Source organism: Aquarana catesbeiana, linkage group LG02 (assembly GCF_042186555.1).
Source record: "Aquarana catesbeiana isolate 2022-GZ linkage group LG02, ASM4218655v1, whole genome shotgun sequence".
Taxonomy (NCBI): domain Eukaryota; kingdom Metazoa; phylum Chordata; class Amphibia; order Anura; family Ranidae; genus Aquarana; species Aquarana catesbeiana.
Genome location: NC_133325.1, coordinates 397,497,377 through 398,074,092, shown reverse-complemented (window position 1 = coordinate 398,074,092; position 576,716 = coordinate 397,497,377). Strand labels below are relative to the sequence as shown.

Sequence of the window (576,716 nt, the reverse complement as noted above, 5' to 3'; positions counted from 1 at the left end):
GCTAAAGGAGAGGTCAGAGTCAAGGATTACACCCAGCACCCTGGCATGTGTGGAGGGACCATTGGTTGTGCTGTTGATCTTAATGGTAAGGTCACGGAGGGGAGCGGGGACCGGGAAGGAAGAAATATAACAAGCTCAGTTTTGATGTTGTCTACAACTGTTGGCAGTGTTTTCAAGCCAACATCTTTTACTGCTGTACAGACATATATATATTTTTTATTTTTGAGCCCAAATCATAGAAAATGTTAATAAAATGTTACACTGTACATTCTGTGTATGTGTCTTTTATTATTTTCCTGTTTGTTACCTGTTTTTTCATCTGAATTCATGGGTCTAAATGACCACATACTTGCTTCATGCCACCTCTATGTTTTGATCCCAATCCACTTTTCTCTGGGCTCATTAATGAAGACTGATTCAGGTAGTGTGTCATCAAATGTTCCTCCTCCTCCTGTGCTATTTAATTCAAAATGTGAACTGCATCTGCTTGATCTGACTTTACCTACCTAGCACACTTCTATACCCAAACATGAAATACCATGGCAATGATTTACATATTTCTTATTGAGCCTTTGTCTAAAGTCTGGATGGCATGTCTTTGTCCTTTAAATAAATAAATCTGCCAAAAAAACTTGCAAAGCAGGATACAATGTCATGACATTGTATTAAAATCAGAACCATTTAGCTTTTTCAATATTTGCTAGTCTTATGCAGCCTTGCCATCTTTTCTTATCTTTTACTACAGAAACTATAGAAACTGTGGCCTGTCAGAGGCTTGTAAACCCACTCTAGATCAGTCATGACTTGTCTATATAAAATTTTGTGTACCTGCCATGAAAGACCAGATTACTTTTTGCAATTCTGGTACTTGGAAGCCTGTTTTCTTTGTTTTCTTTTTCTGACACCTGATGCCTGATCTGGATGGCGACTTTAACTAAGTTTAACACTTTTATCCAACACTCCCCGGTACCTGATCAGTCCTCAGGGCTGAATTAACAACCTGGTACTGACAACAGGTCTCACATGTTATGCCAAGTGAAAAAATGTCCCAAAATCAACCTGCCAGAAGAATACTAGTTTATGAAACTCTGAATTTCAGGGGTTGTATGCACAATTGGGTTTCAGTGCTGGGGAGTTGCTAAGCAACCAATAGGACACCAGTACCTTAGTTACTAACCAGAAAGTGCGGAACATGGAACCAGTGCTTGGAGGTGTGCTCTGACACAAAATTTACAATATCTTGTACAAATACAAAATATTTGTAATCAGTATAGAAAAGAGTGTAGAAATCTTCATTATATGTGCACCTACAAAATAGCAGGTTGAGTTAAATTGCTTGATGTATATACGATAAGTAAAAAAAAATATATTTATTATATTATAGTATCTCACAAAAGTGAGTACACTCCTCACATTTTTGTATCTTTTCATGTGACAACACTAAAGAAATGACACTTTGGTACAATGTAAAGTAGTGAGTGTACAGCTTGTATAACAGTGTAAATTTGCTGTTCCCTCAAAATAACTCAACACACAGCCATTAATGTCTACACCGCTGGCAACAAAAGAGAGTACACCCCTAAGTGAAAATGTTCAAATTGGTCCCAATTAGCCATTTCCCTCCCCGGTGTCATGTGACTCTTTAGTGTTACAGGGTTTCAGGTGTGAATGGGGAGCAGGTGTGTTAAATTTGGTGTTATCGCTCACTCTCTCATACTGGTCACTGGAAGTTCAACATGGCACCTCATGGCAAAAAACTCTCTGAGGATCTGAAATTAAAAAAAAAATTGTTGTCCTACATAAAGATGGCCTAGGTTATAAGAAGATTGCCAAAACCCTAAAATTGAGCTGCAGCATGGTGGCCAAGACCATACAGCTGTTTAACAGGACAGGTTCCACTCAGAACAGGCCTCTCCATGATCAACTAAAGAAGTTGAACACGTGCTCAGAGTCATATCCAGAGGGTGTCTTTGGGAAATAGACGTATGAGTACTGCCAGCATTGTTGCAGAGGTTGAAGGGGTGGGGGGGTCAGCCTGTCAGTGATCAGATCATACGCCGCACACTGCATCAATTTGGTCTGCATGGCTATCGATCCAGACGGAAGCCTCTTCTAAAGATGGTGCACATGAAAGCCCGCAAACAGTTTGCTAAAGAAAAGCAGACTATGGACATGGATTACTGGAACCATGTCCTGTGGTCTGATGAGACCAAGATAAACTTATTTGGTTCAGATGGTATCAAGCATATATGGCGGCAACCAGGTGAGGAGTACAAAGACAAGTGAGTCTTTTCTACAGTCAAGCATGGTGGTGGGAGTGTCATGGTCTGGGGCTGCATAAGAGCTGCCAGCACTGGGGAGCTATAGTTCATTGAGGGAACCATGAATGCCAACATGTACTGTGACATACTGAAGCAGAGCAATGATCCCCTCCCTTCGGAGACTGGGTCGTAGGGCAGTATTCCAACATGATAACGACCCCAAACACACCTCCAAGATGACCACTGCCTTGCTAAAGAAGCTGAGGGTAAAGGTAATGGACTGGCCAAGTATGTCTCCAGACCTAAACCCTATTGAGCATCTATGGGACATCCTCAAATGGAAGGTGGAGGAGCGGAAGGTCTCCAACATCCACCAGCTCCATGATGTCATCATGGAGGAGTGGAAGAGGACTCCAGTGGCCTGTGAAGCTCTGGTGAACTCTATGCCCAAGAGGGTTAAGGCAGTGCTGGAACATAATGGTGGCCACACAAAATATTGACACTTTTGGACATTTTCACTTAGGGGTGTACTCACTTTTGTTGCCAGTGGTTTAGACATTAATGGCTGTGTGTTGAGTTATTTTGAGGGGACAGCAAGTGTACACTGTTATACAAGCTGTACACTCACTACTTTACATTGTAGGAAAGTGTCATTTCTTCAGTGTTGTCACATGAAAATATATAATAAAATATTTACAAAAATGTGAGGGGTGTACTCACTTTTGTGAGATACTGTATATATACTGTGTATATGTACATATATTGTATATAATAATCCTAAGAAAACTCAATTTTCATCCTTCCCAGGCTGTAACATAACTGTAATATAACTTGATTGTGACCTACCAAATATTAAAGTGGAACTCCAAAAAATTGTAATCAATAGTTTTAGATTTGGAAGTGATAGCACCTTTTTAAGTTTATATTGAAGTCTGTGTCTTCATTTGGGATATTTTCCACTCTTACTGTTTCTTTCTGTGTACCAGAGATTGTTTTGCATCTGCAATTTCTTCCTCCTGCAGTTTCAAAGTTAATTCTTCAAATAGAAGAATACTAGTATGTTAAGAAAAAAGCTAAGAGAGCGGAGAGCGAGCAAATAGAAGCGCCAGCAGAGGAGGAGCTTCAGTCTGGCTCCACCCACGAGAAATGTCAGAGGGCGAGACAGATCGTCCCCATCAACAGGAAGTTGGCGCACAGGCACGGCATCGGCGAATGAAAGAAGAGGTGGGCAGAGCTTACTCATGTCATCAGTAAGTGTTAAAGCGTCGCCTAGGCAACACCAAATGCCCAGCAATCAACTGGGGCCCCAGGCAAGAAGAGCAAGAGCAGACAGGGAACCAGGATTGGTACTCCCTCAAAGAGCAAGGGAAGAGCAAGTCGGCAGTCCTATTCCTGTGCAGTGTGCTTCACCTGTGCCTACTCCTGTAGTCATCAGCACTCCTGTAAATAATGGTTAGTGTAACACTTCATCGCAGCTCTCCGCTCTGTCCTCATCTTTAGAGCAACTTATTAGTACTATTCAGGAACAGTCTGTCACCCAAGCTAGGGATGGATAGCAGCACAGTGGGGGCTTGGTCAGCTGTTTTGGCAGACCCGAGGTCTATATCTCAGAGTTCTGCTATTACATCTCAGGCTTCGAAAACCATTCCAGTTACCTACAGTATGTACAAGATAAAAGGGTTAAGGAATGCATGCCATGTTTTCTTTCACCTCTGGGTTTTCATTTAAATGCAGCTTTGAAAAAAAAAATCTGGAATGAGGATTATATAGATTTGAGCATGGTACTTCCTCCTTCAAGGGATTTTTCTAACAGATATGAGAGAAAAGATGAGAAAAAAGATAATGACAACGGAAGCCAGTGCTAAAATCTTTTTATAGCTGGTTGCAAACTTTTTGCAACTATACAAGCGTATTGTGTAAAAAATTCCAAAAAGAAGTTCAGTGTTATTCCAGCATATTGATATAGTCCTGGAAGCTTATAGGAGCTTTAGTGGTTTCTTGTGATTAGCTTATGATGAGGCTTTTCAACAAAAATTGGTGGTACAGCCTTCACTGCAGTGGGGGTCCAAGGACGTCGGTCTTTGGTTAAATTTATTTTTTTGGCAAAAACAGCTTTTTGTGCATCCAGCTACTACTACTAATACTCATGCTTCCGGGACTTATTATAAAAAAGGTTTGTGTTTTGCGTTCAATGATAGACAGTGTAAATGGTTGATCGCATGCAAATATAGGCTCGAACGTGCTTTTTGTTCTGTAAATCACCCCATTTCTAAATGTTTTCGTAAGCTGCAAGCAAACCAAAAAGACAGTTTTTCAAAAAGCAACTACACTGGTGATATTTCAAAGAATGCTTTCGTGGTTGCAAATTTATCCAAACCAGCAGATGGCTTCTCTTCTAACTGAGGGTTTCACGGTAGGTTTTTAATTGCCAATTTTTGAGGGTTCCGGTTGTACACTGGTTAAGAATTTAAAGTCTGTTAGAGCGTTTCCGCAGGTGGTAAGAAAAAAATTACTTAAGGAAGTTTCGGTTGGGAGGATGGAAGGCTCGTTTGATTTCCCTCCTTTTATGAACTTTAGGGTTTCCCTCTTGGGCTTAGTCTCCAAAAAAGAACCGAACGAATTCTGGCTCATCCATCACTTATCATTTCCGTTTGGCAGTTCTTTAAATGATCAGATAGACCCTTATTTAGCATCAGTGACATATGCATCTTTTGAGTCAGCTGTTCATAAGCTGCGTATGTTAGGAAAAAATGCGTTAATGGCAAAAGCGGATATTCTGTTAGCCTTCAGACTTCTTCCGTTGAATCCAAATTGTTTTAATTCTTTAGGTATATTTTTTGAGGATCAGTTCTATTTTGATAAATCTTTGCCAATGGGCTGCTCTGTTTCTTGCTTTTATTTTGAAGCATTCTCAACTCTCTTAGAATGGGTGGTAAGCAAAGTAGCTAAATCTGTCAGAAAGATTTGAAACATGTTCTAAATCTAAAGTCCGTCACATTTTTGAAAGAAAAGGTCCGCTGCAGTTCCGATTAAGCTCAGACACGGTCGAATTGTCCGACGGATTCGTTCCGTTGGACAAGTTTGGTCCAAAAGTCTGGCCGTGTATACACGGCATTAGGCCAGTTAGCTTTTGCATCCAGAGTGCTTCCCATGGAAATAGTTTTTTTTCCAGGAGGTTATATGTGTCAATTTCTGGTCTAAAAAACTCATCAGAACATATCAGATTTACATCAGACATAAATAAGGATTTGCTGGTTTGGTTAAAATTTTTAGAGCATTTTAACAGAAAAACATTGTGGCAGCAGGAATTTATTACTGATTATCAACTGATGTTGCAGTTTAGCAACTGATGTAGCTGGCTCAGTTGGTTTTGGAGCAATTTGAAAATAACCATTAGTGTACGGCTACTTGGCCACATAGGTGGATCGCTAATGGTTTTTGCAAAAACATAGTGCTTTTAGAATTATTCATTATTATTGTTTCAATAGAAATCTGGGGTTCTTCTTTTGCTAATAGGAGATTATTATTTAGTACTGATAATAAAGGTGTGGCATTTGCTGTTAATAGTCTTTCCTTCAAGTCTCCTCCAGTGGTTTCTTATTTACGTTATTTGGTTTTTCTATGCCTGAAAGGAACATCTGGATAACAGCTAAGTAAATACCAGATAGGACCAACATAATAGCTGATGCTCTCTCTTACCTGCAGATGGACCGTTTCTTCTCATTAATACAAGAGACGGAGCTGGTTGGGGCACCTTGCCCTCCCCATTTGTGGGATCTGATCTGATTTTTCAGAATGTTAATAATCCTGTGGCTATTTCTACTTGGAAGAATTAGACTTCTGCATGGCTATTGTGGTCAACCTTTTTATCATCATTACAAGCTACTGTTTCTGCATATTCAGAAACATTGGAGATTTTATTTCTTCATTCTTTAATGGAATATAAATATTCTTGGTCTCAGATCAGTAAATTTTATCGGGTTTCCTTTCTCTTACGCCTATAATCTGTCTACGTGTCAGTTTTTTCTCTGTGCAACAGGCTTTAAAGGGGTATAGAAAGGTCACGTGGATGAAAGATAATAGGTCCCCTATTACGCCTAATATTTTAGCAAGGCTTTGTGTGGCGACATCTTGAGTTTGCTCTTCTAGTTATGAAGCCATCCCCTTTAATTCTTTTTTTTCTGGCACATCTACAGTTGAGTCATTTAAAGATAACAAATCAAATTTTCGAATCAGAGCAGCTATGGAAGCTGCTCGAATTGGTTTAGAGGAGAGCACCATTAAAAAAATAGGGAGATGGAGTTTGAATTCGTATAAATGATATATTCGTCCTTATTAATTTCATTCTTCTGTTGCTAGTACACATCGCACAGTATGGATTGTGGGTCATTCTTATATTTTTTGGGCCCAGAAAAGAGCGGCCGATAGAATTTATTCGGAGAATTTGGGCCTGGATCCTTCTTCTTTCCACATTCATTGGCATGGGGTATGGTTTGGGAAGATTTGATTTTCGAGTTAGGCAGGCTTTATGCCATGTTTCATGCACCTGATATCCTTATATTTCACCTTGGGAGAAATGATATTGGGAAAATGAAAACTTTTCATTTAATTTCCAATATGAAGCATACGTTTAGATTCCTTAAGATAGCTTTGCCAAATACGGTTTTGGTGTTTTTAGAAATTGTACCGCATTTACGTTGGTTAGAGTCTGTTGCATTCAAACCTCTTGAGTAAGTTCATAAGAGGATAAATAGAGCGTTGGAGGAATTTATTTTTCCGGGTTTAGGAATTTTATTTTGTCATTTCGAGCTTGAAGGAGGAGTAAAAGGTATGTATAGATATAACAGCATACAACTATCAGATGTAGGCTTGGATATTTTTAATTTAGATCTGCAAACATGCATAGAGTCGGCCACGCTTTGGGGGTGTGTTGACAGAATGGTTGCTGTTAACAACCCTTCTATCGGTTGGGAGATTTAAGAAAATGTTTAATGATAAATGCTGAGTCAGCGCGAGTCTTACTGGCTGGGCTGAGTACGGTTTATTGCTGAGTATTTTTTGGTTGAGAAAAATGATTTGATGAAAATAAAATTTGATGTTATAATTAATTAATTAATTTGTTTAAACCAATAAACCAGGCCGTGGCCAATTTAATTCCAAATTCTGGTGTTGTGTTTTTTATTATTATAATCTATGCATGTTTACTGGTCCTTGCCTGATGCCTGTGATCCCATGGGGAAAAAAAGGAGGAAGCTGATTTAGACTCCCCTTTACCTCATGGGATTGCGGCATTGGCATTTTAGGAGCATTTTATAGGGTTTTTAATAGGGTTTAGTTGGATTGGCCTGTTAGAGTCAGGTGACATAGAGGGTTCTGGAAGGTCAGTAGATTATGCAGGGATTGGCCAGCCAGGGCCAGGTGACCTTTCAGAACATTCTAGAATGCCTTTTTGGCCTATTTAAGGAGATGTTTTATCAGGGTATCAGGGTTTTTTGCCAGTCACCAGAGAAGATACAGCTCAATGAGCTCCCCGCTCTATCCCCCCCCCCCCCCCCGTGGTAGAAAAATCAAAGGGGAGATTTAAGAAAATGTTTAATGATAAATGCCGAGTCAGCTCAAGTCTTAGTGGCTGGGCTGAGTATGGTTTGTTGCTGAGTATTTTTTGGTTGAGAAAAATTTTATTGAATTAATATGTGATGTTATAATGAATTAATTTGTTTAAACCAATAAACCAGGCCGTGGCCAATTTTATTCCAAATTCTGGTGTTGTGTTTTTTATTAATATAATCTATGCATGTTTGCTGGTCCTTGCCTGATGCCTGCGATCCCATTACACATTCCTGACTCTTGTCTTCTGTTACAATCTCCTAATTACTGCGCACCTGCTGCTTCAAAGTGGAATCCCCCCAGGTCTGCAAGGTCTTGTATGTGGCATGTGTGCCATATGAGATCTGGCACTGTTTGTATGGAATATTAACAAACTATACAGGTCTCTCATGGCGCATGTGTGAAATCTCCCTGGAAAGCACTGCTGGCTGAGTCTTCCAGGGGGCAGCTGTTAGACCATGGCACCAGTGCCAACTGAAAGCTAGGAAAGGTGGGGAAATGCTTCACATATACTGTACAAATTAATTTATGATGTTTTGGGATGACCATGCAGAGCTGAAAGTGGTTCTAAAGATAGACATTTGCTACTTTATTGCATTCTATGCATTAGGGTAAACAACTTTCTGTGTCCAGCTCACCCCAGTCCCCCTAAATACTTACCTGAGCCCAATCTCAATCCAGGGCTTTGCCTGAGAGCAGTGGCTTTCTCCTCTCTTTCTTTCCTCACTGGACATGAGACAGCAGCGGGAGCTATTGGCTCCTATTGCTGTCAATCACAGCCTGTGAGGAAAGAACATAGGGTGGGGGCCAAACTGTGCTGTGTGTGTCAATGAACACACAGAATGCAGCTCGGAATTGAGCCTGCATGGCTGCCCCTATAGCAAGGGACTTGCTATGGGGGCACTCGATAGGACGGAGCAGCAAGGAGCACCAGTGGCGGAACCCAGAGGAGGATCGGGTCTGCTCCGTGAAAAACCATTGCACAGAGCAGGTAAGTATAACATGTTTGTTATTTAAAAAAAAAGGCAATTACAATCACTTCAATGCAGCATGTAATTTTGTGTTTGGGGGTTGTAAAGGTTTGCTTTAAAACCCTTCAAACGTTTGTGCAATTTGGCCTAAGCCACTATTTTCTCTGGTACAAGTAGGGTTCCCCAGGTCTTTCACAATCCTACATTCCATCTTCTGGTCTTTTGTCTATTTTATATAACCATACTGATGAAGAAAGGACCTTTTTCAGGTTGCCTAAAATGACTCACATGCATAATGAAGCTGTTTGTGCTGTGCACTGGCAGACCTTCAGGGGCCACAGTTGCGACCCTGCCCATCCTGCAGGGGGCCAGTGTGGGCACCTCTATCTCTGCAACCAGGACCAGTAATAGGGAGCTACAGGCTGCCTCTGGCTTTCTTTCCCGGGTGCAGTGCAGTACAGCTTTTGTGCCTGACGTGCAGCCACCTGTGGCTGGCAGCCCCCATGTTCTCTCTTCCGGCCATCAGCCTCCCTATAGGCTGCTGGTGGGCGGGGGGTGTGGACAAATTCAAGTGCATGCACAGGTGGCTGCTCTAGCTGAAAATGGTAGAGGACTGGAAGGAGAAGCATAGATGACGACCCGGTGAGTCCTCACTTGCAGCCATATGGTGAGTGACTCCTGCAGCAATTCCCTCCATCTGTATTGCTTCAGCTCCCTACTCTGGTTGGTGCACTTTATGCTGCTAACTGCAGCACCCCCTACCCACTGTATACTGTCCACTGCACCGCCCCCCACTGCATACTGCTCAGTGCTACCCCCTACATTGTATACTGTTCACTGCTCCCCCCACAGTGTATAATGCTCACCGCCCCCTTACACTGTATACTGCTCACTGCCCCCCGAACTGTATATTGCTCACTGCACCCCCCCACTGAATACTACTCACTGCCCCCCCACACTGTATACTGCTCACTGTCCCCCCCACTGTATACTGCTCACTGCCCCTCCCCCCGTATACTGCTCACTGCTCCCCCTCACTCTATGCTGCTCACTGCTCCACCCTAGACTGTATAATGCTCACTGCTCCTCCCACGCTGTATACCACTCACTGCTCCCCCCAATGTATACTGCTAACTGCTACCACCTCCCCCCCACACTGTATGCTGCTCATTGCTTCTTCCCCCTCCCCCTCCCACACTGTATACTGCTCACTGTTCTCCCCCACTGTATACTGTTTACTGCTCCTCCCCCACTGTATACTGCCCACTGCTCCCTCTCACTGTATACTGCACACTGCTCCTCCCCTCCACTGTATACTGCTCACTACTCCCTCCCCCCACTGTATAATGCTCACTACTCCCTCCCCCCACTGTATAATGCTCATTGGTTCCCTCCACTTTATACTGATAACTGCCCCCCCCAATGTATACTGCTCACCCCCCCCACTGCAGGGGGCCCGTGTGGCCTCTCTGTCACCAGAGGCGGTGCCAGGTGAGTGCTACAGCACCCCTAAATTATTGCTAACACCCAATGGCAGAACTACCAGGGTCACAAACGTTGCACATGCGACAGAAAGGGGCTCCGCTGCAGAACCAAAAAAAGGTACTGCTGTGAGGCCATAATAAAGTGCCCTGAAATGGGAGTAAAAGGTCCCAGGATCTGTGGAAGTACCCTGGAGGGAAGGACCGTGGTATTTTGCACCAGGACCCTGAAGGTTCTAGTTTTGTCTCTGGTGCTGTGTACTTTTTTTCTGTATAATCATTTCATTTTTGGCTATGCTGTGGGGCCACACATGTCTAAAGCAAACCTGTAGTTCTAGTACACAACTTAGTTATATGTCACCATATACTTAGCTTACCTTACTCTGCCACCATACCATAGTTGCCAACATTGAAAAAAAAATATGTGGGACACTTTTTTGGCTGTAGGCGGAGCCATACAATAATTAGGGGGTGGGGCATTCATTTGTAGGCGTGGCTTAGAAAAAATATAAGTGCAGCGCGCGAAGCGCGCCGAGCGAAAAATGGGCATGGCTTACATGGAAAGTGGGCGTGGCTTACGTGAAAGTGGGCGTGGTTTCCATGAAAGTGGAGGTGGCTTAAACGGGCGTGGCTCGGGAGGGTGTGGTTAGAGGCAGATAAAGATACTCCAAATGCCTGGTGTTAACACTTCAATCATCCCGCCACCATGGTTGTTATGGTGTCAGGATGATTGAAGTGCATTATTTCTATTATTACATTGTAATATAAAATTAAATCATTCAACTCACCATAATGCCGAATCAGTGGGATCCCTGAGCGTGTCACTAGCCACGTTGCCTGCCACCAGCAGAGTCTGTCCTTGCATCAGGTGCCCCTGGCAGAGTCTGTCCTTGCATCAGGTGCCACAGGCAGAGTCTGTCCTTGCATCAGGTGCCACCAGCAGAGTCTGTCCTTGCATCAGGTGCCCACGCCAGAGTCTGTCCTTGCATCAGGTGCCCCCGCCAGAGTCTGTCCTTGCATCAGGTGCCCCCGGCAGAGTCTGTCCTTGCATCAGGTGCCACCGGCAGAGTCTGTCCTTGCATCAGGTGCCCCCGGCAGAGTCTGTCCTTGCATCAGGTGCCTCCGGCAGAGCCTGTCCTTGCATCAGGTGCCACCAGCAGAGTCTGTCCTTGCATCAGGTGCCACCAGCAAAGTCTGTCCTTGCATCAGGTGCCCCGCCAGAGTCTGTCCTTGCATCAGGTGCCCCCGCCAGAGTCTGTATAGACCCCCTCAGTGCAGACCCCCTCCATCAGTGCAGATCCCCTCCATCAATGCAGATCCCCTCCATCAGTGCAGCCCCCCCTCTATTAGTGCAGCCCCCCTCAGTGCAGCCCCCTCTATTAGTGCAGCCCCCCTCAGTGCAGCCCCCCTCTATTAGTGCAGACCCCCCCTCAGTGCAGCCCCCCCTCTATTAGTGCAGCCCCCCTCAGTTAGTGCAGCCCCCCTCTATTAGTGCAGACCCCCCTCAGTGCAGCCCCCCCTCAGTTAGTGCAGCCCCCCTCAGTTAGTGCAGCCACCCCTCAGTACAGCCCCCCCCTCAGTGCAGCCCCCCCCTCAATGCAGCCCGGCCCCCGCTCAGTGCAGGAGCGGCTGGTGTTCTGCCGAGAAAGTTCCCCTCGGCAATGGAGGACCCCCTGTACTGCGCAGGCGCAGCGCTTGCACAGTACGGGGCTGGGGAACTTTCAGCAAGACACAGCGACGGCGCCGTATCTTCTGCTCGCTTCAGTGGAGAGGGGAGGGGCCGTGCAGCTAAAGTAGCCGCTTCATTGGCTGCACGGATCGAGCCCCCTTCCTCTCTCCACTCAACACTAGGGGAAGATAGAGCGGCGGCGCCGGCCGCCATTTTGCTGGAGCCCGCTGCTCCAAAAAAACAAAAAAACCAACATTCCCGATTTTCCTTATGGAAAATCCCGATTCAGGACAGCCTCCAATCGGGACGACGGACCCAAAATCGGGATTGTCCCGGGAAAATCGGGACTGTTGGCAACTATGCCATACACTTCTCCAGTGCTAATAAATTTGCTGATGCCTGCACTGAAACTGACACTTTCATGTTTGCCAACCTGGGCCACACACAGCTCTCACTGGTTCCTCCCTCGGACCTTCACTCATTACAGTAATGTAGAGGTCAGGAGGAGGAGCCAGCAAGATATATCAAGGGCCTAGGTGATTAATACTACTAGAACTGTCTATTTCGGCATGGACTTCTGGGGGCAGCAAGAAAGCTAAATATTAATTCCCTTTTTTAAAGGTATGCCTTAATTCAAATCGTATATCATATACTATATTGACAGTATCACTTTAATTTTGGACTTTAAATCCACTTGAAAGACAGTTTCACTGATGAGGCATGTAGCCTTCTAGAACAATCATTAACGTTTAGGATTCTGAAGCTCACTTACTTTCTATCCACTTCAAGAGGTCAACAACCATAAGGAGTGATGTGTAGTGAGGGTAAAGCAGAGGTAGAAGGACAAGCCTACCATCCTTTTGCCTATTTAAATCGATTCTATTATATTTTATGGAGGAGGAAGTGATGTCACTTCCTGTGCATATTGTAATCACATATTCTTATTACAGCACGCTCCGAGACGTCCACTATGTATACAACAACATATCATACAAGTCTACTCGGTTCTTCCTGCACTTTCCACTGTGCTGTGTTGGCTGTGATTGCATAAGGACTATGTTCTATTTTGCCATTACTGTATAGATGCCTAAATTTAGATGTGTACCCCCTCATATGTGTCCAATTTTAAGTTATTTTCTATAGCTTCTGTTTAACAAAGACATCTCATATACATTTCCTTATTAGTTAAAAAAACAATGACTTCTAAAATATCAGGGACCCAGGTATTATAAACGGTGCATTTAGAGTGACTGCACTTCCAAGTGCACTTTCAGGGCACTTGCAGTGCAAAGTAGACTTGCCTTTCGTAAATAACCCCCATAGTCTGCTTGTAAGCAGGTTGAAGTAGTCAGCGGGGTTAAAGTTTTACCTGCTCTCCTTTTTACAGGTTTTTCTGTCTGGGTCTGGCCCACTTGCCCTGTGCGATATAAGTTGGGACAGTGGTCCAGTGTAGAAAATTCTCCCCTTGGGGGGCCCAGGTAATTGTCCTTGGCCCCGCAACAGAAACTGAGGTAAGCACGGTTCAGCCTTGAGTGTGAGACCCGGAGGGGATGGAGACGGAAGAAGAGACTCCAAGAGTAAGAAAATGTCTTCTGTTATGGCTTGCAACAGAGACTTTTAAATTGAGGTTGGCCCTGAAGATGCCCACACTGGATTATAGGGACCTACACTTGCGTGAGAAGAGCCTGTAAAGGACCATGGACACTGGTATGCACTTTCGCAGGTATGCTTAGAACTAGGGAAGTGGCATGTCTTGTCTGTTCGACTGTTGTACCGTGAAATGTCTGCTTTTGCACTTTTTAAAATAAAGGGTTTGAAACTTTGTCCCTGCCTGGTCTGAAGTTTCAGTATTAAAGAGGTGTATCCTCAGGCAACCTGTAGATCTTAACACATTGGGTTATGAAAACATCAATGTAGAATGAACTAACGTAAAGTCATAAATAGTTGCCAAGAGTAACAGAAAGTTTAACAAGCAGCATGTCGATAGCGTGTACCTGTTACAGTTGGCACGGCCTCGAGAGAAATGTTGTCGGTACTCTTTCCACCAGAAGTCTGTATCCCTTAGTAATGGGAGAGGTTTTCCATCTTGTACAGAGGTGCAGAGGTTCAAGAGTTAAGTGAGTGTATGTGTGGAGCACGTGCAGAGTGCACGGCGGGGGGGTAGTAGTGGAAAACGCTGAACAGGTGGTTGTGGACATTGGCTCAGCTTATCCCTCCAGAATGCAAGGTACTGTGAAAGTTGTGCATTGACATGAGAAACGAGGGTTAACTGGAGAACAGTTGCATTGCAGTGTGCATAGTGTATGTTCATCACTACGAGTAGAGGCCCGCCTGAAGGTTCAGTAATCTCCCACGGCACCCTCAGCCTTGTCACAAGGTATCAAAAGATGACACAACGTAAAGGAACAAGTATGTCTGTGTGTAAAATGACCCTGTAATTAAGTGCCTAACATATCCCAGATGAACCCACCTCATGTGACCCTTGCTTGGAACCCAACGAGGAGGGAAACCTGGGGGATGTGACTGACATCCATATGCCTGTCCTTACATGCTAATGCTATGGTTAATAGCCTAAGTAATATAGTACGTATGCATTATCATTTAATATTAAAATAAATATTGTGACATTTTGGGATACAAAGACACATTGGTCAAGCCGAAATATAGATTCATTTATTATTTATTTATTGTAAAGTCTTGTAATTTATTTGTGGAATTAGTACCCAGTACTTTTATATATTTACCTTTCTATGTTCATTTTAAGAAACTGATTTCTCATTAACTAGCACCACTTTCTACCAGTGTTTAAAACCCTTGTTTTCTTTTAGATAATTCTGTATCTAAATGATGTTAGTAATCCGTAGCTTTCCTTAAACATAAAAATAGGCTCATTCTAAATAGGTAAGGGGCTCACAAATTTAGCATCCTGATATTTTTCTAATTAATGACTCAGGGGCAACTGCACTGTGTCACAGAAAATACAACCTTTCAGGTTGTCCTTCCTGACCCCACTAAGTTCCCATCCCCACTTTGCATTGACACTAATGGCTCTGCTCTCTATTAGAAAAGAAAAAAGAAACCCATTGTAGAACATATGATACTGTGTAACCATGATTGATATACAGAGTGTATGCTTTTAGTTCATATTGCCTACTGAATGGTTGAGATATTCATATTTAGAACCATGTGCCAAGGGCAAAATGATGAGAAATACACTGGTTATGACATCTAATTGGGACTTGCCCAAATACAAATGTACTTTAAAATCTTTGATGTGAAAGGGACCCGTGACAAGACTTCAATGGGGTATTGTGGAGTGTAAGCAACTACGGCTCTAATTTAACTCTAAACGCTACACTTAAGCTGTTGTATCAATTATTACCAAGAAGATATACAGTGGCTTGAAAAAGTATTCATACCCCTTGAAACGTCCACATTTTGTCATGTTACAACCAAAAATGTAAATGTATTTTATTGGGATTTTATGTGATAGACCAACACAAACTTGCTCATAATTGTGAAGTGGAAGGAAAATGATAAATGGTTTTCAAAATTTTTTAGAAATAAATATGTGAAAAGTGTGGCGTGCATTTATATTCAGCCCCCCTGAGTTAATACTTTGTAGAACCACCTTTCGCTGCAATTACAGCTGCAAGTCTTTTTGGGTATGTCTCTACCAGCTTTGCACATCTAGAGAGTGAAATATTTGCCCATTCTTCTTTGCAAAATAGCTCAAGCTCTGTCGGATTGGATGAAGAGCGGCAATTTTCAAGTCTTTCCATAGATTCTTGATTGGATTTAGGCCTGGGCTTTGGCTGGGCCATTCAAACATATGAATATGCTTTGATCCAAACTATTCCATTGTAGCTCTAGCTGTATGTTTAGGGTTGTTGTCCTGCTGGAATGTGAACCTCCAGTCTCAAGTCTTTTGCAGACTCTAACAGGTTTTCTTTTAAGATTGCCCTGTATGTGGCTCCATCCATCTTCCCATCAACTCTGACCAGCTTCCCTGTCCCTGTTGAAGAAAAGCATCCCCACCTGATGCTGCCACTACCATGTTTTTTTTTTTCGGTGGGTATGGTGTGTTCAGGGTGATGTGCAGTGTTAGTTTTCTGCCACACATAGCTTTTTGCTTTTAAGCCAAAAAGTTCAATTTTGGTCTCATCTGACCAGAGCAGAGCACCTTCTTCCACATGTTTGCTGTGTCCCCCACATGGGTTCTTGTAAACTGCAAAGGGGATGTCTTATGGCTTTCTTTCAACAATGGCTTTCTTCTTGCCCCTCTTCCATAAAAGCCAGATTTGTGGAGTGTACGACTAATAGTTGTCCTATGAACAGATTCTCCCACCTGAGCTGTGGATCTCTGCAGCTCCTCCAGAGTTACGGTACCATGGGCCTCCTGGCTGCTTCTCTAATTAATTCTCTCTTTGCCCGGCCTGTCAGTTTAGGTGGATGGCCATGTCTCGTGGGTTGCAGTTGTGTCATACCATTCCATTTTCGGATGATGGATTGAACAGTGCTCCATGAGATGTTCAAAGCTTGGGATATTTTTTTATAACCTAACCCTGCTCTAAACTTCTCCACACCTTTATCCCTGACCCATCTGGTGTGTTTGTTGGCCTGCATGATGCTGTTTGTTCACCAAGGTTCTCCAACAAACCTCTGAGGGCTCCACAGAACAAACATATTTATACTGAGATTAAATTACACACAAGTGGACTCTATTTACTTATTAGGTGACTTCTGAAGGCAATTGGTTTCACTAGATTTTAGCTAGTTATAGCAGAGTAAATGGGGCTCAATACAAATGCACGCCACACTTTTCCGATATTTGAGTGTAAAAAAGTTTGAAAACCATTTATCATTTTCCTTCCAATTCACAATTATGTGCCACTTTGTGTTGGTCCATCACATAAAATTCCAATAAAATATATTTACATTTTTTTGGTTGTAATATGACAAAATGTGGAAAATTTCAAGGGGTATGAATACTTTTTCAAGACACTGTAGCTGAAAACACTGAACTGATTTGCTGAATTGCGTCTTTTTCACAAAATCAAGGGCTTGTTGAGTAATGCAACGTTTTTAAATATGGTTTTTATTTTATATTATTATTAACTAGCTAAAATGTCTGTAGTTGTGTAGATGTAAAATATGATGTTCAGCATTATGTGCCATGTGTTAACAAAGCAAGTGTATTGAACATAATATATTATAAATATTTATATATTGTTCATATTATGTTTAATTCAGTTGGATGTTATTCTGGGGAGGGAATTGGCTGGCTATTAAGCCTCGTACACACGATCGGATTTTCCACAGACAAAACCGCTGACTTTTGTCCGAATTTGTCTTTGTCTTTCATACAAACGGCACACAATTATCGGCCAACAAACACGAACGTAGTGACGTACTCTGTGGTTTTTCAGCTCTTTAGCACCACCCTTTGGGCTTCTTTTGCTAATTTCGTGTTAGTAGAAGTTTGGTGAGTGTTGATTCATGCTTTTCTTTTTGCGCTTTTCATTTCACGCTTTTCATTTCGTTCTTTTCATTTTGTGCTTTTCATTTCGCGCTTTCAGTTTGAGCTTTTCAGTTAGTTTCTGAGCGGCCGTTCGTCAACCAACCATGTTGCGGAATCGGAGGAGATAACGTGTTATTTATTATTAGCCTTGAAGTTAATACTTCAGGAGGAGGAGGATTTCTTGGACCAAATATTGGTTGCTTTATTAATCGTGACCAATTATGTCATATGCCTTTGCTGCAGGAGCTCCAGGAGAATAATCCAGATGTTTTTCAGAATTATCTCCAGATGACGGACCCCTGCTTTCACCAACTCTTGGCATTGTTGACCCCTATATTAAGAAGCAGGACACATGCATGAGGCTTTTATTTTATTTTTTGGTTGAATAATGATTTAATTTGGTATATTTTCTATATATTTTTGGATTTAAATAATGCACTTTTTGGTTAAGTTCTATTGGCAGATAGCATGTCTAATTTTGTTTGTTTTCTTTTTTTAATACACAAAAAAATTGTGGAGAATATTACTTGGCTATGTGTTTTACTTCAAATGACAGTTTGGGAGTAGGCAGTTACATTTTAAAAATACAATGTAAAATTAACAAGGGACACCAACATAGTTGTTTCTTTGATCTTAAAAACTATGAGATAATAGTGTTGTGGTAACTTGCACCAAAAAAAAAAAAAAATAACAAGCAGAATAATATAATTCTTGATATCACTAGAAAAAAAAGCCTTTGAAAATTTGTTTGCAATAAGTCCATCAGTATTACCAGCAAAGCAGCTTCAATATTATCCCAATAAAGAAGAAGAGAATGTGCGCTGCATTTCGAGATTTCATAATTTGCCAAGTCACGAATGTTAATTCTCCATTACAAACGTTAGTTTACAAGACCGACCGCTTCTGGCTCATCCTTGCTCCCTGAGCATGCGTGTTTGTACATTGGACTTTTGTCCGATGGACTTGTGTACACACGCTCGGAAAATCCAACAACAGACATTTGTCAGCGTAGAATTTTAAAGCCTGGCTTCCAACATTTGTCTGTGGAAAATCCGACAAAAATTGTCTGATGGAGCATACAAACGATCGGATTTTCCGCCAACAGCCTGTCATCACACAATTCCTGTCGGAAAATCCAATCGTGTGTACGAGGCTTAAGTCTGAAGGGGAATAGACTGCAGTATTGAGTATAGCACAGGGATTGGATGTCAGTAGGAGAGGTGTAGCGATCAGCCTTTAATCTTGACTTTCTGATAGTCATTACTCTGCAGCTCACAATTTTGCTGTGCGCACCTGCCCTCACCTGCACTTATTACTGCACTTTAAAGTGAGGCCACAGCTCTGCCTGAACAAATGTTCTAGAGTAGAACATTTGTTCTGGCCATACACAGCTCAAATTTTGGGCAATTCCTGATGAAACTGGAGCTGTGGGTGTTCCTGTCAGCACCTCCCAGCTTGCCAAACTTCGATTGAAAAATCAATAATTATCAACCAAACAGTGTCTGCTTTTAATGAGATGCAGTCACTGTTTGGGTACTTTGACAGCTGCAGAGGCAGTCAGAATACTGTAGCCAGCAAGGATGATTCAATTTATTCAACCCAAAGGGGCTGAACAAGAGAAATCTTATTGCGTATGGCTAGCCTATGGTACCCCTATCTGTGTTGCCACGAGCAATGATGCTAGTGCTATGTAAAACTTTAGACATATGACAGTAATTACACTCATTTCCGATTGCTGTCATCTGTCCAAAGATTTTCAATAAAGATAGTAGCAAAGTCAGCAGACTGATAACACAGACATACAGTGCCCTGGTTCCAGACAGGCTAATGCAGCAATGACACACAATAAATGAGGTAACAGGCTGATAAGTAAAATAACTATAGACAAGCTGAGTACAAACAGTCTAAACAGTACACAAGAAAAAATACAAAGCATGGACTGACAGACAGAAGTCAGAGGCAGCCAGACTGTTATCAAGGACCTGATCAACAGGTTTTTGTCTGTTTGCTGATGCCACAGAGGGTCTACCAAATTCATCATCACGAATCAGCAAAACATTCCCAGTAAACAGTTAAAAAAACAGCATATTTTAGTTGTCCTGAGCTTTTCTTGGTATTAGAAGAACCAGCAGATGAGCTTAGTAATATGACCAGTTTAGCTTAAGCTGGAGCTAACAAAATTGTATGTAATGAGATTAATTGTGCACTTGTAATATTGCTAGTGTTTAGAAAAGTTTCTGAAAGCTTCAACAACCAGTAGGCTAGGATAGAGTGTCTAGGACAACCCCTTGATGTTCTTCGCTCAAACACACTAATGCCGTGTACGCATGACCGGTTTTTCCATCAGAATAAACTCTGACGTTTTTTTCTACGGAGTTCCGACGGAGTTCCGCTGAAATGGACTTGCCTACACACGATCACACCAAAGTCCAATCGTTTAGAACAGGATGACGTACAACAGGACTAGAAAAAGGAAGTTCAATAGCCAGTAGCCAATAGCTGCCCTTGCGTCGTTTTTGGTCCGTCGGAACAGCATACAGATGAGCGGTTTTCTTGATAGGAACTGATTCCGCTGGAAAGATTTGAAACATGTTCTATTTTTAGGTCCATCAGAATTTTCGAAAGAAAAAGTCAGATGAAGCCCACACACGATCGGAATGTCTGATGGAATGATTCCGTCGGACATTTTCTGCCGGAAAGTCTGGTCGTGTGTACCCGGTATAACAGTAGGGCTCTACAGCAAGCACCTCTGGATTTGTGAAATAAGTGGAGAGTCTATTTCTTTTAGTCCCGGTCCCATCAGCCAAACAGACGAGTTCACCAAGCCCAATGTTGGGCAGAAAACAGTTAACCCATTAATTTGCTTTGGGTTGCAGAAAGAAATTAGAGTCCATGGAGGAAACCCATACAAACATGGGGACAACATAAGGCACTATTCTGCCCTTTCATAATGGAACAAAAAACCCTCAGTGCTGCAAGGTAAAAATGCTAACCTATTAGGCAAAGTACTTCTCAGTATTTCTCAATACCCCCCATTCCCATTTTTTACAATGATTTTTTTAACACCCCTGAAATCAAAGACATGTCTAGAGGTAGACTAATCCTTTAAAGATTATTGCTGCCCAGCTGCTATTAATATTCTATTCAACATCAAAATTGGGTTGTGTGAGGTTATTTGCTAAATAAGAACATTTCATATAAGACCAAAAGATTTGCATTTGTTAATTCTGTTTTAAAATATATTTGACAGAAAAAAAAATGTTTGTAATAATTTACAATAAGAATAAAATAAGTCACAAAAACAAAAACTGAAATGTAAGGCTTTGCCATTTTATGTTTTACATTTGGTTACAGGCATTGTACTGCAGTTTTTTTCAATTTTGGCAATGCTGTTTATAAAGGTCAATGGGACTGTCACTTGCTTGTAGAAGAATGGCTAATAAGACATTTAATAAATTCTCTTAGGGACTGTGAGAAATGCGTCACTTTAAAGTAGAAGAGAAAATGCCCCATGCTGCATGCATTAGTAGAAACTTTCCATCACACATACAGATATATAGAAGCTCTGAGCCTCAACATACTGATGCTGTAAAACAACCATTTAATAAGCCATTAAAATGCCATTGAGTTAGACACACACACAAAAAAAAAAAAACGAATGAAAAGAAAGACATTTCAAATAATTAAGATCTTATGTCTTAGACCGACAAACAGTCTTTTAGCATATCATTTCCCCTGCAGATATCAGGCTGCATATAAATCTGATGATCCAGAGATATAACAAGGGTATAAATTTAACACTGCTATCACTTTGTTTAGCATTCTGTACAGAAGGCTGTTTTTTTCAACAGTTATCAATTCTAGTGATCAGTGTTTGTAGATCAGTGACTTAAGACACTGGAAATCAGATATGTACAAACTGAATTAAAAAAAATACCGCATAAGATACCATTTGCACTGTTATCAAGTAGAAATGATCTACCTTTTTTATTCTAATTGTACATATGTTATAGTGCAAAATATTTTTGTAGTCTTTGTGAACTAGAAAATTTAAGGGAGTTGTCTGTAGTTTATTATGTATGGCATTGTGTATTATGTAAACATAATGGTCTCAGCTATAGAGACTTAAATGTCTAGTGTCTGTCTTTATATTGATAAATAGATTTCCTATCTGCATATATTGTTGAATATTACTTTCCAACTTTGATGAAAAATGGCATTGTGTAAGTTTTATTTCAGATTGCATTTGTATGTATTTATTATAATTAGTCCAATTTCACACCAACTTATTTTGCTGTTTTTCAGAGTAAGTTTATACAAAAAGTAACCTATTAGAAAAAGTCAGTGTTCAAGGTGTAACTGTGCAGTCACAATGTTATTCTATCAGTGTCAGACTTTGTCACATACAGTAGATATCCTGTGACCTGTCTCCCCTCTGACCTACTTTTGCTATATGATCTTGGTGTTTCATTAAAAATAGGGGCTAGAAGCAGATTTGGTGACCAGCTCCATCAATGCTAAAGTGGTTAAAGTTTATTATTAATATTTCTGGCAATGGTAATTAATTCCCACTAGGATCTTTAGATTTATCTATCTGCTAAATATGTGGAGTTAAACGTCTTTAAAAACATGTGGTGACTGTGCTAATATAAGACAAATTTCTAGAAGTTCAAAAAGATATGAAATGATCTACTCTGTATTAAAATAACTATGAAAGTATCATTATGGGTACTAGTAAACAAAGCACTTTCTGACTTAAAAAAAAACTACTACATTTTAAATTCCCTCCATCAATGCCAACCCCCCCTTCAATAATGTCTCCTAATTCAACACTTTTTGGTCTGAACAAAGACCAATGTAAAACTATCTATATTAATTTTATTTATTAGCTAAATTCTAGCATGGGCAATGTGGATTGAACATTATCTGCTGTTACAATTTGCCCATTTGATTTATTTTCTACAATTTTTTGAAGCTGGGATGCATTTTTTTTATAGGAAGCTTCTTCCCGTTACAGGCACATTCTCTTTTTTGGTTTTACCCTAATTTTAATTCTCCAAGAATCTTAAAGTTGAACTCTAGGCAGAATTAAATGACACAACTTAAAGTGGTTGTAAACCTAGTTACACCACTTGTACCTACAAGTAAGGCTATAATAAGGCTAACTGTGGATACTGTAAATATCTCCTAAACCTGCATGGTTTAGGAGATATTTACCATATACGCTTGCACCGACGTCATTGGCGCATTCGCAACACACTTGCGTTGTTTCTAAGGGGCCTGAGCCGAGTGACAGCAATCACGGCGCCACAACGTCAATCACAGCACCAGAGCCTGCAGACTTGGAAAAAACTCTAGGAGACTTGTCAGTGGTCACAGCGGTGTACGGGGACTGCTGTGGGGGCTTCGAGCTAAGGTAAGTATTTCATAAAGAGCTAGTATGCGATGCATGCTAGCTCATTATGGCTTTGTCTTGCAGGTTTTTATTTTTTTTATATGGGTTTACAACAACTTTAAAGTGTATCAATGGTCAAAATGTAAAAACATTTATTCATTTTTACATTGTATTTTACTTATTTCTAGTCTACTCCTATTATTCGGAATGGTCTTGAAGTTTGTAAAGGTAATTTGTGATGATCCCCACACATTTACTTTCTTAGATTCTGTGATACGCATTCACTATGAGTAGACACTGATGTATCACACATTTCACAGACCCTGCCTTCTGAACTACAAAGGGGCTGAGAGGAGGAGTTTCAGCAGGAGGTATCAGTGCATGAATTACAGCTTGCAGGCAGCAAATTACCATGGGATATGTAGTCCTTGGAAACTGAAAGTATATGGTAAAATGCAGAGGAGAAGCTGAAAAGCACAGAAGCTGTGGAAAAAGATTGCCAGCAGGCAGGCAGTACTCATAACATTAACGTCAGCTTATATTGAATTGTCAAATATAACTATTGTTTGTTTTGCTATAATAATGCTCATGTTATAAAGAGAAGGTGTATGCTGCGACCATAGATCTCCTTTAAACATTTATTAAAATTAAATGTATATTTAGCACTGTAAGTACCTGAATTGGACTTGGTATCTGTCTCTTATAATACAGTAAGTATCATGCACACTGGGTATTTTTTTGACATTTTTACAGCTGCTGGTTTTTGGCTTCAGACTTTTTTTCTACAGTCAATAAACTCTCCAGCATGTTATCCATAGGCTGTTATCAACTGTTTTTGGCTGGGGGGTTTTTTGGCTGTAAAAAAATCCCAAGACTAGTGGGTTCTGAGATAAGTTTTTCAGCTGTAAAAACGCTCTAATGTCAAAAAACACAAAAAAATGCGCAAAAACACTGATAAACGCTCAAAAACCCGGCTCACCAGCTTTTTATTTAACGTTTAAAAGCACTAATGCTACAAAACACAAAAATACGCAAAAAAAGCAAAAACGCTAAAAAACATTATTGCAAAAACAATGAAAAATTCACTGCAAAGCTACTGGCGTTTTTATAACATTATCATAACATCCAGTGTGCATGAGGCCTCAGTCTACAGTACAGCCTGTAAAGCAGAGCTTAGAGAATGAGAGGGAGAAGAAGCATAGGGGCCATCCAGGTGTTCGGAAGTGTAAAGCTGGGTACACACACAAGCGATGCAGTGATCTCTCCCACAGAGACACTGTATTCTGGCAGCTGATCAAACGCTGTTTTTCCAGCAGGACCAGCTTCTCTTGAACAACAGACATGGATCAAAAGTCATCTGGTTCCTGCTGAACTGGTTGATTTTCAGCCCATGTGTACTGAGCTTAAGGAGCATGCTGATGGAGTATGCCTGGAATTCAGCTTTAAAGTGTATTTCCACTTTTGCACTCAAATCTGAGAACCCCCCCCAATTACATGTTTGTTATGTGTTTCCATTCACACAGCATAGCTGAAATAATTTCCCACTTATCTATTTTTTTTTTTTTTTGGAACAGCATTATACAAAGAATTGTATAGGCAGCTCCCATTGTGCTTTAGAAAACAATTAAGGAACAGACTGAGGTTGAATTGACACTGACTTGTGATAAAATGCAGGGAAAATGGATGTACATTTCCATGCGTTTTATGCGCATTTAAATGCACGATGACTTGCAATGATCTGCATTTTAGCACACTTGTAAAATGCAGGTCAATGCATAGACACATAAAAAACAATATTTTTTATGTGTCCTGCTCACACTAGAATGCTGTGTTGACCTGTTTTGCAGTAAAATGCATATATGTTGCATTTTACTGCAAGGCAGGTCAATGCAGTGTTGTAGGGTGAACAGATACTTTTTTTTTTTTGTGTGTGTGTCTATGCGTTGACCTGCTTTTTTTCAAGTGCATTAAAATGCAGATCAACGCAAGTCAATGCATGTTAAAACACACATGAAATCGATGGAAATGTACTTCCATTTTCCCTGCATTTTATCACAAGTCAGTGTGAATTCAGCCATTGAGGAACAGTGTTTATTTAAAGTGTATTAACATACAGTTTACACCACCCAAGAGTTGAGATCTTTAACCCTTTGTTAGGACAGTCAGTATCACATCTAATTTACAACTGATAATAAGACTTGCCAGCACATTACAGACAGGGTTATCTCTGATAAACTTCCCAGTCCCTTACATAGAAGGGGACATCTAGGTAGGGTTTTAAAAAGGTAAGCAGTAATATGTATTTATTTTTTAAAGGTATACTATGTGAATGGAAATATGTAACAAATATAAAGTAGGAGTTATCCTGATTTGGCTGCAAAAGTGGAAGTACTTCCTGCAATATGTTGCATGGATACATAAGCACCATGTTTAAATGTATTAATAAAAAGATGATTTTTTTTTACATACTGCCACATTCTGTCAGACAGCTGCTTGTAATATCTCATATATCAATGTGCATCTGTGATTTTTGTGCTGATAATACTCATTGTGAATACTGTAATGTCTCAGCTGGATGTATGTCCTTGATGGATGTTGTAACACATTTTTACTCATTGCTGAAGGATTTAAACAGCCGAAAGAGTCCTAAGTTGGCCATAAATGGGTACAATTTCAGATGAAGATTCTTGTGAAAAGAAGGATCTAAGCTTGTTTATTTATTTTCCTAAACATTAGTGGGCCAATTCATTTTTGACCACAGTGACGAGAAAAGGCTTAGGATGGAAAATATTTATCGAACAAAAGAATTTCTAAAATTGTATGTGTTTTTTGTTTGGTAAAGTCCATTCATTCCAAAATCAATTGTTAAAAGCAAACGCAATGTTTCAAATGACAAACGAATGTTCTGAGAACGTTCATATTAATTTTCCCAAAACTTTTTCTAAGAATGTTTGTTTAAAATTCTATCCATCTATGGGCAGCTTCAACGTGAACATATAGGGGTTGATTTACTAAAGGCAAATAGACTGTACACTTTGCAAGTGCTGTTGCGCTAATTTTCTCCAAAACTTAGTGAATGTTGTGAAGCTTCACTTTGTAAAACATATGCAATCAGGTATATAGAAAGATCTTGCGAGCCACAGATGGGTTAATGCCTCCAAATTAAACCCTAGGTGACAACAAGCTGCAAACACTAATCATGTTTCATACCCGTGCAAATAGCAATATAATAAAATAAATGTGTTTGCGCTAGAGAAATTATAATTAAAGTAAAAATCAGTGTATGGAGAAAATAAAATAAAAAATAATATAAAATAAAAATGAAATAATAAACAATATATCCCAATATATCTAAAACAATCAATTTAAATCTGTGATAAATTATTTAGTGATAAAGTAAACAAAGTGCAACGTGCATAAAATGCTAGACATCCAAGTGCAAACTTTGGTTTGGAAGAGTGCTCACTCTTTCAATAAAGTGATTGATGAAGTTCATAAACAATAAATGCAAAGTGCACAAATACAGTGTCCATCAACAGTGATATCCATCATGCTCATCCAAGAAGTGTAAAAATATATATCATGCTCCAGTGCTCTCCGGTGACCCCCAAAAGCATATGCGCTCACCTCAGAGTGTGTGACACAGTACCCAAACTATGTCAAATCACGCTTGGGAGCCACTCTTGGGCTCTAAAAGATATGCAGATGTTGACCTCCGACTTGCTCAGTTAATAGCGTTCCATTTCATAAATGAAAAAAAGGAAACTCCATAGTGTAACATTGTAAGAGAATTTATTCTAAAAACAAAACACTCCCCTCCTAGGGGTACTCACATTGTATGGGTGCGTGAGTGCACCATCCTTATCAAGGCTTCACATATGAGAAAGCAAATCGCTGGTATGGCGTGCGGTGTGGTATACTACTCTCGTCTCTTCCTCCGTGCTGACAGCTCCGTCTTGGCCCCTCCCCTACGCGTGTTCGGCACAGGGATCACGTGCCTTCATCAGGGGGAAGTTGGATGTCTAAACAGAGATGACTGTATAAAGTGCTGTCCAGGAACACATCCCAGCCGTGTGTACGGTGCTCTGAGGATGGTGCTGCAGCTTCCTCTGTGTGTGTAGTTCCCGGGGAGATGCCCACACGGCTGGGATGTGTTCCTGGACAGCACTTTATACAGTCATCTCTGTTTAGACATCCAACTTCCCCCTGATGAAAGCACGTTATCCCTGTGCCTAACACGCGTAGGGGAGGGGCCAGGACGGAGCTGTCAGCACGGAGGAAGAGACGAGATGAGCATGATGGATATCACTGTTGATGGACACTGTATTTGTGCACTTTGCATTTATTGTTTATGAACTTCATCAATCACTTTATTGAAAGAGTGAGCACTCTTCTAAACCAAAGTTTGCACTTGGATGTCTAGCATTTTATGCATGTTGCACTTTGTTTACTTTATCACTAAATAATTTATCACAGATTAAAATTGATTGTTTTAGATATATTGGGATATATTGTTTATTATTTAATTTTTATTTTATATTATTTTTTATTTTATTTTCTCCATACACTGATTTTTACTTTAATTATAATTTCTCTAGCGCAAACACAATTATTTTATCATATGCAATCAGGTGCAAGGAAAATGAAGAAAACAAAATTTTTGCTTGACTGGATGATAGAAATCAGCAAAGTCTACAGTCTTAAATGTAGTAGAAAACACCTGTTGCAAGTGCCAAGGTTGTGAGCGGTTGGTGCACTGGCTCCTCCTAGCATACAAACAAGCAAATGGGTGAAAGAAAGTTGACAGCTCAATCTTCCACAATGAATGAGTTTAATAATCCAAGTGTAGTACAATTAATATGGGGCTTACACGTTTCAGCGTGTGGCCTTACTCATAGTCAAGGCTAGGATAAGGCTACACGCCAAAACATGTAAGCCCTGTATTATTTTGTACTACATCTAGATTACTAAACTAATTTATTGTGGAAGATCGAGTTGCTGGCTTTCTTTCACCTATATAAAAGTATACAGTCTATTTGTCTTTAGTATCCTTTACTTTTGTCTTTAGTATATATATATATATATATATATATATATATATATATATATATATATATATATATATATTATCAGAAGTATTTGGACACCTGCCTTTACAAGCACATGAGCTTTAATGGCATCCCAGTCTTAGTCCATAGGGTTCAATATTGAGTTGGCCCACCCTTTGCAGCTATAACAGCTTCAACTCTTCTGGGAAGGCTGTCAATTAGGTTTAGGAGTGTGTCTATGGGAATGTTTGACCATTCTTCCAGAAGTGCATTTGTGAGGTCAGGCACTGTTGTAAACGAGAAGTCCTGGCTCACAGTCTCCACTCTAATTTATCCCAAAGGTGTTCTGTGGGGTTGAGGTCAGATCTCTGTGCAGGACAGTCAAGTTCCTCCACCGCAAACTTGCTCATCCATGTCTTTATGGACATTGCTTTGTGCACTGGTCCAAATCATTTGGTGGAGGGAAGATTATGGTGTGGGGTTGTTTTTAAGGGGTTGGGCTTGGCCCCTTAGTTCCAGTGAAGAGAACTCTTAGGGCATCAGCAAACCAAAACATTTTGGACAATCTCATGCTCACAACTTTGTGGGAACAGTTTGGTCCCTTCCTTGACTGCGCACCAGTGCACAAATGAAAGAAAAGGACCAGGGGGTCAAGAGACAGGGTCGATCAAGGAGGAACACACTGGCTGTAAATGTTAATAAGAACAGTTTATTTCAAAATGGATGATAAAACAGTTTCCACCCACGCTATAGAAAGTGGATATAACCTCCACCACTAAGAAAGTGCAAAAAGACAAAATCACCACCTGGTACCCACTACATACATGCCTAATATCCCCAATATATGTAAATGATATGTAACCAATTACTGAACCCACTCAGGGGAGCAGTATTGGGACATGTAAAGGACAACTGATTGTCAATGGATAAACAAATGGTAAGAACAATGCTACCCGCTTTTGGCTGCTCAAAATGAGTTAATTGTTGAACTCTTGGAGTTCATGCTATCTAATAATTGCTTCCAATTTCTGGGCTCTTATTTTCAACAGAAGAGGGGCACTTCTATGGGAGCTCCTTGGGCCCCTTCCTTTGCGTGTCTCCATTTGGGTCTGTGGGAGGAGGAGGTGATCTATGTGTCGCCTCTGTACATCAGCAACAGCAAGTTGTGGCTGAGGTACATTGACGATGTCTTTATGGTGTGGGAGGGCAGTGTGTTACAGCTGGATAGCTTCATGCAACAGCTAAACACAAACGACTGTAATTTGCGGTTTACATATACACACCATGCCAATACAATTACCTTCTTGGATCTACAAATCACCATACAGGATGACAGATTTGCCACTAGGACATTTCGTAAAAAAACACCTGCAAATACGCTTTTGCAAGCATCCACCACCATCCACACTCTCTGATCCAGGGGATCCCAATCGGACAGTTCCTGAGGATCAGACGAAACTGTTCCTCGGATGGTCTCTTTCAGGAGGAGGCCTCTGACCTCTACAAACGCTTTAGAGAGAGAGGCTACTCTCATAGGTCCATTAGAAGGGCCAAGAAGAGAGCATTTAATACCAACAGAGAGGACCTCTTGACTGACACATCCGAGGACAATGGTGATTGCAGCCCCCCAGGACCCAATTAGAATTATTACTAAATTTGGAGCCCAATGGGACCAGGTCAAAGAAATCCTTACCAAACATTGGAGCATTTTATTCCAAGCACCTATTTTGGGGAAATTTATAGGGGACCGACCCATGATGACTGCACGGAGGGCCCAGAATCTGGGGGACTTGTTATCCCACTCTGAATATACTAGATCACCCAGTAAAAACTGGCTGACAGATTTGCCCCCACTGCACGGGAGCTTCCCTTGTGGCAAATGCTCCATCTGCAGCTATGTCGACAAGACGGATGTGTTTGCTGATTCTATGGGTCAAAAACAATTTAAAATTAGAGACTTTATCAACTGCTCTACCACACGGGTGACCTACATGATCACCTGTCCCTGTGGTAAGATCTATATAGGTAAAACTAAAAGACAACTCAAAATTAGAATCAGCGAGCACATCCAGAGCATGCTCAAAAAGGATGATGAGCGACCACTACCACTACATTTCCTGACTGAACATGGTGGGGACCCAGGGGGCCTCCGCGTAAAGGGTATTTTATATCAAAAGGAAAAAAATTTAGATTTATCGCCTTAATAGCCTCCAGCCTGTAGGCTTGAATAACTAATGTAACTTAGCAGTATTTCTGGAACCCTAGTTGTTCTCCATGTTTGAACATATTTGATTTTGGGGCTCTATGCTAATATAGGGTGATTTATGATTTCTCCTATGGTCTTGTGTCCACTATCTAAATTAGTGGTATTCCGCTGCAGGGGCCCTCCTTCCACTGTGAGGCGAGTGTAGTGAGTGACTCTTTGTGACATCCGCTCCCTACACCCCCAGACCCCAGTTAACTAGACACAGAATTTATATTGATTTGTACATATATTCAACACTTCCTCTTTCTAACCCCTCTTTGTTTTTTTGTTTTTTTTGTTTTTTGTTTTTCCTTTCCTTATATTTCCTTATTTCCAGTTTATTCAGTTATTTTCTGTATGTGTGATGTTCCTATGTTAGGTGCACATTTTTATTGAGTGTTTTAGGGTTAATGTCTTTTAAGGGGGCAGTCCGTGTGGACCACATGGCAACCAGTTAGACAATCTACTCTAGTATTTAGCTTCATGTTGTTCATTATGTCTCTAGCTCTGAAGAAAATCAGATAGCCAATTGAAACGCGTCAGTTAGACGCCCCAACTCCTGACAGTCACCACTTGGACTGACTTTTTCATCCCCTACTTTATTCATGGTTCCATTACCCTCCCCCCAGTACATGCTGTTTGAAGGACTTTCTATGGATGTATGTTCACACTGGGCATCCTTGGCCTGCCTGTTCCTACACGCCCTTCCCAACTTCTCAGCTGCGATCTCACCAGAGACTGATCCATCTCATTACCAGCATACCTAACCGTGCTGGATCGCTGACCATCTTATCTCAGCTGTGAGCCATCAGGGTCAACTCCTGCTCTCCACGTCGTACGGCTGTGGTGCCTGTAGTGTATGAGGAATCATACGGTGATCAGGTAGTGGGAATCTACTGTCACACTCTCCTTCAAATGCTGGACTATTGAGGACCTCGGGAACTGGATGTGGCAGCCCCTACATTGAGGGGGATCATCCAACACCACAGCCCATCCTCACTCGGCCTGCTCTTGATCGCATCCTGAGATCAGCTGTTTTTCCTCCCCCCTCCTCCACACAGCTTCGCAGAGGGGGTAGAGGACGGAAGGTACGTGTTTTGCTGTACTACACATATTCTGTTAATGCCGCTTTTTAGACTTTTTTATTTGACAACCTTATTCTCATGTAAGCGCAGCAGACCTCAGGACTGTCTCTACATATACCGCCTTCAGGAATTGGCCTCACTCATGACCTTCATCCATTTAATTTCCAGTGATTTTCCATCCAAGTTCCACGGAGTGGCAGGATCCACATAGGTCCTTCTCCATATGTGATCTAATGTTTTTCAAACAGCATTGTTCTTACCATTTGTTTATCCATTGACAATCAGTTGTCCTTTGCATGTCCCAATACTGCTCCCCTGAGTGGGTTCAGTAATTGGTTACATATCATTTACATATATTGGGGGATATTAGGCATGTATGTAGTGGGTACCAGGTGGTGATTCTGTCTTTTTGCACTATGTCACTTTCTTAGTGGTGGAGGTTAGATCCACTTTCTATAACATGGGTGGAAACTGTTTTATCATCCATTTTGAAATAAATTGTTCTTATTAACATTTACAGCCAGTGTGTTCCTCCTTGATCGACCCTGTCTCTTGACCCCCTGGTCCTTTTCTTTCATATATGCTATGGTCTAGAGGAGCACACCTGCCATTATCAGCAGGTATTCGGCTTAGTCTCCAGCTAGGGGTATGTGATTCTATGTGCTACATGCATCCACACTCATACCCAGTCTGGGACTCCGAACTATAGGTATTACCTTGTCCTTACTTTTTTTTTTTTGCACCAGTGCACAAAGCAAGGTCCATAAAGACATGGATGAGCGAGTTTGGGGTGGAGGAACTTGACTGACTTGCACAGAGTCCTGACCTCAACCTGATAGAACACCTTTGGGATGAATTAGAGCAGAGCCATACCCGTAGTATATATTATTAATATGCACCAAAAGCTGCTATTATTTTATAGATATATTATAAATATACTATAAACATGCTAGATTTTGGCAATATCTGTATACTGTACACGCATTAAAGACTGGCAAAGAAACTTGCGCAGGCATTATAAGCTAGATATTTCCTGGCACTGTAACATAGTTTAAAGATTTACTGGAGGCAGAAGTTGCCATTATAAACCTACTTGTACTAGAGGACTTTAATACTTTTACAAAGTGGCTAGTATTAAAATTTCACTGGAATCAGAGACTAGTGCTGTATATATTTATTGAAACCAGTTTTAACATCATATTTACTGGCATCTGAGAGTGACATAGTTTTACTGGCTTAAGAAGCTGGCAATATATTTTCTACATGCACCAAAAATACAGTATGACAACTGTATGCCTCACTTTGTACATTTTCTTTAGGTCTCACATTTGCTAAAGCCAGTTCTGGAGTAAACTCTAAAACTAAAGCTAAAGTTTTGGCCAAAAAGATGACATTAACTAATATTGAGCCTTGCTATCTGTTAAAGATCATGAAACAGGAGTTCCAGGCCCCAAATCAGAAAACACACAGCAAATTACCGTAATCCTCAAAACAAATTAAAAACTTATAGTATTTAGTCCCTATACTGCATGTCAAAAGGAAACTTTCTCCATCTGCTCTCTCTACAACCACTGCACTACTCCCTCCAGTCATTTACATTCCACATGAAAACCCCCTGGGAGGAGAAGAAAAATATTTTCAAGTGCCAAGGCACACACATATTCTCCAGCCAGGTAACCAAAGCTTAAATGAAAAAAGCCTCTCAAAAATACTGCAATGGTTTCAACAACATCCTACAAGCACAAAACAAAATAATTTATAAAAATTATGCTCCTTGACAATATCTAAGGTGTCTCACATATAGAGTTTATTTTTCAGCATGCCATATTGCTTTATGCCTCTCGTAAAGTTCTTGCTCACCAAAAAATGTCAGTGGAGAGCTGTAAAAGGATGGGAACCTTTGATGAAAACTTTTTTTTTGTATGGAGATTTGGTCAGCTGCTTTCTTCTAGGGCTTCACCCAGTCAAAGCCACAAGTCTCACTTCAGGGATTCCACTATCTGCAGTTGTCAGGCTTTACTATGGGCCCCCTCCAGTCTTGCCAAGCTGTTGTTCACCATGGATCTTTCTAGCTCTGCCCATCACAGTTCAGTAGACAGTAATTATTATCCTCATAAACCACATTCATTGCAGTGAAGTCTAGGGTAGCTCTGGTAACAAAGATGAACAGCTGGAGGGATCCAAGAACAACACATCACCCCTTTGGCTCCCCACAGTGGCGGAGTCTTCTGCTGAAGGTGAGCACTATTAGGCTCTGGACCAGCTGCCTCTCTAAACTCCTGAGAGACCGAAGCTGAGGAGTTCATATTGGCATGTGGGGATGAGCCAACCACCCCCCGGTTTGGATCGCAGCAGAACATGTGAACAGGCAAAAAATTAGTTTGAACATGTGAACACCGTTAAAGTCTATGGGACACGAATGTGAAAAATCAAAAGTGCTAATTTTAAGGGTTAATATGCAAGTTATTGTCATAAAAAAGTGTTTGGGGACCTGGGTCCTGCCCCAGGGGACATGTATCAATGCAAAAAAAAGTTTTAAAAACGGCCGTTTTTTCAGGAGCAGTGATTTTAACCACTTCAGATCCGGGCCATTGCCAAATGACAGCAGCGCGGATCTACATTGCCAGGACTACGTCTATTGACGTTGTCCCGTGCACGAGCGGCCTGCGTGCCCCCTGCAGGGCACGCGCGGCGCGTTCGGTGATCAGCGAGTCTGAGACTCGCCTGATCACAGATCAGAGTAAGGGGTCGGTCCCGACCCCTTACCACATGATCAGCTGTCAGCTAATGACAGCTGATCATGTGACATCAACAGAGCCAGTAATCGGCTATTTTTCCTCCTCGCGCTGACAGCGTGAGGAGGAAAAAAAAACCCGATCACCGGCGGCCGTAATCGGGACATCAGTCCCGATCACGGTGATCATCTGCCCCTGCCAGTGACACAGCAATAGGCAGCAGTGCTGCCTACCAGTGCCCACCAGCGTCACCCATCAGTGCCCACAGTGCCATCAATCAGTGCCATCCATCAGTGCCCACAGTGCCACCCATCAGTGCCCACAGTGCCACCCATTAGTGCCACCCATCAGTGCCACCCATCAGCTCCCACATCAGTGCAACAGTGCTGCACATCAGTGCCACCTATCAGTGCCCATCAGTGCCGCCCATCACTGCCCATCAGTGCCACCCATCAGTGCCCCCCATCAGTGCCGCCCATCAGTGGTACCTATCAGTGCCCATCAGTGCCACCTATCCGTGCCACCCATCCGTGCCACCCATCAGTGCCACCCATCAGTGCCACCCATCAGCGCCCATCAGTGGCCATCAGTGCCGCCTTATATGTGCCCATCAGTACCGCCTTATCTGTCCCCATCAGTGCTGCCTTAACTGTGCCTATCAGTGCCGCCATAACTGTGCCTATCAGTGCCGCCATAACTGTGCCCATCAGTGCCGCCTTATCTGTGCCTATAAGTGCCCATCAGTGCAGCCTATCAGTGCCCACCAGTGCCGCCTCATCAGCGCATATCAATGAAGGAGAAAAATTACCTGTTTGCAAAATTTTATAACAAACTATTAAATATGATTTTTTTTTTCAAAAATTTCTTTTTTTGTTTGTTTAGGAAAAAATAAAAACCCCAGCTGTGATTAAATACCACCAAAAGAAAGCTCTATTTGTGGGAAAAAAATGATAAAAATTTCATTTAGGTACAGTGTTGCATGACCGCGTAATTGTCATTCAAAGTGCGACAGCGCTGAAAGCTGAAAATTGGTCTGGGCAGGAGGGGGGTTTAGGTGCCCAGTAAGCAAGTGGTTAATAATGCTTAAAGTGAAACAATAAAAGTGAAATATTCCTTTAAATTTCGTACCGGGGGGGGGGGGTGTCTATAGTATGCCTGTAAAGTGGTGCATTTTTCCCCTGTTTAGAACAGTCCCTGCACAAAATGACATTTCTAAAGGAAAAAAAGTAATTTAAAACTGCTAGCGGCTATAATGAATTGTCGGGTCCCGACAATACAGATAAAAAGTCATTGAAAAAAAGGGCATGGGATCCCCCCAGTCCATTACCAGGCCCTTTCAGTCTGGTACGGATATTAAAGGGAACCCCGAACCAAAATTTTAACAAAAAATTGCGTGAGGTCCCCCCAAATTCCATACCAGGCCCTTCAGGTCTGGTATGGATATTAAGGGGAACCCTGCACCAATTTTTTTTTTTAAATGGCATAGGGGTCCCCCTCAAAATCCATACCAGACCCTACAGGTCTGGTATGGATTTTAGTAGGAACCCCATGCCAAAATTAAAAAAAATGGTGTGGGGGTCCCCCCAAAAATCCATACCAGACCCTTATCCAAGCACGCAACCTGGCAGGCCGCAGGAAAAGACGGGGCAAGAGCGCGCCCCCCCCCCCTCCTGGACCGTACCAGGCCACATGCCCTCAAAATGGGGAGGATGCTTTGGGGTAGCCCACCAAAGCACCTTGTCCCCATGTTGATGGGGACAAGGGCCTCATCCCCACAACCCTTGCCCGGTGGTTGTGGGGGTCTGTGGGCGGAGGGGCTTATCAGAATTTGGAAGCCCCCTTTATCAAGGGGACCCTCAGATCCCGGCCCCCCCGTTTGAAATGGTAACGGGTACATTGTACCCGTACCATTTCACAAAAAAAGTGTTAAAATGTTAAAAAATCACAAGACACACCTTGGGACAAGTCCTTTATTAAAAAATAAAAAAATAAAAATGTACCACGAAGTCCATTCATCTTCTTCTATTGCTCCGCTGACGGACCGAAAAATAAAAGAATAAAAAACCCGCCACCGATCCGCCTCCATGGGAGGCTCCCACTGTCTGACGTGTCCTCGCAGGTGACAGTTCTTATATAACTGAGGGCAGGGCCACATGGTGGCGTACCTGTGTGACCCTGCCCCCCTCTGACGCACGGGGACTTCCCCATGGCTTTTCCGGGGCGTCAGGGGGGCGGGGCCACCCAGTTATGTAAACGGGTGGCCCCACCCCCCACTGTATGAAATTGAAAGAAATATTTCACTTTTATTGTTTCACTTTAAGCATTATTAAAATCACTGCTCCCGAAAAAACAGACGCTTTTAAAACTTTTTTTGCATTGATACATGTCCCCTTGGGCAGGACCCAGGTCCCTAAACACTTTTTATGACAATACCATGCATATAAGCCTTTAAAATTAGCACTTTTGATTTCTCCCACAGACTTTTAAAGGGTGTTCCGTGGCTTTCGAATTTGCCGCAAACAGCCCAAATTGTTCGCTATTCGGCGGACAGGCAAACACCCGATGTTCGAGTCGAACTTGCGTTCGACACGAACATCGGGCTCATCCCTATTGGCATGTCAAGGAACGTTGTAGGAAATTGAGTTAACGGGGACTACACCTGCATCTGAGCATGGAAAGGAACTGGGCACAGGCTCATTGCACAGTAGTGCTGCTGAATCTTCTGGCTGTCTTCATGGCAGCAGGTCATGGCTAAGCAGTGTCCTCTTTTCAAAATATGAAACCATCATTAGCCCTGTTAAGGGCTGATGTCTTTAGTCTCAGTCCAAGTTCTCTGGGACTAGCCATTAGATCTTTTGACTTTTTCAGGCCTTATTCTTATACTGTTTTATGATGTTGTTGTGCTCTCATTCAATGACATTTTGTCATGGCTTTCTGTATTACAGATGACATTTTCTTTTCCATTTTAAAACAATAAAAATAACAACAAACAATCATTAGTGTTGTTGTACTGTATACTATATGTATTAAGTAACTGTTAGTGTCTTAGATGTTCCAATTTCCATGTAACTTCAAAAAGTTATATTGTCTTCAGGTTACAGCATTTAGCAAACAAAAGAAAATTGCCAAATTTTGTTTATGCCCTGCAAGTACAATTGCATCACATTGTGAATGGTTAACCATAATGTTAGTAAGAATGCTGCCTGTGCGTAAAAATATTTTCAGATTTGAGAAAACCCCACTATATAACCCCACTAACCTTTTAGATGTTTATCAGGAGAAGGTATCTTGGCTGACTGCAGGGTTTTTTTTAGTATTGTTAGAGTGAGCCTGTCCCAAGTCTGTCCTCATAAACATACTATTATTATTTCAACATTAACATTACAATGATATTACAACATTAACCTGCAAGATGCCTAACATCCAGGGCTGCTGAAAGGGGGTACCACTCCTGTAGAGGGGCCAGGTACAGAGTAAGGCCCAGACAGCAGGGGGATCAGTGCTCTCAGCTGCTAGGGGGAGAGACACAGACATAGGACAACATTCTGTAATTTCCCCCCTTGCCCTGCAACACCAATCCCCCTCATGGTCCTGCCCGCATCTCAGTCCACCCTGTGTACCCAACTCCGCAGCCCTGCCGACTTTCCTCTCCCGCTGGCTTCTGCAGGTACACAAAGGGGACGGAGAAGAATATGTCCTTCCTGTTCTGAATAGACACAATGAGTGAACAACACAGATTGCTCCTGTGTCCATTTATAGCTAAAGCATAGTAAACTGTTATTTGTTTTTACATACAGTGACCGGAGCATTACATTGTTACCATAGTATCACTGTACTACTCTGGGAGGTGATCACAATTTTTTAGTTTTTTACACATATGATTACTTATAACTGTGAATTTTACAGTTATAAGCAACCATTTTTTCTGAAAAAAACACTATTCAATCAGTGCTTACTATTATGAACAGCTTTTTACACACTATGATTGCTTATAACTGTGAGTTTTATAGTTATAAGCAACCATTTGTTCGTGTTTGCTGTTGTTATTAGCTGTGATTGGCCCCAGCTAATTACATGGTACAGATGGGTTGTGATTGGCCCTACACCAGCAGATGACATGGCTCCTCAAATCATCATGGATTGTGGAAAATGTTGCATTTCATTTGGAAATAAAGGTTCCAGAGTCTGGAGGAAGAGTGGAGAGGCACAGATTCCAAGTTGCATGAGGCCCAGCGTGAAGTTTCCACAGTCAGTGATGATTTGGGGAGCCATGTCATCTGCTGGTGTTGGTCCACTGTGTTTTATCAAGTCCAAAGTCAATGCAGCCCTCTACCAGGAAATTCTAGAACACTTCCAACACATCTATATATAATATATGAGTTTCACTTTTTGAATTGAATTACTTAAATAAATTAACTTTTTAATGATAGTCTATGTAGCAATAACTCTCGGTGGAGCTGCTGGTTTAAAGCGGGCTTGTTACCTTCACTCTGCTTCCCTCTGTCTCACCGGCACCGGGTCTAGGGATCCGTCGAGTTTACCTCCGGACGATACAAGCACCAACACTTGTGTACGTTTTCAATGCTTTATTGAACCATTAACGAAGGAAGTAGCAGGAAAGAGGCAGAAGGGTAACTGCAGGGAAAGCTCAAATACCTTTCTGTAGGATTCTTGATAAATGTCCTTTAGAGTTGAATATTACAATAGAATGCGCTCCCCTCGTGGGACACACTCTTTGCTCGCCTGGATGGGCCTCTCTCACTTGCCTAGCAGCCAGCACGCAGCGCAAACAAAAGTCTCTGCCACAGACTTGCTTGGGATAAACCCGTACAATCCTCTGCCACAGGATGTATTGGTTTTGTGGTGAATGTCAGTCACAGTGCTTGAACCTTTAAGCCAAACCCGGCAACACTATGCTGTAAAGTTACTTTAGGATATGTCCTCCAATCGAGTCACCAGGCCCCTCTCCAGACCAGCACGCTGCATGATCCTTCCATGACGGGTCCCCCCAGGATCTCCTCGGTTATCCAGCTTCTTCACTCTGGATAGACAGCTCAGGACCATTTCTCAGCTGCTGTGGTAAGCCCCAGACAAGCTTCTGGGCCCACCCATGCGCCGCAGCGACGAGGGCCTCCGGAACGGAGGACCACGAGGTAGCACTCTAACGCATACCTGTTGGCCAGGAGGGCCAGCAGGTGGCTGTAAAAAAAAACCTAAAACATGGCGTCTGTCCCATAAATACCCTCTCCCAGAATCCCACTCGGAGGACCACCTCCACCGAGTTGTCTCCGGGACAGAAGAGCATCCATACGCTTTGACACGTTGGCTTTCCAACACTAGCCGATAGTAACAACGACACCCACCGGCCCAGTATGGAAACACATGCAACGTCAGCCAAGCTGGAACAGAGGCAAATCTAACTTCCCCTAACGAGCAATTTACTAAATTTAACTATCAGATGGTAGATCGCAAATCTACCAGTGCTACATACTCCCCCCACTACAGTAGACGTTGTCCCCAACATCTGTCCAAAAACAATGACAGTAACTTCCAAGCCTGGGAGTGGATATTTGAGCTTTAAAATAACTTGCATAGTCAGAGAAGAAAGAAAGACAGTGGAAAGACATTATAAGACTTACATCTACAAAACATTATGTTCACGTCCGTAAACAAAACCATCCTATGACTGTACATAACCTCACTATCTATCTAGCTGAAAAGCCTCCCAGCTTGATAGGAGATCCAATAGTTCCTGAAAAGGAAAACATATTAAACACACACATATACTGTACAATATCAGGAGCAAAGCCTCATCTTTTTTTAAAAAAAAACATGAGCCTCTCTTCCTTTTTACCTATATCAAAATAATCTTAAGGAGTCCATCCCTGTATAATAATTTCTTTGAAGGAAATCCGGCTAGCAAAAAAGAAGTCCTTGGATTTGAAACACTGAACAGAATATTCAGATCTTGACCACGAAGATCTCTTTATACTGACACTAACTAACTATCTAACTTCAAAGTTCTTTTGTCCATAATCACCAATAAAACCGGGGATCTGGCAAGGTCAGTGTCTTTCCCGTTGTATCCACTGTGGTAATGAAATAGACAACGTCATCTTTTCCGGGCCTGCAGATTACCACTTTGTCAGCATAGATGTGCCCACCGAAGTTCCAGTGCATAAAACATCCACTAAAACGTTCATCCATTTTAACAGAACATCCAGTCTTTCGGAAAGGCTTAGGCACAGACAAATAGTCCCAAACAGCTTCACTGTACCAAAGTTCCCGGTTAAGTTCAATCACTTGCATTATGTCCTGAGGTACATAGAGGAATTCCAAACCATGCTCTGTAGCCACACGCTTGTTTAACATTCTCTGCAAACGTGCAAGTTTGGGCAAAGATCTGTCTTTCCCTATACCAGGAGGCACACAAGAATCCAATGATTTGCTCACCATAGACCCAGCCGGTGCCTGTAGTAAACTAGCAACTTTCGGTAAAGTTTCAGTAACAGTACTGTGCGGCACCACACAGGGTGACATCTTCCCAGAACTCAGGGCTGTCCATTCAGGGAAAGTCATAGCAGAGGCAACGTCTTCGCCTTGTGACCACAACAGTTCTTGCGACATAGTCTCAAATAAGTCATCATCACCGGAAAGATCCGACATGGATTCTATTTCCGAATCTCCCAACTCTTCCGCTGGCAGATACTTATTTACAGTCCCAGATACATTCCCCATCAGTGGCTTACCCATTCCTGACGTGGACTTTGGTAGCTCCGGTTCAGGTAACCTCTGAGGTAGGCCTCGACCATGGCCACGGGAAGCCTTCACATATCCCACCTTCCTCTGAACAGGCACAACAGGAGTATGTGTAGTGGATGCAGAAATCACAGTAATGTCCCCTGATGAGACGGCAACAACAGTGTCTCTCTCCGGAACATTGTCAGTAACAACAGGCAAAGTGGTGGCCTGCCGTTCTCTCTCTGTAGTAGTAGCAGCTTCTACTGTGGCGATACCTGTTGCCCAATCCATCCGATAAGCACGGGGCGATGTGGTAGGTTACTCCACCACAAATAAGTACTCTCCACATTGCGGACATCGGCCAAACGGACGAAAATGCATGGCCAGTCCTTCACATCGATGGCAGATCATGCCCAGTCCCTCAATATCTCCTGAGGTGTACAGAACAAACCTCCCCCGCGGCTTCAAACGAACTCCAGTATCCGTGAGCAGGGTTCTGGTCAGCACAGCATACAACACGGTGTTTGCAGAGGACATTCTCGGTCCCATAATTGGCTGCATCGCCGGAAAAGACATAGCCAAACTCTGATCTTCTCAGCACGATCACAAGGCCTCTCCTTTCCTTTGACGCCAAACACATACACACGTCCTACGCGGTATCAAGTAGAGTAGGCTCCTCCCACTTGTTCCTCTGATCACGTAGCTCCCGGGCTTTCACTGGCGCCCGCCGCCTACGCACTCAGAAATAAAGTCCTGCAGTTTTAACCCCTTCTCTTCCTGTAAAATTTTGTCAAAGTCTAGCTCTCACCGTAAACTCCCGGTGAAACACTTCTCTGGGTTGCGAGAATTGACGGACAACAAATCCCGGACGATGCCCCCACATGTAGCAATAACTCTCGGTGGAGCTGCTGGTTTAAAGCGGGCTTGTTACCTTCACTCTCCTTCCCTCTGTCTCACCGGCACCGGGTCTAGGGCTCCGTTGAGTTTAACTCCGGATGATACAAGCACCAACACTTGAGTACGTTTTCAATGATTTATTGAACCATTAACGAAGGAAGTAGCAGGAAAGAGGCAGAAGGGAAACTGCAGGGAAAGCTCAAATACCTTTCTGTAGGATTCTTGACAAATGTCCTTTAGAGTTGAATATTGCAATAGAATGCGCTCCCCTCGTGGGACACACTCTTTGCTCGCCTGGATGGGCGTCTCTCACTTGCCTTGCAGCCAGTACGTAGCATGAACAAAAGTCTCTGCCACAGACTTGCTTGGGATAAACCCGTACGATCCTCTGCCACAGGATGTATTGGTTTTGTGGTGAATGTCAGTCACAGTGCTTGAACCTTTAAGCCAAACCCGGCAACACTATGCTGTAAAGTTACTTTAGGATACGTCCTCTAACCGAGTCACCAGGCCCCTCTCCAGACCAGCACTCTGCATGATCATTTCATGACGGGTCCCCCCCTGGGATCTCCTCGGTTGTCCAGCTTCTTCACTCTGGATAGACAGCTCAGGACCATACCTCGGCTGCTGTGGTAAGCCCCAGACAAGCTTCTGGGCCCACCCATGCGCCGCAGCGACGCGGGCCTCCGGAACGGAGGACCACGAGGTAGCACTCTAACGCATACCTGTCGGCCAGGAGGGCCAGCAGGTGGCTGTAAAAAAACCCCTAAAACATGGCGTCTGTCCCATAAATACCCTCTCCCAGAATCCCTCTCGGAGGACCACCTCCACCGAGTTGTCTCCGGCACACAAGAGCATACATACGCTTTGACACGTTGCCTTTCCAACACTAGCCGATAGTAACAACGACACCCACTGGCCCAGTATGGAAACACATGCAACGTCAGCCAAGCTGGAACAGAGGCAAATCTAACTTCCCCTAATGAGCAATTTACTAAATTTACCTATCAGATGGTAGATCGCAAATCTACCAGCGCTACATCTAATTTTATGAGATGCACCTGTATGCAATTTATTGGCAATAAAAAGTGTATGGAGGCCCGGATACTGCTCTGGGAGACATGTACCAATACAAAAAAAAAACTTTTAAAAAAGTTTGTTTTTAAAGGAGCAGTGATTTTAATGATGCTTTAACTGAAACATGAAAAAATCCTTTAAATATAGTGCCTGGGGGGTCCCCTTAGTTTGCCTGTAAAGTGGCGCATTTGTACCGTGTATAGAACCCGCTGAAGCAAAGCTGACATTTATAAAGAAAAAAAATGTTTTTAATTGATTTTCCCTGTAAGCTTGATTGGGACAGGCTGGAATTTAGACGCTGGGCACATGGGTGGCAGGGAGTGTATTTTTTTTTCTGATGCAGCAGCTGCAGCAGAGAAATTTGCCTGCTAGACTCTACAGCTGGTGGTTTTCTGCTGGCAGATGTATTGCAAGGACCTGTGACACCCTTTGCAATACCATAATTCCTGTCAGTGGAGGCTGCTGAGAAGTATATAGCGGGGGTAGACATGAAAGGTGAGGAGTGAGGAGGACAAGAACTGTCTCCCTTGTGTGCGGCTGTCAGGTGCTCTTGTTAATAGGCTGAGTGGTGGGAGGATAAATGCCTTGTCAAACATGTGGTACCAAAATGGCTGGTGTTTTTGCCACGCTTTATCTGCTTGGGGTAGAGATAGCAAATTGCAACAGTGCGATCGGCTGCACATGTTTTAGAAAAGGCCCAGACAGCTGAGCTGTGGGAAGTGGGAGATAACAGCTCCACTATCTGATGGAATAGGGTGGCTGCTCTCTACTCTTCCATGCTGGCTGCTTCTGGAGGACATCCTGCCTCGTTGGGGTTGTGGCTCTCCCTCACTTTCCTCCTCTGCTATATCGGGCACCCTAGTCACGTCAGTGACCTCATTATCATCATTCCCTCCATCCTCATCATCACTAGAGCCAATTCGGCAATACGCTGCGGCTGGGGGAACATGACTGACCATTTGCTCTCTGTAGGCTCATGTTACTCTCTTTATCTACCTCAGAACCAACATCATAATCAAGTAATGTCTGTGCATTGTCAAGAAGCAATTGGCTGACGCTGTGTTCAAATAATTCAGCTGACTCCTCCATGCATAATGCTGGGGCTATGGCAGGAGTAGCTGTGGACAAGGAGGCAGAATAAGCTGCTCTCGCAGCTGCGGTGTACTGTGCACTAGTGTCAGCTTGGGTCATAGAGGATGAGGGTGATTTAGTAAGCCAGCCCACCACCTCATCTGCATGCTGTGGCTGAATAGCACAGGCAACATAACTAAACAGAGACTAATGTTTTCAATCTCTCTTTATTAGATTTTCACTTTATATAAAACAATCATAAACAATCATAAATACAAATACATCCCAGTTAAACATTGACAATTTCACATCATATCCTCCATGCTTCAGGTACAAAAAAGTTTTTCCTTATTACAAACTATAAATACGTCTATATTCGGACCTGATCTTCCATCCTTAACCCGTGGGTTCTAGCTCCCTCTCCCCATCCCCACTCCCCCAGTACCTATATTTGCATCCATATCTCTTACATCCATACGACAAAGCAAAAGCATAAAAAAAAAAAGAAAACCAAGAATCTTTCGTTCCTTCTATATATTTTATAGAAATTCTAATATTTCTTTCGATGACCGAAACTCATCCCATTTTTGCCATATTGCTGGTAATTGATTTGTTATATACCCTTCATCTCTTATCTGTTTTTCCATATATTGAATTTCCTTCATTTCACATATCCATTCTGCAATTGTTGGGCTCTTTGTTTTTTTCCAGTTTCTTGCTACTAATGTTCTGGCTGCGGATGTCATATGGTGTATGATATCTGTTTTAATTGTCTTTATTGATTTAGGTAACAGGGACAATAACGAGATTTCCACACTTGGGGTCTCCTCTATTCCCGATACTTTATAATAAATCTCAAATATCTTATTCCAGAATCCTCTCACCAGACGTCATCCGTACCATAGGTGTTCCATCGTTCCTTTTTCTATTTTACATCTCCAACATAGATCTGTATTTCCTTTATTAATTAAATTTAAAGCTACTGGGCTCCTATACCATCTCATTTAATTTCTCTCTTGATATCTATTTGCAATGGTTGTCCTGTGTATAATTTCAAAAAAATTTTCCCATTCTTCCTCTAATAAAGACTTACCCATTTCTGCTTCCCATTTCTTTATACTTATTATCTCTTTAAGGGGACTATTCGGAATTAGTTCATCGAATATCTTTGATATATTCTTTAATGGAACCTGTTCTCCCAGCAATAATTTTTCAAATTTGGTTAATGGTCTATTTATCTTAGATAATTTAGACTCTATAAATGTCCGTAATTGTTGGTACTGCAGCCACTTGTTCTTGTTTTCCAATCCCAGTTCCTGTAGCCTGGGTATTTTCCCATTATCGAGGACTTGTATCAATCTTATATGTTCAATTCTATTCCATTTCAGGAAGTTTGTAATCCCCATGGTTGGAGGGAACTCAGGATTGAAAAACAATGGAGTCATAGGTCCAATCACTGTGGAGAGTTTCCCCCTTTCACTAAAGTGTCCCATATCTTTAATGTAGCATTTACAAAGAGTGTTAGTTTGTTTCTTTTTGGTCTTAAGTGGGGCTTTAACCATGGGAGAACTTTGAATTGGGGCCCTATTATTTCCTCCTCCATACTAACCCATTGCTTCGTTTCTTTATTATGATACCAATCTACTATCCTGGTCAATGATGCTGCGTGCAGATATTTTACGTAATCCGGTAACGCAAGTCCTACGTTTCTTTTTTTCCTAATTAGATTTTCTCTTTTTATCCGGGGAGTTTTATGAGCCCATATAAACTCGATTATAGCTTTTCTTAACACCTTCATCAATTTTTTGGGGGGTTCTAATGGTAGTGTTTGAAAAGTATATAATAGTTTTGGTAATATGTCCATTTTTACTATATTGATTCTCGCCGTCCATGAATGTATTAACTTATCATATTTTTGTAGCAGTTTAATGGCTTTTTGAATTGTTTCCTCATAGTTCATCCCCTGTAGTTGTTTCAAATCTTTGGTTATAAAGACTCCCAGGTATTTAATTGCGTTTTGTTTCCAAAACAGAGACTAATGTGCCCTGCCTGAGGACGGACCATGTCCACCTTTGCCTGTGCTGGCCCCCTCATAATGGCATGGGAACATTTGCTTTCCTGCTCTATCTATCTCCAATCCAACGACACACTGCTAAAGCTTCCTATGGGAAGGAACCTTTTATAATGTGGGGTGGAACTATGAGTACTGATCCATGATTGGACAAAGACATCATCACTTTGTCCAAATAGGGCTCTGAGGAAGGACCATGTCCACCTTTGCCTGTGGACACAGTCGCTGCTGGCCCCCTCATAATGGCATGGACGTCTGCTTCACCTTGTTGGCCTCCCAGACAGGATGGGGGGGGGGGCTTATTACCAAATTTTTATAGAAACTAGGTAATGTGTAATTGGATGCACTTTATTGAATGAAAAGTAGTGTTTGGTACACTTTAAATTGTGGACTGATGCTGACAGAAATGTAAAAAAAAAAAACTATAAAAAAATTAAAAAAATAAATAAAAAGGGAAATACCAGCATTGCAGTCGGTAAAATTGTGCTTGCCAATTTAAAAAAAACGGGGCAGGCAGGGGACAAAATAAAAAAAAGACACACACAGCAACCAAAAAAAAGGGGTATACAGCAATACATTTTATTTTATGCTGTGTTAAACTGCACTACACTAGCACACTACACTGACACTATACTCACACTATACTGACACACTATACTCACACTATACCCACACTATACTAACACTACACTAATACTCTAAACTCAGAGTCACAATAAATCAAAAGGAGGAGAGAGAAGCTCCAAGCCAATCCTTTAAACAGCTTAGGAATGTATTCCGTATATAAGTATAAAACTGCTCGCCTACATTGATCTAGATAACTATCTTTTACTGTTTGCAACCTTATCTTATTCTGTTTTATACTTATATACTGAATAAATTCCTAACCTGTTTAAAGGATTGGCTTGGCGCTTCTCTCTCCTCCTTTTGCTTTCCTTTTGTTCACAGTGATCTGGTTCCCCAGCCCGCACCTGAAGCAGCCTCACTCCCTTTACATCCTCCATTTAGAGTTTTTTTTTTAGAGACTAATTCTTAGGGGTTCATCCCCCAGAACTTTCAATCTACTCACCATTCACATGGTTGCACCTTCATGTATCAGCATGCAGATGCATGCCTTTTCAAATTTTAAATTTTAAACTTTAATCTTTTTCATCAGATGGTTTAGCGCTGAACATTATACCAATATTGTGTATGTGTTTCCTCCTAATATCACAATAAATGAACACACTAACTTGCTAGTAGCAAACAGAGCCATGTTCTATCTATCTCCACTCCAACAACACACTGCTAAAGCATACTGTGGGAAGGAACCTTTAATAGTGTGGGGTGGAACTATGAACACTGTGCCGTGATTGGACAAAGTCATCATCACTTTGTGCAATCAGGGCTCTGACAGTGCTCTGTGCCCTAATTGGTCAGGTGCAAGGTTTTATCCAATTAGGGCCCTAGAATTCACTGTGCAGGGCGAACAGGCGATGTCCAGGCTGAACTTTTGCTCGGCCCGAACCATTCGCCCAACTCGTAAACAAGTTATAGTGGCCCAAAACTGCCACTAAATGTCAGCATACTACAAAAAAATAACATCCTAATGAAGTTCAATAAAACACAGAAAAAATACATGAATGTGGGGCAGAACATCCACAGTGCCTAGGATGCGTAGAGTGGGAGAAAACTTGCTCAGCACATTCAGTCTTTATACTATTAGTACTACCAACTCCTAAAGTGTCACTGAAGGCAAAGCTTTTTTTTTTTACGAAAAAGAAGAGCAACTGTGACTTTATATTTCAATAATTTTAATATGTCAGCCTTGGAAATGCATGTATTTTTGATTTATTACATTGGCTTTACAGGCTTACACGCTGTAACTTGTTCTTACGATATATTTTTGCGAAATGTGAAATATTGCTCATGCTAAGTATTGTTTATGATAAGACATGACTTAGAATCATCAACTTCTTAATCATAATCATCATCAGCAATTCTGCATCGTCAGCTCTTGATGAGTGTAATTTCCTGTGTGCTTGTGAAACCTTGGCTGCAGTCTGGAACAATCCTGTCTCAGTGTTCTTCCGTGTTGTTGATCCTTTCATTTCCTCAAGCCAGTTCCTAAAAAGTTTTATACCTCTCATACAGGCTGCTTATTAAAGACAGTATAGAAAAAAAAAAAGCTCCCTTAGCGTACCACTTAGTATCTAGCCAGAGCTTAATAATTAAGAGGACCCATACACATTTGCAATCAAACAAAGAAACAAGCAAAAAAAAAGCGGTTCTTTGAAGATAACCTGTTAATCAAAATAAAAGCAAACAGCAGCAACAGTTAGCTGATAACATAATCTGTTCATACCCCTCTTCCCATACCCCTATAGCAGCTTGCTCTAGATTAGTTGTTAATTGAATATACTGTTTAACCATTTCAGGTTTACCCCTTCATGACCAGGCCATTTTTGCAATACAACACTGCCTTACTTTAACTGACAATTACGCGGTCGTACGATGCTGTACCCAAAAAAAGTATGTCCTTTTTTTCCCACAAATAGAGCTTTCTTTTGGTGGTATTTGATCACCTCTGTGTTTTTATTTCTTTGCACTATATACAAAAAAAGACCAACAATTAAAAACCAAAAAAACCCCAAAAAAACCCAATATTTTTTACTTTCTGCTATAAAAAAAAAGAAAAAATCCCAATACGTATATATTGATTGGTTTGTGCTAAAGTTACAGCGTCTACAAACTATAGTAATATATATATAATATTACGGCAAAAAAATCGGACACCTAGCTGATACTTTGGCACCTTTTGGGGACCAGTGACACTAATACAGTGATCAGTGCTAAAAATTATGCACTGTTACTGTACTAATGACACTGGCAGGGAAGGGGCTAACATCAGGGGTGATCAAAGAGTTAAATGTGTTCCCTAGGAGTGATTTCTAACTGTGGGGGGGACTGCTTTGACTACAGGAATGTAAGGATCTGTGTTCCTGCTTAGCAAAATTATCACTTGTAGTGCAAAGTGGATTTGCCTTTAGTAAAAAAAACCTAACTGTCACTAGGTAGGAACTGAATAACTAACACTGGCATCACCAACAACACTAATACAGCGATCAGTGTAAATACTATACACTGTCACTGTACTAATGACAATGGCTGAGAAGGGGTTAACATCTAGGTGTAATGAAAGGGTTAACTGTGTGCCTAACAAGTGTAATATGTTCTGCTTTTACAAGTAGATGCGGCTAATCTTTCTCCCTGCTGTGTACAGAGCCCTATGTTGTTAGTAAAAACAGGACTCTGTATTGTGATTCACTAAGCCGATCAGCAGGTCCCAGGCATTAGGGATGAGCCGAACACCCCCCGGTTCGGTTCGCACCAGAACCCGCGAACGGACCGAAAGTTCGCACGAACGTTAGAACCCCATTGACGTCTATGGGACTCGAACGTTCGAAATCAAAAGTGCTCATTTTAAAGGCTAATTTGCATGGTATTGTCCTAAAAAGGGTTTGGGGACCCGGGTCCTACCCCAGGGGACATGTATCAATGCAAAAAAAACTTTTAAAAACGGCCGTTTTTTCGGGAGCAGTGATTTTAATGATGCTTAAAGTAAAAAAAAAAAAGTGAAATATTCCTTTAAATATCGTACCTGGGGGGTGTCTATAGTATGCCTGTAAAGTGACGCGTGTTTCCCATGTTTAGAACAGTCCCTGCACCAAATGTCATTTTTAAAGGAAAAAATCTCATTTAAAACTGCTTGCGGGTTTAATGTCATGTCGGGTCATGGCAATATGGATGAAAATCAGTGAGACAAACGGCATGGGTACCCCCCAGTCCATTACCAGTCCCTTTGGGTCTTGTATGGATATTAAGGGGAACCCCGCACCCAAATTAAAATAAGGAAAGGTGTGGGGCCACCAGGCCCTATATACTCTGAACAGCAGTATACAGGCGGTGCAAACAAGACAGGGACTGTAGGTTTGTTGTTAAGTAGAATCTGTTTGTAATTTTGAACATTTTTAACGTGTTTAGCTCCAGCCAAAAAATCTTTTCTAAGCTTTTTGGAAAACATAGGGAAGGGTTATCACCCCTGTGACATTTGTTTTGCTGTCTTTCCTCCTCTTCAGAAGATTTCACCTCACTTTTTTGTCCCAATGAAAAATGTTTTTTGAAAATTTGGGTTTTTTTGTGGAACAAGGATTGGAAAGCATCAGTGGAAAGGAGAACTTGTTTTCCCATATTAACTCTTACAGGAGAGAATTTCCCTTCCTAGGGGTAGATTTCATCTCACTTCCTGTTGTCTCCTTCCGTTTGCAAGTAGGAGTCGTTTGTAAGTTAGATGTTTGAAAGTAGGGTCCTGCCCTATATACTCAGCAGAAATTTGGGCCTTAGGTGTTGCTGTGGCCACAACACTGTAAGCCCTCACAGGGCCCTGCTGTGAAATATTAGATCAAGAATTGTAATTACATGCCCCTGTTGAACAGGAGCTGAAAAATTAGGCCTTAGGCACTGGTGCTGGTGCCACAACACTGCAACCCCTCACAGACACTCTAGTTGGAACGCAGGAACGAGCCCTGCTGCAAATTATTGCTTCAAAAATTGTAATTACACGCCCCTGTTAGACAGGGGCAGAAAAATTGGGCCTTAGGCACTGGTGCTGGTGCCACAACACTGCAACCCCTCACAGACACTCTAGTTGGAATGCAGGAACGAGCCCTGCTGCAAAGTATTACATCAAAAATTGTAATTACACGCCCCTGTTAAACAGGGGCTGAAAAATTGTGCCTTAGGCACTGGTGGTGGCGCCCAGAACCAAAAATGTTCTTACAAGCTATCAGCGTGATGATTGAGGAGGAAGAGGATAATTACTCAGGGATAGTCACTCAGCATCAGCATAGGCAGTCTTTGAAGGGATCTGAGATTTCAAAAAAAATTATTCGGTTACATCAGCATCAGGTGCTTGGTAGCTGGTGGTGATCCAAGACTCATTCATTTTTATGAAGGTCAGCCGATCGACCGAGTCGGTGGACAGACGCACCCTGTGATCGGTTACCACGCCTCCAGCAGCACTGAATGTGCGTTCCGAAAGAACGCTGGATGCAGGACAGGCCAGTAGCTCAATTGCATACTGTGCAAGCTCTGGCCAGTGATCCATCCTCAAGACCCAGTAACCCAGAGGATTTTCGGTGGGAAAGGTGTCCAAGTCTGATCTTGCCCCTAGGTATTCCTGCACCATGTAAAACAGACGCTGGCGATGGTTGCTGGAACCGATCATACCTTGGGGCTGCGGACCAAAAAATTGTCTGAACGCATCGGTCAGACGGCCACCTTCTCCACCGCTCCTTCTTTGACTGACCGAAGCCTCAGCAACACGTTGTCCAGAAACAGGAGTTTGTAACCTCCCAGTCTCTGGGAACGCGTTGCACAGACCTTTCTGCAAGGCCTCCCGAAGATGTTTCATCCTCTGCTCCCTCTGCGATGGCAAGATAAGGTCCGCAACCTTACCCTTGTAACGTGGATCAAGGAGGGTTGCCAGCCAGTATTGGTCCTTCTCCTTGATACCACGAATACGAGGATCCTTACGCAGGCTTTGCAGGATCAGGGAGGCCATGCAGCGTAGGTTTGCTGAGGCATTCGGTCCGGAGTCCTCTGGGTCACTAAGAACGACATGGTCCGCAGCCACCTCCTCCCAGCCACGTACAAGTCCATGTGTTTCTTGGGACTGATCCCTTAAAGACTGCTGCTGATGCTGAGTGCCAGGCTCCACCTCCATACTGACACAATCTTCCTCCTCCTCCTCTTCCTCCTCGTCCTCTTCCTGTGTGATCGGCGGGCACGCAGGAACACTGTCTGGATAAAGGGGGCCTTGAGAGCTAAGGAAGTCCTCCTCTTCCTGCCTCTGTTCTGCCTCAAGTGCCCTGTCCATTATTCCACGCAGCGTGTGCTCCAACAGGTGGACAAGGGGGACAGTGTCACTGATGCATGCACTGTCACTGCTCACCATCCTCGTGGCCTCCTCGAATGGTGACAGGACAGTGCATGCATCCCTGATCATGGCCCACTGGCGTGGGGAAAAAAAACCAAGCTCCCCTGACCCTGTCCTGGTGCCATAGTCGCACAGGTACTCATTGATGGCCCTCTGCTGCGTGTGCAGCCGCTGCAGCATGGCCAACGTTGAGTTCCACCTGGTGGGCATGTCACAGATTAGGCGGTTCTTGGGCAGGTTAAACTCCTTTTGGAGGTCCGTCAGCCGAGCACTGGCATTATATGACCGGCGGAAATGCACACAGACTTTCCTGGCCTGCCTCAGGACATCCTGTAAGCCCGGGTACCTGCCCAAGAACCGCTGCACCACCAAGTTAAGGACGTGAGCCAAACAGGGCACATGGGTCATTTGTCCCTGTCGGAGGGCAGAGAGGAGGTTGGTGCCATTGTCGCAAACCACCATTCCTGCCTTAAGTTGGCGTGGCGTCAACCACCTCTGAACCTGCCCCTGCAGAGCTGACAGAACCTCTGCCCCAGTGTGGCTCCTGTCCCCCAAGCACACCAGCTCAAGCACCGCATGGCATCTTTTGGCCTGCGTACTTGCGTAGCCCCTTGAACGCCTACGGAGCACCGCTGGTTCCGAGGAAGAGGCCATGGAGGAAGAAGAAGAGGAGGGGGTGGAGGAGAGAGGTGTGTCACAATCAGCATTTTGGAGGCGTGGTGGCGGAACAACCTCCAACACTACTGCACCTTGTCCTGCATCCTTCCCAGCTGCCAGCAGAGTCACCCAATGCGCCGTGAAACTTAGGTAACGTCCCTGTCCATGCCTGCTGGACCATGAGTCAGCGGTAATATGCACCTTACCGCTGACCGCCCTGTCCAGCGAGGCATGGACATTGCCTTCCACATGCCGGTAGAGAGCCGGAATCGCCTTCCGTGAGAAAAAGTGGCGTTTGGGTACCTGCCACTGAGGAACCGCACATTCCACAAACTCACGGAAGGGGGCAGAGTCTACCAACTGAAAAGGCAGCAGTTGAAGTGCTAGCAATTTTGCCAAGCTAGCATTCAACCGCTGGGCATGTGGATGGCTGGGAGCAAACTTCTTTCGGCGGTGCAGCAGCTGGGGCAGGGAAATTTGCCTGGTACAATCTGACGTCGGTGTACCAAAAGCAGATTGCCCACAAGTACTTGGCTGTGACACACCTAATTCTACACCTTCATTCCTCTCACTGCAGGTCTCAGAGAGGACTGAAGGTCTAGTGGGGTTGGAAATCTCAGCTGATGAGGAGCAAGGAGAGATCCTCTTTGTTCTTTGGTGTGGGTCTTTTAGATACGCTTGCCAACGAACTGCATGGCAGGTCAACATATGTCTGGTCAAGCATGTGGTACCCAAGCGGGAGATATTTTGGCCACGCGAGATACGCTTGAGACATATGTTGCAAATAGCAGCGGTGCGATCTGATGCACTCGTCTCAAAAAAGGCCCACACCAAAGAACTTTTTGAATAACGCGCAGAGACTGCAGCGCCCTGCACATGTGGAGCTTTGGGGTGTGATGCAGTCAATGTGCTGCCCTTAGGCTGGCCCCTGGAGGGCATCCTGCCTCGTTGGTGATGTGCTGCCGCCTCCTCCTCCTCCTCCTCCTCCTCCTCCTCCTCCTCCTCCTCCTCCTCTCTCCTATCAGGCACCCACGTTGAGTCAGTGACCTCATCATCCCCTCCCTCCTCATCACTGGAGCAAACCTGGCAGTATGCTGCAGCAGGGGGAGCATGACTGCCAGATTGCTGTCCTTCTTGGGCACCCCCTCTGTCCGCGCTCATGTTACTGCCTTCATCGAGCTCAGTATCGTCATCAGAGCCTTCCAAACGCTGGGCATCCTCCTGGAGCATGTACCCAACACTGTGGTCAAACAGTTCGAGGGAATCCTCATGAGGACATGGTGGAGCTAGGGAAGGAGTCACTGATGACATTGAGCTGAGGGAAGAGGCCGCTGCTTTGCCAGACAAAGCACCCTGGGCATGGGTGAGAGAGGATGAGGAGGATGAGGACGGCTTGGTCATCCACTCGACCAAGTCTTCCGCATGTTGCGGCTCAACATGGCCAGCTGCCGAAAAAAAGGCCAAGCGTGTCCCATGGCCACGTGCTGATGAGGATGCACCGTCTCCACGACCAGCACTAGACACAGAGCCTGCTTGCCCTCTCTTATTGGCTTGTGACTGTCTGCCTCTCCTTCTTGGCCTTCCAGACATACTAATGGCCTGTAGCTGCACTAAGCTGGGATAGAACACCTGTAATTTTCTTCAAGTAGCTTTATATACTGTAACCAGACAAGCCTGCCTGTCAGTAGGAAGATAACAGGAACGGATCTAGCTGAACACTGTGAGCAGGACGCACTGTACTAAATGTAAATAGTCTAGCTGCCTGACCGTGGTACTAATAGGATCAAATAGAACACCTGTAATTTTCTTCAGGTAGCTTTATATACTGTAACCAGACAAGCCTGCCTGTCAGTAGGAAGATAACAGGAACGGATCTAGCTGAACACTGTGAGCAGGACGCACTGTACTAAATGTAAATAGTCTAGCTGCCTGACCGTGGTACTAATAGGATCAAATAGAACACCTGTAATTTTCTTCAGGTAGCTTTATATACTGTAACCAGACAAGCCTGCCTGTCAGTAGGAAGATAACAGGAACGGATCTAGCTGTACACTGTGAGCAGGACGCACTGTACTAAATGTAAATAGTCTAGCTGCCTGACCGTGGTACTAATAGGATCAAATAGAACACCTGTAATTTTCTTCAGGTAGCTTTATATACTGTAACCAGACAAGCCTGCCTGTCAGTAGGAAGATAACAGGAACGGATCTAGCTGAACACTGTGAGCAAGACACACTGTACTAAATGTAAATAGTCTAGCTGCCTGACCGTGGTACTAATAGGATCAAATAGAACACCTGTAATTTTCTTCAGGTAGCTTTATATACTGTAACCAGACAAGCCTGCCGGTCAGTAGGAATTTAACAGGAACGGATCTAGCTGAACACTGTGAGCAGGACGCACTGCACTAAATGTAAATAGCAGGAACGGATCTAGCTGAACACTGTGAGCAGGACGCACTGCACTAAATGTAAATAGTCTAGAAGATAACAGGAACGGATCTAGCTGAACACTGTGAGCAGGACGCACTGCATTAAATGTAAATAGTCTAGATAGAAGATAACAGGAACGGATCTAGCTAAACTGAATACAGTGTATATATATATATGCAACACCTGGGATGCATATATATACACAATACACTGTAAGTGCAGCTAACTGACTGACTGTTCTGCCTAATCTATCTAACTCAAATCAAATGACACTGTCTCTCTCTCTCTCTATCTCTCAGCACACCGCACACCGGAACACACACTACACAGGGCCGCCGTGCAGGCGGCCTTATATAGTGTGGGGTGTGTACTAAATGCCCTGAGCCGTAATTGGCCAAAGCCACCCTGGCTTTGGCCAATTACAGCTCTCTCTACTGACAGCGCTGTGATTGGCCAAGCATGCGGGTCATAGTGCATGCTTGGCCAATCATCAGCCAGCAATGCACTGCGATGCCGCAGTGAATTATGGGCCGTGACGCGCCACACGAATTTAGCGCGAACGGCCCATAACGTTCGCAATTCGGCGAACGATCGAACAGCCGATGTTCGAGTCGAACATGGGTTCGACTCGAACACGAAGCTCATCCCTACCAGGCATAATCATTGTCCACGACTTGCTGACCGTGCTGTACTGAATCACAGCACAGACGCGTCCCTAGAAATGCAGAGTGGCCACCCTGTTGCTGTATATGTGCTGTATATGTGCAGTTTCCCGCTGAACACAGTCCAACTATAAGTCCCTGATCTCCACCATTACTAGTATAAAAAAATAAAAATAATTTCCAGTATATATACCATCATTTGTAGACTATAACTTTCACTCAAACCTATCAATATACACATATTGGGATTTTTTTGGACCAAAGACACACAGCAGAATATGGCCTAAATTTATGAAGAAATTCGATTTTTTTTCATTTTTTTAAATTGGATAAATATTGTTTTCTTTTCAAAATTGTTGGTCTTTTTTCATTTATATAATAAAAAAAAAAAAAAAAAAACAGTGGTGATCAAATGACACCAAAATAAAGCTTTATTTGTGTGAATTGCATTGCCTGTGGAAGAGAATTCCACATCCTTACCACTCTTATAGTAAAGAGTGGTAAGGATGTTTTAAGGTTAAACCGCTTTTCTTCTAATTTTAGTGAATGGCCGCATGTCTTATTTAATTCCCTTACTCAGAAAAGTCTTATCCCTATTGTGGGGTCACCAGTGCGGTATTTGTACATTGAAATCATATCCCCTCTCAAGCGTCTCTTCTCCAGAGAGAACAAGTTTAGCGCTCGTAGCCTTTCCTCATAACTAATGTCCTCCAGTCCCTTTATTAGTTTTGTTGCCCTTCTCTGGACTCTCTCCAGTTCCAGTACAACCTTCTTGAGGACTGGTGCCCAGAACTAGACAGCATACTCCAGGTGCCGCCGGACCAGAGTCTTGTAGATTGGGAGAATTATTGTTATATCTCTGGAGTTATTCCCCTTTTTAATACATGCCAATATTCTGTTTGCTTAGCTTGCAGCAGCTTGGCATTGCATGGCATTTCTGAGCCTGTCATCTACTAGAACCCCCAGGTCTTTTTCCATTCTAGATTCCCGCAGAGGTTCTCCCCCTCAGTGAAGGTGGTAAAACCTTCTGGAGGTCATCTGGTTAACATGTTAACAAAAATTTCAGGTATGGCATGGTCAAGCCTGGACCAATGTAGCTATGCATATACTATATCTGTGGGATCCCTCTAGAAGGTGGAAATTACTGAAGTAGCCACTGCTACTCCAATGATCTCCACTAGCTTCTGGGTCCTGTGCTGAGTAGATGCCCTGCTGCATTGTGAACACCGGGGAACGCTACCAGTGTGCTACTGCTGCCTATTTGCTCACTGCTGCCAATGGCACTAAATTTCCTTGCATGCTAAATTTTTGTACATTGGTTAGGTAAGGCATTGGCACAGACTTGTTTTCTTTTTGTTACTGACATTTGGAAAGTCATTGATTGCCCTTTAAACTATTGTAGAAATGCTCACCTTTCTTGAGCCCAATTAAAAGACACTTGGTAAACATGATCAATGCATTTGGAAAACAAAGTGCAAACACTTAGCACTTACAAATCTAAATATGGGGGGAAAAACAAACTGAAGTCTGCATTTTAACACCCAGTGGTCTATATGGAACCTAACAACCTAAAAACCGTGTAGGACATTGGCAGTTTGTCTGAGCATATTTTTATAATCAAAAGCAAGGCATTTAAATGCTATCGATGGAGAAGCCTAGGGACAAACTTAGCTGTTGGTGTTAATTCATATAATATCTTTTCCACGGATGATACCACTAAAAACGGGCAAACGTTTTTATATTTGTATGGAATCAACTGTTTTATTTTCACAAGAATATGGGTGTCTGTTTTTTGTGTGTGGTTTTATGAGACCACCGGATGGCTTGACTGTATGTTAGAAAAAGTTATTAATAAAAGTTTGTTTCTGGGAAAAAGCTGTAACATCAAATGCAGCACGTTAAAAACTCTGGAGGATAATGGCAGCTACTGGCAGCACATCTTTCTATAACAAAAACATGATTTCTGCCGGGGTGTTTCCTTTTTTTTTTTTAATAATTTCCAGTTACCAGCAGGAAAACACTATGGGGCTGATTTACTAAAACTGAGAGTACAAAATCTGGTTCAACTCTGCATTTAAACCAATCAGCTTCCAGCATTTTTTGTCAAAGCTCAATTGAACCAACAGAAGTTGACCCTATGACCCTTTAAAAAATTAATGTTGGACTTAAGAGTGGGGTTCTCTGTAAGTCCAACAAAGCATTTTGTCACAAAGTTACACCTAATTTTGTTGAAAATGTCCATCAAAGGCATCGAAGTGAAGAGTGGTTTGTAATAGTTTAGGCATACCACCCTGTTAAGTACAGCAATAAGACACTTAAGTTCCTTTTTTCCTCTCCGTCCTTCCCCTATACAATTTGAAGAGTAATGCCCTGTACACACGGTCGGATTTTCCGACGGAAAATGTGTGATAGGACCTTGTTGGAAATTCCGACCGTGTGTAGGCTCCATCACACATTTTCCATTGGAATTTCCGACACACAAAGTTTGAGAGCTTGCTATAAAATTTTACGACAACAAAATCTGTTGTCAGAAATTCCGATCGTGTGTACACAAATCCGACGCACAAAGTGCCACGCATGCGCAGAATAAATAAAGAGATGAAAGCTATTGGCTATTGCCCCATTTATAGTCCCGACGTACGTGTTTTACGTCACCGCGTTCAGAATGATCGGATTTTCCGACAACTTTGTGTGACCGTGTGTATGCAAGACAAGTTTGATCCAACATCCGTCGGAAAAAATCCATGGATTTTGTTGTTGGAATGTCCGATCAATGTCCGACCGTGTGTACAGGGCATAACACCGTTAACAAGACATAACAATGCAAAGGAACTACTGCAACTGGCAAACAAGCTCAGCAAAAAGTCACAAAGACAGTTAAATTATTTGCATCCACTTATTACATATTTTGATATGTAATGCTGTAAGACCAAGATATAAATAATAACATACAGATAAATATATTCAATTCTCTCTTTCAGGTATAGCATGGGTCACTTTAAGCAACTGGTGTAAGGAACATGCACTGATAAAACATGTGGACATGGAGGCTAGGAGAATGAAACACCTGTTAGCATGCATAAACTGAAAGTATTTAGCACACTACCAGCGGGTGAAAACTAAACTAATTGTATTTCTTTTGCAGTGAGGTTTGATGGATTGTGTGTATAAGGTGTCAAATATGCTTTTTCTTACTAAGTTCCCAGTTCAGACCAAAGGGCAAACTCTTTGTAAAATGACTTGGTAGCTTTCCAGACTACTACTATAAACAGGGAGCAGAGTGAGCAAAGCTGCTGAGAGAAGGGCTTGAAAAACTTGCCCTTCTGCTGTAAATGTTGAGCATAAATTGCTCCACAGTACCTGCAGCTGCAAAGTCAGTAAGGGCTTGTTTTAAAGCCCATTTATTGCTTATTAAGAATGTACCTAAATGCTTAAATAGATTGACCACAAATTGTTTGAAACTGTTTTAAAAATATAATAGCACTCATTTTGCACCAGAAATTTTGAAATTATATCTGCCTTTTTTCTGCTACCCATCAATTTTCTGCTACAGACATCCTTGAAAAACGTATGCATCTCGGTTCAAAAAACAAAAGTGATTATGCCTAAAGCTCAACTCCAAGCAATAATTACATTTAAATAGTGCATTGTGCATTAGTTACTTTACTCCTCAGTCTTGACTCCAAACATCTTATCCTAAACCATCCTGCAGTGTAATGGATCAAAGTCACAGTTATCGCTCAGAACCAAGCTCATTTCCTGCCATGGGGATTGGGCATTTTACCTAGTTCTTTATCTTCTTGGGTACTGGTCCTTTCACTGTCTATCTATCTCACCTTAACCACTTGCTTACTGGGCACTTAAACCCCCCTCCTGCCCAGACCAATTTTTAGCTTTCAGCGCTGTCACACTTTGAATGACAATTGCGCGGTCATACTACACTGTACTCAAATGAAATTTTTAGAAATTTTTTCACACAAATGGGGCTTTATTTTGGTGGTATTTAATCACCACTTGGGTTTTTATTTTTTCTAAACAAACAATAAAAAATACAGACATTTAAAAAAAAAAAAAAAATCATAGTTTGTTATAAAATTTTGCAAACGGGTAATTTTTCTCCTTCATTGATATTTGCTGATGAGGCCGCACTAATGGGCACTGATAGGCACAGATTAGGCAACACTGTTAGGCACAGATAAGGCGACACTGATAGGCCCTGATGGTTGGCACTGATAGGTGGCACTGATGAGTGGCACTGATGGGTGGCACCGATGGGCACTGATAGATGTCACTGATGGGCAATGATAGGTGGCACTAATGGGCACTTGTAGGTGGTATTGATAGGCAGCACTGGTGGTGAGGCACTGATTGGTGACATTTATAGGTGGTACTGTGGGCACTGATAGGTGACACTGTGGGCACTGATGGGTGGTACTGTGGGCACTGGTAGGTGGCACTGGTGGGCACTGGTAGGCGGCACTTTTGTGCATTGGTAGGTGGCACAGGTGGGCGCAGAAGCCTCTGCAGAGGCTCTCCACGATCGGGACTGATGTCCCTCTCACAGCCGCTGGTGATCAGCCTTTTTTTTCTCCTACCAGCGTGAGGAGAAAAAATAGCCGATTACAGGCTCTGTTTACATCACATGATCAGCTGTCATTGGCTGACAGCTGATCATGTGGTAAGGGGTCGGGACCGACCCCTTACTCCAATCTGTGATCAGCAGAGTCTCATAGACTCGCTGATCACTGAGCGCACCGTGCGCTCCCTGCAGGGGAGCGCGCAGGCCGCTCGAGCACGGGAGGACGTGTATGGACGCCCTCCTAGCAAAGTAGGTCTGCGCTATAGCCATCTTTTGGCTATATCGTGGACGTGAAGAGGTTAACTGAGTCATGTGAAATATGGATTAGTTTTTACCCATCACTATACACTACTAGATTTTAGGCTCTTCTGAGCAGGGCCTCTTAACCCTCTTGTATTTTATTATAATGTAACTGTATTGTCTCCCCTATATATTGTAATGAGATACGTAAACTGTTGGCGCTATGTAAATCCTGTATAATAATAATAATAACTTTAAGTAGTACAGACTGTATACAATACTTACTGACATGAATGTTAAAACTACCTGTAACCTTCTTATCTACATGCTGTTTCTGTGAAATGTGAGGAAAATTTAGATGCCAATGCTTTTCTGACTCTGCAGCTCAGCTGCCAAAAAGTTTACCAAACTTTCTGATTTTTTTTTTTAATTTGTTCAATGGGAGCTTAGAAAATGATGTGCCAACAGATCTGGTTACATGTTTTAGTGCACAGGAATAAAATGCAGGAAGTAATGGAGATGTGTTCGTCTGCCTATTTGATTCATGACAAACCTTCCTGAATATTTTTCTAGCCTGTGTTGTGAAATGTATTTTGCAGCTTGGGAAAGTCATTTATCCACTCAGTGGCACCTGAATTCGATAGCATTGTTTATAAATGCAAATAGCCAAACAGTAAAATGTGTGACTGCAGTTTAATAAAACAAAGCATGCAACAAAGTCAGGGAATCTTAGTTGTAATCCAACCAAACATTAGATTGGAAAAGATGGACAATCCAGAGCTGGGCATACCTATACCAAAATTCAGCCATTCAGCAGGAACTAGATGAACTTCAATCTGTGTATACTCCTCTCTATTTAATAGAAGGCGATCGTTAGTCCTAGTCATAGTCCTGCTGGGAAAACCAGCATTCAATCAGTGGTGTTCCCCGCAGTTAGAATATAATAACGCAGCAAGAGAGATCCCTGCATTCACTTGTGTGGATGCAAGGATCCTTGAGTTTTTTGGGGTCTCGTAGAGGAAGTTAACATCAGAGAAAAGTAGGTAAAGATAAAAATAATTATTGGTGCAAAAATTGTTGGTACTAGTGTGAGCCTGATAATAAAATCAAGGTCTATTAAACAGTTCATAATATCCATCAAAGTTCCATAAGTTGGCTCACTTGAGTGGTAGCTCAGTGTAGAGGCAAGAAGCAGCTCAAAGGAACAACTGGGACAAGAGCACAAGCGCCATACTAAGTGTAGCAGATATGGAATATATTGTAGATGAAAGGACTGTTACTCACAAGGGTAAATCATCATAAGCATTGAGCACTGTACCATCAACTGGTCATCAACATCACTGGTGCGGGGCGTCTGGATGGCATCTGAGGCTGGGTTCTCGAGGGGGTGTTACCGGTGGAGTTCGGCACTTCCTGCAGCTGTGCAACTCAGAGAGAGCTGATCGTGATGTCACTGTTCGATGTGATGAAAAGACCTAGGCCCACAGTGCTCAATGCTTATGTTGATTTTACCCTTGTGAGTAAAAGTCCTTTCATCTACAATACATTCCATATATGCTACACTCAGTATGGTGCTTGTGCTCTTTTCCTCAGAAAACCCAGTGACACGGGTTTTGGTTTTGGACACATATGGTAGATGTGAGTACGATCGCTTGGTCTTATTATAACCGTGCCTTACATTAGTCAACTTTGGTTCCTTGACAGTGATCGTCTCTCTCTACTATTATTCATGGTATGTTTGATTGCACTCAGCCGTGCAGATATATTTAATGCATTATTCAGTGCCTTGTCATGTTTTTATACTGTATATTGTATCTATATTAGAACTCTGTTAGCAATATTATCTGCTATGGGACAGCATGCCAACACAGTTAACCAGTTCTATTCTGACTTTACTAAGTATATATTAATACTGTGTTATTCTTTCAGAGGTCTTAATCCTTTTGGCTCTCTGTTTTTTCGTGCTGCCCATTTTCCTGTGCACATTTGGTTTCCACTTTAGTCTGATTAGATATGGGAGGAGTTTCAGGGGTTTGTCTATCCCCTAATTGGTTTTATTTCACTATAAATATTTTCAGTCTGAGTATGGTCACCAGCTATCGTTTAGGATCTATACTGATGTGAAACGCGTTAGCCTGTCTGTACCTTTGATCACCATGATGTAAGTGATTTTGGATCTTCTACACTGTTTTGCCACGAATAAAAGGTGTTATTCGGAGTGCGGCCGTTAAGCCGTTTTCTTCAATTTTCGACACGGGAGCGGGAGGCGGGACCAACTAAGGACTTCAACTAAATATCAAGAGAATTAGACAGTGAACACAGAACTGACAGCTAATTTCAGAGATGATTGTGAGACAGAATATGAGAGCTTCTGCCTCCTTGGATCAATTATTAACAACAAATTATCCATTATTATTATATTAACAACAAATTATCCACCAGTCAAAAAATACAATGTAGACTAAAGGACCTCAAACAGGGCTGGATTAAAAGCATCATGGGCCTGGTGCTGAGGATTTTGGTGGGCCTTTTTATGGAATATAAATAAAATGAAAATGCAAACAATTTTTGTTAAAACAAATTAAATATTTAAACAAACTAAATTAAATAGAGAGGGGGTGAGAGAGAGGAGAGTGAGAGAGAGGGAAGTGAGAGAGAGAGGAGGGTGAGAGAGAGAGAGATGTGAGAGAAAGAGGAAGGGTGAGAGAGAGGAAGGACGAGTGAGAGAGAGATGGGGGGTGAAGGGGGGTGAGAGAGTGGGATGAGAGAGAGAGAAAGAAGAAGGGTGAGAGAGAGAGAGAGAGGGAGAGAGAGAGGGAGAGAGAGAGTGAGAGGAAGAAAGAGAGAGGGTGGTGAAAGAGAGAGGGGGTGAGAGAGAGGGTAAGAGAGAGAGAGGGGGTAAAAGAGAGAGTGGGTGAGAGAAAGAGAGGGGGGATGAGAGAGAGAGAAGGAGGGGTGAGAGGTGAGAGAGAGAAAGGGTGCCTTTGAGTGGTGTTATTAGGATAGTAATGTGGCGCTCATAGCAAAACTGTGGGTGGAGCCACATTGCAATAAGAGTAGGAGCGACTACCCTATACGCGGTGCGTGGGAACATGCGCACTCTGTCACATCTATATGATGTGAGTGGACCCTAATGCCGTGTACACACGGGCGGACTTTTCAGCATCAAGCGTCCGGTGGTCTTTCCGAACGACTTTCGAACGACCGGACTTGCCCACACACGAACGGACTAAAGTCCGTTCGAAAAGTCTGTTCGTTTGAACGTGATGAGGTACGAAGGGACTAGAATAAGGAAGTTCATAGCCAGTAGCCAATAGCTGCCCTTGCGTTGTTTTTTTGTCCATCAGACTAGCATACAGACAAACTGATTTTTCGATCGGACTCGACTCCGCGGAAAGATTTGAAACAGGTTCTAAATCTAAAGTCCTTCTGATTTTCGACAGAAAAAGTCTGCTGAAGCCCACACACGATCAGATTGTCCGACGGATTTGTTCCGTCGGACCAGTCCGGTCGAAAAGTCCGGTCGTGTGTACACGACATTACACTTGCCAACCACGTAACAGGAGTATTTACTGTGACAGACCCTTCCTTCCCTTGACTTCATATCACTTAAAGCTGAATTCCAGGCAAACAACTAAATACATAACTAAAATACATATATGGAAGCTGTTTAACCTGTCAGATGACTTGTATTTCTGTCTATCCAGGCCTGATATTTACACAGCTCTGCCACACAGCACAGTCCTGTCTGGCAGATTAGGGACCTGACATTTTTCTGCTGCAGTTGCACATTAACTTTCTGGTCAACTTCCACCATGTGACCAGACAAAGGCACACTGGTAAACTGAGTTCTCTTTCACTTTACTCTCTCCTTCTATCGGTGTGTTCCTTGCAGTGCCACCCACCTGATTGGCTCCTTCCACTTCTTATCCCTTTTCTAGTCTGAGTACCTTTATACAGGGGCTGCAAGAGGCTGATACCAAATCAAATTCAGGTGTTTGCACTGCTTGCATAAAAAAAATCAAATTTAATTATGTAAAAACTAATACAGAGCTAAAATAATGTTTGTCTTTTAATAAAAGGGTTGCTTACATTTTAGGCGTGATTGGTTATCATGAATTAGGGCACAGTAGTGCCCACATTGTGGTACAACCCATGTTTCCCAGTGTCACAGACAGCTACCAGTCTCTGTTTATGATTGGGAGGTGGCAAAATGGACTTTCCAATCATGTGATCACTGTGATTGGCTGGTCCTGCCACCTCCTGATCATAAACAAAAACCCACCGCTCTCTGTTACAGTTTGGTCATTTTTGCTGCAAGCATGCACTAAGTGCTTTCTCAACACAAAAACCTTGGCCCACATGAACGCATATGTTTGGCAAGTTGGCAAAAAAGCCCACACGCCGTTTTACCACAGATATGTGTTACGTGGTCCATAAGAGGCTAAATAAATCTATTATCATGCTTAAATTCATGATATCATACTTTTAGATTATGAATTTATTGATTGTGTTTTATTACAGCTACAGTTTCAACATATGATCTCCACTACCATATATCCAAAAAGACACATAAGAGTGGGTCATTTTTAATATCATAGAATTCAAAAAATGTCCATAAATATAAAAAATTTAAATATAATGAAAAGTAAAAGTAAAGGCCTGTACACACGATTGGACTTTTTGACAACAAACATGCAAATTAGCTGTTTTGGAGTAACATCCGACCGTGTGTACGCTCCATCAGACAAACTTTTTCTTTTTTCATCAGACTTTTGTTGGCTGTGTGAACGCACAAACTTTCCGGCAACAAAAGTCCGATGGAGCAAAGTTCGATCATGTGTACACAAAACCATTGGACTTTTGTACAACCTACAGTATGCAGCCGCGAGAATGTTTCCAGCGCGATCCCATCGCGCTGGTTCTTGGCAACAGGGTACTGTACATCTCGCACTGGCTGCAATAGGAAGAACACATTTTCCTATTGCAGTGAGCGTGAGAGGGAATTTCCCTCTGGGAGCATACCAGGCCCTTAGGTCTAGTATGGATTTTAAGGGGAACCCCCTACACCGAAAAAACAGCATGGGGGTCCCCCCAAAATCCATACCAGACCCTTACCCGAGCGCGCAGCCCGGCCGCTCGGGAAAGGGGGTGGGGACGAGTGAGCGCTCCCCCCTCCTGAGCCGTACCAGGCCGCATGACCTCAACATGGGGGATGGGTGCTTTGTTGAAGGGGGGCACCCTGCGGCACCCCCACCCCAAAGCACCGAGTCCCCATGTTGATGAGGACAAGGGCCTATTCCCGACAACCCTGGCCGTTGGATTTTTTTGGATTTTAAGGGGAACTCCCTACACCGAAAAAACAGCATGGGGGTCCCCCCAAAATCCATACCAGACCCTTACCCGAGCGCGCAGCCCGGCCGCTCGGGAAAGGGGGTGGGGACGAGTGAGCGCTCCCCCCTCCTGAGCCGTACCAGGCCGCATGCCCTCAACATGGGGGATGGGTGCTTTGTTGAAGGGGGGCACCCTGCGGCACCCCCACCCCAAAGCACCGAGTCCCCATGTTGATGAGGACAAGGGCCTATTCCCAACAACCCTGGCCGTTGGTTGTCGGGGTCTGCAGGCGGGGGCTTATCGGAATCCGGGAGTCCCCTTTAATAATCCGGGGGCCCCCAGATCCCGGCCACCCACCCTACGTGAATGAGTATGGGGTACAACTACCCATTCACCTAGGGAAAAAAGTGTCAATAAAAAAACACACTACACAGGTTTTTAAAGTAATTTATTAGGCAGCTCCGGGGGTCTTCTTCCGACTTTGGGGTTCTTCTTCTGACTTCGGGGGTCTCTCCGGCCTCTTCTCCCGGTGTCCGGTTCTTCTCCACTCTCTCTGGCCTCTTCTCCCGGTGTCCGGTTCTTCTCCCGGTGTCCGGTTCTTCTGCCGGGCTCCTCCGCTATCTTCTGCTCTTTTGCCGCTCTCTTGCTAGCGGTGGCCCGGTCTTCTTCGTCGTCTGCTTCCCTCTTCTCTTCTTCCTATGTTGACATGATGCTTTCTCCCACTGTAATGCTGTGTGAGCCTCGCAATGACTTATATAAGCATGGGACGTGGTCACCGGGTGATGTCATCTGGTGACGCCGCCCCCTTATGAAGTCACAGTCCCGGGACACTTTTTTCCCTAGGTGTATGGGTAGGGGTATGATGTACCCCATACTCCTTCACATAGGATGGGGGCTGGGATCTGGGGGCCCCCTTATTAAAGGGGGCTCCCGGATTCCGATAAGCCCCCCGCCCACAGACCCCGGCAACCAACGGCCAGGGTTGTGGGGAAGAGGCCCTTGTCCTCATCAACATGGGGACAAAGTGCTTTGGGGTGGGGGGTCCGCAGGGCGCCCCCCTTCCCCAAAGCACCCACCCCCCATGTTGAGGGCATGCGGCCTGGTATGGCTCAGGAGGGGGGGCTCCCTCGTCCCCACCCCCTTTCCTGACTGGCCGGGCTGCATGCTTGGATAAGGGTCTGGTATGGATTTTGGGGGGACCCCCATGCCATTTTTTCGGTGTAGGGGGTTCCCCTTAATATCCATACCAGACCTAAGGGCCTGGTATGCCCCCGGAGGGGAACCCATGCCGTTTTTTTATTTAAAATTTGGCGTGGAGTTCCCCCTTATGATTCATATCAAACACAGTGCCTGGCATTGGCGGGGATCCAAGTCGGCTCGCAAGGCGTCAATCTCGCAGATAAAAGCGGCGAAATTGACACAATATCAGACAATACAGAAGTTGACCAAAGGGTGGTGGTAAAGAGCTGAAAAACCACGTGATTTGGTAAAAGTTGGGTGAAAAAAGTCCTGCCATGTGTATGCAATACAAATTTATGGCCAATGCCCTTTGTACAAAAATCCACGGGAAAGTTTGTACAAAGTCCTATCGTGTTTGGGCCTTAAGTTTCAGTCTTATCTCCTAAAAAGTTGCTAAGTTCCTATAAACAATAAAGAGCACCGAACACTGCTTGAAAGGCATTAAAGTGGTTGTAAGGTCTCATGGTTTTTCACCTTAACGCATTCTATGCATTAAGATGAAAAACCTTCTTTGCTGCAGCTGCCTCCAGAGCCCCCCTTCTTCTTTTCTGAGCCCGATCCAGCGATGTGCACAAGCTCAGCAGCTCTAGCCGCTGCCCCTCTCCTCATTGGACAGATTGATAGCAGCAGCGGCCATTGGCTCATGCTGCTGCCAATCAAATCCAGTGACACGGGTGCGGGAGGTGGGACCAAGTCCCGCTTTCTGTGTCAATGGACACAGCAGTGGGATTTGGGAACAAGCCCGAACGGGTGCCCCCATGAAAAGTTGATTTCCGTGGGGGACCCAATGAAGAGGAGGAGCCAGGAGTGTGGGTTTTGCACAGAGCTGATAAGTATAACATGTTTATTATTTTTATTTAAAAAAACCTTTACAACCCCTTTAAGCATGCAATTTTCAATCCACTAATAATTTCACTTCCGTAGCTTTCCTAAGGCAAGCCTCACTCCTGGGTGAGTGACAGCAGCCCATGTAAAGTTCCTCAGGATGGAAAACCTAAAATAATTTGGCAGTGTAAGTGATTAGCAGAGTAATTTTGGCAGAATTGAATTCACTATGAAATTACTAATTTTGCCATTGAAAAAATTTATAGACCCTAATTTTTATTCATTGAGCATTTGTGCATTGTCACTTTAAATATTTTATTAAACTTTTTTCACTGTCTGCTTTTTTTTCTGTGAAAAAATATGTAAAATGTTTGCTAACAAGTGGTATTTTTTTGGTACAAGAACAGGTCCAGGAATATCAAAAGGAGCTTCTTTGAAGTTCATAAGCTATTTAAAGTGGTTGCAAACCCTCACATATACCCAGTGAAGTGAATAGCCTCAGGTAATACACAGTGATGAAACAAATCCTCCTACATACGTTTTACTTGTATATCTGCTGTCTTCCCCTCTCTAGACCCTCTGAAACGTGCAGATTGTGTTAAAAATCTTTCTTCATTATTCAGCAGTACTTAGGGGTGGGTGGGGAGTCTGGACTTACATTGTGTGAGAGCTGTTATCTCATGTGTCAGGGAAGTTGTCAGAAGTTACTCATGCTGATAACAGAGGACTGAAGCACCAGAGAGAAACAGCACTTAGAGCTTTGGAAAGAGATAAGTAAAGAATACAGATTTATGGGCTCAGATCAAATCTCAGGAATGGGGTTTACAAACTTGTTCGCAAAAACATTGCTATGCTTGGCTCTCCCTAAGGCAGATCTTACAGCCCTGAATAATTCATCTTCACTCATCACCCATGATTAGCGCAACTCCCTGTATTAAGCACTATCTATTAAAACCCAATGCTCTCCTTTTAACTGAAGCCCATAGTCTTTCAGATTAAAAAATGCCCAGTGTCACTTAATCCAGAAAATCAAACACATACTGTGAGTGGCCCCATGCCCTTAGAAGACATCATAATAGTACCTTTTATTTATACTGGTGCAGTGAGTGCCCACATTAGTGCCTGTCTCTTTATCAGTGAGGACTCCCCTGCCCAGAGAGGAGGCGAAAAGGAAGAGGACCAGCCTGATATTTTGAAAGAAAGGTAGGTATTAGAACATAACTAAAGTATAACATAAGCATAAAATACTGCCAGTAGGGGCCACCAGGGGGAGGGGAAGGGGGGCAGTTTGTGGGGGGAAGCCTGAAGCCCAAAGTTGGGCTTTAACTGTAGCTGTTTTTGATGATATGCACACCAGGGAAACAGTGTAAACATGTGGATTGTGCTTAATGCATTGTTTCCTTGGTGTTCATACAAGAAGGAATGTCTGGGGACTAGGAGGCAAAGTAAAGACCTTACCTTAATTCTTCAAAATTTCTTAGCATATCATGTAAGGAAAAAACTGTAATGACCATGCTTTCCACCACCAATAACATTTGAAAATAACATTAGCACATAGACTATAGATAATAAAGCCAATATATGCGTTTGTCATTTCCAACTTTTCTACTTTTCAAAATTTGTACTCATGAATTCTAAAGGGCACTAGATCACATAATGCATGATCTTCAATCATCCCACAAGCCTGGAATGAGATGCTACAAACAATATCAAGTGTAACATAGTATATTAACGTTACATGAGGGTTCAAGTACACAAAATGAAAGCATAACATATCTTTGACTGAAGCGCATTAGTGGCTGAAATGATACTGGGCTCTCTCAAGGTTAGAGGGATTTCTCCCCAGTTTATGGTAACATTAAATTAGTTCTTTCTTTTTACCCTTGATTTATCATTAAAGAAATAGTAAAATCCTGACTGCACAAATACAGATGCAAGCAAAGATATAAAGGGTCCACACAACTATTACATTAGAAACCATCAGATATTTCTGAAGCAAGACAGTGGCATCCAATTGGTGTTAGTAGCTTATATTTATATGGAGCCGATCCAGTGTAGCTACTAAACTATTTCAAGAGCTCGTTTGTGAAATATACAGATCAACAGCCAAATGCAATACATTACAGTAATCAGGACCTATGTCAATTTTTCAATGGTGTCCTCAAATTTTAGTAATGAACGGATTTGTTAACCACTTGTGGACTAGCCGCCGCAGTTTTACTGCGGCAGGCTGGCTCGGCTGGGCAAATCGACATTATCTTATGTCGCTTTGCCTTTTGACCACTAGGGGTGCATGTGCCCACAGCGTGTGCCTGGAGCCAATGTGAGGCATCTGCAGGGCGATGACAGCCGGGCACCCACGATCGCTCGTGACAGAGCGAGAACTGGGATCTGTGTGTGTAAACACGAATCCCAGTTCTTTCAGGGAGGTAGAGATAGATCGTGTGTTCGCGCTAAGTATGAACACTGATCTCTCTCTCCTCCTAGACAGTCCCATCCCCCCACAGTTAGAACACACACTAGGGAAAACAGTTAACCCCTTGATTTCCCCTAGTGTTAACCCCTTCCCTGCCAGTGACATTTATACAGTATTCAGTGCATTTTTATAGCACTAATCGCTGTATAATTGTCAATGGTCCCAAAAATGTGTCAAAAGTGTCCAATTTGTCCACCGCAATATCGCAGTCCTGATAAAAATTGCAGATCGCCGCCATTACTAGTAAAAAAAATAATAATAAAAATTCCATAAATCTATCCCCTATTTTGTAGACGCTATAACGTTTGCAAAAACCAATCAATATACGCTTATTACTATTTTTTTACCAAAAATATGTAGAAGAATACATATTGACCTAAACTGAGGAAAAAAATTTTTTTTTTTGAAAAAAAATGTGGAATATTTATTATAGCAAAAAGTAAAAGATATTGTGTTTTTTTTCAAAATTGACGCTCTTCTTTCGCGCAAATAAATAAAAACATCAGAGGTTATCAAATACCACCAAAAGAAAGCTCTATTTGTGGGGAAAAAAGGACGTAAATTTTGTTTGGGTACAGCGTTGCACGACCGCGCAATTCTCAGTTAAAATGACACAGCGTCGTATCGCTAAAAATGCCCTGGTCATAGAGCAGCCAAATCTTCCGGGGCTGAAGTGGTTAAACAACACTTTGCTATGCTAATAAATTACTACCCTATATGTTTACTGCCAGGATCTTAGTTTAGAGACTGAACTGGCTGAGACCAAACATATCTTAGAAAAGCCCATCAATCCCCTCTCTGATTTTCTTCTGCTAGTGTAGTCTGACTTTTCAATACTGCATTCAGATTATACAATCATTTACTGTACTTGTCTACAGTCACACTCTGGTCCTGTACAAACTATGTAGTTTCCCTTCATAAACTTCCTGGTGGCAGTTGCCAGTTCAGTTCTGTCCAGGTTTCTAGTGATTCATATTAGATTGTTATGCTTGGGAGTATACTTTTTGCTGGATCTAATCCTGCTTGTGGTTTCCCATGACCAAGCTCATGTCTATTTATTTGGTCTTGATTCCACTACTACATAGCTAATTCTGCTTCTAATTCAATAACTTGCCTTCATCCTATCAAATTGCCTTTTTTTCGTTAACCTAAACTTGACTTAGAACCATTGCTGACATATTTTTTCATGTGTTGTAAAAACAGCCCAACTGCTTGATATTTATTTTTAACCTAATGTGATATTTTGTGCTGATGCATTCCTAGGCATAGATAATAATCCCAAGCCAAGACTGCATACAGTGCCTTGAAAAAGTATTCATACCCCTTGACATTTCCCACATTTTATCATGTTACAACCAAAAATGTATTTTATTGGAATTGTAAGTGATTGACCAACACAAAGTGGAACATAATTGTGAAGTGGAAGGAAAATTATAATTGATTTTCAAAATTTTTTACAAATAAATATCTGAAAAGTGTGGCATGCATTTATATTCAGCCCCATTTATTCTGATACCCCTAACTAAAATCTAGTGGAAACAATTGCCTTCAGAAGTCACCTAAATTGTAAATAGAGTCCACCTGTGTGTAACTTAATCTCAGTATAATTACAGCTGTTCTGTGAAGCCCTCAGAGGTATGTAAGAGAACCTTAGTGAAGAAACAGCATCATAAAAGCCAAGGAACACCCCAGACAGGTCAGGGATAAAGTTGTGGAGAAGTTTAAAGCAGGGTTAGGTTATAAAAAAATCCCAAGCCTTGAACATCTCACTGAGCACTGTTCAACTCATCATCCGAAAATGGAAAGAGTATGGCACAACTGCAAATCTACCAAGACATGGCTGTCCAAGAAGAGCATTATTCAGAGAAGCAGTCAAGAGGCCCATGGTAACTCTGGAGGAGCTGCAGAGATCCACAGCTCAGGTGGAAGAATCTGTCCACAGGACAACTATTAGTCCTGCACTCCACAAATCTGGCCTTTATGGAAGAGTGGCAAGAAGAAAGCCATAAGAAGTCCCAATTGCAGTCTGCGAGAAGCAATGTGGGGGACACAGCAAACATGTGGAAGAGGGTGCTCTGGTAGGATGAGACCAAAATTGAACTTTTTGGCCTAAAAGCAAAAGGCTATATGTGGTGGAAAACTAACTCTGCACATCACCCTGAACACAATATCTCCACCCTGAAGCATGGGGGTGGCAGCATTATGTTGTGATGATGCTTTTCTTCAGCAGTGACAGGGAATCTGGTCAGAGTCGATGGGAAGATGGATGGAGCCAAATACAGGGCAATCTTAGAAGGAAACCTGTTAGAGTCTCCAAAAGACTTGAGACTGGGACGGAGGTTCACCTTCCAGCAGGACAACAACCCTAAACATACAGCCAGAGCTACAATGGAGTGGTTTCGATCAAAGCATATTCATGTGTTAGAATGGCCCAGTCAAAGTCCAGACCTAAATCCAATTGAGAATCTGTGGCAAGACTTGAAAATTGCTGTTCATAGACGCTCTCCATCCAATCTGACAGAGCTTGAGCTATTTTGCAAAGAAGAATGGGCAAAGATGTCATTCTCTAAATGTGCAAATCTTCTAGAGCCATCCCCAGAAATACTTGCAGCTATAATTGCAGCTAAAGGTGGTTCTACAAAGTATTGACTCAGGGGGGCTGAATACAAATGCATGCCACACTTTTCACATATTTTTTGTAAAAAATGTGGAAAACCATTTATCATTTTCCTTCCACTTCACAATTACGTACCACTTTGTGTTGGTCTGTCACATAAAATCCCAATAAAATACATTTACATTTTTTGGTTGTAACATGACAAAATGTGAAACATTTCAAGGGGTATGAATACTTTTTCAAGGCACTGTATATCTATAACTGACTGCATATATCTAACTATAGCTAAAGCTTGTTTGAGGAATTCACCAATTACCAATGTTTTTTGCCACACTACAGCTTTAAATTACACGTCTGTTTCCTTTTCCTTGAATTTGCACTAGATGCATTTTCATTTGCATTTTCAATATTACTCATCCCTCTTTTAAAATTATATTTACAAAAATAGTGGAAGTGAGCGTGCACTTATCTGGGTATCAGGTTCATTTTTTTGTGCATTAAAGTATAGTTCGCCCCCCAATAATATTACATTAAAGTTCAACTCCTGGCAATTTTCTTTTTTTGAATAATAAATAAATAAATATAGGTGTGGCTGCAAACGTATCTTTAACCTGAAGCTGCCTCCTGTGATACCTGTTCTCCCCCTATTTTTAGTCTTTTGAGTTGAATAATGCTCAGTGTCACCACAGTGCCCTGTACTCTTCGCATAACGATGCAAAGAGCGGTGCTGAAGTCATCTTGTTAGTGTCTCTTTCTGCATCATTTGGGAACACCCACTGCCAGGAGAACACCAACCAGAAAAGGGTAAGTAAAAATAAAAACCACAAAATACTGCTAAAGTGGGCCTCAAAGGCAAAGGGGGTCTTCTGGACACTGGCATGGAGCAAGTTGGGCTTTAAGTCACTGCAGACCTAATGTTTGCTCACATAAAATTCAAATGCTTGGGCCATCTTAGGATTAATCACAGAATTGGTTGTATCAGTACCATGTTTAAACTAACACGGCATATATGCTGCTGCTTGACACAGATTGCTACAATTTAAAGTTATTCTTTTTGTAACTTTTGTATTCTGATATAAGGGAAAAAATTGAAACTAGGGATGCACCAATACCATTTTTTTTCACAGCGAGTACTGATACTTTTTTTTAGCACTCGCTGATACCAATTACTGATACCTGCTGACAATTGTTTTGTTTACACTGCAGCTGTCAGCAATGCACTGTTACATAATTTTACTGCTTAATAATAATATTGCAATTAGAAATATATTTCAGTTAGAAGGAAATATATTTAAAGTATTGAGTGTTGTGTTGGTGTTATGGTAATTAGTTCAACTTCAATTTTTGTTTTCCCTGATAACATCTCACCTGGGTAGTAAACAACAGCCTTCTTTGACTCATCCAATCAGGCTGTGCACAATATACATTTACTAGGTACAGTGACCAATTAGGGATAATTATATTAGCCACAGTACAGAAAATAAGGGGGGTATAATGCTTTGTGACCAAGCTAAGTCCCTCTTTGGTGTGGGGACAGAGAGCAGTCACCATCGGCTGACCCGAAGTTAACAGGTTAACAGGTAATCTAACGCTATACTTGCATCTTATATTTATTGTAACTATGGTTGTTATGGGTAATTTGTTAATATCATGTAAGCCAGGGGACCTACACTGTACATTGTGTTGTAAATATAGTCTGGTGTGTAATTTGTATATATAATATAATTTGTATATATTATGTAACTCTATCAATAAATGTGTATTGCGGATGGAACTACCTCTTTTGTGTAAGATCTCTGAGATCTAAATATGTATATGTCCATACTACTAAAATGATTGAGGTGTATGCACATAATCACATAAACTAGGCAACAGTAGCATTGAAGCATTGAAAAGTTATTTAAAAATGAAATAAATAAATATAAATGTGATCACTGATATAGAATGCTCATAACGGGCCTGAATGGGTAATTATGATAGAGGGATAAAGTGGATGGGTATGGAGTACGGTAAGGGAAGGTAAGCGTTGAATTGGAAAGGTGTAACTCTCCCTAGTTTTTGCCCCTAATGTATCACAAATTTTTTTTTTCTTCTTTATGGCACAGTATTTTTTTTTCTGACCATCCATGTCACAAACATAGGAAGTAAGGGGTGATTGGGGGTTATAAAGGGGGGAGGATAAGGGGATGGGGGGTGGGGGACATGGGCAGCTGAGGAGCAAGGATTAGGTAGAGAAACTTGGCTACCCCTAGGTTTTTCTTGGAGCAAGACTGGTCAGAGTTGTATTTAGATGTGGGGGCCTCCACCTCTCATGTTGCCTCTTGCCTCCTCTCCAGGGTAGAATTATTATACATATGGATATTATGATAAGGCTCTAGGAGATACACCTTTGATATATGTTTGTCATTGTATTTATGTCATGCTGTGTTTGAGACTTAAATGTTTTTTGTAATGGTGTATTGTGGTTTGCAAATTTTTGTTAAATTAAATAAAAATAATTGAAATATAAATTTTTACAGTTTTTTTTAATGTGAAAACGTGTAATTATATGTTAAAGGTGTACAAATATTAAAGAGCAAAGCAAACAAAAACAAAAAAGTTTTAAATATGAATAGTTTAAAAAATAGAAGTGAACAAAAAAAATCGTCAGGAAAATAATAATTAAATGGAGAAAGAGAATAAGAAGTTAATTAGTGCTGATTAGAGTAAATTAAGGGTCAATAAGTGGTTAAACAGAGGAACATTTAATTAAAAAAAAAAACAACAACTTTTTTTACTTGACAGGTTGCTTTAAACTGAATTCATCTGCAGATCAAATTCATCCCTTTGATCTATAGGTGGATAAACATAAAGATACAAAATTAAATAATGTTTCTTTTTATCTTTCTGTTTTAGCAGCTGAGCAATGTTGTTGATAAACATTGCCAGGCTGCTTTTTTTTGTTGGCATCTCTAATTGCTGGGACTTTGTTTACACTTAGGCTATCAAAGGGGAACCCCACTGACAGCTGAATGAGTCATCAGTTGTTAAGGACGCGTCTTAACAACTGGTAATTGCCGGCATTTTTTATTTTTACATTTCAGCTGTCAGTGGGGGAATTCTGCTGACAGCTGAAAGAACTGAGCCTGAAATTATTGGTTTCAGGTATCGGAGCATTTCCTCGAGTACCGATACTGGTGCAAATGCTTAGTATCTGCACCAATACCCGTATCAGTATAGGTGCAACCTTAATTGAAACCATTGATTATGTGTCTCCAAATACTGTACAATTGTCAGCATCTAAATTGTGTTACTGTGACTCTCTCTAGTTCAAAGAATCCAATAAGTTTGTATGTACAGTACTTTTGCTGGGGGTAGTGACCGATTGGTGTGCCTTATATTAACCACTGTACAGAAAGGAGAGGACAAACAGTATAATATATTGTTACTAAGCCATTTTCTCTCTTTTCCCTGGGTCACAAAAGCAAGCAATATGACCATGCAGGAACCCTATCAATAAATTACATTGCTACTATTTTTGTCCAAGAATCCTCAGATCTAGGTGTGTTTATGTAAGTACTCCTGATTGGATTATATTTACGTATACACTTAATCTAGTTAAACCTGGCAGTCAACCCTGGAATGCAGAATTGTCTCCAGACCTCTTAGTGGTGTTGTAGGTTCTGTGGTGGCAGTTCATTCACTGCTTTCATATTGTTTTTTTTTTTCTAGCCATATGGTCCTTATTCAGTATGAAACCTATGGTTTGATGAACAGGCAGTCGTTGAATGACTGAAGGTTGATTCTTCTTTCAAGTTTCTTGCCATGTACAAGTAATGAAATGTTTTGGACATTCTGTAAATGCAGACAAATGACTGACACATAGCAGAGTTAAATAAAATTAAGAATATAAAGCAGAAAAAACCACATTAACAGCCTAGTGTCACTTGCCAAATCCTGACTGCACACTTGGATTGCAGACCTGTAAACCATAAATTGTTCAGAGAAGGCTGGCAGCAGTAGACTAGTTGAATGTTGTTATAGCGTCATTTTGACAAATGAAACTGTGCAGTTCATCAGAAATAAAGAATACAGCCCATGTCACACTTACCAGTCTACTCAAGTATTGTTTTTATCTTCCAAGATATCCTTTTTAATCACAGCAGTTATGTCAACATATATCACTAGGATGTGTTTGTGTTACTTGTAATACTTACCAGATCTTATCTACTGTATGTGATTTTTTTTTGTACTTAGACAGTCAGCAAATGTCTATTTAAAACTTTTTCCGAGCATTACTTTTTCCAGTGATTTTCTTTAAATTACCTTTTTATAGCTTTCTAGTGTGTTTGGAGACTGTTCTAGAATTTTCTCTGGGCCTAAAATAAAGCAACGTACGTGACTTCACTACACTTCACACTGTACCTCCCTAGATTGTTCCACATAACAAAGGACACTGAAATGGCACACACAGCTGTTCTCATAATAAGAATGAAACAAACTAATGTTTTGCATATGTACTCAAAGCATATACTCATGATGTCATTAAAATTTAATAAGAACTCAAAGTACTAACAGAAATGCAGCAGTGTTTGTAATATAATTATTCTTGTTATATACAGGAAATGGTGTGCAACTGACTTATTCACAGTCTTTTAGGTTATTCTGGAGGAGCTCTCTGACCTTTATATGAAAACTTGTTTAATCCAAATTTGATTTGCATGAAAATTAAAAACAAAGTTCCACCTGCAAAGAAGAGTGTTAATAATTACCTCTCTCACCACAAGGGCTGCTATTGCTGGCAGGTCCGGCGCTACCACTAGGCAAACTAGGCAGCCGCCTAGGGCGCACTGCCACCTAGGTAGCCTGGCCACTGGTGATCCTACTCCCTCTCTCTGCAGCCAGCAACTAACTCGGTCTCAACAGGCAGCCGCTCTCGAGTCCCTCTGTATATAGTATTAGTGGCAGAGGCGCAGGCAGCAGCAGCGGAGGACTGTGTCTGTGTCCCAATGGACTGAATGGAGGAAGGTATGGAAATATCCCCTGTACTGCAGAGTGCCTCTAATCGTCAGTGGCAGTCATCACCTGTCTGTCTGTCTCTCACCACATCGTCACCACCACCAGTCTCTGATGTTTACCGCTAGAGTCAGCCTGGCAGCTCTGCCTCTGCCTCTCTACCCAGTGCCTATGCCCATACTCCATTCGATTCCCCCTCCATTGTTGAGGCCGCATCCTTCCTGGCCTGTCCCCCTGGACCTAAACAATGGTAGCATTAGTGGAGTCAGTGGCGGCGCTCCGGCCGGGCTTGCTGACAGGTGGAGCCTGCCTGGAGCATGGAGGAGGCACCGAGGCAGGCAGCATTTAGGATTGTTCGTTCCTAGCACTGGCAGCGGCAGGGTCACGTTGTCGGATGCAGAGTATACAGATACAGTCTGCAAAGCCCCAGACCGTGGCCATCACCTGGTAGAGTAAAACACCTGCCACTGAAAGTGCAATATCGCATGTATTTAAAGGTATATACAGATATAGTGTATAAAGAATGATCCGCCAACCACATTGATGTGTGTGTACTGAGGGGTCCCCCCTCCCTGGTGAGGCTACATTTATGGGTGCTGGTGACTGAGGCTGCATTTATGGACACTGGTGAGCCTTCATTGCTGGGCGCTGGGCGCTGGTAGGCTGCATTTATGGGCACTGGTGACTGAGGCTGCATTTATGGGTGCTGGTGAGGCTGCATTGCTGGGCACTGGTAGGCTGCATTTATGGGTGAGGGCAAAGGAGTGGGGTCAGGGGTGGAGCCAATGGGGGGTGGCAAAAGGAGGTTTCACCTAGGGTGCCAAAAATCTTTGCACCAGCCCTGATTGCTGGAAAAATCTTCAACATTTGACATGCCTGGTTTTCTGCTGCACTCAGGGGTTCAAACAGTCAGCCCCCACATCATTACTGTGTCCTGTAGTGACACAGGGGCATATGGAAGTAAGCAAAAAATACTTTTGGGTACAGGCATCAAATACTCCCTGTAGTGTCAGATTCAACTGTATCTCTGCAAATTTAGTGCAGGCTGGCAGGGCAGGTGGTAGGGAAGGTAAGAAAAATGCGCTTCTTTGCTGGATGTTTTATATTTATATTCTAGACAGAGTCTGGTTGAGATAGTGCCAGCAAAATAGGCAGTTGGTATCCGTGAGGTTTATTAGTGAATGTAGTAAAATTTCAGAACCAATTAGAACGCTGGAAGGTTGTCAGCAATACAAAATATGTTAGAGCATTTTTTTCTTGCATGTTATGATTTAGGTTTTGCAGAATACAACTGCAAAGCTAATATATGAATACTGATGGTACTGGTGCAGATCCACAGCCAGCCATCACCCCAGAGAAAATTCAAATACCTGAAAGTGTGAAACAAATCCTGAAGAATTACTTTTTTTAAAAATACCAATGCAGAGAAGTTTGTAAAACATATGACTTCACTCTATGTTCATTAGTTCTGCATCGTATACCACATTATTATCATTGGCTGCTTTATTTGATTTTAAATACTAAGACATGTTTGAGGTAGAAAGATCAAATTCAACATCCGACCAAAACAACCATATAGCTTCAGTCAAGTACAATATAATCCTCTTGTCACAATAAAGTAGAATTATCAATTTTAAAATCCATTCAATGCACACATGTAGCTACATAGTTTATAGAGTTGAAGAAAGACACAAGTGCACCCAAGTTTAACTTATTTGAATCTGAATATACAGTATATCCAGGAAATATAAATATAAGCCTCTTGTCAAAATAGTGCTCATAGACTGTGGCATTGAAACACTTTATATCAAGCTAGGTTTGGCGCATTCAGGTTGTATACGGTAACTTGCAATGATACTGTAAATTCTGGCCATTATGAGATTGTTCAATTAATGTTATAGGGGCCTCCTGTGTTTTAAGTAATAGTATGAGTCTGTTGGTCTGGTCACTTTTTCAAAATTTGCATGAAAATATGTGGACCATTTTCTATCCATTCCAGCTGTGTCCAAATACCTTTTTCTCCAAGTCTAGATCACATACAGTATGTATAGCTGATGATACAAAAGTACCTGATCCCCTACGCTACTATGTGCACAATAAACCAAAATGAAAAATGACAATTGACTACAGATACTAGGGTCTGCTGTTATATATCTAATTGTGTTCCTACTAAAACTCAATGCGTGATATGACTAAAAATGATTGCATTTAACATAGGGGAGTGCTTTACCATTTTTATTCATGTGTGGTTAATGCCATAGATAAATTGGATATTTTATTTAGCTCCAAGATTTATCAGTTTGTTAGTTGATGTTGATGTGATGGTCCTCATATATAGTAGCTGCTTAGTAAGTTGAAATCTTTTGAAACCCAAAAGCTATCCAATCCAAAAAAAATCTTGTTCAAGATACAAAATTACTTATAATAATTACTTATTATAATAATTACATTTAATTAGAAAAAACTCTATCATGTTACACACTAAGGCAAGCTTACCAATTGTAGATCACCAAAGTGGTCATTCTTCTTAAAACACAATACAAAATATACACTCAACTGAACTTTGCATCTCAGTTGAACTTTGGGTACATCTGGCTGTTAATGCAAATAGCCAAATAATGAATAATGTGCTTACATATTGTCCATGGATCGGTAAATATCTTGCTGAATTTTTGGTGAAATTATACATTCTACTGTTGATGTTTTGATTTAAAACTTAGTGTCTCTCCTAATCAAAATGCAGCCAGACAATTATTTACTGTGTATGCAGGACAATATAATATTTGGCAGTCTTTTTTTTTGTAAAATAAATTCACTCTAAATTGATTTTTTTAATTAAAAGCTGACTATTGTCCCTCCTGTTCAAAATGCATCCTACCAAAAATGTTTCAATTCAGTCAAGTCAGCATAATATTTAGCTTTTACAGTGAGATAAATATAGTTTAAAGTTGTTGTTTTTTTACCTGACTGTTGTCCCTCTTGTTCAAAATGCAGCATATCAAAGTGCCTAAATACTGTCTATGGAGTTACTGAAATGTTTGTTCATTTTTTTTAATATTAATATATACATTTAAAAACATCATTTTTGCTGTAACACTGTATGCAGTCTGTTTTTAAAATCTGTCCTACAAGAGAAATCTGGCCTACAAGAGATTGTTGTCTAAAGCTGCATAAGGACAATATTTTATTAAATGAGGCATCCAATATTTTTTTAAACTAAACCTATGCAGTGTATACCATTTTTCTACCTTTTTAATGTGGAATATATAAACTTTTATTTTTTTGTTCAAACAAAGCTAAATGGAGATGTTGTTTGGCTGATAAGATATAATCGTAGAAATACTATGGGGGGGTTTACTAAAACCAGAATGCGCAAAATCTCTCTCTCTCTCTCTCTCTCGCTCTGCATAGAAACCACTCGGCTTACGGGTTTTATTGTCAAAGCTCAATTGAACAAGCTGAAGTTAGAAGCTGATTGACTACCATGCACAGCTGCACCAGATTCTGAATGCTCCAGTTTTAGTAAATCTCCCCCTTTGCATGTGTGTATGTTTTACTTTTGTTTTACTTTTCATATTACTTCTATCCTAGTCCCCATAGCTAAATGGAGATGTGGTTTAGTCAATGAGGGTTATAACCCCATCAGATTTTTTTTTCACCATCTGTGTCTCATTGTAGAGATTTAACAGAACTAGTGTCACCATTGGAAGATTTCCTCTTTATTACCTTTCTGGGAACAACCCAAAATTTGGGATTTTCTTTTACTTTCACTTTCAATGATAATAGTAAACAGGACAAATGGAGAGGGTGAATCTCCCTAACGGGGACACAGACAACAATAGAAGCTGACAGGTATTTCTAATCCCTCTCCATTCTATCAAAAACTAAAAAAAAAAGTTTTGCCTTTAGTTATACTTTAAATGTGATTTTTTTTTATGAAAAGCTGCATGCTGAGCACCTTTTTTTGAGATGCAGCCTACTCCAATTGCTTCAACACTGACTATAGAGTCTGTGAAATATTTCTGGCCTTTGTTTCTGAAATAATATACTTGTATTTCATGATAAAACCTGCCTTGTCTCTCGCTCTTACATCGTGGCCTAGTAAAAACCATTTACATGATGTGCAGAGAGTCTGTACAATATTTCTGCCTGTTGTCTCTGACATAATAAAATCTAATTGTCCCTAAAATATGGCATTGTAATTTTTATTTCTGCATAACAACTGACTTGGCATCTGGAATGTGGGGTTGTGGTTTTGAAGTGTTTTTGTGCGCTCTGTGTTGACATTTTATTTAACTACCTCAAGCAATTCTGTTAAACTAATTTGCCACTGTTTGGCAACAGTGCATAAAACAAAAATACCAACCAGCAGCTGTTCTTAAGACTAAAACACCATTTTATTTAAAAAAACTAACAGCATATTAGATTTATTTAGACTGACATGTTATCCACAACTGTTCCAAATAACTACTATTTTAATTTAATCATTTATATATTGTAATCACTATAATGTACAGAATGCTACCTTTAAGAGTGCAACACACTGAACTTTGAACCTTGACCATTTGGGGTTCCATCCTGGTTTCCACACAAGGTTCCAAACTTTTGCTTATCCCCAGGCCACAGTAGGCTTGGGATCTACAAAATTTAGCAACTAACTATTGGAAAATATCTAGCTTGATGAATATAGATTTCTTCTGTGATTCTTAGGATAAGGTACAGATTCACAGTGAACTCACACCAAACTCCCAGTATTTCCAGCAACATATTGAATCCGATTAGTTAAAATGTCACTAAATATAGCTAACTTACTGTATAAAATTGTCACTATAACATAGTATTACAACATGGGGATTGTACTAATACTATCTATACTATACTATTAGTATATGTATTTTCTCATGAAAAATGTGCATTTTTTGTTTACAAACAAACTCAGGAAAATACAATGCACATGTATGAGTAACATTGGAGGAGGGGAACATTGTTAGTAGCTCTTATTCAACAAGGTACAACAACAAAGGAAAAGATGAATGATGAAAATTTCACTGAGGGTGTAGGCCCAGGGAGACAACAGTGATGTTGATAAAAGTGGTCATGGGCTCTGAATCGAACAATTGAAGACATGAGGAAGTGGAATCCTTATGGGTAGAGCTCCAAATGGATGAAAGTAAGGGCAAAGTAATACTCGGAGTATGCTATAGGCCCCCTAACCTGAGGGAGGAGGGGGAGACAGACCTCCTATCACAAATTGGATTAGCGGCAAGGATGGGAGGTGTCATCATAATGGGGGATTTTAATTATCCAGACATAGACTAGGCAGAAGGGACCGCACATTCGTCTAAGGCTCACCAGTTCCTAAAGGTCTTCCAGGACAATTTCATGGGTCAGATGGTAGATGCACCAACTAGAAACAAGACCTACTGATTACCAACAATACAGACCTGATCACGGATGTGGAAATAAGGGGCAATTTAGGAAACAGCAATCACAGGTCAATTAGCTTCCGTATAAATCACACAAATAGGAACCATAAGGGGAATACAAAGACACTGAATTTCAAAAGAGCCAACTTCCCTAAACTACAAACCTTCCTAGAAGATATAAATTGGGATAAAATCTTAGGAAGAAGAAACACGGAGGAGAGATGGGTTTGCTTTAAGAGCATATTAAATAAGGCATTAGCCAGTGCATCTCATTGGGAAATACATTTAAAAGAACGAACAGAAGTCCTGGATGGCTTAACTCCAATGTAAAAATGCATATAAAAGCAAAGGAGAAGGCCTTCAAAAAATACAAGGCTGAGGGATCATCATCAGCATTCAGACTTTGCAAAGGATGCTACAAGAAATGTAAGGGTGCAATTATAGTGGCTAAGATAGAAAACGAAAGACACATAGCGAAGGAGAGAAAAAAAAAAAAAAAAACCCCAAGAAATTCTTTAAGTATATAAAAAGTAAAAGATGAAGGACAGACCATATTGGCCCCATAAAGAATGAGGAAGGGAATCTGGTTACAAAGGATGGTGAGACAGCGAAGGTATTGAATTTATTCTTCTCCTCAGTCTACACGAGGGAATCGGTGGGCTTCATTAAACAAAACTGCAGTGTTTATCCTTATGACATATCATAGGAAGCACCCTCAAGGCAAACAGAGGAAAGAATTAGAAATAGACTTGGAAAACTTAACATTAATAAGTCACCGGGACCAGATGGCTTGCACCCGAGGGTCCTTAGGGATCTCTGTCAATTCCTAATTTTTACTGACAGTCTACTGACTGGAAAGGTACCAACTGATTGGAGAAAAGCCAATGTAGCACCAATATTTAAAAAAGGGACAAAATACATCCCTGGGAATTACAGACCAGTTACCCTAACATCAATAGTATGCAAGCTCTTGGAGGGGATGATAAGGGACTATATACAAGACTTTAGTATTGAAAACAGTATCATTAGCAGAAATCAGCATGGATTCATGAAGAATCATTCTGCCAAACCAATCTATTAACCTTCTATGAGGAGGTGAGCTGCCATCTAGATAAAGGAAGGCCCGTAGACGTGATGTATCTGGATTTTGCAAAAGCATTTAACACAGTTCCCCATAAATGTTTACTGTACAAAGTAAGGTCCGTTGGCATAGACCGTAGGGTTATTACATGGATTGGAAACTGGCTACAAGGGCGAGTTCAGAGAGTAGTGATAAATGGGGAGTACTCGGAATGGTCAGGGGTGGAAAGTGGGGTCCCCCAGGGTTCTGTCCTGGGAACAATCCTATTTAATTTATACATAAACGACCTGGAGGAGGGGGTGAACAGCTCAATCTCTGTATTTGTGGAGATACTAAGCTAAGCAGGGCAATAACTTCTCTGCAGGATGTGGAAACCTTGCAAGTAGATCTGAACATATTAATGGGGTGGGTAACTGCATGGCAAATGAGGTTTAACGTGGAAAAATGTAAAAGAATGCATTTGGGTGGCAAAAATATGAATGAAACCTACTCACTGGGGGAGAACCACTGGGGCAATCAAGGATGGAAAAGGACCTGGGGGTCCTAGTAGATGATAGGCTCAGCAATGGCATGCAATGCCAAGCTGCTGCTAACAAAGCAAACAAAATATTGTCATGCATTAAATAGGGGATTAACTCAAGAGATAAAGCGGTAATTTTCCCACTCTACAAGACTCTGGTCTGGCCACACCTGGAGTATGCTGTCCAGTTCTGGGCACCAGTCCTCAGGAAGGATGTGCTGGAAATGGAGCAAGTACAGAGAAGGGCAACAAAACTAATAAAGGGACTGGAGGATATTAGTTATGAGGAAAGGTTGCGAGCACTGAACTTATTCTCTCTGGAGAAGAGACGCTTGAGAGGGGATATGATTTCAATTTACAAATACTGTACTGGTGACCCCACAATAGGGATAAAATGTTTCCGCGGAAGGGAGTTTAAAAAGACACATGGCCACTCATTAAAATTAGAAGAAAAGAGGTTTAACCTTAAACTGAGTAGAGGGTTCTTTACTGTAAGATTGGCAAGGATGTGGAATTCCCTTCCACAGGCGGTGGTTTCAGCGGGGAGCATCAGTAATTTCAAGAAACTATTAGATAAGCACCTGAACGACCACAACATTCAGGGATATAGAATGTAATACTGACATAAAATCACACGCATGGGTTGATGTGTCTTTCTTCAACCTCACCTACTATGTAACTATGTAACTATGTATGAGGCAAATCTGATCAGGTTCAAGCTGTTTGAAAAGTGGGTGGGGGGGGATAAAGGTGACAGGATGGTTTGTTGGAAGCAGGTATGGTTTGTAGGGTAGGTAGGAGATGGAAGGGGAAGAGTGGGAGGTGAGGGGGTAGGTGTGGAACAGTGGTGCTCCCTTTGGTGTAAGTGGGTGGTGTAGAGGAAAAGTCAATTCACAGCATCATGGAGTCCCCATCAAAGGTGGGCGAGAGGAAATTATCTGTTCATGGGGTTCATATGTTCCTTAATTTGCCCATGGAGAAATTTTGTTTTGTAGTGAGCTTTTGAAAGAACATATTATGAAACATGAAAGTGAAAAATTAATAGATATAGCATGGGAATCTTCTTGGAGTACACAGTCATTCTTTCTGTGGCAGTAAAGATATGTTGGAGCAATTCAATTTGGTTTTGGGTATACTCCAGTGGCTTTTTGTTCAAAGAGGCTTTAAATGTTTCTTAACAGGGTATAGAGCCCTCTACCAGTGTGAAACCTTTGGCTCACCCTGTACAAATATGCATTCTTCAAAGATACACACAATCTTTTTTTTTAATATACAAAAATACATAAATGAATTAAAAAATTAGAAGACACGCCATTTCATATTGAAAGGTAAGAAACATCCAATTTGATATTTAAGACTGAACTCCAGACAAACAGACACATACACAGATGAAATACATATATGGTAACTGTTTTACCTACCAAAGGATTTGTATTCATATCCATCACAGTGCTGAGATTTACACAGTTGTGTCACACAGCATAGTTCTGCCTGGTAAGACAGGAGACCTGATTTTTCTCTGCTGCATTTAAGTATTACCTACAGGTCTTTTATCTTCCCCAACCTGTGACTGGACAGTGAAGGGGGAAAGAGACTGACGAACTTGTGTCTCTGTCACTCTGCTCTCTCCCCCTGTTAGGATGTTTCGTATTAGCACACATGAACACTGCAGGATAACTTATTGGTTTCTCATGTAGCTTGTCCCTCTTCCTGCCTGAGCCTTGCTGTTCAGTGGACTGCATGAGGCTAATACCAGGTTATTTTTTAATTGCTTGGATTTTAGCTTTAATCCGAATAGGTGTCTAGTTTAAATAAAGTTTAAGAATAAAATGTATAATCTAAGGTATTTTTCTTGTCTGGTTAAATTTGTTATATTCTTTGTAATACTGATATATAAATATGACTGGTTAAATCATCAGGCAATCCTTCCAACATAATGGGCACCACACCCATTGTACATGATCAAAAAAAAAATGACATGTAGTTATACAATTAGTATACTGTAAGGATTGTAAATACTTTATTGAGTTAACTGGAATGGATATCCTTAGTAACACTTAAATGGGGGACAACACAAACACTGAATCCACATTCCTTCCCTAGTAGTTAAAAAAGCAAGGAGATGATTAAAGTAGGTGCCATTCTAATGTCTATACCAGCTCCAGGTTCTCCCTACCATTCCTGAAGCCCCTTATATGTTTTCTTTTTATTACAAACGTTTTATTACATAAGTTTGCAACAAAGCATTTACATATGATTTCAATACAATGATTCCATATTACTTCCTCTTACATACACCTTTAACTGCAAGCTTACTACAGTTCCTATGTCATTACCTTTTAGTTCATCCACAGATTAACATCACATTCTAACTATTTATTTTACATGTATTTTACATTTTCTTCTAAAAATTCAGTTTAACATTTCTTTTCTATCTAGATTTATAGGGGAATTATGCCACATATCCCATATTTTATAGTACTTCTTAAGTCCCCCTCTATGTTTATACATAATCTTCTCATACAGTATTATCTGATTGACTGCTTTAATCTACTGGGTTATAATTGGGGCTAATGGTTGCATCCATCTTAATGCTATTTGTTTGCGTGCTGTAAATAATGTTTCTTGTAGCATAATCCTATTATACTCTGATCACTCTTCCACCTCCAATAGTCCTAATACATATGCTCCCAATGTATATAGTACTTGTCTACAAATAATGATGGATAATTTGTCTATCACTTGTTACCAATGATCAGCAATTTCAGAACATGACCACATTAAATGTATAAAATCTGCCTCTGGGTGATGGCATCTTACACAATCAGATGAGGTCATTCCTCCCATTCTATACAATCTTTGAGGAGTAAGATATGTTTGATGGATGATATATAATTGGATTAATTTATTATTAATAGTGGGAGAAACTCCCATATGTGAGGAGCAGATCCTAGTCCATTTATCCTCTGTCACATCGGGGAGGACATCCCACCACCTGTCTATTATTTTAAGTGGAGCACCACATAACTTAGTCCTCAGCAACTGGGAGTACAGTACAGATATTAGGCTTTGGTCCCCGTGATCGTAAAATTCCTATTAATGGATACTTGGATACTTTGGGGTCTTGGCGCCCAAACTGGGCCTAGACCATATGTCTTAACTATAAGTATTTATAAATAAACGTATGGGGTATATCATACTGTTGACCCAAATATTCAAATGTCTGCAATGTTCTGTGATCGTATATCTGTTTTAATGTAATTATTCCTCTCCTTCTCCAAAATTCGCCTCAAATGTTCTAAGGAGGGGTTGTTCCACATAGGGATCTCTAAGGGAGTATCCATAAAGCTTGTTAATTTTTTATGAAGTGAATAAAAACACAAAGCGCTGTGATACTTATTGAAAAAACAAATCAAGAATCAAAAAATAAAATATGAATCAAAAAATAAATTATGTGAGGCTGCTATCAACCAAATAAATTAAGAAATTGATGCGCTTCACTATGTTATCAATGATAATTGCATGAATCCATAAGACCCCCATACACAAATCATTCAGCAATTATAAATATTGTGCAGAAAAGATACTGTGCGAAAAAATATAAGTGCAAAATATGTAACTAAAATAATTGTGCAGGAAAAGGATTGTAACTAAAATGCTGATCACACATGTAAAAAATATATATAACTGGTGCCTCAGTGTGTAAAATAGATCAGTTAAAGATAATTATTAGAATGATAATAAAATAAATGGTCACACTACTGATACACTTATTAAATAAATAAATATTAAGACAGCCAAGTCCAGAAGGAATATACAAAAGAGCAGTCACAATAGTGCCAGTATTTAAAAGTTCTAAAATCGCTTTAAAATTGCTTAATTGGAGTGCTTGTTAATCAATCTTGAATGACAATGTTATTCAGCTCCAACCTCATCAGATGTTATATTCTCCACCCGCAATCATATATAAAGCAAGAAAAGAAGAAAAATATTTAATTGCGCAATGCTCCATACAAACGGTACACCAGCAAAAACTTGCTATGAGAACCACTCACGTGCGCCCCATGTTAGAAAGGCATATGCAGATAAGATAAGCAGTCAGCCACCACGGACGAGAGCAGAGTCACTGCAGTACACAGCTAGATGCTGACAGACTGTAGTCCTAGGCTCCTCCAACGCGTTGCGTCGCGGTCACGTGACTTTTTCAAGGAATATTTCAAGAAATATTTTTCTTCTTTTCTTGCTTTATATATGATTGTGGGTGGAGAATATAACATCTGATGAGGTTGGAGCTGAATAACATTGTCATTCAAGATTGCTTAACAAGCACTCCAATTAAGCAATTTTAAAGCGATTTTAGAACTTTTAAATACTGGCACTATTGTGACTGCTCTTTTGTATATTCCTTCTGGACTTGGCTGTCTTAATATTTATTTATTTAATAAGTGTATCAGTAGTGTGACCATTTATTTTATTATCATTCTAATAATTATCTTTAACTGATCTATTTTACACACTGAGACACCAGTTATATATATTTTTTACATGTGTGATCAGCATTTTAGTTACAATCCTTTTCCTGCACAATTATTTTAGTTACATATTTTGCACTTATATTTTTTCGCACAGTATCTTTTCTGCACAATATTTATAATTGCTGAATGATTTGTGTATGGGGGTCTTATGGATTCATGCAATTATCATTGATAACATAGTGAAGCGCATCAATTTCTTAATTTGTTAATTTTTTAACTTCTCTCTATACTGCTCTAGCCAGTGTCACTATAGGTATCTTCACTCTAGGTAAACAGGTAGCTTTAACTTCCAGTCCTATCATTAGGTCCTCAGCCTGTAATATCTTTAGTAAGTGTCCTTTCCACCCCGTCTCTCTGTTCTTATGTCCTTAAATGTTTCAATTGTTCCGCTAAGTAATATAAATAAATATCTGGGAGTGTCAATGCATCATCCATCTTTGACCTTTGTAATGCCGTTAATTGCAGTTTACATCTACCTCTAGCCCAAATGAATCTTGTAAAATGGGAATGTAGCTTTTGAAATAAGAGCTGGGGGATAATAACTGGGCAATCTGAAAACACATTTAAGCATTTTGGCAATAGGATCATCTTAATTGGACCAATTCTTCCCGCTACTGATATAGGTAATCTCTTCCATACTGCCAGATTTTCTTAATATATTCAATTAAGGGGTTAACATTAGCTACTATAAATCCCTTTGGTTGGAGAGTAATATATATTCCTAAATACTTAATTAAGTCTACCACTTTAAGCGGTGAGTGAGACTAGTCTACTTCTACATTTTGGTATGAAGGCATTAACACAGATTTTGCCAATTGATTCTAAGACCCGCATAGTTCCCAAAGGTATATACTATATTATTCTTATTGCCTCTCTGAGTGTATTATGTGTATCTACAACATACTGTATAAAATAGTGTCGTCTGCATATAACCCCCTATAGTGATACCCCTATAAAGCCTAGACTGTCTATATTTTAGGGAACAAACTTATATTACTATGGCAAATAAGTGTAGGGACTGGGACACCCCTGCCTTGTTCCTCTATATAGTCCAATGGGGCAGACAATAATTAATTAACCAAAATACTTGAGCATGGGGATCTATACAATATCCTAATCCGTTTCCTAAAGACTACAGCAAATCCAAACTTTTTCAAAGAGCTCTGCAAAAACAACCACTCTACTGAATCAAATGCCCTGCCCACATCCAATGATGCCAGGGCACCCGACTGTGGAGCAAACTCCCTCAATTGGACCATTAATTGTGTTCTTCTAATGTTTATCGAGGTCAATTTCCCCAGTAATGGCTAGGATCATTGTATTCAATCTCCCTGTTAAAATATTTGCCAAAATGTTATAGACATTATTTAAAAATGAAATTGGTCTATGTGAAGAACACTCGCTCCCATCTGTTCCTGGTTTTGAAATTAAAACTATTGTTGTTTCATCTATGGATTTTGGCAGCTCCCCTCTTACAATATATCAATATATTTTTTTATAGACTTCCAGTGGTATTAAATCTGGGCCAGGGGACTTGCCAACCGCCAGAGACAATATTGCATTTCTGACCTCAACCTCTGTTATTCCTCCATCAATCATTCTAACTTGCTCATCCGTGATTATTGGACATTCCAAATCCCATAAATATTCATCCACTTCTATCTTTGTGCCATTAAACAAGGAGGTATACATTGTTACATAGTATTTATAAAAGCAGGTCATTATCCCCTGTATACTACTTACCATTTCCGCCTTCTCATTTCTCACTTTAAAAATGGTTGAAGTAGTTGTTTGTTGTTTGGTTAGAAAGGCCAACAACGCACCTGGTTGGTTACCCTGTTCAAAATGATGTTGACTGTGAAAAAAGTTTTTACATGTGACGTCCTTGACTTTGAGCGGGGATATCTAAATGATGCCTGCAGCTATAGGCATCATTCAGATATCGTCTTTTGGAGCCAGTGATTCCCTAAACCAAAAGAATGATGCTAGCAGCTGCCCAGCTACATCCCTTGTAATAGGAATAAAAGTGATAAAAAAAGTGTCAAACTGGAAAAATAAAAGTAAAATTAACAATAAAAAAAAAAAGTAAAGTGCCTCTGTCCCCGTGTGCTCGCATGCAAAAGCGAATGCATTCGTAAGTCGCGCCCACATATGTAAATGATGTTCAAATCACACATGTGAGGTATCGCGGTGAACGTTAAAGCAAGAGCAATAAGTCTAGCCCTAGACCTCCTCTGTAACTCAAAACATGTAACCTGTAAAAAAGTTTAAATCCTCGACTATGAGGATTTTTATGTACCGAAGTTTGGCGCCATTCCTCGAGCGTGTGTAGAGAGGGGATATATATTAACAACTTGCCACTCAGGCCAATTCTGACTTTTTTCTCCTACATGTAAAAATCATCATTTTTTTTGCTAGAAAATTACATAGAACCCCCAAACATTATATATTTGTTTTTTTTTTTTTGTTGTTTTTTTTTTAGCAGACACCCTAGAGAATAAGATGACAGTCATTGCAACTTTTTATCTCGCACGGTATTTGCGCAGCAATTTTTCAAACTTTTTAAAAAAAAAAAGTTTAATGCTTTAAAAAAAAAAAAAAACAGTAAAGTTAGCCCAATTTTTTTGTGTAATGTGAAAGATGATGTTGCGCCAAGTAAATAGATACCTCCCATGGGTATCTATTTACTTGGCGCAACATCATCTTTCACATTACGCAAAAAAATTGGGCTAACTTTACTTTTTTTTATTTTTAAAGCATTAAACTTTTTTTTTCCAAAAACCGTTTGAAATATTGCTGTGCAAATACCGTGCGAGATAAAAAGTTGCAATGACTGCCATCTTTTTCTCTAGAGTGTCTGCTAAAAAAACAAATATATAATGTTTGGGGGTTCTATGTAATTTTCTAGCAAAAAAAATGATGATTTTTACATGTAGGAGAAAAAAGTCAGAATTGGCCTGAGTGGCAAGTTTTTAATATATATCCCCTCTCTGCCTGAGTGCATTTTCCAGCTAGTTCCTCCTCTTGTCTTGTAACGTGCTTTAAATATGAGATTGTTGATTTCAAAACTCCCCTTAGATATGCCTTAAATGCATCCCAAAAGAGACCATCCCTTTGGCTACTCTCATGTGCCTCCAAAAACATTTCTTGTTGATGTGGAATACAATGATTGGAGCCAATCTGAGGTAGCCAAAACGATTGTATCCTCCCAGCCGGGCGTCTTCCCATAGGGCATTTTGTAAGTTTAGCAAGTAGTGATAAATGGTAAGAGATTCCACATACTAGGTATTCTACTGTGTGAATCATTGGCAGGACTTTATCATTTCTCAACAGAAGATCTATACGATGTCAGCATGTGATCTCCGGTGTTTGCTGAAGTGTTTGCTGGGGGTTTACTTGCCGCCATCTGATGGAGGTCTCTGCTCCCACCATGCCCACTGCTCATAGTGCTCAGAGCACTTGTCCCTGTGTTCATGCCGTCTGGGTCAGGTAGGAAGGCGGGCTATGAACAGGATGATGCCGGGGTCTGCATGCGGAGCACTGAGCTCTCACTAGTCACGTCTGTCTATGACAGTGGAAACCACGCCCCCCCTTATAAGTTTTCTAAGTGTATTTATACTTACCAAAAGCCATGATCATGTGACACCTGGTTCTCAAATCTTCTTATTCCTTTGTTTACATCGGAAGGGTCCTTTTTTCGGGTATCCAAATCACTGCCTGAGTGGTGGGGGTTTTGCAGGATCCTGAAGAAGAGTGACATTAGCATGGGGGACTGTGGGGAACCAGTCAGCTTGGGCACATTTGCAGTGCTGGATTAGCGGTCCTGGCACCCAGAAACAGCAGCAGCAAGGGACCTGGACAGTGGACTTAGGTGAGTATATCTTGCTTCACACGGTGAGAAAAACAAAAAGTCCTACAGTTTGAATACAAAAACAAAAGGAGTGGAAGTTTATTCATATTTTGCCCATATTTTAAACAAAATCCTTTATATACCTTTTTCCTGCAGTCTTTAGGCTGGTGCCTTTGCAGGTCTTTCTGCTTCCCCTTTGGTGGTGGCAGTAGGCAGTCATTCTCCTGGATTGTGCAGTGCTCTGTTAATGTTGTGTGAGCTCTGCTCAGCCCAGAAGTACTGTGAGGACAGGCTATATGATGATGCCCCCAAATGGGGTGGGTCCATGACCCCCTGAGCTGACAGAAAGTGGTTTACATGAAGCTAATTGTAATTTGACCCAAAAGACTGAGGATTGTTAATGGTGGAAATGAATTACTGCAGAGGACATTTCCAGTTTAAGCTGGGGTGTTGCAGCAAATGCCGGTTTATTTGTTTTAACAGGTGCAGGGCAGCAAAACAAAAATAAAAAAAAAAATAGGCTTGGTAAAGAAAAGAAATCAGGAGATGCCTTTTATTGGTTGTTGAAATGTTAATAAATCTTAAGCATATTTAAAAAGGAATACATATGAATTTTTATAAACACATACATTTATTCATCAATAAATAATGTTGATTGCCTGAAGTAAGATTTCACAACAGCTATTTTACAGACTGTTTTCAGCATCCCCTAGGAACTTAATCAACTTGAATTTGAGTGAGAATTTTTCTATGCCAGATAAAGTGGTCAATAGGTATGTTTTTTTTGTCTTGAATGACATGACCAGGCATACGATAAAGAATTTCCTTTGTGGATTTCAAGGACTGTAGTATTTGATTTAGAAGAGACCTAATTAATAAAAGTCTGAGAAACTGATCTTCTTTATCATACCTGAAAAAAGTGTAAATTACGATTATTGTTGCGCTTAGGATATTGCAAATACTGTATGTGTAAAGGATCATGTGAAATGAGAAAATGATCATATCCTTATCTACTGCAACCTTTCCCAACTTTTCTACCTTGCACAAACCCTTGGAAAAAAAAAATCTGAGGTTTTGGGACACCCCTAAAATTATTTTCTGATCTACAGCTTATCACACATTAGCATAATCAATAATTTGTGTATAATTTAATTAAAAGAATAAATTATGAAAAATTTCTCTTTGATACTTGGACTTGCTTTGATTTTTAGTACAAAGCTTACTTTGTGTTGTTGCCCACTGACAATTCCATACTGTGGGTATACTAACTTTGAAGTTACTGGTCAGTAACAACACTAACCAGTGACAGCACTTAATTTGCATTGGTTTCAATGACAACACTAATTGGTGACAATGCTAAATTTGCATCTGTGTTCAGAGAAAACAATAACTTTGCAATTGTATGCTCATATCTTACTGATCAGTCTTTAATGCCTAGTACACACTACTAGTTTTTTTTTCATTCAACCTGGCGGGGCTGAATGTAAAAAACTGACAGCTCAGGAGGAGCCACTGTACTAACCATGCAATGTTAGTACAGCGATCTCCCCTGCTGTGCTATTATGTTCTGACAGGGGGACGCCCCCCCCCCTGCCAGAACACTCTTGTCAACGTGATTGGGAGTTGATCGGCAGAATTTTTTTTGGCATGCCCCTTCGACAGAAGCTGGCTTCTGTCCGACTGGCTGCAGTACACACGGGCCGAATGTCGACTGACATTTGGCCTGTGTGTACAGGGCTTAAGTCTATCAAGACTTGTAATTGGCACTATGGGGATTCAACTGTTGTTTACAGGTAAACAATAGGAGAAGGAGAAATATCCCACTGATGGAGTTGCACCTCTCTAGAAAAGCAGCGGTAAAGCAAACATTCTATAAGCTGCCTAATGCATGCTATCAGCACAAATAAGGAGAACTTCAGAATTCCTGGGGAACAGTCATCCTCTACTTAGGTAGGATGAGTTTTCTAGGGGACCATGTCCAATGCTGATTTTCTTGGCAGTTTTTACTTACCATAAAGATGAGCCATTCAACTTGTCCTGTGCTGCTAACTCACAACAGTGTTGTCAGGTACCAGAACTTAAAGGGTACCCTTGGGTTGATATAAATCCACCAGTTGGTGATCAGTACTTTAGTCTGTAGGGGGAACATTGGAATAAAGTTGCTGATATGTCACTTCCCACAGACCAGCAGGCATGCTGGTACATGTAGTTCGTTAGCTCTACCATGCAAGGTTCTACTGTTACCTATTATTCCACAAGACATGTGTTCATGACTGGTAATTCATCTTCTGTTGATTAGGTCAGCTACATACCCAGCCAGGCTATACCAATTTATGTATCAACTTGGATTTATTCCAGCAGGTGTTACCTGAGCAAGAGCTGGTGTTCCTAACCCCAGGCCTCCCAGCCAGACCTAAGTGTTCCAAGAGTCATCACCCAGTGCCTTTTAGTTTTATTTCTGTGCTTCCAGTGTTCCCAGTCTTATCCAGCCTATTCCTAGTGACTCTTTGTGTTCCCAGTCTTATCTAGCCTATTCCTAGTGAATCTTTGCGCCTTCCTACCTGCAACCTAAAACCCAGCACCTGTAATATCCCCTGAGAACTCGAGCATTTCAGCCTGCTTGAGCCTCTGTCTTCCTCAGCCAAATCCCAACCCTCTATGCTTCTGTGACCCTGTGTGTGCTCCAGCCTGCCATTCAGTTCCAGCACGTTTGCCCTCCTAGTCAGAAGCTTGCTTCTGTGTTTCTCTCTTCCAATTTGTTTCCTACTATATATCCTTGTACACTCCAACCTTCTTCTAGTGCCTCCTGTGTCGTTGTGCACTCCTACCTGCTCTTAGCACCTCTTTGTGTTTCTGTGCTCTCCTGCCAGCTTTTCAGCACACCCTACTGACCAGTGATCCCAGCATCTCAGCACTGCAAGAGACTCTTAACTGCAAATCAGCACTCAGTTACCAGTGGCTGCCCGCTTGGGTGAGTCAAAGGGCTGCAACCTGCGTCTGCACCAAAAGTCATCTCCGCCTTCAGGAGCTCTGGTGAAGACAAGGTGGTTCCATAGACTCTGCACCTCAATCCTTCCAAAGGCTCTCACTTGTAAGTGTGGGCTTGCTGGGTTCCCCCACCTGTGCCAAGGCATCCTGCTCATCCAACTTAGCATCCTCTGGGAACCCTGTGCACCTCCTTGTTGCTTGTAGATACCCCAGCACTTCTGCCTCCCTGTGAGTTTGGTACCCTTGTGCTGCAAGTGACTTCTAGCACCCCTGCTCTTCTGTAAGCTCAGCTTCTGAGTGCTGCAAGATACCCCTGCACTCCAACCATTTCTATGAGTCCTTGCTTTCCCAGATCCTTGTCTCTAGTGCTTCTCCATACCAGGTCTACTTTAGCATGCATAGGTGTGCTCACTGAGCATGTCCCTGATCCCCAGCCATATCTGACACGTGGAGCATACAGTAGCTTCTTACCCACAAACCTGGACTAAAAATGTACACCCTTTTTTCTAATGCAGCCTTCTCTCCCAATTTTAGTATTGTGAGCACATAGAATAAGTCTTACTGACAGCATAAATAAAGACACTTATTTTTAACCTCATAATTTTACACAACTTGGATGCAATACATTGTTAAAGTTTAAGTCCTTTTTAGAAAAAATCCTCTATGCAATTTCAGATCCCCTGATTAGTCTATACCAGTGATCCTCATTTTCAAATGCTACTCCTGCTTTCTATTACATATGAGTGGCACTGGTATTTACTATTCAGGGGATCTGGAATTCCATGGGGTGATTTTTCAAAAAGTTGCTAAAGATGAACTTACAGTGCCTTAAAAAAGTATTCACACCCCATTGACATTTTCCACATTTTGTTATGTTACAACCAAAAACGTAAATGTATTTTATTGGAATTTTATGTGATAGAACAACACAAAGTGGCACATAATTGTGAAGTGGAAGGAAAATGATAAATGGTTTTACAAAATAAATATCTGAAAAGTGTGGTGTGCATTTGTATTCAGCCCACCTGGGTCAATACTTTGTAGAACCACCTTTCACTGCAATTACAGCTGCAAGTCTTTTTGGGTATGTCTCTACCAGCTTTGCACATCTAGAGAGTAACATTTTTGCCCATTCTTCTTTGCAAAATAGCTCAAGCTCTGTCAGATTGGATGAAGAGCATCTGTGAACAGCAATTTTCAAGTCTTGCTACAGATCCTCAATTAGATTTAGGTCTGTACTTTGACTGGGCCATTCTAAAACATGAATATGCTTTGATCTAAACCATTCCATTGTCGCTCTGGCTGTATCTTTATGGTAGTTGTCCTGCTGGAAGGTGAACCTCAGCCCCAGTCTCAAGTCTTTTGCAGACTCTAAAAGGTTTTCTTCTAAGATTGCCCTGTATTTGCCTCCATCCATCTTCCCATCAACTCTGACCAATTTCCCTGTCCATGCTGAAGATACACATCACCACAACATGATGCTGCCACCACCATTTTTCATGGTGGGGATGGTGTTCAAGTATAATAATTTCTTAACTCTTAAGTAGTTATCCCTCTATGTGTTAAGATGACAACATTCCATCTTTTTTTTTTTAACCAGTGACCCTGCAACTGGGGAAATTTAAATGTGAGGTTTATTCTAACACAGTGGAATGGACACTGATATCTATTATATCTGTGCCACTTCATTTACAGTTATAGCCAATCCTAGGAAATGTTTTGAGCCTGAGGATTTTAGAAATTTTAATCACAGAATTTTCTAGTCCTGGCTTTAAGATTCTGAACTGCTATGTTCCAACAGTTGCTATCTGGATCCTAATAGTGATATTTAGTAATTACAGTTTTTGCAACTTTAGGTTTATTATCTCAAATTTTTAAGATCTCAAATATGTAAACTTGAGATTTGTTCTTGGATGTTGGTAATTTTTTGACCTGCAGAAACCTACACACACACTCTTCTGCATTGACCTGTGAATTCAGTTGCAGGAATTTACTAGGTTTTTGCTGCAGCCATGTTAATGAGGCCTAAAAATAAAAGTGTACTGTCCCAGAGACACAAAAAATGACAAGTATCAAGGTAGTAACTTAACATATCCAGGTAGAATAACCCAACAATAAAAAAAAATACAATTTAGTATATCAAATACAATTGCAAACAAATTAAACAGGGCAATACTTAAGCAAGTGTAAAAAAACTCTGGAAAACAGTGCAAAGGCAGCCACTGCCACAGTTGCTTCTCCTATTAGGAATGGGAGGATTTCAGGCATGGTAGTTTTCACAGGGGATCCTTCCACCTTCAAGAAATGCAACACAAAGGATTTTAAGCGATACCTCCTCAAAGTTATGCATCTTGGCCTTCCTCTGAGATGATGGAATTTTAACCTTGTATTAGGGATATAATAGGAAGGCCACTCAATAGTGGTTGCTCTTTTTGATGACCTAAATCCCAAGGTCTTTGCACAGGCATTTGAAAATAAAAGGATCCCATTGGCCACATATTGCCTGCAGCAAAGATCTGTGAGTTCTCAGTGTTGAGGAGGACAATTCTTAATAATCTTACCCCACCAGGGTAAGGGCAAGGAGGGCTTTCTGGGCAAAAAAAATGGTGGTAGGATAACTGCCATTGTGGTGAAGCACAGGTTGTAAACCCAAAGAAGTGGGCTGATTTCATGAGCTTGAATGTTAGTACTGTAAAGCCAGGAGTTTTGTCAAGCTGGCATTAGGACGTTGGGCTTGGGGATGAATTGGGAACATTTTTTTCTTCTGCTGCAGCAGCTGAGAAAGAGACACCTGCCTTGGGAATGATACTGTTGGAAATTTCAGGGTGGGTATACGAGAATTCTGCAGAGGTTCTAGCCTTTGATTGACCCTTAATGACCCTCTTTCCCACTTGACGTGGTGGTATCCTAAGCCTCTGAAATCCCTTTCAAGACTTCACTCCCTGTCACTAGAGGCTGTAGCTGTTGTGTCAGATGCAGCAGAATGTTGTGAAGAAGATAAGGGCATTTAGAGGGGAAATATATTTTTTTCTAGCATAAGAAAAAAAATATACCTTTCCCATTATTAAACCCTGAAACATTAAACCCAAAGCCTTTTTTTTTTTGTCTACCAAAAACAAACAAAAAAAAAGATAGAAGTAGTCCTAAAATAGACTGTTAGGCCTTCAAAAGGCTGTGCCACTGACCTACTGTATATGTACAAAGTTAAGGGCTTTAGTTTTATTAATAAAAGAACAAAGTCTACTATTGCTTTTCGAATTGTTGTGGCCTCTCCCTCCACTAATCAATTCTAGCTTATTGCCACTTGATAAAAAGGTGTAGCAGCCAAAGCTACATAAAAGCCTTTTTCAAGTTGAAATTAATCAGATTGGATGTTACTGCTGAATTTAAGCCAAGATAATTGTATAAGTTAAACAAATCAGATATTCATTACATGCACAAAATATGTGATGTCAGAATATGGTGTTGCTGATACTGTTTGTGAAAATCAATCTACAACACCGCAAAAGGCTTTAAAGTGTCTTCCAAGCATATCATTTAAAAGATTGGTGTTTTTTCAATGTTGCTCTCGAAGTTGAATTAAAAAGGACCCTCTCTCTGCTGTATGGTATTTAATTGTTTGGGTTTTTTTTGCTTGTTAAATGTCCCTCATGACAGTGCCCAGTTCCCTATGCCCCTTTTTAGCCTTGAAAATTACCAGAATTTAGTATCAAGATTCACCCCCACAGACAAATTTCAAACATGATTTGATAGAGGATTGAAAGAATTCCTTAGAGATTTGCCCATCCTTACTATGAAAAGTTTTACATTATAATATATCTTTCATGTTTTGGTATACCTTCCTATTTGAAAAACTAATACAACAATCTGAGTACAGACTTGGTTTATACCTGTAGTATATTTCCAGGCAGCAATCAAATAACCAGTTTCAGGTCTACTACATAAGAGATTACCTCAGATAATTAGCGTCAATTATGTTTGTGTATTATTTTTACCACAAAATTACATTTGAGTTCTTGGTATACACTTGAAAATGTTTCCAATTTTATTAAATATGCTTTAAAAAAATCATCCTTAAAACTCTCTAAAAACAATTTGGATGCAAATATGAACTGCAGTTGTTAGATATAATTCATATATATACATTTACCAGTCGATCAGACTTTTTTAAATTCCTTATGCAAACAATAATCCTTTCAATTTCAAAGGTTGCTATTGAGTAACAACTGTTTCTATTTTGCTGAATTTCAAACACCTTAACTTATGGTTAGATAGCGAACAAGAAAGTTTCATATGCTACCTTGAGGATACATTATGCTCTAACTCCTAATTGCCTTCTCTTGAACTAGTAAAGGACTAAACTCAAAGGTAAAACATTTTCTTGCTTTTAAAGTGGGGTTCCACCCAAAAAAAAAAAAGACTACATGAAAAATCATTAAAAAAAATACAAAAGAACATTTGGATATTTTTTTTTTTTTTACTTACCTCTAAATGCCTATTGCTAGGGGGTCCCTCGTAGTCTGCCTCTTCCAGTGCCTGGGTTGGTGACATCACTTCCCCCTCGGCACAGGAAGGGCTCAGCTCTGCTCCCTCCCTCCTGTCAATCATCTGGGACCCATTACAGGTCCCAGGTGACTGAGTGGCCAATCACAGCGCGCGGCGCCGCTCGCGCATGCGCAGTGGGTGCCAGGCTGTGAAGCCACAGCCCAGCGCCCACAGCTGCAATGCCGGCACCGCTGAACGGAGGGGGAGACGAGCGGGGCTTCGATCCCCCGCATCGCTGGACCCTGGGACAGGTAAGTGTCCAATTAAAAGTCAGCAGCTGCAGTATTTGTAGCTGCTGACTTTTAATTTTTTTTTTTTTTTACTGGACCTCGGGTGGAACTCCTCTTTAAGTACTTAAAATAATTCAGCACATATGTTCTATCTACCAGGGATGCATCTAACTGGTAGTGAAATATTAGCCCTTAAATAGCTGTGGGTGGATCACTTCACAAAATTATTGCTTGTGCCAAGGAGTGCAAAAGTTAAGTCAAGTTAATTGCAAACATACAGTACATATATGTCTTATAGCGATACCAGCACCCAATCCAATCCAAATAGAAATGAAAATATACAGGGCACTCTTGAGGAAGGTGGGCTGTGACCTGATGAAATGTGTGTGTATTAAACCAACCATTTCATTACTATATGTGGAGTATTTGTTAGATTCTCTGTTTTGTTCTTTTAAGAAAATGTTATGACATTTGTGCTTTAAAAGCTTAAAAAAGATAGTAGAAGGAGCTAGAGCAGGAAGTTTGTGTGATTGATATAGATGGTGACCTGTCTGCACTTCTGAAACACAACACTACTTTTGTGGAGGAACTATGAGAGCTTTTTATACCTTCTTATAAAAGAGTATAGTAATCAAATGGCTGCTTTGATAAATCAACATTTCTGCAGGTGCCATAAAGTTGAGTTGCAAAAGTCGCGTTACGGAAAACTCAAATTCACATACTCTTAAAACCTCCCCTCTTTAAACCACCCTCCCCCCTTATCCCATATCTGCATAACAATGTTAATTTGCTTTCTTTTGCAAAAAGAATATCTTGCTCCACTGGGACCCTCCCACTGGCTAAAGCAACTAAATTATAGAGTAAAGAATGGATTGGTGACTCATGGCAACATATTTATAGATAATCAGCAGCATGTAACATATGATCAGATCACCTCTACTGGCTCTAACAGGACTGGCTAGGGTGTGGTGCTCAGCTGCACCTCTCCTCTGGTTCAAAACTTTGTTGTCTGATGGCCAGCACACCGCAACACGTGAACTTAACCCATCTTTGTTCAATACATAAGATGATAAAAAATTTCTAACCACTCTCACACATTTCAGCCAATCCTGGCCTTCATCATAGCTATGGTAAAGTTGAAAAACTGTAAAGTGCTGGCCATTTGTCACATTCACAGATAGTTTCCTGTTTGTCTTCCCTGCATTTCAGTATATTGAGCACCGAAGATCATGTAGATTTCATTTTTTGTTTTGTTTTTTTTTTTTAAAAGGTGATGACATTAGTAAGCATAATTTTGACAATGAACTTACAAATACTGTCATTTTATTCTTTTCTGACAGATCTTTCAACTCAAAGCAAAATATAAAATGTTTAGGTTGCAGCAACAAAACAGTGTAACTTTTACTTTGATATACTACATTAACTCCAATTTAGACTTTAGTGTTGTTGTGGAGCAACGCATGCAGTCCCTGAGCTTTCATTGACACATGTCTGCTTTGGACAGGCTGATTGTACCCCAATCTATTTCTAAATTTGATTTGGGTTTAACCAGCATGTCGGATTTCTAGCATGTGATTATTGCCAGTGGCTATGGCTGCTAGCAATAATAACTGTGTTCTCCCGACAGGGACAGCTCCCCACGCCCCCCTGCCCGGAGAACACATTAACTCTCCCCACCAACACTGACTATGTTGATGGGGGAATCAATCGATTTTCCACAGGTTGCAAGAAAGAAAATCACATCATCTATGACCTGCCTTAGACATGCACAATCTCAAAAGCAAGCTAACAAAATATATATAATTACAGTACGTTAGTGCAACACTTCCTGTGTTGTCTTTTTTTTTTTTATTCTTCTAATACAAGGTAAACCTTTTCCTTTCCTGGTGCACTGAGCTTTAGTGACAAAGAAAAATATCATTCTTATGCCCTGTACACACTATCAGAAATTCCGTCAGAAAAAACTTGGATGGCTTTTCCGGCGGAATTCCGCTCAAGCTTGCCTTGCATACACATGGTCACACAAAAGTTCTCTGAACTTTCGACTGTTAAGAACGCGGTGACGTACAACACTATGATGAGCCGAGAAAATGAAGTTCAATGCTTCTGAGCATGCGTCGAATTGTTTCTGAGCATGCGTGATTTTTTGCGTGTCCAAATTGCATACAGACTAACGCATTTTCGGATAGGAACTTTTTCCGACCAAAAATTAGAGAACCTGCTCTCAATCTTTTGCTGGCTGGAATTATGCTACCAAAAGTCCGATGGAGCATACACACAGTCGGAATTTCTGACCAAAAGCTCACATCTGACTTTTGCTGGCAGAATTTCTGATCGTGTGTATGGGGCATAAGTCAGTAAAATGCATCCCATCTATATTGCACACCTTAGTAAAATAAAATGTAAAAAAATAAATTACTATTTTTTGGGTAACAAATAATGTCTGCAATGTACATTTTTCTCTAAAAGTTATTCTAACACAAACTAAAGGTTTTCTATTTCACACATATTACAGACATACACAATCTTCCACACTTCCCTTAGTAAAATACCACTGGATTGAACATTTTCTTTCTCTGAAAACTACTAAACTACTAGTAACATTTATACACATGAAAACAGATAAACTTACTGGTATAAACTATAGATCCAGTGTAGTACATTATATTTTTTCAAAAGTTTTTCTGTGCAAAGCAATCTGTTTTACACACAATTGGTCTAAAACAAAATTAGGGCAAAGAGGGGAAAAAATAGGGCAAATGAATTACAAAAAATGTATGTGGCTATAACTCTTGTGTTGTATTTTATTTTTTTCAGAAATGTCAATGCAGAGTCAATCCCAGTCTGTATACATTAGACTGCAATGAAAAAAAAAAAACTCTACCGGTGCTTCTGTCACACATTCAGCAATCTCTTACGTGGGCAGTTAAAATTAAAAAAATGTGTTAATAAACAAACAACTAAACATTTGTAGAGCAGCTGATCATTTAAAAAATGTTGTAATAATCTAATAAGAAGTGTGGCATGAGCTGTATGAAAACTGCTAACATTTTTAATGTGATGACAAATTAGGTTTATAAGAGGATGCAATGAAGAAACAGAGGACGTTGAAATTCAAACAGTTGTTCCTACAGGATGTTCCTTCAATGGATGAGATATGTAATGAAAAAGAAAACAACACTAGATATTAATGCATCTGTCTCAATGACTAGATGATGACGTAGTGATGGGCAAGATGTGGGAATTGATTAAGATAGCAACAAAGAGACTTTAGAGGACAAGGGTGTATTAAAAATTAGTTATTTGTCGAGTATCACCATAAAGATGAATTATTATGAAAGGAGAGAATCTCGTAAATGGGCAGCTCTGAAGTTGATGATGCTCCTAAAGTCAATCTTTGTTGGGGATGGGCAAAATTGTTAATTTTCATTTCTCTTCAGGTTCTAGAGGTTTTGAGTGATACATCAAACAATGAGGTTTCTTTCCACCTCTTTTACTGCAGGAAAAAGAAAAACAATAACAGCACCAGCACCAGTTAATTTGATGTGATGGAATTTTTTTCACGCTGCCATGCCACGCTGAACACTTACTATGATACATATGTGGTGTCTTGAATGTACCTGAATAACAGAAATCATGATACAGTAGACATAATGATTTTTTAACAGAAGCAGGATATAAGAGGAAATCCCTGCAAATTAAAGGAATACCTTGGGCCCCCTCAGGTTACCAAAGTTAGTGTCCCCTCTGGAAGATTTCCTCTCTATTACTTTTCTGGGGACAACGCAAAATTGAGGATTTCCTTTTCACTTTTACGTTTGGTAAACAGGACAAATATAGAGGTTGAATATCCCTAACAGTTGCTCTAATCCTTCTCCAAAACTAAAAAAATGTTTTGCCCTTAGTTATACTTTAACTGTAATTTTAGAAAAACTGAAAGACTATGGAAGGTGACATGATCAACCTAAGGCATACTTAACTGTCCACAACAAGTATTGAGAGATTAACCTTTGCAAAATTAACCAATAGTCTTTGGCCACTTTCTCCCTGATATGGATGGACAGAGCAATTACAACTAAGGTCCATTATTACTATAAAAATAAAAACAACACTGTGATAACTAAGGGCTCTTTCACACGGGGCGGATCAGTGATGATCCGCCCTGTGAACACCCGCTTGCTCAGCGGGGATCGCTCCGCCGATCCCCGCTGAGCAAGAAAATGACAGGTCCGTCGCTGCACACTGTGCAGCGACGGACCTGTCAGAGCGCCGCTCTCCCCTATGGGGGATCGGATGATGACGGACCGTAGAGTCCGTCGTCACCCAATCCGAAAACGGATGGAAAAGTAGGGTTTTCCTCCGTTACACTTTTCGGATCAGAGAGGGTCGGATGTCAGCGGACATGTCACCGCTGACATCCGACACTCCATAGGGATACATGTATGTCCGTTTTTCATCCGAAAACGGAAAGATGAAAAACGGACATACGGATCCTCCATGTGAAAGAGACCTAAGTCAAAGTTCTATTGTGTAAACAATGACATTTTTGATGTATTTTTTCTATTTTCTGGTGAGCGGATAGACATATCACACTTATTGGAATAGCTCTGATATACACAGAAGATTTTTCAAAAAAAGTCACAGATTGGGACTTTGTTTACACAATAGAACTTTGACTTATTTATCACAGTGAAGCGCTGCACACCATGTTGTTTTTATTTTTATTAGGAGGTTGTATGTTTGCCTTTTGTGTGCTAGCAGCAAATACTTGTACAGCGCTCACTTTCCCTTTTTTTGTTTTTTTCCATTATTACTATGCCTATCCATCTGCTGCAGGACCCTGTCCTGCCCAGCTGTGCCTACATGTACTGTAATACTTCAGTTAAATAAATGGTTTGCAGTAGTTTCAGTTGATATTACCTCAAGGTTTTTCCACCCCTTTAAAAATAAAAAATATGATTTTTTTACTTCTTCATTGATGGCTTCCATGCTGGTTCAAGCCCAGAACATGTCCCTGTTATAACATCCAAAAAAAGAAATTGTCAAAAATGTTTCTGTTTATTTTTTTTATTTAAATTTTTTTATGTACAGCAAAACAGACCTTCCCTATATTTTAATCAGGACACTTACCTAGATGTGTGTTCAGGTCAAATATGGCTGGTTCTTGCAAATAAGGTAGCATTTGTATTATTTGTATTTATTAAAAGGATAAATCCACCATTCCAAACACTTTACATCTTACACTCGTATTTAGGGTATTTAGGGTTTAACATGTAACATGTTCAGCAACCTCCTCCCGCACCCCTTCCCTATGACAGCAGCTGGGGTATCCTCTCCCTGCAAACCACTCTCAGATTTCAAAAGCACCTGTGTGGTGCTCTGCCTGCACAGCTGTGTCATTCATTCACAGGAATCTGAAAATTAATGAACTACAAGATGGGTCTGCAACCGTGGTGAGCGTTCTCGTGCTTCATTGACATTTCCTGCAGCTTTCAAACAGAAAGCCCACGCAAAGGCATGGGCACAAAGCTATAGGCAATGTCTGTGATAAGCTGACATTGTACCCATGATCTGCGGATTGTGGATACAATGCTCTTCAGGAAAAAAATAATAAATGCACATTTTTTTATACCTGAAAAAATATGTGCATTTATTATTTCTTGTAAAAGATGATTTTAGCCTTTAGGCTTATAGTGAGAAACGTGAATCCATCCTGAGGTTTTCTGCTATGGAATGGATAAATTTGGTTGCCATTCATGCCATTTTTGGTCTTCTTCTGTTGTTTCACTCTTTGGGGTTTACTTCCTAAAGATCAATAGACTGTTCATTTTGCAAGGAAATTTTCACGCAGCAAGGGAATTTTCACTTAGCTTGGTGAATGAGGTGAAACTTAGGGATTCTTTGCAAAGTAATTTTTTTACCCTATCCGCTAAGCTAAGGGAAATTGCCTATTTGCTTTTAGTAAATCACCCCCTATTACTAAGTGCCCCTACGAGAAATAAATCTTTAGCTGTTTGGCTTACACTAAAGCTGGCCATAAATGGTTCAGTTAAAAAAATTGAACTGATTTTCCCATCCACATATTGGATGGAGGAATCATCCCCACTGCACTTTTGTATTTTGACAGTGGGGAGACTCCCCCACTGTCAGAATACACAGATCAGTGCTGCAGCTATTGGTTGCAGGCTCTCTGAGCTTTTATCTGACAGGGCAGTTCACATAGGTCAGACTTGATGGAATTGTGTCTTTTTTCAACCTCACCTACTATGTAACTATGTAACTATGTAACAGACGTTAATTGGTAATTGGTAGATCGACCTCTGTTCAACTGTAATGGCCACAAATGGATAGAAATGTGTCCAGTTCCTGCTGAACCGGCTGAATTTCAGTCCATCTATGGCCACCATTAGGTTTCAGAGGCAGCAGGTTACAAATTTGTAAACTATTTTTTTTTTTAAAGGATTCTGACACTATTCGACCTGATCCTATGAGTAACACTGTGGGGCCATATGAAATACACTTAATTGGTATTACCTTCTGAAGTGCATATAGCTCTGTCTATTTCATGCAATTACTGATGCAGAGAGTCTTACCAATGCTCTGTTGGCAGATAATTGCATGCATTGGTGGCTAAATGTTGTGGTGGCTTTTCACTTTCTCAGGGCTGGTGGATGATCCCTATGGGTACAGCATTGATAAGTCTAAAATAAATGTCTACCTGACACCCCTAAGGACATCAGCAAATGTATGAAAACTTCTCAGCTACAGGACATATTTTAACAAGGCATGAGTAAGTATCATAACAACAAAAAATGACAGACAACACAAACATTTGTATGTGTAATTTTAACCTCTTTTACATGTTTCAAATATATATTGCTTATTCTTACCCTCTTCAGTCTATCTTCTCTTATGGATGGAATTCAAATGAAAAAAACAATCATTACGCAAACACTTAAAATCAAATCACAACATCATTTTAATGTTTTTCACCGTTCCAGAGGAAATAAAAATGACCAATAAAGAAACAAAAATTCTATATTATGTCTGAAAGTGTGGCTACTTTTCTGAAAAAAAGATTTATGATTTATGGATGCAATAGATTGGATATAGTCTTGAAATTTAGACTTGACATCAGCTTCAGTTATAATTTATAGCTCCAAACACTGATAAACGTTATTGAAAACAACTGGAGCTGCTGCATCATCAGAAAATGTGCTTTTATCCCCCTTTATGCATTATAGGCAAAATATCTATGATATATCTTAAAAATGAAATTTCCAATGTGTTTGGATGAAGCTGGATTTCTCATAGATGGTATAGATTATGGTCTGATAGATATAAATGCTATTTTACTTACTTCCATTAGCCATCTTTACTTTACTTTTTTTTTCTACATCAACATAAAAAATCTTAAATAGATGTCTTCAAAAACCCTGGTAACATTCACAATTTTATTAAGCATATCATCTGTAAAAGCAAAGCTTCAACGCGGCCTCATTTTTGATAGATATATATATACTTTTATATATATATACACATATGTATAGATATAAATAGCTATTCAGCATGCAAACATTTTAGTGATTTCATCATTGTATTTTTTTTCTTAATCCTACAAATATCTGCTATGGCACCTGTTTTGACAAACTCAATGTTGCATACATGGTAGACACAAGCCATCTTGATGGAAAATTTTACCCTGTATAGTATTCCTTTGGAATCATGGAAGAAGAGTTTACGTAAGTGCAGAATACTCACAGGTGTTAACACAACATAGAACAGATTGTCTTGGTCAATAGAACATGACTGGAGTTTGAGTATTCAGTCTGTTGCAGCTGCAGTCATCCATCGGTCCAGTTTTCCACAGTCCCCATGCCTGAATGATACTGTAGGGATGATTCTCTAGATAAAGAAAAGCTTTGAGAATATAAAAACTCATTGGCTGTGTTTATGTGAGGAGATGGAGGTTTTCTTTCACACAGAGAAGGGTGAACTCTCTCTCTAGGAAAAGATGAAGTGGGAACTCTTTCCCGTACCTGAGACTGTGAAAGCTGATTGTAGACACTAAAGTGAGATTCACTTGAAGGCTGCGATCCTTGGCTTGCAATTGTTGGAAGGCGAGGCATCATGGCGGTGGTGGAAAAATGAGTCGGAAAAGGCTGGTATGGTACAGTTTCCATTGTTTGGACACTATAACTTGTGTAAGGTGCAACAGAAGTCCACATATTACAGCTTAACGGTGGGGGTGGTGGAGGTAAATCATCAACTCCTGACACTCCGCCAATTTCTGGTCCTGAAGTAGAGTACATGCATGCATCTCTGGGTGTCACATCATTGCGATAAGGTGGGCTCAACATCTGTTGGTCGTACGGTGGAGGGGATCGAAAGTAGTGATCGTCTGTCATAGAAGAAGAGGGATCTAGGTAAGATCTCTTGCAAGGAAGCTCAAGGTGGCGTGCACCCTCTGTAAAAGAAAGAACTAAGCATTTAGAGAAGTGCTTAATGCATGCCACGAAACTTCCTGTTTCATTTGGAAAGTTATATATGACTCAGTATGATTCGTCAATGCCATATTGGGAGGTGGTAGTACTACTTCAACATAATGATTCTGTATGTTTCAATGTGAGGCATTTATCAAAACTGCCTTGTTCTCTGCAGTTGCTAATATGCTGCCTTTTTTATTTTTAATGCAAGTTAGGGGCAGATTTAATTTCTATTCACAATTTACGTGTTTAATTAGCCACGTTTAAAAAAAGAGCACATTAGCACGCTTTTAAAAAGTGCTTCTTAGCACTTCTAGGTTGTACGTTAGTTCTGAGGTTAAGTTAATTTTGCTAAATATATGCTCACAGTTGCTGCACAACTGGGAAAATAGGTTTACAATTGCTTTTTGGCACTAGTACACAAAGCTAAATCTGTAATTTTGGTCCCAAAACAGGCCCTAATATTAAAGCGGTAGTAAACTCGGTGCATACTTGCACATTATGTGAAACTTACCTTAAAGCGGCGCACTGTTACCTCTGACAGGGCTTTTATCTTCATCTGATCTTCCTTCCGGGTTGGTGGGCTCTGGCATTTTAAGTGTTTGAGCCCCGATGACGTCACTCCCACGCATGCACGTGGGAGCCGCTGTTCACGGCACAGGGCTCTGAAGGAATGGCACAGGTATGCTGTTCCTTCAGAACGCATACGCCAGTGACATCATCGGTGGCTTCACAAGTAAATAACTTCTAAACTGTGCACATTTAGGAAATATTTACTGTACTTATAGGTAAGCCTTATTATAGGCTTACCTATAGGTAAAAATGAACCAAGGGAGTTTACTCCTACTTTAATGCTAATATTTTAAAATGGAAATTACATGTTGTTGGATACACAACCATGTTAAGAAAAGGTCCTTTGATGTATTTTAATACTAAACATGATGCAAAGAGAATTGTAGTGATTCATCATGACTTGTCAAATCTGGCTTCTATTATTCTAACATTAGACTAATTAAAGCCAACGCTTGATTGGTTAAGTAATCACACCCTACATGTTAGAATATTATCTTTTAACTGCTTCAGCCCCGGAAGATTCTACCTCCTTCCTGACCAAAGCACTTTTTGTGATTCGGCACTACGTCGTTTTAACTGACAATTGCGCGGTCGTGCGATGTTGCACCCAAACAAAATTGACGTCCTTTTTTTCCCACAAATAGAGCTTTCTTTTGGTTGTATTTGATCATCTCTACGGTTTTTATTTTTTGCGCTATAAACAAAAAAAGAGTGACCATTTTGAAAAAAAAACACAATATTTTGTACTTTTTGCTATAACAAATATTCCCATTTTTTCTAAAAAAAGCAAATTTTTTCTCAGTTTAAGCCTATATGTATTCTTCTACATATTTTTGGTAATAAAAATCGCAATAAGCGTTTATTAATTGGTTTGCGCAAAAGTTATAGCGTCTACAAAATAGGGGATAGATTTATAGCATTTTTATTATTTTTTTTTTTTTACTAGTAATGACGGCGATCTGCGATTTTTATTGTGACTGCGACATTATGGCGGACACATTGGACAATTTTGATACATTTTTGGGACATTTGGCATTAATACAGCGATCAGTGCTATAAAAATTATAAGCATTGATTACTGTAAAAATGTCACTGGCAGTGAAGGGGTTAACACTAGGGGACAATCAAGGGGTTAATTGTGTTCCCTAGTGTGTGTTCATCGAGACCGCCAGGCACTCGCATCGGCTCCGGGGCAAGCTGCAGGGGCGCACGCACCCCTAGTGGCCACTAGAGGGAGCGATATAACATAACAGTGATTCGAGCAGCCGAGCCATGTTGCCGTAGTACAACTGCGGTGGCTGGTCGGCAAGCAGTTAAAATAAGCCCAATATTATTATTTACTAACGCTCTGCATTTAGTCATTTTATGGTGTATAGTGATGGAAGGACTTTACTGTCAAACAAGTTTCCTATTTTCACACTACAATATGTACCAAATAGAAATAATTTGCTTATCCATTTGCTTTTGCTTTTCTACAGTGGTTGTTTATTTCTTAAAGCACATTCAAAAGTAAAAAAGTAAATCATACTAGGATTCAGGGTAGATCAATCATTAAAAAAAAGAAAACTGGAAGTCTAATATCTAAAATAAATGTTCAGTTGTGTTCTATTATTCAAAATAGGTGGCTGGAGTAGAGATGACTTATAGTGGGCTATGATAATGAATTATGCAGAGTTTTTAGATAAGCTGAAATCACAGTTTATCTTTACTGTAGACAGCAGTGTAGGCTTTCCACTGCCATTAATTTTGGGGCCAGTTAGAAGTGATGATTATTTTCTTTAATAAATCCAGTGATGTCTTTGTTTGCTCTGGTGGTTCTGTAACAGCCCACTCATTAATTTCTGTAAAATTATTAATAGTACTAACAGCCATAAATACATACTATCAAATCCATTTTATTATTAATATTATTATTATATGCAGCAAATAATATTTGCCTTAACCTGTAGTAATTAAACAGACTTTTGTTGTTAGTTTGCTCTAAAGCAGGACTATTTTGACTATATAAAATAGTTCCACTAATATTACATTATCCAATTTTGTCAATGCCATGAGAGGTACTATTAACCAAAAACCAGGCTCTTTGTAACAAAGATTATGAAGGAGTTGTTTCTGTGCCCCTGGTCGGATCTGCACAAACTGTCCTGCTGTAAGATATTTCTTAAACAATGGAAAACATAAATATTCTGTTCACCTAAGTGTGCATGTTTATACCTGTGAGGGAAGGGAAGAAAATAGTTACTAGACCCTTGTGGTGCCAGCTCATTTTGGGAGAAAACAACAAAATCAGCTCAGCTGATCAATTTGCCTATAAGAACAGTTATGCCCTGTACACACGGTCAGATTTTCCGACGGAAAATGTGTGATAGGACCTTGTTGTCAGAAATTCCGACCGTGTGTAGGTTCCATCACACATTTTCCATTGGATTTTCCGACACACAAAGTTTGAGAGCAGGATATAAAATTTTCCGACAACAAAATCCGTTGTCGGAAATTCCGATCGTGTGTACACAAATCCGACGGACAAAGTGCCACGCATGCTCAGAATAAATAAAGAGATGAAAGCTATTGGCCACTGCCCCGTTTATAGTCCCGACGTACGTGTTTTACGTCACCGCGTTAAGAACGATCGGATTTTCCAACAACTTTGTGTGACCGTGTGTATGCAAGACAAGTTTGAGCTAACATCCGTCGGAAAAAATCCTAGGATTTTGTTGTTGGAATGTTCGATCAATGTCCGACCGTGTGTACGGGGCATTAGAGTGTACCTGGGGAAGTTGTAGAGTGCCCATAGATATTTGATCATTTTTCAATCTGACTGTAATGGGTCATATTGGGTGATGATCATCTAATGTCTGTGGCATATTAAAATAAATTTGTCAGATTGAAAAATATAGGAATTTTAAGTTATATGCAAATCTTGCCAAGTTAAATGTGGCCTCACCTCCAAGCCTTTCTATTTGCCCATGATGGATGGCCTCACAGATCAATATGAATGTTATTATTTTTATTATACAGGATTTGTTTAGCGCCAACAGTTTGCACAGTGCTTTACAAAATTAAGGCAGTCAGTACAGTTACAATATAATTTATTACAAGAGGAAACAGAAGGCCCTGCTCATTAGCACTTACAATCTAAGTAGGAGGATCAAGTGACACAAAGGATAATTACTATGGGAGAAAAGCTGATGGCGACAGTAGAAGCATAGTTTATTAGTTGGAAGCAGGATAGACTTCTCTAAAGAGATTGGTTTTCAGAGATTGTATAAAGGTGGATAAAGTAGGAGATAGTCAGATAGATTGGGGTAAGGAGTTCCAGAGGATGGGAGAGGTTCTGGAATAGTCCTTAGAGCAAGTATGGGAGGAGGTGATGGGGGAGCTAGAGAGCAAGAGGCCTTGTGAGGACTAAAGAGAACTGTTTGGTTGGTATATAAAGACAAGGTTAGTGATGTAGCAGGGGGGTAGAGTTGTGGATGGCTTAGTAAGTTAATGTTATTTGGTGAGCAGAAGCCATTGGAGGGATCAGCGGAGAGGGGTAGAAGACACTGAATGGTTGGTAAGGCTAATAAGTCTGGCAGCTGCATTTATGATTGGCTGAAGGGGGGATAGCCTATGTTAAGGTAAGCCATTGAGAAGGAAGTTGCAATAGAGACAATCAGAGAGGGAATGAAAGCTTTCAGTTGTCATTTTTTTCTATAAATCTTTATTTAGACAATTTTCCAGACATAACAGACCCCCGTTCTCCCATAATGGGAGAAAGGAGCAAAAAAGTTCCTAAATCACTAAAATCCATCCCTAGTCTAACATTATGAAAATAAGCTGTATGAAATAAAGGTCTGCTTATCAGTACTCAAAGAAATAACAGCTACAATTGTTTATACGTGTCATGTAGTAACATCTGTCCACAATGACCAGGTATTATAAAATTGTAAATAATTGTCGTTACATGGATATCTCCACTCTTCTGCCTGTTGTATTTCTTGCACCTTCAATAGTCAGTCCATTAACAACCACCGATGACTCCAGCGCAAAAGTATGAAGCTTTTACCAGTGTTGCGGATGTAAGGTAGCTGAATATAGATCACCGGTGTTTGGCAGGTAACATTTTACTGAAATACATAATCAGGTCGGTTTGCCACTGAAAGGTTTATAAGTGTTTAATAGTGCACCAGCTCTCTTGTGAAACATTAAGGGGCATAATTACAGATTTTCCTAAATTAATCTGAAATTAAAAAGTTTGTGGGGGGCGTGGACGTACGGGGCATGTGAGCAGACAAGCCTCACAGAGCTCCCGCAATGCATCCTGCCAGCAATCCTTTCCCCAGCCGTTTTGGGCTTTAAAAACAAGTACCATTCGCCTTGGCTTGCGGCCAAGAATCCAGAGGTGCCCCGTGCTCCACAATCTCCCGGCACTATGACCCGCAAGAACATAGAAGAAGCGGTGGCTCGGGACAGCCAACATGGCGCAGCTACAGCTCTGCCTCAATAAACACAGCGGGGAGCCGACAAGACTCTGGAAACTGGGGCCAAAAGTAAGTTTACCTGTTCCGTGGGAAAAGATAACCCAAGGGATATACTGTACTACACTAGAAAGCAGTCTGAGCTGCAGGGCCAGGGAATAGCCGAAAAAGACATAGATCTCATGTAGGCCTGCATGAGACTGAGTCAGAGCATGGAGCAAGGCAGACGTCATGTCCCATGACGCCATGCTAGATTCTGAGCAAGTACCATGCCACAAGGAATCTCCTGAGGGGGAGGAACTGCCTACACTGAACCAGATTCTACAAGCTGTGCATAAGTGTACAGCTTCTGTCAATGTGGTGAAGCTTGGGAGGCTTGACTGAGGAAGTTGCCCCCCATGACAAGATTTGCAAAAAATCCAATAGAGAATCACTGTGGCGGAAAGCCACATAAACGACTGGAGGACAAACTTCCATCCCTGATCCCTGAATCTCACTCCACTTCCCGCCTAGCGACAATAACAAAGATAATGCTGATAATATTGAAAAAAGGCTGTGACGCAACAACATTTGCATAGTGGGGCAACTGTAGAAGGTGCAAGGCAGAGATCCCACCGAGTTTGTCGAAAAAAAGAAAAAACTAAGCCTTTACGTCTCTGTTCGCAGTGGAGAGGGCGCTTTGAGTCCCTACCAGAGCTCTACTGGGAAACTCTCCCAGGTCGGTTCTTGCCCACCTTCTTCACTATTACGACAGAGACAAAGTGCTCTCCGTTGCGAGAAAAAGGCCCAACATTCAGCACAACGGGGTGAAGGTCTCGTTCTATCCTGACTTCTCAGCTGAAGTACAACATCAAAGGGCCAAGTTTATTAATGTCAAGCAAAGTTTACAGTGATTGGGGTTGCAGTATGCCATGCTCTAACCGGCTCGCTTGCGAGGTACTGCCAGGGGTTGAGCACACTTCTTTACCTTGGCCATTGAAGCAGTGGACCGGCTGGTTGTGAATGAACCCTAACTGCAGAATCAACCCCAGGAGGATGTTGATATCTGAAGGCTAACATGTTTCTCTCTTGGCTACCATGTTGTTATACATCCACCAGGAATTCAGGTGTTCACATTGGCCGGGGACTAGCCATATATGTTTCATGATTTTTACTTTGCTCTTAAAAGCGTTTTTCTTGCACGAGTAAACACAAGTGTTTTTTGATGAAATACATCTCTCTGTGGTTAGCATTGCGTGCTCTATGCAGGATGTTCCACAGTGTACCAACCGTTTTTCACCTGCATTATTGTTTAGCCAAGACTTTCCAGTTACTCGACTGTCTGAAGGTTCCATTGCTGCAGATGTCACACCCTTATTTCTCACCTCAAGTACTACTTGACCTGTATTGCTCAATGTCAGAGACCTAGCATGGGATCACCCCTACACCTGCTCTTTCATTGGACACTGAACCCCTTACAGTAAATCTTCCCTTGCTTAACCATGGCTGGTGTACCAATAGTATTGTGGAATGTTAGGGGTCTGGGTACTCCATTGAAAAGAGCAATGGTAAACACTGTTCTGTGCAAATACCATCCTGCAATTATTGGGTTGCAAGAAACGCATCTTACAGAGGACTCTTTGAGCTGAGATATTACTGAGTAGGCTGGGTGTACCACTCTACTCACACATCCTACACACAGGTCCTTAGACTTCAAGGAATTTCAGTCCAAACTTGATGACGAATGCCGCTTTGTATTTTTATATTGTAGACTGTATACTGTTAACTGTACATTAGTGATGATATATATTTTCCTCCTCTGTTCTCCTCTGCAGTGCTGTGGGAGCTGGTGTCCTTCACGCTCACTAAACCTTACATTCCTATTTATGTAATGGGTGATTTTAACGACATCCTAAATCCTAGGTTGGAAAAACATCCCCTGTTACCTCCAGACCCCCCCCCCCCCAACATAGGCACGGTATTATCCCGCTTTCTTACAGAACTAGGGTGGGTCTATATTTGGAAATTTAAACATCCAGATACCCTTTAATTCTCCTGTTTTTCTAAAACACACGCCTCCGTTTCCCGCATTGATTTATGTGTGGGAACTACCTCTGCCCTCCCCTTAGTAACTAAAATACAATATGCAACATGAGGGTATCTGATAATCCTCTACTTGAGTTGTGTATACCCCGTGGCATTTGAATGCATTTTGGCTGAAGCTACTCTCACTGGACAACACCATAGGGCACCATATTGAGCACTTCTTTCCTAATAATGCTCATCATGAAGATGGACTTGTCCAAAGGGATATGTTTAAATGCTATCTATGAGGAATCTTTATTTCCACTAATAATGCCATTAAAACTGACACCAAGGCTCACGAGTTGCAGCTTTCAAATTCTTCAGAGCAATCAAAAGCATCCTAGTTATCTGCCCAGAATGCCCTAACCAAGCTACCCAAGTCGAAGGCAGAGAAAAAACATTTATTTTCCAAAGTTACTTTTCATAAAGAGGGAGAACAGACCGGACGTCTTCTTGCCAAAATTGTAAATGTTCAACCCACAGCTCCTTCTATTGGGGCCCTGAAATTACTAAATGGCTGTATGCTCAAAATGCAGGAAGCTGTAATGGTTGAGTTGGTGGTTAATTTTTATACAGCTAGACTAGATACGGTCTCTAACAGGTGGTAATACCTTTCATGTGGTTTTATACTCAGTATTGCTATTCTGGTATGTTTTCTTGAATGTGAACACTATGTAACTTAACTGTACTTGATTGTAAGATTTTGTGACATCTCAATAAACCTTTTACATGATTTAAAAAAAGAGAAAGTTCCTGAAACCTCTCTAGCTCTTTCTTAAGACCAGGAAAAATTACCTAAGAGTAAACGTACCTGTGGGTTGGAGACAACATCATTCTCAAATGTGGCGCCTTAATGTTCCATGTTACTTATCATCACTCCTGTAATGTTAGGATTCATTCTAACTTTGCGTAGTCGAGCCTCCATCATCAGAACAAACAACATTGGTGACTGGGGGCATCCCTGCTTTGTCCCATTTGAAATGGTAAACAGCGGAGAGAGGACATGATTCACCTTTACCTGGGCCCTAGGGTTTACACAGAGCGTGGAAATCCAAAGTCAGTCCTGCTTTTTCTGGTTCAGATGATAGAACAAGGCAGGTAATGCAGTGTAAGGAGGTCCAGTGGATGATGGAAATTGCCCGTTAAGAATTGTCTCTGCCTTCCCTATCAGGGATAAACCCTACTTGATCCCTGTGGACAATCTCACATGGGAATTCTCAAAGGCGATTTACCATAATTTTTGCTAGAACCCCTATGTACACATTTAATAAGGAAATAGGAAGATATATTGGCAGAAGGTGGGGTCCTTACTCTCCTTGGGCAAAACCAATATGTGTGCGAGTAGTGCTTCTTGTGGAATGTGTCCATTCCTAGCCAGGGAATTGAAATAGGATGTAATAAATGGTAGCAGAGTATACGCATATTTCAAAAAATCTAAGCCCATTCGGGCCTGAACTTTTCCTAGATGGCATGTTTTTAAGCACATGTAGGATCTCGACCAGCAAAATGTCTCTTTCCAGGACAGAAATGGCCCAGGGAAATAGCTTTGTTGTTTTGTGATTATTATGCAGCCCTATACAGCCTGGATTCTGCCTCCTCTCCTACTGATGTTGCATGCAAGCAGTCCCGTATTGAGGCCTATCTTTCCTTTTGGGGTCTCCCCAACTTGTCTCCTGAGCAGCAGGCCAATTTGGAGCTCCCTATATCTCAGATGGAATTGTTGGCTACCGTGAAATCCCTCCCTGATTAGAAGAGTCCAGGGCCTGGCGGCTTTACGAAGGCTTACTATTTGAAGTTCTTTCCTCTGTTTCGGGCTCCTATGTGCACATTCTTCATTTCTCTTGCCACTAAAGGACATTTCCCTTAGGGAGCATCACTAGCCTACATCACGATCCTCCCGAAAGAAGGGAAAGACCATACCTTTCCCCTGAGTTACAGCCCGATTTCCTTATTGAACAGGGACTTAAAGTTATTTGCTAAAATCCTCACCAACCACTTTAAACACCTCTTTCCTGAGATAATCCATCCTGTCCAGACAGGCTTTATCATAGGTTGTGAGGCTAGGGATAACTCTATTAGGGCTCATCCATTTACCCCCCTACTTGATACTATCTACTGATGCTGAGAAAGCATCTGATGCTGGTGAGGCTGGGTCTTGGCCCACATATGTTGCGCTGGATCTCGGTGCTGTACATGTCCCCTACTGCTCAGGTCAGGGTGACCGGTTGCCTATCCCCAGTGTTCTGCATTTGGAATGGCACGAGAGAGGGGTGTCCGATTTCACCCCTCCTGTTCACACTGGTCTTGGAACCTTTGCTTCAGAAGATCCGAGCTAATTCGAACATTAGAGGGGTTCCTGTGGGTTTTATGGAACACAAGCTTTAATGTGGAAGATGCCCTTTTTCATGTTTTGGATCCCTCTTGATGGAAGAACTATCAGCCTATAGTCAAGTGTCCAACTTCTGGATCAATTATGCTAAATCTGAAGTTTTGCCAGTCACAATCCCTCCGGCTCTTGCTACTACCTTAAGGGGCCTTTTCCCTTTGCCTGGGCATCCCCCTCCAATGAGATATCTGGGCATTCAACTCACTGATTGCCTGGACACCCGGTACACACATAATGATGTTCCCTTACTTAAGAAAATTCGCCAAGATCTACAGTCTTGGAATAAGGTGACCTTCACATGGCTTGGTCGCACGAATATAATAAAGATGACAATATTGACCCACATAATCTTTCTCCTGCAGATGGTACCTGTGCCCCTACCTTGGTACTTCTTTGCAGAGCTCTGTAGCCTATTCATCAAGTTTGTGTGGAGAGGTAAGAGATCACGACTTGCCATGGCATTGCTGCAGCGATCCAAATGGACATTGGACCTGGGTATACCTGATGTTTTACAATATTACCAAGTGGTTGCACTGCTGCGTGTTTTCAACTGAAGGTTTCACGCTTCCTCTAAGTCAGTGGTTCTCAACGCCTGTCCTCAGGACCCACTAAAAGGCCAGGTTTGCAAGATAACTGAAATACATCACAGATGGTATCATTTGCTGCTCAGTGATTGCGGTATTCTAGTCTGCATCTCCCCAAGGTAATGCATAAAATCTGGCCTGTTAGTGGGTCTTGAGGACAGGTGTTGAGAACCTCTGCTCTAAGTTATATGTTCCCCTAGAAAAAACAATTGCAGGTCATAATCTGTCATACACACTGTGGTTTCCTCTAAAAGATAGGGGATTTTCTGATTGGGTGTCGCCTCTTGACTACTCATTGTCTGAAAGTCTAGGATAAATTAAAGGAACACTAAAGGTAAAAATCATGGTGGTGAGTTCTTGCGGGCGCGCTCCCGTGATACAGCCGGCGGCCATAGCCGCTCACTGTATCACTCAGCCTCGCCCCCCGGTGCGCCGCCTCATTGGATGTGATTGACAGCAGCGCAAGCCAATGGCTGCGCTGCTTTCAATCCATCCACTCTAGCCAATCAGCGGTCAGGTTGATCAACGAAGAGGATGTCGGGGGCGAGCGCGGGACTTTCGAGGGCTCAGGTAAGTAAAACGGGGGGCTGGGGGCGGCAGTATTGTCAGATGTTTTTTCACCTTAATGCATAGAAAAAATTAGGTAAAAAATTTTTTACCTTTACAACCCCTTTAAACGGGTCCTTGGCACCTTCAATATCACCGTTGGCGCCAGTAGGAGGTTTTCCTTGGTTTCCTCGTGGTAAGCAATTGTCCTTTTTGGTTCCTGGGTGAGCGACGGATTGTTACTTTAGCACACTTTATGGAGGGTCATACCCTAGTCCCACTCGCTACCGTTAGAGAAGGATATGCTGGTTTCCCCTTCGACTTCTGAAGGTATTGCCAACTTGCTGATTTTTGTTGCTTCGCAACACCATGATTCCCAGATTAGGACTACTCTTACAGAGTTTAAAAGTTTATGGGCTGCCGAAGACCCACTGCCTCATATGATTTACAGCTAAACCTAGTTTCAAGCCGTTTTATGTTAGAGAATGGGAGTGTGACCTCCAGTGTGAGTTCACTGATAAGCAACTGCATCACGTGTACCACTTGATGCACTCTAGCTCAGTGGACTCCAAGACACAAGAAAATATTTATATGCTGTTGTCTAGGTGGTATTGGGTGCCCACGTCCCTTGCTAGAATTTACCCTTCAACCTCCAACCTGTGTTGGAGGAGATATGGACAGTGGGGAACGCTCCTATACATTTGGTGGAACTGTCCATTGCTATTGACCTTTTGGTCTATGGTTCGTAAGCACGTATTATATGGTCTTGGTATTGATCTTCCCACTTCACCAAAACGCTTTCTGCTCCACTTCCCCCATTCCTATTTCTCTCTATAAGCACAGTGCTCTCCCTCACCTTCTCAATGCTGCCAAATGCCTAATACCAGTCCATTGCCCCCACATTCTGAGCAAGTTGGATTGGGTTGGGAAGGTGAGGGAGATCATGATGGCGGAAGAGTGGCTTACCACTTGCAAGGGTACCTGAGAATGATTTTGACTCCACTTGGGAATCTTAGAGGAATTATATATCTGGCTTGGCCACAGCTTCTTCAGCGTGGACATCAAGCAATAAGAAATATACAGCTTAAAATTTGTGTTAACTAGGGATACGTGTTGCAATAGAAGGAATATCAACAGAAGATTGAACACAAACAGAACCATACTAAATGCAGCCTTCTCAGTGACAGCCACCCAATGGAACTAAGGGGAGACTCCACCCCAGAGACTGCAACCCCTGTTGCTAAAAACCCCTAAATAGGATGACCTGTGGTGGGCCTATGGAGGGGAAATGGATAGACCATGTAAGAGCAGCAACCAGCTCCTACAAAACTTGCCCAGTGTAAGCTAGTAAAGTAATGTTTAATATTATCAGTCTATAAAAAGAAAACTGGCAAACAAGTATCATGACTGGCAAAAAAGTTTAAAATGGTTATAACCAAGGAGATATAAGAATCTTAGAACATCATCAAGAACTGTTCCAAGAGGCATTTTAGAGTTGTTCTAGACTGAGACCCTGAGGTAAAAGCCTCTTGCATGAGACTTCCTAGCAAAGCAATAGGGAGAACCAGAAAGCAACTCCTCCTCACTTATTCCTGGCTCCTACCGAAGAGGAACCAGGTTGATTGCAGACCAGATTCCTCTTGCAATGTTGCTCCTGCAACTCTGGCAGTTGTGGGAAGTCTCCTAGGCCCCTCCAGTCTGAAAAATTCACCTTGGTTAAATTAAGAGAGTGCTAAAACCATCCTGATCATGGAATGACGCTGTAACCCCCCTCCTTAGTAGCAATAAGTTGGAAGGGAAAGCCCCACCTATAGGTGATGACCTCCTGTCTAAGAACCTCCAAAAGGGGGCAGACAGATTTGTGGAGTGCCAGTGTGCCTCAGGATAGGTCAAGAAATAAAAAAAAGTTTGGTTCCTTCAAAGTCCAGGTGGGGCCTCCTGTGCATACCTTTCATGATGACATCCTTGTCCTGAAAGCATAACAGTTTTCAAATCACATCTCTTGGTTTGTTACCAAATTCTGAGGCACCACTGCTATATGAGCATGCTCGATTTCTTTGGAGTGCTGGAGGGGGTCTATCCAGGACTTTGTTGAGTATAATAAGCAAAGTTGGTAGCAAATCAGGGGTCTTTATAGTTTCTGGTAGCCCTCTTATTCCTAGATTTTTACTGCGACTTCTGTTTTTGTAGTTATCAAGTTGTGGAAGGAGTTCCTCAATTGTGGTCTTATTGCCCCAGCCTAGCCTGTACGGAATGCAGTGCAGACATGACCTCAGTTTGATGAGTTTCCAGGCATTACACCCTAGCCCCCAGCTGTTTGGTGTCAGATCTGAGCTCATGGGTTCCTGCCTTGTATGTGTCTTCACTTGTTTAAGGAAAGCTACAAGATCTGCTTTAGTTGAGCAATCATTCAAATATTGTTTAAGTTTCCAGGGAAGCCCCCAGTTTTGGGTGAGTGACAGTGCCTCAGATACCTCTACAGTGCAGGACAAAGAAGAGGCAGTGGGGAGCAAGGGAGGCTCACCCTGTGCTGTTGCTTCCATCTACAGGTTTTTTCTTAGCAGCATGGGTATCTCTCCATAACAGGGATGGGGAGGCAGATCTGCAAAATTGAGGCTGGCTGTGTCTGGGTTCTGCTATCAGTAAGGTAGGCAGAGATCCCCCTTTTTTAACTTTTGAGGGATCGGCAGGTGGTTCGGGCTCTCCCATTTTCTGAGGCATAGCAGCAGTGCCAATCAGTGAGGCTGACAGAGCTGAGTAAAGAACGGCTGATGGCAGGAGCTGCACAGATCAGTGTTCTCTCTCCACCATGACCAGACCATGCCTCTGTGATGTCATCTTTTGGAGCTTATTTTGCAAATATTGTGTAGGTTGAGGTGGCAAGATTTGGACAGTGATTGGATGTGAGGCTGAAAGGAGAGTTTAGAGTCCAGGGCTACGACTAGCACCCTGGCATATGGGGTTGGATCGATATTTGTGCTATCAATCTCGACAGAGAAGTCAAGGCAAGGCACTATGGGGGAAAAAATATTATGAACTCAGCTCTGGATAGATTGAGTTTGAGGAAAGGGGGTGAAATCCATATTGATATGTCTGTTAGCAAATTAGTGATGTGTGAAGAGTCTGATGGGGTGAGCTAGATTTCAGTGTTGTCAGCTAGAAATGGTATTGGAAGCCGTACAAGGCTAGCAGCTGACCCAGGGAGCAGGTGTAGATTGAGAATAAGAGAGCTCCAAGGACAGAACCTTGTCAGCTGTAAGTAACAATGAAGGTGCAATGAGATAGATAAGAAGAAATCCAACAAAGAGCACAGTCAGAGAGACCAAAGGAATATAGGTTTTTGAGAAAGAAGGGGTAATTAACTGTATCAAAGGCAGCAGAGAGTTCGTTCGAACACGCGAACACCGTTAAAGTCTATGGGACACGAACATGAATAATCAAAAGTGCTAATTTTAAAGGCTTATATGCAAGTTATTGTCATAAAAAGTGTTTGGGGACCTGGGTCCTGCCCCAGGGGACATGGATCAATGCAAAAAAATTTTAATAAGGTCAGTTTTTTCAGGAGCAGTGATTTTAATAATGTTTAAAGTCAAACAATAAAAGTGTAATATCCCTTTAAATTTCGTAGCTGGGGGGTGTCTATAGTATGCCTGTAAAGGGGCGCATGTTTCCTGTGTTTAGAACAGTCTGACAACAAAATGAAATTTCGAAGGAAAAAAGCCATTTAAAACTACTTGCGGCTATTGCATTGCCGGTCCGACAATACACATAGAAGTTCATTGATAAAAACGGCATGGGAATTCCCCACAGGGGAACCCCCGAACCAAAATTTAAAAAAAAATGACGTGGGGGTCCCCCTAAATTCCATACCAGGCCCTTCAGGTCTGGTATGGATATTAAGGGGAACCCCGGCCAAAATTTAAAAAAAAAAATGACGTGGGGGTCCCCCTAAATTCCATACCAGACCCTTCAGGTCTGGTAAGGATTTTAAGAGGAACCACGCGCCAAAAAAAAAAAACATGAGTTCGACTCGAACTCGAAGCTCATCCCTATTAGTAAGTCATATGTGAGTTTAAGTCATTGGGTGGCCCTGCCCTTGCCTATATAACAGCTGTAAAAGCCAAAAGACAGCAGTGGGTGGGACGCCTCCTATCGAGGCAGAGCTTTTTGTTTCTATCTTTCGGGTCCGTCTGGCACCGTGATTGAAGATGGATGGACATTGCCGGACACTCTTTTTTAAATAAAGGAATTGTCAAAAACTGTCTCCTGTCGTTTTTACTTTTTTGACACTTTTTTGGTGAATGGGTAATGGGTACAATGTACCCCTACCCATTTACATAGGGGGGAGCCGGGATCTGGGAGCCCCCTTGTTAAAGTGGGCTTCCAAATTTCGATAAGCCCCCTGCCCGCAGACCCCCACAATCACCGGGCAAGGTTTGTGTGGAGGAGGCCCTTGTCCCCATCAACATGGGGACAAGGAGCTTTGGGGAGGACCCCAAAGCACCCTCCCCATGTGGGGGGCAAGCGGCCTGGTATGATTCAGGAGGGGGTATGCTTGCTCGTTCCCCCCACCCTTTTCCCCACTCCATTTTTTAAAAAATATTGGCGCGGGGTTCCCTTTAAAATCCATACCAGACCTGAAGGGCCTGGTATGGATATTGGGGGAGACCCTTGCACCATTTTTTTTTACATTTTGGTGTGGAGTTCCCCTTAATAACCATACCAGAACTGAAAGGCTTGGTATGGACTGGGGGGACAACCGCACGCCGTTTTTTTTCAATGGTTTTTCATCTATATTTCCGGGAGCCAACAATACATTACAGCCGCAAGCAATTTTGAATGAAATTTTTTCCTTTAGAAATGTCATTTTGCTGCGGTACTGTAATAAACATCAGAAAGATGCGCTACTTTACAGGTAGACTAAGGGGACCCCACAGGCATGATATTTAAAGGAATATTTCATTTTTATTGATTCACTTTAAGCATTATTAAAATCACTGCTCCTGAAATAACAGTCATTTTTAATACTTTTTTTGCATTGATACATGTCCACTGGGACAGTACCTTGGTCCCATACACACTTTTTATGGCAAAAACTTGCATATAAGCCTTTAAAATTAGCACTTTTGATTTTTTCATGTACGTGTCCCATAGACTTTAACGTCGTTCTCATGTTCGCACAAATTTTTTGTCTGTTTGTATGTTCTGGTGCGAACCGAACCGGGGAATGTTTGGCTCATCCCTACTCTCCACCCCTCAGCTCACTGCATCAGTCTCCTTACTAACTTACTAACAGACATATCTTTCTGTATGTCACACCACTTCTTTAAACTCAACTTGTCCAAAACTGAGCTCATAATATTTCCTCCCCCACGTGTCTCTTCCTCTGACTTCTCTGTCAAGAGCAACAGCACAACCATCCACCCATCACCGCATGCCAGCGTGCTAGGTGTTATCCTGGACTCTGAACTCTCCTTTCGACCCCACATACAATCATTTTCCAAAGCTTGCTGCCTCAACCCCTGCAACATCTCCAAAATACGTCCCTTCCTAACTATTGGGATCACCAAAGCTCCTGATTCACTCCTTGGTTATCTCTCACCTCGACTACTGCAACTCCCTCCTCATTAGTTTACCTTTAAATAGGTTTTCCCCCAGTGCATCATGAAGGCTTCTGCCAGACTCATTCATCTTACAAACCACTCAGGCGTCTTCTACCCATCTCTGCCAATCCCTCCATTGGCTGCCACTCAAACAAATTAAATTCAAAATACTAACAATAACGTACAAAGCCATCCACAACTTTGCCCCCAGATACACAACTAACCTAGTCTCAAACTACCAACCAAATCGTCCTCTTCATTCCTCCCAAGACCTCCTACTCTTTAGCTACCTCGTCACCTCCTCCCATACTCGCCTCCATGACTTCTCCTGAGCCTCTCCCATCCTTTGGAATTCCCTACCCCAATCTGCCCGACTATCTCCAACTCTATAAATATATATGCTTATTGTGATTTTTATTACCAAAAATATGTAGAAGATTACATATCGGCCTAAACTGAGGAAAAATGTGCTTTAACCACTTCCCTACCCGCCTATAGACATATGACGTCCACAGATGGGATCTCCCATCCTGGGTGGACGTCATATGACTGCCTCGGGTTCCCGGCCGCCTAGGGGGCGGGCGCGCCCGCCGTGTTGCTCGGGACCTGGTGCATGTGCCCGGCGGCCGCGATGTCCACCGGGCACCCGCGATTGCCCGTTAACCGAGCCGGACCATGGATCTCTGTGTGTAAACACAGAGATCCACGTCCTGTCAGCTCAGAGGAGAGCGATCTGTGTTCCCAGAACGGAGGAACACTGATCGGTCTCCTCCCCTTGTGTGTCCCCTCCCCCTACAGTTAGAAGCATTCCCTAGGAAACACATTTAACCCCTCCCCGCCCCCTAGTGGTTAACCCCTTCACTGCCTGTCACATTTACACAGTAATCAATGCAATTTTATAGCATTGATCGCTGTATAAATGTGAATGGTCCCAAAAATGTGTCAAAAGTGTCCGATGTGTCCGCCATAATGTCGCAGTCACGAAAAAAAATTGCAATCGCCGCTATTACTAGTAAAAAAAAAAAAAAATTTTTTTTTAAAAATGCCATAAATCTATCCCGTATTTTATAGACGCTATAACTTTTGCGCAAACCAATCAATATACGCTTATTGCAATTTTTTTTTACCAAAAATATGTAGAAGAATACGTATCGGCCGAAACTGAGGAAAAAATGTGTTTTTTTTTTTTAAAATTGGGATATTTATTATAGCAAAAAGTAAAAAACATTGTGTTTTTTTCAAAATTGTTGCTCTTCTTTTGTTTATAGCGCAAAAAATAAAAACCGCAGAGGTGATCAAATACCACCAAAAGAAAGCTCTATTTGTGGGGGAAAAAAGAACGTCAATTTTGTTTGGGTACAACATCGCAGGACCGCGCAATTGTCGTTTAAAGTGCGACAGCGCTGAAAACTAAAAATTGGTCTGGGAAGGAAGGGGGTGAAAATGCCCGGTATTGAACCGGTTAAAAAAAAAATGGGGATATTTATTATAGCAAAAAGTACAAAATATTGAGTTTTTTTTTCTAAATTGAGCTATCTTTTTGTTTATAGCACAAAAAATAAAACCGCAGAGATGATCAAATACCACCAAAAGAAAGCTCTATTTGTGGGAAAAAAGGACGTCAATTTTGTTTCGGTACAACTTTGCACGACTGCGCAATTGTCAGTTAAAGTGACGCAGTGCCGTATCGCAAAAAAAATGGCCTGGTCATTGAGCAGCCAAATCTTCTGGGGCTGAAGTGGTTAATTTTCTTCATCAGCTCATCCCCCACAGTTATTACCTTTTGTATCACTTGACCCTCCCTCTTAGATTGTAAGCTCTAACAGGCAGGGCCCTCTTGCCCTATATTGAATTGTATTGTAACTGTACTGTCTGCCCTAACGTAAAGCGCTGCGCAAACTGTTGGCGCTATATAAATCCTGTATAATAATAATAATAATCTAAAGTAAAGTAAACATTTTATAGAAAATTAAATGTTAGTAGGCAAGATCTGGTTGAAAGAACAATGCTGGTCATTTACACTGTAATTCATGGAATCTCAGCAATTTTAAATCAAGTTTTATTCATTTTATCAATCAAAGGTTAAAAGTTAAAAGCGACTTAAACTTCCAGAAAGTAACCATGCATCTGACCAGGATAAGGCTTGCAGTTTTTTATCCTTTATAATTCCCCCCTGTACTACAACTTGCAAATGAGTGAAGATATAAAGCTGACAAGAGAAGTCATTAAATAAATTGTAGTTTAGTTTAAAATATAGTTTAACAGTACCTCTTCTTTTTAAACAGTGATAGAACAACCCAGAATCTCTTTGCGCTGTGAAAGTGTTGAGTGGCAGATCCTGAGCATCAGATGCAGTAAACTGTATGTGTGCCCCATTCTCATATTGATAATGCTGAAGGCCTTGGTGGCTATGTAGTGCATTAAGGTCTGATTTGCTCGGCAGCTGTCCTGGATGACTTGATACCAATCGTTGTCTCATGATGCTTTTTGAAATTACAGGATATTCTTTGCTGTGAAAAAAATAATAGCAATTCTAAGATATTAAAGGTTAGTCCAATCGTATAAGCAAAACTTTAACTGTGATTACCAGGACAAATGAAAGATAACAAACATAAAACAACTGATTCATGAAAACATAAGTGTACTTTTTTGGGGATTGTAATATAGCAATTTACCATAGGAAATCTGTGTGTCTGGGACTTAGCTACTCATAAAGCACGTGGATATATTAGGCTTTATTAAATAAAGAAGTAAAGGATGTACACTGAGCAAAGTGTCTGTTCATGTTGATAAATTAGGTGAATCTGTGTTCACTTTGAATACTCAATCACTGATTAATTTAATTATTAAAACTGGACTATTGTTAGCATCTGATCGGATAGTTCAAATAAGGACAAGTTCACCCTATTTATTAACATACACTTTGCAAAAGCAAACATACTTACTCACTCAATAAATTGTAGCTATGTTCACTTTGAAAACATGAATAATTGAAAATATACAAATTTTACTGAGTGAAGATCCCCAACTCCCTTAATAAATCAGCCTTTCTGTCTCTAACATCTTATCTGTAGTTGGACGTCATATGATGTCCTGGACTTTAAGTGGTTAAATCTGAATGATGCCTGCAGCTACAGGCATCATTCAGATATTGTTTCTTTTTTGGCGATTCCCTCACATGTAAAAACAATCCGCCCTCCGATGCTTCTTCCAGCTTGCCCGTGCGATCTGGAAGTTGGAAAATGAATCGGCCAGCGGCTGCAGTTTACCATAGAGCTGACCGAAGACCGAATGGTCCCCAGCCATCTCTATGACCTTCGGAGGCCGGAGCGACGTCATGACGTCCAGCGCCGGCAGATGTAAGCACTGCTGTTTTTATAACTAGAAAGCCAGTGATGGTTTTTTTTTTTTTTTAATCTCAGGCCTGCCAGCCAAGAGGAGTTTACATTTTTTTAGGCATGGCTATAATAAATAAATAAAATATATGAAAAACCACTACCTACCCTTTATTTAATGCAGACATTACAATAGTTGTAACATCCTACTTCTGAGTGTAAATTCTTACTGAAGCAAGTAAGCAGGAATTTTAGCATTCAAAAAAAGTTTAAATATTTAACTCGATAGTTATATTATATAGTTTTCTGCCCACATAAAAACAGTATAAACATTTATTAAATGTTTACTCCATAGCTCACACATTTGCTTAAGTTACTTATTAAACTGATCATGATAATACACTAGAGATGTGCACAAGAAAAAAATGTGTTTCGTTTCGGATTCTTTTGTTAGGTAAATAATGTAACTTAGTTATAATCATTATGTTAAAATAATTCATTTTTGGAATTTGTTTGTTTATTCAGATTCGTTGTTCCAAATCCATTCGTAAATTTTCATTATGTCATTTGAAAAAAAAAAAAACAGTCCAAAATAGCTGATTTTTAAGGAGCAGATGGCTGCCACGACCTTAACAACTACAACTCATCTGCTGTCAGTAGGGAACACTAGAAAGACTGACATCAGAAAATGAAAGCAAAAATCAGCGTGTGACGGTCCCCCAATTCCATACCAGGCCCTTCGGGTCGGGTGTGGTTTTTAAGGGGGACCCCACGCCAAAAACAAAATGGTGGGGCCCCCCGAATCTATACCAAGTGGATTTTAAGGGGAACTCCACATCCAAAAAAATGGTATTGGTTCCTCCCAAAATCCATATCAGACTGTTATCCAAACATTCAGCAAACCAGGAAAAGAGGCGGATGAGTGAGCACTGTCCCCACCAAACCATGGCAGGCCAATGCCCTCAACATGGGGGAATGGTTTGGGGGACGGGGCTTCCCCCCAAAGAACCTTGTCCCCATGTTGATGAGGACAAGAGCCTTTTTCACAAAACCCAGGCCCAGTGGTTGTGGGGTCTGCGGGTGGGGGCTTATCAAGAAGCCCCCTTAACAAAGGGGCCCCCAGATTCTGGCCTCTCCTATGTCAAGGAATATGGGGTACACAGTACCCCTACTCATTCACCAAAAAATGGGTCAAAAGTAAATCAACAAACCCATAGACAAATTTAATTTTGACAAGTCCTCTATTAAAAAAACAAAACAAAACAAAAAAAATCCCCTGAAGTAGATCAACCAGTAGACCAACGTCAATCACAATAATTGCTGATCAAAAAAAAAAGAAACAAAAAACCCGGCATCCACTGAACACGACGTGTCTTGTGATGAGACACTTGCCGTATGTATGTGAGTTTTATGGGGCTGGCTGGAATATTGGACTGCATTGTATAGGTATCATCCATACATTCTATAGTCACTGCATACAAATTTACAAACTTCAAGGCTGTTAGTAAGGTTGAATAAAGACACCAGTCCATCCAGTTCAACCTGAGTGAGTGTGGGTGTGTGTCTACAATTGTCCCAATCCCTATACATTGTGTCTCATTAAGATGCTCATCTATTATTATTATTTATTTAAGGTACCCATATAGTGCTGTCAATTTTTATGCAGCACACACTCACATTGGTCCCTACCCTCAAGGAGCCCACAATCCAAAGTCCCCAACTCACATTCATATACTAGGGCCATTTTTTTGGAAATAAGCCAATTAACCTACCAGCATGTCTTTGGATTAATAGGAGCAGGTTATAAATATTTGAAATACAATCTGAAAATGAATATATGATTTTAAATTTTGACCACAGATACTGTATGTTTTAAGGTAAGATTAGACAAAGGGTTAGCTATCTGCCTGTATTCTGTGTGGAGAAAGCATGTGTAATGAAAGAGTTCCACTTGAAAAAATGATCATTTGTGCTGAGAGATACGTATGTAAGACTCTCATTTGTGCCAATGTACAGTATTTAAAGTGTAACAAAACCCGGAACCCTGAATTCACTATATCTGGTCTCCCAAAGTACACAGAACATGGAAATGCAATTATTTTAGTAACTATAAACTGCTAAATACATTTTCTCATCAGCAGTATATAGCAGTCTTGTGACTTCTATCAGTGTCTGGTTAAAGCTTGTTAAAGGAGTTTTCATTCTACTCTGACTGTCCTATGAGGCTGCAGGACCCCGAACCTCTGTCTGGACAGTGCTGATTGGCCCTGTGCTGATCACATGCACCCCCCCCAAGAAAAAAAAACTCTTGCAATACATACCAAAATGAGCATGTGCAGAGTGACTCCAAAGGTTCTGTCCTATAAGGAGATGGATTGGGGACAGCGGAAGAAGGGGAGGATCAGAGAGAACAGGATCAAACAGCCTTTTTACACAATGCGCAGGATTAACCCCTTAGGATCCACAGTGAGTATAACAAGCATGCTTTACTGCATAAGCAGACTGATTTTACTGTTGTGGGTTTAGTAACACTTTAAGGAGTTTTTTTTAGTACAAGTAATGCTGCATACGTTTGTCCAACCCCTGTACATGTGCTGTATACGGTGAGTAGGCTGAGACACTGTTAAGCCACTTTCAATATTCAGCATCATTTAACCATGTCCACTTAAAACCCAGAGGTCCCCTCAAGTTCTAAAGTTGGGAGCTATGACTCTGTGCTTGTAGTCAGTGGAATATTTTGCTGACTTCTTTTTTTTTAATGAAATAATACACTCTAACTGCCTATTGTCCCTCCTATTCAAAATGAAGCTTACCAAAATGCCCAAATGCTGTTTATGGATTTACTGAAATATTTCTTCCTTTGACTATGTTAAATATATACACTTAAATGTGGATATTTTGTGGCTGCAAAAGTGCATTTGGCTCATTTTCAAAATGTAATCTACAAAAAATGGCAATATTTCTGGCTGCTATCTCTAAAACAATGAAATAATTAGAAAAATTGTGTTTTTACCATGCCACCCTCCAACTCACATGAAACAGAGTTCCCTCTCCCTGCTCAAAAATATTTCCTATTTTCTTTTTTCATTGGCACATGTTTGCCATGGTAGATGGCAGTGCTCAGCTCCCTGTGCCCTGTGTTTGAAAATCCCTTACATATTAGCCTTAAAAATGGACTATTTGATGTTCAAGATTCTAACCCTCCTCCATTATTTTTAGCATTTTTGTGTTTTTTCAGTGCCTTTTATATGCATTTGTTTTTCATTTACAATACAAAGGCAGGGAAGGATTTTACATGGTGCAGATACATTACAAAGGCATAAAAACGGCTTGATACATATGTTTTTGTGAGTTTGTAATCCATTTTAAGGAGCCTGCTTAAAGTGGTTCCAAAGGCTAAAGCCTTTTTTACCTTCACACATTCTATGCATGAAGGTAAAAAACCTTCAGTATGCAGCTTTTCCCACAGCCCCCCCAATACCTAACTGAGCCCCAGCGCAAACCAGCGCTGTGCATGAGAGCAGCTGCTCTCTTGTGTTTCTGCCTCCTCATTGGCTTCCGCTGCTGTCAATAACAGGCAGTGAGTTGGGAGTGAAGGCAGGGCTGAGCCCCTTGGGAATGAGCATGTACTAGTGCCCCCTAGCAAGTGGCTTGCTATGGGGGCACTTGAAAAAGAGGAGGAGCCAGGAGCGCCAGCTGGGGAACCTGAGAATAGCAGGATTGGGGCTACTCTACGCAAAAGTATAATATGTTTGTTATTTTTTTATTTAAACATTACCTTTAATATCACTTTAACGCACATAAAATATGCAGCATATCCTATGTTTTAATAATATACCATGCAGCATCACACAGATGTTAACTAGTCACATAATACTTGAGCTTTCTACTTTAAATGCATTTTCTTGCAGTTACATACACACAGGAAAATATTTTCTTTTACTTAAGACATGCTTTTGAATCTCTTTTAAAACTCAAACAAAACAAATTGGGCATTCATTTTTTTTAAATAGTGTAGTTCTACCAAAAAAACTGAAAGTGCTACACTAGTATGTATAGTCCATAAAAGATTTTATTTTGCAAAAAAAGCCAGAGAGTTTTGGGGGTCAACACTCCCCTTTATCAGGAAGAGGTTGAGTATTCACCCTAGGATGAGGAATAACGTCCTGGCTGGGAAAGGGAAGTGAGAAGGACACACTTACTTGGGTTCCAACTTACAGTCCAGGACAGTATCCCTCATTTTATGGTTCTTAGTCTACAAGCCCTGATGAAGGGAGAGTGTTGACCCCATAAAATGCATTGGGTTTGTTGCAGAATACATTATACAACTATGCAAACTAGTGTGGTGCTCCCATTGCTTTAATTTTAGTAATCTCTAAAGGACTGCATACAGCATTTATTATTATAGAAAATCACCATAAGGTTCCGTGCTCCTATACTACAAAAAAATTACATATTAAAATTGGCATTCATTTATATAGGAGTAGAATCCATTAATACAGCAAATACGTTCCATTTTTGTGCGGTACTAAAGCTTAAAGGGGTTGTAAACCCTCGTGTTTTTTCACCTTAATGCATCCTATTATATATATATATATATATATATATATATATATATATATATATATATATATATATATATATAAAAGTGAGTACACCCCTCATATTTTGGTAAATATTTTCTTCTATCTTTTCATGTGACAACACTGAAGAAATGACACTTTGCTACAATGTAAAGTAGTGAGTGTACAGCTTGTATAACAGTGTAAATTTGCTGTCCCCTCAAAATAACTCAACACACAGCCATTAATGTCTAAACCGCTGGCAACAAAAGTGAGTACACCCCTAGGTGAAAATGTCCAGATTGGGCCCAATTGGCCATTTTCCATCCCCAGTGTCATGTAACTTGTTAGTATTACAAGGTCTCAGGTGTAAATGGGGAGCAGGTGTGTTAAATTTGGTGTTATCGCTCTCACTCTCTCATACTGGTCACTGGAAGTTCAACATGGCACCTCATGGCAAAGAACTCTCTGAGGATCTGAAAAAAAGAATTGTTGCTCTACATAAATAGTGGTTTAGTGGTAGTGGTTTAACAGGACAGGTTTCACTCAGAACAGGCGTCGCCATGGTCGACCAAAGAAGTTGAGTGCATGTGCTCAGCGTCATATCTAGAGGTTGTCGTTGGGAAATAGACATATGAGTGCTGCCAGCATTGCTGCAGAGGTTGAAGGGGTGGGGGGTCAGCTTGTCAGTGCTCAGACCATACGCCGCACGCTGCATCAAATTGGTCTGCATGGCTGTCATCCCAGAGGGAAGCCTCTTCATTAGATGCACAAGAAAGCCTGCAAGCAGTTTGCTGAAGACAAGCAGAGTAAGGACATGGATTACTGGAACCATGTCCTATGGTCTGATGAGACCAAGATAAACTTATTTGGTTCAGATGGTGTCAAGCGTGTGTGGAAGCAACCAGGTGAGGAGTACAAAGACAAGTGTGTCTTGCCTACATTCAAGCATGGTGGTGGGAGTGTCATGGTCTGGGGCTGCATGAGTTCTGCTGGCACTGGGGAGCTACAGTTCATTGAGGAAACCATAAATGCCAACATATACTGTGACATACCTTTACCCTCAGCTTCTTTAGCAAGGCAGTGGTCATCTTGGAGGTGTGTTTGGGGTCGTTATCATGTTGGAATACTGCCCTGCGGCCCAGTCTCCGAAGGGAGGAGATCATGCTCTGCTTCAGTTTGTCACAGTACATGTTGGCATTCATGGTTCCCTCAATGAACTGTAGCTCCCCAGTGCCAGCAGCACTAATGCAGCCCCAGACCATGACACTCCCACCACTATCCTTGGCTGTAGGCAAGACACACTTGTCTTTGTACTCCTCACCTGGTTGCCGCCACACACGCTTCACACCATCTGAACCAAATAAGTTTATCTTGGTCTCATCAGACCACAGGGCATGGTTCCAATAATCCATGTCCTTAGTCTGCTTGTCTTCAGCAAACTGTTTGCGGGCTTCCTTGTGCATCATCTTTAGAAGAGGCTTCCTTCTGGGACGACAGCCATGCAGACCAATTTGATGCAGTGTACGGCGCATGGTCTAAACACTGACAGGCTGACCCCCCGACCCTTCAACCTCTGCAGCAATGCTGGCAGCACTCATACATCTATTTCCCAAAGACAACCTCTGGACATGACGCTGAGCACATGCACTCAACTTCTTTGGTCAACCATGGCGAGGCCTGTTCTGAGTGGAACCTATCCTGTTAAACTGCTGTATGGTCTTGGCCACCGTGCTGCAGCTCAGTTTTGGGGTCTTGGCAAATTTATTATAGCCTAGACCATCTTTATGTAGAGTGAAAATTCTTTTTTTCAGATCCTCAGAGAGTTCTTTGCCATGATGTGCAATGTTGAACTTCCAGTGACCAGTATGAGAGAGTGAGAGCGATAACACCAAATTCACACCTGGGACCTTGTAACACTAATGAGTCACATGACGCTGGGGAGGGAAAAATGGCTAATTGGGCCCAATTTGGACATTTTCACTTAGGGGTGTTCTCCCCCCGATCATCTGTGTTTCATAAATGATTAATTGACTGAGATCAGGGGTGATCCTAGGGATCACTGCTGTTCACAGTTTCATAAACGGACACCTTTGTGTGTATAGTTTTGGTAGAAGTAAAATTACTGGATCTGTTCTCTCTGTAAAGGCTGAAGTTATATGACTGCAATCAATAAATTAGTAAAAATGTTTCTCAGGTAACAAATACAATTTTTTATTTTTTTACCTTTGCAGACGAGCCACACGGAGGTCACTGTCATCACTTCCCCTGAAGCCTTTGGCAAATGGATTATTTTCAATTTTCAACTGGGTAATCTAAAAGCAATAAGTGAAATAAATAACAGTGTATAAAATGCATACAAATGAAAATTAGAAGAACCCACACCATTTTAACATGTCATATTAATACAAACTCAATGAACAGTTCTGCTGATTTTAGGTTCTTGAGTTTATAATACCAATGCATATAGGTGGTTATCTTCTAGTGGACTAAACCCTAGATGTGGAAACTGTATTGTTCTGATGAGAGGAAGATGCATTTGCAATTACTTCAGCTTTCGTTCAAACTATTTACACAAATTTTTGTTTGATTATATGTTGTTAAAATCTGCTATCAGCTGTAAAATGTTGATCAGCCATAAAATATGAATTTTCAACAAACTAATGAGAGTTTCTGCTTTCATGTACAAAGTAAAAAACCTGTTGGCAACCTCCCGGTTGCTGACTAGTGCTCATACCTCTGCCAGTGAGGCTAGAACAATTTTGAAGCTGACACTGCTCACCACAGGATTTTACAAGACAGTCCAGCCACATAAACTTATTGGCAGCAAATGGGTTTCCAGAATCAAGCAATTCCATGCTGATAAAAGCATGGTACTGGCCTCTAATGTGCTTTGCAGTGTCTTTATTAGCTGAAGGATGAGGTATGAGTGGTACAACATCTGCTGGTTAGCAGTGCAAGATTCCAATGAGTTTTTCACATTCTAAGTAGAAGTTGTAAACCTCTTTAATCCCTTCCTGCTCAGAATCAGTAGGTTAACATTCTCCTGGAAAGTTCCCCATGTCAGGAGAATGTCAATTAACATTTCTGCTACTGGGAACTGCAAAAGAGATAGAAAACCATTCTGAGTGGTTCCTAAACATGTGATCATCATGATTGGCCAAATAAGATGATCATGGTGAAATTTACAGCTCCAGGTCCTGGAGAGAGGACTAGAAACTAATTTGTGTGGCTCTTGATCATGTGATCACCACAATTAGCAAATATACTTTGGCAGGCTGAATTTTTTCGTAATAAAAAAATTGTGTCTTATCAACTTTCACTAAGCGATTCTGAGAGTGGATAATTATCTTACCATGTGGCAGGGTGACAGCAAACCCCATTTGTGTCTATGATGATATGATACCAATCGGTATAAAGGGGTATGCTGCACTTTTATTTGCTAATAAAATCTAAAACTGGTTATACACCAACAGAATTTTGTTTACAATTTTTGTTTTCAGAATGCTTCTTTTTTCTAATACAGTAGTTAATGGGATCAAATCATTGATTGCTTTGGACTGTAGAAATTAAAGAAATCAAAGAAATAGGATGGGAAATTTTTTCAAACTAAATTCTAATGCCGCATACACACGGTCGGAATTTCCGACAACAAATGTTCGATGGGAGCTCGTTGTCGGAAATTCCGACCGTGTGTAGGCTCCATCGGACATTTTCCGTTGGAATTTCCGACAAACAAAATTTGAGATCTGGACCTTAAATTTTCCGTCAACAAGATCCGTTGTTGGAAATTCCGATCGTGTGTACACAATTCCGACGCACAAAATTCCACGCATGCTCGGAATCAAGCAGAAGAGCCGCACTGGCTATTGAACTTCAATCTTCTCGGCTCGTTGTACGTCACCGCGTTCTTGACGTTCGGAATTTCCGACAACATTTGTGTGACTGTGTGTACGCAAGACAAGTTTGTGCCAACATCCGTCGGAAAAAAAAACATGGATTTTGCTGTTGGAATTTGCGATCGTGTGTACACGGCATAAGATTGACTGTAGTTTACATATGGGAAATCTTACTTATTCCAAAATGGAATGTTTCAAGCAAATTACATTATGAAGTACTTCGTCAAGTCTCTGCTGGCGTTATCGAATGTACTGATGAGATTCTTTGTACAAACATTCATACAAAAATCTACCAGTGTATGATCAACTTTAGATTCTATTTTATCAGCCTACCAATCACTTGAGGATGTGTGTGTGGACCATACTTATGTTATGTTGCAGTTTATTTTGTGGTAGTGCCCTAGCTCACATCTCTGCTCGGATTTGATACAGCTGTAAACCACTACGTTTTATGGTCACTGTGTTCATAATGTCTCAGCAAATACACGTGCGGTAATAAGTTTTCACCTTAGATTTATGAGCAAGATTTTCTCATCATTATTAGATTTGCTGTTCTGTTTGAATGACATCTCAAGGTTTATGAGTTAGCTGATTCATTAAGCAATATCCCAAAGGGTATTATTTTTGAAATGTTTCAATTTAATATTGCATGGGGTAATTTAGAAAACACATCTTATTTAACATCAGCCTATAGCATAAATGTGTGCTACTTACCATGGTAAGTGCTTAGCGTTAGCTAAGTTGAGAATTTTCTTTTTCATGAATTTGATTTGTGGAAAAGAAAGAATAGTGCAGTACATATGGTATTATGAGATGCTATTATTGTTGAATACAAGTATAAATACACTTAGGTAAGCATACATATTTTATTGTAAAATAAGAAAATGAAAAATAGTTAAGTGATATCCAAAAAAAACCTTTTATAAAAATTGAGTACACGATAGGATTTAAACTGCTCTTGTTTTTTTTTTTTTTTTTCCTAATTGTACATCACAGGACACTTCATATTTATGACTACTTGTGTTATGCGCCCACCTGCAGGTGAATGGACACTAGGCAAAAAAAGACAGGAATATCCCAACCAGGCATAACCTCTCCCAGCTCAGCTAAACCTCAGTTTCTGGCAAGTGTCCTTAGGTGATGGATGTCCCTACAGATGTCTCTCTAAGGGTATCTTTTTTGTGCACTTAGTCTCCTATTTTATGGCCTATTTTAAACACCTCAGCTGGAGTAGAGATGGGCTTCATCTATATCAGCCACCTACAGCCTGCAGGACAAGAGGCCTTGTAGACAGGAAGCAAAAATATACATTTTTCCAACGTGAAGGAAATCCCCTCTACGACAGTTGTCATATGAATCGGTGCCCTCATCTGAAGATTTCCCCTCACTTTCTTTTACATTGTTCACATTCACAGTAAAGAATCTCTCATGCATGAGAGTATGTAGGGTCAATGTAAACTGTTACATGGTATACAGTCAATATAATGACAATAGTTTTTAAGTAACATCTTTATGACTGGTAAAATGTTAGTTAAATAGATAGGGCACAAGTTATGGCAATATCAGTATAGTGCATGCTTGGTAATGGATTTACCCCCATTTTCATTCCCAGTGATACTGGTGATCAGGACAATTACAGAGCATTAATCTCCCTGATGTACACAGACAGTAATAAAGAACTGACAGTGGCTCTAGCCACTTATGACTTTAGCCAAATCTATAAAAATGTAGTTATAGTTTAGCTTAATGTAAAACTATAGGCAAAACTTTTTTTTTAATTTTGGATAAAGCAAGGGAGGGTTATAAGCCCTGCCAGATTTTTTTACGCCATCTGTGTCCCATTGCAGAGATTTCTCCTCACTTCCTGTCCTATAGCCAAACAGGAAGTGAGAGGAAATCCCTGCAAATTAAAGGAATTCCTTGGGGACCCCCCGGTCACCAGAACTAGTGTCCCTCTATTACTTTTCTGGGGACAACCCAAAATTTAGGATTTTCTTTTACTTTCACTTTCAATGATAATGGTAAACAGGACAAATAGAGAGGGTGAATATCCCTAACGGGGGCACAGACTGCAATAAAACCTGACATACGTTCTAATCCCTCTCTACTCTATCCAAAACTAAAAAGAAAGTTTTGCTTTTAGTTTTACTTTAAGGTTTTAAAGTCAATGAAAACCGATTTAAAGTGTTAAACTCACCTTGTGATTCTGATAAGACGTCACAGATATAAATGCTGTCTCTGAAAATACATGTGTACAGAATGCTGTGTTTTTGGATCCAAAGGCATTGTTTTCATCTGCTTTGACAATATGTAACCTGGGCTGGTATTTGTGCATGGAGTTTAAAATAATCTGGAAAAAAATGAATTAACAGCAGTTTTTATACATGAAACTTAAATACATGATAAATATCAAATAATATATTTCAAAGTTTCCTAAACCTAAGAATGAATTAAAATATACTATAGATTTTCCAACCTACCAGAATGTGTCAGGTTATGTCATGTACCCCCCAAAACCTTGCACACTAAAAAATGTACAGGTATTGAGGATATCTTATAAATATTATATAACTACATGCAGGTTTTACATGAATTTATTTGTAGGACAATATATTTTTGGTGTTACATTCCTTACTTCATGATCAGTTTCATACTTCAATTTCTGCTATACCTTCCTGAGCTATGTAGAGATATTTAGGCAATATTTTCTACCCCTACAATATTTTTTCTTGTTTATTTAAAAAACTGAGATTCTGAAACAAGTGACGGCAGTGTTTAATGTCGAATAATTCGTTTACTCACAGCAGCAGTTACCATCTGGTAAAATTTTGGAATACAACACAATAGCAGGTGCACAGTGTGTCAGGCCAGACAATTCTCAGGTGGCCCTTGAGGTATGCCATCAGACTTGAGGTTGCAATGATTTCCACAATTATCTTTGCTTCTGAATTCCAGAGACCCATTCTATCTAGCAGGTCAGTACTTCAAATACCTTGAGCACACTTCAAGATCTCACTGGCAGGATCAGTGCTGCTCCATTTGAAGGACTCTTGGGATCAAGTCAACCCCTCTCACTCAAATTCACCATCTTGAGCAAAAGCATGCCTAGCTTATATGGCTATATTTCCTGAGCTGTTGTGCAACTTTATGATAGGATACCCTTGCAAACTGCCCCATATCAATAGTTTGAACATGGTGCCAAACCTGCTTTAGTATTCACACATTTGGATGACATATTATGTTTGCAATATAATTCATAAATGAAAAGTACTCTAAAATTAAGACTGTCTTATTGCAGAAATCAAGAACACTTTTCTTCAGAACAATGTTTGTACATGAAGCCCTTTGTGACAATGATTCTTAAAAACCCTAATTCGCCTCCTGTTAAGGCATTTTACATGAGGTAGCTTATGTGTTATATTGCTATATTGTTGTTTTTACTGGAAAGTCTGTGATATCCTTTTTCAATATACTGTAATATCCTGTGTGGACAAATACTAGTTGCTTGGTTGTCATGCAACTCTACCTCAATGCTGTAATAAACATGCAGCTCAAGAATTGTGATTTCATTTGCTGAGTTTAAGTATGCCCAGTAAGGGCAAAAATATGTAATATAATGAACATAACTTCCCTGCAATAATGACTAGTACAATCGCACTTTGCTATTAAAAAAATAATAACAATGAAAAAACAGGTGTTATTAAGCATACGTACTGTATGCAGAATAAGCCTTCTATCCCCTCCCTAATCTATATACAATTACAATTTCCAGAATTGATATGCAAATTTCCCAAAACATACTATTTACATCTACTGTACAGTGGAATCAGTGTATTTCCTACTGTGGGTTAGGGGACTAATATAAACTTCGGTCTGTAAAAAAAAAAAAAAAAAAAAAAAAAAGGAAAATATATATAATAGACAGCAATAAGAAATATAATAGATCGAGCCAATTAATTTTATTGTAGAGACAATACCGCAAGCTCATAGTTATTCAAACATGTTCTAGATCCTACAAAAGCACAACCCAATACATAATTAAACTGCTTAACGCATTATCCAGAAAAAAACTATTGCAAAATCATGAATTCATTCAAAAGAATGACATAATAATGAAAAATATAATCAAAATCAAATAATTCATAAATAATCCCAAAAGGGTAGTAGACAATAAATAGGTAAAAGTGACTAACATACAGTATATCATTTCTATTATTCTGAGACCCGAATCAGAGAAATCGATTATCTCAACAACTGCACTTTCAACAGGAAAACAAAGATGCAGAGAAAAAAAAGGAGTAGGGTAAAAAATGATCAAACAAAATAATATTGGCTGAGAATAGGGATAAAAGCAGCAAATGAGTGGTAGGCCACATGCTTCACATGTATTGCAAATGCAGAGAACTTGTTCTTGCCCAGGAGTCAACGCCAAATGAGGAGGCTCCCAAAATTGAGACTGTGGACATTTACTGATCTGAAAATCAAATGATTTTATGTCATTGGTGTGTGGGCAAGTGCTGTCTTCCAGACACTGTGGTAAAGAACATACCTGTACATACAGCTGCCTGCACACAGCTCTTCCAGGGCTGCAAGGTCTGAGATTTGCTTTCAAAGGTAATTAAACACAGTTTATATAATATAGGTGGCTCTTAGGCCCCTTTCACATGGGCTGCATCTAGTTTTGCTCAGCAAGGGATCTGTCCACGGATCCCCTGCTGAGGTGAATGGAGCTGCTGGGTAACAAGTCTGTGTTCACTCTGCTCTTTGGGTAGTCGCATGTAAATAGACCGGCTGCCGTTTACATCCGACTGCCCTCAGTTCTGATCTGGCTAGACTAAGGGGAACAGATCCCCCTTCTGTTTGTAGTCGGGTGTAAACAGACACAAGTCCATTTACATCTGACTGCCCATAGAGGAAAATGGAGGGTCTGATTGGGTCTGCCTAAAAAACTGACAGGTGGACTCGATCGAACCTCTCCTGTGAAAGGGGCCTTACATTGCAGTAGCATATACTATGCTGAACTTTTCATGTGCCACATTTGCTGTATAGGTAGCAGAGACAGCAGGGACCACTCTGATCGCGCAGCGTGACTCGCGCGTGCGTAGTAGGGAACCGGGAAGTGAAGCCGCAAAGCTTAATTTCCTGATTCCCTTATAGAAGATGGCGGTGGCAGCACCCGAGAGCCGAGCGACGGTTCGCCTCGGGTGCTGACATCGCTGGACCCTGAAACAGGTAAGTGTCCTTATTTTAACAGTTAGCAGCTGCAGTATTTGTAGGTGCTGACAGTTAAATTTTTTTTTTTTCGCGGGACTCCCTCTTTAATATACACCGGTAAAGTAATAGCTGCATGTTTGTTTTACTCATTTACTTTTTGTGAACCACACAGGGCACAGCAACAGGTTTATTTTTACTCTCCCTCCCCTAGCCTGCACAGAATTATGTACATATCTTTTTAGACAAGTTTCTGGTGGGTCAATACTATACATATTGTGCCTTTGTTTTTAGTATGTTAAAACAGTACTGATTGTTTTTCTTCAGACATGTTTTGGTTCTGTCAGTATAGTACAGATTGAGTCTCTATGTACATGTTACTGCTTGTGTCAGGATGCTGCTGATTCTGTCACTGTAGACATGTTTTTGCAAGTTCCCCAGGGCCGGATTAAGAACATCAAGGGCCTGGTGCTGAGGAGTTTGGTGGGGCTTTTTATAAAAAAAAAAAATAGCAAACAAATATTTTGTTATAACAAATTAAATTAAATAGAGAGAGGGAGGATGAGAGAGAGAGAAAGGGGATGAGAGAGGGGTGAGGGGTAAGGGAGGGAGGATGAGAGAGAGAGGATGCGCATGAGCATGCGTGGGAGTGACATCAACGCAGCCCAGGCCAAGGCAAGTGACCGAAGACACAGAACTCAGAAGGAAGACAGGGTGAAGATGGAAGTAAGTGCCCAGGATCCGCCGGATTGATCACAGCACAGCACTGGAGGGCTTAGTCTGACACGTAAGTGTCAGACTAAGCCCAAAGCCTAATGTGCTAATATGTTGTTCATTCTTGTACATTATGACATAACCTACTGCAGGGCCTCTTAAAAGTAGTAATGTTAGCAAAGTTTACGACTGCTTTAATATCACAGGATCCCGGGAGCCTCTCATGGGGCCCCCTACTGACCCGGTTGCCCTTGGACAGTGCCCAAGTGCATAGTTGCCAACTTTTCGAAAATATTTTCAGGGACACTTTTTTTTACCAGTGGTATATTTAGAGTAGCTGACATCCCCTATGTTCCTCTATACATCACAATAGTAATTACAAAATTAAATGAGTACTAATAATGGGCAGAACAAATACGAGGACTGAGAAGATTTCCTTTAGTTAAACTAACAAAAGTGTGCCCATTCTAGAGCTGGTAACATTGGGGATATTCTATATCATTTTAAAGAACTGAATTGTGGGTAAGATGCATAGGGGAGGAGTATGGATGGTATAAAAATGAGAAGTATGTGCAGGTGAGGGAGAGGAATGTGGAGGGTATAACAGTGGGCACTATGTACAGGAGAGGGGTGTGGAGGGTGTGGCAGTGGGCACTATGTACAGGAGATGAGTGTGCAGGGTATGACAGTGGGCAGTATGCACAGCAGAGGAGTATGGAGGGTTGACTGTGGGCACTATGTACAGGAGAGGAGTGTGGAGGGTATGCCAGTGGGCACTATGTACAGGAGAGGAGTGTGGAGGGGATGACAGTGGGCAGTATGTACAGGAGAGGAGTGTGGATGGTATGATGGGGCAGTATGTACAGGAGAGGAATGGGAAAGGTATTATGGGGGCAGGAGAGAAGTGTAGAGAGAAAGACAGCTGGCAGTATGTACAGGAGGGGAGTGTGGAGGGTATGATAGGGGCGGTATGTACAGGAGAGGAGTGTGGTTGGTATAACATTGGGCAGTATATACAGGAGAGGAGTGTGGATGGTATGAGAGTGGGCAGTGTGCACAGGAGAGGAGTGTGCAGGGTATGACAGCCAGCACTATGTACAGTAGAGGAGTTTATGAAAGTTGGCAATATGTACAGCAGAGCAGTGTGGAGGGTATGTTACTGAGCAGTATGTACAGGAGACGAGTGTGGAGGGTAAGACAGTGGGCAGTATGTACAGGAGAGGAGTGTGGAGGGTATGACAGCAGGCAATATGTACAGGAGAGGAGTATGGGGGTATGACAGTGGATAGTATGTACAGGAGAGGAATGTCGAGGGTATGACAGTGGGCGCTATGTACAGGAGAGAAGTGTATGACAGTGGACAGTATGTACAGGAGTGGAGTGTGGAGGGTATGACAGTGGGCAGTATGTACAGGAGAGGAGTGTGGAGGGTATGACAGCAGGCAATATGTACAGGAGAGGAGTATGGGGGTATGACAGTGGATAGTATGCACAGGAGAGGAATGTCGAGGGTATGACAGTGGGCACTATGTACAGGAGAGAAGTGTATGACAGTGGACAGTATGTATAGGAGAGATGTGTGGAGGGTATGACAGAGGGCGGTATGTACAGAGAGGAGTGTGGAGGGTATGACAGTGAGCACTATGTACAGGAGAGGGGTATGAAGGGTATGACACCAGGCACTATGTACAGGTGAGGAGGATGAAGGAATCTGGGAAGGAAAAATGTAAAGGTTTGTGGAAGGATGTTTAGGGACTGTGTAGTGGTTAAGCGGGCCATACATGGATTGAAATTAAGCCAATTAAGCAGAGACCAGCCATAGTCGATCTATGTATGGGCTAGCTGGTTGTACACAAATCAATCTATTCATTGACTTGAGTACAACCAGCCTGTCAGGTTTTTCCCAAAACAATCAGTGCTGCCAGCTATAGTTAGCAACACTAATCATTGTATTCTGTGGATAGGGAAGTTTCCCACTGGAAACACAATAACACTGTGGGATTGATTCTCCCATCCACAGTTAAGCAGGTGAGAGGGTGTGTGGGGACAGGCTGGAGAGAGAGGTCTGTCAGCAGGGGGGTGTGAGGTGGTCATGGAGGGATATCAATCAGCGGGTGGGGGAGTAACTGGAAGTGATATTTTTTGGAGTAGGGTCTATCATCTGCAGGTTGGGAAATGGTCACCTGTGATATAAGTTGAAAGGAGGTGGCTAACATGGGAAGTGGCTGGGGAGTGACCTGGTTGGTGGTAAGTGTGAAATGGATGATGTGTTTCAAGTTTCTTTACATTTGCATTAATGCTTACTGCCCTCTGAAAAGTAATCTGTGATGGATTTCTTTTCAATGAGTGGTATAGCACCAGCTGACAGGCGTTCATGAGGTGCTATTGCCACCTCCTTGTTTTTTTTTTTACATTGCTGAACGGTATTTTTACATTGTTGGACTATGCTGCTACTGCGAGCAAGTTTGGCTTGCAGTTGCAGAGAGGCCCCATTGAAATCAATAGTCGAGTTTGACAGGCAGTGCTGCCTGTCAAACTCTGCAGGCTGAGTTAAAGATGCTGCAGCTAAAGAAATGACAATATAATAATAATTCGAGTACTAGACCTCCTCTGTAATTTTAAACATGTAACCTGTAAACCTGTAAAAAATTTTAAAGCATCGCCTATGGAAATTTTTAAGTACTATAGTTTGGCGCCATTCCACAAGTGTGCGCAATTGTAAAGTGTGAAATGTTAGGTATCTATTTACTCAGCGTAACATCGTCTTTCATAGTATACAAAAAAATCGTACTAACTTTAGTCTTTTTTTTGTTTTGTTTTTTTTAATTCATGAAATTCTTTCCAAAAAAACAAGTTTGATAAAATTGCTGTGCAAATACCATGTAACATAAAAAGTTGCAACGACCACCATTATTCCTTAGGGTTCTGATGGTTCTTGTTCTGGGGTTCTTTCTATCAAAAAAATTATGATTATTACATGTAGGAGAGAAGTGTCAGAATTGGCCTGGGTGCAAGGGGTTAATTACATAGCAATATACAAATAATTATTATATGTTGTTTTTAAGGTAATTTACTATATTTTCAAAAACTGTACTCAAGCAGGTGACTTAATGGACATATTACTGACGTTTGAAGTTATAACTTCCAACCAGTAATTTCACACTAAATAGATAAATAATAAATTATCTTATAACATATAGCATGCTAATATATGTAGCGTCCCTGCTGCTGATGGGCAGGTGCTATTTATGTAAATTTAAGTTTGTCTGAAGCTGTAGTTTAGCTCAGACTAATTATGGTAAATTCGCTGGTTTCTTTACCAGTTCAGCTGGGTTGTGTCAGTTTCCACTTGGCCGTGGGTGTCGCTGTAGCCACCGGTAAGTGTTGGAAAGGCAAAAGGCTAGATGCATTGGGTACCCCTTTTACTCAGGAACAGCCCGGTGGGAGTGGTTCACTCGCCATGCATTCTGGGTAAGGGGTACTTAAGGTATGGGCGCCAATGTGTTTTGGGTGGTTCCCGACTTGAAGGCCCTCCTGACCCAAGGTGTGGCGTGGCAGCTCTGCTTTCTCGGGGCCGGCTGGCCCGAGGCTGTGTTACTAAAGAAGTAGGCCCAGGAGTTCTGGGGCCTGCTGATCCAGAGGGTGGTCCTGTGCTGTCTTGCCTGCTGGGAGAAGCCGATCAATTGAAGAAAACCAAGGGAGGACTTTCCTGGAGGTGACCGAGCAAAGTATGCTGGTATCTCAGGAGAAGCCTGGAAACTCAATTGAAGGATGCAACCCTCACAGTATGTGTAATGACTTTGTTGAATAAAAGAATTGGAGAAAAAGTAACTGGTGCAGACATCATTGAACATTTCTCTAATGGGACCCCTGTAATGGGCACGGTGAAACATTGAGGTAACGGTAAGACCCAAAAATTTAAACAGCAGCTCCTTCGGGGGTCAGTGCTTCATATATGATTTAGCTTGTTTAAAATAGTACCTTTTTAGCAGCAGAAGATTCTCATTCTCCCTCTTAACTGTGTGAGAATAACATGGGATTATGGGTAAACCTTATACCCATAAACCCATGTATTTCCTTGTAATTAAGAGGACTGGGCTGAAAGGGAGCATGTGACTTTTATTGGACAGCTGGGGCCAATGGTACTTTACCATTGGTCCAAGGCTCCAAGCTGACCATTGAGCTCAATAAGTGACAATAAGTGAGGCGAGGCACTGTGAGCTCATCCTCTCAGTCTGCTGCAAACAGAGTGTGCCAGCTTGTATTTAAACTGGACGCTCTGTATGTAGCTTCTGACAGGCTGCGCAAGGAGCCTCGTATCTCCGGAACCAAAGGTTCTAGGAGCCCCAAATTTTGACCAGTGGTGGGGCAGGTCTTCGGCTACCTACCCCCCCCCCCCTCAATTTGGGGTCTCTATGACCCTTGAAACTCAAAAGATTTTTTTTTTTAGATTTTTTTTTTTTGAGCAAATGGGCCTGGTAAGGAGCCTGGAGCTTTAGCTCCAATAGCCGCTATGTTAACCCAGCCCTGAAGTTCCAGTATGTATGTACTCTCTCTCTCTGGACATTCTTTTGCTTGTGCCAGTATAGTACCTACACTGTATCTTCAGTGGTTTTTACCTGTGTCAATATACAGTACTGATTCTGTGTAGGTTGAGGTATCTGTGTGTGTCAGCACAATATTTATGTTGTCTCTACACATATGTTAATGGGTACTTTATTGTTAATATCATTATGTTTGGTTTTGTATGTATGTAAAAATGGCCATGATCTTGCTTTTGTTATAATAATGCAAATAACCTTCCACTGTCTCCATGGGTTAGTGGTGACACTCAAAAGCAGTACACAGAAAAGACCGAGATGCTGTTGCTGACTTGTGTCTTTTCATTCCCCAAAGAGATCAAGATCAAAAGAATGCACTGAGTGCTGCAATCATTAAATACCATGCAGCCAGTACATAGTTGTGGACATGTACACTATATTACCAAAAGTATTGGGACACCTGCCTTTATACGCACATGAACTTTAATGGCATCCCATTCTTAGTCCATAGGGTTCAATATTGAGTTTGCCCACCCTTTGTAGCTATAACATCTAAGTATTAAAGGTTATGTACATCAGTGCAGTTTAAAAATAGAGGAAGCATTGTTATGTGCACTAGATGGTAATAAAGACAGTATAATCCACAATACAGTGAAATGGTCATAGGAGAACTACATGGATAAACCTTTACATAGTAGGAATGCCATTCCTTTCATCTTCCCCAGATGTCATATATTCACAGCTTGTTCTGTTTTAAATCTCTCTTTACTCAAAATACACACAGTACCTCCTGGCACATTTGCTTTCTATGAGGCTGCATATGCATGTGGAGATTTGGACCCATACACTATATTACCAAAAGTATTGTGACACCTGCGTTTACACGCACATGAACTTTAATGGCACCCCAGTCTTAGTTTGTAGGGTTCAGTACTAAGTTGGCCCACCCTTTGCAGCTATAACAGCTTCAACTCTTCTGGGAAGGCTGTCCACAAGGTTTAGTTGTGTGTCTATGGGAATGTTTGACCATTCTTCCAGAAGCACATTTGTGAGGTCAGGCACTGATGTGGACGATCAGGCCTGGCTTGCAGTCTCTGCTCTTAGTCATCCCAAAGGTGTTCTATTGAGTTGAGGTCAGGACTCTGTGCAGGCCAATCAAGTTCCAACACCCCAAACTCACTCATTCATGTCTTTATGGACCTTGCTTTGTGCCCTGGTCCAAATCATTTGGTGGAGGGGGATTATGGTGTGGGGTCGTTATTTAGGGGTTGGGCTTGGCCCCTTAGTTCCAGTGAAGGAAACTCTTAAGGCATTAGCATACCAGGACGTTTTGGACAATTTCATACTCCCAACTTTGTGGGAACAGTTTGGGGATGCCCCCTTCCTGTTCCAACATGACTGCGCATCATTGCACAAAGCAAGGTCCATAAAGACATGGATGATCAAGTTTTGGGTGGAGGAACTTGACTGGCCTGCACAGAGTCCTGACCTCAACCCAAAAGAACACCTTTGGAATGAATTAGAGCGGAGACTGCTAGCCAGGCCTTCTCCTTCACATCAGTGCCTGACCTCACAAATTCATTTCTGGAAGAATGGTCAAACATTCCCATAGACACACTCCTAAACTTTGTGGACAGCCTTCCCAGAAGAGCTGAAGCTGTTATAGCTGCAAAGGGTGGGCCAACTCAATATTGAACCCTATGAACTAAGACTGGGGTGCCATCAAAGTTCATGTGCCTGTAAAGGCAGGCGTTCCAATACTTTTGGTAATATAGTGTATGGGTCCAAATCTCCACATGCATATGTAGCCTCATAGAAAGCAAATGTGCCAGGAGGTACTGTGTGTATTTTGAGTAAAGAGAGATTTGAAACAGAACAAGCTGTGAATATATGACATCTGGGGGAGATGAAAGGAATGGCATTCCTACTATGTAAAGGTTTATCTATGTAGTTCTCCTATGACCATTTCCCTGTATTGTGGATTCTACTGTCTTTATTACCATCTAGTACACATAACCATGCTTTCTCTATTTTTAAACTGCACTGATGTACATAGCCTTTAATACTTTGCCACTAAGTAATCACGCAACAATAATGAAAACACATTTCAACGACTTACAATATCTTATTTATTTTTCAGCTTAATTTAAAATGTTCTGGCTTCTTTAGATCTCATATGAATAAGTTTATGAGTATCCAGTGTCACAGGCATCTGTATCCCAGACAAGGCAGAAGCTGATGACCATCTGGCCTAAGGAGTGACAGCCAAAAATACATTTTTCTCCATCCAAGTAGTAGTACTAATGTTATTTTTAGCAGTTTATTCTCATCCAATTGCATAGCACATTCACACTGTGACAAGAATGTGAAAATGTTAACTTGACACCGAAGTTTAGCACGTCTTTGGTCAGAGTATAAAATTCTCACCTACACCTTACCCGTAGAATTGCTTAAAGAAAACCTGTACTGAGACGGAACCCTGGGCTGCTTTTGTTAGCCTCCTTCTGAAAATGTGAATTTCTTGGCTGTCTCTAACATAAGAAACTAATGACTTGGAACAAGCATACAACCAGTCAAATCAGGGTGGAGACAAGAAATAGTTTTCTGCATATTTGTTCCACGTCAGTGACTCACAAAACATTAATTTGGCATGACAACCAGGTCACTTACTATTTTCAGAAGGAAATATCACCAATGGCAGCCTCCCTATTACTATCCTCAGAGTTCTTCTTTAAAGCAGAACTCTAGTTAAGAAACAAGCAATTGACGTGGCCCCGTCCTGGTCAGTGTATTGCACTTTTTTGTATTTTTTAATTCCATATCAGTACCTTTTATTTATTTATAAAGTTGTGGAGAAGCAAACTTCTAGTCCTCAATATTTCCTGTGGTCTTGCTGTGGGTGTGGAGCACCAGCATGCATTGTCCTCACACCACTGAACATGATGTCACTAAACATTACTACTAATAACACCCACTGGTTTTGGTGGGAGTGTCAAAATCACTCCTGTAGTCCTGAGAGCTTGACACCAAGCATCCAATAGTCTGAAAGGAAACATTGCAGGATTGAAGATTTCTAAGTATTCCTGCATTAACCAAACATATGTCTGTTGAACATAAGTTCTAGAGCTGGAGACAGGAGGCCCTTTACCAATGAAGGTAATTTAAAAGAAAAAAAATAGACAATAGGCTAGATGTAACTCAATTACTCAGCAACTTGTCAAAGTAATATTGTAAATTGTAGCCTGGACAGTGACTGCTAGCTTTTGTAAAATGTTCTTTATGTTGAAATTTGTCACTGCTATTGTGGACCTGCAAGACAAATTTGCACTTGGAGGAGCGTGCCTTGTTTAAAGGTTAGTAGTTTCTGCTGCTGGCTTAATGTTGAATGAATGTCTGCACTGTACACATAAAAAAAATGCATCAAAAGCAGTTGGTTGTGGTCTAATGAAATAGATAAGCAATAGTACTTAAACTGAAAAAAACTAAAATCAAATATAGTTGAAGTATTTTTGAACCCTCAGATACATTTTTTGAATTTACCAAAGCTCTACCATTTAATGATGATCACTGTTCTGTTTTTTTTTAGCTTGCTTTTGTTGTCCTTTAATCTTTATCATCATCATGTATGTCTCGTAGCAGTATCTCTCCTCTTCCAGTGTGGATGTGAGCAGTGCACATGCCAGAAAGGATATTTGTCTGGTTACTTTAGGACTACAAGTTCCATTATTCTTCCTGCTTGTGATAGGCTGCAGCTGAGAATTTAAATGTTGACACAATGGGTCTCAGTGTGTCCTCTTGTCATCCCAATTGAGAGTGTGCATCTAAGGATAGCAATGCTTCTCCTGCATGAGGACGATGAAAGGTAAAATGGTCTGTCTTTTACACATAGTGGCCGAGAAAAAATGTTTGATGCTGATTCAGCACGAGGTGAGGCTTCACTGGGACAGTCATGCAAAAAGTGCATACTTGAAAAATCCAATGAATCAACTACAACATAATTTTTTGATTATGAAACAAAAAAATATACAGCGTCCAAGATGTTATTGTAAAAAGCATGGGAGAGGATGGTATTAAACAGCTGCCACTAGTAATTCGGTGATACACCGGAAACACTGATAAAAAAAGGAACAGCGAGCAGCTCTAGTTTGTAATTTTTATCCAAATGCCTTAAGTTGATCAATATATAATAAAACAATATATACACTAATACAATGTGCAAAAACTGTGATAATAATATAAAGTGCAATGATCTATATGACAATATAAAAGACATCACTGTAAGAAAACATCAAACCCTGTGATATATAATATCACAGTTCAATGTGCAAAGTTTTAACATAAAACATTAAGTGCCAATACTGTAAACAGATAAAGTGCAATTATTGCAAAAAAAGTGCAAAATACTGCAAAAACTATAAGTCCAGTGCTGTAGAAGAAAAAAGTGCAATGTGCAATAAATAAGTCCACTCAGGAAAAACCTGCAAGTGTTTGGCCCCTTTCACACAGGCTTTTCGATCAGGTCCGCCTGTCAGTTTTTCAGGCGGACCTGATCGAACACTCCATTCACTCCTATGGAGTGACGGATGACATGTCCGCTGACACCCGCCGATATCAGATCTAGTCCTGTCTGTAAATCCAGATGGCTGGAGACCCTATCTTCCATCCATCTGGAGCAGTGGTCTCCAAACTGCGGCCCCAGGGCTGGATGTGGCCCTTTGCTTGCCTCTATCTGGCCCCTAGGTCACTATTCCTTCTACTGACAACCACAGTGGGGCATAATTCCTGCCACCCATACCAACATTGGGGCACTGATTCTCCCACTTACACCAATAAAGAGGCACTATTTTCCTTACACTGACACCTATGATGGAGCACTACTCCTTACACTAATACCAATGATGGGACACTATTCCTCCTATTGACGCCAATGATGGGGCACTACTCCTCCCACAGATACCAATGATGGGCCACTATTCCTTCCACTGACACCATGATAGGGCACTATTCTTCTCACTAACGCCAATAATGGGACAGTATTCCCACTGATACCAATAATGAGGCATTGTTTACGCACATTGATGTTTTGGCACTTTCTACTCTCACTGGCCACAGTCTGGCCCCCTCAAAGCCTGAAGGACAATAAACTGGGCCTTTGCTTAGAAAGTTTGGAGACCCCTGGTCTGGCGGTTCGGATGGGATCGGATGACAATGGACAGGCGGCCCATTTTCATCCAATCTCCCCATAGAGAAGAGCGGGGCTCTGACAGATGTCATCCGGCTGCTCAGCGGGGATCAACTAATCGATCCCCCAGTGAGCAAAGCGAAGTCCGTCGGGTGGACCGCCCGTGTGAAAGAGCCCTTCCAGAAGAAAGAATCCCAGAAAATAACTTAATGCTGAACTGATTCTTTTAAACTGTGTTTGAATCACTAAAGGTGACACCCAATGTTATCCTTCACCATCCACACTATAATGACTCATCAGAATTAATGGCTGGTCAAAATATAAACCAGCTACTGTTCTTTCATCATGGTTTCCAATGGGTTAATCTCCCAGATACTGATTTCCAATATCGTCTCTCGCACTCAAACATCTCTCATGCAGGTCACGGCCACACATAGAAGTAAGACAGAGGGAGGAAGGCTTCCATAGCATGATAACATTTTTGATAGCAGACTTTATTAAAGCAATGTACATCCACTCACATGTAACAAGTGTCTTCCCGACACTAGGGTATAAACGCTCTATCGCGTTGCTGATCACCTCTGGCTGTTACCTGCATGAGATGTGTTTGAGTGCGAGAGATGATATTGGAAATCAGTACCTGGGAGATTAACCCATAGGAAACCATTATGAAAGCACAGTAGCTGGTTTATAATTTGACCAGCCATTAATTTTGGTGAGTCATTATAGTGTGGATGGTAAAGTATCACATCATGGAGAAGGGAGGAACAAAATGGGTGAAAAAACATGGAATAGAGGAAGGAAAAGCAGTTTGGTATAGCTTTAATTGCTGCTTTCAAAATGTAATCATCGCTCAACTGTCTCGCCTTCCTTAGCTCATACTTGCTTGATTCCAAAGCTGCAGGAAAACTTCAAAACAGTATTCACTTGGGCAACAAAAATAGCAGTAAACAGAAATAGTCCACAGAACAAAATATTAAACTCCAGAATATACTGGAAAAATGAAACCCTGCATGGAAGAATTTCTACTTGGAAAGTTCAATGTTGAAGTTAAATGGCAATCGTTTTGGTCAATTTTATTTTAAACCTTTTTTAAGTGGACTTTTCAGTAACTTGTTAGGCCTGTATGAATATTCCTGACATTTCTCCATATACAACAGTAGAGTTTTTCTAAAAAAAAAAACTGTACCTTTTACTAATAAAATCAGTCCTTGAGCTGCAGTCAGTGAATTTGCCTAGATGGAGCTTATGTCATCAGTTTGCTGCAGGTACACAATCAGCGCTGAGCTGCACTGTTTAACGCAGGTTCAACGCATCCCAATGCAAAATTTGTGCATATTACACAGTATATGCTTGGGGTTCAACTTTATGTCAGATCTCTTGTCTAGCATACTTGTTCCAGGTCAGTGGCACAGAAAGGCATTAACTTAGCATAACAGCAAGGCAATTTATATTTCAAGAGAGGTCAGTAAGTGCGACCACTGTATTGTCCCAGTGCATGTCTCCTTTAACATGCCACTATGTAATTTTTCTGTGCATATCATAAGATAAAAAGTAACACTGTTTTTTGGGGGGTTTTTTGCTATGGAGAGCTACACTTTTTATTTTTAACTATTTCCCCACCAAGCCAATTCTGGCATTTCTCTCTTTGTGCTAGAAAATTACTCAGAACCCCCAAACATTTTACATATATTTTAAGCAGAGACCCTAGAGAATGGTTGGTGTTCCAATTTTTTATGTCACAGCGTGACATGTATTTGCGCAGTGATTCTTCTAACGCAATTTTTTTTGGGAAAAAATACATTTTTAATAAATTTTAATGCAAAAAACTACAATATATAACCCAATTATTTTTGGGAAAAATATAAACGACGATGTCATGCTGAGTAAATAGTTACCTAATATGTCACGCTTTCAAATTGCACACGTTTGTGGAATGGTGTCAAACTATGCTACCTAAAAATCTCCATAGGCAATGCTTTAAAATTTTTTTACAGGTTAACAGTTTAGAATTACAGAGGAGGTCTAGCACAAGAATTATTGCTTTCGCTACAATGTTCGCGGCAAAACCTTTGCATTTGCTTCTGCGCACGAGCACGAGGGGACAGGGGGCGCTTTACATTTTTTTAATATTTTTTTTTATTTCTTTATGCTATCCCTTAAATTTTTTTTTATCACTTTTATTCCTATCACAAGAAATGAAAACACCCCTTGTCATAGAAATAAGGCATTACAGGTCCTGTTTATGGAGACATCTGGAGTCTATTAAGACCCCAGATATCTACCCTGGAAAGCATGAAATAAAAAAAACATTGATCACGGTTTTCTAGAAAAAAATGGCAGTGTTTACACCTGCCACAGCCAGCTATTTGGTAACCCGGTGGTACCGCTGGATCGGATCCAGGGCTCTCTAATTGCATGGGACGATCAGGAAGGAGGGGGGGTCCAATTCTGCTGCCTGTAAAAGCAATCCAGTGGCTAATCAGCCAATACGATGGCTTTTACATTGTAGGGAATCGCTGGCAAAAAAATGATAACAGGATGATGCCTGTAGTTGCAGGCATCATGCCGATATCTCTACTTCAAGTCTAGGACATCGTATGACATCCAATGGGCTGGAAGTGGTTAAATACAAGGACCAATTTTCACTCTGCTTTACTTTCCTGTCATGTATTAATTGATGTAGTTTTTTATTTTTTATTTTAAAGCCTCATGTAATTTGAAATAAATAATCCTGGAGGGGCCATCATTTATCTGGCCCTGCTATACTTGACAATCCTGTACTTACTCACTGCTTTTCTATGAAGACAGCATCTGGCAGATTACAAAAACAGAAAGCGCGAGTTTGTCTACACGTGATCAAGGATCTGCAGCTTACAGGTAATAGTTAAAAGATAAATGTGCTTGCAGGAAAATGAAACAAACTGTAATGTAAGCTAGGCTGCATATAAGCAGTAGAAATATTATCCACATTTCAGAAAATCTGAAAAGTAGACTTTAAAAATTGCAAATTGGATGAACTTTTGCTTGCCCCCCCGTAGTTGCTGATTTACTTTTCAAACGTAATTTTTATTACTGATGTATTCCAGATAGTGTCCTTTGCTTACCCCTCTGCGGAAGGATGGTGAATTACATAAAGCAGAATTACAGCATTAAGCTGGAATATATTACACTTCTGCTCTTAGGTTTAAATACACTTTAAGGATGATACCAAGATTTTTTTACTGAATAAATAGAGTACAGTATGCTCACTTTGTAAAAAGTATGCCTGTTTATCTTATTTAATGAATTGAAGCTGCATTCACTTTATTCATCCCAAAAAAAAAAAAACAATTTCTATTTCAGATGACTGGGTATGAAAAAAAATACCCATGTCAACTCTGGACTTACTGCTATTACCATCTATGCAACTTAGAAAGGGTATTTCCAATCTCCTTCTAAAAACTCTGGCTGTATTGCTCTCAAGTAATGGCTTTAATACTTTCAGTTACTCATCTAAAACAAGCCTGCATATTGGGAATGTAAGACTAAAGTCGGAAGTACTTATCTACATACCTGTTCTAAGTCAATGACTTAAATATTGAAGCAAAAAGTCATAGCCAGAATATTAGTATTTTCAGAAGGAAAGGTCACCAATTCCATGTTTCTTTTAATAAGATCAGCTATCAGTGTAGTATTAAAATTAAGAGTCAAAGTTAATATAATTATTCAAAAGTTTGTTTTTATCTTAACTTGGGATAGAGAATGGAAGCTTTAAAACTCTCCAATGAGTGGGGAAATCTCATCTTAGGCAGTTGTCACAGGAACAAGTGTCCTCATTGGAACTTTAGCTTTTATCTCCTGTTCTGGGGACAACTGTAAATATTTTGATTTCCCATCATTTTCTATCTCACTGACAATGGTCATCAGGACAAACAGAGTGAGTAAATCTACCCATCACGACACAAAAAGGCACTATAAACCGAAAACCTGAAAAAGGGTTCCAACACATCCCTACAGTTTTTAAAACTGAAAAAAAAAAAAGATTTTGGTTATACATACACTTTAAATATATCATTGTGAAGTTTTATTGTATAAAATAATGCTGCTTTTGCACAGCCCACAGCTGATCTGTCTAAGTGTTGTGGTAAGAGATCACATCCTTAGCAGCTTTTTCAGCTAGCCTTCTACATCATCTGTTTTAAAACTATGGGCCTTTGTTCTCTAAAAGCAAATGTCACTATGATATGACTGTAATAGGTGAGGAGCAGAAGGTTAGAGGGTAGTCCTCTGTGGGTTTATGTAGGCCAGCAGGCAAAAGTCTCTCACATCATGGAGCACAAATCATGTAATAACCTCACCTTATGCATAAAAGCCACATTTACCACATAAATATCTGCAGTGATTTATTAATCATTTCCTTTCTTTAAGACTGCAAGTTGATGAGCCTACCCCCACTCCAACCCCCCCCCCCCACCTTAGCCTTGCAGATTTACTTTACACAAAGCCAAGAAATGGATTTGAGCAGCTGCATAGAGAGACTGAAGGTTGATGCTCGTGGTCTAGCCAAAAGTCATTAGAAATATAAGAATGGAATTGAGTGAAAAAGAAAAAGATGCATTATAATGTGAAAACCAGATTTGTAGCAAATGATGTTTTAATAGACCATCAGGAGAGCTCTTTATTCCACCAAGTCAAAATATAAAAAAATTGCAAAATAGCTCGAACAAAACCTGCACTTTGAAAAGTATCTTTTATGTAACATAAATACCACATACAATATAAGAATGCAACCTGTCTTCTTCATTATAAAGCCAAATGAATAATTGATTTTTTAAATATATACCGGTATTAGCAGTCCTGTGATGTACACTATTAGGTCATACAACCTCATTTCCGAGGAGCCTATGAACTATGTGCCCTTACTATAACAACTCCTAGATTCATGATGTTACTGGAAGAAACAGCTCATGCTTAAATTTCTGGTCTTTAAAGGTCAGTCAAAGTGCAGTTGAAGCCACATAAAAGAAGGGGTCAAATACTAGAACAAACTATAGTTGTCAAAGTAGGTTAAAATGTATTAAAAATATATACAGTATATATTTCAGAGAAATGTAAATAGACACAAAATATTACATTTATACAAATAATATTAAACTAATTGCATAATATAATTACAATGATACTTACTGATGCAGTATTATTCCACATGTTTTAACTTAATTATTTTTAAATGTATATGACTCTTTCCAGGTGAATACACTTTAAACTACAGAACTGGATTGGAAGTTACATCATCAGAAAATGTAGGTGCAGCCATCAATTTTTTGGTAAGCTGGTGTTTATAACACACAAGTCACTCGTTTTTACAGTAGGGGTCTTTGGGGGGGTTTACAAATATAGAATAGACTTGTGTGGACAAGCCATTACAGTGGAAGTCTGGACATTAAAGCCAAGCTCAACCCAAGTGACCCCAAAGTTAGTTACATAAGCACCTGCAGTAATTATGGCACCACCTACTATATACTGTGGTTTATAGAATTGGCATAATACTTATTAATAAGAGTTATTTAGACTTATTATAAGAGTAATAAGTAAAGTACCCAGTAGGAGCTTAAGAACATTTGAGGTGTATGCCACAGATTCATTTTAAACATATTTAGAAATTCCTTTAATGTTTAGGATTTCTCTGCCAATGTAAAATTGAGACAAATCAAACAGAGCATACAGGTAGTGCCCAGGTTACATTTTTTAAGTGTAGCTCCAGCCCAAAAAAATAATTTTAAGCTTTTTTGCATAGCATATGGAAGGATTAACACCCCTGTAACATTTGTTTTACTGTCTGCCCCTGCTCAGAAGATTTCACCTCACTTTCTGTCCCTGTGACAGTTGGATTTTGAAAATGTGGGGCTGTTGTGGAAACAAGGATTGGTGATAAAGCTTCAGTTGAGACACCTTTTCCCCATGATAACTCTCACAGGAGTGAATTTGCCTTCCTAGGAGTAGATTTCCTCTCACTTCCTGTTGTCTCGGGGACTGCCTGTTGACCCCTCATGTATACAGGTGGAGCGAATGCTCTGTGAATCGGTCTCCTATATTTGGGGATATTTGATGGAAGATGGTGGTTTTTTGAATGCATTATCTAAATATTGGGTCTTTTGGATTCCATCTCTTACAACCCTGCCCATATATATGACAACCATGGACACTTTATATTACATTTACCTCTACCATCACAACCTATTACTCTACACATAGGGACATTGCATGTGCCCCATGGGCCGGTAGGCACAATTCCTCTTTGGAGATCTTCCTCTTTCTTTCCCTCAATTTTATCATGGGTTTATACCATTCTTGATTCTTACTAGCCACATTTACAGTTAGAGCTAAATACTGCCTATGATTTCTGAGATCCTGAAGAAGCAAGGGCTCCCCTGAAACACATAGGCCAATACTAACAAAATCATTGACTGAATGTATTCAAGCCACATACTAGCTCTACACCTATACTCAATGTATGGTATATACTATGTGATATTTACATGTCTTTTAATATGTAATCTGGGCGGCAAAGTGGTGTAGTGGATAGCACTTTCGCCTAGCAGTAAGAAGGGTCACCGGTTCAAATCCCAACCATGACACTACCTGCCTGAAGTTTACATGTTCTCCCTGTGCCTGCATGGGTTTCCTCCGGGTACTCTGGTTTCCTCCCACACTCCAAAGACATGCTGGTATGTAATTGGATCCTGTCTAAATTGTCCCTAGTATGTATGAATGTGAGTTAGGGACCTTAGATTGTAAGCTCCTTGAGGGTAGGGACTGATGTGAATGTACAATGTAAAGTGCTGCGTAAATTGATGGCGCTAGATAAGTACCTGAAATAAATAAAGTAATTCAATACATTTTTTTGTATTTTTTTTACACAATTTTGAACTGTCTTTAGTTCTCCATAGGCATATTTAAAGTTCAGTTTTTGGTGGTTTTATTATTTGCTTATTACTACCTGTATAGTTTTAAAAGAAAAGATTCCTAAACTGTTCTTTTGCTCAAGCAAGGAATAGCCTCTATGGAACTGCACTTACTGCATTGTTTCCTTTATACTTTTATCATGCTATAAAAAGCAGGCAGCTCTAATTTTATTTTTTGGTACCTGAAATGGTCAATACTTATTTTTTTTATATCCCTCTAATGCCACAGTGGGCTGACATATTATTTTTAAACTGTAGATTCTTCACCTGTTTCCTTAGGGGGAAACTGCAGAATGAAATTCTTGGCATTCTTGACCTTAATTACTGTACCAGATAAGAGTTTAGAAATCTTAACTGGTTCTTATACAAATTCTACTAGAGATTTTTTTTATTAAAATGCACTACAGCAAACTGTAATGCACAAAAATCCAGCAAATTAAATTCTAGAAGGCATGTGAAGAACACTGATGCAACGTACACACGGTCGGACTTTTCGACCGGACTGGTCCGACGGACCGAGTCCGGCGGACAATCCAATCATGTGTGGGCTTCATCGGAACTTCAGCGGACTTTTCCAGTCGAAAATCTGACGGACGGACCGGACCCAGAAATCAGCTCGTCTGTATGCTAGTCCGACGGACAAAAACTGACGCTAGGGCAGCTATTGGCTACTGGCTATCAAGTTCCTTATTTTAGTCCGGTGTACGTCATCACATACAAATCCATCGGACTTTGGTGTGATCGTGTGTAGGCAAGTCCGTTCATTAAAAAGTCAGTCGGAAGTCCGTCAAAAGTCCATTGAAAGTCCGTCGGAAAGTCAGTTGGACCAGTTCCGTCGAAAAGTCCGCCCGTGTGTATGCGGCTTTAGGGGTTGATTTACTAAAACTGGAGAGTGCAAACTCTGGTGCAGTTGCATGTCGCATGTAAGCCAATCATCTTCCAACTTCAACTTGTTCAATTAAGCGCCTGTATGGAAAAAATGTACTTCCAATTGTAATACTTCATTGATCATAAAATCAGGAAAAACACACCATAAATATGTTTTGTGGCCCTTTGGTAGCCACTTTATCAGGACAAGTGTACAACACACGGGGGCCTATTTATAAAAAAATTGCTTTGCAAATGTCTCAACATTCATGCAAGCATAATACGTGATATATGTAATGTTTGCAACATGTGTGTAAAAGTTTCTTCGTTGCCTTTGACAGGGCAAATGTAACATTCCCTAACATTCAATTCTAAGAGAAAAAAAGCTATAAGAACATTCAACCATGTGGGATAACATTCACCAACAGAGAAAATAGCCTAATGCTATAAACTAAGAACATTCCACTAGCAGGGGAAATAATATGAGGGAGATATCTGCACTGTGTAAAGTCTATGGAGAATCCTGTGTGAATGGCCGAACAAATAAGTGCGGCTGAACAAACCACTATCTGTAGTGCGAAGTGAATAATTTAGCATTGTCATTGTTTCCATTGTTGCTAGGGAGCAGGAAATTACAACCAGTGACTCATCCCCACCTGGCATATTAAGCTGTTAGCCAGGGATTTCAACTGATAGGTGAATGTAAACAAACAGTGTGAGCCCCCCCACCCCCACCCAAAAATCTATACCAGGCCCCTTTAGGTTTGGTATGGATTTTAAAGGGGGGGTGCCTTGGCCTTCCCCACAATCCTGGCCCTGTGGCTGAGAGGGGGTCTGTGGGCAGGGAACTTATCAGAATCTGGAAGCCCCTTTAAAAATAAGAGTGCCCCTAGACACTGATCGTCTGCATGAATGAGTAAGGGGGAAAAGGGTACCAATGCTCATTTACACAAAAAGTCAATGATAAATACACACAAAAACTTTTTGACAAGTCCTTAAAAAAAAAAAGTCCCACAATGAAAATCCACAATCAGGTCATCCAGTGATGCAGATCCACCTGAATCATGATACCTGACACCTGCCAACCCACTGAATGCCATCTCCAGTTTCCAGCTGCTGCAATATACCCAGAGTCCGGGGTCTCCAGGGGATGCCATTGACCATATATGGACACGACCATATTTGGTCAATTACATTAATGAGATTCCTGAACAATAAGAATATATAGGTACAATCATAAGAAAAGTAGCAAACTACTAGCATCATGAAAAAAAATTACTAACTGCAAGATTATTGTAAGAAGTCAGTGCTGAACAGTAACTTCTGGTTTCTGAACTAAAACCAGATCCTTTTGAGGTATCATTGAATACCAAATAAATAATAAAGGAACATATGAATAATAAAAAACAAAATAAAAAACAAAGATAATAAAAATAATAATGGTAATGAAATTCATTGTTGCTGTAGAAGTAATAGTAATAATAATAACATAGTGGTTAATAAGAGATTAAATGTTGTAAAAATAATTGAATTTATGTTTTCTGTGTACAATTAGATCTGAGGAAATCACAAAAATGGTTTTAAAAATGCTTTAATTTTTACTTTTATTTTTATTCTTATTTGTAATCCTTATTAATCCCCATTTTTCATTCTCCTATCTTCCTATCTTCCCATATGTTTTTGTCACCCCTTCCCTTATTTTGTTTTTTTACAATGTTGTTCCTTGTCAAAAGAAGTTTATTGAGTATACAATGTTATAAAGATACATAAAGTAAGTTTACAAGGATCTATAAAGTAAGCTCATTGTTTTACAGTAGGGTTTATATAGGTAAATATCATGAAATTTCAAATATTAAACATTGGGTTTACGTAAACCTAAATTAAAGATATATATCATTTCCTTAGTTACTTTTGTAGGTATTTAAATGATTTATACCTACTATACATATTGTTTACAAGTAGAGTGTATATAGGTCAAATAAATTCTGATAATGAGCTTTAATCGTAAGGTGGAGAAAAGGAAAGAAAAAGAAGAAAAAGGGTTGAAAGGTAGAGGTATGGTCCACAAGGTTGTCCCGCTCGTCAGTTTATTATTCTTTTTAGTTCTCTTTGAAGCCTTAGAATGGGTGTCTCTGTAAGTCATTTAATCTGTTACCATGGCAACAGGACAGAGTCATTGAAGTTTGACAGGAACTGTTGTTTTATCCAAGGATGCCAAAGTTTTTCAAATTTTGGAATTTGATTTTGATCGATGGCTACCTACAATGTTGTTCATAAGTAATGTTGATTGTGTATACTTTTTTTTGCTTTGTTTTGTTGTCTTGTATTGTGACTGGTGGGTAGGATAATACCATTGTAAAATATTTTTCAATAAAAGCAGATTAAACTATAAAAATGATGTGTAACTAAATATAATTTTATAATAGAGAATGAAAAGAGACATACAAGTTGATTGTCATAATATACAGAAAAATCACAGTGCTGAAGATTGCAAAGGAAAGATCATCATTTTTTTATGACATACTGTACAATGTCAATATGGCTTGTGTAGCAACTGTATATGTTAGATACATTTTTATTCTTTATTTTCTTCCCACGAAAGTGGAGTTGCCCTGTGTAAAAGATGCCAATTTAAAGCGGAGTTCCACCCACTTTTACAACTCTTCAGCATCCCTCACTAAACTGCGCACTGTAAACAAATTGGATATTTTTTTATTTTTTTTCTCAGCACCTACTGTATATCTGCTGTATTCATTTTTCACTTCCTCCTCCCTGGCCGCGGCCCATCGCATCATTTCCTGTTTGCAATGCCTTCTGGGAAGGGGCAGCAACTTTCTCTGAAACTGCCGTTGCTATGGAAACCTGACCTGAAACCTATTACACTGCTTGTGCTGCACTGAGCATGTTGGGCGTCAACCCTCTGAAACTGCCATTGCTATGGAAACCTGACCTGAAACCTATTACACTGCTTGTGCTGCACTGAGCATGTGCGAGATCTGCAAGGATGAGATCCAGGAAGAAATACAGTCTGGCTTCAGATGCCCACACTTAAGATGGCCACGGCCTGCTGTAAGTTTATAAAATAACAAACTACTGCTATAAACTAACAAAACAGACCTTAGTTTACAGACTAACTTTACTAGAATACATTAAGCTTGTGTATTATAGGGGTATTTTTATTTAAAAAGTATAATTTCGGCCAGAACACCACTTTAATCAGTGTAATATATATAGATATATATCTACATCTATCTATCTATCTATCTATCTATAGACTTGTATATCTCTCATTTGGTCATAACTATAGAGAATGAAAATTTAAAATGCTCAGAGGAAGATAAATGAGTCGATGAACAGAGTAATAGAGTGAATTGTAATTTATATTTATTTGTACTGAAAGGTCCACTACAGTTTACAAGCTCATATTTAAATAATCAGTTTTGTGCATATAGTGGTAGCAAAGAAAGGTGCTGGTGAATCACTTATACTATATGAGGAGTTTTGCTTATTGCAGCAGAGTTACCTTAGTGGATGGGAGTGATGAACACTCCTCCAGCAGGCAGTGTACTAGGCTGATCAGCTCTGCACATGTGCTTTTGAGGCTACTGGCATGTAATCTATTGGGGATTTTACTTCCGGGATGATGCATGTGTAGCACTACCCCCAAAGGAGCCACATGGTAATTGGGCTCTTTGTTTTGCGCCTCAGCTCCAATAACCACCTCAGTCCCTCTGACACATCTGGTTGAGTGAAAGTTACTGCAAGCACTTATAGTAACAAATGTGTGGATACCTTTAATTGGGCTGTGAATTAGAACCAGGAAATAGACACAAACCCATTTAGTGGCAAATTAACTCAATGTATTGGAATGGGTTAGAATATATGGTGGTTTGAGCACAAATGAGCATACAGAAGATAGGTTCAGACACAGTCCACTAGACAGTATAGTCACAATGCCAAAATAACTTAGAATAGACTTCTGTACGACTAGACTGGAATCAACACATCAATCAGCAAAGTCAGCAAAAATCAGTGCATGTAAGTATTACCTGCAATGTGAATACTAATACTATAACTATTCTCCTGGTGTGCACTCCAGGAGAATGGCTAGGATATGGTGCAATGTCCCCTGAGTGGTACCTGTTAGAATAAGAGGTACATGTCTCTGTGTAGCAGTTGTAAAGGGGCAGAATTAAGGTTACTAGATGGCTGTATGGTCAGTACCTCAAGGTCTCTCTCTCTAAGAGCAGATAGTAAATTCCCATAGCAGCAGCTCACCAGCCCCAGTGATATTGCATCTCGCCATCTGGTTACACACAGTGATTAATCCACTCTCTGCTCTGCATACAGGTGACTCTGGCTGTTAGCATACCTGGACTCAGCACCCCAGATCCCAAGAGAGGGTGGTTACGTTCCTATATACAGTGCGACCATGGAGAACAAACATAGCCACACTCTAACAAGAAGTTGGATCTCCGCAGCAAAGAAAAAGAAAATACATTTTGGAGAGCTTGGGACAATAGAAGGTACTTTTTATAATCAATACAGAATACGAATACGATTTCTCTTTTTTTAAACTAGGATTTAGTATTACCTTAAAGCCTTTGGATGGGCAAATCAGCAAGGCAGCCAGCATTTTTAAAAGTAGGGTTCAGCAATTGCATGGCCTACTCTACATTTTCTTATCTGGGTTTAGTATATCAGGTCTATATCAGGTTTCCTTTTAAATTTTATCTGTCACCTTGTTCTAATCTCTTGTAAGAAGAATGCCTCACCCACTAATGCTTTCCTTTGCAGATCCTTTGCAGATCTTCCCCCACTGCTTCACTGCATCTTAGTAAACAGTCATCTTGTGACCGCCTGCCAGGATGCAGTGTTTGGGCCAGAGCAGCCAATAGCCAATCCCAAGTACTGTCTCATGAGAAGGAGGTAGTTAACTCTTTTTAATCTCCTACACAACAAGGCATTAGTCTAGATGCTGGGGGAGTGCCAGAAAGGTGAATATCAGTGGGTTTTATTTTTGTACATGAGAGCCTGCCTTATTGCTCAGTCATGTCACTCAGGGCAGCTTGAACCTTCTAACATACGATCTTTTTTTATTTTTAGCTTTTCGCAGATATAGTATTTTGACTTTCTACAAGGCCTACATTTAAATCTCTTTCAAAAACAAGTAAAAAGGAAGCAATTATTGCATTGAATGCAAATAAATTGTCTTGATCTTCACCCTTCATCCTCAGACCATTCTACAATGTCAACATTTATACTGGACACATGCCTATCTGTAAGATAAGACTCCCTGATGTAAATCCTAGAGATATGCATGCTCCTACACTGGAGGAGGTGGAAAGGCGTAAAGAAGATTTGTGAAATGTATTTGTTAATTGTTGATGTCTTTTCTGCCTGAATATGAATTATGTAGACTAGAAATACCTAGAAGAGTATTTGGTGACTGTGTTAGATAAAATTGAATATTTTGTTGGAATATGTAATTGTTTTTCTTAAAGTTCTATATTTTTGAACAGTATGAAGATTGATTCATACCAGTCCCTGCCCCCCAATGAAACTTACGCTGGCCATACACTGAGTGAATTGTGTCCAGTTTGTGATAAACTGACCAAAGCCAAGGGTGCCCTGTCAGCATCCTCTCGTCTGACATCTTTTAATCCTAAAATCAATAGAACCAGTTAGAAATGTGTTGGCCAAGCAGTGGCTAGCTATTCAGAAATACAGTTTTTAAAGAGTTTGGTACTTTTTGAATCAGGTTCTATTTTTGTTAGGGATAGATGCTGGTGGCTTAAAGTGATGCTAAATAAAATAAAAAAAATAAATTAAATAACAAACATGGTATACTTACCTGCTCTGTGCAATGGTTTTGCACACAGCAGCTTGGATCCTCCTCTTCTGGGGTCCCCCGCCAACACTCTGGGCTCCTCCTCTCTGCTAAGTGCCCCCATGGCAACATATACTAAACAAAAAAGTGGTCCTGGCATTCCTCATACAATTAGACACATGCAGTGCCTTACCCAATGCTTGTATTGTAGCCATGGTCTCCTGCTGAAAGACACTCCTATTGTGGAATGTAAGGCTGTGGGTGGAGAGGCTGCAAACCACAGCTTGGGGGAAGCTGCATGTCACAGTCAAGATGGAATGGCCAAGTCTGGCTGGAATGCACGCCAGCAACCAGGGGGAGGGAGTCCAAGGGGGCCATGACCTATGCATTCTGCCACGTCCAGACCAGGGCTTCCTAGATGGAAAGGGCTAAGTTAATCCAGTATTTAAACAAAGCCCGGGGCTATTACCATACCCGCTCAATTAAGTAGCCCATACCACTAGGCACATACCCATGTCTCATATACATCCTCCACCGGAATTAATCAAACCTCAGAGAAAACTTCTCATATGATTAATTCCAACCACCGATAATGGCAGTTTTGGAAAAGGAGGGGGCTAAACAGGCAAGACCTCACAAATTAACAAGGAGGGGAAAATGAGAATAGAAAAGAGGAGAACAAGAAAGAAACAAAAGAAAAACACCCTTTGACAGAAAGTGAGGGGGAAGAGAACATGGACATGAAGAGGCAAGCTTGACCAAACACTGAAACACTGTAAGAACAATTCATGATTTATTCCCATGGGTCTCATAGTGTTCAGCATAAATATCCATCTTGCCACCTTCTGCAATTGCACTCTCTCTCGATCCCCCCTTCTCTCAGACATGCGCAGTTGAAAAATGGCACTGCACCTCAAACCCTTAGGAGAAGAGTCATGGAAATCTCTAAAATGTATAGCTAAAGGCGATTTATCATCTTTTGTAATCATGCTAGTTAAATATTACCCCATCATCCTTCTAAACTCCCTTTTGGCCTTGCCTATAGTTTGGATAATGGAATCTGTTAGATATTTTTTGTCCAGCTTACAGACTGAATGAAAGATATCTAACAGTGTATGGCTAGCTTTAGTCTTCACTCCAAAAAAAAACAGCAATAGGCAAAAGATAAATGAAGATTAAAAATATTCTTCTCCAATTAGGTGGAAAAACATTCCTTTCAAGGTGGTACAGAATATCACAGCTCAATATGCAGCATGATTTATATCCCATTGTGATAGGAGATCTCCAGCAGCATACTCCTCCTTATTATACTTTGCTTAGCAACACCCACCTATCATTATATACCTAGAACAAGGGACAAAGATAAACAGGCTGGTTGCCATGAACCCAAGTGGCAGGACTTAGCCTTAAGGGTGCCTAACACCCTCTTACACACTCCCACTGTTAATCATGGCATGCCCTGTGCCATGTCTAAATACACATTAGGCATCAGTAATATAGTACAACAGAATGTAATAACATCATACCTAGAATAGGGTAGCAGAAAATGTTGTACAATTCAGTGTGGTAAAAGATTGCGACCAAAAACAAAAGAATAATTTATTTTCTGCAATTAACACAAACTGAACATAATGCAAAACCAAATACAGAATGACAGTTATGCAGGCAAAACAAATAACCAGCAATTCTTATAGCCTTAAATATAGTACTGAGAATCCTTGAAAAATACCCAAAGTTTTGCTTCTGGACACTGACAAACAAACAGTTATATATTATAAATATATCAGGTATCCCATGTTTAATATACCCAGGCATAGCCTATGAGTGAAATCCTTTGCACTCACTTTACCCCCTTTTAGGTCAAAGTGGAGATCCGATTTTACTAGCCCTTACTATACAACAGTCCCCACACCAGTGTGGAACACACCATACACTCTCTTCCCCAGCCCAAAATAGAAAGTCCAGTTGGCTTTAGATAAAAAAGAAAAAAAAAAGAATCTTTACTTAAAGCGGTTCTTCACCCTAGAAATAAAAAGTCAGCAGCTAAAAATACTGTAGCTGCTGATTTTTAATAATAGGACACTTACCTGTCCAGGGATCTAGCACTGTCCTTACCCGAGCTGGCTCTTCAGCCATCTTTGGGTCCAGCACGTTTACTTTGGGAAGTCGGCTGCGCTTTGTGAATGGTCCCACAGCTTTTTGGGACCTTTGATGTGTCCCAGGAGGCTGTGGGGGACAGAGTGGGGGTCAAAATTCCCGCTCAGATTGCCGCTGGTGACAGGAAGTGGGACTGGATACCTGTCAGAACTCCCCTCCAAAAAAAGCAAAATGCCAAAACCTAAAGGGGGGAAGAGATAGACAAGCAAAACTTCCCCTTTTGGGTGGGGTTCTGCTATAAATAAAAGAATAAATGAATGAAAAATGCTCTTATCTTCTTTAACTAGATGGCAAAACAATCTATTGGAGTCGATGCAGAACATCACTCTTTAGCAGTAGTCAGGTGCTAAATTAGTCCAAAAGTAGTCTATCTTCCTAACTCTCCCATCCTTAAGGGTTGTTCATGTATTCAAAGGTACTCACAGCTCATGTCACAGCATAGTTTATAGCCCATTTTGATCTCCAGCCACACACTCCTTGGGTTGCACTTCTCTCTATGACTCCCCGCTTAGTATTACCCATCTATCCTTATATAAACCAAGACAACAGACCAAGATAGACAGGCTGGTTGCCAGAAACACAAGGAACAGAACTTTAGCCTTAAGGGGGCCTAACACATAACCTAATCTGACAGGCAAAGCTATGTCATACTTTTCAGCAGATCTGGACTCCTTTCTACTGCTGGCAACTAAATACAGCCTTGGCACTAAGTCCTATGAACAATGCCAAATATAGTATTGAAATAATATTCACATCCAACCAATTAGTGGCTCTGATCAAACATAAACCCTGCTCTTTGACAGCAAGTCTGTGTCTTGCCATTGCAGTTGAATTTGGCTGTTTGCAATTGCTTATGTCTTCATAGTTTGAGTAGGCCAAAGTGAGTATGGAATAGTTAAAACATAGTCAGGTTTTTGTATGCCTTCTGTGTCCAGTTCCAGATATTTCCCTTCAAAAATTTGGATTTCCCTCACTCCTTGTCCCCCTAGGGGGACACAGAAACAATAAAAACCTATGAAAAATCAATGCCTTAAATCCACTTTTTGTAGAGAATTTAAAAATAAAGCTCTTCACCTGAATTTAATATCCAATTTTTTTTTCAACTAATGTGAATTTATTCACATTAGTTGAATATATTTTGGTGGGTGGTGGTTGGCCATTAGAAACATAGCAATTAAACCAAGGTGCTAAACCTGTGAATCCAATGTTCAACTTAATCCCAATAGTCCTGCTACCAGAAACTTCGACATGAGGATAGGAAAAACCAAACAAACAACACATATACCCAGTGCAAATATACTGGCAATGTCCTTATGAATTGCACTGGCTGCATTGAACTTGAGCCACTGCCACATGATCCAATGCCACATAAGTGCTCATCTGCATGTCTGAGCCATGAGTATACTGTAGTGGTGGTAATATATTGACGTAACAGAATGTCCAGTTGCAAGAAATGTCCAAAAATGCACTTATGCACACAATGCATATTGAATCAGTACAAATTGACCAAAATGAAAAAGTCCACAGTCCATAAATAATGACAATGTTAATGCAAATATTAATGCACTTACTATGGTTTCCGTGGTGTGCAGCGAATGGGCAGCATCTCTATCACGGTGGGACTGTAAATAGAAGGTACACCTGTGAATAACTCGACCAGCAGGTATGGCAAGGTCCACAATCCAAAGTGAGAATAAATGTGATGGAAGGAAGTGGCCGCAAACAAGCCAGCAGAAACACCAGAAGGTGCAATAACAGACAAGAAGTGTGTTACCGATAATCAGGAAGTGCATCACCGGTGGACAGGAAGTCCTCAGGTGGCATTTTGCCAGAGTCCTCAATGCCAGTAAGCATAGGGTCTCCAAGATGACATTGCCTTTTTCTCAAATCTTCAGATACTGCACCTCCGGTGTCTCTGCTCGCTTATTCGGGGCCACTTCCTTCCATTACATTCATTCTCACTTTGGATTACGGACCTTGCCATTCCCGATGGTTGAGGCTTCCCTTCTCAGACAACATTTGGAACTTGGTCCAAGCTCTGGGTGTCTGCTCCTACATGCAGCCTCATTGTAGCCTCAGCCTAATGTCTGATATAGCTTACTTGAGATGCAATAGATATGTGTCTACACAATATTTTTAATAATAAGACCCATTTCTGAATATATTAGTTGCTTGTCTGTCCTTTGCTTTCTACTTTCTTAGTCAATGACCTGTAAGAAGCACACAGCAAGTGTAGTCAGAGAAAAATTAGAAATCATCATCTGCATACTTGTGTCAGGTCAGTGACTCAAAATATATTGAAGCCATTATATCACCATAACAGTTAAACAACTAGGATTTTCAAAACAGGAACTTCTCAAGTTTACATAGTACTGCAAGTGTAAGAAAAAGGGAGTTAAGATTTTCATCTTTTTACTGTATGTAAAAAAAATCTTAACTCTATATTTTCACCTACATAAAAAACCCATCTTTGTAACAAAATAAATTATACAAAGAGAATTGAGACAGGTTGTCAGATAACATTTAAAACAGTACATTGGAAAAACACAAACTTTCCCAAAACTTTACTGTTTTGAAGATAAAAATGAACACTGCATAACATGCTTTATAATTTTTAGATGTGCATATACTAGAATATAGTTGGTAAATACTATAATAAATGGTATAGTCTGAGAGTAATTTGTCACTCTACAATGTTTTATCAATCACATTAAAAATTGATTTAATCTTACATGTCCAAAGGGATCAAGATGGTTGTTGGTCAGCTTTAATTTTTGAAATGACACCAGCTGTCGCATCCAATGAGCTCCGGTTGCTGGGGAATCTGGATGCACATATAGTCTTCCAGGCATTGCAGGCTCTGCTTTTCCAGCCACCATCCTGTAAACAGAAAAAGGTTGCCTACATTATAAGGATTTAAAAGGCAACTAAACACAAAAACAAGTTGGCCTACATGAAAATGCTATAATTGTCATTTTTTAGTGCATTTGAATGAAGTTCATTAGAACTCAGTATGCTTAAATCACAGCTGTGAAAAAATGTTGTAATGCTCAGAAGTCCAAGAGGAAGACACTTTGGACAGCTTATCCTGAGCAGGGATTGTGTATTATTATATCATAAGATTCCTAGTTTATAAAAATTTGAGATAGCATAATACTGGACACCAACAAATCAGACAGAAAATTAAATTTCCCAAATAACAGGTTTCTGGATATTTTTCCCATTATATACATTATGTAAGACATTAGCTATATTGCCCTAATTCTTAGGTGGTCATTGAACATATTGCAACAAATGACCAGATGTGCTGGACTTGAACTTATATCTGCATCTATGTTGACAAGCTTTTCCATTATTTAGCTAAAAGAAGGAACTTCTTTAATAGAGCAAACAGTAATGTGCAATTAGCAGTAACTCATACAGGACAACCAGTAATTGCCTTTCAGTGTTCTCACTGATGAAATAAAATACAATCAGCTGCTAGGGGACATTGCATGTGTTCTTTGAATTATCTTTGCAATCAAATTTGCATAGGTATTAAGCTTTTCCAACTGAAACAAACGTATTACTCATCTTTAGGTTTTGATGATTATCTCAAAGAAATGTTCCAGAAAAGAGCTAAGCTCATTCTACTACTACTATACTCACAGATGAGGTTTTGAGTTTATTTACAACCCTCAGCTTGTTATCTATCACAGGACAACTTACCATGGGTTGCAGGAAAGAAAATCACTTGATTCCCCCATCATTACATTCAGTGTTGATGGGGGAATCCCTCCAATGGAGCTATTGTGTTCTCAGGGGCACAGAGAGGTGTCCCTGCCAGGAGAACACAGTGATTATTGTTAGCGGCTGTAGCTGCTGTCAATAATCACATTTAAAAATCCGACATGCTGGTTGTACCCAAGTCAATGGATAGATCAACCTGGGTACAATCGGCATGCCTATAGAAGATTAAAACCATGGCTTATTATTTCTCTTATTCTTCCCAGTGGGCTGTAAGAGAAATCAATAGAGTACCCTATTGTATTTCGACAACCGCTATTTCTGTGCCTGTAAGATAACCCAAACAGTGACTGCATCTGATTGGTGGCAGCCACTGTTCTACCAGGATTCTTCAATTTTCAGATTGAGGTAGTGCAGATTGGGCCATCCACTGTTTAAATTGTAACTGATTAAGCAGGATTTGGTCATAATTCGAGCTGTGTATGGCTAGCTAATACATTCTTTAAAACTAACTCATCCAAAGTAAGGGTGAGATATTTAAAAAAATTATTAACTTTCATTTAAAAGTAAAACTTTCTAGGGGCACTAGATCGGGGCCAGCTAACCATGTGTTATCCAGCTACCGTCTTTCCAATGAAAAAATATTTTACAAGCATGCAACTTTGTAGCTGGTGAACTTGTTTGTTAATATCAGCTGTCTCATGGGAAACAAAAGAAATTGGACAGAAAAATCAATCCTGGCTTAACTGACTTTCTGCTCAAGCAGGCTTAGTCAGGGTTGTGGAGGGACTTATCAATGTAGTAATGTTCCTGTAAACAATTGGATTGGGCAAGCTTTCTCTGAGGCTGGGTTCACATATGTGCGGTGCAAATTGCAGCTCCGGTTTCCCTGCGAAGATAAAAATGATTCAGCGGTTCCCCTCCATTGTAGCTGCGGATCTGCTGACCGAGGGGGTGGGGGGGGATCGGAGGTGTGGGAGGAGGGGGAGAGAATTCCTGTTCAGAACTACATACATCTGCGAATCAGATGCGTTCCCATTGAAGATTATGTGCCTGCAATTAGCACCGCACTGCCTAGAAATTGCACATGTTTTTTGTGCAGTGCGGATGCAACGCACATATGTGAACCAGACCCATTGAAAAGAACATATTTTCAAAAGTTCTGCGAATTGGATGCAGTGTAAGCTGCATCCATTTCGCATATGTGTGAACCCAGCCTAAAGTGGGTTGTCAATTTTAATGAGCTGCTGGCTTTAAATCATTAAACAGTCTCTTTTTTTGTTATAAAAAAGTTTTCATTATAAAGGTTTTTTAAAGAATTTACAGAGCATGAGTGGTACACAACTAGCAGTACCATGATTAAACAAGTTTTGGTAAATCAATGTTAAGCAATATTTAACTAAACATGTTTGATAAGTACGTCTATGTCAAATTTAAACCATCCATCTTTAATAGTAATTCTTCATATAAAACACATCATGGCTGAATTAATGCATCAACTAAATAGGATTAATGGACATAAATAAAGATCAGGAAGTACCAAACTCTCAAGAAATACCAGCTATGTCTAAATGTATAGTTAGTTGCCTGATGTGTAGGTGTGTGATTTGCACTTGCAATTGTTTGCTAACAAAAGCAATTCTCATACTGGAATGACCATTGTATTCTAAATGTATTTAAGCCTGTTTCTTTTGAGAAGCAACATGAATTATGTTTGCTAAGACTGAAGTTAGAGATTTATTTGCTGTGCTTATTCTAACTATTCACTGTAAATGAATGGCATACACCCTGATCTTATTGTGCAATTCCCTGTATTTATCCAAGCTGAAGCATTTATATAGCAGTGATGTGTTCAATATGAAGAATTGCTATTACAGATGGAAAATTGATAAAAAGAGTTGCGTAGGACTTGAGTATACTTGGATCATCCCCTTCTTAGTTGTAAACTGAGCTGTGTACCTGTACTCTGCTAAGCAATTATTTACCTGGTGGAGTTGGGGGTCAGTAGAGAGTGATAAAGTTATTGCACTTTTTTTATTAACCACTTGACGACCGCCTCACGCTGATTTACGTAGGCAAGGTGGCACGGACAGGCAAAATCACGTACATATACGTGATTTGCCTTCCGCGGGTGGGGGGTCCGATCGGACCCCCCCCCCCGGTGTTCCCTGAGGCGGTCGTCTTTTGTCCCACGGCGATCGGAGATGAGGGGGAGGCCATCCGTTCGTGGCCCCCCCCTCGCGATCGCCGCCGGCCAATCACATCATTCCCTTGCTGCTGTATGCTAAACAGCAGCAAAGGAAATGATGTCATCTCTCCTCGGCTCGGTAATTTCCGTTCCGGCCCGAGGAGAGAAGACAGGTATGTGAGTGCACAACACTACACACACACAGTAGAACATGCCAGGCACACAAAACACCCCGATCCCCCCCCGATCGCCCCCCGATCCCCCCCCAATCACCCCCCCCCCGTCACAAACTGACACCAGCAGTTTTTTTTTTTTTTTTTTTCTGATTACTGCATTGGTGTCAGTTTGTGACAGTTACAGTGTTGGGACAGTTAGTATTACCCCCCTGTAGGTCTAGGATACCCCCCTAACCCCCCCTAATAAAGTTTTAACCCCTTGATCACCCCCTGTCACCAGTGTCGCTAAGCGATAATTTTTCTGATCGCTGTATTAGTGTCGCTGGTGACGCTAGTTAGGGACCTAAATATTTAGGTTCGCCGTCAGCGTTTTATAGCGACAGGGACCCCCATATACTACCGTATAAATGTTTTAACCCCTTGATGGCCCCCAGTTAACCCTTTCACCACTGATCACCGTATAACTGTTACGGGTGACGCTGGTTAGTTTGTTTAATTTTTATAGTGTCAGGGCACCCGCCGTTTATTACCGAATAAAGGTTTAGCCCCCTGATCGCCCGGCGGTGATATGCGTCGCCCCAGGCAGCGTCAGATTAGCGCCAGTACCGCTAACACCCACGCACGCAGCATACGCCTCCCTCAGTGGTATAGTATCTGTACGGATCAATATCTGATCTTATCAGATCTATACTAGCGTCCCCAGCAGTTTAGGGTTCCCAAAAACACAGTGTTAGCGGGATCAGCCCAGATACCTGCTAGCACCTGCGTTTTGCCCCTCCGCCCGGCCCAGCCCAAGTGCAGTATCGATCGATCACTGTCACTTACAAAACACTAAACGCATAACTGCAGCGTTCGCAGAGTCAGGCCTGATCCCTGCGATCGCTAACAGTTTTTTTGGTAGCATTTTGGTGAACTGGCAAGCACCAGCCCCAGGCAGCGTCAGGTTAGCGCCAGTAGCGCTAACACCCACGCACGCACCGTACAGCTCCCTTAGTGGTATAGTATCTGATCGGATCAATATCTGATCCAATCAGATCTATACTAGCGTCCCCAGCAGTTTAGGGTTCCCAAAAACGCAGTGTTAGCGGGATCAGCCCAGATACCTGCTAGCACCTGCGTTTTGCCCCTCCGCCCGGCCCAGCCCAGCCCACCCAAGTGCAGTATCGATCGATCACTGACACTTACAAAACACTAAATGCATAACTGCAGCGTTCGCAGAGTCAGGCCTGATCCCTGCGATCGCTAACAGTTTTTTTGGTAGTATTTTGGTGAACTGGCAAGCACCAGCCCCAAGCAGCGTCAGATTAGCGCCAGTACCGCTAACACCCACGCACGCACCGTACACCTCCCTTAGTGGTATAGTATCTGAACGGATCAATATCTGATCCGATCAGATCTATACTGGCGTCCCCAGCAGTTTAGGGTTCCCAAAAACGCAGTGTTAGCGGGATCAGCCCAGATACCTGCTAGCACCTGCATTTTGCCCCTCCGCCCGGCCCAGCCCACCCAAGTGCAGTATCGATCGATCACTGTCACTTACAAAACACTTAACGCATAACTGCAGCATTCGCAGAGTCAGGCCTGATCCCTGCGATCGCTAACAGTTTTTTGGGTAGCTTTTTATTGAACTGGCAAGCACCAGTGGCCTAGTACACCCCGGTCGTAGTCAAACCAGCACTGCAGTAACACTTGGTGACGTGGCGAGTCCCATAAGTGCAGTTCAAGCTGGTGAGGTGGCAAGCACAAGTAGTGTCCCGCTGCCACCAAGAAGACAAACACAGGCCCGTCGTGCCCATAGTGCCCTTCCTGCTGCATTCGCCAATCCTAATTGGGAACCCACCGCTTCTGCAGGGCCCGTACTTCCCCCATTCACATCCCCAACCAAATGCAGTCGGCTGCATGAGAGGCATTTTCTTTATGTCCTCCCGAGTACCCCTACCCAACGAACCCCCAAAAAAGATGTTGTGTCTGCAGCAAGCGCGAATATAGGCGTGACACCCTCTATTATTGTCCCTCCTGTCCTGACAATCCTGGTCTTTGCATTGGTGAATGTTTTGAACGCTACCATTCATTAGTTGAGTATTAGCGTAGGGTACAGCATTGCACAGACTAGGCACACTTTCACAGGGTCTCCCAAGATGCCATCGCATTTTGAGAGACCCGAACCTGGAACCGGTTACCGTTATAAAAGTTAGTTACAAAAAAAGTGTAAAAAAAAAAAAAAAAATATAAAATAAAAAAAAATAGTTGTCGTTTTATTGTTCTCTCTCTCTCTATTCTCTCTCTCTTGTTCTGCTCTTTTTTACTGTATTCTATTCTGCAATGTTTTATTGTTATTATGTTTTATCATGTTTGCTTTTCAGGTATGCAATTTTTTATACTTTACCGTTTACTGTGCTTTATTGTTAACCATTTTTTTGTCTTCAGGTACGCCATTCACGACTTTGAATGGTTATACCAGAATGATGCCTGCAGGTTTAGGTATCATCTTGGTATCATTCTTTTCAGCCAGCGGTCGGCTTTCATGTAAAAGCAATCCTAGTGGCTAATTAGCCTCTAGACTGCTTTTACAAGCCGTGGGAGGGAATGCCCCCCCCACCGTCTTCCGTGTTTTTCTCTGGCTCTCCTGTCTCAACAGGGAACCTGAGAATGCAGCCGGTGATTCAGCCAGCTGACCATAGAGCTGATCAGAGACCAGAGTGGCTCCAAACATCTCTATGGCCTAAGAAACCGGAAGCTACGAGCATTTTATGACTTAGATTTCGCCGGATGTAAATAGCGCCATTGGGAAATTGGGGAAGCATTTTATCACACCGATCTTGGTGTCATCAGATGCTTTGAGGGCAGAGGAGAGATCTAGGGTCTAATAGACCCCAATTTTTTCAAAAAAGAGTACCTGTCACTACCTATTGCTATCATAGGGGATATTTACATTCCCCGAGATAACAATAAAAATGATTAAAAAAAAAAAAACAATTAAAGGAACAGTTTAAAAATAAGATAAAAAAGAAAAAAAATAATAAAGAAAAAAAAAAAAAAAAAAAAAAAAAAGCACCCCTGTCGCCCCCTGCTCTCGCGCTAAGGCGAACGCAAGCGGCGGTCTGTCGTCAAACGTAAACAGCAATTGCACCATGCATGTGAGGTATCACCGTGAAGGTCAGATCGAGGGCAGTAATTTTTGCAGTAGACCTCCTCTGTAAATCTAAAGTGGTAACCTGTAAAGGCTTTTAAAGGCTTTTAAAAATGTATTTATTTTGTTGCCACTGCACGTTTGTAAGCAATTTTAAAGCATGTCATGTTTGGTATCCATGTACTCGGCCTAAGATCATCTTTTTTATTTCATCAAACATTTGGGCAATATAGTGTGTTTTAGTGCATTAAAATTTAAAAAAGTGTGTTTTTTCCCCAAAAAATGCGTTTGAAAAATCGCTGCGCAAATACTGTGTGAAAAAAAAAAATGAAACACCCACCATTTTAATCTGTAGGGCATTTGCTTTAAAAAAATATATAATGTTTGGGGGTTCAAAGTAATTTTTTTGCAAAAAAAAATAACTTTTTCATGTAAACAATGAGTGTCAGAAAGGGCTTTGTCTTCAAGTGGTTAGAAGAGTTGGTGATGTGTGACATAAGCTTCTAAATGTTGTGCATAAAATGCCAGGACAGTTCAAAACCCCCCCAAATGACCCCATTTTGGAAAGTAGACACCCCAAGCTATTTGCTGAGAGGCATGTCGAGTCCATGGAATATTTTATATTGCGACACAAGTTGCGGGAAAGAGACAAATTTTTTTTTTTTTTTTTGCACAAAGTTGTCACTAAATGATATATTGCTCAAACATGCCATGGGAATATGTGAAATTACACCCCAAAATACATTCTGCTGCTTCTCTTGAGTACGGGGATACCACATGTGTGAGACTTTTTGGGAGCCTAGCCGCGTACGGGACCCCGAAAACCAAGCACCGCCTTCAGGCTTTCTAAGGGCGTGAATTTTTGATTTCACTCTTCACTGCCTATCACAGTTTCGGAGGCCATGGAAAGCCCAGGTGGCACAAAACCCCCCCAAATGACCCCATTTTGGAAAGTAGACACCCAAAGCTATTTGCTGAGAGGTATAGTGAGTATTTTGCAGACCTCACTTTTTGTCACAAAGTTTTGAAAATTGAAAAAAGAAAAAACAAAAAGTTTTTTCTTGTCTTTCTTCATTTTCAAAAACAAATGAGAGCTGCAAAATACTCACCATGCCTCTCAGCAAATAGCTTGGGGTGTCTACTTTCCAAAATGGGGTCATTTGGGGGGGGGTTTGTACTGCCCTGCCATTTTAGCACCTCAAGAAATGACATAGGCAGTCATAAACTAAAAGCTGTGTAAATTACAGAAAATGTACCCTAGTTTGTAGACGCTATAACTTTTGCGCAAACCAATAAATATATGCTTATTGACATTTTTTTTACCAAAGACATGTGGCCGAATACATTTTGGCCTAAATGTATGACTAAAATTTAGTTTATTGAATTTTTTTTATAACAAAAAGTAGAAAATATCATTTTTTTTCAAAATTTTCGGTCTTTTTCCGTTTATAGCGCAAAAAATAAAAACTGCAGAGGTGATCAAATACCATCAAAAGAAAGCTCTATTTGTGGGAAGAAAAGGACGCAAATTTCGTTTGGGTACAGCATTGCATGACCGCGCAATTAGCAGTTAAAACGACGCAGTGCCAAATTGGAAAAAGACCTCTGGTCCTTAGGCAGCATAATGGTCCGGGGCTCAAGTGGTTAATCAATATCCTCACAGTGTGTCCCAACTCCCACGCCCTCACTCAAAGTTTTCCACAGTTTTCCACCCATTCCACTTGAAGTGCCCGCAGCTCCTCCTCTCAGTGTTTCCCGATGTCCACACCCTCACTCACAGCTTTTGCAGGCAGCACGGACTCAGGGGGCAGCTGCTTTGGGCATCACAACAATAACAGGGCCCAGGGCAGCTGCTTGTTTTGTCCCACGTTAAAGACAGACCTGTGTACAAGATTTCAAATGCAATGGAGTCCTGGTAAAGATATGCAAGCTTATTTGGTGAGGTGTAAAAATTCCTTGGTTGAAAACACTGGAACATTTCCCCAAGATTAAGATGATCTGTTTTTATATGTATACTTTCTTCTACAGGGTACTTGGACACGCTGTAGAATGGTCAGAAGCCCAAAAGCTGATTGATTCAGCCCCTGAACTTATTGCTGGTCCTTGGCTGCCAGCTTCCAAGGCTTAATTTCACTGAGCCCCAATACTGTTTCAAAACAGTGCTTAGAAATATAGTTTTCTTCCCATCCCTACTGTAATGTCACCTGGAACTCAAGTGGTTGGCCAGTAGCAAAAAGATTTAAAGCAAACTTGCCACATACTTGCAAGCCAGATTTTGATAGGTGGAGTGTGCAAGCACACACAATTTGGTGCCCCAAACCCCCCTCTGATAGGTTCACCTTATTTGCAGAAAATAATTATTGGTTCTAACTTGGCTTAGAATATTGTGACAGTGTGTAAGTAAACTTATATGAAATTACTGCTTCTGCTGATGATGGGGAATTAAATGGCTGATAATAACTATAAAAGAAGAATCTACCTCATTAGTTATGCCAACTGTAGGCACTGGCCTACTCTACCTAATGGTAAATCAAAGTGAGCATAACTTCTACTTATGCTTTTTTAATGATATGCTCTAAATGGAACTGTCCAGGATTGTGCCCAGTTTACTTTAACAAGGTTTGAAGGAAAAAACGTTTCATCTTTTTGGCTACACATAAGACAGCATATTATAATGTTCTGGAAAATGTTTCCCCAGGGTACAGTATATTAAATTGCATCTTTCTTTGACGAATTTCAGAGTGATGCAAACTAGGAGAATTAAAAAGCCTCTGCAACTTTGTATGCCACATATAAAAAAGATATATACTACTGGACAGATTATCACAACTCTAAATAGGTTTTGGTATTTTTCAAGTCACCTTGTCACATGATCCCTGAAATACTGGGAGCATGTAATGCCAGTTGGTATTGGGGCACATTAGAAAAGAACAGAGTAGCCCTTGAGTGTTCACTTAATACAGCGAATAAAAGGGCATATTATCAAGAACAGCATATTTTTCAAGTAGACATCATAAAATAAATGGTGTGCAATCATTTTTTCTGCCATTTCCTTGGTTAATTAAAAGATTATTTACAATTTGGCAATGAAGGCAATGGCAGGTAATTAAAGAGAAAGTGATTTACAACCTAGTTATGACACCAGAGAACAAATGACATCCCTTAAAACACCACTAGAAACAAAGTAATAAAGGGACACCTAATTTACAGCCTACTTTAACCTACTAGATGTCAGGGAACAAACCAATACATGATTTACAAAGTGTTATTGTTACCTTGTTATTATGATACAAGGTAACAACGGAGAAAACAATTGTGTCTGTCTATCTATCTATCTATCTATCTATCTATCTATCTATCTATCTATCTATCTATCTATGAGCACCACAAACCAAAAACACTATTTAGCCACTTGCCTACTGGGCACTTTTACCCCCCTCCTGCCCAGGCCAATTTTCAGCTTTCAGCGCTGTCACATTTTGAATGACAATTGCGCGGTCATGCAACACTGTACCCAAATTACATTTTTATATATTTTTTCACACAAATAGAGCTTTTTCTGGTGGTATTTAAAAACAACTGGGTTTTTTATGTTTTTGCTAAATAAACAAAAAAGACAGAACATTCTGAAAAAAAAGAACCCTTTCTTAGTAGTTATAATATTTTGCAAACAAGTAATTTTTCTCCTTCTGTGACGTGCGTGCTGATGAGCATCGATGGGCATTGATGAGCAATGATAGGCTGCACTAATGGGCACTGATGAGGCAGCACTGATGCAGCACTGATGGGCACTAATGAAGAGGCACTGATGGGCACTGATGGGTGGCACTGATGAGCACTGATAGGCAGCATTGATGGGCACTGACGGGGCTGATAGATGACACTAATGGGCACTGAGTGGCAGCACTGATGGGCACTGATCGACAGCACTAATGGGCACAGATTAGCAGCACTGGTGGGCACTGTTGGGATTGCACTGATAATCCGGACACTGGTAAATGCCCTTATTATTAGTGTACATGTCGCCTTTACTCAACCCAGTTATCAGCGCTCTTCTCCTCATGCTGACTGCATAAGGAAAGCAAGGCCGATAACCAGCTTCTGTTTACATCGCAATCAGCTGTGATTGGACACAGCTGATCATGTGGTAAAGAGCTGCTGATTGGCTCTTTACCTCAATCTGTGATCAGCAATGGCGTCATATGACACCCTCACAGAACTGGATGGCCGTGCTGTAGCCGTCATTCGGCTATAGTGCGGTCGGCATGTGCTTAATTATTTTTTAATAAGCAAACTCACCCATCCTTTCATCTCTCCATGCATTTTTCTAAGAAATCACTTTGAAAATTTTAGTGATCAAGGCCCACAAGGCTGAAACGCGTTTACATCTATTGTCTGACACTGTGTCTTTTATGGAGAACCAATAAATTTTGAAGATTTTAACCTGTTCCTGACCGACTCACACAGATATACTGCAGCAGAATGGCTCTCCTGGGTGAAATCCTGTATATATACGGCTTTGCCCAGGAGAGCAACCAGAGGGTGCGCGAGCACCGCCGGAGGCAAGCGCAAACGCCCGCTGCACAGCGCGGGACCCGATGTGCGTGGCCGGTGGGCGTGATCGCCGCCAGCCACACGTGATCGTATGCATGAGAGCCAGCATGAGGATTTGTGTGTGTAAACACACAAATCCCCTGTGCTGTCAGAGGAGAGGAGATATATTGTTTGTTCCTACAAAGTAGGAACAGCGATCTGTCATCTCTCTTAGTTAGTCCCATCCCCACACAGTTAGAACACAGTGAGGGAACACAAAGTTGACCCCTTGATCGCCCCCTAGTGTTAACCCCTTACCTGCCAGTGACATTTACACAGTAATCAGTGCATATTTATACACAGATCGCTCTATAAATGTCAATGGTCCCAAAAATGTGTCAAAAGTCTCAGATCTGTCCATCGCAATGTTGCAATACCGCTAAAAAGATCACCTTCATTACTAGTAAAAAAAAAATAATCATAAAAACGCCATAAAAATGCCATAAATCTTTCCCATAGTTTGTAGACACCAGAACTTTTGCGCAAACCAATCAATATACGCTTATTGCAATTTTTTTACCAAAAATATGTAGAAGAATATATATTGGCCTAAACTGTTGAAGAAATATATTTTTTTTTAATTTGGGGGATATTTATTATAGCAAAAAGTAAAAAATATAGTTTTTCTTTTTAAATTGTCACTCTTTTTTTGTTTAAAGCACAAACAAAAAAAAACCACAGAGGTGATCAAATATCACCAAAAGAAAGCTCTATGTGTAGGAAAAAAAGGTTGCAAATTAGGTTTGGGTACAGCATTGCATGGCTACGCAATTGTCAGTTAAAGCAACCCAGTGCCAAATTGTAAAACGTGCTCTGGTCTGGAAGGGGGTAAAGTCTTCTAGAGCTGGTTAAAGAGTGAGCAAGGAGTTGCTGACTACATCTTTTCACTCACAAATTACTCCATAACATTTCTGACTGTGGCCATCTTGAGTAAGGATAGATGATTCATTTGGAATTTACTTCCTAAAATCCCTCTGGGGTAAATTACATAATTTGCTTAGGGCTGCAAACCAGGATGCAACTGAAGAAATGTAGAAAAAAGTTCCTACAAAGTAAACTCAAAATACCGTCCTAAATATTTACTAATGCTAGCAGCATAAGGATTAAAAATAGTCAATGTTAATTGAGAGGGTGAAGCCCCGCTTTAAGCTGGAGTGTCCCTACCCTAATTTAATGTTTGCAGTCAAGCTGTAGCCAACCTAAACTATCCATTCATACATACTGTATTAACCAACAATAAGTCAATTGATAGTGATGTTATAGGAACACAATAATACACTAATTGCATTTGTATGCCAGGACTCGCTAGGCAGAATCCAACAAGTATATGACACCCTAAAGCAAGTTGTAAAATTCAAGTGAATTAGCAAAGGCATAATTTTGATGTTTTATATTTTTTTTGTCACATCACATTATGTGATTGCTGGTAATAGGTTTACTACTATTGACCATCTTAAGTAATATAAAGGGTTTCTTTACTGCACTAAACCTGAATCTGAACAGATGTGAAAATACATGATTCAATGTTTGTCCAAATACATCTATATATATATATATATATATATATATATATATATATACACACACACAGCGGTTGAAATTTGAAATACGTATTGAAGATGTCACCATTTTTCTAGGTAAATATATTTCTAAAGGTGCTATTGACATGAAATTTTCACCACATGTCGGTAACAACCCATGCAATCCATATATACAAATAAATCAAAGCAAATAAGTACAGAAATGAAGTTATGTGTACTGAAATGGAATTACACAGGGAAAAAGTATTGAACATGCTAACTGAAATTTATTAAATACTTTGTACAAAATCCTTTGTTGGTAATGACAGCTTCAAGACACCTCCTGTATGGAGAAACTAGTCGCATGCATTGCTCAGGTGTGATTTTGGCCCATTCCTCCACACAAACATTCTTCAAATCTTGAAGGTTCCTTGGGCCTCTTTTATGAACTCTGATCTTTAGTTCTTACCATAAATTTTCAATTGGATTCAAGTAAGGTTTTTGGCTTGGGCATTCCAGCAGCTTTATTTTCTTTCTTTCAAACCAATTGAGAGTTTCCTTGGCTTTGTGTTTGGGATCATTGTCTTACTGCAGTGTCCACCCTCATTTCATCTTCATCATCCTGGCAGATGGCAGCAGATTTTTATCAAGAATATCTTGTTGCAATTGTTTCATTCATCCTGCCTTTAATGACATGAAGTTTGCCAGTACTCTATGCTGAAAAACAGCCCCACACCATGATGTTCCCACCTCCAAGCTTCCTTGTTGGTATGGGGGTGTTTTTGGGGTGATGTGTAGTGTCATTTGATCTCCAAACATGGTGTGTATTATGGCATCCAAAGAGTTCAATTTTGGTCTCATCTGACCAGACTATTTTTTCCCAGTATTTCACAAGCTTGTCTGAATGTTGTGCAGCAAACTTTAAACAAGCTTTAACATGCTTTTTAACCACATGCCCCCCTGCTCGCTCCCCAAGCCAATGTGAGTGCCCGGCGGTCTCGATTACCACCGGGCTCCCGCGATCGCTTGGGGCACACGGAGAACCCGGAACTGTGTGTGTAAACACACAGTTTCCGGTTCTCGGAGGGGAGAACTGACAGATCGTCTGTTCATACAGAGTATGAACAGCGATCTGTTATCTTCCCTGCACTGTCCCCTCCCCCTTCAGTTAGAACACAAATTAGGACCCACATTAACCCCTTCACTGCCCCCTAGTGTTAAACCCTTCACTGTCAGTGACATTTTTACAATAATCAATGCATTTTTAATTGCACTGATTGCTGTATTAATGCCAATGGTCCCAAAAATGTGTCAAAATTGTCCGACGTGTACGCCATAATGTCGCAGTCACGATAAAAATCGCTGATCGCCGCCATTACTAGTAAAAAAAAAAAATTATTAATAAAAATGCCATAAAACTATCCCCTATATTGTAGACACTATAACTTTTGTGCAAACCAATCAATATATGCTTATTGCGATTTTCTTTACCAAAAATATGTAGAAGAATACGTATCGGCCTAAACTGAGGAAAAAAAATGTTTTTTCATAGATTTTTTGGATATATTTACTATAGCAAAAAGTAAAAAATAATGCGCTTTTTTTCAAAATTGTCGCTTTTTTTTTGTTTATACCGCAAAAAATAAAAACAGCAGAGGTAATCAAATGCCACCAAAAAAAAGCTCTATTTGTGGGGAAAAAAGGACGTCTTTTTTATTTGGGAGCCTCGTCGCACGACCGCACAATTGTCAGTTAAAGCGACGCAGTACCGAATCGCAAAAAGTGTTCTGGTCTTTGGCCAGCCAAATGGTCCGGGGCTGAAGCGGTTAATCAGCAATGGAGTCTTGCATGGTGAGCATGCATACAAGCCATGGCGGTTGAGTGCATTACTTATTGTTTTCTTTGAAACAATTGTTCCTGCTAATTGCAGGTCTTTCTGAAGCTCTGGACAAGTTGTCCTTGGCTCTTGGGCAACTCCTCTGATAATTCTTTTCACTCCTCTGTCAGAAATCTTGCGAGGAGCACTTGGTTGTGGCCAGTTTATGGTAATGAGACACCTTTTTATAGGCCATCAGTTGAGACTGAATCAGCTGATATTAATTTACACTGACAAGGGGCACTCTATCATTACTGATAGATTTTGACTTTCCATGCCTTTTTGCAGCCAATCACCTGACTTGAGTCCAATAGAAAATCTATTGAAAGAACTAAAGATCAGAGTTCATAGAAGAGACTCACGGAACCTTCAAGATTTGATGACTATTTATGTGGAAGAATTGGCCAAAATTACACCTGGGCAATGCATGCGGCTAGCTTTTCCATACAGGTGGCGTCTTGAAACTGTCATTACCAACAAAGAATTTTGTAGCATGTTCAATACTTTTTCCCTGTGTTATTCCAGTTTATTACACATAACTTAATTTCTGAACTTTGTTTTGGTTTCTTTGTATGTGCGGATTGCATGGGTTGTTACCGACATGTGGTAAACATTTCATGCCAATAGCACCTTTAGAAATATATTTACTTAGAAAAGTGGTGACGTCTTCAACACTTATATTACCTGCTGTATATACACATACACACACATTATCATTTGAAAATGATAGAAAAACTTACCATTTGTTGTCACAGAATTTGTACCGATGATCATCAGCTGGAACAATGTCTATGAGTAGAATGTATTTAGTCTTGGGGTTCATCCCAGTAACTTTAACTTTGTAGCTGGGAAACATTCTTCTGCAAGGGAAAATAAATGCTCATTGTAGGTAAGCAGTAGCTAGAATAGCATACAGTTTATAAACTCAATACCTAATTTATAAAGTCTATCATTTATAATGTTGTGATTTGCAAATATAGCCTTCAGAACAAACTTTATAAACTCTTTAGTGTTTTGTGGATTTACCTTTGCATGGCCTTATAACTGTGAACTGAACTAAAAGTCATAATAATTGATGAAAGTACTTTATAACGAACACAAACAGCATTTAGGTTGTATATTTTCACATCTTTATTGAATAAATTGTTTACTTAGTCAATCTCACTGATAAAAATGTATGTGCATCTGTAGGATAATTATAAACTATCTTTAAAAGAGGGTAACCAAAGTCAAGTAATTCATTATGACCTGCTCTGATGAAAAAAAAAAAAGCACAGTTTGAGTTAGTTTTACTTTACAAACAAACTATGTTGAATGTCCTTACTGCACAATCCAATAGATTGTAGGGAACTTTAAAGTAATTTTTGTTTAAGTTTTACAGTGCTGGTAAACCCTAACAATGAACTACTCTTATTTATTCCATTTTTGTTAGGGAAATGAGGAGAGAGGTTCTGTAGTCCTTAAACATTTGTTGTCCCAGAGTGATAATGCAACCCCACTAAGGATACAGTACAATGAGTGAGCTTTGTTACCCTAGGTCAGGAGGGTAAGATTCCAGACCATTGTACATTTATATACATTATGACGAGTGTTGATTGTGGTTTGGGTTTAAGTACATATTCCATAAATACTCTTTATTCAATTTTAGGATCCATACGATCGCCTCGCTAACTGTTTTTTAAACTGATTTTCCTTGTATAACTCTTGTTGTCAGGCATGATTTGCCATGGGATCAACAGAGGTTGAGGCGATATACTCCCCCCAGCAGCGGACATGCATCTCTCCATTAGGAGGTGGGACCCCATTCTGTGGATTGCTCACCCCTTCTTCCTTGATGATGGCCTTTGGCCGTTCTTTTGTGAGGGTCACGTGTTTGCGCACGTCGAGCATGCGCAGTGGGAGAGATGGACCTGGTGACGTCAGGCGCCAGCTCGGTGATGTGGGCTGGGTTGGAGGCTCTTAAAAGGATGCTTTGGTGGCCCTCATTCAGATGGCTGCCACCCGGGGACAAGGTAAGACCGACCTGCTCAGCTACTGCCAGCGCTACCTGTGTTTTTATGACAGGAAGCTGCTTGGCATCTGCTGTTGTTGTCACGTTTTGTGGTCTATTATTTATGATGTGGACTAACGGCCCATATCTTTACATGTACTCATTGTACTTGTTTCTTTAGCTCAATGGCTGTAGGGGACCTATTGCTGGCCATGTCTGACCACTGAACATCGCATTTTACAAACAAGTTTACCTGCCTTTATCCTCGGAACACGGCTGTGTTTTGAGTTCTGCCTCTGATCCCCAGGTGCCATACTACTTACATGATATCTATCGCGTGGGTTAGTCTTTTGATTGGATTGATGTTTCCCCTTCCTATTCCTCTGTCCCTTATCTTTCCCCCTCTTCTTTTTCCCTCCCTTTGCCCCCTCCCCCCTTCCCCCCTCCTCCCACTGCCCCTTCCCCCCTTCCTGGTTCTTTGTTCGTCCCCTTCCATAGACTATATAGACCCTAATTAAAATATTTCTTATAGCTTTTGATTTCCGTTTTTGCACCTTTTAGTGCTTCCCGTGTTCGCCGTGGGGGGATTACCCGTTTAGGGTGCCTCAAATTGTGCCGTCTGGTGCCCTCTTCAGGCTTCAGGTACCCCAGTTGATGTCTTCTCAGACGAAACGCGTCGGGGTGTAGGACGCTACCTTATACCATCTGTCTACTGCGCTAATCACGTTTTTATGAATGTTTGTTTTTATTTGGAACTTTTTCGTTGGAAATTTTTTATACAATAAATCTCCTGATTGATTGGATTTACACTATGTGGAGTTTCTTTTCGTCCACTTTCTCCCTACCTCTAACTACCTGAGACCCAAGAGAGTGCTGGAGGACGAACCGAGAGACTGCTCAGGACTGGAGTCCTTCTCAAGACCATCAGGTTGCAGACCAGGAACAGCTATAACCCTACCGTGCTACACGGTTCAAGCTCGTACGACTCACCGCTGTATGGCTTGTGAGTCCACCGCGTCTGGTAAGGGCATTTTATGTTACTCTTTGCATCAGGCTGATCAGTGGAGGAGTCCACCATTAACAACCATCTCTATGAGATCTGGATCCATGTTTTAAGAGGTCTCTACCTGATTAAAAGAACTTCTCCCACTTCAGGGACTTATCACTTGTTCCCATCCCTATATGCTTGTGGTCAGCTATAAGGGTTTGGGTTTAATCTGTGCGATGCACACTCTTTATATTGTTATATCTTAAAGGTCTTAATGAGAGTGGTTTTCTTTGCAAATTTTGGAATTTTCACTGTTTTATTGCTTTTGTATATGTGATCCAATACCATTTAACTTTTGGGATATACACTACTGGTCAATCAGTACACCTTAATGTTTTTGACTGACATATTATAGCGCTACACTTTTTTTTCTTATATACACTGGTAAGCTATGCCTGGCTATAACACTCCAAAATTTTCTTATTTACTGTATCTATGTAAAATTGTACTCTTTGTCCTTTCTACTGTTCTCATTATCTGCGATTACATAATTATGAGACTGTATTTTTTCTATAGATGTTTATGGTCAATTCCTCCAGAAGAAGCGACTTGTGTCGCAAAACATGTAGAGGATTACATCTGGAACTACATCTTTACTCTCCGTATACCAGTGGGGTTTATCCGTTCTCTTTTGAACCACCTGTAATTGTATGCAATAACTATTTTATGTATTGTTGTACTTAATGTTTTTTACCTATGTCCTTTTTTAAATAAATTGAGACTTTTTATATTTACCTTGTTTAAATTCCTGGGTACTGAGGTAGTCCACAACAATTCTTGTTGTCGTGGGGCAATATTTTGGAGTAGCTCCTGACACACCCTTTTCTACTATTTATGTACATCCTCAGGTTTAAGTGGTTTTAGTGTCGGCGATGGGCTTTTTGGTTAAAGTGATCTAAGCGGCTATACAGCTGCCCGATCACTTTTACAAGGAGCACCCCACCATTGCTGGGCTTTACCAGGGCCGCTGTTGGCGGTTTGCGCCAGCTGGCCAAAGAAAAGAATAAGGAACGTCCATTTCCAGATTTCTATATGGTTATGAAGAGATGAGAATTTCGGTACTTTTAGTTTCAGCCGTTTGTTTACTTGCTGTTACTGGCTAGTATAAACATCGCAATGTATATACAGTTGGTCCCACACGCATATATATAAGTGGTGATTGCACCACACATGTAAGGTATCACCGCAAATGTCAGAGTGAGGGCAATAATTCTAGTACAGGCCTCCTGTTTAACTCTAAACTGGCAACCTGTAAAGGCTGTTAAAGTGTCGTCTATGGATAATTGAATGTACTGTGCTTTGCCTTCATTCTACAGGTGTGCTCAATTTTAAATCATGACAGGTTAGGTATCCATTTACTTGGCATAAAATCATCTTTTTATATTTAACCAAAAATGTGGTATTTTTTGTGTCTATGTGCATTAAAATTCAATAAAGTGTATTTATTCCTGAAAGTTTGCATTTGATGAAACGCTGCACAAACATCGTGTGCCCTACAAATTCGCAACAACTGCAATTTTATTCTCCGTGGCCTTTGCTTTCAGAAAATATATAATATTTGGGGTTATAAGTAATTTTCTTGCAAAAAATGCAGGTTATTACATTTATGTGAGAAATGTCCGAATTGGCCCAGTGTTGCAGTAGTTTTTAAGACCCTATCAGTCCATACTAGTCAGGTAGATATTTTAGAAATAGAAGAAGTTTAGCTTAATTGATTCTCTTGCTATAGTGAGTATACAGAGCTCAGCACAAGTGCATGTTAAATCCCACAACAGGTAACAAAGAGTCATAGGGGTCGATTTAGTAAAATAGAGAGTATGAAATCTGGTGCGGCTGTGCATGGTAACCAATCAACTTCCATTTTTGTTTTTTTTTATCAAAACTTAATTGAACAAGCTGAAGTTAGAAGCAGATTGGCTACCGAACAGCAGAATGCTGCACCAGATTTTGCACTCTCTAGTTTTAGTAAATCAACACCTTAGGATGACTAATGACTAAGAATATCCAGGTGTCTCTTAGTGATATACCATCTTTGTCTATACGTTTACCTTAAAAAAAAAGATACTAAACAGGATTAGTATTTCTCACAGAAGAAATGACTGATTACTAAATTTTAAAAAATTTTAAAAACGCCACAATGATGTGAAAACGAGTCGGGATAAGATTGAACTGTAAAGTCGAAACATGCCCTTCCGAAAATGGTCACTGACGTGGTTAAAAAAAAAAAGAAGTTACTGCTCCAAAAAATAAATACATAAATGCTTCCCATCTGATGTAGAGATTAAATCAATGTTTCACAGCACTAATGAGACAGGGGGGATTATTTACTAAAGGCAAATCCATTTTGCACTACAAGTGCACTGCAAGTGCACTGGGAAGTTCACTTGAAAGTGCAGTTGCTGTAGATCTGAGGGGGACATGCAAGGAAAAGAAAAAATGTTTGCTTCTACATGATTGGATGATAAAATCAGCAGAGTTTCCCTCGTTTCAGATCTTCCCCTCAGATCTACAGTGACTGCACCTCCAAGTGCACTTCCAAGTGTACTTGCAGTGCACTTGTAGTGAAAAGTGGATTTGCCTTTAGTAAATCAAACCCTATGTTCTGTGTTTAGTTTATACATGAAATGCACTTAGCGATGTGTTTAAAAAACAAAAACGAGCATTACATACCATCCCTTAAAGTAACACAAAACAATATCTTTATTCTCCAAAAACATCCATACACTTAAACTACTTAATGGTCCTGTAACTTATGAAATCCTTAATATGCTTTTCTGCCTCCTTGTATTGTCCTGTGTAAGCACTGTAAGCTCTCCAAGGTCTCCTTTCCCCCTCGCTTCTGTTTGTTTGGAACTGGCAGTTCACATTTATTGCAATTATGCAAGCTACACATCACATAGTACATAGTCCATAGACCTTCTTTGGAGCAAGCAAGAGAGGATGGCTATGTTCCTTCAAACAGTGGGACCATGGAGTCAAATCACAGCATCAAAAAAAAGGAATTTGAAGGAGGCTGAGAGCAATAGAAGGTACTTTTTGGATAGATTTGTTTTTCTTAAAACCATAGTTTAGTGTCACACCCTGGAACAAATGACTACAGATTCACATTTGTTTTTTCTTACAATTACTATTTTACTATTTTGTGTATAAAACATTTTGTGTACTATTACTATTTTGTGTATAAAACATAAAATATATAGTTTATATAAGCTTTCCTGGAATTGTTTAAGAAGTGCTTAATAGAACATAAAACAGTTGTCTTTAAATGTCAATTCCATTCAAAGCAAATATTTCAGCCAGGCACCAGTGGTTTTAATTACCCATCAAATTCATATATGTCTTTATAATCACTCTGCAGCTAGAATGCTAGTAAAAGCCCCGGGTTAGGAAAAGAATACTTTCGTGTCACACCACCTGCACTGTTGATTTTTTACTGTGTTGCGCAGCTAATCTGCCCAAAAAAACTTCGGCATCCAACATCAGGAGTGTTGGCTGTCTTGTCACTCTCTGTGCATTGTGGTTCCTCCCACTGACTGCAACATAACTACAGTACAATAGTGAATTAGGGGAGCGGGCATCCAATACAACAAGCATGTTGGATGCAAAAGATTTTTCAGCCAGCTTACCTCTGTAATGATCAATGGCTTAGATAGAACAGGTCACCTTTCATTTTTTTCTGTACAGGGAATCCTTATCTAAATCATTTTTATTTAGTGACAGAGTACTTTAAAGGCCAGATTCGCCTTTTCTTTTTCTAAAGTACAGCTTCCCTATGTACCAATGTAGCATTAATGTACTTCTGTGTTGCAGAAAAGAGAAATATGTCCCTATATCCTGGAGCAGGCCTCACTTCAGTTTCTGTTTTCTTCTATAGAAAACTCCTCCTTGTCCTGGTGTCCATATTGCAGGATGCCAGAGCTGTTAGTAAAACGAGGAAGTTCTGACACCATTGCTGATCCAATGCAGTCATTGTAAGTGAGCACTGTTCTCCCTCAATAAATAGCCAGTGTCCTCTGCTAATGGATCATTTTGTACCTTGTTCAGAGAGGAAGGAGAAACAGCAGAGAGTACAGAGAGAGAAGAGAAACAACAGAGAGTGCAGAAAGAGAAAGGAGAGACAGCAGAGAGTGGTAGCAGAGAGAATCAGGAGAGACAGCAAAGAGTACAGAGAGAGAGAGAGGAGATACAACAGAGAGTACAGATAGAGAGGAGAGATAGCAGAGAGTACAGATAGAGAGGAGCGATAGCAGAGAACAGAGAGAGAGACAGTAATGAGGGAGACAGCAGAGAGTACAGAGAGAGAGAGAAACAACGGAGTGAGAGGAGAGACAGCAGAGAGTACAGAGAGAGAGAAACAACAGAGTGAGAGGAGAGACAGCAGAGAGAACAGAGAGGGAGAAACAACAGAGTGAGAGGAGAGACAGCAGAGAGTACAGATAGAGAGGAGAGATAGCAGAGAGTACAGATAGAGAGGAGAGATAGCAGAGAACAGAGAGAGAGACAGTAATGAGGGAGACAGCAGAGAGTACAGAGAGAGAGAAACAACGGAGTGAGAGGAGAGACAGCAGAGAGTACAGAGAGGGAGAAACAACAGAGTGAGAGGAGAGACAGCAGAGAGTACAGAGAGAGAGAGAGAAACAACGGAGTGAGAGGAGAGACAGCAGAGAGTACAGAGAGGGAGAAACAACAGAGTGAGAGGAGAGACAGCAGAGAGTACAGAGAGAGAGAGAGAAACAACGGAGTGAGAGGAGAGACAGCAGAGAGAACAGAGAGGGAGAAACAACAGAGTGAGAGGAGAGACAGCAGAGAGTACGGAGAGAGAGAGAGAAACAACGGAGTGAGAGGAGATACAACAGAGAGTACAGATAGAGAGGAGAGATAGCAGAGAGTACAGATAGAGAGGAGAGATAGCAGAGAACAGAGAGAGAGACAGTAATGAGGGAGACAGCAGAGAGTACAGAGAGAGAGAGAAACAACGGAGTGAGAGGAGAGACAGCAGAGAGTACAGAGAGAGAGAAACAACAGAGTGAGAGGAGAGACAGCAGAGAGTACAGAGAGGGAGAAACAACAGAGTGAGAGGAGAGACAGCAGAGAGTACAGAGAGAGAGAAACAACACAGAGAGATGAGAGACAGCCGAGGGTACAGAGAGAGAAAGAGAATAGAGAGCAGAGAGTACAGAGAGAGAGAAACAACAGAGTGAGAGGAGAGACAGTAGAGAGAACAGAGAGAGAGAAACAACAGAGTGAGAGGAGAGACAGCAGAGAGAACAGAGAGAGAGAAACAACAGAGTGAGAGGAGAGACAGTAGAGAGAACAGAGAGAGAGAAACAACAGAGTGAGAGGAGAGACAGCAGAGAGAACAGAGAGAGAGAAACAACACAGAGAGTTGAGAGACAGCCGAGGGTACAGAGAGAGAAAGAGAATAGAGAGCAGAGAGTACAGAGAGAGAGAAACAACGGAGTGAGAGGAGAGACAGCAGAGAGTACAGAGAGAGAGAAACAACACAGAGAGTTGAGAGACAGCCGAGGGTACAGAGAGAGAAAGATAATAGAGAGCAGAGAGTACAGAGAGAGAGAAACAACGGAGTGAGAGGAGAGACAGCAGAGAGTACAGAGAGGGAGAAACAACAGAGTGAGCGGAGAGACAGCAGAGAGTACAGAGAGGGAGAAACAACAGAGTGAGCGGAGAGACAGCAGAGAGTACAGAGAGGGAGAAACAACAGAGTGAGAGGAGAGACAGCAGAGAGTACAGAGAGAGAGAGAGAAACAACGGAGTGAGAGGAGAGACAGCAGAGAGTACAGAGAGAGAGAAACAACAGAGTGAGAGGAGAGACAGCAGAGAGAACAGAGAGAGAGAAACAACACAGAGAGTTGAGAGACAGCCGAGGGTACAGAGAGAGAAAGAGCATAGAGAGCAGAGAGTACAGAGAGAGAGAAACAACAGAGTGAGAGGAGAGACAGCAGAGAGTACAGAGAGAGAGAAACAACAGAGTGAGAGGAGAGACAGCCGAGGGTACAGAGAGAGAAAGAGAATAGAGAGCAGAGAGTACAGAGAGAGAGAAACAACAGAGTGAGAGGAGAGACAGCAGAGAGTACAGAGAGGGAGAAACAACAGAGAGAGAGGAGAGACAGCAGAGAGAACAGAGAGGGAGAAACAACAGAGTGAGAGGAGAGACAGCAGAGAGTACAGAGAGGGAGAAACAACAGAGTGAGAGGAGAGACAGCAGAGAGTACAGAGAGAGAGAAACAACAGAGTGAGAGGAGAGACAGCAGAGAGTACAGAGAGAGAGAGAGAAACAACGGAGTGAGAGGAGAGACAGCAGAGAGTACAGAGAGGGAGAAACAACAGAGTGAGAGGAGAGACAGCAGAGAGTACAGAGAGAGAGAAACAACACAGAGAGATGAGAGACAGCCGAGGGTACACAGAGAGAAAGAGAATAGAGAGCAGAGAGTACAGAGAGAGAGAAACAACAGAGTGAGAGGAGAGACAGCAGAGAGAACAGAGAGGGAGAAACAACAGAGTGAGCGGAGAGACAGCAGAGAGTACAGATAGAGAGAAACAACGGAGTGAGAGGAGAGACAGCAGAGAGTACAGAGAGAGAGAGAGAAACAACGGAGTGAGAGGAGAGACAGCAGAGAGTACAGAGAGAGAGAGAGAAACAACGGAGTGAGAGGAGAGACAGCAGAGAGTACAGAGAGGGAGAAACAACAGAGTGAGAGGAGAGACAGCAGAGAGTACAGAGAGAGAGAAACAACACAGAGAGATGAGAGACAGCCGAGGGTACACAGAGAGAAAGAGAATAGAGAGCAGAGAGTACAGAGAGGGAGAAACAACAGAGTGAGAGGAGAGACAGCAGAGAGAACAGAGAGGGAGAAACAACAGAGTGAGAGGAGAGACAGCAGAGAGTACAGAGAGAGAGAGAGAGAAACAACGGAGTGAGAGGAGAGACAGCAGAGAGTACAGAGAGGGAGAAACAACAGAGTGAGAGGAGAGACAGCAGAGAGTACAGAGAGAGAGAAACAACAGAGTGAGAGGAGAGACAGCAGAGAGTACAGAGAGAGAGAGAGAAACAACGGAGTGAGAGGAGAGACAGCAGAGAGTACAGAGAGAGAGAGAGAAACAACGGAGTGAGAGGAGAGACAGCAGAGAGTACAGAGAGGGAGAAACAACAGAGTGAGAGGAGAGACAGCAGAGAGTACAGAGAGAGAGAAACAACACAGAGAGATGAGAGACAGCCGAGGGTACACAGAGAGAAAGAGAATAGAGAGCAGAGAGTACAGAGAGAGAGAAACAACAGAGTGAGAGGAGAGACAGCAGAGAGAACAGAGAGGGAGAAACAACAGAGTGAGCGGAGAGACAGCAGAGAGTACAGAGAGGGAGAAACAACAGAGTGAGAGGAGAGACAGCAGAGAGTACAGAGAGAGAGAGAGAAACAACGGAGTGAGAGGAGAGACAGCAGAGAGAACAGAGAGAGAGAGAGAAACAACAGAGTGAGAGGAGAGACAGCAGAGAGTACAGAGAGAGAGAAACAACAGAGTGAGAGGAGAGACAGCAGAGAGTACAGAGAGAGAGAAACAACACAGAGAGATGAGAGACAGCCGAGGGTACACAGAGAGAAAGAGAATAGAGAGCAGAGAGTACAGAGAGAGAGAAACAACAGAGTGAGAGAAGAGACAGCAGAGAGAACAGAGAGGGAGAAACAACAGAGTGAGCGGAGAGACAGCAGAGAGTACAGAGAGAGAGAGAAACAACGGAGTGAGAGGAGAGACAGCAGAGAGTACGGAGAGAGAGAGAGAGAAACAACGGAGTGAGAGGAGATACAACAGAGAGTACAGATAGAGAGGAGAGATAGCAGAGAGTACAGATAGAGAGGAGAGATAGCAGAGAACAGAGAGAGAGACAGTAATGAGGGAGACAGCAGAGAGTACAGAGAGAGAGAGAAACAACGGAGTGAGAGGAGAGACAGCAGAGAGTACAGAGAGAGAGAAACAACAGAGTGAGAGGAGAGACAGCAGAGAGTACAGAGAGAGAGAAACAACAGAGTGAGAGGAGAGACAGCAGAGAGAACAGAGAGGGAGAAAAAACAGAGTGAGAGGAGAGACAGCAGAGAGTACAGAGAGGGAGAAACAACAGAGTGAGAGGAGAGACAGCAGAGAGAACAGAGAGGGAGAAAAAACAGAGTGAGAGGAGAGACAGCAGAGAGTACAGAGAGAGAGAAACAACACAGAGAGATGAGAGACAGCCGAGGGTACACAGAGAGAAAGAGAATAGAGAGCAGAGAGTACAGAGAGGGAGAAACAACAGAGTGAGAGGAGAGACAGCAGAGAGAACAGAGAGGGAGAAACAACAGAGTGAGAGGAGAGACAGCAGAGAGTACAGAGAGAGAGAGAGAGAGAAACAACGGAGTGAGAGGAGAGACAGCAGAGAGTACAGAGAGGGAGAAACAACAGAGTGAGAGGAGAGACAGCAGAGAGTACAGAGAGAGAGAAACAACAGAGTGAGAGGAGAGACAGCAGAGAGTACAGAGAGAGAGAAACAACAGAGTGAGAGGAGAGACAGCAGAGAGAACAGAGAGAGAGAAACAACACAGAGAGTTGAGAGACAGCCGAGGGTACAGAGAGAGAAAGAGCATAGAGAGCAGAGAGTACAGAGAGAGAGAAACAACGGAGTGAGAGGAGAGACAGCAGAGAGTACAGAGAGAGAGAGAAACAACGGAGTGAGAGGAGAGACAGCAGAGAGTACAGAGAGAGAGAAACAACGGAGTGAGAGGAGAGACAGCAGAGAGTACAGAGAGAGAGAAACAACAGAGTGAGAGGAGAGACAGCAGAGAGTACAGAGAGGGAGAAACAACAGAGTGAGAGGAGAGACAGCAGAGAGTACAGAGAGAGAGAAACAACGGAGTGAGAGGAGAGACAGCAGAGAGTACAGAGAGAGAGAAACAACGGAGTGAGAGGAGAGACAGCAGAGAGTACAGAGAGAGAGAAACAACAGAGTGAGAGGAGAGACAGTAGAGAGTACAGAGAGAGAGAAACAACGGAGTGAGAGGAGAGACAGCAGAGAGTACAGAGAGAGAGAAACAACACAGAGAGATGAGAGACAGCCGAGGGTACACAGAGAGAAAGAGAATAGAGAGCAGAGAGTACAGAGAGGGAGAAACAACAGAGTGAGAGGAGAGACAGCAGAGAGAACAGAGAGGGAGAAACAACAGAGTGAGAGGAGAGACAGCAGAGAGTACAGAGAGAGAGAAACAACAGAGTGAGAGGAGAGACAGCAGAGAGTACAGAGAGAGAGAAACAACACAGAGAGATGAGAGACAGCCGAGGGTACACAGAGAGAAAGAGAATAGAGAGCAGAGAGTACAGAGAGGGAGAAACAACAGAGTGAGAGGAGAGACAGCAGAGAGAACAGAGAGAGAGAGAAACAACAGAGTGAGAGGAGAGACAGCAGAGAGAACAGAGAGAGAGAGAAACAACGGAGTGAGAGGAGAGACAGCAGAGAGTACAGAGAGAGAGAGAGAAACAACGGAGTGAGAGGAGAGACAACAGAGAGTACAGAGAGAGAGAGAGAAACAACGGAGTGAGAGGAGAGACAGCAGAGAGTACGGAGAGAGAGAGAGAGAAACAACGGAGTGAGAGGAGATACAACAGAGAGTACAGATAGAGAGGAGAGATAGCAGAGAGTACAGATAGAGAGGAGAGATAGCAGAGAACAGAGAGAGAGACAGTAATGAGGGAGACAGCAGAGAGTACAGAGAGAGAGAAACAACGAAGTGAGAGGAGAGACAGCAGAGAGTACAGAGAGAGAGAAACAACAGAGTGAGAGGAGAGACAGCAGAGAGTACAGAGAGAGAGAAACAACAGAGTGAGAGGAGAGACAGCAGAGAGTACAGAGAGAGAGAAACAACAGAGTGAGAGGAGAGACAGCAGAGAGTACAGAGAGAGAGAAACAACACAGAGAGATGAGAGACAGCCGAGGGTACAGAGAGAGAGAGAGAGAGAGAGAGAGAGGGAGAGAGAGAGAGAGAGAGAGAGAGAGAGAGAGAGAGAGAGAGAGAGAGAGAGAGAGAGAGAACGAGATTCACTGATTGCTTTCCCCTGGATTTATGTGTTCCACATTACAATTTCTGCTGTGATGAGCAGCTTTTGGCCCTTTGCACCCATTTAGCTCATGTGCATTGAGTAGCAGATTTTGGAGTCTTTCAGATAGGTACAGAGACCCATTCTCTATGCTGAGCTTGTATGCATATGCAGTGGCTCTACAGACACAGTGGCATGTCAATTTTGACAAGCAACTATGTAATTGCACAAAGGAGGACCAGACTAAGCCCAGCATTAGTAGTATTTGAAATTATTTAAAAAACAAGACAAAGGGCAATTTACATATAGGACAATAAAACAAGCCTGATGAAGGTCTGATGAAGAAGCAGAAGCTTCGAAATGTGTTACTGCACCCTTTTACGTCAGCACGGCCTCCCGTTGACGTCCAGTCTGGTCCGGCACCATCTTGTGTTCCATGCTGGTTTTTGTGGCGGACAAAGACAAATTGTCTTTTATCATGGATTTGTGGTTTTTATTGATGTTTTTATATCTATACAGCTTCTGATTTATTAATTGATTTCTCATTTCTCATCCTTCCAGCGCCATTATTTTTCTTTCTTAACTATGTCATTGCAACTGCTGTGTCCGCATACACTTCTGTGGGCTGCCTGCGTGCAGCTCTGAGGTGGCCACATTAAATAGTGGGCGTGGTCAAAAGACAGTGTAAGGATCCAAAAGGGGCATTGTTAAATACCAGAATGGTTTTACAAGGAGGCTCCGTGCATATTTGCAATTTCCCAGAGCACGTGAAAAATGTGCAACACACTTGTTATGCCTTTAAATGTGAAAGCAAATGCACATTCTGCCGCATGCATAAACACACAGTAAAAAAACGTGCAAACTGATATGAGCTACAATGCTCCATTTATGACGCATAGGGAAGCTTAATAGATTCAATAGGCTGCCCTATGAGTGTGGTGGGAAAAATGTGCCAAACAACATGTGCTCCTACTATGCTAGGTGTGAATGGAGCATGAAAGTAAAAATCGTGTGTTTACACCCTTCCCCTCCCTGAGCTAGTGCTGGATTACAAGACAATGACAGCTGAGCATCTCTGCCCACTCCTTCCCATGTACTTGTATTAAGGAGGGAGTAGGAAAGTGGTTGGGGATAACAAGAGGTGGTACAGTGATGAGGGAGATGTGGTCCAGAGAGGTTAAACACACCCAATTTTGTCCAGCAGTAAGACATGGAATATGAAGTTCCATGGATGGTCACATGATGATGGGGAACAGGAAAACAGGGCTCATTCATAGCCAAAGAGAAAATAGCAGTCTATCACAAACAAATTTCCCAATTATTTTTTACTCTCTATATCATAAACAATCCATACAGTGAGCCACAGCTGTAAGAAAGAATTCTCAAAGCGATAACTTTTGACATCTGTTCCTGAGCGATAGTCAGTATTAAATTCAGCTTGCCAGCAATCTCTAAACTGAGCGCAGAGTTGCCATTTAGTAAGGCAATGCATAAAACAAAGATGATGTGCAAAGAGTCACATTAAACATTTTTTAGCAGTAAAAATTATGAAAGATGGCAGCGTGCTGGTTCCAACACTTAGGCTTATTAATTTAAAATGTAAAAAGTACAGTGACAAACAGGCACATTACACAAAGCTGAACACAGATGAGATTCTTTCCCTGCCATTACTTTTCAAATATGAACATTCTGGGAAATACATTGTGAGGACCATGGGGCACATCTGATTATAGGATGTGACAAAATGTGGACTCCTAAAAATATAAAAATAGATAGACTGTATACTTGTTATGCATTATACATAAGTAGTTACATAAAAAGTCATATATTACAGTTACATGTCACAGATGTAATTTGCGTTTTTTTTTTCTAGGTTACTGACCAAGAGTAATTTTGTTGTTCTTTAAAATGAAATTCCACATTATTTATTTTGTTCTGTGTGTGGAAGGGTTAGAAGCTCTGCCAGATTATTACTACTGGCTGTGTTACCACTAGGGACTTTTACCTTCACTTGTGCAGGTGTGGGGTTGGTGGCACTACCTACTGGCTAACATATAAGGATAAATATAGTGGCAATGTGCATGCCAGTGGTGAATGCATGATACCCTGATAATGCAGGCTCCATGCATCCACACCAATGTGCAAAAAAAGGAAAAAATAGAAAAAATTGTGCAATACACAAATAAAAATAAATAATTTATCTTCACTTGTGACTGGTGCCATCTGGGATGAGAAGTTAGGAAAAATTATTACAAGCAGAAATACAACATTTTTAGTAAAGTGGGGAAAATTCTGCCACTTGTATGGTCCTGTGGGGAGATTACACTAGTCGATAGTGCCATTTGGAACAGGAACTAAAATAAAATCTTCCCAGTGGTGGTACAGACAGCATTAAAAAAGAATACTATATTAATTGGCCTAAAACTGAAGCCACTGACAGTGCAATCAATCTGGACCAAACAAGGTGATTGCTTTATTAAGGCATATAACCTGTTTGCAAGTGAATTAGCACTCTGCAAGGAAATTTTCCCTTAGTTTAGTGAATGTGGTGAAAATTCATTTTGCAGAGATAACCCACTCATGCGCAAGCAAAATAAAATATAAAAAAAAACAAACATTTTTGCTAGAATATTGATGGAAGTTAGCAGAGCTTCCCCTCTTTCACTAAGCTGAGACATAATGTCCTTGCCAAGTGAACAGCCTATTTGTCTTTAGTAAATCAGCCCCTTGGTGTTTCCGTTTTTAGGGAAACAACATCTAATATACAACATCATAAAGTTATAATCAACATCAATTATATCTAATGTATCCACAATTGTAAAAAAGTATCAGAACCCACATAGGTCAGTTATCTCTAATAACTTACAGAAATTTTCATTGGTACCTTTTTAATATACAGTACTATGCAAATATTTTAGGCAGGTGTGAAAAAATGATGTAAATTATTGTTTTCAGAAATAGAAGTGTTATTACAGTAGTTTATTTTTGTATCAATTAACAAAATGGAAAGTAAAGGAACAGGAGAGAAATCCTAATCAAATCCTATTCAAATCAATATTTAGTGTGACCACCCTTTGCCTTCAAAACAGTATCAATTCTGCTGAGCTTTTCTAGGAACTCAGCAGGTAGGTTATTCCATCTTGGAGAAGTAACCACAGATCCTCTGTGGATGTAGGCTGCCTCAAATCCTTCTGTCTCTTCATGTAATCCCAGACAGACTCCATGATTTTAAGATTAGGGCTATGTGGGGGCCCCACCATCACTTCCAGGACTCCTTGTTCTTCTTTATGTTAAAGATAGTTCTTAATTACTTTTGCAGTATGTTTGGGGTCATTGTCCTGCTGAAGAATGCATGTTGGGTCAATCACACGTCTCTCTTAAGGTATGGCGTGATGGATTTGTATCTGCCTCCCACTTAACAGGTAGGAAAGGATGGAATTACCTGACAAGGGTGTATGTGAAGAGAAAGTCAGGGGAGAATGACTTGCTATTGGTGTAGCATTATGTTACACCAATAGTGCCATTCTCATTGGGCCAGTAATAGCTGGTTTGGAGTAGGAGCCCATGAAACCCAAAGGTACCATACGACCCTAAGGGGGTCTCCTCCAAGGTAATTGCAGGGTTATTTCTAGGCAGTGAAAATCACCAAAGAACTGTTACCAGCACTGCTGCCTAATAGTACAGCTGAAAATTTGGAAAACACAGTCCACCCTGTGACAATGGGAGTTGTAATGTCAACAATGAAAGACGTGGAACTTTCCCAGTCAATATAAAGGAAAGGGCAACACTCTCTAATTTATTGATGAATGTTTTCTGTATGGAAACTGAGGTTTTTCTGAAATAATAAAGCCATTTTGGCTAATAAACCATCTTAATATAGTTAACTCTGCCTAATAGGGTAAGTGGGAATGATTTCCAAGATGTACATCTCTGGGAGAAGAACTTAAGGAGAAAGAATAGATTAATATTTATATAAGTAACCAGGGCGCTTCCAACTTGTACGCCAAGTAACTTAAACCAGTCCACCCAGCAAACCGGAATGTTCATAGCTGGTTTGGGATGTGAAGGGCTAAGGGGGAAATCAGAGATTTCTCCCAGTTAATTCCAGAAAATGATGCTAAACTCATTAAATTATCCACAGGGTAGACTTCAAAGAGGGGGATGTATCTCTGAGATACAGGAGAGGATTGTCAGCATAGCTATAGCTGGCGGCACTGATTATTCAAGGAAAAACCCATCAGGCTGGTTGTACATAAGTCAATCAATAGATCGACCTGTGCACAACCAGCCTGCCCATACATGGATTGAAATTTGGCCAGTCCCTGCTGAACTGTATGAATTTCGATTCATGTATGACTGGCTTAACATGTACAAGACACTTGATAATAGGTAATAAAAAAATGGTTGTTGGTGTATTGGTTGACTGATATATTAGTCACCTTGTTCTTGAAACAGCCCTGAATTAACCACAAGCCATTAAGAAAGTTTAAACTAGTGTGTGGTTTCATTAAAGCCACAAATATTCACAAGCATAAAATATACCTCACAAAAAACACATCAGCTATAAGGACAGAAAGTACTCTGTTTAGTAAAACAAACGTTTGGTGATCAATTTGGCAAAAGGTACCCAAGACAGGTAGTACTCGTGTATTTTTGCATTTACCTACTTCTAAGTTATCTACTCTTATAATGAACATATTTGTTTTTCTCCTGAATAACAGAAGAAACAATATGGCCGCCTGCTTTGCGTCTTAAAAGTCACTTAATGTTTCCATAAATTCCAGATGTTTTGTGTGTAGCTCGACAAGGAAGGGGGAGGGGGGTTTGCTAAATGCTTTTGGTTTACTTACAAGTAAAGAGCAGAACTTTCCCACAATGTGCTATTTATGTAGGTGAGAACTTGCATGATCAACGTATTGTTATCTGTAAATCAAACTTGAAACATGTAGTGGAAAGCGATATATGATGCAGAGACAAGCGACCTTTAGCGAATTCTAAACTCTGCATGGGAATGTGTATTATAAATTGTTCATTTAGAAAAGTGAAGTAATAAAGATTTCAAAGCCAAAATTAGTCTACATGCCTGACAGTAATGAAGAAGATGTATCAATAACAAATATGGACAAAAATGATTTATGACACATAGCTTCTGGGGCTATTTAGTTTCTTTGCTACACTTCCAAAGCAGACTGCTATAGGAGACGGACACTTATAAATGCTAAGTGCTTTTTTAATGGTATTTAAAAGTAAGCTTGAACATATGGAGCTGATGTAGGGTACCTTGAATTGGCTTAAAAAAGTTCTTTGTGTAAGTGTCCCTGAATAAATAGAAACATTGATCTCGACACTGAAGCAAATGAAATTTTAAAATGTTGAGTATACAAAATTACTATGGTTTCAAGCTTATGAATTAAAACAGATTGCAGTTCACATATTTTACCACTTTGATTGGGAAGAGTATCCATTCTCCAGTTAAGTGTTTATTAACAAGAAACGGTCCAACCACTTGTATGTCCCTCAAAACTCATCACAATATTCTCATTGCCTTGGAAAATTTAGGCTTACTATAAATTAGAAATGATGAGATCTGCTCGTACCTCAAATTGTAGTAGTGCATTACTTACACAACAGTAAATCACAGCTTATTGTGACATATAGGGGTTGATTTACTAAAGGCAAATCCACTTTTCACTACAAATGAACTGGAAGTACAGTCGCTATAGATCTGAGGGGGACATGCAAGGGAAAAAAAACATCTTTTTTGCTTGTACATGATTGGATGATAAAATCAGCAGAGCTTCCCCTCATTTCAGATCTACCCCTCAGATCTACAGTGACTGCACTTCCAAGTGCACTTGCAGTGCACGTGTAGTGCAAAGTGTATTTGCCTTTAGTAAATCAACCCTATAGTTTGACAAATAACCAGCAAAAAGATTTTCCTTTTTCTTAAGGATAAAATAATAATCAGAGGCAGTTTGCAAGAGATTGCCCAATAAACTGAAAATGAGCTCAAAAGTTGTCTTCCCATATCCTATATATGAGTAAACTATCACTAAGGCTCCATGCACACTGGAGCTCAAAAAAGCTTTCTCTTGACGCTAGATTGCTGGCAGAAAACGCTGGTTGAAAAACTAGCTTTTAACAGCGTTTTGTACTAGCGTTAATGAGCGTTTATGAGCGTTTTTTAGCGTTAGCGTTTATGGGCGTTTTTAATAAAAATACACAGAGGACACTCCAAAAATCCCACAATGCATTCCAAACTCCCACAATGTATTTAAAAAATAGAACGCCGAACGCTAATTAACGCACGTTTATGATTGTTTATGAGCGTTTATGAGCTTTTATCGGCGTTTGACTTTTTTTAGCGGTGAAATACGGCACTTTGAACGTGAATTTCTGGCGTTCAGAGAAAATCCCATAAATTCCACTGCTCATTAAAGCTAAAAAAAGTCCATGTGTGCACATAGGATAACATAAAGTGGAGTTTATGGGCTTTTAAAAAAAAAAAGCTCAAACGCCAATAAACTGCAGTTTAACAGCTCCAGTGTGCATGGAGCCTAATAACGCTGCATCCTTAGCAAATATTAGCTCATGCATGGTAGGTTTAGGTCTGAAATTTTTTTTTTTTATATTAGAAGCCCATGTGTCAGTTTTTCATTGGCCACATTCTGTAAAGAATAGTTGCCAACTGGTTGATCAGTTCTATAGTAAATACATCAACTGGCAAATATACTCAAAGTATCACCATTGTGTAAAAATAAAGAAAAGACTATATCAGGTTTTTCATGAAACACCAATGCATAAGTAGTCTAATAATGTGGTCATTGTAGGGAGTGAAAGGTTTTCAGTGCAGTAATTATAGTAAACGTAGAACAAACCAAAAAGGAACCAGAAAAAGAAAAACAACCAAAAGAAAAATCTAAGAGGCACCTACAGATGCCTGCGAGTCAGGTTGGTTCTTAAATTCAGTGCCCATGGTACCCCAAACCCCAGAACTCTTTTGTAAACTAATACCCAGCTTCCAGACTTGAGAGCCCAGCTTTACCTCTCTTGAATCCTAAAGCCAGGTACACACTAACAGCTCCGATCGGAGACACTGTACTAGCCATGCAAGGTTAGTTTAGTGATCTCTCTCGCTGAGCTGTTGTGTTCTGACAGGCCGAATGGCTGGCTTCTGTCGGACAGACTGACATACACACAGGCAGAATGTCATTTTTATATTTGAACCGGCAAATGTCTCCCGACATTCGGCCAGTGTGCACGGGGATTAAGTCTAGCTTACAATCAGAGTAAAAGATTAATAGTGAGGCTTATGAGCTGGAAGGAGACTGGAGCAGGCTCTGGGAACTGGGTTAGTTTGGGTGCAGGTGTGTGGCTTTGCCTCTTTGCTTTAAAGTGGTCCTAAAGGAAGATGTTTTTTTCACTTCTGCATTAAAATAAAAAAAAATTCTGTATGCAGCTCACTCTAAAGCCCTCCTAAATACTTACGTGAGCCTGATCTTGATCCAGCGATGTGCATTAGAACAGAGGTCTCATGGCACTCTCTTTCCCGTTGTCTCAGCAGCGGGAGCCATTGGTGCTGTCAATCACCGCCAGTGAGGAAGGAGCGAGGTGCAGGGCCGAGCTGTGCTCTGTTTGTTTTATGGACACACAGAGCTGGCTCAGAATGGTTCGCACAAGTGCCCCCATAGCAAGTGGCTTGCTATAGTGGAGCCTGAAGCTCCGGAGGAGGACCCGAGAAGAGGAGGATCGGGGCTGCACTGTGCCAAACCTTTGCACAGAGCAGGTAAGTATAACATGTTTGTTACTTTTTAAAAAATAAAAATTAAACCTTTATAATCACTTTAAAGAAACCACTTGTTGCTACGTAAAAAGCAGTGTTTTTTTTTTTTTAATGATTAAAGTGGAATGTTTCTTTAACTAGGATATTGCAAAAGCTTTGCTTGTTTTCATCTTAGAAAAAAAAAAAAAAACACTAGTATCTGTAGAAATGAAAGGACTTGGCATCTGTTTACCTACATTGACAGTTTGCTTCTGATTTGGTGATTACACAGAACACTGTGCTATCCAGGGGATTTTAGCGTGATTCCCTTAATAAAACAGGGTTTACCAAAGGCTGATAAAAGTGGATATAGTAAACTCTGTGCAATCAGACATAAGCCCAAGTCTCTGCACACTTTACAAAACAACAAAAACATATTAATTCCAAAAGCATTGGATGTCCTCTCCGCGCTACAATGTAAAGTGTAAAACTTTCAGTGATACTTCTGCAGGATGCAACTGGCTATTCTTCTTATTTATACAGTATGTGATATTTATTTTGGTCTTCTTCTCTATTAGAGTAATACGTGTTTTAATTCTTACACCGAACAGCGACAATAATTATTCAAACAAAAATAAATTCAAACTGTTCCAGGATATGCTATCAAGCAATGAACAGATACCCTGTGTAAGACCAGAGTTGGACACACAGAAGGAGTTACTATGCAAATTCCACAGGGGAGATGGGGGCTAGCGGGACCTATGTGGAGACAGTAGAGATTCAGTGGAACTCTCCAGATGGAACAGCTATTAGGTTAAAGCTTGGGTTCCTATGGTGACCACATGTTTAACATGGATTTTGATGAATCACATCCTGCAAACCTAACCCATATAAATAGGAGTAGCCTTCATGATATTATATCGTGTACACACATTGTATTTAAGAAGAAAGCAACAAATAAACAAGCTATATATAACATTGTGGACCTTTACAATACCACAATCAAATCTATAATTTTTATGGCTTTATTCATTTATTACAGGTACTTATAAACCACTGTGAATTTACACAGCACTTTATATTTTCATTATACAGTCACATCAGTCCCTGCCCTCAAGGAGCTTACAGACCAAGGTCCCTAACTCACATTCACACACACACTAGGACCAATTTAGATGGGAGCCAATTTACCTACCATCATGTCTTTGGAGTGTGGGAGCAAACGGAATGTACCCATAGGAAACTCACGCAGGCGCAGGGAGAACATGCAAACTCAGGTAGGCTTGTGGTTGTGATTCAAAACAACAACCCTAGCACTGCTTGGCAGAAATGCTAACCACTTAGTCACTGTGCTGCCTTCTTTAACCACTTGACCTCCGAAAGATTTACCCCCCTTCATGATCAGGCAATTTTTTTGCGATACGGCAATGCGGTATTTTAACTACCGCAACTGTGCAGTTATGCAATGCTGTACCCAAATAAAATTGATGTCATTTTTTTCCCCATGAATAGAGCTTTCTTTTATGCTGCGTACACACGGTCGGAATTTCGGCCCGCAAAAGACCGATGAGAGTTTTTCATCAGAAAATGCGACCGTGTATATGCTCCATTGGTCTTCTGCTAGAGGAATTCCAGCAAAAAATTCCTATCCGAAAATGCGATCATCTGTGGCAATTCTGACGTGCAAAATCCCTACACATGCTTGGAAACAATTCGACACATGCTCGGAAGCATTGAACGTCATTTTCTCGGCTCGTCGTAGTGTTGTACGTCACCGCGTTCTTGATGGTCGTAATTTCAGCAAACTTTTGCGTGACCGTGTGTATGCAAAGCAAACTTGAACGGAATCCTGTCAAAAAAGCCGTCATATCTTTTTCCGACGAGAAAACCGATAACCGAAAACCGATGTACTCGGCATTAGTGGTATTTGATCACCACTGGGTTTTTTTATTTTTTGTGCTATAAACAAAAAAAGACTGACAATTCTGAAAAAAACAATATTTTTTCTTTCTGCTAAAAAACATATCCAATGAAAAAATTTAAAGAATCGAATTTCTTCATAAATTTAGGTCAATTCATATTCTTCCACATATTTTTGGTTAAAAAAATTCCCATAAACGTATATTGATTCGTTTGGGCAAAAGTTATAGCGTTTACAAACTATGGCATATATACTGAAATGTATTCATTTATTTTTTATACTAGTAATGGAGGCGATCAGTGACTTATAGTGGGGCTGCGATATTGCGTTAAACAATTGGACACTAACTGACACTGTTGACACTGTGGGAACCAGTGACACTAATACAGTGATCAGTGCTAAAAATATGCACTGTCACTGTACTAATGACACTGGCTGGGAAGGGGTTAAACCCCTAGGGCGATCAAAGGGTTAACTGTGTGCCTAGCCAGTGTGTAAACTGTGTGCTGCTTTTACTAAGGAAATTGATTGGTTTTATTCCCTGCTTAGCAGGGACAGAAAATCCATCACTTTCCCACTGTCAGAACAGAGCTCTGCCTTGTTTACATAGGCGAGTGCCAGCGGACATTCATTGCCCGGCACCCACAGATCGGCTGTGAGTAATCACAGCAGAAGGAGCCAATTGTGCACGTGCGCACCCCCTAGGCGAAAAAACAGAATCACGTATACAGTATATATGCCTTTCTGCAAACAATGACCACCCTGTAGCAGTAAATCTGCTATGAGGTGGTCATTAAATGGTTAAACGGACGTTTAACAACATGACGGACCAACTTTTTAGTTTATGAGGTTAAAAATGGGCTGTTCACTATTAAAGGGAATTTTCACTTTGCAAGGGAATTTTTCTTAACTGAATATAAGAATATATAACAATACCCAATGATGTGCAAGGAAATAATAAAAAAAAAGATTATACTTGCACATGATTGGACGATGGAAGTGAGTAGAGCTTTACCTTCTTCTCTAATCGAAGGGAAAATTCCACTGCAAAATTAAATTTCCCTTATGAAGTGAACAGTCTCTTTGTCACCCCTGTGAATTTTGCCACAGTGAATTCATTCATATTTTAGGAGCTGTTCCACCTCCCCATTTTTCTGGAGTAAATATGCATTTCAAGTAGAAATCTATTTCATTACTGTCTGTAATCACATGTATGCACTGCAGCTTTGTGCTTTATTAACAAATAGAACATATAGGTTTAATCTTTGTACCTTTACATATGTTAAAAATAATGTTTATGTTTGTAGAGTTCTTTAAAACAAGACCGCCTTATTGTTTGTTTACACAATGCAGTTTTCCCTTTGTTCATGATTACTACCCCGCACTGTTCACATCCTGTAGACTCTGTATATAATCTTTATGTGGGCATATGTGCACTCCAACAGCACCTGCAATTAACAGATTTATTGGACATGCCAGTGTACCGTGCACGGCTGCTGGTGGTCCAACTGTAAAGTGTGCATGAAAAGGTAACAGTACTGCAACTGACTGGAGTTATTGTAGTTAGTTTGTCACACCAAACTAGTTAGATTTATCACACATGTGGAAGAGTCACCAGGGCCACTTTAATTAGAGCAGGAATTGATAAAAATTGAACTTTTTTACTTACAAAAACATGTCAAGCAACATATTGATTTAAGTGTTTGTTTAAACAGACCCATGGAAATAAATTGTTTAAGGAAAAGTTTAGGGTTCCAAAAAAAGGGGGCTCTGCCCCTCTAGAGCCCACTGGAGCACCGGGCTGGGGAGCGCGGCAGGCACAGCGCAGTTTGGCTCTCAGTTGGGCATAGACCCAGAGTCAGCTGTCAATCAGGCATCTGAGTGGATCCTGCTAATATGATCGAGATCCTTCCAGAGCTTGGATTGGCTTTGTGATGTCAGTCAACAGCGGGCTTAGCCCGTTGTTGGTTGACATTGGGTCATAGAAGTGCACAAGTACAGTGTCTGGAAAAAGTATTCGTACCACTTGAAATTTTCCACATTTTCTCATGTTACAACCAAAAACATAAATGTATTTTATTGGAATTTTATGTGATAGACCAACACAAGGTGACACATAATTGTCAAGTGGAAGGAAAATGATAAATGGTTGTTAAAACTTTTTACAAATAAATATCTGAAAAGTGTGGCATGCATTTGTATTCAGCCCCCTTTTGCTCTGATACCCCTAACTAAAATCTAGTGGAACCAATTGCCTTCAGAAGTCACCTAATTAGGAAATAGAGTCCACCTGTGTGTAATTTAATCTCAGTATAAATACAGCTGTTCTGTGAAGCCTTTAGAGGTTTGTTAGAGAACCTTAGTGAACAAACAGCATCACGAAGGCCAAGGAACACACCAGACAGGTCAGGGATAAAGTTGTGGAGAAGCACTGTTCAATCCATCATCTGAAAATGGAAAGAGTATGGCACAACTACAAACCTACCAAGACATGCCGTCCACCTAAACTGACAGGCCGGGCAAGGAGAGCATTAATCAGAGAAGCAGCCAAGAGGCCATGGTAACTCAGGAGGAGCTACAGAGATCCACAGCTCAGGTGGGAGAATCTGTCCACAGGACAACTATTAGCCGTGCACTCCACAAATCTGGCCTTTAGTCATAAAAATTCCCATTTGCAGTTTGCGAGAAGCCATGTGAGGCACACAGTAAACATGTGGAAGAAGGTGCTCTGGTCAGATGAGACCAAGATTTTACTTTTTGGCCTAAAAGCAAAACGCTATGTGTTGTGGAAAACTAACACTGCACATCACCCTGAACACACCATCCCCACTGTAAAACATGGTGGTGGCAGCATCATGTTGTGGGTATGCTTTTCTTCAGCAGGGACAGGGAAGCTGGTCAGAGTTGATGAGAAGATGGATGGAGACAAATACAGGGTAATCTTAGAAGAAAACCTGTTATGCCGCGTACACACGAGCGGACTTTCTATCCTACTTGGTCCGGCACACTTTCCGACGGACTTTGTCCGCCAGGTGCGCCGGACTTTAAAACGGACGGACTTGCCCACACACGCCGGGACTTTCCGGCGGGCTAAGTCCGCCCGTCTTTCCGACGGACTTTCGCCGGAGTTCCGGCGGACTTTCAGAATGAACGGACTTGCCCACACACGGACAAGTCCGTTCATTTTGAACGTGACTCAGGTGCGACGGGACTAGAAAAGGATGTCAATCTTGCCGCTTTTATCGGCGAGATTGACACCTTGCTAGCCCCGTCGCGGGGCATACCAGGCCCTTAGGTCTGGTATGGATTATAAAGGGGAACCCCGCTACGCCGAAAAAACGGCGTGGGGCCCCCCCTAAAATCCATACCAGACCCCGATCCGAGCACGCAGCCTGGCCGGTCAGGAAAGGGGGTGGGGACGAGCGAGCGCCCCCCCCCCCTCCTGAACCGTACCAGGCCGCATGCCCTCAACATGGGGGGGTGGGTGCTTTGGGGGAGGGGGGCGCCCTGCGCCCCCCCCCCCCAAAGCACCTTGTCCCCATGTTGATGAGGACAAGGGCCTCTTCCCGACAACCCTGGCCGTTGGTTGTCGGGGTCTGCGGGCGGGGGCTTATCGGAATCTGGGAGCCCCCTTTAATAAGGGGGCCCCCAGATCCCGGCCCCCCACCCTATGTAAATGAGTATGGGGTACATGGTACCCCTACCCATTTACCTAGGAAAAAAGTGTAAGTAATAAAACACACTACACAGGTTTTTAAAATATTTTATTAAACAGCTCCGGGGGGGGGATCTTCCTCCGGCTTCGGGGGTCCCTCCGCTTCATCTTCTCCCGGCGTCCGGTTGGTTCTTCTCCGCTCTCCGGCCTCTTCTCCCGGTGTCGCAGGTCTTCGGCCGGCCCCTCCGCTCTCTTCATGTAGCTCTATTGCGAGCGGAGGTCCGGACTTCTGGGCTTCTTGGCTTCTTGGCTTCTTGGCTTCTCTTCTCTTCTCTTCCCCCAGATGTTGACACGACGCTCTCTCCGGCTGGACTGGTCTCTGAGGGCTGCGTTGTGACTTATATAGGCGGAGACCCCGCCCCCATATGATGTCACAGTCCTTGGGCATGCTGGGACTGTGACGTTTTAGGGGGCGTGGTCGACCACGCCCCCTAAAACGTCACAGTCCCAGCATGCCCAAGGACTGTGACATCATATGGGGGCGGGGTCTCCGCCTATATAAGTCACAACGCAGCCCTCAGAGACCAGTCCAGCCGGAGAGAGCGTCGTGTCAACATCTGGGGGAAGAGAAGAGAAGAGAAGCCAAGAAGCCAAGAAGCCAAGAAGCCCAGAAGTCCGGACCTCCGCTCGCAATAGAGCTACATGAAGAGAGCGGAGGGGCCGGCCGAAGACCTGCGACACCGGGAGAAGAGGCCGGAGAGCGGAGAAGAACCAACCGGACGCCGGGAGAAGATGAAGCGGAGGGACCCCCGAAGCCGGAGGAAGATCCCCCCCCCGGAGCTGTTTAATAAAATATTTTAAAAACCTGTGTAGTGTGTTTTATTACTTACACTTTTTTCCTAGGTAAATGGGTAGGGGTACCATGTACCCCATACTCATTTACATAGGGTGGGGGGCCGGGATCTGGGGGCCCCCTTATTAAAGGGGGCTCCCAGATTCCGATAAGCCCCCGCCCGCAGACCCCGACAACCAACGGCCAGGGTTGTCGGGAAGAGGCCCTTGTCCTCATCAACATGGGGACAAGGTGCTTTGGGGGGGGGGGGGCGCAGGGCGCCCCCCTCCCCCAAAGCACCCACCCCCCCATGTTGAGGGCATGCGGCCTGGTACGGTTCAGGAGGGGGGGGGGGGCGCTCGCTCGTCCCCACCCCCTTTCCTGACCGGCCAGGCTGCGTGCTCGGATCGGGGTCTGGTATGGATTTTAGGGGGGGCCCCACGCCGTTTTTTCGGCGTAGCGGGGTTCCCCTTTATAATCCATACCAGACCTAAGGGCCTGGTATGCCCCGCGCTCGCCGCAATAGGAAGATTTGTTTTTCCTATTGCAGCGAGCGCGAGATGCAATACCATCCCCTCGTGTCGTATTTGGTCTGTCGGACCAGCCTACACACGAGCGGGCTTTCCGTCGGACCAGCACACACACGAGCGGACTTTCCGCCCGAAACTGAGTCCGACGGAAAGATTTAAAACATGTTTAAAATCTAGGTCCGGCGGGCTTTTGGGAAGAAGTCCGCCGGAAAAGTCCGCCGCCGCCCACACACGGGCGGATTGTCCGGCACACTCTGGTCCGCCGGACCAAGTATGCCGGAAAGTCCGACCGTGTGTACGCGGCATTAGAGTCAGCAAAAGACTTGAGACTGGGGCAGAAGTTCACCTTCCAGTAGGACAACAACCCTAAATATACAGCCAGAGCTACAATGGAATGGTTTGGATCAAAGCATTTTCATGTGTTAGAATGGCCCAGACAAAGTCCAGACCTAAATCCAATTGAGAATCTGTGGCAAGAAAATTGCTGTTCACAGACATTCTCTATCCAATGTGACAAAGGTTGAGCTATTTTGCAAAGAAAAATGGTCAAACATTTTACTCTCTAAATGTGCAAAGCTGGTAGAGACATCCCCAAAAATTCTTGCAGCTGTAATTGCAGAGAAAGGTGGTTCTACAAAGTATTGACTGAGGGGGGTTGAATATAAATGCACGCTACACTTTTCATATATTTATTTGTAAAAAAATTTGAAAACTATTTATCATTTTCCTTCCACTTCACAATTATGTGCAACTTTGTGTTGGTCTATCGCATAAAAAACCCAATAAAGTACATTTACAGTTTTGGTTGTAACATGACAAAATTTGAAATATTTCAAGGGGTATGAATACTTTTTCAAGGTACTGTAAGTGCACTCCTGTGACTCAGAAGAGAAGTATGACCAAAAAAAGCTTTGACTTCTCTTTTAGTTCTCTGCAACCAGTTTTGGAGTAAAAGGAAAACTGTTTAAATCTATCCTATTACCTATTACCCACAACAGAGGAGAGCCGCTATCCCATTTGAATTGACCAGGTGGAACATCACAGCTGATAGCTACTGCTGTTACGAGTGAGTGGAAATCAATATCCTATCTTGGTGTTCATGATGAGGAAAAGTGGCTGGCTTGTAGTTCCGGAGTGGATCGGGTGAAAAGCTGCTACAGTGCACTGCTGATACCGGGCGAGTTTGACCCCTATAATTTGGGGTCCTTCATATTTGGTAAGAGGCCATCTGGCTCCATTTAAATCTATTGTTTCTATCTGGATTTAAAGCATCTGATCAATCCTGCAGAGTTGAGGGGCGCATTCAAAGTCTTCTTCATCACTTTGCTAAATTGTTTTATTTCTGACTTTTTTTGACACATCAAGTATAAATATTTGTGTGAAGTCTCAATTTTTAAGTTTTCACTTGGGACGTTTTTCTTTATCACTATATTTATATTTTAGTGATTTTTATCACTATATTCATCTATTGGTGATTAAATTATTCACTCATTTCATTAATGTGTTGCACATTTTTCACATATGGTTCACATATTGTGTTGTAATAGTTTTTGCACAAATATCCTTTGTGTTTTGTGTATAGCAAAAGGGTTAAACCTTCTTTCCTACAGTCTTAATTTGTGACCATGTGTCCTTACCCTAGGGTTAGCCTCTTGGCACAGAGCGCACGCAAATATGCGGCCTCTCGGCGGCTGGGCCCTAGTGCTGAATATACAATAGTGCCGATAGAGCTGTGCAGATACCGGCGGCTAGCTGAAAGCTCCTGTTTGGAAGTTTTCCGATCATGTGACCATCGTGACAGCCAATCACGGTGGTCACATGATCATAAGCCCGGCTTCCCAGCAAAGCTCTTAAAGGGCTGGCAGACGCCGGCTCTAAGGAGTTAAAATATTTGTTAGCAATTTTTATAATTGATTAATTTGTACACATTGATCATGTCTTCTCTTAAGTGCTGCCTCTCTAACAAAAATAATTTTATTTACTTAATATTTCCTTAAAACTGAGGTCATCCAGCCCCTTATTAATTTTGTTGCCCTTTGCTTAACTCTCTTCAGTTCTAGCACATCCTTTCTGTGGGTTGGTGACCAAAATTGAGCTGCATAAGATCAAACATATACCCTTTTTTATTCTTGAAAGTGTTCTGGTTGCTTTGCTAGCAGTGACCTTGCATTGCTTGCTAAGTTTGTGTCCACTAGGACCCCCAATCTTTTTCAGTCACTGATTCAGCCAGTCTAACCCATCATAATAAGCATCTTACCTGAAAATAATTTTAGCACCCAAATGCATAAGTTTGCATTTTTCAACATTGAACCTCATCTACCAGGTTTTAACCCATCCCCCTTCTGTGTCCAGACCTTCCTGTAATGTTTTATATCCAGTGCCGAATTCATGAGAGTCAGCCCTCTATCCATATACATACCATTTTCTCCACTCCAATAGACTTTTAGTTTGTAAATTAAGCTTTTGTGGGGTACAGTGTCAAATACTTTCTCAAAATTGAGAAAAAATATGTTTATCCCTTCCTTTATCTAAACTACGCTCTCTCTTTTGTAGAAGACAGGTTTGGTCTGGCAACAGTGGTCTTTCATAAATCCATTTTGAGTGTTAATTATAATACAACATTCCATTAACATGCCCTCAAATACCTTGCATACTATTGATGTTAGGTTGACTGGTGTGTAGTTCCCGGACATACACCTGGAACCTTTATGGAATATTTGAACCACATTTGCACTATGCCAATTAGTTGGTGCTATTCCTGTCATTAAGGAGTCTTTAAAAATCAGAAAGAACAGCTTGACTATTGCAAAACTCAGCTTACTGAGGAATCATGGATGTAAGCCACCAGGCCTTGATGCTTTGTTTATATTTAGCTCTTTAAGTTTGCTTTGAACCTTATTTTCTGACAACCCCAAAGGTACTTCATTCTCACCAGTATGTGTTAACATACATTTGTCAAAGAAAAAAAAAACTTTGGTGGAGGTTTTCTAAAACCAGAATCTGGTGCAGATGTGCACGTTAGCCAATCAGCTTCTAACTTCAGCTTGTTCAGTTAAGTTTTGACAATAAAACCTGGAAGTTGATTGGTTTCTATGCAGAACAGTGCCAGATTTTGCTTCCAGATTGAGTTAGCAACATGCATTTCTGCATTCCAGTGCCATTCAGTCTGATTTGCACCCAAGGGATAAAAGGTAATGCACATGGATTGTAATGCACAGCAACACACGCACATACACGATAGTGCATTATGGTGTGTTGCATTTGAAAAAAAAGGTCATGTGCTTTTGTTAGGCATTGTGTTTGAAGCCTATGCATTCTGAATTTGCATGACAATGATTCACGTAAGGTACATTAGCACACATGCGTTAATACACTCCAAAAAATGTAATTAATCCTAAAATTAAAATTGACAAGGCCTCCAGTGCCCAGCATGCAATAACTTCACGCATACGTGGCCCCACAATATTATACTGCCTTTTTTATGTATTTTTGTATTTTTTTTATTTCAAAAAAAGACAGTGATTTGTTGCCACCACGGCACCACCAGCTGTCAGCTGAAGAGAGAGAGCACTGAATTTAATGAATAGGCGCTGCCACTGCAAAATGCTCCCTCGCAGTGCCTATTAAATCAGGGATAGGGTCAGACCAGCATTGCGTGGGCGTTCGTGTTGGCGGTGTGCTGGCATAACATCACGAGATGCAGCAGTGTGAGCGTTCACACGTCTGCGCTGTGTGTGCAGTGCACCAGCCCAGCAGAGCGGACAGTAGAGGAGTGGAGCAGAGCCACCCCTGTAAAGGACAATGTGGACTGACAGAATTTTACAGCTGAACACAGCAAACATGTATAATACATGTCAGTATGTTTGCTATGTCCAGCTGTAAAATTCTGTCAGTGGTGACTGGTATGGAGTCAGTACATACATAATGTATGTACTGACTCCACAGCACTGGCAGAATTTTACAGCTGGGCATAGCAAACTTACTGATATGTATGTGGTTTAATAGTTTTTTTTTGTAGGGGATTTTTAATGGTTATGTACATTTCACCTATAGATTTAAATTAGCATTATGAAGGGCCAACCCTTCTTGGTAGTTTTTCATGGAAGTAGAGCTAAATCAGCTCTTCTTACAGGACAAGCTACCTCATTGGAGTTGGCCCTTTATAATGCAAATTTTTGTCTATAGGTCATGTTAAAGGGACTCTCTAGCTTCCTTCTCAGAAGTACGCCTAGGAACTTTTTAGCATCTTGATAAAAGTCCCTAGTCAGACGTGCACAAATAAAACAATGGTGAATTTGTAACAAACAAGTCCTCTGGAGTACATTCTATTCTTGAGATAAAATAAAATAAATAAATAAATAATAAAATAAATATATATATATATATATATATATACACACACACACAGTATATATATATATATATATATATATATATATATATATATATATATATATATACACACACACACACACACACACACACACACACTATAGTGAGTACACCCCTCACATTTCTGTAAATATTTTGTTATGTCTTTTTCATGTGACAACACTGAAGAAATGACACTTTGCTAAAATGAAAAGTAGTGAGTGTACAGCTTGTATAACAGTGTAAATTTGCTGTCCCCTCAAAATAACTCAACACACAGCCAATAATGTCTAAACCGCTGGCAACACAAGGGAATACACTCTTAAGTGTAAATGTCCAAATTAGGCCCAATTAGCCATTTTCCCTTCAAAAACGGAAGAAGTTCCAGTCAGCCGCAGTGCAGAGAAGTTTTTGCCTTTTATTCAAAAAATGTCATCAAAAATACATGCCACAGCAGAATGGAGAAAAGAGCTTACGCGTTTCACACTAAAAAACAGTGCTTAATCATAGCTTAGTAAGCTCTTAAGCTCTTTTGTCTGTTCTGCTGTGGCATATATTTTTAATGACATTTTTCGAATAAAAGGCAAAAACTTCTTTGGGGTGCGGCTGTCCAGAACTTCTTCCGATTTTGATTGCTATATGCATTGCCAGCTCCTGGGCTTCTAAACTGGAGGAGAGGTTTTCTACCTTTGTTTGACCTACCTGGAGCGGTGATATCCCCTTCCCTAGCCATTTTCCCTTCCTGGTGTCATGTGACTAATTAGTGTTACAAGGTCTCAGGTGTGAATGGGGAGCAGGTGTGTAAAAATGTGTTATCGCTCTCACTCTCTCATACTGGTCACTGGAAGTTCAACATGGCACCTCATGACAAAGAACTCTGAGGATCTGACAAAAAGAATTGTTGTTCTACATAAATATGGCCTAGGCTAAAAAAAGATTGCCAAGACCCTGAAACTGAGCTGCAGCATGGTGGCCAACACCATACAGCGGTTTAACAGGATGTTCCACTCAGAACAGGCCTTGCCACGGTCCACCAAAGAAGTTGAGTGCACGTGCTCAGCGTCAGATCCAGAGGTTGTCTTTGTGAAATAGACATACGAGTGCTACCAGCATTGCTGCAGAGGTTGAAGGGGTGGGGGGTCAGCCTGTCAGTGGTAAGACCATACGCCGCACACTGCATCTGATTGGCTGCAAAGGCAAAGTAAACTTTTTGCAAAGACAGTCAAATAAACAATACAAGGAAAACCAAGAAAGAACAGCCCAGAGTCTGTAACCAATAATAAAATCTTCAAAATTATTAAGATAGGGTCTTCATAAATAAAACTATACAGCAATCATTGTGTTTGGACTTGCCCTGAGGAGGATTCTGACTTTTGGCAGCCTAGTAGAAGTCTGAAAGGAAAATCTAAAGGGAATAATTAACCTAAGGCCAAATTATTTTGTTTGCTAGAGCTGGAAATGCTTAGAACCACTGTCAAATTTTCATACCAGTCTTTTCTCAGTTCCCAAAGACAAAAAAACACTCCCCCTTTTAGTTAAAGCATATCTAAACCCAGAACCAAAAGTTTTCTGTATTTGTTAAAAATGTTCTTAGTCTTAAAAATTAATACCAATGCTACCACCACATGTAACGACTGGTTTGCTGCAAAATGTTACATTTTTTTATTTTGGGCTTAGATATATTTTAAAGTTTATTTTTAATAAAATGGAGAAGAGTTATGACCCCTGTTAGTTTTGTATGCCTGTCTTAATGACCCTGTTTTAATTTCTTGCTGTCATATCACAGTGTAGCACTATCCCAGAAAGATCCGCTAAAACTCAGGCCTTTTCCCTGCACACAGCACCCACAGGCCACAGCCAGGCAACAGGAAATTTCCACACTCTCCAATTGTTTCAATAAAACAGTCTAGGGGTTTCAGCTTAGGTTGTATATTTTAAGAACATTAAACTTGGATAGGGATTGGGGTACACGCAGGGCTTTTTTCTGGCAGAACTTGGTGGTATGGCGTTTTGGCACCTCTGCCAGGGAGCAGAACTTTATTTTCACAGTTTGTTTAATTCTGGCACTGGAGTGAACTGGTGGCCGCATAAGCTGACACAGTCCCTTTAGTGCCAGCTGCAGCCTCAAGAGAGTGGAAGGCGGAGTGATATCAGCTTCACTCTGCCTCTCCTTGTAGCACACTGGATGTTCCTTTTTTGGTGCCAGTGGCAGCTGTGAGTAAGAGTTGCCGTGTGGTGTCCTATCCTGTCCTGAGACTCCTGACTGCTCACTGCCTGACCAAGTACATTGCTTTTGGTAATTGTTTCATTGTCAGTGTTGTTGCTGGATGGATATGGGCCTATCTCTTGCTGGATATGGGGACTGTCTCTTGCTGGATATAGGGGCATGACCTAGGGGAGGGAGGTGAGTTCCTTCACATTTGCTGTGAGAAAAAAATCCCTGGGTCCATGGGATGCCCAAAACTGAAGATTTCTTAAATGTCCAAAAATAGTTGAGGGACTGCTAAAGTTTCTGGCTGCTAAACTTCAGCTGACTTCTGCTTGCTATTAGGAGTAATTATGCAGCTGCACAAAAATGGCGAAAGATTCTGACAAACAAGTCAATGTTCAAGAGAACACGTGGCTGTATTGCACAGCACCTGGTGCTCTTACGGTCAAAATAGAGATTTTGGGGTGCTCTTGGTTGTCTTGCACTGCTCTCAAGATGTCCCCTTAGGTCTTTTCTGTAGCTTTGGGTGTGGTGCAGATTTGTACTTAGTCCCCTTTAGGTAGTTTCTTAGATCTAGAAAGCTTCTGCACTGGCCTCTCTACTGGACAGGGTGTTCCTGCTTAGCTTGGTGTCTACAGCTAAGCCTAGCTGAGACTGGACTGAATAAAAAAATGGAGGCTTTCCACGTGGGGGTTGCTATGCCGCAATCACTGATCCACAATCTACAGCTCAATTATAAATTTAAGTGGGCGGCACAGTGGTGCAGTGGTAGCACTCTCGCCTAGCAGTAAGAAGGGTCACTGGTTCAAATCCCAACCATGACACTACCTGCTTGGAGTTTGCATGTTCTCCCTGTGCCTGCATGGGTTTCCTCCGGGTACTCCGGTTTCCTCCCACACTCCAAAGACATGCTGGTAGGTTAATTGGATCCTGTCTAAATTGTCCCTAGTATGTATGAATGTGAGTTAGGGACCTTAGATTGTAAGCCCCTTGAGGGTAGGGACTGATGTGAATGTACAATGTATATGTAAAGTGCTGCGTAAATTGACAGTGCTATATAAGTACCTGAAATAAATAAATAAAATAATAAATAAGTGTGACCTCTATGGCCTTAAAATATTTGGGCACCTGCATCCCTCCATACTTGTGCCAAACCTTTGAGATGAACTTCCCTCCCCTCAGTAATATTTGTGCCTTATTCGGTACGCGGTATCATGGCTGTAATATCATTGAAATGAGTGTGTTGCCTACATTTTTGTATCTCTTCCAAGTCTTACCTATCTCTATCCCCCCAATTATTTCAAGCAAGTCCATAATCTATTCATCAATTTTATATGGGCACATAAACAGCCCTGAATTCTACCATTCAGGTGTTACTGGACCAGACAGGACCCTCTGGTTTGGATTTCTGGAGGGCTTTGCAATTTTTAAAAAAATGTTTTAAAAAATTAATTTCTCTCCCTTGCTCGAGTAATTATCGGCATCCATTGACTACCCTAGAACAATATTGTATGGAACAGGAAGTTTTTCCTCATGCTCTCTCTAAAGTGTACTCCCTGCTGGTATTACCTCCAGATGTTTTTTCTCGTTGCCCTATCTTGACAAATAGGAATCAGACTTAGGCAGGACCTACACGCCGATCAAAAGAATAACATCATCCATTTTTGCTCTGAAATAATCATAATGCATGCGCATTCAGGAAAATAATTTTAAGATTATGACCAGATTGTTCCTCCCCCCATCTGTCCTTCACAAATGCTGCTATGGATCATTGCTGGAGATGACAGGAGGAATGAGGGAAGCTGCTGCATATCTTTTGGTCTTCCCTCAAACTGTCACGATCCTTACCATGCCTTGCAGATGGCCAGGTGTGGTCACGCCCTAAGTGGCTCTGGGTGGTATTGAACTCATGACTATCTGCTCTTACGCCTGTTTCTTTACCTCTGAGCTACACCTCAGTTCTATACAGCCTGCTTTACAGCCATGCCTAGTTTAGCTTGTAGTAATGTGGGCCATACTCTGTACCTGTCACCTCTGGATCAGCTGAGGCAGGTTACCTAATTAGCTGGGTATAAACCCTCTCTCACTCTGAGAGCTTTGTCAGTTCATTTTCTCATGTTTGCCAAGTGTTTCTGTTTTGTGTTCCAGTGTTCCAAGATTGACCCCGGCTTCAGACCCTGGCTTTAGACCCTGGCTTTGTTTATTGTTATCCTGACTTCTGGAATCCCTGACCACGGCTTTACCTCGACTATTATTTGGCAAATTCTTGTCAAGCCCCCGTGCACAGATTCACAGCCCAGGTAGCTTATCTCTTTGTTACCGTGGGCTGTGTGTATTTGCAAGGGTGAGCGTACATCATTGCGCCATGGACTCCAACCTAGGTAAGCCCTTACATAATGAACTGACCAACATGGAGTCCACAGAGATGTACAGGATGCTCACCTCCCTTGCTCTGCAAGTCTCCAGCCTGGGCCAGACCGTTGCTGAGTTGCAGCAAGAAGTACACTTGTTTAAAAGCACAGTACGCCCAACCCTGGAACCTGCATGTCCGGAACCGTTTGTTGTGATGCCTGAGAAGTTTGATGAGAATCGTGCATCATTCTTGAACTATATGATGGATTGCGAGCTGTTGTTTGCTTTCAAGCCTAGGACCTATGCCTCTGACTTTATAAAGGTTAGCGCATCCATCAATCTGCTCACTGGGCTAATCAAGACATGGGCTTTTCAGCTATTACAGGAGAGGAGTCAAGTCTTGGACAGCTGGGAAGCTTTCATGTTTGCTCTGGACTCTTATATTACAGTTTCTAAGAAAACCAGTGTTCCCAAGTCTGCTCCTAGTTCACGTGGCCTATGGGTACCCAGGGACAGGATACGGCTCCAAGCCATCCCAGTCTGTGCCAAGTTATGAAGCTCTAACCCCTCAAAGCCTAGATGCTCCTGAGGTTTTACCCACTCCTATCCTGGATGATGTGGGACCCATGGAGATGGGATCTATCCGGTCCAAGCTGTCTAAGGGAGAGAGAGAGAGCAGAGGAGAGGCTGTGGACTCTGTTTCTATTGTGGCATAAGAGGGCACCTTATCTCTCTCTGCCCAACTCGTTCACCTCGGCCAAAGTTTCAGCAAGTGGGTACTACTAGGATCCTTCCTGTCACCCCTGAATCTTTGCCTGCTATCCAGCTTGAAGTTCCTGTGCCCCAGTCTGACGTCCCAGTGCCTGATACCCCATCTGATGTTCCGGTACCTGCTGCGCGGTCTGATGTCCCTGTGCCCATGTTCCAGCTAGAAGTTTCTGTGCTGGTGTCCCCGCTCCCTCCTGACTGTACGTATGCCTCAAATGGCACCATAGTCCGTAAGCAGGACCTGAAGGTTTTTGAAAGAGCCTTGCGAGCGACGAAAGTCTCCCCAGCTGGGACTTCTAAAACAAAGAAAGCCCAAAGAAAATTTTCTAACTCTTCTTTTGATTTAGTTTGATATTTTTGACGAACTAACTGTTCTATGCTCTGAGGGGAGGAAACTGTCACAGTCCCTACTGTGCCTTGCAGAAGGCCAGGCATGGTTGTGCCCCAAGTGGCTCTGGGTAGTATTGAGCTCATGACTATCTGTTCTTGCTCCTGATTCTTTACCTCTGAGCCACACCTCAGTTCAATTCAGCCTGCTTTCCAGCCATGCCTAGTTTAGCTTGTAGTACTGTGGGCGATTAGCTGGGTATAAAACCCTGTCTCACTCTGAGGGCTCTGTCAGTTCATTTTTTCATGTTTGCCAAGTGTTCCTGTGCTCCTGTCTTCTATTGCAGTGTTCCAAGACTGACCCTGGCTTCAGACCCTGGCTTTGCTTATCATTATCCTGACTTCTAGAATCCCTGATCATGGCTTTACCTCGAGTATCCTTTGGCAAATTCCTGTCAAGCCCCCGTGCACAGATTCACAGCCCAGGTAGCTTATCTTTTTGTTACCGTGGGCTGTGTGTATTTGCAAGGGTGAGCGTACATCTCTGTGGCATGGACTCCAACCTAGGTAAGCCCTTACACAAACTTAGCCATTTTTTGGAAAGAAGTCCATAGGATATCCCAAAAATTCAATGATTTTCAAATCCTGGAGGACCCGGCTTTTTTCCTCCTTGAAATATCCCGGCCAAAACTTATCAAAAAATCCTTATTGGGTAATCTTCTTAAAGCTGCCAAATCATGCATCTCACTCTCAGATGGAAAGACTCACAACCTCCGTCCATTGGGCTTTGGCTTAATAGAGTACAGAAGCTGAATCAGATTGTGCTTTCCTCAAAACAAACATGAGCTGTATTCCTGAAAACTGGACTCTTTGGAATATGTTTGTCTAATGTGAAGAGGGTAAGGCTCTCTTTGAGATGGGCCCCACCAGATAATGAGCTCTGGGTTTAATTTCCATCCATACCCAACACCATTGTTCCTCTACCTCCCCACTCCCCCCTTCCTGTTGCTCCATCCTTTAAACTAAAACTTATGCAGTGTCCTACTCAGTTTTGACCATGCTTACGCATACTTGCAGATACCGCTCTACTGTCCAGTGCATGCCTGGGAACTGTCTCTCCATCATCAAGTTCACCTATGATGCCTTGGCCTTTGTAGGTACCCTCCCTGTTATTCAATGTTGCACACAGTAGATATCATGGGTTCCCCTTTAAATACATGTTATTCCTTTGCCATTTTGAGACAGGTTGTACAAGGTTGATTATATTGCCTTGTGATGTTGGGGACTGTTTTTATTAAAAGAGAAGTATGGACTTTTATTTTATTTTTTTGCAATTTCATATCAACCTAGGTGGATGCAGCATCAGTCTGATGCTGCATCTGTCCCCCCGCTGGCTCTAACACTGAGAAGCGAGCGATCAAACACCGCAGATTGCTCAGTTCTCACAGCTCCATGAGCAGAGAGCCAATGACTCAGTCACCGGCTCTCTGCTTTGCCCCCCCCAAACTCACTGGAGTGCTGGGCTGTGGAGGGAGCAGGACAGCTGTCTCAGCCTCTCAGTGGCTCCCTGAGAGGCTGAGCCGTGTGCTGGTCCAGGCATGTGGGTAGATCCCGACTTCATTGTCATGATCTTGCCTGAGCCTGGCCCGGCTCTGTGACATCAGCCAACAGCGGGTTTCAGCCCACTGTCAGCTTAAGACGGGTCACAGCAGTGCAGAACGAACTGCACTCCTGTGATCCACAGGAGAACTATAGCCAAATAAGCTTTGGCTGTACTTCTCCTTTAAATAAAGAATTTGTAAAAAATGTAAATTTTTTTTTAAAAAGATAAATCTGTCCAATATGAAAATGGAAATGCTACCAACAGGCAACTTTTTATAAAAATAACTAAATAGATTGGTCAAACTACTTTTCTGTTGAGCTAAAATGTGGAATTTAAAAAACAGCATCTCTCTGCTTTAAAGACTGACTTGACCAGACCACTTGTTGTCTGAAAAAACGGATTGCCTCTATATTGACATGATTACATGTTTGGCCACTAAAAAAGTACTGAATGTGAAATTGCTCAGCCAGGTTGGAAGAGAATAATGTGGATCCTGGAAAAGAAGTAAGAGCCTTCCTGTTCAGATTTTGTTTACATGAAAGCTTAGGGACCCACCACAGCTACAATTTTAAATTGTATAGACAGTAGCTCCTGTCAAGGGAGCTGACCTTTAATGACCATCAACTAGTACAGATATTTAAAAAATGCATCATATGAAGAAAGCCAGAATTTTAATTTATGTTTTTTTTTATAAATTCTTTAATTTAATTTATGTTTAAACTTCTGACACAACAAATTACAGCAGTATTAAACCCAAATGCAAACATTTGTTATGTTGCAGCTTACCAATTCTTCAATGTGATGGCTGTAGTAGTTTCCTTTTTTAGGCTTTCTTTTTTCTATTTTCATCTGGTGATCCAGCCAATGAGTCTGTTGTTTTTCAATAGAAAAGCTCTCTTGCAGTTACAGGAATGAAACAGAGCATTTAACACTGGCAGGGGTGCTTAAAGTATGGGGTTGTATTTATTTATGTACAACCTTTATCCCAAAAGGAAAAAAAAACTGCTTGCTGTGACTAATTATAAAGTATTAGCTGGAGTTCAGCTTCAATTTATTTGCGCATCTAAATCTGCTGGTACTTCCAACACTCTTCTCCCCCCATCCAAAAATCTGCTGGTACTTCCAACACTCTTCTCCCCCCATCCAAAAATCTGCTGGTACTTCCAACACTCTTCTCCCCCCATCCAAAAATCTGCTGGTACTTCCAACACTCTTCTCCCCCCATCCAAAAATCTGCTGGTACTTCCAACACTCCTCTCTCCCCATCCAAACATCTGCTGGTACTTCCAACACTCCTCTCCCCTGCTATCCAAAGCTGCCCTCTGTGCGCCTTCATTCTGAGTGGTGTCTATATAATACAGGAAAACGGAGGGGAAAAAAAGCCTATAAAAAGAAAACAAATGCAGCTAGTACATCTGATGATTGGTAAGTGGCAATATATACATTTTTTGGTTCAGGGTTTAATACAACTTTAAAAATCTTTTTTTTTTTTATGTTTTGCTTAGAGCATAAGAGTTTTACTTTTCAGTGTCCCAAAAAAATAAAATAATTTCATGCACAATTGATCAATGGTAAACAATTGATCAATCATAGATTCAGTCATTCCAAAACAATCTTTTTATGAATGCAATTAGACACAACAAATACATTTTGAAAGTGTTTGTACTATATAGACAAAACTTTTTTTTTTTCTTGTTTTGGTTATTGTACTGAAGGGTTAAAACTGCTGTTAGTTTGTTTTTTGTGCCTTTGTCCCATGGGGAAAAGTTTTCTTCACTTCCTGTCCTACAGGCACAATCTCTACAAAGTAAAGGGGAATCCCACTTTTAGACATTTGTCACTGGAAAAGGTGTCTTTATTGGAAGTTTTCCCTTCACTTCCTTTTCCAGTGTCAGCTGTAAAATTTAGGTTTTCCCATCACTGGTTTTTAGTGACAGTGGTAGACAGCACAAGTACAGAGGTTGAAATTACCTAACGGGGACATGGACAGCAATAAAAACCTGTCAGGAGTTATAATTCTTTCCTACTTTATCCTTAGCTTAAAAAATAAACGTTTTGGTGCTACATACACTTAATTTTCTCAAATACAATTGGACCTTGTGCCAAGATGTATCGTTCATTTTTGGCATGAATGATTGCATGATTGCTTACATATTGAATTGACCATTACAATTGATTTTTAAAGATACAATTTTGTTATTGAAACATGAAATAACAGCTATGACGAAAATTAGTATAACTCTATGTATTGTTATAATAAGTACTAAAAAAAAAGAAAAAAAAAGGTTAAAAGACTGCAATTCTCTGGAGGAATGATTACATGCAGGCACTTTAACAAATGTGTCCAGACACTGTGGGACCCAACTTTGCTCTAAAGCCGCGTACACACGAGCGGAATGTCCCACAGAAAAAGTCAGACGGAAGATTTTCATCGTCTATTCCGATCATGTGTGTGCCTCATCGGACTTTTTTTTTTCGAAAATTTTGACGGACCTAGAAATAGAACATGCTCTAAATATTTCTGACAGAACCAATTACTATCGGGAAAACCACTCGTCTGTATGCTCTTCCGACGGACCAAAAATGACGCTTGCTTTGAAGCAAGTACGAGACGGAAGCTATTGGCTACTGGCTATTGAACATCCTTTTTCTAGTCCCATCATACATGCTGTACATGTATGGATGGTTGGACTTTGGTCGGACTTTAGATTGACTGTGTGTAGGCAAGACCGCTTGAATGGAATTCTGTTGGAGTTCCGTCGGAGAAATCTTCAGAGTTTATTCCGATGGCTAAACTGGTCAAGTGTACACGGCATTAGCCTCACACTCTTACCAGTGCTGGGAAACTGACTTCTGCCACCCTTTAAACCCCCAACACCTCATTTGCCCAAGCCCTCTAACTAATTGCTGGCATAAAAAAATAAATCGACATTTAGCCCAGAGATGGCAAACATGTCCACTATTATTATTATAAAATGGGTACTTATAAACCCCAAATGATGAGAACAGGTAATCATTATTTGGCTTCATCTGTCTTGCTTTTGCATAATGAGGCATTGAACAAAGGCCAGCGAGGTGTATATTAACATGGAGACATCATACACAAATTTTAAAAAAAGTGTTTATGCTGGCTATACATGGCTTGAAATTTAGCCAAATACTGCTGAACTGGACAATAATGGAGCTGTGGGAGGCTCTGCCAGCACTACCAGGCTTAACAAACTTTGATCTGAAAATCAAAGGTAATAAAGTGCGATAACTATAATGAGCAGTGTTTATTGTTAAAAAAAAAAAAAAAAACGATAAAACCACTCTAATACCCACTCACTTGATAGGGTGCCTCGCTGGCACCCAGTGTATTCAGCGAGGCAACTATAGTGAGATGGGAGCCACTGCTTTTCTGAACCTGGAACCAGCATGCACTCCACCTTCCAGAAATGATGTCACCAGAAGTGACGTAAATGTCCTCTAGACCCACCTCAATGCATTTCACCCTCACCCTGGGTGGAAAATTTTCTGCCAAAAAGTGACTACAGCCAATCAGATGCAGTCATTGTTTGGGTATTCTATGAGCTGCGGGAGTAGTGGCTATCAAAATGCATTTGTCAGGAGGGGAGATTCCTTCATCAACACAGGAACCTAATGTGTATGACTAACCTTATGGTTGGCTAACATGGATTCCTGTACACAATTATTTTTTGCACTTTGTATTGCTTTAGTACTACCTTACCTTTTAATAAAGGCTACTATATCCATTACAAGCTGAAGTACAAATACATTAAATTATATGGACAAAAACTAAGTTTAAAGATTTTGTTATAATACCAATCCAGTGATTGTGAATGTATACTTAAGGCACCAGTATCGCTATCTCTTAAAATAGCTTTAATGAGTGTAGGCTGGATAGGTTTATGCAAAATATAAGTGCCTTATTATGCTTGCCTTTATCTATCACAGCAATTAAGCATTTCTAATAAAACATAAATGTAATGAATTTCAGCTTCAAGTCCTAAGATGTGCATTTGTTTTCTTTAATCCTTTATTATCATTAGATGATCCTGCCAGCAATCCACTTCCTGTCCTAGGCTGACAATGCTAACATACTGTACCTATGCAGCATTGCCATCCTGGGACAGGACTACAGAACTCCCCCCCACTCCATAACAAGGTTGGTGGTGTTGTGTGGTTCACACAACAATGTCTGTCGCACAGATAAACAGCACAGTAAGTTATCAGCTCACAATCTTCCTGCAGGTATGTTTTTCTTATATTTTTTTGCAATTTTTAAGCAGATGTAATAAAATGCTCTTTGTGGTATATTCAACATATCAAAAGGGAGAAAATGAGAGAAGATCATTTTTGGGGATTAAATACACTTTAAGGTTCTGGAAGCAAATAATACAGCTTCTTCCCACTATTCCCATCATTCAAGAAACAATGAGGTTTATTTATCATAAACTATGCCTCTCAGCAATAGTATCAGGGTGCAATTGAACCTCTCAGGTGCCCTTTTTCCTTGTGGATGATACAGGGAAGTGTGCAACCTCTTAAAGCATGTCTATGGTCAAAATTAAAACTTCATATTCATTTTCACATTGTATTTTAATTATTTCTAGCCTACTCCTAACAATCTGAAAGATTTTGAAGTTTGTAAACTTATTTTGTGAAGATCCCACACATTAATATCCTTGAATTCACCGGAGGCCTGCTCTTAGGCCTTTATCCAGTTAAGTCAGGGCTTTTTATTTCATGAGCTTCTTTAGCCACTGTGAGGCCTGGATACTGGATGCCATGACAACAGTCTATCACCTTGTTGTGCTTTCCAGTATAACTCAAGGTGAACTCAAACTTCCCCATACAGGCTGCCCAACATTGCTCCACATCTCTAGGTTTATCTGTTTGGTGATGCACTAATGGATTGTTATCCATCCAGCCTTCAAACTTGAGTCCTGGCAGGTACACAACAAAGCAGGGCCAAAAGCTCCAGCGTAAATAAGCTATAGTTTGCAGGGTTCTTCTCAGTCACACATAGGCTTTGACTGGAATAGTCAGTGACTCTCTTTATCATGGACACCTTGTACTTGCAAGACTACTATTCCTAGGCTTTGAGTGTTAGAACTGGTTTTTAGCTAGAATGGAAGGGAGATGTTAATGAAGGCAAGCTGCAGCTCAAAGAAGTCAAATGCCTCTTGTTCTGTTCCCCATTCCACTTTCATGTAGACGCTTTGAAATTAAGGTAGAGTGATGGCCATAGTGCTTGATGAAATAATAACCTACCAGTCACAGAAAGCTCTGATTTTGATCATGGTCAGTGGGGGGCTCCATTCTTGTATGGGCTTTACTTTGTTGAGTTTGGGAAGATGATTTGTTCTAGGAACTCAATCTCACACTTGAATAGATAGCAGGTCTTGAGTTTGAGTATGCTGGATCAACACATCATCTAAGTGTGCAAGATGGTCCTTGAATGTGCCAGAAAATCCCATTACATTGCTTAGATTGTTCAAGGTACTATACCGGTTCATGTCCTCAAGGCAGTATTCCATTGTCCTCTGGAATCTGGTGGGCACATTGTTCAACTTAAAGGGCATCCTTTTGAACTGGTACAACCCTAAAGGAGTAATAAAAGCAGTCTTTGGCTGATCCACCTTGAAGACAGGGATCTGAAAATACCTTCTGGTAAGATCAAGGGTGTATAAAAATTTGACCTGTCCTAGGATGGCATAGGATTCCTTAATCCATGGAAGAGGATAGGTGTACATCCTAGTAACAGCATTAGGATTCCTATAGTTCACACAAAAGCTGAGACTGACATCCTTCTTCCTTGCCAAGATGTTTGGGGGTGCCTGTAGGCTGTACTCACTTTGATTGCCCCTTTTTGCATCATCTGTTCTAGCATCTTCTACACTTCCCTGTAGATGTATGTTTCGTTAGCTCCCTAAGATGGGTGGGCCCTCTCCTGTGGGTATGTAATTTTCTCATTGCTACAGCTTAGGCCATGGCTCCCCCTTCGAGCACACCTCTGACCACTTATCCAATAGTTACTTTATTGTTACTGACTGAGTGGATGTCAGTTCCTTGGTGGAAGGAGTGATAGTATTTGTGCTACAGCCCACTCTTCCTGACCACTGGTGTTATATTCACTTTTGTTACATAGATATGACCAAAAACTCTCATAGCTCTATGTGCCCCACCTTGGGGGCATATATGTGGAGGTGAGGGCTATAAAATGAACCTGTTGCTTTGACCGATGCAATATACAGCTTTTTCACATTATAGACAGTAGTATGAATTTTTATTAAAAAAAATGCTTCAGTGAAAACAGCATTTCGGGTAACATTGCATTTGAAACCCCCCAAAAATTAAGTGACTCCTCCCAGTCCCCCTTTATCCTTAACCTAAGCACTTAATTAACATTCTGCTCCCAACAGCTAACCCTCAACTCTTCCCTTAATCTTAACTTCCAACACTTAACTACCAACCTAGCTCAATACATAATCATTCACCTAAATCTAAAAATTAACCACTAACCTAAACCCTAAGTCCCTATGTAGCCTAAAATTTCGCTTTTTAAACCTAACACAAACTTAAAAACGTACCAAGGGTATTTCAAAAATAAAACTGCCGCGCCAACTGATAAAAAAGAAAGTTATAATTTTTTAGTATGGGCTAACCCACACTAATAGCTGGTGATCAAATTCTCTCCTCCTAAGTGCTGGAACCTGCAGCCATGCCCCATCCTCCTCCTGCACAGAATAAAGTGTAGCTGTGATGGTGTTGGCAAAAAGGTGACTGGTTGGAGACTAGCAATAGTGGTGTCATGGGACCAGTCATCACTTTGGAACTGGCAGGGAGGAAGATCTCAGGCCCACCAATTAGAATGAGCATTCCTGTGTTTTAGCTGATCATCTGGACAAAACAAGTGCTACAACCTCCTTTGGTAGGGAAGGCAATTTTTTTTTTTTTTTTTTTAACTGACCATAGTAAAGATTTAACACGACTCTGTCACTTAAAAAATGAAGCTGGTAGGAGATATAAGGTACCCAGAGGTGAAAATTGCTTTCAATGACCCCACTATACCAAACCCCTGACACTAACACAAATAATAACCTGATCCCTAGCCTCTAACATTCTTAACTGCCTCTAATTAATGCTAACCTTCTTTTTGTCAAAAGTATTAGGTGTCAAAAGCACCAGCGACCTGCAAGGGGGCAAAGCAGCACACCCCCATGGTAATCAGAGACAGCCCCCATGGATTTCATATTAGCGGATTTATATGCTTTCATTAAATAATAGAGAATATGCAATACCCAAGAAAAAAGGCTTCCATTCCACATTTTTTGGTACATAGAACTTTATTATTTTTAAAATTGCATTGCAGATTGCAAAAATCTGACTAAAAACATGGGTTTGGACAGCCACAAGAAAAAGTGGCAAGAAATTCAACTTCCAGACCAAGCAGTATAAAAGAAAAAGCAAAGCACAAATAAAGAAGAGAGAACTTTTTTTTTTTGGAAAGCTACATGCTAAACTACAGGCTGGTATAATAAGCCTCTTCCTTTTCCATGCACTTTTCCAAGATCTGAGAGCACATTAAAATATTTCCCCCCCCACCTTCTGGTCCCTATGTAAATGAAATGTATTACCTCAAAGGCAGCTCCTCTTTAAAATAATATTTGGTAAAAAAAAATCTATTTGTTATGCTTTGCCAGGATTTACATTGCCAGTGAGTAATATAAAATAAGACAAAGACAAATGATATCTTCCTTGCAAAAGAGGAGACGGAGGTATGCAAACAAATTACTGGCACAGTTCATAAAACTAATCTATTCTTTTAGTGTTTATTTAATTTACGCTGTGTATATTTTATATGTTTTATATTCACAAATTGTTTTAAAATTAACTGTGCCATGATAAGCTCTTTTGGAGATGTCAAAGATTTAAAGGCAAGTTTGCTCAAACCGGTATTACCACACACAAATGCATGAAAATTTGCCAACTTTTTAAAGCACTTTATCCATGTTATCTTCTCCCGGTTACAACTTTTTAATTTTTTTTAGAAGAAAAAAAAAAAGATTTCATTACTATATGGTATCTGGAACTTATTAGTTTGCAAGTGAAACTCTCCATTGGGATTTTCCTTGTTCTGGTTTTATTTGGTAAGCCAGGAATATGTAGTATTGGCGTTAATACAGACCCACACCCTGTCTATTTTTGTTGAGTGGTTTGGTAGGAACAAAGTTTTTAGTATTTAGGTAAATGTAAATGGAATGTAAAGGCCAACAAAATTCCACATACAGTATGCATGTTAACAGCACTGAAACGACACAGACTAATATGTATACAGTATATATATATATATATATATATATATATATATATATATATATATATATATATATATATATATATATATAATCATTTGTGTGATACACAAAAATATTTATTTAGCTATCTATCCGTCATTTGAGGTTATTGGCTAATTGAAAGCAGAACTCCAGTACAAAATTATGAATAGTCCTTTAAAAATAACATAAAAATCTGCTTTTATTGTAATTCTTTCTTTACGTTTGGAGCTGTACACAGCTGTACGGTACTTCTTTTCTACCACTGGACGACCCCAGACTTTTGGGTTGAATGATTACCAACATCATTTAACCCACTTTTTCTTAGTCCAGGCTGTTAACCCTTATAGGGCGTACACACGGTCGGACTTTGTTCGGACATTCCGACAACAAAATCCTAGGATTTTTTCCGACGGATGTTGGCTCAAACTTGTTTTGCCTACACACGGTCGCACAAAGTTGTCGGAATTTCCGATCGACAACCACGCGGTCACGTACACCACGTACGACGAGACTAGAAAAGGCCGGTTCAGAACCAAGCGCGGCACCCTTTGGGCTCCTTTTGCTAATCTCGTGTTAGTAAAAGTTTGGTGAGAGACGATTCGCGCTTTTTCAGACTCGTGGCTTTCAGATCGTTTTCTGCCGTTCAGTTTGTGCTTGTGGGTTTGTATCTGCTCTTCAGTGCGTGCAGTCAGTTCGTATCGGAGTCTTCTGTGTGATCTTGCCTGCTCGTTGCTGTTTTTCAGGTCACTCTTCACAGGCCTTGCTGTTCTTCAGTGCGTTCTGTTACTTCGTTCTGAGCAGCCGACCGTTTTCTAGCCATGTTTCGTATGCGTACTCCTCATAGAGTTCGTGCTGTGCGGGGGCTTGGTGTTGGGGTTCTGACCTTGACACAAGTCCAGTCCATGAACAGGGTGGGGAGGAGTTCATGGACCAAGAATTGGTTGCTTCAGCGTGACCAGTTCTGTCATATGCCTTTGCTCTGTGAGATCCGTGAGAATAATCCTGATGATTTCAGGAACTTTCTCAGGATGACGGACCCCGTGTTTCACAGTTTGTTGGCTTCGCTGACCCCCTATATCAGCAGGCAGGATACCTGCATGAGGCAAGCCATCACTCCGGAGCAGAGGTTGGTCGCTACCCTGCGGTATTTGGCCACAGGGAGAAGCCTGCAGGACCTCAAGTTCTCGACAGGCATCTCCCCCCAGGCTCTTCTTTGTGGACATTTACTGCTTGTGTTTGTTTGAGCTGACCCTGACAGAAATGTGTGGAGTGCAGAAAATGTCGTGATTGTGTAACCTTATACAAAGCACTGTTGGCTGTTATTTACTAAATGCAAAGACACTTTTCACTACAAGTGCACTTGCAACTGCACTGAAACTGCACTTGTAGTGCAAAGAGGATTTGCCCTTAGGAAATAACCCCCATTTTCTCATAAAACAACAATTACATCACCCCAAAAGTGTTGTAGTGTTGAGACAATAATCCACACATTCTTGATGAACAATCTTTTTAATACCTGCACAATCACATGTGCATTTACCCAAGGTTTTTCTGACAAACCAACATGTTTGTTGTATACCAATTTTTGTGGTGTCATTATCCAAAATCAAAATGTGCATTTTATAGAAAACAGGCCTGTGTAAAACCCACAAGAAAGACACAAATCTTGATCTTACAAAGTTCACATTTGGTAGAACGTGAAGGCAATATCAGACATGAGTATTTAGGAACTGTGTTTGATATTGCGTTCAGATGGGGTGAAGTCACCCCAGGAAAAGCCAAATTTGGAAGATGCACACAAATTTCACAATGTCAACATGTGCTATCTGCCATCACGGGGGATCAAGGGACGTGTTTTGGGCGAGAAAGCCCTTCCTCACCGCTACTTTATTATTGAGGAAGGGGTTGCACCCCCAAAACGCGTCCATTGATCTCCCGTGATGGCAGATAGCACATGTTGACACACTGTGTGCATCCTCCAAATTTGGCTTTGGGAAAAATAACAAAAACATTTAGCACATTGTAGCACACAAAAGAAGAAAGTGATTTGGAGGGGCTTAAACTCGCCCCAAAACATCAATGATGTTTTTATATTTTGGAATAACATCATTGATGTTTTCCAATTGTAAATTACACCCCATGATCTCCCCGATCAGGATCTGGGCACTTTCTGATGTGAAAGGATCTTCATCCACAACCTCACGATCACCTAAAAAGAGAGGAAACCCAAAATAAATTAGGTCTAAAAAATATGCCGCTATCCATCTCTTATCTGAGCCTGTGGTCGCAGACACTCACCTGTTGTGGTGAATAGTTCCACCACGTCTTCTTCCTCCTGCTCATCTTGTGTTGGTGGGATTTCCCCTTCTTCCAGAGGGGGGGGGGGCTCTGGTCTCCTCGAATGAGGGGTGTCCTCCGAGTCTTTTCTCCCCTGTGTAAAACAAAAATGGTATAATTAGCACACAGATATTTAATGTCAGAACTATAAAGATGAAACATTGCTTGGTAGTGGGGTACAATTGTCTATTTTAGCCGAGTTCCAAGATGTAGCTTTTTTAGTGTCCTTTGTCAACCTGCAATACTTTACCTGTTTAGTACAAGCTTCACAGATGTAGCCCCCCTATAGTATACACTGGAGCACCTGTGTGCCCCCCCCTAATAAAAATGGTGTTCTGGGGTCCCACACTAGTGCTCCAGTGTCCAGATGTGAAAACAGCTGCTGAGTGTCCTCTCCTTACACACAATCTAGTTTGCATTTCATTCTAGTAACAAAGCCATCTACACAACCCAATTCTTTGAAGACAAGTATAGGGCGTCAAAATGGTGGCCAAATGCATATGGCCTAAACAATGGTATTTTATCGTCCGAAATAAAAATGTGTGATCCGAACGAATAATGTGCCCATGAACATGAAAGTTGACATTTTAAACTGTACAACAGTTCCTAAAAGCACATGGAGCAGCACGAACGTAATAAACACAAAAAAAATAGGAACACAGCACAACTACTTACTTTTTTGCAGCACTCTCCGGATCTTTCTGTACTGCTCATGTTCTCGTAATTTGAGGTCCGACCACCGCTTCCTGAGCTGATCTTTCGATCGTCGTACCCCGAATTTCCGGTGCAGACTCCTGACCACTTTCGCCATGATCTTGGCCTTTCGGACATTGTGGTTGGGGTAAGGCCCATACTTTCCATCATAGTCGGCCTTCTTCAGGATGTCCACCATCTCCAACATCTCCCCAAAGGACATATTTGAGTCCTTTAATCTCCTTCTGGATCGGGACGTTTCAGGCTCCGGCCTTTCCTCCTCCTCCTCGTTGCTGTAATTAGCACGATCCTGCTGTCTATCCGCCATGTGCTCTTCCTCCACTGCGCCGAACGAAAAGGGGCGGGGAATAGAATAGAAAGAACGTCAGGGGCGGGCGGAGTTATACGCATGCGCAGTGTGTATAAATCGTAACGCGCACGTCTTACGTACGATCTGTGAGCGGAGGAAGGAGCATCGGAGACGCTGATCGTGCTAGCGAAGGTAGGATCTAAATTTGGGCCTATACTGCTTCGAAATGGAAGCCTATATTGTAACAAGATTAGGGGAGTTTGGCCTGACATTAGGGTTTGTCTTGTGTTGTGTCTTGCAGAGAAAATGGATGGGTTCAACGACCACAATTTCCTGCCCCTGTTCATTGACAAGTACAGGGAGCTGCCCTGTCTGTGGCAAGTGAGACACCCCCACTATAATCACAAACAGAAGAGGCAGGCAGCGCTGGAGAAACTGCTGGAGTTGGTGAAGCCGGTGGTCCCCACAGCAACCATCCCCTATTTAAAAGCAAAAATTGGTGGCCTGAGGAGCACATATCTTAGGGAGCGCAAGAAGGTCACAGATTCCCAGAGGTCCGGAGCTGCAGCAGATGACGTTTATGTCCCCAGGCTGTGGTACTACGAGAGACTGCTATTTCTGTCAGACCACACTGAAGTCAGGGAATCACTCTCTACTCTTCCTTCCACTCTTCCTTCCACCCCAGCTGAGGCTTCCGATGTCCAACCTGGGCCTTCCAGCCAGGAAGAAGTTTAGGAGCCCAGCTGGAGTCAGGTATAGCATTCTTCTACAGATTTCTGGGCAATAAATAAATGATGTTTACTAGATGTTATTATTGATCATTAATTGCTGATTAAAAAAAGTGTTTTACATATCAATAGACAGTAGTGGGCACCCAAAACTGGGACAAGAATGCAAAATGCTGGGCTCAGAATGATAGTCTGTTATATTTGTTAACATTCAATTTGCAACAGTCAGGAGGTGAAAATTGTGTGTGATTGATGTAAAAAATACTAAAACTATGTCCCTTTTTCATACACAGGAAGACCTCAGCCAGGAGGAGGCTGTGGAATGTGGCAGTCAGGAGGAGGCAGGGATTAGTGTCAGCCAGGAGGAGGCGGGGATTAGTGTCAGCCAGGAGAAGGCGGGGCTAAGTGGCAGCCAAGAGAAGCCTGGGACAAGTCGCAGCCTGACTGAGTCTCAGGTTCCCCCCCTCCGCCTGCCACATAAACGAGCCAGGAAGATGACTCCCAGTCCTGTGCAGGATTCAGCATACAGGCTGATCCAGGAGGCTTCGGCATCCCTCAGAGCCTTCCCCAGTCCTGAAGAGGCCTTTGCCTGCATGGCTGCCACCAAATTGCAGGGCATGCAGGAGCGCCAACGCAAGATCTCTGAGGACCTGATTTATAAAGTCCTACGTAAGGGGGAGAGTGGGGAACTGACACACAAGACGGATGTCATTGAGATCGACGATCCTCCTCCTCCTCCTGCTGCCACAACTCCACCACCACAGCCAAAGGCTGGAAGGAAGCGTGGAAGGAAGACCAAAGAGTGATGACCCTGGGTTCAGTCTGGTCTGACAGAAGATGCAGTCTCTCGTATGACCACAGCCTGGGGACACAGATATCATCTGCTGCTTTCCGGATCTCTGGGACTTCTGGACCAGACTGCCCTCCCTTAGATATGGACTCCTCAGGCCACCAATTTTGCTTTTAAATAATTGATGTCTGCCCTGGGGGTCCAAGGCTTCACCCACTTCTGCAGTTTCTCCAACGTTGCCTCCCTCTTTGTTTATAGTTGTGACCCCTTAATAAAATTTTTTTAGGTAAATTCTACTCTCCTGTGTGTGTTTTCATCCAAAAAGGACAGTTTGTTGGTGACGATTCAGGTACATTTCTAAAGTACAATGTGAAATTAACAAGGGACAACAACACCAAACAATCTCCTACAGATTAAATAGAACAACATATCAATGGTGTTGTGGGAACTTGTCACAAAAAACACACAAACATTTTCGGGAGTACAAATCAAAATCACCAAAAAACAAAATTAAAAAAGAGAAACACAAAAAAAGAATCTACATTAAAGTCAAAAAAAAAAAAAATATGTTGTCAGATGTGAGAAATCAAAATATATTGAGGGAATCCCGATAAATAGTAACGAAAGAAGTTTGTGAGAAGTGTGTGTGAATATGAGCATCAAAACTACTTAATTCTTGTCACATTATAAAGAAGAAGAGAGTGCGCTGTAGTAAACCATTTTGAACATTGCAGCGTGACGAAAGTGCTGTATCCATTGCGAACGCTAAGTTTACCAGAACGAGCTGTCCCGTGTCGGAATTTCTTCTGAGCATGCGTGGCACTTTGTGCGTTGGAACAGGCCACACACGGTCGGAATTGACGCGATCGGATTTTGTTGTCGGAAAATTTTATCTCCTGCTGTCCAACTTTGTGTGTCGGAAAATCCGATGGAAAATGTCCAATGGAGCCCACACACGGTCGGAATTTCCGACAACATGCTCCGATCGGACATTGTCCATCGGAAAATCCGACCGTGTGTACGGGGCATTAGACATGACAAGGAGAATCAGCATAGTAATGGGCTTATATCTCTAATTGTCTGCTTTCTCCCTCTGTCAGAACGCTCCCTGTCAGCACATGAGCTGATTGGATCCTTAGGCTCTATCCTTCTCTCCCACTCTGAGCTGCAAGAGACTGATAGCAAGTTGAATTTAAGTACTAATACTGTTTGCAAAAAATAAAGCAATATTAAACACTCAACTTTTTTTTTTTTTTTTAAATTTAAATGCATTCTATGCAACGAGTGAAAAACTACAATATATACATATTTGATCTAATGTATATGTGCCCAATCATTACATACTCTGCCACCCACCATCACCAGGTCTGCAGAATGACTAATGTAAATTTCCGAGTGAGTGTCCTAAGGTCTTCACATGTACAGCGCATTAGTGCCCAGGGTCCATCTGCTATCAGTCACTCACAGAGAGAACAGAGGAGGGCAGAAGGTGGATGGCTTGTTGCCAGGGCTATATTTTTTAGCGAACTCAAGGAGACTAGTTCTTAGTGCTAACAGGCATGTACAGGTGGCTCAATGGGACCCTGCAAGGGAAAAGGAGCCACCCTAAGGATCGGCCAGGGGACAAGCTTATATTGTATGGAAAGTAGGAGAAAGCACAAGAAAGAGCAGCAAAGAATGTATGTTATTTCAATAGCAATAAAACTGTAAACTTCAATATTACTTTAGTAAACACAACCGCACTATTCCATGTCTTTTATATCAGCCTAGAGGTCAGCTTTAAGTTATGAAAGATACAAGCTTTCAACACACATTCTTCTTTAGGCATATTGCAAATTGTCTATACGTTATATGAATTGCGTATTGTCTAAGGAAGAAACCTTGCTGTCAGGGCCTGGATTTGAACCTTGGACCTCTGCCGTGTCTGGCAATTACTTTCCTCGCTGAGCTACCTGAGATATTGGACAGTACCCAGTGTCCATAAATGCAGCCTCACCAGTGTCCATAAATGCAGCCTCACCAGTGCCCATAAATGCAGCCTCACCTGTGCCCATAAATGCAGCCTCACCTGTGCCCATAAATTCAGCCTCACCAGTGCCCAGCAATGCAGCCTCACCAGTGCCCAGCAATGCAGCCTCACCAGTGCCCAGCAATGCAGCCTCATCAGTCCCCATAAATGCAGCCTGATCAATGTCCATAAATGCAGCCTCACCAGTGTCCATAAATGCAGCCTCACCAGTGTCCATAAATGCAGCCTCACCTGTGCCCATAAATGCAGCCTCACCCATGTCCACCCAATGCAGCCTGATCCACGGGAGCAGAGCAAATTGAGTGTATGAGGAGGTGGGGGGTCAGCTGCAGGTGTGAAGGTCTCTGACAGCTCTGGTCAGCAGGTCCTTGCATGCTATGGCCTCCTAGGGGGGTGGGCTCCTGGTCCTGGGGTAAAGTTGCTGCCAGCGCCCAGCCCCACAGCCCGAGTCAGTCATGTGTCCCGATTTCCTTGCGTGCCTTGCCTCCAAGACTCCGGTCTGGTAGTTAGGCTTTTGCAATTAGTTTCGTAAAGAATTGAAATTCGGCCGAATTTTGCTTCTTTCAGACATCCGGATGCATCCGAATGTCCGAATAAAAAAATTACGAATTTTAACTAATACGAAAGAAATTTAGCGGATATAACAAATTAATTCGACATGATTTGGTAATTCGCTAAAGATCTAATGAAACAAAAAGTCAACTCAAAGTAAATCTTACAGCCCAATCAGGTGATTAATTTTGTGCTGGAGGTTGGATTACTGGCAAAGTGCATTTCTGAGAACTGAGTGAGAAGGATGTTGTATTGTATTTGAGCAGAGGAGAAGAGATATTGTCATTATGTGTGTTAAAAGATTCAATAAACAAACGACTTTCCAAACAACGAATCATTATCATGAATATATTTATACATACATAAATATCGAATTTCAACGAATACGAACAAAATTATAGCGCATATAACGAATTAATTCCACATGATTCGAGATTCAGTATAAGGAATATCGACACTACATAAATAATGAATTATCCGAAAACGTATTAACGTAACATAACGAATATAACAGAACGAAATGATGTATTTTACGAATGAAAACAAAACAAAACTAAACTACATTTTCTGTTGTGCACAAGTCTACTGGTAGTTGTAGTTTTCTCTGTGCTTGAGCGTGGACTTCAACTCCCAGAATGCAACAGCAGCTGGTGGTTACAATGACGGCTCCCAAGCTCCCCGCAGCACATCCGCAAATGTGCCCCGGCACACTAGTGTGTCGGGGCACACAGTTTGGGAAACACTGCTATAACTGTTCAATAGTTGCAAAAAATACTTGTTTATTTTGCCAGAAATCTGGTAGGGCCTACTATCACTAGGGGCTATAGAGTTTGGGGGGCAGGGATGAGGAGACATCTATGTTTTTTGCAATCCATTAATTAATTTTCAATGAATTTTTGCAGAGCTGACACCACATTCTTTGGAATTCAGATGTGTGTCATGTTAAAAAGGAAGTAGAAATATACTATATTTTTGGCACAACAACAGTTATTTTTCTGTATTTGCAGTGTTTTTAAAGGGGTACAGCATGAGGAAATATGCATGTGTTTTCAGAGCTGTACTAAATGTTTTTTTTTTTTTTTTTTTGCCTTAACATATGCCTTAAACTACAAACTTTCAACAAAAATCAATGGCTAACATAGTACAAGACTATACTACAGTTTATGCACCTACAATACCAGGTAAAACATTAAATTCCCAGCAAATCATTTAGGGTGGATTAGCACATTTTTACACGCGTTATTGCACACATGATACCTTTTTGTAATTTGATGCACATCTATTTTAATGCATGCATTTTACTGTATTTATGACATTTTACATTTTCTTGTATGAAAAAAATAAATAGTAATTTCTGCCTGCTTGTGTTACACTGCATTAAAAACAATAAACTTTAATACGTTGAAAGTAAGGGTTAGCTGAGACACTAATTGCACAGGAGTAGGGAGTTACGTCACAGGCAAACTTCATTTCCTAAAAACATGTCCAAACATTTCTCTCCAAGTTCTGCATCCAAAAACAAAAATAAACACACAAGCAGAATGTCCTTTCGCATATTTGTTACTGAAGCTTATAGTTTGCTTTTGTTCTCTTCTAACTATAGGCTTATGTTCAGGTGAGACTTTGGATACCACTATTATTTTTTTTCTCCTTGGCCCCAGTTGCAAACAACTGATTACAATTTATACATGATGATTATCTATGCATTAGGTCACTTGTGCAACTTCAGAGCAGTACTTTGTCCTATGCATGCATCTTGTGTTCTCTAAAGGAGAATAATTAGCCCTCATATTTCTTAACTTGGCACTATGGAATGATTAGTCCTTATGTTGTAGCAATGAAATAGTAAGAGGGTTTGAATAGTTGGGCAATTGAAAACTATGTAGAACTTATACCACTCAATCCATTAAAAAAAGGCAAAAGGTTTTCTGTACTTGCAGAGTCTTTAAAGAGATTACCATAAACAAATAGGCATGTATTGCAGAGATATACTGCATATTTTTTGCCTTGACTTACACTTTAACTATCTACCGCATCTAGCACATGCCACGGGCAGGACTGTAGGCAGAGCAGGCTGGCTCGTACTTGTGGTGCAGCACTGCAGATGTCAGCAGGGCAGAAATAACTGGTGTAAGGATGGAGCAGGTTCGAGCAGGTCAAGAAGTAACAGAGAGTTTGATAACACAGGAGGGTCAGGCAGAAGTGTAGTCCAGATGAGCTGGGTCACACATGAGTAGATGAGTAGAGTCCAAAACAAAAAAAAACACAGTGAAGACAGCAGGGTCAAAACAAGCCAGGTCATACATGATAACCCATGGAGCAAGCTGGGTCGGGCATGAGCACACCAGGTATCATCTGCTATCATAGCTGGTGGTGTGTGTAACAGGTGCTTTAAACATGGGCAGCAAAGAGCTGGCCAATCACTGTTGTTTCCAGGTAAAGTTTGTCTCAAGTGGGTTTTGCTCAGCCTTAAAGGCCCAGGTCCTAATACAGACAATGACCTTGATCCTATTTTAAACACGACATGATAAAGGACACCTCTGTTGATCGGATCACTGATGGGCTTTTTTGACATCACCTTATCGAACACCCATCAGAGAACCCTGCAGAGGATCCAAGACTGGTACCCCTATGGCATCACAAGTGACCTATCTTATCTTGCATGAGAACAGAGTATTCTCCACCTGCGCTCATGGAACTTTGCGTGTATTTCTCCTATGGGTCACAGCAACCTCTGCAGATGTAAGTCACTACCTTTTTAATTTTTAGTTTCTTGAAGAAACCATTTTGAGGTATTATTTATATTTTAGCCATTCATGACACTATAGGAGCTCTCCTGCCTCCCTGGTCTGCAACCAACCCTTTTGCAGCTAAACACTTTGGTTTTCCATGGACCACCACACCCTGAATCCCATCTACTAGTTAATTTAACTTTACCCTCTCCATAGGTTGAACATTTTGTTGACCCAAGGTAGCTGTGTTGTTCCTCCATAGATAGAATGAATGGCCAGGTAAAAATAAAGAGAAAAAAGCCTAAAAAATTAAAACAAATGTAGCCACCAGAGCTTGGTAAACTGCAATATATTAAATGTTTTGTTTTTGAGTTTAGATATGATGTAAGGCCCAACAATGTAGCAGCTTTGCACCCCAGAAATAAGGCTAAAATAATGGCAGAGAAGCTGCCCCATCTCTATTGCCAATATCGGCATGGTCTGTTCTATCGGACACCACCTGCCTACAAGTGCATCCTCCCTCGTGAAATGACAGACAGTTACACAAATTTAACCAACTGCTCTATCGTCCTGGTTTACTGCAGGAACATGAACGGTGTAGATGGACCCCCTGTACATCCATAGTGCCCTAGACTCCTGCCTAGGTTACCTTGTAAGTGATCCATCTCTGAATCTCACTAACTAAGGGACAGGAAGTTGAGAGATATTTTCACCTTTATCTGTGCTATTTAATAGACCCTAATAGGGGAATCACCTGCCATGAGGAGGGAATCATTTAAGTAAACATGAGAGTTTCTTAGGATCAAATCATTTGCTTTTGAACAATCAGAGTTCTTTGTGTATGACCAGTTTGATTTTTTTTATGTAGTTTTCATATGACCATACAGAGTTTCTTTCCAGAAATGGACTTGCGTTTTCCACAAAATTGGACAGACAATTCATTGTCAAAATGAGTCACAGGAATGATGTGAAATTTTTTTTTATGAACTATTATTTCTTAAGTCACTCTTGCTTTCACCAAATTCTAAAGAGATCAAAGTTTTACCGACAAAATACCATTTTTCCCAGTGTATTCAGAACTTGCCGTCCCTTACTGGTCTTATCACTCACGCCACTCCATAATGACATTCTGTATACAAAGTAATAGCCGTTAGCTTTGAAGTGCTGGATTAGACCTTGCCAGATCCCAGTCACAAAATAACAAACAATACAGGTTCAGCAGGAGTTCTCATCAGTGATTCATTTTTCAAACCCAATTTCACTGCCACTTACATAAAAAACATTGAACTCATAGTCTCTGGTTAGATAGTGGAGATTTATATGTTGTCCTAATGACAAGAGAGTCAGACAGTAAGGAAAATTACATTTTTGAGAGATTATATATGACATTTGTTGGACTGCTTTTATCATTTATTTCAAAGACATCTTTGGTTCTGTATATTGTAGGCTGTTTTCTGATGGCAGTTTTCTAATATTTCAGGTAACAGTAGCCAAAACCATTATAACATAAAACGTGTGTATTCTGTATGGCTGAAAAAAATATTGTCAGGTATTTGGGTATTCTTTTTTTTAACAGGTAGTATTTATTGAAAATAATGCACATATATGTTACAGGGAGACCAAGGTCAGGGTGCTCTTTTTTATTTATTCTATAAATGTGCTATCTTTCAAAAGGAACCGTTTAATATAGGAAAGATAGGAAAGCTGCCATTATTGAATTGTTTTGAAGATACATGTTCCAGGGCCTTTCCTACTTAGTGCTGGGACATTTATATGCAAATGCTTGTTTTGAGTAAATGATTCAATTGAAGTAAGGGGGAGTATAAAAAGCCCAGAAGCAAGCACCTTCAAAAATAGCTCTGGTATTTCTAGCACAACGTACTTCCTGTAAGAGTTCTGCTTCTCTGTGCCAGCACAGGTGATTAACACATGTTCATATACAAGCGTATCATTGCCTACTTCAGTATACTTTGGGTAAAAGGAAAGTGATGCAGATCACATCATTCAGATTGCATGTTATTAGCAGCAGTTGGTAAGAATATATTTGGGGAACCTTTTATTTAACTAGAGATTTTATCCTGATTATAGGTAGTAAAATATTAAAGCCTCAGGTCCATCTGTTATTTTAGTTTCGCATTGTTGCTGGTAAGTTGAATCCCATGCTGTTTTTTTAAATTTCCTGGATGGCCATACATGGATCCATTTTTTTTGATCAGCCAGCGTGTTGATTGAAAAAAAAAAACTGAACAGATTCCCCCAACCACACAAGAGAGGTTGATGGAAGAATTCTCCCCGCAGTGTTATTGTATTCTAACATTGGGGACTCCTCCACTGTCAGAATACTCTGATTAGCTGAATGGCTGCAGCACTGATTGAGGGAAAATTTTTCAACAAACTCGTACTTGGGAAGTTGATCATTAGATTGGCTTCTTGAGAATGGGAATGGCCATAGATGGATGATGGCTACGTCACCTTCCTAGTGTAGGATCAAATAGTCAGATGATTATTCAGTGTGCTCTCCATTCATATTGTCCCCTCTGGTGTGGTAGAGATAGTGAAAGCTGTTAACCTGTGGTGCACCAGTTACAGTGCACATTATTATGTGAATGTATTTTATTGGGGTTTGGGAATAAAATATATTTTTTGTCATAAGTGATTGTAAAGCTTCAATTTTTTTTTTAAAAAACAAACATGTTATACTTACCTGTTCTGTGCAATGATTTTGCACAGATATTCCACTTCTCGGATCCCCTGCTGGCTCTTCTGGCTCCTCTCTCTCACGAGTGCACCTATAGGAAGCTTCTTCCCATGAGGTCACTGCATGCTTGATCCCGAGCTAGCCTGTTTGCATCTATTCAGACACACAGCCTGGCCCACCCTCCGATCTCTGCTCACAGGTTTTGATTGACAGCAAGCTATTGCTGGTTATGTAGCACTGCCTACACAGAATCTAGGTTTTTGTGTCTTGTTTTAATATGTAGTGGGGATGCTTTTCTTTAGCAGAGACAGGGAAGGCGGTAAGAGTTGATGGGAATATGGATGAAGTCAAATACAGGGTAATTTTAGAAGAAATGTTAGAGTCTGCAAAAGACTTGAGACTGGGGCAGAGGCTCACTTTACAGTAGAACGACCCTAAACACACAGCCAGAGTTACAATGGAATGGTTTAGATCAAAACATATTCATGTGTAATGCCCCGTACACACGGTCGGACTTTGTTCGGACATTCCGACAACAAAATCCTAGGATTTTTTCCGACGGATGTTGGCTCAAACTTGTCTTGCATACACACGGTCACACAAAGTTGTCGGAAAATCTGATCGTTTTAAACGCGGTGACGTAAAACATGTACGTCGGGACTATAAACGGGGCAGTGGCCAATAGCTTTCATCTCTTTATTTATTCTGAGCATGCATGGCACTTTGTCCGTCGGATTTGTGTACACACGATCGGAATTTCCGACAACGGATTTTGTTGTCGGAAAATTTTATCTCCTGCTCTCCAACTTTGTGTGTCGGAAAATCCGATGGAAAATGTCCGATGGAGCCCACACATGGTCGGAATTTCCGACAACACGCTCCGATCGGACATTTTCCATCGGAAAATCCAACCGTGTGTACGGGGCATTAGAGTCCAGACTTAAATCCAGTTGAGAATCTGTGGCAAGACATGAAAATTGCTGTTCACAGACACTCTCCATCCAAATTTGACAGAGCTTGAGCTATTTTGCAAAAAAAGTCACTCTCTAGATGTGCAAAGCTGGTAGTGACATCCCCAAAAGGACTTGCAGTTATAATTGCAGTAAAAGGTGATTCTACAAAGTATTGACTCAGGGGGGCTGAATACAAATGCACGCCACACTTTTCACATATTTATTTGTAAAAAGAATGGTAAAAACCATTTATCATTTTCCTTCCACTTCACAATTATGTGTCACTTTGTGTTGGTCTATCACAAAAAATCCTAATAAAATACATTTACGTTTTGGTTGTAACATGACAAATTGTGGAAAATTTCAAGGGGTGTGAATACTTTTTCAAGGCACTGTAATGTTGTAAATAGTTGTGAAGGGGTGATATTTATTTTTTCACATTTGTTTATATGTATAATGATGTGCAGCCAAAACTGGAGTGCATGTAGACAGGAAGTGGCTGAAAGAGGCTGAAGGAGATAATTAAAAAAGAAAAAAGAAGAAAGCAGTACTTTTCAAAGAAAAGGGATTAACCAAAAAAGCAGCTACTCAAAAAAGAAAAAGATTTTTACACTGTACTCCCTTGAGCTGGCTTCAGACATTAGTGAACAGACAGATGTGGTTGGACAATGCAACTGTCTTGTGATCCCTGTGGGCCAGTTTCTGTTCCAAACAGAAAAGTTTTTGCTTTAGGAATGTAGGAAGAAGCTGGAGCTGATTGCAGACAGTAAAACAGGGGCTTTACATTTGTGAAGACTTTGGTACTAAGGTACATTTTGCCACTCCATAAGCCCTTACAGAATAAGTTAATTTAATACTGGGGGAACTGGAAACTATTCTTGTTTTACCATTAATTCCTTTATGATATACATTTTGTCTATTAAATGTCACAGCATTTGTTTAGTTTCACAGAGGCCAAGCCAAAAACATTTCCAATTCCTGGCAGCCCAAACATTTTGGGGTTCATTTAAAAAGAATTGGTAAGGTGGTGGAATTAATAGCAGTATTATTAAATGATTTACAGAGCTAGCAACCAAAGGCTAATGAAGTGGTAATCAAACTAAAAGGATCATAAAATACATTTCTACTGTGGAAGTTTGAAGGTTGTCTTTGCTAACTCTTCTTAAAATGAACGTTCTATAGCTTGCTTCAGCACTTTCTAAATCAACTCTTTCTATTCTAAGTCATATTTTGACTTAGAGTATATGTGCAGATTTGGAGTTTTAGGCTTTACGCTGATTTTCCTGATCGAAATGCTTGTTTTGGGTCAGTGTCTCAAAGTATTGCAGCCACAGACACTCAGGAACCTAGCATTTTTAAGATGTCATCATTGGCAGCTTCTGTGTTTCTCTTAATACAGGTTTCCTTTAAGGGTCACACACTACTTCATTTAAAAATATTTTGTAGTTCCAAGCAGAAGGCAAAGAAGTTAACAGCCAACAGGCAGCTCCTAAGAGCACAGTGTACTTTGCTTGTATGAGAGTGGTTAGCGTGTGTCAGTAAATCTGACCACCATGGAAGAGTTTAGACATCACCTAATGGTAGCACCAACTAGAGCTAAAACACAGTTAACACTTAACTCATTTACTATGCTAACCTTTTCATGAGAGTACGCTCAACATTTTTAAGTTGTGGGCTCTATTTAACCACTTCCCGCCTGGCCTATAGCAAAATGACGGCCGGGCGGGGGTTCAGGTAGACTGACTGGACGTCATATGATGTCAGTCTTACATGCTGCAACACCAATCTCGGTAAAGAGCATCTGATGGAGGCTCTTTACCACGTGATCAGTAGTGTCCAATCACAGCTGATCACAGTGTAAACAGGAAAAGCAGTTTATCGTTCTTTCCTCAATCACGTCTGGCAGACGCGAGTAGAGGAGAGCCGATCAGCTGCTCTCCTGACAGAGGGGGTCTGCGCTGATTGATTATCAGTGCAGCTCCCCCCACGGATGCCCACCCAGGACCACCAGGGATGTCACCAGGACCAACAGGGATGCTGATAATGGATAGCCACCAGGTATGCCACCCTAGACCACCAGGGATGCCAGTCAGTGCCCAGACATTATGCCAATCAGTGCCCAGACATTATGCCAATCAGTACCCATCAGCAATGTCTGCCAGTGCCAGTGCCATCAGTGATGCCTATCAGTGCCACCTATCAGTGTCCATCAGTGCCACCTATCAGTGCCCATCAGATCTCAACAAAGAAAAACTTTTTTGTTTTCAAAATTTGAGGTCTTTTTTTTATTTATTTAGCAAAAAAATGCAGAGGTAATCAAATAGCACCAAAAGAAAGCTCTATTTGTGGGAACAAAACAATAAAAATTGTGTTTAGGTACAGTGTAGCATGACCGCACAATTGTCATTTAAAAAGTGACAGAGCTGAAAGCTGAAAATTGGCCTGGGCAGGAAGGGTGGAAAGTGCCTGGTGGTTAAACATTCTTTAAATCTTCATGCATGTGAATTTTGGCCTTTTCTGTCCATCTTCTATGGAGGCCAGTAAGTCCTTTTCTGCTATCTGTTCCAGCCCCCAGAGGAATATAGAGCTGTCACAAAATGAATTTCTATATTGCCTGGATAGCACTGAAAGGAAAAGGTAAGCTGAGTAAGCAGAGTTATTTAACATTGCTTTGGTAAGTCATTTTTGCTTTTGTTCTTTACCCATGCATGTACATAACATTATAAATCATATTTTATGCTGTGTTAGGTTATGCATGTTTAATCAGGGGGCAGAGCAGTGCCAGCACTCTAGTGGAGAAGAGTGCAAAGTGCATAGGAAGGAGAGGAGCTCAAATTAGTTTATGTATCATTTTGAGCTTTATTAAAACAATATAAAAGTGTTTGAGAGTAAGGCAAAATAATACATAAAAACAGCACATAAAAGCCACCAGGCCTGGCTCTATTACAAGACAAGAGAATGTACAAAAAGGCACAATACCATATGTATTCCACATGCATGTAAGCAAGGATCAACATGTATAACTCCTAGCTTCTAATATAGCATTGCATGATAAATATAAACTATATAACAAAACCATCCATGCACAAGCAATACTGTTCTGATATTATTTATTAACCACTTCAGCCCCGGAAGGATTTACCCCCTTCCTGACCAGAGCACTTTTTACAATTTGGCACTGTGTCAGTTTAACTGCTAATTGCGCGGTCATGCAATGCTGTACCCAAACTAAATTTGTGTCCTTTTCTTCCCACAAATAGAGCTTTCTTTTGATGGTATTTGATCACCTCTGCCATTTTTATTTTTTGCGCTATAAACGGAAAAAGACCGAAAATTTTGAAAAAAAATGATATTTTCTACTTTTTGTTATTTTTTTTTTTTTTTGCACAAAGTTGTCACTAAATGATATATTGCTCACACAGGCCATGGGCATATGTGGAATTGCACCCCAAAATACATTTAGCTGCTTCTCCTGAGTACGGGGATACCACATGTGTGGGACTTTTTGGGAGCCTAGCCGCGTACGGGACCCCGAAAACCAATCACCGCCTTCAGGATTTCTAAGGGTGAAAATTTTTGATTTCACTCTTCACTGCCTATCACAGTTCGGAGGCCAAGGAATGCCCAGATGGCACAAACCCCACCAAATGACCCCATTTTGGAAAGTAGAAGTGAGGTCTGCAAAATACTTACTATACCTCTCAGCAAATAGCTTGGGGTGTCATTTGGGGGGGGGGAGTTTGTGCCACCTGGGCATTCCATGGCCTCCGAAACTGTGATAGGCAGTGGAGAGTGAAATAAAAAATTTACGTCCTTAGAAAGCCTGAAGGCGGTGCTTGGTTTTCGGGGTCCTGTACGCGGCTAGGCTCCCAAAAAGTCCCACACATGTGGTATCCCCATACTCAGGAGAAGCAACAGAATGTATGTTGGGGTGTAATGTCACATATTCCCATGGCATGTTTGAGCAATATATCATTTAGTGACAACTTTGTGCAAAAAAAAAAAAAAAAAAATGTGTCTTTTTCCCACAACTTGTGTCACAATATAAAATATTCCATGGACTCGACATGCCTCTCAACAAATAGCTTGGGGTGTCTACTTTCCAAAATGGGGTAATTTGGGGGAGTTTTGAACTGTCCTGGCATTTTATGCACAATATTTAGAAGCTTATGTCACACATCACCCACTCTTCTAACCACTTGAAGACAAAGCCCTTTCTGACACCTTTTGTTTACATGAAAAAAAATTTTTTTGCAAGAAAATTACTTTGAACCCCCAAACATTATATATTTTTTTAAAGCAAATGCCCTACAGATTAAAATGGTGGGTGTTTCATTTTTTTTTCACACAGTATTTGCGCAGCGATTTTTCAAACGAATTTTTTGGGGAAAAAACACTTTTTTCAATTTTAATGCACTAAAACACACTATATTGCCCAAATGTTTGATGAAATAAAAAAGATGATCTTAGGCCGAGTACATGGATACCAAACATGACATGCTTTAAAATTGCGCACAAACGTGCAGTGGCGACAAACTAAATACATTTTTAAAAGCTTTAGATTTACAGAGGAGGTCTACTGCTAAAATTATGCCCTCGATCTGACCTTCGTGGTGATTCCTCACATGCATGGTGCAATTGCTGTTTACATTTGACGCCAGACCAACGCTTGTGTTCACCTTTGTGCGAGAGCAGGGGGGGGGGGGCAGGGATGCTTTTTTTTTTTTTTTTTTTCTTTCTTTATTTTTTTTTGCTTTTTTATCTTATTTTTAAACTGTTCCTTTCATTTTTTTTTTTAATTATTTTTTATTGTTATCTCAGGGAATGTAAATATCCCCTATGATAGCAATAGGTAGTGACAGGTACTCTTTTTTTGAAAAAATTGGGGTCTATTAGACCCTCAGATCTCTCCTCTGCCCTCAAAGCATATGATCACACCAAGTGCGGTGTGATAAAATGCTTTCCCAATTTCCCAATGGCGCTGTTTACATCCAGCGAAATCTAAGTCATGAAATGCTCGTAGCTTCCGGTTTCTTAGGCCATAGAGATGTTTGGACTCTGGTTTCTGATCAGCTCTATGGTCAGCTGGCTGAATCACCGGCTGCATTCTCAGGTTCCCTGTTGGGACAGGAGAGCCAGAGAAAAACATGGAAGAAGGTGTAGGGGGGGCATTCCCTCCCACTGCTTGTAAAAGCAGTCTAGAGGCTAATTAGCCGCTAGGATTGCTTTTACATAAAAGCCGACCGCTGGCTGAAAAGAATGATACCAAGATGATTCCTAAACCTGCAGGCATCATTCTGGTATAACCACTCAAAGTCCAGCAACATACCAGTACGTTGCTGGTCCTTGTTGGGCATATATTGTAATCTTTTTTTTTTCATGCAGCCTGTGGGCTGAACGAAAAAAAGAGATTGATCAGTGGGGATGCCCACCATTAGAATACCTCCCTTCATCCACCCACTTCTAATGATGGGCATACATGCACCGTTTTTATATGCCGAAGCATGGGGGCATCCTCCCGCAAAAGTTAGGAGCAAATTGCTCCTCTGCTGCCCCCATGCTTCGGCATATATCACCTCCGCTGGAGTCACGGCTTTATATATCGTGGGAGCAAACGCTGTTGCTGTCAAGATAAATAAATCCGCGCTGCATCTGAATGGCGTACCTGAAGACAAAAAAATGGTTAACAATAAAACACAGTAAACGGTAAAGTATAAAAAATTGCATACTTGAAAAGCAAACATGATAAAACATAATAACAATAAAACATTGCAGAATAGAATGCAGTAAAAAAAGAGCAGAAGAATAGAGAGAGAATAGCGAGAGAGAGAAAACAATAAAACGACAACTATTTTTTTTTTTATATAAATATTTTTTTGTGTTTTTTTTTTTTACACTTTTTTTGTAACTGTAACTTTTGTAACTGTAACCGGTTCCAGGTTCGGGTCTCTCAAAATGCAATGGCATCTTGGGAGACCCTGTGAAAGTGTGCCTAGTCTGTGCAGTGCTGTACCCTACGCTAATACTCAACTAGTGTATGGTAGCGTTCAAAACATTCACCAATGCAAAGACCAGGATTGTCAGGACAGGAGGGACAATAATAGCGAGTGTCACGCCTATATCCACGCTTGCTGCAGACACGGCATCTTTTTTGGGGGGGTTCGTTGGGTAGGGGTACTCGGGAGGACATAAAGAAAATGCCTCTCATGCAGCCGACTTCATTTGGTTGGGGATGTGAATGGGGGAAGTACGGGTGCTGCAGAAGTGGTGGGTTCCCAATTAGGATTGGCAAATGCAGCAGGAAGGGCACTATGGGCACGACGGGCCTGTGTTTTTCTTCTTCTTGGTGGCAGCGGGACACTACTTGTGCTTGCCACCTCACCAGCTTGAACCACACTTATGGGACTCGCCACGTCACCAAGTGTTACTGCAGTGCTGGTTTGACTACGACCGGGGTGTACTAGGCCGCTGGTGCTTGCCAGTTCACCAAAACTCTACCAAAAAAACTGTTAGCGATCGCAGGGATCAGGCCTGACTCTGCGAACGCTGCAGTTATGCGTTTAGTGTTTTGTAAGTGACAGTGATCGATTGATACTGCACTTGGGTGGGCTGGGCTGGGCCGGGCGGAGGGGCAAAACGCAGGTGCTAGCAGGTATCTGGGCTGATCCCGCTAACACTGCGTTTTTGGTAACCCTAAACTGACGGGGACGCTAGTATAGATCTGATCAGATATTGATCTGTTCAGATACTATACCACTAAGGGAGGTGTATGGTGCGTGCGTGGGTGTTAGCGGTACTGGCGCTAACCTGACGCTGCCTGGGGCGACGCAGACCCTATCTGACCCTAAAACCTAAGTTATATCACCACCGGGCGATCGGGGGCTAAACCTTTATTCAGTAATAAATGGCAGGTGCCCTGACACTATAAAAAATAAACTAACTAACCAGCGTCACCCGTAACAGTTATACGGTGATCACTGGTGAAAGGGTTAACTAGGGGGCAATCAGGGGGTTAAAACATTTATTAGATAGTATATGGGGGGTCCCTGACGCTATAAAACGCTGATGGCGAACCTAAATATTTATCTCCCTAACTAGCATCACCAGTGACACTAATACAGCGATCAGAAAAACGATCGCTTAGTGACACTGGCGACGGGGGGTGATTAAGGGGTTAAAACGTTATTGGGGGGTTAGGGGGGTATCCTAGACCTAAAGGGGGCTAACACTAACTGCCCTACCACACTAACTGTCACAAACTGACACCAATGCAGTAATCAGAAAAAAAAACTGCTTGGTGTCAGTGTGACAGGGGGGGTGATTGGGGGGTGATCAGGGGGTGATGGGGGGTGCACAGTATGCCTGGCATGTTCTACTGTGTGTGTAGTGTTTGTGCACTCACTCGGATGTCTTCTCTCCTTGGCGCCGGAACGGAAAATACCGAGCTGAGGAGCGATGACATCACTTCCTCCGCTTCTGTTTACTATACAGAAGCCAAGGAAGCATTTCATTCGCCAGGAGCGATCGCGAGGGGGGAGCCACGAATGAGTGGCCTCCCCCTCACCTTTGATCGCCCCTGTCAAGAATCCGACTTCCGCAGCCACCGGGGGGGTCCAATCGGACCCCCCGCCCGCGGGCAGGCAAGGACGTACAGGTAAGTCCTTATGCCTGCCCGTGCCATTCTGCCGATGTACATCGTCTTGCGGCGGTCGGCAACTGGTTAAACAATGAATGTCCCATTCCATATTGGGGGTATACAGGTACATCTCATAAAATTAGAATATCATCAAAAAATGTATTTATTTCAGTAATTCAATTCAAAAAGTGAAACTCATATATTTTATATAGATGCATTACACACAGAGTAATATATTTTAAGCATTTCTTTCTTTTAAATCTGATGATTATGGCTTACAGCTAGTGAAAACCCAAAATTCAGTATCTCAAAAAATGTTAATATTACATAAGACCAATAAAAAAATAAGGATTTTTAATACAGAAATGTTGATTTACTTAAAAGTATGTCCATGTACAGTACTCAATACTTGGTCGGGGCTCCTTTTGCATGAATTACTGCATCAATGTGGCGTGGAATGGAGGCGATCAGCCTGTGGCACTGCTGAGGTGTTATGGAGGCCCAGGTTTTTTTGATAGTGGCGTTTAGCTCATCTGCATTGTTAGATCTGGTGTCTCTCATCTTCATTTTGACAATACCCCACAGATTCTCTATTGGGTTTAGGTCAGGCAAGTTTGCTGGCCAATCAAGCACAGTGATACAATGATCATTAAATCAGGCATTGGTACTTTTGGCAGTGTGGACAGGTGTCAAGTCCTGCTGGATAATTAAATAAGCATTTCCATAAAGCTGGTCAGTAGAGGTCAGCATGAAGTGCTCTAGAATTTCCTGGTAGAGGACTGCGCTGACTTTGGACTTGATAAAACACAGCGGACCAACACCAGCAGATGACATGGCTCCCCAAATCATCACTGACTGTGGAAACTTCACACTGGACCTCATGCAACTTGGATTCTGTGCCTCTCTACTCTTCCTCCAGACTCTGGGACCTTGATTTCCAAATGAAATGCAAAATTACCCCCTCCCTTTAAAATGTAAGCTCTACGAGCAGGGCCCTCCTGTCCCTTCTGTATTGAACTGTACTGTAATTGTGCTGTCCCCCCTCTACATTGTAAAGCACTGTGTAAACTGTTGGCGCTATATAAAATTGTGAATAATAATAATAATAATATTCAAATTTTCTGAGCTATTGAATTTTGCTGTTTTCACTACCTGTAAGCCATAATCATCAAAATTAAACGAAATAAAGGTTGAAATATATCATTCTGTGTGTAACGCATCTATATATTATATGAGTTTCACTTTTTGAATTGATTTACTGAAATAAATTAAATTTTTGATGATATTCTCATTTTATGAGATACACCTGTATGTTTGTATATACCTCATCAGAGGTACATGTTTAATTTCATGGATCCACATTCATATTTAGATATCTCACACTTTTTGTTACAACAAAATCTATAATTAGCCATAAACTTTATTCCCTATTATGTTGAATAGCAAAATGCAATGACAAGCTCACAAATCTTTCTTGATATTAGAAATATGGTCCCTCAAATATACCCGCAGTGTCCCTGCAGTCTGCCTGAGATATTAGAGATTCATATGCCTGATAATGTTTGCCAGTTGTAAACGCTGTAAAATAAGTACACTTATACCAATTTATCATATTAATTCTACATATAGTACACTTTTTTTACAGGGATACCAGCTTTTTAAATTAAAGTTTCATTCCTGAATTTTTGCAGTGGTACAAATCTATTACTTAATTTTAACTGGTTATCATTAGATCCAAAATGTGCTCACTGCTGCACCATGAAGAAATAGTTAAGATGGAGCCCAGGAGCCGCATAGTTACATACCTCCCTTTGTGCTGGGAGCGTGCTGCATGGCGCGCTCCCAGCTCAGTGACCAGGGTCTCACCTAGAGCCCTGGGTCCCGTTCTAATGTACAGGACCTGGAACATCTGATTCTGGGTCACCTGATCGCCGTGATAGCCTCTGATTGTCTATCACAGTGATCAGTCACTGTGAAGCCCGCCCCTGTGTTCTCTGTCTCTGTGAATGGATGAGAAAGATACATTATATGTCTCCCTGTCCTTGCAGAGATAGAAAAAAAAGTGTGTGTAGGGAAAAATAATAATAATAATCATCATTTAAAAAAAAAAAAAAAAATGATGGCTGGAAAAATGGGAAATAAGGGGAAGCTCTGCTGATTTTATCATCTAATCATGTGCAAGCTAAAATGCTTTTTTATATTTTCCTTGCATGTCCCCCTCAGATCTACAGCGACTGAACTTCCAAGTGCGCAAAGTGGATTTGCCTTTAGTAAATAACCCCCAGAATGTAGTTTGGTGAATAATTACCGAGAAAATGTAACCCTCCAAAGCAGGCTTGTATATACAATATGTTGTTTAAAGTAAAAAGCAGTAGATTGTTGATCAAGGAACACTTTTCCTGAATATAGATGTTCCTGCTTTTAGCCTCGTTTACATGCATTTAGTTGCATTCATAGTGTCTAATCAGATCCTGGATTCAAAGAATTTGTTTTCCTCTCAATGCAGCTAAACTGGCTGCACTTAAGTGCAGGTAAATTCACAGCATGAATAGCACCATTAAAAACCCTCACTTTGGAGAGATTTCCTCTCACTTCCTGTTTTAGCTATGGGACAAGAAGTGAAGGTGAATCCCCCCCATGATACACAGATGGCAAATAAAATAATTAACATACTACAAAAAATGTTAAAATAATTTTCAAATCCCATAGGACCTATAGTTTTATAGGAAAAGTATAAAAAAAAATGTATTCCACACAACAACAAAAACAAAAAAAAAGTAACAAAAGGAATTATTTGTTAAATCATTAAATCCCTTCAGTAATCATGAAAGTCAGATAAATAATTCAAATGCTGAGTCAAATCATTTTCTTATTCAGTGTTTAGTGAAAATAAAAAAGGTTTTATTTGGGGGGATTCTTAGCACATGCTCTAAACCAAGCGTCTCCAGACCTTCTAAACAAAAGCCTAGTTTACTGTCCTTCAGACTTTAAGGGGGCCGGACTGTGGTCCATAGGATTAGAAAATGTTTCAGGTTTGGTGGCCAGTGGGAGTAAATAAGGTGGAGAAATATTGCCCCATTGTTGGTATTAGTGGAAGGAATACTGCCCCATCGCTGATGTCAATGGAGGAATAGTGTCCCATCATTGATGTCAGTGGGAGCAATAGTGCCTTCTATCAGTGAAAGGAACAGTGCACCAACGGCCAGATAAAAACAAGCATAGGGCCGCATCTGGCCTGTGGGCTGCAGTTTGGAAACCGCTGTTCCAAGCTAATCAAGTATGTTTCTGTGCAGCCAGCCTATATTATTACTTACAGGACATTACTTGGAACCTGTTAGAAGCAGCTAGCTTTTGGAAGCAGATGTTCCAATCATGTCTTCTATTACAAATTTGTCATTTATGCACTGAAACCTTTATGTATGTGTGTAATATGCCATGAATTAGGCTTTCATTTAGTTAATTTCTGACGTTTTCATATAATAGTCATTGTTGGCATCAAAATTTATTTTCGTTAGTTGCCAAAATCAGTGCGTGATGCACTAAATATTTTGTTATGTGAACATATAAAATCTTTTAAAATGGCACAGCATTACAAAAAAATATGAGGCACAACAATACAGAAATAGCAAGATCCACACATGTCAATTAACTGTTTCTTTTTTTTTTTGCAGTAAATGTCAGGGTATAGTACCACCATAGATGTAAAATGTCTGGTATTATTCCCTGTGATGTCATTCTCTGTGTTAGAACAATGCGCTGTTCTTGTGTGCAGAGATGAAAGTATATGTGCAAGCTATATGTCATATCTGAGGGTAAACCAAGCACTACTTTAAATAATGAATTAATGTGAAATGTTGTGGTCAATTTCCTGTCAGACGTGTATGCGTGGGTGGATGGGTCTGGGAGGAATTTGGGGTCATAATGTAAAATAAATTTGACTATAACCATAACAATATATATATATATATATATATATATATATATATATATATATATATATATATATATGTGATCTTTTGATGTTTTTAATAATTTATAAAATATTATTCAATACACCGCTGCCAATAAATGGATGTGAGTGGTTTGCGTCCATGTGCTGTGCCAGTGATACCAGCCCTACAGAAGGAAGCTTGACATAATCACACTTCCTTCCCTTTTTTAATATTTATAAGTGTTATTTTATCCTTTAGCAAAGCATACAGAACAGTTAACAGGAATGTAACATCAGATACAAAAAAAACATATCATAGTGGAGTCCATAAGGGTTTAAATACACAAGGAGTACATCTGAGTAATAATATCATAGTAAGATACAATGTTTCCTTATGGATAAGAGGTAGATACATTTCCTGACCCTGTATACTCCAACTGTAGGCAGAAAACCATGAGGTGTTGCTAAGCTGAAAGGTCTTATTTTTCCTTGTCAAAAGAAGTTTATTGAGTATACAATGTTATAAAGATACATAAAGTAAGTTTACAAGGATCTATAAAGTAAGCTCATTGTTTTACAGTAGGGTTTATATAGGTAAATATCATGAAATTTCAAATATTAAACATTGGGTTCACGTAAACCTAAATTAAAGATATATATCATTTCCTTAGTTACTTTTGTAGGTATTTAAATGATTTATACCTACTATACATATTGTTTGCAAGTAGAGTGTATATAGGTCAAATAAATTCTGATAATGAGCTTTAATCGTAAGTTGGAGAAAAGGAAAGAGAAAGAAGAAAAAGGGTTGAAAGGTAGAGGTATGGTCCACAAGGTTGTCCCGCTCGTCAGTTTATTATTCTTTTTAGTTCTCTTTGAAGCCTTAGAATGGGTGTTTCTGTAAGTCATTTAATCTGTTACCATGGCAACAGGACAGAGTCATTGAAGTTTGACAGGAACTGTTGTTTTATCCAAGGATGCCAAAGTTTTTCAAATTTTGGAATTTGATTTTGATCGATGGCTACCATCTTAGCATGGGACATTGTATTATTCATTCTGTGAATTGTTTCTGCTAGTACCAATGTAGGAGATTTCCATGCCTTGGCCACTGTTTGTTTTGCAGCCGTTATTAGTTGGATCATAAGTTTGAATTGAGAGAGTGTTAACCATTCCGGTTTTAGATTAAGTAAAGTTAAATATGGATCTGGTTGTATTATTTTTTAAAATATTTTAGATGCAATCACGAAGACTTCCTTCCAGAAGGTTTGGATTACTGGGCATGTCCACCATATGTGTAAATATGTGCCTATTTCTGGGCATCCTCGAAAACAAAGAACTGAGGTATTAGGTGAATATTTTGCCACTCTAGCGGGTACAAGGTACCAGCGAGTTAGGACTTTATAATTTGTCTCCAGTGCTAAGATGTTGGGTGAAGATGACTTAGATGTGAGCCATATGTTAGACCAGTCCGTGTCTTCTAAAGTTCGTCCCAGGTCCTCCTCCCACCTCTGAACGTAAGAGGGTCTATTAAGATTTGTTACTCCATATAATTGATTATAAAGTGATGAAATTGTACCTTTAGCAAATGGATCTTTTGTACAGATTGATTCAAAAATGGATAATTGGGATAATGGTGTATCCCCCTTTAGGAATGGTGTATAGAAATTTTTGATTTGGAGATATCTAAATATCTCAGAGTTTGGTAGATCATATTTTTCTCTAAGCGATGGGAATGAAAGGAATGATTTAGATGCTATGAAGTCATTTAGTGTCTGAATGCCTGATGTTGTCCAAGCTTTAAAAGAATTTGGGTAGATCCATGCCGGATAAAAGGCCGGATTTCTGATAAAAGAAAGGAGAGGATTGTGTGGAGATTGTAACTGATATTTGGTTTTTAGTTTATCCCAGAGAGATAAGAAGTGCTTAGTTATGGGATTATGAATTTTAAAGCGGTCTTTAGGATCAAGCCATAATAAATTTGATATTAATAGAGGGTCATTTTCTGAAGCCTCTATAAATACCCATAATGGGATTTCCTGTTTTGCATGGTATTTGGACAGACTGGCCAAATGTGCTGCTCTGTAGTAGTTAGTAAAATTAGGGTATCCCAGGTCTCCTTTATTTTTGGGAAGATGTAGTGTGTGTATAGGTATACGTGGTTTAGAAGAGCCCCATATAAACGAAGTTGCTCTTTTTTGTACTATTCTCAAAAAATAGGAAGGAATTGGAATAGGGAGGACTCTGAATAGATAAAGCAATTTGGGTAGAATAGTCATTTTGATTGCATTAATCTTCCCTATCCAGGATAAAGGAAGTTGCAACCATTGTTTTATTAGATTTGTGATCTGTCTTAATACAGGAGGATAATTGGTTGAGAATAAGTCAGAATGAGATGCTGTTAAATGAATTCCAAGATATGGGATTGATTTTTCTGCCCATGTGAATGGGAGTGCAGCCCTAGCCGGGATCAATTCCATGTTTGTGAGTGAAATATTAAGCACTAGGCATTTCTTAGGATTAATCATAAGGCCGGATAGGGCTGCAAACCCATCAAGAGCTGGTATTAAGTTAGGACCAGAGACCTGTGGTGATGATAGAAAAAGTAATATATCGTCTGCAAATATACATAATTTGTGTGTAATACCTCCTACTTCAATGCCAGTTATAGTTTGGTTTGTTCTGATGTATTGAGCCATGGGTTCGAGTATAAGGGCAAATAATAAGGGAGATAATGGGCAACCCTGTCGGGTACCTCTTTCGATATTAAAGGCTTCAGATTTGTATCCAGCATATTTTATATAGGCTTTGGGTTTATTATATAATGCTTTGATCCATGTTAAAAAGTGGGGTCCAAAACCCCATTTTTGTAATGAATATTGCATATATTGCCAGGATACTGTGTCAAATGCCCTCTTAATATCGAGAGATAGAAAACATAAAGGGATTTTCCGTTTTTTAGCAATATGTGCCAATAACACTGCCCTGCGTATATTATCACCTGCCTGTCTATTTGGCATGAAGCCTACTTGATCTCTATGTATTAATTTTCCTATAATGCTATTGAGGCGTTTTGCTATTATTTTTGCTAATAATTTAATATCGAGGTTTAACAGAGAGATAGGCCGATAATTCACACAGGAAGTATCATCAGAAAGGGGTTTTGGGATCATACAAACAATTGCCATTAGTGTTTCTTGCCGAAAAGAATGTCCATCTAGAAGTTTGTTAAAAGTTTCAGTGAGAATGGGAGAGAGTATTTCTGAGAATGTTTTATAGTATAAAGCCGAGTAGCTGTCTGGGCCTGGTCTTTTGTTAAGTTTTAGGTCTTTTATGGCGTTAGCAACTTCATCTATAGTTATAGGCTCATCCAAACTGCTTTTTTGATTTTGAGATAACTCAGGTAAGGTTATTTTTGAGAAGAAGGATTCAGCCTCTGTAGGATTAAATTCATTGTTTGTCTTGTATAAAGTTGCGAGATGTGAGTGAAATTTATGGACTATTTTAACTGGATTACAAGTGTAAACATTTTTTGATAATTTCAAACGTATTGGTTTGAAAGATTTGTTAGTTGAATTTAATGCCCGAGCCAAATATATACCTGGTTTGTTTGTATTCATGTAGAAATTGTGTTTGGAGCGTTTGAGGGATTTATCAACTGACTCAGTGAGAAATAGATCGTATTCCAATCTAGATTTTTCCAGATGAGATTTTGTACTCTGAGATGGATTATCTTGAAATGATATGTAGGCTGCATTAAAATTGAGTTCTAGTTTTTTTGCTAGATTTTTGCGTTCCCGTTTAAATAGTGCCATTTGTCTTTGTATTGTACCACGCAAGACAGGCTTATGAGCTTCCCACAGTGTTATTGGGGAGATGTCTGTTGTATTATTAATTGATATGCATTCCTTTAAAGCTTGTTCAATGGCCATCTGATGTAGTGGGTGTTTGAGCATTATGTCCGGTAAGTACCACGTTGGGTCATGCGCTTTTGGTATGGCTGAGGCTATAGTAGTGTATACTGCATTATGGTCAGACCACGGAATCGGAATTATATCTGATGCAATCATTTCTGGTATCATTCCTATTGTTAGAAAAATATGATCTATTCTGGTGAAGGTTTGATGAGGGTGCGAGAAATAAGTGAATTTCTTTTTCATTGGGTTACTTTCTCTCCATGAATCTACCAGATTGTATTTGGAAAGAAGTTGAGAAAAAGGTAATCTAGAGGTTATTTTGGATGGTGTAAAAGGTGATTTATCTAGAAATGGGAGGAGGACCTGGTTCGAATCCCCACACATTATCACTGTTCCTATTTTGTGTGTATTAATCACTTGTAATATATGTGAGAGGAATGGTGTAGGTTGTTTGTTAGGAGCATAGTAAGAAATCACCGTGATTGCTGTATCCATTATATAACCCATGAGTATCAGGTATCTACCTTCTGGGTCTTTAATTTCTGATGATAAGGTGAATGGTGTGGATCGGTGAAATGCAATTAGAGTTCCCCTTTGCTTGGTACAGGCAGAAGCCGTGTAAATTTGTTGATAAAAAGGAGAAATATATTTTGGAGTAGAATCTTTGGTGAAGTGTGTTTCTTGGAGGCATACTATGTGAGCCTTCTTGTTATGGAAAGTACGGAAGGCTTTGGTCCTTTTTTGAGGGACATTTATTCCCTGAACATTCAGGGAAAGTATATTCAGTGGTGCCATGGCAATAGATCAAATAGTTTTGACTTACTTTTTGTTATGCAGAGCTGACTGCGCAGATCAACCTGTGTGGACTGAAGAGATGAATAGATAGAAAAGAAACCAGTGAATTCTGGAGTAAAGAGTAAACAAAAAACATACGAGATTAGATGATACATTGTATAAATTATTTTTTGCAAGTAATCACAATTTACCCGTGAAAGAGAATAAATATCTCTCTCAGGGGAATAAGTGCCTTCGTCACACTCCCACATAATATGGTTGGGAGAATGAGGAGGGCTAATGGGGGTACACGGATCTTCCGCTTACAGGAGAGAAGTGCTATGTCAAAAGACATCAAAATGATGTTTCATTAATTGGAGTGCAGAATATAGTTTTTGTTGAAATTATTTATTCCAGGGTGGTTGTATATGGTTAGTCTTGCCCTAGGCTAAATAATTCAGTTAGAAAGGTACTGTTAATAACTTTGGTATTGATGAAGATAGTTTGAATTATTTTGGGATTTTAACCCTTTTAGAGTAAACAATTACATATTTTATTCATACGTAACTGTTTAGATATGTTAACTCATAAAATTGAGGTTGTATTGCTTCAGATTAGAATAAACAAAAACATAATTCTAGGAACTAGTTGGGTAATAATATATTTGTTTTAAGAAAAGAAAGAAAAAGCTTCCATTACTTCTGGATTATTGAACATATTTGTCCTAAAAAGTAATAAATCTATTGTTATTACCTGATAATATATAACTGAACAAGAATTTCCTTATTTCACTTATATATTCTAAGGCTATATGAATCAGAAGTAATAAGAAATATAACTGGAATGTAACATGATCCCACACAGTGTGTGACTATCAGAATGCAGTTACATTCAGTTATAAATATAGGTTTTTTATAGAGAACCCTCTCTTAGTATAATAAATGAAGAGATATCAGGAATTAGGATGTCAGTCCATTGAATCTTCTTGGTCCATGGATGATGTGGCATAACGGCCTCTTTTGTGAGAATGATGATTCCCATTTTGTTCTGAAATTTTCTGGGTGCTGCCTGAAGGTGAAGATGATGCCATTCTTCTGCGTGTGGGGGTGTTGCTGCTTGTGGGTTCTGTCAGATTTAATTTTAAAAGGGTTTGTTGTAGTTCATCTGCTGATCTGCTTCTGTAAATTGTACCTTGGTAGTTAAATCTGACTGAAAAGGGGAAGCCCCATTGATACATAATGTTGTGGCGTTGCAGTTCCATTAGTTGGGGTTTCATGGATCGTCTTTTAGTAATAGTAAGTTGGGATAGGTCAGCAAAAATTTGATAATTGTGTCCTTGAAAATTAAGTTCCTTTTTTTCTCTTGCAGCAATTAGTATTTGTTCTTTCGTTCTGTAATAATGAAATTTTGTGATTATATCACGTGGGGGTCCATCTTTCTTTTTGGCTGTGAGGGCTCTGTGTACTCTGTCCAGTTCTAAACGTTCAATAGGGATATCTGGCTTTAGTTCTTGTAATAGAGCAGTAATAGTAGATTGCAGGTCTGTCACAGTTTCAGGTATTCCCCTTATGCGTAAGTTTGAACGTCTGGCTCTATTTTCGTAATCTTCAAGCTTAGTTTGAAGTATTAAATTCTCTTTTTTTAATTGTTCCAATTCTGTTATATTTTCTTGGGTTGTAATTTCAATTTCATCCATTTTTATTTCTAAAGCTGCGGTGCGGTTTCCCAGATCTCTTATTTCTTTGGTTAGGCTTTTTGTTATGTGGTCTGAGGTTTGTTTTAAAGCCTTATGAAGCATCTTTTCAAATTGTAATAATATTACTGGGGATACTGAGGAGGCTTGTGGAGAAGTTTGTGAGAGGATTTGTTCTGTATCTGACTCAAATGGAGAGTCTTGCTGTGACATTTTCTGTCTGTGAGAGCGCCCTGATGCTGTATCTTGTGAGGTGACTGGAGCTGCTTCAGCTGCAGTGAGTGCCTGTGAGCTCTTTGTGAGGTGATTTTTATTTCTGCCACGGTTTCCTCCCAGTACCATATTTCCTGCCCAAACTTTCACAGTTTGTTCCCTGGGCCAAAAAGGTTTAAATGGATACCTTTTGAGCCTGCAGGCTCCGCTTTGTCCTTCTCTTCTCTCCTCAGCGGTGTGGAGCTCTAACAATGCATGTCTGCTCCGCTAGGCTCCGCCTCCTGCCCCTCCGAAAGGTCTTATTTTTCAAACAAAAATTTTTTTAGGAGGTCCAGAATGACTCAAAACTAAGAAGAAGAATAAGCGAAGAGAAGCCAGGAAAGGCAATGGAGGTCGAGAGAGAGGAGAGAGAGAAATGGAGAAAAGAAGGTAAAGTAAAGAGGGAGAAAAAGAAAGAGGAAGGGAGTAGGATAATGGGGGGGGGGGTTGAGAGAATGGAGTCCATACACAAGACTGAAAGCATATTCATGAGGGCATTACACATTTGGGAACAGAAAATGGAATGTGACCTCATGTGAGATGTTGCCTGTGTGATCAGGTTAGTTAGATATGTGGCATATTCCCTTGGGTACTGGAAATAATGCCAATAATACCACATTTTATGGAACTGTTCATCTTTACATTTCAGAGTCACGGTTAGGTGTTCCATGGCGGTGATCTTCTTTACCACTGCGTTCCATTGGCCAATTGCGGGATGTAAACCTTAGTGCCATTAAGTAAGTGAATCAAGAGGAATCTCTTGTATCTGCGCCTCGAGAGTGGAATAATATGAAATAAAGTTTTTGAGCAAGCCTACACAGATAATTTATATTAGTAAGTTTATAGATCAACCTCCAGACATAGTCCCAAAAAGGACGTATGAGGGGGCATCACCAAAAAATGTTTAGCAAGAAGCAGGTTTTCTGCTGGCAATGCAAACACACAAAAAAAGGTAAAACCAAAGAGAGAATTTTATGGAGGAGAGTGGGAGTCTTGTACCAATGCGCCAACAGTTTATAATCTGTCTCTTGATATCTGCTGGAGATGGAGGATCGGTGAACAAAGAAAAGGACACAGTTCCTCTGTTTGCTTATCAAGGTCCTATCCAGGTCATGCTCCCACTTCTGCTTCTGCGGAAAGATGGGGACATATTCCTCAGGAAGTTTGTGGATCAGAGAATAGGAAATCAACTGTAAGACATAGTAAGGAAGTGTTCAGGCAGTATTGATCCAATGGTACTCTCTGCACAATTGGATAGTACAGTATTTAGAAAATGTTCTATTTGCATACTTCACCAGTATTCCAGTGGAGGAGAAAGCATATCTTGGATCTCAGGAATTGAATTCCAATGTCCCTCATGCAAAAAATGATGAATCCTGAACTGGTTAGTCAGGAGAAAGGCCTTGAACTTTGCATCCAGCAAACCAAGGATGAATTCCTGGGCTCAAATCATTGCAGACATAAGGGTAAAAGAGTGATGAGAAGCTGCTAGACATCTTGCCTTGGCCAAGACAGACAGGGTAGTTCCTATCAAGGGGTAAGATTTCACATCAGGCGGTAGAGATGAGGTCTGCCATGACAGATTCTGGGAGTGGGGACATATCTTGCCAAAACCACATTAATTTTGCAATTAGAAATACTCACATACACATGCAGTTCCTGTAAGTGATTGGGAATAGTTATTTCAGGGCACATTACAAAAAATAAACCGTCATCAGTATATGGCGCAAGCAAGCTATACCCTGTATGTATCATATCTAGCCTCCCTATTTTGAATAAATTGCACTGGGTCATTGTGGACCAGCGAGGGTATGAATGAAAGGAGACAGTTGGCTAAAACTTTTGTGAAGATCTTAAGATCTACTTTTAGTAAAGAGATAGAACATTCATTAACACAGTCTGAACCATCCATGTCCTCTTTTGGGAATAAAGTTATGTGAGTATGGAGGGTAGCTTTGTTTAAAGACACTCTATTCAGTAGGGCATCACGTGAGGTCAGAAGGGGCGGTGCCACTGGGTGACGCAGCCGGGTGGCCCCTCCCCTTGCCTGTATAACAGCTGTCAAAGCAGAGAGGAGGCAGATGGCCGGAGGCCTCCCAAGAGATGACAGTGTTTTTGAGTTTTGTTTTTTTCAATTTCTGCGAGTGGCGTGATTGACAATGGATTACATTGAGGGACATTATTTTTTTTTTTTTTTAATCAATAGTTTGTCAAAAACTGTTTCCTGTGGTTATTACTTTTTGACACTTTTTTGGTGAATGGGTAGGGGTACGATGTACCTGATACCCATTCGCATAGGGGGGGCCAGGATCTGGGGTCCCCCTGTTAAAGGAGGCTTTCAGATTCTGATAATCCCCCCATCTGCAGACCCCCGACAACCACAGCCCAGGGTTATCTGCAAGAGGCCCTTGTCCCCATCAACATGGGGACACCTTTTGCGGCTATCACAGCTCCAAGTCACTTTGGATAAGTCTCTATGAGCCAGTTCTTACCACTGGGATTTTTGCCCATTCCTCCTTGCAAAACTGCTACAGCTTCTTCAAGTTGGATGATTTGCGCTTGTGAACAGCAATCTTTAAGTCTGACCACAGATTTTCTTTTGGATTGAGGTCTGGGCTTTGACTAGGCCATTCCAACACATTTACATGTTACCCCTTAAACCACCGCTTTAGCAGTGTGTTTGGGGTCATTGTCCTGATGGAAGGTGAACCTCCGTCCTAGTCAAATCACACACAGAGTGGTACAGGTTTTGCTCAAGAATATCCCTGTATTTAGCACCATCCATCTTTCCCTCAAATCTGACCAGTTTCCCAGTCCCTGACTTCTGAAAAACATCCCCACAGCATGATGCTGCCACCACCATGTTTCACTGTGGCCAAAAAGTTCAATTTTAGTCTCAACAGACCAGAGCACCTTCCTCCATACATTTTGGGAGTCTCCCACATGCGTTTTTTCACAAACTCAAAATGTGCCATTTTGTTTTTTGCTGAAAGTAATGGCTTTCTTCTGGCCACTCTGCCATAAAGCCCAACTCTATGGAGCATACAGCTTATTGTAGTCCTATGTACAGATACTCCAGTCTCTGCTGTGGAACTTTGCAGTTCCTCCAGGGTTACCTTAGGTCTCTGTGCTGCCTCTCTGATTAATGCCCTCCTTGCCCGGTCCTTGAGTTTTGGTGTGCGGCCATCTCTTGGCAGGTTTGCTGTTGTGCCATGTTCTTTCCATTTGGTTGTCCCGTACTTGTTTGGAGAGTTCCATGGTCTTCGTGGCAGTGTTTGGTTAGTGGTGCCTCTTGCTTAGGCGTTGCAGCCTCTGGGCCCTTTCAAAAAGGTGTTTATATGTAATGACAGATCATGTGACACTTAGACTGCACACAGGTGGACATCATTTCACTAATTATGTGACTTCTCAAGGTAATTGGTGGCACCAGAGCTTTTTATGGGCTTCATAACAAAGGGAGTGAATACATACGCACATGCCAATTATCAGTTTTTTATTTCAAAAAAATTGTTTTATGTATTTATTTTTCTAATTTTACTTCACCAACTTAGACTATTGTGTTCTGATCCATCACATATAATTCAGATTAAAAAAAACAATGAACTAAAGGCTGTAATGTAACAAAATAGGTAAAAAGCCAAGGGGGGTGAATACTTTTGCAAGGCACTGTAGGTACTCGGGTAGTCTAATAGGATGGAAACAGGTACTCGGGTACTCTGATGGGCTGCAGGAGGGAGGGAGTGCTCCTACTGGTGTCATTTTACAATGCGCTGTTAGGGAAGTGGTTAAAATCCATACCAGACCCAAAGGGTCCCCCTACGCCATTTTTCCCCCAATTGTTTTAAATTTAAATTTATTTTTTTTTACAATAATTTTTTAAAATTTAGCTTTCAGTGGGGATGCCTTAACAACCTATTGACTGTGCGCTCAGCCGGTGAACATCCCACTAAGTGCCCAGAAAGTTCAGGTGTGGGGCGAGTACCTGTATGTTCAGGCCAAACTTATGCTCGCCCCAAACCATTCGCCCATCTCTAGTGGTGCCTGAACACTGTAACCCCTCACAGTTACTCTTGCTGGGTGCAGGAATGGGCCCTACTGTTAAAAATTTGAAAAAAAAAATGAAATGACATGCACCTATCAAACAGGTGCAGAAAAATTGGGCCTCTTCTGCATGTTGTGGCTCAATAACACGGCCAGCACCGGAAAAAAGGGGAGGCCTGCTCTGCCTGCAGAGGATGCACCATGTCCATGACCACCACTTTCACTGTTAACACAGAGGCTGCTTGCCCTCTTTTAGTGGCCTGTGAGTGTCTGCCTCTCTCTGTTGGCCTTTCAAACGTGATGAGGATTTTTTGGGGGGATTTTTATAACTTTTTATTATAGAGTGTGGGATGGAAATATGGTGCAATACTTTTGTGCTTGGTGCACTATAAACCATTTTATTATTATTTTTTATTTTTTGGTGGGGAATTTTATAACTTTATATTTTAGAGTGTGTAATGGAAATATGGTGCTTGGGTGTAATACTTTTATGCTTGGTGCATACCATTTTATTATAGTTTTTTTTTAATAAAGAAATTAAGGGTGCAGCAATTATGAAGGATTTTTCTTTTACTGCTGCTGCAAAAAAAACTAAAATAAAATAAATGTAAAAAAAAATAAGAAAGCCAAAAAAAAAAAAAAAACAGTGGTGATGCAGAAGGAAGACCACCTACGAATCAGAAAAAGAAACAGCAATTATGGAGATTTTTTTATTTTTTTTGCTGCTGCTGCTGCTGGAAAAAGAAAATCAAAAAGCCTAAAAAAAAAGAAAAAAAAGAAAAGGGGAACCACTGCTGAAGCAGAAAGAGGAACACCTGTGACGCAAAAGGGGGGGCAGCAATTATTCCCTAATTATTCTTAGTGCTGCGCCGCCGTCAAAAAAAAAAAGCATACAACTGCTGTGCTGACGCAGAAGTAATAACACCTGTGACAAAGAAGGGGGGAGTACTAATAATGCAGCAACAGAACCTGATACTGCAAAAAAAAAAAAATAATTCATGAAAAAAATATAGAATCAGTGGTGACTAAGGATGGGCTCGGGCGTGTTTGCACACTCCATGTGCAGAGCCCGCCAGGAAGTCAGCACAGCACTGCGCTAATCACAGGCAGTGAGACATTTTCCCGATGTGCGCCTGCAGAGATCAGGAAATGTCTCACTGCCTGTTATTAGCACAGTGCCGTGCCAACTTCCTGGCGGGCTCTGCACGTGGAGTGTGCGAACACGCCCGAGCCCATCCTTAGTGGTGACACAGACATGTTGTACACACTGTGTTATTCACACTACACTACACTGTGTTATACACTGCATTGCACTGTATTATATAAACTGCACTACACTGTATTATATACACTACACTATATGATATACACTTCATTGACTGCACTAAACTGATTGAACGCACAATACACTAACTACCTGTCTAATCTCCATTAATACACACTACATACGGCCACTGTGTAAGCAGCTTTATATAGTGTGGGGTGTAGACTTAGCCCCCGAGCCATGATTGGCCAAAGGCAACCTGCTTTTGGCCAATCATAGCTCTCACAGTACATCGCGCTGTGATTGGCTAAAGCATACAGGTCAGGGGCATGCTTTGGCCAATCAGCAGTAATCATTACACTGCGTTCTCGCAGTGCATCATGGGGAACTTGGCGGCCGGCGAACTTCCCGTGAGCGCCCCATTTGTACGTTTGTTCAGCTTCGTTTTGTTCGACTTAAACATCAGGTCCAACACTATGCCGAATATACGTGACTTTGAGCCATTTCTCTATAAGATGAAAATAGCACTTGCCAGTTGCAGAAACAGGAAGACAGCAGAATAAAGAGTTATGAGGGACCTGTTGTAGCATAATAAATTCTTCAGGATAAATGAATGACATTTTGCAAGAGGAAGGCAATTATCTTTAGAATACTAAATATAATACTGGCTGGAGTTCAGCTGTAAAGATAGTAGATACTGTTGTATTTACAAATAATAATTTGAACTATTAGGGCTCATTCACATCATGTCTGTCGAGCTGCATTGTTTAGCTCAAATCAATGTATACTAATGCAAGCACAAATAGAGATAATTGTTTTCTATGTTCCCTGTTCATACCATATAGATGTATTGTGGTTCTCTGCATAAAATTGCAGCATGTCAGCATTTTTGCATACTACACCTTACCTCACCGCATGTCACTGTAGCATGTTGCAATAGGGTATGGTGCAGACTTGAATAAAGTGTCATTTTGCAACACTTCAACTGAGTTTTAAAAGATAAGTAAACCGTGCCATACATTGCAACATTGCATTACACGCTATAACATGCAGACTTGTATGAATGATCCCTAAGAGGTGCCACACTACTAATGATGGCACAGAAGTTTTTAATGGTAACTGGAATTTGGATTATGACAGCCAGTGTAATACGGAGACGCCACACTTCAGACACATGTGTGAAAAAAAAGGAAAATGGCCTCAGCTCCTCCCAAGCCATTCCCCACCACTGGAACTTAGTCATAGAGACTAAGCCTTGAAATGTATCAGGGGACATGGCTTGGGAGAGGCCAAGGCTGAGGCCATTTTCCACTTTTGTATTACATTAATCTGATTATCATGATTCCTGGATAAATAGCCTAGATGCTGGCATCCACATTAGCATGGATAACCAGAGTGGATACAATGATCCTTTGAGTGGCTGTCAGGACCCAAGTCTGAACTTGTGACCTCTGCCTTGTCTGGTGATGTCTCTTCTTGCTGAACCACCTGAGATGCTGGACATCTCTTGTCTGATTGTTTGGATTTTCTTGTCTCTTGTTTTTTGGTGAACCTTGAACTCTTTGCTCTTTCCATGAACTTCCTGATTTAAGCCATGTCTCTGTAATTTCTGTTTGCCAGATTATTGTGCTCCCTCCAGCCAATATCTTGCTCTTGTCAGTCCTGCTGTCATTCATATCTCCACTACCACTTGTTACCGACCTTTGCTTTGTCTCTTGACTATGCTTCTGCTTAATCCCAACCCGTGAACAAATGTTACTGACCTTTGGCTTGTTTACTGACTATGCTTCTGTTCGATCCCTACCTGCTATATCAGCTACTAGACCCTGGCTTGCTCACCTCCTGGTGGGGTGATCCTGAGGAATTATACCTGGTACTAACACGCAGCAAAACCCATCTCCACCATTAGGAGCTCTGATGAACGCTGGTTAGTGCTTATACTCTGTCCTTGGATGAGCATGTGTAATTTGCCAGGGTGACCTGCTTCTGCACTTATACAGCTGGTCGGTGGGAGACTCTCTACTGCTATAGATCCTGATCTCTGAGCCTGACCCTGGACCGTGACAGTGGCACTCCACCGACCTTTGCTTTGTCTCTTGACTATGCTTCTGCTTAATGCCAACCTGTGAACAAATGTTACCGACCTTTGGCTTGTTTACTGACTATGCTTCTGTTTGATCCCTACCTGCTATATCAGCTACTAGACCCCGGCTTGCTCACCTCCTGGTGGGGTGATCCTGAGGAATTATACCAGGTACTAACACGCAGCAAAACCCAGGAGCTCTGATGAACGCTGGTTAGTGCTTGTACTCTGTGCTTGGATGAGCCTGTGTCATTTACCAGGGTGACCTGCTTCTGCTCTTATCCAGCTGGTCGGTCGGAGCCTCTCTACTGTTATAGATCCTGATCTCTGAGCCTGACCCTGGACCGTGACAGTGGCACTCCAAGTTAATAGAATAGGTTGCAACTTGAATTGGGATATTATAAAATTCTTATAATGTGATCATATTTTTTATCATAAACTATACAGTTAGACTTTGGCATTTTAATGTAAGCGAAAGCACATACATAAAATCCCATATGGTCCAAAATTGCGTGAGTTTCTCAGAATTTTTCTATTTATCCTAGTGAGGACTGTGGAGAGTAAAAGATATAAAACCATCAGGAAAAGAAAATCAAAAACAGAATCAAACAATATTTGCCCGCTTTTCTTTGTAGGACTGCTCAAGTTCCGTTACATTTGATGGTGACCGTTTGTGAACTTCAGTCTTCAAGTCATTCCACAGATTTTCAATAGGGTTAAATTCTGGGCTCTGACTAGGTCATGCAAGGACATTCACCTTTTTCTCCTTCAACTCCTTCAACCACTGGGTGGTCATTTTTGATGTGTGTTTTGGATCATTGTCATGTTGAAAGATAAACCTTCTTCCCACTGACAACTTTCTGGCAGAGGGTAGCAGATTTTCCTCAAACATTGGACAGTATTTTGCCCCATCCATTTTTCCTTCTATCCTGGCAAGTGCTCCTGTCCCGGCTGCAGAGAAACATCCTGATAACAGGATATTACCACTTCCATGCTTTACTGTAGGAATGGTGTTATTTGGATGGTGAGCTGCATTGGATTTCCGCCAGACATCATTTGGTGTTGAGGTTAAATAATATTTTTGTCTCATCTGACCATAGCACCTTTTTCCATGCCTCAGAATCTTCTAGGTGCGTTTTGGCAAAGCTCAGTTGTGACTGCATGTGGCTTTTCTTGAGGAGTGGCTTTTTTTCTTGCAACCCTCTCATACAAGCCACATTTGTGGAGAATTTGTGATATTGTTGTCACATGCATACAATGACCACTCTTTGTCATAAATTCCTGCAACTGCTACAGAATTGCTGTAGGCCTCTTGGTAGCGATGTCTTGATCAAGGGAGGGTCTGTGTTGTACCAAATTGCTTCCACTTCTTAATAATAGACTTTGCTATTAGGCATTAATAAAGCCTTTGGAATTTTTTTGGTTCCATCTCCTGACTTGTGCCTGCCCACAACTTTATCCCGGAGATCTTTTGACATTACCATGCCACCCATGGTTGATTGTTTGCTTCAGTTGCACTACCAGGGACTGAAATGCTCCAGGACAGCTCTTTTAGTGCTAAGCTAATCAAAATGACCACAGCTGATCACAGTAGAAAGTCAAATGGCTTTGTGTGCCATTGAGAAGGTGATTAGCTACACCTGACTGAGTTTACAAGTCATTTTTAGGAGGGGGTTATCCTTTTTCCAACTTAGTGATTCTGTTTTTGAAAATTTTACATTTTTCCTGACCTGTTGGGGTTATATCTTTCACTTGAATGTTATTAAGTGCACTTAGTAAATACAGCTGGGTAAAATAAAAACCGCGTCTGTCTTCATTTCAGGCTGCAAAGCAACGAAAATGTAATTACTTTATAGGTTTAACGAGGGTAATTCTTTTCTTTACCATAAAAAAAAAAAATATATATAGTGTCAAAATTATTGGGGCACCTGCCTTTACACAAACACACACATGAACTTTGATGGCATCCCAGTCTTAGTCTGTAGGGTTCAACATTGAGTTGGCCCACCCTTTGCAGCTATAACAGCTTCAACTCTTCTGGGAAGATTGTCCACAAGGTTTAGGGGTGTGTCTATGGGAATGTTTGACCATTCTTCCAGAAGTGCATTTGGGAGGTCAGGGCCTGATTCGCAGTCTACGCACTAATTCATCCCAAAGGTGTTCTATCAGGTTGAGACCAGGCCAGTCAAGTTCCTCCACCCCAAACTCGCTCATCCATGTCTTTATGGACCTAGCTTTGTGCATTGGTGCAGTCATATTGGAACAGGAAGGACCATCCCCAAACTATTCCCCCAAAAAATTAGGTTTGATTTGACAATATATCTATATCTATAGATATAGATATATCTATAGATATATATACAGTACAGTATATATATTTATATATATATATATATCTATAGATATATATATATATATATATATAATTTTTGTAAATGTTTTATTATATCTTTTCATGTGACAACACTGAAGAAATTACACTTTGCTACAATGTAAAGTAGTGAGTGTACAGCTTGTATAACAGTGAAAATTTGCTGTTCCCTCAAAATAACTCAACACACAGCCATTAATGTCTAAACCGCTGGCAACAAAAGTGAGTACACCCCTACGTGAAGATGTCCAAATTAGTCCCAAACTGTCAATATTTTGTGTCGCCACCATTATTTTCCAGTACTGCCTTAACCCTCTAGTGCTTGAAGTTCACCAGAGCTTCACAGGTTGACACTGGAGTCCTCTTCCACTCCTCCATTATGACATCACAGAGCTGGTGGATGTTAGAGACCTTGCTCTCCTCTGCCTTCCATTTGAGGATGCCCCACAGATGCTCAATAGGGTTTAGGTCTGGAGACATGCTTGGCCAGTCCATCATCTTTACCCTCAGCTTCTTAAGCAAGTCAGAGGTCATCTTGGAGGTATGTTTGGGGTCATTATCACGTTGGAATACTGCCCTGCGGCCCAGTCTCTGAAGGGAAGGGATCATGCTCTGCTTCAGTATGTCACAGTACATGTTGGCATTCATGGTTCTCTCAATGAACTGTAGATCCGCAGTGACAGCAGCACTCATGCAGCCCCAAACCATGACATTCCCACCACCATGCTTGACTGTAGGCAAGACACACTTGTCTTTGTACTCCTCACCTGGTTGCTGCCACACACACTTGACACCATCTGAACCAAATAGGTATATCATGGTCTCATCAGACCACAGGACTTGGTTCCAGTAATACATGTCCTTAGTCTGCTTGTCTTCAGCAAACTGTTTGCGGGCTTTCTGTGCATCATCTTTAGAAAAGGCTTCCTTCTGGGATGACAGCCATGCAGACCAATTTGATGCAGTGTGTGGCTTATGGTCTGAGCACTGACAGGCTGACCCCTTCAACCTCTGCAGCAATGCTGGCAGAAATCATACGTCAATTTCCCAAAGACAACCTCTGGATATGACGCTGAGCATGTGCACTCAACTTATTTGGTCGACCATGGCGAGGCCTGTTCTGAGTGGAACCTGTCCTGTTAAACTGCTATATGGGGACAGCTAATTTACACTGTTATACAAGCTGTACACTCACTACTTACATTGTAGCAAAGTGTCATTTCTTCAGTTTTGTCACATGAAGATATAATAAAATATTTATAAAATGTGAGGGGTGTACTCACTTTTATGAGATACTGTATATATATATATATATATATATATATATATATATATATATATAACAGCAGCAGATTCGTAGCATCATATGGTGTCAAACAGCTTCAGCGATGCTGCAGGCTGCAAAGCTTGAAGCCTTCACAGAACTTTAGCAGAGCCAATCAATATGCCTGGATAGGACACAACACAAAACAGACTAATAGAATGACAAATGCACCAAACTTTCCAGTCATTCCCAAGTTCTAAGCCCTGCCATCCAGACTTATAAAGGGCCCAGTGAATAACCCTTTTGCAGGAGAATGACATGTTTATCTGAATTACCTGTCACAGTACATTGAAAAGCATCACTTAACTGCTTCCTGACCGCCTCCTGTAGATATACGTCAGCAGAATGGCACGGCTGTGCAAAGTAACATACCCGTACGTTACTTTGAATTTGCCGCCGTGAGTTGGGTCACGGGTCCCGCGAACTCGATCACCGTGGGGATACCAGCGATTGCCTCACAGAGAGGACGAAAGGGGAGATGCTGATGTAAATAAGCATCTCCCCGTTCTGCCTAGTGACAGTGTCACTGATCTCTGCTCCCTGTCATCGGGAGCAGAGATCAGTGACGTGTCACACACAGCCCATCCCCCCTACAGTTAGTACTAGTACTGACTTAACCCCTCCCCGTCCCCTAGTGGTTAACCCCTTCACTGCCAGTGTCATTTACACATGAATCAGTGCATTTTTATAGCACTGATTGCTGTATAAATGACAATGGTCCCAAAAATGTGTCAAAAATGTCCGACATGTCCGCTATAATGTCGCAGTCACAATAAAAATCGCTGATCGCTGCCATTACTAGTAAAAAAAAAATTATTAATAAAAATGCCATAAAACTATCCCCTATTTTGTAAACGCTATAACATTTGCACAAACCAATCAATAAATGCTTATTGCCATTTTTTTACCAAAAATATGTAGAAGAATACGTATCGGCCTAAACTGAGGAAAAAAAATGTTTTTTTATATATTTTTTGGGGGTATTTATTATAGCAAAAAGTAAAAAATAATGCGTTTTTTTTCAAAATTGTCGCTATTTTTTTGTTTATAGCGCAAAAAATAAAAACCACAGAGGTGATCAAATACCACCAAAAGAAAGCTCTATTTGTGGAAAAAAAAGGACGTCAATTTTGTTTGGGAGCCACGTCGCACGACTGCGCAATTGTCAGTTAAAGTGACGCAGTGCCGAATCGCAAAAAACGCACTGGTCAAGAAGGGGGTAAATTCTTCCAGGGCTGAAGTGGTTAAGAGATTATTTTCAGCAAGAGAGATTATTTTCAGCAAGGGAGATTGTTTTCAGCAATACAGCCTTCCTTGTGCAGCTCAGAAGTGCTTGCCCCTGGACTGGTATGCAGTTCCGGAACCCAACCCTCTGCTTAATTCCATTGTAAAAAGCTACTTGAACCCTCTATAAGTCAGGTATCCTGTGTTTGTTACTCACAGAGCTATATGTACCCTGCTTCAATCAGTTGCATAAATCTCTAATTTAAATATACTTTGGACTGCACCCAATGTCACCTAGGGAAGAAATGTTCACACAAGCTAACAATTCTTGGACTCCTGGTCATACTTAGCAAGATCGTAAGAGGAAACTTTGACTTTTTCCCACTATGATTAATTTTAATAGACAACAAACCAGAAAAAAATGGAAGATACCACATTCAGCTTCCTTCATCAAATAGGTGTTGTTAGCTCTGGGCAACAAGGGTGCACATCTGGTTTCTTTTGCAGTGTGCTCAATTTAGTTTTTTTTAGTTTTACCACTGCAGTGACACTTATACTACAGTGCCAGCTTGTTCACCTGCCAGGACAGAGCTGAAGAAGGCTTTTCCTTGGCTTGGCTGTGCAGTGGTGGGATTTGGGGAAGGAAAGAGTGAGATCTGTACAGAAAGGAGGAAAAGATCTGTACTAGGGGGAATGCTATGTACTTGAGGGATTTTGGGGGATAGATATCTGTACTGGGGGGATATGGAGGGAGAGACTGATAGACTGCAATGCTGATGAAGTGGGGAAAACTTGACAGGGCAGTTCTACAGAAGCTGATCGGCAGATCGACTTGTGTATAAATACAGTGCCCATACATCGAAATCCGTTGGTTCCCTGCTAAACTGGTCAAATAACAATCCATCTATGGTCAGCTTAACGCTTATCCCAGATGTAAAAACAATGGGAGTATTATCTCATCATTGTATCATTACCTCTGTGATAGTTGTGTCTCCAAAACAACTCTCGCAATTTATTGCACTTAAAAAAATAGTTTTATATATATATATATATATATATATATATATATATATATATATATATATATATATATATATATATATATATACACATATATATATATATATATATATATATATATATATATATATATATATATATATATATATATATATATATATATATATATATTATATAAATATTTGCAACACTCACAGGTAAAATAACTTCAGAACATTGGCTTTGAATGCTCTGGACAACATGCCATGGTGTACATAGGCTGCAGCTGCAAAGTTAGTTAGCCTTTTGATTCCTAAGAGCATACCACTGTATCAAATTCAGTCAAATTTTTTGTCTATAGTCATTACTGTTCAGTTTTGACAGTATTTAGTATTCTAAGGACAGGCTTAACTGGTAGTGGCAGCAGTGAACCAGAGGCGAGACAGGACCCCCAGGAACAGTCCCAGTAAGTTTGTCCTGCACTTTTATTCAGCAAGGCAGTAAACAAACATAGCATCAATGCAGGAGGGCTTTATATAGCAATTCCACAGCATAAAACAAAACAAAACATCTGCTCATCCAAGCCACTAACTAAACTCAGATTCATTCCTGGCTAACTGGGTGCCCTCCAACAGGTTCCCCATCCCCAATACAAGCAGGCAGCTCTGGTACCTTTTAAGTGTTATGTCAGCAGTCTAACTTTCCACCCATCACAGCCAAGAGATTGAAAGCGAGAGATCCTCTATCATCAGTAAGCTAAATATGCCTGTGGAAGCTGAAACAAATTACTGTAGTAAGGGTTCTATTAAATTGTGCATTTTTGGTGAGTTTTCTGTAAGAGCACTAAAAGTCCCGCATGCTTCATCTTTGGTGCGCTTTCAGAAAGCGCACAAAAAAACACCTAATCTAATAGAAAGTCTATGGAAAAGCTCAGGTAACCCACATAAAAATCGCCGGTAAACTGCACTGCACACGCGCTGTGCCCAAACCGCCCTAAAGCCTTGCACACACCACTCATTTTTTTTTTCATTTAACCCGCTGGGTTGAATAAAAAAAAAAACTGTCAGCTCAGGTCGGAGCCGCTATACTAACAATCCAATGTTAGTACAGCAATCTCCCTTGCTGTGCTATTGTGTTTTGACAGGGGGATGTCCTCCATGGCATAACACTCTGGTCAGCGCTCTCAGCCATTGGCCAGTAGCCAGTTGGCAGACCTTTTTTGGTCATGAAGGACTGGCTGCCATACACATGGGCCAAATGTCAGCCGGTTTCTATTAAACCAACCGATGCCGGCAGTCAATGTGTACTAGGCTTAAAAGGTAAAAAGTGTACCTTGAACTGGAGGCTTTATCCCACCCAAAGCATTACAAAATATCCAGGCTCCATGACCTAGACCAGATCCTTTTAAGGTCTGAGAAAACAAGAAGTTTTTTTCCTTCATATCAATCACAAACCCTAAAGCTCTTTCTCATGTGTAGATGAGAAACGCTGGTGACACGTATGCACCATTCATGATTCTGCCAGCTAGTGCACTATATATAGTGACAGAGCCTGGGCTAAAATGGCAGATAGGGTAGTGGATGGGAGAAATGCATCACTCAGAATAAGAATTTTGACTGTTTTGGGCTCTAGGGATTACTACTTAGGAACACAAACCATTCTCCCTTTAAGGTGGCCAGCCCACGAATCCACCTGCAAGAATACTTGGACTGTTAAAAGGGTTGGAAAGCCTCACAGGAAGTGGCTGTGAAAGAGAACCTTTAAAACCTATGGGGAAGGTGATCAGACAGGCGGTTTACTGCGTGAGAACACTTGGGAAAGTGCGGAGAGTTGTATAGGCTAGTAAAAAGGCCTGCTATATGAACCTAGTTTGTTTAATTGTTCCTTTTCCGACATGAAATGGGTTTCTGATGTCCAAAAATAAACATAGGATCAGTAATCCCTTAGAAACTGCATTGTATGTTGCCTTCCTATCACAGAGCTACTATTTGAGCAAGTCCTATTTCATGATATACAATATATATTTGTATATACATACAAAATGTAAAAACAAACAAAAAAAGCGATAAACAGTGGACTAAAAAAAAAATGTATAGAATAAAAGATGGTGATAAAAATCCAAAACCAAACAAACAAAACCCCCAAATAAGCAGCAGCTGTATATAAATACCCTTAGATGACCATACATATACACTGTACATAGCATTACACCAGAATAAAACTGTTCATAAATAAATAAATACATAAATCATCCAAAAAGGGTTTTCTAAATGTGAAATGTCTCCATCCCACTTATTTGAAAGCTACAAAGTAATATATAACTGAACCACAGCGTCCATTTCATTAAGTGCACAGTCCACTTTTCTTGTTAACTCATTATGTGCAAACTTCAAATAAACTTTTTTAAACTTCTTATTTACCACTGTGAACAAAATCCAATCTGGTGCAGCCTGCCACCTACTTATGGTCCCACACTCACCAGTTTCAAATGCCCAAGATGAAATCAAATGGGCTAAAAAGCACAGGTATACACCAAAAATGGATGGATGAATGGATCTCATACGCCACATAGAAAACTGTTGCATATTCCCGCTAGGTGTGACCTGTGGTACGGGATGTGAGCTGTCAGTAAACAGCATACATGTCTTGCTCTCTCACTCCCGTGCAGTGATTAGACTACAGGAGCAGAGACTCCCACTCTGAACCAAGCAGGGGGGTAAGGACAGACAAAGAGAATGAAGCATGCAGCTGCTGCTCCCATGTTCTCTGTACTGCCTGTCACAGACACAGTGTAACAAAGGGCTCTGAGGAAGAGGCTAGTCTTCGAAACACGTTAGCCTATTGGATCTGTAACTTCTCCTACCACGTGATATGATGCCATGTGGACTAGATGACGTTGAACTATGAGATGAGCTTGATACCTTTGTAATCTTGTGAGTATAATACTTACCACTTTTTAATAATAAAGTGATAGCTTTAGGATAATGCACTAGATCCAAGCGTCATCCCTTTTTCTTTGTGGTTTCAGCTGTGAAGACTCCTCCAGTCTTAAGAGAGCTGCAAGATGAGGTGTATCCATACAAGCCAGGATCAAAATATAGCCTACTTAAATTGTGCAGGCCCACTTCCAACCGCAAGAGGTTTTTGTACTTGTGACTATTTGTAAACAGTGTAACAAATACCTGATTCAACCTAATTAACAAAGAGACTTGTGCCCTTTTTGTTACTCAGGAACAGCATCTGCTCCATTTTTCATGTTTAGAAGTGTGGGACAAGCATTGTGCTTGCACCACTTTTTGTTAATTTCACCCTTTGTCTGTATACAGTATACTTAAACTGTGGATTCGTGTTGTCCTGGAGTTCAGCTTTAAATAAAGACAGCAATATTTAACAATGATCACTATTAAAGGATTAGCTATCTTTTGTGTACACTTAGCCTTTTTTAAATAGGGTACCTATATAGTGCAAAATACAGTACACTGACCTACACTAAGCAAAAGTCCTAACCACCTGTATTACCACAATAAGTAGTATTTTGCAGTACACTTAAGCAAGTACAACCATTAAGGTTATAGTAAGAAGGGATTAAAGGCAAGAAAAAGCCCAATGAATGATTGAGCCATCTTAAGAACATATGGTATCAACATGTCTCTTTCCATCACATCCCAAAATAAAAGGCTTATGCCCTGTACACACGGCAGGATTTTCCGACAACACAATCCATGTTTTTTTCCAACAGATGTTGGCTCAAACTTGTCTTGCATGCACACGTTCACACAAATGTTGTCGGAAATTCCAAATGTCAAGAACGCGGTGACGTACAAGATGTATGATGAGCCGAGAAAAATGTTCAATAGCCAGTGCAGCTCTTCTGCTTGATTCCGAGCATGCGTGGAAATTTGTGCGTCGGAATTGTGTACACGTGATCGGAATTTACGACAACGGATTTTGTTGTCGGAGAATTTGAGATCCAGATCTCAAATTTTGTGCGTCGGAAATTCCGATGGAAAATGTCCGATGGAGCCTACACATGGTTGGAATTTCCGACAACAAGCTCCCATCGAACATTTTCCGTGTGTACGGGGCATAAGTCCTCATTTTAGGACAGTGGGTAGAGCCATGCAAAATCATTCTGTAGCCAGCTGCTGGGCTAAAGCAGTATGGAGAAGGAATCACTGCCTTTTAGTCTTCTCTCCCTCTACTGAGATACTGATGTTTTGCTGCACCATTCTCTTCCAGCCAGCAGGGGGACAGCTAAAGCCAAGCAAACCCATGGACTTTTATGCAGGGTTCTGAGAAGCTAGGAATTCTAGTTTGAGACGGCAGCCGTATAATGGGACAAATAGAATCCTTATACTAATGTCGGCATGTGCAGTAGGAGGCACTATGCAGTGAAGAGATGAATTTTTATTAAACAACCCAAGAAAGTTATTCCTCTTGCCAAGGGAGTTGGAGAGAGAGCACCTCTATTTATACTTGCCTGCCAACAGGAGACCATACCAGCAAAGATCCAAGATAGAGATTGGGAAGGGACAGTGAGCATCTGCTGAGAGGGCTATTCGCCCATTGCTGATACTGATAATAGGGACTGAGCCACTGAGAGCAGAACACCATGTGTACCCAATCCACACCGTCCCATACTGTGCTCCACGCGGCACCTTATTTCAAATATAGACTGCACAACCACCAACCCTATATAGCATTATACTGAACCTTTACTGCATCTTAACTGCATCCACCTTGCACCTGTGTTTAGACTATACTGTACCTATACTGCATGCAAGTTAACGAGAACTGTGGTTAAGTGCACCGATGCTCTTAAAGGGCCCCAATGATAGCTGCCAGAAGAACATCTCAGAGAACGACCATTCCCGTAATAATTATTCTGCAAGCCCACTTTTGTTCCCCTATACCCTTCACTACCATCCTCCTTACTTTTGGACACTGCATGCTCAGTTGGTCTAGGACTAGCATCACTGCTTTAAATGCACTCTGGTAATATAATTCAAGCACTTGGTGTATTAAACTGTACTACTGCTCACTGCTGCACTTAAGGTGACCTTGCCCCTGTTTATGCTTGTCTAAACACCAAATGTCATAATATTCTTAGTCACTACTGTTAATCACTTTGTATGCTAGATTGTGTTATTACCAGTGTTAATCCATTTTATCCTTGCCTTGTTGCCAGCCATATTGGGTGGCAATATATTAAATTTGCCTTTACTTTCTGTTTTGGTGCCTGTTTTCTTTAAAATAGTACTATTATTGGGTACTAAGTATTAGTTTCAGTGAATTTCTGTGATAGTGTATGTTTGTGCACTCAACCTGGTGTGTCAGAGGGGCTGAAGTTCTTGAGAAGGTCGAGGCAAAGAACAGAGGACCCATCTGTCATGAATATTGGAATAGTGACTGATGCATAATGCTGGGACAGATACTGTTAGGAGATGCTGATGTAAATTCCAACACCTGTCTGTCTATTGTTTGCTAAAATGTGTATTGTAAATAAGTTTACTATGGGATCTAAGAGTCATTAGATCCCCATTGTTATTTGTGTTAATTAACTCTGCTAATGTGTGAAGAAGTGTCTATGTTGATTGTGATAATGTTGATTGGATTTTCTGAACTACAAGACGGCCAGTCTGGCCTAACGGTCATGTCTGAGTCATCTAAGCTGTCTAAAGGGATTAGTTAATTAGCTCATGTTAATTAGGTTAATTAGGTTACAGCTGTATTGTTAGAGAAATATGAGCAGGAGGTCTGCACCTCCACTTCGAGTGTATAAAAGCCTGTATTTTGTCAATAAAGAGAGATTCCTGTTTGAACTAACTTACATACAGCCTGCCTGGTGTTTGTTCTGAGCTATCACAACTGGGTTAGAACAGGACATAGCTGAAGTTCTAATCCCGGAGCATTGGATGACCGAACCATCAGACGTTGCAATCTGATTCAATAGCTGCAGAGGAGTGTCGGGAGAGTGGAATCGAGCGAGCAAGGGGCTCGTTACATTGGTGGCAGCAGTGCTCTCCAGTTACTGGGACACTCCAAACCAGCCTGCAGGAGAGCCACGCTGAAAGACTTACTTGAGAGCCATGGAGGGAATGGTGGGATCGTGCTTCCTTGCCGTGAACACATCCAAACCATCACCTGGATCCAAGGTAGCAGGATAGCAGGAGAGGAGAGATACCAGCCACCATGGATGAGGAATTCAGAAGGAGGTTGCGAGAGAAGGAGATACAGCACAGAGGACCAGTATCAGAGCAGGTCCTGCTAGGATGGTTTGATTCTATCCGCTGTGAACTCTGGAAGGAAGCGCTAGCCCGTGAGCAGCGACACCAGGGAAAAGTTCTCCCCTCCATCAATGTGAGGTACTGGTCGCAGTATGAAGTGCAAATGCTGTTTTTGGGGGAACAGCCGAACCAGAAGTGGACAGCCGAGTTAAGCAGGCTGATCCGGGCAGAAATGCGGTTGGACGAGAGCTACAGAGCCCTCCAGTGGTATGTAGCCCAAGTGTGCCCATGGACAGCGGATGACAGCCCCACGGAAGGCTTTGACTATGATGGCCTGGGATTGTTATACTGGAGGCTGTCCAGGGACCCTGACTTTGGAAGTGATCCGGAGTGGCATTTGAAGGAAATAATGGAGCACAGAGAGCGGAGACTGAATGTCTCAGAAGTGCACTGGGCACTGGAAGATTTGCAGTTTCTGGCCGTTCAGGAATGGGAGTTGGAGATCGCCTACAAACAGCTGTTAGACTCTGCTCAGCAGCAGGGTGGTGCTCCTTTTGCCTGGGACTATCATGAAATACCAGTTGACAACTCTGAAATCCTGGCTGAAGAGTTGACAATGTGGCAGAGTAACGGTGTACTTTGCCAACCTGCCCCGCAGCTATGGAGGCGGATGCAGCAAGTGCTGACTGACCTTGATGAACCTGTTTCTGCATTGGATGATCTTGGATGGAGGAATGTGCCTGTCCAGCAGAATGCCAGAGAATCGGCAGTGGAAAATCTGAAGATTGCCGTCCCCAAACCTGAAGTGCTGACAACAGGGCAGAGCTCTGCTAACCTCTGCCCAGCACTGATAGCATCTTCTGGGTTCCACGGAGAGGAGATGGTGAACCTTTATCCCCAGACACCAGTTGCAGAGACAGGGGATTTGATAGACTTTTCTGCTGAGGAAGAACAACCTGGTGAGCCTCCAGCAGAAGAAGAGCTATTATTAGGGCCAAACTTCACTATGCTCTGCCCAGCACCAACAGAAGTATCTGTGAAGTTACAAGGAACTTCCCCAGCTGAAGCGCTGGCAACCGGACAGAGGGTCCAAGATTTCTGCCCTACACCTGCGTCGGTTCCGGAGGCTCAGGGTGAGAAGGAGGTGGTCACTTCCCAGCAGCAGATCAGGATACAGGGGGAGAAGGGAGAGGAGGTGTTCGTCGTCCCTTCCCAACAGTTAGCCGGAGCAGATGGTGTGGGGTTTCCAGCAGAAGGGCTGGCAACAGGGCCGAGTACTGCTGGACTTTGCCCTCAACTAACAGAGCATGGATGTCCTGTGAAGGTGGATGGGACTTCAGTCTCCACCTGTATACCCCAGGGATGCTGGGCAGTTGGCCCAGATCCCCAACAGCATGACTGAGTGAGCCCAGACACCTTGTCTTCTCTCCAGCGGCAGAAAGGACTCCAGGGAGAAGGGCCAGTCCAGGCCTCTCCCCAGCGGCAGATATGTTCTCTGAGAGAGGCAGAGGTTGGCTGGGTGAGTAATGCTTTGTTTGGAACAATTTGTTTGGGGTACTGTGTGGGTACAGGCATTAGAGGACTGGAACTACTGACTAACTTCGGAGTCAACCCGTCTGGGGTCTCCTCCTGTGTTAGTCTCCTGCCAAAAGGGGAGAAATGTGACAGACCTAGCTGGGAGAGAGACTTTTGGAGGGGACTGTATGCTAGCCTCTTGCCGATAGATCGGGGGCTTTGCAACCGTACAATTTCACCATACAATATCGGCCGGGGCCTCAAAACAGGAATGCGGATGGGTTATCCCGGCAGACGGACCTGGAACCTTAAGACTACTTTTCCAACATCCTCGAGTTGACCCGTTTGGGGTCCCACTGTGGCTGTTGGACTGTTTCCCGGGGAGAAGTATTGTCATGAATATTGGAATAGTGACTGATGCATAATGCTGGGACAGATACTGTTAGGAGATGCTGATGTAAATTCCAACACCTGTCTGTCTATTGTCTGCTAAAATGTGTATTGTAAATAAGTTTACTATGGGATCTAAGAGTCATTAGATCCCCATTGTTATTTGTGTTAATTAACTCTGCTAATGTGTGAAGAAGAGTCTATGTTGATTGTGATAATGTTGATTGGATTTTCTGAACTACAAGACGGCCAGTCTGGCCTAACGGTCATGACTGAGTCATCTAGGCTGTCTAAAGGGATTAGTTAATTAGCTCATGTTAATTAGGTTAATTAGGTTACAGCTGTATTGTTAGAGTAATATGAGCAGGAGGTCTGCACCTCCACTTCGAGTGTATAAAAGCCTGTATTTTGTCAATAAAGAGAGATTCCTGTTTGAACTTACATACAGCCTGTCTGGTGTTTGTTCTGAGCTATCACAACTGGGTTAGAACAGGACATAGCTGAAGTTCTAATCCCGGAGCATTGGATGACCGAACCATCAGACGTTGCAATCTGATTCAATAGCTGCAGAGGAGTGTCGGGAGAGTGGAATCGAGCGAGCAAAGGGGCTCGTTACATCCCACTGCTGCCACCAATGTAACGAGCCCCTTGCTCACTCGATTCCACTCTCCCGACACTCCTCTGCAGCTATTGAATCAGATTGCAACGTCTGATGGTTCGGTCATCCAATGCTCCGGGATTAGAACTTCAGCTATGTCCTCTTCTAACCCAGTTGTGATAGCTCAGAACAAACACCAGGCAGGCTGTATGTAAGTTCAAACAGGAATCTCTCTTTATTGACAAAATACAGGCTTTTATACACTCGAAGTGGATTTGCAGACCTCCTGCTCATATTACTCTAACAATACAGCTGTAACCTAATTAACCTAATTAACATGAGCTAATTAACTAATCCCTTTAGACAGCCTAGATAGACTCTTCTTCACACATTAGCAGAGTTAATTAACACAAATAACAATGGGGATCTAATGACTCTTAGATCCCATAGTAAACTTATTTACAATACACATTTTAGCAGACAATAGACAGACAGGTGTTGGAATTTACATCAGCATCTCCTAACAGTATCTGTCCCAGCATTATGCATCAGTCACTATTCCAATATTCATGACAATACTTCTCCCCGGGAAACAGTCCAACAGCCACAGTGGGACCCCAAACGGGTCAACTCGAGGATGTTGGAAAAGTAGTCTTAAGGTTCCAGGTCCGTCTGCCGGGATAACCCATCCGCATTCCCGTTTTGAGGCCCTGGCCGATATTATATGGTGAAATTGTATGGTTGCAAAGCCAGGCTCGCATACAGCTCACAAAGAGCACCGTTCCCCCAAATGCAAGGGCCCCCGATCTATCGGCAAGAGGCTAGCATACAGTCCCCTCCAAAAGTCTCTCTCCCGGCTAGGTCTGTCACACCATCCTATTCAACAGCTCCTATGGAGCTAATGCTACAATCTATGTATGCCCCAATAGCCAAATAGAGTAGAGCTTTTGACCCAACAAACAATGTAAGGGTTATATATGCTTGCTGAGTCACAGTCCCTTCTCAGCAGAAACAATGGCTTCAATACATTGCACTGATGATGTCCAAATGTCTAAAACAGCTATAGGTACTTTGTAATAAATGGTGCTATAATATTAGGCTATGTTTTCACTATACCCCAGTGGTTCTGAATGTGAATATGACCATGGGCGTGTGTGAAGGATTTTTCATGCTCACTTTCCTAAAATGAGGAATAATCCTCTTAATTTTGGGATATGTGCTGGAATGAGATATGTGAATAATTTCTGTTCTAAGAAGGCTCTACTGTGCCACACAGTACATTTACAAAGGCTAAGTGTGTACTTCCAAAAGAGGGAGGAACTGAAAACATGGACATTTCTGTGTAAGTTTAATTTTCCAATCTGCCTTTAAAGGGAACTTCTGAGGATAGGGGTTAGCTGTTATTTCTTTCTCTGCTTATTAGCCACTCTGCTTACATTTTCAGGGCACTTGGGTTGATTTACTAAAGACAAATAGACTGAATGGGGTGAAGCTTCAATTTGTAAAGAACACCCAATCAGATGCAAGGAAAAAAAAAAAAGCCTTTTTGCTTGCACATGATTGGGCGATGGAAATCAGCACAGCTTCACCACCACTAAGCTCTGGGGAAAATGAGTGCAACTGCACTTGCAAAATACAGAGTCTATTTGCCTATAGAAATTCAACTCCAACTTAGTTGTAAATCAAAGATAGCAATGCCTAAAGCTTTAACAATGCATAGTATTTGTCCCATAAATGTGAACCTTTAGCATTGTAAACGATCTTGCAATAAGTTTGTACAAAGACATACCGTATAAATAGGTGGAAAATGACTTTTTTTAGTTGTGATGATGCTGTACTTATTGGACCTTTCATGCTTTCAGAATGAAGACCCAGTAATTGAGAACAAAACATTTGTAGAGCAGGCTGAATAAGGCAATACTGTAAAATCCCAGCAAATAATGAACTAGAATTATTACAAACCTGCCAGCTTTGGTTTATTACAAACCTGCATGCTTTAACAATGCATAGTATTTGTCCCATAAATGTGAACCTTTAGCATTGTAAACGATCTTGCAATAAGTTTGTACAAAGACATACCGTATAAATAGGTGGAAAATGACTTTTTTTAGTTGTGATGATGCTGTACTTATTGGACCTTTCATGCTTTCAGAATGAAGACCCAGTAATTGAGAACAAAACATTTGTAGAGCAGGCTGAATAAGGCAATACTGTAAAATCCCAGCAAATAATGAACTAGAATTATTACAAACCTGCCAGCTTTGGTTATGATCATTTCAGTTCCTGCTTCATGAAACTTCTTCCACAGTTCCTTCTCATGAAGGTAAACTTTGATATTTTCTATTGTCTGCAAGTTGAAAAGGACAAAGGATGTTAAAAATAATATTAGTCTTTAATGTCATAGACAGAATTTACATTTGCAATACACCAAAAAAGGAGAGTTTTATCCGTATTATCCCTATTGCCCCATCATACCCATGTACTTGCAACATGGGCTTATGAGTATGCACTTATTTTTACATGTACTAGGCCACATTTATGCACATTTTGAATTGTGACATGTTTTTAGACATGTTTTGTCTATATGGAAGAGATAGAACACAATTTTCAATCAAAACTACAGCATGGGCTGATGTCCAAAGACTTGCTCAAGGCAACTGGAGACCACTAGTGTGTGTCTGTGACATATACCCCTACTATGTGTATAACATCTTTATGAAACAAAAATTTAATACAGAGTATGTATACAATAAACAATACAATTCCCCTTTAACCACTTGCCTACTGGGCACTTTTACCCCTTTTCTGCCCATGCCAAATTTCAGGTTTCAGCGCTGTCACACTTTGAATGATAATTACTCAGTCATGCAACACTGTACCCAAACAAGATTTTTTCCTTTTTTGAGACATATAGAAACTTCATTGGGTGGTATTTATTCACCACAGTTTTTTTTAATCTTTTGCTGAATAAATGAAAAAAAGATGAAAAACTTTTCTTAGTTTCTGTCATAATTTTTTGCAAATAACTGATTTTTCTTCATAAATTTATACTGCTACATTTATTTGGTAAAAATAACCCAAATCAGTGCATATTATTTAGTCTGTGTGAAAGGTATAGAGTCTACAAGCTATGGTACATATATTGATAATTGATCAATCCATATACAGTATACTGACTGCCTCATCTCATTTCTTTAGGCCCTAAAATACCAGGACAATACAAATACCCTCCAAATTACTCCTTTTTGAAAAACAGTCTGAGGTATTTAAAAGGAGGCATGTTGAATTTTTTGAAGTTGTAATTTTTATGTCATAATTTTTTTAGAAAATGATGAAAATAAATAAAATGTGTTATTTTTTTCACAATCTTTTAATTTACTGTCACCACAGCAGTACAGCTATTTACTTTTGTTGTACACTGTGACCAGAGCAGTGCAGTTTTACCATAGTGACACTGTACTACTCTGGGGGGGGTGACCAGGATTTTTTTTTCAAACTATGATTGCTTATAGCAATGATGATCACTGTTAGAAGCAATCTTTTTTATAAATGGCATACATTCATTATTATTATTATTATACAGGATTTATATAGCGCCGACAGTTTACACAGCGCTTTACAACATTATAGCCATTATGTTCTGTTGAGACACATAGTACTGTGCACTGTGATTGGCTGTCTGCACAATGTGATCACAATGACCAATCACAGATATCAACAAAATAGTACACAATAAATGGCTATGAATTAAAGCATTTCCTTGTGTACAACTGTCATGTGATTGCTGTGATTGGTCACAGTGATTACATAGTGCTGGAGCAGGCCTGGAACCCCGATCTGTCATCTGCTGTGTCTGATGGACAGATCAAGCTACAGAGCAGCTGCCAAACCACGCAAGAGGCACATGAATGGAATGGCGTCATATGAGATCCTCCGGGAACCAGGTAGCTCCTGTTCAGCCATCATATTACAATAGGCTGGACGGGAAGCCGTTAAAGGAAACCTGTACAGGGATTAATAAGGAAGTTACCATTGCTGAATCTTTTCTAAAAATACTAGTTGCCCATCTGTCTTTTGCTTCAGGACTTTCTGAGTCAATGACTAGCGATGAGCTAAATGTATCTGAGTTTGGTTCAGTGTATGGTCAGCGAACCTTGACTAAGGCGAACTTTGCCAAATGTGTCCATTCTCTGGGCTAGAGGCAATGTCTTATGAAGCTGGGCAATGTTCCTGAGGTACGTGTACCAAAGCAAAAAAAAAAAAAGATATTATTATTATTAATTCTGTTTTGTGGGGAGCAGCAATTTTAACAATGTTTAAAGAAAAACATTTAAAAAATGCAAACTTCCTTCAAATTACATGTTTGGGGGATGCCCTGAACCTGCACATGAAGTGTTGCATCTGTCTAATGTATACAACCTTCTGCAGCAAAACTGACATATATAAAGAAAAAAAATGCAGTTTAAATTGCCGGTAAGTAGCAGTCACTGAATGCTTTGTTCTGTTTGTAAAAATAAATCCTGGGATTCCCTTCATCTACACCAGACTCTTATCCTATAAGAAGGTCTGTTACAGATGTTAATAGGAGACCCATGTTAAAAGAAAAAAAAAATGAATGTCTCCCATAAAACCCATGCCTGCCTTATTTGAGAATGCAGTCTTACAGGCCAAGAAAGGTGTGGAGAGCAGCCCCCCCACCAAACCATACATGATCACATGCGAGGGCCCCCCTGGCAAAACACTATACCCCCATGCTCCCCATGTTGATGAGGAGAAGGGTCTCTTCTCCAAAACCGTGGCCTGGTGGTTGTAGAGGTCTGTGGGTAGGGAGGCTTATCAAAATCTGATAAAGTAATGGGGGCTCCAGATGTCCACCCCTCCCCTACTTGAATGAGTAAGGAGTACATAGTATCTGTACTCATACACAAAAATAAATGTAAGTTAAATAAACACACTGACACAATTTTTGCAAGTCGTTTATTCTAAAAAAAATGTCCAATATCAAAAATCTCATCAAGTGTTGTAAACCTATGTCAGTCACAATGAACAACCCCCACCCACAAGCCCAGCCAAAAGAAAAAAAAAACAGACCAACCACCAACATTATTTAGTCTTAATGACTGCTCCCTGTGCATAACAGCTCCTTAGCTGACAGCTGAATGTGAACAAAGGGGCGGGATATCCCAAGTGACATCTTCGACCAAAATTTGGACATAACCTTATTTGGTCAATGATGTGCATGGCTTCCAGATTCTGATAATCTGTGATTTGTGCTGGGGAGAGGGATTTAGTGGGGAGGGTTACTGCTGGGGCGATTCGGGGGAGAAAAGGTTCTGTGCTGGGGGAGAGATTTTTTGCTGAGGAGGGGGATTTGGCGAGGGAGAGGATTTGTGCTAATAAGTAAAATGCAATAAACATCATCATAAACAATAAAAACATGCAGTGTCACTCAAAAACGTGCATCTACAGGTGTATAGATTACACAAAAATAATAACCCAATATGCGGCATATATTATATTAGAAAAAATTACAATGTTACACTGTACGTCCAGAGAGATCACGGAGCGTACTTAATGATCCAAAGTGTCCTGTGCAAACAAATCAGTGCTCAAACGGTAACACTCATACAGACATAAATATAATCCAGAGAAAGTGACTTGTGCAACAAATAAATAGAAGTCTTCAAAAGCTCTTTCTTAAAGTGCCAATCAGTGAATCAGTGCAAACAGCAAACTTTCTTCATAGACCAATAACTTGAATGGGTGGGAGTTGTGAGGTGTATAGACCAGAAAGAGTTACTGGGTCCTCTCCATGCAGCAATCCTACACTAGTAGGTAGTGCCCCCTTACCTCATTACACTGAGGTTACAGCATAAGTGAAACACCGCTCAAAACAGCTTCTCTGGGGGTTGGTCCTGGATCCTGGACAAGGTCTCTATATGCCTAAGATCCTCAAGGAGCAGGGCGGCCAAGAAAGGAAGGGGATGCCATATAGTGTAGTAATTTTTTTAAAAACAGGTATGCTTTATTGACAAACAGTAGTACTCACACAGTGTATGACAAAAAGCGCATCTATCCAACGAGTGGCGAGCTCATACGCTTCTGTCAGTGGAAGGTGCCTGTCCCATCCTTACGCGTGGCGTCACAGGTCACGTGACTTCATCAGGGGATGCTAGGGAGCACACACAGTTGTCTTTAAATAGACAAGTTTAAGTGAATATGCGGTGGCCATTTTCTCGAAGTCCAATGGGAAAACGCCATAGCGGCCATTTTCCCAGGGTTGTATGGGGGCGGCCATTTTAATGGTTATCAAAAATCTGACGCAGACGTCAATGGGGCTAGGAACGGAATCTGATAAATATCAGAAACGCTGACGTGTTGAGAAGAGCTACGGATAGGAGATATATGTACAGCTAATAGGAGAGGGGAGACCTGGGTACATAGTCAGATCGTCCCAATGGTCATTTATAACCGGACAGTAGAAGCTGATGTTTTAATGCTAACGGGCCTTAGATAGCCCATAGGGTTTTTTATATAAAAGGACAAATACAATATAAGCCTGGATGGAATAGGACTTTCCACTGGTATCAGCGTAGGTACACATAAATATACACTGTATTAAGGGCTACTGGCGAGGATAGGGGGGGTTTGTGCTGGGGAGTTGGAACTTGGGGGGGGGGGGAATTGTGCTAAGAGGGGTATTTTGGGAGGAAGATGATTTGTTCTAATAGGGAAATTGGGAGGAAAAAGATGATTTATGCAAGGGGGGTTGGAGGAGAAGATTAGTGTTGGGGCAAATTGGTGAAGGAGAGGTTTTGTGCCAGGGGAAGGTATTTGAGGGAAGAGGTTTAGTGCTGGGAGGGGTTATTGATGGATGGGGATTTGGGGGAGGAAAGGGTTGTGCTGGGGGAGGAAAGGGTTTGTGCTGGGGGGGTTGATTTGTGCTGGGGAAGGAGGATGTGAGAGGGAGAAGATTTGTGCTGTGGGAATTTTGGAGGGAGAGGTTTAGTTCGGGGAGAGGAGAGGTTTAGTGCTGGGAGGGGGGATTGGGGGGAGAATTATTGCTGGGAGTAACTTCATTTTGTACTCTTGATCCCAGCACTCTGCACATTACACACACCTGGGCCAAGATTTTTGTGCATTATTTTTCCCTGACACATGCATTCTGTGCAATATGCATTTTGGGGGAATCCCATCCCATTCTTTTTTGTATGTATCAGCCACCATCCTTACCCATTTGTTTACACCCTCCTGTCAGCTGGAATCCCAGCAACCAGCCAGAGTGGGAAGCTGCCACATTTAGCAATGGTGGTAATACTGCTGCTAAATATTTCACTTCCCACCGCATGCAAGTTTGACTCTGGCAAACACTACATTTATTTTAATCTATCTATGGGTCCGCGCTTCAGACTTTTAAAACACTGCTGCCCCCCTATGTGAAAGGGGAACACCTCAAAGATACTCCAAGGAGGTTAAAGTCAGAATATAGGGGATGGCGCTGTGTAAAAAACAAAAAATGTGAATGTGAGTGTTTTTAAAGTGACAAGTGCTTTAGTGCGTGATACAATCCTTCATAAATGGAAAAAATTAATTATAAAAATCAAAAATGTGAATTGACCACAAATGAATAAATATTATAAAGTGACAGATCCTTATTTAAATTGCCAACAATTATAATCCCATACATTAAGCAAACTTAATCCTTATGTTATCTGAACTTAATCCTTATATTATCTAAATTGTAGAGCATGTGTTGGAAAAATCCACTAAAAAATGCAAAGTGACAAGTGCCAAATCTAAAAAATTTTGGTTGTCAAACCACAGTGCAATACACACAGTGCAATTCTGTGCAAAAACCGTTGAAAATTAAGACCAATCTATTAAATATAGATTGGTCTTAATTTTTTTTATATAAATTTTTTTTATATAAATATAAAAAAGTGCATCAAAAAATATGTATATAGTCCCATATGCTATTTAATATAAAAGTTCATAATAGTGATGCAATATGCGGTGCAATAAATCTTATAGCGTATTTCCCAGAAGATTCTTCTTTGTTAATGGAGATCCATACAATAACTCTTAGCAATTGTCACTTTGCATTTTTTAGTGGATTTTTCCAACACATGCTCTACAATATAATATTTATTAATTTGTGGTCAATTCACATTTTTGATTTTTATAATTTATTTTTTCCATTTATGAAGAATTGTATCACGCACTAAAGCACTTGTCACTTTAAAAACACTCACATTCACATTTTTTGTTTTTTACACAGCGCCATCCCCTATATTCTGACTTTAACCACTTGACAACAGGGCACTTAAACCCCCTTCCTAACCAGACCAATTTTCAGCTTTTGGTGCTCTCACATTTTGAATGACAATTACTCAGTCATGCAACACTGTAGCTATATGAAATTTTTGTCCTTTTTTTCACACAAATGGAGCTTTCTTTTGGTGGTATTTAATCACCGCTGGGTTCTTTATTTTTTGCGCCGTAAAAGAAAAAAGACAGAAAAATCTGTAAAAAAATACATTTTTCTTCATTTCTGTTATAATATTTTGCAAATTAGTAATTTTTCTTCATATATTTTGGCCAAAATTTATACCGCTACATATCTTTGGTAAAATTAACCCAAATCGGTGGATATTATTTGGTCTTTGTGAAAGTTATAGCGTCCAAAAGCTATGGTGCGAATATCTGAAAATTGATCACACCTGAAGTACTGACGGCCTATCTAATTTCTTGAGACCCTAACATTCCAGAAAAGTACAAATACCCCCCAAATGACCCCTTTTTGGAAAGAAGACATTCCAAGGTATTTAGAAAGATGCATGGTGAGTTTTTTGAAGTTGTCATTTTTTCCCACAATTCTTTGCAAAATCAAGGTTTTTTTTTTACTTTTTTTTTCCCACAAAATTGTCATATTAGCAGGTTATTTCTCACACACCGCATATGCATACCACAAATTACACCCCAAAACACATTCTGCTATTACTCCCAAGTACGGCGATACCACATGTGTGAGACTTTTACACAGCGTGGCCACATACAGAGGCCCAACATGCAGGGGAGCACCTTCAGGTGTTCTGGAGCACCCAGGCCAATTCTGACATTTCTCTCCTACATGTAAAAATCATCATTTATTAGCTAGAAAATTACATAGAACCCCAAAACATTATATATGTTTTTTTAGCAAAGACCCTAGAGAATACAATGGCGGTCGTTGCAACTTTTTATCTCGCACGGTATTTGCGCAGCAATTTTTTTAACGCTTTTTTTTGGAAAAAAAACTGTTTTGTGCTTTACAAAAATCAAAACAGTAAAGTTAGCCTAATGTTTTTGCATAATGTGAAAGATGAAGTTACGCTGAGTAAATAGATACCCAACATGTCACCTTTCAAAATTGCACGCGCTTGTGGAATGGCGCCAAACTTTGCTACTCAAAAATCCCCATAGGCGACGCTTTAAAATTTTTTACTGGTTACATGTTTTGAGTTACAGAGGAGGTCTAGGGCCAAAATTATTACTCTCGCTCTACCGATCGCAGCGATACCTCACATGTGTGGTTTGAACACCGTTTTCATATGTGGGCGGGACTTACATATGCGTTCGCTTCTGCATGCGAGCACGCAGGGACAGGGGCGCTTTAAAAAATTTTTTTTTTTTTTTTATTGTTCATTTTACTTTATTTATTTTAGTTTGATGCTTTTTTCCAAAAAAAAAAAATTTTTGACCACTTTTATTCCTATTACAAGGAATATAAACATCCTTGTAATAGGAATATGGCATGACAGGTCCTCTTTACAGTGAGATATGGGGTCAATAAGACCCCACATCTCACCTCTAGGCTGGGAAGCCTGAAAAAAAAAAAAATGATCCTGGCTTCGATCGTAGCGGTGAGTCGGTAGAAGCGCGGGAGGGGGGGACATCCCCTCTCGCCTCCCGTAAGAACGATCAAGCAGTGGAATAGCCGCTATGATCATTCTTGTGGTGTAGGTAATCGCCGGCTGAAAAAGCTGATATCTGAATGATGCCTGTAGCTGCACCCATCATTCAGATATCCCCGCACAAAGTCAAGGACGTTGTATGACGGCCGGTGGGCGGGAAGTGGTCAAAACGCTTTTTTTTTTTTTAACACAAAGTTGTCCATTTATACAATATTTCTACCACATAACATGTACATACCAAAAATGACACCCCAAAATAGATTCTCCTGCTCCTCCTGAGTACGGCGATACCACATGTGTGAGACTTCCACAGCCTGGCCACATAAAGAGGGTGAGTACAGCTGAGCATGGCTCAGCATGGCAGGGTATGGCGGGGTATGGCGGGGTATTGCGGAGTATGGCGGGGTATTGTGGAGTATGGCGGGGTATTGCGGAGTATGGCGGGGTATGGCAGAGTATGGCGGGGGCATGGCAGAGTATGGCGGGGCATGGCAGAGTATGGCGGGGGCATTGCAGAGTATGGCGGGGGCATTGCAGAGTATGGCGGGGGCATTGCAGAGTATGGCGGGGGCATTGCAGAGTATTGCACAGCATTGCAGAGTATTGTGGGGGCATTGCAGAGTATTGTGGGGGCATTGCAGAGTATTGTGGTGGTATTGCACAGCATTGCAGAGTATTGTGGGGGCATTGCAGAGTATTGCACAGCATTGCAGAGTATTGCACAGCATTGCAGAGTATTGTGGGGGCATTGCAGAGTATTGCACAGCATTGCAGAGTATTGTGGGGGCATTGCAGAGTATTGCACAGCATTGCAGAGTATTGTAGGGGTATTGCGGAGTATTGCACAGCATTGCAGAGTATTGTAGGGGTATTGCAGAGTATTGCACAGCATTGCAGAGTATTGTGGGGGTATTGCAGAGTATTGCACAGCATTGCAGAGTATTGTGGGGGTATTGCAGAGTATTGCACAGCATTGCAGGCCATTGCAGAGTAGTGAGGGATGGCTGAGCATGGATGGATGGATGGTTGGATGTCTCTGTGCAGCGCTATGGGTACTACACATACAGCCCACAGCGCTGCAGACATCCATCCATCCCCCTCCCCGCTCACTGTGTACCGATCGGTACACAGGAGGGGAGGAGAGGAACCGGCGTCATCAGATGACGCCGGTCTGTTTGCATGTGATCGCGCCGTCATTAGACGGCACGATCACATGGTAAACGGCCGCGATCAGCGGCCATTTACCGGGATCCGTGATGCGCCGGGTCCTCTGGACCCGGCGGTCACGGATGTGTTCGGGTGCGCGCCCCAGGGGGGCGCGTGAGAGGGGAATTCTGGGAGGACGTCATAGTACGCCCTCCCAGAGTTATCCAACCGCCCTGCAGCCGTCATTCGGCTATGGGCCGGTTGGTAAGTGGTTAAACTACATTTATTTTAGCCATTCGTCGAACTCTGAACATGCAAAGCTCACCCCATCACTGACCCATAGATTAGATTTCTACAGATTAGATTGTCAGAGTGAAGTAAAAACAACTGATCTGTATATTTGTCCCAAGCCAGTGTTTTAGTCAATATGAAAACAATTGGAATAGAATGATAGCCAAGTATTATTTCAGAAGAGTGGGTCAACAGTGGCAACCTCCATATTCCTCAGTACAGGTTACCAGAGCAAGAGGTAAACAAAAGTCATCTAATACCTGTCCCTATAACAACTCTTTAGAGTTTGCGTTGCAGTAAAGGAAATCCTCTCCACTGGGACAAAGACAATACAAAAATCACCTGATAGAGGTCTTACCCTTTCCTGATCTATCTAAATCCGAAAAAATGGAAGACATAAGACAGACGTTTGGCTAGGATGCCTTTATTGCTTCTGGTGGATTTGCTGATTGAAGCCTCTTGAGGCCTAATTTCTTCTTTTAGGGTAGGTTCACCCCAGATGCAGTCCAGTGCATTTTTTCTGCATCAAAAATGCATGCACAGTGTTTTCTATGTATTCCAATTGCCTTAGTTCACACTGGTGTAGTTAGTTCTAGTCAGTTTCTTTTGCAGAAAAAAAAGTAGAACATGTTGCAGTGTGGTGTGTTGTGAACTGTAAGCAAAAACACATTGGTAATGCATCTGGCGTGCATTTTTTGCAGTGTGAACTGGCCCTTACAGCATTTGAATTGTCTGCATTAATTTTTATTTCTGTGTCGCTTTGTTGCTTACCTTTATGTGGCACTGATGTGGAATTTCCCTCAGTTTGAAGTGTTAGTTCATGAAATTTTGAACACACTAAAGTTTCATCGACAATTTCACTTCTACTGATGGTTACCTTGTTTGTGTCGTGATGTATAATTCTGTATCCCTTTTGTATAATCAGTTCCATTGTCTGTGCGCAATACAGGTAATACTCAAAAAATTAGAATATCGTGCAAAAGTTAATTTATTTCACTTTCTGCACAACTGTCAGGTCAGCAGTCTTTCCCATAATTGTGATTTCTACTGAACCAGACTGAGAGACCATTTAAAGGCTCAGGAACCCTTTGCAGGTGTTATGGCTTAATTAGCTGATTAGAGCGGGGCACTTTGAGCCTAGAATATTGCACCTTTTCACAATATTCTAATTTTCTGAGATTGTGGATTTGGGGTTTTATGAGCTGTAAGCCATAATCATCACAATTATGACAAATCACGGCTTGATGTATCTTGCTTTGCATGTAATGAGTCTATCTCATATATTAGTTTCACCTTATAAGTTGCATTAGTAAAATAAATTACCTTTTGCACAATATTCTAATTTTTCGAGTATCACCTGCACACTCGGCATTTTGCCAAATGTGTTGCTTACTTGAGCCAAGTACTGTTCAAGTTTATCTGGTGCTTCACTTTTGTTGTATTCCAGATAAAGTGTAGTATACCTGGAGTAATCATCTAAAAAAAAAGAAATGCCTCTTCTTTCCTGAAGTCCAGTTTTCCAAAGATCTGAATGAATTAAGTCCAGAGGTTTCTTAGCTCTGCTGTTATTCTGCTTTGGAAAGGCTTTTTTTATTCCACTTGCATAGTCATTCTCCGTTAATTTCTTTATTATGTCAGGACTTCTGTGCCCAAGTCGTCTGTGCCATGTGTGAATGCAGTTTGAATATTTTTCCTCCTTGGCAGTTATAACCATCTCATTGCAACTCAGCTGGTACAGTTTATCTGTAATTTTAGCATTTGCAAGTAAGAGATCTCCTTTTGTGATGGCACACCTGTTATCTTGGAAGGTCACTACATTGCCTTGTTTTGTGAGCTTCTTTACTGACAAAAGATTAGTTTTAAGAGCAGGGACATAAAGGACGTTCATCACAGGTATCTTTCTGGTGACACTCTGGGAAATAGGACAGTAAAGAAAACCATTTCCTAGTTCTTCTGATTCCTTTACTTGCCAGTAAGCTGTGGTGATTTTTTCTGTTTTACTCTAGTCAAGGTGAATAAAGAAATGTATGTAATTTGTTATGTGACTCCTAGCTCCTGAATCAATAGACCATCCCTGCAAAGATAAGGTGCGACTTTTTGATTGAAAAACATATTTACACTTTTGGCCTTTTGTAGTTTAGTTTGTTTTTGCATTCTAGCTTTTCAGATTCTGCAATCTGCTTGTTTCTTGTACACAAAACATTAACGTGTCACTTGTTGAATTTTTCTGTTTTTATTCCTATTTTTTCATCTTTAAAGCAGACTCTGCAAAAGAAACACTGTCACTAATAATGTTTTCTGTTTTACATGTATTCATCCACAAGCTTACCCTTAACATATTCCAGTGTCAGTTCATCATCTGAACATACATCAAGTGCTTTGACAAGCATTTCATAACTTTCTGGCATACCACTGAGTAATAGTGCTGCGACATGAAAATCTTTTATTTCTTTTCCTATGGCTCTCAGGCGTTCAACCACTTCCAAGGTGTGCCTTATGTAATCATGCATATACTGTTTATTGCTGAGATTATCTCTTTCATGCACCTTTTGTAATCCTTCCCACATTTCTTTAGCAGTTTCACACTTACATATACTGTATGGATGATTTGATCATCTTTTTTGCTAAGAGATATTGTGCTCTGAGCGTTCTGATATTTTTCTATCCACTCATCTGATCTGGTGTTATTTTGGACTTTATTCATACATTTCCATGTATATTCTCTTATTAGCTGCATTTTCATCTTGAATGTCCAAGACTGTATAGTTCTGGTTTGTCAGATTTGCAAATGAAAGCTTTGTTGCAGCTGTGTTACTGCAGAAAAATAACTACAGCAAGAGTGTCTGAGTTTTGAAGAAAGGTTACTATTGGCCATGCTTGCAGCTAATACAGTGAGGTAAATACAGTATCTCACAAAAATGAGTACACCCCTCACATTTTTGTAAATATTTTATTATATCTTTTCACTTGACAACACTGAAGAAATTACACTTTGCTACAATGTAAAGTAGTGAGTGTACAGCTTGTATAACAGTGTCAATTTGCTGTCTCCTCGAAATAAGTCAACATACAGCCCAGCCATTCATTTCTAAACCGCTGGTAACAAAAGTGAGTTCACCCCAAGTGAAAATGTCCAAATTGGGCCCAAAGTGTCAATATTTTGTGTGACCAGCAATTTTTTTTCAGCACTGCCTTAACCCTCTTCAGCATGGAGTTCACCAAAGCTTCACAGGTTGACACAGGAGTCCTCTTCCACTCCTCTATGATGACATCACGGAGCTGGTGGATGTTAGAGACCTTGCGCTACTCCACCTTCAATTTGAGGATGCCACACAGATGCTCAATAGGGTTTAGGTCTAGAGACATGCTTGGCCAGTCCATCACCTTTACCCTCAGCTTCTTTAGCAACACAGTGGTCGTCTTGGAGGTGTGCTTGGAGTCGTTATCAAGTTGGAATGCTGCCCTACGGCCCAGTCTACGAAGGGAGGGGGTCATGCTCTGATTCAGTATGTCAGTATTCATGGTTCCCTCAATGAACTGTAGCTCCCCAGTGCCAGCAGCACTCATACAGCCCCAGACCATGACACTCCCACCACCATGCTTGACTGTAGGCAAGACACATTTGTCTTTGTACTCCTCACCTGGTTGCTGTCCCACATGCTTGACAACATCTGAACCAAATACATTTATCTTGGTCTCATCAGACCACAGGACATGGTTCCAGTAATCCATGTCCTTAGTCTGCTTGTATTCAGCAAACTGTGGCTTTCTTGTGCATCCTCATGTTTAGATGAGGCTTCCTTCTGGGACGACAGCCATGCAGACCAATTTGATACAGTGTGCGGCGTATGGTCTGAGCACTGACAGGCTGACCCCCCCCACCCCTTCAACCTCTGCAGCAATGCTAGCAGCACTCATGCATTTATTTCCCAAAGACAACCTCTGGATATGACGCTGAGCACGTGCACTCAACTTGGTCGACCATGGCGAGACCTGTTCTGAGTGGAACCTGTCCTGTTAAACCACTGTATGCTCTTGGCCACTGTGCTGCAGCTCAGTTTCAGGGTTTTGGAAATCTTCTTATAGCCTAGGCCATCTTTATGTGGAACAACAATTCTTTTTTTCAGATCCTCAGAGAGTTCTTTGCCATGAGGTGCCATGTTGAACTTCCAGTGACCAGTATGAGAGAGTGAGAGCGATAACACCAAATTTAACACACCTGCCCCCCATTCACACCTGAGACCTTGTAAACTAATGAGTCAAATGACACTGGGGAGGAAAAATGGCTAATTGGGCCCAATTTGGACATTTTCACTTAGGGGTGTACTCACTTTTGTTGACAGTGGTTTAGACATTAATGGCTGTGTGTTGAGTTATTTTGAGGGGACAGAAAATCTACATTGTTATACAAGCTGTACACTCACTACTTTACATTGTAGCAAAGTGTCATTTCTTTAGTGTTGTCACATGAAAAGATATAATAAAATATTTACAAAAATGTGAGGGGTGTACTCACTTATGTGAGATGCTGTATATTAAAAAAAAAGTTTTATTCAATATTCAAAAATATCCAAAGTAATGAATCCAAAAATGTATTAAATAACACACAACACCTAAAAAAGACTGTACATAAAAACGTTAGTGTCAGAGCTATTGAAGATGTCCATATATAGTACACCATCAGCTATTGCAACGATAGTAATACCAATTGGAACAACACATATAGTACAGATAGCATACAGTGATAGGAATATCACCCATATGGAAGTTCCAGCATCACCTTTTCTGGCAGGATCACCACCACAGGCGCTTTACCATATAGACTACAAAACACCAAATAGGTAAATTTTGAATATACCCTATGTGTTATAGAATGCTCTAGTAATTTTGCCCACCTGAAACTAACTGTCAATCAAATGGCTTTAGCTATCCAGAGCCTCCCATCCCAATCTGGGTATCTCATTCATATTGCTGAGTAGGGGCTTTAGCCCTATTGTTAAGTGATGGGTACCTGCAAGGAAACAACCATTCAATACAAAAATTTCACCCTCTAATAGACCCTTATAACTTCCTTACTTGGGCATATTCCCTGTGGTTATATGTATATATTTAGGGTTTTAAGCATAAATAACTCAGTCATGGTCACTTGAAACAGTATAAGCTTCCACTGCTAAATAGCAATTAAAGATACAATAGCTTGTGTATTAAAGGTATAGCATACACCAACATATAGACCATGCAGGTATCCAATACCCATGAAGGCTCAAAAGCTGCAATCCTCGTAATGAGCTTTCTGTACAGAGTTATAAACCACAATGTCCCAGTGGTTAACGCTAACCTCAAGTAAGGCTAGGTTCACACCTATGCATTTGTAATGTGTTTTGTGGTTGGCACAAACGCACTACAGTCCATTTAGCATGGTTTCCTATGGGACACGTTCACATCTATGTGTTTTTGAACCGCTGCTTTTTGGAAAGGGTCGGGGACTTTTGTTCCCACAGCAGTTTGCGTTTTGCGTGTAATAGACTTCAATGGACCTGCACCAAAAACACAAGGGTTGCCCCTAAATGCGTTTTACAAGCGATTTTTAGAAGTCTTCCTGAGCCCATGCTGTGATGTCCATCACAGAATCATGCCTGTTTTTAATACAGTGCTACCTGAGGGCCCAAAGATCATTACCAATATTGCTTTTCGGCCTTATCCCTTGCGCACAGAGATTTTTCCAGATTCTCTGAATCTTTTGATGATATTATTTACTGTAGATGATAATTACATTTAAAGTCTTGGCAATTTTATGTTGAGGAACATTATTCTGAAATTGTTCTACAATTATTAGACGCAGCTTTTCACAGATTGCTGAACCTCTGCCCATCTTTACTTCTGAGACACCTTGACTCTCTAGGATGCTCTTTTTATACCCAGTCATGTTACTGGTCTGTTGCCAATGGATCTAATTAGTTGAAAAAAAAATTCTAGCTACTCCTTGTTAGTACCACTTACTTTGCCAGCTTTTTGTTACCCTGTCCCAGTTTTTTTGAGACGTATTGCTGCCATCAGTTGAAAAATTACCTTTTTTATTTCTTAAAATGGTACATTTTCCCAGTTTAAACATTGATATGTTTTCTATTTTCTAGTGTGAATATAATATAAATTTATGAGGTTTGCAAATCATTGCATTCTGTTTTTATGTAAATTTTAGACAGCATCCCAACTTTTTTGGAATTGGAGTTTTATTAAGTGCCTTGAAAAGTATTTCATCCTTCAAATTTTCCACATTTTGTCACGTTACAATCAAAAAATGTAAAAGTATTTTATTGGGATTTTATGTGATAGACCAACACAAAGTAGCACATAATTGTGAAGTGAAAGTAAAATGATAAATGGTTTTCAAAATGTTTTACAAATAAATATCTGAAAAGTGTGCATTTGTATTCAGCCCCCCGAGTCAATACTTTGTAGAACCACCTTTCGCTGCAATTACAGCTGCAAGTCTTTTTGGGTATGTCTCTACCAGCTTTGCCCATTATTCTTTGCAAAATAGCTCAAGCTCTGTCAGATTAGGTGGAGAGCATCTGTGAACAGCAATTTTCAAGTATTGCCACAGATTCTCAATTGGATTTAGGTCTGGACTTTAACTGGGCCATTCAAACACATGAATATGCTTTGATCTAAACTATTCCATTGTAGCTCTGGCTGTATTTTTAGGATCGTTGTCCTGCTGGAAGGTGACCCTCTGCCCCAGTCTCAAGGTTATTGCATACTCTAACATATTTTTTTCTAAGATTACCCTGTATTTGGCTCCATCCATCTTCCCATCAACTCTGACCAGCTTCCCTGTCCATGCTGAAGAAAAGCATCCCCACAACATGATGCTGCCACCACCATGATTCATGGGGATGGTGTGTTCAGGGTGATGTGCAGTGTTAGTTTTCCGCCACACATAGCGCTTTGCTTTTAGGCCAAAAAGTTCAATTTTGGTCTCATCTGGCCATAGCACCTTCTATCACATGTTTGCTCTGTCCCTCACATGGCTTCTCACAAACTACAAACAGGACTTCTTATGGCTTTCTTTCAACAATGGCTTTCTTCTTGCCACTCTTCCATAAAGGCCAGATTTGTGGAGTGCACAACTAATAGTTGTCCTTTGGACAGATTCTCTTACCTAAGCTCTCTGCAGCTCCTCCAGAGTTACCATGGGCCTCTTGGCTGATTCTCTAGGTTTGCAGTTGTGCCATAGTCTTTTCATTTTCGGATGATGGATTGAACAGTGCTCCATGAGATGTTCAAAGCTTGGGATATTTTTTACAACCTAACCCTGTTTTTAACTTCTCCACAACGTTATCTCTGACCTGTCTGGTGTGTTCCTTGGCCTTCATGATGCTGTTTATTCACCAAGGTTAGCTAACAAACCTCTGAGGGCTTCATAGAACAGCTGTATTTATACTGAGATTAAATTACACCCCAGTGGACTCTATTTTCTAATTAGGATTACTTCTGAAAGCAATTGGTTCCACTAGATTTTTGTTAGGGGTATTAGAGTAAAGGGGGCTGAATACAAATGTACGCCACACTTTTCCGATATTTATTTTAAAAAGATTTGAAAACCATTTATAATTTTTCTTCCACTTCACAATTATGTGCCACTTTGTGTTGGTCTATCGCATAAAATCCTTCACATTTTTGGTTGTAATATGACAAAATGTGGAAAATTTCAAGGGGTATGAATACTTTTTCAAGGCACTGTATGCTCTTGCTTAATTACTAGATGGCACAGAAATATACAAATCTTGTAGGGTATATATCAGGCCTGGTCAGGGATTACATCCCAGGTTGTGCCCCTAAAAAACAGTTGAGGGAGATGACAGCTGACATAGAAAAGGACCAGGGCATAGTACAGAATCAATAGATCCTGTAAGTGAGGAGAGATCAGAAATCAGGGCATGCAGTGAACGAGTGTGGGCACTGGTCAGATACTAAGCCGAGGATGACAAGAACTGGAAAACAGGAGCAGAGGAACACTGAATGACACAGGAAGTACTAGAGTTACTGAGTGACACAGGATTCCTCATGGGTCACTGGGGGGGGACATTTGATATTCTGGGGTCACTGGAGACCCATTTGCTGGAAACACAGAAATTCTGGGGTATACTGTGTAGTCAACATTGAGGCGTTAATCATAATCAATCAGGCTGCAGCTGCCTGGTGGAAAATAATAGCAAAATGTATTATCTATCTTATCTATCTTACCTATCTTATCTGTTATATCTATTCTATCTAATATATTTATCCTGAATGCCAATTTCTATGTTTGAGAGTATTTTTTTTTCCTATAAAAATGTTTTCCATACGTTGTTTTGATATATCTACAGCAGTAAATTTATTCCATTGACATATTTCTGTATCTCATTGAGATACACCTATTTCTTAAAAAATGCAAGTGATGTTGCTGGTTAAATATATCCCTTACAGTAGTTTGCCCATGTATTACTGCTGTAATGAGCACTCCAAGAAGTCAAACCTTGTTATCCCACATCTAGATATTACAGCTGATAGGTTATTGTTTTCTCATTTCTTGGAAGAAAAGGTAACAACACTTTTATTGCACATGTGCTGCATCCATTCATTGGCTGAATTGGGAAGAAGATAGTGGTGGGTCTCGGCTGCACTGTGCTACACAAAAAAAAAATTTTAGCACTTCATTACTGGCATGTCAGAATGTCTGGATGATGTGGATTCTTCTAGACATGGCTTAGGATTCTTGGAAGCGCGGTGTGAACATAGCTTCTGTACTGAAGACTTCACAACAGCAAAGAGATTAAACTACATGCACAAGAATATAAGGCAGAGCAATCTCCAGCTCTTAAAAGACTCCAACAGCTTATTATAGTGTAACATTTACTGACGCTATGACCACCTGAAGTGGCAGCTTAATAAAGTACATCAGTATAGCACTTTGGTGGCACTAGTTTGTTCAAAGATAGCCTAAAACTATTACCTGCATTCAAAATCAGTACATTAATCTATTATAAGTAGCAACATTCAGCATAATTTTAAATGAATGGTGCACTGTTAAAAAATACAATTATATATCCTTATAACTTTCCTTAATAAACACAATACCGTAAAAACATCACATTAAATTAATAAATGCATGCACATTGAATTCTTAATTGATACACTTCATGATTAAATAGCGAATCTCACCCTCGCTATTTAATCACTGCATGGGATTTGAGCACGATGTGTATCAATTAAGGATTCAATGTGATATAAAAGTTCATGCATTCATTGATTTAATGTGATGTTTATGGATTTCGTTTATTAAGGAAAGTTAAAGGGTATATAAGTTGATTTTTGAACAGCACACTATTCATTTCAAATTAATTCTTTGTTTGAGAATGTTTGAGTTCACTTGAGAAATAGTTCCAGCAGTTCACTAATCAATAGGTTGTTGTATTTTTATTTGATATATTTTTTTTTCTTCCACATAGCAGCGCATAAGTATTCTTATCAAAATTTTAAACAATCAGCAAATGTTCATTTATTGCAAGTCTGCATTTTTTAAAAGCCCCAATCTCCCATTTAACCAATTTCTAATATACACAGAATGCTCTTACATCCAGTGGCACACTGACAACTCATGGGGCCCCCGGGAAATAGGAGATCATGGGGCCCCCAGATTTAAAGATGGCTGTCGTACGGCAGCCATCTTTATGATGCAACATTAATGCGGCAGGCCCTCGTGAAGGGGCACTGAGCTCAGCAACATGTAGAGTGGAAGGAAACTTAAAGCTGGCAACCCAATAAAGGTACCATGAGCCTCTCATGGGTAGTGCCACCTTAACAACATCATGGACCCCTAGGGAAAGTAATGCACTGGGCTCCTACCAGGTAGATGGTGAATTGCAACACACATAACGCTCCAAAACACACAGTGGTGGGGGCTAAATTACGCCAAAGATTGGGAGTGGCTTTTTAGTCTGATTTCAAATTTTAGTCTTTTTTTTACAAATATTTACATTTTTAATTAATTTTACTTTGATATGTTTTTACATTTTTTTCACAACGCTGTTGGGGGGGAAGCTTTGGTGAGATATCTAAATAGACCCCTGAAGTCTCACATTTGAGACAGAGAAAGTGACTAAGGATACATTCTGCAACTCTTTACTCTGTAGCCTCAGCTGCACTGCAAATAAATGAACAGGCTCCTGTTCATTCATCAACTGAAGCATAATACACACTGTTTACTAAGCTTCAGTTATAAATAAACACAGTGAGTGATCAGCACCAATCACTCACTGTGTTCACTTGGAAAAGGAAAGGGCCGGTAAATTACATATTTCTCCATCCTAAAGATCCACCTGTGTACCTACAGCTGTTGCAAGCAGGAGAGGAAAGGAAAGAAGCTGGAAGCACTGTGGGGGTTCAAGTAGCAAGAGAAATTTGGATCAGTGCAGTGGGTGGGGGAAATAACTGGAACCAATCTTTTTTTGGCTCACCCTGCAGCAGCTGGAGCAGGAGATGTCAAGTTTCAGCAGCTTCAGTGAGAGGCACAAAGATTGGTTTCAGTTATTTTCCCCACCCACTGCACTGATCACCCACTCTATCCACACACCATCCCTCCTATTGGGCCCCTAGGGTCCCTGGGGCTGTGCCTAGGGCTGCCTGTGTGAAAAGACAGATCTGCTCATGGGGCCCCCTACTGGCCCCAGCCCTTGGGCAGTGCCCGAGTGCCTGAATGGTCAGTCCCCCCCTGGTAGACAGGTAGCATGTAGTGACCCCTCTCTTGAACATTCTCCAATGACACACATGCAGCAGCAGCAGCTAGTACAGACACTCAGTGCCCCCCCATCTCACACCCACCATCCATGGTGCCCTGGTCCAGGCTGCATTCCCCTTGCCTGGCTTGGTCACATAGACAGCAGACCCGCTGCCTCCAGCACACACACCGCATGAAGGGATTGGGGTGGAGAGGGTGTCCACCCAGCTCTTTTCTCTGGTTCTCCCACTCTGCACTGTGCCCAGCATCCTCATGGAATGATCAGAGATGTCCCCTTCATGTACCTGACCTATGCAATGCTCGGTGTGCAAAAAGACCGCCCTGATAATGGAGCCCCCTATTGACCCCGGGCCCTTAGGAAGCACCCATGTGCCCGAATTGTCAGTCCACCCTTAGTTACATTTGCATAATCAGCATTTTAGTACACATTTTTTTTCATCACAATAAAATATAGTGGTATGGAGTAATAGATCCAGTAAAGTATGATCTATAGTGATTTATCATTAAATTATATCTAACGCTGAAACATTTCCCTTTGGGTAGAATAGTGAAGGGTTAAAACTCCTGTTGGTGTGCCCTCACAGCTGGAAATCTTTTCAAAGGGACGGAACATTTTTATTATTGAGTTGTCACCAGTAATTACAACAAGTGTACCCATTAGAAGATTTCCCCTCTATTCTTATTCTTTAATTCAGAGTTTTAGAAACCCACAAATACAATAACCATAGAAGAATACAATGTAACAATAATAATAATATAACAAAAACAGAAATGTGTCCTTTTTCAAGCTTATAACCTTGCTGTTGTATAAGAGACTATGTTGGCTTTTTTGCTTTGAAAATACATGAGTTAGCTCACTGTAAACTCCTTCAGTAGCACCTAGCGGAGCAAATACAGGCTAGCTGGAGGAGAACTTGATGAATTTAAAATTATGTTTTTCTCAAAGCAATGCAGATCATGATTACCTGAATGAAAGCTGACCATATTTTCTGTTTTGTGGTTATTGAGGTCAGGTCCTGCATCACTCATAGTATAAGTCATTAAGTGTTTACAAAGAATAGCTAATATTAAGTTTCAAAGCCAGGAATAACAGCATGACACACTATATGTGGTGCAGAGCTATATTTTTAATATTTTATTCTAGGGATTTCTTATGTCAAAAGTACAAAGCTAAACCACATCTTCTGCTAAGATACATGAGGTATAAGTGGTTCTACATGCACAAATACTTGTATACAAGTATAACATACTGAACTGTTTGGAATGAACAGTAAGCAGATCCTAATCTGGTACTTAGTATAATACATAGATACACTCACCGGCCACTTTATTAGGTACACCTGTTCAATTGCTTGGAAACACAAATTGCTAATCAGCCAATCACATGGCAGCAACTGAATGCATTTAGGCATCTAGACATGGTGAGAACGACTTTCTGAACTGAACATCACAATGGGGAAGAAAAGGGATTTAAGTGACTTTGAACGTTACAGGGTTGTTGGTGCCAGATAGGCTGGTCTGCGTGTTTAAAAGACTACTAATCTACTGGGATTTTCATGCATGACCACCTCCAGGGTTTACAGAGAATGGTTGGTAAAAGAGAAAAGGAGTAAATATCCAGTGAGCGTTAGTTGTGTGGATGAAAATGCCTTGATGATGTCAGAGGTCAAAGGAGAATGGGCAGACTGGTTCAAGATGATAGAGAAGCAACAATAACTCAAATAACCACTCGTTACAACCAAGGTATGCAGATACCATCTCTGAATGCACAACACATCGAACCTTGAAGCAGATGGGCTACAGCAGACCACACTGGGTGCCACTCCTGTTAGCTAAGAATAGGAAATTAAGGCTACAATTCACACAGGCTCACCAAAATTGGACAATAGAAGACTGGAAAAACATTGCCTGGTCTGATAAAGTCTCGATTTCAGCTGCAACATTCAGATGGTAGGGTCAGAATTTTGGGTAAACAATATGAAAGCATGGATCCATCCTGCCTTGTAATACATTTCAGGCTGGTGGTGGTGATGTAATGGTGTGGGGGATATTGTCTTGGCACACTTTGGGCCCCTTATTACCAACTAAGCATTGTTTAAATGCCACGGCATACCTGAGTATTATAGCTGACCATGTCCATTCCTTTATAACTACAGTGTACCCATCTTCTGATGGCTACTTCCAGCAGAATAATGCACCATGTCACAAAGCTCAAATCATCTCACCACTGGTTTCTTGAACATGACAATAAGTCACTGTACTCCAATTGCTTCCACAATTACCAGATCTCAATCCAATAGAAAATCTTTGGAATGTGGAGGAACGGGAGGTTTGCATCATGGATGTGCAGCCAACAAATCTGCAGCAACTGAGGAATCTCTGAGGAATGCTTCCCACACCTTGTTCAATCTATGCCACGAAGAATTAAGGCAGTTCTGAAGGCAAAAGGGGGTCCAACCCGGTACTAGCAAGTAAAGCTAGTAAAGTGGCCAGCAAGTATATTTGTTGGCAAGTCTGAGATGTAGACTTATGCCTAGAATCACCTGCAAATAATATGTAAAGGTAGGTTTAGCAATGTGCTCAGCATATTAGGTGCATAGTCTAATAAACACGAAAGACCTATTCACAAGCTGGTGTTAAAGATGTATTAATTATATACAAGTACAGCTGATAACTGTAATAAACAATTATATATTAGGGGATGTACAATGTTTAAAGTCATACCTTGGGATAATTACAATTGCAAAATCAAACGCCAGTCTATAACATTTTCATATTACAAGCCAAGTCCTATAAAATTCTGGAAGTATGCATTTACTGACACCTAATCCTAAAAACAAAGGTAAATTGTCAGGTTGTTGAGAAACCATTGCATTGCAGAAATTGTATCAAATTTGGCTGTTTGATGTTGGTATTTGAGAATTCCTTTTATGAAAAATTCAGCACTGTCTTCCTTATATTTTAACAACTTAGTGAGTCACTAACCTCCAAAATAATGCAACCCAAGATGTGTCAGCACACCAATATACACACACTTGTTCTTGGTCATTGACACATTAAATAAATGAAAAAAGGATAAGGAGATCAGACCTGCACCTTTAGAAATAAATCAGAAATGGCTGATTTCTGCCCCTGCCCCTTACTTATAATGGAGAATGTATACCATTAAAAGTATATATACTGATCTTTTTATCAGATTTAAATGTTATTAAACATCCATAGGAATTCTAATAAGCAATGCAACTCTACATTAAAGTGATTGTAAAGGATGTTTTTTTTTTTTTAAATAACAAACATGTCATACTTACCTCCACTGTGCAGCTCGTTTTGCACAGAGTGGCCCCGAACAACCTTTTCTGGGGTCCCCGGTTGCTCTCGCGGCTCCTCCCAGTATCGGATAACCCCCTAGGAGAAGCACTCTCCCGAGGGGGTTACCTTGCGGGTGCACTCCAGAGTCCAGCATTTGCGTCCACACGAATGGCGGACTCGGCCCGCCCCCCCGGTGCCCACGTCATTGGATTTGATTTACAGCAGCGAAAGCCAATGGCTGCGCTGCTATCAATCTATCCAATCAAGAGCCGGGACAACGTGGAAAGAGGGACAGCACATCCCCGCTGAACGGATGATGAAGGGGCTCAGGTAAGTAAAACGGGGGGCTGGGGGGGCCGGTGACTGCTGGGTGACTGCCAGGTGTTTTTTCACCTTAATGCACAGGCTGCATTAAGGTGAAAAAACACGAGGGTTTACAACCCCTTTAACTGTGTAGGTGAGGTACAGTTCCATAAACAAGCATACAGGTTTCATTGTATGGCTTGGCACATATCTTTAAAAATAAAATGTAATACCTTTTAGAACAGTTTTTAACCAGAGAAAAACAACGAATAGGGAAGCAGAAGTAAAAACTACAAAGGAACAACTGATGAAAAAGAAAGAAGGGATGGGTGGGGGGGATTAAGGATTTGAAGGATTGAAGGGGGGAACAAGAAAAGAAAAAGATAGGGAAGGTAGGAGAGAGAAAAACAGATTTATCTTTTTTTTAGATTAAATTATTTACATATTTTTCTAAAGTGGATAAGATATTATTATTCTGCTGCTCAGAAAATAAATCAAACTTTTTATGCTAGTATAGAGTACTAAAACAGTGACCTCCATTTACCTCATATCATAGAAATATTTGCACATATTTTTCTTACTATTTGGAATAAAAACATCATTTTATGGAAAACTTTTCTGGTCATTATGACCAAGTTGAGTATTATAAATATATTTTCTCATAAGACTAAAGTTTTCTCTCAATCTCTTGTACGTAAGTTCCATCCAAAAATACTGTTATAAAGCAAATAATTTACTACCATTACCACAGGTGGCTGTATTTAAACCTATTTTTCCATTTCTCCAACAATTTCTACTTTCCAAACGGTAACAAATGTTTTCAAACTATAACTATATAAATTTATATTTTTAAAGTTAATGTCTTTCAATAAACTGATTTCTAGTGATGATACATGCTTTGTGCATATGACATTAAATTTCACTGCAAACAAAGCAATTAATAAATAAACAGTTTCTTGTTTAATAAAAGATTTCATTAGCTATTAAATCTGACATTCATTAATGATCAAAAGTCAACTAGACATAGTTGGGTGGTTGGCTGTGCAGCTAGTTCCATCTGCCTTCTGGAATCTGCAGCTTACTCTGGGCTGACAGAATATACATAGATTCTACCCATTAAAGTGTACCTCCCATTTTCCTGACATAGTAGCCTCCAAAGACCCATGAAATGTGTTGATGGTGTGTTTTAACCTGTTTGTATGATCAATAAATATCAACCTTCCCGAAGAATCTACTTGGAAACACATTTATATTTAATAAGTGCCTCTGTTGACCACACTTTGGTTCTATTTTGGGGCCTCATCCCCTTTATCATAGCCCTTAGACATAGTTGGGTGATTGGATGTGCAGCTGGTTCCATCTACCCTGTGGAACATGTAAGACTTGAGTGCTCCATAAAACAAAAAAATTCTGTGCAAAACAAATTCCTGCTCATGTCAATAGAGATACGAGTGAGAAAAAGCAGTTTGGTGCTAATGCTTTTTATCTAAAGGGGAACAATATCAATCAGGGTATTTTTTAACCTTTTTGGTTGACTGTTACCCATGAAAGCAGCTGCTTGGGTTGAGGGTCTCCTATTGAAATGAGATTGTCATTATTGCTTATGAGTAGCTGTAGAAATGCATAAAGATAAAAATGAGAAAGCTGCTAATAGAGTAAATGTGCGATTATATAAAATGGAGAGCAAATGGGAACAGAAGAAGTGATTTCTTTATATACTTTACAGGAGAATAAAAGATGAAACATGATTGATCACCACAGGCAACTTCTTGTTTGTCCATATTTTGTTTTGTCCAGTTTTTTTTTTTTTTTTTTAATGAATATCCCCCATAGTGCTAAATGACAGATTATCTCTGATTTGCTTGGTGAACTGGTGAAGGTCAGCAATTGTGAGTGGGGGATCCATACTTGGGTAGAATTCTAGAAGCCATCACTTTGGTGACTAAACCTCCCTATGAATAAACTCTTAGAAATGTCATCATCTCTAGTAATGTTCATTTTGATCAAATTGGTTATATTTGTATAAATATTAAATAAAGATATACTGTATTCAATACATTTTTATTTCAATGGCAGTGCAAAAGACCTGGGACCTGATCTACTAAAAGTGAAAGTACCCTGCACAGGGTTTCTAAAAACAAACAAAACTACCTGTGCCAGTCTGTATGTTGTACCCCATGCCTTGCTGGCATCACCAGCCAGAGCTCAAAATCTGAGGAAAATGTTTATGAAGAGGGGCAGGAACACAATGGGTAAGGAGCTTGTAACTTTGTTCCTGGAAACTGTTAGAGAACGAGGATCAATGTGAAAGTAAAATTGCTTGCCTAATCTGGGAGTTTGTAGATGTAATTTGTGACTCCAATTCCCACTTGCAAATAAAAGAAGGGACATAGTTATCTGGGAGTCCAGTTAATAATTTGTAAACTGCCAAAAGTACATGTGTAGCAGGTAGCTGATTCTGACAAAATGACTCGAAGTGTAAAGCCCCATACAGACTATTAGATTTTCTGCAGATTTTTGTCTTCAGATTTACCAAAACCATATAATATGAGGTCAAACCTTAAGAGTTTCAATTTGTATGCAATCAGGCAGACCCTTGCACTACATGGTTTTGGTAAATCTGAAGACAAAAATCTGCAGAAAATCTAATTGTGAGAGGTCTTGCAAACTGCATAGGAGGAGGTAGAACCCTGAGAAAATGTCTGATCTGAGTGGCAGATAGAAACCCCACAGGGGGGTGAGAGCATTGCAGGGATCTGCTATTGATCCAGCCAGTCCTGATTTAGAATACAGTTCATGATTTTTCTCTTGCACATTTGTAGGAGTCACCTAAGCTGCTTACCATCTGTGCTCACTGGAAAATCTGGGTGCCCTATCACTATTAAAAGAGGTGAAAGGGCAAGTCAATTTCTTGGAAGAGGGAAAATCCTATGCACTACACTAAAGCCGCATACACACGGGCGGACTTTTCGATTGGACTGAGGTCAGACAGACTTTCCAGCGGACTTTCAACGGACTTTTGACGGACTTTTTAACAAACAGACTTGCCTACACACGATTACACCAAATTCCGACGGATTCGTACGTAATGACGTATACCGGACTAAAATAAGGAAGTTGATAGCCAGTAGCCAATAGCTGCCCTAGTGTTGGTTTTTGTCCGTTGGACTAGCATACAGACGAGCGGATTTCTGGGTCCGGCGGAGTTACGACGTAAAGATTTGAAGCATGTTCCAAATCTAAAGTCCGTCAGATTTGCGACTGGAAAAGTCAGCTGAAGGTCCGGTGAAGCCCACACACGATCGAATTGTTTGCCGGATTTGGTCCGTCGGCGTCCGTCGGACAAGTCTGGTCGAAAAGTCCGACCGTGTGTACGCTGCATAAGAATAGGCCCAATCGTTGGATAAGATGTTAAAGTTTGCTGGGTACTAGGTAGTGACCATGCCAACATAGAAATTAGTATAGGAGTACTGACTTGTTCCACAGAGATGTAGGCAAAATTTTGAACAGGAAGTTACAGCACCATACCAATGGGTTAAAGTTCAAAATTAAGTTTATTCCAAATATTAATTGGGTACAATAACCAATGTGTTTCTGGGGGCTAACATCACTCTCTTCATTAGGGCTAAAATTTAACATAAAAAGTTGAAATAAATAACAAAAGAAGAAGTAAAAAGATACTCCTTGAACAATCATGACATGACATATATGCATATGAGTGTATATAAATATCGATAATAATAATAAAAAATAAATAAATTCATGACATAAACCTATACAATTAAAATATAGGGGTTAAAATAGCTAATGAAATTCATGATAATTGAGTAGTATAGTAATAGTTTAAAAAAAGGGCATATGCTCAGTGTATCCACTGGGGTTGTTACATATCTGTCATTGTAATAAAGTGTATGCCCTGTAAATTTCCTAATTTATACTATAGTTCCCATAGCCTAATATTTCATATTGAAGCATCACTTTCAGTTTCTATTAACATAAAGTGTAAAACACCATTTCCAATCACTATAGGAGGTTTATGGGGCACACCATTTATTGCAATGTGTCAGGGCTGGGCTCAGCCCTTCCTTCTCTGAGCCAGCTCCCATCTCTCTCCACAGTTACTCAGCTGTTGATGATTCTGCTCGCCAGTCCTGCCTACTTGAGCCGTCCAGTCCAGAAAAGCTCTGCCTTCGCCTTGGTCACATCACATCACATCTTTGCTTTCTGAGAGAGCCTTGACCTGGGCAAACCCTCTATGGGAGATGCAAAAACCTGTTGTCTTGAGTTACCCTGAGTTTGTGGCTCCGTTTAAAAGGGTATTTGACGTTCCTGCACGCTCCACTTCTGCTGCCAAATGCCTCATGTCCATCGAAGAGTTTGAGAACTGTTGCCAACTACGCCATTGAGTTCTGTACTTTGGTAGCAGAGGTTGCGTGGAACAATGAGGCCCTAAGAATGTAAGGGCTGACACCTTGTCACAACAATTTTCCTCCAATTCCAAGTTGGAGTCGGTTCCTGTGATTCCTCCTGATCGTATCCTGGCTACGGTTCGCACCAGTATCACTTCTCTTTTGGGTGACAAAATTCTTGCTGCTCAGGTCCATGCTCCTCCTGAGAAACCTTGTGACCGCTGCTTTGTCCCAGAGAGTCTCCGTACTGCTCCATACTTACCATTCGCCCAAGGCAGCTGGCCACCCTGGGAAGAATCAACTCGTTTGGGCCATTTCCCAACAATTCTGGGGGCCTAAGTGCTGATGTAACTGCCTTCGTACCTGCCTGTTCCGTGTGTGCTCCACAACACCTTCCAGTGGGCCTCCTACAACCCATACCCAATGGAGAGAGGCCCTGGACCCACCTATCTATGGATTTCATTGTGGAGTTACCCAACTCCCAAGGCAACACTGTTATCCTTATGGTGGTTGACCAGTTCTCAAAGATGTGCCATTGTATTCCACTTAAGAAGTTGCCCACTTCTAAGGAACTGGCTTCCATTTTTGCTTGGGAGAACTTTCGCTTACATGGGCTACCCAAGGTGATTGTCTCGGACAGGGGTAGTCAGTTTGTGTCCCGGTTCTGGCGAGCCTTTTGTACACAGTTGGGAATTCAGCTTGCTTTTACCTCTGCATATCACCTGCAGTCTAATGGGGCCGCAGAACCAGCCAATCAGTCCTTGGAGCAATTTCTGACCATCATAACAACTGGTCATACCTATTACCATGGGCAGAGTTTGCTCACAACAGTGCTTTAAATTCTGCTTCCCGATTGTCCCCGTTTATGGCGAATTATGGTTTCCAACCTTCTATGTTTGTTTGTTCCCAAGAGTATTCCTGCATTAGAGGAGCATCTCCGTGGTCTACGTTCCACTTGGGCACAAGTCCAGGAGGCTTTGCGTCATGCTAATGATAGGTACAGACTCCATGCTGACCGCAGACTCCTGCCTGCGCCTTCCTACCAAGTTGGGGACAGGGTCTGGCTGTCCTCTCCCAACCTCTGACTTTGTGTTTCCTCACTGAAGTTCGCACCTCGGTTTATTGGGCCTTTCTGTATTCTTCGCAGGATTAACCCAGTGGCTTACGCATTAGACCTTTCTTCTAATATGCGTATTTCAAATGTATTTCATGTCTCCTTATTAAAACCTTTGGTCTGAAACCGCTTTACCACCTCGGTGCCACATCCTCACCCTGTACAGGTTGAGAACCATGAGGAGTATGAAGTACAGTCCATTGTTGACTCCCGTAGGTTCCGTGGGTGCATAGAGTACCTGGTGCATTGGAAAGGGTACGGCCCGGAAGAACACTCTTGGATCTCATCCTCGGACGTACATGCCCCTGTCCTCCTCCGTGAATTTCCATAGACATTTTCCCCTCAAGCCTGGTGGTCCTCTGAGGGGGAGGGGTCATTGAGGAAGGTGTACTGTCAGGGCTGGGCTCAGCCCTTCCTTCTTTCAGCTGGCCGCTCAGCTGTTGGCTAATTGCCAGCTCCCATCTCTCTCCACAGTTACTCAGCTGTTGATGATCCTGCTCGTCAGTCCTGCCTACTTGAGCTGTCCAGTCCAGAAGAGCTCTGCCTTCGCCTTGGTCACATCACAAGAAACTATCTCCTGCATTCCTGTTTAAAGACTGGCATTGCTGACATCCCTTCTAGCTCCAGATCCTGCTTGCTGTTCCAGTACTTTGATCCCTGACTTCTGGCTTGGCTGATTATTCGTTCCGGTTACTGAACTTTGGCTATGTTTTGACTACGTTTGTTCTTTTTACTTTTATTATTAAACAAGTGTGATTTAACTGTACTTCTGTCTTGGTCTGATTTCATGGTTTCTGACACAATGATAGATATGTAATGATCATTAACCCCAGTGTATTCACTGGGAAATATTTCATATTGATGAACCTTTTTTCACAATTATTATCCCCTTATTTTTTTTAAAACTGTATTTATGGACACATGCTAGCATATATGTCTGTTTGATTGTTTATTTATTCAAACACATGTCATGAATGTATCTTAGTTTTTATCTTCTATTATTTTTAGTTATTGATATTTATATACACCCTTTTGTATGTATGCCATAGCACACACATCTCACTTTTCAGTTTCCGTGGTTACAATAAGATATGCACTTTAGCACATACAGTACATATCACTTCCCAGTATCCATGGTACTATAGAGATCTCTACTTCAACACAGAAACATTACTTCCTAATATCCATGTCACCAGTAAGGATGAGGCTTGGATTTTTTGAATCTTGTTAGTTCAAAATTCATGGTCCTAGAAAAATTTGTATGCTGATATATTTTTTTTCTCACACCAGAATACACTACATGGCTCCTCAACAATGATCAGCTGGCTTAGAAGAGCCAATAATGAGCTTTTGGATAAGCCAACAATTTACTATAAAAGGGGGGCTCAGAACAGCCATGGCGCAAGTGTTGAATGGTGTTGAAGATCCATAGGGAATTATCAGGATCAGTTACTAAATCCACCCCATTTGATGCCTTTTTAGTGGTTCTTTTTATCCAGGGGATTTTTTTGTCTTTTTTTTCTTGTTGATTTACCCACTTCAGCCCTGGAAGGATTTGCCCCCTTCCTGACCAGGTCATTTTTTGCGATACGGCACTGTGTCGCTTTAACTGACAATTGCGCGGTCATGTGACGCTGTACCCAAACAAAATTGACATCCCTTTTTTTCCTACAAATAGAGTTTTCTTTTGGGGGTATTTAATCACCTCTGCGGTTTATATTTTATGCTCTATAAACTTTTTAAGAAGTTTCAGGTACTCAAAGAACAGCATATTGTTGCATTGTTTGAAAAAAATAAAAGCTATTTGCAGGAACAGTGTGCTCCTAAACCACCACACAATATATTACCCATATTCACCATACCTGAATTAATTAATGTTACGGCATACACCAGGCTTTTTCTCTGTACATAAAACTGTCCTGCTGCTGGCTGATTTTTCACTGCTTTGCTCTGATTTGAGTCATTCTCAAAGCTGTGGTGGGGCTGTGTAATGTGGGGGGGGCTGTGTAATGTGTGGGGGGCTGTGTAATGTGCAAGGGAGCTGTGTAATGTGCAGGGGGCTGTGTAATGCCCAGGGGGTCTGTTTAATGCGCAGGGGGGCTGTGTAATGTGCAAGGGGCTGTGTAATGTGCAGGGGAGCTGTGTAATGTGCAGGGGCTGTGTAATGTGCAGGGGGGCTTTGTAATGTGCAGGGGGGCTGTGTAATGTGCAGGGGGTTTTGAAATGCGGGGGCTGTGCAATGTGTGGGGGGAGGTGCACCCGTGCACCTGCGCAGTGCGAGTAAACAGACCCGGTTACGTCAGACGCCGCCAGCAGCGGTGTGCATCTGACTTCCGGGTTGGGGAGCTCTTCTAGCGGTCCCATTCGGGACCGCGCGTTGAGCCTCAATGGATGCTTCTGCTGGGCTGCCTTATGTGATCCTTCTCCCTTTCAAGGTCGGTTGCCCAATGGCTGTGGACTTCTTCACCCTTTGTCATCTCTACACCTTGTTCTATCCCTTTACTCTGCATGTTATCTTGGGCTGGTTACTCTACTGTGATGAGCCTTATCATCCCACACATTCTCTCCTTGTCCCTCCCATTGCATTGATCTCTTTCCTTCTGTATGCTGTTTCTCTTTCTGGTGTTCACTGATTCTGGTCAGAATCTTTGGTCTTTTCCTTTTCTATACCTTCTGCTCCCTGTTCCTAATTCCTTTCCTTTACTCTCCTGCTCCACTCCCCTCTGCTGTCCACTGACCTTCAGAGGTTTCACATCATAACCCTTTTTTATATTACAGATCTGGTGGTTACCTGGGAGTCCCACTTATGGTACATGGGTTTGCTTCTTTGCATCCCCAAATCTGATTGTCCAATTTTATTTCTTGGGACCAATCTCAATTACCTACCAATATTATACTTGATATTTGAGCTAAGCAGCCCATGCAGTATCATTGACTAGCCAATGTGTTGGTGAGTGCCCACTGGCTTATACAATTATTTTAATGTTGTACGTCCTCACTACCCGATGTCCAGGTTGGTTTGGGATATTCCATCTTTCCCCCCCCTTCCACCCTCCCCTTTCTTCCCACCTTCCCTTTCCCCCCTCCCCTTTTTCCCTCCCCCTCTTGGCAGCCCCCCTCCCCCCCTTCCCACCCCACCTTCCAATCTTCCCTACCCGGTTTTCCCTCCTCCTCCCCTTGGCCTGCCTCCCCTCTCCCTTCCTCCCTCCCCTTCTCCTCTCCCCCCTTTTCCCTCCCCTTCCCTCCTCCTCCCCCTGTTTCCCCCCCCCCCCTTTTTCCCTCCTCCTATCCCTCTTCCCTTCCCTCTTCCCCCTTCCCACCTCCCGGTCCATTACCTCTCCCCCCCTCCCCCCCTTTTCCCCTCCCTTCCCTTCCCTTTCCCTCCCTTCCCTCCCCCCCTTGTTTCCCCTCCGGCCTCCCCTCCCACATCAATCCCCCTCCTTTCCATCCCTCTGTCACCTTCTCTTCTCCTTCCCTTCCCCTCTTCCCTTTTCCCCATCACATCACCTTCCCTGCCTTGACATCCATTCATTCCACCCGGGTGAGCACTTCCCCAACCTTTTTTACTTTGTAAGTTGTAATTCCCTTACATATATTATTTATTTAACCAGAAATTGTCCATAATCCCCCGTGTCTGCCGTGGGGGGATTTGTGTGGGGTTCTACTATCCCTTCCAATCCGTTTGAGTTGGTGAGCCAGTCTTTTATTTTGTTACTACTTTGTATGGTGTTTATTACCTCTGCTTGCTGTCTTTGTTCAATTTTGTCTAAATTAAAGTTTATTGTTTTAGACCTATCCCTCCTGAAGAAGCGGTCTTAACCGCGAAACCGGTTGAGGAACCGTCTTAGATACCCCTCTCCACAAGAAATCTTACGGTTATACCTGTTTATGCTTGTGCTAAGTGTGGTGTATTAATTTGTTTTAGCATTCTATGTATGTATTTTTTGGCAAATGTGTTTTGTAATTTTTAAAGTTAATACGTTTTTTATATAATTTCCCTGAATTATTTGTTACTAACGGGTGCCGAGATAGTCCCAACTCCCCACTCATAGGGGTGCACGTGTGGTTAGGCAAGTAACAGCAACTGCCTCCACCCCTATGATTCTTAGTCGTTCCAACCGGGATGATGACACTGATTATTGAATTGTATCATTATTGATTTAATTGAGGCTATACTCACCTCCACATCTGGACTCAAATGAAGGTGTAGAACCATCTCAAGGATGATCAGAAGAAATGGACAGCACCTGAGTTAAATATATGAGTTTCACAGCAAAGGGTCTGAATACTTAGGACCATGTGATATTTCATTTTTCCTTTTTTAATAAATCTGCAAAAATGTCAACAAATCTGTGTTTTTCTGTCAATATGGGGTGCTGTGTGTACATTAATGAGGAAAAAAATGAACTTAAATGATTTTAGCAAATGGCTGCAATATAACAAAGAGTGAAAAATTTAAGTGGGTCTGAATACTTTCCGTTCCCCACTGTAATTACCATGGAAAGAAAGTACATGTAATGTTTTTGGCTGAATATATGCTCCCCTTCAGCAATAAAATGCAGCATATCAAAGAATCAAAGAGGGATTTCACTACTATTTAATCCTAAATACTGTAAATACAACCAACTAATTTATCAACTGCATTTTCTAGTGCTGCTCTTTTTTTAAAAAAATCAATATTTAAATCTTAAAATAGAATGTCTTTTTTTATGCAATCTTGTCCTAAAGATCTGGTCAAATACTTTACAATGCCCTGCCAGATGGTATATTTATGTTGGTTGATTTTAAAGAAAGCTCAAGTTTAAAAAGGCAAATATCGTAAAACAGATTGTTGAATGTAACCCTAACTTACAACTGAAGCTCTGTTAAAAGAAGAATCAGGGGAAGATATTAAGTGAAAAGACAGCACAACCTGCATGCAGAAAACAAAAAATGCTTGTGATGTTAGCACAGCCAACATTATTTGAGAAAGTGTTGTGCCCAACTTGAAACATGTCAGAATAGAATTTGTTCCAGTTGGTTATTTTAGTAAGGGAAGATTTTTTTCCATATTGGTGTGCAGCATTCCTTTAGCTGATACAAGTGACAGTCAATATTATTGTTGATAAATGCACTAATAAATGCACTAATTTCCAGGCTGCACATACAAATTGATGTAATCAATTTCTGGTGGTAAGCTCTCCTGGATTATTTAGAAGAATGCCCTGCTTATTAGCAAATGTCTTTAATTAATATGAATGCATTGTCAATAGATTTATCCATATTAATTATACTTTAATAAATTAGATTTATTGATAGCAAAGATAACTTCTATTTTGAAAAGATTGTAATGCCTAGCTGAATGACAATTGGTTTACCAAAGCACTCTGTATCATAAACAACTGGCATTGTTTTTTTTTTAAATAAAATACAGTTTTCACCATTTTCCATCCTATGCTGTATATCAGCATTGCTGTTAGAGGGTGGAGGTTCGAGTGATCTTGCCCTTCACACCTTGTGAATGAATACATTTGTACATCATCTTTTACTCTGGAGTGTGGCATCACCTTTTTTTCTACAATTCTTATCCTACAATGTTTGTGATTTACTTATTTACATCAAAATAAACATTTTTGCAAAGTTATATTAATGTTCACAGCTTAGCATTAGCACATATTAGTAAACTGTCTAATTTTCTTTTGTGCATTTTCTTTTTTTTTTTTTTTTTTTTTTACAGAATTGTTGCTACTAACAAGATTTTCTGCAATGAAAATAGTAAAAACCCAGTTTCAAGGTTTTACAGTGATGTATTTTGTAGCCGATGTACCACTGACTACCAATTGTATCATTATAAATAGTGTCTGAATAATATTAGCTTTACCAATGATCACTTAAATATCTTTATTTCATTAAAGGGGCACTACAGCTTCAGGTTCCTTTTTTTTAAATAACAAACATGTCATACTTAACTCCACCGTGCAGTTGGATTTGCACAGAGTGGCCCCGATCCTCTTCTTCTGGTGTCCCTAAGCAGCGCTCATGGCTCCTCGGGTGTCCTGAAGGAGAAGCGCTCTCCTTCGGGACACCCATGTGGGGGCGCTCCCGTGTCCTGCTGCTGCGTCTATTGACACAGACATCAGGACTAGGCCCACCCCACCCCACCCACGGCTGCCACGTCATTGAATTTGATTGACAGCAACCGGAGCCAATGGCTGCGGCGGTGCTATCAATCTGTCCAATCAGGACCAAAGACACTGCCTGTAGATGGTGTGCTCGTCCACGTCGCGGGAAAGAACGGGTTCAGGTAAGTAAAATGGGGGCTCTGGGGGGCTGGTGCTCTACAAGAGGTTTTTCACCTTAATGCATAGAATGCATTAAGGTGAAAAACCTCAAGGGTTAACAACCCCTTTAAATTATGATACTTTAGAAATTGCAATTGTAGATTGTCAGGCAAAACATGTGAGGCTACTATGTTTGAGAAACACATGAATCATGGGCATTAAAATTCTTTGTTTTCAAGCTTTTTTCACCCTTACTTTCCATGTGCTATTCATAGTACAAAGAAGCAACACAATGTAAAACAGAAACAAAACATAAATACAAAAAGACATACATTTATGACAGAAGTGCACACATAAGAGGCATACATAAAACCAACATATGTACAAAAACTCCTATTGTGATCTACATATATGACTCTCTACAGCAGTGGTGTCAAACTCAATTTCATTGTGAGCCGCATCAGCATTATGATTGCCCTCAAAAGGTCGGTTGAATCTGTAAGATTAGATGTCCAATGCATCCCCTCCCCTTACATTAGATTTCAAGAGCCACCCCACCATCAGAAGTTGAGTCCCCCACTCTCCCTTACATCACAGTGCAACCCCCTTTCCTTATGCTGCTGCTGGGAAGAAGCTGGTGCAAAATCTGGTGTAGCTCTGCATAAAAATCAGCTTCCAGGTTTTTATGTCAAAGCCTAACTGAACAAGCTGAAGTTAGAAATGGATTGGCTACCATGCACAGCTACACCAGATTTTACACTTCTCAGTTTTAGTAAATCAACCCCTCTGCTTGCATTTGCAGCATTTATTTTTGAACTATAACACAACCTTTCCCTGTTTATCTGCCTCAAACATTTCCCCTTAACCGCAATGTATTTATTGAAGAGCTAACATTTCCTGCAGTAACTAATAAAAAGCTGAGGCTCCCACAACTATGTTTGCTTTTTAATGGAGATCTTTGACAAGACCTGTGCATAGGACATTATTGTACGTTTAACAAACAGAGTCGAGATCCTGATGATCACGGCTGATCTCTCAGGTGTGCCAGTTCATGAAGCTGAGATGAGGAGTGGATAACATGTTCTTTACTTCTCATCACAGGACACACCCTTCTGTCATTCACTTTTACACAGATGACCAGTTTATGAAGGTGAGCTCTGAAGATCTCATTGGCCATCTCTGTAAAATATCTCCTCCCAGATTCACCAGCTCAGAGGTGGAGAATCTGGGTGAGAAGCTGCAATGTGAGGAAGGAGGCTTCTTTCTTCCTAATATCAGCAACAGCAAGCTTAAAGCGGAAGTAAACCCATCCATAAAACTGTTTCATTTCCGGCACGTGCCGGAAATGTAACACTCCCATTGGTTGTGCTCTCAACCAAACTGTCAAGCCATCCAATGGCTGGTGTCATAACTGATCACATGTGCAGCATCATGGCAGTTGTAGATTAAACAGAGGCAAAGATGGCAGCTTCCTTGGCTGAAAACGATAGGGGGGTTTACTTACACTTTAAAGATTGATACAAATAATAGCTATATATGTTTATGTGTGTGTGTATATATGTTTTATATATAATATATATATTTACTATATATATATATATATATATATATATATATATATATATATATATATATATATATATATATATATAATATACACATAGCACAAACACACACATACAGTATAGTTATAATGTATATTCTTTTAGGACCCATTCCCATCTGAGCAATGCACAATTCTTGCCACAATTCCAAATTGCTGTAAAAATTGTGTCAAAATGCACAATGTGCTTTTGGGTGCCATTCATTGTTAATGGCACCCCAAATGCAGTTAGCAGACATGCATTTTGCCACACATTCTGTCATTTGACAAATACACTACCAACGTGCCAAAATGCGCATTAAAAAATGCACAATGCTTTATGCCCAAAAAATGTTCAGTTTGGCTTTTTGGGCCTTTTTTGTGCGCATTTTTGGTACGATTTTTGGTGCACTTTTTTGCTGCTTTTTTTGACACACACATTTTGTCTTGTTTTTTAAAACGCATTTTAGCACATTTTTTATGTGCATTTTGGTGCTTTTTTTCAGCTGTATTCTGGCTCATTTTTTTACCTGCCTTTTTGTGTGCATTCTGGAAACACTTGTAAAATGCATGATATGCTTGCGGTGCCATTAATTGTTAATGGCACCCCAAAAGTGGCTAGCAAATGTGCTATTTGTCAAAATACGCATGAAAAGCAAATCAATGTTCACATTAAAAAAAGTGTCAAACTACATGCTAAAATAAGTGCCAAAATGTGCAATACAAACTATACCAAAATGCGTGTTAAAATAACCTGTGCCAAAATGTGCGCTAAAGAAACAAAATGTGTTTAAAAAAGTGCCAGTGCTTATTATTTTCCTATAATTACACGGTCTTTTTAACTTTGGTGTTCTCAGAGGAAAAACTTCTCCTCTCTTCTCCTTCAGAGAACAAATGTTCTTTGCTTCATAAACAGGATGCCAGAGGAGAAGATTTTTCTCTGAGAACTGCTGAGAACTGAAATGAGATCATTTATCTCATGTTTGATAAATTTACACCACTGGCTTGAATGTTGTAAATGGAAAAACAGAAAAAAAGACATGAATATCACCTCAATCTCAACATTTACTTCAATAAGCTCTGAGGCCTGAGGCACATAACAGTTATGGCCTCATTTGTGCTGGACTAATACATATTGCAACACAAATAAAACAGTTGGCATACATCTTGGCCAAATCTCTGAAGTACATGCTTAGAAGGAACAACTGATTGACATTAGCTCCCTCCCACTAGTCCTTCAACTGACCAGTGAGTCAGTCAGTGGGCCAGTGCCCATTGTTTAGGTTGTTGCTGGACTCCTTATGCTATTCTAACTATGTCAGGCCCTGTAACACAAATTGCTTCTGGACAACAGCATTTACAATGGCAATCTGAATCCTCAAAAGTGTTCAGACAGCATGCTTGACTGGCCAGCTTCACCTGACCTATACCCCCCCCCCCCCAAACTACATCAGGAGAGCTCACATGATTAATGCTGTAGCATTGGCTATTTAACCCAGTTTAAACACTCCACTAGAGGCAGCACTAAATCCCTTTGTGAGAAAAACAATGATTTACATATACTGTATATCATGAAAAATCACAATTTTTCTCACAAAGGGATTTAGTGCTTCCTCTATTGGAGTGTTTGAATTTTATGTTTACTTTACCAAAACATCGGGCTAGCAGCTTTGTCCCTTATATGTCAAAGGAGTTACAAGGGCGGTCTTTTCTATCATATTTTTATATCTAACCCAGTTGCTGAGGTAGGTCAAATTTCTCGGAGGCAGATACAATTTTTTTGCAAAATTTCACCAACGTGGATTTAATTTAGTGTTCTTTGCATTTGTGTTTTGTTTGTTGACTTGGTCAATATGTATACCATGAAACCTCATGGCAAAGAACTCTCTGAGGATCTGAAAAAAAGAATTGTTGCTCTACATAAAGATGGCCTAGGCTATAAGAAGATTAGAGTCCCAATACGGGGTGATTGGCGCTGTTCCACTAAACCTCGTCTGATGTGCAGAAACTAGTGAGGTGTATCAAGTAAAAAATGTGAATAAATAAAAACTGAACATAAATTATTATATATGTAGGAATGATGAAATTACAAACGTGTGGAAAAAACTATTCTTTGTATATATGCAAAAAATGCCCACATATATATAAAGTGCAGCGTGTATTATCACCTTACTAGATTAGAGGTGATCAAAAACAAAACATTATAGGTTGGTATAAAGAAAGTGGTATGAATTCCCAAAAAACCTTCAGAAAATCCTTGAAAAAATAGCGTAAATATGTGCATAAAAAAGCGTAAATATGTGCATAAAAAAGTGCTAAAATATATAAATAAGAACCTTATAATCATAGATGCGCATAAAAGTGTTTAGAAATAAATCATTAAATCATCAGTCCAAAAAATGTCCCAAAAGAAAAAAGAAAAAAAAAAAAAAAAGTCCATAGAACGTTCTTCCTAAAGTGCAAATAGTAAGTCTCTTCAAACATCTAGCAGTACTCTTAGTGTTGTAAACTCTTCCAGCCTTCCTATCCTGCAGCAATGGTCCCTGGTGACAGTCCTCCGTTCGGATCTCCACTCCTGGAATCCCGATCAGTTTCAGTCACTCCCCGCAGACACATCCATATAAAACAAGAATGAGCCCCATCGCGTGAATCCGTAAAAAAACTTAGCTTTATTAAAAATATTAAAGGAAGCAAACAGTGCTCCGCTGACTGGTTAGCAGTCAAACAAAGTGTAGTGAAGGCAGCGCGGTGCGGCGTGTGTTCCACCGCTCGCTGCACACCCGGAAGTAAAGCAAAAGGACAAGACGTATGCGTATCACGTGGCCACGCCTTACGCGTTTCATCATCAAGACGTCATCTGAGGCGCGGCCTTCTTGGTACTCCATACGTCTTATATGTACGATGGAGGCGCCAAACACTTTTTATGACAATACCATGAATATAAGCCTTTAAAATTAGCACTTTTGATTTCTCCCATAGACTTTTATAGGGTGTTCCGCGGCATTCGAATTTGCCGCGAACACCCCAAATTATTCGCTGTTCGGCGAACTTACGAACAGCCAATGTTCGAGTCAAACATGAGTTCGACTCGAACTCGAAGCTCATCCCTAGTTTTGAAATATAGTATCCACAGCGGATAAGTACCGAGGAACTTTCACACTGCACTAGCACTTTGTACGTTTAAATTCTTTCCCCTCCCGGGAACACTTGTCATGAACACTTGTAAATTTCACGGAAGATAATGCCTTCCATCCAGATATAACCACCACTATTTTCCAGGGTTCATGGCCATTATTATCCTTTTCAATCAATCTGAGGATTGATCCTGGTTTGCCTGTGTATGTGTGTTTGTGAGGGATATGTAAGGTGCGATCAAGGAATGGTGGCCACCAGTGTCCTATTAAGACCTTAAGTCTTTTTAATATGTGTTGGAGATAGTTGTAATTTTTTCACCAAGTTTTTGTAATAGTTTTTCTAAATGGATAATCAATAAATGATCAATAGTTTTTCCACTGGTCTGTCCTCCTTGAAGAATTGCTTTGTGGTCTTCACAATTTTTTATGGTACCATGAATATAAGCCTTTAAAATTAGCACTTTTGATTTCTCCCATAGACTTTTAAAGGGTGTTCCGTGGCATTCGAATTTGCCGCGAACACCCCAAATTGTTCGCTGTTCAGTGAACTTGCGAACAGCCAATGTTTGAGTCCAACATGAGTTTCACTCGAACTCAAAGCTCATCCCTAGTTGTCACATAAATAGATATAATAAAGTATTTACAAAAATGTGAGGGGTGTACACACTTTTGTGAGATACTGTATGTCCAATTTATTTTACTGTAAGTAGAAGAAAGGTTTGGATTACTAGATCTTTTAGGGCCAATTCACACCACGTGCAGTCCAGTGCATTTTTTTCAGCATCACAAATGCATGGAAAGTAGGTAATGTGGTTTTCAATGGCACAGTTCACACTAATGCTTGCAGTTCCAGTGTGTTCCAGTTCCAGAAAAAAAAGTAAAACATGCTGTGTTTTTCCTGCACTGAATTGTACTGGAACGCTGTAAAATGCATAAAAATGCACCAGAACACATCTAAACATCTTTATGGTATAATTAACATGTAAAAAAAATTAAAAAGCAACAGTAGAAAGATTTCAAAATGAATAAAATCATGAGGATAATTGTTCCAATGTGTCACTTGTTCTGTAAAATAACAGTTATTTCCTGCTGTGTCTTGACATAGGTAGTGAAGAACAAGCTCCACAATGGGACATAGACAGCAAAATAAATAAATAAACTTGACAGAGGTTCCTTACTCTATCCAAAACTAGAAACATTTTTGGATTTAGATTTAGTTTTTTATTCAGTCAAAATACACAATTTGGTTAGTTCTTACCTGCTCTGGATCTTGGCTCTGTGGACTGTTCAATGCGTTGCTTAGTCCAGCTACTCCCAATGCTGGTGATCCTGCTGCTGCTTCAACATGTCCAGAAGTTTGGCCTGTTGTAAACCCATCCTCACCTTCAGATAAGCTTTTCTCCTGTAGCATTTCCTTTTTAAAATAAACAGAGTAGTATTACTTTGTGCTTTTCACCTTTAAAACAATAAAATAGGTATGCAGACTTTAACTAGTGTTAAAGTTGAACACCTTCTCTATAGGAGAATGCATTTGTCTTGATGCAAGGCCAATGTAAGTCGTGTTATATGCAGTTATAGTTAACTAAATAGCATCAACGGGCCCCAGGCTTTGCCCTCAAACACCCCCAAGGGCCATGTAAGCAGTTTTATGAGTGAAGCAAACCCAAAACTGCAATAGATTTTTTTAAATCGTGCCATAAAACATGTAATATGTAGAAACTTAAGATATCATTACAAGTTGTGTAGTATTCCAACTTGGATTATCAAAAGTCCCAAAAGTCTCATAATCACATTAAAAATATAATTCAATGATAAAATATGACTTAAATACATGACACGTAATTCATTAATAACAATGTCCATCAATATAAACTTTAGAATTAAATATGAAATTAATGAAACAACAGAATAATGGACCCAGCTTAATTTTAAGAGATTTTTCTTGGTTGTTCCTGTACCAACTGCATTGGAAAAAATTAACAGAATGATTTTATGGATTTCATGTAGTTGCAGCACTTCCTGTGAATGTATTTTTACATGTTATAATATCTGTAGAGAACTTTAAGAGCATTACAATTTCATTCCAACATGGGTCAGTGCAATTTGTTACATTTACATTGCTTCTCATTGTTCCACATTTATCACAATGGGTCATAGAAAAAGTACAAAAAGTTGGGTTTCTGTGAAAAATTACTACATTCATAAATTCATACAGATACCAGTTTGGGATAATGAATACACTGCAACCAGGTGCACTTTCCTTAATGTGGCCACACCACATACTGCCCTGGGAAATACAGCTTATGTTACTGTGAATCTCAGTCTTTGTTTACAGCCTCGATCATCCGTACATCCTATTTCTTTTTTTGTATCACTTTTCTAACAGTAATCATTGTCCCCATTTATCAGTGTATATGATGTCAATTTTCCTATGACCTATGTCTCTATTTTGCCCATTAGATCCCCTAGGTATCACATGCTCTGGGTGTCTTTGCTTATCTAGCTGTCCTTGGGGTTTATTTACAAAAACTGGAGAGTGCAACATCAGGCTCACTTCTGCATAAAAACCAATCAACTTCCAGGTTTTATTGCCAAAGCTTAATTGAACAAGCTGAGGTTAGAAGCCGATTGGCTTGGTTATATAACTCTCCTCTCTTGCCATTGACTGGCCACAACTACTTCCCACCAGGGAACATAGACCCCAAGACTCATGTTTGGAATCTTGGGGCTACAGCTCAACTACATCAAGTAACCACTCCAACGGGTATTGTCCCTTTGGCTACAATAACACATTGCTCAGCAGTGACACCCATGGACCAGTGGAGGTACCGCCAGCTAGCGGCCTTTGTTCATTCTCTCCCAAAACCTATACGGCTTTTTCTGAACACCAACCAGTAGAGAAGCCTGTTTCCCATTTCTACCAAGCATTGCAAACGTTAACTCCCACAAGAGATCCTACTTTCCTAAACAACTGGGAAAAAGATCTTCACAAAGAGTTGTCAACAGTTCAAAGATCCACTATTCTCATAATGTCCCATACCTCCTCCGGGGCTTCCAAAATGGTGGAGGTGAATTATAAACTGCTGATGAGATGGCACCACACCCGGTGGTGCTTCACAAAAATTTTCCCAAACATCACCCCTTTGCTGGCGGGGATGTGGTGAACTAGCTACACACGCTCATATTTGGTGGTTTTGTCCACTTATACGTATTGGCTGACTATTCTACACTGGGCCAAGGAGATTCAAGGGGTTGAGATCTCCAATGATCTGTGGATTGTATTACTGCATTGTACAGGCAAACCAGTGGGAACATATAAGAAGTCTATAAAACCACACCTCCTTAATGCTGCAAAAGCACTTATCCCCCAATATTGGAAACAACCAACTATACCTACACTATGCCAATGGCTACTGGAAGTTGACCATACATATGGTCCATTATATGGAAGATCTTACTCTCTCCCTTAGAAATAAGTCTAGCAAAAAAAATATGGTCCTGCTGGTTTGCCTTTAAATACACATCCGCCTACGCGGAAATTATGTCTCAACCTAAGTAATATGTTTTTGGCTGTTTGTATTGCATAAAACAGATTGGACCGAGGCGGGCTCACTCCCCCCCCTTCTTTTTTTTCCCTTTCCTATTCTCTATTTTTTCTCTTCTACTTTCTCTCACTTACATTCTGTTTTCTCAAGGTTTTATGATTAAGTAAGGGTATCTTACGGGGAAGATATTGGCATCTATACCCAGTGTATGATGAAAATGTTTTTTATATTGCCCAGTCGGTAAGAATTGAGTACCTTAAACCTTGATAAATGTCACAGATAGTTTCTGAATATCCATGTGCATATATAACCCTGCACATATGGTTAACTGCTTGTCATGCCTAATACGAGGTTCAGTCGTCAACATGTCTAATTCTTCTCTGTATTGTACATTATACCTTATACATACTACTCTCTAATAAAAAGTAATTAAACAAGAAGCCAATTGGCTACCATACACATCTGCATGAGATTCTGAGTGCACCAGTTTTCGTAAATCTCCCCCTTTGTGTTTATGTTGTGATTTTTTTTTCTCTGCCTGGGGCCTCCGTCTTGTGTTTGTAGTGTACTTAGTAGGGGTGTTGAATTTAATCGCAGCATCGATGCATCGCGATTCAGCCATCTGCGATTTGGCATCGATGCTGCGACTGCTATAAATCAATTTTGAGATGACCTCATCGAGCCGCAAGAGGTTTCCTCCACTCTCCCTGGCTAACTGCAGCGGTGCCGGTGCTGCCCGCTTTCCCCGGATAGCATCAAGGCTACACGGTTGGCCCCTTTGTTCCATCCCCTGGCGTTCTGTGCTGTGCGGCTGGCGGCTGGTGGACACCGCAGTCCCCCCCGCACTTAAACATAGATCCAGTGCTACTTTCCTGAGCACCCCCAGGTTCTACCACTCGACTGGCATTGTGTTTCCCCATTGGAGTCAGGTAGTCTCCTCTCTGGCTCCTGTGTGCGCCTGCAGCAATCGTTAGTTACTGTATGCACAAGTAAGTTACTTTAAAATAAATAAACTTGATGGTTGACCTAACAAATGACAATGCCATTTCATTAATTATGGTTTATGTATGTCTTTGTGACTGATTCACATCACAACTTCATTAATAACTTTTTTTTCTGTATGATTTATGGTTTCGCTCATCACTGACCCCACACATGCAGCGTTGCATGTGTGGGATCTGTGGTGAGCGAAACCATAAATCATACAAAAAAAAAGAGGTATCAATGAAGTTGTGATGTGAATCAATCACTAAACTAAACTAAACCATAATTAATGAAATGGCATACATTATCGTTTGGGGGGACGTTATGGGGACATTGTCCGCAATCTCTGACCCTCTCTTGTATCATGTCCGCAGTCTCTGATCCTCTCTTGTATCATGTCTGCAGTCTCTGACCCTCTCTTGTATCATGTCCGCAGTCTCTGACCATCTCCTGTATCATGTCCGCAGTCTCTGAGCCTCTCTTGTATCATGTCCGCAGTCTCTGACCATCTCCTGTATCATGTCTGCAGTCTCTGACCATCTCCTGTATCGTGTCTGCAGTCTCTGACCCTCTCCTGTATCGTGTCTGCAGTCTCTGACCCTCTCCTGTATCATGTCTCCAGTCTCTGACCCTCTGCTGTATCATGTCTGCAGTCTCTGACCACCTTCTGTATCATGTCTGTAGTCTCTGACCATCTTCTGTATCATGTCTGCAGTCTCTGACCCTCTCCTGTATCATGTCTGCAGTCTCTGACCCACTCCTGTATCATATCTGCAGTCTCTGACCCTCTCCTGTATCATATCTGCAGTCTCTGACCCTCTCCTGTAGTATTTTGGGGGCAGACTGGAACTCCTCTATAAGTTGTCTGCTGTAATTTACACTTTGCTACATGCAGGGAGTGTTGTCTTTTTTTTTTTTTTTTTAAGAACAAATAAAATAAAAAAATTGAGTTCTTCTGACTGCTTGAATTTTTTGGATGAAAACCGAGCGGAGTAATCGTGATGCATCGTGATGCATTGCGGAATCCAATCGAATCATGGACAGGATAATCGTAATCGAATCTAATCGCGAGGTCAGTGAAGATGCGCACCCCTAGTACTTAGAGATGTTTTGCTTTTACAGTATATTTGTGACCTGTGTGTATTTCCCTGTATTCTGTAAAATTCATTCATTTATCCTATAGATAATGGCACCCATGCTTGCCCAGTAACAAGAAAAGAGTCTTTAGTGGGTGTTCAAGTGACATCTAGGGGCTAGTAGCATATTTTCTGTAGGAGAAAGGTGGTCCCTATAAACCAAAGAGCATGGATTCGGATCTGCTCTGTTGCTCTGTTCTATGTGGCTTGTGTATCTTCAATGTATAGTCTGACTTCTCTCAAATGACTTGGTTAACTACCATTTGGTTTCTATTTCTGTCTGTCTTATTTCTGATCTGGTTTCCGATTCCTGAATACAAACTGTCTAAAGCCATTCATGACTTTCCTGCTTTAAGCAGGGTCCATGCTTCCATTTCTGGTGATTAGTGGAGCCGTGATGATTCTAAAAGTACTTTTCTTTATTCAAATTTTTTAACTTATATACTACATTCCACAGCTTTACAGCTGGATCATAGCTAAACCATTTGCTGGCATGTATTTGTTTATGTAAATGTTTCCATGTGTTAAAAGTTCTTAATAAGTCAACTGCTTTGTTGGCTTATTTGTTAACCTTTGGCTTCTCACCGAAAATAATGATTTATTATTAAAAATGAATTTGTCATAGAATAGCTTTTGGTTTGTAATCTATTTTAATTTACATAGCTGCATAATTTTAGAAACTTTTAGTTATAATGATTCCTTTTTTTAAAGCTTTCTTGTAATAGGTCTAATTGTTTTAATAAGCTTGGTCTTTGTGTCTTTTGTTTCTTTCCTTTGCTAAATAATTTACACATTACACATTTAACTTAAGTGACTGCATACGTATGAGCATGTTAGTAAGATCAGTTTTTTAAAATGTATGTAGGGATGATTACAGAACTTATGTTTGGGTGATCTAGTCAAGCCATGTTTTCTGTGGACCAGTTCACCAGTCCACAGACCACTAAGACCCCTCTCACACTGGGTCATTTTGTAGACGCTATTGCGCTAAAAATAGCGCCTGCAAACCGACCTGAAACAGCTGCTGCTGTGTCTCCAGTGTGAAAGCCCTCGGGCTTTTACACTGGAGCGGTGCGCTTGCAGGACGGAAAAAAAATCAATGGGGCACCGCGGCTATACCACCTGCAAAGCGCCTTTGCAGAGGCACTTTGCGGCGGTTTTTAACCCTTTCTTGGCTGCTAGTGGGGGGTAAAACTGCCCTGCTAGTGGCTGAATACCGCAGCTAAAACGTCGGTAAAGCACCACTAAAAATAGCAGCATTTTACCATTGACGCACATACCGCCCCAGTGTGAAACCGGCCTTACCAGTTCACTCTCCTTAGCAGAGAGACAAAGAAGTACTCTTCAAGCATGGCATCTAATTAGGAACTATATTTATTCCTTATTAGGCCAACGACATGGAGGTGGAGATTATCAACCTTGTAATGCCCTTGTTAATGCAGAAGTAAACCCATCGATTTTACAGTTTCAAAAAACAGTTACATTCCCGCTACGTGTCGGGAATGTAATTGTCACATTGGTTGTGCTCGCAACCAAACTGTCAAACCATCCAATAGCTGTTGTCATAACTGATCACATGTGCAGCATCATGGCAGTTGAAGATTAAACAGAGGCCAAGATGGCAGCTTCCTTTGCTGAAAACGATCGTAGGGTTTACTTACACTTTAAAAGCGTGATTATATTTGGATCTTAGGGATGCTTAGAATCACCCAGAACAAGAGAATCTGTGCTTGAATTCTTTCTTGGGGTGGGGGAGGGACTTTCCACCACTCTGCATTTCATGAACTAGTAAGCAGCCTTTCTACCAGTAGCCTTTTCATGAAAATAATTTAGCTGAGTATTTGCATACAGATCTGTCTGTTTCATAAACACGCCTGCAAAATAGGGATACAGGCAATCATGTCATAAATGTATTATTCTCTGCAGATTAAACAAACATGCTTGCTACATTAAAGCAAATTAAAATGCAAATTCCTGATTCACCTGATTTTAAATCAATTCATTCATCGCTGCTTAACAAAACTGTCTCAATGTTTATGTGGACATGTAAGAACAGTTACCTTGTGTGACGGTGTAGAATATATAATGAGTAGCACAGAATGTCTAGAGAGCCGCACAGTGTGCCTAGTGTATATATGCAAGCAGAATCAGTGTATATGTTTGCATGGAAAAGAGGGAAAAGAATGAATCCCTCTTGTTCCTTTGAATGTACATGGAGTATATCTGGAAGTGGCTTGTGGTGATGGTTGGTTTAATCACAGTCTTACAGATTGTGTGTAGGGGTGTGGAACTATGAAATTATATGTGTGAAATGATGAAAAAATCTACGTCACACAGAAGCAATCAGAACAAGTTATATATATGCTTCCTTGACACTTTAAAGAGTCGATATATTAAAATACCAAATGCAGAAGTAAAAATGTACCTGTGTGGTCAATTTTGCCAAATAAACTCTGCAGCAGGCACCTTAAATACCTACAATCCTTTTTTAAACTGCAGAACGTCCTCAGAGCCCCAATCATAGAACACACCATTGTACAGGCATATACCAAAACAAAGATAATACTCTGGCTTGCTTGCTCCTGCCCCACAGGTTCCTATTGCCCTCTGAGGCTTTAGCACAAACATCTAAACTCTAGTTTGTAATTTTATGATAATTTTTGGATACACAACAACAAGTACAGGAAGTTTTCTAACTGCAGGCAGAACATATTGTGCAAGGATAGCATTGTTGAAGGAATGGTGGCTCTTTAGAAGTATGCAAAAGGAGCTTAAATCCAGTAAATGGTATGGTAGTGACTTTCGCACCCCCAGTCTAACTGGACTGACATTTTTTTTTAAAGATAAGTGGATGGTTGGGTACATACTTTTTCTAGTATGGTCTGGATTGACACTTCAATAACAGCCAGGACAACCCAGCAAGATAACATAACCAGTGTCAGAGGTACCCCTTTTAGAAGCCACTCTGCCCTCAGATAATTGTGCTTTTTGGTCCAACATAGCTAAAACTTCTCTTCTGCTTCCTTTCAGTCAACATGGCCAGTATTCATATTCTGTCCATCAGCTGTCTCTATCTTAAATCATGTCAAAGGCAATTATTTTTACATCACTGAATATTCCACTAATGTCCATCAACAATATAAACACCATCCTTTGTCTTTCAAATACTTAGCACATTCAAAACTTTGGGTGTCCTCATGCAGTTTATTTCCCTGCTTGTTTAGATCCAGGGAAATATATTGTGTAAATTTTACAAAAAGCAAACATTGTGACAGAACATTTGTAGTCGCTAACAGCTCAAACTATGAAGGAAAATGCCCGTATGGGTTCAAAAGGACTGAACAACATTTTAGCACAAATCACTGGGCTTCCCAAAATGAAAGTTTACTTTGCAGGGTAAATGTTCACTTACCTTGGTGAATAATATAAAGCTTTGTTCACTTCGATCATACAAGCATATTCATTTAAAATTAAAATTTTGTTTGCACTCGTTGTATTGTGTTATTATAATAAACAGTTGAAAGTCAACAGATCTTACACATCTGTATTCATTAATTAAAATGAACATTCACTTTGCAAAAAGGAACATTCTCTACTCTTTTAGTAAATCAGCCCTATAATATGTCATAAACCTAGTTAGGATTAATCAATGCTAGTATTTTTCATCGTTTTGGGAACTGCACCTTTCTCCTGCTTGGGATGTGCTTGCTGCTGCTGGTGTTACTTTTCCTACAGCCACTGACATTTTTATTACCTTCACTTGTACCTTGACAAATGTATTGTAACATGGAAGGAGCATTGTTTCCCAGTGCCACTTAAACACTTGCCATATGTATCTATGAGGCTATTCTCATTCTAGTTAACATGCTCTGCTGACAAGTTAAAGCATTATAGTAAATATGTAGTAAATGTAGCAGTCACTGCACTGTATCTTCTAGGAGATCCATGTTTTTCACTAAGTTTTCACTGATCCCATGATTTTTTTATTTTATAAGATGTTAAGGCAGGATCCAGAGAGTATTTAAATAATTGAAGTTCTCTTCCCAATTATTAGGACAGGTGTCCTCTCTAAGTTCTACTACATGATTCTTTTTTAAGAGAATAAATGAAAACCTTTATTTACATACAAAGAACTATATTTACATAATATTAACTACCATGCCCCTTTAAAAACAGCTTATGTTGTTCAAGCATCCCAATGATCCTATGATATGATTTCCTTTGTTTGTGATTTAGGTTAATTTCACAAGACTACACTACATTTTTTACATCTATTTTCTGTACTTGCTGAAAATGTTCTTAGCCTTAAAAAAAGATAACAGATGCAGCCACCACATCTAAGGAGTGGTAAGCGGAAATACATCAAATATTTGTTCTTGGATTTAGATATAATTTAAAATAAGCTAAACCCTAAATGGACAGAATGCATCTTGTGTATCATAAACAACTGAAATCTTTTTTTCATAATTTTTTTCCCCATTTTTCATCCTTTTTTTGCATCTGAGTGCTGTTGATCTTCTAAAAACATTATCAACCACTTCAGTGTGCAGTTCAGCATCAGAATCACAGCTTTGCTTTTGATCAGTTTATTGATAGTGTTGGCATGGCTACTTGCAGTTGCAGCTATGGGTGCATTTGGCAGGGTAACGAAACGTGAGTAAAACTAATAGTTGTCACTCCACAGCAAGAAATGCCTGAACAATACATTTTATAGCAGTATCACTAGGTGCTATTTTAGTGGAAGATCGATAATTGAAGCTAACTTATGAAATTACAGTAACATGTTAAAGTTTATATGTGATTTTCGTGATGAATTTACAGTAGATTGACTTGGAGTATATTGTGGTTACAGTGTACACACAAAATGACAACAGTGATCATGTCTAGTCTATATTTTTAGGTGCCAACAGCTTCAGTATTGTAGGAGAAATTATGTAACATTCATCTTCATGTTATTGGGAATGTATGACTTCAAATATACTCTTTGATGTATGCGCAATACAATTTATATTTCCCACTGATACTCAGTTTAGTGTGAATAGTGAAAAACATTGAAAAGCTGGTTCATTTAAAGTGGAGATTGGAAAATTAGCACAAACGTGAAGTTGTTGCCAAAAACAACCAGAAAGATTTTACCTTTCAGTGTAGGGAAAGTTCAACAAAAATTCTGATTTGTTGCTGTGTGCAATAACTTCACTTTTGATCTCACTTTCTTTTCTCCAGTTTTAAAGTGTATCTCTAGGCAAAACCTTTTTTTTTGTTTGTTGTATATAATTTTGGATAGAATGGGGGAGGATTGCACCTTCTGTCAAGTTTTTATTGCCTTCAGTGTACCCATTGGAGAGCTTCACTACTCTGTTTTGCACTGGTCACTGGTGTCACAGAATAAGACAGAAAGTGATGGAAAGTCCTAAATTTTAGGGTTGTCCCCAGACCAAGAGGTAAGGGGAGATCAGCCAATGGGAACACCTGTGTCAGGGATAGCAGTCCAAGTGTGGAATTGCATTTGCCTCGCGTTTCAAGATTTCCTCTAACTTCCTGTTGCATCTTTGGGTCAGTGAAGTGGAAGTGAAGAGAAATTTCCACAGCAGCGCGCAACAGTAAAAAATAGACTGGCATGGTTATTAAACTCTTCCCAATTCTATTCAAAAATAGAAAAACGTTTGGGCTAGGCATGCACTTTATTGAATTATCCTACATTTGTGTTGCTAATGAATTGAGAAAAAAGGGGCATAGTGGCTAGTTAAGGTGGTATGAAATTAATTGTGCAAGGATAGTAAAAAATAGCTTTTGCTGGAGCATACAAGGGGAGATTTACTAACTCTGGTGCACACAGAATCAAGTGTAGCCATTGCATGGTAATCAATCAGCTTCTAACTTCAGCTTGTTCAATTAAGCTTTCACAATAAAACCTAGAAACTGATTGGTTACTATGCAAAACTGCACCAGATACCGTGTGCACCAGTTTACGTAAATCTCCCCCAGTGAGTCTAAGCAGGACAAAATTATCTGCATCTCCTATGTTTGTCCTTATAGGCAGTTGTTTTTTATAGCCACCCTATCACTGGAAGACTCCCTGTCTCTCACTTTTCAGCTGCGGTGTGTGGCACTAGCCAGCACAGCAAACCTTGGTAGTACAATGCTGTTTATATGATGATGGTAAGCAGACTTATTGCTGACTTCACTCCCCTATGTGCAGTGTATTCCTACAGTTGTGTCTCTGAGCTGCCTTTGAGAGATGTAGTCATCTCCAGTATGTATAAAAAACAGCATTCCAGCTATGCTTAAAGGCTTGTATCTGTTAACATAGCCAATACTTATTGGTTGATACAAAGGTTAGAAGGAAGAGATTCCCAAAACTGCAAAGAACCATGAAAGAACCTATCAAATGTACTAATGTTGTAACAAAGTGGTGAAAAGTTTTGAATTCTGGCTATGGCTACTTGGTTCTTTCACCACTGTTGTATATCTCATATTAACGTGTTTTAAACAACCCCTTCACGCCACCTCCCTTTTAGTTGGTCTTTAAGGCCCAGGAGGCAGCACAGATTCGCTATCATGTGATTGGATCTTACAGTGGTCACATGATTAGGATCCCATCCCATTGGCTCAGAAATTGTTACCTAGAGCTGTTGATATTGATAACACTGGCTTTCAAGGCTTTTGTATATATGTAGAGCTGTTGATAGCAGCTCCATCAGTGTGCTGTGAGGGGACAATGAGCATGCTATCAGCACACAACTTTAGGCCACCATGAACACATATGTGCAGTGATGGGACATTAAAGCCCACTCACTATTCCTGCCAGCGTATATATGCATTACACAGTTGGTAAGAGGCTAAAGGATATATGTGTTATGTGAGTGCTGCAGATAGGTATTTGCCTAAATACACAATGGTAGAATGAATGCATTACATTTTATTTTATTTTTTTATGAACTTTGTTTACTGAGTTGGCTTAAGTACCCCAGCACAGATTCGCTATCATGTGATTGGATCTTACAGTGGTCACATGATTAGGATCCTATCCCATTGGCTCAGAAACTGTTACCTAGAGCTGTTGATATTGATAACACTGGCTTTCAAGGTTTTTGTATATATGTAGAGCTGTTGATAGCAGCTCCATCAGTGTGCTGTGAGGGGACAATGAGCATGCTATCAGCACACAACCTTAGGCCACCATGAACACATATGTGCAGTGATGGGACATTAAAGCCCACTCACTATTCCTGCCAGCGTATATATGCATTACACAGTTGGCAAGAGGCTAAAGGATATATGTGTTATGTGAGTGCTGCAGTTGGGTATTTGCCTACACAAAGGTAACATGAATGCATTACATTTTATTTTATTTTTTTATGAACTTTGTTTACTGAGTTGGTTTAAGTACCCCATAGTAAATAATAACTCTTGCTCTGTATTTTTGAAGGAATAAAAACAGCATAATGTGGGTCATGAGTGTATATCCACTAAAATAATGGATAAAACATTTTTATCTGTCACAAAGGTCTGAAAATAATTACATATATACCATATTTAGGTTACTGAAAGCTAGCAATACATGCTATTCATGCAAACTTCTGATGCCACTACATTTTGAGGTTATTAGTTGAAACTTTGGTATTGCTCCAAACAATATTTCTAAGTATGCTGTTTTACTGAATTTGTTGGATTTCAGGAGTAAATGGTCTTTTACAAACATTTAATATTGCACTGTTGTATCATGCTATTAGAGGTAGTATTAGTAGTATCAAATATAGTAATAGCAGTTGTAGCAGTAATAGGGGATACATTTTTATTTCAGTAAGTGTAGATAAGTGTTTCCAAATTTTGACCTGGGCTTTAGGAAATATAATACCACTGTAAGAAAATTTCTCTGAATTGGAAAACAATATTTCCTTCTATTACAATATATTGTTATAAAATCTGTGTATTGTATAATTGTAACAGCTTCCAGCTGTCAGTGGAAAATGCTGAAATTATTTAGCAGTATGTTTACCTGTACCCAGATCAAACCATATATATATATATATATATATATATATATATATATATATATATATATATACACATACTGTTTACAAAAGCCATGGGTTACAGCATTTGATTTGATCATTTTATAAAATAATTTTGGTATAAACCCACTTTGAACACATGCCCAATGTCATTTGTTATGACTTTGAAAAAAAACTATGGCATGCTAACTAGAAGCTGTTAATTAAGGAACTGGTATTGGTTTGGTAAACTATGTAAGATTTATACCAATATAGCAAACTTGTGTTTGTTTTAAAATCTCAGTCTCGGTATCAAATATAAATCTAAAACGTAATATGATCTATTTGCCTAAACCAGTAGTTATATAAAGTATAGGATTGGTTCAGGTAAAAATAAGAATACTTTATTAAATTGCATGTAAACAATGTTTCATGTGAATTAAGTGCATAGGAGCTTTCTGGATATAAATGTGTTGTTACAAATAAACAGTTCAGCTGAAGCCTGGTGTGTTTTAACTGTTCATCAAAGTACCAATCAAGTTCATGTAAACATCAGAATAGACGTACTTTAACATCTTAAAGCTAAGAGCCTTATTAAATAGTTAAGTTTACACTGCTAAATAAGATGTATCTTTAATCTTTATTTTATTTACCCCTTGCTAAGACTTTCTAAAGTCATGGGCTTGCAGTGTTGGAAAACAAGGATTGTGTGTCCTGCCAGTTGAACATACTAGGGGTACTAATATCCTTGACATGTGGCATATTTCTTATTTTATGAGACAGCTCCAATTTTTTTTTTATTTCCCTAGAACATTTTTTCCTAGCTGGATTTTATTTAAAAAGAACTTAATTTCATTTTCACTTAATGAAAGAAAACTGGTTAGGATTAGATTTCTTCAAAATGTTTCACACTTTTTTCTTAGCTGGCACGTCAAATTATTAAGTATTGCGTTCTTTTAAAACATTAATCAGTGAACTTTGATGTAGTGTGCTCCTATGTATTGCTGATAGTTTGGAAAAGTAATTTTAAGTCTGAACTTCTAAATATTGTGTTTTGCATTTTCTGTTTTGTTTACCATTTAAACCATCCATGTGTGTCTATATGTTTTGAAATATCAATGATGTTGTTTGAAGGGTGTTATGCAAATTACACTTTTTTCATATCATAGGTCATATCTATCAATCTATGGGGTTGATTTACTAAAGCTAGAGAGTGCAAAATCTAGCCTTAGTAAATCAACCCCATAGATTGACAGATATGACATTTGATATGAAAAATGTGTAATTTGCTAACTCTGGTGCAGCTGTGCATGATAGCCAATCAGCTTCTAACTTGAGCTTGTTCAGTTAAGCTTTGACAAAAAACCTGAGAGCTGAGTGGTTTGTATACATAGCTGCACCAAATTTTGCACTCTCCAGTTTTAGTTAATCCATACCTATGTTTCTATTTTTCATTTATCTTCTTTATTTATTGTTATTAGTTTGTTTTTTCCTGTAAATTGGAAACTGAGAGTAAGATTTTGGGGTTAGTTTGTAAGTGAGCCAGTATCAAATCAAATACAGCATGCTTCTGAAGCATTCAGCCAAGATGGAATGCATTTAAGATCAAATTGGGATGTGTTTGAAATTGGTTTATGATTCTCTTGAATGGTGGAAAATGCATTAGAATAGTACACAGTGCATTTACCAAAACACTAAGCTCACCAAAATTCATAAGATCGCAATTCAAATGTAGCCTTTCAAAACCCCTTAAACTGCTTCACAAACATAGGTCAGCAGAAAAGTACAAAAATGCCCATATAAACAAACATTTGCTAAGCTGATATAAAACACACTCCTTTAGCTTTGTAACTCAAATATAATGGCGCTGGTTCACTGAAAAGCTTATTTCTGTTCATTTTATATTCCTCTGAACTTGCTTGGGGAGTTAAAGTGTACATTGGCTATGAAAGAACTAGTCCCTTAGTAAATCAACCCCTCTACAACATATGTACAAACTTTGAAAAAGGTTATATTTTTAAACTGAGTACTTGATATCCCTAAATTGTTACTCAGGCTAATCAGGTTTGTGAAAAAAATAGGATTAAAACCAGTAATTCCCGCCCTAGCTAATTTTTGTTATTATTGAACATAACTTAATATGATGACGTTTTGCACTGTAGATTGTTGCTACAGCACATATTTAGAACTTTTTTTATGCACTTCAAATACTGTATATGTTAATCACTTAGATAGAACAGTAGTATACACCTATGTAAACCATGTATATATAAGTAGAGTGAGATAAAAAGACTTCTTTTAGATTTGGAAAAAGACAGGGAAACTCAATAAAGATAAGGTATGACAGGGGTTTTTAGAATCTGTTGCTCATCAGCCTAGACTTGAACAGTGATTTTTTTCCTTACTGGAAAAAAATCACTGTTTATTCTCAGAAGCTTCATCAAAAGCTCAGCATTTTGTGCTATTGTGCCATTAGCAATATCAAAAAGCATATGTGAGAGGTACAGTTTCATGTCGTTATAAAGTTGACTTTACAGTCATAAATGTTTTCTCTTATAGCTTGAATACAAGATACTACTAGTCTTAATACTTAAGGTTTAGATCTGGCAGCCAAATAGTTTTGTGAGATAAGCAGATTCTTCACATAAATCCCATAATTGGAGCAACATGAAATTTACGGAATAGTGTATGAGTTTGATTAGTAAACTGGTCATTTTAGAGAGGAAAATCCTTATATGATATCTCATCACATCTCTTTAGCAGCCATTTAAGGATAGCTAAAAATACATTACATTTTTTTTTTTTAAGTTACAGAGTTCAGAAGCTATACTAAAGACACCCTGTCTGAAACCACATTCAAAGTTTGAGAGGAAATTGTAAGTTTTATGAATACTTGTAATATCTACCTAGTCGTGTTTCCCTTTCCAGTCCTTTTAAAATAATAATTCTCTAAAAAAAAAAAATCCCTACCAGGAAACAACATATTTTTACCAGTTTTAAAGAATTCAACTTAAACACACCATGTTTGTATGTAGTGATAATATGAACTAGTCCGTTACAACAATACCGTAGATGCTATAAATTAGGACTTAATTGTATCCTAAAGGCTATAACCATACCCCCATACAGGGGATTTATTTAAAGAAATGCTGATACCATCGCCTGCCTACTTGTGTTTTTGCTGTCACCCATCCTCCCTATTTTTGCTAATGCTGCTAATGATAACAAAAAACAATCATAATCATCATTATCAATTTTATTTTCAAAAAGTAAACAGTTGTAATTTTGTTGGAAGAGTGCTTACTATCTATTTTAAAATATGTCCCCTGATAAAATATTTAAAAACACATTGATATTTTATTTTGTTTTTAATGTGTTTATGTACAATTGTAAAGGTATACTATAAAAAATGTCAAACATAGGTCAACTAACACTATTTTACATAAACAGCAACCATACATTATACATAATTATCCCTTTTGTCTTTTCTTATGTACAACTCATGCACTTATATGTACAATTTTTAATGATTACAAAAAATACTACAAATGGCATTAAACATAAAAAGTGATTTTTCTCTTTGAGCATATTCTTTCTACATGTATTTAAAAGTCACAGATTGCGTTGCTACAGGTGGGCAAAGTCAGTAGCACTGCATTTGCTTAAAACGCAATATTTTTCCCTTGCGCAAACTGAGAGTTCACCTTAAATATGGGTTTCCCTGCTTGGCAAATTCTTTGTTTTTATGTTTTTTTCTTCATTTTTTTTTGCCTACCAGTAAAATAAATTACAGCATTCTAAGAATATTCAATTTTAAATTATATATATCGTGTTTTGGCCATGGTCTAACAGTAGTTTTGGTCGTGGATGCTTCCATGTGCAAGCAGCAGTCTAATTCCAGCAAAGTATATTTAGAAACCTGTTTATCTAAACATGACTTATGAAGCTATTTAAGCATAAATGATTAGTAATATAAATGTGCAAATTCAGTTGGATAGAGCTGCAATTATACCCACCCAATTACAGATTACCTTTTTTAAGGCAACTGTTGCAGAGCACAGGTGTGTCAATCAAAATGACTGATCTATTCACCTAGCCATTTGCTGAAGCAGCAATATCAACACATTTAGTTATGGGCCCACAAAGACTGAAGCTGTGCATTGGGAAATGGCCCTCTAATGGTAGCTGAGGAACTTTGAGAAAACTAGTTTGACTTTTATTTGAGAAAGGTTATTCACAATTGGTGTTTTTTTTTTTTTTATCACTACACCACATAAAATTCTAACTTTATGCACCACAGGATAACAGTGGACACCGATTGGGCACAAAAATAAATAAATCTGTGTGCCTCACTAAAATACTTCCCGTCCTGCTTTCAAAAGCAATATATAATTTTGAAACTCAAATCTTGTCATATTATAAATGCAAAATGCCCTGAGAAATACCAATTGCATACTAAAGGAACTAATTTGCTGCCAGCCCAGTTTACATAGGTTTCAGAAACTGATTAAGTAAGATCAATTTCTAGTAAAGATTTACACAACATAGAATTGGTCCTTACTTTAAATGCATGCAAAAAGTGCTGAGTAATCAGCAGTGAAAATTGATAAAGAATTTATAATGTGCTGTATATATAATTTTCTAACTGCAGAATGTTGCAAAGACTTAGAAGTATTCCTTAATTTTATGTGACAAGGCATGGTTCTTCCCCTTCCCCTTGATAATAATTTTATAAAGCCACACCCACTATGTAATTTTAATTTCATTATAATATTAATTTGGGCATTTATAGAGTTGTCATTAAACAGGATACCTTATAGAATGGTACTGTAGTACTGTATCTTTGAGAATATTTGATTTGGTATATATATATATATATACTAAAATATTTGTAAAGATTTTTTTTTTTCCATCGTAAATAATTTCCAGCTGCAAACATACTAAGATGACGTGCTTAATCTTAAATGAAAAATTATTACCAAATTACTACTTTTGCAACCTTGCCATATAATTTAGATAAACTCTTGGCTGTTTTTTCCTCTCTAGATTTAAAAAAACTTTCATGCAAAAAGCTTCATTTATCAAACTCTCCTAAATAATGAGGATCTGACACTGTCACCGAAGCAGAATTATCACAACACAACCCTAATCAGTCTATTCTGTTGAAAGCATATGCTCAGTGCGTAGCAAACTTCTATGAAAAGTTGACTTTATTTTAACATTTGCTTTCTCAGTTTAGCTTGTGAAACATGTGCTCTTAAAAAAAAAGAACTGCAATATTTGATCGCTGTTAGAAGAGATGCAATATACAGTAAGTAATGGACCACTTTTAAATAAATGCCTTGCTTAAGTGAGATGAATGAGGTTCCATATGATGAGAAATGTCATTTTATAAATATAGGGTTAACTGAAGACTGATCTGTTCTAATTGTACATCAAAGCACCAATCAAATCCATGTCAATGACAGATGCATGTTAAAGTGTTGGCATTTAAAAATGGTAGAGTTTACCCTAAAATTAAAATGCATTTCTGACATGTACATTATTCAAATATTTTAGGGACTTGTTTGACAATAGAAACAATTGTGCTCTTATGGTTGTATATCCAAAGGTAATCTGAAACATGTTTTGTAGTGTATTTTTTTTCTTTTAAGCAGCATCGCCTTATTTTTTATTAACTAATATTTATTAAATAATAATCCTATATGGATTTTTAGATGTCACATAAAAAAGTCATAGATTTTGATTTTACATCAATCATCTGATAATTAAAGCAAACTGGGTTGATTTACTCCTTTATTTTATACCATGTTTTCCATCCAAAGGACAACATGCCATCTTTGCTGTATCAATAGGTTAGAAATCATCTTTATCGTTTGTCTAGTATAACACAGTACTATGTTCCATTTGGAATTCTGTAAGTGTATTTAATGAAATTATTTGTTTTAAAAATGTGTGAGAAGTTGCATTCAAGCACACATACACACATATATACACTTGTTGCATGTATGAATGTTTGCTTTACTAAAGTGTGACATATGGCAAGGTTTATGGAAGCAAAGCGTGTTCACAAACCAGGATATTATTTTTTTAATACCCTCACTCATTCTCTCGCAGGTTCACTTTGTCACTCTTTAGTAAACCAGGCCCCTAGTCAGTTTAATGGTAATTTAAAAAATATTGAGTTTTCACTAAAAACGAATTGGATATTTTTAGTGAACACTGGTTCATTGGGCCAACATCAAGGCCGATGCTTCAGTAAATTCATCCAATTATTTCCAGAGGGTGCATATATTTTTATTGTTCTATTATTAACACGTAATCAAAATAACCTGTAGACATAAATATCAAATATTGCAGTATTATGCATAATAGAAAAGCACATTATTTCCAGGCTGTGTAGGTATTTACCAAACCTGGGCAGTCTCCCAGTTATGTATGTTTATATATGTAAACAAGGACTGTTAAAAAAAAGGAGTTCTTGAATTATACATGTGATAAATACTTGGAGGATGATCCAGAAACAAGTCATATCCAATAAAGCATGTTAGGGATCATTCACCAAAAACTGAGGGTCAAAACAACCAGTAGTTTCAAAGTACAGTTTCATTGCAGTACTAAAGCTTCATTGAAGGATGTGCATCACAGCACCGTTTTTGAAATGTATCCAAATTACTGCATGGAGGAGTTTTGGGATGCATTGCCAAATGCACTGCAGCACCAACAGCAAGTCAAAATTGCTTCCGTTCTCAAACGAAGTTTGAGAGTTTAAATATGCTGCTCAGGAAAATCCATAGGTTTTCAGGAATATGAATGAAATAGTGTAGTTGCTTAGTTAGAACTAGAAAAGGGTTGGTATCTGTCACAGACCACATACAGAGCACATCCAAATAGAAGTGTTTAGTATTTCTAGATTTTTAAACCAAAATAGAAAGACACAAAAGCATTAGGATAAAAAAATATTGCAAAGTAGTTTATTCTATATTTTTATCCTGATAATTTAATATAGTATCGCTGTGTTTATATATCTCTATATATAGATATATATATATATCTATCTATATATAGATAGATATATATGTGTGTGTGTGTGTGTGTGTGTGTGTGTGTGTGTGTGTGTGTGTGTGTGTGTGTGTGTGCGTGCGCATGCACATTTTATCCCAAATATGTTGATTATGAAAAAAAAGACATCTGAGATAATCTATGCAGTTCAAATGTAAGCAGAGTGGAATTAGAAAGGACCTCTCTTAAACTTGAACAGAGACAGGGAAGAAGTAATAAAGATAAGGTATGACAACAGCATTGCAGGACCTGTTGCTCATCAACATAATTCTTTACTTGACTATGCCGAAATCAAAGCTATGTGTATATGCAGCCAGCAGTCAGCAACAGTCACTTCTAGAGACTGAACTTCATGTGGTTTTACAGGTGACTAGTTTCACCTCTTTGGGTTAAATATTTTCTCCTATGGTTTATATATATATATATATATATATATATATATATATATATATATATATATATATTAATATCCTACTTGCTGGCTGCATACCTATATTTAATGAAAAAATAATTCTGTCACAGGATTTAACTGAAATATAAAAAAAAAATAATAATCATGCCATTTCTTTCATAGCATGAAACTATGAAATTTGCTATGAATCATGTTAAAATGTGCCATTTTCTAAGCCTGTGTACATTCATTCCTTTCATATATTACTCTGCTTTGACACTTTTTCTCCTTTGATAACTGTTACATATTTGATGTTAAATGACGTACTTTCACTATTATTTAGTGATAGCTATTGTGTAATGAATCAGTTTTGATATGTTTTAATCTGGATACACAATTAACAATTAAATATATATATATATATATATATATATATATATATAGTTGTTTTATGACATGTTTAAAGAAGAAAACAAAACAAAAATTAGCCTAAGTTATTGTATCTTTTTTTTTTACCAGCGTTTACAGTGCTGTCAGGAATTATGAGAAATTCTTGCCTCAGATTTGTCCAGATATAATAAAAACAGAATTCGGTATTTCCAGCTTTGGTTTAAAAATATGAAGCACTAATATTATTTACAGTGTGATTTAGGTATCATAGGGTTTGATTTAATGAAACTGGAGAGTGCAAATTCTGGTGCGCTGGGCATGGTAGCCAATCAGCTTCTAACTTCAGCTTGTTCAATTAAGCTTTGACAATAAAACCTGAAAGCCGTTTGGTTTATATGCAGAGCTGCACCAGATTTTGCACTCACCATTTTTCTTGAATCAACCTCATAGAAGCAAGTTGATTTACTAAAACTAGGGAGTGCAAAATCTAGTGCAGCTGTGCATGGTAGCCAATCAGCTTCTAACTTCAGCTTGTTCAGTTAAGCTTTGACAAAACAAACTAAAAGCTGATTGATTTCTATGCAGAGCTGCACCAGATTTTGCACTCTCAAGTTTTATTAAATTGACCTCAACGTGTATAACTGCACTAATAATGAAAGCTTAATTAGTATGGTCGTTGATAATATTGCAAAAAGTATTTAATGAAGTTTGATATAAAACTAAAGTAATTTTCATGCAGGTAAATATATATTTTTTTTATTTCACTTTGGTGATATATGCTCACTATTGTATGCTTGGTAATTTACTGGTAGATTAAGTGCTGCTAGATATTTGTAAATTTTACTTATTTAAATGCATTTAGATATTTATATGATGGTTTATTACTAATACTCTGGAATTTACCCATCGGAAATAGCATTAGTATTAGGTAAAGATTTGACAAACCCAATTGTATACATTGTATAATATATGCAGGATGCAATTTTCAAAATCCTTACCTTACTTGATCACTAAATTCATGAAACGCAAATAATGGACCAAAATATGCATCCTTGACTGATAAAACAATGCACTAGCTATGCAATACAATTATTACAAACATTTCATTTTGTATGGCATTTTCTTATAACATTAGGAGAATTTGTAATGTAGTACAAGTTTCTCTGTAGCTTACATATATTCTAGAAATGCAAAACACTTGCAGGCCTCAGTCTGAAAAAAAATCTGCAAGTAGTTGTGGAACATCCACTTTCAGAGTAACCAGGCCCAACATAGGCAGCTATAGGACAAAGCACTTGTAGTGAAAAGGATTTGGCAGGCTGGGGGAGGAGAAGGGGGCTGGAGATGAAAAGAGTGAACTTGCAGTTTCTGTGTACCTGCAGAAGGTACCAAGCGATTTCTGAAGACAGTGTTTACACTAGTCTGATGTGTCTCTGAAACCGTTATCATGCCAGTGACTCCCTTTGACTTTAAAGTTCAGTTTGTTTATCGAGTAACTCTAGATTATTATCGTGTCGTGTCTGTAATTTAGAAACTTTATGGGGGATGCCACATACATTTTTTTCTGCCTTAACTGAGGCAATGATGGATTACGTTGTCTACATATGTCACAATTCAATTAATATACCATGTGTAACAGAATACATTTTTATCATCACATACTAGTATCACAGGCAAACGGAGAGAAAGAAAGAAAAAGATGAGTTGCACTTACACTGGCTTCAGTGGGTCCAAACTCTTAAACTTCACTTATACTTTGACAATTGCATCCAAATAAAAAGAAGTAGCATGTCCTGAAAATAATAAGTTCGATTACAAGCCCTTTTCTTCTTTGTCCTGTTACCGAGGCAGTAAAGTCTGGCCAGAATCAGATTGGTTCTGAGTAAGACCGATGATGGTGCAGAAACTGAAGGCTGAGAGATGAGGGTCAGCTTTTGACAGGAGATTTAGAAACAACTAGTGGTACTGCTGAAATGGTCCCTGTCCAGTGTATGCATCCTTCACACTGATCGCAGACTGCAGTGAGGAGACATTCCCAGATCCCACAGAAACTTTTCCTTGATCTTCTCTAAAAAATGTTTCTCAGAGATAGAATTTTTGGCCTTCTTTCTCCCTCCCCTTTGAGTCTCCCCCCTCTTGCTGACGTTGCTGCTGTCAATCAGTTCCTTTAGGACTATGCTCCAGCAATATTATACACACTGAACTTAACTGTTTTGGTCCTTTATATATCACCATGCTACTACTTTATGAAAACAACTCCCAGCCTAATTCAAAACCTTAGTGTCTGACCATTTCAATTTATAACTCACAACTATTTTTCTAAATTCCCCCGTGACTGCAGTAAACAAAATAACAGATATGATAACCACTAAGCAAGTTTGTAAGAATCATTCATAAGCAAAAATGTATTTTATCATTAAGCCACGTGTGAAATAACAGTTTCTCTTTATTTATTTTAAAGTGTATTGTGGCATGCAATATAACTATAAAATAAAAATTCTGAATATTAAAAACAAATGACTACAAGACTGATCTTGCAACTGGGATAGTTTTATATATATATATATATATATATATATATATATATAGATAGATAGATAGATAGATATATTCTACATACTTAATTTATGTGTATATAGGCATATACCTGTTTAATGTATACTTCTTTCAATATATTCATGTATAGTTTAATTGACTTATTTTCTATATGCAAGCAATCAGCATGGCCTAAATTTTTTTTGTGGATGTGTATGTGATTTTTTAAAAGGCCCAATTCCAATTAAAGTTTGCTAATTGAATTGCAAATTGCATTTAAAAAACAATCAAACTTTGAATGGACTGGAAAAGAGAATGATAGTTTCCCATCGTACCTAGGCTTGCCTGGAAAATTAGTGAGAACAAAATGCATTTCCTACAGTCTGATGTGAATGGCATAAACAGGAGTAAACAAAAGTATTTTTCTGCGCCAAGAGAGAAAAACCATGTCTACAGAAAAGCAAAATAGTGTTGTTAATTGTGCTACGTATTTTCACTGCCGAGTTTCTCATTCAAGCAACGGGGTATGTCAAAGGCACAAAAATGTAGATGTGACCTTTTTTGAACCTGCATATCCTTTTTATACAGTTAGCCTCCAATAAATTAAATGTTTTTCAACACAAACTACATATACTTATATATACCAGACCGCATATCTTTTTCTGCACAATTTGTGACATCAAATCGTTTGTAGATTGAGACGCCATTGCAGAAATGCATAGTTACCTAAATCAGAAATTCTAATAATGAAAACACCCATCCAAAAAAAAAAAAAGTTTTTATCCCGTAGAAGTTGATCTATAAGATGGATATGGATCTGCAGTTTTTTCTACTGATATACACATCTTCCCAGAATAAAAATTGCTCCAGTGGAGTGTTACTCTCATTGTCAAAATGCTTTGCCTAATGATTATATCACATCCAGTAGGCAACTCTGAACGTGAATGAGATGAGGCAAAATTTTTAATTTTTTATCTGCGGTCAAGAAGGTTAATGTCCAGAGATGGAAATATGGTTTCTTAGTCAAATATGAACAATGGCATGGCTTCACTGAGCTGTTGGCTGCATATCACCAAACAAAGCAAACTATTCAGTTAGTGCCAAAGGCTATTAAGGAGCCAAGTATGTAGACGGTAATAAATAAATATTTTGGAAAGTCTGTAGAATGTCAAACTAGTGGATATTATTACAGTTCTAAGGTCTTGCTTCAAATTATGGCAAGCAATTTGTATTCAGCGTAGATTGAGAAAAAAACAGGGTAGTGACCAGCACTGCTTGAACCAAACACAAAAGGTCTAGTAGTATACATTTATTTTCCTTTCACCAACCTCTCTTGACTGCTGCTGGGATCAGCGGCCTTTCAACCAAGGCGATATGTGTAAGGGAATAGAATAAAAGATGTTTGGTATTTTGATATGGTACTCCAATTACTACTTACATGTACAAATTATTTCTGCTGTCACGTCATAATTGTCAATCATCTTTCTCACAGTCTACATGTTTACTAAGCTAAATGTAAATATTAGTGATCTGCCATAGAAAAGTAACAAAAAAAATAAATAAAAATTTCTAAACTTAAGTTGTCCTGTATATGTATAATATAGAAATGGTATGATTCCCTATATATAGTTGTAATGATTCATTATACTATTTAAAATGTTTAAACAGCTGTTTTCTTCCTATACGTGTGCATTTTATTTTTCTGTTATTTTTTTTGTGCAATTATTTTTTGCTTATTTGTGCACAAATTTCTTAAAATGGCAGTGTATTTGGTATCACGGAAAAGAAAAAAATCTTTAAATGTGAATACTATAGCTTCCAGAAACGGTTTTAAACTTTGATGGGCATGGTATTTTATAGGAATTTTATATGTTAGATAGATTTAGATACCTATACGTTAATTCTAAATATCATTTAAAAAATAAAATAGAGTATTGATTACCATTACTTATTATTTTCATACATTACTGACTATTTTTTTTATAATTGACAGCTTGTCATGGTATATTTTGTACATTATAATTTAATATTTGTGGCTAAAATATAACCTAGGTCTTGGTAGCAAGACCAAAGATACGAGCATAGCTGTGCATTAATGCCTAAAAATTATAATTTACCAATAGCCTGTACATTCTAAACATGTATGCACATTACCATTTTCTAAACAATATGTAATGAACAAGATATGTCCCATTGTTATGTATGTGCTGATCAAAAAATAATATAACAATATAGTAAAAGGAAGATAAGCAACCTAGACATAAAATATATTAATAGTAATCAAATGAATGCTGATAGAATGTACTTAGTTAATTCCGATTGATCTTTCTTAGTAGTTCCTAGAAAGTAATTGAGATTAGATGCTTACCAGATTTCAGTTGGTCCTCTCACTGAGATGCTAGGAGAGTTAGATTTTTTCACAACCTCAAATTTGCAAAGACAACCAATTCTCCAGCATACGAATACTTTAAGAAAGACAATGCTATAAAACTACTGGTTCTTTATGGGCAAGATTTTATCAGATTTTCTTGAAAGTAAATTTAAACCAAACTCACTCCCACAGTCACGTGGTCCAGAAATTGGGAACAGAAGCAGGATAAAGTAAACAGGGGTCAACCTTTTAATGAACCATTTTCCCACTCTCAAAAAAAAAGGGTGAAGGGGAGATACAGTGATTTTTTTTTCCTAAGAGCATGAAGAAACTTGCACGGCCTGGTAAGAACTGCAGAAATGCAATAAAACAATCACATATTGCTGCCCTGTATAAAAACATATGTATAGGCTATTTATCATTAGAAGTTAATATATTTGGCACTTTATAGAAAAGTTCCAGTTGATCTGTTTGTGTACATGTACTAAAGGTTGTGCTCATATACCATTTGTACAACATTAATTGTACTTCTGTTTAATTTAACAATGTTTATTTCCATGTTTATTATTAAGCTTATTTGTAAACGTATTGTGCAAAAATAATAATTATCATTAGAATCCCTGGCATTGCACAATTAATGATTATATAATGTACTAACATGCAAATATTTTAATTTCTTTTGTTGAAGTTGAAACATTCTTCTTCTTTAGAACTGCTGTAGTTTTAGTAGTTTAATGAACTAGATACATTAATAAATAAACTGGTCTTCAAAATGAAATGCCATTTTTTGGAGGTGCCATTAATCCATTGGACATAGATCAAACACGGGCATCCATGCAAGCAGTTGATTTAGTTTAGATGTGGTTTTTGCGTTTTAATTTTTTTTACTGATGTTAGGTTTTGGCATAAAGCTATCCATCGATAGCAGAGCTGTAGTCACTGTAAGCATGCATATAGGGCACGAAAGTGGAAATAACCATTTCTTAGAGACCAATGAACCCTTATTATTTCCAGAATGTGTGCTAGGAATGATGAACGCCTAGGTTCAGTTGTGATTAAAAAAAAAAGCACAACTGTCAATTGTAGATGCAGATTTTTTGAGTGTAACAGCTAATGATGTCTGATATGTCTGAGGTTCTTGTGAAAACAGAGCTAGACAATGAGTTACCAATGAATAAAAGAAAGGACGCAAAATGGTTTTAACAGAGTTGCAAAACTTTTTGAGGAATATCTGAGTGTTATAGTGCAGCACATGAAAGAATTAATGTTGAAGAAACAGTCTGGAATTAAATGTGGGAACACGGAAGGAAAGTGCATTATCTATTACTTGCCTTGGGATCTTAAAAATGTTTTTTCTGATCAGCTCCAAAGCATGATCTCACTTAGTGGGTCTAGGTGAGAAAGTAAGGTCCTTATGGGAACTCCCCAGTTGATGTCTGTGCACTCAGTAAAGGTGATCTCTATGCATGGATCCTTGCGCTTCTCACACTAAAGCAATCAAAGGCCGGCCAATTTCTTCTCTGTGGTGAGATTTTCTAGATTTGCTAATAATGCACCAGAGAGAGCTGAACAACCCTATCTAGATAAGCTATTGAGTATATGAAAAATTAGCAATAAATGATTGATATTCTTTACCATTGCTACATACACATCAAGGTTTATTTATTTAAAAATAGATATCGTTCCCTTAGCAACGTGAATGCTCACTTTGCAAACTGAATGTTCAGACAATTTCAAACATCCAATCACATGCAAGCAATATCCTTCTTTTTCAATTCTCACTGCTGTGCATGTGGTTGGGTCTTCAAAGTGAACACACCTTCACATTGGGGTTGATTTACTAAAATTGAAGAGTGCAAAATCTAATGCAGCTGTACATGGTAGCCAATCAGCTTCCAACATCAGCTTATTCAATTAAGCTTTGACAAACAAAAACCTGGATTCTGATTGGTTTCTATGCAGAACTGCACCAGATTGTACACTCTCCAGTTTTAGTAAATCAACCCCAACATTTTTTAACCTAAGTGAACATTTACTTTGCTAACTGAATAGCCTCTACATCTATAGTAAATCAACCCCAGTAAGTTAAAATGTACATGAAGGGGTCATTGTTGATTTTTACACCAATAATAGTGTAATCCCCCCCCCCCCCAATAATGAACATGTTCTCTATTATTACATCATTTTATTTACTGTTATACATGAGTACGTTGGTTTATAATATCTATCTATCTATCTATCTATCTATCTATCTATCTATCTATATATATTGTGGATGTTTTCTTGTATTAAGTAGAAACTTGGAGCTTTGTTAAAGAACAATATGTGTAAAACAGGGTGAGAAGTGCTTATATGAAGAAATTCCATCTAAACACTTAGTAATCTGTGTAAAGTGAAGATAATGGCCATCTTCCCCATGAAGCCTCACAGTATATTACATACACGCTACTAAAGGACCAACAATTTACAACCACGGGATTACCTTATCTGTAATATAGGTCAGGTTAAAAGACAGGCTTTTAGTGTAAATTCAAGAATTTAGACTTTATTCTGAAAGTAGGATAAAGAGCATAATTTATAGATGATGTAAAGATTTTGAAAGGGAATTGGCTTCATTACGTGATCAAATGTGGTTCTAATTTCACAGGCACCATATGGGCATTTACTGTGTTGTTGCTCATATATATAGAAATATATAGATATATACTTATATAGATATGTATATGTATATCTATATATCACAATCTATATCTATATATATAGATAGATATATATACACATAAATATATATATATATATATATATATATATATATATATATATATATATATATATATATATATATATATATATAATCAGTCTGTGTGTGTCTGGATAACTCATGCTCCCATTTTGTTTATGTAAATTACATAGTTTGTGTTTGCCCATATAATTACTAATCATCTGGTTACTGCTCACTTTTACTACTATCAGTGTTTAAAGATGATAAGAATGTGGCACAAGTGCACATGACACAAGCTCCACACTCAATTAAAGTGAACTAATACTTATAAATGACTTACAATTGATGGCCTTTACATTATATGTTTTAAAGGCTTGTATTTTTGCATAACTCAAGAATAACAATAAATGGAATATGAAAAATGTATTTGTTTAGTAGAGCATACTGTGAATCTCTATAAGAGGAGCAGAAATGTATTCTAAATACGCTCTGCAATTTTTTTTTTTAATTTCCAACCAGAACTATTCACAAGTTCTTATACTGTTTTGTGTTCCCTCCTCCTGCTTTCCTACTCCTTATGGGGGTTTCATTTGAAGGCAGCTTTGAAGGTATAACTTCCTCTTAGTAATTAACAAGTAAAGGGGGGCTATAGAGTTAAACAGAGTAAATGAAAAACTACTAGCATAAGTCAAACCAGGCTAATTTACAAAAACTGAAGCAAAGAAAACAAGAGGAGCAGATAGCCATAGCAACCAATCAGTTTCTATGGTGTTTTTCAAGCACTTAACTTGCTGCTACTGACAATTTCTCAAATTTTGATACAATTTTCTTTGCCTTAGTTTTTACACAATATCTTTGAGATTTAAAATGAACTCCAATGGCTGCCCTTTGTTCAAGCTGTAACCCTAATTAAAACGATGTGGTTACATTACAAAAGGAACTATTCTTGTAATGCTACATTGAATTCATGTGTTTTTGAACAAAATAAAAATTTCACAAAACCAAACCAGTGTTTGAAATATCCACAGGTCTAGTCTGCCTAAAATATTTATCTTTTGCTAATAACTAATTTGCTACCTTCCAGTAAATGTAAATTCTGCATACTTGCTGTATTTGGACCCTCTATATGTATATTTTTTATACAATGATATTTTTCAGTTTTCACTACAACCACAATATTAATATACTCTTGTTAGTAATTAGCTCACTGAAAGTGCAAGTGGAATTAACACATAAGTTGTAAACTCCTGTCTTTAGATGATGTATACAGGTTGTGTGGCTAACTAAATGCAAAGAGGCACTAACGTGATATAATTAACCACAAAACCTGTATTACTTAGATGCAACAGTAATTAAAGAGATTAGATGGCAACTCAGATCAACACCTATATGTAATAAGTGATTATTTTAAGTAGACGCCTATTGCAAACTGTCTTTTAAGTTATGCAAACGTTATAAGCTGCCTTTGTTAAGTGATTTGATGGCGCAGTTTTACAATTCTCAGATCCTTCAGAAACCAATTTTTCTTATTATTATAAAAAAAAGTTTAAGACGCATATGATATGTAAACGGAGCAAGTGACTGCATACAAAATCTGTCAAGTCTCCTCACTTTGAACTTAGCCTTTTACATTTCTATATAAGGGCTGAGAAATAAACTGAAAATCTTCTTGATCCCAAAGCCAAAAATATTTAACTGCATCAATATGCCTCTTACTACTGGTAAATACTACTGGTTGCACATTATTTGTCATAAAATGAGACAGGACGTTTACATACATGAAGAAAATGAATTTACATGAAAAATCTTGTTTAAATATTTAACATATCACATGGAGTCATTTGTTCCTGGACTGTGTTCATATAGAAACCCTTATTTGTTTAACCTTGTCAGGATACAAAATATCACCTCACACGCTTTTAAGGTATTGCCATACGTTTGTTCTATTAGACCTTACCGTCCCTGTTGGAAACATCATTTGCTTTGCATTTTTAGGAAACAATAGCATGCATTTCAATAGTTCTAACTGTCTGTTTCCAAATGCGCAGCAACATATTAGCATTTATTAGCAGATAATAAATATTACAAATGTCATACTTTTGAAATTTTTTCTTTTTCTATTTTTTTCCTTATCTTCTGAATGTCTGGTTTATTTTTTTCAAACATTAAATTTTTCAAAACACTGTCTTTTACAGATGAAAATTTGGTTTCCATATATTATATAGTAATCAACAGGGTTTAGAGTATAAACTATTCATTTTTTTTGCATCCAAAGTATCTCCAGTACTTAAAAAGCATCACTGGTAATGATATAATTATAATTAAAAAAATATGAGGGGATTAAAAAGTGGCAGTGCAAGGAGATTGTTGAAAAGCGTGTTATGACCTGTGATTTTTTTTTTTTTTTGGCAGATAAAAAAAAAAATCTTCAAGCAAATAGCTAATATGTCTTCTATGGTTTCTAGGATGCAAGGTGATGACGAGTAAGGGGTATGGTATCTTATAGAGTGTGAGAAGATGATTTGTTTGTTTTTTAAAGGCCATGAAGAATGACAAGAGCAGACTGCTAGCACCACAAGATAAAGTCTTAGACACGCTGTTAGTGGAGTGATCAATTTTCACACTTATGGAATAACTTGGTTTTAAAGATAATAACAATCTCCTCTAGCTAACTAGTTAACAAAATAAAAATGCATTGACTATGATTCATTATTTATTTTTATTAATTAACATTTATAATGTCTTCCTGTTACATATAAAAAAATTTAAAATATTGGCACTTTGTATGTGTTTAGATGCTTTGAACAATTATTAAAATATATTCCAAAATGCTGCGTCTCATATTTATTTAGCAAATTACATTTTAACTAAAATAAGAAAGCCATTCTTTTAAAATAAAATAAAAAAAATGTGAATGTGAATGCTTTACATAAAAATATTACACAAAATTATTTTGTATGGAGGTTCTGATTAAGCAAGCAAATCTTTGGCTTGACTTTCTATCCTATGATGGGAATTATGATTTGTTTGTGGTTAAGTGAATGACATTAGCTGTTACATAGTATATTTTACAGATTTTTTATTATCAAGGTGTCTGATACTGAACATGGTTTGAGGTACAGAAAAAAACCTAAGGACAGCCTAAAACCCCTTGTCAGCATCTGGTCGCAAAACAGCAGTTAGTATAATATTAGATTTGCAGGATTTATCAGTGGTCTGGAAGTCCAGCATGGCTGGATAGCACTGGGCAAATCTAATTCCTTAATACAAAGACCTCAACAGCCTATTAGAAGCACTTGACTTGCATTTAGAAATGTTAACTTAATTTCTTTCATTTTCAGTTACTGACCTGGTATCCACATCAGAAAAAAAAAACTTGGCAACAGATCAGAGATTCATTAATTCTGCATTATGTATTTGTGTATAAATTAATGAGTAAATTATGTCAATCATAAATAAAACAGATGGGAATAGGCACACAGTGATTTTAATGTACTTTTGAACTTTTCAGTGACTTAGATAAGAAAACCACCTTCAATTTTTGGAGGGTGAAATGAGCCGCTATATCATAGTTTTGAGCAACATTTGTGTGCAATTAATATTATTAAATTTTATATAGCTTCAGTAATGATTTCATCATATCAGTGCACAAAAAATTTACATTTGTAGATTTTTACTAGGTGTTTTAGCCTAACTTAATAATAATTAGACAGATTTTTGAAAGTGTGTGGGGCTCATTTATTTCCTTTTGTGGAAACATTAAGATTTTCACGAGTCTTAAAAAAAATCCAGTGCAGTCTAGTTAAACTATTTTGCCACAAAGCAGAAGACAGTGGATATTAACATTGCTACAAATTAATATGCAATTCACAGAAATTTACAAATATTCTCTCATACTGAATAAAAAAAGATCATGCTTTCATATTAGGGAGATGTCAGTGCATGCTAAAAATATGAAAACAATTAACAACAAATGTGATTAATGAAATAATGTACTCTTATAAACTAAATAGGTAATATCTAAGATTATCCGTCCAATGAAGTCACTGTTCACAAAATGTGTGCTTTTATTTATCCTTTTTAATTCTGAATATTGATTACATGTAAAACTTGATTAACCATCCCCCATGTCATATCTCAATTGCAATGGGACAAAATATGAATATTAAAATGTTATTGTAAAGCTGTTGGAACAGAATCTCCAAATAGCTTTGATTACAGACAATAAAATACAAACATTCGAAATTCTCTATTGTGCTTATTAGATTGGCATCACATTGGGTCACAAGGCTCACTAGCAGTTCATAAGTGTTACTGAAATCACCAAATTTATCAATAGTGTGTAAGAAAATTCAAGTAATGGTACTCACAGCAGATATCTAGGATTCTCTCTCTCTCTCTTTCTCTCTCTCTCTCTCTCTCTTTCTCTCTCTCTCTCTCTAGCTGTGGTAATTACTAAGGCAGTGAAACTGATCAAATCACCTGTGCAAAATAATGGCAAGCCTGAAAACATGACCTGTTGGGGCACCTTGAGGACTGGAGTTGACAAACACTGGGATAGATAGATAGATAGATAGATAGATAGATAGATAGATAGATAGATAGATAGATAGATAGATAGACACTGATGCTACAAAATATTTCATTTAAGATATCAGTGTGATAAAAAATAAAGAATTAGGTAGAGACCATATTACGTTTATAATAAAACAATGGCGGAGATTTACTAAAACTGGTGCACACAGAATCTAGTGCAGCTCTGCATAGTAAGCAATCAGCTTCTAACTTCAGCTTGTTCAATTAAGCTTTGACAATAAAACCTTGAAGCTGATTGGTTACGCACAGCTGCACCAGATTTTGTGTGCACCAGTTTTAGTAAATCAACCCCAATGACTATATTTGATATATTTATATATTATAAGCTTAGGAAACAGTTATTTGGGTTAAATTCAATAAGTTCACTCTGGATAAGTTCATATATCTGGAAAGAATTACATATAGCACAGGTACTTTCAAAGCAATTATTTATCCACAGTGTGTTGGGTACAATCACAACACTTAATCATGGTTTACTTTCAGAAGAGATCCAGCCACTTGAAAAACAGTGGCTGATTATTGTGGAGAAAAGTGGGTACCCTGCATCACGGTCTCTGGAGAACTTATCCAGAATGCAGTGATGAACTGCTTGTCAACAGAAAGAAGAAACATTTGCGAATATGTTCATTCAGCATCATATTGTATTAAGTGTAGTTTGGTCAAAAATTAGCAGCCAATCAAGAATCCTCTTTCATTCATCTCAATTTACAATACTGCTGAAAAATTAAATCTGATTGAATGCTATAGATTGTTATAAATCATTACATAAAATATAACATATATCATAATCATTAAATCGAAGATAGCTAAGTACTATGATCTAAGATCATATACAGCATTTGTATTATCAGCGTAATATCTTTTGCCTGCACAAATGATTTAACATGTAGTATGAAAAACATATATGTAGGTGGGTCAGTTTGTCAAGAAGTTTTGTAAGTTTTGGATGTCTCTAAAACTAAGTATTCTGTTTTAAACAAGTTTAAAAAAAAAAAAAAAGATTTTTTTAGGAATCTGTAATATTTGTTTCAACTATTGTTTCTGTGGTTAAAACTACAATCAATTTTTTTAAACAGAAATTAAGTTATTAATTATATATTGTTTTCGTCCAAATATGTTTTTTTTTCTTTTGAGCTATTATTAGGTATTTAAAAGTGTTTATAAAAAATGAGACCTTTGATCCCAACTTGGGCACAACTGTATTGTCATGTCAAGGAAAAGTTTTCAACAAAATGTAGTCTAGTAAATGTACGCATAAGTGTTAAAGGGCAGTTAGCTATCCTTAGGGTTTGCCAGAATCTGGCTAGAATTGAGAATACTAAAGGCCCCTTATAACTTAAGCTGGTATTCCTGAATGATAGTTCTTGGTGCAGACTTAAATACATACTTTAAATACTTAAACGTAAAATTTAATACATAACTTAAATATTAGGACCCACTTTGTAATATATTGTTTGTATCTGTTTAAAGTAAAGCTTTCTTCATAGATGGGTTGACTTATGTAAAGCTGTGCAACAGCCTTTCAAACATATGATATCATTTGGCTATTGAAAATGTTAAAAATACCATTATTTGAATGTTCAAATGCAGGCGGAAAAAAAAAATTTGATTTTTTTCAGTAAATATTCCCTGTTTTGTTTGTACTTGTTCCTACCAGCAGTAATGACTAATAGCATGACCAGAGCAACAATAAGGGAATGCAGTCTTTTCCCTGTGGTTAAGCATTAACATAGCCACAGTGGTTGATGTGGTTGTCACAATGTACAAAAAATATTCTGACATCTACATTGCTTGGAGCTCCTCACTGCTGCCAAAGTCTCTGCACATAAACACATTGAAAATTGATCATGAAGACACAAAGTAAACAATCTAAAGATAAGTTGTAATTGACTGGCAAGACCTACACCCATATTCAACAAATGGTGTATGGTGTTAAAGCAGTCGCAACAGACCACTAACATTTTGTGCGTGGAGGTACACAGGCCCACTCACAGGAGTAATTCATTTATTGCACCTAGAACTCAGTAAAGCTTCACAGAGTTTTTACTATATACAAATTACCAAAATTGATTTTGGTTTGCTAGTTACTATTGATCACATTTCAAAAATCATTATTTCAACACTGGATTTGTTCCCAAATAAGGCAATTCTACTTGTTACCTGATTAGATTGCTACTCACACCTGATTTACATAGATTTATTTACAATTATACTATAATTGCAAACCCCAAAATGGATAAACCATTCAAAGATCATCGTAGCTGTATTTCCCACCAGAGACCAGTGGGCATTTGGCTAGAGAAGCCAAGTATGAGGAATCACTTATTCAGAGGACCCTGTAACTTCCCTATTGACTTTGGAAGTAAAAGCCACCATACTTTAAGTGAAGCTTTAAGTTTATGCCAACCCTAGCAATGAACCTCTCTTTTTTGCTCCCTTTTGGTCCGCTAAATATATGATTGTTTATTATATCTGTGTAGCCTCCCTGGCGGTTTTCCCGAGTGTGGCTCCGGGTTAAAAATCAGGACCATTAGCGGTAACCCCGAGCCACACTCGGGATTACATCGCAGGATCCTGGTGTGGCTTTACTTACCTTGTCCCCGGGATCCTGCGATGTCCCCCGCAGTGTCCGTGGCTCTGTCCTCGTCCGAAGCATCTCCTTGCCAGGCTCCGTTCCCTGCGAGCGTCGCGACGCACGGGGGCGGAGCCTGGCGGCAAATTTAAAAAAAATGTCAAAATCATAACACATACAGTACTGTAATCTTACAGATTACAGTACTATATGAAATGATTTCACATCCCTTTTGTCCCCAGTGCTTTGGCCCATGCCCTGCATGCAGTTTTATGTGATATATACTGTTCTTTCTGCCTGGAAACTGGAGATTGTCCATAGCAACCAAAAAGTGTCCCTTTACGTCAAAAGTGGCTTTAGACCATCTAGAAAACAGCAATAGTAAATTAGAACACTTGCAGAATTGAGCGATAGTGAATCGTGGGGAAATTTATTTTATTACTATTTATTTTTATTTTTTTTAATTATTTATTTTTATTTATTATATTATAATTTATGTTTTTGTGTTTCAAACTTTCTCATACCCGGGATATCTACTAGACTCTTGTTTGGACAGATTTAAGTGTGTTATTGTTAAGAATTACAGACCTACAATATAAAACGCCAAATTTCCATGCAAAATAATTGTACCGCTTTCAGCACCTAAAATCCGAAATAATCATACCGCCAGGGAGGTTAATTAATGCGAAAGAACTGTTGATTGTTCTAAAAAATCTTGTGAGCTGTTAATGTCCTGTGCTCTCTGCCTGTGCACAAGGAGGGATTATGAAGATGTGGAGGGGAGAAGGAGATTGGATGAGTTCTGTGTTCTTTTCAACCCATCACAACTGAAGTAGGCAGGGCTAACAATACATGCCTAGGAATTCAGAGCTGTGTTGTCATGTCTGAAAGGAAGGTAGAAACACACTATATTTCTGGCACATTAACAGTTATTTTTCCTGTACTTGTAGTGTGTTTATAGGGATATACAATGTAATACTGACATACAATCCACTTGATGGATTTGTGTCTTTTTTCAACCTCACCTACTATGTAACTGTGTAACCATGTTTAAAGCGGAGTTCTGCTTAAAAAAAATAAATAAATAAAAGTCAGCAGCTGCAAATACTGCAGCTGCTGACTTTTAATAATCAGACACTTACCTGTCCCAGGGTCCAGCGATGCGAGGGAATAAAGCCCCGCTCGTCTCCCCCTCCGCTCGGCGGCGCCAGCATTGTAACTGTGGGCGCCCGGCTGTGGCTTCACTGCTTGAGCCGTGCCACGCACCGTGACTGGCCGCGCAATCATCTGGGACCTGTCACGTGTCCCAGATGATTGCCTAGAGGGGGGGGGGAGCTGATCTCCCTTCCTGCGCCAAGGGAAGGGACGTCAGGAGCCCAGGCGCCGAAGGAAGCAGATTACGAAGGACCCCCTAGCAACAGGCATTAAAGAGGTGAGTGAAAAAAAAAATTTTTCCAAATGTTTTTTTTTTTTTTTTCATGCACATTAATGATTTTTTTTTTGGGTGGAACTCCACTTTAAAGGGATAAAACATGGGGAAGTGTGTGGGTCTTTCAGAGATGTTTCTATTTTATTTTGCATTGACATATGCTTTAAAATTCACACAACAAGTTGCCAATGTCCTCCTTTACTTCTCAAGCCATATAATAGGATTACCCCTATAGTAATTCATGAGAGCTAGCATAGAACCTACAGTTCAGCAAAGCCGCAAACAGCAGCACTTTTTGGAAAAAAATACATTGAAAACAGTTTAGTGAAATCCCCTTTTCAGATGCATATAGGAATTTCTTACTTCTTTTCCTGGCTAAAAAGGTAAATGTTCAGCAGCAGCACTTGTTTAAACCAGGGACTGTAGCAGTCCTTCTCCAGCAGTCTGCTGATGAATATTTAATACATGGAAGATGATGTTGGGCAGGCAATCAGAAGCTAGATAGATAGATAGATAGATAGATAGATATACTGTATACAGGCATACCCCACTTTTAAGTACACAATGTGGTTTATTTACTAAAGCTGGAAAGTGCAAAATCAGGCTCCCTTCTGCATAGAAACCAATGAGCTTCTAACTCCAGCTTGTTCAATTAAGCTTTGGTAATAAAACCTGAAAGCTCATTGGTTTTTTGCAGAAGTGAGCCTGATTTTGCACTTTCCAGCATTAGTAAATAAACCCCATTGCGTACTTAAAAGTGAGGTATGCCTGTATATATTAATAAAAATTATACATACAAACAAGATACTGTTTTTACACCTAGCTTCTTAACATATCTTCAACGAGTATACTTAAGAAAAAGTTGAAAAAATAAATATTCTCTTCAAGCATGTCAGTTGATGGGGTGGAGTTGCCTGCTTGCCCTCTTCAAAAGGTATGAGCTTTAGGAATAATCCATAGCTTTTTTTTAAACAGTCAGTAAGGAAGTGAAGCACTTTTACTTACACTGGACTATGCTTACTGCAATAAGGTTCAGGAGATATAAATCTGCAAATTTGATACATTTTTAGGCTTATATAACTTGTAAGATCAACCAAAGAGTAAAAACTGATAAAGCACAGTGAAATTGCATTTCAGCAGTGTCACCCTGTGGACAGGGTGGTATTAAAAGGATATTTAGTTTTAAATGAACTTTAACCCCTTCCCGACCACCGCACGCCGATATAGGTTGACACAATAGCATGGGTGGGCAAAAGGGCGTACCCGTACGTCCCTCCGTGTAAGCCGCCTGGCAGGAGCGTGCCCATGGGTCCCGCTGACGCAATGTCTGCCGGTGACCTGCGATCATGGCGAGGAGAGGCAGAACGGGGAATTGCCTATGTAAACAAGGCATTTCCCCATTTTGCCTAGTGACATGACAAGGATCTACTGCTCCCTGTCATCGGGAGCATCGATCTCTGCCATGTCCTAGTAGCCCATCCCACCTACAGTTAGAACACACTGAGGGAACACAGTTAACCCCTTGATCGCCCCCTAGTGTTTAACCCCTTCCCTGCCAGTGACATTTATACGGTAACCAGTGGCTTTTTTTTAGCTCTGTTCGCTGTATAAATGTCAATGGTCCCAAAATAGTGTCAAAAATGTCTGTTCTGTCCGCCGCAATGTCGCAGTCCTGATAAAAATTGCAGATCACCATCATTGGTAGTAAAAAAAAAATTATAATAAAAATCCCCTAACTCTATCCCCTATTTTGTAGATGCTATAACTTTTGCGCAAACCAATCAATATACACTTTTTGCGATTTTTTTACCAAAAATATGTAGTAGAATATGTATCGTCCTAAACTGAGGAAGAAAAATTTTTTTTAGATATTTTTGGGGGATATTTATTATAGCAAAAAGTAAAAAATATAGCTTTTTTCCAAAATTGTTGGGTTATTTTTTATTTATAGCTCGAAAAATAAAAATCGCAGAGGTGATCAAATACCCCAAAAGAAAGCTCTATTTGTGGGGGGAAAAAAATGTCAATTTTGTTTGGGTACAGCGTCGCACGACCGCGCAATTGTCAGTTAAAGCGACGCAGTGCTGTATCGCAAAAAATGCTCTGGTCATTAAGGGGGCAAATCCTTCCGGGGCTGAAGTGGTTAAGTAACAGACAAACAAATTGAGGATCAATTCAAAGCTAACACTGAAGTTTCAGCAACATTTGTATTTTTTTTTTTCAAAGGGGTTTAATCCTCATGAATAAAAACTGACTATAGTCAGAACCTTTATCATTGTTATATGGCTTGGCTGACATTTTGCAGGACTGGAAAGCTTGGCCTGTTAAAGGAAGCAGAAAAACAACTGATATATTGGCAGGATCAACAGGTAGGCAAAATAAGTTACCTTGCCGCTTGTTAAGAAATAGACGGGAAATCTTCCAATGCAAACACTTGTTTCAAGTACAACTGTCTTAAGCTCGGTTCACACTGAGGAATAGAGTGGCTCACAGCAGGGGGTCCTGTGCGTCTCCATTTCGCACTGGTGTGAACCCAGCCTAAAAGAGCATTTCCCCTAACTTTAGAGAAATCTACTCTCACTTTTTGTTGTAGATAAGGGTACTGAGAAAAACGAAAACTGATGTGCTAATGGTATTGACAGATTGTATCATACTATATATGCAATTGTTTTATTTTGCCAATAGTTTCACTTTAAACCCTATCTGTCATTCAGCTATCAGATGCAAGATCCTCTACTGGCAACTGAGCTTCTGACATTCAACAAATGCATCACAGGGAGTAGAGTTTAGCAGATGGAAGAAGATAGGGCTTAATCTCCACTTTGATAGATGTCAATGCCCCATATACAACCTGTTGCTAGGATCCAGGGTCCTACCTATGCACAAAGGAATTTGTATGAAGACAAAACTAGGCACTTGCGGACATGCAACCGCCTGCCATTCATGACAAAATATTAGTTTATTCATTGTGGTGTACCTAACAGGTTCACTTTAAAGAAGCTAAACCTAATAATGACCAGTCAAATTTGCATTTATTCAAATGACAAAAAAGACAAATTCTTTCTAAATAGACCATAAATTGTATTTTATATTAACATGAATAAATACACACGTGGCAGTTTGTGTGGTGTTGTTCTTTATGCAGTTCTTTTTATTCACAGAAAATGCCAAGCATCGCATTTCTAGCTACAGTATACAGTAAGGCATATCAGTCAATACATTATTTTTACAAGCAAGCAGATTTCTTCTAACCCTTTATCAAGCTATGACAAGTGGTTTCTTATTACTATGAAGTACTGTGCACCCAGGGTGCATTAATGCTCTTTAAAAAAACACTCAGACTCACTTCATTACACGGTGATGCTATTTTTCACTTGCATCATGGTCTATAGAAGAGGTACCCAACAAGAAAAGGTTGAAAAGTGGTCTGCAGGTTGAATCTGAAACAAGGGAGCCTGCTGAGCAGTTCAACATATTCATGGCTTGCTCAAGAAAGCTAGCAAGTGTGATAATAGTGTTATAGTTCCTTGGAGAGAAGAGCTGTTCTTTAAAAGAAGTATTTCACTGAACATGTACTAATGACAAGATCATACTATTCGCAGTCTGAGTTAATGATTTGCTACTTTTCTGTACTGCTATGGATAGGGCATTTAACTCACTTGGTAAATTATTACCTAATACGTTTTACCTTGACTTTCTGGGTGTTACATATAGGTGTCTACTTGTTAAACAGTTGTAAATCACATGCTATTTGCAAGCCCACAAACAAAAATAGCTTTGTTTGTAAGATGAATGTCTAAAGAGTAGGAAATGGTTAAAACCACTGGCATGTTTTTTCTGCCTATGTCCATTGAGGCGATATCATTCACTTGCAGTCTTTAGACACAACAAAAAGTGAGAGTAGATTTCTCTAAAGTTAGGGGAAATGCTCTTTTAAGCTGGGTTCACACCAGTGCGAAATGGAGACGCACAGGACCCCCTGCTGTGAGCCACTCTGTTCCTCAGTGTGAACCGAGCTTCAGACAGTTGAACTTGAAACAAGTGTTTGCATTGGAAGATTTCCCATTTATTTCTTTCAAGCGGCACCTCATAAGGGCCCTTTCACACTGGGGCGGTTTGCAGGCGCTATTGCGCTAATAATAGCGCCTGCAAACCGACCTGAAAGTGCCACTGCTTTCATTCCAGTGTGAAAGCCCCGAGGGCTTTCACACTGGAGCGATGCGCTGGCAGGATGGTAAAAAAAGTCCTGCTAGCAGCATCTTCTGAGCGGTGAAGGAGCGGAGTGTATACCGCTCCTTCACCGCTCCTGCCCATTGAAATCAATGGGACGGCGCGGCTATAACGCCGGCAAAGCGCCTCTGCAGAAGCACTTTGTGGTGGTTTTTAACCATTTCTCGGCCGCTAGCGGGGGGTAAAACCGCCCCGCTAGCAGCCGCATACCGACAGTAAAGCGTCGCTTACAATAGCGGCGCTTTACCGCCGACGCCCGCCCCAGTGTGAAAGGGCCCTAATTGTATATTTTCTCTGACAATGGTCACCGAGACAAATCAAGAGGGTGGATCTCCCTAGTGGAGACACAAACAGCAATATAAATCTGACAGGGATTTGAACTATCCCTACTCTCAAGCTGGATACACATTATACAATTCTTATTGTTCATAGTTATATAGTTACATAGTAGGCAAGGTTAAAAAAAGACGCAAGTCCATCAAGTCCAACCTATGTGTGTTCTTTTATGTCAGTATTACATTGTATATCCCTGTATGTTGTGGTCATTCAGGTGCTTATCTAATAGTTTTTTGAAATTATCGATGCTCCCCACTGAAACCACTGCTTGTGGAAGAGAATTCCACATCCTTACCGCTCTTATGCCCCGTACACACGATCGGACTTTCCGACAACAAAATCGTGGATTTTTGTTCAAAGGATGTCTTGCATACACACGGTCACACAAATGTTGGCCAACAATCACGAATGTAGTGACGTACGTGACGTACGAGAAAGACGTACGTGATATCTCCATTACAAACGCTAGTTTTACAAGACCGAGCGATTTCGGCTTGTACTTGATTCCGAGCATGCGTGGACTTTTGTCCGACAGATTTGTGTACACACGATCGGAAAGTCCAACAACAAACATTTGTTGGAGGTAAATTTTTTAGCGGAAAGTCCGACAACAAACGTTCAATGGAGCATACACATAGTCGGACTTTCCGACAACAAGCTTACATCCAACATTTGTTGTCGGAAAATCAGATTGTGTCTACGGGGCATTACAGTAAAGAACCCTCTACGCAGTTTAAGGTTAACTTTTTAAATTTTTTTTTAAGGTTAGCTTTTTTTCTAATTTTAGTGAATGGCCGTGTGTCTTATTAAATTTCCTTTCAATTTCCTTTAGATTTACCTTCAACTATTTAGTGAAAGGGCCTGTCTGATTGCATACAATTTGAAATCCATGATCATGAGTGACCATCATTGAAATGGCAGACGCTACACCGACTACCAATGAAATGGGTACACTTCACTGAGCACCAATGTAAGAGTAAGCAGGGCACTACAATGACAGCCAATGTAATTGTGACACTTCACTGACCACCAGTGTAAAGGAGCACCTCTGCACTGATGAGAAATGTAAGACACAAGCAGAACATTGACCACTAATTTAATGGGAGGGAAGGGGTTATATTGGCCACCAATGTAACAGGGGGCACTTAGTTTATTTTTATATTTTATTGATTACATTTCACTAAAATTTTTAAGATTTTTAAAATATTTTAAATAGTATTCGTATTTTAATGTATTCATGTGGTATATACAGTACCTTGAAAAAGTATTCACACCTCTTGAAATGTTCCACATTTTGTCATGTTACAACCAAAAACATGAATGTATTTTATTGGGATTTTATGTTATAGACCAACACAAAGTGGCACATAATTGTGAAGTGGACGAAAATAATAAATGGTTTTCAATTATTTTTACAAATAAATATGTGAAAAGTGTGGTGTGCATTTCTATTCAGTCCCCTTTACTCTGATATCCCTAACTAAAATCTAGTGGAACCAATTGCCTTCAGAAGTCACCTAATTAGTAAATAGAGCCCACCCGTGTGTAATTTATCTCAGTATAAATACAGCTGTTCTGTGAAGCCCTCAGGAGGTTTGTTAGAGAACGATAGTGAGCAAACAGCATCATGAAGGCCAAAGAACACACTAGACAGGTCATGGATAAAGTTGTGGAGAAGTTTAAAGCAGGGATAGGTTATAAAAAAAATCCCAAGTTTTGAACATCTCACAGAGCACTGTTCAAACCATCATCTGAAAATCAAAAGAGTATGGCACAACTGCAAACCTAACAAGACATGGCCATCCACCTAAACTGACAGGCCAGGCAAGGAGAGCATTAATCAGAGAAGCAGCCAAGAGGCCTATGGTAACCCTGGAGGAGCTGCAGAGATCCACAGCTCAGGTGGGAGAATCTGTCCACAGGACAACTATTAGTCGTGCACTCCACAAATCTGGCCTTTACGGAAGAGTAGCAAGAAATAAGCCATTGTTGAAAGAAAGCCATAAGAAGTCCTGTTTGCAGTTTGCGAGAAGCCATGTGGAGGACAGAGCAAACATGTGGAAGAAGGTGCTCTGGTTAGATAAGACCAAAATTGAGCTTTTTGGCCTAAAAGTAAAATGCTATGTGTGGCGGAAAACCAACACTGCACATCACCCTGACCACACCATCACCACCATGAAACATGGTGGTGGCATCATCATGTTGTGGGGATGCTTTTCTTCAGCAGGGACAGGGAAGCTGAGTAGAGTTGATGGGAAGATGGATGGAGCCAAATACAGGGCAGTCTTAGAAGAAAACCTGTTAGAGTCTTCAAAAAACTTGAGACTGCATATTCATGTGTTAGAATGGCCCAGTAAAAGTCCAGACCTAAATCCAATTGAAAGTCTGTGGTAAAAAATGTCACTCTCTAGATGTGCATAGTTGGTAGAGATCTCACCCAAAAGACTTGCAGCTTTAATTGCAGCGAAAGGTGATTCTACAAAGTATTGACTCAGGGGGGCTGAATACAAATGCAGTCCCACACTTTTCACATATTTATTAGTAAAAATTGTTGAAAACCATTTATTATTTTCCTTCCACTGCACAATTATGTGCCACTTTTTGTTGGTCTATCACATAAAATCCCAATAAAATACATTTTTGGTTGTAACATGACAAAAAGTGGAAAATACTTTTTCAAGGCACTGTATACCCTCTTCTGTGTATCTGAAGTATTTTTTGTTATTTTTTATATAAAATGGCACTTTCCGAGTGGTGGCGCTTTAAAACATGTATAATATTATCATTTTGCCAGTGTTAACATTTGCAGCAATGGAAGGGTTAAGCTCCATGCTGGATTGGGCAAAAATAGGAGTTAAATGCAAAGGTAGATAAATCTGAAATGCCATACCTCGTTATATCTCTGGTATTTAGTTATTGACCACTGAGCACTTCTTTGGAGCAGTAAGGGTTAAAGATTAGGAGGAAGAGAGTATATAACTTGGATTGCTTAGCCATGTAGCTACCCCCTGTGACAACATCGGAAGGACGAAATGCATTGGGGCATGGCTACTCTGCAACTATAAGTAACGTCAGAGCTGGAAGTAAAGCAGCGGTAGTTGCCTAGCTTTCCGGATGTGGTTAGAGTTAGCTATGATCACTTACACTATTGCCTGATGCCTCTTCTAATATGTGATGAACATTTTTTTATTGGGCTTTTGTTAGTGGATTTTGAATTAATACATAAAAAGGACTGTTGAAGGTTTACTGTACCATTGGAGGCTGTTTCTTTTTTCTTCCTTATGTAATGTATGTTGGTGACTTATGAGCCAGATGGAGGAGTGACCCAGTGGCAATACATCCCAGGAATATGTGGTATATGTGGTATTTTACACATTAATTTTTTACCAGTCATGAGAATGGGTGGCATATAGTTTTGGTGACTGGTAAAAAATGTTTGTTCCACTTTTAACACTACAGGAAGTTACATGTCTTTTTATCCTTTGCTGTGTCTTCTGCCCCTCCCAATCACCAATCAAAGCTAACTGTCTTCGGAAGCAGCATGGGATGGGACACAACAGTGGCCATTTTATCAGTGCACTGGAGCTTTTCACTATCATATGTCACAGGTGGGGCCAGCTTTCATTTAATGTCATAACACCATTATCCTTTACCACAATCAGTTTCTCAGGAAGAGATATGTGAATGTCTTAAAATCTGTAGACTGTCAATTAATCTGATCTCAAATAACTTCTTTGCAGCCTTTATGGGCCATCCTTCAAGCTTTTTTTGCTGTGATGCATTAGAATTCACAGAAAATGTTTTTATTTAATGCTTAAGAGACACTGCAAGAATAATTTGCTTTTCATTTCAGCCCAAACTGGTAGTGGATTACAATACTTTAAATAATGCAAAAAATCAGTTGAAAAAAAAAAAAAAACAAGGAACAAAACTGCAGATCTACAGGTTTTTTTACTGTTTATTATTTATTATTTTACCTCCCTTTCCTTTCCCAGAAGTAGTTGGAAGATTGCATTTGAAATTACTAAGGAGCTACAGGGACATGTGCTGCCTAATACTTTTGAGATGTATTTGAGAGCGCGAAGCAATAGTGTGGATATTTGTTGCCCAATGTCAGCAAATCAAAAAAATATAGGAATAAATATTTTGAAACCAACCAGCCATATGTACATCAACCTCCTTGCCTACTCTGAGATGCTGATTGGTATCATTGTTGATCATTATGTGGCTGAAAGTCAATGGTACTTTGCTGTGGTATAAAAAGGCTATGAAAGAATATTTACATTTTTATTGTCAGCCTCCCAGTCTGGTTCAAGATAATTTGCAGTGCTGTCTCTCTTAGCCTATCTGTCTTATCCATACTTGAAGTCTATTCGTTTTTTGTATGCTTTCACATCCTGGAAAATCTAAAAACTGTCTTGACTATCAAATGATTTATGTTGGTTCAATAAATAGTTTTTACCAGCATCCTTTTCTGGTCCAAGGTGCTAATGATGCTTGACTGGATGAATGTTTGACTGAAAATATATTCTTGTAATATATTAAGTTCACAAATATTTGTACAATGTATTTTACAATATTTGTTTTGTGTATGTAGGGATAACAAGTTCTATTTTTTTAGCACATATTCCATTGAGCACATAGTTTTAGAATATTTGTGAAAGCTATGTTGTACAGATTATTTGATAGATACATTCAAGTTAATTATTATTAGTTAATAATATTGTATCATACTAAGCTATATCTAGATTAATGTGATTAGGACAGTGTCTGCAAAAATGTAAATGACAAGACAACATTGGTGGTTTGGTGGTATAATTCTTTGTATGCCCCCACTCTGCCTTGTTAATTCTCAGATCTAGCTACTCCTAAGCAGACTTCAAACTATGGAAGTAGCCCGATGCAGTCAATGAGTGAGCTCCAGTTGCAAGGAGTGTGGTACAGAAAAAGCATTATGCATTCTGTGGAACCACACATTGTTGTTAACGCATCTAGGATCTTGCCATAGCACCCTCTCCCAAATTCACTAGGACCTTTAAGCTAGATATCAGCTACTTTTCCTATTAACACATTAACATGAATATTAATATGAATATGTCTAGAGAGTGCATTCATTTTACAGCATGTGGTAATATTTCTGATGTACATATAACGTTCTTTAGGTGCTCTGCTTAAGTAATTCACTTGATTGTTTGCTCCAATACTGTCTGATTTTTCGTTACAAAAACTTGGCTATATATGGTTGAACCACCATTAAAATCCAGTTTAGTCTTCAACTATATATGTAAAGCTTCCCAAAATATTATAATACATATTTATTGTATGTAAGCTATTCCTGATATAGGATGTGCTTGGTATTAATTGCAAACTACCTGGGTCATTGCTGAAGACCTTCAAGGGAAAGGTGTGCATACTACATCTATACTAACACTGCTACTGTTCTCAGGATCACTGGACCATGTCGAGGTATACACAGTATCTCGAAAAAGTAAGTACACCCCTCATATTTTTGTAAATATTTTATTACATCTTTTCATGACAACACTAAAGAAATTACACTTTGCTACAATGTAAAATAGTGAGTGTACAGCTTGTATAATGCCCTGCACACACTATAGGGTTTCCAACAACAAAATCCATGTTTTTTTTCCGACGGATGTTGAAAACTTGTCTTACATACACACGGTTACACAAAGTTGGTCGGAAATACCGAACATCAAGAATGCGGTGACATACAACATGTACGACGAGCCGAGAAAAATGAAGTTCAATAGCCAGTGCTGCTCTTCTACTTGATTCCGAGCATGCGTGGAACTCTGTGCGTCGGAATTGTGTACACACGATCAGAATTTCTGACAATGGATTTTGTTGTCGGAAAATTTGAGAACCAGCTCTCAAATTTTGTGTGACGGAAATTCCGATGGAAAATATCCAATGGAGCCTACACATGGTCCGAATTTCCAACAACAAGCTCCTATCAAACATTTTCCATCGGAAAATCCTACCGTGTGTATGGGGCATAACAGTGTAAATTTGCTGTCCCCTCAAAATAACTCAACACACAGCCATTAGTGAAAGTGAAAATGTCCAAATTGGGCCCAAAGTGTCAATATTTTGTGTGGCCACCATTATTTTCCAGCACTGCCTTAACCCCCTTGGGCACGGAGTTCACCAGAGCTTCACAGGTTGCCACTGGAGTCCTCTTCCGCTCCTCCATGATGACATCACGGAGCTGGTGGATGTTAGAGACCTTGCGCTCCTCCACCTGCCGTTTGAGGATGCCCCACAGATGCTCAATAGGGTTTAGGTCTGGAGACATGCTTGGCCAGTCCATCACCTTTCCCCTTAGCTTCTTTAGCAAAGCAGTGGTCATCTTGGAGGTGTGTGTTGGGGTCGTTACCATGTTGGAATACTACCTTGTGGCCCAGTCTCTGAAGGGAGGGGATCATGCTATGCTTCAGTATGTCACAGTACATGTTGGCATTCATGGTTCCCTCAATGAACTGTAGCTCCCCAGTGCCGGAAGCACTCATGCAGACCCAGACCACGACACTCCCACCACCATGCTTGACTGTAGGCAAGACTTGTCTTTGTACTCCTCACCTGCTTGCCGCCACACACGCTTGACACCATCTGAACCAAATACGTTTATCTTGGTCTCATCAGACCACAGGACATGGTTCCAGTAATCCATGTCCTTAGTCTGCTTGTCTTCAGAAAACTGTCTGCGGGCTTTCTTGTGCATCATCCTTAGAAGAGGCTTCCTTCTGGGATGACAGCCCTGCAGCCCTGCAGACCAATTTGATGCAGTGTGCGGCACTGACAGGCTGACCCCCCACCCCTTTAGCCTCTGCAGCAGGGCTAGCAGCACTCATATGTCTATTTCCCAAGAACAACGTCTGGTTATGATGCTGAGCACGTGCACTCAACCTCTTTGGTCGACCCTGGTGAGGCCTGTTCTGAGTGGAACCTGTCCTGTAAAACTGCTGTATGGTCTTGGCCACCAGCAGCTCAGTTTCAGGGTCTTGGCAATCTTCTTATAGCCTAGACCATCTTTATGTAGAGCAAGAATTCTTTTTTTCAGATCCTCAGAGATTTCTTTGCCATGAGGTGCCATGTTGAACTTCCGGGGACCAGTATGAGAGAGTGAGAGCGATATCACCAAATTTAACACAACTGATCCCCATTCACACCTGAGACCTTGTAACTCTAACGAGTCACATGACACCAGGGAGGGAAAATAGCTAATTGGGCCCAATTTGGAAATTTTCATTTAAGGGTGTACTTAGGGGTGTATTTAATAAACAATAGCACACGTGTTTATGGTCTTCCTGTTGGCACCATTGCTAGGATTGCAAAAGACCTGGGGAATCTATGAGCATCTCAAGCAGAGCACTAATGCGGTATGCTAAGTACATGAAAGGATTTAAAGGGGCATGGTTGACTTTCTGACCGGGCCATAGCCGAATGATGGCTACAGCATGGTCGGCTTATTTTGGGAGGGCGTACAATGATGTCCTCCCAGAGATGCGCTTTCCGGGAATGCATGTGACCGTCGAGTACTCCGGACCCGTCATGTCACAGGTTGGGGTAAAGGGCCAGGGGCAGCACTTGTCAACTTGTCAACAAACCGGCGCATGTCCGGTTCAGCTCTCTCCTCTTCTCACATGCTGTACACACCGATCAGTACAGCGTGCGAGGAGAGGAGGGAGACTGCAGCAGTGTTCACCTTAACTCGTGCCTCATTCATGCCCATCTGTGACTTATTCATGCCTATATGTGCCTCATTCATGTCTCATCTGTGCCTCATTCATGCCCCTATGTGCCTCATTCATGTCTCATCTCTGCCTCATTCATGCCCATATGTGCTTCATTCATGCCTCATCTTTGCCTCATTCATTCCTCATCTGTGCCTCATTCATGCCTCATCTGTACCTCATTCATTCCTCATTTGTGCCTCATTCATGTCCATCTGTGCCTCATTAATGCCTCATCTGTGCCTCATTCATGCCCATATGTGCCTCATTCATGCCTCATCTTTGCCTCATTCATGCCTCATCTGTGCCTCATTCATGCCTCATCTGTACCTCATTCATGCCTCATTTGTGCCTCATTCATGTCCATCTGTGCCTCAATAATGCCTCATCTGTGCGTCATTCATGCCCATATGTGCCTCATTCATGCCCATATGTGCATCATTCATACCCATCTGTGCCTCATTCATGCCCATATGTGCCTCATTCATGCCTCTTCTGTGCCTCATTCACGCCCGTATTTGCCTCATTCACACCTCATCTGTCCATTATTCATGCCCATATGTGCCTTGTTCATGCCCATCTGTGCCTCATTCATGAACATCTGTGCCTCATTCATGCCCATATATGCCTCATTCATGTCTCATCTGTGCCTCATTCATGCCCATATATGTCCATTCATGCCCATCTGTGCCTCATTCATGCCCATATGCGCCTCATCCATGCCTCTGTATGTGGACAGGCTGTGTAAAAGTCTCACATATATGGTATCGCCATACTCAGGAGGAGTAGCAGGATGTATTTTGGGGTGTCATTTTTGCTATGTACATGCTGTGTGTTAGAAATATCTTATAAATGGACAACTTTGTGAAAAAAAAATGCGTTTTCTTTTTCTTTCCCCATTTTCCAAAAACATATGGAAAACAATGACATGTTAAAAAGACTCATATTGCCTCATAGAATATACGTTGAGGTGTTTGCTTTCCAAAATGGGGAAATTTGGGGACGTTTTCAATGTCCTGGTGCTCCACAGTCTTCAAATTGTGATTGGTAGTCAGGAAATTATATGTGCAACTTATGCTCCTAGAACTCCTGAAGGTGCTACTTGCATGTTGGGCCTCTCTATGTGGCCAGGCTGTGTAAAAGTCTCACACATGTAGTATCGCCATACTCAGGAGGAGGAGCAGAATATGTTTGGGGGTGTAGTTGCAAGTATGCATATGCTGTGTGTGAGAAATAACTTGATAATATAAAAATTTTGTGAAAAAAAAATTCGATATGCAAAGAATTGTGAGAAAAAATCACTTTAAACTTCAAAAAAACTCATCATGCCTCTTACTAAATACCTTTGAACCTCTGAATAATTGTGTAGGCAATATTGTGCTTGTGTAACAATTTAGGCAACAGATAATGAAGAGAAAGCTGCAACATAATTGTGAGACATTAAACACAACAAAAGTGATAAAAAAGTGAGTATGTTGCGCTAAAATAAAAAAAAAAAACATGAAAATCCAAATAAAAATAATTAAAAAAAACATTATAATGATATAAGCTTTCAAAGTCCAAAAAAACATGGCTTGATGAATTGCCGAAAAAATCTGAAGAAGAACCAACACAGGAGTGCTTGTGAATGTAGGTTCAGAAAAATCCACCACCAAGTGAAAAACCACCGACACAAAGGTCAAGATGTACCCTTACCACAGAGTATGGACCCTCTGATTATGCAAGGTCACATAAGCCTTAGTATATCCACCACTGATAATTAGCCAAGGAAGACAAAAGGCGATGGTATAGGACACACACACAGCTCCTGCTAATCTGGTCTCCGATCATTCTATTTTTTCAGCAGTAAACTCAATAAAGAGAGAAGGGGCTCCAATAATGTAAAACCTTTTACAGATAGTTTAGTGGACTAAAATATTGCACTTACATGTCTCCAAAGAAATACAGGCAAATAACATGAACTACAGCGATCAGTAATAAGTTTGGATAGAGCGATGACTGGCCTATGTATCTCCGCCCGACCGGTTTCATCACAAGCGGACTTCTTCTGGGGCATGAGTAACACTAACTGTCATTGCCATATATAGTCAGTGTGCCCAGCCAGGCCTCACTTTCTCTAGTGCAATCCTGCGGTTCAAACAAGCAAAGAAGCCTCATTTTATAAACAACGGCAACTTTAGACCTCACTTTCAATCACGGAACCCGAGAAAGAGGGTATGCATCTCCGCCCATAGTGGACGTGACATACACATGGCTCAAGTGTCCCCATACGCAAAAGCCAGACATGGCTGGAAATGTAAAAATCAAACATATATAAAAAATGTGAATATAATCGCTGAAACATAAATTGGATAAAAATGAAATACAAAAGAAACATAATATTTGATTAAAAACATGAATGTAAAAAAAGATGCGGGTTCAGGATTTATTAATAAAACAGTTAATGTCCCAGTCTACGTTTAAACAGTATGGAGTATAATTCTTAAGGATATATCCACTTGGTCTCCATTTTAGTTCTCTCACTCTAAGATTATCCCTCCAATGGGAAACAAAGTGGTCTATACCCATAAAGAGGGTCCCAGATGGATCTCTATTGTGTGCAAGGTCAAAGTTCCATGAGACGCTAAGATTTTTATACCCTTTTCTAATGTTAGCAATGTGCTCATTGAGCCTAACATTAAGTGCCCGGGTAGTACAGCCCACATTGAAAAAGATATACCACGTGAGTGATACTACACGTGATACAAAACTAAGAAAATGCTTGTCTTCTCCTCCAATATTATCTCTAGGACTTACGCGATCAAACCATTTTTCACGTGTAGTACCACTCACATGGTATATCTTCTTCAGTGCCCATGTGGGCTACAGTATGTGGTCCAAACTACATGGGCACTTAGTGTTAGGCTCAATGAGCACATTGCTAAGGCCTGGCTGGGCACACTGACTATCTATGGTGATGACAAGAAGTGTTACTCATGCCCTGGAAGAAGTGACTAAATCGGTCAGGCGGAGATACGTAGACCTGTCATCGCGCTATCCAAACTTATTACTGATCGCTGCTGTTCATGTTATTTGTCTGTATTTCTTTGGAGACATGTAAATGCAAAATTTTAGTCCAATAAACTATCTGTAAGATGTTTTACATTAATAGAGCCCCTTATCTCTTTATTGGGTGTACTGCTGAAAAAACTCGGATGACCGGAGACCAGATTAGCAGGAGCTGTGTGTGTGTCTTATACCATCGCCTTTTGTCTCCCTTGGCTAATTATCTGTGGTGGATATACTAAGGCTTACGTGACTTTCCATAATCAGAGGGCCCATACTCTGTGGTGAGAGTACATGTTAACCTTTGTGTCGGTTTTTCACATGGTGGAGGATTTTTCACAAACTCTTTCACAAACACTTCTGTGTTGGTTCTTCTTCAGATTTTTCGGCTATTCATCAAGCCATGTTTTTTTGGACTTTGAAAGCTTATATCATTATAATGTTTTTTTTTTGTTTTTTAATTTGGATTTTCATGTTTTTTTTTTTTCATTTTAGCGCAACATACTCACTTTTTTATTTCTTTTTTAAATACCTTGGAATGTCTACTTTCCAAAAAAGGGGTTATTTGGGGGGTATTCGTACTTTCCTGGCTTGTTAGTGTCTCAAGAAATGAGATAGGCCAACAGTACATGAGGTTTGATCAATTTTCAATGATTGCCACCATAGCTTGTAGACTCTATAACTTTCACAAAAACCAAATAATGTATACTTATTTGGTTATTTTTACCAAAGATATGTAGCAATATAACTTTTGGCCAAAATTTATAAAGAAAAATGACTAATTTGCTAAATTTTATAACCAAAATGAAGAATAATACATTTTTTTACAAAATTTACGCTCTTATTTCATTTATAGCACAAAAAATAAAAAAACAAGTGGTGATTAAATACCACCAAAAGAAAGCTCTATTTGTGTGAAAAAGGACAACATTTTCATATGGGTACAGTGTTGCATGACTGAGTAAATGTCAGTCAAAATATGAGAGTGCTGAAAGCAGAAAATTGTCCTGGTTAGCAAGGGGGTATAAGTGCCCAGTGGACAAGTGGTTAAACAAAAGCCTTCTTTTATCTGTAATATATGCTTAAATTGTTGTGCCACGTGCAAGAGTCTTAAGGACATATATAAAACTCAGCACTATAATTTTTTTTTTTAAATTAAACACTTTACATACTATTTTGTGTAAACTGAAAATTAACAGAGAACTAACATTTTGTCTGTGCTTACCAGAAAGAAGAACTTAGTTAAATTAGTCAGGGACTGCTTAGCAACCTGCAACTGTTGAGACAATAGACAGTTTGGTCAAACGTATGTAGTGTACAATACAGTGGGCTTGCTCCTCATACTAACATACCATGTGGAAACTCTGGGGTCTTTCTGTATAAAGAGCTCTACTCTGGGGATGATCTTTCTCCCATGGACCGGCGAGACTGTACCTCACTGCATATTCCATCATTTAATCTCTGTATACTGTGTTGGTTTAGTTACAAGATGCATGAAAAGGATATGAACTGAAATCTCTGAAAAAGAATCCACTTGTGTGATCATGTACATTTAGGAGGTCCTGAAGAAGTGGTCATTTCCGCAAAACACTTTGACCCTAGTTCTTCATCTTGACAAACAGCTATACATGTTTGTAGTGGATAAATGTTTTGCTGGTATCAGCATGCAAGCCATCACAATTTGACACGTGTTTTCAATATTTTATTGTTAAAATAAAGATTTTGTACATATTTTTTGTTACATGAGTGTGTGATCACTGGAGAGTTATATAAAATCCTACTACCTTTTGGTGCAATATACTCCTCCCAAATTTCACCTTCTCAGTGCAAATCCCCTCTCTAAATCCCCTTTCAGCACAAATCCTCTCACCTCCAGCCCTAATCTTAGTTTTTCCCCCAAGTCAGTCTGTCCCCTAGTTCAAATCGTTCTCCCCAACTTTACCCTCCTAACACTAATCCTCCTTTTATCCCAGATTCCACCTCCTTTCACCCCCATCACCAATCTATATTATTCCCCCCAATCCCCCCAAGTCATTCTGTCCCCAAGTATAATCATCCATCCAAGTCAGTCTGTTCTCCAGTACAATCACTCACAGGTCAGTCGGTCCCCCAGTATAATTTCTCCCTTGCCAGGTCAGTCTGACCCCAGTACAATCCCTCATGGTCAGTCTGTCCCCCAGTATAATCCTCCTTCCAGGTCAGTCTGTTCCCCAGTACAATCCCTCAAGGTCAGTCTGTCCCCCAGTATAATCCTCCTTCCAGGTCAGTCTGTTCCCCAGTACATTCCCTCACAGGTCAATCTGTCACACAGTAAAATCCCCCCTCTCAAGGTCAGTCTACCTCCAGTACAATCCCCCTAGGTCAGTCTGTCCCCCAGTATAATCATCCCCCAGGTTAGTCTGTTTCCCAGCACAATCCCTACAGGTCAGTCTGCCCCCCTCCTCCTGTTCAATCCTCCCTCACTAGGTCATTCTGTTCACCAGTACAATCATCCCCAGGTCATTCTGTCCCCCCAGTAAACTCCCTCCAGGCCAGCCTGTCCCCCAGTACAATCCCCTCTCCCCAGGTCAGTCTGTCCCCCCACTACTATCCCTAATAGCCAGTTTGTTCCCCAGTACTATCCTCACAAGTCAGTCTGTCCTCCAGAATAATCCCTCCCAGGTCAGTGTGTCCCCCAGTTCAATCACTCACAGATCAGTCTGTCCTACAGTAAAACCCCCCCAGGTCTGTCTGCCTCCAGTATAATCATTCCCCCCAGGTGCTCGAGGGGTGTTCTTTGATATGGAAGCAAATAGTGCCATTCAATGGTTAATAGGCAAAGGATTGTCATGAAGGGCATAGGAAGCTGGGCACTGGCAAATAGGTTTTAACCACATCCTGCGTGACCTATAGCAAAATGACGGCCGGGCGGATGCTCTGCCGTTCTGACTGGACATCATATGACATCCTACTGAACAAGCCGCTCATGCGCCCCCGGGGGTGCACAATGCAGTGATCAGTAGTGCGGTGTGTCGCTCAGACACACTGCATCTTTGATCACAGTAAAGAGCCTATGACGTAGGCTCTTTACTATGTGACCAGCTGTGTCCAATCACAGCTGACCACAGTGTTACCAGGAAGTGCTGGTTATCGGCATTCCTCTAGTCACTGCTGACAGGGTGTGAGTAGAGGAGAGCCGACAAGCGTCTCTTATGACAGGGGGGGGTCTGCACTGATAATGCAGTGCAGTGATTATCAGTGCAGCCATATCAGCAATGCCCACCTGTGATGCTCACCAGTGCCCACAAGTGTCCACCTGTGATGCCAACCAGTGCCCACCTGTGATGCCAATCAGTGCACATCAGTAATGCCTGTCAGTGTCCATCAGTAATGCCTGTTAGTGCCTCCTCATAAGTGCTGCCTGTCAGTCCCATCTATCAGTGCACATCAGTGCCGCCCATCAGTGTCCATCATTGGCCATCAGTGCCGCCTGTCAGTGCCCATCATTTCCACGTATCAGTGCCCATCAGTGCTGCATATTAGTGCCCCCTCATTAGTGCCCATCAGTGCCACCTCATCAGTGCCACCTCATCAGTGCCGGCTCATCGGTGCCCATCAGTGAAGGAGAAAACATACTTATATACAAAATTTTATAACAGAAACAAAGAAAAACATTTTTTTTCTAAATTTTTGGTCTTTCTTTACTTGTTTAGCAAAAAATAAAAAAAACAAGTGGTGATCAAATACCACCAAAAGAAAGCTCTATTTGTTGGAAAAAATAATAAAAAATGTCAGTTGGGTACATTGTTACACGGCTATGTAATCGCCACTCAAGTGGGACAGCGCTGAAAGCTGAAAATTGGCCTGGGCAGGAAGGGGGTGAAAGTGCCCAGTATTGAAGTGGCTAAAAATGTTTAAAGTATACTGTACCAGTAAAAATTACTTGGGAGATGCCTTTAGGCTGTATGTGTCAGTGACACTGTATTCTACATTACATATTTTGGGTGTGTAATTATATTCTTTACATTACATTATTGCTTCACTTAAATAGAACAGCAGTATCCCGATCTGCTTCATTACAACTTAAAAAAACGGCTAATTAGGCAATTTTTGCTTGCAGGACCTGATATTTCTTTATCCAGCAGGAATACACCTTCATTCCCTGAACCCTCTCCCATCCCTTTATACCCAGTGATTCCATAATATTTAAAATATACTGCAATGTGTTAGAAAGTAACTAGAGTCAGAACAGAACATGGGCCCTTAAAAATGTTTCAAATTAAAAAAGACACGGCAGGTTTTCTCTTGCAATATAAATTATAAATTAGAATGTACTATCTAATGCCGCATACACACAATCGGAATTTCGTCCCGCAAAAGACCAATGAGAATTTTTAGTTGGAAAATGCGACTGTGTGTATGCTCCATCGGACTTTTGCTGGCCGAATTCCAGCCAGCAAAAGATTGAGAGCATGTTCTCAATTTTTCGGTCGGGAAAAGTTCCTATCCGAAAATGCGATCGTCTGTGGCAATTCCGACGCGCAAAATTCCTACGCATGCTCGGAAACAATTCAACGCATGCTCGGAAGCATTGAATTTCATTTTCTCGGCTCGTCGTAGTGTTGTACGTCACCACGTTCTTGACGGTCGTAAGTTCAGCGAACTTTTGCGTGACTGTGTGTATGCAAGGCAAACTTGAGCGGAATCCCGTCGGAAAAGCTGTCATATCTTTTTCCGACGAGAAGTCCGATCGCAGCATAACATGTAATAGCCAAAATATTGTTCAGCTGCTGGACCGTATGTAAAAAGCTTGGTAGTGGCAATTTAAAAAGGGAGAGGTGGCAGGTTTTATCTTCAAATAAACATTAGAGTGTATTATTTCAGTGACAATAACCACACATGTTGTACAGTGGCTGAACAGTATGTAAACAGTTTCATTTGACTGTATTGTTAGAGGGAGATATGAGGCAGGTTTTATGTCGAACATTAGAGTGTATTATTTCAGAGATAATAGCCAGAAATATTGTACAAGCTTGGTTAGGCCGCAATGTAAGTTGGAAGAAAAGACAGTTTTCCATGGCACAGTGCATTGAAAGCCCTGATTGGCTGAATCAATGAAAGCTTTGCCCAATCAGGGCACAGAGAACTGTCAGAGCCATGAATGGATACTGTCACAATGACTCTATCCAATCATGGCTCATTGCTCTTAGTCCCGCCAAACACTATAAATGTATTCTTTCAATAGCGTCCATTTTCAGTGTGATATTGGTGTTGAGAGAGATAGGACAGGGCTCTGTTCAGTGCTATTAGACAGTTAGTGTGCTATAGTGTGGTATTCTGATTCTATTGTCAGTGTAGAATATAAGTTTAGTGTGCATCTAGGGATAGTTCAGTGTGAGTAGAGTGCGACCATTCATCTTTACATTAGTGTGAATGTAGGGATAATTCAGTCAGTGTGAGTGTAGTGCGACCATTTATCTTTACATTAGTGTGAATGTAGGGATAGTTCAGCCAGTGTGAGTGTAGTGATCATTTAACACAATATATTTCATTGCGTTACTGCAAGTTTAACGCTGTATATTACAGCGCGTTACGTGCCGTTTAACGCAGTACATTTCAGTGCGTTACTGCACACTTAACGCAGAATATTTCAGTGCGTTACTGCAAATTTAACACCGTACAGTTCAGTGCGTTACTGCAAGTTTAACACCGTATATTTCAGTGTGTTATCTTCCGTTTAACGCAGTACAGTTCAGTGTGTTACTGCAAGTTTAACGCCGTATATTTCAGTGCATTACGTACAGTTTATTGCAATACATTTCTGTGTGTTAGTGCACGCTTAATGCAGTATATTTCATTGTGTTACTGCCAGTTTAATGCCGTATATTTCAGTGCGCTATCTTCCGTTTAACGCAGTACAGTTCAGTGTGTTACTGCAAGTTTAAGGCCATATTTTTCAGTGTGTTATCTTCCGTTTAACGCAGTACAGTTCAGTGCGTTACTGCAAGTTTAACGCAGTATATTTCAGTTCGTTATCTTCAGTTTAACGCAGTACATTTCTGTGCATTAGTGCACGCTTAATGCTGTATATTTCAGTGCGTTACTGCAAGTTTAAAGCCATACAGTTCAGTGTGTTACTGCAAGTCTAACGCTGTATATTTCAATATGTTATCTTTCGTTTAACGCAGTACAATTCAGTGTGTTACAGCAAGTTTAACACTGTATATTTCAGTGCAACTGCAACACCATGGAAGATGTGATGGGGTGCAACAGAGAGGTACCTCCACCCACAAAAATACTGCTGCTTACCAGCTCATTAAATCTCTTATATAAGGAGATCATGCATGCCTGTGGCTCTTAACCCCAGCTTCGGGTCTTTCAAACATAGATGGCTCCTCAGACTCTCCGCACGGGGTTTCCTCTGTATGGCTGATGTGCACTCATTCCCCATAGAAGGACATAAAAACTTTCATAGCGTGATATGTTTAAAAGTATTTATTTAAAAAAAACAGTAATGCACTTACAGTTATGCTGAAGGTATATAGCGTTGGAATAAAAACACGAGCCGGCTGGCTCTCGAATGCTGCCCATAGCTTCTGGGACTAGCGCGGTATGTGGTGATGTCAGCACGCCGCTCCTCCCTACGCTGTTTCATCACAGATGGAAGACGTCATCTGTGACGAAATGGCGTAGGGAGGAGCGGCGTGCTGACATCACCACATACCGCACACGCATGATCTCCTTAAATAAGAGATCTAATGAGCTGGTAAACGGCAGTATTTTTGTGGGTGGAGGTACCTCTCTGTTGCACCCATCACATCTTCCATGGTGTTGCAGTTGCACGTTATCACTATCTTGAGGATTGCAAAATCATCATTTGGAAGATCATTCTACTAGTGGGCTTTTTTCTAATAGCCCATCGGAGAGGACTTGACCCTGTTGTTAATTTATTTTGCTTTATATTTTATTTTTCATTACTCTTTGCACATATCACTGGTGATTGCATTTAAATGTTCATGTGAAAGTATACTGTATGGAGTTATTTATCTGTATTCGTTCAGATGTGATTTCATTTTTCATAAGTTATTTCAAATTTTTTGATCACCAATATCACCCAGCGCAGCTTTTTTTCTTATGATATATGTAGTGTGTGTGTCTCACATTTTAGTTGCAGCTTTTTTTCACTGTATATATGGTTTATTCCTTGGTTTGTGATTCATTGGGATAGCGCAATAAAATATTTTTTCCATATTTTAGTGCGTTACGTGCCATTTAATGCAGTACATTTCTGTGCGTTAGTGGATGCTTAACGCAGTATATTTCAGTGCGTTACTGCAAGTTTAACGCTGTACAGTTCAGTGCGTTATTGCAAGTTTAAAGCCATATATTTCAGTATGTTATCTTCCGCTTAACGCTGTATATTTTAGTGCGTTACATGCCATTCAATGCAGTACATTTCTGTGCGTTAGTGCCTGCTTCCACCGCCAGGCTCCACCTCTACCAGTTATGCCACCTCCCACGTGGCTTCATCTGGAGGAAATGACAGTCAGATGTTGGTTCTGAGGTTGAGCCTACAGAGAGGAGAGAACACTTGTACACAAATTGGCAGTCATGTTCCTGCAGCAGCATCGTATTGCCAAGTTGTCTCCAGTGGTAATGAGGATGGAGGAGATGATGATGATGAGGTCACTGACGTGACTTGGGTGCCAGATAGAGCAGAAGAGAAAAGTGAGGGTGAGGCACAACCCAGACGAGGCAGCCATCATGGAAGAGTAGAGAACAGCCACCCTATTTCATCACATTGTGGAGCTGCTTTCCACAGCTCAGCTGTCTGGGCCTTTTTTAGCACACGTACAGCTGATTGCACTGTTGCAATTTGCAAACTTTGTCTCAAGCGCATCAAGCATGGCAGAAACACCAGCCATTTGGGTACCACATCCTTGACAAGGCATTTAACCTCCCACCACTCAGCCCATTGGCAAGAGCATCTGAAAGCCGCACAAAAGGGACACAAATCTGTACCTCCTCCTTACTCACCTCAGTCTCCCGATGGTATAGCACAGGGTGTCCCAGGTCCTTGCAGCACATCTGCCAGCAGCACACCACCAGCACACCACCAGCTTTAGACTATAGCCAGTAAATTTCTCTGCCCCATCTGCTACAGCAAAAAAAAAAACAGTCACTGACACCCACATGCCCAGTGTCTAAATGCAAGCTTGTCAAAGATGCTGACTCTACAACTTCTGCCTTTTCGTCTGGTGGATTCTGCCCCCTTCCATGAATTTGCAGAATGTGCTGTACCACAATGGCAGGTTTTCACGTAAGGCCATTCCAGCTCTGTACACACATGGACGAATTGGCGCTTACATCAGGCCTGCTATCAGTCCACAGGGTTAGATGTAAACCATATGGGATGAAGAACAATCACTAAAGGTTCATTAAAATAACATAAAAATGGCTTTTATGAAGTCCACAACGTTCATACAAGTACACCTTGAAAGGCAGCCCAGTGATAAGCAAGAAGCAGCTCTGGGACAACTGAGGAAAAAGCACAAGCGCCAATCTAAGTGTAGTAAGTAGATGATTTAAGATTTAATGCAAGTGTAGACACAAGTACTCACAAGGGTAAAATATCAGAAGGCGTTGAGCACAAAGTGCAAGAGCGTCTATGAAGCTGGTACATCCGGATGGCTGCTGCGGTGGGCACTCGAACAGACCACGCTGGTGGCTGCTGATACTTCCTGGAGTCATGCACAGGAAGCCAAAGATGATGTCGCTTCCGGGATGCAATGAGAGAAAAGGTGAAGCAATTGCGGGGCATGTGCTCCTTCTTTAGGCCTAGCCGGTACCATTTTGGATAAGGGCTTTTAAACAGTATAGCCGCTGCTGCTGGGTCTTAAAGTCCTGCGGCTTTAAAAACACATATAATACAATTGCTGTTTATAGTAGAACTAATCTATATCATGGCAGTTACTATCTGGGGCTATATAAACAGGTCTAAAACTGTATGATTATCTTGCTCAATATACAGTGCCTTGCAAAAGTATTCACCCCCTTCTCTTTTTACCTATTTTGTTACATTACAGCCTTTAGCTCAATGTTTTTTTTAAAATCTGAATTATATGTGATGGATCAGAACACAATAGTCTAAGTTGGTAAAGTAAAATTAGAAACATTTATACATAAAACTATTTTTCAGAAATAAAAAACATAATTGGCATGTGAGTATGTATTCACCCCCTTTGTTATGAAGCCCATGAAAAGCTCTGGTGCAACCAATTACCTTCAGAAGTCACATAATTAGTGTAATGATGTCCACCTGTGTGCAATCTAAGTGTCACATGATCTGTCATTGCATATACATACCTTTTTGAAAAGCCCCAGAGGCTGCAACACCTAAGCAAGAGGCACCACTAACCAAACACTTCCACGAAGACCAAGGAACTCTCCAAACAAGTAAGGGACAATGTTGTTGAGAAGTAGAAGTCAGGGTTAGGTTATAAATAAATATCCAAATCTTTGATGATCCCTAGGAGCACCATCAAATCTATCATAACCAAATGGAAAGAACATGGCACAACAGCAAACGTGCCAAGAAACGGCCGCACACCCAAACTCACAGACCAGGCAAGGAGAGCATTAATCAGAGAGGTAGCACAGAGACTTAAGGTAACCCTGGAGTAACTGCAGAGTTCCACAGCAGAGACTGGAGTATCTGTCCATAGAGTTAGGCTTTATGGCAGAGTGGCCAGAAGAAAGCCATTACTTTCAGCAAAAAACAAAATGGCACATTTTGAGTTTGCGAAACGGCATGTGGGAGACTCCCAAAATGTGTGGAGGAAGGTGCTCTGGTCTGATGAGACTAAAATTGAACTTTTTGGCCATCAAAGAAAATGCTATGTCTGGCGCAAACCCAACACATCACATCACCCAAAGAACACCAGTCCTACAGTGAAACATGGTGGTGGCAGCATCATGCTGTGAGGATGTTTTTCAGCAGTCGGGACTGGGAAACTGGTCAGAGTTGAGGGAAAGATGGATGGTGCTTAATACAGGGATATTCTTGAGCAAAACCTGTACCATTCTGTGTGTGATTTGAGGCTAGGACGGAGGTTCACCTTCCAGCAGGACAATGACCCCAAACACACTGCTAAAGTAACACTTGAGTGGTTTAATGGGAAACATGTAAATGTGTTGGAATGGCCTAGTCAAAGCCCAGACCTAAATCCAATAGAAAATTTGTGGTCAGACTTAAAGATTGCTGTTCACAAGAGCAAACCATCCAACTTGAAGGAGCTGGAGCAGTTTTGCAAGGAGGAATGGGCAAAAATCCCAGTGGTAAAATGTGGCAAGCTCATAGAGATGTATCCAAAGCAACTTGGAGCTGTGATAGCCACAAAAGGTGGCTGTACAAAGTATTGACTTTAGGGGGGTGAATCGTTATGCACATTGACTTTTTCTGTTATTTTGCCCTATTTGTTGCTTGCTTACAATAAAAACAAAACATCTTCAAAGTTGTGGGCATGTTCTGTAAATTAAATGATGCAAATCCTCAAACAATCCATGTTAATTAAAGGTTGTGAGGCAACAAAACACGAAAAATGCCAGGGGTGGGGGGTGAATACTTTTGCAAGGCACTGTACAATGAAAAGAATACAGGATAAAAATATGAATACAGTTAGACATAAAACTCAGAGTACAATTACACAGAAATTGAAAATAAATTGTAAATAAAAATAAATATAAACATAAATGAAAAATATATAAAAAATGTTATATGGAAGAAAAATATATACATACACATTTAATACATATACATATGTATATATATATAATATATATATATATATATACATATGTATATGTATTAAATATGTATGTATATATTTTTCTTCCATATAACATTTTTTATATATTTTTCATTTATGTTTATATTTATTTTTATTTACAATTTATTTTCAATTTCTGTGTAATTGTACTCTGAGTTTTATGTCTACATATATATATTTATGGTTGGAGCCCTATGTCCGATATGGACATAGATAACATTTGTAGTTAACATAAAACTTACCATCGGAAATAGACCTGGAAGTGTGGACTTACCATATGAAATGGACCTGAAAGTGTGCCTTGGTCTGCTGGTCGGTATGCCAAAATAAGGGGGCATACCCTAGTTTAAGAAATGATTATTCTGTAGAGAGAAATGAATTAAATGAATGAATGAAATTAATGCCTTGAAATGGGGATGGGAGGGTGGGTATCGCGCACAGGAAACCGACAAGCACCACAGGTGAGTGGGCTGCTTAAATACCCCCCGGGCTCCTCCCATAAATTCAGGCCACCATACTGGCCTTCCTACTTATGGTTGGAGCCCTATGTCCGATATGGACATAGATAACATTTGTAGTTAACATAAAACTTACCATCGGAAATAGACCTGGAAGTGTGGACTTACCATATGAAATGGACCTGAAAGTGTGCCTTGGTCTGCTGGTCTGTATGCCAAAATAAGGGGGCAAAAACATTCAGGTAGGGGTGTAGTTTTATTAGTTTTGGCTTTATTTATTTGAGCAAGTTTGGTGAATGCTTGTGCCATTTCCACCTAAGCAGTGGGGACGTACCGGGCGAGGTAGGCAGAGTTTCACCTGCTAAGTCTCTTAATGACGTGGTCTGGGACCCATACAGAAATGCTGCCAAGACTGCCCCAATACTAAAGAGTGACCGGAGTACTGACTGGGGTCGAGGTGTAGGCAGCGTAGAAGAACCCCCAGGTGTTTGATGAACTGGCAGGCACTCGAGGGTTGCCCGAAAAGGTAATAGGGGACTAGAGTTTGAGTGTTCCGGTTGGAGTGACAGTAGGCAGTCGAGTATGGTTACTGGCCACCGGACGTTGTTTATTTTATAGAGATGGATGTCTATCCTGGAGCTTGATTGCTGGATTTGGACACTGCAAGGTGGAGGATGAAATGGTGTTGGCAGCGAGCCAACTACACAGAACTTGGCCTGCGGGATTGCTGCGGGTGAACTCGCTGGGCCGCCAGAAACCGTGGTAGGCTAAGTAAATGGCTGCTTGTATGACCAAACTGGGGAGAAGGCCAAATAGCGAACTGGTTAATATAGCAGACATGTCCCAGAAGATGGCAGCCTGGAACGAACGTGCAGTGGACATTAAACTGGTGTTGCCAAGATAATTACACCAGCCTGCGCAGGAAGGACATAACAGAGCAATGCGGACCTGGCTTCATTAAGAGGCTCGCCTCGGACCGGATGTCGGTGGCAAAGCCACGGCCTGTCCTGTCCAGCTAAGACCCTAGAGTTAAGCGGCTGCCATGACCGGGTGTAGCTTGAAGAGGGAGGAAGTCCGGGTAAACCCGGGGTTTAGGAGTGTCTCTGGGGGCCATGTACTTGTAAACCAATGATGGCCAAAAATTGCAGCGATGCCTGTGGTGGTTGTGGCATCTGTCACTGCCTGGGGTGACAAGGGCGACGTAGATGGTATAATTATTGATACACCGATCCACGTAGTACGGGACCTTCCGACATTGATAGGTCCGCATTCTCAGGAAAGACTGCAGCTACTTCCTAGTACACACCCGTGTATGGGTGAAGTCTTGGGGAACTAACCTGATACGGGTCAGCTTGTCAAGAGGGAGGCTGGCCTGCGTGGAGTTTGTTAATTCGGAGGAGGTTATTGTAGACCTCGGTTCCGGATTGTTGAGTTTTAGAGACTACAAGCTGAAGGACATAATGGTATTACCAGTGAGTCAAGTGGTGTCTACATAGTACCTGGCTGCCTGTGCCAGTAAAAGTGAATTTGTTAGGCCGTAAAAAAACACCGAGGGCCAGGTAGATGGCTGCTTGTATGACTAGACTGGGGAATGTCTGAGGTTTTGACATGTCCCTGAAGATGGCAGTTGTGATGGGCAAGCGTTTTCCGTTAGCCATGGGCTGATGCTTCTGGACGCCACGTAGAAAGGATCCTACTGTATGAGCCATAAACACGGATGACTCTCTGGGGTCCTGTAAGGACAAGAAATGCTGGATGCTGGCTAGGTATAGCCTGATAGTGTTATGAGGAGCCAGCTGTGTGTGGCAATACGATACCTGGTGCGGGATGGAACCTGAAATCAACTGACCTAAGTGAGAAATGATACAGAAATTGATGAGTGGCTCGTATGAAGATGCCACAGGAGACAACTGGCCAATTAAGTGCCACTGAAGAATGATGTGTGACTGATTGTGTGCCACTGGAAATGTGTTTGTACTGATTGCAAGAAGTCATGCTAAGATGCGAGCCCTGCAATGATTGCAAGAGTTGTGCTTAAATACATGCTTGCAACAATTGCCAGGGAGTTTGTGTCAATGGAGATGTGTTTGCCGTGACTGCGAGAAGTCCGTATTACTGCATGTGCTTGCACAGACTGAAAAGAGTTATACTTGGATGCGTGTTTGCAGCGATTACAAAAGTTGTGTTTGGATGCGTGCTTGCTATGATTGCAGGAAGTTATGCTTGGGTGTGTCCCTGCCATTTGCAAGAAGTTGTGACTGGATGCGTGCTTGTAATGATTGTAAGAAGTTATGCTTGGATGCATGCTTGCAAGAAGTTATGCTAAGATGCGTGTCTTGAAATGATTGTAAGATTTGTGCTTGAATGTGTGCTTGCAACGATTGCAAGGGAGTTCCTGTCGCTGGAGATGTGTTTGTAGTACTGTGAAGAGTTCGTATTGCTGCATGTGCTTGCAAGACTGCAAGAGTTAAGCTTGGATGTGTGCTTGCAACGATTGCAAGAAGTTATACTTGAATGCATGCCTGCAACGTTCGCCAGAAGTTTATGATTGGATGCGTGTTTGCAATGATTGCAAGAAATTGTGCTTGGATGTGTGCTTGCAACGATTGCAAGAAGTTCTGTTTGGATGCGTACTTGCAACGATTGCAAGAAGTCATGATGGGATGTGTGCTTGCAGCAATTGCAAGAAGTTATGTTTCGATGTGTGCTTGCGACGAAATGCAAGAAGTTGTGTTTGGATGCGTATTTGCAACGATTGCAAGAAGTTATACTTGGATGTGTGCTGTGACTATGAGGGGGTATAGTAGTGAGGCGAAGGTTTCAACGAATGAATCGGGACCATGACTGAGCTTTGAAGGAAGACGGGGTGTGGCCCCCCCTTTTTTTTTTTTTACTTGACTGACCTAGAGGAAATGACAGATGACAACCGGTGGAGGGTTTGACTACCTGACTTGAAAGGTAAATTGTAACATGTTTAAGCGACAGGTGCCTGGCATTAAACAAAATGAGTGAAATGTTTGTGCCATGACAGAGACACGAATCGGTGTGCCATGACTGCGCCACTGAGGCCAAGCCAACTGGGCCTTGCCTGGATGAATCGATGCCTGACGGATGCCCTAAACTTAAATCGGGGAGCGGCATGCGACAACGAAATGAATGAAATGTTTGCCTTAGAGTGAAATGAATGAAAACGTTTCGCCATCGGTCGTGCCGCAGCTGCGACTGACAGCGACCCAGACTCTGGAGCATGTACTGAAATGAGGCAAAAGAAAAACGCTGGTGCATGCCGGAATGTATTGGTGCATCACGGATGCGACTGGATTTGAATTGGAGTGCGATATGTAATAGTGAAATGTTTGCCCTGGCGAGGGCACGATTGGTTATGCCGCGACTGATAGCTAACCAAGTTGTGATGCAGGTGTTGGCTGAGGCCGAAACGTTTTATTTATTTATTTATACTACTTTACTTATTTATTTATTTTTTTTGTATTAAAATTTATTTTTTTTGTATATATTGTTTTTATTTTATTTATTTATTTATTTATTTTCTTTTTTTTTTTTTTTTTTGTATATATATATATATATATATATATATATATATACATATATATATATATATATACATATATATATATATATATATATATATATATATATATATATATATATATATTTTTTTTTTGTATATATATATATATATATATATATATATATATATATATATATATATATATATATTTTTTTTTTTTTTTTTTCCGACTGTGACAAATGACGAGTCGGACTATGGAGTACGAATGAAATGAGGCCAAGACAACTGGGGCGCGCCGGGACGAATCGGTGCATCTCGGATGCTACTGGATTCGAATCGGGGTGCGGTACGTGACAGTGAAATGAGTGAAATGATGAAATGAATGAAATGATTTGTCATGGTAGAGGCACGTGCCATGACAGAGGCACGAGTCGATCATGTCGCGACTGCGACTGACAACGAACCGGACTCTGGAGCATGTACTGAAATGTGGCCGAATACATGGGCACGCGGGAACGAATCGTTGCGTCATGGATGCGACTGGATTCGAATCGGAACGTGATACGTGACAGTGAAATGATTTCCCATGACAGAGGCACGAATCTGTGAGTCGCAAACTGCGACTGACAATGAACCGGACTCTGGAGCATGTCCAGAAATGAGGCCGGGCCCTGGGGCACGCCGTAACGAATCGGTGCATCTAAGATGCGACTAGATTCGAACCGGAGCTCGGTAAGTGCAGGTGTAACATTTTGTTGCCATGACAGAGGCGCGAATCGATCATGCCGCTGTAGCGACTGACTGCGAATCGGACTCTGGAGCATGTACTGAAATGTGGCCAATACCTGGGGCACGCCGAGACGAAACGGTGTATTTCCATGCGACTGAAGCGTGATACGTGGCAGTGAAATGATAACCATGACAGAGGTACGAATCGGTGAGTCGAAAGCGACTGATAATGACATAACTCTGGAGCATGTACTGAAATGAGGCCGTAACTACTGGGGCACACAGGAGCGAATCAGTGCATCTTTAGATGCGACTGGATTCGAATCGGAGCGCGGTACGTGACTGAAATGAAAGAAATGATTCGAAATGGTTTGAAGTGTTAGAAATGTATTTAGAGATGTTCAGAAATGAGAAATGATTGGTATCGAACGGACGTGGTTCGATAAGAGATTGCGAATTGCGAATCGCTACAGTTGTTTGCTGACGCCTGGTAATAATTTAGACATGCCTGAAATGAAGCAACGTCTACGTCGCGGTGGTTTTTCCAGATAACGAGAAATGGTTACATAACGATAGTGCGAGTGGTATGCATTGCGGTAACGTTTGTGAAATTGCGAGTGACTCGTAAGCTTGATATCACGGTTTAGTGACATGATATCTAACAATGCGTAAAAAACAAAGTCCAACGGGACCCTACCTGCTACAGCCAAGCCAGACGCGCGGTACGAACTACGAATCGGTAACACAGACTTCGAAACTCTCGAGCACGGAAATTTGCGAAAGCGGGAACTTGCGAGACAAGAACTAGCGGATGCTGGCATTCGAATAGTCGGCCTAGTGACGTATATCGCGCACAGGAAACCGACAAGCACCACAGATGAGCGGGCTGCTTAAATACCCCCCGGGCTCCTCCCATAAATTCAGGCCACCATACTGGCCTTCCTACATATACATACATGTACATATGTTCACACACATATACACAAATAATAATAAAAATGAAAAATGAAAAGGAAAAGGAAAAAGTAAAGCACCACAATAAAATTTGATGTTATTTCACTATCAAAGGGTGGAGGCCTACTATAATGTTATATGTGGTGTGGAGCATAAGATGATTGTGACATTATACTTAAGGGTCCAAGATCTTATGTATAAACTATAAACTAATGACTAATATTTTTTATGTAATTTATTATATTTTTTTATTTTATATGTGTGTGTGTGTGTGTGTGTGTGTGTGTGTGTGTGTGTGTGTGTGTGTGTGTGTGTGTGTGTGTGTGTGTGTGTGTGTGTGTGTGTGTGTGTGTGGTATTTGTTAAAACATATATCAAAGGATTATATGAAAAAATAAGAATATATTGAAAATGTAAAAAATATGTTATCAAGAAATTATGCATATATATATAAGTAAGTACCTGCAGTTATAGTATAAATCATGTAGTATAATGTCACAATCATCTTATGCTCCACACCACATATAACATTATAGTAGGCCTCCACCCTTTGATAGTGAAATAACATCATTTTTTTATTGTGGTACTTTTTCATTTTCATTTTCATTATTATTTGTGTATATGTGTATATATATATACATATATATATATATATATATATATATATATATATATATATATATATATATATATATATATATATATATATATATATATATATATACATACATATACACATATATACCCCCATCTGAAAAAAGGGAGGGAGGGAAAGAAAAATATAAAAAAGGACCAAGAAAAGAGCAGTGGAGGACTTAACCTGATATTATTATTATTAATATACAGGATTTATATAGCACCGACATTTTGCACACCGCTTTACAACAGTAAGGCAGAGAGTACAATTACAATACAATTCAATACAGAAAGAAAAGGGCCCTGCTCGTTAGAGCTTACAATCTAGATGGGAGGTGTCAGAAACCATGAATCAGACTGAGACAGAAGTACAGTTAAATCACACTTGTTTAATAATAATAATAAAAAGGTAAACAGAGTAAACGTAGTCAAAACATAGCCAGAGTTCAGAAACCGGAACGGATAGTCAGACAAGCCAAAACGTCAGGTAGCCAGAGATAAGCATAGTAGAACAGCAAGCAGGATCTGAAGCTAGAATGTCAGCCAAGCAAGTCTTTAACAGGAACACAGGAGAGCATCTCTAGAGATGTGACCAAGGCGAAGTCAGAGATCATCTGGGCTAGATGGCTTAAGTAGGCAGGACTGACAAGCAGGATATCATCAACAGGTGAGTCACTGTGGAGAGAAAGGAGATGGCAATTTGCGGACAGCTGAGCGGCCAGCTTTGAGAAGGAAGGGCTGAGCCCAGTCCTGACAGTACCCCCTCCTCAATGACACCTCCCCCTCGGAGGACCACCAGGCTTGAGGCAAAAATGTCTATGAAAATCGCAGAGGAGGACAGGGGTATGTACGTCCGAGGATGAGACCCAAGAGCGTTCCTCCAGACCATACCCTTTCCAATGCATCAGGTAGAGTATGCCCCCACGGAACCTATGGGAGTCAACAATGGAAGTACTTCATACTCTTTATGGTTTTCAACCTGTACAGGGTGAGGACGAGGCATTGAGGTGGTAATGCGGTTGCAGACCAAAGGTTTTAATAAGGAGACATGAAATACATTCAAGATATGCATATTAGAAGGAAGGTCTAATGCGTAAGCCACTGGGTTATTCCTGCAAAGAATATGGAAAGGCCCAATAAACTGAGGTGCGAACTTCAGAGAGGGAACACAAAGTCGCAGGTTTGCGAGATGACAGCCAGACCCTGTCCAAAACCTGGTAGGAAGGCGCAGGCATGCATGGAGTCTGTACCTATCATTAGCATGTCGTAAAGCCTCCTGGACTTGTGCCCAAGTGGAACGAAGACCACGGAGATGCTCTACTAACGAAGGTTGGAAAACATAGTTCGCCATAAACGGGGACTATCAGGAAGCAGAATTCAAGGCACTATTGTGAGCAAACTCCAATAAGAGGTAAGAGGTCTGACCAGTTGTTATGATGGTTAGAAATATAACAACATAGGAATTGCTCCAAGGACTGATTGGCTCATTCTGCGGCCCCATTAGACTGCGGGTGATACGCAGAGGAGAAAGCAAGCTGAATTCCCAATTGTGCACAAAAGGCTCGCCAGAACTGGGACACAAACGGACTACCCATGTCCAAGACAATCACCTTGGCTAGCCAATGTAAGCGAAAGATCTCCCGAGCAAAAATGGAAACCAGTTCCTTAGAAGTGGGCAACTTCTTAAGTGGAATACAATGAGACATTTTCAAGAAATGGTCAACCACCATAAGGATAATTGTATTGCCCTGGGAGTTGGGTAACTCCACAATGAAATCCATAGACAGGTGGGTCCAGGGCCTGCCTCCATTGAGTATGGGTTGTAGGAGACCCACTGGAAGGTGTCGTGGAGTCTTACTCTGAGCACACAAGGAACAGGCAGCTACAAAGACGGTTACATCAGCATGTAGACTAGGCCACCAGAATTGTTGGGAAATGGCCCAAAAGAGTTGATTCTTCCCAGGGTGGCCAGCAGCCTTGGGAGAATGATAAGTCTGGAGCACGGCAGTACGGAGACTCTTTGGGACAAAGCAGCGGTCACAAGGTTTCTCAGGAGGAGCATAGACCTGAGCGGAAAGAATTTTGTCACCCAAAGGAGATGTGAGACTGGTGCGAACTGTAGCAAGAATACGATCAGGAGGAATCACAGGAACTGGAACCGATTCCATCTTGGAAGTGGAGGAAAATTGTCGTGACAAAGCGTCAGCCCTTATATTCTTAGTACCGGCAAAGAATGAGACAATGTAATTAAAACTAGACAAGAAAAGAGCCCATTGCGCCCTTCTGATGAGAGAGGCATTTAGCCTCAGACAAGAATGTGAGATTCTTATGGTTAGTAAGAATGCGAAACGGCACAGTGGTATGGCACTCTCAGAGGTAGGACGTTGATACAGAAGGAAGCCAACTCCAGTCTCAGAAGCATCAACCTCAAGGATAAAAGGTAACATATGATCAGGATGTGCCAATACAGGAGCAGAAACAAAGGCAGCCTTGAGACTCTCAAAGGCCTTAATGGACTCCGGAGACCAACTCTGTGGGTTACCATCCATTCTGGTCATATCAGTCAGGGGCTTGACCAAAGACGAGAAGTTATAAATTAACTTCAGATAATAGTTGGCAAAGCCAAGAAAACGCTGCAGAGGATGTAAACCCATGGGTCGGGGCCACTGTAGGACTGCTGAATGTTTCTCTGGGTCCATCGAAAAACCAGCAGTGGACATGATATAACCCAGGAATTTAACCTGTTCACAATGGAATTCGCACTTTCTGAAGCACACGACAGACATCTGTGTGGTGGCTCTCCAGGGACTTGGAAAATATGAGGATATCGTCAGGAACCGGAATGGATAGTCAGACAAGCCAAAACATCAGGGAGCTAGAGATGAGCATAGTAGAAGAGCAAGCAGGATCTGGAGCCAGAAGGAATGTCAGCCAAACAAGTCTTTAACAGGAACACAGGAGAACGTCTCTAGAGATGTGACCAAAGCGAAAACAGAGATCATCTAGGCTGGACGGCTTAGGTAGGCAGGACTGACGAGTAGGATATCATTAACAGGTAAGTCACTGTGGAGAGAAAGGAGCTGGCAATTAGCCGACAGCTGAGCAGCCAGCTTTGTAAAGGAAGGGCTGAGCCCAGCCCTGACAGGAGGGTCAGGTGATACAAAGGGTAATAACTGTGGGGGATTAGCTGATGAAGAAAATAAAAGAACAGTTGTTAGGTGGAGGCAGGGTAGGCTTCTCCGAAGAGAAAAGTTTTCAGGGATCACCTAAGAGTAGTCTAACAGATTGGAGTAGGGTATTCCAGAGGTTGGGAGACGCTCAGGAGAAGTCCTGGAGGTGAATATGGGAAGAAGTGATGAGGGAGCTAGAGAGAAGGAGGTCTTGGGAGGAACAAAGAGGAAGATTAGGTTGGTATGTTGAAACTAGGCTAGTGATGTAGCTGGGGGCAGAGTTGTGGATGGGTTTGTAACTTATTGTTAGTATTTTGATGTTAATTCCTTGGGTGAGTGGCAGCCAATGGAGGGATTGGCAGAAAGGGGTAGCAGACACTGAGTGGTTTGTAAGGTGAATGAGTCTGGCAGCAGTATTCATGATGGACTGAAGAGGGGATAGTTTATTTAAAGGTAAGCCAATGAGGAGGGAGTTGCAGTAGTCGAGGCGAGAGATAACCAGGGAGAGAATCAGGAGCTTTGTGGTTTCATTGGTTAGGAAGGGACGTAGTTTGGAGACGTTGCGGAGGTTGAGACGGCCAGCTTTGGAAAGGGATTGGAAGTGGGGCCGAAAGGAGAGTTCAGAGTCCAGGATAACACCTAGCACCCTGGCATGTGGAGATGGATGGATGGTTGTGCCATTGCTCTTGACAGAGAAGTCAGAGGAAGAGGCATGTGAGGAAATATTATGAACTTGGTTTTGCACAAGTTGAGTTTGAGCAAGTGGTGTAACATCCAGACAGATATGTCAGTTAGTAAGCTAGTGATGCGTGAGGAAACTGATGGAGTGAGTTGAGGGGTGGAGGGATAGATTTGGATGACGTCAGCATAGAAATTATATTGAAAGCCGCGTGAGGCAATCAGCTGACTCAGGGAAGAGGTGTAGATTGAAAATAAGAGAGGTCCAAGAACAAAACCTTGGGGGACCCCGACACAGAAGGGAAGAGGAGAGGAGGAAGTAGAATTGTAAGTAAAACTGAAGGTGCATTGGGATAGGTAGGATGAGAGCCACCGAAAAGCACAGTCACTGAGACTGAGGGAGTAAAGTTTTAGAAGAGCAGTTTCTGTGGAGTGTTAAGGGCGAAATCCAGACTGAAGAGGATCAAGGTTATTCTTTATGAGGTGGTCACTCAGATTGGTAGGGACCAAGGATGGCTTTTTAAGTATGCGGGTGACCAGTGCATGTTTTAGAGCATTGGGGAAGATGCCAGAAGAGAGGGAGAGATTGAAGATGTGGGTTAGAGAGTGTAGGATAGAGGCAGAGGGTGACCGTAGTATTTGAGCGGGAATAGGGTCCAGGGGACAGGTGGTTAGGTGGCCGTTAGAAAGGAGTTTAGCAACTTTGTCTATAGTAGCAGGTTTGAATAAGGGGAGTGTCAATTGTACCTGTTGACACGGGGTATCAACTGGAGGAGATACCTGTTGACCTTTATTTCCTCATTTAGGCCTCCAGGCGTGAGAAAATCCAAGGTGTAAATCCAAAATGTTTCTCTCTGACAGAGACATTTGAAACACCCTGCCAGTGGGAATGTGCTGGGAATGGACTCTATAACCCACACCCTGAGGCCTGCAGAGGCATTATCATGATGTTTTAAAAAATGCCGGGGCACAAAGCCCAAATCAGCTTTCAATCTGGTGCATGCCAAGGGGCCTTACCTGTAAACATTCTATCAAGTAGTGTATTCAAATATCAAAAATTTGTGCCACCAGATGCATATTAGTCATCCCAAATATTCAAACTTAACTTATAATGAGAAAAAAGCCCTCACAGACTTAAATAATAATCATGATCTGGTCTTTAAAAAAAGGACTAAGCAAAGGTATTTCCTTTGCTTAGTCCTTTCTATATTTTTCATTCTCTACCCCTTCCCTTTTTCTTTCCCTCTCCCCCATTTGGTATTTCCATCCCTTTCTCCCTTTTTTCCCCTTTTGGGTATGGGTATGTATATTGCACATGTACAGTGCCTTGCAAAAGTATTCACCCCCTTGATATTTTTGATGTTTTGTTGCCTCACAACCTGGAATTAACCTGGATTGTTTGAGGATTTGCATCATGTAATTTACAGAACATGCCCACAACTTTCAATATTTTTTTTTTATTGTGAAGCAAACAACAAATAAGACAAAATAACAGAAAAGGTCAATGTACATAACTATCCCCCCCCCCTTAAAGTCAATACTTTTTAGAACCACCTTTTGCGGCTATCACAGCTCCAAGTCGCTTTGGATAAATCTCTATGAGCTTGCCACATCTTACCACTAGGATTTTTGCCCATTCCTCCTTGCAAAACTGTTCCAGCTCCTTCAAGTTGGATGGTTTGCGCTTGTGAACAGCAATCTTTAAGTCTGACCACAGATTTTCTCTTGAATTGAGGTCTGGGCTTTGACTAGGCCATTCAAACACATTTACATGTTTCCCCTTAAACCACTTGAGTGTTGCTTCAGCAGTGTGTTTGGGGTCATTGTCCTGCTGGAAGGTGAATCTCGTCCTAGCCCCAAATCACACACAGAGTGGTACAGGTTTGATCAAAAATATCCCTGTATTTAGCACCATCCATCTTTCCCTCAACTCTGAAAAGTTTCCCAGTCCCGACTGCTGAAAAACATCCCCACAGCATGATGCTGCCACCACCATGTTTCACTGCGGGGATGGTGTTCTTTGAGTAATGTGATGTGTTGGGTTTGCGCCAGACATAGCGTTTTCTTTGATGGCCAAAAGTTCAATTTTAGTCTCATCAGACTAGAGCACCTTCCTCCATACATTTTGGGAGTCTCCCACATGCCTTTTCGCAAACTCAAAATGTTTTATGCTTTCACTGTAAGCATCAATCAATCACTGTTCATTTAAAAATCACCTTTTTTACAAACTTTTTTTGTCATTGATATATGTTCCCCAGACCAGTACCCAGATCCTCATAACCATTGTATGCCCAATACCTTGCATATAAGCCTTCAAAATGGGCACTTTTGATTTTTTACATTCAGGTTCCATAGACTTCAATGAGGTTCATTATTCAGTTCTGAACTTTCGCGATGTTTGAAAGTTCTGGTGCAAACCGAATAGGGGGTCACTTGGCCCATCCTTAGTTGGAAACAGCAGCCTTCTTTGAATCCTCCAATCAGGCTACATGCCATACATATTTGCTAGGAGTTCTGACCAATTAGGGAGTATCATATTAGCCAACAGCTCTGTAAAGAGAGATCCTTGAAGTTGACTGTAGGTAGGCTTGTAAATATATTTTATAGTCCATATCAGATTCACGTCAAGGTGTCGATGTAAACAAACTGTTCTTTCCCCAATGAAGCTATGGTTGAATACATCATAGTTTATGTGCCCCAGAAATTCACTTGATGCACAATGAAGGCCATATAATATACTGTATATAGTGAGGGAAAAATGTTATCTGTCCTCTGAAAGAAATGGAGTCTCCAAAGATGTGGTGTTCCCACCACCAACCCTTGTATAGGTTGGCATATGTAGGTAAAAATTCAAATTATGGAAGGGACCATCAGCTTTCAAGCAAAAATATTTGTGGGTCAGCAAGAAAGTAACTGCATCCAAAATGAAATGATGTTTTAAACACCGTAATCCTAAGCTATACGTTATGCAAGAATACAGTGCTGTTACATCACAAGTAAACCATTTGGTATCAACCTTCATTTTCTACCCTCTAACCTCTAGCTCACATGTTTGGTATCCCAAATGGCCATATTGGGGCAACGACATCACCTAGTAGAAGCTGCCAATTTCTTAACTGTTTTTAGCAGCAGGGTTCCTGGAGATGGTATTCAACATGAGCAGTAGTCAGGATCAAACATGTTCATTGATCAGTAGAATTTTGTTTCCTTTTTAGCGGGCATTGTTCATTGTGACTGATGAGGATCTACATTGCTTGATGACATGATTGATAATTGATGATGACTGATTTGGAGTATGTCGTTATTTACAGTATACAGATTTTTTTTGTGAATTAGTAGGGGCTGATATTTGGAGAGTCTTCTTATTGTTACACAAGCCTGAGCCACAGGCAAGCTGCCTGAAAATAGGAGCCTGCAACCAATTGAGAAGCAGGAGTAGGAGACTATGGCTAAAGTAGAGACAGAAGGAGAAGCAGGAGGTACAGCTTTGCCTGGGAAAACAAAAGGAGGCCACAATGTAAGCAGAAGACCCAAGGCAGATTTTATCCTGAAATAAAAATGATAGTGTATTATTTCAGAAAAAATAGAAATTATTATTGTACTGTCAATGGACATTATGTAAGCAGCTTCTTTAAGCTGCAATGCAACAGGTGGAGACAAAGCAGATTTTATTCTAAAATAAAAATGAAAGAGTATTAGAAACAATAGCCACAAATATTATAGTCACTGGACAGTTTGTAAACAGCAATATAAGAGGGAGAGATAAGACAGCTTTTAACACAAAATAAACATGACCGTGTTTTATTTCAGAAACATTACCTACAAAAAATTGTTTACAGTAACTGGACAAAATGTAAACAACTTGGTTAGGCCATAATATAAGAAGGAGAGAAGAGGCAGGATTTATCCTGAAATACAGTATTGGTGTGTTTTATTGCAGGATAATCGCCACAAATAATGTAGAGGCTTGCCACAGTAAGTAAGGAGAGACAAGACAGGTTTTGTCTAGAAACAAGAATTAGAATGTGTTATCCGTGGCACAACTGTCACAAATATTTTTGAGAACTAGAACACCATAATTGGCTTCAACAATATCTTCTGATTCACTAAAGGCTCTCTCAGACAGAAAAGTGGCTTCAGGGCAAGCCAGAAGCTCTAGCACTTACAGGCCAGTGGTCCAGACTGTACACTTAATCATCTATGGACAAAGGGTTCTTTCACATGGGAGATTAAGGGAGCAATAAAAACAAGTGGCTGAGACGTAGCTTTACACCCCCTGCCACTCACCCGAATTCTAACATTACATCCTGACAGGGCTGTACACATGCCGTAGCCCCTGCATTTTTAGCTCAGGCTGCAGAACTTGACAGTTAGTACCAGTGGTTAAAAAAAATCTTTCACGCATTACTGAGTCAGACACCACCACCACCACCACCACAGGTTTTTTTTTCAGGGACTTGAAGCACATTAGGTATGAGAGGGGATCCTACAACTATAAGGAAATTTGGCCAGGAGGTTTTCCACAACACCTCCTTAAGTGGTCCATTAGATCCTCCATATTCCCCTTGTATCGGGGATCCAAATGGGTGGTCATCCGATAGGGTTCCCTCTCCATCCTGGCCCAAATCTTGGAGACCTTGCACATTTCAGCAAGGAAGAGCTCATTCACCATAAATTACATGCAGCAGGGGAAACTGAGTCCTTGGTGTCACAGAGGACAACAGGGTCCTTAATGAACCCACACCACCCACATATACTGTAACTGGATTTGACAGGGGTGAAACATCTCCCTGGAACCCTGTCCCATTGCCTCCTCCTCCTCACCACCAGCACACCAACCCTTTACCTCCTCTTTGTAGTCCTATTATGCCTCCTGCTACATCCAACAAGGAATGAAGACTAGGCAAATGATGCTGAATCCCTGGCTGACAACTGAATGGGCTGGGTGGGGATAAATCATTGGTTGTTAGTATGGCAGCTGCTAGGGGCTCCTTAACAACCAGGAGCCCTAAGAAGGAAGCTGTCACATTTAGCAGTAGTAGTAATATTGTTGCTAATTGTTTCACTTGCTGCTGTAGCTGTAGGTTGGGTTTGACCTAACACCCATTTAGTTTGGCATTTTTCCAAACAAGCAAAATTTGGTCTGAACATGGCACCTCTCAGCATGGCTCTACAGAGCTGCTAGAATATTTATCCCATGTGGCTCCTGTTCCCCCGCATTACCAGCTGCAAAACATGACAGTGTTTTGTCCAGCTCTTGCATAAGCTCTGGAGTGCTTGAGGGGGACTGGTAGTTTTGAGGAGTAGGAGGATGAGGACATTAAGGAGGATTGGGTAGAAGGAACTGTGCTATCATCAACACTAAGGTACAAGATGCGGCGTGGCTAAGCAGCAGATGTATCAGGACATGTTTGTCTCCCTCTCCGCCGAATATCCTGACAGTGATCCTGTGGAATATATTATCGGACCGAATCGGACCCACATACCGAAGCATCTGTACCCTGGGGATACCGCCACTTGAACGATACCCCTTAAAAGACCGCTGTGATGTCTAGGAAGCCTAAAGAAGGAAAGGGAGCTGTGGATGAAGCGTGCCAAGATGGCACCTGCTCACAGCGTTCCTCGAGGGAGAAATACAAGGAGGCCGCTCAGAAGCTCCTGTTTGGGGGAAGATCATACAAAGATGCCCTGAATGCTGCACCGAACACAGGGGAAGCCCCCAGGGGGCTTTCGGAAGCGGATGACACCGTTCCTTTGGAGGATGCAGGCGGAATGTCCCGGAGTGGAACACAGTGAGTACTCCTAGAGACATTTATACTGGGCCTCAAGCATCCTCCCCCCTAGCAGTGAGGAGCCAGAACCCACTCTTAAAGACATTTTTTCAGCTGTAACATCCTGCAACCTGTCCATCGCAGCACTCTCTGATGAGATTAAAGGGCTGAAGGCTGAAATCTCTTATGTGCGTCATGATATGCAAAAACTGAGGGAGATGACATCTACCCTGGAAGGCAGGATGAGCACAGTAGAGGATGACATTGCTCCTATGCAAAGGGACTTAAACATTAACTGTCACCTTACTGAACAGCATGATGCACATTTAGATGATTTAGAAAATCGAATGAGACGCAATAATGTGCGTGCCCTGGGCATTCCTGAGAGAGTGGAGGGTAAAAACCCGTAGCTTTTATAGAGCAATGGCTTGTTTCCACGTTTGGCAAAGACACTTTCTCCCCGCTGTTTGCCGTTGAGCGGGCGCACAGGGTGCCCTCACGCCCTTTACCACCGGGTAATCACACCAAGCTACTAAATTACACAGATAGGGATGTGATCCTTTCCAAACTCAGATCCATGAGTGGGAACATGGCGTTCGATAACTCCAAAGTGTCTCTATTCCCAGACTTCTCTACAGAACTGCAAAAGCTACGTGCAAAATGTATTGATGTTAAAAAAAGGCTTAGAGAACATAACCTGCAATATGCAATGCTATATCCTGCACGCCTCAGAGTGGTTGCATTGGGAGAAGTACATTTCTTCGATTGCCCTAATGTGGCTGCCAGACCACAGCGGGGGCAGAGGTTTAGGAAGGGGCTCCCCCCTCAACCCTTCTTCTTCACCAACTGTTTCATTTAGTTTAGGTGGACAAAAAGGAGAACTTTTCATGTTTCACTGTATGATTTCTGCTGATCACTCTGCAGTTGTAAAACCCCAATCACCATCCAGAGCCTTGCTCTGCTGCGGGTGTTTCCAATGCATACCCCCCCAGGGAAGTGCGATAAGGGGAAAAACGCCATCCAGCCCTGTTGGCTCCACTCTTTAATTTGCCTTTGACTTTTTGTTTCTTTTTTCTTTAAGCACATGCTTCAATACATGTTCGCTATCTGACCCACCAGGCCTCCAGCCATGGACTTCCATATGCACAGATGCTGATGAGCCACCTACGTTTCATGCAGGTATTATTTTTGCCAGGTATGTCCCACATGCACTTTATGATGCCATGATGGGGAGTGTTTTGCGCCACTTTCTCAAGTCTTGCAAGACCAGGTTTCCGTTCACTACTATCCCAAATGGCGGATAAGGTCACAATAGTGTCATGGAATGTGAGAGGACTTAACAATCCTGTGAAGAGACTGGCAGTTCTCAGGCACCTCAAGTCTACAGGGGCCAATATAGTGTTCCTGCAGGAGACTCATTTTTCACCAGACCCGGCTCCTAGCTTTAGCCCTCAAATGTATTGTACTCAATTCCACTCCACGCACTTGGCTTATTCAAGGGGAGTGAGTGTCCTGATACGTCGGGACACTCAGTTACACTGTACTCAAAAGCTTGTGGATCAGGAGGGTAGATATGTTTTCTTACTATGTAATGTGTCAGGTTTATCGTGTATATTAGCTGCAATATACATCCCACTTCCTTACTCATCCGTGGTCCTCAAACGCCTTGCAAATTTTATGGCCCAGTTTCCGACTGTACCACTCTTAGCAGTTGGTGATTATAATAACTATATAAATCATCAATTAGATAAATTACCAGTTCCGTCTAATGTACCCCTAAGTAAAGGAGGACGTACATCTTTCGCGGGCCTACTTGAGGAACTCGGATCAACGGATTTGTGGAGATTGAGACATCCTTTGGTAAAACAATACTCATGCTGTTCAGCCTCTTACAGGAGCCTGTCCAGAATAGACTTGGGTCTGGGTAACAATCTTGTAATCCCATTGATAGTTGAGGCAGGATATAATGATAGACACATATCTGATCATTCCTCATTGTGGGTTTCAATATCATTGCCCAATGTGATAAAACGCATATGTTGGAAACTTAACCCTTTCTGGCTTTCGCTGCTTCCTGAGCCGGGCCCCATTAGAGATCACTTAAAACAACATTCAGTCAACGCGTCTGACTGTGGTCTGGGATGCAGCCAAGGCATTTATGAGAGGGCAATTTATTACTGTAATTAATCAGATTAAAACTAATACAAAAGCTTGGGAGACTGAGGTCAGCAGGACACTTAGGGATTCTGAAGATAAATATATCAACAAACCTACAGAAGATACAAAGAGAGTTTGGCTCAGTGCACAGTCCATGTCCAGACAACTAATTTTGCAGTTGGCTGAAAACAAGTGTTTTTTTCTACAACAGGCCTATTTTGAGGGAGGGATTCCACTGGGCACATGCTGGCCATTCTAGCGCATGCGCTGCGCAGAATTTCACCTCCACAATCTCAGCCTTACGTGATGTGCGGGGTGTCATTCAAACGCAAACTGCCACAATAATACAGATCTTTAGAACATTCTATATGGATATTTACTTATCTAAGTTGCAACCTACAGAGGGGGAACTAGAGGGCTTTTTAGATAAATGCACATTAACTCGTTTGTTGGCCTCAGGCGCACCCTTACTTAAAGAGGAAATATCTAAGGCAATAGCACAAACTCACAACAACAAATCCCCGGGGGCTGATGGCCTTTCGTCCGAGGTCTATAAACGATATGCAGACACACTGTTACCCACCCTATTGAAGGTACATAATGAGGCATTGAAGGAGGGTACACTCCCTAATTCTATGAATGAGGCTATTATTATCCTACTATTGAAACCAGGCAAGGATGCTGCACTGCCAGACTCCTACAGACCCATTTCTCTTCTAACGTCTGATGTCAAGCTGTTAGCCAGAGTATTGGCCACTAGGTTGGCTCAAGTGATACACAAACTTGTACATAAAGACCAATCTGGGTTTATACCCACCAGATCTACAGCCCAAAATATAAGGAGACTTTTTTTGAATCTACAGATCCCTGCCTGTAATACCGGAAATAGAGTGATTTTCCCACTGGACGCAGCTAAGGCCTTCGACAGTGTCGAGTGGCCTTACCTGTGGAAAGTGCTAGACCATTTAGGGCTGGGCACCAACTTTATTAACTGGGTCAAACTATTTTATGCCTAACCATCAGCCCAGATTAGGGTAAATGGGGAACTATCAGAGCCTTTTCCATTGTTCCGGGGCACCAGACAGGGGTGCCCACTGTCTCCCCTGCTGTTTGCCCTGGCCTTGGAGCCTCTCGGGTCTAGTATAAGAGGTGACAGTGACATAGTGGGATTTAGGCGTGCAACGGGTACTGATGTAGTATCTTTGTATGCTGATGACACGTTGCTTTATCTCGGTGACACACAAAACTCATTGAGCGCTGTGATGTCTCTCATCAAAGCTTTCGGTACTCTGTCTGGCTTTTTTTAATTGGAACAAATTGATGTTAATGCCAATCGACCCCATTGCAGCCCCTCTGCCTGAATGCGCGGCAACGATACAAGTTGTGTCCTCTTTTCGGTATTTAGGTATACAAATATCTCCGGATGTTTCCCAATACTTATCCCTTAATTTGCTTCCTCTGCTTGCTAAATTTCGGGATAAGGCTAAAGCCTGGTGCAAACTGCCTTTGTCTGTTGTGGGTAGATTTAATCTCATAAAAATGGTGTGGGCTCCCCAATTGCTGTACATTTTTCATAACTCTCCAGTCTGGGTTCCCCGATCTTGGTTTGATAGGATTGATTCCCAGTTTCGAGAACTAATATGGCGTAAAAAAAACAGCAAGAATTAGTTTATCAATGCTACAATATAATAAGGATGAAGGGGGACTAGCGGCATCTCACTTTAGAGCATATTATCTTGCTTCACAGGTACAACAGCTGGGAGGCTGGGGAATAATAGCTAAGTCAGATCCGATCCGCAGGCTCCTGCATGTCACAGCCGGTGAGGACATCACGGCTTTGGCGTGCTTGGAGGCAGGGTATCCACATTTAGATCCTGGAGCTCCTACCACACTCCTTTTAAAAACATTATGGTCCTATGTTAAAAGGCTACTGAGGATAAAGGGATATTTCTCTCATACTCCTTTGTGGCAAAACCTAAACTATAGAGAACTGTGCAAACTCAGAGGCTTTGGGAACTGGGAGAGTGCGGGCATAAAATACATTATACAATTATACAATGGGACTACCCTTAAGTCATTTATGGAGATACAATCAGAATTTAACATTCCACGTACTAATTTCTATAAATATTTGCAGCTACGCCACGCACTACAGATACAGTCAAGGCAAACAGAGCTTAGTTTGACAGATCACCAACTGATACAAGGGATACTGATGGAAAGTGAAAAGAAAGGCATGATCTCTAGATGCTACCACATACTTCTTAAAACAATTCAGAACCCAGCCATTCTGCCTTGCAGAGAAAAATGGGAGGAGGATGTAGGTGTCATAGATGGAGAGACATGGAATCTGTGCCTTGCCTCTGCCCCCCAGTTTCAGTGTCTGCCTCTCAAAAATTGTCCCACCTTTATTTGTTGCATGGGGTATACAGAACACCATCACGTCTCCACAAGTGGGGAGTGCGTGACACACCCATATGTCCAAAATGTCAAAGGGATAATGGTGACCTTTTGCACCTGCTATGGAAATGCCCCAAACTTTTCCGTTATTGGAAAGAAGTTCTTGACACAATTTCTCAAGTATACGTCTTCGATGTGCCACAAGACCCCTTGATATGTCTACTGGGGGCCCTGGATGATGAGTTGTTATCCCCCTCAGCACACACAGTGATTATTCGTCTGCTATATGTTGCTCGCAAATTAATTGCGCAACTCTGGATAACTCCTAGGGTTTCCACCAGGCGCCAGTGGGTTGAGCAGGTTAATTGAATGTCAATCAGGGAAAAACTGACATATAAACACAGAAATGCACCCTGCAAATTTTCTACAATGTGGCAGGCCTGGCTGGAGGTACCTGGGCTGGCACCACATCAATTAGTTAAAGATAGACTTTTGCAATGCTAATGATTAAGAGAAATTGATTTAAATGGTGAGAACAGAATACTTATCTGGGAGCATGCGGATCCAGTCCGAAATAGTAAATATTTTATTTTTCTTTAGATGGAAAGAATTGTTTTTTAACTTTTCATTGTGCTTCTTCTCTTGCATTATTGTACATTACCTATAAGGTCTGTCTTATGTCTAGCATGTTTGATACCTGCTAAATATTATATGTTATGGTATGTGCTATTTTGTATATTATGTATGTGACATAACGAACAAACAAAATAAAACTCGTTTTCTGATTAAAAAAAAAAAGGTACAGATGCAGGGAGCACTACCAGCTCCAGCAGTGTGCTCCAAACTGAATCTTTCCCAGCTGCCAAAAGATTTACCCATTATGCATATAGCTTTCTGAACGACATATCTTGGTCATGTGGGCCCTGCTTTAGACAGTGAACTAGCCAACCATTTTTGAAGTGCTGCTGTCACTGAGCTTCGTGGTGCAGGTTCATGTGTTTCCTTATGCACATGGTACCACAACTGGTAACCTGCAGGCAAGGGCTGCAGACCATAATAGTGCTGTTGGCAGCAGACATGTGAAAAAGGTCCAGACTGGAGAGTCCTGTGGGCTGGCCCTGGAGATAGCAGTGGCTTATACCTATAGGCAGGACCGTCCAGTGCAATAGGATGGCTGCTCCCTCTAGTCCTCAGCAAACTAACCCTGCCCCTGGATGAAATACTCCTTTACTGTTCATCTGCCTCTCCATTACTTCTCTGTTCTCCAACCTGTGGCACCCAAGTGCGGTCAGTTATCTTGTCATCCCCATTCTTCTCATTACTGGAGCTCACTTGACAGTAAACTGTAACTCCAGGAAAATCACTGCCTCTTTCTTTTCCACCCCCTAGGTCAGAAGGAAGGGAGGGTAGAAAAATAGCAGACACGGTGGACTTTTTCTGGTACATAAGGACAACATACTAAAGAAATCTTTTCCAAATTGTATTGACAAATATGAAGTTAAAATACATGGATACATATGAATTAAAATTATATAAAAACCCTATTTTATATTGTGGGATCCCCAAAGGCTGAACAATGTCATGACTGGTACATAGGTGTGTTGCAGGTGACTGTTTGAGTGACTGGGTGCATATAGGTTCAAGTGGATACATCTATATATTTATGTTTTATTTTTATTTTCTTCTTTCTTCACCCATTATCTTCCATAGATGGACGGGGGGGGGGGGGGGGGATCTAATGAATAATCCCCCGTACAATTGTTTGTGAAACTGGAATGAGGTTGCTTCAAGCATTTGGGCAGTGTTGGGTAAGGATTTTGCTTTTTCAAGGAATTGCAGATGTGAATTGTGGGTGCACCCAAATCCCCTTTTTTTGCTTCCCTTATTGAATTATTTGCTGAACCCTCCAAACTGTGTAGTTTACTACTATAACATATATGCAATCTTTAATAAAAATTTGAGGCTCTGTTTTCTAGCACCAAATGTCATAATGATACCTCATTATAATATGGATATGGACCCTATTAGAAGTCAAACTCTGGAGCGATGTATCTAAGCACAACTAAATCTGATAACACTAATATATTGTTCCCTGCTGCTCTGCTTTTTTTCTCAGTTGGTCTTGTGGAGGTCCCCTGTGCCCACACATGGCAAAGGCTGTTTAGGTGGAATTTGTGACTCTAAGGAGTGGAACAGAATCTAATGGTAAGCTGTTGTTGATTTAGTGATATTTTGGCCTATATGGATTTATACAATTTTGTTGTACCATGTGCCAATATTGTTGAATACATTTAAGATTTTTTTTTGGACTATCATGCCTTGAAGTTCTCTTGAGGTAGAGGGTTGTTTTCCCTGTGAAAGGCATTGGGGCAGCAACAAGATGGATAAGGACATTCTCAATGTACCAGTCATGGCATTGTTTAGCCTTTGGGGAGCCCTCAGTTGAAAATATAGTTTTTATAACATTTTAATCTTTATTTATTTATGTATTTTTACTTCATATTTGTCAATAAAATTTGGTAAAGATATCTTTAGTCTGTTGTCCTTGCACCAGAAAAAGTCCACAGTGTGCGCTATTTTTCTCCCCTCCCTTCCTTATGCCTCTTAGGTGGGGATTTCTCCATTTTGATGTAAATTGGATGTGGTGCCTTAAAATGTTTGTTTCCTCTCAATCTAAGTAACTTTGATGTCAATATAGCAATAGGGGAAATAAAGATGCATTTTTTGCACTAAATATGTAGTGATTAGATGTAAAATATTTTGCAATAAATAAACAAAAACAGACCCTAGCAAAATTCTATCAAAACAATTTTTTTTTTTCCCTGAACCCCCAAAGGCCAGAAAGTGCCTTACAGGTAGTAGGCTGCTACGGCTTGTCATTTCAGCAAACCTGAATCCCATTTATGGGTATTATGGGTAATTTGTCTAGTAAGGCAGGCTTCCTAAATTCTTAATACTTTAAAATGTTGTTGGTAAATTGTAAATTGTACCAATATTGCTCACATACAATTATAACACTGTGTGCGCACATATGTAAATATGTATGTTTTTATCTTTCTTCATTTTTATTTAGTTAAAATTTTATTAGCGGTGAGTAATAAAATAAACAAAAAATAAGCAATGATTTACATCTCTTTTTAAAACTGATATGTCATGAATAACAACATACACAGGACCTAGAGTGCATGGAGCATCAGAAAATCATCCCTTTTAACTCTGAGATCGATGTCTTCATGGTTGGCATTTATTAAAGCTAAAAAAAAAATCAAAAACATTGCATAGAGACAACATTCACAAGATTTAACGCAAAAACCAAAGTGTGATGAAACACAGGTGCCAATAAAGCTTTAGTTTTACAGGGTTGGGGGATGTGCACAGAAATCTTTTTTTCTTTAACAACTGTTATATGAAAGAAACCCTTTTAAAAACACCTCTGGAATGCATTTAATTACATTTATTTTATAATGGTCGTATGTTGTTCTTTCCATTTAATTTCACAATCTCACATTTTTATTATCTGTATATATATTCATATTACCATTAAAGTAAAACATGTTTGTGTTAAATAAAGTCATTCTTTCAAACTAATTTTCTGATAACTGCTCATCATTTTGAATATTAGGACATGATTCATGTACATGATTTAATGTCTATGGACATATTTTAAAAGCATTGAAGTATTTTAACATTTGTTTTACTCGTGAATAATTTCATAGTTTTTTTATGCATAATCCTCTAATATATCACCTAACTATTTTTTTTAAAAAGTCAGTAATATAAGTAAAGAGGTAAAGGCCAGCAACAAAAATCTGCTTCACTGATAATTCACTTAATTGACAGCTACAATCTACTGGTAGTTAATCCCACAAAGTTTTGCTTTCTTTTCAAAAACTTTTTTTTAATTAAAAAAATACAACTCCATCTACAAAAGAAGATATAGGCCTTACAAACCAGGCATAGAGATTTGTATTCCCATAGCTAGAGGGCCAGAAATAGGCCTACACTACACAGATGTTAATCCATATTGCTTTTGGCAATGACTTATTGTTTTAAAGAAAGGTTTTAAAAATGAGACCGTATTGCAACATCAGCACATATAGGGGTCTTCCGTACCACAGTTAACCTAGGAGGTGGTGTAAAAAGCAATGGCTAAATGACAGATACCTGACTGTTGTCAATTTAAAATTTACACCAAGAATCCCAGATGACATCATTGACCAAATTTGGACAAATTCGAATAACACTGCTTACAAACAGAACTTTGAAAAACTTTAAAGTAACACCAAAACAAGATTTAAAATAACTTTTTTGGATATAAAGCACTACTCTAAGGCCGGGTTCACACTGGTACGACGTGACAGTGGTACGACTGTGGATCTGACTTTGCCCTGCGACTTGAAGTCCAACATCCATTCGACCTCAATGAACGGGGATCCGACTTTGAACCCGACAATGGTATGAATCTTCAGGGGAAACTCCACGCCAAATTTAAAATAATGGCACAGGTTTCCCCTCCAAGATCATACCAGACCCTTTGGTCTGGCATGGATTTTAAGGGGAAACCCCCACGCCGAAAAAACGGTGTGGGGTCCCCCCAAAGTCCATACCAGACAGAGGGAGAAGAACTGGAGAGGGCTAGAAGACATCAGCAGAGAGCGGAGAAGAGCCGTAGAGGGGAGAAGATCTGGCAGAGGCAGAAGACATCAGTGAAGGAGGCAGAAGAGCCGGAGAGGGGAGAAGAAATCAGAATAGCCGCTGGAGCTGCCTTAATAAATTACTTTATAACCTGTGTACTGCATTTTATTTTTGATACTTTTTTAGGTGAATGGGTAGGGGTACAATGTACAATGTACCCCATACTCATTCACATAGGGTGGGGGGCCGGGATTTGGGGGCCACCTTGTTATAGGGGGCATCCAGGTTCCTATAAGCCCCCTGCCCGCAGACCCCAACAACCAACAGCCAGAGTTGTCAGGAAGAGGCCCCTGTCCCCATCAACATGGGGGCAAGGTGCTTTGGGGTGGGGGGTGCAGGACTCCCCCGCCCCAAAGCACCAACCCCCCCATGTTGAGGGTTATTTGGCCTGGTATGGTTTAGGAGGGGGGGCGCTTGTCCCCACTCCCTTTCCTGACCCGCTGGACTGCGTGCTCAGATGAGGGTCTGGTATGGATTTTGGGGGGGACCCCATGCCTTTTTTTGGCAAGGGGAGTGCTGTGAAATTTCTCCTCATTTCTGTGCTGCAGATCTGACAGGTGGTGGACAGAGACTGGAGCCTGCATTGAAGTGTGTCTGCCCTCACTGAAACACTGCCTCTTCCCTTCTCTTAACCCCTCACTCTCCATCCGTTCCTACCCCCTTTCCCTCCCCCCTCACTCTCTTCCACCTCTATCCCCCCCATTCCCCCCCATTCCCCTCCCTACCACTCCGATTCCTCCAACACCCTTTTCCCTCTCTCCTTCCTTCCTCTCTCTCTCTCTCTCTCCCCCTCCTTCTTTTTTTATAATCACTTTTTTTTATTAAGACAAATTCCAACATACAACATAGAAAAACACATTGCACAATATATCTATATAAATCTTTTCATTAACAAACACCACACTAACCCCCCACCCCCACCCCACCCCCCTGAGAAAACACACTGGAGAAAAAATATAAAAAAAAGAAATAAAAATAAAGTGTACAATTTCTAAATTACTATTTTCGTGTCCTATTATGTTTAGTGTTTTAATGCAATATAATCTCACTCTACTATTTCATTTTTATAACTCTCCACCTTTCATTTCAGTCTACCCTTCTTTATATGATTCCATTACGTGTTGCTCACCCCATGCATAATTTACTATTATAACTTATCCTCTTCCTTTAATGACATCAATCATCTCTCCACTGTGCCTCCCAGAGGAGGAAAAAGGAAACAACACAGAAAACAACACAAAAAAATAATAAAAACCCCCCACCTCCTCCCAATTTCCCCCCACAAGATGCATTCCGTACACTATCCGATTCATAACGCAGCTTTTCTGAAGAGTAATACAACCATCCTGCCCATGTATCTTTAAATTTATTATGTTGGTCTTTAACCATATGTATCCATCTCTCTGTTTCCATTATTATTTCTACCTCTCTTTTCCAATACATTAAAGTGGGACATCCGGACTGTTTCCAAAATCTAGGTATCAATATTTTGGCTGCATTTAGCAAATAGGGAGTAACGCTTCTCTTATAAAACCTAGCAGATGATGGCATCCCATGAAAAAGGAAATGTAATAGAGAGAATTCTATAGGTCTAAGTGTCATTTTCTTAATCCAAGGGGTTATCTCCTCCCAGAAAACTTTAATCTTTGGGCAATGCCATCATAAATACAGAAATTAACCCCTTTGGTTACATCCCCTCCAGCAGTTAACATCTTCGGGAGAACCGTCACATAAGCCAACAGTGCCTCTGGAGGCAATGGGTTAGAGACCGAGACAGAGTTAAGGTATCTGCAAAGAGGAACCAACAGGATTGAGGAAAACGTTTTATGATACATATTTTTGAAACCATCAGGTTCCAGGCTTTTATCTAATGGTAAAGCCGCAAACGCTCCGCCCAGTTCTTCAATGGAGATTGCTTTTTCCATTTCCTTCAAGGCCGCAGATGGAATGGCCTGTAGCCCTGAGGCCTCAAGATATTCCTGAATTCTATCCAAGCGTCCACCCTCCTCCACCCCCACAGCAACTGAGTCTATGTTATATAGAGATGCATAAAAGCGATGAAATTCAGCTGCTATTGCTTGGGAGTCCACTATCTGCTTATCGCCCGTCTTTATAGTGTGAACATGGCGTGAATCATTTTCAGTTGTCTAGCCAATAGTCTCCCACTCTTATTCCGCTGTTCTTAGAATCGGTGGGCAAAGTATCTATGTTTATTTTGAACTTTTCGATCGAGAAGCTGTTTTAAGTCTGCCCGCAGTTTCTCCAGTCTCTGCATATCCCCAGGTTTTAAATGGGCCTTATGTTTAATTCCAAGTTCATGTATTTCCTCTAAGAGCCCGACCATTTCCTTCTGTCTCTCTTTTTTAATACACGAACCCATTGAAATGAACTCCCCTCTGATGACCGCCTTGTGGGCTTCCCATACCAATTGGTCGGACACCTCCTCTGATGTATTGGTCTCAAAATATAATGCTAATGTGTGGGACAAGGATTCCACATTCTGTTTATCATCCAAAATAGATTCATTCAATCGCCATGTTCTTTCTAGGTGCCCAATCAATGCCGGACATATCGTTAAACTTTTTGGCGAGCATGGCCTGACATGGTGATTGACTCAATAACATATTTATCCTTGAATATACATTGTGTATTTTGGAGTAATAACTGAAATCCCTGTCCCGCTCATGCAACACCCTTCAACTGTCCACCAAATACAGAGAGCGAAGGCGCTGTTTAACATATCTTAATGCCTTATGAGACACAAAGGTTTTCCCCGAAGAGGTGTCTAGACTAGGGTCCAAGGTAATGTTAAAATCCCCTCCCATAACCAGTAAACCTTCCTGAAACTTCCCCACAATATCCAAAGTTTTAGATAAAAATGTATCTGTATGGCTATTGGGGGCATATATAGTAGCTAGGGTATAACACTGTCCCTGGATCTTTCCTTTAACAAAAAGAAAGCGGCCCTCAGGATGTACTCGTATTACGGCACTCAGGTACTAGGGGACATTGTTTGTGTATAGCTATTGTAACTTCTCTAGCCCTAGGAATGGGTGACGGTGCATGAAACCATTGATTATATGGAAAAAGAGGCATATGAGTAGTCGACCCTGCCACGAAGTGCGTCTCTTGCAAAAAAACGATCTCTGCCTTCATATGACACAGTTCATGCCAGAGGTGGCTCCTCTTACCAATAGAGCAAAGCCCTCTCACATTATATGATACAATCTTCATTCTACCTGTGATTACTCCCATGAGTCTCTTATAGTACTGCTGTGCCTGATCAGTGTCTGAACCCAGCGTTCTGAGCTCTCTCGCCTTGTATGCATCTGATGAGAAGAAGGAGGAGGAGAAGAAAAAAACAAAATAAAACAAAAAACCCCAAAAACACACAAAACCATCTAAAAACCATGACCTGCTATGCCACTGTCTGTGGCACATCCCCTTAAAGGGAGAGTGAATCCAGGCAGAGGTGCACCACCTGTGCCCGGTGTCCCCCCCCCCTCCACCTTTTGGCAGAAAACAAAGTCCCTTGTTTTGGGACTGACCTATTGGGGAAAAGATGAAAAAAAACATAAACAGGGTACCTTGTGAACCCCGGGCTTCTGTTTATATTTTTATATCTTTTTTTGCAGCGTATTGCCCCAAAAATTCCCACCAAAGGGGAGAAAACAAAAAAATATCTAGGGGGGGAAGGAAGGGGGAAAAAAGGGGGGGGGTAAAAAAAAGGAGGGGAGGGCGGCGGGGGACTTAGAGAGGGAAAAACAACATCTCCCCCCTCCCCCCACCCCCTGCCAAAAAAAATAAAAAAAGGGGGGTAATAAAAGGGATTAAAAAATAAAAAAAGGGGGAGGGTGGTGGGGGGATTAAGAGAGAACAGAGGGAAAAAATAACCTGCCCCCCCACCCAAAACATCCCCCCAGTCAACTCTAGGCAATCTGCTTGTTTCCTCATAGCCTTTTTCACTTTACACCACTAATCAGGCATATCTTTCTATGACCGGATTATAGTCTTGTCATCCACATCCACATCAATTTTCCATTGACCTTTAACTGGCACATGTTGCCATCGTTCTGGTCATTGTAGTGATGGTTTGTAGTTATTCTATCTCCAATCCAGGAAAGTCCACCAGGGAGAGCTCCAGCACCTCTATGAAGTGTTGCAAGTCATCTTTTGTTTTGAGCGTTGCTATTTTCCCATTCCGGGTTGCTAAAACCTTAAAGGGATATCCCCAGCGATATTTAACATTAGCTGCTTGTAGAACTTCCAACAAGGGTTTAATCATTCTGCGTTGCATAAGAGTTCCATGTGATAAATCTGGAAATAAGGCTATTTGTGCACCTTCAAAATCAACCATGGATTTATTGCGAGCTGCTTTCATGATGGCTTTTTTCACTGGATATCTATGTAGTTTTCAAATGACATCTCTTGGTTTTTCTCCATTTGGGGGTAGGGGCAAGGGCACGATAGACTCTGCCTATTTCAATCTTATCCAGTGCAGATGGCCCCAGAATTAACTGGAACAGACTGATCACCTTTGGAAGCAATTCAAAATGTTGTTTTATTTCAAGCAGGCCCCTTATATGTATATTTTGCCTACAATCTCTATTTTCTTGATTATCCATTTGATCTAACAGAGAATTCAACACTTCCTCATGATGTTTTGTCATATCTTGGATATCAGCCACTCCTTGTCTAATATCATCCTGGCCCATCTCCATTTCCTCTACTCTGTGCCCCAGTGCCCCTATTTTCTCCCTTAACCCCTCCACAGCCTGTTTGCAGGATGATTCAACAGTGGTTATAAGTAATTGAATGTCTTTCTTTGTAGGAAGTGCTCTCAAATGTTCTCTTAAGTCCCAATCCACTATTAGCTCTGATTGAGATGCACTTAGTTCATTATTAAGATCACCATACAAAGGGTTAACATACTGCACCTGCCCTGTAGAGGCTGTCTTTGGATTTATCACAAGTCCTTTGCTGATTTTTGCTGATTCACTGCTGGGTTTTGTAGTACCACAACTTCCAACTTCCAGGGATTCAACTGTCCCTTCTGGGATTCCTTCCATCTCCTGAAGACTCGGGTCTCCTCCAATACGCTCCCCCTCCAGACCCTCCGTTCCACCAGCATAAACCGAGGTGTCTCTCCCTTCTCCTGGGAGATCACTTTCCAGGGTTGTACAGCTCTGCTTTGGGCTCAGAGGTATTTGGCCATTGCCATGTGCTGCAACACCCCTTCCAAAGCCTGTCACTCCTCGGCCCTGTACGGAGGGATCACATCCGACCCTCCCCGGTCCCCCCCTAATATCAGGGGAGCCGAACTTCCTTCCCTCCTGGACAGGGGATCTTTTAATTGCGCACCCAGGATCTGTATTCTGCACCAAGAGGTAAGCTTTAGCCGGTCTGGAGCCTGCTAAACACTTAGCTTATCTTCCTGGAGCCTGGGAATCACTGAGCAACACGCTCAGTCAGTGTGTCTGTTCATGCCACACCCTTCCCCCTCTCCCTCCTTCTACGTCCTGATCAAAGTGTTCATTATCTCAACAGCTTCTGTTAAAGAAGTTTTTTTTTTTTTTTAAGGTAGACTGAGACAAAGTGAAGAAAAGCACTGAGACAAGAGAGTGTAGAAAAGCATATGTAATTAAAGAGGTTTTTTTTGGTAATGATCCTTTGTACTGAGGTTTATGTTTGCCTTTGTGGCACAAAGTTTTTTCTTGTGAATATAAGGACTGTGACATAGAGTATGTGTGCATTGTCTGCCTGCATTAAATATGCCTGACCTCTGCACTCTGTGCATTATTTACTACTTAGTCCTGAGTCTTTTGTTCTGTGTGTGGCTTACTCTTGACTCCTGCAAACTATGCATTAAACTGGACTACATTTTTACCTAGACGCATCTTTATTAACCACTTCATTACCCAGCTATAGACATATGACGTCCACAGATGGGATCTCCCATCCTGGGTGGACGTCATATGACGTCCTGGGATTCCCGGGCGTCTAGGGGGCGCGCCGCGTTGATCGGGACCCGGTGCGTGTGCCCGGCGGCCGCGATGTCCGCCGGGCACCCGCGATTGCCCGTTAACCGGGCCGGCATGTGGATCTGTGTGTGTAAACACACAGATCCACAGCCTGTCAGCTCTGAGGACAGCGATCTGTGTTCCCAGAACGGAGGAACACTGATCGGTCTCCTCCCCTTGAGCGTCCCCTCCCCCTTCAGTTAGAATCATTCCCTAGGAAACATACTTAACCCCTCCCCGCCCCCTAGTGGTTAACCCCTTCACTGCCTGTCACATTTACACAGTAATCAATGCAATTTTATAGCATTGATCGCTGTATAAATGTGAATGGTCCCAAAAATGTGTCAAAAGTGTCCGATATGTCCGCCATAATGTCGCAGTCACGAAAAAAAATCGCGATCGCCGCTAAAAAAATAAATAAATATATTTTAAAAAAAAAATGCCATAAATCTATCCCGTATTTTGTAGACGCTATAACTTGCGCAAACCAATCAATATACGCTTATTGCGATTTTTTTTACCAAAAATATGTAGAAGAATACGTATCGGCCAAAACTGAGCAAAAAATTTGTTTTTTAAAAAAAAAATTGGGATATTTATTATAGCAAAAAGTAAAAAATATTGTGTTTTTTTTCTAAATTGTTGCTCTTCTTTTGTTTATAGCGCAAAAAATAAAAACCGCAGAGGCGATCAAATACCACCAAAAGAAAGCTCTATTTGTGGTGAAAAAAGGACGTCAATTTTTTTTGGGTACAACGTCGCACGACCGCGCAATTGACGTTTAAAGTGCGACAGCGCTAAAAACTAAAAATTGGCCTGGGAAGGAAGGGGGTGAAATTGCCCTGTATTGAACTGGTTAAAGCTAAAGAGGTTGAGTTTGAAAAGTCAAATGGAATTTTCATTGATTAGTTATTTGCTTCATAAATGTGTTCTAGACTATGCCGTTTTTGCTAGCAAGTCAACAGATCAAGGCATCATCAGGGAAAATTAGTGTTAGAAACATAAAATCATGCCTCGAATTCTTTACAGTAATAGTGAACAGGGTGAGGGTCCTTTGAATTAGGGCTTGCAGTTTCAGAACCAGCAAGTAAATAAAAAATAGCATGGATACATTGCTCCATCATTTCTGTTAAAATAACTGACTGAGTATGGTTGGCCCTAGCCATTACAATCAAAGCAAAAAATAAAAAAAAAACACAATAATAGTAATCTTGCAAGAGCCTAAGTTCCTATCTAAACACTAAGAACATGTCTAATTTATTGCAGTGATCATAGAGTCATTTAAATAGGGTTTTGCATCTCACAAAGCAACTCAGTCTAACAGCGCATAATAATGTCATTAGATGTTTCCCATACTGAGCTTTTTTGTTCTTTCTTTGAAGTTCTGGAACAAAGTGTATTTGGCATAAGGAAAGAAAAAAATACCAAAAGGCACTCACCGTGTTCCAATGCACTTGAACTTTATTGCAGGAAGAACATATACTGTATATAAATGGTCAGATTTTTCCATTACTCATTTGAACTTTTCGGCAGTGTGTGCAGTCACTGAATTCCACCACCACCTCAATATTTTACCCATCACTTTTGATTTATATCTCAGATAAATATATAGGAATAATACAAAACAGTATGCGAAATAAAACATGTGATTAAACATGAGGATGCATGAAGCATGTGATTAAAAGGCTCACTGCCTAAATAATGGCTCCAATATTTGTGAATAAACATCTATTAATAAATATTTTTAGCTACAGTAAAGTAGGCTCTACATTGGTAACAACTTGATCGCATTGAAAAGGCTATATAGGTTCAGGCTATCTTGCCAGCTTAAACAGAGGCTTAAAAACATCATATGTCACTTATCAGGATCTGTATTTAGTGAGGGTGTGTACGCTTTTGTTCATTTGTCATGACCTTGAATGTTCATGGACAATAAAATGGAATAGAATATGCATAGAGATAAATTAACAACCAACAAAGATACCTTTTGCATTTTGCTATGTAATTTTCTTTATCTCTCATGGGTTTTTTATGTAATATGGAATCTTGCCAAAAAGTGGAAAATCCTTTTATGTTCTTTTGTATTTTTTTTGTAGTACTCTTGGCCCTCTATCTGACTCTGAATCTATATATGCTATATCTCTGTTAATGTGCTGCAGTTAATTTCCTCTTTGTTCTGGGGGATTGCAGGCATAATCATCCTACTGGATTTGCTCACATTCACTGCCCATTCACCGTCATCACTCATTGTCTTTATAATATGCACTTGGAGCACTTTTGTATGAATGTTTTGTGAATTTTTATGGAAACAGCAGTGAAAAAACAACAAACCTTTATCAAACGCTGTTTTTTTAACCAATTCAGCTCTGGTAGCAGAACAATTTTCACATTTCCACTATGTGCCTGTTTATTTGGTAATAACATTGTCATTACATACTATAACAAAATAATGCATACATTGTTATTTGGAGGAAATGTTAGGCTCTCCTTGAGCAAAATGGTTTTGCAAAAATTATTTAATTTTCTATGGAATCTATAAACAAATAGATGTAACACATTAAAAAAAAAAAAATTGTCTGTGTTTTTTTTTCTTGGTATGTGACATTGAAAAAAGTAACAAACAAAATGCATGTCAGAAACCATGAATCAGACTGAGACAGAAGTACAGTTAAATCACTCTTTTTTAATAGTAATAAAAAAAAGGTAAACAGAGTAAACATCAAAACTTAGCCAGAGTTCAGGAATCAGAAAGAATAGTCAGACAAGCCAAAACGTCAGGGAGCCAGAGGTGAGCGTAGTAGAACAGCAAGCAGGATCTGGAGCCAAAAGGAATGTCAGCCAAGCAAGTCTTTAACAGGAACACAGGAGAGCATCTCTAGAGATATGACCAAGGCGAAGGCAGAGATCATCTGGGCTGGACGGCTAAAGTAGGCAGGACTGACGAGCAAAATATCATCAACAGGTGAGTCACTGTGGAGAGATAGGAGCTGGTAATTAACCAACAGCTGAGCAGACAGCTTTGAGAAGGAAGGGCTGAGCCCAGCCCTGACAATGCATAAACTAAATAGAAAAAAAATTGAAAAAAAATAATAAAAAAACAGCTGAAGTATAATAGCAAAGGGGAGATGAGTAGGAAGAAGCTAATTAGAAGAAGCTAATTAGGGATGATTAGTTTAAGGTGGAACTAAACCCTCCTATTCTTCACAGTCAAGGAAGCTGCCACCTTTGCCTTTGATTTGCAGTTGCCATGCTGCTGCACATGTGACCAGTTACAAAGCCAGCCATTTGATGGGTTCACAGTTTGGTTGAGAGGAAAAGAAAACATGTTATTATTCACGGCATGCCTTGAATGTAACTGTTTTGGGAAACAGTTAAATCAGTGGGTTTGGTTCCACTTAAATAAGGGGTAAATAAGAATACATTTTAATTAAAAAAAAATTACTTATAAGGTTTCTTTAACCACTTCCTGACCAGCCACTGTATATATACAGTGGCAGATCGGCTCGATTGTGCAAACGTCTGTGCATGTGACATGCGGTACACAGAGGCAGAAGGGGATCTGCCTATGTAAACAAGGAGACATCATGGAGATCTGCTGTTCCCAGTGATTGGAAACACCAATCTCTGTGGTGTTCCAGTGAGCCCAGCCCCCACACAGTCAGAACACACCCAGGGAACACAGTTAACCCCTTGATCGCCCCCTAGTGTTAACTCCTTCCCTGCCATTGTCATTTATACATTGATCAGTGCATTTTTTTAGCACTGATCAATGTGATAATGTCACTGGTCCCCAAAAAGTGTCACTTAGGGTCAGATTTGTCGCAATGTCACAGTCTCGCTAAAAATCGTTGCCATTACCAGTAAAAACATGAATATGGAATGGAAATCAGACCATTTACAAGAACATAAAACTTAACTTCTCATAAGCATCACGTATACATATTTATTCTAAAATGGATACACATTTTTACAGGGGTGTATAGCTAAAATAGTGGACAGCAAGCTAAAATATCCCTTCAAATAAAAATGCCATAAATCTATTCCCTATTTTGTAGATGCCATAACTTTTGTGCAAACCAACCAATATACGCTTATTGATGCTTTTTTTTACCAAAAATATGTAGAAGAATACACATCGGCCTAAACTGAGGGAAAAATGTGTTTGTTTTTTTAAAAATTTGTAATATTTGTTATAGCAAAAAATCTAAAAAAATATTGTTTTTATTTCAAAATTGTCGCTTGTTTTGTTTATAGCGCAAAAAATAAAAACCGCAGAGGTGATCAAATACCATCAAAAGAAAGCTCTATTTGTGGGAAAAAAAGGACATCCATTTTGTTTGAGTACCACATCGCATGACCATGTAATTGTCAGTTAAAGTCACGCAGTGCCATATTGCAAAAAAATGGCCTGGTCATTAAGGGGGCAAATCCTTCTGGGGCTGAAGTTGTTAGTTATTATTTCAGATTTTCACATTTTCGGGTTTTCGAATTTTCGGATTTTCATCCTTATTTTCAGATTTTTGTTCTTTAGAATTTTTGGATTTTTGAATTTTTGAATTTTCAGGTTTTCGAATTTTTGGATTTTTGTTCTTATTTTCAGATTTTTGTTCTTTAGAATTTTCGGATTTTCGAATTTTTGAATTTTTGGATTTCCGAATTTTTTGACTTTTGAATTTTCAAACTTTTGATTTTCAGATTTTTGCATTTCCGAATCTTCGAATTTCCAAATTTTTCGATTTTCGGATTTTCGAACTTTGGAAAAACTCCTTAAGCGGGTTTTTGCTAATTTGAATATTTCCAAATTAACAAAATTGTCGAATTTCGTCGAAAAACAAATTGGGAACAAATTTGGAACAAAACGAATTGCACATGTCTACTGAACATGCATTCAGTGCTGTGGGGGGGATTTGTAACAGATGAAGAATGTGTCTGTCCATAAATACTGTTAAGCAGCTAACATTTCTGAAAATGATCCAGTCTTGGATCATCAATAGCTACCAAGCCCCTGCTACAAATGCTGCTTAAGACCCCTTTCACACTGAGGCATTTTACAGGTGTTTTTGCACTAAAAATAGCGCCTGAAAATCACCTGTAAACTGGCTCTTCTGCAGCGCCAGTGTGAAAGCCCGAGTGCTTTCACACTGGGGGAGTGCGCTTGCAAGACAGGAAAAAAAGTCCTGCAAGCTGCATCTTTGGGGTGGTGCAGGGGGGAAACTATTAGAGCTGGCTTGGTGTCTGGCTTGTTACCGGTGGACACCAATTTGTGGGCTTCCCTTCAATGGGAAGAGGCCTATCCCTTGGATTTGGAACGTTTGGGCTTCAGTTCTTCTTATGGTACTGTGAGACTTCTGCTTTGAGCCTGAGGCTTGTGGCAAAGGCAGGAACAAGGGGGCCAGCTGTTCTGGGTGCAGTGTGTTCATAGGCAGGAGGAGGGCACTACATGGCAAGCTACACCCACTGTGACCCCAATCTCTTGCTTGGTGCTCACATGCCGACCCCTGACTGCCACTGCTGGCCAAGTGGTATAAGTGGAATAATTAATTAGTGCACTGTTTAAAAAAAGTGACCCCTGGAGGGACTAGAGCTGGGTTGACTGCTGAGAGATGCTTATGCAGAGGTAAGCATGTGGAAGACGGCGGAGCGAGGGGCAGTAGAGGGAGGTATATGCAAAGGTGAGGACTGTGGAGGTGAAAAAGTTAAATGTGGATGCAAAGGTAAGAAACTGTGGAAGAGGGCTACAGAGCTTAGCTCTTGATGAAGTGGGGGGGGGGGGGGGGTTGCAGAGATAAGCTGTGAAAGAGAGGTGCAGAGGTGAGTTGTGGTCCATGGTTAGCTATGGGGGGGGTTCAAAGATTAACTATGGACAGCAATAAGCTATAGCTGTTGGTGCAGAGGTTAACTGTGGAAGTCAGAAGGTGTGCGGATGTAAGTTTCAGACAAGGAATGCAGAGGTGAGTTGTTACTTGGGGTGCAGAGGAGAGTTGCAGACAGAGGTGCAAATGTTAGTTGTGGGTGGGGGTGCAGAGGTGAGCTGTGGATGGGAGGTATAGCAGTGAGCTGTGGATAGGGATACAGTAGTGAGGTGTAGATGGTAAGATGCAGAGGTGTGCTTTGGACAGGGGTTCGGAGATGAGATTTGGACATAAGTGCAGAGGCAAGCTTTGGATAAGGGTGCAGAGGTGCGCTTTGGATAAGGGTTCAGAGGTGAGCTTTGGATGGGGATGAAAAGTTTAGTTGTGGTTGGTGGGGTGTAGAGATGAGCTGAGGATGGGAGTTTCAGAGGTGAGCTAGTGACAAAAGGTTCAGAGTTAAGCTATGGATAGGAGATTCAGAGATGTGGATGGGAGGTGCTAAATTGAACTGCGGCTGAGCGGTGTAAAGGTGAGCTGTGGGCAAGGGGTGCAGAGGTGACTTATGGGTATTCTGTTTTTAGGGGGAAATGTTTGTACATTTACAGTACATTACATAATCCTGACCCCTGCATTCTGTATTCTGGGCTGCATGTTACATACTTATATTGACTGTATGGGAAATAGGTTTAATTCCATTTTAATGAAGTGCTTCTTTAAGGTAGGCTCAGATCTATGTCTATAGTGTGTGCACCTTTTCCCTGTGCACTGGACCCACTTATGTAAAGACTTTATACTGCTGCAGGGTGCCCAGTAGTTCATCCTCTGGGTGAGAAGTGGGTTTCTGTGCAGCCTCTCCACTTGCCAGGTTGGTAACCTACAGGACAGGTGTTTGCAGTCAGCCTGGCTCCTGGGAGAGGCTGTAATTAGAACTGTACACGTCTGAGGAAGATGTCTTTATAAATTCAGCTTCACAGGTCAATGCTGAGTAGGTGATGCAGGATTAATGTGTGGAGAAAAAAATTATGGATCTCTAGCTGTGAGGCACCTTTTCTCTGGTCCTGGCCCTGCTTCCATTTAGACTTAAAGTGATTGTAAAGCTTTGTTTATTTAAAAAAAAAAAAAAAACAAGCATGTCATACTTACCTCCGCTGTGCAGCTCTTTTGCACAGAGAGGCCCCGAGCACCATCTTCTGGGGTCCCTCAGCGGCTCTCGCAGCTCTCGCGGCTCCTCCCCACATCAGATAACCCCCTAGGAGAAGCATAGGATGCATTAAGGTGAAAAAAACCAAGGGTTTACAACCCCTTTAATAATTTAGCAGCAATTGGAGCAGCATATCTTGCACTTTAGGCCTCATGTACATTGGGCATCAAATACTCCTTTGGCTTTTTTTCTGCCTCTAAATGCTCCTCTATGTTAGTATATGTGGCCATGCACACATAGGTGTTTGAAGACCTTTAGAGGCAGGAGCATTTAGAGGCAGAAAAAAAAAAACCACTTGTGCAATCAGGAGAGCAGCGTTTGGGCAGAAAAAAATTAGACATGTGCACACTGAAATATTTTGTTTCGGAATTTTGGTTTAGTCCGAAAAATACATTTATTTAGTTACTCCCGAAATTCATTTTTATATATTTTGTTTCATTAAAAAAATGCATTCATCCGAAAATCCGAATTAATTGAGGACAAATCTGTCAATTGAAGGCTTATGGTGTCTGTCGGATGTTCTAAGATGATTCGACGAAGCAGCTAAACTGTACGACGCTGCGATTGTACATTTCCGGTTGAATGCTCTGCCCACAAGCTATAGTAGAATTCTAATGTTGTATGACTAGTAATAATTATATTTATGAATTATTATTACTAGTCAAACAACATTAGAATTCTTCTATAGCCTATGGGCAGAGCATTTGACCGTAAATGTTCGTTCGCCGCAATCATATGTTTTTAGCTGCTTCGTCGAATCTTCATGTCTCTATAATGTCAAATCTTTTTTTTCTATGCTGAATAATCTTCGACTAATAGAGTTAGGTTAGGCACATTCAACCGCAGGTTCAATAGACACAGATCACTATTGTCACCGTCATGTCGAATCTTCTATCTATATCGAACTGTTGTTGCCACGATACGAAAATAAAGCCTTTTTTTATTTCTGATCTTTCGGATTTCGGATTCTGTGCGTTCGTTATCGTTTGTTAAAACAAACACGAAAATCCCCGAAATTCGAACAAAAATGCATTTGGACGAAAACAAATGCACATGTCTAGAAAAAATGCCCTACATGCCTAAATGCGTGTTAACGCACCTAACGCATCTAAACGCTAGGTGTGTTTAGCGCTTTAACAGTCATTCATTTAAATGGCCAGAATAGATTAAATTCTGGACAATGAAATGAACGAACGCCAAAACACTTGATGCGCTTAAACACATTTCCAAAATGCGTCTTTAGGTGTGCATTCTATGCTGCTTTTTTCCTGCCAGGAGAAAGGGGTTCAGATGAGCTGTGCAAACGCTCAGTGTGCATGAGGTCTTAAAGGTGGTCGTATGCTTGAGACCTCCTAAAGAACGCTGTTTGCTCTGTAAATTTTAATATGAATTTCAACAAGCAACCACATTTCACATGTATAGAAACAGATACATTAATTCAGTTAACCTAAATACAGAACTGTATTGAAAAAAAAATGTGGTTCTAGGAACAGAGAATAGCATGCTTCATAGCAGGTGGTCCAATTTTGTTCTGGTTTCTTATACCAGTTGTTTAAAAGCACACTGAGAATTAAATTCCAGTAATGTAGTTGCTGCATTTCCATGTGTATACCCAGAAGATATAGTCTTACTATACAAGTTTATAAAAATCTATAAAAAAAAGGTTGTCTTTCCCATATTTTGATACATTTTAAAAAATGTATCTTTTACAGTATTTGATTCTTCTGTATGTACTTTCAATCCATTAAAAACGAAATATCGTAAATGTAACTTGCTTCTGAGTTACAGTAGTAGGAATGCTTTTTGTGATTCTTTCTTTATTCCTGATGGTTAATAGATATGAGATGAATGTTCAGTCCGTTTGATGACGAAACGCATAGGTCAGAGCATCTAGCGTCTTTGCATCACTTCCGGTTTCGGGCCATGGAACGTGAATCGTCCCAGCTTTCTGTTTTTAAAGGCTGTATATGTATTTGAAGCAATGTGAGTACGTTTTCAACCTATTTGTGATAATAAATTTAATAAATTGAATTTAAAACTGAATCACACTATGGAGATGCCCCTTTCCTATATGTGGGTGATGCGGAGTTTATGTGGGCGATGCGAAGATTTAAAGGAGAAAGGTACATCTTACACCACAGGCATGGAAAGACATGGCTGATACCGCAGACACAGATCTGTGAAAGCGAGATACCCCTGTGTGGGGTGAGTGGTTCCAGTGAGTGCAATATTTATAGGGGCCTATACGGATCACAGAGCACGGTTTTGAAGAGCACTTGTCACTTTCTTTTATTTTTATTTTTTATTTTTATTGTTTATTATTTTTTTATTTTTTATTTTTTTACTCTTTGGACTAACTAATGGACTGTATATGATCACAGAATAATTAATTTTTCACATGAATTCTTTTTATGTGTACAGGATCACTAAGGCATGGTTTTGAAGAGCACTTGTCACATTAATTCTAGCTCTTTGGATTGATGAATGGATTATAAATGATCACAGCAAATCTACTTATTTTGCATATGTGTATTGCCAGCACCAGTAAACACCAGTGTATGCATTAGGCACTTGAAACTTTAAGCACGTTTATTCATTTTGATGCTTATTATTTCACTAATTGTATCAGGAGTATAATATAGGGACACAGAGATTGTTACACAGTGGTATGCAATATTGCACCCCAGACAAGTGCCACACCTACCTCTTTCCATTTACACTTAAATTTAGACTGAACATTCACTATTCAGATGTCCAGATGAATCCCAAACTTTAGGGACAGAGGTCTACCTTATAGCTCCTCCAGCATGGAAGGATGTCTGCATGGGGCCGTGTAAAGTAGGGGCAAGCATAGGCTGATACCATGCTTTGTTTCTTCCAACCCCACTCTATCAGCTGTAGCATTGAGCAGACAAGTTTAGCTGTCCCAGCTGCTAGAGTGTCAAAAAAAAAAGGCACCCTCAGCCACCCCCAAGCTCAGCACCTAAATGCCGGCTTGGTCAAATTACTGGCTTTACAACTCCTGCCTTTCCAGCTGGTGGAATCTGCCCCCATTTGGAAATTTGCAGCATGTGCGGTGGCAAATATAGGCAGGGGCAGTACATATAATTTATGGCCCACTGGGTGACTTTGTTGGTAGCCGGGAAGGATGAAGGACAGGGCACACCTCTGGAACTTGTTCAGCCACCTCATGTCCTTTACAGCTGGTGGTGACTATGCTAGAGCTGTCCCATCCACCAACTCCTCTATTACCCCCTTCTGCTGAGCCATTCTCTGATTCATGTAAAGCGATGCGTAAACTGTTGGCGCTATATAAATCGCATATAATAATAATAATTTACCAGTCCCTATTTAGCATTCAAGAGTCTATTCTATGGCTCAGAAAAAAATTGAGAATAGGAGGCTATGATGGACTTTGGTGGTACCGTACAACAACTGAATTTAGACAGTCATATGTAATATATTTAGATACATTTTCTAACAAAAAAATACATCTTTAACAACAAAGTTTTTAAAAACCGGCAATGATAATCAACAAGGCTTTCGTTTTATAGTCACACAGAAGTGTGGCAACTAGAGCATTCTCACCATCTGTGTATTAGTTGCTCTACATGTTTCGCAGATCACATTTATCGCTTCCTCAGGAGCTATATTGTACACATACATGAGGATTATAGGCGATTACCATATAACTATGAATTAAAGAGAATGTCAACAGTACATAACGGTGTTTCAAATAGCTTAATACAAAATGATGCACATCTGCTGTGGCTGTCCCCCAGAAAATCTCCTTATCCAGAAATGCTGAGTTGCCGGAGGCCCAAAGTAGGATGGCCCACCCCGGAGGGCAAGGGAGCCCCTAACAAGGCACAGGACACCAGATATAGGTCTATTAAAAGATAGATTGTGTTTAAAATGATGATTTGATTGATCAGAATTTGTTCTGATTTACAAATTCTGTTGTAAATGATTCTGCTTACATTTTTGGTGGATCCTGCTACCCTCCAATTTTTTTTTTACTTCATCCAAAGCTGCTTCTTTCACCATTGCAGGCCACATAAAATACCCAGCCAACGTTAGTACACCCCACTACCTGCCACTGTTAACATCTACTGCCACTGTTGTAGGCCTACTACCATTACAGTCTGAAATTGGGGCAATAGCTGTTCTTCTTTGCCACAGAAATATTAATGTGGCACCCACACTTTTTAGCAGCTGTTTAACAGCTGCAAGTGCTGTGAGCTTTGTTTAAAAGGGTCCATCGTGTGAAGGATTTTGTCACTGTCGCTACAGTGTTTGGGTACCATCTACCTCTAAAACCCAATTTTTTACAGCTATGAAACAGTTGCACATACATGAATGTTTGTTAAAGCAGGATCCATCATATGGTCTGCATGATTTTATGGGTGTTTGGGCACCACCGACACCCATCGCCCAATATTTTTGTGATGATAGCACAAAACATGCAATGTTTGGCTAGGGCCAATCATCTCCTCATGTTGTGTTAGTTATTTTGCTAATATGTATACTTTTTCCATCCTGAGTTTATTTCCTGATGCTACATGCCTGCTCAATCTGTTAGTAATTGTGGCATAATCAAATAAGATTGTCTAACTGTGGTGCAAACCTGTATGTTCTTTACATCACTGGTGTCTCAGAAATTGCAGCCAGTCCAAACAGGCTTTTTAATTGTGGTTCAAACCTGTATGCTATATTTATCATCTGTTCCAAAAAAGACACTAATATGTATTTTTACAACTGCTAAATGCCTGCTCAATCTCTCAGAAATTGTGTCCTATTTAAAAAGGCTTTCCATTCTCAGTGTCAAAAAATGTTTCTTTTATGTTTTTTTCCCCAATGCTAACTGCCTGCTCAAGCTCTCAGAAATTGCAGCCTGTCCAAACAGACACTCAATCTGTGGTGCAAACCTGTATGTTTTTTCACTATTGGTGTAAAAAGGACCCCTTTCTTTTTTTTGAGGATGCTAAATGCCTGTTAAATCACTGGTAAATTGTAGGCTGTCCATACAGACTTATTAGCTTGAAGGTGGGGTTTAGCCCATGCACTTGGGGTAACACCTCATCCAAAGGCATGCTTCTCAATGTCTGGGACCAGACAGAGGCTGGGGTCATGTGAAGAATCAAACATTAAGGCAGTCCCCTGACTCAGAGCTGAGCCACTTGTGTGCAGCACTAATGTACAGAGTTCCTCCTTATGGTGTTTTTGTATCCGGGCTGTTTTGGTGGCAAAAGGGAGACCTACTCAATATCAGGTGGGTGGTCATAAAGTTATGGCTGATCGGTGTACTGTTTGAAAGACAATAGCCACAAATATTACTCAGTAGCTGGACAGTATATAAGCAGCTTGTTTATGCTGTAATACAAAAGGGAGAGCTGAGGCTGAATTTATCTTGAAATACTTACTAGACTGTATTATTTGAGAGTTAACCCTAAGGGCGCAGATCAACTGGAGGCCCTGGTGGAGTGCTATCTAAAAGCTGAGGACTTTATACAGGATGTGATTCACAAAATCAAAACTCCAGCAACAAAGGCCTCTCCTGCTGCTAAGAGCAGAGTTGACCCAGGGTCTCAGCCTATGAGGTTGCCTATGCATAAGCTAGATGTGTTCCCAAAGAAGGTGGTCACTGTTCACGGAGCTCATAGAATGAGGACTAGCCAGTTGTATGTCCTTATTTACTAAACTAGCATGCACAGCACACCAGAGTGGGGGGGACAAGACACAGGTGTGCCTTTAAGGTGGATGGCCCTGAGGTTATAGCCTTACTGCACTCTAGTAGCTTGGTGACTCTTGTACATGGCAGTCTGGTTGACTTCAAGAAAGTACAAACAGAGAAGCTTTCTGTATACATGGTGATACTAAGATCTATCTCACTGTGGAAGTGACCGTTGCAAACACAGAACCATAAAGTGGAAGTGGTAAAGGCTTTCATATACACTGGGATATTGGGGCATGATTCACTTTCTTCTGGGACTTGCAAGGAAAGGGAGATGTTATGAGAATATGCCCAAACTGGTCTCCAACCCCAGCAAACCTTAACCCTTGTAAGCTGTTTGCCAAATTGCAAACATTTGCCCTTTTCTTAAGATAAATTTGGGACAACTCGGATAAGTTCAGGGAGCAGGTAAAAGTCACTAATTGGGTTCAAAAAAGAGGGGGGCCAGGGGGAGTTGGGACTTTACTAATGGGGTGCCCCAAGAGCTAGGGCTGATACATTTTTCCCACTTATGCATGGCGAATGACCTGCTGTATTGGGTGGAAGAGGTACTGAGAGAAAGATTTGTAGTTCAACACAACAAATGCACTGTGTTTAATTTTGCGCAGTTTCATGTTTTGGGAAGACTATTGGGATATGATAAAACTAAAGATTGGGTATTGCAAATGTTTTATCGTCAGGGCTACATTAGGACGTGTTGTGACTCTCATTTCAGGCCCTCTAATACCCCTGCCCGTTATTGTAAACTAGTGGCGGCTGGTGAAGTTTTAGGATGTGGGGCGCCAGACTATGCCCTTCCTGTTTGACCCCCCCACTTTGTGAAAGTAGGCGTGGTTTCTGTGAAATAGTGGACATGACTTAAAGGGGTGTAGCTCTAAGGGAGTGTGGTTAGCATATGAGCTGAACGAGGGATGGAGGGAGAGGGAGGGAGAGAGGGAGAGAGAGATGGAGGGACAGCAGGCCCAGATGCTACACAATTGAAATATGTGTATTCCAGAAAGTTTAACAATCAGCAGATAAAGATACTCCAAACACCTGGTGTTAGCGCTTCAATCATCCGGGCACAGTTGTTATGGTGTCAGGATGATTGAAGCGCATTACATTGTAATATAAAATGAAATCATTCATCTCACCATAATGCAGAATCAGTGGGAGCCCTGAGCGTGTCACCTACCACGTTGCCTGCCACCAGATGCCATCAGGTGCCCTCAGCAGAGTCTCTCCTTACATCAGGTGTCCCCAGTGGAGTCCCTCCTTACATCAGGCACCCCCAGCGGAGTCCCTCCTTACATCAGGCACCCCCAGAGGAGTCCCTCCTAACATCAGGTGCCCCCAGCAGAGTCCCTCCTTACATCAGTGTCCCCAACAGAGTCCCTCCTTACAACAGGTGTCCCCAGCGGAGTCCCTTCTTACATCAGGTGCCCCCAGCAGAATACCTCCTTACATCAGTGTCCCCTGCAGAGTCCCTCCTTACATAAGGTTCCCCCAGCAGCGGAGCCCTCCTCACATCTGTGTCCCCAGCAGCGGAGTCCTCCTTACATCTGTGTCCCCGTCAGCGGAGTCCCTCCTTACATCTGTGTCCCCATCAGCGGAGTCCCTCCCTACATCTGTGTCCCCATCAGTGGAGTCCTCCTTACATCAGTGTCCCCATCAGCGGAGCCCCTCCTTACATCCGTGTCCCCATCAGCAGCAGAGTCCTACTCACATGTGTCCCCATCAGCAGAGCAGAGTCCTCCTCACATGTGTCCCCGGCAGCACAGCCCTCCTTCATGCCGCGCCTGTCTCTGTCCCCTTCAACGGCAGCTCGTTCCCGGCTTTCTCCGTGTGTTCAGTGGAGAGGGGAGGTGCCTCCCCTCTCCACGGAACACAAAGGGATTAGTCCTCATGGCGGTTAGCGGTGGCCATCTTTTTGTAGCCCGCCGGAAGTGACATCTGGTCTCACACTGAGAACAAAGCACCTGGCCGTAGTGATACACTACGGGCACCAGGCTGAAGCTGTCCGGCGTGATAGACTTTGCCACAAAGCAGCGCCAAACCCCGTAAATGAAGCTCCTCGTCGTATAGACGAGGCGCATAGACGTGGCGCTTCCCATAGTGCACTGTGTCCGGCCTGAATACAGTGCACTTAAAGCGGGGGTCCACCCACACCGCCAAAAAAAAATAAAAATATTAAAAGCCAGCAGCTACAAATACTGCAGCTGCTGACTTTTAATACATGGCCACTTACCTGTCCCAGGGTCCAGCGATGTCAGCAGGCGACGCAGAGAACCCGCTCGGTTCTCGGCAGCTGCCGCCGCCATCCTAGTTGAGGGAATCAGGAAGTGAAGCGTTGCGGCTTCACTTCCCGGTTCCCTACTGCGCATGCGCGAGTCGCGCTGCGCATCCCAAGTGGTCCCCGTTCTCTCCTGGGAGCTGTGTGTTCCCAGCAGACAGCACGGTGGGGACGGGAAGAGGCGTAGACTCCCATGGGAGTCTATGCCGGAAGTGGGTGCAAATACCTGTCTTAGACTCCCCTCCCCCCTGAAAGGTGCCAAATGTGACACCGGGGGAGGCTTTCGAAAAGCAGAAGTTCCATTTTTGTGTGGAACTCCGCTTTAAGGACCTTTTTTTTTTAAGGTCCATGTTTAAAAAATGTGCTGCTTGCAAAGTTTGGGGTTGCCTATTGTTTTGTCCCATATTTGTCACATGGGAAGTGCCTTAAGCCTCCATGGGCTTCGCCTTTTTTGAGTTGATGTAGGCATCCAAGAAGTCTCTTTAATTTCGCCAAAAAAAATGAAGGAACAGAAGCCAACCTCTTTTAAAAGTGTGGTAGAGCACATTTTAAATGCAGGATAGAATGGAGAAAGTTATGTTAATTATTAGGGCTCACTTACAATGGGAACATCCCCATTTGGCAATTGTCATGTATATGGTTAGCCTTACATCTTACTCTTTGGCCTCTCTTTGACTATGTAATGATCAAATACACTCAAGATTGTTGGTTATAATTTCTGTAATTCTCCACATACCTCTAGGCTTCCCTCATTTCATGAGTATGTCACTCTTATATATACTTATAATTTTACAAAGCAACTTGCACCTAAGGTACAGTCTTATTAATGGCATTGAATTTTAGTTAATGAGCCTGCCTCAGCTTGGTGTTCCTTTTTAAACATGCCACTAGGAGAGATTAAGTGCATACAACACTGCAGGAGCTTGGTAGCTTTATAGTTACTTTTGCAGAGAAAAGGTATTATAAACCTGTGATTTGGGGAATGCACAAACTACACATAATTGTAGTCATACACATCTGTCTACAAAATTAGCTTTCCTTAATTACAATACTTTTAGTTTTACAATACTTGTTAAAACGTAATGAGGCAGTGACCAAATGGACAGAGACATTTAGAAGTAATCATGACCAGGCATGTACACTAAAATCTTTATATGTCCAAATGTGCATGATGGTGTTTAAAACACAAGGAAGAGTGAAATGTATACCCAAATAGTAAGACCATTGACTACTTTTTAAATATTTCTTCATCAAAGTATTCATTGCTCAAATCACAACAGTCAATAAGCGAAAAAACACAGCGAAGAGGGAAGAAAGGGCTAGAAGTTTTGAAAATGTTTTATTACTGCATGTGTCTTTCTGTTCTGGTAAAAACTGTGCTCCCTGTAATGTGTGTCACAGGAAAAGGAAGTGGAAAAATCTCCCAAGCTGGTTCTCAGACAGAAATAAGGTTTGAGAGAAAATGTAACACTTCCCCATTAGGGATGAGCTTATGGTTATGTTAAAGTTAAAGTGTTACTAAACCCACAACAGTAAAATCAGTCTGTATATGCAGTAAAGCATGCTTGTTATACTCAGTGTGGATCCTAAGCTGTTAATCCTCTGTATTGTGTAAAAAGGCTGTTTGATCCTGTATGCACAGATCCTCCTCTTCTTCCACTGACTCCAAAACATGTCCAGATAAGACAAAGTAAATGGAGTCCGGCTGCACATGCTCAGTTTGGTGTGCTGTGTATTGCTAGAGAGTTGTTGTTTTTTTTCTTGGGCGAGTGCATATGATCAGCACAGGGCCAACAAGCACCGTCCAGACAGAGGGTTAGGGGTCCTTCATCCTGATAGGACAGCCAGTGCAGTATGAAAACATCTCCTACAAACTTTAACCAGGCACTGATAGAAGTCACAAGACTGCTACATACTGCTGATGAGAAATGGTATTTAGCAGTTTCTGTTTACTAAAATAATTGCATTTCCATGGCTCTTAGGGTTTGGTATAGATTTTAAGGGGGAACCCCATGCAAATATTAAGAAAAAAAAGCACGACAAACCCCCCCCCCCAAAAAAAAGTCAATGCCAGACATGTATGCAAGCATGCAGAAAAGGGGGGAGACAAGTGAATGCTCCCCCTCCCATAACCATACTGGCCACATCCCTCAACATGAGTAGAGTACCTTGCTGTTGAGGACAAGGGCCTCTTCTCCACAACCTTGGCCCTGTGATTGTGGTGGTGTGTAGGTAGGAAGCTAATTAGAATTCGGAAGCCAATAGGGGGCATCCAGATACAATCCCCCCTGTGAATGAGTAGGGGATGCATAGTACCCCTACTCATCCCCCCCCCCCAAAAAAAATTGCAAAGTGTAAATACAACGTAAAATCATATTTTTGAAAAGTCCTTTAATATAAAAAAAAGCCCCACAATGTACATCCATTGTAAATCACATTGTCCAACATGTAAAACCATGTCAACCATGATGTCCAATGCCCACTGACTCACCCAAAAGGAAAACATTCCCGCCAATAGTCACACTGGTCCCGTCTCTTCACTCCCATTGAATGACAGGTCCGGCAGATGACAGCTGATTTATAGGGAGAGGAGGTTCACTGACTATATAAGGCCTCATCAACATGGGGACAAGGGCCCCCCCCCCGGCAAGGTACCCCCCCATGTATAGGGCATGTGGTCTAGTATAGGCCAGGAGAAGGGCATGGTGGCTGAAAGCTGTAATTTTGCTGGCAATTTAAACATGCTTTTTTCTTTTGTAAATGTCAGCTTCTCATCAAACAGAATTCTTTAAAAAAATCTTCTTGCTTTGGTACCATTGGAGAAATTCATTTTTCATTGATTATGGCTCACTAATGTATAAGATTGCCTCTAAAATCTGGTTAAGGGGCCATATAAGGACATGGCTTTACCTTAACCTTGATCTAATGCTATAGGAATGTCATTACAACCTGACCACATTGCCAAGCCCACCAAGTCCTTTCAGGAATGTATGCTATCTTCCTTAAAGGGTGATACTACTTTTGCTGAGTTATAATTGGTTATTACTTACCCACTAGGCTATATATACCACAGCCAAAATTTGAATAAACTAGTCCTGACAGAACTGTGATAAGCATGTGATTGACCTGATCATCTGCCAAGCCTTGGTAATAACACGGGACTTCTTGGAAAAAGCATCTATATTCTACCTACAGCTAAGTTTCTTTATATATTCTTTTGATGTTATTATATTTGTTACTTCTGTCACTATATCTGCGATTACCCAATTAAACGTTATACAGGTATATCTTCAAGTGTTTGTGTGATCTCTCTTTGCACATCTCGAAAAAACTCAAAAATGTAAACCATCATGTAACTGTGATAAAACAGGTAAATGTGCCCCAAGAATAGCCATTACTGTTTTTTCATTCTGCTCCATTGACTTCAATGGGGCTCAGAGTTAACACTCAAAGTTTTAGTCATCAATATTCCCATTATGTGCAAAACTAAAATGCCAGAATGTGTCAGCCTTATTGGTTTTGCAACTTAATCAGGCATGATCTGGAGAAATTCAGTAGATGCCTTATTCCCAGACTCCCTGGTTATGCCTGGGTATGTCTATAAGCAGCAAGTTAATCAACTTCAGGACAGAGCCACTGATATTTGTGCAGGAACGATTCTTAGATTTTCTGCCTCCCTGAAAAAGTTAAGGCTCTCAGTTAGCTGTTTTTGCAGAAAACCTCCTGAGAACACCACTGTATCTTAAAGATCTGCCACCTACCTACCCAATTGAGAGGTAGCATTGGGTACCTATCAGGCCTCTGATACCAGGCGTGCTGTCCCATTTGTTTCTGCTTCGCTTTCTTCGTTTCCAAGACGGGGCATGATCTTAGCTTAGTTGAGAAAGCATCGGCCAATTAGCCAATTCTAAATTAAAAATTCAACGTTTTCATCTTCCCAAACTACTCTCAAGTAATACACTGAAGTCTGCAAGTTTTTACTTGACACAGGTCTAAGACAGGATTAAAACAGGTTTTCCATGCCCCAATAAATTGCTCACTGTGGATGGGGCTCCACCACTGTATTAACACATAGCCTCCTCAGAGGATGGGGTGGCTTGACAAGACACTGTCTGGGGACCTCAATATCACCACTGAATTACCTGACCACTTTTTCCAACTGAGGGATACTGATTGCACTTCTTCTATTCAAGCAGAGCTTTGTGGTTATTAATTTTCCACACTAATTCTCCAGTTGACATTTATGCTATGCCCTGGTGTGGGCCATGATCCTTTTAGAGGGGTATTCCTTCTCTGACTTGCCCCTTTCAAAAAAATATTATGATTGTTATTGCTCTTCTGTTTGGAGCTTAGGGAGGCATTCTTTTGGGCCTGTTTTATTGTTTTGCACCATACCCGATCCCACAGGACTCAGAATGTGGCTTCCCTAGGTCCTGCAGCCCCTCACAGGCCTCCTATAGATCTGGTGACGGCTAGGATCTTGAGTCCTATATTAAGGCTCTCCCTACTCATTAGGACCTTGAAAGCTATGTAAAACATCACGAGCATACTTATTGCCAAGAGATATCTGATCTGAGGAGGGATTTGGGCTCACGGTTGGATTACATTAAACAGTCTGTAGAGCATACTTTGGTTAAACTCCTTGCTCAGGATGAGGTTTTACAAGAACATAAATCCAGCTGATTTTTTTATCGCCAGGATGACCGGTAGAACCGCAGCTGTCACAATAATATACAGAGCCGCGGCCTGCCTTAGACTGTTGAGACCAAAGATCTGGCTTCCGCTGACCTGGTGATCATTAACCAGTTTTTGCAAAAACCTAAGTACCCTCCTTTGGAACTGGACCGTATTCACAGGGCTCTGAGACCAAAGATCTGGCTTCCGCTGACCTGGTGATATTTAACCAGTTTTTGCAAAAACCTAAGTACCCTCCTTTGGAACTGGACCACATTCACAGGGCTCTGGGTCCCCAAACTCCTAACTCTACATTTTCCATGGATGTCATCTGCTGGGTGCACTTTTACAAGGTGAAGGAGGAGATAATGCAGGTAGCCCACATGCAGAATACCTTTCTCTTTAATGAGGCCCGTCATGCTGTTACCAGATCTATCCAAACAGAACCTGGAGAAGCAAAGTGCCCTGAAACCTCTGATGGAAGCCCTGCAGGCTAAACACGTCAAATACCATTGAAACTTTCCATTTCAACTTAAAGCTTCTCATGAGGGCAAATTGACAATTTTCCGTACCCTGGGAAACCTCCTTACCATTCGCATAACATTTGAGCTTCCTAAATCTTTCTTGCTGGCTCCTCAAAACTGTGACACCTGGTCTAACCATCTCTACAGGATGGCAGAAGCGTTCCCGCAAGAAGAGATGCTGGTCCTCCAAGCATAATCCACCTGAAGTCTGACTCCCTATGCAGGGTTTGGAATCTTTACCTGCAGTGATTGTGCCTCAGTCATTTGAGCTGCCGATGCCGCATGCTGCAGCACCTTTACTTCTGATCAATATTTATTTAGCTTCTGTTCTTCTTTTCACATATTTGATTGTTTTGCAACAATTACGAGCTATTTACAGTTTGTTCCTCCATGTTGTGGTGCTGTGGAACACACCCAGAAGCCCCCACGGTCCTCTCCCCAGTCACCTCTCCATGGCATATTGTTGTTTCCTGTAGCCCTGTCGGGATGGGTTGATCCATGTACTTTCCATGTTTCCCACTTTAGGGTGTTCAGCACCTATTTTGCCCCTGATTCTGTTGTATCCTGTAGTGATACTGCTTAGGCCTCCAGTAGAAGTGTATTCCTCTCTTGCAATCACAGGAGGGAGTACTAATCTCAAATTTGTTTATATTGTTTGTGTTAGTTGGATGTGTTTGATGCCTCCCTATCTGGCACAGTTAAAGTGGAACTTTAGTCAGAAAATGAAGTCCTGCTAGATCACTTCAGGCTGGCCCCTTTTGCAGGTATAGCTATGTAAAACATTAAAAATAAGTGCCTATACTGTTTAAAACCCAGTAATACACTGTCTCACCGTGCACTGCACATGCCCAGTTGTTCTCCATTTTTAGGCACTGCTGAGTCTGTAAAGTCCGATCTGCAGATAGCCTTAAAGCAGAATTAAGCCCTCATATTCTTTACAGCCAAGGAAGCTGCTTCTGTTTGAACTGCAACTGCCATGATGCTGCACATGTGATCAGGTATGACATCAGCCATTTGATGGTTTGATAGTTGGGTTGAGGACACAATCAAATGTAACAGTTTGCATTTCCTACATTCCTGGAATGTAACTGTTTTGGGGCTCTGGGCTTCAGCAAAATGCAGCTTCCAGTAAGAAGAAACAGAAGCAATGCTGGAGGCAATTTATAGCACACACTAATTTTGGTAGTATAATTATTAATGTGGAATGTATGTTCGTTGCTAAAGAATATCATTTTTTGTCAAGTTGTTATGGATTATGGGTTTCACTTTAACTTATTATGAGGCCTGTATTGTCTTTAGGGTTGCCCCTGAAGTAGATGCCCATGGTGGTATCTTCATCCCATTATCCCCCTCTCCATTCTTCCTGTTTTCTTTTCCTACTTTCTCTTGCCTGTTCTTTTTATCCATTCTCTTGAGCTCTTTTGGACTGTCTATTTATTCATGTTTTTTTGTTCAATATGGCAAATCCTATAATGTTCTCTCTCAACCGCAGAGGTTTGAATGCACCTGAGAAATGCAGCCAGCTTTTCTACCATTTTCATAAAGCCAAACCTCAAATTCTACTTTTGCAAGAAGTCCACTTCCGTACCGATAAGATCCCACAACTTCGTAATGAATACTTTACCTGGTTCCATAGTATGAATCATGTGGCAAAGTTTAAAGGGATGACTATAGCTTTCCACCGCTCTTTTGCCCCTGAAATGCTAGACACATCTGTAGATCTTCTTGGCCATTATCTTTTAACGAAACTGAAATACATACAATATCTACTACTTTAACCAGGATCAGCTACGTTTCATCTCATCTATTGTCAAGTGCCTGGAACATTTTCGGCTCCGGTAACCTGTTCGTGGGGGGGGGCGTCCTATTAATTCCTCAATTGGATTCATCAACTGGTAAATCTTCTCTATCTTCTACCCACTGGGCTAAAATATAAGATCACCTGAGTACACTTTCACTAGTGGATGTGTGGCGAGTGTTGCACCCGACCGAGAGAAATTGCAGTTTCTATTTGGTTTTTATCTCACAACCACTTTTCGACTATGATCTAGCCTCTTCCATGGGCCTTAGGTGGTGACCAGATTATTCCCCAGTGAATTTAACCCTGGGAAGACTCCCCCTTCCTTCCAGTTGCCGCTCATGACAATTGAATGACAATCTCCTAGTGGATTTGCTCTATGTATAGACTATTTCTCAGGTGATTAGGGACTTTTTGCACACCCAGGCTTCCGACACGACCTTTCCTTTGACTCAATGGGAAGCATTGGAATGTGTTCTTCGGGACATATTCATTAAACACGGTTCCAGACTTAACAATTTCCACCTTCCATTCTTCCTCCTTTTGCAAGCTCAGATTGTGGTCTTGCCAAAGCTGGGCAATGATTCATTGTTATGCATGTCGACTTGAAACTGTTCACTAAAGTGCTTGGCAACCGCCTATCACCTTTATTTCTGGGTCTTATCCATAGAGATCACATGGGTTTCATTCTCGGACATGAAGCCAGAGAAAACACCAGGAAGACCATACACCTTACAGTATATCTTACATTAAACAACATAAGATTCTGGCCTGCCTTCTCTCGTTCGACACAGAGAAAGCTTTTGATCGAGTCAACTGGCATTTCTTACGTTTTTCTCCAGAGCAAATTTGTATGGGCCCTCACATGCTCACCTGTATTATGTCATTATATTTTTCCCCTTCTGCTTCCTTTTTGGTCAATGCGATTACACCAGATTCTTTCTCAATCTCCAATGGCACCCGCCAGAGTTGTCGCCACTTTTATTTGCTGTAGTTATCGAGCACTTGGTCCAAGCGATCCGGTGTAACGATTCTATCAATGGTATCCTGACACCATCGACACACTGCAAACTTTCTCTTTATGTGGACAATTTACTCCTTTGTGTCACTCAACCTCACTTTAGTATCCCATCAATCTTGGTCAAAATGCAATGGTTTGAATCTTTTAGCAATCTTAATTTAAACTTAGCTAAAACAGAAGCGTTAAATGTTACTTTTCTGAGTACTGTTCTTTCTTCTCTCCAATCCAATTGTTCTTTCCGCTGGCAGAGTAGATCCATAACTTACGTAGGAATGGCTATCCCTTCCCGTCTCCTAGAACTATAGCCCTCTACTCAGGAAAATCTTCAGATCTCTTGCTACTGTAAGATATCGGGGTGATTAGGTGTTAAGTGGTGCATGCAATTTTCCAGAAACGTGCCACTCCAGACTGCGTTTTTAGGGCATGGTAGCCCACTGTTATTTAAAGGTAACAAAAAAGTTAAAACAGTAATCTTCCCTCACAGGGGGTTCCACCATCACTGTGTAGCACTAACTCACGGTGGAGCTGCTGGTTTGAGCGGTTCTGTTACCTTCACCTTGCTTCCCTTGGTTTTACCGGCACCGGGTCTAGGGGTTCCGTTGAGTTTACCTCTGGACGACACACGCACCAACACTGAAGTACGTCTTCAGTGCTTTATTGAACAAACAAACTTTAGGAAGTAGCAGGAAAGAGGCGGAAAAGGAAACTTTCAGGAGAAACTCAAATATCTTCTTATAGAATCTTAGTAACTAATGTCCTGGTAGAATTTAGATAATTAGGTGGAATGCGCTCCCCTCGTGGGACACACTCCTTGCTCGTCTGGATAGGCCTCTCTCACCGGTCTAGCAGCCAGTACGCAGCACGAATCAAAAGTCTCTGCCACAGACTTATTTGGGGGGTAAATCCGTACTATCCTCTGCCACAGGATGTATCAGATTTTCTCTGTAGTGAAAGTCAGTCACAGTGCCTGAACCTTTAAGCTGAACCGGCAACACTATGCTGTATGATTACTTCTTTTGGATACGTCCTTTGACCGAGTCACCAGGCCCCTCTATAGAACAGCACGCTGCGTGATCCCTCTAAGACAGGTCCTCCCCTGGGCTCTCCTCGGTCGTCCAGCTTCGTCACACAGGACTGACAGCTCAGGACCATTCCTCGGCCGCGGTGGTAGGCCCCAGACAAGCCTCTGGGTCCACCCCTGCGCCGCAGCATCGTGGGCCTCCCAATCGGAGGACCATGAGGTAGCTCCTTAACGCATACCTGTCGGCCAGGAGGGCCAGCAGGTGGCTGTAAAACGAACCCTAGAACATGGCATCTGTCCCATAAATACCCTCTTCCCAGAATGCAACTCGGAGGACCACCTCCACTGAGCTTGTCTCCGAGACAGAGGAGCATCTATACACTTTGACAAGTTGCCTTTCCAACACAACGTGGTAACAGCGACACCCACCGGTCAGCACGGAAGCACACACAATGTCAGCCAAGCTGGAACAGAGGCGAACTTTTAACCTTCCTATCACACAATTTACTAAATTTACCTAACCTGCGGTAGATTGCAAATCTACCAGCGCTACAACTGTATTAACACAAACTTCAGCCTCCTGGCTTACTCACTGTCAGCTTTGTCCTGTTTGGTCACTGGCCACATCTGCCTGCTACAGACGTGCACACACAGGCTGCCACCTGCAGCCTTAGACTTTGACACCTTCTGTCTCTTTCTCTTGGAGCCGTCTCCTACTGGGACCCTCTTGACCTCCTAGGCCACACTTCCTGTCTGCCGGGCAGAGCTGTCTCCAAGTCTGAGCCCTGAGCTCTCTTCCTGGGAGGATTATAAAGCAAGCCTACCAAAATCAGGTGTAACCTGCCAATATACACCTTGACACAGGGGTCACATCTCCACATATCCCACCCTTGCTTCGACCCCGGAGGGGGCGTAACACACCAACCTATCCTCCTTAACTTTGCACCTCTGTGCCAGCTCTCACCCACATCTTTTTCCGGGTGTGCTTCCAGCAGCACTTCTTCCTGACCTTTGGGGTCCCACTGATCTCTCTAATGGCCGTTCTACCTTCCTCTTCACCTCCCCCAGACCTACTCTCCCAGGACTGTAGGGGGCCTTCTTCTACACCCACTGTCAGGGACTGACCTCCATCCAGCACTATCTGTTTTTCAGGTTCGCTAATACCTGTGCGGTTACCCTTGGCCACCAACTTCTCAAAAACGCACAATTCAGAATTGTCAACACCACCAGGAACTCCTGTCCCATCGCTTGCTAGGACAGTGTCTGAGCAGGGACCACACACACACAGGCCAGCAGTTACTTCCCATGGGACCTTCCCACAGTTTCACATTGCCCCCTGTTGTCCAACACTCCATCAGCGACTGTTCTTGCAACAAGCATTTTTCAACACATTTTTCCACACCAGTTTCTTTTACCATTTCCGTTACTGTTGGTATTTTCGATACCTCTGTCTTGTCCAACAGTGCTCCAGAGTGCCTCTCATATACAACCTTTGTATGAAGCAATCCAGCACACTGTGAGACAACTTTCCACATTAGCACAAAACATTGCATTAAATTATCCCACCATTTGCGATTTCTGCACAATACAGCCTGGAATATCCAGCTCCAATCAGTCGTACCCCATGGTACCAGTTCTCCAAACATAGGAGATGACGGCAAGACATACCGTATATACTCGAGTATAAGCCGAGTTTTTCAGCACATTTTTTGTGCTGAAAATGCCCCCCTTGGCTTATACTCGAGTCCTCCTGGCGCTGTCCCCATCTGCAGCCTTATTATCTCCCGGCGCTGTCCCCAACTGCAGCCTTAATATCTCCCGGTGCTGTCCCCAACTGCAGCCTTATTATCTCCTGGCTCTGTCCCTATCTGCAGCCTTATTATCTCCTGGCGCTTTGATATATTCAGTCTACTCGGCGGCCGTGCAGTGTACCAAAGCCCCGCCTCCTCCTCGTCCGTGATAGGCTGAACACTGACTCACTGCTGGGAAACCGAGTCAGTGTTCCGTCACGGATGAGGACGAGGAGGAGGCGGGGCTTTGGTACACTGCACGGCCGCCGAGTAGACTGAATATATCACAGCGCCGGGAGATAATAAGGCTGCAGATGGGGACAGCGCCGGGAGATCATAACGCCGGCACAACAGCAGATGCTGATCAGGATGGAGGCTGAGGTATGCAGATGGACACAGTGAGGGAGGCTGAGGCATGCAGATGGACACTGAGGGAGGCTGAGGCATGCAGATGGACACAGTGAGGGTGGCTGAGGCATGCAGGTGGACACAGTGAGGGAGGCTGAGGCATGCAAATGGACACAGTGAGGGAGGCTGAGGCATGCAAATGGACACAGTGAGGGAGGCTGAAGCATGCAAATGGACTCAGTGAGGGAGGCAGAGGCATGCAAATGGACACAGTGAGGGAGGCTGAGGCAATGCAGATGGACACAGTGAGGGAGGCTGAGGCATGCAAATGGGCACAGTGAGGCTGCAAGTGGGCATTGTTGACCCTCTTTTCCACTTACAGTAGCTGCTGCATTCTCACCCTAGGTTTATACTAGAGTCAATAAGTTTTCCCAGTTTTTTGTGGTAAAAGTAGGTGCCTCGGCTTATATTCGGGTCAGCTTATACTCAAGTATATATGGTATACTGGCTGTACACTGCATAAATCTAGTATTTCTTTAAGCACATCTGTCACAAAATACACCACATAATTTTTCCCTTGTGTCCTTGGCATTGTGGACAAGACTTCTGCTGTGCTTTTACACTCGTTCAGACCTGAGAGGGTTAATCTCTGCAACAGCCAACGCCCCTTGATCTATAGGCTGTTCAGCAGATGCCTCTCCTGGAACAGCAGCCATAGCGTCCACTACACATTTAGCCACAGAACTTTCTTCCAGCACTGCTATTAGGCTCTTGGCCAAATCATCCCAATAGGTTTTGCTCTGTTGCACTAAATCCGGCCAATAAGACCTAGACAGACCAAGAGGCTCAACAGCATATGAAACATTGCTCTGGTCAGTGCTACATTTCTCAACACCTATATCCTGAACATTATCAGCGTTGTCAGAAATAAATTTCTCATTATCATTCCTGACTTCCACGGTTGCTAATGTTCATCTGGCCATACTATCCCAGTCTGCACTGGTTGGACTCCCAGTCAGCCTATTGCTCTCTCCTGTATTCCCCATGCAGTCACAGGGTGAAATGAAAGACTCTCGGGCATCCCAGCCCTCTTTGTGAGCCACCTCTTCATAGCAGCCCCACTATCCAGACGACACTTCACTGGTTGTTATGGGAGACCGTACTCTCCCTGCAGAACTTCTCCAGCACTCTCCAACTGGCTGTAACGGTTCCTCTTGAGCCCACCAGCCAGGACTCTCATCAGGATCATTCCACTATCCACCATCGGTCTCACGATTGACCTTGGCTTTGTTGCTATGGTTAACAACATGCATTTTTTGTAGTAATAGAAACACAGTTCCTTCAGAATTTTTTTTGGGTGTACTGTCTCCTTAAGGCTGAGACACAGCACAGATCTCTTTGCTCCACACAGCAACAGCAATACATACAGTTTCTTGACACTCACGGGTTCCAGCATGCAATGATCTGGACCAGCGCTATCTGTGCCCAACGCCAATTCCTTCACCAATTGTAAGATATCGGTGTGATTAGTTTCAAGTGGTGCATGCCATTTTCCAGAAACGTTGCCACTCCAGACTGCGTTTTTAGGGCATGGCAGCCCACTTTTATTTAAAGGTAACAAAAATTTACAAACAGTAATCTTCCCTCGCAGGGGGGCCACCATCACTGTATAAACAAAAACTTCAGCCTCCTTGCTCACTCAACGTCAGCTTCATGCTGTTTGGTCACGGGCCAAATCTGCCTGCTACAGACGTGCACACACAGGCTGCCACCTGCAGCCTTAGACTCTGAAACCTCCTGTATCTTTCTCTTGAAACGGTCTCCTACTGGGACCCTCCCGACCTCCTAGGCCAGACTTCCTGTCTGCCGGGTGGAGCTGTCTCCGAATCTGAGCCCTGAGCTCTCTTCCTGGGAGGATTATGAAGCCAGCTTCATAATAAATTGTTTTATATTTTTCCGACTATTCCCATTTCTGTCCCAGTCACATTTTTCCAAACTTTATGTTCTCTTGCAACCTAACGCCCCTTGATCTATAGGCTGTTCAGCAGGTGCCTCTCCTGGCAGAGCAGCCATAGTGTCCACTAGACAGTTAGCCACAGAACTTTCTTCCAGCACTGCTATTAGTCTCTCGGCCAAATCATCCCAATAGGTTTTGCTCTGTTGCACTACATCCGCCCAATAAGACCTAGACAGACCAAAAGGCTCAACAGCATCTGAAACATTGCTCTGGTCAGTACTACACTTCTCAACACCTTTATCACGAACATTATCAGCGTTATCAGAAATACATTTCTCATTATCATTCCTGACTTCCACAGTTGCTGATGTTCTTCTGGCCATACTATCCCAGTCTGCACTGGTTGAACTCCCGGTCAGCCTATTGCTCTCTCCTGCTGTATTCCCCATGCAGTCACAGGGTGAAATGAAAGACTCTCGGGCATCCCAGCCCTCTTTTTGAGCCACCTCTTCATAGCAGCCCCACCATCCAGACGACACTTCACTGGTTGTTATGGAAGACCGTACTCTCCCTGCAGAACTTCTCCAGCACTTTTAGGCCCCATTCACACCTGAGCGTTTTGTAGCTTGAAGCCTGAAGCTACAAAACACTTGAGGGGAAAAAATACATTATTCTCTATGGAGATGGTTCACATCTCCACTCCAAGTCGCCTAAAGCCCTACGCCTGAAGCTCAAACAAGTTCTGGACCCTTTTTTGTCGAGCGAATCGGGCATATTTGGGCGTTTTTGGAGAGTTTGTATTCCCATAGAAACGAATGGAAACGCTCGATTCAAGCGTCTAGCGCGACGTTGAGCGTTTCTACAGGCGTTTTGTGGCTTTTATCTGCTCAAGTGAAATAAATTTACATAAAGTAAATGACATAAAACATACACAGGAAGTGCACATATCACCATTTTTTGGTTAGAAGACATGGAGGCCAGCAATATAGAGAGTGAAGTGGATGAGACAGTATGTCTTTTAGATCAGGAGAGCTTTATTAGAATGGTAAAGCAGCACCCCTGTCTCTATGATTCCAGAGATCCATGCTACAAGCTGCGAGCGAGCAAGAGGAGGGCATGGAACCAGATTTGCTGCCAAGTTTTCACAAACTGGACAGACCTAAATGCCCGTGTGAAGGATGATAAAGGTAAGATAAACCCCTGCAAACATAACCGACCATAGGAAGATAATATGATGATTGTTATTTAGTACATTATAAATAACAGAATCTTAGCACCAGAAAAACAGTACTAGCTTATGCTTATATTCCTATGCATTGCTTACAAGATCATACATATGAGAAAACAGACAATAGATGTGCAATTACAGTTCACTATGGCCACATATGTGTACACACAAATTGCATGTGTGTAGGAATGTGGCCAGGATGAACTGGAATGGCACATCTATTGCCTCCTTCTTATATAAGTATAAGCACCTAATGCATAGGAGTATGAGTATAGTAATGTTAGCATGTCACAAATACATGAAGGCACACTCTGACCCCTAGTGGATACTGCACACAAAAATAAATATTTATTTAAAAAAAAACATGAGACTTCTTATCAATACATTAAGCATTTTTATTAATTATTCAGTACAGCATAGTATATGGTTCTATTAACAAACAACTAAAGATTTAAAATTATTCAATTACCTCAAGCTGCCATGGGACCTGTCCTGCTGGAGACATAAAGTAGGACGCAAATTGATCCCTGACATGTGTACCTTGTCTGCTTCTACGAACACCAGTCCAATGAGCTCTTTCCATGTTCTGATGTAATGGGTCCTCAAACTCAAATCCATCCCTTTGCCTTACAAAGTTATGCAAGCCACATGCAGCTTTAACAGCACAGACCGCATTTTGCATGTTTAGAACAATGGGAGTGTGCAGGACCCGCCATTTGTTTGCTAAAATGCCAAATGCACATTCGACAACTTGACGTGCTCTCGTTAACCGATAATTGAAAACACTCTTCTGCACAGTTAGATTTTGCCCCGAATAAGGCCGTAGAAGATGCTCACTCAGAGCAAAGGCCTCATCCCCCACAAAAACACTGGGTAGGGGAGGGCCATTTGTGCCCGGGAGTGGACTGTTTTCCGGAAGGTCCAGACTATTGGTACGCAGCATGTGTCCAAATGAAGAATTCCCAAAAATAGTAGAGTCAGCGCTGCTGCCATACGACCCAATATCTATATAACGGAAGCAATAATTAGCATCAGCCACTGCCATTAAAACAAAAGAAAAATATTTCTTGTAGTTAAAATACTGGCTTCTGCTATCCATGGGCTTTACGATCCGAATATGTTTCCCATCAATCGCTCCAACGCAATTGGGGAAGTTGGAGCGTTGCCAGAAAACGTCAGAGATCTGTGACCATTCTTCTGCTGTAGGTTTGTTAAACACAATATCCTTCAACACATCCCAAATAGCAGAGCAGGTGTCACGGACTATGTAACTTGCTGTTGATTTTCCAACCCGAAAGGCATAGTGTGGACTTGCTAATGATTGTCCAGTTGCTAGGTACCTACAAAGAAATAAATATATATATTTTAATTTGTTTTTTTACAGTTAAAACGCTCAAAATGAAGTGGAAGAGTATACGTGATGCCTACACTCGACATCTAAGACTACTCAGGAAATTTAGGAGTGGATCTGCGGCGTGTGCTCCTAGAGAATACATGCATGCTAAAGAGTTGGAGTTCCTTCGGCCATTGCTGGCTTTAGGGCGGTAAGCTATCATCTGTACGAATGTCATTAAACAAAATGTGAAGAGAAAGTTGTAATAATTAATTTCTATTTTCAGTACTGAAAACTGCTGGGAGGATAGTACTCCAAATAATGATTTGGACACAGATGCTAACAGTCAACAAGCAGGCCAAGCGTCTGCCAGTGAGCAAGCAAGCCAAGCATCAGGTGATCAAGCAGGCCAAGAGCCGGAGAGCCAATTGTCAACTCCAGCACGTTCGACATCTGCAACACCTGTGGGAGACGAGGAGTTCACACCACCCATATGTGCTCGTGTACCTGCTAGAGCAACAAGAAGGAGGGTTCCTGAACCTGATTTTAATCGAACGTTGAACATTATGGCCAGTATGTCTGAAAGAATGAACAGCAACAGGTCGCATGTGCTGGTTTCTGCAAGGTGTCTGTAAGGTCTGATGGAGAAGGTACCATCAGAACTCCAGGCAGACATGTTGGCAGATACCATCCGTTACATCACGACTTTTATTCCACCAACCACCACATATAGGTCTTCAGAACCTCCACCACCTTATGGTCCATATGCAAATCTCCCCCCACCCCATCTGCCAGCACCACCTCGGTTGTCATCACCACATTCTGCCACCCACCTTCCTCTGCCAACAGCACCACCTTCTAATTACCTTCCTCTGCCAATACCACCACCTTCTAATTACCTTCCTCTGCCAACACCACCACCTTCTAATTGGCAGCATAATGAAAATCCCTCTACCTCCACCTGGTCACATTATGGTCATGCCATGAATGTGGTGATGTCAGCAAATGAGGCAGTCAACTCCTCCCAAACTTTTCATCAGCTCTAAATTTTTTTTGTTGTTGTTGTTTTATGAGCTACGTTAGCTCTATCTCTTTTTTTATATTGTTGAGCTGTATATTGGAATAAAAAATAATTGAACAGAAAAATTTATATTTGAAAAATATTTTATATTTAAAAAAAAGTAAAGTGTTTTTTTTTTGCTTTAAAAATGTGTGTTTGGTGTTTATTTTATGCATATACAAAAATTTAAATCTTGGGTTCTTCATGTATCAGTCTTTAAAAAATTACAAAAAATAAGAAAAAATTACCTCAGTGTGATGATTAGTCGTTCTACAGGGGGTATACCGTTACAGAAATATGTATCCATTCATTGCAACCGACTACTGAGTAAACCCATCAAAGTGGGGGTCCACCTATGTATCGTTTTTTTTTTTTTGCGTTCATTCACAAACTTTTCTTCTCAGCATTACATACTCACATATTGTGTGTAATATGTCCGCCTGTGTCAGATTTCGTCGGAAAGAATAACTTATATTATTCACTGCAGGCGGTTTCCATCTTCATTGTGGGCATTTGAAGCCCACAAGCATTTATTTCCTGGATGTGGTGAATGCTGTGCTCCCAGCATTCACTGCTCATTCCCGCACATACTCAGTGGCATCCTGGGAAGCCTGAGACTAGCTCCCAGGAGTCTGGGAGAGGCTAGAAACACGCCTACTCCCACGGGAGGAGAACCAGGAAGTGCAAAGAAGAATAGAAAAATAAAAGGTAATTACGGCGATTTAAATTTTTTTAAACCGTATGTCAGCATCTAGGCAAGGAAGAGAATACATACAGATATTGTTCAAAATTTGGGTGGAACTCCGCTTTAACTCATCAAAGCTGTGATCAAAAAAGAGTGGGGTTTATTAGTGGACATGATAAGAAAGGAACAATGTCAAACATCATGAATCCAAATACGTTTTACTAACCTTTTTATGGACATCCTAGTGTAGTCCAAAAATGTATCTTCATGATCACGTAGGTCACTGTACATGACCCAAAATTGGCCTCTCTCTTCTCGATCAGCAATTACGGGGTGAATCCAGTATCTGCGTGCCCTCTTCTTTCTCCACTCTCTTTCATGCAGAAAATAAGACATAACAGCGGCTGCTGCCACAAAACACACCATCTCATCATCACTCATCTTTGCAAAGGACAATACAAACACATGGAGCAGGAAGCACAATGATGAACCGGAAGAAGAATATTCACCCAGGAAACAGATGAAAAAAATCTAAAAACATAGCAACAAATGATGAAAGAGATGATCATGTTTCCTATTGGCTAAAAAAAAAAATGCCAAAGCTCAAAAAACGCCGGAAAACGCTGTATACAAACACTCAAATACGCACGACAAAACGCCAGAAGAAACGCTCGAAAATGCTATTCTCAGGTGTGAATGCAGCCTTAGGGCATGGCAGCCCACTTTTATTTAAAGGTAACAAAAAAGTACAACCACCCGACCTCCCAGGCCAGACTTCCTTTCTGCCGGGGCGGAGCTGTCTCCGAATCTAAGGCCTGAACTCTCTTCCTAGGAGGATTATGAAGCCAGCCCACAGGTGCGTGGGTTGGCTTCATAAGAAATTGTTTTATATTTTTCCGACTATTCCCATTTCCGTCCCAGTCACATTTTTCCAAACTTTATGTTCTCTTGCAACACTTTTTTATTTGGTGACCATAGGTGTGCGCAGCCTAATGCATTAGGGTGTGCACCCTTAAGTTCAAACACACATCCATGTGTATGTATCTACATATATATGACTCCGGCACATTGATGTCCCTGCTGGCATAGTGAAAGTGAAAAGGATAAACACTTCTCTTATGGCAGAGGCGGTAAGAGGGAGATCTTTCCCATGTTCCCTACACAGAACGATAACACTAATGCGCAGGGGGATTAGGGTGTGCCTGGGCACACCCGGCACACCCTGTGCGCACGCCTATGTTGGTGACATAGTTTGTCCCGCATAAAGTATAAGGTAATATGTTACCCAAAATTTTCAGGCAGGGTGGGCCTCCCTGACTTTGAACTTTATAATGCCGCAGCATTGTTTTCACGCATGTTAGACTGGTCTCCGCATCCATTACTAAAAGCCTCTATAATATTGGAGCAAGACGTGTCCCCAGAAGAATTGAGAGCACTACCTTGGCAGTGGTAAATTTCAGACCCTTTCCACTGTCTCACCTTTAACAGTAGCCTCGTTGCGTAAATGGTATTGTCGAGGAAGTCCGTATGTACTTTTTACTGATCTGAGCCCACTTTCACCGCTATTTGATAATCTTCTTTTGCCAGACGGTCAATGCATGGCCAATTTTGGGTCACAATACAGGTCAGATTGGCCTATGGCTCGTTCCTTTGTTGAATTGGCTCACAAAGCTCCAACTGTCAGTCTTCTTTGCGGATGCAGTACGCCACACTCTCTCGACTATATACAAATCCATATTATAATATACTCACAATAAGACCCTCCCGACTTTTACTAAATTGTGGTCCAGAGATTTGGTGCATGAAATCCCTCCTGAGTATTGGCTTTCAATTTTTTTTGATGGATCACAAATGCTCATTTGTGATCCATCATTATAGATGTTGTACTGATGTTCCACTACAGTATTTATTATTTTTTATGAGTGTATGGATGTGGTCACCATTGCTTCGCCACCTTACAGTGCTCCCAATTCCTATATTATGTCTATTGCTGTACTCTTACATGCTCCATTGTGAGCCCAGGAATACTGTTGGTGAGTGTGGAGCCTTAGTGACCCTATTATTTCCTCGGTCCAGATTCTACTATATTTTAGAATTGACAACGTTGTCATTTTTGGTGGTGGGTGGAGGTGTTAATTGTGCTTTTCATTTTTGTTTTCACATTTTTTAGTCCATAATAAAGTGTATTTTTGCAGTAGTACAATTTTGTGGTCTACTACCTACTTGTTTTTGGGGCCTTTCCCCCTATTTTGTATACTGATTGATGGGAATAGCAGTTTACACAATGAGGACAAGAATGTTTGCGCTCTTGGGTCAAGGACACTGCAATTCTGGCAAGATCAATGGGTATTTTCCTGTACTTGCTGAAAATGTTCTTAGCTTCAAAAGCAAAAACTACTGCAACCACCATATCTATGGATTGGTAAGTTAAAATATATTTTTGTTTTGGAGCTTAGCTAAGCTTTAGAACTATACACACAAAAAGAAAAGATAGCAATAATTAGATCTGTGAACTAAATTACAATAAATGTCAATAAGCTTAAAAATATTACATCATTGCATAATATCAAAATAAAAAGAGCTCCCTACATATTCAAAAAAAAGAGAATGGGTTCAGTCATTATATAATGTATAATGCAATATATTGACAAAATATACTAATACAAATGACCACATACAAATAGCTGAAATGTGTATCCATACATTTCTTCCAGACAACATCATTATTTTCTGCACACATAACTGTTCATCCAGTGCGTTTTATGGAACACTATCCACTTTTTAAAGAATGGATGTGCAGTTCATAGACAGCCTCTTATAAGGAAAACATGAAGTAGATAAGCAAAAAAAATCATACATAATGTATGATATTTTATGTATATTTTTAGGACACCACTAACTGCACTACACACCTTATTCCTGGTCCCCATGCCCAGGCACATTCCTTCGATCCAAACAGTCTGTGAATGTATGGTGGGAAAAAAAAGACCTGACCACTCCCAAACTCCCTGAGGCTGGCTCCTCTCACTCCTTAAAAGCAAATATTAACTCATTATCCCTCCCACTGGGAGGGGTAACAGTTAAAGGGGAAAGTGTAAAGTGGAGTGTGCCTCCAATATATGCCTTCCACTGATGTGTTCAGGATGTGTGATGATCCTCAGCAGTGTTCTTTCATGTTGCAGGGGGACCATCCTCTTAGTAAACTATGCCTCAGCAGAAAGAGGAGGGCAGCGTATCACCTGCCTCTATTTATCTCCTGCCATACCTCACGTTTCACGTCTGAAATGTAATGACCTCACCGACTTAAACCAGAAGTGACATGAGTGTTAACTGAAAGTGCTGAACTATAGTTGCACTTCATATTGAAGTGCAAGTCAGGTCCCCCTCCCCCAAAAATAGTAAACCTTGATCCAGCCACAAGGTTCCCAGGACCAGCCAAGTGGGCTAGCTGTCATTCAGAGAAAAGAGTAGATGGGAAAACCAGAACCAGAAAGCAATGAAATTATTAAGTGACTATAACTAAAAGAAGGGAAAAGACCACCAATAAAGAACTGAATGGAAGCCAAGAGTTCACTCTGCACAGGGAATCGTTACATCATCATACATCTCTTATATGTACTACTATTTATACATTCACAAGACTAAAGATACATAAAAATGTAAAATATACCTTCTTCACAAAAAAAAAAAAAAAAAAAAATGTTCTTAAGACCTTCTATTTTTATGTGTATTATTTGGGATATGGTGTGACATTTATGTGATGTGTCCACCAAGAACATTGTTTTGTTTTTGATATGGTAGTTATAAGCTTTAAAGCTGACATGACTTTTTAGTGTTAGAGCTCAGATCCACTTCAAATAATTAGAGACAGCACACATGGACCAATCCTTGCAAGTGGTGTAATACAATCAAGCATCACTTGTAGTTATTAAATAGGGTTTTGGGCCATGGTGACATTAACTTTTTGGTGGTAATGAGCACAACTGTCAGAAGTGCTTCTCGTCATCACACACAGAAGTTTTCTTTAACTTTTACCCATTTACCATCTCTAATTTCTTCTTATTATTAGGAGTTCTCTGTGCTTTTTTTGACCTCACATTCTTGTTTGTATCTTCCTGCTCTTTATAACAACCAAACTGGAGATTTTTTGTTATCAACTTCACTACCAAATGTAAAACATCATTGAGTATTAGGGATGGGCATACTGCTACTATGGGGTCATGGCAAATCCCTGGTATTTGCAAAGTTTTAAAATTGTGAACTTTTAAAATTTTGCAGATTTGCGGCCAGAAATAAGGAAAACCTATGACGCAGTGCATAACCTTTGCCCCTTATTAGATGAGTTACAGAAGCTAATAATTTATAACCCAGTTCCCTTTCCATAAAATGATGGCCTCACAGCAGCCATATTCTCAGTGTGTGTTGGAGCTGTTAGGGAGAGCTAGCAGTTCTTTGTAGGGAAAAATATATATATTTTTTTCTTAATTTTGGCAATGGTAAATGCCTCCCATTACACTGTTCATCTTTCCATGTTCTTTTATTAATAACTGCTTGTTTATTAGCCCTACAAATAGCCAGAACCGAATAACAGGATTTGCTCCTCCAACTCCCATACACTTTAATTTGGTTTGCAAGCTTCAACCTTCGAGCAAGATTCGCAAAACTGTTCTTAAACCAAACCCAGGCAGATTCACTAATCCTTGCTATGAGCACTATGGTTTCAATTTTGAGAGCACATTGAAACAGGATGCTTCCTCTCAGTGCTCAACAATCATAGCGCTTCACATCAAAATGAATGCATTGCTGTACTGATCACTTGTCAATGAATGACATAGACAGGGCCGCTGATGAGTAAGTACAGCCAGCCCTCCTGTACTGGGCCCGTGCTCCATCACTTCACAAGTGGGGCCTGGGCACTTGCAGGAGAGGAGAGCTAGTTGTACTGCCTTGTGACACCTGTGGATCCCCTTCCAGCAGATCTGCAGGGGGATCATTTCTACATACTTGCAAAGTGTTCCGATTTGGAGCAGAGGGAGAGAGCTGCAGAGTCTCCGCCTGTGCCTCTGCCGGGTCCTAAAAAAACCCCTCCGTCTCCCCCCCCCCCCCCCCCGGCTAACAGTCAGCAGTGTTATCTCTTGTCAGAGTGAACTGGAAGCTTGCTCTACCTCCTCCCTAAATCCTGACCCCTGTTCCTCTCCCTCCAGACTGTGCTCTGTGTTCACTTTGAACTCCAGGGCTGGCTGCAGAGTTTGGATGGAGCAGTGCTTCTGCTGGAGGGAGTGAGTGATGTGGTTGTGGGGGGGGGGGGTGCTGCTGGAGTGAAGCAACAGAAACTACAGGATTTTGGAGAGAGGTTGAACATGCCAGAAGCCAGCCTAGAACTACAGGTAGATAGATACTAGCTGCCTCTGCAGTGCTGGAGCTAGAGGCCAGTGAATACACCTCTCCCTCTATCTGATAGACATCTCTGCCCTGCCATTTCTATATGGCACCCCTAGGACCCCATTCACACTTCTTGTAGTGAGTACATATGTTCCTGTTCGCGTTTGTTTCTTTGTTGTTTTTTTTTGCTTGTTTTTCGCACGTAGGGGAGCCCATTCACTTGTATTGGTCAATACAAATACATCATAGTGGCTCTAGAACCTTTGAGGGCATGCAGCTTTGAAAGTCTGCCAGATGACAAAATGCGGGTCTGCTGATAGCATTTGAGGTGCCATTAACAATTAATGGCACCACAAGTGCTATGCGCATTTGCAGTGCATTTATGAAATGTACTGCAAAACGTGTGCTACCTGTGCACTTTATCACACATTTAGGAAACATCAAATGTGAATGTGTCCTAAGGGCTCTTTCACATGGGCAGCTGAGCCATGGATTTACTGCAATCCCTGGCTGCCCACCCAAATCCTAATATAGTCTGACAGGGCTGTATACATGCCATGGCTGCAATGCTTTACTTCACAGCTGCGGCATTTTTAACGCATGCTGCAGAGTTTGACAGCCAGAACCACCTATCAAACTCCCCATTGTGTTCAAACTCATAGTGTAAAATGGTCATTCGCAATAAAAAAAAAAAAAAAAAAAGCATGTTCGCATGCTGAACGCGCCGAGCCCGCCAGGAAGTCGGCACTGCCCAGCGCTAATCACAGGTAGGGAGACATTTCCCGATCTCTGCAGCCACACATCGGGAAATGTCTCACTGATTGTGATTAGCGCTGCACCGTGCCGACTTCCTGGCGGGCTCAGCACGTTCAGGATGCGAACACGCTGGAGCTCATCCTTAGTCAGGAGGCAGTAAAGTAGCAGAATATCGGTATATGACAGTTGGACAAAGGACTCTGGTATGAGAGATTTTATTCCATCTTTCTGGCCAGAAAAGAACGGAAGCTCCTGACCCGACTAGCGTCTACATGGCAAGAGTTCCAGATACCGTGAATACAGTGTAGATATAATTTTTAGCATATTACGTCACAAGCGAACAGGCGGTACACTTCTTTATACCAGACATTCTAACCTTTTAAAAATCAACGTATGCATCCTAAAATCAGACAAGTTCTGCAAAAATATATATTTTTAGCTTTTTTTTACTAAACTTTCGTTTCTCTGCAGTATTCTATTGCGGTTCCTTCATCTGTCTTGATGATGTCATCAAGCAAGCTTTTTGCACAGAAAGAGGAATGTAGCAGATTCCTGTGATGGGGAAGTCACAAATAGCTTCAACATAAAATACAAGAAATATGATTCTTAGCTGAAATTCTAAATCAGTCTTACTACACACATAACTATGGCCATATAAACTGACCCTTGTTCCTACTTCATTCCCCCCTTTGATCATAATCATAGCGATTAATATGAGCGAGATTAAGCATCACTAAATAGCATACAGTTTTGTTTTTTTCTATGATGACCTCACTAGCAGGCACAAAACATTCTTCTACTGAGATTATTCCCCATTGTCGGCTCCAGCTGGGTCTCTCATTAACTTATAAAACACTGGGATAGTGACCCTTGGCCCATGGTAACAATAAGAATGCAAAAAGAGTAAAAATATTAGCACTCCATACACTATAGGGAGAATCAGAAAATAATTAAAACTTGTCTCTGCAATACTAGTTGGTGATCAGGGTATGGTTTACCAGCTTACCGGTGGAGCTAAAGCTCCGAATGGTTAGCCAGGTTTTATAGGGTGCATAAGTAGGGTTATAACAGGTTATCTGATTTTCAACAGAGCACATTGAATAGGTAGTCCCATTATGTATGCAAGTACCAGTCTCTGTGCCCTTGCATTGATAATGAGAGTGCCACAGTAACATCTTGGTAGCTATGGATCCTACTCTGGTGGTCCTTATACAAGGGTCACATGAATTACCCTCCCCCCTTTTTAGCTATCACTGCTATGACTATCAACAGTCTCGTTATAAAGATTTTAGTAAACATTACACTGATGAATATCCTCAAGCTTCAGCTTGTGCGTAGACCAACCAGCGTCCGGGGTGTGGTTGGAGCAGAGCTTAGTAGATATCCTTTATCTTCCGCCGTGCGTTAAGCCAGCAGCTTCCAGGAGTGTGTTGGCCGCAGGGCTGCAGTCTGTCTATCTTCTGCCATGCGTAAATTTCAGCAGCTTCCAGGAGTGTGCTGAACACAGGGCTGGAGTTCTTCCTTCTGATTTCTCTGGTCAATCTCAATCTCAAAGGATCTTGGGGATCTACTGTACTGTGCCAGGAGTCTGTGAGGTCAGCAGCTCGTTTTACCCTGGAGTGGTGTATCCAGGGTGTCACCTCAGCTACCTTAATGGCTGTTGGGATAGATAGCAGAACAGTGTAAGGACCTCTCCATTTTGGCCCTAGTGGGGTTAAGTTCCACTCCTTTACCCACACTGTGTCTCCTGGTTTAAAGGGGTGTACTGGATTCGACAAGCTTACGGGCAGTTTCTCTTGAACCCATTTCCCTATGTCTTGCTTACTTTCCCCAAGTCTTTGTATCAGTTCACGGTTAACTACCCCTCCTATCTGATGCAGGTCTCCTCTTATCCCTCTAATGATGGGTGGGGGCCTACCATACAGTACCTTAAAGGGGACAGATTTGTCCTCTTTGTTGGGGTACTCCGAATTCTCAGTAAAGTAATGGGCAACATCAAGGTCCATTTCATTTGGGTTCCCTGACAGAGCTTGGCCAGTTGTGACTTGAGCGTACAGTTCATTCGTTCAACTTTTCCAGAGCTTTGGGGCCTATATGCAGTGTGTAGTTTCCAAGTAATCTTAAGTGCTGTTGCTAATTCCTGGAGGCACTTGTGGACAAAGGCAGGGCCATTGTCTGAGCCTATATCTGGGGATAAACATCTTTTACAAAACTGCTTCCGTCAGCACACATCATAGCTTGATATTTAACCATTCGACTGTTAGTAAACCAGTGATTTCCCTTGTAATCCATTAATGCCTGTACTTGGTGTGGGACTCGGACATAAGTCTCCTGACCCAATGACAACTTGTCAGCTTCGGCCACAAGGAGGGCTATTGCTGTGATGCCCCGCAGGCAGGATGGTCATCCCTGAGCTACAGTGTCCAGTTGTTTTGAAAGGTATGCTACAGGGCGCTGCCAAGAACCAGAGCATTGTGTCAGGTCTCCTACTGCTATTCCTTGTTTTTCACTGACATACAAATAGAAGACTTTTTGGCTATCTGGCAAGTCTAGCGCAGGAGCCTGCATTAGGGAGACCTTAATGTCTTGGAATGCTCTGTTTTGTTGTTGTCCCCATTGAAAGGGTTCCTTTTCTCCCCCCTTTGTGGATTCATAGAGGGGTCTGGCTTTTGTGGCAAAGTCCAGTATCCAGATTCAGCAGAATCCTGCCACCCCCAGGAATTCATGTACTTGCCGTCTGGTAGTCGGGGTGGGAATCTGACAAATAGCTTCTTTCCTGCCTTCTCCCAATTGTCTCTGTCCTTGAGATACTCTGAATCCCAGGTACTTTACAGTCTCTTGTCAAAATTGCACCTCTCTCCGGGACACCTTATAACCTGCCTCCCACAGTAATTGTAACAGTTCATTAGTGACCGCTGGGTGCATGGTCATTACAGCCTGATTGACCGCTCTGAGGTCTTGAACAGGACGACAGTGAGCTGTTTCGGGTTTCTGTACTGGGAGTAGAGGTGTATTCCAGGGAGACTGACAGGGTTTTAGAATTCCATAGTGTAGGAATTTGTTTAAGTACTTTTGTATTCCTAATAGGGCTTTTAGAGGGACTGGGTACTGTTTCAGGCTAACTGGAGTGGCTCCTGATTTTAATTCAATAAGGATTGGGGAAATGTGTCTGGCTAATCCTGGTGGGTTGTCTTCTGCCCATAGTCCCGGGATGTCTTGCAGTATGCGGGCTTCAAAGGGATGGGGCAATTTTAGGATAGCCTGTCCATCAGATTGGAAGTATATGTATGCTCCGAGTTTAGCAAGCAAGTCTCTGCCCAGCAAGGGAATAGGGCAATCCGGCATGTACAGGAACTGATGTTGGACTTGATGCCCCCCCCCCAAAACTACAAAGTCTTTCTAATAGGAGGGGTCTTTTGCCTTTATACTTCTGCACTGCTTGGTTAATTCTGTGTCTCTCCTCAGTATTAAAAAGGGTCAATAAATGTTGCTGGCAGTCCGACCAAGTGGGGTTATGGGTCTGAGTTATTGACCGGAGCAAATCTGTGATGGCTTGGGGCTTCTCAGAGTAGGCAGGGTTATGAATCTTCCAGTTCAGTAAATCTGTTGTGGTAAAAAGGGGTGTAAACGGCTGCAAAGCTTACCATCAAGACCATGGCATTTTAGCGTTTGATATTTCCCGGGTAAGTAGGGCCCTGTTTGGTTGGTTGTACGGGGCCCCATGATTTCTAACAGCAGCCCTGGACATAGATAAGTGGTTTCCATCCCTTTGCAAGTAATGACACCTCAATATGATATCACATGAAGTTCTTTGCACATATTCTAAAGCAGAAAAGAAAATATTTAAATAAATATTTGATAGGGCTACATTTTAAAATTATTCATATGTGCTTTCCCTTTTGTAATAGATATTAAAAAAACAAAAGAACAATCAGCGCAAACACACTAAGGGGCCATAAGAAATGCAAGCTGAACACTATAGGCAATCACCTATACCTAGTAGATAATCGAAAAACCAAAGATAAGTGCAGTGCATAAAAATAAATGTAAATAAAGAAAGAAAAAGTCCAATCCAGATGGAAAATCTCCAATCACCGGACAGAAGGAACAGTATCCCCACAGGGATGTTGCAAACCTCCCAAAAGGCTTGAGCGGTCCAAGGGATGACGTGTTATAGGACATATAGGAAACACGCAGGTCTCCCCCTCTGTTATTGGATTTCACTGCTGGACAGGAGCTCCAAGTACCGGGATCGAGGACCGCTCAAGCCTTTTGGGAGGTTTGCAACATCCCTGTGGGGATACACACGATTCTGACCTTCTGTGATAGGGAGGTCCACCATTTCCGGTAAGCGTATCTGGGCTTATTTGGTGGAGGAATTGTCACCTAACATCGGAAGGACTTTCCCACTTTCTTCACAAGGGATCTTGTTATTTCCTTCTGTCCGGTGATTGGAGATTTTCCATCTGGATTGGACTTTTTCTTTCTTTATTTACATTTATTTTTATGTGCTGCACTTATCTTTGTTTTTTTGTAATAGATATTGTCTAGTCTAGGGGCATGGTCTACTTTATTATAGTTGGAATTGGGTTGGAAAAGGGTTGGGTGGAATGAGTTGAAATCAAATGTAAAGGTAAAGTTATGCCATTGTGTTTATTTTAAAGTGTTCAAGACTGAAGATTTAGGACTCATTCACACTGTGTGCTCTTTACGTTTTTTTCTCCTACAGGAGTAAAAAGACATGTTTTGCATGTGCGTTAATGCGCGTTAATGCATCTGGTGGTAATACATTCTATTGGCCAGAATTCTGGCCATTAGAGTGCATTAATATGGGAATGTGCCTAGGGTTAATGCATGTTAATGAGCACTAACGCATTAATGAGAACTAACGCATGTTAACATCTTGACGACTGCCGCACGAACATTTACGTCGGCAGAATGGCACGGACAGGCAAATGGGCGTACAGGTACGTCCCTTTAAATTTGCCGCTGTGTGGCCATGTGACCCTGCTGCGAGCTCCGTGAGTGTGATCGCGGGTCCCGCGGACTCGATGCCCGCGGGGATACCCGTGATCATCTCAGGGAGAGGAAGAACAGGGAAATGCTGATGTAAACAAGCATTTCCCCCTTCTGCCTAATGACACTGACACAGATCACCGCTCCCACTGTGATCGGGAGCGGTGATCAGTGTCATGTCACACGTAGCCCATCCCCTCTACAGTTAAAATCACTCCCTAGGACACACTTAACCCCTGCAACGCCCCCCTGCTGGTTAACCCTTTCACTGCCAGTCACATTTACACAGTAATCAATGCATTTTTATTCACACTGATCGCTGTCTAAATGTGAATGGTCCCAAAACAGCGCCAAAAGTGTCCAATCTGTCCGCCATAATGTCGCAGTCACGATAAACATCACTGATCGCCGCCATTACTAGTAAAAAAAAAATTATTAATAAAAATGCAATAAAACTATCCTCTATTTTGTAGACGCTATAATTTTTGCGCAAACCAACCAATAAACGCTTATTGCGTTTTTTTTTTACCAAAAATATGTAGAAGAATACGTATCAGCCTAAACTGAGGGGGAAAAAAATTTTTATATGTTTTTTGGGGAAATTTATTATAGCAAAAAGTAAAAAAAAAGTTTTTTTCAAAATTGTCGCTCTTTTTTTGTTTATAGCACAAAAAATAAAAACCGCAGAGGTGATCAAATACCACCAAAAGAAAGCTCTATTTGTGGAGAAAAAAAGGACATCAACTTTGTTTGGGAGCCACATCGCAGCCCGCGCAATTGTCAGTTAAAGCGACGCCAAATCGCAAAAAGTGAATAATATAACATTTAAACTTGCGCTGAATGGTGAAAAAACAGTGAAAAAGGAAACAAAAGCAGCTGCCACACACAATGTGCTACACACTAGAAATGTAAAATTATGGCGCTCGCAAATGTTATTAGACACGTGTGACCAAGTGTAGATGAGTGCAGATGTGAATATACAAAGCAAAAAACATGTAAATAAAGTCCAAATAAATGTGCTGAATGTTCTGATCCGCAATGGGAAAAAAACCTTTGAAGTGCAATGGACCACAGACGCTCCAGGACTTTTCAGGTGCAGAAACGCCACCCCCACATGTGTCCCCACTCACCAAATGGCGATGACCCCCAGCTTTGAAGTCTAGGGGTCACTTCAGGCTTATGTGATGGTATCCAGAGAAGCTCAGGAGTGATATTGTGCACATCAGATCAAAGGATTTCTTGTTGGATTTTCTCAGCAGAATCACCAGGCACCAAAAAAGGAAAAAATGGAACTAATAGTTAAAAGCACCGTTTGAAAAGGGATTTATTCCATATACAAATAGGTACTTACAAAATAGTTGATAAAAACAGGCATGTAAAGAGATTAGAGATGGATCCGGACGCTCACGGCGTGCGTTCCAGAAACCAGGAAGTGTGTTCCAAGGAGCAGGGATTGACGTCAGTGCCACCGGAAATACGTTGACATGTTTTGCCAACCTACAGGGCGTTATCAAAGACCTAATTCCCGGCCCACTCGACCGTCTTAAATAGCTTTGAACTGTTCTGCTGTCTGAAGGTCTGGACAGCTTGCTACACAGAGGCAAGAAGGAATTTAAAAGGAAAATGCTAGGATATGGTATGATGTGTTATCTAAAGTATAAATTGCATGGTAATGCAATGCTTCTGTGCCAATCGCTCCATTGGCTCTAGCTCACCCAATGAATTAAGCTCAAAATACTAACAACAACTTACAAAGCCATCCACAACTCAGCCCCCAGCTACATCACTAGCCTAGTTTCAAAATACCAACTTAATCTTTCTCTTTGTTCCTCCGAGACCTCCTGCTCTCTAGCTCCCTTGTCACCACCCCCATTCTCGCCTCCAGGACTTTTCCCGAGCCTCTCCCATCCTGTGGAACTCCCTACCCAAATCTGTCCAATTATCTCCTACTCTGTTTGCTTTTAAACGATCCCTGAAAACCCTTCTCTTCAGAAAAGCCTATCCTGCCCCCACCCAACAACTGTACTTTAATTTCCTCCATCAGTTATTACATTTTGTATCACTTGACACTTCCTCCTAGATTGTAAGCTCTAATTAGCGAGAGAGTGAATTGCCACTATAATGGCACCCCCATTCATTGGAAAATGTGTTTCGTTTTCAGGTGTGTGAAACCGCATGGTGCAAAAGCACCATCGTTATCTGCTGCAGCATTTTTAAAAAGTATCAGGGAATTTTTCCCTGCAGGAAATGCAGGTACAGCATCCTATTTAAATGAAAGGGCTACTGTGTCCACACAAACACGAGCCCCAACAGCCGCATAGATGTGAACCTGGACTAAAATGAAATCAACAACATAAATGACTTAAACAGAAGAAAATATATCCTATAGTATGGAATGGCGAAATCCAGAATTCAGCCTAAATGAGATGTTGTGGCATGATGTAAAGAGAACTGTTAACACAAGGAATTACAAAAAAAAATGTGAACAGAAATAGTTATGCAGTAAAGAATAGTCTAAAATTCTGAAGCAGAAGCTACAGGAAAGTTTAAACATATTATTCAATAAGCACATGAAACACAACAGTTGTTTGTGTGATAGTAATTGTTTGCACATTATTGTGGTTTAGCTGAAGACCACTTTTTGGGAGCCATTTCCACAGAGATCTAAATGACTCCAAAGGTTTAAAAACATGTACAAGTACTTGTATCTGTATTTTTTTTTTCAGGTTACAGTGACAAAAACTCCAACCTGACAGGGCTGGCAAGCTAATTTTGGGAGCACATTACTATCTAAAAAGACATCATCATCTGGAAATACACATGGAAGTGGAAATGGTCATGAGTCATGACATTTTAGTACCATCTTCGCTCACAGTAAAAATGTTGAAGCACTAGCAAAAGCACCAACAGCAGCACCAAGAGATTGTGACTAATTGCAGACTGATCTCAGAGTTATAGCAGGTCCATTCATTACAGATGACATTGGGAACTGGACAACTTGGTAATTTTCATCAATTTTACAGTTGCAGCAGGATAATAAAACTGAGATTGCGGTTGAGTCATTGTACCTGTCAAACTTCCCCCTCTATAGAGGAATATCATTTTTTTCAATGTCTGTCTTCCTGATTGAGCTATTTTACAAAGCAAGCCTGGGATGATGTTTTATCCTAAAAGTGTTTTTTTTTTCTCTTGCAAGATGTTGATGTAGCTGTTGCTAACTGAAAATTTATTTTCAAAATTAACTTAGCAAAAAACACTTTTCCCCTACAATATGTTAATGTGAACTTTTTGGATGTGTATTAAGGGGTAAAAGGATTGCTACATGATGGCAGGCATTTTTTCCAAAACATTATGGAAAATTAGTGAATCATTCAGATTTTTAAGTTTGCTTATCTTTAATTATTACCGTCTATTATTATGTAAGCTTAGGTTAAAACTGAAAGGTATTCAATATTAACATAATTACAGAACGTGGATGGAGCTAAGATTAATACACCTATTAAGGCACTATCCCCATCAATAGTACAAAAACATACATAGAGTTCCAGGAGAACTCCCACGGATGAGGAGAAAACTCAATAATTGTTAATTGTGGCACAAAATAGGAGGATTACACACCAAATACATAAAAGATACAAAATCTTTATTCTAAACATGTGTGCAATTGACTATATTATCAAAACATTTAGACTTGTTTCAAGTGTATACATTCATCATTGTATAGAAGTGTGGTAGATCAACGTGTTTCGTAAAGCTTGCTTCTTCGGGATCCACGCTCACACATAAGTAGTTGATTTGACAAATTAAGGATATAGCCGCACTTAAAGAAAAGTAAAAACTATATAAAACTAAAAAATAATGAAGGATAGCTGCCTCCCCTGATAGGGCTCCCCCAAAGGAGAGCTCTAGACAATAACCAGTTTAAAGGAACATGGGGTTGTGGCGCTTACCTATAAGCTAAAGGCACTACCAATATAAAAGGAACAGAGTTTGTGTTGAACGTGTGCTAGGAACTAACCTACATATACTATAACCACCAGCCTGGTATTATGTACCCAGTGTCAAGTGTGAACAAGAAAAAAGGTGAGTATGAATAGTGTTAAACACTAAACCCAAAAAATCATATAAATAAAAATAAAAAATACTGAAATAAAAATATATATGTATAGTAAAAAAATGATCCTGATATTTGCAAAGAGACAAAGTCTACTCGGAAAGTGCATGTGTTATGTGCATCCAGATAAGTGAATAAGAAATCATCCCTATTGTGATATAGCAAGAGTACCTTTAAAGACACATAATGCTATGTGAATAAATTGCATAAAAAATCACCAAAAAAAAAATATATAAGACCTATATGTCTAACCATTTAGAAAATATATATTAATAATAGGTGCATATGGTGTGCTGTAGCACATATAAATATAAGTGTCCACAAGTGTTACATCCAGTAAGAATAAAAATCAAAAAACCAAAATAAAAATAGTAATAATTAGATAATGTCCAGACTCCAAGTATATATGATTGTATATATAGGTGAAAACTAAATAAGGTGAAAGACAGTCCACATATATATTAATCAGCGAATGTAGTGGAGATGACAGAGATCCTCATAAGTGACTTCAGTACTTGCAGAGATATCCAGGTGACTTAAGTGCTCCCCCTCAAGGGTCCCCACTCACCGCATCCCATCACCCCTACAGGGGTAATGCGTATGGTTGTTATGTTCTGAAGCACCCGTCCACCAGGGTGTGCACTCTGTAGATTTCCAACTGTATTCCTTTAATTCCTGGTAACTGGGACGTGACCAGTAAGTTGTACACCTCATAGAAGATAAAAATAGTCTCCCATAGTGTAGTAATGGTTGTAGTTCATCCGTTTATTAAAAATCAATAGCATACATAAAAATAATGGTAAAAAGCAGCGTGAAGGTTTGCGGCCACCTAGCAGCTGTTAGTATCAAGCCGCAAGCAAAAAACACAAAGAGAGCCCAAGATATGGAGCAGCAGTGGCCCGCTGCGTTCCAACTGCGCTCCAACCTCTCGAGTTCCGGGAAGTGATGTAGTGTGCGTGGCTCCGTCGTACACGTTTTGTCATTGATGTCCTCAGCGACGGTCATATAAGTAGTTGATTTGCTTTACTAACAAGGATAACATGTAGAAATACTTAAAAAAAAAACATAATCAATTGTATATAAATTATACAAAATATACATCTTCCAATATCCTCCAATATTCATAAAGGACCGGTGAAGAAAAAAAGTCTAAATGTGTTGATGATATAGTGTTGATGATATAGTCAATTGCACACATGTTTTGTAATATTTGCAATAAAGATTTTGTATCTTTTATATATTTGGTTTGTACTACTCCTTTTTGTTGGCACAATTAACCACCTCAATACAGGGCACTTAAACCCCCTTCCTGCCTAGACCAATTTTCAGCTTTCGGTGCTCTCATACTTTGAATGACAATTACTCAGTCATGCAACGCTGTACCCAAATGAAAGTTGTGTCCTTTTTTTCACACAAATAGAGCTTTCTTTTGGTGGTATTTAATCACTAATTTTTTTTTATTTTTTGTGCTATAAATAAAAAAAGACCGTAAATTTTGTGAAAAATTGCCTTTTTCTTTTTTTTTTGTCATAAAATTTAGCAAATTAGTAATTTTTCTTCATAAATTTTTGCCAAAATTTATACTGCTATATATCTTTGGTAAAAATAACCCAAATTAGTGTATATTATTTGGTCTTTGTGAAAGTTATAGAGTCTACAAACTATGGTGCCAATCACTGAAAATTGAAAACATCTGATCAGGCCTTCATTACATCAGGTGAATCTCATTTCTTGAGGTACTAACAAGTCAGAAAAGTACAAATACCCACCAAATGACCCCTTTTTAGAAAGTAGACATTCCAAGGTATTAAGTAAGTAGCATGGTGAGTTTTTTTAAGTTGTAATTTTTTCCCACAATTCTTTGCAAAAGGAAGATTTGTTTTTTTTTTTTTTTTGTTTTTTTTTTCAAAATTGTCATATTAACTGGTTATTTCTCTCACAGAGCATATGCATACAACAAATTACACCCCAAAATACATTCTGCTACTCTTACCGAGTATGGGGATACCACATGTGTGGGACTTTTACACAGCTTGGCCACATACAAAGGCCCAACATTGAAGTAGCACCATCAGGCGATCTACGAGCATAAATTGCACATCTCATTTCTCAACCACCTATTACACTTTTGAAGGCCCTGGAGCACCAGGACAAAGGAATTGCCCACAAAATGACCCCATTTTGGAAAGCAAACACCCCAACGTATAATCTATGAGGCATAATGAGTCTTTTGAACGGTTATTTTTTTTCCAGATGTTTTTGGAAAATGTGGAGAAAAAAATGAAAACACATTTTTTTTTTACACAAAGTTGTGCATTTATAAGATATTTCCAACACATAGAAAATACATAGCAAAAATGACACCCCAAAATACATTCTGCTACTCCTCCAGAGTATGGCGATACCACATGTGTGGGACTTTTACACAGCCTGGCCACATACTAAGGCCCAACATTGAAGTAGCACCATCAGGCGATCTATGAGCATAAATTGCACATCTCATTTCTCGACCACCTATTACACCTTTGAAGGCCCTGGAGCATCAGGACAAAGGAATTGCCCACAAAATTACCCCATTTTGGAAAGCAAACACCCCAACGTATAATCTATGAGGCATAATGAGTCTTTTGAACGGTTATTTTTTTCCCAGAAATTTTTGGAAAATGTGGAAAAAAAATAAAAACGCATTTTTTTTACACAAAGTTGTCCATTTATAAGATATTTCCAACACATAGCAAAAATGACACCCCAAAATACATTCTGCTACTCCTCCTGAGTATGGGGATACCACATGTGTGAGACTTTTACACAGCTTGGCCACATACAGAGGCCCAACATCCAAGTAGCACCATCAGGCGTTCTAGGAGCATACATTACATAGATAATTTCCTGGCAACCTATCATTTTTGAAAGCCCTTCATATTTCTAACACATAGCATGTGCATACCAAGAATTACAATCCAAAATAAATTCTATTGCGGAAAGGGTAAAAAAAAAAGTATTACCTGTGCTTTTAGTAGTGTCCACAGAAGAGAGCACTGGTCCAGGCAGCAGTCAGGGATGTGCTTATCGACAGCAATAGTAATTATCCAGGCAGCAGGCAGGAATATTGTCTATAGTCAGCACAAGGATATTTTCAGCACAGCCAAAGCATTTGTCCATAGAAATTGTCCAGGCAGAGACAGCCAGCACAGCCATAATATTGGTCCTGGTACACTGTTACTTGCAGACACTCATTATTGTACTGCTCTCCAGTACCGCTCTCCAGCCCTTCATAAACATACTGCCTCTTGCTACAGCTAATTATTTGCATAGTCCAGGTAGCAGGCAGAGGTGTGGTCCGTTCATGCGGCAGGCAAAGGCATGATGGCAGTAAGTCAGCAGCAGGCTGAGGGCCGCAATCGGGTAAGACCTGTGCACAGGGGCACAGGGGTAGAGGCTTCGACCCACCCAAATCTTTATGAAGCCTCCGGACTCCAGACCCTAATACGGAAATTACAAAACCCGGAAAAAACAAAAGAAATAGTTTTCTCCATCCGGAAAAACTATTCTGGAGCCCCTCACATATGTGAGACCCCTGTGTACTATAGTAGTAGGGCAACAGATCAGTCCAAGCGGTAGGCAAAAGCATAGTCCATAAAACAGGCCAGGGTCAGTTAACGTGCAAGCAGTCCAAGCGGTGGGCAGAAGCATAGTCACAAAACAGGCCAGGGTCAGTTCACGAGCAAGCAGTCCAAATGGTGGGCAGAGGCATAGTCAAAACAGGCCAGGGTCAGTTCATGTGGAAGCAGTCCAAACGGTAGGCAGAGGCATAGTCAAAAAGCAGGCCAGGGTCAGTTCACGTTGAAGGCAGTGGCATGGTTATTTGGGGAAGCATGGAAAATGATCAGCGAAAATGGGGAAAATATGGGCTAATAATTTAGGGATGTATGATACAGTTTGAAGCATTCACCAATGCAAAGGCCAGGTTGGGAGGGACAGTGGGGACAATGGAAGCTGGTATCTTTTCGAAAACCTCTTTTGCTGCACACGCGACATCTTTTTTGCCGTCTTCGGAGTGCTTCTGATGGTGGAATGTTGTATGGGAAGTGGCGTTCATGAAGTCGGCTAACAGCATCAGAACGAAGGCCTTCTGGGGGGGTCTTTGTTGATATATGAGTGACGTGACTACTACTTCTATGAATTTTAGGAAGGGGGCGGGGCTTTCTGTGGATTTTGTGTAGACTATGTAGGAATTGTAAATGGCCAAATGGATTAGATAAATTGCTACCTTCTTGTACCAGAATCGGGAACTCCTTATTGACAAATAGGGCTGAATCATTTGGTCACTGAAATCCACCCCCCCCCCATGTAGAGATTATAGTCTTGGACACATGTCGGTTTTTCAATGGGACCTCGTCTTCGCTGAACTACAACTGTAGTGTCATCATGAATGGTGGACATCATGTGCACGTTCCTGTTATCCTTCCACCTCAAGGCCAGCACTTCATTGCATCTCAGTGTTGCTCTTTCCCCCCTTTGCAGCTTTTTGTTCACTATGGATTGTGGGAAGCCCTTCCTATTTTTTCTTGAGGTTCCGCAGGCCAGGGTTTTCTCGATATATAGGTGTCTGAAAAGAGGCAGGCTTGTATAAAAGTTGTCCAGGTATATATGATATCCTTTTTTCAGAAGTGGGTAAGCCAGGCCCCATACGATTTTTCCAGTTGTGCCCATGTAGGCTGGGCACCATGTAGGCCGGAACGCATATAGATATCCCGTGGCTCTCTCACACAGCTTGTAAAATTTGACTCCGTATTTGGCCTTTTTGCTAGGAATATATTGTTTTATACCTAGCCGGCCTGAAAATGGTACCAGGGACTCATCCACACATATATTCTTCTCGGGGACATAGAGTTCCGCAAATCGTTGGGAAAATAAACTTATCAGTGGGCGAATCTTGTATAGCTTATCGGAATTTGGATGATTGCGGGGAGGGCACTGGGTGTTGTCATTAAAATGAAAGAATCTCATAATCATCTCATATCGGGACCTGGACATTGCGGCAGAATACATGGGCATATGGTGGATGGGGTTGGTGGACCAATAGGTATGTCCTTCATTTTTTTTTGTAAGCCCCATATTTAGGGTGAGGCCCAAAAACAATTTGAACTTCTCCAAATTCAAATCTCTCCACTCAAACGGACGGGCATAAGATGATTGGGGGTTGCTGGCAATATACTGCTGGGCATACAAATTTGTCTGGTCCACAATGAACTGCAGCAAAGTGTCGGGCAAAAACAGGTGAAAAAAATTGATCTCTGTGAAATTTTGGGTGTTGGCCTGCACACCTGGCTGTGCTGTGAAAGGGGGAATAATTGGTGATCCCGATTTGGAAGACAGCCATGTTGGGTTGGCAAGACCATCTGGCATGTATGTAGCGGCCCTGGCTCTTGAAGGACATGACACTCCAGTAGTTGGGGGAGTTGAATTTCCTGTGCTGGTACTCAGGTGTGATGTGGCAGCACTGGTACTGGGCCTGGGCATTTGTGCACGGGGCCTATCTCTGGCGGCAGCACTGGTACTGGACCTTTCTTCCTGGGGCCTATTTCTGGCGGCAGAGCTGGTACTGGGCCTGGGAATATAATCCTGGTTGCTGGCGGCTTCCTGGTTTCCAGAGTGTCGTGCCCTTTTAGGAGGGACCCATTCTTCATCCGAATCATTGCTACGCTCGATCGATTCAAATGCCGAATTTGATTTGGAATCAGAATTGGACTCTGATGAGAACTCCCCGGTGATCTCATCAGTCATAGAGAGGATCTGGAACGCCTCCTCACTAGTATATCCTCTTTTGGACATTGCTATGTGGCGGGTAGCTGTGCGACGGGTGACAGATGGGTGGCAGGTGACGGTCACTGATGGGCTGTGCGATGGGTGGCAGGTGACGTTCACTGAGAGGTGATGGTGTGATGGGCGATGGTCACTGATGGGTGACAGGCAATGGTCACTGATGGGTGACAGGCCACGGACGGTGACGGGTAATGGTCACAGATAGTTGACAGGCGACGGTCACTGATGGGTGACAGGTGCACCGCTGATGGTCACTGATGGGTGACAGGTGCACCGCTGATGGTCACTGATGGGTGACAGGGCACAGTCACTGATGGGTGACAGGGCACGGTCACTGATGAGTGACCTATGAGAGGGCACGGTCACTGATGGGTGACAGGCCACGGACGGTGACAGGTGATAGTCACAGATTGTTGACAGGCAACGGTCACTGACAGGCGACGGTCACTGATGGGTGACGGGTGCATCGCTGATGGTCACTGATGGGTGACAGGGCATGGTCACTGGTGGGTGACAGGGCAGGTCACTGATGGGTGACAGGTGACAGGGCACGGTCACTGGTGGGTGACGGGTGACAGGGCAGGTCACTGATGAGTAACGGTTGCACCGCTGATGGTCACTGATGGCAGTCTCTTATGTGACAGGTGCACTTTTATGGGGTGACTGTTGGGTGACAGATGACAATTGGGGGGGGCGATGGGACAGGTGTGGTGTTGGCGCAGACACTACTAACATAGATCTGTAACTCACTGCTCTTGGCTCTTCTCTCCTCACACTGGAAACGGTGTGTGAGGAGAGAAGGGCTAGTAACAGCTAGTGACAGCTCTTTGTTTACAGTTAGTGATCGGCTGTGAATGGATCACAGCCGATCACATGGTACACAGCCCTGGCCAATGTTCCATAAAATCCATGTACCATAAAATCAAATATACATTAAAAATGTGCACAATAACTAAATCCAACATACTTAAAACACACGCATATCTCATATCTAATGAGGAGAGCAAAAAAGAAAGATTTACCATAACTTTACCATAGAAATAATTATCATAGCTTTCTTTCCATTTTCTTTCTTTACCATCCCATTTCCATCTTATTGCTTCTTTTTTGAATCAGGTAATATGTATTAAAGCTTTTTGCAAAAATTTACAAAGCAGAGAAAAGACTCTACAGTAGAGTGTACTGTAGAGTCTTTTCTCTGCTTTGTAAATTTTTGCAAAAATCTTTAATAAATATTACCTGATTCAAAAAAGAAGCAATACGATGGAAATGGGATGGTAAAGAAAGAAGAAAATGGAAAGAAAGCTATGGTAATTGTTTTTATTATGGTCAGCAAGCTATCAAATTTTTATTACTAAATCAGTCTTGATGACTGCCTCCCCCCGTGTTCTTTTTAACCCCCCTCCCTACCGCGCACCGCGCGGCAGGAGTTTCAGTTTTCTGTTCCCGGCCACCGGACTGAAAGGAAGTGAGCACTCAGTGTGTGCACTTCCTGTCAGTCCGGCCGGGAACAGGAAACGGAATCTCCTGTACCGCGCGGACTGCAGGCAGGGCTGGTGCAAGGATTTTTGACACCCTAGGGCGAAACCTAATTTTGCCGCCACATTGGCTGCACCCCTGACTCCACCCCCTTTGCCCTGCCCATGTATACGGTGAAGGTGGCGGGGGAGACGTTTGTGGTGCCTCTCCACTATTTCTTCTGCCGTGGTCCACAGGCCCGCACCTGCACTTGGCCTGATGACAAATAGTGGCTCGCTTCTTCATACCAGCCGTGGCCTGCAGGTATACAGGCAGGCTAGGACGGTATACAGACAGGCTAGGATGGTATACAGGCAGGCTAGGATGGTATACAAGCAGGCTAGAAGAGTATACAGGCAGGCTAGGATGGTATATAGACAGGTTAGGATGGTATACAGGCAGGCTAGGATGGTATACAGGCAGGCTAGGACAGTATATAGGCAAGCTAGGATGGTATATAGGCAGGCTAGGACGGTATATAGACAGGCTAGGACGGTAAACAGACAGACTAGGATGGTATAAAGATAGGCTAGGATGGTATATAGGCAGGCTAGGACGGTATATAGGCAGGCTAGGATGGTATATAGGCAGGCTAGGACAGTATACAGGCAGGCTAGGACGGTATATAAGCAGGCTAGGACGGTATACAGGCAGGCTAGGACAATATATAGACAGGCTAGGATGGTAAACAGGCAGGCTAGGATGGTATACAGGCAGGCTAGAACAGTATACAGGCAGGCTAAGATGGTATATAGACAGGCTAGGACAATATACAGACAGGCTAGGACGGTATACAGACAGGCTAGAACGGCATACAGACAGGCTAGGATGGTATACAGGCAGGCTAGGATGGTATACAGGCAGGCTAAAACAGTATACAGGCAGGCTAGGGCAGTATATAGGCAGGCTGGGACGGTATACAGGCAGGCTAGAATGGTATACAGGCAGGCTAGGATGATATATAGGCAGGCTAGGACAGTATACAAGCAGGTTAGGACGGTATACAGGCAGGCTAGGATGGTATATAGGCAGGCTAGGATGGTATACAGGCAGGCTAGGACGGTATATAGGCAGGCTAGGACGGTAAACAGGCAGGCTAGGACGGTATACAGACAGGCTAGGACGGTGTATAAGCAGGCTAGGATGGTATATAGGCAGGCTAGGAGGGTATATAGTCCGGTTAGAACAGTATACAGACAAACTAGGATGGTATACAGGCAGACTAGACCTTAGCCTAGGGGGGAGAGAGAAAGAAGAAGGTGATGAGGAAGAGAGGGGGGGAGGAAGAAGGTGCATAGCACAAAGGGGTGGAAACAGAGAGGGGGGTTATTCTGGGGGTCTCACTCACCAATTATGCTCTCCCATTCAGGCTGGTCTCCCCCAGGGCTGTGGCAGCTATTGTTTGAAAACAGAACTCACCTCACAGCACAGTACAGTGCATTGCATGCATGTGGCTGGAGTGTGGGCGGGCACAAATGGAGGCGGAGTGTTGGATTGGACAAGCAGTGCAGTGAGGGAGGGGTTAGGAGGGCAATGGAGACAGAACACAGCCCGACTCCTGCACAAGCTGGCTTTCCACGCTCTCACTATATCACTGTGACAGGATGCCAGAGGCTGTGGAGCGCCGGAGCTAGAGGGGAATAGCTATTCTTGTTCTCCAGTCCACACTGTACAAATCTTGCTGCCTGGGGGAGAAGATGCTCCTCCCGCAGCTGCCCACACAGACTCCGCCCCTGCTCTCCTTTCTAGTCAGAACACCGGTGCTTGAGTCTGCAGGAGGAAGGAAGAGGAGCTCGGCCACGCTAAAGGCTGCAGCTTATAGGAAGCAGCGGCTGGCGGCGCGGCTGGGGCCCCAGGCCAGCTCGGGCCCCAAGCAATTGCTTGTTTTGCCTGTCCTGTCGCGACGGGCCTGCCTGGATGGTAGCGGATCTCTATATATGCATTCACAACATACCTCCATGCTACAATTTGTCATCATTTTATAGAAGAGGTTATTTCTCTGATTTTTATACACAGATGTGATCTAAAGATTATTTTTAATACCAATGAAAGGCAAAGTATCAGCTTACACAACATATTAATCTAAGGATCAATTGGTCCCTGATATTTTATGAACCTAACAGCATCCCTGGATACCAACAGAAAACAGCAAGCATATGGGTTTGTGTCCCCATGACAGCAAGTGAACAGGTAAAGGATTTTAATACCTAAACTTCAAGCTTTGTGAACTGGTTTACAAATTACAAGAGAATCAATCCAAATATTAATTAAGTCTGATTTTTCTTTCCTGTTTTGTGAATCAAGTGTAATCATTACAAGTATTCAAATTGCTTGATATGACTCTTTATAATCAAGTCTTATGTCTACCAGTATAAAATCACAAAGGAGTGTTCTGTAAGTAGAAAGTGCTTATTCCTGTGCTTGCCTGACATTTAGCAACTAAAAGAAAATATCTCTGTACAGCCACGAGTCTTGAAATGTTTCTGTTAAACTCATCACATTCCCATGGAAACCATATCTCTTGAGAAGGTATGAAAAGGTAAGTGTATGTCATGTACAGTTATAGTTTTGCTCGGGTTATAGTGGATTTCTTAGTTCAAAGTATTGTTCGGGTATAATAAAAGAAAGCATAAGAAAATCCATTGCCTTGGAAATAAGTAAACCCAGTTGTGAATTTTAAAATTGGTGAGATTTGAATATGTGGATGAATACTGTAACCTAAGAGGCTAATAAGTTCTCAAGGGAAGCATAAATGTTGTCATTTCACAAACAGCTGTCCATTGTATCTGCTATTAGTCGAGCTAGTTTGTAAAGGATGTAAAATAAATTTTTTTTTGTTTTGCATAGCTTGCTTATGGAGCTATTTGGGTTTCTTAGATGCAAAACAGTAATATCTAACTACAACAGATTGACTTTGTCTTAATTTATGTGCATAACACTCACCAGATTTTATTATTCTAAAGCTAAGGTCTCAATCTATTATAGAACTATGTCCTTTTCCTGTGAGGTTACTGCATTTAGGCTGACTATTGTTAATGGACACCATCATTGGAGACTTCATACTCATCTCTCCATGGGATAGAATGAACCTATCCCGTAACTGTTCTGATTTTGCAGTGTCATTTCAAAATTCATTATTCACTTAGGAATTTGCCTAGTAAAAATAAGCCCCCTAGTTATTAGTGTTAAATGTGTCCTGAATTTAAATTTGGGACTGTAAAGAGGTTTGGAGATTATTATTTTATGTAGTCCACTCTTACTACAATATAATAAATAGCTGTGAAGGGCAATTATACTAATTTTTTAGCTTATAATTTCCTCATGTCCATCTTTCATTTTCTTTACTAGGGATGAGCTAACTGTGCAAAGTTTAGTTTGCAGGAGGAGCGGCAAAGATAGCAAAATGTCCACTAAACCCAAACATGGTGCTAAACCCCATTGAAGTCTATAAAAGCCATATTGGGTTTTTTGGCCTTTTTCATGGCCATTTTGCAAGCTTTTGTTAATAAAGAGCATAGGTAGTTGGGCATTGCCATACAGGACATGCACCAATGCAAAGAAATGTTAAAAAATACCTATTGTGAAAAAAAAATACCATTCAGTGAGGAGGGGATCTTTTAATACAGCTAAAAGGCACCATTAAAAATATGTAAATCCTTTAAATAACATGTTTTGAGGATTCCCCTAAACCTGCACATGAAGTTACAAATTAAGTAGGATGTGCCTCTTAATAAGGGGCATTTTGTGTTAACAAACAGTGCCCAGGGATCTGACATTTAGCAGCAATAGTACTACTGCCTCTAAATAACAGATCCCCACCACCTTCTGTTTGCAAACCAACCAGGGGATCTGTCATCTACAGGTAGTGGCGATGTCATCTACTGGTAGTAGCACTGTCATCTCTAAATGACAAATCCCCACTGACTTCTGTTTGTGAACAAGCCAGTGGAGATCCTGAGTGACATCATTGACCAGTGACATCACCAAAAATCCCCCCTAGTTGGTTAATACAAAGTCCATGGGGATCTGTCATTTGCGATGGGAGCAACAGTAAGTGAACATCATTGTGTGGTGGGCCATCATGATTGACATTGAATTACATCACTGGATGAATGTGATTGACATTGGATTTACATCGGGGGGGGTTGTTTATTTGTTTATCTTTTAATCACCGCAGCTTTGGAAGGTTTTACCCCCTTCATGACCAGGTCATTTTTTGCTATGTAGCACTGCGCCCCTTTAATTGGCAATTGTGATGTCATGCAAAACCATACACAAATTAAATTTTTGTCATTTTTTTCACACAAATAGAGTTTTCTTTTGGGGGAATTTGATCACCACTTGTTTTTTTTTTTTTTTATTTATTGCTATATAAATGAAAAAAGACTGAAAATTTTGGAAAAAAAAACATATTTTCTACTTTCTGTTATAAAACATATTCAATAAAATCACATTTCTTCATAAATTTAGGCCAAAATGTAAATGCACCATAGTAACACTGTACTACTCTGGGTGAGTGATCATGGTTATTTTTTATTTTTATTTTTCACACTTTGATTGCTGTTACAATGGTGATCATTGTAACAGCAATGTTTTCAACTGTCATGAATGGGTGTGATTACTAGTGATCTGTGATTGGTTACAGCTAATCACATGGTACAGGATGCTGTGACTGACCCAGGTACCCTGTGATAGCTGTGGGCCAATCACAACATGCAGAAAACACAGCTGTTGTGAATGGTGTTGTGATCATGTGTTGCATAGCGATCACATGATCTTCAGCTACTGGGTACTGGGATCTAGTGTGTCTGGTGGACATACGTAGCAGTTTCGGGAGTGGTGTGCTGCATGCCCTAACCCAGAACAGGCTGGATGACATACATGTACATGATCCAGTCTGCCCGTGTCGGCTGCCCACAGTAAATGTACTGTGGGCAGTCAGCAAGTGGTTAATAAATTACTTTTTCTTGGTGTGGCTGTTTTTATCTATATCTTAATTTTTGTTTTCTGAATGAGTAAGAAGGTATACTACATACCCCTTGCTCATTCACCTGAATAAGGTGCCTCAAAAAGCCTCTCCCTTATTGCAAGGTACTCTTTCAATGAGGGCATGTGGCCTGGTATGGCTCAGGAGCAGAGGGGCTGCAATGCTTGATACCCCCACCTGGCCATCCAAGCTGCATGAGGGTCCTTTCTGAATTTTTAAGTTGACCCCACCAAAAAACAAAAAAGATCCTTTAAAAAACATTGGGCTGTGTAACAGCTACCCAACAGCTTTATCTTGTGTCATTCATAAACAGTACTGGGTAAATAAACACTCACCATTTTGCTGTTGATAAACATACTGCAGTGGAAAAATGGTCAATTTACTAAACATGTAAAAAGTTAATGTTTCTTACAGTATGTAAAGTGTATGTTCATTTTGTGTGTGTTAATAAATAAGGTGGACTTCTGTTCACTTTGAATACCCATCATTTGTAAGAGATTTTTAAAGTGGTTGTATACCCCTGTAGGTGATTTTTACCTACAGGTAAGCCTATAATAAGGCTTTCCTGTAGGTAAAATGAATATCTCCTAAACCTGTACAGTTTACGAGATATTAACCTTGCATGCAGCAACTGACATCAGCGGCTCATGGGCTCTGAAGGTATGGCTGAAGGTCTGGCGGATGCTGCCAGACCTTTCCAGAAAGAAGACTCCCGCGCGCATGCACAGGAGTGACGTCATTGCGTCATATGCGGTGCATACTAGTTCATTATGCCTTTGCCTTACAGGTCTTTTATTTATTTATTTTTTTTGTGCGGGTATACTACCGCTTTAAAAAACAGGATGTTTGTTAGGACATACTGTAACTAGTTGAATAAATCAATTAACCTTATTTACCGCTTTAGTCAATTGTGACCTACTACTGCATAACAATTAAAGTGACTGCACAATAAAGTACAGCATGAGAGCTACGGAAAAAAAGACTGTGGGATTTAAAGAACTTTTTAAAAATGATAATTCAGTCTGTGTTAACTAACAATTACCCTAAATGTGACACAGTTAAGAAAATATAAACATTTCATGCATAATCATACATACGTGATGAGCCCCAGTCCATAAATCTTAGAGAACTGTTCTCAAAACATATGTATGTACATTATATAAGCATTACTTGGAAATCACAATAGTATCATATTAGATCTCTAATTAAATTCTAATGAGACTTTGCTACAATGATAGCCAGGAAGTGTATTCAGAAGGCTAAAGAGATGCTTCCATTAAATGTCATGTAAGTCATGTACTCACCCACTAGATAAAGTTTCCTTTGTATTTTTCTTTCCATCACTGGCAGAAAAAAAAATTAGAAATTAGTTGCTTGGGAATAGAGCCAGGCCTTAGACTAGGAAAGAAACTCCCCAGAAAAAGAAAAAAAATCCAGAATAATGAATGGTCTGGAATGAACATATCCAAAGGAGTGGAAGATTAATGTGCAAAGTACTCTCAATAATTTGAAATAAATCCCAGTGCAGGGCTATAATGAAGGAATCAATAGGATTATGAGGTTAAAACCAAAGTAAACCTGAGTGACAGAAGCAAAATAAATTATATATGCTGGAAATGTTGAGGTTAAATGAAACATAATAAATATAGCAAAAAGTGCTGAGATGTCAGCAGAGAGAGACAAATTCTTATTATCTTTTCTGGTTAACTTAAATAGCTTTCTATTTTAAAAAAATAGGGTGATGCAGGAACCTTTTTTTTTTTTGTTTTAGGATTTTTTTAATGGTGCACTTCAGTCAAAGATAAAAATTAAACTATCAAATGCATGCAGGGAACACAGTCTACCTGACTTGGGTTTCTGGTTTTCATCTAGCGCACCAGACCACCTGCTCTTTAAATCTGTTTTTATACTGGAAATCAGCCATCCTGAAAACATTATTGCCATCTCAAATCCACAGATAGTCCTAATCCCAATCAAAATATGCTAGTCCTACAGGGGATGCTAGACTCTGTCACAATGCTGGTGATGTCACTTTCCAAAACCATTCTCTCTCATCTGGAATCCACCACAGTGCCTCTTATCTAAAAGCCTCTAAGGCCTTGCATGCTTTCTGATCTGTCTTCCGCTCCTTTCAAAGTATTCCTCAGGGTAAAAATGTGTGTCACATAGCCCCCTCTGCTATTAGTCATAATGCCAGGGAAGCTCCTTTTGGCATACATCCTACCTAGAACTCTCACAATTAGTCTTATTTTTTACATTTTCCACTAAACAATGAATAAAGCTAAAATTGCAAGACTCCCGTTATCGATGAGTTAGCGACTTCTATGTTAAAGTGATTGTAAAGTCTCATTTTTTTTTTGATAAAAATAATAAACATGTTATACTTATCTGCTCTGTGCAGTGGTTTTGCACAAAGAGGGACCTGAGAAGAGATTGATCGTCCTCTTCTCAGGTCCCTCTTTGGTGCCCCTGGCCCCTCACTCCATAGCAGCTTGCTATTGGGGCACCCGAGCCAAGCTGTAGCTCTGTGTATCCATTCATACACGGAGCTGCAGGCTGACACCGCCCCCTTTCTCTCCTCATTGGTTGTCTGACTTTGATTGACAGCAGCGGGAGCCAATTTCGCCACGCTGCTGTTTCAGCCAAATGAGGAGAAGAGTCCTGGGCAGCGGAGACAATCCTACAACATCACTGTATAGAGAGGGGGCTCAGGTAAGTATTAAGGGGGCTGCTGCACACAGAAGGCTTTTTATCTCAATGCATAGAATGCATTAAAATAAAAAACCTTCTGACTTTACAACCACTTTAAATCCCTCGGGCTTTATTTGAAATGATGGGGGTATAAATTATGTATTAATTTAAATAAGTGCTTGCATTTTCTAAGGCACCACTGCTTTTGAAGCTTTCAGCCTACACCCTGCAGGTGTCTCCAGCACAGACCTTTACCACCAAGCATCAAGTGCCCCCCCTCCATATCCAGGCCACTTTTTTACTTTTCAATGCTATGGTTTGATTGAATATTACTCAGTAATGCAACATTGAACCCAAATTAATGTGTATAATTTTTTTATAGATAGATAGAGCTTTTGCTTGGTAGTATTTAATAATCACTGTTTCATTATTTTACTATATAATTGAAAAAAAAAACAATAATTGATTTAAAAAACCCTCTTCCTCTTACTTTCTGTTATAAAACATATCAAATAAATAATCTTTGTTGATAAATTTAGATTCTCCAAATAAATGTAAATTATTTAATCTGTGTGAAAGTTATAGAACCTACAAACTATGGTAAATACTGTATACTATATACAGTAATTGAAAATTATGAACCAACATGTTCTGACTTCTAAATGCCATGACAGTGCAAATACCACCAAAATGTAGACACCCCAAGCTATTTAGTAAGAGGTATGGTGAGTATTTTGAAGATCTTATTTTTCCCCCTTTTTTGGAAAATTAAGAAAGAAAATGATTTAAGTTGTCAGTTTAGTAATCTATTTTTCGAGTTTCTGGTCCCAGTGCCTGCAAGTGTGATGAGCTCTGTTCCACTACCTGTTCTCCTGGCAAAATTCAACATCTCCTACCTGCCAGTTAGACAAAGTACTCCTATTACCCAAATTTACACCTCAAACACACTGTTGGAGCCTTTCATACTCTACAAAGGGACTAGGCAAAGATATCCCCTGTCCCCCTTGTTGTTCAATCTTTTGCTTGAGCTTCTCTTTGAATCCTTTGAATCATCTGAGGGTTTCAGAGGGTGAATAATGGGGGCCCAAGAAGTTATATCTGCATTATTTGTAAATAACATTGTACCCTTCTTGTCAGATCATAGGGCGCAGGTGCCCAAACTAGCTCACTCTTTGGGATCCTTTCCAGTGCTTTGTGTACATTTACATCAAAAGTGAAAAAATGTTATTATCATGACAGGTGTTGGTTGCTAACCCACTGTGTATTCAAGTTATTGTCTGATGCAAGCTCTTATTTGAGAATAGCAATATCCCAGGAAACCACAGAGCTATGACCTAGACGTGTTGGGCTCATTAATGCTAAAATGGTGAGGGAACTCCAAAAGTGGTGGGCTCTACCCTTTGCAGATGCTATCTGATTAAGATGATCAGCCTTCCTACTTATTGTATCCTGAACAGAATATACCTGTTTTGATGAAACATAAAGATATACAGGAATTACACTCAGCTTTCCATGCCTGTATCAGGAAAGGAAAAAAAATCTAAAATCTCCTTAAGCAGGTTCAGTCTTCCAGGAACAGTGAACTTTCATGACATTAGGCTGTACATGGAGACTTTAATAGAGGGGTAGGCGGCACTGCCCATCACCTGAAGAGTGAACCTCCAGGGGTGAACCACCCTTCTCAGGTGAAAAATGCAAGTGCTAAATTGAATACTTATGACAAGGAGTCTTATGTACCAGTAATGTAATTATTAACCTCCCTGGCGGTATTCCCGAGTGTGGCTCGGGGTGAATTTTCAGTACCAAAAGCGGTAACCCCGAGCCACACTCGGGATCGCATTGCAAGATCCAGGCAAAGTTACTTACCTTGTCCCCAGGATCCTGCGATCTCCTCCCGCTGTGTGTGCGATCTATCACAATGCCGAGCTCCATTCCCTGCGAGCGTTGCTATGCACGGGGACGGAGCACGGCGCCAAATTCAAAAAGTGAAAAACACATTACACATACAGTATACTGCAATCTTACAGATTACATTACTGTATCGCATTATTTCACATCCCTTTTGTCCCTAGTGGTTTGCCCAGTGCCCTGCATGCAGTTTTATATTATAAATACTGTTCTTTCTGCCTGGAAACTGGAGATTGTCCATAGCAACCAAAAAGTGTCCCTTTACATCAAAAGCAGTCTTAGACCAGTTAGAAAACAGTGATAATAAATTAGAATCACTTACAGAATTGAGTGATAGTGATTTGTGGGCTAATTCGTCATCAAACACTGAAAGTAACGACAGCGACAATTCTGCAACTGAGCAAATTTCAGTGTTTTTGATTTGATTATATTATTGAATAATTTTTATTATTATTATTATAATATTATTGTTTGTTATATTTATTTATAGTTATTTATTATATTATAATTTATGATTTCATGTTTCAAACTTTATCATACCCGGGCTGTCTACTAGACTCTTGTTTGGACAGATTTAACTGTGTTATTCCTAAGTATTACAAAGGCCTACAATATAAAACACCAAATTTCCATGCAAAACATTGTACCACTTTGAGCATCAAAAATCTGACATAATCATGCTGCCAGGGAGGTTAAAAATTCATGTAAATAGAACAGTGTTCCCAACCTGATACAGGCATACCCCACTTTTAAGTACACATTTGGGTTTATTTACTAAAGCTGGAAAGTGCAAAATCGGGTCACTTCTGCATAGAAACCAATGAGCTTCCAGGTTATATTACCAAAGCATAATTGAACAAGCTGGGGTTAGAAGCTCATTGGTTTCTATGCAGAAGTGACCCTGATTTTGTTCCAGCTTTAGTAAATAAACCCCATTGTGTACTTAAAAGTGGGGTATGACTGTATACTTTAACCATACAAAATATTGTGTATAGTGTATAGTGTTTCCTGATGATCAGAATCAGTACCAGTGTTCCTAATCACGGCCATCACTAGTGTTTCTAGATTCCCCCCCAAAATTTTTACCAGACCAGAAGTGGAAATACCCCTTCTAGAGTTGTATGCAAAAGTTTAGAAACCCCTGACAATTTCCATGATTGTCATTTATAAATATTTGGGTGTTTGGATCAACAATTTCATTTTGATCTATCAAATAACTGAAGGACACTGTAATATTTCAGTAGTGAAATGAGGTTTATTGGATTAACAGAAAATGCGCAATATGCATCAAAATGAAATTAGGCAGGTGCATAAATTTGGGCACCCTTGTCATTTTGTTGATTTGAATACCTGTAACTACTTAGCACTGATTAATTGGAACACACAATTGGTTTGGTGAGCTCAGTAAGCCTTGAACTTCATAGACAGGTGCATCCAATCATGAGAAAAGGTATTTAAGGTGGCCAATTGCAAGTTGTTGTTCTCTTTGACTCTCCTCTGAAGAGTGGCAACATGGGGGCCTCAAAACAACTCTCAAATGACCTGAAAACAAAGATTGTTCTACATTATGGTTTAGGGGAAGGCTACAAAAAGTTATCGCAGAGATATAAGCTGTCAGTGTCCACTGTGAGGAACATAGTGAGGAAATGGAAGACCACAGGCACAGTTCTTGTTAAGACCAGAAGTGGCAGCCCACATAAAATATTGGAGAGGCAAAGGCGAAGGATGGTGAGAATGGTCAAAAACAGCCCACAGACCACCTCCAAAGACCTACAACATCAACTTGCTGCAGATGGTGTCACTGTGCATCCTTCAACAATTCAGCGCACTTTGCACAGGGAGAAGCTGTATGGGAGAGTGATGCGAAAGAAGCCTTTTCTGCACTAACGCCACAAACGGAGTCGCTTGAGGTATGCAAACGCACATTTGGACAAGCCAGCTTTATTTTGCTGTGGACTGATGAAACAAAGATTGAGCTATTTGGTTATAACAAGGGGCGTTATGCATGGAGGCAAAAAAACACAGCATTCCAAGAAAAACACTTGCTACCCACAGTAAAATTTGGTGGAGGTTCCATCATGCTGTGGGGCTGTGTGACCAGTGCCGGTACTTGTAATCTGGTTAAAGTTGAGGGTCGCATGGATTCCACTCAATAATCAGCAGATTCTCGAGAATAATGTTGATGAATCAGTCACAAAGTTGAAGTTACGCCGGGGCTGGATATTTCAACAAGACAACGACCCAAAACACTGCTCAAAATCTACTTGGGCATTTATGCAGTGTAACAAGTACATTGTTCTGGAATGGCCATCCCAGTCCCCAGACCTGAATATCATTGAACATCTGTGGGGTGATTTGAAGCGGGCTGTCCATGCTCGGCAACCATCAAACCTAACTGAACGGGAGATGTTTTGTACGGGGGAATGATCCAAAATACATTCATCCAGAATCTAGACACTCATTACAGGCTATAGGAAGCGTCTAGAGGCTGTTATTTCTGCTAAAGGAGACTCTACTAAATATTGATGTGATTTTTCTGTTGGGTGCCCAAATTTATGCACCTGCCTAATTTCGTTTTGATGCATATTGCGCAGTTTCTGTTGATCCAATAAACCTCATTTCACTACTGAAATATTACTGTGTCCTTCAGTTATTTGATAGATCAAAATGAAATTGTTGATCCAAACACCCAAATATTTATAAATGACAATCATGGAAATTGTCAGGGGTTCCTAAACTTTTGCATACAACTCTAGAAGGGGTATTTTTACTTCTGGTCTGGTAAAAATTTTTGGGGGAATCTAGAAACACTAGTGATGGCCGTGATTAGGAACACTGGTACTGATTCTGATCATCAGGAAACACGGGCACTGGCTGTCATCAGGAAACTGGAAACACTGGCGTTGCCCGTGATCAGCAAACTGAAAACACCGGCACTTGCTGTAATCAGCAAACTGAAAATGGTGGCTTTGGCTGTGATGGGGAAAAATGGAAATACTGGCACTTGATATGATCAGCAACCCTGGCACTGTTTTAGAAAACTGGCAACACTGGCAGCACTGGCTGTAATCAGCAAACTGGCAGCACTGGCACTGGCTGTTATCAGCAAACTGGTAACACTGGCACTGGCTGTTATTAGCAAATTGGTAACACTGGCACTGGCTGTTATCAGCAAACTGGTAACACTGGCACTGGCTGTTTTCCACAAACTGGTAAAACTGGCCTTGGCTGTTTTCAGCAAACTGGTAACACTGGCACTGGCTGTTATCAGCAAACTGGTAACACTGGCATTGTCTGTTATCAGGCAACTGGGAACTCTGGCGTTGCCTGTGATCAGCAAACTGAAAACACTGGCACTGACTGTTATCAGCAAACTGGAAACTGTAGCTCTGTCTGTGATCAGCAAACTGGAAACATTGGCACTGGCTGTGAAGAGCAAACTGGAAACACTGGGTCTGTTGTTTAGAAAACTGAAAATACTTTCACTTGATATGAGCAGGAACATTGGCATTGACTGATCAGTAAAAGTGGAAAACTGGCACTCACTGTATTCTGGCACTGGCAGGTAGACATGTGCATTCATTTTCGTCCAAATGCATTTTCGTCCAAATTTCGTTAACAAACGATAACGAAAGTGCAGAATCCGAAAAACGAAAGATCCGACATAAACAAATGCTTTATTTTCATTTTCGCTGTGACAACAGTTCGATATACTGTAGATAGGAGATTCGACATGATGCTGACAATAACAACCTGTGTCCATCGAACCTGTGGTCGAATGTGCCTAACCTTAGCTCTATTAGTCCAAGATTATTCTACATAGAGAGAAAAGATTCGACATAGAGAGAAAAGATTTAACATAGAGAGAAAAGATTCGACATAGAGAGAGAAAAGATCGCTGCTGGAATTGGGTGGGGGAAGTAAAATAAAAATAATGATAATGATGAATGTTATTGGCTGATTGTAACCAAAGAGGAGAAGCAGTAAAATAGCTAGAACTAAGTACACACGTACAGCCAATTTACTTTCACTTACGATTGCTAGCAGAGAGAGACACGCACACTGAATCATTTCAGAAGACAGTCAATCTGAGCTGGTCCGTTTGTCAGAGAACCTGAATTATTTAGCAATTAAGCATAAGCACAGCAGCAGAACAATAGTGAAGCAAGCTACAGTTCAACTTAACTTTTTCATAATAATCTGCTGCTATTGTGTTATGCCCCGTACACACGGTCGGACTTTGTTCGGACATTCCGACAACAAAATCCTAGGATTTTTTCCGACGGATGTTGGCTCAAACTTGTCTTGCATACACACGGTCACACAAAGTTGTCGGAAAATCCGATCGTTCTAAACGCGGTGACGTAAAACACGTACTTTGGGACTATAAATGGGGCAGTGGCCAATAGCGTTCATCTCTTTATTTATTCTGAGTATGCGTGGCACTTTGCCCGTCGGATTTGTGTACACACGATCGGAATTTCCGTCAACGGATTTTGTTGTCGGAAAATTTTATCTCCTGCTCTCCAACTTTGTGTGTCGGAAAATCCGATGGAAAATGTCCGATGGAGCCCACACACGGTCGGAATTTCCGACAACATGCTCCGATCGGACATTTTCCATCGGAAAATCCGACCGTGTGTACGGGGCATTAGTGTTGAACTTGATAGTGATACTAGTGTTGCTAGTGTTGTGATAGCCTCAGAGGCTGTCTGTGTTGTGTGTGTGGGGGGGGGGGGGATTTATTATTATAGATTCTATATTATAGATTGAGATTCTATATAGATTCTAAATACCCTATTGTGTTACCTGTCTGATCAGTGATCACTATCACCAGTCCATTTTCTGTTTGAACTATATACATTCAACATGAATGACGAAGATTCGACAAAGCAGCGAAAAACATACAAACGTCGAATCTTTGGCTTATGGTGTCTGTCGAAAGTTCTAAGAAGATTCGATGGAACAGCTAAACTATAAGGCGTCGTACAGTTTAGCTGCTCCGTCGAATCTTCTTTGAACATTCGACAGACACCATAAGCCTTCAATGACAGATTCGACCTTAATTAATTAACGAAAAACGAAATAAATAAAAAAGAATTTCGGGAGTAACTAAATACATTTTTCATACGAAAACGAAATTCCGAAACAAAATATTTCAGTGTGCACATGTCTACTGGTGCACATGTCTACTGGCTGGTGTATATAGGTGTAACAGCGACAGTGAATAATGTTATAAGAGGCACCGTGATATATTGTGTATAAAGGGCACTGTGATATGCAGTGCTGTGTATAAGGGTCACCAGGGCTGGCCCAAGACATTGTGCTGCCTGGGTCCAAGGTTTAAATGCTGCCCCCCCCCCCAAACAAAAAAAAGCATGCCCACCAAAAGGCACCCACATCCATTATAATCTATGATAATAAAAAATAAAATTAAGTATATCGGGAAGTCAGATTTACATGCAACAGCACCTTGTCTATATGCAAAATGATATGACATACCATTATGTTTAATTCCAAGGGGGCGGGCTAGGGCAGTATAGGGGCAGGCTAGGGTAATATACGGACAGGCTAGGGTAGTATACGGGCAGGCTAGTGTAGTATACACACAGGCTAGGGTAGTATATGGGCAGGCTAGGGTAGTATACGGACAGGCTAGGGTAGTATACGTACAGGCTAGGGTAGTATATGATGGGATCAGGGGCAGTCCTGGTGGGGGATGGGATCAGAGGCAGTGCTGGGGGGTGGTGGTGGGATCAGTGAGAGTACTGGGGGGGTGGGGTGGGATCAGTGCTGCGGGAGGAGGCTGGGATGTACTGAGGAGGCAGTGCTGGGAGGGTCAGTGGCAGTGCTGGGGAGGCAGTGCTGGGAGGAAGAGGGTCAGTGGCAGTGCTAGGGAGACAGTGCTGAGAGGGGGGGTCAGTGGCAGTGCTGGGAGGGGGGATCAGTGCTGGGAGGGGGGTCAGTGGCAGTGCTGGGGAGGCAGTGCTGGGAGGAAGGGGGTCAGTGGCAGTGCTAGGGAGGCAGTGCTGGAAGGGGGGGTCAGTGGCAGTGCTGCAAAGGGGGATCAGTGGCAGTGCTGGGAGGGGGGGTCAGTGGGAGTGCTGGAAGGGGGGATCAGTGGAAGTGCTGGGAGGGGGGGTCAGTGGCAGTGCTGGGAGGGGGGGTCAGTGGCAGTGCTGAAGAGGATAAGATCACAGGCAGTGTGGGGAGGATAAGATCACAGGCAGTTGTACTTCTGTGTCTTCTTTGGCTCCGTGGTGTCTGGCAGCAGTGACACCTATGCTGAGATGAGGAGATGTGGTCTCCTCCAGCCCCTCCCACTTCAGTCCTCACGAGTCAGCTGACCTCTAGTTTCCACCCCCCTGCTGACATTCGGCGAACTGAATGGGCGGTCGTGAGCTCCAGGGACAGCCCAGCTGCTTTGTGCCCCACATGCAGCCCGGAGGCTCCGCTCACTGGGATGCACCATCTGCCCGCCTGGATGGGGGGAGACACATAGCTTCTCACATCCGGAAGTCATCTTTCCTTCTGCTGTCCCCAACCCGCACAGCCAGGCAAAGAGCTGCATGGCGTCCCTAACTCATGTGCACCCTTAGCGGTGCCCCTACACACAAAAATGCTGGGGAAAAAATGTGGGCATCAATTTGCCACATCTCTCAAACTTCCGCCTGGGACCAATGGACCCACCGGGACATATGGTAGGGCCGGTCCTGAGGGGCACTGTGCTTGGCAACACTGTAACACTGGTTCCTATTAACAACCAGCTCTCAATCCCCCATTCTCACAATAACTGTGTATGTGTGCACCGTGTGTGTAAGTCTGTGTGGAAGGCTGACTAATTACAGCCAGAGTTTACACTTGTGATCGCAGTAACTAGTTACAGAAATCACAAGGTACAGAGCCACTTTCACTGACTCTGTACTGCATGTCTGTGATTTGCACTGTATAGTGCAATTATAACCTCATGTGTGCATCCACAGCAAAAATCTTAATTTGCCATTTAAAGTATATGTGAACCCTCATTTTGTAAAACAATCTATTCAGTTTAAAATAGAAATGAAAGGCAAAACATTTGTGTATACAGCACATAAAAAAATTATAAATCCCTTTCTTTTTCCTTTTTTATAAATTATCTCATAACCTCTGTTCTTAGCTGCATAAGGAGCTCAGAGAGCTAGGGGTGGAGAAACATGTCACACTTGTCTTTCCAGTGAATGGCTGTGCAGGGGGCATGTCAGCACTGGAGGAGCGCAGGCTGATTTTCCAGCACAGGTGGAAACTGACCATTGTGCTATTATGCCTAGTGTGGTCAGTTTTTAATAGGAAAGCAGAGGGACTGGCAGGATCAACAAGTATTATACACAAGGGAGGTAATATTTTTTCTACAAGTACATGGTACAGCAGGCACATATCAGGAATATGATGGGGTTACATATTATTTAACTACAACAGCCATTAGTGGAATTAATAAGGTTATCTTCTTTATTCATTTTTATCATATGCCCCTCAATATTTCCATGCAATCCCCATATTGCTTCCTGCTCTCTAACTTCTCTCCTTAATGTTATTTCCTCATACATTTGATTACTTTGCAAGCATATCCTGTTCTTTCACAGGTAACTATTGTGCCCCGTACACACGGTCGGACTTTGTTCGGACATTCCGACAACAAAATCCTCTGATTTTTTCCGACGGATGTTGGCTCAAACTTGTTTTGCCTACACACGGTCGCACAAAGTTGTCGGAATTTCCGATCGCCAAGAACGCGGTGACGTCAAGCATGTATGACGAGACTAGAAAAGGCCAGTTCAGAACCAAGCGCGGCACCCTTTGGGCTCCTTTTGCTAATCTCGTGTTAGTAAAAGTTTGGTGAGAGACGATTCGCGCTTTTTCAGACTCGTGGCTTTCAGATCGTTTTCTGACGTTCAGTTTGTGCTTGTGGGTTTGTATCTGCTCTTCAGTGCGTGCAGTCAGTTCGTATTGGAGTTTTCTGTGCGATCTTGTCCGCTCGTTGCTGTTTTTCAGGTCGCTCTTCACAGGCCTTGCTGTTCTTCAGTGCGTTCTGTTACTTCGTTCTGAGCAGCCGACCGTTTTGTAGCCATGTTTCGTATGCGTACTCCTCGTAGAGTTCGTGCTGTGCGGGGGCTTGGTGTTGGGGTCCTGACCTTGACACAAGTCCAGTCCATGAACAGGGTGGGGAGGAGTTCATGGACCAAGAATTGGTTGCTTCAGCGTGACCAGTTCTGTCATATGCCTTTGCTCCGTGAGATCCGTGAGAATAATCCTGATGATTTCAGGAACTTTCTCAGGATGACGGACCCCGTATTTCACCGTTTGTTGGCTTCGCTGACCCCCTATATTAGCAGGCAGGATACCTGCATGAGGCAAGCCATCACTCCGGAGCAGAGGCTGGTCGCTACCTTGCGGTATTTGGCCACAATGAGAAGTCTGCAGGACTTGAAGTTCTCGACAGGCATCTCCCCCCAGGCTCTGGGGATCATTATCCCAGAGACCTGTTCTGCCATCATACAGGTCCTACAGAAGGAGTATATGAAGGTAAGATTTTTATCCTTTTATATCACATTTTATTGTATTGAATGTTTGATAATATATTGTATTTCTTCCCTCATTCCATAATTACCATGATTGTAATATGCTGTGAATGTCCCCTTTGTTCTCATGCATGCTGGATTTTTATGTAATTATTATTTTAGGTCCTTCATACATATTTGCCCTTCAATAACCTCCCCAGCATGGTGTCTCCTGCCCTATATTCACCTCATGTAGTCACTTAACAATGTATTTTAGCAGCTCCATAGTAGTGCTTTACCCCAAACACCCCCTAAAATGTTTGGAAATGTTATTTTTGATTTAAATTCAGGCAGAGTGGCAGAGGCTTTTTTTTGTGGTGTCCCCAAATTTTTTGTAACCCTCCCTCCCCCAACTGCTAAGTCAGCTGATCCCAATTCTCTATCTTCAATCATCTATCTGCTGACTTTGCCAAACCCATACACACTATACCCATCTCTTTAGTGCTCAGATTTATGGATGAATTCCCCAAAGCATGTAGTGCAAGGGCCTGCCTGTATACTTTCCAATGGTACTGTTTAAAGTTCTTGTATCATATTATGATCTTGATAGGTAATAGCAGAATGTCCAAATGTGCTCAAATGTGTACAGTGTGTATTTATATCTTTGTATTATGACACTTCTTACCTGTCCAGTGGGCTGCCAATAGTGTAACTAAGGAGGGGCTGTTCCAAGTAATACCCTGTATTTAGGCATTCATCTCTCAATGAAGTGAAGAGGGTTACCTGTCCAAGAGTCCCCCCCCCCCCTATAATGTTAGAAGTGGCCCATGAGAGGGGGGGAGGGGGAATATGATAGGTGTACCTTATACTTTGTTGTTGTTAAATTCCCCTTAATAAATGCTATCTGGAGGTTGACCCATAATGTTTGTGTCTAATCTGCTTGCCATGTTTCTGTGAAAAAATAGTAATGTTTATTGTTTTTTCCTCAACAGTTTCCTTCCACGCCACAGGAATGGCAGACTGTGGCCTCCCACTTTGCCCAGCGGTGGGACTTTCCTAACTGCGGAGGGGCAATTGATGGGAAACACGTCCACATCGTCCCACCACCCAACTCGGGGTCGTACTATTATAATTACAAGGGGTTTAATAGTATAGTGATGTTGGCGGTGGTGTCGGCTAATTACGACTTCTTGTATGTGGACGTGGGGAAGAATGGCCGGATGTCCGATGGTGGAGTCATCGCCCAGACGGAGTTCTACAGGCGTCTCCAGAATGGCAGCTTGGACTTGCCACCTCCAGAGGACAATGTTGAAGGTCTCCCATTTGTGTTCGTTGCTGATGAAGCATTTGTGCTGGGGGACCACCTGATGCGGCCATTCCCGATGAGGACCCTCACCCCGGAACAGAGGGTTTTTAATTACCGGCTGGCCAGAGCCCGAAGAGTGGTGGAGAACACATTTGGAATCCTGGCCAGCCGGTTCCGATTATTTATGACACCCATCCATATGGCGGAGTATAAACTGAACCATATAATACTTGCCTGCTGTGTTCTCCATAATTTTCTACAAAAACATTCAGCCAACTATGCTGGCTCAGTTGGGCCTGAGGCCGGAATCCCAAATACATCAACAATGACGGCACTTGAAAGCGGCCATCCTGGCTTGCCCTCCCTATATGCCGGTGATGTCCGGTTACGATACCTGGAGTTCTTTGCGGGTAGGGGGGCTATCAATATGCCAGACAATCTGTGACACCTTTTTCAAATAAAAAACAACCAAAAGAAATTCTTGGTGGACATTTACTGCTTGTGTTTGTTTTAGCTGACCCTGACAGAAATGTGTTGAGTGCAGAAAATGTCGTGATTGGGTAACCTTATAAAAAACAGTGTTGGCTGGTACTTCCTAAATGCAAAAACACATTTCACTACAAGTGCACTTGCAACTGCACTGAACCTGCACTTGTAGTGCAAAGAGGATTTGCCCTTAGGAAATAACCCCCATTTGTGCATAAAACAACAATTACATCACCCCAAAAGTGTGGTAGTGTTGAGACAATAATCCACACATTCTTGAGTAAGGCACTTTTTTATAGCTGCACAATCACATGCGCATTTACCAAAGGTTTTTAAAACAAACCAACATGTTTGTTGTATAACAATGTTTGCAGTAGCATTATGAAAAATCAAAATATCCATTTCAGATAAAACAGGCCTGTGTAAAACCAACAAGAAAGCCAAAAAACTTGAACTTACAAAGTTCACATTAGGTAAAACCTGAAGGCTAGATCAGACATCAGTATTTAGGAACTGGGTTTGATCTATCGTTCAGATGGGGGGAAATCACCCCTGGAAAAGCCAAATTTGGAAGATGCACACCAATTTACGAATGGCAACATGTGCTATCTGCCATCAGGGGGGATCAAGGGACGTGTTTTGGGGGAGAAAGCCCTTCCTCAATGCGACTTTATAATTGAGGAAGGTGTTGCACCCCCAAAACGCGTCCATTGATCTCCCGTGATGGCAGATAGCACATGTTGGCACACTGTGTGCATCCTCCAAATTTGGCTTTTCTAAACATTTTAAAAATGTTTTGAAGATTGGACCACATTAATAAAACAGGTGATTTTGTGGGGTTTAAATTCGCCCCAAAACATCAATGATGTTATTATTTTTTTTAATAACATCACTGATTTGGTTCTGGATGTTTTGCAATTGGAGATTACACCCCATGATCTCCCCGATAAGTATCTGGGCACTTTCTGAAGTAAAGCGTTCAGGATCCCTCACATCACGATCACCTAAAAAGAGATAAAGAACAAAAAAAAGGTCTCAAAAATCTGCCACCATCCATCTCTTTTACCTGAGCCTGTGGTCGCAGACACTCACCTGTTGTGGTGCCAATCTCCACCACGTCTTCTTCTTCCTCCTGCTCTTCTTCTTCGTTTGGGGGTATTTCACCTTCTTCCATAGGTGGGGGGTCTGTGGTCTCCTCGGATGAGGGGTGTCCTCCGAGTCTTTTCTCCCCTATGTAAAACAAAAGTGGTATAATTAGCACACAGATATTTGAGGTCAGAACTATAAAGATGAAACATTGCTTGGAAGTGGGGTACAATTGTCTATTTTAGCAGAGTTCAAAGATGTATATTTTTTTTATTGCCCTTTGTCAAGCTGCAATACTTTACCTGTTTGGTACAAGCTTCACAGATGTAGACCCCCCTATAGTATACACTGGAGCACCTGTGTGCCCCCCCTAATAAAAATGGTGTTCTTGTGTCCCACACTAGTGCTCCAGTGTCCAGATGTGAAAACAGCTGCTCAGTGTCCTCTCCTTACACACAATCTAGTTGTCATTTCATTCTAGTAACAAACCCATCTACACAAACAAATCTTTGTCATCCAAGTAGGCCCCAAAAAATGTGTGAAAATGCATATGGCCTAAACAATGGTGTTCTAGAGGCCGAAATAAAAATGTTTGATACGAACGAATAATGGGCCCATGAACATTAAAGTTGCCCTTTTAAACGTTACAATTAATAAAAGCATATGGAGCAGAACGAACGTAATAAAGACAGAAAGAATAGGAACACAGCACAACTACTTACTTTTTTGCAGCACTCTCCGGATCTTTCGGTACTGCTCTGGCTCTCTCAACTTCAGGTCCGACCACCGCTTCCTGAGCTGATCTTTAGACCTTCGTACCCCGAAATTCCGCTCTAGACTCCTGACCACTTTACCAATGATTTTTGCCTTTCGGATGTTGGGGTTGGGGTAAGGCCCATATTTTCCGTCATAGTCGGACTTCCTCATGATGTGTACCATCTCCAACATCTCCCCAAACGACATATTTGTGGCCTTAAAACGTCTCCTTCTGGATCGGGACGTGCCTGGATCCGGCCTTTCCTCCTCCTCCTCCTCGTTGCTATAATTAGCCCGCACCTGCTGTAACTCTGCCATCATGCTCTTCACCCACTGCGCCGAACGAAAAGGGGCGGGGAATACACTAGAAAGAACGTCAGGGGCGGGCGGAGTTACACGCATGCGCAGTGTGTATAAAGCGTAACACGCGTGCGTATTACGTACGATCTGTGAGCGGAGGAAGGAGCATTGGACGTGCCGATCGTAAGAACGAAGGTAAGAGACAAACTTGTGCCTATACTGCTTCTAGATTGAGGCCTATATTGTAACAAGATTAGGAGAGTTTTGTCTGACATTAGGCTTTGTCTTGTGTTGTGTCTTGCAGTGAACATGGATATCTTAATGAGAGATACTGACTTCATGTCACTATTCATTGATATGCTAAGTGAGCTGCCCTGTCTGTGGGAGATTACCCACCCCCATTTCAAGAACCAAGCAAAGAGGAAGGCAGCACTGGAGCAATTGTGTGAAATTGTGAAGCAGGTGATCCCCACGGCAGACATCACTTATTTAAAGATTTTCATTGGTGGCCTGAGGAGCACATATCTGAGGGAGCGCAAGAAAGTCCTGGATTCACAGAGATCCGGAGCAGCAGATGACATCTATGTCCCCAGGATGTTGTACTATGACAGGCTGCACTTTCTGGCAGGCCAGACTGAACCCAGGCCATCCCTCTCCAGTCTTCCTTCCACGCTTCCTTCCCCCCTGGCTGAGGCTTCTGACGCCCAACCTGGGCCTTCCAGGCCGCATGTGGAGGAGCCCAGATTGAGCCAGGTATAGCATTCCTCTAAATATTTCTGCTTGTCCAATCAATGATGTTAACTAGATGTTAGTTGGGAGTACTAATTTAGGATTGTGATTGATGATGCAAAACATTACAACTATGTCCCTTTTTCATACACAGGGAAGTCTCAGCCAGGAGGTGGCCGGGCCGAGCCGGCTGGCTGATCTGCAGGTCCCTCCACCCCCCCTGAAAAGAGAAAGTGGCAGTAGGACGAGTGCCCTAGAGGAGGCGGCTATCAGATTCTTTTGGAGGGCTACAGAGGTCCTGGGAGCACCCCACACCAGGCAGGAGAATATTGCTGCCTTCATAGCATATAAAATGCAGAGGATGGAGGAGGGCCAAAAAGCCATGTGTGAGGCCCTCATGTCTGGAGGCTCTGGAGAAAGGTATGAGGGGCCAAATTACACCTCACACACAGCTTTGGGATGGTCCTCCTCCTCCTCCCTCTCCTCCAGGTCCTCCCAGTCCTCCTCCAGGTCCTCCCAGTCCTCTCCAGGTCCCCCCAGTCCTCCTCCTCCTCCAGGTCCTACTCCTCCTCCTGCCACATCTCCAACTGCACAGCCACAGCCCGGAAGGAAGTGTGAAAGGAAGACCAGACAGTGAGGACCCTGGATCCAGTCTGGTCGGCCAAAAAATGCAGCCTCTTGTGGTACCACAGCCTGGGGACACAGATGTCATCTGCTGCTATCCAAGTCTCTGTGAATCCCGGACCAGACTGCCCTCCCTTACATATGGACTCCTCAGGCCACCAGTTTTGATGTTTAAGAATTGATGTCAAATGTAAAAATGCATATAAAAGCAAAGGAGAAGGCCTTCAAAAAATACAAGGTTGAGGGATCATCCTCAGCATTCAGACTTTATAAAGAATGCAACAGGATATGTAAAGGTGCAATTAGGACAGCTAAGATAGAACATGAAAGACACATAGCGGAGGAGAGCAAAAAAAATCCCAAGAAATTCTTTAAGTATGTAAACAGTAAAAAAGGGAGGACAGACCATATTGGCCCCATAAAGAATGAGGAAGGACATCTGGTTACAAAGGATGGGGAGATGGCGAAGGTATTGAATTTATTCTTCTCCTCAGTCTTCACGAGTGAATCGGGGGGCTTCAGTAACCAAAACTGCAGTGTTTATCCTCATGACACAACACAGGAAGCACCTCCATGGTTAACAGAGGACGGAATTAAAATTAGACTTGAGAAACTTAACATTAATAAATCACCGGGACCAGATGGCTTGCATCCGAGGGTACTTAGGGAACTCAGTCAAGTGATTGCCAGACCGTTGTTCCTAATTTTTACAGATAGTCTACTGACTGGAATGGTACCAGCTGATTGGAGAAAAGCCAATGTAGCACCTATATTTAAAAAGGGCCCAAAATACATCCCTGGGAATTACAGACCAGTTAGCCTAACATCGATAGTATGTAAACTCTTGGAGGGGATGATAAGGGACTATATACAGGATTTTAGTAATACGAACGATATCATTAGCAGTAATCAGCATGGATTCATGAAGAATCGTTCTTGCCAAACCAATCTATTAACCTTCTATGAGGAGGTGAGTTGCCATCTAGATAAAGGAAGGCCTGTAGACGTGGTGTATCTGGATTTTGCAAAAGCATTTGACACAGTTCCCCATAAACGTTTACTGTACAAAATAAGGTCTGTTGGCATGGACCATAGGGTGAGTACATGGATTGAAAACTGGCTACAAGGGCGAGTTCAGAGGGTGGTGATAAATGGGGAGTACTCAGAATGGTCAGGGGTGGGTAGTGGGGTGCCCCAGGGTTCTGTGCTGGGACCAATCCTATTTAATTTGTTCATAAACGATCTGGAGAATGGGATAAACAGTTCAATCTCTGTATTTGCAGACGATACTAAGCTAAGCAGGGCAATAACTTCTCCGCAGGACGTGGAAACCTTGCAAAAAGACCTGAACAAATTAATGGGGTGGGCGACTACATGGCAAATGAGGTTCAATGTAGAAAAATGTAAAATAATGCATTTGGGTGGCAAAAATATGAATGCAATCTATACACTGGGGGGAGAACCTCTGGGGGAATCTAGGATGGAAAAGGACCTGGGGGTCCTAGTGGATGATAGGCTCAGCAATGGCAGGCAATGCCAAGCTGCTACTAACAAAGCAAACAGAATATTGGCATGCATTAAAAGGGGGATCAACTCCAGAGATAAAACGATAATTCTCCCGCTCTACAAGACTCTGGTCCGGCCGCACCTAGAGTATGCGGTCCAGTTCTGGGCACCAGTCCTCAGGAAGGATGTACTGGAAATGGAGCGAGTACAAAGAAGGGCAACAAAGCTAATAAAGGGTCTGGAGGATCTTAGTTATGAGGAAAGGTTGCAAGCACTGAACTTATTCTCTCTGGAGAAGAGACGCTTGAGAGGGGATATGATTTCAATTTACAAATACCGGACTGGTGACCCCTCAATAGGGATAAAACTTTTTCGCAGAAGAGAGTTTACCAAGACTCGTGGCCACTCATTAAAATTAGAAGAAAAGAGGTTTAATCTTAAACTACGTAGAGGGTTCTTTACTGTAAGAGCGGCAAGGATGTGGAATTCCCTTCCACAGGCGGTGGTCTCAGCGGGGAGCATTGATAGCTTCAAGAAACTATTAGATAAGCACCTGAATGACCACAACATACAGGGATATACAATGCAATACTGACACATAATCACACACATAGGTTGGACTTGATGGACTTGTGTCTTTTTTCAACCTCACCTACTATGTAACTATGTCTGCCGTGGGGGTCCCAGGCTTCGCTAATTTCTCCTGTTGATCCAGTGTTGCCTTCCTCTTTGTTTGGTTCTGATCCCTTAATAAAGGATTTTTGTTTTGAATTATACTCTCCTATGTGTTTTACTTCAAAAATGACAGTTGGTTTGTGAGGATTCAGGTACATTTCTAATATACAATGTGAAATGAACAAGGGACACCAACAACAAACAATCTCCTTGAGATTAAATAATAAAAGATATCAATGGTGTTGGGGTAACTTGACACACAAAACACACACAAAAATATTCTGGAGTAAAAATAAAAATAACATTGAACAAAGATCAGCCTTGGAAAAAATCCAAACATTAAAGAAAAAAAAAGGCTTAAAAACAAAATAAAAAAAACATAAAAAATATAAAACTGTCAGATGTGACAACTAATAACAATATATTGAGGGAATCCCACTAAAAAAACACAAATAAAAGTTTGTGAGAAGTGTGTGTGAATATGAGCAGCAAAACGACTTAATTCTTGTCACATTATAAAGAAGAAGAGAGTGCGCTGTATTAAACCATTTTTTACATTGCAGCGTGACGAAAGTGCTGCATCCATTGCGAACGCTAAGTTTACCAGAACGAGCTGTCCCGTCTTGGAATTTCTTCTGAGCATGCGTGGCACTTTGTGCGTCGGAACAGGCCACACACGGTCGGAATTGACGCGATCGGATTTTGTTGTCGGAAAATTTTATCTCTTGCTGTCCAACTTTGTGTGTCGGAAAATCCGATGGAAAATGTCCGATGGCGCCCACACACGGTCGGAATTTCCGACAACACGCTCCGATCGGACATTGTCCATCGGAAAATCCGACCGTGTGTACGGGGCATTAGAGATGGTTGAATCTGATTGGACTTAATTTGAGAGCAGGTTCAAGGAACATGTCCAAAGATCTGCAAACTGCAAACTTTAGAAGGCAAATCTTGAAAATAAATTCCCTCCATTTTCCAGGATAATGCCCAAGGTATTGTCAAACGAAGGTCATGGGGAGAAAGTCACTGCAAGGGCGGATATGTACAAATGAACAAACTGCTCCCCCTCCTTGCCAGTAGATTGACAATGCACAGTGAAGAGAGCACATAGGAGGGCTTTGATTGGCTGCTGCCAAAGTCAAGGGGCTGTACCCACTCAGCTAGGTAATGCTGCCTTTGCTGTATTGCAGAAAGGCTACTACTGTATTCCAAAGGACATTACAAGACCTTTAAAAGTGGTAAGACGCCTGCTGGCCACCTTGAAGTGTTTTTTTACCATCGTTATCATTGTTGCTACTTGCAAAGGAACCCTGCCAAAAAGGGGACTGTGCTTATTAAATTATTAGTGGATTACAAGTACCCCCAAGTAGGAGTAAGCACTCCAAAAAGAAAATTAGGGCTCCAATGCTGACAGAGACTCTGTAGTTAGTTCCACAGGCCAGCAATGTAGATAGAGTCTCTTGTTTATAGATAGACCATTCTTATATCAACTGTGCTATTATATTTGTATATGTTGCATTGCTTTTTGTTTGGCCCACCCTTTATTTAAACAGGGCTTTTCCTGTTAACAAAGCTCATTTAAAAAAATCTGGGTATGTTGATGTTACTTGGGTCCAGGGAACAGGGTAGGAGGACCCAAACAGTCCAGCAGCTCCTTTATGAGTAGCGCCGCATACAGAATTACTATTCTATTGGGGTGCAGCCCTTTTAATAAGGCTTAAAGTAAAATAGTAAAAATGCACAAAACCTTTAAATAACATGATTGGATAAGCCTAATGCCGCGTACACACGGTCGGACTTTTCGTCTACAAAAGTCCGACAGCCTGTCCGACAGACTTCCGGCGGACTTGCAGCAGACTTTCTAACGAACGGACTTGCCTACACACGACCACACAAAAGTCCGACGGATTCGTACGTGATGACGTACACCGGACTAAAATAAGGAAGTTCATAGCCAGTAGCCAATAGCTGCCCTAGCATGGGTTTTTGTCCGTCGGACTAGCACACAGACGAGCGGATTTCGGGGTCCGTCGTAGTTACGACGTAAAGATTTGAAGCATGTTTCAAATCTAAAGTCCGTCGGATTTGAGGCTGAAAAAGTCTGCTGAAAGTCCAGAGAAGCCCACACACGATCGGATTACCAGTCAGCTTTAGTTCGTCGGCGTCCGTTGGACTTTTGTAGACGAAAAGTCCGACCGTGTGTACGCGGCATTAGACCTGCCTCTGAACTGGCACACAATAAAACCAACATTTGAAGCAAAAATTGCTGCTAAATGACATGTTCCTGCCAACTTTTTCCCAAAATCAAACGAGGGGCATGGGATTCTGGGTGCTGGGATATGTAACAATGCAAAATGTATATATCATTCATCAGGGAGCAGCTCTTTAATAATGCTTAAAGTCCTTAAAAGGCTAGATTAAAAATATACCATTGCTTTGAACAATATGCTTGGGAGATGACTTAAAGCTGCCTGTAAAGTAGTAGCCCCTTGAGATGTATAGCTTAATCAACCTAACTAATGAATCCACAGCTAAGTTGCAGCTCCGGTCAAGACTCAATTGCAAGAATATAGTACCAAAGTATTTGGAACGCTCACTGGAATTATCCATGTACAAAGATGTTACAGTTTTATCCCTTTCATGACTAAGCCTATTTTTGAAATTTGGTGTTTACAAGTTAAAATCCATATTTTTTGCTAGAAAATTACTTAGAACCCCCAAACATTATGTATATTTTTTAGCAGAGAATCAAGAGAATAAAATGGAGATTTTTGCAATATTTTATATCACACGGTATTTGTGCAGCGGTGTTTTAAACGCAAATTTTTGGAAAAGGGACACTTTCATGAATTTTAAAAAATCCAAACAGTAAAGTTACCCCAATTTTTTTGTATAATGTGAAAGATGATGTTATGCCAAGTAAATAGATACCAAACATGTCACGCTTTATAATTGCACGCACTCGTGGAATGGCGACAAACTACGGTACCTAAGAATTTCCATATGCGACGCTTTAAATTTTTTTTACGGTTACCAGGTTAGAGTTACAGAGGAGGTCTAGTGCTAGAATTATTGCTCTCACTCTGACGATCGCGGCGATACCTCACATGTGTGATTTGAACACCGTTTACATATGCGGGCGCGACTTCTGTATGCGTTTTCTTTGCTGCGCGAGCTCGCGGGGACGGGGGCGCTTTAAAATTTTTTTTTTCTTATTTATTTTATTTATTTTTAAATTCATAAATTGTGTTTAAAAAAAAATGTTTTGATGACTTTTATTGCTGTCACAAGGAATGTAAACATCCCTTGTGACAGTAATAGGTGGTGACAGGTACTCTTTATGGAGAGATCGGAGGTCTAAAAGACCCCCCATCCCTCCTTTACACTTATAAGCATTCAGATCGCCAAAAACGGCGATTCTAAATACTGTTTACTTTTTTAAAACCGGCGCCATTGGCAGCCGAGTAAACGGGAAGTGACGTCACATCCGCGTTTACAATTTGAAGGCTGGAACGAAGCCACCCACAGCTTCGTTCCAGCCCGCCCCCAGCTGCCAGAGGCATCGGATTGGTCACCGAGCCTCCGGATCGACCGGGAGGCCCAGTAAGAGCAGCGGGAGGTGGCGGGAGGGGGGGACTTCCCCTCCCGCTGCTCCGGTATAACAGCCGAGCGGCTTTTAGCCGCATCGGTTGTTATACACGGATAGCCAATCGCCGGCTCTAAACAACGGTACCGGGATGATGCCTGCAGCTGCGGGCATCATCCCGGTATCTACCCCGAAAGCCGAGTACGCACATCTGCGTACGGTCGGCGGGAAGGGGTTAAAGCTGTTAGGTGTAGTTTCATTAATGTCAGGACTTACCTTGAGGTTTCAGCTGGTCCTCTGCGACTAACTCTGTCACATCTCCTGAAGTAGATAGGGGTTTAGAATCCCTAAAGTAAATAAATATGCAGATGGTGCAGCGCTAAATAAAAAATATTCATAAAAGATACAATAAATGAAATCGTTCAGATTCAAATGCAGCACAGAGAGTCCATCAAATGGATCCAATCACTCAGGTGCGGTGAAACTGCATGCTAACATCAGTGACTTATCAGTGTACTTATCAGTGTCCGTAAAACATACAGTAACTAAAATCATTCAGGTTCAAATGCAGCACAGAGAGTCCATGGAGCATCCAATGAATCCAGTCACTCAGGTGAGGTGAGATTGCATGCTGACATCAGTGACTTATCAGTGTACCCTCCACCAGTACAAAGGATGGCCTCTCACCTGGTGACAGGGACCCTTTAATTATAGAGGGTCATACAAGCGTTCCCTTACGGGTCAATTAACCACTTAAGGACCGCCTCACGCCAATGTACGTCGGCAAGGTGGCACGGGCAAGCAGAATCACGTACACGCTTTTGTCCAGCGGCGATCGGAGGTGAGGGGGAGACCATCCATTCATGGCCCCTCCCTCGCGATCGCCGCTGGCCAATCAGATCATTCCTATGCTGCTGTATGCTAAACAGCAGCAAAGGAAATTATGTCATCTCTCCTTGGCTCTGTATTTTCCGTTCCGGCGCCGAGGAGAGAAGACATCAATGTGAGTGTAAAACACACACACATACACAGTAGAACATGCCAGGCACACAATACACCCCCCTTTACCCCCCGATCCCCCCCGATCACCCCCCAATCACCCCTCCCCCCCCCCGGTCACACTGACACCAAGCAGTTTTTTTTTTTTTTCCGATTACTGCATGGTGTCAGTTTGTGACAGTTAGTGTGGGGGGACAGTTACTGTTAGCCCCCTTTAGGTCTAGGGTACCCCCCTAACCCCCCCTAATAAAGTTTTAACCCCTTGATCACCCCCCGTCACCAGTGTCGCTAAGCGATCATTTTTCTGATCGCTGTATTAGTGTCACAGGTGACGCTAGTTAGGGAGGTAAATATTTAGGTTCGCCGTCAGCATTTTATAGTGACAGGGACCCCCATATACTACCTAATAAATGTTTTAACCCCTTGATTGCCCCCTAGTTAACCCTTTCACCACTGATCACCGTTTAACTGTTACGGGTGATGCTGGTTAGTTCGTTTATTTTTTATAGTGTCAAGGCACCCGCCGTTTATTACCGAATAAAGGTTTAGCCCCCTGACCGCCCGGCGGTGATATGCGTCTCCCCAGGCAGCGTCAGATTAGTGCCAGTACCGCTAACACCCACGCACGCAGCATGCGCCTCCCTTAGTGGTATAGTATCTGAACGGATCAATATCTGATCCGATCAGATCTATACTAGTGTCCCCAGCAGTTTAGGGTTCCCAAAAACGCAGTGTTAGCAGGATCAGCCCAGATACCTGCTAGCACCTGCGTTTTGCCCCTCCGCCCGGCCCAGCCCAGCCCACCCAAGTGCAGTATCGATCGATCACTGACACTTACAAAACACTAAATGCATAACTGCAGCGTTCGCAGAGTCAGGCCTGATCCCTGCAATCGCTAACAGTTTTTTTGGTAGCATTTTGGTGAACTGGCAAGCACCAGCCCCAGGCAGTGTCAGGTTAGCGCCAGTAACGCTAACACCTACGCACGCACCGTACACCTCCCTTAGTGGTATAGTATCTGTACGGATCAATATCTGATCCGATCAGATCTATACTAGCGTCCCCAGCAGTTTAGGGTTCCCAAAAACGCAGTGTTAGCGGGTTCAGCCCAGATACCTGTTAGCACCTGCGTTTTGCCCCTCCGCCCGGCCCGGCCCACCCAAGTGCAGTATCGATCGATCACTGTCACTTACAAAACACTAAACGCATAACTGCAGCATTCGCAGAGTCAGGCCTGATCCCTGCGATCGCTAACAGTTTTTTTGGTAGCGTTTTGGTGAACTGGCAAGCACCAGCGGCCTAGTACACCCCGGTCGTAGTCAAACCAGCACTGCAGTAACACTTGGTGACGTGGCGAGTCCCATAAGTGCAGTTCAAGCTGGTGAGGTGGCAAGCACAAGTAGTGTCCCGTTGCCACCAAGAAGAAGACAAACACAGGCCCGTCGTGCCCATAATGCCCTTCCTGCTGCATTCGCCAATCCTAATTGGGAATCCACCACTTCTGCACTTCCCGTACTTCCCCCATTCACATCCCCAACCAAATGCAGTCGGCTGCATGAGAGGCATTTTTATGTCCTCCCGAGTACCCCTACCCAACGAACCCCCCCAAAAAAGATGTCGTGTTTGCAGCAAGCGCGGATATAGGCATGACACCCACTATTATTGTCCCTCCTGTCCTGACAATCCTGGTCTTTGCATTGGTGAATGTTTTGAACGCTACCATTCACTAGTTGAGTATTAACGTAGGGTACAGCATTGCACAGACTAGGCACACTTTCACAGGGTCTCCCAAGATGCCATCGCATTTTGAGAGACCCGAACCTGGAACCGGTTACAATTATAAAAGTTAGTTACAAAAAAAAGTGTAAAAAAAAAATATATATATAAAATAAAAAAAAAATAGTTGTCGTTTTATTGTTCTCTCTCTCTCTATTCTCTCTCTCTTGTTCTGCTCTTTTTTACTGTATTCTATTCTGTAATGTTTTATTGTTGTTATGTTTTATCATGTTTACTTTTCAGGTATGCAATTTTTTATACTTTACCGTTTACTGTGTTTTATTGTTAACCATTTTTTTGTCTTCAGGTACGCCATTCACGACTTTGAATGGTTATACCAGAATGATGCCTGCAGGTTTAGGTATCATCTTGGTATCATTCTTTTCAGCCAGCGGTCGGCTTTCATGTAAAAGCAATCCTAGCGGCTAATTAGCCTCTAGACTGCTTTTACAAGCAGTGGGAGGGAATGCCCCCCCACCCACCGTCTTCCGTGTTTTTCTCTGGCTCTCCTGTCTCAACAGGGAACCTGAGAATGCAGCCGGTGATTCAGCCAGCTGACCATAGAGCTGATCAGAGACCAGAGTGGCTCCAAACATCTCTATGGCCTAAGAAACCTGGAAGCTACAAGCATTTCATGACTTAGATTTCGCCGGATGTAAACAGCGCCATTGGGAAATTGGGAAAGCATTTTATCACACCGATCTTGGTGTGGTCAGATGCTTTGAGGGCAGAGGAGAGATCTAGGGACTAATAGACCCCAATTTTTTCAAAAAAGAGTACCTGTCACTACCTATTGCTATCATAGGGGATATTTACATTCCCTGAGATAACAATAAAAATGATTAAAAAAAATGAAAGGAACAGTTTAAAAATAAGATAAAAAAGCAAAAAAATAATAAAGAAAAAAAAAAAAAGCACCCCTGTCCCCCCCTGCTCTCGCGCAAAGGCGAACGCAAGCGTCGGTCTGGCGTCAAATGTAAACAGCAATTGCACCTTGCATGTGAGGTGTCACCGCGAACGTCAGATCGAGGGCAGTAATTTTAGCAGTAGACCTCCTCTGTAAATCTAAAGTGGTAACCTGTAAAGGCTTTTAAAGGCTTTTAAAAATGTATTTAGTTTGTCGCCACTGTTTGTGCGCAATTTTAAAGCATGTCATGTTTGGTATCCATGTACTCGGCCTAAGATGATATTTTTTATGTCATCAAACATTTGGGCAATATAGTGTGTTTTAGTGCATTTAAAAATTTTAAAAAGTGTGTTTTTTCCCCAAAAAATGCGTTTGAAAAATCGCTGCGCAAATACTGTGTGAAAAAAAAAATGAAACACCCATCATTTTAATCTGTAGGGCATTTGCTTTAAAAAATATATAATGTTTGGGGGTTCAAAGTAATTTTCTTGCAAAAAAAAAAATTTTTTTCATGTAAACAAAAAGTGTCAGAAAGGGCTTTGTCTTCAAGTGGTTAGAAGAGTGGGTGATGTGTGACATAAGCTTCTAAATGTTGTGCATAAAATGCCAGGACAGTTCAACCCCCCCCAAATGACCCAATTTTGGAAAGTAGACACCCCAAGCTATTTGCTGAGAGGCATGTCGAGTCCATGGAATATTTTATATTGTGACACAAGTTGCGGGAAAGAGACAATTTTTTTTTTTTTGCACAAAGTTGTCACTAAATGATATATTGCTCAAACATGCCATGGGAATATGTGAAATTACACCCCAAAATACATTCTGTTGCTTTTCCTGAGTATGGGGATACCACATGTGTGGGACTTTTTGGGAGCCTAGCCGCGCACAGGACCCGGAAACCCAAGCACCGCCTTCAGGATTTCTAAGGGCGTAAATTTTTGATTTCACTCTTCACTGCCTATCACAGTTTCGGAGGCCATGGAATGCCCAGGTGGCAAAAAAAACCCCCAAATGACCCCATTTTGGAAAGTAGACACCCCAAGCTATTTGCTGAGAGGTATAGTGAGTATTTTTCAAAAATTTACGCCCTTAGAAATCCTGAAGGCGGTGATTGGTTTTCGGGGCCCCATACACGGCTAGGCTCCCAAAAAGTCCCACACATGTGGTATCCCTGTACTCAGGAGAAGCAGCTGAATGTATTTTGGGGTGCAATTCCACATATGCCCATGGCCTGTGTGAGCAATATATCATTTAGTGACAACTTTTTGTAATTTTTTTTTTTTTGTCATTATTCAATCACTTGGGACAAAAAAATTAATATTCAATGGGCTCAACATGCCTCTCAGCAATTTCCTTGGGGTGTCTACTTTCCGAAATGGGGTCATTTGGGGGGGTTTTGTACTGCCCTGCCATTTTAACACCTCAAGAAATGACATTCAGTCATAAACTAAAAGCTGTGTAAATTCCAGAAAATGTACCCTAGCTTGTAGACGCTATAACTTTTGCGCAAACCAATAAATATACGCTTATTGACATTTTTTTTACCAAAGACATGTGGCCGAATACATTTTGGCCTAAATGCATGACTAAAATTGAGTTTATTGGATTTTTTTTATAACAAAAAGTAAAAAATATCATTTTTTTTCAAAATTTTCGGTCTTTTTCCGTTTATAGTGCAAAAAATAAAAACCACAGAGGTGATCAAATACCATCAAAAGAAAGCTCTATTTGTGGGAAGAAAAGGACGCAAATTTCGTTTGGGTACAGCATTGCATGACCGCGCAATTAGCAGTTAAAGCGACGCAGTGCCAAATTGGAAAAAGTCCTCTGGTCTTTAGGCAGCCAAATGGTCCGGGGCTGAAGTGGTTAAGGATGGGGCACAGCAGATAAATATCCATCACTTCCGTCATGTAGCAGGGTGCTGAGGGGTGGATTAAGGCACTTTCCCAGGTGTGTAGTATGGAACAGAGAAGGATAACAAAATAGTGCTCTCCGTATAATATAGTTTATTTGAATTTAAAACAAATGATACACTTACAAGTGAGGCACTTCTCCAGTGCTGGATGAAATAGCATGAATCGATAGCGTGTAAACAAAGCAGGGCAGGATGCGCGATGGCCGCGGGTGACCTCACGACGTATCCTCATTCTGGACGTGTTGCGTCCCAGTGGGCGGGGACTTCTTCAGCAGATAAACGACGTGGGCTCTCGCGCTTTATACTAGGTGAGTTACCATGGCAATTGTAAATAAACCTTGGACGGCGTACACTACACCGGGATATAATCCCGGAAGTGTCCCCATAATATATAAAATATATTATATTAAATGGAATTTAAAATATATTATATTAATATAATATATTTTTTATATATTATGGGGATTATTTTATATTTTTATATATATTTTCTAATATTGTATATGGTCCTTTGTGGTAATGCATTTAATTAGGATTTAAATTGCCAATTTTATGGTGTTTTGATGTGTATGTAAAATCGGTATCCATAGATCTATTTCCGTTGTTTCAGTTTGCCTCGTATGGGGACACTTCCGGGATTGTATCCCGGAGTAATGTACGCCGTCCAAGGTTTTTTTACAATTGCCATGGTAACTCACCTAGTATAAAAGCGCGGGTGCCCACGTCGTTTCTCTATCTGCTGAAGAAGTCCCCGCCCACTGGGACGCAACACGTCCAGAACCAGGATACGTCGTGACGTCACCCGCGGTCATCGCACATCCTGCCCTGCTTTGTTTACATGCTATCGATTCATGCTATTTCATCCGGCACTGGAGAAGTTCCTCACTTGTAAGTGTATCATTTGTTTTAATTTAAATAAACTATATTATACGGAGAGCACTATTTTGTTATCCTTCTCTGTTCCATGCTACACACCTGGGAAAGTGCCTTAATCCACCCCTCAGTGCCCTGCTACATGACGGAAGTGATGGATATTTATCTGCTGTGCCCCATCCTTAATTGACCCGTAAGGGAACACTTGTATGACCCTCTATGATTAAAGGGTCCCTGTCATCAGGTGAGAGGCCATCCTTTGTACTGGTGGAGGGTACACTGATAAGTCACTGATGTCAGCATGCAATCTCACTTCACCTGAGTGATTGGATTCATTGGATGCTCCATGGACTCTCTGTGCTGCATTTGAACCTGAATGATTTTATTTACTGTATGTTTTACGGACACTGATAAGTACACTGATAATTCACTGATGTTAGCATGCAGTTTCACCGCACCTGAGTGATTGGATTCATTTGATGGACTCTCTGTGCTGCATTTGAATCTGAACAATTTCATTTATTGTATCTTTTATGAATATTTTTTATTTAGCACTGCACCAGCTGCATATTTATTTACTTTAGGGATTTGATTGTTGACCCTGGTGTTCAGCTGCTGAGTGCTTTTTATATACTTATCTGTGCTGATATACTCTTTTCACAGGGGTTTAGAATCACTCGTCACTTGTCCATGAACTGATGAACTGGTTTTATAGGAATTTAACATTGGTAGATGCTTGTTAGAGAATACCTTGAAAAGATGTATTTTCACATAAGTTTTTCCCCATTTTCCTTTACAGTATAGTTTACTGCAATTTAATATGACTGTTGCAGGTGATTTTTCGTGGCTCTACCTGCCATGATCTGACATGGAAGGAGGAGGATCTGCAAGGGAAGAGTTGTACTGAAGTAGAAGAAGTGTTTGAGCTGAGTATAGCTGCAGCACTCTATTTGATTGTGGCCTCACAGTCCTTTGCAGGATGTTCTGTAGAAGCAAATTCCATATTGTTTTAAGCCTTCTTTCTATTCTTGCAGGGTTCTTGCGGGCAGAACATGAGCTATTTCCTGAGAGGATGCAGTTTCTTATGAATTGAACATTAGTAACATGAATTTTCTGTCTCCTTATTTTGGTTCTCTCTGTCAGAGTTTGTGTCAATTGTGCATCATATTTATCCGTTCTAGGTTTGTGTGAGGGCTTGGTAACATAATTGCCTTTTTCATAGACATGGGAACCCTGGAGTCTTTGAATAATGGTCCTTCAGAATGGCTAAACCCTGGGTGCTTGGCTCACTGTACATACAATTTTGGTCATTTTTAGTTTTTGCAATGTTCATGGTGAAATCACAGAAACAGGAGAATGGTGGAAAGGAAATTTGGTTTTCCTTTTTGTACTTTGAACCCACTGTTGACCACTTCTCTTGTATGCTATTTGGAAACTTTGAACCAATTGCATTCACATCACGAGCAGTGTCTAAATAGCTGAGGCCTGGTAGGTACAGATCTGCCTTAACAAGTTGTCATTCAAGATAAACATCACACAGTTCTTGAAACTTTCAATCTTGGGAAAGCTTGCAAGTCTTCTATAGCTTCTGGACGTCCTCACTTGGCGATGTGAAGAGCTTTCTTTTAGCTGGATGAGATGCTAGCTGCTGAGCAAAAAGATGTGGTTTCACATAATTGTGTCTTATGATCTACCCTTGAATGTAGCGTTAAGAGCAGTCACGTTATTCTACTCTTGTAGATACTCCTATGTATTGATACCTGGTATTACATAAGACAGTCTCTTATATCTTTCATGAGCTATAAGGTAAGATAAGATCTTCATAAGATCTTTCTAGTTTTGCAAATGCACTGGTTAGTTGTTCTGTATCATTAGATGTTTCATCAGCTGCAGTTAAGCATTGCACAGACTTATTTCACATGTCAGATAAATTATCAGACATTTCTGCCCTGTTTGTTTCATAGTTTTTTTAGGCTTTAACGAAGTTTTAATTGTGCATTTTGTATAGCCAATCTCTTTCTATATACAGTATCTCACAAAAGTGAGTACACCCCTCACATTTTTGTAAATATTTTATTATATCTTTTCATGTGACAACACTGAAAAAAACGACACTTTGCTACAATGTAAAGTAGTGAGTATAAAGCTTGTATGACAGTGTAATGTGGTGTCCCCTCAAAATAACTCAAAACACAGCCAAAAATGTGAGATACTGTATATAGTATATCTCTACATCTCTATCTCTCTAGTACAGTATATCTCTACATATCTCTACAGAGACCACTATATAATGTTTGTTATTAGCAACAAAGGTCTGCATTATATATGCCATTTAGAAACCAACATTAGATCATTTTTAGGGTGCTTAAACCCCCCCCCCCCCCCCCCCAGTGTATCAGTCTGCTAGTAACAATAATTTTAAATATATAGAGTAAGCACCATATAACAAAAATGCTTAAGCAATAAAGTAAAATTAGACATATACAGTACACACAATTATACAATATGTACAAAGTTTGTCATATCACATCAAGCATAGGTATTTCAACCACTTTTAATTCCAAACAAAAATACATGCACATATATACAGTATACTGTAGGTACAGTGTGCATCACTAAGTCATATATAGCAGCTGGTGTTCAGAAATGCATTCAGGGGGGATTTACTAAAATGGATGCACACGGAATCTGGTGCAACTGTGCATAGTAACCAATCAACTTCAAAGTTTTATTGTCAAAGATTAATTGAACAAGCTGAAGTTAGAAGCTGATTGGTTATTATGTACAACTGTACCAGATTTGGTGTGCACCTGTTTTAGTAAATCTCCCCCACAGGTGTTCAGTACCCAGAATAGAATAACAAGAATGCTAGGTGAGGCAGACCATGGTAAAGTGGAAACACCCAACATTTGGAGGGTGTAAGAACCCCCTTTCTCAAGAACCTCCTGCACTGCATGTTTTAGTACAGTTCGGTTTGGATACAAACATTTCCCCTTATTATAACCTTCTATTTTCATAAAGCATGCAACTACACTTTGATGTGAGATAAACATGTACTAACAAGCATGAGCTGACTGTGACATTCTACTAAAAATGTTAGGTGCCTAGTTGTCACTAGGGATGAGCTTCGCGTTCTAGTCGAACCCATGTTCGACTCGAACATCGTCTGTTCGATCGTTTGCCGAATTACAAATGATATGGGCCGTTCGCGCCAAATTCGTGTGGCGCGTCACGGCCCATAATTCACTGCGGCATCGCAGTGCATTGCTGGCTGATGATTGGCCAAGCATGCACTATGACCCGCATGCTTGGCCAATCACAGCGCCATCAGTAGAGAGAGCTGTAATTGGCCAAAGCCAGGGTGGCTTTGGCCAATTATGACTCAGGGTGTTTAGAACATGCCCCACACTATATAAGGCTGCCTGCACGGCGGCCCTGTGTAGTGTGTTCCGGCGTGCTTAGAGAGAGGGAGAGACAGTGTCATTTCATTTGAGTTAGATAGATTAGGCAGGACAGTCAGTGAGTTAAAACAAAAACAAAAAGAGAGAGGGGCGCCACTAAGTAAAATCATTTATTCACAAATGTAAAATCAAAGTATCAACTTACAATTGGGAGTGGTATGTAGAGTAGACAGGTATAACCCCAGATGGAAGAAGGGAAAAGAAGCAATCAGCGGTTCCCAGGGAATGCCTCCAAACACAATGCAGTCTGGCAGGGAAGCCAGGATGGTGCAAAGCCTGTCTCTGCAGGAGGACGGAGCGGCAGCCCAGGAAGCAGCTGGCAGTGTTGTCAATGGGGAGAAAAACACAACGCGTTTCTGAGCATGCGCAGGGTCCATACGGCACATGCGCGCTCCTTTATCAAGTGTAGAGTAAGGGGAAAGTGAAAGGCTATATATAGCAAGCCAAGACTAATAGATTGACAATCGCCGCTGATTAAGATCATTACAGGAATGTCAATGTATGGCAAACGGGCAATTTCAATTATATATAACATGGCCGGAGCACATATACATATATTTTTATATAATGATACTGGATGTCTGATACTATTGAGAAAAACAAGGGAAAAAAAGGATAACTAGAGAAATATATGTCTACAATTAGTGAGTGATTAAAAAGAGATATATCTAGAAAATATATATATATATATATATATCTGAGCATATATGATAAACCTATCATATAAAAATGTTATAAAAACATGACCACAAGGTGAATTGGATAATGAAAAAAAGGATAGGGGATATATGAAACATAAAAATAAATAAATAAAAATATCTGACAAAATTAAAAATAGGAAAAGGAAAAAAAGAAAAGAAATATATATATATGTATAGAAAAAATAATTAAAGCATATTTATATATAATGATATGATAAAAAAATGATAATAAAAATTGATAATAAAAATGATAATAAAAATGAATTGTTAGTAATGGGTGTACTGAAATGAAAAGATGATAGTGGAAGTGAAAGATTATTGCTGTACATAATAACTACAATATACTGAGTGTCACACCCCTGAATGATAGGTGCGACAGGTAAAAACAAAAAAATATGAAATGTGCTAATTGTGTTAAAATGCGACTTATGATACACCTATAATCGCATACAAATGGTATATGACAAAAATGCGTGAATTACATTGTTACCAGATAGCCAATGGTAAGCTGGCAAACTAAACAAGAAAAAATGCAAGAGAAAACATTCTGAATATTTAGAGGATAGTATTAATTTCCAGTTCCTCATTGAGTCCATTAGGGGCAAGCGTGTCAAGGGTATAAATCCAGAACGTTTCGCGCTCGCACAATCGCGAGAAACGCTCCGCTTTATCCATTACTACTGTTATTGGACATACTACCACCGATAATACTGGCAATCCAAATCCACCCTCATCCACACTTGACCTCTTGTTAGGCGACTTCCAAAAGGCGAAATACCCCTACATTCTGCCTCCCTGTCCTTTTCTCCTTTTTTAGACAAAGGTGTTCACCCAAAAACTTGACAAAAAAGAAAATACATTGACGAGGATGTAGGGGAGGACGCCACAAAAATAAACACCAGCGCCAAACTACAGAAACGATAAAGTTGTTCAACTTATCTTCTCATGTATTAACTAAAGAGGATATCTCTTTGCTTTGTAGGGGCCTTACTTTCTCTCCCACTATACAACCCAATTCGTTTCAGCTATTTAAGGATTTAAACAGGTTCATCAGAAATCTTACTCTGAAAAGGTTTTTTCATATACAATCCAAAAAATGTATTGAACCCCCGACTTCGCCTCCCTCCATTCCAGCTGTTACCAACCTGGAGGTAGAGATGGATAGTCCTCCTAGTGTCTATAATGATCCAGCTGAGGCTGATGATCTATTGGATGTAGACCTCAATTATGAGTTGTACACGCAGCACCTTCAAACATCTCCCCCAGTAGTACATACTTCATTAAAACCTAAGTCTTCCTTTTACCCCACCCAATCAAAGGGACCCTATCTGGAGGCTTTTTATAGGGTTGTGTTTGCGGATTTTCAAACACTTTGCCAAAAACCAGCCAAAAAACGCAGCAAACACAATCTAACCTCCGGAGAATTAATGTCCTTGAAACAATTTTTGAATAATCCAGAGCTGGTTATTAAACAAGCCGATAAGGGCGGGGGGATCGTCATTTTAGATAAATCCACATACGTAGCTGAAGCCATGAGGCTACTTTCTGACAGTAAAACCTATAAAAAATTGTCTTGCGACCCTTTACCCTCTTTTCGTATGGAAGCTGATCTCCTCATTACACACGCCATCAATGATCATGTTCTTGACAAAAAGGAAGCTGCCTTTATACGTAAAGATTTTTACAGCACGCCCTACTTTTATCATTTGCCCAAATTACATAAAGATGCACAAAATCCACCTGGTAGACCCATTGTGGCCTCCATGAATAGCATCACTAGTGGATTTTCGTTATATATAGATTCCTTCTTGCAACCTTTGGCCCAAGCCCTACAGTCCTACATACGTGACTCCACACACTTAATGGAACTTTTGTCTTCCTATAAGTGGACTGAAAACTACTCCTGGCTATCCCTTATTTATTTATTTATTTATTTATTTATTTATTTCAGGTACTTATATAGCGCCATCAATTTATGCAGCGCTTTACATATATATTATACATTCACATCAATCCCTATACCCTCAAGGAGCTTACAATCTAAGGTCCCTAACTCACATTCATACCTATACTAGGGCCAATTTAGACAGCATACAATTAACCTACCAGCACGTCTTTGGAGTCCCTTGACGTTAATTCGTTATATACATCTATCCCACATGAGGTGGGACTATTGGCTGTGCAGAATTTTCTATTAACAGACCCCATGCTCAATACAAGACAGGCCTCTTTCATTTTAGAAGCAACGTCATTTTGCCTCACCCACAATTATTTCCAGTTTGAAGACCAGTTTTACTTACAGACCCATGGTACTGCCATGGGCGCGAATTTTGCCCCATCTTATGCCAATTTGACCATGGGCCATTGAGAAAATCTATTCATCTGGAACAACAACCCTTTTGCCCAGCATATAGTCTTTTTTGGTCGTTACATCGACGATATCGTCGTCATCTGAGAAGGTTCCCCCTCCCGGATCGATGACTTTGTCGTCCACTGTAACACCAATGACCTGGGTCTCTCCTTCACAGCAGTCTGGAACAAGGATATCTTAGCCTTTCTTGATTTAGAACTTAATCATGAGGGTGATCAAATCTTCTCTCGTAACTACACCAAGGCCACTGCTGGAAACTCTTACTTGCACTACGACAGCTGCCACCATCCTCTATGGAAGAACAATATTCCGAAAGGACAGTTCTGCAGACTCAGGCAAAACTGTACGAGAACTTGCGATTATATCACTCAGAGCACGCATCTCAAAAGCAAGTTTCTAGAGAAAGGTTATCCCACACCATTGATAGAACAGGCGTACAACCAATATTTGCCGGGCAAGAAACCTAAGATCACTAAACCCCTGGAAGAACCAGAGGTACGTTTTATCACGGGTTTTCATAGCCAACACAGAAAGATGGAAAATATACTTTCCAAACATTGGAATATCCTCAAACAAGACCCTCACTTGAACACCTCTCTGCGTCAAAGGCCCAAAGTAACCTACAGAAGGGCCCCTACTTTGAAAAATAAAATAGCACCCAGTAAGTTAAAATGCAAGACTAAAGACAACTCCCTTTGTCTCATTCCCCTAGTAGGAATGTATAGGTGCAACAAACCATTGTGCTTAACTTGTGGCTTTGTGAACCATGGCCAAAAAAGTTTCACCCACAAAGGTAGACTCTTTTCCTTCGATAAATTCCATAACTGTTCTAGCGACTACGTGGTGTATTGCCTTATATGCCCTTGTAAACTTTTGTATGTAGGCCGGACCATCTGCCCATTAAGGCAGCGCTTTGGCAAGCACCGTCGTTTGGTCGAATTAGGCAGCGACAAACACAGTGTACCACGCCACTTTTTAAAGTACCATTCTCGCTCCACTACAGGCCTACAAGTCTGGGTCATTGAGTCCATACCAAAAGATCTTTCTTAAGCGGAGCGTTTCTCGCGATTGTGCGAGCGCGAAACGTTCTGGATTTATACCCTTGACACGCTTGCCCCTAATGGACTCAATGAGGAACTGGAAATTAATACTATCCTCTAAATATTCAGAATGTTTTCTCTTGCATTTTTTCTTGTTTAGTTTGCCAGCTTACCATTGGCTATCTGGTAACAATGTAATTCACGCATTTTTGTCATATACCATTTGTATGCGATTATAGGTGTATCATAAGTCGCATTTTAGCACAATTAGCACATTTCATATTTTTTTGTTTTTACCTGTCGCACCTATCATTCAGGGGTGTGACACTCAGTATATTGTAGTTATTATGTACAGCAATAATCTTTCACTTCCACTATCATCTTTTCATTATCAGTACACCCATTACTAACAATTCATTTTTATTATCATTTTTATTATCAATTTTTATTATCATTTTTTATCATATCATTATATATATATATATGCTTTCATTATTTTTTCTATACATATATATATATATATATTTCTTTTATTTTTTTCCTTTTCCTATTTTTTATTTTGTCAGATATTTTTATTTATTGATTTTTATGTTTCATATATCCCCTATCCTTTTTTCATTATTCAATTCACCTTGCGGTCATGTTTTTATAACATTTTTATATGATAGGTTTATCATATATGCTCAGATATATATATATATGTTAGAAGGCCAGTGTGCTGGCCTGAATTTATGGGAGGAGCCCGGAGGGTATTTAAGCTGACCACTTCCCCTTCCTCTTTGTCAGTTTCAGTGCACGATACTACATGTCACTGTGCTGACTCTTCCCAGCTTACCTTGTGTTCATAAGTCTGTGCGTTCGATTACAAGTGGGTTGCGGCGTCTTTGTCGGCGGTTCTCGCTTGCTGTTGCAGGTAGGGTTCAAACCTTTTTGTTTATATGCAATGTTACCATTGGATATGTTTCCTATACCTGCAAACTTAGATTTGCAGGCTCGCTCTGCCTTGCTTGTCATCCTATTCACAAACATACGATTTGTTCGTAGATCCAAGCCTCTGAGCCATTGTCGGTTGTTCTCTGATATCACTCGATACAGGCTTCATTTTCTCATAGGATTCACTGTCTATGGGGTTGCCGTCTCATCCATTTTGAGATCAGCATGTATTATTTGCATGGGTTCTGTGTCTGATTGAGGTGGTAATAGACCCACATGGGGCCTTGTCTGCACTTTGATTAGCCTGGGGGGCTGGGTGGTTGGAATGTGTTCGGTTTTAGAAGTAAGGTGTGGTATACACGCTGCAACCGATTTGTATTGGATTCACTTCATACATCTTACAACCGATTTGTATCAGTGCCATCTCTTTACAACCGATTCATATTGCATACCTGCTACAATCCGATTCGAACCTAGTCGCATCGGCAGCACAACAGTTCGCATCGGATGCATCCCGCTCACTGATTCTTATTAGTCCCTGTTGTACCCCACAAATGGTTCGTTGTTTATGTAATTTTCTACTGACTGTTTCGTATTGCTTTCATGTCATACGAATCACAGTCGGATTCAAGCCTAGTCGCCTCGGCGGCACAACGGTTTGCATCGGTCTTATCCTGCACACCAATTTGTAGTGGTTCTTACCATACCCTATGATTCATTATTTATTTTTTGTCCGATTCACATCACCTCAGCAGCTACATGCATCACAGTCCACTCCGAACCTAGTCCCACAAGCGGCACAACGGTTCGCGTCACGAGTATCCCACACACCAATACGTAACAGTCCCTACAACAAATCTACGATACGTTACGTATGCCACTTCGCAGTTCCTTCCTACATATACAATTTCTGCTATCCTTTTCTTTTTCGCCTATCAGTAGGTGACCTTTCTTGCAATCGCTGCAAGCTACGCATCTCATCATAACTCCTTGCAATCGCTGCAAAACACGCATCTCAGCATATACCCATTTGCAATCGCTGCAACATGCATCTCAGTATAATCTCCTTGCAATCATTGCAAGATTACACATCTCAACATTTACCCATTTGCAATCGCTGCAAAAACGTGCATCTCAGTATAATCTCCTTGCAATCATTGCAAGATCACGAATCTCAACATTTATCCATTTTTGCAATTGCTGCAACATGCATCTCAGTATAAACTCCTTGCAATCGCTGCAAGATACGCATCTCATGATAACTCCTTTCAATCGCTGCAAAAAACACGCATCTCAGCATATACCCATTTTGCAATCTCTGCAAAACACGCATCTCAGTACAAACTCCTTGCAGTTGCTGCAAATACACGCATCTCAGCATATACCCATTTTGCAATCACTGCAAGAACACGCATCTCATCATAGCTCCTTGCAATCGCTGCAAGACACGCATCTCATCATAACTCCTTGCAATCGCTGCAAGACATGCATCTCATCATAACTCCTTGCAATCGCTGCAAGACACGCATCTCATCATAACTCCTTGCAATCGCTGCAAGACACGCATCTCATCATAACTCCTTGCAATCGCTGCAAGACACGCATCTCATCATAACTCCTTGCAATCGCTGCAAGACACGCATCTCATCATAACTCCTTGCATTTGCTGCAAAAAACACGCATCTCGGCATATACCCATTTTGCAATCTCTGTAAAATATGCATCTCCGTACAAACTCCTTGCAATTGCTACAAATACACGCATCTTACCATTTACCCGTATACAATCACTGCAAAACATGCATCTCAGTATAAACTCCTTGCAATTGCTGCAAATACACGCATCTTAGTGTTTACCCACTTGCAATCGCTGCAAAACATGCATCTCAGCATTTACCCATTTTTGCAATCACTGCAAAACACGCATCTAAGTATAAACTCCTTGCAATCGCTACTAAACACGCATCTCAGCATTTACCCCTTTTTGCAATCACTGCAAAACACGCATCTCAGTATATACTCCTTGCAATCGCTGCAAAAACACGCATCTCAGCATATACCCATTTGCAATCGCTGCAAACATGCATCTCAACATATACTCCTTGCAAGCACACTCAGTGGTGCTCATACAGCCCACTTCATTTTTTAGTGGCACTTAATCGGTCACTCGTCTCCAGTGGCATTCATACGAGCCACTCATCATTTTCGTCTATCTTTTCTCCCTCAGGTCAGTCGAGTTCAGGTTCCATCCTGTACCAGGTTGGACGTTATTTCCCAGGTAAAAAAAAAACAAAAAAAACAAAAACAAAATCTTCACCAGGGCCAGTCACATACAAGGGGGACACATAAAAAAGAAAAAAAAAAAAAGTAAAGAAATCTTGTTGCGCTCATGTCACCCCTACTGCAGGTGTTCCCGGTCGACCGAGTTTCGATCATAACCAGGACCTCGCTACTAGAGTGTCAGTCAGGGCCTAGTTCATGGGCTTTTCTATCGCATCATTCTGCAGCACCCTTTCACTATACCGTTACTTCACATACATCATTGGACGCGATCTCCAGGCGTTAGTTCTGTCACATATGTCTATACATGACACTCTGTTTTCGAAGGACGACCCTTCACCTCGCAGACAAGGTCGCTTAACAGTAGACTTGCTGACAGTGCAAGTGTTAGCAGGCCGAGCACACGTCACCCCCTACAGACCGCAACATTCCTACGTAGGCTGTACCAGACTTCTACTTCTTGCCCCAGTATGCCCTGGGGTTCTGGTCTTCAGGTTTGTGCTTGCCACAGACAGGCACCCGAGCTATCGGTTATCTGGCCAGTCACCTCCTGGCCCACCTCGGTCGCCACGCACTCTTCTGAGTTTTCTAAATTTCCACTCAACATAAGTTCTGCACAACAGAACTCTGTCAGCTCCTGTCTATGCCTATCATCATTCCTTTTTCTGTACTTCTTCCTTTTTCCTCCTCTCTGAGTTTTCTCTTTACCACTCCGCTCTCTATCCTATGGCTATGACTCCTCTTAAATATGAGCACCCAGCCCCCTTTTTGTCTTCTGGCAGCGAGGACTTCACACCCGCCCCTCTGTTACCCCCCCCAAACGGCTCAGAGCGTGGCTGCCTGCAGTCCTTCAGGGGACGGAACATCCCCAAACTCATAGCTGAGTCGCAGGGATATTTCCTTTCCTGCTAATGGCCAGGAAGGCAACGCTTTTCAGGCTCCTCTTCCCTCCTCCAACTGCAGCTGGGCCCAACAGGCATCCCTACAATCCATCCACGGGGCCCAGCTGCACTCTTTGGTCTCCCCCTTAGCTGCAACAGTTCGGATGTCCTGACCAGAGTCACACCTTTGAAAGTTCGCCCATCCATGGCCCTCCCGGACCTGGTCATGGTCCCAATGACAGCTTCTCCTTCTGCAGGTACACCAGGCTCTGCACCTATCGTCCTCCCCGTTCATCTTGTCCCGACCAGCATCAGGGAGAATATATTGGAGGGCAAAGATGTCAATTGGCATCCCTGCTCATCTCAGTCCATGACTTAGCTGACAACAAATCATACGCCTGGGGGGGATGTCTCAGTGGTTGTCAAGTCGAGAGACCCCAGCCTCAGTCGTAAGCTGTCAGCCACTGAGTTCGCCCTGGCCTTCGGGATGTTCAGAGATGTACTTTGTTCAGCCACCCTCAGCAGGAGGGAGGAGCGGGACTTATACCTTCATGCAATGACAGATCTTGCTTACAAATATGGAGGTTTTGCCGTCTACGACCATCGGTCGTTTTTCAGCCAAAGCAGCAGCGAGACTTGCCCAGTTCCAGATAAGCTCTGACTGGAGCCTCACAGACACGGAACTCTTTTGTCGCCACTTCGCCCACAAAGCTGACGGTTTCGCCCAATCCCTCACTTGAACCTGTCACACCAGGCCCAATGTCACAGGGTTATCCATTATCCGGACGATTTTCTGCTTATCGAACACCTAGACATACCCCCCCCCCCCGGTAGATCTAGACAAGCTAAGAGAGGTCTTCAACAATCTCAATGAACACATAGTGGAAGGCCCAACACATTTCATAAGTTTCTCAGGCGTCGTCCTGGATACGCACGCCATGCAGCCTAGCCTGCCTTCTGACAAATTAGCTTGTGTTAGGTTGGTCATTCAGGAGTTTACCCAGTCACAGGAATGTACTAAAAGACAGCTGCAGTCCTTTGATAGGGATGCTCAATTTCGCTATGAGAACAATTCCTCAGGGGCGGTAGTTCATCTCAAGGCTCTTAGTCTTTCTTGCCCGAGTGCAGGACCCGACCAAGTCCTCAGACTAGACCCAGCAGCAATAGCAGACTTGGCTATGTGGGACGAGTTCCTCTTCAACTGGAACGACATATCAATGTTTTTCCCTTAGTATCAGCTCAGTCGCCCCAGGTAGTCACAGATGCTGCAGCCTCCATTGGCTTTGCTGCAATTTTTGGCCATCACTGGTTTGCCAGACCTTGGCCCCCGGAAATCTGCCTGATTCCTGGCTTCCCTCGATCTTCGTCATTGTTCGAGCTGTACCCCATCGTGGCAGCAGCCCGAGTCTGGGGCCACACGTGGACAGATCAGACAGCCAGGTTACAGCTGACATCATTAATAAGGGTCATGTCCTTCCTGCGCAGTCTGCTGCAATTGTCACTACATCACCAAATTTAACAGTTACTGTAAGCATATCCCTGGCAAGTGCAATACCACAGCCGATGCACTGTCCCGCTCCAATTTTGTCTCATTCTTCCAGCAGGAACCTGGAGCCGACCCATCATCCACTTTTATCCCACCTTGGTCTCAACTAACAATGGATTGAAGCCACACCTTGCCAATGCAACCCGGCTCATCAACCACTCACTGTCTCGCAACACACTAAAGGCTTATCCCACGGCCTGGAACACCTACCGTAGGTTCCTTGCCACTTGTCCCGGAACCACAGTAGATGACGTCACTCATGTCCTAGCCTTTATATCTTATTGCCACACACAGCTGGCTCTCCCTCATACCCCTATCAGGCTGTACCTGGCCGGTATCCAAGCCACTATGTCCTTTATCTTATGGAAAACGCAACAAACCGGACCCGGAGTGGATATAAACTTCTTTCGAACCAGCAACGCCTGGTGCCCAGCAACGATCTTTTGACCGTCTGCTCTTTCACCTACCCAGCCAGCCAGTCTCCAGCCCGTTACTGCCTTTTCAGGTCAACCCCCTGAGTGGAGATCAGTTTATTAAACATGTTTGGGTCCTACTGGTCAACTTAGGCCTAGACCCCGGGCGGTATTCTGGATATTCCTTTGGATCGACGCAGCCTCAGCCACATCTCAGCACGGAGTACCAGACCATGTGACCAAGAAGCTAGGCAGGTGAAAGTCTGCCTGCTTTACCAGATATATATTCCCTCAAAATGGCCCTTTCTCCAAGCTCACTCAATGAGGTTAGAGGCAATAAAGATACTTCCCTACCTGGTTATTTTTGGCCCCTTTTCTTGCCATACCTACCAGACGACCAAAAGCCACACCTCAGGTCTATTTATGTTGTGAGTCTTGTCGCGTGTTTGTGATCCACATTTGTCTCGGTCTTAGGGCCACTATATATATATATATATATATATATATATAATATAATTTTCTAGATATATCTCTTTTTAATCACTTACTAATTGTAGACATATATCTCTCTAGTTATCCTTTTTTTTTCCTTGTTTTTCTCAATAGTATCAGACATCCAGTATCATTATATAAAAATATATGTATATGTGCTCCGGCCATGTTATATATAATTGAAATTGCCCGTTTGCCATACATTGACATTCCTGTAATGATCTTAATCAGCGGCGATTGTCCATCTATTAGTCTTGGCTTGCTATATATAGCCTTTCACTTTCCCCTTACTCTACACTTGATAAAAGAGCGCGCATGTGCCGTATGGACCCTGCGCATGCTCAGAAACGCTTTGTGTTTTTCTCCCCATTGAAAACACTGCCAGCTGCTTCCTGGGCTGCCGCTCCGTCCTCCCGCAGAGACAGGCTTTGCACCGTCCTGGCTTCCCCGCCAGACTGCGTTGTGTTTGAAGGCATTCCCTGGGAACCGCTGATTGCTTCTTTTCCCTTCTTCCATCTGGGGTTATACCTGTCTACTCTACATACCACTCCCAATTGTAAGTTGACACTTTGATTTTACATTTGTGAATAAATGATTTTACTTAGTGGCGCTCCTCTCTCTTTTTTTTTTTACCTGGATGGATCTGAGCTGACTTCTCTCTATAAGAAGAGCTGCCTTTTGTGAATCTAGCCACACAGCACCCCACAAGAAAAGAAAAGTTTTACATCCGGTGTTTTGTTTACCTATGACTTATCCTCCAGGGATCTTCTCCTTCATTATAGACTGTTTCCTGGCTCCTGTCTAAGACTCCCAACACCATCCTGATTACACCGTGATTGATCCAGCTTTAAGACTTCATAAATTTATTAACTCTTACAGTCATTTGCCTTACAGCCTCTGAGCGCCAGTTTTTAGTTTTATTGTTTTAGAGTCAGTGAGTTAGCTGCACTTACAGTGTATTGTGTATATATATGCATCCCAGGTGTTGTATGTGTGTGTATGTATGTATATATATATATATATATATATATATATAATATTGTATTCAGTATAACAGTGTTTAGCTAGATCCGTTCCTGTTATCTTCCTACTGACAGGCAGGCTTGTCTTGTTACAGTATTTACAGCTACCTGAAGAAAATTGCTGGTGTTCTTTTGATCCTATTAGTACCACAGTCAAGCAGCTAGACTATTTACAGTTAGTGTAGTGCGTCCTCCTCACAGTGTTCAGTTAAAGCTACAAGTTAGTTTAGTGTGACCTCTGCACAGTGTTCAGCTAAAGCTACAAGTTAGGGTAGTGCGTCCTCCTCACAGTGTTCAGCTAAAGCTACAAGTTAGTGTAGTGCGACCTCTGCACATTGTTCAGCTAAAACTACAAGTTAGTGTAGTGCGTCCTCCTCACAGTGTTCAGTTAGAGCTACAAGTTAGTTTAGTGTGACCTCTGCACAGTGTTCAGCTAAAGCTACAAGTTAGTGTAGTGCGTCCTCCTCACAGTGTTCAGCTAAAACTACAAGTTAGTGTAGTGCGACCTCTGCACAGTGTTCAGCTAAATCTACCTGTAGAAGGTTGGTGGTGTTTTCCTGATCCTATCACTACCGCAGGCAGCTAAATAAGCTACAAGTTATTTTTTTGCGAGCTCTGCACAGTGTTCAGCTAAAGCTACCTGTAGAAGGTTGGTGGTGTTCTCATACCACAGGCAGGTAGTTGATTTTGCTAGCTGCAGTATCAGTGTGTATATGTATGTGTGTGTGTGTGTATATATGTGTATATATATATATATATATATATATATATATATATATATATATATATATATATACACGCTTGGCCTTTTTTTCGGCAGCTGGCCCTGTTGAGCCGCAACATGCGGAAGACTTGGTCGAGTGGATGACCAAGCCGTCCTCATCCTCTCTCACCCATGCTCAGAGTACTTTGTCTGGCAAAGCAACTGCCAACGCAGCCTCTTCCCTCGGCTCAATGGCATCAGTGACTCCTTCCCTAGCCCCACCATGTCCTCCTGAGGAGTCCCTCGAACTGTTTGACCACAGTGTTGGGTACATGCTTCAGGAGGATGCACAGCGTTTAGATGGCTCTGATGATGATACTGAGCTGGATGAAGGCAGTAACGTGAGCACGGACAGAGGGGATGCCCAAGAAGGACAGCAATCTGGCAGTCTTGCTCCCCTTGCTGCAGCATACTGCCAGGTTTGCTCCAGTGATGAGGAGGGAGGGGATGATGAGGTCACTGACTCAACGTGGGTGCCTGATAGGAGAGAGAAGGAGGCACATCACCAATGAGGCAGGATGCTCTCCAGGGGCCAGCCTAAGGGCAGCACACTGACTGCATCACACCCCAAAGCTCCGCATGTTCAGGGCGCTGCTGTCTCTGCGCGTTATTCCAAAAGTTCTTTGGTGTGGGCCTTTTTTGAGATGAGTGCATCAGATCGCACCGCTGCTATTTGCAACCTATCTCTCAAACGTATCTCGCGTGGCCAAAACATCTCCCGCTTGGGCACCACATGCTTGACCAGACATATGTTGACCTGCCATGCAGTTCATTGGCAAGCGTATCTAAAAGACCCACACCAAAGAACAAAGAGGACCTCTCCTTGCTCCTCATCAGCTGAGATCTCCAACCCCACTATACCTTCAGTCCTCTCTGAGACCTGCACTGAGAGGAATGAAGGTGTATAATTAGGTGTGTCACAGCCAAGTACTTGTGGGCAATCTGCTTTAGGTACACCGACGTCAGATTGTACCAGGCAAATTTCCCTGCCCCAGCTGCTGCACCGGCGAAAGAAGTTCGCTCCCAGCCATCCACATGCCCAGCGGTTGGATGCTAGCTTGGCAAAATTGCTAGCACTTCAACTGCTGCCTTTTCAGTTGGTAGACTCTGCCCCCTTCCGTGAGTTTGTGGAATGTGCGGTTCCTCAGTGGCAGGTACCCAAACACCACTTTTTCTCACGGTAAGACAATTCTGGCTCTCTACCGGCATGTGGAAGGCAATGTCCATGCCTCGCTGGACAGGGCGGTCAGCGGTAAGGTGCATATTACCGCTGACTCATGGTCCAGCAGGCATGGACAGGGACGTTACCTAAGTTTCACCGTGCATTGGGTGACTCTGCTGGCAGCTGGGAAGGATGCAGGACAAGGTGCAGTAGTGTTGGAGGTTGTTCCGCCACCACGCCTCCAAAATGCCACTACTAATGATTGTGACACACCTCTCTCCTCCACCCCCTCCTCTTCTTCTTCCTCCATGGCCTCTTCCTGTGCTTTGTCCTCGGAACCAGCGGTGCTCTGTAGCCGTTCAAGGGGCTACGCAAGTATGCAGGCCAAAAGATGCCATGCGGTGCTTGAGCTGGTGTGCTTGGGGGACAGGAGCCACACTGGGGCAGAGGTTCTGTCAGATCTGAAGGGGCAGGTACAGAGGTGGTTGACGCCACACCAACTTAAGGCAGGAATGGTGGTTTGTGACAATGGCACCAACCTCCTCTCTGTCGGACAGGGACAAATGACCCATGTGCCCTGTTTGGTTCACGTCCTTAACTTGGCGGTTCTTGGGCAGGTACGCAGGCTTACAGGATGTCCTGAGGCAGGCCAGGAAAGTCTGTGTGCATTTCCGCCGGTCATATAATGCCAGTGCTCAGCTGGCAGACCTCCAAAAGGAGTTTAACCTGCCCAAGAACCGCCTAATCTGTGACATGCCCACCAGGTGGAACTCAACGTTGGCCATGCTGCATCGGCTGCACATGCAGCAGAGGGCCATCAATGATAACCTGTGCGACTATGGCACTAGGACAGGGTCAGGGGAGCTTGTTTTTTTTTCCCCACGCCAGTGGGCCATGATCAGGGATGCATGCACTGTCCTGTCACCATTTGATGAGGCCACGAGGATGGTGAGCAGTGACAGTGCATGCATCAGTGACACTGTCCCCCTTATCCACCAGTTGGAGCACACGCTGCGTGGAATAATGGACAGGGCACTTGAGGCAGAACAGAGGCAGGAAGAGGAGGACTTCCTTAGCTCTCAAGGCCCCCTTTATCCAGACAGTGTTCCTGCGTGCCCGCCGATCACACAGGAAGAGGAAGAGGAGGAGGGTGGTGTCAGTGTGGAGGTGGAGCCTGGCATTCAGCAGCAGTCTTTAAGGGATCAGTCCCAAGAAACACATGGACTTGTACGTGGCTGGGAGGAGGTGGCTGCAGACCATGTCGTCCTTCGTGACCCAGAGGACTCCGAACCGAATGCCTCAGCAAACCTATGCTGCATGGCCCCCCTGTTTCTGCAAAGCCTGCGTAAGGATCCTCGTATTCGAGGTATCAAGGAGAAGGACCAATACTGGCTGGCAACCCTCCTTGATCCACGTTACAAGGGTAAGGTTGCAGACCTTATCTTGCCATCGCAGAGGGAGCAGAGGATGAAACATCTTCGGGAGGCCTTGCAGAAAGGTCTGTGCAACGCGTTCCCAGAGACTGGGAGGTTACAAATTCCTGTTTCTGGACAAACGTGTTGCTGAGGCTTCGGTCAGTCAAAGAAAGAGCGGTGGAGAAGGTGGCCGTCTGACCGATGCGTTCAGACAATTTTTTTAGTCCGCAGCCCCAAGGTATGATCGGTTCCAGCAACCATCGCCAGCGTCTGTTTTACATGGTGCAGGAATACCTAGGGCAGTGGTTCTCAACTCCTGTCCTCAGGACCCACTAACAGGCCAGATTTTAAGTATTACCTTGGGGAGATGCAGACTAGAATACTGCAATCACTGAGCAGCAAATGATATCACCTGTGATGTATTTCAGTTATCTTGCAAACCTGGCCTGTTAGTGGGCCCTGAGGACAGGAGTTGAGAACCACTGACCTAGGGGCAAGATCTGACTTGGACACCTTTCCCACCGAAAATCCTCTGGGTTACTGGGTCTTGAGGATGGATCACTGGCCAGAGCTTGCACAGTATGCAATTGAGCTACTGGCCTGTCCTGCATCCAGTGTTCTTTTGGAATGCACATTCAGTGCTGCTGGAGGCTCGGTCGATCGACTGACCTTCATAAAAATGAATCAGTCTTGGATCACCACCAGCTACCAAGCACCTGATGCTGATGTAACCGAATAATTTTTTTTTAAATCTCAGATCCCTTCAAAGACTGCCTATGCTGATGCTGAGTGACTATCCTGAGTAATTATCCTCTTCCTCCTCAATGATCACGCTGATGCTTTATCACCAATCCTTGTTTCACAAAAAAACCCAAATTTTCAAAAAACATTTGTCATTGGGACAAAAAATGAGGTGAAATCTTCTGAAGAGGAGCACAGGCAGCAAAACAAATGTCACAGGGGTGATAACCCTTCCCTATGTTTTCCAAAAAGCTTAAAATAGATTTTTTGGCTGGAGCTAAACACGCTCAAAATGTACCAGTTCAAAATTACAAACAGATTCTACTTAACAACAAACCTACAGTCCCTGTCTTGTTTGCGCCGTCTGTATACTGCTGTTCAGAGTATAAAGGGCCTTTCCTTTTTTTAATTTGGGTGTGGGGTTCCCCTTAATATCCATACAGGACCCAAAGGGCCTGGTAATGGACTGGAGGGTACCCATGCCGTTTGTCTCACTGATTTTCATCCATTGCCAGGACCCGACATTACATTAAAGCCACAAGCAGTTTTAAATGACTTTTTTTCCTTTAAAAATGTCATTTTGTGCAGGGACTGTTCTAAGCACGGGAAACACGCGCCACTTTACAGGCATACTATAGACACCCCCAGGTACAATATTTAAAGGAATATTTCACTTTTTTTTTTTTTTTTTTTACTTTAAGTATCATTAAAATCACTGCTCCTGAAAAAACGGCCGTTTTTTAAACGTTTTTTTTTTTGCATTGATACATGTCCTCTGGGGCAGGACCCGGGTCCCCAAACCCTTTTTAGGACAATACCATGCAAATTAGCCTTTAAAATGAGCACTTTTGATTTCAAACGTTCGAGTCCCATAGACGTCAATGGGGTTATAACGTTCGTGCGAATTTTCGGTCCGTTCGCAGGTTCTGGTGCGAACCGAACCGGGGGGTGTTCGGCTCATCCCTAGTTGTCACTGTTGACTTGACTTCAAAAGAGAAATGTACCTCAAACAAACATGTAGCAAATTAAGTCAGAAATTTGATTTTGCATTCTTGTTCCAGCTTAGCCATTCAGAATGTTTTAAAGATATTGGATCAGTATGACAACCATTCTGATTACAACCAAGGCAACTAGCAATTTCACAACATACTGTATAATAAGCCTCCATACATCTCTCAGAACAGGTTTCCTTTAAAAGGCCACAATTCTGTCGTAGCTTTTTTAGAAATAGAAATTTGCCAGTACATCAGTAGGGATTTGCCAAACTGAGTTTTAGGGCTGCCAAAATTTCAACAAACAAAAAAAAACATTTGGCAAAATTCAGTGAAGCCAAAGAAGGTGACATGAAGATATTAGTAGTTTTTAAGGACGCAATGGGCTTTTAAAAGGTTTTGGAGGGTTGGTGATCCTCCTTTTAACTATGCTGGACCTGTTCTTGCGGCAAAAATGGTCTGTCATTACCTAGAAACGTGAAGATAAATAACGAGGAACAGTATTCATACCCCTTGAAATTTTCCACATTTTGTCTAAAACAAAAGCGTATGTATTTTATTGGGTTTTTAGGAGCTTTTGGGGGATAGGTGTTGAGAAGGAAAATAGACACTCCAAAAAAAGGTTTAGCCCCATGGTACTCAGCAAGAATGGTGTACGTACTTTACATGGACCATATGAAAGGTCTCTCACCATGTTTTATATATACAGGTATATATAAAGCATGGTGAGAGACCTTTTTCATATGGTCCATGTAAAGTACGTACACCATTCTTGAGGGTCCATGGAGTTGAGCCTTTATTGGAGTGTTTATTTTCCTTCCCAACATCTATGCCCTGAAACCCCAACACACACACACAAGTGCAAATGTAAGCAGATAAAATTTGAAAGACCACCACTTCTGAGTTCCCAGGCGTAAAAATCCTAGCAGACACAATGGCAGCAGCACTTGCACCCCAAGTGCAATAGTAGTAAAAGTTTGTTATCACACATACAGAATGGTAGCAGAGGATTGGAAGACCTCTGCATGATCACATAACCTCTCCCCTTCCTACTCATACAATCATACAACTGTAAGGATTACATTTGTAGATAATGTACAGGATTAGGACGAATTGGTGGGAGGAGGTCTTGTCCCCAACCACACTGGTTCAGATATGAAAACATTTTATAGACAAATTCTAATAAGCAAACAGATAGCAACAACTAAATCACCAGTTTGGACAAATGTAAGTATGCATATCTCATATATGGGTTGCTGCAGTGGAAGCTCAAATTGCTGTAGTAATAGGTGTTTGTGCAGAAAGCATCCTCATACTCAAGAACATAGGCAGGGTAGGGGAACTATAGCATTGGCCTTGGTTTTCTTCTCAGTTTATAGATGTATTTGTTAGCACCTCTTTTGATCCTAGACAAGCACACAAATATGAAGCCCTGAAGTGCGGTTCTACAATGGAAAAAAATGTTTAGAATCTCTTTTAGATCTTCCAACAACTACAGTATATAGTATAAGGGCCTGCTTGATTAGATATAGATTGAATTGATAATTTAGGTAGGTCCTCATATTACACAGTTTTGGTAAATTGTCAAATTTTATTTTTGTGTACGTTTAGATTGTAACGTTTAGATTGTAAAGCCACGTACACACGAGCGGAATGTCTGACAGAAAAAGCCAGACGGAAACTTTTCATTGTCTATTCCGATCGTGTGTATGCCTCATCGGTCTTTTCTTTTCGAAAATTCTGACGGACCTAGAAATAGAACATGTTCTAAATATTTCTGACGGAACCAATTCCTATCGGGAAAACCGATCATCTGTATGCTGTTCCAACGGACCAAAAACAACGCATGCTCTGAAGCAAGTACGAGAAGGAAGCTATTGGCTACTGGCTATTGAACTTCCTTTTTGTAGTGCCGTCGTAAGTGTTGTACGTCATCGCATTCTTGACAGTCAGACTTTGGTCGGATTTTGGTTTGACCGTGTGTAGGCAAGACTGCTTGAATGGAATTCCATCGGAGTTCCGTCAGAGAAACCTTCGGAGTTTATTCCGACAGCAAAACCGGTCGTGTGTATGCGGCATAAGTGCCGGTGGTACTACCCTCATACTCTGCTTGTCTAAGTTTGCTAGTTCATTTTGATATAAAGGCCTAGAATCTAGTCCCCTTACTTTCACAGTAGATTTTTACTTACAATGTGCTAGGTGTAGGTTATGTTAGCTTGCAATTTTTTTTCTACATTAATTAATATGTGCTCTGCCTTCTATTTCATTGCATCCATCCGGTAACAAAGAGTCATAAAATGTTTTGGTAGAAAAATCCTCCTAAAATGTCTGCTAATTCACTTAAATGCATCTGGACCAAAGATGATTCCAAATAATGTCTAGCAGAAACAAAACCTACATAATGGAGCAATAAAATTTGGAACATTGGCATTGTTAGGGTGAAGAGTGAACTGCCAGTTCTTTTAATAGGATTTGACAGGGCAGATGTTGCAAACAGTGTCTCAGACCAACATTCATCCAGCATGTTTGTAAAGTAACAAGTACATTATGTTGCCAGACATATTTATTTTACCATGCAACCATGTGACAAAATATTTGGCTACTAATAGTTACACAGGGGTAGCTCAATACCCATATTACATTTTCCATGCTCACTTGATGAATTTATTGTAGGTGAGTCAACAATGCTCAGCTTGAGATATTTAAGGGAAAAAAAGTAAAATTACTTTTATTGAGAAATGGTACTTGAATCTGGCAGACTGATACTTCATTCATGGCCTCAACTGGAACAATGTGCTGTATAGTTTAGCAAATATTAAAAATCAATGTTCCTTCTGTTTCCAGGCAATTTGTTCAAGTGTGTTACATCTAATATGTAACTTTTACTGGAGAAATACTGCCCAAAATCTGTTTTCAGTGAAATTAACTGAGTCAAAGTGAAAGCCAAAATGCTCGAAAGGACAGGTTGGTTCAGTGCTGGACCTTGAACCAAAGTTAATCAGTCCCCAAAATTATGTTTATACATTGTATGCCTTTGAATGCATAAGTGACTTTCAGTTTTGCATTTTTAAAACTGTATAATGGTAAATTGAATGTAATTCTTTTAATTTCACAGCGGTGGCATTTATGAGAGGTGAAAAGGCATTCTTGTTATATAGAAATGCTGTATATTCATTGTATTGCCTTTTTATGGGGTTGATGTAGATATAGTTGCAACCATTGTTGTTGGTAGCCATAGCAAGTTTGATTACAATAGGAGTGTGCACCATCAAGACTACAGTAGGCCAAAGGGAAATCAGAGGGCATCAGAAACTGGATCTAACAGTAAATTCAGGAAAGAGTGCAACCCTTCTTTACTCAACTCCTCCATTATATTATCTTCCTTTTTTACCTAATATGGTATTCTTAACCCAACCAGCACATGATCTCCAGATTTTTCATTGCTCTTATCCACACCGGACACTTAATGAGAAATCGCTTACTTTTTGTAGCATGCTCCTTGCCTGACCAAAATGAAGAAGGTATTCTAACAGTCAGTTCAGTTCTGGGGTTGCAAAGTTAAGCAAGCCAACCAATCCACTAAGTCAGATGGCTGGACATGTTCAATGGACCTGGGAGTATGAAATAACATACAGGAAAATGTCAAAGTCATAGAATTGAAAAGCTTTATTGATTTAAGTAGAGTAATGGGTTCAGTGCAATCCCTTTTATAAAGGGATTGCTTTGACTGTCATATATAGGTATGCAGTTTGTGGGCAATGAGCCCTTCTACAACACAAACAAAATTTCTATTATTCCTAAAAAAAAATATCTTTGTTACAACAACCAGTACAGATAGTGAAATGCTGTGGGCACTATGTAAAGTAGGGGAAGCCTAGAACTCCAGTCGATTTTTTTTTTTTTTCCCCGAACGTTTTTATGGGGAAACTGTAATGCCCCGTACACACGATCTGATTTTCCGACAACAAAACCGTGGATCTTTTTCCGAGGGATGTTGGCACAAACTTGTCTTGCATACACACGGTCACACTAACGTTGGCCCTAAATTCCGAACGTGAGAATGCGATGACGTACAACACGTACGACAAGCCGAGAAAAAGGAAGTTCAATAGCCAGTGAGGCTCCTTCTGCTTGATTCAGCATGCGTGAACTTTTGTGTGACAGACTTGTGTATACACGATCGGACTTTCCGACAACAAGTTTTGTTATCGGAAAATTTGAGAACCTGCTCTCAAACATTTGTGTGCGGAAATTCTGACAGCAAATGTTCGATGGAGCATACACACGGTCGGACTTTCCGACGACAAGCTTACATCTAACATTTCCCGTCGGAAAATCCAACCGTGTGTACGCGGCATTAATGTAACAGAAGGTAAAGGAAAACCTGACAGGGGTTCTATCTTTCCCCACTCTATCCAAAATTTGTCGCTCCTGGCTTCCTAGAAATAACAAGCCACATACTTAACACTCCTAGATTTCTATCTCCCTAGTCAGCAGAGTATGATCTTTCTATTGCAATGAAGAAATATTAGGGTACACATGCACAAAGTGATCAAGACCGCAACTGTATGGATTTTATAGGCCATCCAGAGAAGATCCCAGTGGATCAGTATCAGTTAAGTATTAGGCATTTAAGGGCTACTGGGGACAAACATCAGGGTACACTATGGATAAGTACTCTAAAAGCCTGTCTGGGAACTTTTGAAAATCATAACTGAAGAGAAGAAGAGGGGGTGGGGCTTATCGTGGTGCCCTAAAGTGTGCATGGTGCCACATTGCATTGAAAAGTGGAGGGGGGGCTTAAACGATAGGGCCAGAGTTCACAGTAAAATACAAATCAATATCAAAACATAGTACTCCTTCATTGGCTACAACAGACTTCCCCTAACATGTATTGTATATATGAACCACAAATAAATGACAGATAAAAGCAAATATTTATTTTAGTTTATTCTACTTTCTTTTCAAGAACATGTGTTAGCATTTGTATGTCAAGAGGGGTAACACCTCGCATAATACCAACAGATATTAGCAGAGATTATGCAATGAATAATGTGATGGGGGCACTTTATTATTATTAAAAATAAGTAGAATGTTTTTACTGATTTTTAAATGTTAATTTAACATTACAAAATCAATAAAGAAAATACTTTCTATTTAATAATAATAATAGAGTGCTGCCCCCCTTCACAAAAATAATTGCATAAACTTAATCTATGCAAATAATAATGTATTGGTCTGGAACAACTGTGGAATCTTAACTCCAACAGCAATCTTTGATTGATGGCTTAGTATTTAGAACCCTTGCCTTACAGCAGGGGAATACTAGTTTTACTTGTCACCAGGGTTACAGATGATTGGCTGAGCACAGGTCAGCAGAAGCCCAAGAAGGCTGGGTGCCTCCCACCACCCTGTTTTCATTGCAGCAATAAAGGCACTAATAAAGATAAAATAGTTAGGTCAAGGTTTGATCTAGGTCAGCATCAGGATTATTGTTTAGGTCAAGGTGAGGGTCAAAGATCATGGTCGAGGCAAAAGTCAGGTTCTAAGGTCCGGGTCAGTGTATTTTGGGTAGGATTAAAAAAGATATTTTATTATTTAGTTTCATTGTCAGATAGTGTTGGTGTCAGGGTGTTTTAGCAAAATGCACATTATTATTTCTGGGCCCTACTATGTGTACAAAAAGCAAATAATATACACATATGTGGTATTGCTGCAATTGTGAGAAGCGGGAAAAATTATAGTGGTAGGTTATTGTAATAGCAAGAGATAAACAGCTACATTTTAAAAAGGATTTTTTTTTACTATTTTGTGCTAGCTTTCCTCTAAAAAGAAAAAAATCAGGTGATATGCCATACCAGTTACATCAAATGAATGCCCATTTTGTCCTGAAAAAAAAAAAAAAAACAATAATTCACCTAGATACACTTAGTAGTTGTGATGATATGTACAATTTTACTAACACATGTTAAAGTTGCAAAACTGTGTTCAGGCCTTAAGATCTGTTTTACCCTCCGTCATAAAGGGGTTGAGCTATAAGTGTTACAGAACATTAAGATTCCCCAGGACGGTGGCAGCAATATTGTATTCTACCATCACATGATTTGTATGTGTAATACTTTTTCAAAGTACATTATTTCCTGGCGTACCTTAAGCAACAGCAATCCAATCTGAGTAGGAGATACGGATCTTGTGAAGAAGTGCCTATACCAATTTGTCTGCAATTTTGTAGCTCGCCTCATGGTATTTGCTGGAAAGGGAGAACCGATGAGTAAAGTAAAAGGCACATTCTCTCTGTTTAGGGGTCTGGGTCATATCCAGATCTCGTTCCCATTTCAGTATAAAGGGGTAATGTACCCCACAGATAGTTTAGGTATCAAGGAGTAAGAGATGGATAGTATAAGTTCCCATGGTGAGGTTTGTAGGCAGAGCTTCTTGATTGGGGAAACCTGTCCCTGAGACACTCTGCTCAGCCAGATGGTGGTCAAGAAGTAGTGTATTAGCATAGCCAACCATGGATCTAGCAAAGGAGAGATCAAGCTCTTCTTATTGAGACCGTCAACCTCTCAATAAGAAGAGCTTGACCCTAAACTGGTAGGTGTCAGAAACCATGAATCAGACCAAGACAGAAGTACAGTTAAATCACACTTGTTTAATAATAAAAGTAAATACAAACTTAGAACAAACGTAGTCAAAACATAGCCAAAGTTCGGTAACCAGAACGGATAGTCAGGGAAGCCAGAAAGTCAGGAAACCAGGAATCAGCGCAGTGGAACAGCAAGCAGGATCTGGAGCCAGAAGGAATGTCAGCCAAGCAAGTCTTTAACAGGAGGGCAGGAGAAAGTCTCTGTGATGTTGACCAAGGCAAAAGCAGAGATCATTTGGGCTGGCTGGCTTAAGTAAGCAGGACTGACAAGCAGGATATCATCAACAGGTGAGTCACTGTGGAGAGATAGGAACTGACAATTAGCCACAGCTGAGTGGCCAGCTCAGAAAAGGAAGGGCTGAGCCCAGCCTTGACAGTACCCCCTCCTCAACGCCCCCTCACCCTCGGAGGACCACCAGGCTTGAGGGGAAAACATCTATGGAAATCACAGAGGAGGACACGGGCATGTACGTCCGAGGATGAGACTCAAGACCGTTCCTCCGGACTATACCCTTTCCAATGCACCAGGTACTGTATGTGCCCACGAAACCTACGGGAGTCAACAATGGACTGTACTTCATACGCCTCATGATTCTCAACCTGTATGGGGTGAGAACCTAGCACAAGGTGGTAAAGCGGTTTTAATAAGGAGACATGAAATACATTCGAGATATGCATATTAGAAGGAAGATCTAACGCTTAAACCACTGGGTTAATCCTGCAGAGACTACAGAAAGGCCCAATAAACCGAGGTGCAAACTTCAGAGAGGGAACACGAAGTCAGAGGTTCTGAGATGACAGCCAGACCCTGTCCCCAGCCTGGTAGGAAGGCGCATGGAGTCTGTACCTATCATTAGCATGTCGCAAAGCCTCCTGGACTTGTGCCAAAGTGGAACAAAAACCACAGAGATGCTCCTCTAATGCAGGAATACTCTGCAGAACAAATGAGTCAGGCAACATGGAAGGTTGGAAACCATAGTTCGCCATAAACGGGGACAATCGGGAAGCAGAATTCAAGGCACTACTGTGAGCAAACTCCGCCCATGGTAAGAGGTCTGACCAGTTGTTATGGTGGTCAGAAATATAGCAACGTAGGAATTGCTCCAAGGACTGATTGGCTCGTTCTGCAGCCCCATTTGACTGCGGGTGATACACAGAGGAGAAAGCAAGCTGAATTCCCAACTATGCACAAAAGGCTCGCCAGAACCGGGACAAAAACTGACTACCCCTGTCCAAGACAATCACCTTGGGTAGCCCATGTAAGCAAAAGATCTCCCGAGCAAAAATGGTAGCCAGTTCCTTAGAAGTGGGCAACTTCTTAAGTGGAATACAATGAGACATTTTCGAGAACCGGTCAACCACCATAAGGATAACTGTGCTGCCCTGGAGTTGGGTAACTCCACAATGAAATCCATAGACAGGTGGGTCCAGGGGCTCTCTCTATTGGGTATGGGTTGTAGGAGGCCCACTGCAAGGTGTCGTGGAGTACTCTGAGCACACATGGAACAGGCAGCTATGAAGGCGGTTACATCAGCACGTAGACTAGGCCACCAGAATTGTTGGAAAATGGTCCAAAAGAGCTGATTCATTCCAGGGTGGCCAGCAGCCTTGGAAGAATGGTAAGAATGGACTTAGAAGAATGGACCTGAGCAGCAAGAATTTTGTTACCCAAAAGAGACGTGAGACTGGTGCGAACCATAGCTAGAATTCGATCAGGAGGAATCACAGGAACCGGAACCGACTCCATCTTGGATGTGGAGGAAAATTGTTGCGACAAAGAGTCAGCCCTTACATTCTTAGTACTGGGTAAGAATGAGACAATGTAATTGAAACTTGACAAGAAAAGAGCCCATCACACCCTTCTGGGAGAGAGGCGTTTAGCTTCAGACAAGAATGTGAGATTCTTATGGTCAGTAAGAATGAGAACCGGCACAGTGGTACCTTCGAGGAGATGTCTCCATTCTTTCAGGGCTAAAATGATCGCTAACAGCTCTCTGTCCCCAATCTCGTAATTGAACTCCGTGGGTGACAATTTCTTGGAAAAGTAGCCACAAGGATGCATAGCGCTCTCAGAGGTAGGACGATGAGACAGAAGGGCGCCAACTCCAGTCCCAGAAGCATCAACCTCAAGGATAAAAGGTAACGTAGGATCAGGATGTGCCAACACAGGAGCAGAAACAAAGGCAGCCTTGAGACTCTCAAAGGCCTTAATGGACTCCGGAGACCAACTCTGTGGGTTACCGTCCTTTCTGGTTATATCAGTCAGGGGCTTGACCAGAGATGAGAAGTTACGAATAAACTTCAGATAATGCTTGGCAAAGTAAAGAAAATGCTGCAGAGGACGTAAACCCATGGGTCGGGGCCACTGTAGGACTGCTGAAAGTTTCTCTGGGTCCATCGAAAAACCAACAGTGGAAATTACATAGCCAAGGATTTTAACCTGTTCACAATGAAATTCACACTTCTCCAATTTACAATAGAGATTGTTCTCTCTTAGTTTATGAACCACGTGACAGACATCTATGTGGTGGCTCTCTAGGGACGTGGAAATATGAGGATATCATCGAGATAAACCACCACACATAAATGCAAAAAATCATGGAAGACATCGTTAATAAATTCCTGGAAAACTGCCGGAGCGTTACAAAGGACAAATGGCATTACAAGGTACTCATAATGTCCTGTTCTGGTATTAAATGCAGTTTTCCACTCGTTGTCCTCCTTAATCCTCATGAGATTGTATGCCCCTCCCATATCAAGCTTCGTGAAAACCACTGCTCCCTTGAGGCGGTCAAAAAACTCCGTAATCAACTGAATCGGATAAGAATTCTTAATCGTAAAATGATTGAGACCCCTAGAATCAATACAAGGTCTCAGTTCACCACTCTTCTTCTTCACAAAGAAGAAACCAGCACCAGCAGGAGATGAGGATATGTGGATGAAACCTTGAGAAAGTGTGTCTGCAACATACTCCTCCATGGCCTTATCCTCACAGACCGACAAAGGGTAAACCCGGCCACGAGGGGGTATGGCACCAGGTTGAAGGTCAATTGCACAATCATACGACAGGTGTAGAGGCAGACTACCGGCTTGAACTTTGTCAAACACATTGCTAAAATCGTGGTACTCCTCCAGCAGGGAGGAGTGTGAAGAGGTGCACAGGACCTTGGCTACCTTCTGGAAGCATGTCTTACGGCATTGTGCCGACCAGGAGAGAACCTCAGCACGGAGCCAATCTTTAGAGGGGTTATGCCTCTGTAAGCAAGGATAACCAATAACCAGCGGAAACTTAGGTGAGGAAATAACTTGGAACTGGATTATCTCATGGTGAAGAACCCCTACGGCTATGGACAATGGAACAGTCTCATGAGTCACATGGGCAGGCTGTAGAGGTCTCCCGTCAAGAGCCTCAATGGCAAGTGGAGCGGCATGCAGCTGCAGCGGAATTGAGTGCTTCGGTACAAAGGCAGCATCAATGAACAGGTCTGCAGCCTCAGAGTCGATTAAAGCCTGTATCACAACAGACGACTCAGCCCAAGAAAGGGTAACCGGAACCAGGGGCTTATCCTTCTTGATAACTGGGGACGAAACAATGCCACCTAAGGTCTGTCCATGACAGGACCTCAAGGTTTGGGCGTTTCCTGGACGGGTAAAACAAGACTTCAAAAAGTGACCTGCCTGGCCGCAATAAAGGCACAATCTCTCCCTCCTCATAAGGGCTCTCTCATCTGCAGAGGGATGCATGAAGCCCAAGTGCATGGGTTCACCTTCACTGACTGACTCAGTACCAGGAGGCATGGGAGGTGAGGGAGGCAAGGGTGGGACTGCAAAGCTTGGAGACAAATGTACAGGAGGCTTCCGCAAGCACTCCTTAAAAGAGAGTCTTTCTCTGAGTCTGGAGTCAATGAGGATGGCAAATGGGATCAACTTCTCCAGGTCAGTGGGTATATCTCGGGCTGCTATCTCATCCTTGATGGTACCTGAGAGACCATGAGAAAAAGCAGTCACGAGGGCCTCATTGTTCCAAGCAACCTCTGCTGCCAGAGTACAGAATTCAATGGCGTAGTTTGCAACAGTTCTTGTACTCTGTTTGATGGACATGAGGCATTTGGCAGCAGAAGCGGAGCATGCTGGAATGTCAAATACCCTTTTAAAGGAAGCCACAAACTCTGGGTAACTCAGGAAAATGGGTTTTTGCGTCTCCCATAGTTTACCCATGCCAAAGCTCTCTCAGAAAGCAAAGATATCATGAAACCTACTTTGCTTCTGTCCGTGGGAAACACCAGAGGGAGCATTTCAAAGTATATATCAACCAGGTTGAGAAACCCTCTGCATTGGACTGGATTGCTCCCAAATCGTTGGGGAAGCAGGGCAGAACCAGACATACCTCTTATAGAGGTAATACTCGAGGCGGGTGCCTGCACAGAGACTGGAGCAGTGCGACTCAGGACCGTTTGTAACACCATGGCTACTGATCCATGCGGTGATCCTGCTTATCCAATCTGGAAATATTACCAACAAGTGGATTGACTGCATCTTCTGAATTCATGGCCTTCGCCTACTGTCAGAAACCATGAATCAGACCGAGACAGAAGTACAGTTAAATCACACTTTTTTAATAATAAATGTAAATAGAACAAACGAGGTCAAAACATAGCCAACGTTAGGTAACCGGAACGGATAGTCAGACAAGCCAGAAATTCAGGAAGCCAGGAATCAGCATAGTGGAACAGCAAGCAGGATCTAGAGCCGCCGACATACTATATATAATACAATGAACGCTCGTCCTATTAGATCCCCCAGATGAAGGCACGCTATCCCTGTGCCGAAGACGCGTAGGGGAGGGGCAGGACGGAGCTACAGACAAGCAGAGGATTACACACCACACCGCATGCTAGACTTTTGTTCCTGTATCCCTGTGTATTACACTATGGATAGGATGGTGCACTGACGCACCCATACCTTGTGAGTACCCTCCTGGAGGGAAGTGGTTTTATAATTTAATAAATCTCTGACGGTATTACACTATGGAGTTTCTTTCTTTCCTACATATGTTACCATTGATGATTATCTGAGAGAGGTGCAGATCATTCCCAACAGATCCTATATGAGCCCAGGAGTGGCTCCACTGCGTGTATAGACACTGTTTAATCACTGTGTCACACGCTCAGAGGTGAGTGCATGAGCTATTGGGGGTCACTGGAGGGCACCAAAGCATGCCGTATTTCGCACACCATATAGGAAGAACATGAGGAATGCCTATACATATTTTTTTTTTGGACACTAATGCCTGCACTTTATATACCATATTTTATTGATTATTTTTATTGAATTTTTGGACACTTCAATAATATTAATTTTTTTTTCATCATCACTTGGATTTTTTCACGTTTTGCATGTTGCATGTTGTATTTATATATATATATTTATTCACTGGTTTTTATAAATGAATAGCACTTATTATTATTGAATATTTTTAACGTGATTTATAGATTATATATATATATATATATAATATATATTCATTTATTGGTTTTCACAAATGAAGGGCACTGATTATTATTGTATATTTTTAACGTGATTTATATATTTCACGCTACGATATTAATTTTTGGTGTTATCCATATTTTTATCACGGTATTTATTTTTACCTAGCGCATACACAATTACTTATTTTGAGGATCTAGAGCCAGAAGGAATGTCAGCCAAGCAAGTCTTTAACAGGAGCGCAGGAGAAAGTCTCTGTGATGTTGACCAAGGCGAGGGCAGAGATCATCTGGACTGAACGGCTTAAGTAAGCAGGACTGACGAGCAGGATATCATCAACAGGTGAGTCACTGTGGAGAGATAGGAGCTGGCAATTAGCCGACAGCTGAGTGGCCAGCTCAGAGAAGGAAGGGCTGATCTCAGGAGAAAGACCTTAAATCTTACCTCAATCAACGCTAACTTACTTAACTAACTCTTGGTTGAGAGCAAGGCCTACTTGGGGGAGAAAGTAACAAGCCACTCTTGCACTGCCGGGAGCCCACACACGGTCGGAATTTCCGACAACACGCTCTGATCGGACATTTTCCATAGGAAAATCCGACCGTGTGTACGGGGCATAAGTACTTTATGATTTGATCTGGTACCTTGAAAGTCCCTTAATATTTCTCTCCTATACATTGCTTACACTTGGTCCATTTAGACCCTTTATTGCAATTAGTACTTCTCCCAGTTAAGCAGGCCATAGCCCTCTGTAAACAGCAGACTCTTTACAATAAAGGAGAAATTAGGAAATGTGAAAAAGTGCCTAACGTTTGCTTACTAGTAGGATAGAAGATGCAATAAAACTCATGTACAATCTTTTATATTTACATGACAAAAATGTTTTTTTTTTGTCCTGACCCTAATTAATAAAGAAAATAAAATATGTACAAAATCTACTTTAATACATTCCCTTTTTATAAAATAAAAAAATAAAAATATTAAAAAATGGTTTGTGTTTAAAATATCTCATTGAGGATTGCTGTGTTCTAATGTAGAACACCATAAAGCAGATTGATATGGTTCCAAATAAAATAAATATTGTCTTCACTCACAGGTATTACATCACAGAAATACCATAGCATGAGATATGAATGTGGATGGAATTTACTAGCAACGAGTGAATGATTTAAAAGGCTGGCTAAACATGTTCCAGCATTTTGATTTGACTATTTCCTGTCTCAAGTCAAAGTGTAGTAAATCCACTGAAAAGCACATGAAAAAAAACAAAAAAACAGATTCTCTACCAGAAAATAATATGATCCTTTGAATCAACATAATAGCATGACAAAATATATAATAATCTAAAATAGGGATGCGGAAATTAACAATTAATTCCTCGATTAATCGTTAATTTTTTTGATCGATCAAAATTTTCTGATCGGTAGGCTGCCTGCCCTGGGGCCGCTTTGGGCCAAGCTGTGGCTGCAGCACAGCGCTCCGCTCCCTCCTCCTCCTCTATATGTCATACACAGTCTGCGAGCATCTCCCGCTGTGTGTCTCCGAGCTGAGTGTGAAAACTTTGGCCGCGCTGTGAGAAAGGTCCCGCCCTCCTCCTAGATCAGCTTGTGTGATAGATGCAGTGTTCTGTCTATCAAACGAGCTGATCTAGGAGGAGAGCGGGACTTTTCTCACAGCGCAGCCAAAGTTGTCACACTCAGCTCCGAGACACACAGCAGGAGATGCCCGCAGACTGTGTAATCCAGGCACAGGCACTGACTGCAGTGAGGCTGCGATTATGGGCACAGTGGGACTGCATTTTGGGCACGGTGAGACTGCATTTTGGGCACGGTGAGGCTGCCATTATAGGCACGGCGAGGCTGCTATTATGGGCACGGTGAGACAGCATTATGGGCACGGTGAGGCTCCAATTATAGGCATGGCGAGGCTGCGCTTATGGGCACTTTGAGACAGCATTATGGGCATGGTGAGGATGTGATTATGGGCATGGTGAGGATGTGATTATGGGCACGGTGAGGATGCGATTATGGGCACGGTGAGACTGCATTATGGGCATGGTGAGGCTGCAATTATGGGCATGGTAAGGCTGCGATTATGGGCACGGTGAGGCTGCAATTATGGGCATAGTGAGACTGCATTATAGGAACAGTAAGGCTGCGATTATGGGCACGGTAAGTCTGAGATTATGGGCACGGTGAGACTGCATTATGGGCACGGTAAGGCTGTGATAATGGGCACGGTAAGGCTGAGCTTATGACGTGTGACGTCCTAGCCATGCCCCGCTATGTCCGCCTTCAGCCGTTGCCATAACAATGGTGTTAAATCAGCTAAAAGTAGTTGGATCTGTATGTGCGTTATAATTAATCGAAATTGGTCGATTAATCGATTTTAAAAAAATCGATTAATCGAACACGAAAATTTTAATCAGTAACAGCCCTAATCTAAAACTAAAGGAACATCTATATTCAGTCATTTCATATTTTTTAGCCTAGGTCTAGTATGCTTATGAAAGCTTACAATAATGTTGCTCACTCCAACAAGAAAAAATAAAACCAACTATACTGTATATTACTTCTCATCTGGGTGTTACAGATTGTGTACACTGTGGATACTATGACTCAGGGGCTCATATCAATTGATTTGAAAAGTTGCAGGCCTGGAGCATATTTAAACACACCCAAATACTGATGGTAAAAGGGTCTAAGCAGCCAGATGTGCTGAAATATTTATGATCCCCTACAGATTGTGGAACAAGTGTCATGCGTAAACTAGATTGGCTTCATTTGTGTATGCTGTAATTCAGGGACAGCATACATCTGAGATGGTTCCATTATGGATTTATGTTTCTTAGCTTTTTCATTGTAAATCTGATTCAAAATGTTTAGTTTGTACTTTAAAGATTCACTCCTGTCAGACATAAATATTTGCCAATAAAAATTTAAGTTCAGCCAAAAATATTTTTTTAGTTTTAGATGCAGTGAGGAAGGGTTAGAGCTTCTATCAGGCTTTTATTGCTGTCTGTAGCACAATTAGAAAGATTTGCTCTTGTCACTGAATTGAAAAAGTCACAGACGTAGAAACCCAAATTTATCTTATTCCCAATACTAGCCAAAAATGTAAGAAACAAATTTGACTGAAGCAAGGCTTAAAATAGACTCATGTGGCAATGCATAGTGCCTTCATTCATGAAAACAGTAATTCAAAGCACCGCCACCAAGACACAGCATGTGTCAAATACCTCTCTCAGCATTTCAGAGAGGCCACACCTGATGGGGCAGAGGTAGCTTGGCAAGTGTTCTGCAGCCAGATGAGAGGCCCTTCACTGTTAGAACCAGCATGTAGGCAGCCAGGCAGGAACCTGATTGCATGCAGCTCCTTCAACAGACCCAGATACTGAGTCTTATATAGACTATCCTATACAGCCACGTCAGCCTGGTTGAGTCACTGAGTCATTGCTGTGAAGAGTCATGTCTGTGCAGCCTTCATAATCAGAGTCTGTAGTGTATGCATTTTCGCATGGTGCCATCATCAACCGGTCTTTTATTATTCTGCAGTGTATGCATGTTTTTGGCATCCTAAACCCATTTCACATTATTGCTTCTAGCTTTGCACCTGTTTATCAAACTGCAGGCTTAGCTTATGCTAGACATGTGCAGTTAATTTCACTCCCAATCGAAATTCAGACAAATTATTTGTTGCTTTGTAAATTTGGATGTATCCGAATCTCCAAATTACAATAGTAACGAATTTAAATGAATTTGAAATAGTGAAAGGAAATTGAGATGGCAATTGAATTTGAATCGGATTCAAAAAACAAATTTGAAATTGAATCTGAAAACAAGAATAGACTAAAATTTAATAGAAAATAAAGGAATAGAATAGTAGAGATTGCAATAGAAGAGAATGGAATAGAACAGAATAGAAGAAAAATAAAAGAATAGAGTAGAACAGAATATAAGAGAATAGAATAGAAAAAAAATAAAAGAATAGCGTAAAACAGAACAGAATATAATAGAAGGGAATAGAATAGAAAACAATAAAGTAAAACGGAATAGAATAGAAAATAAAAGAATATAATAAAACAGAAAAAAACAATAGAAAAGAATAGAATAAAATAGAAAGAATATTTTTTTCTCTTTTCTTGTTTTGTGATGTTTTGTGGGATGTGTCTTGAATAATATGTTTGTATTGTTTAAACTGAAAACTCTGTTTAAATAAAATCTGATTTTAACCATTTCAGCCCCGGAAGGATTTACCCCCTTCCTGACCAGAGCACTTTTTACAATTTGGCACTGCGTCGCTTTAACTGCTAATTGCGCAGTCATGCAATGCTGTACCCAAACAAAATTTGCGTCCCTTTTTTCCCACAAATAGAGCTTTCTTTTGATGGTATTAGATCACCTCTGCCGTTTTTATTTTTTGCGCTATACACGGAAAAAGACCAAAAATTTTGAAAAAAAATGATATTTTCTACTTTTTGTTATAAAGAAAATCCAATAAACTCAATTTTAGTCATACATTTAGGCCAAAATGTATTCGGCCACATGTCTTTGGTAAAAAATATGTCAATAAGTGTATATTTATTGGTTTGCGCAAAAGTTATAGCGCCTACAAACTAGGGTACATTTTCTTGAATTTACACAGCCTTTAATTTATGACTGCCTATGTCATTTCTTGAGGTGCTAAAATGGCAGGGCAGTACAAAACCCCCACAAATGACCCCATTTTGGAAAGTAGACACCCCAAGGAAATTGCTGAGAGGCATGTTGAGCCCATTGAATATTCATTTTTTTTGTCCCAAGTGATTGAATAATGACAACAAAAAAAAAAATTACAAAAAGTTGTCACTAAATGATATATTGCTCACACAGGCCATGGGCATATGTGGAATTGCACCCCAAAATATATTCAGCTGCTTCTCCTGAGTATGGGGATACCACATGTGTGGGACTTTTTGGGAGCCTAGCCGCGTACGGGGCCCCGAAAACCAATCACTGCTGTCAGGATTTCTAAGGGCGTAAATTTTTTAATTTACTCCTCACTACCTATCACAGTTTTGAAGGCCATAAAATGCCCAGATGGCATAACCCCCCCCCCAAATGACCCTATTTTGGAAAGTAGACACCCCAAGCTATTTGCTTTGAGGCATGTTGAGTCCATGGAATATTTTATATTTTGACACAAGTTGCGGGAAAGTGACAATTTTTTTTTTTTTTTTTTGCACAAAGTTGTCACTAAATGATATATTGCTCACACAGGCCATGGGCATATGTGGAATTGCACCCCAAAATACATTTAGCTGCTTCTCCTGAGTATAGGGATACCACATGTGTGGGACTTTTTGGGAGCCTAGCCGCGTACGGGGCCTCGAAAACCAATCACCGTCTTCAGGATTTCTAAGGGTGTAAATTTTTGATTTCACTCTTCACTGCCTATCACAGTTTCGGAGGCCATGGAATGCCCAGGTGGCAAAAAAAAAACCCAAATGACCCCATTTTGGAAAGTAGACACCCCAAGCTATTTGCTGAGAGGCATGGTGAGTATTTTGCAGCTCTCATTTGTTTTTGAAAATGAAGAAAGACAAGAAAAAAAATTTTTTTTTTCAATTTTCAAAACTTTGTGACAAAAAGTGAGGTCTGCAAAATACTCACTATACCTCTCAGCAAATAGCTTGGGGTGTCTACTTTCCAAAATGGGGTCATTTGGGGGTTTTTTTTGCCACCTGGGCATTCCATGGCCTCCGAAACTGTGATAGGCAGTGAAGAGTGAAATCAAAAATTTACGCCCTTAGAAATCCTGAAGGCGGTGCTTGGGTTTCCGGGTCCTGTGCGCGGCTAGGCTCCCAAAAAGTCCCACACATGTGGTATCCCCATACTCAGGAGAAGCAACAGAATGTATTTTGGGGTGTAATTTCACATATTCCCATGGCATGTTTGAGCAATATATCATTTAGTGACAACTTTGTGCAAAAAAAAAATTTGTCTCTTTCCCGCAACTTGTGTCACAATATAAAATATTCCATGGACTCGACATGCCTCTCAGCAAATAGCTTGGGGTGTCTACTTTCCAAAATTGGGTCATTTGGGGGGGTTTGAACTGTCCTGGCATTTTATGCACAACATTTAGAAGCTTATGTCACACATCACCCACTCTTCTAACCACTTGAAGACAAAGCCCTTTCTGACACTTTTTGATTACATGAAAAAATTATTTTTTTTTTTTTTGCAAGAAAATTACTTTGAACCCCCAAACATTATATATTTTTTTAAAGCAAATGCCCTACAAATTAAAATGGTGGGTGTTTCATTTTTTTTTTTTTTTTCACACAGTATTTGCGCAGCGATTTTTTTCAAACGCATTTTTTGGGGAAAAAACACACTTTTTTAAATTTTAATGCACTAAAACACACTATATTGTCCAAATGTTTGATGAAATAAAAAGATGATCTTAGGCCGAGTACATGGATACCAAACATGACATGCTTTAAAATTGCGCACAAACGTGCAGTGGCAACAAAATTAATACATTTTTAAAAGCCTTTACAGGTTACCACTTTAGATTTACAGAGGAGGTCTACTACTAAAATTACTGCCCTCGATCTGACCTTCGCGGTGATACCTCACAAGCATGGTGCAATTGCTGTTTATATTTGACACCAGACCGACGCTTGCGTTCGCCTTAGCGCGAGAGCAGGGGGGACAGGGGTGCCTTTTTTTTTTTTTTCTTTATCTTTTTTTGCTTTTTTATCTTATTTTTAAACTGTTCCTTTCATTTTTTTTTTTTTTAAATCATTTTTTTTATTGTTATCTCAGGGAATGTAAATATCCCCTAGGTAGTGACAGGTACTCTTTTTTGAAAAAATTGGGGTCTATTAGAACCTAGATCTCTCCTCTGCCCTCAAAGCATCTGACCACACCAAGATCGGTGTGATAAAATGCTTCCCCAATTTCCCAATGGCGCTGTTTACATCCGGCGAAATCTAAGTCATAAAATGCTCGTAGCTTCCGGTTTCTTAGGCCATAGAGATGTTTGGAGCCACTCTAGTCTCTGATCAGCTCTATGGTCAGCTGGCTGAATCACCGGCTGCATTCTCAGGTTCCCTGTTGAGACAGGAGAGCCAGAGAAAAACACGGAAGACGGTGGGAGGGGGCATTCCCTTCAACTGCTTGTAAAAGCAGTCTAGAGGCTAATTAGCCACTAGGATTGCTTTTACATGAAAGCCGACCGCTGGCTGAAAAGAATGATACCAAGATGATACCTAAACCTGCAGGTATCATTCTGGTATAACCACTCAAAGTCGTGAATGGCGTACCTGAAGACAAAAAAATGGTTAACAATAAAGCACAGTAAACGGAAAAGTATAAAAAAATTGCATACCTGAAAAGCAAACATGATAAAACATAATAACAATAAAACATTGCAGAATAGAATACAGTAAAAAAGAGCAGAACAATAGAGAGAGAATAGAGAGAGAGAGAACAATAAAACGACAACTATTTTTTTTTATTTTATATTTTTGTTTGTGTGTTTTTTTTTGTTTTTTTTTACACTTTTTTTTTGTAACTGTAACTTTGATAACTGTAACCGGTTCCAGGTTCGGGTCTCTCAAAATGCGATGGCATCTTGGGAGACCCTGTGAAAGTGTGCCTAGTCTGTCCAATGCTGTACCCTACGCTAATACTCAACTAGTGTATGGTAGCATTCAAAACATTCACCAATGCAAAGACCAGGATTGTCAGGACAGGAGGGACAATAATAGCGGTAGTCACGCCTATATCCGCGCTTGCTGCAGACACAACATCTTTTTTGGGGGGGTTCGTTGGGTAGGGGTACTCGGGAGGACATAAAGAAAATGCCTCTCATGCAGCCGACTGCATTTGGTTGGGGATGTGAATGGGGGAATTACGGGCGCTGCAGAAGCGGTGGGTTCCCAATTAGGATTGGCGAATGCAGCAGGAAGGGCATTATGGGCACGACGGGCCTGTGTTTGTCTTTTTGGTGGCAGCGGGACACTACTTGTGCTTGCCACCTCACCAGCTTGAACTGCACTTATGGGACTCGCCACGTCACCAAGTGTTACTGCAGTGCTGGTTTGACTATGACCGGGGTGTACTAGGCTGCTGGCGCTTGCCAGTTCACCAAAACGCTACCAAAAAAACTGTTAGCGATCGCAGGGATCAGGCCTGACTCTGCGAACGCTGCAGTTATGTGTTTAGTGTTTTGTAAGTGACAGTGATCGATCGATACTGCACTTGGGTGGGCTGGGCTGGGCCGGGCGGAGGGGCAAAACGCAAGTGCTAGCAGGTATCTGGGCTGATCCCGCTAACACTGCGTTTTTGGGAACCCTAAACTGCTGGGGACGCCAGTATAGATCTGATCGGATCAGATATTGATCCGTTCAGATACTATACCACTAAGGGAGGTGTGCGGTGCGTGCTTGGGTGTTAGCGGTACTGGCGCTAACCTGACGCTACCTGGGGCTGGTACTTGCCAGTTCACCAAAACGCTACCAAAAAAACTGTTAGTGATCGCAGGGATCAGGCCTGACTCTGCGAATGCTGCAGTTATGCGTTTAGTGTTTTGTAAGTGACAGTGATCGATCGATACTGCACTTGGGTGGGCTGGGTTGGGCCGGGCGGAGGGGCAAAACGCAGGTGCTAGCAGGTATCTGGGCTGATCCCGCTAACACTGCGTTTTTGGGAACCCTAAACTGCTGGGGACACTAGTATAGATCTGATCGGATCAGATATTGATCGTTCAGATACTATACCACTAAGAGAGGTGTATGCTGCGTGCGTAGGTGTTAGCGGTACTGGCGCTAATCTGACACTGCCTGGGGTGACGCATATCACCGCCGGGCGATCAGGGGGCTAAACCTTTATTCGGTAATAAACGGCGGGTGCCCTGACACTATAAAAAATAAACGAACTAACCAGCGTCACCCGTAACGGTTATACGGTGATCAGTGGTGAAAGGGTTAACTAGGGGGCAATCAAGGGGTTAAAACATTTATTAGGTAGTATATGGGGGTCCCTGACGCCATAAAACGCTGACGGCGAACCTAAATATTTACCTCCCTAACTAGCGTCACCAGCGACACTAATACAGCGATCAGAAAAATGATCGCTTAGCGACACTGGTGACGGGGGGTGATCAAGGGGTTAAAACTTTATTAGGGGGGTATCCTAGACCTAAAGGGGGCTAACCCTAACTGCCCTACCACACTAACTGTCAGAAACTGACACCATGCAGTAATCAAAAAAAAACAAAAAAGCTGCTTGGTGTCAGTGTGACGGGGGGGTTGGGGGGGATCGGGGGGGGGGATCGGGGGGGGGGATCGGGGGTGTAAAGTATGCCTGGCATGTTCTACTGTGTGTGTGTTGTGTTGTGCAACTCACTCAGATGTCTTCTCTCCTCGGCGCCGGAACGGAAACTGCCGAGCCGAGGAGAGATGACATCACATCCTCTGCCTCTGTGTACTACACAGAGGCAGGGGACGATTCTCATTGGCTGGGAACGATCGCGAGGGGGGGGCCACGAATGGATGGCCTCCCCCTCATCTCTGATCGCTGCCAGAGCAAAGCCGACCACCTCGGGCACCAGGGGGGGGTCCGCTCGGACCCGCCACCCGCGGGAAGGCAATCACGTACCAGGTACGTGATTTTGCCTGCCCTGCCATTCTGCCACAGTATATCTGCGTTAGGCGGTCGGCAACTGGTTAAAAGCAAAACAAAAAAAAGAAAGAATATAACCATCTTCTGAAATTCGAATTTTGAATAGAATAAATTCGAATTAGAATAGAATAGATTAGAACAGAAAATAATACAATATAAAAGAATAGAAGAGAAAAAACAATAGAATAGAATAAAATAGAATATAACCATCTTCCAAAATTTGAATTTCGAATAGATTAGAATTGAATAGAATAGACTAGAATAGAAAGACAATAAAATATAATTCAATAGTTTCGAAATTGATAGAATAGAATAAAATAGAAAGAATATAACCATCTTCTGAAATTCTAATTTTGAATAGAATAAATTCTATTCATTCTATAAGTTCTTTTGTTTCGATATAGCTTTGAACAATGTAACTGATAAGAAAGCAGTAGAGGCAGAGTGCACAGCTGACATTGTGAATTGAAGTTTTCTTGAAGGATTAACATGTATTTTCTCATGTATCAAACATATATGTGTTTTTATCTGAAGGATCTGAAGGAGTAAATGTTCAATGTTAAAAATATACGAATATACCAATATGGGACCTTTTAGGTACTAAACAAACAAATAATTAGAATAAAAAAGTATTTAATTTTCAAAACGGCTTAAAATCATTTTTTTGGTACAGTAATCTACAGATATAGGGTGTTCTAGTAGACTATTTGGGAGGGACTGCCTGTTGATGATCCCTCCCCTTTTTGTGGTAGTTTCTGAATATACCCAAGCTGATCAATCAATCAACTTGGACTTGGGTACAACCAGCCTGTCAGATTTTACATGTGATTATCGCTAGCAATAATCACTGTGTACGCCCAGAGGGACGGCTTCCCCCGCCCCCACTGGGAGAACACAATGGCTTCTATGGGTGGGATTCCCCTGTCAACACAACCCATGGTTGCAGGAAAGAAATTTGCTCTGTCTATGGTCAAACTAATCCTCTCTTCTTTTAGGCTATACCTAATAAGTTTTTTGAAATACCTCAAAGTGCTTTGGTAAGTGCTTGGTGAACGAGTTTGTCATCTTCAGGTGTGCAGAGAAATAACAAAACAATTCAGCAGCCCCTCTAGGGGGTAGCGCTACATTAGTATTCTGCATATCCCTCATATCAGAGCTTTTATACTAGGACCCTCAAAGCACCCCATGGCTCAGCTTATTGATATTATACCATATACCACATATACCACCACACAAAATGTATTCCAATGATAGAGTGCTTATTCTTGCAGTGGTATGAAGTTAAATCTCAACATGTTTCCCAAATACAGTGTTCTGCTTCACTGGGATATTCTTAAGGCGGTAAATATAAAGTCAAAAATATATGTACACATCGGTGAATAATTCAGGGAGGATCTCCCTCAGGAGACCAGACCCTTGGGATCACATAAGAGGGTAACCTAGATCACCAGAGCCTCGGTTGGACAAAGAAGTCTGTAGGCTGACGAAAACTGTAGGCTGACGAAAACTGTAGGCTGACGAAAACTGTAGGCTAAATCATAATCAACAGGGTGAATAAGACAGGATAATTTATAAAGCTCATAAATAGGTATATGCATCAGAATAAAATGCACTTATAAAAGAGCAAAAATGACCAGGCAGCTGAAAAATTCCCAGAAGAGACTGGCAATCCTGTTACCAGCAATAGCTTTTTTTGGAGTCCATAAAAAGCGGGTATATGTGAGAATTTTAAATTTAAAGTGGTTGTAAAGGCTAAAGGTTTTTTACCTCAATTAGTTCTCTTCACTAAAGTGGTTGTAAACCCTAACATTAGGTGATACACAGAGATGAAACAAATCCTCCTACGTAAGTTGTACCTTTGTATCTGCAGGAATTTCTTCTGTAGATTGCTCTAAAGCCACAAAGATGAAAGGATTTCTTATCAGCTCTAGCAGGGTTCTGAAGTCTTTACAGAGCTGACACCTGAAAACCCTGATTGGAGGGAAAGGACACACCCCCTTCACACAGTACGGAGAACACGCACAGCTGTGGATAACATTAACAGGCTGAGTGCCACAGCTCCCTCCCCTGTCACCTTTTTAACTCTTGGTGTCAGGAAAAACTGCCAGAAGTGACTCATGCTGATAACAGAGGAACCAGGCTGCAGAGGAAATGTGCTTTTTCATATTTCATGTCCTGAGGTTTACAACCACTTTAAGTTAAAAAAAAACCTTCCATGATCATCTATCCCAAACCCTCCACCCCAAATACTTACCTGAGTCCTACCTCAACCCAACGCTGTGCCCAAAAGCAACAGCGCTGCGCTCTCTCTCTCTCTTTCCTCACAGGAATCACGTGAAGAGGGAGCCAGAGGGCAGGGCCAGGCCACGCTGTGTGTGTCTATACTGTAGATGCCCACAACCAGGCTTAGGATTAAATCCACAGGAACGCCCAATAGCAAGCAGCTTGCTATGGGAGCACTTGGAAGGAAGGAGGAGCCAAGAGTGTCGGTGGGGGCCCCCAGAAGAGGTGGTTTAGGGCTGCTCTGTACAAAACCATTGCACAATGCAGGTAAGTATAATAACTTTATTAAGAAAAAAAATGAACCTTTAAAACCTCTTTAAATACTCCATTGTATCTTTGTTAGTCACAGAGGCTGAAAGTACAAAATTCCCCTCAATTCTTCACAAAGATCCTTTACTTTGAACTCAGAAATTAGTTTGTACCAATCTTTATTACTCAATATCTCATCAAACATTTCTTCATATTTATTGTTGTCCATGGCCACCACATTACCATCTTTATCAAATTGCTTGATTAGAATATGGTGGCTTCTCTGTATATTTAAATAAGCTTGATGCTGTATACATGGTAAATTGTTGGGACCCCCTATTATGCAAGTAAAGCTGTTCTACTTTCTTTGTAAATATATTGCAATGCTTTGAAGATCGACAAAGTTTCTAGATTTACATTTATTTGTCTATATTGTTGTTTACATTGTTGGGGTGATGCATTACAGTTTTTATCATGGAGGATATACCCCTTTGCAATTGCAATATGACATTAAAAGCCCAAATGTAAAATGCTACTTGCCATAAGAATATTACTTACCCTTTCAGAAGAGATCTAGGAATGAGCAACTGAATGCTGTTCCTATCATTTTGACCCGCTGTCAATCAGAAAAAATTGTCAGAATCATTCTCAAGTCAACTTATGCATATCAACACTGCTAAACTTGTCCTGGGCAAATAAGGTTTAAAAATCTCTGTTTATGAAATAGTTAAGTATGAAATTGTGAGTAAACAAGCTCTTTATTGCTACAAACCTGTTTAGGTCTTGGAAGTGGAAAAAACTTATGCCGAGTACACATTCGGACTTTTCAGCTACAAAAGTCCAACAGCCCGTCCGACAGACTTTCGATGGACTTTTGGCGGACTTTCAACAGACTTTCTAACAACCGGACTTGCCTACACATGATCACACCAAAGTCCGACAGATTCATACGTGATGACATACACCGGACTAAAATAAGGAAGTTGATAGCCAGTAGCCAATAGCTGCCCTAGCGTGGGTTTTCGTCCGTCGGACTAGCATACAGATGAGCGGATTTCTGGGTCCGGCGGAGTTACGACGTAAAGATTTGAAGCATGTTCTAAATCTAAAGTCCATCAGATTTGCGACTGGAAAAGTCCGCTGAAGGTCCGGTGAAGCCCACACACGATCAGATTGTCCGCCGGATTTGGTCCGTCGGCGTAGTCGGACAAGTCCAGTCGAAAAGTCCGACCGTGTGTACGCGGCATAAGATCTTGTTTTAATAACCTCTATTTTGTCACTGAATAGATCATGAGATGTTAAGTTGATCATTTCTAATTAATCTTTTCCTGGGGTATCTTAGATCTTACTTAGAATTTGTTTCACTGTGACTGTTTTTTTCCATCTTTTGTTCGTCTGTTACCTATAAAAGAAGGAGAAGAAAAGACCTTCAGATGTGAATTAATGTGAATTAATTACAGTATTTGTCAAGTCAAATTCCTAAACTTTGAAGCATTAACCTCAGAAGCTCTCATGTGTGAAATTCTCAAACATTTCTGTACATCCATGATGACTTGTGAGTTGAGCCAGTGACGGCCCGTCCATTAGAGGCGCCACCCCCCTAATCCATGTGCCCCCATGGGGGGGTGGGCAGGTTTGTTTGCTGCCCCCCCAAAAAAAATATTGAGCACCAGCCACCACTGAGTTGAGCACATTACAATGCACACCAATTTTATTAACATTTGGTGTATTTATTTGTGCTCTCAGATCTTGGACACAAAACCAACTATTGTATCTTGGGGGGACTTTGTTCCAAATCAGGGACAGTTGGGAGATATGTAATTACCATGCTATAAATTTTCCTTAACAAAATTAGACCCCTTTTATGCCTATAGATTGGGAAATATTTATTGCTTACAATCACTGTTCTGTCAAATAAACATTGTATTACAGTATCTCACAAAAGTGAATACACCCCTCACATTTTTGTAAATATTTTATTCTATCTTTTCATGTGACAACACTGAAGAAATTACACTTTGCTACAATGTAAAGTAGGGAGTGTACAACTTGTATAACAGTGTAAATTTGCTGTCCCCTCAAAATAACTCAACACACAGCCATTAATGTCTAAACCGCTGGCAACAAATGTGCAAGTACATCCCTAAGTGAAAATGTCCAAATTGGGCCCAAAGTATTAATATTTTGTGTGGCCACCATTATTTTCCAGCACTGCCTTAACCCTCTTGAGCATGGAGTTCACCAGAGATTCACAGGTTGCCACTCCTCTTCTACTCCTACATGATGACATCACGGAGCTGGTGGATGTTAGAGACCTTGCGCTCCTCCACCTTCCATTTGAGGATGCCCCGTAGATGCTCAATAGGGTCTGCTTCAGTATGGCACAGTACATGTTGGCATTCCTGGTTCCCTCAATGAACTGTAGCTCCCCAGTGCCGGAAGCATTCATGCAGCCCCAGACCATGACACTCCCACCACCATGCTTGAATGTCTTTGTACTCCTCACCTGGTTGCCGCCACACACACTTGGCACCTTCTGAACCACAAACATTTATCTTGGTCTCATCAGACCACAGGACATGGTTCCAGTAATCCATGTCCTTAGTCTGCTTGTCTTCAGCAAACTGTTTGTGGGCTTTCTTGTGCATCATCTTTAGTAGAGGGTTCCTTCTGGGATGACAGCCATGCAGACCAATTTGATGCAGTGTGCGGCATATTGTCTAAGCACTGACAGGCTGACCAACCCACCCCTTCAATGCTGGCAGCATTCATACGTCTATTTCCCAAAGACAACCTCTGGATATAAGGCTGAGGATGTGCACTCAACTTCTGTGGTCGACCATGACGAGGCCTGTTCTGAGTGGAACCTGTCCTGTTAAACCACTCTATGGTCTTGGCTACCATGCTGCAGCTCAGTTCCAGGGTCTTGGCAATCTTCTTATAGCCTAGGCCATCTTTATGTAGAGCAACAATTCTTTTTTTCAGATCCTCAGAGAGTTCTTTGCCATGAGGTGCCATGTTGAACTTCCAGTGACCAATATGAGAGAGTGAGAGCGATAACACCAAATTTAACACACCTGCTCCCCATTCACATTTAAGACCTTGTAACACTGACGAGTCACATGACAGCGGGGAAGGAAAATGGCTAATTGGGCCCAATTTGGACATTTTCACTTAGGGGTGTACTCACTTTTGTTGCCAGCAGTTTGGACATTAATGGCTGTGTGTTAAGTTATTTTGAGGGGACAGCAAATTTACACTGTTATACAAGCTGTACACTCACTACTTTACATTGTAGCAAAGTGTTGTCACATGAAAAGATATAATAAAATATTTACAAAAATGAGAGAAGTGTACTCACTTTTGTGAGATACTGTATAAACGAATTCGTTTGAAACTGTGGGAGATTTTCTCTATCTATCCTCCCAGTCCAGGGACCCACATTGACACAGATCATAATATTTATAGCAGCTCTGCATCCTAATCTGGTGGAAACTTTGTGTCCAATTAGTTACATGCTCCCCAAAGATGGGACCCAAAGCAGAGGACATAATAACCCTGAGCTAGATTCCCTCCAGTGCCAGCACCAAATAGATGTTCATATGACCACTTTCTTGACACACTGAATGAGGAAAAAAAATAAACTAGCAGGAACTAAAGAAGGGTAACTGCATAAGTCCGCGCCCCCCCCCCCCCCCATTTTTTTGTTTTCTAAATGATTCCATATACCCTGAAGAATCGAAAATTGAGGAGTGGCTCAATCTCTTCCAGGCAAGACAAACATATACTCTGTCCTCTAAGGAATTGATGGACAAATGTGGAAGATGCGCTGCAGGTACTTTAATACAGACAGGCTGCAATTTCCAAACATCCTAACTCTTGATAAGATTTAGCAACAAAGTAACTTTCCCACAGAGGCTTCCTAAATGAGCCACCACTCCATTCAATGTGGCTCAGTTGTTTTCAGGCAAGACCAACACAGCCCTGTGGTTCCTGCCCTCTAAGGAATTAAAGGACAAATCTGGACGATGCACCAAAGGTTCTTGATACAGGCAGGCTGCACTCTTCAAACATTCCACCCAATCAGTGAAAGAAACATGTGTACCATTGAACTTTGATATTAATGCCTAGACAACCAATCCTACCAAAAATCATACTACTACTTTTATGTGACTTACTCAAGAAATTTCAGATGATCAACAGAAAAATCTGGTTACATTTGGGAAAGGCATTTTTATGTGACTTACTGAAGAAATTTTGGAAGATCAACAAAAAATCTGGTTACATTTGGGAAAGGTCATAAAATATATATGACAATCAGTTTTGTTATCCTAGTTGTAAATTGAAAATATATTGAAAGCATAAAGCATTTTTCAATGTATAGCAAAGTGTAAAAATATATTTTTGACCAGATGGGACAAGACAGATTTAGGTAATATTAAAGATGTCTTTGTGCTATCAGTTCACTGCACAGCTGGTGTAAATATAAGAGTGGTGAACAATTCTCTCAGCATGGTGATTTCTAACACTTACAGGTTTTTTTCTGTACAGCTTGAGCACATATTGCATTATATGGTTCCATATGAAAGCAAATAATCACTGACATACAGTAAATGCTTTGCATTTGTTTTTTTACATTTCCAAGTGTGTTGCATGGAAGGCTTGTTAAAGCACCATTGTCATAATGCAACACTCCCATTTGACAGATGGGGTGAAATATAAAATGCAAACAGCTGAGATTTGCAATAACCCCTGTTTCTGTATAAGCATGGGGTAATAATACTGAAGGGATTACATTGGACACAGTAACGCAACACTGAATAACCAACAGCAGCTTTATATATAAATAATTTACTGTCCTGACTAGATCCGCTGATAACATAGAAGCTGTCATAGCTGGGAACTATGGCTTTTTCCTAGAGTCTTCTGCTAATTAATTTTTGAGTACCAGGTCTGCTGGAGTTCTCCCCAGCTCAGTAGTTGGTATAATGATTTTGTTACTACACCACTCAGCCAGTAACAAGAGCAGAGCGTGAGAAACCTGTGTTTTTTCCTTCTCCATTCTCCTTCTGACCACACATTGGCCAGTGGAATGAGACATGTTCATAGAGCTAGCTGAAGGCCAGGAGTAATGATAAGGGGTGGGTTGGAGGAAGGCAAACTGTGCTTCAGCTATTGTCACCATTGTCACCATGGTGTATTGTAACTATTTCTTACTGTTGCCACCCATGTATTGTATCATTGCCCATTTGTTTCTCATGTATTGTCATGATTGCCAATTTGTGCCAATGTATTGTCAAAATTGCCCACTTGTAGCCTGCATATTATCACAATTGCTTGTTTGTTGCCAAGATTTCTGGTTTGCAACCACATAATTGTAAATAGTGGACCTGCTTATTGTTATGATTGCCTGTTTTTGGCCCGTGTAGTGTAACCAATGCATGTTGTTGCCTCCACGTGGTAACCGTTCCAAACTTATTGGTAACAACTGCTCGTTTTTCTTTGCCAATGTATTGAAAATATTACACGTTTTTTTTTCAAGTATTGTCACAATCCTTTGTTAGTTGCATGCATTCTGTAACTATTGTCCATTTGTTCCCCTTGTCAAGTTTGTAATTTTTCCTACCTATTGTCTAATCAATGTTGTTGCTACAAGACTATATTAATGTAATTTAATCCCCTTCAGGGCTGTCAAATGACACTTCTATTATCTCTACATTTTTGCCATGTTGCACTATGTGCTCTATCAGGGCTTTTTTTTCTGCTGGAGCATGCCAGGAACGCAGTTCCGCCACCTCAGGCAGCCCTCTCCTCTGCAGCCTGTCACATCAAACAGAAGCCGGTAAAGGAAGTTTTCTATACAATTCACTTCCTCCACCAGTTTGTGTATGCTAGCGTCGGCATCCAGGGCATGCGCCCCACAGCTGACTGATCATGCCCTGGGACCGAGTGCACACAATGCCACTATCGGCATTAATGGTGGATCCCAGAGGCAGCTATCCCCATCTGCTGTCAGTCAAAACAGTGTAGCATGAGGCCGAGTGAAGCACTTTCAAACTCCTCCTCGGTTCTCTGCTACACTGATCTGACAGGCAGAGTTGCATGAAGGAGATTGCACAGTAAGTTGAGGGGAAAAAAAAGCCTGATCTGTCAGAACAAAATGGAAGTCAGCTGCACTGCTCTAATACCAATGCAGGTGAGAGAGCTGTGGAGGGAAAAGGGGAGAAAGGTAATTGGGTGGCTGAACATCCAAAATTCCAAAAGCATGAACGCTGGTGTACTGATTCTTGCAACAGGAAAAAAAGCTGTGCAAAAACAGAACTGAACATACATTGCAGGAGAAACAATTGCCACAGAGGAAAAAGCAATCTTGAGGAAATCTAGGAGGAAAAGCAAAACCCAAATTTGGCTGTGCATGCAGTACATTAGTGGGTAATGGACACATTTCTCAATATTACAGAGTTTAACAGGTGCCTTTTGGGTAGATAGCTCTTTGACAAAATGCAGAGTACAGCTGGAAATGTGTCAGAAATGTATCTTGTTTCTTTACGGAAATTTGGAATTAAAGCGGAGCTCCACCCAAAAGAGGAAACCCCTGTTTGTTTGCCTCCTCCCCCCTCAACACCCACATTTGGCGCATTTTGGAGGGGAGGGGGGAGCGGGTACCTGGTTTTGACAGGTACTCACTCACAATACAGTCCCACTTTGCCACGGCAAAGTCATCTGGAAGTTCAGCCCCCCCTCCTTCCGCTGCCACCGGGCCATTCACAAAGCGCAAGGCTTCACTGCTGGTTTCCCTTACTTTAGATGGTGACGGAAGCACCTAAGAGCCGATTGAAAAATCGGCTTGGGTGAAGACACAGCGGGATCCCTGGACAGGTAAGTGTCCTAATATTAAAAGTCAGCAGCTACAGTATTTGTAGCTGCTGACTTTTAATTTTTTCTGAAGGAGCTTGGAGCTCCGCTTTAAGGAAATATGTTTTTATTAAATATAGACATAAGGATTGATTTGCTAAAGGCAAATGGGCTGTTCACATTGCAAGGGAATGTTCACTTTGCAAGACTATTTTTCCTTACCTTAGTGAATGTGGTGAGAATATACACTAATACTTAATCATGTACAAGGAAAAACTGTTTTTGTATGCACATAATTGGATGATCAGAATTGAAAGTCAGTAGAGCTCCACCTCATTCACTAGGATAAGGGGAAATTCCCTTGCAAAGTCAAAAACCTATTTGTCTTAAACAAATTAACTCCTTAGAGTGCAATTTTTCCTTTTTTCTGGGTGTTGTTAAGGCTGGGAAGTAGCCTATATCTGCACCTTAGTATGATTACCCTGTACATGTACAGAGGGAGCTGGAGCAGGTGTTGTATCATCACCGTAATAAGAGAATCATTGTATCCTGTCCCTGGCACCCCTGTAGACATACTCAGAAATTGATCAAAAAATCATTGCAGCAAACCTAATGACAGGGTATTCTTGAAATTTTACCTAAAGCTTTGCAGACTTCTGGGAAAAGCAGCATTACATAAATGGAGTGAAATAAATCACATGAGTAGGGAATGAGATTTCAGGAGTGTTCTTTACAAAATGATAATACTGGTTTCAAAGAAGCTAATTTGAACCTGAGCTAGAAGGTACTTTAAAAAATAAATTACAAAATAAAGCGCGTGGCAAGTATATGATATGATAAAATTTATGAATCGTTTCTAAGAAAAGTGAATTTTTTAAAACTTTTTCTTACTGCATTATATTTTAATTTTGAATGATAAATGGTTACCAAGACAAAAATTTTACATTCTGTGGTAGACATTATAATGCATAGGTAATATCGGTTAAACCAAGATAAAAATTTCAATTAAAGAGAGATTTTTTTTTTATATATTATTGTCAAACTCTCTTAAAAAGGAGGAAAAAATAAGTCACTCACAACCAATTATGTTCAGATTTTGCACACTGTTGTCCATGTCATCATTTTGCTCTGAAATCTGCTTAGTCAGACACTTCCTCTGTTTTACATGTGACCTTACTGTATATAACCACAGCCAACTGTGTCATGGTAGCAGTCATATTTCTGTATTCATGTCTTCCCTCATACTTTCAGGATATTTTTAATAACGTGTCTGAGCTAAAGCATATTTTATTGCACAGAAAATGACTATGTTATTTGGAATGTGCCATCCGGAGGAACTTTCCTATATATTTACCATATTGCTCAGATGAAATGTTATGAATTCATCACCTTTTTCTAAAAGACAGATGCTTTATGTTTTATTTCAAGCAGCTCTTTCGCTCATCAAAAGCCAAAATATTTCATTCACTGTGGCTTTTTTGTGCATACTGGACAGTTTGGCCTCATTAAAGCTTTGTAGCTATTTTACAATGCTGCTTAATGATGAAATGATCAAAAGGAGACATCCAATGATTAAATCAACATGTGGAGACTTTATATGTTAAATCTTCAGTCTCAGCTCTTTAGTAGATGGTTTAGTTTGAAAGTTATGTTAAGGACTTGTACGTTGGACACAGCACTCTCCATCAAAAGAAAATACCTTTTAATACAAAACTATTTAATTTTGGTCTTCAAAGCAGCATATAAATATAATTCAAAGAACTGATAGAAAATCTACTCTTTACGTTTTTTTATTTTTTTTGTTGTTCTTCAACCGATCTATGTTTTAAGAGTAAACACTTAAAGGGAGGTCTGCCGTTGCCTCTATAAAATGTTAACAGGATGAAATTACATTGTTTAAGATCATTATTATGCTTTATTACCACAAGACAACAAAATAATAAGTGAAACAACCTGGCATATGGATTCTCCAAATGTTTCATTGTTTAAGTATATGCCACATTTCCAGGGAATGAAAAGAATTCCTTTTTATTGCAATAGGCTTTAAAAGGGAGGAGCTATGTATGATGCTTTTTATTTTTACCCAGCTACAGTAGGTTTGGTAGTGATCTGTGTTCGTCAGCCCCAAACTGGCTCCCGATCCAGGTGTACTCTGAGCCTAAACAAACCTTCAACATTGGTCTGTGGGAGCTCCAGAAACTCTTTCTTCAGAACTGCTCCAGAAATGAATCCTCTTGAAATGAAGCCCAGGTTCACACTGCTGCGGGATTGAAATCGTGCAAGTTCAGCTGAACCCGCACAATTTCATTCCTGTATGTCAGTCGTACGATTTCAGAGACATCTGAGCGGTTTCAATGTCTATTGAAATCGCACCTGAAATCGCCAAAAGTAGTACAGAAACTACTTTTGGGAATCGGTGCGGCGCCGCAAAGTCAGCATCGCACCAATTCGGATGGTTCCATTGTGGGCAATAGCTGCCGATTTGGCAGGCGATTTGACACAAATCGCATTAATGTGAACCTGGGCTCAAAGCAGCTCTGGTAACATAGCATCTATGCAAATGATCACCAGTTCCTTTTTTCTTAAATACGTGCTCACAACAGTAAAACACTTAGGCCCCTTTCACACTGACGGACCGTCTATCCATTTTTCTTCCATCCATCAACAGACAACAATACATTCCTATGGGCAAACAGATGACCATCCGTTAACCTCCGCTTCCAATTTTATCCATTTTTTTAACATACAAGGCTACGTCCAGATCAGTGAAAACAGATGTTAACTGATGTTAAAGGACAATGTCAGTCAATGTCCAATCAGTTAAGATCTGTTTTGAAGAAATCATTTTTTTTTTTTTGTTTATCTGTGAACTCAACCTATGACCCAGGCAGTAGTTGGACATAGGAAGTACATCCCCAGTACATCCTCAGTACATGCCCAAGGAGAAACATGGCAAGAGATGTCTCCCATGAGGAACTTATAAACCTGGTGCACAAAAGGCCAGGCTTGTGGGACATGTTGGAATCCATTGCACAATGCAGATAGCACACACAAGGACAAGGACAAAGGAAGGACACAGCAAGGACAAGTCACTCACTAAAAACTGCAATGCAGCATGGAAGGTGCAATGCTTTCTGGGTAATATCCTTAAAGGAACAGAAACTGCTGTAAACGGATCAAAACGGATACAAAAACAGATGAAAAAAAGGGATGTAAACGTGTACATTAACGGATGAGAAGGGAACAGAAGACAGATGAAGACAGATGAAGCAACGGATAAAAACTGATACGTTTTTAACGTGGCTAAACTGACGGTGCCCGTGTGAATGAGGTCTTAGTGATCAGCGCTTGCTAATGCAAATATTACGTGCAAACAAATATTGTGAAATGTATATGTTCAAAAAAATTCCAAATATGAGAATATGGAAGATAAGCATAAAAAGAAAAAAATATAATTAAAAGGTGCTCAGTCCAAATTAAATAAACAGCATTCACACTGTGATGAAATGTTCCTTTCTTCTGTTCATAAATCTTATTAATTTTTAGACACACATGGATTGAATTACTAAATGCAAATACACTGTTCACTTTGCAAGGGAAGTTGCACGTTGCAGGGGGAGTTTTCCCAGAGCTTAGTGAATCTAAGGAAATTTCCCCTTGCAAAGAACACCCGATCACATGCAAGGAAAATAAAAAGAACAGCATATTTTCTTGCACATGATTGGATGATGGAAGTCAGAAGAGCTTGAGTTCATTTACTAAGCGCTGAGGAATATTTAATTTTAAAGTGCATTTTCCCTTGCAAAGTGAACAGTCTATTTGCCTTTAGTAAATCAACCCCACGGTGTTAACTACTTTCCGACCAGCTGCCACAGTTGTACTGCGGCAGGTTGTCATGGCTGTGCGAATCACCGTCATTGTACGTCTGCCACTTTAAGAAGCTATAGGGGGCGCACACGCGCCGGCCGAGGCAGGCGCGCGTGCCCTTTGCACGACGCTGGAGCCAATGCACGTGATCGACGGCCGCGATGTCCGCCAGCCACCCGCGATCGCTCCACAGAGAGCCAGAATGGGGATCTGTGTATGTAAACAAACAGATCCCCATTCTGGCAGGAGGGTAGAGAGAGATCTGCTGTTCCTAGTGATCAGGAACAGCGATCTCTCTCCTCCTCCAGTCAGTCCACTCCCCCCACAATTAGAAACACCTTCCTAGAGAACACTTAACCCCTTAACTCCTTCCCTGCCAGTGACAGTTATACAGTATTCCGTGGCTATTATTAGCTCTGATCGCTGTATAAATGTCACTGGTCCCAAAAAGTGTCAAAAGTGTCCAATCTGTAAGCCACAATGTCGAAGTCCCGCTAAAAATCGCAGATCACCGCCATTATTAGTAAAAAATAATAATAAAAATGCCATAAATATATCCCCTATTTTGTAGACGTTATAACTTTTGTGCAAACCAATCAATATATGCTTATTGTGCTTTTTTTACCAAAAATATGTAGAAGAATGCATATTGGCCTAAACCAGGGGTAGGCAACCTCGGCCCTCTAGCTGTTTTGAAACTACAAGCCCCATGAAACATTGCAAGACCCTAATAATCACAGGCAGAGGCATGATGGCATTTGTAGTTTCACCACAGCTGGAGGGCCGAGGTTGCCTACCCCTGGCCTAAACTGATGAAGAAATGTTTTTGTTTGTTTTTAAATTTGGGATATTTATTATAGAAAAAAGTAGAAAGTTTTTTTTTCAAAATTGTTGGTCTTTTTTTGTTTATAGCACTAAACATAAAAACCTCAGAGGTGATCAAATACCACCAAAAGAAAGCTCTATTTATGTGGAAAAAGGGACATAATTTTTGTTTGTGTATACAGTTGCATGTCCATGCAAGTGTCAGTTAAAGCGACGTATCGCAAAAAATGGCCTGGTCAGGAAGTGTGTAAATTCTCCCGGTCTGTAATTGGTTCATGAAAATTTTGCATGTGTAGAAGACATGAAATTTGTTGTACCAAAACCTTTAGAGCCCATTAAAATTACACTCATCGGCCACTTTATTAGGTACACCTGTTCAATTGCTTGGCAACACAAATTGTTAATAAGCCAGTCACATGGCCGCAACTCAATGCATTTAGGCATCTAGATGTGGTGAAGACAACTTGCTGAAGTTTAAACCGAGCATCAGAAAGGGAATTTAAAGTGTTATGCCCTGTACACACGGTCGGATTTTCCGACGGAAAATGTGTGATAGGACCTTGTTGTCGGAAATTCCGACCGTGAGTAGGCTCCATCACACATTTTCCATTGGAATTTCTGACACACAAAGTTTGAGAGCTTGCTATAAAATTTTCCCACAACAAAATCTGTTGTCAGAAATTCTGATCGTGTGTACACAAATCTGGCGCACAAAGTGCCACGCATGCTCAGAATAAATTAAGAGACGAAAGCTATTGGCTACCGCCCTGTTTATAGTCCCGACGTACGTGGTTTACGTTACCGCGTTTTAGAATGATCGGATTTTCCGACAACTTTGTGTGACCGTGTGTATGCAAGACAAGTTTGAGCCAACATCAGTCGGAAAAAATCCATGGATTTTGTTGTCGGAATATCCGATCAATGTCCGACCGTGTGTACAGGGCATTACTAAGTAAAATCAGTCTGTTTATGCAGTAAAACATGCTTGTTATACTCATTGTGGAACCTAAGGGGTTAATCCTCTGTATTGTGTCTAAAGGCTATGTGAGCCTGTCTCTCTGATCCTCTTCTTCCACTGACTCCAATCCATCTCCTGATAGAACAGAGCATTAGGGGACAATCTGCACGTGCTCAGTTTGGTGTGTATTGCTAGAGAGTTTTTTTTTTTTTTTTTTTTGGGAGAGTGCATGTGATCAGCACAGGGCCAATCAGCACTATCCAGACAGAGCGTTAGGGGCCCTGCAACCTTATAGGTTAATTAGGGAAAAATGAAAACATCTCCTACAAGCTTTAACCAGACACTGATACAAGTCACAAGACTGCTGATGAGAAAAGGTATTTAGCACTGCAGTTTATATTTACTAAAACTCTTGCATTTCCATGTTCTGTGTACTGTGGGAGATCAGATATAGTGAATGCAAGGTCTTGGGTTTAGTAACACTTTAAGTGACTTTGAACGCGGCATGGTTCTTGCTGCCAAACGGACTGGTCTGAGCATTTCAAAAACTGAGGATCTACTGGGATTTTCACGCACAACTATCTCTTGGGTTTACAGAGAATAGTCCAAAAAGAGAAAATATCCAGTGAGTGGCATTTGTGTGGAGGAAAATGCCTTGTTGATGTCAGAGGTCAGAGGAGAATAGACTGGTCCAAGATAATAGAAAGGCATCAGTAACTCAAATACCCACTCATTACAATCAAGGTAGCCAGAATACCATCTCTGAATGCACAACACATTTAACGTTGAAGCAGGTGGACTACAGCAGCAGAAGACCACATCAGGTGCCACTCCTGTCAGCTAAAACTCCTGACAATTCACACAGGCTCACCAAAACTGGACAATAGAAGATTGGAAAAATGTTGCCTGGTCTGATGTACTGAGACATTCAGATGGTAGGGTCAGAATTTGTCGAAAACATGAAATCATGGATCGATTCATCCTGCCTTGTATCAACGGTTCAGGCTGGTGATGTAATACTGTGGTGGATATTTTGCTGGCACACTTTAACCCCCTTAGTACCAATTTAGCATCCTTTAAACACTACGGCCTACCTGAGTATTATTGCTGAGACATGTCCATCCCTTTATGACTACAGTGTACTCATCTTCTGATGGCTACTTCCAGCAGGATAACGCAGCATGTCCCATGTCTCAGATCATCTCACACTGGTTTCGTGAATATGACAATGAGTCCACTGTATTCCAATGGCCTCCACAGTCACCAGATCTCAATCCAATAGAGCACCTTTGGGATGTGGCGCAATTTTGAGATTCGCATCATGAATGTGCAGCCAACAAATCTGCAGCAACTGCGTGATGCTATCATGTCAATATGGACCAAAATCTCGGAGGAATGTTTCCAACACCGTGTTGTATCTATGCCACAAACAATTAAGGCAGTTCTGAAGGCTAAAGGGGGTCCAACCTGGTACTAGCAAGGTGTACCTTATAAAGTGGCTGGTTAGTGTACTTGTGATGTGGTGCATTGAAAAATATGTGCATTGAGATGTGTGGCAAGGTGCAATGGGGTACCATTTAAACGCATAGCACATCAATGCTGATGCTGCATTAATGTGCAATGAGATAATGCATGCTACATTAACCCATCAGTGTAAAGTGGCCCTAAGGACTCCTTCATGTTTAGCTACAGAAACTGGATTCCAGCAGTAAGAATCAGCAGATATATGTGGCTGGAATGGACAGGTGCAGTTACTTAGCCTATATAAGCTGACAGACTGACAGCAGACACTGCTGTTCATGTGTAGCTGCACACCAAGCAGTCATCTGTGATAAGGGACAGATGTCTGAGCCTGGATGCAGTTGACTGCATCCAGGCTCAAAAATTCATTACTAACTGCAGGTAACCCCATGGTGTGCAGCTACATGCAAATTGTGGTGGCCGCTGTCAGCCTGTCAGTAGTTTATATAGGCTGAGAGGCTGCCATTATTCACATGCACTTTTTATTCCAGCCACAAGAATCTGCTCGTTCTTGCTGCTGGAATCCTGTGTATGAAGCTAAAAAGTCATGTGAAGGAGGCCTTAGTCAACTCCAGAGCCGTCTGGCTTTAACCAATAAAAGTTGAATACTTTTTATGGCCTGGGTATTTCAAAGCCCAACTGAACTCTCATGATTCATAATTGTAATGCAGAGCTAAGCTCGATTCTGATTTCAGTTCCACTGCAGCTCCAACAACTAAGGTTCAACACAGCTCCAGAGCTTAGCTAAAATGGTGATCAGCTGTGCTTCAGCTCCTGCTTTTGGAGTCAGAGGCTTACCAAACATAACTTATTGGACAGATTGATGACTTAAGCTATCAATTTTGTTGTTCCATTTTCATCTTTAAAAAGTTGAAAGAAAGAAATTTGAACATAAAAATAGAAATCACTTTTTTTCTTTACATTTTACTAACTGGAATTCATTTCAAAGCTGAATTCCTGGCTATCATAATACACGAGTTAATACAGTTGTGTATTCATTAGCAAATTGTTAAATATATTTTAAATATAGCCAGGGTCATACCTGAACTTGTTTTGATAACAGGCTCATGTAATTCCCTGTACACCAGCATTTATTTCTAAAGAGGAAGGGGAAGCACTGGAAATAAATCCAGTGATTGTGCAATGCATATGTGATGACAGAAAGAGAAAATACATTGAATAGTGGGGTGCCTCATTGGTGTAATACTGCTTCGTTTTTGCTCAATCAACAGTTGTTGTACTTTGACCAATGACCTTGACAAAGCTGTGGTAAAAATATTCCCCTCTGGATGATCTATGTACATTGCAAGGATTTTAACAAACTTTGTTGCAGATTCCTACCTCCCAACAGTCCCGGATTGGGCAGGACTTTTTCCCGCATTTCAACCTTTGTCCCGTGGTCCGGTGTACAGGGGCTTTGTCCCGCATTACTTCATTATATGCTAACAGCCTAGCAGGACATGCAGCAGTGTAAATAGTGTGAACATCCATCCAGCACAGCCAGGGATTGGTGGGAAAGCCAACGGGGTATGGCCACAATGAGAGTGAGAGTGCAGCTGTCAAATCCAACCTCTGATGTCAGGGATGGGCGGGGCTGATATGCATTTCAGGGGATCTGCCCCCTTTGTCAGGCAACCCGTGCATAGACAAACAACCAGCGTTTATACACTGCTGGCCAGGGAAGAAGGAGGCAGGACAAATTGTAACTACTGCATGTGCACCCACAGCAGTGTATAATTCAGGTTTATTATAATTCAGGTTTATTATACACCACTGTGGGTGCACATGCAGAAGTTACATTTGGTCCTACCACCTGCCACCTTCTTCCCTGCCCAGCAATGTATAAACGCCGGCTGTTTGTCTATGCACAGGTTGCCTGACAAAGGAGGCGGAGCCCCTGAAATGTATATCAGCTGAGC

At 41.1% G+C, this 576,716-nt stretch overlaps 1 protein-coding gene across 1 annotated transcript; it reads right to left on the bottom strand.

The window, feature by feature from the left end:
• Positions 1–108,038: 108,038 nt before the first annotated feature.
• On the bottom strand, positions 108,039–353,933 carry TBX4 (T-box transcription factor 4). Its single transcript, XM_073617960.1, has 9 exons — positions 353,584–353,933; positions 331,626–331,781; positions 290,339–290,433; positions 186,980–187,099; positions 171,763–171,910; positions 139,779–139,931; positions 135,909–135,997; positions 128,054–128,295; positions 108,039–109,550 (listed from the first exon to the last, which is right to left on the bottom strand). The coding sequence occupies exons 2-9, from the start codon at positions 331,776–331,778 to the stop codon at positions 108,928–108,930; spliced, it is 1,623 nt and encodes a 540-aa protein (XP_073474061.1). The 5' UTR covers positions 331,779–331,781; positions 353,584–353,933; the 3' UTR covers positions 108,039–108,927.
• Between the last annotated feature and the right edge of the window lie 222,783 nt (positions 353,934–576,716).

What these genes read in the sequence shown, in the direction of transcription:
- TBX4 (XM_073617960.1), bottom strand. Translation starts at nt 331,778, where the DNA reads ATGCTACAGGAGAAAAGCTTATCTGAAGGTGAGGATGGGTTTACAACA. An exon ending in AGAGCCAAGATCCAGAGCAG is followed by an intron (nt 290,434 to 331,625) that starts GTAAGAACTAAC and finishes TTCAACTTGCAG; the next exon opens with ACAATAGAAAATATCAAAGT. An exon ending in CGTCTTATCAGAATCACAAG is followed by an intron (nt 135,998 to 139,778) that starts GTGAGTTTAACA and finishes TATTGCTTTTAG; the next exon opens with ATTACCCAGTTGAAAATTGA.